Consider the following 576,716-nt stretch of genomic DNA (forward strand, 5'->3'; position numbering starts at 1 on the left):
ACCAGGCAGCATTTTGTTCCACTGTGCATGGTGTCACTGACTTGCAGCAGATAACAACAACAAATAACTGATGATTTCACTCTTGATCATATGCTTATTCACCACCTTTAAAAAGCTCTAGATTTTGAAGTATAAGATCAGACAGAAAAGGCTGAGATTGGACCAAGGGAATTGTTGACAAAGCCACTATTATTCCTACAGAGTATTCAGGAAAAGTACCCAAAAAATAAAAAATAAAACACCTCCTTACAGATATAGTCCCATGATAGGGCTCAGTTTGGTCAGCACAGCACCTGGATTTCAGCCTCCACTTATACCCTCAGCCTGGAGCTTTTGCGTAAGGCACAACCCTCTAACTTACATGGTGGCCCTGATCATTGGCGACCTCAGCTAGGGTATTTCCAAGACAGGGGTGAACATAGAAGCTAGATTCCAGAAAGAGACTGGAGTGGAAATAAAGGCTGTGGCTGTAGTATACATAACTTTTAGGAGTTTAACCATGAATGCAGAACAAGAGATGGGACAGAAGCCAGACAGGGCAATGGGGTCAAGTGTTGACTTTTCTTTTCTCCTAAAGAATTAGAAAGACCTGGGAAAGCACAGAAACAGAGGAAGGGGGTGTGGAGGTGAGGAAGTGAGTTTAACACACACAATGGTCAACTTTAAATTCAAAAGCATCAATTCCTAATTCTAATCCTCTCTTCAAGGAAAACAAAATCATCTAGGATTAAAAGATTCTTTGAATCTAGGAAGACGCAACCTGATCCCTTCAAAATAAATACTAAGACAAACTTGAATAAAACAACTTATTCTTTGTGTACACGATGATTATAAAATTGATTCCTCAGTTTCTAATTGTCAAACTGATTTCAGAAGCCCAAGATAACAAAGGTAAAATAAATTTTAATTTATATTTTAAATTTATATATATACAATTATTTTATTTAATTATATGTAAATTTAATTTATATTTACACATTTATTATTTTTTTATTAAAGCGCAACTTGTAGAAAAGTTTCTTATTCAACAATATGTGTAATAAACTATTCATAACCCAAAACTGTATATTCTTCATCAGCTCCTGTTTTATCAGTTGTCTAACAAAACATACTACAATATATCTTACTGGAAATTCTTATTCCACTGGTAGACAGAAAATTCAAGAGATGATCAAGTTATATTTTGTGTGGCCAAATACTAGCAACAAAATTGTAAATCAGTGATCATAACTTTTTATTTGAGTATTTGATAAGCATATTAAACTCTTAAAAATATTGACCTTATCAACAATTATTAAAAAAAAAAAAAAAAGAAGATGATTTCAGGTTTTAGTTAAATACATATTGCATCTTTTATTGTGGTTATCATTTCAGAAGGTCCATTGAATTTTCAGGGACCTGCCAGTCTACTCAAAAGAAATCACAAATCCTTAACTAACATATGCTAACTTTTCTTTGAGGAACAAAAGAAGCATCTTTGTTTGTTCCTCACCAGCAAACACCACGCCATCTAAAAGGAGTCCTTTCAGTGGCAATGTTAGCAGGGAAATTCAATTGTATTTAATTAAGTTCTTCCCCCAAAAACTGCACACAGAAGCACTGAAGAGGTTATCAGAGGTCAGATGCCTGTCATGACATTCTGACCCTCCCAAAATGCAAAATAAAAGATAGTGGTATCCCTGCTGGTAAGATGGGCTTCCACATTTGTGTCCCTCCCTTTCTGCTTTAATTTAATAGCAATCAGCACAATATGGTTGCTTTTTTCTGAACAATAGGACGGGCAGAAGTTAGATTTACAGCGCTGCAAGGGGGAAGGTAGGAGACAAGGGAAGCTCACTATGGCTTTTAAGGTTCAATAAGAACATCACTTTGATACCCATAGAAAAAGCTTGGAAATCTACTTTACATTCATTGTTGTCAAAAATGGACAGATGCGCACGTCTGAAATCTTGTATTCTAGAATTTTCTCAAATTGTCAGCTTTCTTGTAGATCCTTTTTAAATGGGAAATATTCGGATGAATAAGATTTTTTTCCCTATCAAAAAAATAATTACGCTATTTGGTGATGTATTTAGACGCTCCTTGACTTTGAAAATACTAAGTATGTAGTGATCCTTACTTTCCAAATTTCAAAATTTTCTCTAATCTGCTAAAACCTTATGAGGAGCACAATGTATGGACACTAAATGTATTTCATGAAACCAGACAAAAACTAATTAATGCAAATGTTATTTAGGATCTTAAATGTCTAATTACAAATGAATCCCAGGCATGGAACTTATTTCCTGAGACATGCCTTGTTTAGGAAATGACGTTCTTAAGTGACTTTGGAAGGAGATTCTTTGATTCTGGGTCCCAGAAGACATCTTAAAGATCATTTAGTCCAACATCCCAACTGATGTTTGAGTTCTTCTGTAACTCCCCCACCCCATCATCATCCAGTCTGTTGTTGAATATATCCACAAAGACTCCAAACTCACTGTTTCCTGTGGCCACCCATTTCCAGGGAGGCAATTCTTTCATAAGCAAAAGTTAAAAGCCAAGACTAAAAGGAGTCCATTTATATTCAGGTCTAGAACCCCAGATTTTAATCCTGGTTCTACAACCAATTTAGGATCTTGAATACGTCATTTAATTTCTCTGTGCTTGAGTAACAAAGAAGGTAAAAATACTTGTATGATTATCTCTGAGTCACGATCCTTGTGTCTAAATGTTTATGCTGATTTTTCCTGTGGAGCTGTTTGATCAGCTTGAACATAAGCTCAGCTCAATTGGTAGCAGCTACCTGGAGCACCAAATTATGAAGGACTTTGATAGGCCCTCCCAGGTTTCATGGGAAAGCCACCACGAATAATTATCATGGGCACAAGCAAGTCCCAGGATGGGAGGAGAACATAGGCTCCCATAGGCTCTTTGCTGTAGGTGATGCCTAGGTTAGAGCCACAGGAAGTAAGACAGGGAGCAAAGGCCCTGAGATCGGAGGATGCCTGTTTGAAAAACAGCAAAGAGACTGGTGTGGTTAGAGGAGAAGCAAGTAAAAGCAAAATAGACTATACTATCAAAAAAAAAAAAATTTTTTTTTTTTTTTTTATCAGGGAGGTAATAGGGGGTTGGGTGTGGAACCTAGAGACTTAGTAAGACAGGGAACAGAGGGGACCCCAAATCTGCAAACAAAGTAACAAGAAATGGGCCAGGGCACAGAAACAAAGCCATTCAAACAAAGCCAGAACAATGGGGCAGGGTATGTAAAAATAGCCCGCAACTTCTTTAAAGTTGCCTTTCAGAAGCAGCTGGAGAAAACCAGGCCCAGGGACATGCACAGAACCCCCACCTGTGACCGCTGTATGACCTTCCACCGGGGCGGTGAGGGGCTACAGCCCTAGCTGGGGCATTGAACCCAGGGAGCGAGAGACTGCGCAGGCGCGACACCCCATAATAAGTCCTGCCACGAATCCCAGAGGCCTCCAGGACAGGAGCCATCTTGGAAAGCTGCTGCACACGTACCTTAGTTAACATATCGCTGCCTGTGCCTATGAATAAACATGAATCTTTTCCCACCCAAGAACTTTTAAAAACTCAGGCCCGTCTTTTGTTCTGTGAGATGGGAGTATGCGCTGCTCTAGGCCCTCGTCTCCGCTTGCAGGCCTCTTCAATAAAGCTTTGCACGTGTGGAAAACTATGTGCCTTACCTGCTCATTCTTGACCAGTGAGAGGCAAGAACCTTACTCCGGTCAAGAACAGCTGGGCATTGTGTTCTTCTAAGATCTATCTATATGGGATCAAATTGACAACAGCAACTCAAAAGATTAGATAGGAAATTTAGGGGGCAGTGAGTTTATGTTAATGGAGGAGGAACAACTCAGAAAAGGAGGGTGAGAATGGTTGCACAACTCGAAGAATGTAACCAACATCATTGAATTGTATAGGTAGAACGTGTTGAAAATTGGTGTATATTCTACTGTGTAGAGTCCCAACAACAAAAAATAAAATTATAAAATAAATAGCTGGGAGTTCGGGAAAGGAGAGAGGGCATAGGGGTTATTTCCGGAGCGGTTCTAGTCTTGGGGATCAGAGCAGCCTGATCTCTTTCCTTTCCAATCAGCTAATAAGGATACAAGCAGAAGACTATAAGTTTAGGTCCATTCACTCTCTCAAAAATCAACCACAAGGGGAGTGGGGAGGGGACTATCACTTACTGAGCACACTTCAACAACCCAGAAGAGCAATACTACCGTCCCTGTTCTCCAGAGGTGAAAACTAACTGAAAGATTAGATGACAAGCCTAAGGACATTCAGCTTCTAAATAATGGGATTTGAACCAAGATCTGTCCTTAGAGTATCTCCAAATACACCCTCAATAACTTTTACTATTGTATTAATTGCCCTCAAGACAAAGGTAGAGAAAAAGACCATGCTGCAGTTGTTTCAGTCCCTCCATGTCCACTCTGTAGTGCATTGCACATCTGCACGTGCATTTGATAACCTTACCCATTTGTATCAGGTTAATACACAACTAATTTGCTACATATCTAAAATATCATCAGTCTCTTTTAGTAATACTATTATTCTAGTAGGGTTATAAGGAGGCCTGGTGGTGCAGTGGTTAAGCGTTCGGCTGCTAACCAAAAGGTTGGTGGTTCAAACCACCAGCCACTCTGTAGGAAAAAGATGTGGCAGTCTGCTTCTGTAAAGATTACGGCCTTGGAAGCCCCATGGAACAGTTCTCCTCTGTCCTACAGGATCGCAGTGAGTCAGAATGGACTCAAGAGCAACGAGTTTAATAGGGTTATAGATTTAATCATATTAATCTTTCTTAACATGCAAACAAAAAAAAAAAAGCTTTAAAAGAAATAATAATGATTGAAAGAGGAACAGCTGTCAATTTGGTATGCAAAGCTTTAGCAATATGTTCTTTCCAGCTCCCTCTATTTTCTTTCATTTGATAGAGTATCATCAAGTATTATAAAGTACATATGGCAGATATTATTAAAAAATAAAATCATGGAAAGTAAATTTGTGATACAGACAATTTTATTGGGGGGGGAGATTGTGATTAAAGAACTGATTCTTTGAGCTCCATACCCCAATGCCACCCCAAATTTAACATCATACAAAGGCCAATATTGTTTCCCTTGGTAATGGGCTTGGTGACCATTGCCATGAGCGCTAGCAAGGAGCTACAGTTCTGTGAGTTAGAAGAGCATAACTAAGTAGCCTGCACAAAAACACAGGTGCCACATCTGGACTCGTTACCAAGGCAGCAAAAAGCCACCTGATACCCCAGCATAAAGCACACATTCTGGAGCTCTTTCTGCAGACTAACATTTTAACGGAGTCCAAATTTTTAACCTTTGAATCAGCACAAGTAAAATGTCATTGTTCAGAATCAAAATGAGAAATGCATTGGACGCCAACCCCTTTTTTAATAAACTACATTTCAACGAACACTAAGGCTGTAAACAGTAATAACCTAATAAAACAGTACTGTAATATGAAGCATGCTACGGTGTTTATCAGATAAACTAGAATAAAATTGAGAGACACTAATCCCCCATATCGAAGAGCACATTTGGTGTTCCTTTTCACATGGGAGGGCTTGTTATGTGCAAAGTGGAAAAAGCACAGGCTATGGAGGCTGGCCACGCTGCATTTGCTTCTTCCTCCCTGTGCTAGCTCTGTGACCTTCAGTAAATAATAATAAACATGACATTTGTTGACGCCTATACTATGCCAGACATTTTACATACATCAGCTTTATTAATCCTTATCACAGTTTGATACAGTAGGTATTCAAGAATGAAAGTAGGAAGTAAAACTTACAATGGTATAGATATATTTGTTGTTAGTTGCCATCTAAATATATATGGTTGTTAGTGAATGTCGAGTGGGGCTCCCAACTCATGGTGGCCCCATGGACATGAGAAGGGAATGTTGCCTGATCCTGTACCATCCCCATGTTCAGTTGTAAAATGGAGGAGTCTTGGTGGAGCAATGGTTAAGCACGTGTTGCTAATCGAAAGATCAGTGGTTCAAATCCACCAGTGACTCCATGGCAGAAAAGACCTGGTGATCTGGTCCCATAGATTTACAGCATAGAAAACCCTACGGGTCAGTTCTGCTCTGTTACATGGGGTTGCTGTGAGTTGAAATTGACTTGATGGCACAAAGCAACAAATTTGTGGTGTTGGCAAAGAATACCGAATATACCAAGGACTGCCAGAAGAATGAACGAATCAGTCTTAGAAGAAATACAACCAGAATGCTCCTTAGAAGCGAGGATGGCGAGACTTCATCTTGCTTACTTTGGACATATCATTAGAAAAGACCAACCACTGGAAAAAAAATCACGTTTGGTAAAGTAGAGGGTCAATGAAAATGAGAGAAACCCTCATTTAGATGAATTGACAGAGTAGCCACAATAATGGACTCAAACATACCAACAATCATGAAGGTGGCACAGGACAGGCAATGTCTTATTCACCATGAGTTTCCATGAGTTGAAGCTGACTCCGTAGCAACTAATAACAACAGCAATAGCAATTTGTTTAAATTTTAAATTCAAGGATGCAAGCCTGAAGATTCCTCGATATCACTCCTTGCCATTGAGTCGATTCCAACTTACAGACCTCTTTTTTTTTTTTTTTTTTTTCCTAGTGGGTTCTGGCCAAGTCAATGAAATCAATACGTTATGTAATTACGCGTTCACATTGTCTCACCTGTCCCTCAAACCAGTCAACCTTGCTGGGGAGAAAACCTTGGACTGAAACATGAGAGCCACGAGCAGCCTGTTGCTTAGTGGCTCCCCATTCTCCTAGCTTCACCCAAGAATTTTGGACCTGCCCAGAGGAGGATCAGCCAAAGGAGATACTGCCTGCATTTTCTAGGCCAGGAGGCAGGTTACATCTCACATCTGGTAAGAGATGATGCCATAGGTTCTAATCTCTGACCCCTTGAACCCAAAGCTCGTGTCTCTCCCACAGGCCTCCCCTAACGTTGGTCCATACATCAGTTAATAAAGCCTCTGACACATAATAAGCATTTAGTAGATGTCGCTTTTTGCATTGTGTTTTCAAGACAGCTCTTGAAAAATCTGCAAAATATCGTGACAATCTGTGACTCAGGCTTTACAGTAACATACGCTTTGAGAGTTTAATTTGTTTCAAACAGGATTAAATGTGCTGAAAATCAGACTGCAAGGTATTCATAACGAGGGATGGGACACAACAGTCATCTTATGTAAAGAGCAGTTATTTAACAGGAATTCAAGAATTCCTTGACGGTGGGTTTTTTTTTTTTTTTTTTTGGTAGAGACAGGCACAGCTGCCATACTGAGAAAGTGCCAGATTTTATTCTTTTCTTTTTTCTCTCTCTCTGCTTCCAGGAAGAGAAAACCCCTCTGCCTTCTCTTAAAGGTTTCCTCATTCTTCTCAGATAGGTCCACATGACTTAGCAGAGGCACCTTTGTCTTCATTTCAAAGTGTTTCTTATCGGCCTTACTGTGACTAAGTGTGCGAACAAGTGTATGCTAAGGTGTCATTCTGCTTGTTTAGTTTTTTATGATTAAAATTAATGTTATTCAAAAGGTGCACGCACATTTATATAAAATGATACATATGTTGATATAAAAGTAATACATAAGAGAGTTATGACTCCTGGAATTTTTTAAGTTGATCTCAAGTATTGGTGAAGTCCTCAGAATTTTAGAGAACATTCTATGAACCAAAAGGTTTAGTGCTTTGTTGAGGATGGGGAAGAGTGGCAAGCAGCATGGGCAAAGTTCAAAATATTGGTAAAATATGCACATTGTCTTTGGGGTTGGAAATCCTATGGTAGCCAAAGAGCATCTCTGCAGTGAGGTTTTAGGTTGGTTATTTTCAACAACCACCATCTGCCAGTCAGTTTGCCCTGCTATGGTGACTTGTGTGTTGCTGTGAGGCCAGTAGCTATGCCACCAGTATTTCAAATACCAGCAGGGCTACCTATGGTGGACAGGTTTCATCAGAGCTTCCATACTAAGACAGGCTGGGAAGAAAGGCCTGGTGATCTATTTCCAAAAATTAGCCAGTGAAAACCTTATGGATCACAACCGAACACTGGCTGACTCACTTGCTTTGGACACATCATCGGGAGGGATCAATCACTAGAAGAGGACAACATGTTCGGTGAAGGAGAGGACCAGCAAGGGCAAGAGAGACCCTCAGTGAGATGGATTGGCACAATAGCCAAAACGATGAACTCAAACATGCTGCTGATCATGAGGATAACACAGGACTGGGCAATGTTTCATTCCGTTGTACATACAGCCACCATAAGTCAGAGTCAACAGCTGCTATCTGTTTTTAACAAGGCTATTCAGGAATAATAAATCCGTGGGAATAACACACACTCTGGAGACTGAAGACAGCATTACAAAATCCCAACCCCCATACAATACTGCGTTTATTCATATAACATGTGCTGTGTTACTACTACAACAGGCATTCAAGACCTTCTGCTACCTTTATCCAAATCTCCTTGCTAGCATTAGTTACCACTTCTCTATATACCCTTAGCTTCCCTTTACACATGCTCCACTGTTCCCCACATTCTCCCCACTTTCCCAGCTGTGTGACGGCATTCATATTCTTTTTTTTGCCTTAGACTCTCTTCCTTCCTTATCTGCATCCAAGTACCAATCTTAATAATGTGAGAGATCCTTGTTAACCTTTAAGCACTTTGAGAGGAAGGGCTGTCTTTATTTATTTTTGAATCCTCTCCCCAACTAAGAATGTTCTTTATTGGGTAGATGTTTAGACAAATCTACTGGATAGGTGAATGGATAGATACAAAAAGGGGTAGGAGGACAAGTGGATGACAGTTGGATTGATGGGTGGATGGGTAAATGGATGATGAATGAATGGATAAATTAATGGATGATTCAATGGCTGGATGATAAAATGAGTTGTGCATCTTATTACAAGAGATTAAAGAAATGTAAATCACATTTTACAAAGTCAGTTGATACTAAAAAAAAATCTGGAAAATGACATGGGATGAATTCTCTAGTTCTGATCTAATAAAATTTTGTTCACAAAGACATTTTAAAAGATATCTTTGCTACTCTGCCCGATGGCCAAGAGCTATTGAGAATAGCTGTTTATTCCTATAGCTACCATGGGAATGGTATTGAAATTAATCCCATGTCAGATCTACTTCTAAAGCCCCACCTAACCTAAGCCTATCTTCATTGACTGGGGAAATATTTTGTTTTCTTGATACAGTAATCTTCACATTGAAAAACTTAGTTTTCTGGAACCGCCAACTTCTAGACACAGATCTCTAAGAACCCAAAACAAGGGCTATAAAAGCCTGAGGAAAGTAGCATACACTATTCTTAGAAAAGAGCATGTGGCCTTCACTTAAAACCTACAGACCCTTATATAACATACAATCCCAAGAAGATGATCTGATCTCTAACATGTAGCTACTTTGATACAGGAAGAGGGGCTGGCACAGACCTATATATTTACTGTACTAATAGTTAACAATTAATAGTCAACAACTAAGCCAAGGGCAGAAAAACTATTTTTAAATTGTTTCAGGAATTTCATTTTTTACATGCAATGTTCCCTTTTTTTATTTTTTTTAACTAAAGGAGATGCTAGGAAGGAAAAAAGTTGCACAGCCCTTCATAGGCACACAATTTATGTGGTTGTTATCATCATAAACATACAGTTTCCATGTAACATTATATTGTAGACATTTTCCAATTGTTACAGCTTTATAATTAACATTTTAAACAACTTGGTCATATCCTCTTAGCCTGCTGTACCCTCCACAACTGAACTCTGCACAGACAAAAGCAGCCACAGGAGGGGAAAAAAAACAAAGCATACATTTGAGGTCCAATGTGTTATCCATGGTTATGAATAGTCCCCAACAAATTAGCTCTAACTCCATTCTTCTCTCCCACTCAAGAAAGAATATCATGAGAGTTAAAGTGAGAAGACACGGAATCTATTCTCATGCCTTTAAAACAATATTTGTAAATTCTGGTACTTTATTATATAAATTACTTACAAAATCCCCTTAAATATACACAACACACCAATAAGAGCAGATCCTGTAGTTGAGAGCAATGTCCTGGGGCTCAAGAAGCCGGTATGATCCATCTTTGCAAGCCCAGTCTCATATAGCATCTACCCTACTGAAGAAATGCAGGGGGGAAAAAAAATTCTCAGGGGCTAACGAGAAAAAGAGAAAAGGAAGAAAGAGAACATAAAAGAGAGGTAAGGTGGCACGAAAAAGAAGAGCAAGACCAAATAAATGTCAACTTAAAAATATTTTAGAAAACAGAAGCCCATTGCCATTGAGTTGATAGTGACTCTATAGGACAGAGTAGAACTGCCCCATAGGGTTTCCAAGAGGAGGTTGGTGGATTCGAACTGCTGACCTTTTGGTTAGCAGCCGAGCTCTTAACCACTGCACCACCAGAGCTTCATAGAAAAAAGAAAAAGTACTAAAATACTAACACGATATATCAACCGGAAGTGGCAAAAGAACTGTTTCTTAATGAACTACTATTGTCCTTGTATTGTTTCAGTACTGCTCCATAACAACTAAAGCACTAAAGGAAGTCTATACAAGTGTTTATACAAAAGGTAAGTAGCCCTGGTTGTGCAGTCATCAAGCACTCAGCTGCTAACCAAGAGGTCTGCAGTTCTAACCCCCCAGTGGCTCCATGGGAGAAAAGACCTAGCGATCTGCTCTGGTAATGATTACAGCATAGGAAACCCTATAGAGCAGTTCTACTCTGTCCTTTAGTGTTGCTGGGATTCAGCAAGGACTTGACAGCAGATCACAACATACAAAAGGTACAAATTAATTGCTAAAATTGTCAAGATTCACAGCTTTTGAAAAGAGATGACTAATCACAAAGTGGATTAGTCTTATTCTCCTGTCCTTTACACCTGGTACATTCACCTTCCCCAAAAGGAAATAAGATGGTCAGAAATTACACCCTTTGTATCTGAAATATATTCATTGGAGTCAGAAATTTATGAAGTATTGAAGTATACATTCCATGAAGTATTGACTATATTTCAAATACAAAGGGCTTAATTTCTGACCATCTTATTTCCTTTTGTGGGATAGTGGTTAAGAGCTACTGCTGCTAACCAAAAGGTCAGCAGGCAGTTCAAATCCACTAGGCGCTCCTTGGAAACTCTATGGGGCAGTTCTACTCTGTCCTGTAGGGTCGTTATGAATCAGAATCAACTCGACGGCAACGGGTTTAACAAAGTCTTGAACTTGATTAGATTTGGTACTGAATTATTAAATCATTTCTTAAATAAAGAAAAAAGAGATGTTGCTCTGAAGGGCAAGAATAGAGTAAATTTGAGTGAAAGCTCTGTTTTGAACAATTTCTTGTCCTATTCAAGTCCCTTTAAATTCACTGCAATGAACTGGAGTCCTGTTAGAACATGACTCAAAAAAGGAAAACCAAAAATTGATTTAAAGGGGCTAATCAAGGAGGAGATTTGCAGTACTTTCAAGAAACAACCTCCTGAAATGGAAGAAAATTGGCCAACAATTCCATTTTACTGAGCCACACGTTAACATAGCAGCCAATTATCGTTCAACAAAAGCAATATCTCAATTCATTCTTGTTCACCAGGGAACAAGTCTGCTCTGAGAGTTGAGAAAATAAAATGATGGGCTAGACACACGCCACAGAGGAAAAGTGGGGGTTAGGACTGGGGGGTTTTTAGTGGATGTGGTACATTTCATTAGTGGTTCTGCATCTCCCGCTGGGCTCTTATTTCTAAGCCTTTTGTGTGGGATTTTCCTTTTAAAATGATACCTCAATGCAAACGTCCACATTAGTGTTAAGAAAACACTTTGCACATGCCTCAGAAACCTGTAGAACGACCGGTGGAAAGCACAGACAGTTTTTAAAGCAAAAATAAAGGGAATCAAGTGAAATATTTTAGGCCATTCCAGCAGGTGGGTATCTGGTGGTTGGAAACCTGCTCCAAAACAAGCAGGACTATAACGGTAGCAGAAGAAAAGACACCGTGTTCCAATAAGCCCAACGAAACTAAATTGCAGACCTGGGAACATTAAAAAAAAAAAAAAAAAAAACACCCTTCAAAAGAAAAATAAAACAATGCTCCCAAAATAGGCCCGATTATGTGGGTCATTGCATACTGTGTATTTCCCCTGTAGCATTTTATCGTGGTTACTGTTGCCAGGGAAACTTGATGCTCTCATTATATATGTTTGTCTTTCACATCAGAGCCAGGCTTTTTCCTTGGATGCCCCCAGAACTGTAACAGAAATAAAAATAAGGAATGGACCCCATTATTACACAAATACCTACAAAGCAGAGGGAGTGACCCCAGTGGGTCACCGTGTTGTCCCTGGAAGCATTGATGCCCTTGCCCTGGGGGCCCCAGCCTTTTGTCACAGGGTCAAAGCCAGGACCTTGGCTGAGTATCCTCTGTGAAGAATTAACAAGTGTGACAATTTGTGGGCCCTCCCCCCCTCGGCCCCTGGTCCGGCCTGCTTGAATGCTGTAAATAGAGACATCTGGATAGAGGCCCTTTCACTGCAGTAATTGAAAATGAACACGGATCAAGTTCTGGCCTGTTGTATTCATAAATCTTGAGGCTTAATTACATTAAAGGGAAATCTAGGGCCCAGCACTATGGAAACTGCAGATTCTATCAGGCGCTTGAATCATGAATCTTTAAGATAAGTGGGTTTTCTCTCCCCACCCCACCCCCAACCCTTTCGTAGGGTTGAATGGGAAATTTTCGACTTCAGCACCAGGAAAACCTCAGAAGATGGTGTGCTCTACTATTTGTACATGTGTTTCCATTGCATCTTCCACCAGATGACACCGGCAGCATTTCTCGAAGCGCATCAGGATTCTGAGGCTTAAAATTAGGCACATTTCCCTGCGTAATGGGGACGGACTTGACAGATATCCAAAATATGTTTCTCCTCCCACACTGAGCAGACAGAGCGTGTGCATCTAGTTAAAATTTAATGAGTTTCCAAAGAGAATTATGGCAATTTAAGGTTTCAAATGAAGTCAACGCTCTCGGCATCCCCTTTAAACATAACAAGTTGAGAACTATGCCCCTGGGTAAGTCTACTGAAACATCTATACTAATTACAATTTGTTGTTGTTGTTTACTGTAAAAATTCATTCAACTCTGTTATCTAAAGCTGAATTTAAAAGGAAGCGTGTGGCGCTGGTGGTTTGTTCTGTTTGTAGGTTTGCTTTAATTTCATGCAGCGCAAATCTGGGTCACTTTGGCAACGAATGTATGGGCTCTAACCTACTAGAAACACATTCACACCAGTTATCAGGCAGGAGGGAAGCCCTCCAAAGAAAGGTACCGTGTGTGACTCATGTCTGTCCTGCAGACAGGACTCCCATACCACAGGCATACAATAAACATTGTGGAAATGAGCTAATAAATGAATCTACAAACTGGGTCTGCATCCTTGGGGTCAGCTGCAATGATGCAATCTGTTACTATTACCCCTTCCTCCCCATTCCTTTTTGGTAACTCCCTAGTATCTAGTGGGAACATCACTGAGTACAAACAAAAGCATGTCTAAGAACTATCGAAGGACAATAACATTAGTTACCATTTACCAAGAATCTGGGAGCCCTGGTGGTCCAGTGGTTAAGAGCTAGGGTGTGCTGCAGTTGTGAACCAAAAAGGTAAGCAGTTCAAATCCACCAGCTGCTCCTTGGAAACCTTGTACAGCAGTTCAAATCTGTCCTGTAGGGTCTCTATGAGTCGGAATCGACTCAGCAACAGGTACCAAGAATCCGATCTCTCAGATGTTGTGCTAAGGCCTTCATATGTTGTTTTTATTGTTGTTAGGTGCCATTGAGTTGGTTCTGACTCCTAGCAACCCTATGTACAACAGAATGAAACACCGCCCAGTCCTGCACCATCCTCACAATTGTTGTTATTCTTGAGCCCACTGTTGCAGTTACTGTGTCAATCCATCTCATCAAGGGTCTTCTTCTTCCATATATACTCTCTCAAATGCTCACAACAATCCTTCGAAGTAGCTACCATTATTTCCATTTTCTAGATTAGGGAGCTGTGGTTCGGAGGAATTATACGACTTTCCCAAGGCCACATAGTTAGAAGCAATGGAGTTGAAAACTAAATAGAAGTCAGAATTGATTCGACAGCAAAGAGATCAGGGTTTTTGGTTTTTGTTTGTTTGGTTGGCTTAAATCTACTGACCATGCAATTTCCACCAAACCACATTCATAGCTAATCTTTTATAGATATTTGCCATTTATAAAACTCTTTCCTATGTATCATAGGTAGCATAATATCATGGCATCACCCTGGGTTCTGGGTTCAAATTCTGTATTATGTACTTCCTTGTTCCAGCAACACAGATGAGGCAACCTCTCTTGCTTCTCAAGTTCCTCACCCTTAGAAGGGTGAATGGCAATAATAGTAATAACAACTACAACTTTGAGCGTTGTTCTAAAGATAAAATAAGTTGGCCCATAGTAAGTGCTCAAGAAGTTTAGTTATATTATACTTTCATTATATTATCCTAGGAAATAAACTTCCAGTGAGCTTGGCTTGGGGAAGAAGTGCCTAAAGACCTCATGGACTCTTTGGATTAGGATTCCAAATACTTAGAAGGAACAATATTGTTTTTTGACAGAGTAAAAGTAATTGCTTATCAATTTAAAATGATTCCGGTCATATATAGCCAACTGTTTGCTTCCTAAATAAATGATTTTTCCCCCTCTATAATAATTTTTTGTAATAATTTTGGCATGCATTAATATTCCCAAATTCAAAAAGGGCAGAAAGGTAGTAAGATTTTACCCACAGTTAGCATGGAGTAATGGAGAATTTCTCAAGGTCTGCCCTGAGGGCATACTTGAGGTTAATAGCTGTTGTGTACAAAAAAGGCTCTGTGGTCAAAGTTAGGGAAATGATGGGTAAAGGAAGTTAGACAGAGTTCTTTAGGGTACAACTTGGACTAAGCTAATATACATTGTAACTCTCTCAGAGAGATGCTTTAGCTTCCTAGTGCTGCTGTAACATAAATATACTACAAGGGGGTGGCTTTAAAGAACAGAGACTTATTTTGTTACAGTTCTGGAGGCTAAAAGTTGAAATCAGGGTAGTTGCTATGTTGATTCCTTCCCTGTAGGTAGTCCTGAGCTTTCCTTGATTTCTTGGTTTGCAGGTGGTCCTCAGATGTCCTCTGGCTTCCCCTGTGTGTGTATCTGTGTGTAATCTGCTCTTTTTGTAACTCAGAAGTGATTAGATTTAGAACCCACCACCACTCTGGTATGATCTAATTAACCTAATAACAAAGAAAATCCTATTTCTAAACAGGATTATATATACGGGTATAGGGCTAGGATTCCAACACATATTTGGGGGGATGTAGTTTAATCCACAACAAGGGGGATACACTGTGTGATGACTGACACACTGATTTGACCCCATCACAAAGCACCTGTATTCCTCATTTATCCTGGAGTCAGACAGATCTGGGTTTGCATCCTGTGACACTCTGGGAAAATCACATAACTTCTTTGAGCTATGATTCAACTGCAGAATGGAGCTATTTTGACTCACCTTGTGGGTTTGTGGTGAGGATCAAATGAATTAATGTATGTAATGAATGCATACATTCAACAAAGTTACTTGCATAATGTTAAATTTCAATTTCTGCACCCATCCCCACTTCTTGGAGTTAGGGTATTGAGTAGGAGACACTAGTGTACCAAATTAGGAAGTAGAAGAAGCAGGTCCTGCTGCTTCCTGAGTGGCCTTGGCAAGTCTCTTTAACCAAGAGAATTGAGTTCCAATTGCTTCTTCTTTAAAAAATATATAAAATTTGCCCTATTTCATAGAGCAGTTATGAGGATCAAGTTACTTTTGGAAACTCTCAAACATCATGTCATTTATCCAAAAATTCTTTAGTATGCTTTTTTAATTGAAAAGGATATCTGTATCCACACCTAAAATTACATCTATTATTTTTACTTGGAAACCCTGGTGGCGTAGTGGTTAAGTGCTATGGCTGCTAACCAAAGGGTCGGCAGTTCAAATCCACCAGGCGCTCCTTGGAAACTCTATGGGGCAATTCTACTCTGTCCCATAGGGTCTCTATGAGTCGGAATCGACTCGACGGCCCTGGGTTTGGTTTGGTTTTTGGTATATTTTTACTTACGGAGACTTAGTGATGCAACAGTTAAACACTCAGCTGCTAACTGAGAAGTGGGTGGTTTGAACCCACCCAGTGGCTCCACAGGAAAAAGACCTGGTGATCTGTTCCTGTAAAGATTATGGTCTAGAAAAACCCTATGGGGCAGGTCTACTCTGTCAAATGGAGTCACTCTGAATTGAAAATTGAAACAACAACAACATATTTTTACATACTGACCATACTATTATTATACCTAAAAAAATTACCAGTAATTGATAAACACAACTTAATATTGAGTCCCTATTTCCCCTCAAAAAAAAATTTTTTTTTTTACATTTGGTAGAACTGAATAACGATCCAAACAAGTTCCATACTCTGCCTATATTGTTAATATCTTAAGTTCACTCTCCCTTCCCTCCCCTCCTCCGACCCATATCGCTGTGTTATTAGAAAAATGGGTTATTTCTTTGTAGAATGTTCTACATTTTGGGTTTTGCTGACTGCTTCCTTCAGGTGTCTTTTAACTAGTTCTTCTATCCCCTATTTCCTGGGAACAGGTAATCAGATCTTGAGGCTTACTTAGATTTTGTACAAATTTTTAGGCAAGATATTTCAAAGATGGTTCTATGCACTTCTTCTCATATCACATCATGAGGCACATAATGTCTACTCCTCTCCTTTTAAAAATCTTAAGATTGATCAATGGGTACAGGTGGTATCAACATGATTCTTCCATTGTAAATTCCCCATCAACCATTTGCTAATGATTTTAGCATCCATTTATAACCATTGGTTAGATCTATTTTTGTATTGTTGTTATGAGGTTCCCTAGAGTCAGTTTGGACTCATAGTGAGCCTACATACAACAGAACAAAACACTGCCTGGTCCCGTGCCATCCTCACAATCATTACTATGTTTTAGCCTATTGTTGCAGGCACTGTGCCAGTCCTTCTCTCTGAGGAGCTTCCTCTTTGTTGCTAACTTTCTATCTACTTTACCAAGCGTTATGCCCTTCTCCAGGAACCGGTCCCTCCTGATAACTTGTCCAAAGTATTTGACATGAAGTCTTGCCATCCTTGCTTCTAAAAAGAAGCATTCTGGCTGTACTTTTTCTAAGACACAGGCTTGTTTGTTCTTCTAGCAGTCCATGGTTTATGCAATATTCTTTGCCAACACCGTAACTCAAAGGCATTGATTCTTCTTCGGTCTTCCTTATGAGGTGATTAAAGATACCCTGGCTTGGGCCAGGCATACCTTAGTCCTCAAAATGACATCTTTGCTTTTGAAGACTTTAAAGAGGTCTTTTGAGGCAGATTTGTTAATGCAATACATCATTTGATTTCTGCCAAATAGGAGGAAAGGCTCCTGCAGCTGTACACTGCCCCGAAAGGAGCTTAAATCAGTTGTAAATGATTGAAACTCATCATGGACGAGTCCTCAGAAGCAATAATGGTGGACGGAGGGTTGGTGAGCTATGTAAAGCAAACCCCATCTTCAGGGTGTTCAAGGCAGCATCCTTTACCTTTCAGGTCTGGTACCATTTTTAGACAGGCAAATGTGAAATCAGGAAATGTGTTCTCAATTGACAAAAAAAAGTGCATCATGACCTTCTCTTGAAAAAGGGTGAAAATCTCATTCCAGTGTAAAGGAAACCCAATCATTACAGACAAATTCTTCTCTTAAAAAGGTCCATATCTGCATCAAAAATCTATATAAGCTTTAAAATTTTCACAATATACTCATTTTCCTCCACTTTTACAAGTTTCCCCTGAAGTCTCTCAATATTAATATTTTCTAACATCACTTTTATTATAAAATTTTGTACTATAAAACCTGATGTACATACATGTCTCTGGATTTTTACCATAATGCCAGCCACTAGCCATGACAAATATGCACACACGGCTGCCATTTCTTCTCAAAGGCTAGGGGAGAAGTGATGGATGACCTCACATCTGCTTTTCCAGTCTCACAGTCATGCAGGGATGATGGCACTTTGAGCAGCAATATCCTTGAGCACTGGACAGCAAGCGTTTGGCTGCTAACCAAAAGGTCGGCAGTTCAAATCCACTGGCCACTCCTTGGAAACCCCATGGGCCGTTCTACTCTGTCCTATAGGGTCACTATGAGTCTGAATAGACTTGATGGTAACAGATTTGGGTTTGTTTGTTTGTTTGTTTGGTTTGGTTGTTTGTTTGTTTGTTTGTTTGTTTTGGACAGCATGAATCAACAGATTGCTGAGTTGGGCACCCAAGAGTTTCAGCAGGCTGAAGACAAGGTAGTCCTCCCTAGAAGGCCCTGTCATTGACATTCCAATCTGCCAAATGGAGCCTGTTATGGATTGAATTGTGTCGCCTAAAAATATGTGTTGTATATCCTAACCCCACCTGTAGTTATCATCCCATTTGAAAATAGGTTTTGTTGTTGTTGTTATGCTAAGGGACCGTATCACTGTAGGGAGCTTTAAGCCACTCACCTTTGAGCTATAAAAAGAGCAGATTAGCCCCAGAGAAGCAAGCAGAGATGAGGGAACATGGATCCCATACCACATGAAGATCGCCAGCAGAAGCTGAAAAGAGATAAGAACCTTCCCTCCAGAACTGACAGAGAGAGAAAGGCTTCCCCTAGAGCTGGCATCCAGATTTTGGACTTCTAGCCTCCTAAACTGTGAGAAAATAAATATCTGCTTGTTAAAGCCACCCACTTGTGGTATTTCTGTTATAGCCTCAGCCCAGTGCCGTCGAGTCGATTCCGACTCATAGCGACCCTATAGGACAGAGTAGAACTCCCCCATAGAGTTTCCAAGGAGCGCCTGGCGGATCCGAACTGCTGACCATTTGGTTAGCAGCCATAGCACTTAACCACTATGCCACCAGGGTTTCCATCTGTTACAGCAGCACTAGATAGCAGCACTAGATAATTAAGACACATCCCTAGACTCCCCTATCATGGTTTCTTCCTGCTGAAACCGAAATCAGCCCTCTATTCTGCCAATTCCCTGTATTTCCTGGGCCATCATTCTTCCCCTATCCTGATATACACTGAATTTTTATTTTTTTAACAAATCACTTTGACTTGTGATAAGTGTGCTATGATTGGAACAATGTAGATAAATTTCTTAATTGAACAAATGAATTTTGTGGGTCTGACATCATTACTGATGTCAGAAAGATCCCGTCTGAAAGCAGAGAATACCAGAAAGATATTTACCTGCGTTTTATTGACTATGCTAAGGCATTTGATTGTATGGACCATAACAAATTATGGATAACACTGCAAAAACTGGGAATTCCAGAACACTTAATTGTCCTCATGAGGAATCTGTACATGATTCAAGAGGCAGTCATTTGAACAGAACAAGGGAATACTGCATGGTTTAAAGTCAGGAAAGGTGTGCGTCAGGGTTATATCCTTTCACCATACCTATTCAATCTGTATGCTGAGCAAATAATCCAAGAACCTGGACTATATGAAGAAGAATGGGGCATCAGGATTGGAGGAAGACTTATTAACAACATATACAGATGACACAAACTTGCTGAAAGTGAAGAGAACTTGAAGCACTTACTGAGGAAGATCAAAGACCACAGCCTTCAGTATGGATTTCATCTCAACATAAAGAAAACAAAAATCCTCACAACTGGACCAATAACCAACATCATGATAAACGGAGAAGTTGTCAAGGATTTCACTTTACTTGGATCCACAAATAACACCCATAGAAGCAGCAGTCAAGAAATCAAAAGACACATGGCATTGGGCAAATCAACTGCAAAAGACCTCTTTAAAGTGTTGAAATGCAAAGATGTCACCTTAAGGAGTCAGGTGCGCCTGACCCAAGCCATGGTGTTTTCAATCGCCTCATATGCATGCAAAAGCTGGACAATGAATAAGGAAGACCAAAGAAGAACTGACACCTTTGAATTGTGGTGTTGGCAAAGAATATTGAATATACTATGGACTTCCAAAATAACAAACAAATCTGTCTTGGAAGAAGTACAACCAAAATGCTCCTCAGAAGCAAGGATAGCGAGACTACATCTCACATACTTTGGACAGGTTATCAGGAGGGATCAGTCCCTGGAGAAGGACATCATGCTGGGTAAAGCAGAGGGTCAGAGAAAAAGAGGAAGACCCTCAGCGAGATGGATTGACACAGTGGTTGCAACAATGGGCTCAAGCATAGCAACAACTGTGCAGGACCGAGCAGTGTTTTGTTCTGTTACACACAGGGTCGCTATGAGTCAGAACTGACTGGACCACACCTAACAACATGGGTTAGACACTGTACCGAATGATTTCTGTGTATTATAAATGAGTAGAAAATGAAAGAATAAATGAATTAAAGAATAATAGATGTATTAAAGAAACATAATTTTTCATATACTTTTCAAAGAGAGATTGCCTTCGAAATTATACACACACTCTTTCTCTCTCTATGTCTATCTCTCATATAATCATGTCTTTCTCTCTGATATAATCATTATTCAACAAATATTTATTTAGTGCCTATTAGATGCCAGACTTTGCCCCAGAAGCTGAGAACAGAGTAGCTAAACTGCCTGAAAAGTGTTTCCAGTCTAATGGAAAGAGTTGCCAAGTAGACGGTGGGAAAAGAAAAAAAAAAAAAAAATACTGACATCATGAGTTTGCCATCTAGCTAGGAGGGAGTCAGCTAGCAACTTCTATACATTAGAATAAACTGAAATCAAAAAGCACGAGTTTCATTTTTCAAACACCTATACAGAGGATGTTAGTTATTACTAAATATTTTGTCAGGAAAATTTTACTGCTTATTTTGTTTCTATGACTAAATAACAGGTGTCAGCGATTTTGGATAACAGAAAAGAAGAACAAAGAACAGAAGAGGAAGCTGATACTTACTGAGCCCCCAACCAGTGGCCCAGAATTGTTCTCTACTTCTTAGATTATAACTTCCCAATTAAAAATTTAGAGTAAAATTGAGCATTTTTTATCATCAGCTTTATCATCAAAAGATGTCAAAATTTTGAAATTTGCTAAGGTTTTCTGTGTGCTTAATAAATGGGCATGTGATTGATTTTTATAAATTTTTCAAATATATTTTTGAGTGATATTTATTCATTATGTGTATTTATATATGCACACAAACATATGTATGTGTGTGTATCCTAGTTAATTGTGTTACTTACATCCTCCATGATCTTAACTCATTTTTGCCTACTTGATCCATTTATTTCTGAAAGAGATATCTTCAACACTTACCTAGGTTTTGGATTGGTCCATTTCTCCTTTTGGGTGTTTTGATTGCACAAAAACAGTATCCTTTCTTTATCAGTTTTTGATACTTACAACACTTATAAGTTACGTTGACTAGCATAACTTCTTAATTGATCCTTTTATCAATATCAGATTTCCAATCTCATTCTCCCCTTTAAGTACCTTTTGTATTGAAATCTCTTCTGTCTGAAATTAATATTTCTACACACCCTTTCTCCGTTACATTCCCTAATGTATTCCTTTAATTTGAGCCTTGAGTTGCAATGCTGAAGAATTCTACAGGTTAAAAAAAAAATTTCATGTCAGTCACAGGAAGTATCAAAAATCGAATGGAAGGATATGGATAAAATTAAATTATGGATAAAATTAAAAAGAATGGGAATTCCAGAACTCTTAATTGTACTCAAGAGGTAGTCATTTGACCAGAAGGAGGGTATACTGCATGGTTCAGAATTGGAAAAGGTGTGCAGCAGGATTATATCCTTTCACCACACTTACTCAATCTGTGTGCTGAAAAAATAATCTGAGAAGCTGGACCATATGAAGAAGGATGTTGCGTTAGGATTGGAGGAAGACTCATTAACAACCTGTGATAAGCAGATGTTACAACCTTGCTTGCAGAAAATGAAGACGACCTGAAGAACTTACTGATGAAAGCAAAAGACCACACCCTTCAATGTGGATTACACCTAAACAAGAAGAAAACAAAAATCCTCAAAATCTGGACCATTAAATAACATCATGATATATGGAGAAGAAATTGAATCTGCTGCTGATTTCATTTTACTTATATCAACAATCAACGTCCATGGAAGCAGTGGTCAATAAATCAGACAACATATTGCATTTGGAAAATCTGCTGCAAAACAGTTATATAAAGTTTTATAAACAAAGATGTCACTTTGATGATTAAGTTGCACATTTGACCCAAGTTATGAATTTTCGATAGCCTCATATGCATGCAAAAGTTGGATAATGAAAAAGGAAGACAGAAGAGTTAATGCACTCAAACTATTGTATAGCTGAAGAAAATTTAATGTACCATAAACCAAAAAAAAAACCCAAGCCAGTTGCCGTCGAGTCAATGCTGACTCATAGCTGCCCCATAAGACAGAGTAGAACTGCTCCATAGGGTTTCCAAGGAGCGGCTGGTGGACTTGAACTGCCAACCTTTTGGTTAGCAACCGTAGCTCTTAACTACTATGCCACCAGGGTTTTCAATGTACCACGGACTGCCCAAAGAACAAACAAATCAGTCTTAAAATAAAAACAACCAGAATGCCACTTAATAGCGAGTGACGAGATTTTGACTCCCTCACTTTGGACACATCATCAGGAAAGACCAATTGCTAGAAGGGGACATCATCTCTGGTAAAGCAGGAAAAAAAGAACCAATGCAAATGAGGGAAACCCTCATTCTGTTATACATAAAGTCACTATGAATCGCAGCCAACTCAAAACTAATAATGACATGGATTGAACTGCATCTCAAAAAAAGATGTGTTGAAGTCCTAATTTCTGGTATGTGTGAATGTTACCATGTTTGGAAATAGAGTCTTCAAAGGTGTTAAAAGTTAACATGAAGTCAGGAGTAGGGTGATCCTAATCCCATCTGAGTGGAGAAGAGACACACAGGGAGGGGGAAGGCCACCATATGAAGATGCATCTACAAGCCAAAGAAATGCCTAGGTCTACCAGAAGTTGGAAGAGACAAGGGAAGACCTTCCCCTAGCCCTTCGAAGAAAACATAGCCCTGCTAACAAACTGAATTTGAACTACCAGCTTCCAGAACTATGAGACAAAAAAAATCTGTTCTTATAAACCACTCTGTGGTATTTTGTTATGGCAACCCTATGAAATGATTACAAACACCTTAAATATATAGTTTTTGAAATTTTAAATATAAAATATTTGACATATGTAAAAGAATATATGTAGACATACATAAATTCGGAGGCATAAATATAAACACGTGAACCCACACTCTGGATTACAAAGAGCATTACCGATAACGTTGAAGCTTCCTTTGTGCTTCTAGCCAGTTCCTGCTCATACCGCACACGATCTACCCAGATAAACACAGTGTGAATTTGTTTTTTATCCTTTCTTTGCTTTAAAAAAAGGGGGGAGAGGGGACTACCAAATATGTCTGTATTCCTTACAATATATTGTTCGTGTCTGCTTTTTCTTGAACTTTATATAAACGTACATTTTATGTTCTTCCATGACTTGTTTTGTTTTTATTTCATTTAGCTTTATGTTTCTAAGATTCATTCAATGTTGTTTATATAATTAATTCATCTTATTGCTATACAAGACCCTCAATGAGATGGGGTGACACAGGGGTTGCAACAATGGGCTCCAACATATCAAAGATTGTGAGGATGGTACAAGGCCAGGCAATATTTTGTTCCGTTGTAAATGGGGTTGCGATGAGTCGAAACCGACTTAATAGCACCTAACAACAACAATGTTGCTATATGATATTTCACTGTGTGAATATCTTACAATTTGTTTATGCATTCTGTCTGTAGTCAGCTGATATGAAAGCTGGAGATGGGTGGTCTAAGATGTCCTTACTTAACTGCCTACCAGTTGTCTGGCTGTGGGCTGAAATAATAAGGATAACTGGGTCACACGTTTTTCACATATAACAAGCTAACCTGGGCTTATTCACATGATGGTGGCAAGGTCCTGAAAGAGCGGGCATCTTGAGGCACAGGCTGACATCTGGCACACCATGACTTCTACCACATTCTAATTGCCAAAGCAAATCACAAAACCAGCCTAGATTCAAGGAGTAAGGAAACAGACTCCACTTCTTGATGGGAGAAGTTGCAAAGTCACTTTGAAAACAGCATGAATAGAGGGAGGAGTGGAGAACTGGCTGATGAAAAGACTCTGCTCAAAAAGAGAGAGCTGCTCCAACTACCATACTGAAAATGCAATTTCTAAGAAGCCCATGTAATCCACACATCGCATGGAGCGAAAGAACATCTGAGCCCAATGTCTCCTTTCCCTTTTGTGGTCTTTACATAACTAATTTGTTCACACATACATATTGAAAAAAAAAAATTTTTTTTTTTTTTTGAAGAGCTACTATATTCGTAAAACTTCAATCTCATTGATTTAATACACTGGGAACATTTTTCCTCCTTTCAACCTAAAACATCTAATGATAAGGAGGAAATTTCAGAGTCTCTCATACTAACTCAACACATAGGTAGGACTGAATGTCTACACCATTTTCCAAAAAAAAGTCCCAATTTTAATACAGTTGTTTAAAGAAGCCACCAGCAGGATGCACATATTTCTCTTGGGAAATTCCCCTTTCTCTTCTCCATGTTTGTGCTCTGGGGACTTCTAGCCAGCCCCTTCATTTATGGCTTCTTGTTCTTAGCTGCTGTCCAGTAGACTCTCAAGCCATGGTGACCCCATACACACTGGTCCCGCACCATCCTCATAATCCGTTGGGATTTGGAGCACTGTAACCAATGGAATTTTTCCTGGTTGATTTTCAGAGGTAGATCACCAGGCCTTTCTTCCTAGTGCATTTTAGTCTGGAAGCTCCACTGAAGCCTGTTCAGCATCGTAGCAACATGTAAGCTTCCACTGATAGGCAGGCGGTGGCTGTGCATGAGGCGTATTGGTCAGGAACTGAACCTGGGTCTCCTGCATGAAAGGCAAGAATTCGATCACTGAACCACCAAATAGTCCCCTTGTACGTGCTTAGCGGGGGTGCCGTAAGCTCCATCTAGCTGATCACCTTCTGGAAAACAGTGAGAAAAGGACAGCCTCAGTGCTGAGGCCTCTTCTCCTTCCTGGCTGAAGGTATTATTTCTTCAGAGCACTCCTTTGTGCAGTCCCTCCAGTTGTCACAGCAATGTCTTCCTGCTGTGTCAGCCACGTCAGCTGAATGGGTATCTATATGTAACTGTTTCTCAAATATTTTTAGTTCCCATACTTTCAACAACATCTTGTTAGTTGCCTAAATAACTTGGTCTTTCAAGCTTTTAAATCAGTTGCTATGGCAACAGATGTTCAAAGACAAGGACCTACCATTTTATATTAAACTTTGTTTTCCTCAACTTCCCACAAGCTTCGCATTTAATTGCTCTGCCCTCTGGGGGTAATGGCACAAGTAAAATTCAATCTTTTTCCCCCTTTTATATTAACACTTTCAAGAAATATAAAACTCCACCATGCACTCAAAAATTTGGACATAGTATAATGCTAGTCCATATTACACTTGGTGCTTAATAGGACCTAAGCATATTGAAATAATGGTCATGGTACTGAGAGAGAGAGAAAAAGTATTAGGCTCTGTTGCCTATTCTCCATCTATACTTCAGATAAAATTAAAACTACACAGCTCCACTGACTGGTCATCTTGAAACAAGGAACAAAAGCTTAATCACATATCTAGACGGGACAATTAAAGTCAAGACTACAGAAATCTAATTCTCCAAGCACATCCAGGCATAATAACCACTATTAGAAATGTCGTCTATACTGAAAAGCCTCTGTGTCTGTACGGAATCTGTATAGAATCTTTTAACTGTGAGACATGTCACATAAAAAAGATGTGGGAAGCGGGGGCAAATCCAACAAACCATGGGAGGAGGACTTTTCCTCTCTAGACTAGGAAACTGGTAGATTTCTGGGTATTAGGTTGTAAGAAAGAAAATAGTGCTTTTTGAAGCACTCACTGCAAAACCACTCTCTGAAAAGGCACGTGGCAAAGTGGAACGAGTACAATGCGTTCTGGAATAAGAACAACTGGGTTCAAACCCAGGGTCTGCCTTTTGCCAGATGTGTGACTTTGGACACATTGCATACACTCTCTGAACCTCATCCCCTACTTAGGATAAAAATATCTAACACAAAGGAATTTTTATTTAATAACTAAATGAGATTCCATATGAAAAACACCTACCTCAGCAAGGTCTTAGTAAATGTTCATTCTTTTCAGTACTCCCATCTTTATCCGGAACCCCTGAGTTTAAAAGCAAGAAGTTTATTGGGTGGAACACAGGGATCTGTATAACCATACCTTACCTAGGAATGCTGTAAACTGCTCAAGAGCCATACACTCATGGTCTAAAATGGAATCTCACCTAGGCAAAGAACTAGACCACATAACCACAGGATCTCTCGTATTTAAAAGAATTGGTCCCTTTTTACACTTCCAAAAAGAAAGACTATTTGTGAACGTGACCTCGTTTGGATGTAGGTTCTTTCTTTGAAGGTGTGATCAGTTATGTTAACGAGGTCTTACTGGAGTAGAGTGCATTCTAATCCCTTCTAAGTGGTGTCTTCCAAAAAGGGAGAACAGACAAGGAGACAGAGTAACACTGGAGAAGAAGCCAAGGAATGCCAAGGAATGCTCAGGGTTACCAGAAGCATTTTCCTTGGATCCACAATCAACAAATGCCCATGGAAGCAGTATTCAAGAAATCAAATGACATACTGCATTGGGCAAATCTGCTCCAGAAAGACCTATTTCAAGTGTTAAAAAGCAAAGATGTCACTTTGAGGACTAAGGTGCGCCTGAACCAAGCCATGGTATTTTCAATCGCCTCATATGCATGCAAAAGCTGGGCAATGAAAAAGGAAGACTGAAGAAGAATCGATGCACTTGAATTATGGTTTTGGCGAAGAATATTGACTATACAGACTGCCAGAACAACAAACAATCTGTCTTGAAAGAAGTACGGCCAGAACATTCCTTAGAAGGGAGGATGGCAAGATTTCTTCTTATGTGCTTCGGACATGTTATCAGGAGGGGCCAGTCCCTGGAGAAGGACATCAAGAAGAGGGTTAGTGAGAAAAAGGAAGACCCTCAACGAGATGGACTGACACAGTGGCTGCAACAATGGACTCAAACATAGCAAGAATTGTGAGGATGGTGTAGGACCTGGTAGTGTTTCATTCTGTTGTACCTATAGTCACCATGAGTCAGAACCAACTTGACAGCACCTGACAACAACAACACCAGAAGCTGGAAGAAACGAGGAAGGATGTTCCTCTAGAGTAGAGAGAGCACGGCCCTGCCAACACCCTGAATTTGGACTTCTAGCCTCTAGAACTGTGAGACAATAAATTTCTGTTCTTTAAAACACCCATTTTGTGGTATTTTGTTATGGCAGCCCTAGGAAACTGAGATGATACGTGTGAGCATAAGTATATATGTTACTTTTCAAAAAACCTTGAGATGGTGTGGATTTGGATATAAGGTAACTGATGACTGTTTCCTGTCCTCTGTGCCGACATTTTTCTTAAGTAGGGACAAGCTTAAATTCTTATGGTCAGAAACAAGTGGGGTATAAGCATATTAAGAAATGACTACATGCAATCATTTGGGATTTTCTCAGTGCAGTGTCCGATCTGTTGCCAACGCCATCAAGTTGACCTTTATTTCTGTGGTTTCTGTGTCCACATAGACTGACTACATATATTGTCTTCTGTTAACTTCCAAAGAAGCAACACCACATTTTATAAGGATAAAAATTTTGTACCCCATTTATTGCATTATGGTGAAATTTTATATTATATTTTTACACATATACATATGTGCCCTTTCAAACATACGCTTGGAGAATGTGAAGACTGCTGGCAACCAACCACTTAGCTGAGGCGTTGAACAACAGTATCTTTTTTTAAGCTACATCAGAGCTTCATCTTAATATTGAAGGTGACAAATAGCTCTTTACAATCCCATAATAACATAATCCTATATTGTATTGTCCATATTAGAGGATAAACAATATCCTGGGTTTAAAAATTAAAGTCAGAAAACTTCAGGCCTGCTAAGAAGTTGAATAGCACATTCTGATAAAAGAAATACACATTGAGTGCCTTCGAAGTGTGGACATAAATTACATTAATATTTGCCATGTTTGCACTTACGTTCATGGAGTTGGGTCAGAGGTATCACAGTGTGGTAGAAAGAGCTCTGACATAGGAGTTAAGAGACTTGAATCCTTGACTCAGCTCTGCGTTTACTAGCTGTGTGACCTTGAACAAGTCATTTTAGTTCCCTCCTTTATACAACTGAGATTTGGACTAAATTACTCATCTGATATCCAGTACACTATATGATATCTTAAACCTTTCTGAGCCTCTAATTCCACAACTAGAAAACTGTTTTTAACAACTGCCTACTCTACTTTCTTCCCTGGGTTGTATTAAGGATCAAAACAATATATGCAAAATAGCTTTGGAAATTGCAAAGTACTATGTAAATGTATGATGTTTAAGAAAATCACATTTATAATATTCAACTCTTTTTCCTGCCTATTTAGTTGGGACCCAAGGGTAGGTGTAGTGGAGTTTAAGACTCTGGAATGCTGATGAACCTACAGATCACTTAGATGAGAGTTATTTCCATTTTTGACAAGCTGTAGAAGATAGCCTAAATCCAGACAAAGGAACATTATTTACAGTCAGAAAGTGAAGAATCCTTGTAATATCACTATGCATAATGGGTTGTTGCTGCAACTTGTCGACTTCAGCAACTCAAACCAGAAAAAAAAAATTATTGCCGTCAAGTTGATTCCAACACGCGATGAACCTGTGTGTTACAAAGTAGAACTGCTCCATAGGGTTTTCTTGGCTATAATCTTTACAAAATCAGTTTGCCAGGCCTTTTCCCAGGAGCCACTATGTGGGTTGGAACTGCCAACCTTTAGGTTAGCAGCCAATTACAAACCATTTGGGCCACCCAGCCCCCTTACACAAACCAGAATTTGCCCTAAAAGCTGCACACAAAACAAATGTGCGTGAAGTCTAAATCTATAGTACAATGAGCTGCTTAGGTAAAGGTAATGCATTACCAAAACCAAACCAGTTGCCATCCAGTCAATTCTGACTCACGGCAATCCCATGTGTGTCAGAGTAGAACTGTGGTCCACAGTGTTTTCATTGACTGGTTTTCTGGAAGTAGATCGCCAGGCCTATCTTCCAATGTGCCTCTGGGTGGACTCAAACTGCCAACTTTTTGGTTAGTAGCTGAGTGCTTAACCATTTGCACTACCCAGGGACTCCTAAAAGTAATGCATTAATATCATTAAAATTTTACCATGAGGCATCCAAGCCTATAAAAATCAAGGGGGAAAAACAGAAAAGACATAGAAAGTCCAGGGGACCAACTAGATTTGAAGAATACCATGGCTATTTGCACAATCTGAATCTTATGTCAGTTAAAGCACTGTCAGTGTGAAAACTAAAATATTAAAGGACGACTTGTAGGTATCCTTCCTCTGATCACTTAGTAAAGCCATCAGTGGAGAGAGTCCTCGAAAGAAGTGCATGCACACCTCTTGGGTTTCCTTTCTTCACTGTGGTCCAGGGAAATGCCCTGGACAAGAATGTTGTAGTGAATAAGAGCTGGGCCTTTGGAGATGCTCTTAACAGATTTAAATGGTGGTTGTGCCAATTGCCATCTCTGTGAAATCAGGCAAGGTGCTTAAATTCTTTGTCTTAGTTTCCTTCGTACTGAGTAAACTGTTCCTCAGTTTCCAACCGTAAAAAGAGAGTAACATATGAGGGGGACATTGTAAACATTACATTGAAAATAAGATACAAGCGTAAAACACTTAGCACAGTGTGTGGCACATAGTAAGCACTTAGTAAAATGGTAGCTATTATAACTACACAATCTGCAAGGATTATTAAGCCTTATCAGAGATTAAGGTTTTCTGTTTCATGTTCTGACCCCATCTTCCCATTCTCCTTAATTCCCTAAGTAGTTTATAGCTGTTAGCTGTGGCCCATTAGTATATCATGAAGTCAATTTTGTGGGACATAACCACCAATTTTTAAAATAGAATGGAATGGAACAGAACAGAAAGCAACAGAACATAGAATGATAGAATAGGGTAGAATAGAACTGAAAACATAATATCCTAACATTACATGTAATGAGATTAATATCTGTGCATGCGGGGGGGTGTGTGTTACCGAAGCAGGATGAGAATGCATTTCCTAATGAGAGATGTTATCAAAAACATTTCAAGGACACAACCTTAAACCCTTCCATTGTGCCTTCTGAAATCTATAGTCCATTCTGAGCAAAATCTCCTATATCCTCAAACTCTTCTGAATGTTCCCCTTGTCTTCAAACTTTAGCACGCATCAGAATCACCTGGAGGGCTTTGTAACAGGATGTCTCTAAGATAGCCACAAATGGACCCTCACTCCTTTGTGCAATGACCTTTGAGTAAACTCACTTCTAATGAATAGAATGCAGCCGCAGTAGTGGTATATCACAGTCAAGACTAGGTTTTAAAAAGACTGGGGCTTCCATCTTGAGGTCTTTCTCTCTCTCTCATCACTTGTGTTCACGGAAATGAGCTGTCATGTTGTCAGCATTTCTGTGGAGGTGTCTCGTGATACTAAGAGTTACTGAGGACCTCAGTCCAACAGCCTATGAGGATTTGAGGCCTTCCAACAGCCATGTGAGTGAGCTTAGAAGTGAATCCTTCAGCCCTAGACAAGTCTTGGAATGACTAACAGCCCCAGTCAACAGCCTGACTGCAGCTTTATGAGAGATTTTGCACGACAGACACCAAGCTAATATTTCAAGATTCCGGACACTCAGAAATTGTCAAGTATTTGTTGTGTTCAACCACTAAATTTTGGGATAATTTATGACACAGTGATAGATAACCAATACAGCCTCAACTATTTATTTTTCCCTCTGTTTTGCTGGTTTCCAAAGCATATATTTAAGGCTGCCTGTTGGGTAATCTAGCTGAAGGCCAGTTAAAAAAAACTCCAGAAAAGCCATATATATATTTTTTTTTTTTTTTTCCTACCTGGGCCTCTGACTGACCTAACCAGTGTTAAAATAAAAATCATATTAAGCCAATAACAAAAATTGATTGAAGTTTATTTAATATATGATTTGCAAATCAGGGTAATAATTCGACTACGGAGTCAAAAATATTCCAGAGAGAAAAGAACTTCCAAAGATTCTTATACTCACCTTATCACCATTGCCATGGAAACAGGGCCAGAACAGTGTTTACATATTATATTTTTACACAAACAATGCACACCTTCTATGTTTGTTTGCCAACTGCTCCCTCCCCCCACAAGGTATTTTTGTAAGCTGCTATGCTAATTTTTTTTACAGCAACACTTACAAAAACACCTCAAGGGGGGAGGGAGTAGTTGGCAAACAAACAGAAGGCATGCACAAAAATATGGTAATAACAATTTACCCTAAAACACAGCTTCTAGTCTAACCCTTGAGTTTCCCTTTCTCCTAGCTGATTGCACATAGATAATTCTCCAAAAGAGCACACTGCTCAAGGAAAAACAGTCTTCACTTAGCCATTTACTATCCTACTGTTTGACTTAAAGGTGACTTTTAGAAACCAGTTTCCTCAAGACTCAAGGTTCAAAAGAACATCTCAGACCAGTGGCCTAGGTGGGTTACTCCCAACTCCATGGATCCCAGAATCTCAATTGAAATATAATTAAAACTCCATTTATCACCAGATATATTCATTTCAAAATCAATACCAACAGTAAACTAATTAATGAATATAAAATATGTAAAGTTTCATACAATCTGCCTTGGAAAATAACTTATTTCTTAAAATGCATTTGCATTGTAAGAACAAAATTCTAATTGGTAGTGTAAGTTCATCCTATAAATATTTACACTGAATATTGCTATTATTTAATAAACATCGTGTCATGGATTGAATTGTGTCTCCCCAAAATGCATGTCAACTTGGTGAGGCCACGATCCCCAGTGTTTTGTGGTTGTCTACCATTTTGTGATCTGATGTGATTATCCTACGTGTTATCAATTCTAACCTCTATGAAGTTAATGAGACAGGATTATAGGCAGTGATGTTGATGAGGCAGGACTCAATCTACAGGATTAGGCTGTATTTTGAGTCAATCTCCTTTAAGATATAAAAGAGAGAAGCCAGCAGAGAGGAGAGGGACCTCATGCCACCAAGAACAAAGAACCAAGAGGGAAGCCTGTCCTTTGGACCCAGGGTGTCTGCACTGAGAAGCTCCTAGACCGGGGGAAGATTGATGACAAGGACCTTCCCCCAAAGCCAACGGACAGAGAAAGCCGTCCCCTGGAGCTGGCACCCTTAATTCAGACTTCTAGTCTCCTAGACTGTGAGAGAATAAATTTCTCTTTGTTGAAGCCATTCACTTGTGGTATTTCTGTTATAGCAGCACTAGAGAACTAAGACACTTAGTAACCATCTTCCTGATTTTATTTAGTTGTTAAATTTCAATTATATTCTGACAAATATAAAATGCTAGCAGTCAAAAGGAATGGATGTATAAAGTATAGATTGCATCTTCTTAACTGCGGCCTGCCCTCTGAATCCGAGGCTTGGCCTCTTATGGGTTCTTAGGACCCACTGGGTTGATAAGGTGTTTTTTGTCCAGAGAAATGTAAAATGTAAGGAATATGATAGCTACATCCATAGAATGGTTATGTTCATTTATTAACCAGAAGAGTAAACTTCAGAATGCAAACTTCATACAAGTTGTAGCCTGCAGCTGTTTCCTGGATCAGACTTTTAAAAGGTAAGGTTCTCATTGTTCCTAACTCAGACCTCTTTTCCTTTTGACTACAGGCAATATCCTCAGTTGTTGGTGTTTAAAGGAAGTAGAGTCTTTGGAATTCTCTAGCATCTCAAGTGCCCACAGATCCACTCCCTTTTACAAAAGTTGTGCCAGAAGCCTGAATATAAAACAAATCCGATGGGAAAAGAAATGGGTCTGACGAACTCACCCAAAGTGCGAATTACCTCGAGATTCAGTCTTCCCTTTTCTGTAGAACTAACAATTGAATCTTAGGAGTCCAGACAAAAAAAATCCCACCAAAGTGAGCCTTCGCGAGACATTTGTGCCAGTGATGACGGCATTTTCATAGTAATTTGTTAATGCTCTTGCAAAGCCGAGGTAATTTACTCCAGTAAAAGGTTGCTAATAGCCTTGTATATGTGAGGGCTTCTCCTAGGAGCCCCTGCCCACTTTCGGGCTGTGTAGTGCCTGCAACGGTTCACCTCCCAACGCCACACAAAGGTCTGACACCAAACTTGGCCGTTTTGAGCCCCTGAATCTCCTGGCCTGCTTTTCCTTCCTCGGCCCTGCCCACCTTCACAATCTCAAACCTAGCAGCCAGTACCAGAAGTCTGGTTGAGGCTGGAGCAAGCTTAGGGCCGGGGCGGAGAAGGCGGCAATGTGTTTGTGAGAAAAACTGTGAGGCATTTTAACTGCCAGCTTGCTTTCTTTCGGAAAACTATCAACAAGAAAAATAAATAATGAATGAATATGAATAAATACATAGATAAATGATGGGAAAAATGGTGGCACAATGGTTAAGCGCTGGACTGCTAACCAAAAGGGTGGCAGTTCCAACTCACCCAGCAGCTTCTCCGGAGAAAGACCTGGAGATGTGCTCCCTAGGAAACCCTATAGGACAGTTCTACTCTGCCACTGTGTTCTGGAGCAGTTTGCTGTACAGCAGTAAGTAACTGGAATACACCCCTTGTCCCACTGCATCACACACCACTCTTGTCCTTACTAAACCCATGAGCTATCAGTTCCCCATCTTTCTTTCAAAATCTCTGAAGATTGGGTCAGGAATACTTGTTGTTGTTAGCTGCCATCGAGTCAGTTCCAACTCATAACGACCCTATAGGACAGAGTAGAACGGCCCCATAGAGTTTCCAAGGAGAGGCTGGTGGATTCAAACTGCTGACCTTTTGGTTAGCAAGCAAGCTCTTAACCACTGCACACCACAGCTCCAGGAGTACTCATAATAATATTTAATATTAATACTTCTGAGAGTTGCATTGGAAAAGAGATTTGGAAGTCACCTAGAGCATTTTCCCATTGACTTCAAAGTGGCTGAATTTTTTTTCTGCTGTTTATTATTTGTCCTCCATTTTCTATTCCAATTCCTGATGCCTACCCATATCTTGGAGCCCTGGTGGCTCAGTGGTTAAGAGCTTGGCTACTAACCAAAAGGTCAGCAGTTCAAATCCACTAGCCATTCCTTGGAAATCCTATGGGGAAGTTCTAATCTGCCTATGGTATCAACTATGAGTCACAATCAACTCGACAAGGAGGTTTTTTTTTTTTTTGAACCCATATCTTGGATATAAAGAATTCCCAGAAAGTTCCCATACTCAAGTACGTGAACAGTTATCAGATGTCAGTTTCATTTAAAATAATAAAATAGGGCTTCAAACCAGTTGGAAGCCCTGCTGAGAATTTGCATTTCCACCCCAGATATACTGAATCAGAATCTATATTTTAACAAGATTCCCAGGCAATCTTATGTATAATAAATTTTGAGAACCACTGCTCTACTAGTGATTAACAGAACTGGTCCCTACCCAGTAGCATTAGCCATTAGCGTTGCCTGGGAACTTGTTAGAAATGCAAATTCTCAGCGGGGGTTCAAACCAGAATGAACTTTTTGGAAGCTCTGTAATAAAATAAGCACTTTATCCCCACTATCTTAGCATCTTATTGAGCTTCGCGAAGATTATATGAGGTATGTCTTATTCACCCATTTTACTGAACAGGAAACTGTGGTTTAGAGAGGTGAGAAAATCTATAGAGTGCCTCAGTGGTAGAATCCGAAATTGAACCCAGGATGGTACACTGCAGACCCTGGTCTTAACTACTATACCAGTAGTTTTCAAACTTTTTAACCCCATTCCACGATAAGAAATGCATTTTACATCATGGCTAATAAGCACTCACACATATATAACAAAAATAAAAGTGTGAGAAGACAAGGCTTACCTTACCACTACATAGCACACTGATCTTTCTGTTCTTTCCAGTCTATTTCTCTCTCTTTTTTTTAATGTAGGTTGTAACCACAGGTCTCTGGATGGCAAACACAGTGCTTGACTACTAACTGAAAGGTTGGCAGTTCAAACGCACCTGGTGAAGCTGCAGAAGAAAGGCCGGGTGATCAACTTCTGGAAAAATTACGCCTAAGAAAACCCTAGGGACCTCAGTTCTACTCTGTAACAAATGGGGTTGCCATGAATCAGAACTGACTGGACAGCAACAGGTTTGGTAGTGCCACAGTGCCCTTGAAATTAGAAAAAGAAAAGGGCCTCGCGTAATCACCTCCTCAGATTTAAAGTCACCTGTGTTTTAGTCTCTGTGTTGTGATCAATTAGCAGCACAGGACAGGAAACCCTGGTGGCGTAGTGGTTAAGTGCCATAGCTGCTAACCAAAGGGTCAGCAGTTCAAATCCGCCAGGCACTCCTTGGAAACTCTATGGGGCAGTTCTACCCTGTCCTATAGGTTTGCTATGAGTCGGAATCAACTTGATGGCACTGGGTCTGGTTTGGGTTTTTGGTAGCCAAAGGATTAAAAAATTAATACCACTTCATTTTTAAATTAGAAACAAGTCTTAAAAAAAGCTCTATGCATATCTTTTTTTTTTTTTTAATGTTAGATGGATTAATAAAAAGCCCTATTTGGTAAATTTAACAAGGAATAAAATAAAACCAAAAACCTAGGCCACTGTCCTCGAGTCCATTTTGACTCATAGTGACTCTGTGGTACAGAGTAGAACTGCCCCATAGGGTTTCCAAATGCTGTAATCTTTACGGAAGCACACTGCCACATCTTTGTTCCATGGAGCAGCTGGTGGGTTCGAACTGCCAATCTTTTGGTTAGCAGCAGAGCCCTTAAACACTTCGCCATGAGGGCTCCTCAATAATAAAATAGATACCTTAATCATATGTTATATGGATGAAGGGAGGATAGCGAAACTGTCTCACCTACTTTTGACATGTATTCAAGAAGGACCAGTCCCTGGAGAAGGACATCACGCTTGGTAGAAACATGCAAAAGAAGAAGAACCTCTATGAGATGAACTGACACAATGGATGCAACGATGGGCTCAACCATAGCAACAACTGTGAGGATAGCACAAGACCAGGCAGTGTATCGTTCTGTTGTACACAGGGTCACTATGTGTCAGAACTGACTCAAAGGCACCTAACAACAACAACAAATTATATGTTATTGTCAATTCGTTATTCCTGATGAGCAAACACTTTATTATAGAAGACCAAATGAGCCTTGTTGAAACTCAGCTAGAATATTTTTTTTCCTCTGTTCTGTGCATGCGCATGTTAGCGTATGACCACAAAACTGCGAAAGTGTGTTAGAGAACAGACAAATACAGAATTCGCAAATAATGGACTTTTTAGGAGAACTTCCTACCCACACAGCCCCTGCCAGTCTTCCCACACATGACACTGTTTGCCCCACCTCCTCCAGGTGTTTGGATTATTAATAATTCCACTTAACCAAAAGGAAGACAATCATCCACTGACCAGAGAGTCATGATGTGGTGTGACGTGGCGTGAGAAAATCAGCTAGACTAATCCCAGAAATAGATGAGCATGATGGAAAAATAACCCAGAGAGTTGGGGGAACAGAAGCTGAAGGGTCGTGAAGCAGCATCGGGACGGTAGAGGCCATGATGATCATGGATGGGAAACCACAATGATGAAGAAAACGAAGAAGCCAGCTGGAAGAGAGGAGAATTGAAGTGGACATTCAGAGAGAAACAGGGAGAGAGGCTATGCATCAGAAAGGCACAGGGTCAAAAAGAAGCTGGTCCTTCACTTGGCAGCAGCTCTCAGTGGTTTTCTTGTTCCAATTCCAGGTGACATGTATATTCAAAATGAAGATACACCTTTCTTTCTTGAAAAGATTTGAAGGGCTTTTAATTTTTTGAAATCCAAAGAGCCTTAATTAAAATAGATCCTTCAAAATTCCTCTCAGTGACAATCTCAGAGAAAGGCAGTGTAGAACGGACACAGAATCAAACAAGTGACAAAACTTCATAGAAAACTATTCCTTTATTTTTATCCTTTAGTATATAAAAAAAATAATTATAATGCCTTTACTTTGAATTATACAGTACTTTATACTCAACGAAATAACCTACTATACACCATCATTTGTAAAGTGGGAATAATAATGGTACCTGCCTCATATTTGAGTCGTGAAGATTAAATGAGTAAATGTGTAAAATCCTTAGACTAGTACCTCTCACATAGTAAATGCTCAGTAATAGTATTTGATCCTCATGATAATACCGTGACATGAGTAGGTCTTACAGAGCAATTTGATAGATGAAGAAACACATGTGCAGAGGTTCCAGGCCATGCTGAAGGTAGTAAGTGGTAACTAAGATCTTTGGGCTTTGCATCATCCATCCACTCATCCCACAGATATTTATGTTTGGTGTCAGGCTCACACTAAACAAAGTGAATGCAACAGATGCAGTTGCTGCCTCCACAGAACTTACAGTGTAATGCTCTTTCCCTATGTCTTATCATGTGTTTATAATATGTTGTTGTTGTGTGCCATCAAGTCAATTCTGACTCATATCGACCCTATATGACAGTGAATAACTGCCTCATAGGGTTTCCTAGTCTGTAATCTTTATGGGAGCAGATCGCCTGGTCTTTCTCCTGAAGAGCTACTGGTGGGTTTGAACCACTGACCTTTCGGTTAGCAGCTAAGAGCTTAACCATTGTGCCACCAGGGCTCATATCTATAACATAGGCATTAACAAAAACATTAGTCTTTGTTTAATGCCCTGAAAGTTAAATTACATTAAGCTATAATAAAGAGCCACAGACCAGAAAGGCATGCATCTTTGGGTATCTTGAAGAAGTAGAGTTGGTACCTCCTCTGTGGGCCTCCCCAACCTCCTGGGGTCACCCCACCATGGTGTTAGGCACACTGTATTTTAGCTATTTGGATAATTATCTGTCTCCCATGTCCCAAACCAAGAATATAAGCTCCCCACCCAACTGAAATTAAAAGAATCATAACAGAATACTACATAAAATGGTCCTCCAATAAATTTGGAAACCTAGAGGAATGGACAAATTTCTAGAAACACACTACCTAACTAAACTAACACAAACAGAGGTAGAGCAACAAGAAATAAACCCATAACAAAAGAAGAGATTGAACAGGTAATTTTAAAACTCCCAACAACAACAACAACAAAAAAGCCCTGGCCCTGACTGCTTTACTGGAGAATTCTACTAAACTTTCAGAGAAGAGTAAACACCACTACTACTAAAGGTATTTCAGAGCATAGAAAAGGATGGGATACTACCAAACTCATTCTATGAAGCCAGCATAACCCTGATACCAAAACCAGGTAAAGACACCACAGAAAAAGAAAATTACAGACCCATATCCTTCATGAACGTAGACACAAAAGCCCTCAACAAAATTCTAGGCAATGGAATTCAAACAACACATCCAAAAAATAATTCACCACGACCAAGTGGGATTCATACCAGGTATGCACGGATGGTTCAACATTAGAAAAACAATCAATATAATCTATCACATAAATAAAACAAAAGACAAGAACCACATGATCTTATTAATTGATACAGGAAAGGGATTTGACAAAGTCCAACACCCATTCATGATAAAAACTCTCGGCAAAATCGGAATAGAAAATTCCTCAACATAATAAAGGGCATTTATACAAAACCAACAGCCAACATCACCCTAAATGGAGAGAGTCTGAAAGCATTCCCCTTGAGAACGGAAACCGGACAAGAATGCCCTTTATTCGACATTGTGCTGAAGGTCCTAGCTTGAGCAATTAGGCTAGAAAAAGAAATAAAGGGCATTGAAATTGGCAAAGAAGAAATAAAAGTATCTCTATTTGCAGATGACATGATCTTACACACAGAAAAACCTAAAGAATCCTCAAGAAAACTACTGAAACTAATAGAGTTTAGCAGAGTATCAGAATACAAGATAAACCATACAAAAATCAGCTGGATTCCTCTACACAAACAAAGAGAACATCAAAGAGGAAATCACCAAATCAATACCATTTACAATAGCCCCCAAGAAGATAAAATACTTAGGAATAAATCTAACCAGAGATGTAAAAGACCTATACAAAGAAAACTACAAGGCATTACTGCAAGAAACCAAAAGAGACCTCCATAAGTAGAAAAACATACTTTCCTCCTGGATAGGAATACTCAACATTGTAAAAATGTCTATTCTATCCAAAGTGGTCTATACATACAATGCAATCCCGATCCAAATACCAATGGCATTTCTTAATGAGATGGAGAAACAAATCACCAACTTCATATGGAAAGGGAAGAGGCCCTGGATAAGCAAAGCATTACTGAAAAAGAACAAAGTGGGAGGCCTTACTCTACCTGATTTTAGAACATATTATACCACCACAATAGTCAAAACAGCCTGATACTGGTACAACAACAGATACATAGACCAATGGAACAGATTTGAGAATCCAGACATAAATCCATCCACATATGACCAGTTGATATTTGACAAAGGACCAAAGTCAGTTAAATGGGGAAAACACAGTCTGTTTAACAAATAGTGTTGGCGTAACTGGATATCCATCTGCAAAAAAATGAAACAGGACCCATACCTCACATCATGCACAAAAACTAACTCAAAATGGATCAAAGACCTAAATATAAAATCTAAAACGATAAAGATCATGCAAGAAAAAATAGGGACAATGGTAGGAGCCCTAATACATGGCATAAACAGTACGCAAAACATTACTAACAATGTACAAACACCAGAAGAGAAACTAAATAACTGGGAACTCCTAAAATCAAACACCTATGCTAATCCAAAGACTTCACCAAAAGAGTAAAAAGATTACCTACAGACTGGGAAAAAGTTTTTAGCGATAACATTTCCAATCAACATCTGATTTCTAAAATCTACACGATACTGCAAAAACTCAACAACAAAAAGAGAAATAAACCAATTAAAAAATGGGCAAAAGGTATGAACAGGCACTTCATCAAAGAAGACATTCAGGTGGCTAACAGATACATGAGGAAATGCTCACAATCATTAGCCATTAGAGAAATGCAAATCAAAAGTACAATGAGATTCCATCTCACCCCAACAAGGCTGGCATTAATCCAAAAAACACAAAATAATACATGTTGGAGAGGTTGTGGAAAGACTGGAACACATACGCTGCTGGTGAGAATGTTAAATGGTACAACTGCAACCACTCTGAAAATCGATTTGGTGCTTCCCTTAAAAAGCTAGAAACAGAACTGCCATACGATTCAGCATTTCCACTCCTTGCAATATACCCTAGAGAAATAAGAGCCTTCACACAGGTATATGCACACCCATGTTCACTGCAGCACTATTTACAATAGGAAAAAGATGGAAGCAACCAAGGTGCCCATCAATGGATGGACAGAGAAATTATAGTTTATTCACATAATGGAATAATACACAAAGATCAAGAAAAATGGTGAAACATCTCATAACATGAAGGAATCTGGAAGGCATTATGCTGAGTGAAATTAGAAAGAAAAAAAAAGAAATTAGTCAATTGCAAAAGGACAAATATTGTATGAGACCAGTATTATAAGAACTCTAGAAAAAGTTTGAACATAGAAGAAAATATTCTTTGATGGTTACGAGGGTGGGGAGGGAGGGAAAGGGGTATTCACTAACTAGATAAAAAAAAAAAAAGATAGTAGACAAGAATTATTTTAGGTGAAGGGAAGGACAACACACAATACAGGGGAAGTCAGCACAACTGGACTAAACCAAAAGCAAAGAAGTTTCCTGAATACAGTCAAATACTTTGAAGGCCAGAATAGCAGGGACATGTGTTTGGAGACCATGGTTTCAGGGGACATCTAGGTCAATTGACATAACAAAATGTATTAAGAAAACGTTCTGCAACCCACTTTGGTGAGAGGCATCTGGGGTCTTAAATGCTAGCGAGCAGCCATCTAAGATGCATCAACTGGTCTTGACCCACTTGGAGCAAAGGAGAATGAAGAACGTATGGCAAAGATGAGCCCAAGAGAGAGAAAGGGCCACATAAACCAGAGACTCCATCAGCCTGAGACCTTAAGAATTAGATGGTGCCCAACTACCACCGATCATTGCCCTGACAGGGAACACAACAGAGATTCCCTGATGGAGCAGGAGAACAGTGGGATGCAGGTCTCAAATACTCATAAAAAGACCAGGTTAAATGGTCTGACTGAGACTGGAGGGACCCTGGAGGTCATGGTCCTCAGACCCTTTGTAGCCCAAGATTGGAACCATTCCTGGAGCCAACTCTTCAGACAGGGATTGGACTGGATTATCTAAGATAGACAAGGATACTGGTGAGGAGTGAGCTTCTTGACTCAAGTAGACACATGAGACAATGTGGGCAACTCCTGTCTGCAGGTAGGATGAGAAGGAAGGAGGGGACAGGAGCTGGGTGAATGGACATGGGTGATACAGGGTGGAGAGGAGGAATGTGCTGTATCATTAGGAGGAGAGCAGCTAGGAGTACATAACCAGGTGTGTATAACTTTTTGTATGAGAGACTGACTTGATTTGTAAACTTTCACTTATAGCACAATAAATAAGTAAATAAATTAAAAAAAAAAGAATATAAGCTCCCTGCGGGTAAGAACTACTGTCAGAGTAGCATAGAATAGCTGTATCATAAATACTTATTTTAATTTAACAAAAGGCCTTTTTATATCAGTGCAAATGCCTTGATTTTTCTTAACACTCAGGTTGATCTTAGTTTTTAATATCACTAAGAATTTTTTATCCCTCAGATTTTTTGGTGTTTTGTTGTTGTGATTGATAGTTCGTTTCTTTGTCTTCGCTTTTGATTTTTGTTGCTTTTTTTTTTTTTCCACTTGTGGTTGTTTTGGGTTTAAGAAGCACATAAAGCTCAACAGAAGCTGAAGCAGAAAGCCAGGAACTAAAACAGTTTCCGCCAGTACCACCAGTAACACATTTCTATGCCCCTCCTTAACCCTAAGCTCTAGGAAGATGGGACAGAAGAGAAAAGTAAGTAAAAGGTAAAGAAGAGAGCAAAGTGGGGGAAGGTGAGAAAGATGTTACAAAGCAGCTCATGGCTCTTTAGATACGCCAAGCCAGGATTAAAACTACCAAAGGAAAAAAATTGGGGCTGACACTCTGTTCCTACCTATTTCCCACTAGGTCAAGAAGCGTTTCTGGCCGATTAGAAAAAGAGACAGAAATAAAAAATGATTAATCCAAAATCAGAGTGAAAACCTTTGGAGTCTTCTATTAGAAGCAAACCTTATTCTAAAGAACTATGATAGCTTTGTAAATATAAAACAAGCCACGTTCAAAGAAATCTATCAACCAGAAACATAGTTCTGACTTTTAAATAAAGCCACTGCTTTTGGCTGATTAAAGCTTGTGCAAAGTAGATTTTCTTCATTATTTGTGTATTTCAGTCATATCAATACAGACCAGAACAATTTTGAGATCAAAATAGCTTTCCACCGAAGTCAGAGTTTCAAAGTCAACATTACTACATGTTAATGGCTTCTGCCCTTATGAATTGGGATAAGGAAGGGTGGCTGGTTCATTTTGAAACTTCATAAAATTCTAAACATCAAATATTGGGAGTTCACAGTGAATGAATGAAGGTTTAGAGACCCTCGAGATAAACTTTCCAAAGTTAGTCTTCTCTTCTGGTTAACCTAAGTCAAAGGATTCTCTGAGGAATACAATAAATTTGAACTTTTGTGTGGCCTTTTTATTTGTATGTCTGTGTTTTAGCAAGCACCCTGGAACGGCAAATGCTTCCTCGTCAGTAGAGCCATGTAGATTCAGAAAAAGCCATCTTCCATTGAGAAGACAATTGTTTTCTATAGAGACAAGAAACAAATGCCCATGACCCAGGTCACCTCGTCCCAGCAGGCTTTTGCTGCGGCTTCCTCTAAGCAAACACAACAAAGTCCGGAGCAGTCAATCCTGCTGCCCCACACTGGGCCCCTGCAGTTGTGCTCTGCTATTTACCCTTCCTATTAATCTGTCAATGTTCTAGTCAAACATGCAAAACAATATGGTGGGTGCATAGTTTGATTGGCCATTGCTAAGTAACTTGGACTGAAGATGAAGAAATGGAACTTCCAACCAACAAAATGTGAGGCCCAATTTAATTGTTAGAAAATGTTCAACAATATCAATGCATGACAATTTTTTAGGGTGGCTGTGATTTAGTGTCCCTTTTCATCAGAAAAGAGTGGTCCCTATAAACAAGTCGGTCTCTGAATCTAAATTTATATCATACTCTGTTCCACTCATTGTGGGATAGGACTATCTGGGCATGTTGTTGAGGAAGGTGTTTGCTATAAAACACCATCATCTTTTTAGTGAAGGGACTATTGAGAGATTTGGTTTTATATACAGGTGAGCCATTGGCTAGCAACTGAGAAGTTATTTGAACTGAAAAATGAGAATCCTTGGTATAACATTCCTTGAATGATAAAATGTATAGCTCCATAGTTCCAAAGTACAATCAAAATTATTCAATATTTTGAGCAAGTTTAATAGCACACGTCCACACTCTACTTCTTCTCTGCTAGCTGAAAAGCAGCCTCGGAATTCTTCTCAACACAAAGCTTTAGGTAGCCGCTTCTAATTCACTGAAATTAGCACCAAAGGTGGAATCTACTTGTCATTCCAGCCCTGGAGCCTCAATTGAACAAATACGTCAAAGTGTTAACACGTATAGATGACCACAGGAGCCCTGGTGGTGCAACGGTTAAGTGCTTGGCTGGCAATGGAAAGGCTGGTGGTTCAAGCCCACCTAGTGGCTCTGTGGGACAAAGACTAGGTGATTTGCTCCCATAAAGATTACAGCCAAGAAAACCCTATGCGGCAGCTCTACTCTGGCACTTCAGGTCACTATGAGTTGGAATAGACTTGATGACACCCAACAACTGCAACATAGACGACCAACTGTCCAAGACACACCCTGGTGAGTAATGTAGAACGTACGTTTTCCTGTCATCTTTCAGAAACCAAGCAGAATGAGATGAGTAGGTGGCTGTTTATGTATCAGGGATGCCAGGACATAGTACAGCAAACTGAAAGGAAATATGAGTTTTTGAAGTCAGGCTGATTTGGAGTCAAATTCCAGATTCATTTCTTCATCTGTAAACTGGAGAAAATAAGTCCGTGTGCTGTACAAATCAGAACTTTCTGACTCCTGTCCCTGCTTCTATTTGTGTCAGCTCCATATTCTCAGACTGTTTTCTTCTCCAGAAACCATAGGTACCTCTGAGCTCATATTCTTGCAGTTGCTGACCTGAGAGGAAAAGGAACCCTCTCTACCCCCACTTAAGTTTAAATAATTGAGAGGAAGAACTCTGATTGGCACAGCTTGGGTTATGTGTTGACCACTGGACTCCCACTACCAGCACTTTGCATTCTGATTGGTCCAAACTGAGTCACATGCCCATCCCCATCACCAAGAGGCCAAGATACTGTGCTTGGACTATCCTCAGATCACTTGGTTGAAGCGGGGAGGAGCAACTTCCCAAAAGAATTGTTGGGTTGGGGGAAAACTTTTCTGAGGTAGATACATCCTCAACGACCTCATGGAGTAATAAGCTTCTGGGTCTTAGGGTAGATATATGTTTAACTTTATAAGAAACTGCCAAATGGCTTTCCAAAGTGGTTGTGCCATTTGATACCCCCACCAGCAATGTATGAGAGTTTCGTTACTCCATATATTCACCAACACTTAGTAATGCCAGTCTTTTTCATTTTAGCCAGTCTAGGGAGTTGCTTGTTTGTTTCTTGCTTTAACCCCAGTATCTGGAACACTGCCTGGCACACAGTAGGCTCTCAATAAATAAGTGCTGAATAAATAAATGGCTGAGCATCCTCTGAGTACTGGTCCTTGTATGTCTATCACTGTTTTCTATTACCTGGCATCCTTCCTGCCCTGAACTGCAGTTAGAGAAAATTGCTTTCCTGCATTCAGCTTCCAAAAGCATTATGACTGCAAGGTGCAGTGCCTGGGGAAAAGTTGCAGAGAAGGGATGCAGGGAGGATTTAAAGCATTACAAGGATTCAGGCCTGATAGGGATAAAGAGGGCCTAAGGAGAAGACTAGACAAATGAGGATGCTCATGTGAGAGAACAAAGATGGAAAGGAAACTCAGAGAAAACGCAGATCACAGTGACTGTGTTATTTGGTTTCTAGGATTCTGCAGCTCAGATTGTTCACTTTCCTCAGTTCTCAGAGACCTTCCAGCTCATATGATTATATACTACATATACATCATACACTACATAGATTGTATAGTGTCTATTGTATACATTACATAGTGTGAACTATACAGATACCTAAGTGCACAAATGGATTGTGCTCAACTACCAAACTAAAGGTTGGTGGTTCATATCCATCCAGTGGTACCACGGAAGAAAGGCCTGGCAATCTGCTTCCGTAAAAATCACAACGAACCCACAGGGAGTCAAGATGGCAGCTTAATCAGATGCATGATACCGTCCCTCTACGGCAAAGACCCAAGAAACCCAGTGAAGCAGATGCAGATAACAATCCTAGAACACTGAACACCAAAAAGGAAGGATAAAGAATTGAATCGAACACCAACCAGAAGAAAAATTTGAATGAATACAGTGAAAGAGGAGTGACAGGGAGTGAAGGAGCTCTGTCAGACATGTCGACTCAATGTGGCCATCTTGAGACAAAACCAGTAGTGACCCCAGGTGTGGCGTATAGGAAGACACCTTCATGCCACTGTTTACAAGGTACATACCTTAGACACAAAGATAAAAATAGGCTAAAAATCAAAGGATGGAAAAAATATTTATCAATCAAACAGTAACCAAGAAAGAACAGAAGTGGCAATGTTATTCTCTGATAAAATAGACTTTAAGGAAAAATCCAACATAAGAGACAAGGAAGAGTACTATATAATGATTAAAGGGTCAATCCACCAAGAGGATGTAACCATAATAAATATTTATGCACCCAATGACAAAGCCCTAAAATACATAAAACAAACTCTACCACTATTGAAAAGACAAATAGTCAATTCTACAATAATAGTTGTTGTTGTCATTGTTGTTGTTAGGTGCCTTCAAGTCAGTTCCCACTCATAGCAACCCTATGCACAAAAGAATGAAACACTGCCCAGTTCTGAGCCATCCTCACAATCATTGTTATGCTTAAGCCCATTGTTGCAGCCACTGTGTCAATCCTTCTCATTGAGGGTCTTCCTCTTTATCACTGACCCTTCAATTTACCAAGCATGATGTCCTTCTCCAGGGACTGATCCCTCCTGATAACATGTTCAATATATGTGAGTCATTGTCTCGCCATCCTTGCTTTTAAGGAGCATTCTGGTTGTATTTCTTCCAAGACTGATTTGTTCCTTCTATTGGCAGTCCATGGAATATTTGATATTCTTCTCCAACATCCAACATCACAATTCAAAGGCGTCAGTTCTTCTTCAGTCTTCCTTATTCATTGTTCAGCCTTCAAATGCATATGAGGCAATTGAAAACACCTGGCTTGGATCAGGCACACCTTAGTCTTAAAGGTGACATCTTTGCTGTTCAACATTTTAAAGAGGTCTTTTGCAGCAGATTTGCCCAATGCAGTGGGTCTTTTGATTTCTTGGCTGCTGCTTCCATAAGTGTTGATTGTGGATCCAAGTAAAACGAAATCCTTGACAACTTCAATCTTTTCTCCATTTATCGTGACGTTGCTTATTGGTCCAGTTGTGAGGATTTTTGTTTTCTTTATGTTGAGGTGTAATCCATACTGAAGGTTGTGGTTTTTGATCTTCATCAGTAAGTGCTTCAACTCTTCTTTATTTTCAGCAAGCTAGGTTGTGTCATCTGCATATCGCAGGTTGGTAGTGAGTCTTCCTCCAATCCTTATGCCCTGTTCTTCTTCATATACTCCAGCCTCTCGGATTATTTGTTCAGCACACAGATTGAATGGGTATGCTGAAAGGATACAACCCTGATGCACACATTTCCTGACTTTAAACCACACAGTATCCCCTTATCCTGTCCAAACAACTGCCTCTTGATTTATGTACACGTTCCTCATGAGCACAATTAAGTGTTCTGGAATTCCCACTCTTTGCAATGTTATCCATAATTTGTTATGATCCACACAGTAGAATGCCTTTCCACAGTCAATAAAACACAAGTAAACATATTTCTGGTATTCTCTGCTTTAGCCCAGACCCATCTGACATCAGCAATGATATCCCTTGTGCCACGTCCTCTTTTGAATCCAGCTTCAATTTCTGGCAATTCCCTGCGGATATACTGCTGCAGCCACTTTTGAATGATCTTCAGCAAAATTTTACTTGCATGTAATATTAATGATATTGCTTGATAATTTCCACATTCGGTTGGATCACCTTTCTTGGGAATAGGCATAACTATTGATCTCTTCCAGTCGAATGGTCAAGTAGCTGTCTTCAAAATTTTTTGGCATAGAAGAGTGAGTACTTCTAGCACTGCATCCATCTGTGGAAACATCTCAATTGTTACCCTGTCAGTTCCTGGAGCCCTGTTTTTCGCCAATGCCTTTAGTGCAGCTTGGACTTCTTTGTTCGGTACCATCGGTACCTGATCATGTGCTACCTCCTGAAGTGGTTGAATGCCAACCGATTCTTTTTGGTATAGTGCCTCTGTGTATTCCTTCCATCTTCTTTTGATGGTTCCTGCATTGTTTAATATTTTCCCCATAGAATCCTTCACCATTGCAACTTGAGGCTTGAATTTTTTCTTCAGTTCTTGAGAAATGCTGAGGGTGTTCTTCCTTTTTGGTTTTCTATCTCCAGGTCTTTGCACAAATCATTATAATACTTTACTTTGTCTTCTCGAGCCACCCTTTGAAATCTTCTGTTCAGCTCTTTTACGTCATCATTTCTTCCTTATGCTTTAACTACCTGACTTTCAAGAGCAAGTTTCAGAGTCTCTTCTGACATACATTTTGGTCTTTTCTTTCTCTCCTGTCTTTTTAATGACCTCTTGCTTTCATCATACATGATGTCCTTGATGGCATTCCACAAGTTTGTGTTCAATGCATCAAACCTATTCTTGAAATGGTCTCTAAATTCAGGTGGGATATACTTAAGGTTGTACTTTGGCTCTCATGAACTTGTTCTGATTTTCTTTAGTTTCAGCTTGAACTTGCATATGAGCAATTGATGACCTGTTCGCAGTCAGCCCCTGGTCTTGACCTGACTGATGACATTAAGCTTTTCCATCATCTCTTTCCACAGATGTAGTCAATTTGATTTTTGTGTATTCTATCTGGCGAGGTCCAAGTGTATAGTCACCATTGATGTTGGTGAAAAAAGGTATTTGCAATGAAAAAGTTTTTGGTCTTGCAAAATTCTATCATGCGATTTCTGGCATCATTTCTATCACCAAGGCCATATTTTCCAAATATGGAGTGTACAAAGTACATGGAATGTACAAAGTATGCATCTAGGAAAATTGGAAATTAACAAAAATGAAATGGAACACATAAACATCAATATCCTAGACATTAGTGAGCTGAAATGGACTGGTATTGGCCATTTCAAATCAGACAGTCATGTGGTCTACTATACCAGGAATGAAAACTTGAAGAGGAATGACATTGTTTTCATCATGAAAAAGAACAATTTCAAGTTATATCCTAAAGTACAATGTTGTCAGTAATAGGATAATATCCATATGCCTATAACGAAGACTAGCCAATAAAACTATTGTTCAAATTTACACACCACCCCCTCAGGCCAAAGCTGAAGAAATTGAAGATTTTTACCAAATTTTGCAGTCTGAAATTGACTGAACATGCAACCAGGATGCATTGATAATTACTGATGATTGGTATGTGAAAGTTGGAAACAATAAGAGTAGAAGACTTAATTAACGCAGCACTTTTAATGAAGGACAGAGCAGCCAAGAAGAAATGCAACAAAAATACAGAGGATCTAACCATCACAATCTTGCAACTTGACCTCATAGATACCCACAGAACACTCCACACAACAGCACCAGAGTACACATTCTTCTCCAACGCACAGTGATTATTCTCCAGAATAGACCATATTTTAGGCCACTAAGGAAGCCTTAATAAGTTAAAACATATCAAAATAATACAAAGCATCCTCTCAGACCAATAACAGGAAAAACAAGGAAAAAAAATCAAATACGTTGAAACTGAATAATAGCTTTCTTAAAAGCCAGTGGGTAAAAGAAGAAATTAAAAATAAAATTTAAAAAGTCCTAGAATCAAACAAGAATGAAAACACAACATATCAATATCCTTGTGACACAGCAAAAGCAGTGTTCAGAGGTCAAATTACAGCAATAAACACAGACATCGAAAAAGACGAAAGGGTCAAAATCTATACCTTAGCCCTACAACTCAAAAATATAGAAAAAGAGCAACAAAAGAAGACCACAGCTGCCAGGAGAAGGGAAATAATAAAAATAAGAGCAGAAAGAAATGAATCAGGAAAACAATTGAAAAAATCAATAAGACTGGAAGTTGGTCCTTTGAAATTGACAAAAGAAAGGAAAAAGATGCAAATAAACCGACTAAGAAATGACACCAGTGACATTACAACAGAACCAAGTAAAATAAAAAGAATCATAACAGAATATTATGAAAAATTATACTCCACCAAATAAGAAAGCCTAGAAGAAATGGACAAATTCCTAGAAACACACTACCTACCCAAACTAACAAACTAAGGTAGAAAATCTGAACAGACCCATAAAAAAAGAAGAAGTTGAAGAAGTCATTAAAAAAAAAAAAAAAAAAACTCCCAACAAAAAACAGCCCTGGCCCAGATGACTTCACTGGAAAATTCTACCAAACATTCAGAGAAGAGGTAACACCAATACTATTCAAACTATTTCAGAACATAAAAAGGAAGGAATACTCAATATTATGGATCGAATTGTGTCCCCAAAAATATCTATTGATTTGGCTAGGCCATGATTCTCAGTATGTGTGACTGTCTACCATTTTGTCATCTAATGTTATTTTCCTGTGTGTTGTAAATCATATCTCTATGATGTTCGACTCAAGGGCACTGGGTGGGTGGGTATGATGTTAATGAGATGGGATTAGTGGTAGTTACGTTAATGAGGCATGACTCATCCAACAAGATTAATTCTGAGATATAAAATATCTTTTGAAATAAAAAAAAGAGATGTAAGCAGAGAGACGTGGGGACCTCATACCACCAGTAAAGCAGCACAGGGAGCAAAGTGCATCCTTTGGACCTGGGGTCCCTTCATGGAGAATCTCCTAGTCCAGGGGAAGATTGATGACAAGGGCCTTTCTCCAGAGCAGAAACAGAGAGAAAGCCTTCCCCTGGAGCTGATGCCTTGAATTTGGACTTGTAGCCTACTAGACTGTGAGAGAATAAACTTCTGTTTGTTGAAGCCATCCACTTGTCATATTTCTGTTTTGCCAGCACTAGGTTCCTTAGACACTACCAAATTCATTCTATGAAGTCAGCATAACCTCGATACCAAAACCAGGTAAAGATACCACTAAAAAAGAAAATTATAGGCCAATATACTTCATGAATATACAGGCAAATAGTCTCAACAAAATTCTAGCCAATAGAATTCAACAGCATATCAAAAAAAATATATATATATACATCATGACTGTCATGGATTAAATTGTGTCCCCAAAAAATATATCTTGACTTGGCTAGGCTATGATTCCCAGTATTGCGTGATTGTCCACTACATTGTCATCTGAAGTGATTTTCCTGTGTGTTGTAAATCCTACCTCCGTAATGTTAATGAGGCAGGAGTAGAGGCAATTATGTTAATGAGGCAAGGCTCGATCTACAAGATTAGGTTGTATCTATAGCCAATCTTTTTTGAGATATAAAAGAGAGAAGCAAGCAGAAAAACAGGGGGACCTCCTACCACCAAGAATAAAGAACCAGAAGGGTAGCATGTCCTTTGGACCTGGGGTCCCTGCAGTGAGAAGCTCCTAAACCAGGGGAAGATTGATGACTAGGACCTTCCTCCAGAGCCGACAGAGAGAGAAAGCCTTCCCTTGTAGTTGGCACCCTGAATGTGGACTTCTAGCCTCCTAGACTGTGAGAGAATAAATTTCTGTTTGTTAAAGCCAGCCACTTGTGGTATTTCTATTGTAGCAGCACTAGATAACTAAGACATTGACCAAGTAGGATTCACATCAGGTATGCAAGAATAATCCGAGAAGCTGGACTATATGAAGAAGAACAGGGCATCAGGATTGGAGGAAGACTCATTAACAATCTGCATTATGCAGATGGCACAACCTTGATTGCTCAAAATGAAAAGGACTTGAAGCACTTATTAATGAAGATCAAAGACCACAGCCTTCAGTATGGATTGCACCTAAACATAAAGAAAACAAAAATCCTCACAACTGCACCAATGAGCAACATCATGATAAATGGAGAAAGATTGAAGTTGTCAAGGATTTCATTTTACTTGTATCCACAATCAACACCCATGGAAGCAGCAGTCAAGAAATCAAAAGATGCATTGCACTGGGTAAATCTCCTGCAAAGAGCCTCTTTAAAGTGTTGAAAAGTAAAGATGTCACCTTGAAGACTAAAGTATGACTGACCCAAGCCATGGTACTTTCAATTGCATCATATGCATGTGAAAGCTGGACAATGAATAAGGAAGACCAAAGAAGAATTGATGCCTTTGAATTGTGCTGTTGGTAAAGAAAATAGAATATACCATGGACTGCCAATAAAAGGAACAAATCTGTCTTGGAAGAAGTACAACAAGAATGCTCCTTAGAAGCAAGGATGGTGAGACTGCGTCTTACATACTTTGGACATGTTGTCAGGAGGAGTCAGTCCCTGGAGAAGGACATCATGCTTGGCAAAGTACAGGGTGAGTGGAAAAGAGGAAGACCCTCAACAAGGTGGATTGACATAGTGGCTGCAACAATGAGGTCAAGCATAACAACGATTGTAAGGATGGTGCAGGACTGGGCAGTGTTTCATTCTGTTGTGCATGGGGTCACTATGAGACGGAGCCAACTAATGGCACCTAACAACAACAACATGCAAGAATGGTTCAACATTAGAAAATCAATCAATGTAATCCACCACATAAATAAAACTAAGAATAAAAATAACAGAATCATCTCAATTGATGTAGAAAAGGCATTTGATAAAGTCCAACACCAATTCTTCATTAAAAACTCGCAGCAAAATAGGAATAGAAGGAAAATTCTTCAGTATAATTAAGGGCACAGAAACCCTGGTGGTGTAGTGGTTAAGTGCTACGGCTGCTAACCAAAGGGTCAGCAGTTTGAATCTACCAGGCGCTCCTTGGAACTCTGTGGGGCAGTTCTACTCTGGCCTATAGGGTCGCTATGAGTCAGAATCGACTCGACAGCACTGGGTTTGGTTTTTGGTTTTTATACAAAACTAACAACCAACATTATTCTCAAAGGAGAGAATCTGAAAGCATTACTCCGAGAATGGGAGCCAGTCAAGAATGCTGTTTGTCACCACTCTTATTCAATATTGTACTGGAAGACTTAGCTAGAGCAATAAGGCAAGAAAGGGACACAAAGGGCATAAAAATTGGTAGGGAAGAAGTAAAACTATCCCTATTCATAGACAATATGATCATATACATAGAAAATCCCAGAGACTCCCCAAGAAAACTACTAAAACTAATTGAAGAATTCAGCAAAGTGACAGTTGGATTCCTCTACACCAATAAAGAAAACTCCAAAAGGAAAACAATACCATTTACTATAGTCCTCAAAAGATAAAATACTTAGGAATAACTAGAGACATAAAAGACTTATACAAAGAAACTACAAAACACTACTGTGAGAAGCCCAAAGACCTACATAAATGGAAAAACATACCATGCTCATTGTCATGGATTGAATTATGTCCAACCAAAAATGTGTGTATCAACTTAGTTAGGCCATGATTCCCAGTATTGTGTGGTCATCCTCCATTTTGTGATTGTAATTTTATGTTAAGAGGATTAGGGTAGGATTGTAACACCACCCTTACTCAGGTCACCTCCCTGATCCAATGTAAAGGGTGTTTCCCTTGGATGTGCCCTGCACCACCTTTTATCTCTTAAGAGATAAAAGGAAAGGGAAGCAAGCAGAGAGTTGGGGACCTCATACCACCAAGAAAGCAGCACCAGGAGCAGAGCATGTCCTTTGGACATAGGGTCCCTGCACCTGAGAAGCTCCTCAACCAGGGGAAGATTGAGGACAAGGACCTTTCTCCAGAGCCAACAGAGAGAGAAAGCCTTCCCCTGGAGCCAATGCCCTGAATTTGGACTTGTAACCTACCAGGCTGTGAGAAAATTAATTTCTTTTGGTTAAAGCTAAAGTGCTGTTATGGCAGCACTAGATGACTAGTACAGTCATGGATAGGAAGACCCAACATTGTGAAAATGTCAATACTACCCAAAGTGATCTACAAATATAATGCCATCCCTATCCAAACTCCAACAACATTCTTTAATGAGACGGAAAAACTAATCACCAACTTTATTTGGAAAGGAAAGAGACCCCAGATAAGCAAAACGCATTTTTGAAGAAGAACAAAGTAGGAGACCTCACACTCCCCGATCTCAGAACCTACTATACAGCCATGGTAGTAAAAACAGCCTGGCACTGGTACAATGACAGACACATAGACCAGTGGAACATAATTGAGAACCCAGAAGTAAATCCATCCACCTATAGACAGCTGATCTTTGACAAAGGGTCAAATTTCATTAAATGGGGAAGAGAACATTTAATAAATGATGCTGGAAAAACTAGATATCCATTTGCAGAAAAAATGAAACAAGATCCATACTTCACACCATACACAAAAACTAACTCAAAATAGATCAAAGACCCAAATGTAAAACCTAAAACTATAAAGATCATGGAAGAAAAATAGGACCCTTAATATATTGCACAAGTAGAATACCAAACATAACTAAAAATGCACAAATAGCAGAAGATAAACTGGATAACTGGGATCTTCTAAAAATTAAACACTCTCATCAAAAGACTTCACCAAAAGGTAAAAAGAGAACCTACGGACTGGCAAAAAATTGTGACTAAGACATATACATCCAACAAGAGCCTAATCTCTAAAATTTATAGAAAACTTCAATACCTCAACAACAAAAAGACAAACGATCCAATTGAAAAATGGGCAAAGGACATGAACAGACACTTCACCAAAGAAGATATTCAGGTGGCTAAAAAACGCATGAAGAGATGCTTGTGATCATTAGCCATCACAGAGATGCAAATCAAAACTACAATGAGATACCATCTCACCCTGGCAATAATGGCACTGATCAAAAAAAAAAAAAAAACAGAAAATGACAAATGCTGATGAGGTTGTGGGGAGACTGGAACTCTTATACACTGTTGGTGGGGATGTAAAATGGTACGGCCACTATGGAAAACAATATGGCACTTCCTTAAAAAACTAGAAATAGAAATACCATATGATCGAGCAATCCCACTCTTAGGTATACATCCCAGAGAAATAAGAGCTGTGACAAGAATAGACATATGCACACCTATATTCATTGCAGCATTATTGACAATAGCAAAAGATGGAAATAACCTAAGGGCCCATCAACTGATGAACAGATAAACAAGCTGTGGTACATACACACAATGGAATACCGTAAGACAATAAAGAACAATGATGAATCTTCAAAACATCTCACAACATTCATGAACCTGGCGGACACTATGCTGAGTGAAATAAGTCAATCACAAAAGGACAAATATTGTAAGAGACCACTATTATAAATAGTCAAGAAAAGGTTTACACACAGAAAGAAACATTTTTTGATGGATACCAGGTTGGGAGGTAGAGGAAGGGAAAATCACTACTAGAGAGTAGAGTTAATTAACTTTGGTGAAGAGAAAGGCAGTATGTAATATGGGGAAAGTCAGCATAACACGCCAAAGGCAAGAGAAGACACTGAGGGATCTCCAAGAACAAAAGGCACCGATTATAAACACTGTAACAAATACAATCCTGCAACAACAGTAATAAAAAACAATAATTTACAAGTGGATACATTACATAGGTAGATATGTTGAACAGGTATGGGAGAGCATATGGGAGTACACTCAAGTGCATATATAGGTTTGGATGTAGCTATTTCTACATACATATCTGTATATGCTGTATGTATATGCATATATATAATAGAGCACACACGGAGCATAGTCATGGAAACATCCTAGATATAACCAAACACCTCACGGTACTGACTTACTGGGCTTGAAGGCTGAGCACCATAGTTTTGGGGGCCATCTAGGTCAATTGGCAAAACGTAGTTCATAAAGTAAATGTTCTATGCCCTCTTTGGTGAGTAGCGTATGGGGTCTTAAAAGCTTATGACCAGCCATCTAAGATACAACTATTAGTCTCTTTCTGTCAGGAGCAAATGAGAATGAAGAAAACCAAGGAAACAATTAGTGCAAGGGACTAATGGACCACAAGAACCACAGCCTCCACTAGCCTGAAACCAGAAGAACTAGATGGTGCCCAGCTACAACTACTAACTGCTCTGAACAGCATCACAGTAGAAGGTCCAAGTTAGAGTGGGTGAAAAAAATGTAGCAGAAAATTCAAACTCGTAAAAAAGTCCAGATTTCCTGATTCAAGAGAGACTAGAGGAAACCTTGAGACTACGGCCCTCAGACAACCTTCTAACTTGAAGTGAAGCCATTTCCGAAGATCACCTTTCAGCCAAATTATAAACTGGCCTATAAAATAAACAATTTAACACCTGTGAGGAAAGTGCTCCTCAAAACAATCATCTACATGAGACTAAAAGGGCAAAAAATGAGTGGGCAGGTAGGGACAGGAAAACCAGGTGAATGGAAATGGGGCACTCAGGGTGCTAATGGGGAAAGTACTTACACATTGCAGGGATTGAAACCAATATTACAGAACAATATGTGTATAAACTATTGAAGGGCAAACTAATTTGCCCCCTAAACCTTCTCCTAAAGCACACACACACACACAGAAAGAGAGAGAGAGAGAGAGAGAGAGATCACAGCCAGAAAACCTTATAGAGGAATTCTACTCTGTAACACATGGGATCACCATGAGTCAGAGATGACTCAACAGCTATGGGTTATACACATTGTACACTATATAACAGGCTTTTAGTAAATGCCATTCTCTACCCCCTGTAGCACTCCAAATCCCCAGACTGACACATCCAAAGAGATAGTCTGAATCACAATACACGAAAAACCCAAAACAAAGTTGAATGTAATACATAGGGATAAAGAGGCAAAGCCATATATTAAGAAGTAACCAGGTTTGATGTGTACTGTGGTTTGGCTTACCCAACCACCATGCCATCATCTTTGTAAGATACCTTCTTGTACTGCAAACAATGTACTGCTTAGAAGGAGACAGCATAATATGAGATCACGCACATAATGTGGGGGGGGTCAATGCTCTGGAGCCACACTGTCTGGGTTTGAATCCCAGCTCTGCAACTCAAGAGCTATATGACCTTGGGCTAGTTATTTAACCTCTCTGTGCCTCAGTCTACTAATCTGAATGAGGATTTAATGAGTTAATATTTGCAACATCACCTGGAACATATTCAGTTCAATGCAACTATATTCCCAGACTGCTTTGCAGCTAGGTTTCTGAATGTGAATTAAACGCTGCAAATCATATGCACTTATGTGAGATTTGAAAGGCAGAAGTAGCTTGAGGCCATTTTCCTGTCGTTTTGGTTGTTCCTCTCCTGTTGAGTAAAGTGAAGGCGTTGAGGTTTTCTGCAGAAGATTGCAGTATTCAACCTATAATTTTCTAGGAGTTGAAGACAGATGCAGCAGCATCGACAATGGCAACATCAGGATTCTGGGCCCCTGAGTTGAAGTAACAGTGTTGTTTGTAAGATCCATAGTTCCGTTGATGGCCTAAGAAGTACTACCTCTTGTGGAGGGTCCATTCAGTAGGGTTCTAGGAGTCATTCCTGGAGGCTCATTCTAGAGTCCAATCCTCCAACCTTTGTATTCTTAGTTTGCAAAGGTTTTTGTTATTGTTTCAATTAGGAACAGATAGTGAATTGTTGTGGATATCTTTTCTGCAGCTATTAAGGTGGTCATATTTTTTCCTTTTAATCTGTTAAATGTTTAATCAAATTTCCAATATTAAACAAACCTGGATTTCATGGGATGAAAGCAACTTCATCACAGTGTATTTTTAGTACATCCCTAGATTTTATTTGTTAATATTTTGTTTAGTCATTTTTTTTCTTAAAGGTCTAAGTGAAATTGGGTTTCCTCCCCCCACCCCTTAAAATGTCTTTGCCTTGTTTTGATATTAAGGTTAGGTTAGCCTCATAAAATGACTTGGGGAACAGTCTCTTTTTCTAATCACTGATAGAGTTTGTGTAGAATTGGAATTACTTGCCCCTTAAATATTTCATTGGCTGTATTGGTAAAACCATCTTATTCTGATGTTTTCTTCATGGGAAAATTTTTAACTATAATTCAGTTTATTTAATGGTTACAGGACTATTTATGTTTTCCATTTCTTTTTGAGACAGCTTTGTTAAATGTATTTTCCTAGGAATTTATTCTTTTATTTTCTAGGTTTCCAAATTAATTGACATTTACCAAATCAGAAACCAAATCCGTTGCCATCGAATCAACTCCAACTCATAGAGACCCTACACAACAGAGCAGAAACGCCACATAGGATTTACAAGGAGCAACTGGTGGATTCAAGCTGCTGACCTTTTGGTTAACATCTGAGCTCTTACCCAGTGCACCACTAAATATTAAAGTGTATAAATATCCGTTTATATTTTAATCTGTTCAGTGTGAGTATATGCTCCTGTCTTAATATATTTATATTCTAATTCTCTTTTCAAATCTTGCCAGAGGCTTGTAAATTTCATTAGTCTTTGTTGGTCCTTTTTACTATATATTTATTTTCTGGTTATTAATTTCTGTTCCACTTTTTTTTATTTAATTATTGTCATACATTTGAGGATTATTCTGCTGTTCTTATATTCTTAATTCATTGATGTGCAATCTTCTTTTCTAAAGCATTTAAATCTATTTGTTTTCTTCTAATACTGCTTTACCTATCATCTGTTTTGATACATGGTGTTTTCATTATCACTCTTTTCTAAAGACCTTCAAATTTGCTTTATGATTTTGTAACCCATTTGCTGTTTAGATGTATGTTTCTCAGTTATCTTTTTGCTATTACTTTTTAAACTAATTGCATTTTGGTCCTACAATAAGATCTGTTTGATATCAAATCTCTTAAATTTGTTGAGGATGGTTTTATATGCTCCATGTAGTCAATTTTTATAAACATCCATGTCTGTTTAGACTCAATATTCTCCATATATTGGGTGTGTAATAGATTGAATTGTGTCCCCCAAAAATATGTGTCAACTTGGCTAGGCCATGTGTGGGCTGTCCTTTGTTTTGTGATTTTCCTATGTATTATAAATCATAATCTCTGCCTGTGGTTAAAGAGAATTAAGGTAGGATGTAACACCCCTGTTCAGGCCACATTTCTAATCCAATGTAAAAGGAGTTTTCCTGGGGTGTGGTCTGCACCACCTTTTATCTCTCAAAAGATAAAAGGAAACAAGCAGAGAGTTGGGGACCTCATACCACCAAGAAAGCAGCACCAGGAACAGAGCTCATCCTTTGGACCCGGGGTCCCTGTGCCTGAGAAGCTCCTTGACCAGGGGAAGATTGAGGACAAGGACCACCCTCCAGAGCCGACAGAGAGAGAAAGGCTTCTCCTGGAGCCAATGCCCGGCATTTGGACTTGTAACCTCCTAGACTGGGAAAATAAATTTCTCTTTGTTAAAGCCATCCACTCATATTTCTGTTATGGCAGCACTAGATAAATAAGACAGGTTGTCATCTATAATTGTTCATTAGATCAAGTGTATTAATTGTGCTGTTCAAAGCATCTATATACCTGTTTTTTATCTGCTCGATCTATTAATTATTTAGAGAAATGCATTAAAATCTCCCAGTACTATACCATGTCTTTCTGTTTTTTTCCTGAAATTCTGTGAATTTTGGCTTTATTAATTTTGTAATTAGTTGCATAGATGTTATTGTTATTATATCTTCTTAATAAGTTGAGTATTACATAGCTCCCTTCTTTATCTCTAGCAATGTTTTTATTATAGTTGCTGTTGTTGGAGAATATTTAGTCTGATATTGACATGGCTATACCAGTTCTTCTTGTTAGTATTGTTTGGTAGAGCAAAAGTCATGCAGATGGCACAGGACCAGGCAACATTTAATTCTGTTTACATAAGATTGCTGTGAGTTGGAGCTGACTTGGCAGTAACTAACAATAAAAACCACAGCACAGTACCATAAAAACCATGCCATAACGTGATAAGTGGTGTCCAAAATTTTGAATTACATAAAATGTGAGATTATGTTATTATGTGGTTAAAGAAAATAGTTTTAGTTAGTCTTTCTGGCATGAAATAAAAGTCCAGATGAACACAGCAAAACATATCCCATGAGATTTGATGGATTGTATACTATACTGGAAAAGGCCCAAATGTTCTGAAGGCTATCACTGCCTAACCTACTCATTTTCCTGCAGAAGGTGAGAAATCTAGCCTGTTCCTGATTAAGAAGGGGGTGCAGGATGGAAGACAAATGCCAAAGACGTTATTTCTAAATTCTCTTTTTCATGGGTTTCATTTTTGTAAGAGGCACTTTCCTGTGGTTTTACCATACATGTTTCCATACACTGACCTTTAACATTTCTGTGTGTTTATGTTTTAGGTGAGTCTATTGCAATCAGCATAAAGCTAGATTTTTTTTTTTTAATCCAGTTTGAAAGTCTTTCTCTTTTAACTGGGAAACTTATCCTTTTCTATTTATTTTGATGACTGATATATTTGAACTTATTTCTACCATCTTAGGTGCTTTCTATTTGTTCTGCTTCAGTGTTTTGTTTTTTCCTCATACTTTCTTTAGAATTGACTATTTTTTTCTTTTTCTCATTCCAGTTCTCCACTTCTTTAGAAGTTATTCGCACCATTTTACGTTAGTATTAAAATACGCACCAAAACCAAACTCATTGCTGTCAAATCGATTCCAACTCATAGTGACTCTATAGGACAGAATAGAACTGCCACAAAGCGTTTCCCAGGAATTCCTGGTGGCTTCAAAGTGCCCACCTTTTGGTTAGCAGCTGTAGCTCTTAACCACTATGCCACCAGGGTTTCCGAAATATGCACACAGTGACTTAAAATCTAGAGTGAATCAATATGCTTATTGCTTTTGTAAACAAAGCAAGGACTTTTAAAGCTACCATTCTTCTCCTGAACTAAAGGTTGGTTGTTGTTGTCTAATATTTTAGATCTCTAGATTGTTGTTGTGGTTTTGCCCACAACTTAGACATTGTTACGTTATTATCCTTGTTTTACAGTCAGTGTTAGTTTAACTTATACACATACTTAACAATATCTTTCACAACCAGTGCTTTTCGCACTCAGATCTTCTGTCTTCTTTCAGATCACGTTCACTCTTCTTAAAGGAAATCCTTTAGAATCATTTTTAGTGAGGGTCTTCTGGTGGTAAACTTTTCTTAGGTTTGTTGGAAAATGTCTTACTCTCGCTCTTGAAGACAGTTTTGCTGCACACACAGTTCTTGGTTGGCAATTATTTTCATTTAGGCCATCCATTTATTTTATGGTTTTCATTATTGCTGTAGTAAAATCAGTAGTCAGTCTGTTGCCTACATTAATAAAGCTGATACTTTGATACTGATATTATTTTTGAGCCAGGACACTAAAGGGGAAGAAGAAATTACTGACTCCCCAAACATAACCACTAAATTCTTAAAGACTGTATCTGTGTTACGGTTAATTTTATGTGTCCATTTGGCTGGGTTATGGTTCCCAGTGCTTTGGCCAAACACTAGTCTAGTTGCTGTTCCAGAATGGAATGGAAAAGAATGGAGTCAAGTGGATTGGAGAGGAATGGAATGGAATAGAATGGAATCACCCTTCATAATGTAATCTAATGTAATATAATCTATAATGTAATATAATTAATCAATCAATCAATAAGGGTGTGTTTAGCCTCCACACTATACATAGATATTTTGGGAGAACTCTGTCTCTCTCGCTCTCTCCCTCTTCATTCAGAACTCTATCTATCACCTGACCTATGAACTTTGGGACACAACCCAGGGCACAAGCCTGCAGGAGTCTCCAGCACATCACCTGACCTTTGGATTTTGGACTTACCAGCCCCTATAATTATGAGCCAATTTCTTGAAACAAACCAATCGACATGTTAATTTTGAGCTGTTTTTAAGGAGGTCAAATGGATATGATAGGCTAGGGAGAAGCACCTGACCCAAGGATAGCCATTACATTGACTTCTTAGGATATGTGATGTGGCTTGGCATGAAGGGATGAGCTGGGCTAATAAGATTTCCTTCCTCACAAATATGAGCTGGAAATACTGAGACAACCTGGCAGTTAGCATCAGAAGAAAAGCTGATGACCTAGAGAAGGAACCATTAAGGATCGTGTATATAGATATTTCTGTTTTTCTAGAGAATCCTAAGACAACCTCATTCTTAACTTTATGTGTTAATAGTTTTTCTTTTTTCTTAAATAGACTCTCTAGAAATTTGCATGTTGCTGTTGTTGTATCACAGTCTAAATAGGAGATTCAGTCTAGATTAAAAACAACCATCAATATAATGGTTGCATGGATTTATTGATCTTCAGTCTAATGTTCCTCTAGTCACATGCCATCTCTTCTTTTCAACACCTTGCTTTTCTCTGCCAGATTCTCTTCCCTCTAAGAGATGACTTCCTCCTGCTCAAGAATAGCTTTTGCTTATTCTTGGCATCCATTTGACCAAGATCCTTGATGGATCCTTCTCCAGCTCATCAGCTTTCCTTCTGATGCTAGCTAGCTCCCAGGTTGTCCCAATAATTCCAGCTCAGATTTGTGAGGAAGGGAATTTTATTACCCCAGCTCATCCCTTTATGCCAAGCCACATCACATATCCCAAGGAGTCAATGTAATGGTTGTCCTTGGATCAGGTGTCTCTCCTTAAGCCCATCATCTCCATTTGGCCTCCTTCACAACAGCTCAAAATTAACATGTTGAAACAGAATTCTTTTTTACATCCTTATTAAGCCTATCCACCGCACGGTTGTTTTCTTCCCCTTTTCAGTAACGTTCACCACTGTCTACCAAGTGGTTCAGACCTATGTGCCATCCTTGATTCCTCCCTTTCACCCATCATCTCTACTTACACACTTTAATTCATCAAGTCCCATCAGTTCTTTCGGTAAAATGCATCCTAAATCCATCTGTCCTCTTCATTTCCATTACTCCGGGATGCCATTTCTTCTTGTCTGGATTACTACAATGGCCTTTCGTTTCCTCATTGGTCATCTCACGTCCAAGCCTCCATCCTTCAGTTAAGCTCTGCACAGCAGTGGTAATGATCTTCTTAAAATATAAATTTGATTTACGTAAGTCCTTCACTCCTTATTTCTCCAGGAATAAAATCCAGCCTTTTTCTATGCCTTACACATGGTTTTCCATGATCTGGTCCTGATTAATCTCTCCAGTCTCATTTCAGAGTTCTCCCCATGCTCACGATGTCCCAGCCACAACTCTCGGTGTCTCAGGACCCTGAGGTCCTCTACATATGCTTCTGCTAGCCTGGTCTTCTCCCTGCTCTATCTCATGCTTTCAGCCCCAGCTGAAGTTTCCCTCAACTTATAATTATTTATTGGTTTATATGTTCATATAAATTAATTTCTCCCCCTAAATTATCGGGGGAGAAACTACGGAGAACAAAGAAAAAGCAAATGCCAAAAAAAAGAAAAAATAGTTCAAAAGACTTTTTTTAAAAATAGGAGAAAAAGGCAATATATTGAGAGGAAATGGACATATTATTAGCATTCCCAGAGGAAAAAAATTAATTCATAGAATTTTTAAATAAATGCAAATGTGCACTCCTAAAGCAAACATTCTAACCACTTATTGCTAAGTCTCAGGTAATTATTTCTAACTTCCTTGTCTTGGAGATTTATATAAATCGACTTCTCTCAAATTTGGGCTATTACAGTAGTCTCTATTTTGAGAACCTATCAAAATAAAGTCTCAAAATGAAGTAGAAGCATTTGAAAAAGTCATGATGAGCTACTGGAAAAGTCTAATGCTCCTTAACTCATAGTAAGTTTTCCTAGCAAGGATCTAAGGCAAGTTTTAAAATAAAACAAACCTCTCTTATGGCCATGGGTACATGAGGCATCATTTCCCCACAATAGCCTGGCCCTCTGGCCTCCCTTTGTCCCCTGCAACTCCTCTTTGTAAATCACAGGTGTTTGTGGGCATAAAGCCCATCAGAAGGGAGTTTATTGTGAAGAGTTCTTTCTTCGCCACTTGTTCTAAACCTGTTCAGAGAAGTGCTCCATGCCTTAGACCAAATCTCCATAAAAATCAAGGAACAAGAAGTTCTCTGTACGCCTGCCCAACAGCCGCACTATGACATTAGTTTCGACAGCTCTGTGACCCCGTATTGTCTCAACTTTATTCACTAGTCTCTTTTTCTCTTTCTCTTTCTATTCCTTTTTTAAAGCCTTTACTGGCATTTTTTATCTACTGTAAAATAAAAAGGAGGAGGATGGTTTTGTTTTGTTTTTAAGCACTCTATGTGGCAGCTAGAAAAAGCTATCTGTAGTTACTGTAGTAATGGTTTAAAAAAAAAAAAAAAAAAAAACACCTGCAAATCAAAGGCGGACACCATGGCGGTGCCTGCAGATTTTTTTTTTTTTTCTTCTCTTAAAGTTCCTTCTTGGCCATTATAGAGTGGGCTCGGCAATGAATTTATGTGACAGCTATGAAGTTAGTATTAAAATTGTGAATAGTGCCTAGCAGTTTGCAGGCCCGAACTATAAGATCGCCTCAATTTGCCACACAGCAGTGAATAGGGTAAAGAAGGGGGGGGTCAAATAAATGGGAGGGGGAGGGTATGTGAATGGGAGGGTTCCCCGGGAGGGGCAGCACGGTAGTCACGGGAGAAGAGTGATTTATTTTTGAAATTCTAGAAAGAAAGACCAAGACAAGCTGCTTAAAGATCCTAAAGCATGGAGTAGGGGGTGGTGAGATAGATAATATGTCTCTTATTTAGCAAGTGTCAACCCAACTCTAGAAGCCGGGCCAGGTCGGGGGTGGGACGGAGTGAGGCAGTAAATCCCATTCCTCCGGTCTTCCAAAGATTGAATATTGAATGCCAGCAGGGAGCAGACGTGGGTAGGGGCTGCAGGATGCGGGTAAGGGGCACAGAACGAAGGGGTTAAGCATTTATCTCAATGGAAATTAACCACTTGGGGTGAATTAGGTGAACGCTGCGGGGAGACCGTGGCGGGGGTCTCTCGGTGTATTTAAAGAGAGGAGCTCTCCTGGTGCCTGGATTTGGGGAAGGCATTCAGGAAAATGAAGTGAGTGGAGTTGCACAGAGCAAGGCGGGGCGTGCCCTCTGCCGCCCCCATGGGCCCGCCCACTCGTCCCCCGCCCTCCGCCTCCGGCCCCCAGATATTAGCATGCTGGCCGCAGAGAGGCCGGCGGGGCGGGGAGGCGGCAGTGGGCTGGCCGCGCGGGGCGCATTGTGGGCCGCGCTCGCCTCCGCAGGGGACCATCTGCTCGCTGTCAATGCATCACCTGCTCGTCTGGGCCGTCGCCGGGGCAACGGGGGGCGGGGGGATTAAGGAGCGTGTGCGTCTAGGTCGGAGCCGAGGCGGCGGGGCGGGGCGCTCCTCCACCGCCTCCAGCCCCGGGATAGGTCGGCGGGGCGCAGGGGGCCGGCGACCACCGGGACGGGCTCGGCCGCCTGCCGCTGCCCCTCCGGCTTTGCAAAGATTCCAAGCCGCCTTCTCTCATGGAGTCGGCTGGAGTGCGGAGGAGGAGCGAGAGCGAGCGGTCCCGCTGTACCCAACCCACCTAGAGGGCGACACCGCGACCCCCCAGTCTACCTGGAGCTGCATAGGCCATGTCCCAAGCGCGCCGCCGCAGACGCCTCCAGGTCTCTGGGGGCGCGGCCCAGCGCGGTTCCGAGCGCCCCGGGGGTCGCTGGGCAACCACAATGGGGTCAGCATCCCGGCTAGAACTTCCTCTGCTCCTGCCACCGAAGTAACATAAACTTTCACACACCTCTCATTTTACATTTCTTGCCTTCCATCCACAGCCAAGATTGGGGAAGACTTCGATATCAGAATATGAGTGGCACCTGTTCTTTGGGGGTGGGGCTGGGGGGGCCCCGATGTTTATCAAAACGTGCTACTTTTCCACGGATGGAGTAGTCCGGGGGATATACTCCCTGAAATCCCCCTCCCACTTACTCCTCTTCCTCCTACTCAAAATAATTTCGAATACTGGAGAGGAGCAATAGGTGACGCAGCCAACAGCAGGGGGCAGAGCTAGGCTGTGGATCAGGTCGGTGTCCAGTCTGGGATACATCTGAGCTAAGCTCAAGATCTCTGGTACAGAAACTTCAGGAAAGTTTGTCCTCCGCCCTCCTCCTTCTTCTCCCTTCCCCCCCGCCATTCCTACTCCCTCCCCTAACTGGTCTTAGACACTAGCTGCACCAACAAAGATAGGTCTTATATGCAGTGGATTCCACGAGCTAAACGAAAGGAAATGATAAACCTCTTGCATAAGCTTTCCATAGACACACAGACCAAGGAATTGTTCAATTCTAATCACAAATCACAGGGCAGCGGTAGTTCAGTGGTAGAATTCTCACCTTGCACGGAGGAGACCTGGGTTTAATTCCTGGCCAATGTGCCTCAAGCATGCCTCCCTCAGTGGAGGCTTGCCTGTTGCTGTGAGGCTGAACACGCTTCAGTGGAGCTGACAGACTAGGAAGAAAGGCCTGGTGTTCCACTTCCAAAGAAAATCCTATGTATCACAATAGTCTGATACCACTGTGCGTGCACTTGGCAGCTAACAAATACAGTCACAAATCACAACGCTCAAATAATATTTTTTTTCTTTCTGGGCTAATTACTGGACACTGCACAATAATTGTGCCAACAGGAAGTTGAGATTCATGAAGTGCCCACACCTGGGTCCCAGGCTGGACCCCAGACCCATATATAAAACATTTGCAGCCAGGGAAAATTCCAGCTTGTTTCTAAAGACCTCTGATCAAGAAAGTCCCGTTCTTTCTTGGTAGATCTCATTCCAGGGTCTGGCAATTCTTGAGGAACCAACAGTCTTTCTTTAACTCTTAGCAGCTCAAACCCATCTCTTGTGGTTCTACTTTCTACAAAGAAACAGAAACAAAGAAAGGGGGCCTCTTTTCAAATTAACCCTTTGTGTTGAAGTAATAATTAAATTGTCCATTAACCTTCTCATATTGTCTCCTGTCTTTTATTCTAGGCGTTTTTCTTTTCTCTGACAAACTTTAATTTACTCTCACACCAGATACAAGTTTGTGCTTTTGGTCCTGTGTTCTTCTCCAACTAAAATCTCATGAGCATCAAATAAAATATCTTCTGTCATTTTATAATTTCCAGATATGAACACCACGAAGTAGACTATTTTTATGATTAAAAGCAATTTTTAAAATTTGCTGTTACCAGGCAGCAAATGACAGTCCCACCCACTTGTTGTTTTTTTTTTCCTGTTATTTATATGCAATAGAAAAAAGTCAACTATCAAAACATCCATGTGCATTGACATAATAGATGAAAGGAAAAGAAAAAGTGTGTGTGTACAAACTTATTCAAAAGATATAAAGAAAATTCTACCCACCCAAAGACTGCTTTTAATTGTGGCTTTCATAAGTTAAAGTTGAAAGTTCTGAGAATCAGTTAGCAGCCCAGCATTGACCGTTTGCAAATGCATAGAATCATATCATTCCTGCTTAAAGAAGAAATGAATTTGAGTCCAATCGTTGTATGTGTAGACAAAATATGGCCCACAGATGACTAGTGACCAGCCCAAGAGAGTGCAGACAGCGGCTGAAGAAACCTAGAGCTCTCTCAACCCCACATACGTCAAGAACAGCTCACAATGCCTTTTGTCCACTCCACTTGCATTCCTATAGCTGCTACCTTCAGAGCAGAGACGACAATTCTTCATTAAAGTCAACAAATAATCACTGAGTATCTACCATGTGTCATGCTTCTCATGGAGCCCACCGTTTAGTGGTGAAATAGTTGTTGTTAGTTGCCATCGAGTCAAATGCGACTCATGGGGACCCCATGTGTGCAGAATAGAACTGCACTCCACAGGGTTTTCAAGGCTGTGATCTTTCAGAAGTAGACTGCCAGGCCTTTCTTCTGAGGCACCTCTGGGTGGGTTTGAATGGCCACTCTTTTTGTTAGTAGTCCAGCACTTAACCATTTGCACCGCCCAGGGACCCACTTAGTACAAGTGAATTGGAATTTCTTATCATGATAATATATAACAAATTGTAGCATCATATCTTAATGTTGCTAACACATTCCTACACTTTCAAGTTCACAAAAATATAAATTCCTTTGTATTACTTCTTAGAATATTACTTCTATGTCGAAAATAGAGATTTTTGGATCCTAAGAAGAGTAATTTTTTTTTTTTTTAAGAAGAGTAACCCAACTGTCAGTGGAGGCTTGTGTGTTGCTATGATGCTGAACAGGTTTCAGTGGAAATTCCAGACTAAGATAGACTAGGAAGAAAGGCCTGGTGATCTACAGCCAAAAATCAGCCAATGAAAACCCTATGTGTCAGAACAGTCCGATCCCATTGTGCATGGCATTGCCATGAGTTGGGGGCTAACTCAACAGCAGATGACAACAAGATGAGTACATAGAAAATACAGAAAGATTTTTAAAAAAGAGGAAACAGATAAAAGATGTCTAAGAGTCCTTTCACTGACTAACCAGGACAACCAATTTTCAAGCAATGGCCAAAGTTACCAGGACCGTTCCCTGTACCTCCTCAAACGTAAGCATTCAAGTGTTTTTCTTAAAAGTCACCTAACATCATTATGCACTTACAACTAGATACAATTACCCACAAGAGCCCCGAATGGCTAGAAAGATTGCAATTTTAAGGAATCCCTGACTCTCTTGGATGGGGTTAAAACAAAGACTTGTTCATGCAAATAAACTAATGGAAGAGAGGCAGGAAAGAGGAGCTAGGAAGCAGAGGAAATTCACATGATGAAGATACCTGGCACATGGCCAAAAGTGAAAACTATAAATATTAATCAGATGAGAATCAGTGTCACTTTACTGCAAGAATGTTCTGTAATTAAAAGGGTGGGTATTGTGTTGTGCATGTTAGCACAATTGCCACCAATAATACTGGATGCTAGCAACACCTAAACGCTGGAGAGAACACAAATTTCTAAGGATGTCACTTAGTAGAAAGTTTACTACATAAGTATCAGCCATGTATGTCAAATTCAAACGATACTTCAAAAAAGGGGGGAAGAAATACCAGGACTTCAAATTGTGTTTCTTTCTTTAAATAAAAAGCAAAAGGAACAAAAGAAGCATCTGTTGGGTACCTATTACATGCCAAGTACTTGCTAGGCACTTTGCATGTATCATGTCATTTAACCTTTACCTCGAACCTACCAAAAAGGTATCATTTTAACCACATTTCAAAGATAGAGCAATTCCAAAACTGCCTTCACAGTCCAGGGTGGGGCCCGGGTGAGTGGGTCTGAAGTGGAGCACAGGTGAAATGTCTCTGGAGTTGATAAAGTTACCAGATCATGAGATTGAGATACTTAACGGATTATCCACATGAACATAGAGTCTCCCAGGAAACTGATGGGCCTTGGAGTGGATGGCAAGGCTGGGAAGCAGGTGCCAGAGCTCTCGTGCAGGTAGATCAGCACTAACTCTACTCAGTGGCCAGGCAAAGGATGTCCAGGCTATATACTATAAGCTTCAAAGGAGAAGATGTTACTGAAAATTAGAGGGGTGATGGTTGGAAGAGGCAAAGGGATACAAAATTATGCTGTCTCTCTCTCTCTACCACTGTACCTGGACATAGTGGGGATGAGTGAGAACGAACAGGCTCTTTTGCAGGAAGGCACAAAAAAAGTCATCGCTCCATACAAAAACAAAGTTTTAGGTAGGTCTGGGAAGTGGGATCATTCCAAAGTGGCTACAGCAGTGTATCGAGGGAGACCTGCCAGAAATTCAAACCAGATTTAGAAGAGGTCTTGGAACCAGGGACATCATCACTGATGTCAGATGGATCCTGGCTGAAAGTAGAGAATACCAGAAAGATGTTTACCTGTGTTTTATTGACTATGCTAAGGCATTGAACTGTCTGGATCATAACAAATTAAGGATAACTTTGCGGAGAATGGGAATTCCAGAACACTTAATTGTACTCATGAGGAACCTATACACAGATCAAGAGGCAGTCGTTCAAAATGAACAAGAGGATATTGCATGGTTTAAAGTCAGGAAAGGTGTGTGTCAGTGTTGTACCCTTTCACCATACCTACTCAATCTGTATGCTGAGCAAATAATCCAAGAAGCTGGACTATATGAAGAAGAATGGGGCATCAGGATTGGAGAAAGACTCAATAACAACCTGCATTATGCAGATGACACAACCTTGCTTGATGAAAGTGAAGAGGACTTGCAGCACTTACTGATGAAGATCAAAGACCACAGCCTTCAGTATGGATTGCACCTCAACATAAAGAAAACAAAAATCCTCACAACTGGACCAATAAGCAACATTATGATAAATGGGGAGAAGATTGAGGTTGTCAAGGACTTCCTTTTACTTGGAGTCACAATCAACACTCAATGGAAGCAGCAGTCAAGAAATGAATAGACGTATTGCATTGAGCAAATTGGCTGCAAAAGACCTCTTTAAAGTGTTGAAAAGCAAAGATGTCACATTGAAGACTAAGGTGCACCTGACCCAAGCCATGGTGTTTCCAAACCCATCATAGCATGTGAAAGCTGGACAATGCATAAAGAAGACTGAAGAAGAATTGACGCCCTTGAATTGTGGTATTGACAAAGAATATTGAATATACCATGGACTGACAAAAGAACGAACAAATTTGTCTTGGAAGAAGTACATCCAGACTGCTCCTTAGATGCAAGGATGGCAACACTACGTCTCACATACTTTGGGTATGTTATCAGGAGGGATCACTTCCTGGAGAAGGATATCATGCTTGGTAAAGTAGAGGGTCAGTGAAAAAGAGAAAGACGCTCAGCAAGATAGATTGACCCAGTGGCTACATCAATGGGCTCAAACGTGGCAACAATTGTGAGGATGGTGCAGGACCAGGCAGTGTTTCATTCTGTTGTGCATAGGATCGCCATGAGTTGGAACCAAATCAACAGCACCTAACAACAACAACAAGTGGGAGGATAGAGTCCTTGGTTAGTGCAATGGTTAGGCACTCAACTACTAACCAAAAGGTTGGCAGTTCAAAACCACCCAGAGGTGCCTCAGAAGAAAAGCCTGACAATCTGCTTCTGAAGTTCACAGCCTTGAAAACCCTATGGAGCAGTTCTACTCTGCACGCACGGGGCTGCCATGAGTTGGAATTCGATCGGTGGCAATCAGTTTGTTTTTGTTTTTGTTTTTTTTCCAGAAAGTGGGAGGAACTTTGAATGAAGAGGCCCAGAGTGTAGAGGGCTTCTGATTAGTCACTCACTTGGCTCTCCCTTGCCTACTGTCTGAAGTCTAAATCCGTGAAGGTTATTCCTTGTCCAGTATTGTTGTCAATGTTTAACAACTTAGTCTCTGGAGGGATAAAGCCCTGATTGGTAGCATTTGCCAATTTCCCTAGTGTAAATACTCTCATCGTGGTTGGTTTCAAGCTAACAACGTGATATTGCAAGAACAGAGTTAGGAAAAGATGTGCACCATCAGCTCTGATGAGCCAGTTCGAATTGGTTCCAGCACACTACTGTCCTTGTCTATTTCATATTTTCCTGTCACTTCTCCCCATTCTGTACTTTGGTTCAAAGATAGGGCTGCTAAGTTGTGCAGGCTATACCGTCTACAACTGTGACGTCGTTTGCATCACAGTCATCATTGAAATGTATATTTAATACGACATTTTCCTTCAGATGGCTATGAAGTATAGAGAGAAATGAGACCTCCTTGGGCAGTGGTGGTTCGGTGGTAGAATCCTTGCCCTCCATGTGGGAGACCCGGGTTTGGCTCCAAGTACAGCTGTCACGGGGTAGATGGGGCCCTTGTTCTGAGAACTTTTGAATCGACTTGACGGCAACGGGTTTGGTTTGGTTTTGGTTTAATTTGCACAAAGGCACCATTCAGGTTGATTCTCGTGCTGCTCAAAAACCACATACTGGTGGTCACAGCCAAATCCAGCCTACAGACACGTTTTCTTTAGCACACTCCAGATTAAAAAAAAAAAAAAAAAAAAAAATTTTTTAACTAGCTTGCCAACATTTAAATATCAGGAAATAAAAAAAACAAATTTCTAGATTCTCTTGTAAAAATCAAAGCAGGTTGAAATACATTTAAAGTAATCACATACATAAAGTACCTATGCCTAGGTATCAATACCCGTCTGCCCAACCTAGCTGATGTTTAGTACTCACCTTGTTACCATGATATCCTGGGGTCTATGTCATCTGGACCCCAATTTGTTCTATAGCTCCTCCCTCACCTTCTCTCAGCTTCTAGAACAGTCCTTCCACTTCAGGATCTTACACATGCTATTCTTCCTAAACCCTCCACCCTCCACCTCCTTGACTTGGCCAACTCCTGCTCATCCTTCCATTCCAGCTTAGACAACATCCCCACCATCAGCTCCCAAGGAACTTTCAAATATCCTCCAACCTCGTCTCCCTGCTCACCACCATGCCATTCTCCATAAAACGGTCAGATGATTTTTTTTTAATGTAAATCAGACCATTGCCCAGCATAATTATAATAAAAGACCAACTCCTTAACATAGTCCTCAAGGACCTATGTGACTTGGATGCCCTCCGCCCTATTCTTCATTCACACTGTTTTCCTTTCCTCTTTACAAACACACCACACTTGTGCATGTCTTCACTCCTGCATTCCTTCTGTCTGGAATGTCTTTTCCCAGATCATGGTGCCTACACGTTCTTATCATTCAGGTCTCAGTGCAAGTCAGCTGTTCATCCTCAGAGACACCTTCCCTGGGCACCCATATCAAGAAGCAGCCCTGCTCCCTACCAGCCCCCCTTCAATTACTTTCTATCACATCCCTTTGTTTGATTCTCTTCTTGTCCCTATTAAATATTATCTTATTTGTTTACTGTCTGTCTCCTTTCACTAGGCTGTAAATTCCATGAAAATAAAAGGTCTATTTAATTCCCATTTCCTAGGATAGGGCACAGAGAAAGCACATGGGAGGCACTTGAATTTGAGCTTTCTCTGACAGCAAGTCTCATCTGACCATCCCTCTTAGTCATTCCCCTGTTCCCTCTATTTTTCCTACCACAAAGCTTATCACACTATTATAATTTTATATTTGATAATCTCCCCTACTAGGCAATGGTTTCCATAAAGGCAAACATTCTGTCTGATTTGAATATCATTGAATCTGTAGTACCTAGCACAGTGTCCAGCACACGATGTTGTTGTTAGGTGCCATCAAGTCAGTTCCCATTTGTATAGACCATATATACAACAGAACAAAGCACAGCCCAGTCCTGCATCATCTTCGAAATCTTTGCTGTGTTTGAGCCCATTGTTGCAGCCACCGTGTCAATCCATCTTGTTGAGGATCTTTCTCTTATTTGCAGACCCTCTGCTGTACCAAGTATGATGTCCTTCTCCAGGGACGGTCCCTCCTCAAAACATGTCCAAAGTAAGGGAGACGAAATCTCTCTATCCTTGCTTCTAAGGAGCATTCTGGCTATACTTCTTCCGAGACAGATGTGTTTATTCCTCTGGCAGTCCATGGTGCATTTAATATTCTTCCTGAACACCATAATTCAAAGGCATCAATTCTTCTTCGGTCTTCCATATTCATTGTCCCACTTTTTCATGCACATGAGACAACTGAAAATACCATGGCTTGGGTCAGGTGCACCTTAGTCCTCAAAGTGACATCTTTGCTTTTTAACACTTGAAAGAGGTCTATTGCAGCAGATTTGTTCAAGGGAATACTTCCTCTGATTTCTTGACTGCTGCTTCCATGGGCATTGATTGTGAATACAAGGAAAATGAAATCCTGGACAATCTCAATCTTTTCTCTGTTTATCATGATGTTGTTTATTGATTCAGTCGTGAGGACTTTTGTTTTCTTTATGTTGAGGTGTAATCCATACTGAAGGCTGTGGTCTTTGATCTTCATCAGTAAATGCTTCAAGTCTTCTTTGCTTTCAGCAAGCAAGGTTGTATTACCTACATATCACAGGTTTTTAACGAGTCTTCCTCCAATCCTGATGCCACATTCTTCTTCATACAGTCCAACTTCTCAGATTATTTGCTCAGCCTACAGATTGAATAAACATGGTGAAAGGATACAACCTGGATGCATACCTTTCCTGATTTTAAACCATGCAGTATCCTCTTGCTCTTTTTGAACAACTGCCTTTTGGTCTATATATAGGTTCCTCATGAGCACAATTAAGTATTCTGGAATTCCCATTCTCCACAATGTTATCCATAATTTATTATGATCCACACAGCGGAATATCTTTGCATGGTCAATAAAACACAGGTAAACATTCTTCTGGTATTTTCTGCTTTCGGTCAAAATCCATCTGACATCAGCAATGATATTCCTCATTCCACGTCTTCTTCTGAATTTGGCTTGAATTTCTGGCAGTTCCGTCAATGTATCACTGCAACAGCTTTTGAATAACTGCCAGCAAAATTTGACTTGTGTGTGATATTAATGACATTGTTCAATAGTTTGCACATTCTGTTGGATCACCTTTCTTTGGAATAGGCACAAATATGGATCTCTTCCATTCGGTTGCCTATGTAGCTGTCTTCCAAATTTCATGGGACAGATGAGTGAGCACTTCCAGCATTGAATCCACTTGTTGAAACATTTCAATTGGTATTCCATCAATTCCTGCAGCCTTGTTTTTCACCAATGCCTTCGGTGCAGGTTGGCCCTCTTCCTTCAATACCATTGGTTCTTGATCATATGCTACCTCCTGAAATGGCTGAACATCCTCCACATCGTCTTGGTACAGTGTCTCTGTATATCCCTTCCATCTTCTTTTAAAGCTTCCTGAGTCGTTCAATATTTTGTCCATAGAATCCTTCAATATTTTTTCTTCAGTTCTTTCAGCTGAGAAAGAAATGCTGAGCATGCTCTTCCTTTTTGATTTTCTAATTCAAGGTCTTTGCACATTTCATTATAATACTTTGTCTTCCTTTTTGATTTTCTAATTCAAGGTCTTTGCACATTTCATTATAATACTTTACTTTGTCTCCTGGATTCACCCTTTGAAATATTCCGTTCAGCTCTTATACTTCATCATCTCTTCCATTTGCTTTAGCTACTTGACGTTCAAGAGTAAGTTTCAGAGTCTCTTCTGATATCCATTTTGGTATTTTCTTTCTTTTGTCTTTTTAATGACCTCTTGCTTTCTTCATGTATGATGTCCTTGACGTCATCCCACAACTCCTCTGGTCACTGGTCATTAGTGTTCGATGCGTCAAATCTATTCTTTAGATAGTCTCTAAATTTAGGTGGGATATACACAAGGTCGTACTTTGGCTCTTGTGGACTTGTTTTCATTTTCTTCAGTTTCAACTCGAGCTTATATATGAGCAATTGACAGTCAGTTCCGCAATCAGTCCCTGGCCTTGTTCTGACTAATGATATTGAACTTCTCCATCATGTCTTTCCACAGATGTAATCTATTTGATTTTTGTGTATTCCATCCCGCTAGGTCCATGTGTATAGTCTCCATTTATGTTGTTGAAAAAAGGTATTTTCAAACAATCTATCTAACATTCTATCAAACAATCTCCCAAGTTGCTTCTATCACCAAGGCCATATTTTCCAACTACTGATCCTTCGTTTCCAACTTTTGCATTTCAATCACCAGTAATTATAAACGCATCTTGAGTGAATGATTAATTTTAGACTGCAGAAGTTGGTAAATCTTCAATTTCTTCACCTTTGGCCTTAGAGATTAGTGTATAAATTTGAATAATAATCATATTAACTGATCTTTCCTGTAAGCATATGGATATCCTATCATTGACAGCATTTACTTCAGGATAAATCTTAAAATGTTCTTTTTGACGATGAATGCAACACCATTCCTCTTCAAGTTGTCGTTCCTGGCATAGTAGACCATACGCTTGTCCAATTCAAAATGGCCAATACCAGTCCATTTCAGTTCACTAAAGCCTAGGATATTGATGTTTATGCATTCCATCTCATTTTTGATGTCTTCCAGTTTTCCTAGATTCATACTTCACACATCTCATGTTCTGATTATTAATAGATGTTTACAGCTGTTTCTAGTCATTTTGGGTTGTGCCACATCAGCAAATGAAGGTCCTGAAAGCTTGACTCCATCCACATCATTAAAGTCCACTCTACCTTGAGGAGGCAGCTCTTTCAACTTGAGGGGCTCATTTTCCGGCACTATATCAGACAGTGTTCTGCTGCTATTCATAAGGTTTACACGGGCCAGTTTTTTTTTAGAAGTAGATTGCCTGTTCCTTCTTCCTAGTCTGTCTTAGTCTTGAAGCTCAGCTGAAATCTGTCTGTCATGGGTAACCCTGCTGGTATTTGAAATACCAATAGCATAGCTTCCGGCATTATAGCAACACACAAGCCACCACAGTAAAACAAACTAACAGACGCAAGGTGGAAGAATATGTTAGATGCCACTAAAAGCACATGGCTAGGAAGGTGGTGGGAAGAAGCAATGCACACAGCAATTTAAAGAGGAGTCCTATTTTTTGTGATTGGAAAGACAGTGATAGACAACAGATATCTATTATCGAGTTTGTTCAAGTTTCATTCCAGCTCAATTTTTTGTTATTTTGGTAAAGTATGTATGACCAAAGTAGTCATTTTAACCACTTTAAGTATACAATAAATTACACTCACCATATTGTGCAACCATCACTGCTATCCCTTTCTCTCATGTCCCTTTCCCCCAGCCTCTGGTAGCCTCTAATAAACTTTTGTCTTTATACATTGCCTATTCTAGATATTTCATATAAGTGGGATGATACATATTTGTCCTCTTATGTGAATTATTTCATTTAGCATAAATGTTCATCTATAGCACAGCATGAATCAGAATTTTATTTCTCTTTAAGACTGAATTTTATGACTGAATAAGATTCCATTGTATGTATATATCACATTTTGTTTATCCATTTTTCTGCTGAATGGACACTTCGGTGGTTTCCATCTTTTGGCTATTGTGAATAAGGTTGCAATGAACATTAATTACAAGTCTCTGTTTAAGTCCCTTCTTTCAAGTCTTTTGGATATATACCTAAGAGTAGAATTGGTAATTCTATGTTTAACTTCTTGAGGAATCACCAAATTATTTTCCACAGTAGATACGCCATTTTACATTCCCACCAGCAATGCACAAAAGTTCCAATTTCTCCACATCCTGGCCAACACTTGCTATTTTATTAGCAGCCATCCTAGTGGGTGTGATATAGTATCTCATCATGGTTTTGATTTGCATATATTCCATGGGCTTCCAGAAGAATGAACAAATCTGTCTTGGAAGAAGTATAGCCAGAATGCTCCTTAGAAGCAAGAATGGTGAGATTTGCCTCACATACTTTGTACATGTTATCAGAAGGGATCAGTCCCTGGAGGACATCACGCTTGGCAAAGTAGAGGGTCAGCAAAAAAGAGGAAGACCCTCAAGGGGATGGACTGACACAGTGGCTGCAACAATGGGCTCAAACAAAGCAACGACTGCGAAGATGGTGAAGGACTGGGCAACATTTTGTTATGTTATACTTAAGGTCACTCTGAGTCAAAACTGACTCTATGGCATCTAACAACCACAACAATTCCTTCCCCCAACGAATGGACTTGGCACCCTTGTAAAAAATCAGTTGGCCATAGATGTATGTATTGATTTGTTTCTGGACTCTCAATTTCATTTCTTTGCCCTATATCTATCTTTATATCAGAACCGCACTGATTTTATTACTGTAAATTCATAGCATGTTTGAAAGCAAGAAGTGTGAGTCTTACTTTGTTCTTCTCTTTCAAGATTGTCTCAGCTATTCAGGGTCCCTGCAATCCCACATGAATTTGAAAATTGGCTTTTCCATTTCTGGAACAAAATAGACTGTTTGCATTTTGGTAAGGATTGCATTAAATCTGTAGATCACATTGGGTAGTGTTAAGTTACCCAATTCATGAACATGGCATGTCTTTCCATTATTCAGGTCTTTTTTAAATTTCTTTCGGTAATGTTTTATAATTTTCAGTGCATAAGCTTTTCCCTCCCAGGCTAAATTTATTCCTAGCTATTTTATTCTTTTAGGTGCTATTATAAATGGAGTTTTCTTAATTTCCTTTTCAGATTGCTAACTGCCAGTCAAAAGAAACACAACTGAGTTTTTTTTGTGTGTGTGTGCTTTAAGTGAAAATTTACAGTTCAAGTTAGTTTCTCATACAAAAATTTATATACACATTGTTATGTAGCACTAGTTGCTCTCCCTATACTGTGACAACACACTCCTCCTTTCCACCCTGGATTTCTATTAAAGAAACACAACTGATTTTTGTATGTTCATTTTGTAACCTGCAGCTTTGCTGAATTCATTTATTAATGCTAGTAACTTTCCTGTGGATTCTTTGGGGTTTTCTATATATAGGATCACGTCATCTGCAAATAGAGATAGTTTTACTTCTTCCATTCTAATTTGGATGCTTTTTTTTTTTCTTTTTCTTGTCTAATTGCTCTGGCTAGAACTTCCAGTGCAAGGTGAAAGTGCTTGTCTTGTTCCTGATCTTAGGGAGAAAGCATTCAGTCTTTCACCACTGACCGTGATGTTAGCCGTGGTTTTTCATAAATGTCCTTGATTACATTCAGGAATTTCCCTTCCATTCTTAATTTGTCAAGTGTTTTTATCATGAACAAGCATTGGATCTTGTTAAATACCTTTGCTGCACCAATTGAGACGATCATATGGTTCTTTTCCTTCATTCTATTAATGTGGTGTATTACACTGTTTGATCTTATTACGGTGAACTACCTTTGCATTCCTGGAATAAATCCCATTTGATCATGGTGTAAAATCCTTTTAATATGCAGTTGCATTTGGTTAGCTAGTATATTGTTGAGTATTTTTCATTCATCTTCACGAGGGATGTTAGTCTATAGTTTTCTTCTCTTTTGATATTTTTCTCTGGCTTTGGTATCAGAATAATGCTGACGTCATAGAATGAGTTAGGAAGTATTCTCTCCTGTTTATTTTTCTGGAAGAGTTTAACAAGAATTCATGTTAATTCTTCTTTAAATGTTTGGTAGGCTTCACCAGTGAAGCTATACATCCTGGACTTTCCTTTGTTGGGAGGTTTTTCATTACTGTTTCAAACTCTGGTCTATTAGATTTTCCAGCTCTACTCTTAGTTCTATGTTTTACCCGTTACTTTTCCTCTACTGAAATTTCCTTTTTGTACCTGATCAGAATAAATTTCTGACTCCCTTTTGAGACTGTGATTCAAGCATTCTACCTCCATCCACTTCAGTTTGTGTCTGACAACTTAAAGCAGAAGGGAACAATAAATATTTTTAAGTTAACTGATCAATACTCATACATATAATTCTTTGCTGATGATTAGTATTCCATAATCACCTGGAATTTCTAAGCATGCTTATCCAACACAGAGGAAACCTAATGAAATAATTTTCCTATTAAACTATCACATTATCTGCCTGAAGGCTCACAAGTTCTGGTCTTTGGAGTGGTTGCATCAGAATGACCTCTACTATCTATTCAAGATACAGACTCCAGATATCAGAATCTCTGGTGGTGGGACCACTAATCTGTACTTTTATTAAGCTACCCTGGTGATTCTGATGTGCAATGAATTTAATAACCTCCAGTCTATGGTACTGTCTTAGCTATCTAGTGGATGCATTTAACAGAGAAATTTATTCTCTCACAATCTAAGAGACTAGAAGCCTGAATTCAGGGCACGAGCTGCAGGGTAAGGCTTCCTCTCTCTGTTGACTCTGGGAAAGGTCCTTGTCATCAACCTTCCCCTGGTCTAGGAGCTTCTCAGTGCAGGGATGACAAGTTCAAAGGATGTGCTCCACTCCTGGCTCTTTTTGCTTGATTGTAATGAGATCCCTCTCCTCTCTGTTCAATTCTCTCTTTTATATCTCAAAAGAGATTGGCTCAAAATACATCCTAATCCTGTAGATTGAATCCTGCCTCATTAACATAAGTGCCTCTAGTCCTGCCTCATTAACATCATAGAGGTTAGGATTTACAATACATGGGATAATCACATCAGATCACAAAATGATGGACAACCGCATAGTACTGGGAATCATAACTTAGCCAAGTTGACATACATTTTGCGGGGACACAATTCAGTCCATAACAGGCATAATGGATGAGGGAAGGATGATACGTATGCTTAGGTCTGCTGTGGTTCAATGTTTGTGTTTTGTTCCTTCTGAGTTTTTGTAGTTCAATACTGCAGTAATAATAAGATACCACAAACCCAGTGTAGATTTGCAGAATTAAATTACTAACATTTCTGTGTTTGTTTATTACTGCTACAGAAAGCCTCAATTAATAAACTTCTAGAGAACCTGTTAGAAACAGTGTCAAAAATTTCTCCTGTTCTTTTGAAGAATAGTTATGATCACACTAGTAAAAGGATGGAGTCCAGATGGACAATTAGAGGTGAATTAAACTAATTAATAGGATGAAAAAACACACACATTAAAAAGAAAACTGGGAAAAATGAGGGTGCTTAAGAATCTTGGGGAAAATAGGTAATGTCACCAAAGAATGTAAGATTAAAATGTTGCTTAATAGGTATGAAATACAAGAACTAAAGATAAAGGAGTGGACGGTGGCCATAAGATCAGCAGAATTTAATAAAATTTTCTAAGTAGGGGAATTATTTTCCTGCCATGATGGACATAAGAGTCATGAAGAAATTATTTCCCAACAGCTTTACAAACTTTTGGGATTGTCTTAGCAAAAAACGAAGACTTTGCAGATGTTATTTTCATGGTAAGCCTCTAAATTTAATGCTAAAATAAGAAAAAAATCTCCCAAGACAAGTTTGAAAGCCCACAATCAATAACTGCAAATGCAATTCAGTCAATGTAAGCCTGGCGGTACTGCAACTGTCAATAGCACAGCTAAGAACTGTCCTTCATCTACTCATCTAGATGGAATATCTCCTAGCACCTTTCATTTTTTGCTTGAATTATTTACTTATGAATATGTGTATATTCCCCCACGTGTCTGTCAGTTGGTCATACTGTGGGGGCTTGTGTGTTGCTGTGATGCTGGAAGCTATGCCACCGGTATTCAGATACCAGCAGGGTCACCCATGGAGGACAGGTTTCAGCTGAGCTTCCAGACTAAGACAGACTAGGAAGAAGGACCCAGCAGTCTACTTGCGAAAAGCATTAGCCAGTGAAAACCTTATGAATAGCAGCGGAACATTGTCTGATATAGTGCTGGAAGATGAGCCCCCCAGGTTGGAAGGCATTCAAAAGATTACTGGGGAAGAGCTGCCTCCTCAAAGTAGAGTTGACCTTAATGACGTGGATGGAGTAAAGCCTTCGGAACCTTCATTTGCTGATGTGGCATAACTCAAAATGAGAAGAAACAGCCGCAAACATCCATTAATAATCGGAGCCTGGAATGTATGAAGTATGAATCTAGGAAAACTGGAAACCGTCAAAAACGAAATGGAACGCACAAATATTGATATCCTAGGCATAAGTGAGCTGAAATGGACTGGCATTAGTGAGCTGAAATGGACTGGCATTGGCCATTTTGAATCAGATGATCATATAATCTACTACGCTGGGAATGACAACTTGAAGAGGAATGGTGCTGCATTCATTGTCAAAAAGAACGTTCCAAGATCTATCCTGAAGTACAACGCTGTCAGTGATAGGATAATATCCGTACGCCTACAAGGAAGACCAGTTAATACGACTATTATTCAAATTTACGCACCAAACACTAGGGCCAAAGGTGAAGAAATAGAAGAATTTTATCAGCTGCTGCAGTCTGAAATTGATCAAACATGCAATCAAGATCCATTGATAATTACTGGTGATTGGAATGCAAAATTTGGAAACAAAGAAGAAGGATCAGTAGCTGGAAAATATGGCCTTGGTGATAGAAACAATGCCGGAGATCGAATGATAGAATTTTGCAAGACGGATCACTTCTTCATTGCAAATACCTTCTTTCACCAACATAAACAGCGACTATACACATGGACCTTGCCAGATGGAACACACAGAAATCAAATTGACTACATCTGTGGAAAGAGGTGATGGAAAAGCTTGATATCATCAGTCAGAACAAGGCCAGGGACCGACTGTTGAACAAACCATCAATTGCTCATATCCAAGTTCAAGCTGAAACTGAAGAAAATCAGAGCATGTCCATGAGAGCCAAAATATAACTTTGAGTACATTCCACCTGAATTTAGAGACCATCTGAAGAATAGATTTGACGCATTGAACACTAGTGACTGAAGACCAGATGAGTTGTGGAATGACATCAAGGACATCATCCATGAAGAAAGCAAGAGGTCATTGAAAAGACAGGAAAGAAAGAAAAGACCAAGATGGATGTCAGAGGAGACTCTGAAACTTGCTCTTGAGCGTCGAGCAGCTAAAGCAAAAGGAAGAATTGATGAAGTAAAAGAACTGAACAGAAGATTTCAAAGGGCCTCTCGAGAAGACAAAATAAAGTATTATAATGACATGTGCAAAGAGCTGGAGATGGAAAACCAAAAGGGAAGAACACGCTCGGCGTTTCTCAAGTTGAAAGAACTGAAGAAAAAATTCAAGCCTCGAGTTGCAATAGTGAAGGATTCTATGGGGAAAATATTAAACGACGCAGAAACCATCAAAAGAAGATGGAAGGAATACACAGAGTCATTATACCAAAAAGAATTAGCCGATATTCAACCATTTCAAGAGGTGGCATATGATCAGGAACCGATGGTACTGAAGGAAGAAGTCAAAGCTGCTCTGAAGGCATTGCTGAAAAACAAGGCTCCAGGAATTGATGGAATATCAACTGAGATGTTTCAACAAACAGATGCAGCACTAGAGGTGCTCACTCATCTATGCCAAGGAATATGGAAGACAGCTTCCTGGCCAACTGACTGGAAGAGATCCATATTTATGCCTATTCCCAAGAAAGGTGATCCAACTGAATGTGGAAATTATAGAACAATATCATTAATATCACACACAAGCAAAATTTTGCTGAAGATCATTCAAAAACGGCTGCAGCAGTATATCAACAGGGAACTGCCAGAAATTCAGGCTAGTTTCAGAAGAGGGCATGGAACCAGGGATATCATTGGTGATGTCAGATGGATCCTGGCTGAAAGCAGAGAATACCAGAAGGATGTTGACCTGTGTTTTACCGACTATGCAAAGGCATTTGACCGTGTGGATCATAACAAATTATGGATAACACCGCGAAGAATGGGAATTCCAGAACACTTAATTGTGCTTATGAGGAACCTTTACATAGATCAAGAGGCAGTTGTTCGGAGAGAACAAAGGGACGCTGGTTGGTTTAAAGTCAGGAAGGGTGTGCGTCAGGGTTGTATTCTTTCACCATACCTATTCAATCTGCATGCTGAGCAAATAATCCGAGAAGCTGGACTATATGAAGAAGAACGGGGCATCAGGATTGAAGGAAGACTCATTAACAACCTGCGTTATGCAGATGACACAACCTTGCTTGCTGAAAGTGAAGAGGACTTGAAGCACTTACTAATGAAGATAAAGACCACAGCCTTCAGTATGGATTACGCCTCAACATAAAGAAAACAAAAATCCTGACAACTGGACCAATGAGCAACATCATGATAAATGGAGAAAAGATTGAAATTGTCAAGAATTTCATTTTACTTGGATCCACAATCAACAGCCATGGAAGCAGCAGTCAAGAAATCAAAACACGCATTGCATTGGGTAAATCTGCTGCAAAGGACCTCTTCAAAGTGTTGAAGAGCAAAGATGTCACCCTGAACACTAAGGTGCGCCTGACCCAAGCCATGGTATTTTCAATCATATCATACACGTGCGAAAGCTGGACAATGAGTAAGGAAGACCAAAAAAGAATTGACGCCTTCGAATTGTGGTGTTGGTGAAGAATGTTGAATATAGCATGGACTGCCAAAAGAACGAACAAATCTGTCTTGGAAGAAGTGCGGCCAGAATGCTCCTTAGAGGCAAGGATGGCGAGACTGCATTTTACATACTTTGGACATGTTGTCAGGAGGGATCAGTCCCTGGGGAAGGACATCATGCTTGGCAGAGTACAGGGTCAGCGGAAAAGAGGAAGACCCTCAAGGAGGTGGATTGACACAGTGGCTGCAACAATGAGCTCAAGCATAACAACGATTGTAAGGATGGCTCAGGACCGGGCAGTGTTTCGTTCTGTTGTACATAGGGTCGCTATGAGTCGGAACCGACTCGACGGCACCTAACAACAACAACAACATGTGTATATTCCACTCCATACTATAAGTTAGGTTAGGGCAACACAGGAGTCTCTGGGTGGTACAAATGGTGAAGTGCTCAACTACTAGCGGAAAGGTTGGTGGCTTCAACCCACCCAGAGGTGCTTTGAAAGACGGGCCTGGCAATCTGCTTCCAAAAGGTCACAGCCTTGAAAACCCTATGGAGCAGTTCTACTCTGCACACATGGGGTCACCATGAGTTGGAACTGACTCAGTGGCATCTAACATCAACAACAACACCGGACAACATAAGTCAATAAGCTGAGAATCGGAGCCAGAGACATCTGGTTTCAAGTCTTGGCTTGTCCATTTGCTAACTCTGTGACTTTCTGCAAATTATTTGACCTCTCTAAGTTTCCTCAACTATAAAAAGGTGGTAATTTTTTGTTTGTTTGTTTAATCATTTTTAAAATAGTAATAATGTTGTTGCTGTTTTTAGCTGCAACTGAGTTGGCTCCTGACTCATGGTAACCACACGCGCTACAGAACAAAACACTGCCTGGTCCCTGTGCCATCCCCATGACCACTTGCAGATTGGACCACTGTGATCCATAGAGCTTTCATTGGCTGATTTTATTTTATAATTTTTTACTCTGCATTAGGTGAAAGTTCAGAGAACAAATTAGTTTTCCATTCAGTATTTTGTACTTAAAGTGTTCCATGACATTGGTTTCATTCCCCACAATACGTGAGCACTCTCCCCATTTCCAAACTCGTTTCCCCATTTCCTCCCCACCTGATTTTCCATCCCTTCCTGCCTTCTTATCTTTGCTTTTGGGCAAGTGTTGTCCTTTGGGGCTAGTATAATTGATTATTCTAAAGAGCATATTCCTCTCAGGTGTTATTGTCTAAGCCCTAGTGGTGTAGTGGTTAAGAGCTCAACTGTTATCAAAAAAGTAGGCATTTTAGATCCACCAATCACTCTTTGGAAACCCTCTGGGGCAGTTCTACTTTGTCCTATAGGGTTGCTATGAGTCGGAATCAGCTCAATGGCACTGGCTGGTTTTGTTTTGTTTTGTTTTGTTTTGTTTTTCTTTTATCTATGGTTTAGCTGAAAGGTGGTCTCCAGGAATGGCTTCACTTCTGGTTTCTGAAGGGTCTTTTAGGGCCATAGTCTTGGGGGTTCCTCCAGTCTCTGTCAGACCAGTAAGTCTGGTCTTTTTTTGTGATTTGATTTTTTGTTCTACCATTTTTCTCCTGCTCTGCCTAAGAGCCTCTGTTGTGATCCCAGTCAGAGTGGCCAGTAGTGGTAGTTGGGTACCATCTAGTTCTTCTGGTCTTGGGGCTGTGTAGGCTGTGGTTCATGTGGTCCATTAGTCCTTTGGATTAATTGCTCCCTTGAGTCTTTGGTTTTCACTCTTCTTTGCTCCAGATGGTAAGAGACCAATAGATGTATCTTAGATGGCTGCTTGCAAGCATTTAAGACCCCAGACGCTACTCACTAAAGTAAGATGTAGAACTTTGTCTCCATGAACTATGTTGTGCCAATTGATGTAGATGTTCCCTGAGCCTCTGGTCCTTCACCTTCGAGCCTAGGACCTTCAGCCCATGAGGTATTGGGTTATATCTAAGAAATTGCCCTGACTGTGGCCCTTGTGTGCTCTATTGTCTATATTAATATATAAGTAGCATCTACAGTTATGTATGTAGAAATATCCACCACCAAACCCATACCTGCAGGTGATTGTGCTCCCATACACCCTCTCACAATTCTTGGTATACCTATCTGCTTATGTATCCATTTGTAAGTTAGTGTCTGTTAATAATATTGTTGCAGAATTGTCTATGCTATAGTAGTTACCATTGTTGCCCTTTGTTCTTGCGTTCCTCTGAGTGTCCTCCCATGACTTGGTCATGTTTTTCTGACTTTCCTCCAATTGTCATTGGCTGATTTTTAGAAGTAGATCACCAGGCCTTTCTTCCTAGTCCATCTTAGTCTGGAAGCTCTGCAGAAACCTGTTCAGCATCATAGTAACATGCAAACCTCTACTGACAGACAGGTAGTAACTGTATATGAAGCACAATCGCTAATATTTATAAACAATGAAGACTTATGCACCAGGTAAAGAGCCCTGGTACGCCACAGTTAAATGCTTGGCTGCTAACTGAGTATTTGGCAGTTTGAATCCACCTAGCGGCTCCATGGGAAAAAGACCTGGTGATCTGCTCCCTTAAAGATTACAGCCTAGAAAACCCTATGGGGCAGTTCTACTTTGTCACATGGGTTTGCTATGAGATGAAATCAACTATATGGCACCTAACCACAACAATAACATGCCACGTAGGTACTTAGAGTTCCAAGTGCTGCACTATTTACTTACGAATATGAGCTTTACACATAATATTGTATTTGATGCTCACAAGAACCCTTTGTGGTAGCTGCTGTTATTTTCCCACCTTACAGATGAGGTAATTGAGGCATGAGAATGCTAAGTAACTTGCTCAAGGTGACATGACTAGAAGGTAATTATAACTGGATTCAAACCAAGCCCATCTGATGCCAGAGTGAGCTGATGCTTGTAAAGTGCTCAGCACAGCAACTGCTTGCCTAGAATGACCTATTTACACCAGTGTTTCCTCACACCCCTCCCATCTGAGACATACAGATATTAACTCTAAACTATCCTATTCTCCAATCATGCAATGCTTGTTGCTGAAGAATCAGGAAAAATAAATACAAGAACAGTATGTAAAGTATATTGCCCCCTTCTGAAGTTAATCACCACCCAATTGAGAGCCTCAAGGAAGAATCATCTTCCTGGAAAATTTCCAAATCTATCACTTTCAAAGGGAAAAAATAAACCTCAGCTCCTGAGCCAAGCTTGAACACCTACAGATAACCTTAAAATGCAATTTAAACAACAAACAAAAAAGCATCCTTGTTTAAAACACAGACGATACTGCCAAAGAGGGGAGAAAACACAGTAAACCAAAGTAGGTTTCCTAGCCTGAACCAATTTAGCATCAGTGCCAAGCAGAGCAGAGACTGGACACTATCCATGGCTACACTGACCCTGACCACGTTCCATTTGTATTCCAAGTGCCTCTTCTGAGTAGTGCAACCCAGCTGGCTTTCAGAGGTCACTTCCATCTAAGGGATGTAATAAGCCCTAAGAGAGAGGCTTTCTCTTTCCTTTCGTATACACATAATAGCAGGTTTCCACATCTCGTTTCATCTTGGACCTTTAAACTTTCTGAACCAGGGAGTTCTGACATGGAGGTATAATTTTCTTTAAATCCCCCTGACACAATCATTTCATTTAGATGCAGCGATAAAATTACAGTATAATGCTCTTGCCCCAGGCTCCTTTTCTTTGTGCTATGGATTCTAGAAAGGCCTGACCATAGACACTGGAGAAGAGAAAACTTCAGTGCAAAATGAGTCATCTTACACTTGCCCCTCCTTTAATGATTGCAGTTTGGTTCTTCACCCATCTTTAATCCCACTGGCACACACAGCAATGCTCTTCGGTATCCCATCCATGTACAGCAGTTTCAGCCCCCTCTTTCACTAAGAAACTACAGGTTGTTCAGTGTTTCCAAGTGTGTAAGTGAAAGAAACAGTCCAGCCATGTTGGGGAGTTGTAGGAAGCTACACATTTTAGCCTCTCTCCCTGAGGCCAGGGGATGGAGTGGACCATCCTGACTCTCAAGAGACGTACAGGTGAACCTCTGATTTTTAAAAAACTGCCGGAGAGGGAAAGGACGGAGGGGATGACAAACACATTTGAACAGAGAAAAAATTGTATTAGCTCAAGATGCTAGTCTCATTATAACCTCAAATAAGTGGAACTCAATAAGGTTTGGAAACTCTAACAAGTAAGAGAAACCAAAAAAAAGTGTGTCTAAAAAAATATATATATATATACTTTTATATAAGAAGGTATATATATATTTACTTTTATATAAAAAAGTGTGTGTATATATACATACATATCTATCTTTAAACATATAGACATAAATTTTAAATATAACATATACAGTAGACAGAAAGGAGTCCCTGGGTGGTACACATGGTTAAGCATTCAACTACTAACTGAAAGGTTGGTGGCTCAACCCACCCAAAGGGACCTCGGAAGTAAGGCCTGGTGATATTCTTCTGAAAGTCATGACCTTGAAAACCCCCTGGAGTGCAGTTCTTCTCTGTACACATGGAATTGCCTTGAGTCAAAATCAACTCAACAACAACTAACCTGTAAATATAACCCTGTCTAGAAATAGGGGTTTTCTTTTGTTGTGTTAATAAGGTCATACCAGAGTAGGGTGGGTCCTAAAGCTAATGTCTTCTGAGTGGTGTCTTATAAAAAAAAGCAGAACAGACACAGGAATACACACACAGGGGGAAGACAAACACCATGTGAGGGCTCATCTACAAGCAAGGGAACACCAAAGATCCTGAAAGGCACCAGAAGCTAAGAGAGAGGCCCACAGAAGGAAACAACATGGCCAAGACCCTGATTTTGCCTTTCAGTCTCCAGGCTGTGAGAAAATAAATTCCTGTGCTTCAAAGCCACCTACTTGTTATAGCGGAGCCCTGGTGGTGCAGTAGTTAAGAGCTACGGCTGCATCATGGATTGAATTGTGCCCCCAAAAATATGTGTATAAATTTGGCTAGGCCATGATTCCCAGTATTATATGACTGTCCACCATTTTGTGATTTTGCTGTATGTTGTAAATCCTATCCCTACGATGTTGATGAGATGGGATTAGAGGCAGTTATGTTAACGAGGCAGGACTCAATCTACAAGATTGGATTGTGTCTTGAGCCAATCTCTTTTGAGATATAAAAGAGAGAAGCAAGCAGAGAGACATTGGGCCCTCATATCAGCAAGAACTCAGCACTAGGAGCAGAGTGCATCCTTTGGACCTCGGGTTCCTGCACAGAGAAGCTCCTAGACAAGGGGAAGATTGATGACAAGGACATTCTCCCAGAGCCAACAAAGACAGAAAGCCTTCTCCTGGAGCTGATGCCCTGAGTTTGGACTTCTAGCCTACCAGACTGTGAGAGAATTGCTTAAAGCCATCCACTTGTGGTATTTCTGTTATAGCAGCATTGGATAACTAGGACAGGCTGCTAACCAAGAGGTGGGCAATTCAAATCTACTAGCCACTCCTTGGAAATCCTACAGGGTAGTTCTACTCTGTCCTATAGGGTCGCTATGAGTCAAAATTGACTCTATGGCAGCAGGTTTGGTTTTGGTTTAGTTGTTATAGCAGCACTATGTAACAAGGACAAATATATATATATATATATATATATATATATATATATATATATATATATGTGTAGGACAGAGTAGAACTGCCCCATAGGGTTTCCAAGGAGTGACTGGTGGATTCGAACTGCCAACCTTTTGTTTAGCAGCCAAACTCTTAAGCACTGCTCCACTAGGGTTCCATAGACATATATATATATGTCTGTGCACTCCTTGGAAACTCTATGGGGCAGTTCTACTCTGTCCTATAGGGTAGCTATGAGTTGGAATCAACTCAATGGCAGTGGGGTTTGTTTTTTGGTTTTTTTGGATTTATATGTGTGTGTGTGTGTGTGTGTATACATATACCAAATACCCATTGCCATCGAGTCAATTCCAACTCGTAGCGATCCCATATGACAGAGTAGAACAGCCCCATATGGTCCATATGGTTTCCAAGGAGCACCTGGTAGATTCAAGCTGCCAACCCTTTGGTTAGCAGCCGCAACTCTTAACCACTACGCCGCCAGGGTTTACAAAGAACCCACTGCCGTCAAGTCAATTCTGACTCACAGTGACCTTACGGGACATAGTAGAACTGCCCCATAGAGTTTCCAAGGAGTGGCTGGTGGATTCAGAGTGCCAACCTTTTGGTTAGCAGCCTAGCTCTTAACCATTGCACCACCAGGGCTCCAAGTAGATATATAAAAAAAACAATCCAACCCAACCAGTGGTTGACGAGTCAATTCCAACTCATGGCAACCCTATGTGTGTTAGAGTAGAACTGTTACACAGGGTTTTCAATAGCTAATTTTTCAGAAGTTGATCACCTGGCCTTTCTTCCTAGTCTATGTTAGTCTGGAAGCTACACTGAAACCTGTTCAGCATCATAGCAACACTCAAGCTTCCACTGACAGATGGGTGCTGGCTGCAAGTGAGGTGCTCGGCCAGATATTGAGCTCAGGTCTCCCACATAAGGAAGGTGAGAATTCTACCACTGAACCACCACTGCCCCCATTCTAGAGGTGTAGATAAATGTATGTAATTACTTAAAAGAGTCACTGACTTGTTAGTGCATCTTCAAAGAGTTAGTACAGAGAGGGGAAGAGCCAGGTAGAGGCATGTTCCTCGGCCTTCAAGTTGGCCAATAATGTGACATCTCTAGTAAAATTATGATTAGATGCCTCTTCGACATATCTTTAAATAACTTCATTTTTCATGCTTTTGTAAAACATTTTAACATCTTTAAACATCTAGGTATAAATCTTAAATTTAAACTTTGTTCTAGGATGGGCTGGGCACTATGTATGGGGAAAATGAGGTGGCTGGTCTAGTTTCACTTGAATTGGAAAGTTAAGCTCTCACGCCAAACATGTTTAATCTACTCTGCAAAACAGAAGCCCTGAAGGTAACCTGACCCACTCTCCTTAGAGAGCAGTCTGCGAAATACGAGAGTGTTAATATTTGAGCCTGCTCCTTGGGAGTCTTGGCCCTATCCCAAAAGGATTACCCATATTTTCATTCCAATCACCTGTGGTACTCTCCTGAGAGAAGTTTTAGTAAATTCAATGTCCTCCCTCTCATTTATTGCATTTTCAGTGATACTTTCATTCCTTTTACGGAATTTATAGAAAAAGTTCAAGTAGCCTGCTCTTCAATGAGACTTGAAGAATTTGTAAGGATGGCTGCTGTTGCAGCTGGACGTGAAGCTGGTAATTAAACAGTACAGTAGATACCTATTCCTTTGTCCACTGGTATTCATCCTTTCTTTAGATACGAACTTGCTGATATTCCATTGGGGAAGTCCTCCTCTTTCCCTCTCAGTTCATGTGGCTCCAATGAACCATGTGTCCCAGGCCTGGCACAGTGATTGGTTCAGGGAAGAACATGTGACCCAAGCCAGGCCAAGGAGAGTCAGGATACTGCATGAATCCTAAGGAGAAAGGAACTTTCTTACCATTGTTGTTGTTGTTGTTGTTGTTGTTCGATGCCGTCGAGTCCGTTCAGACTCATAGCGACCCTATGTACAACAGAACAAAACACTGATCGGTCCTGAGCCATCCTCGCAATCGTTATGCTTGAGCTCATTGTTGCAACCACTGTGTCAATCCACCTCTTTGAGGGTCTTCCTCTTTTCCGCTGACCCTGTACTCTGCCAAGCATGATGTACTTCTCTAGCAACTGATCCCTCCTGACAACATGTCCAAAGTATGTAAGACGCAGCCTCGCTCACCATCCTTCCCTCTAAGGAGCATTCTGGCTGTACATCTTCTAATACAGATTTGTTCTTTCTTTTGGCAGTCCATGGAATATTCAATATTCTTCGCCAACACCACAATTCAAAGGCGTCAATTCTTCTTCGGTCCTCCTTATTCATTGTCCAGCTTTCACATACATATGATGCAATTGAAAATACCATGGCTTGGGTCAGGCACACCTTAGTCTTCAAAATGACATCTTTGCTCTTCACTTTAAAGAGGTCCTTTGCAGCAGATTTACCCAATGCAATGTCTTTTGATTTCTTGACTGCTGCTCCCATAGCTGTTAATTGTGGATCCAGGTAAAATGAAATCCTTGATAACTTCAATCTTTTCTCCGTTTATCATGATGTTGCTCATTGGTCCAGTTGTCAGGATTTTTGTCTTCTTTATGTTGAGGTGCAATCCATACTGAAGGCTGTGGTCTTTGATCTTCATTAGTAAGTGCTTCAAGTCCTCTTCACTTTCAGTGAGCAAGGTTATGTCATCTGCATAACATAGGTTGTTAACAAGTCTTCCTCTAATCCTGATGCCCTGTCCCTCTTCATACAGTCCAGCTTCTCATATTATCTACTCAGCATACAGACTGAATAGGTATGGTGAAAGAATACAACCCCGACGCACACCATTTCTGACTTTAAACCAATCAGTATCCCCTTGTTCTGTCCGAACAACTGCCTCTTGATCTATGTAAAGGTTCCTCAAGAGCACAATTAAGTATTCTGGAATTCCCATTCTTCGCCATGTTATCCATAATTTGTTATGATCCACACAGTCGAATGCCTTTGCACAGTCAATAAAACACAGGTCAACATCCTTCTGGTATTCTCTGCTTTCAGCCAGGATCCATCTGACATCACCAATGATATCCCTGGTTCCATGTCCTCTTCTGAAACTGGCCTGAATTTCTGGCAGTTCCCTGTTGATATACTGCTGCAGCCGTTTTTGAATGATCTTCAGCAAAATTTTGCTTGTGTGTGATATTAATGATATTGTTCTATAATTTCCACATTCAGTTGGATCACCTTTCTTGGGAATAGGCATAAATATGGATCTCTTCCAGTCTGTTGGCCAGGAAGCTGTCTTCCATATTTCTTGGCATAGATGAGTGAGCACCTCCAGTGCTGCATCTGTTTGTTGAAACATCTCAGTTGATATTCCATCAATTCCTGGAGCCTTGTTTTTCACCAATGCCTTCAGAGCAGCTTGGACTTCTTCCTTCAGTACCATCGGTTCCTGATCATATGCCACCTCTTGAAATGGTTGAATATCGACTAATTCTTTTTGGTATAATGGCTCTGTGTATTCTTTCCATCTTCTTTTGATGCTTCCTGCGCCGTTTAATATTTTCCCCATAGAATCCTTCACTATTGCAACTTGAGGCTTGAATTTTTTCTTCAGTTCTTTCAGCTTGAGGAACGCCGAGTGTGTTCTTCCCTTTTGGTTTTCCATCTCCAGCTCTTTGCACATGTCATTATAATACTTTATTTTGTCTTCTCGAGACGCCCTTTGAAATCTTCATTAATTCTTCCTTTTGCTTTAGCTGCTTGACATTCGAGAGCGAGTCTCAGAGTCTCCTCTGACATCCATCTTGGTCTTTTCTTTCTTTCCTGTCTTTTCAATGACCTCTTGCTTTCTTCATGGATGATGCCCTTGATGTCATTCCACAACTCATCTGGTCTTCAGTCACTAGTGTTCAATGCGTCAAATCTATTCTTCAGATGGTCTCTAAATTCAGGTGGAATGTACTCAAAGTTATATTTTGGCTCTCATGGACATGCTCTGATTTTCTTCAGTTTCAGCTTGAACTTGGATATGAGCAATTGATGGTTTGTTCAACAGTCGGTCCCTGGCCTTGTTCTGACTGATGATATCAAGCTTTTCCATCACCTCTTTCCACAGATGTAGTCAATTTGATTTCTGTGTGTTCCATCTGGCAAGGTCCATGTGTATAGTCGCTGTTTATGTTGGTGAAAGAAGGTATTTGCAATGAAGAAGTGATCCGTCTTCCAAAATTCTATCATTCGATCTCCGGCATTGTTTCTATCACCAAGGCCATATTTTCCAGCTACTGATCCTTCTTCTTTGTTTCCAAATTTTGCATTCCAATTGCCAGTAATTATCAATGGATCTTGATTGCATGTTTGATCAATTTCAGACTGCAGCAGCTGATAAAAATCTTGTTTCTTCATCTTTAGCCCTAGTGGTTGGTGTGTAAATTTGAATAATAGTCATATTAACTGGTCTTCTTTGTAGGCATATGGTTATTATCCTATCACTGACAGCATTGTACTTCAGGATAGATCTTGAAACACTCTTTTTGACGATGAATGCAACATCATTCCTCCTCAAGTTGTCATTCCCAGCATAGTAGACTATATGATTGTCTGATTCAAAATGGCCAATAGCAGTCCATTTCAGCTCACTAATGCCTAAGATATCGATGTTTATGCGTTCCATTTCATTTTTGACGATTTCCGATTTTCCTAGATTCATACTTCATACATTCCATGTTCCAATATTTCTTACCATGGGGTTTTCTAAACTGGTAGATGGGAAACCTGTAGCTATATATGGACATTTTGGTCACCATGTGGAAAAAAAATGAAGTTAACAGGGGAAGAAGCAGAGCCAAGAGAAAAAGGAAAAAATTCCTCAGGACGAAGCTTCATCCAGCCATGCCTACAGCCAGATATGCTCCTGGCTTTCAGTTACATGAGCAAATAAATTCTCTCTTCACTTAGGCTTATGTTAGTTGGATTTTCTCTCCCTTGCAACTGAGAAAGTCCTGATTAATAAGGCCCGGCTCTATGATCAGCCTTCCTCTCCACTGGGGGGAAAAAAAAAAAAAAAGATTTCACCTAGAGATTAGGAAATAGAGTATTTTTCTGAGGATTGATTACAGTTCATCTCTGGACCCAGATGACTCTAATTCAGGAAGAAAACTTCTACTGAAAGCCAAGATGTTAATAGTCCATTTGAACTAAATTTATTAATAAAAAAGAGTATTGAATCCTTCAACAAGTATTTATTGAGCACCAAATGCTTGCTAGACAAGACAATGTCCCAGGCACTGGGACACACCATGAATGAGACAGTGTCGGCCTCATCATACTTACATTCCAGGGTAGGAAAACATAAAATTAACAAATTAGCACATACTGTGTGGGCACTGAGTTATGTATGCCATGTAGTGGTTTCCCTGGGTGGCACAAGCGGTTAACACAGTCAGCCACTAACCAAAAGGTTTGTGGTTCAAGTCCACTCAGAGGTCCTTTGGAAGAAAGGCCTGGAGATCTTCCAAGAAATCAGCCTTTGAAAACCCTAGGGAGCATAGTTCTACTCTGATACACTCGAGATCTCTAAGAGTTGGAATCCACTCGAGGGCAAATGGAATCCCACGTGGTGACAAGTGTCTTGAAGAAAAATCAAGTAAGATAAGGAGGACATGGAATGGTGGATGAGTTCATAAGAAAGGCCTCTCTGAACAGGTGACTTTGAGCAGAAACTAGAAGAGAATGTGAGAAAGAGCCATGCAGCTGTCTGAGGGAAAGGTGTTCCTGGCAGAGACAAGGGCAAATGCAAAAGCTTGTAGTTGGGAGTACGCAGGGCGGAGCCAAGGAACAGCAAAGAGGCCACTGTGGCTGGGCCCAGGGAGGAAGGAGTCACAGGAGATAAAGTCAGGGTTAGGAGGGAGATCAGACACTATAGGGCCTTGCAGGTGTTGAAAGGATTTTGACTTTTACACTGGGAGAGGTGGTGGCTTTGGGGGAATTTTGAGAAGAGGAGAGAGATCACCTGACTTCATTAAAAGGATCACTCTAGCTGCTGTATAATGGGCCTTTGTGGTGCAATGGTTAAGTGCTTGGCTGCTAACTAAAGGGCTGACAAGTCGAATTCACCTAGTGGCTCCATGGAAGGAAAACTTGGAGATCTGCTACCATAAAGATTATAGCCAAGAAACCCCTAAGGGGCAGTCCTACTCTGTCACATAGGGTTGCAGTGAGTTGAAATTGACTCAGTGGCAGCTGATAACAACAACAGCCACTGTATAGAAAATAGATTGGTGGGGTTCAGGAAGAGGAAGGGCAGAAGCTGAGGGATCTGTTAGGAGGCCATGGCATCTGCCTCCCCAGAAGGTTTAGCACACAATTTTTTGTGGACAGAGTATAAAATTCTTTAAATCTAAATAGTCTGTAGAAAACTACTACGTTCTTTAAAATGACAAACTGATCATTGGAAACCAATTCCCAAATATACCTGAAGAGAGTTTTCAGTGCTGTAGTGCATAAACAATTACTGTTTTAGTCCCTCGTAGTTTTTTAGTTCTAGCCCAGTGGTTCTCGATCAGGGTCCATTTTGCCCTCCAAGAAACATTTGACAATGTCTGGAGACATTTTTGGTTGTCATAGTTGGAGGGGGCTGGGGAAGAGTGCTACTGGCATCTAGTGGGTAGAAGTCAGGGATGCTACTCAACATCCTGTAATTCACAGGACAGTCCCCCCCCCCGCCCCCCGCCACCCACCCCTCCCCCGCCCCACAACAAAGGATTAACCCTCCCCAAATGTCAACACTGCTTACTTTGAGAAACCCTGGTCTAGGCTAATGTAAAGATTCATTGTTCTTAGTTCTTCTGTTAACAACTTTAAATTGCAAAAAATATGAAATCGGAGAAACACAAACTGAGTTTGATTATCTTTTTAATTGAAAGGCAAAAATTACGCTTGCTGGTTTGCATTTAAGCAAAACTTATTGAAAATACATGTGAATAGTGTGACCTATGTTCTCAAATCAAAGCAGGCAATCACTGGGGTAGGGGTGGGGGAATGAAATAAGAATGTTTCTGCATTTGCAACAGGAAGAAAAATTTTAAATTACAAAAAAAAAAAATTTTTTTTTAATATGAAAATGTCATTCCAGGGAAACAAAAGTACCTGGCACAAATTTTGCTTCAGGGAGGAATAGGCCTTTGAAAATCCAACTAGTCGTATAATTAAGTGATAATGAATGCAGAGCTGTACTTTGTATTCCATTCCAGCACATTGGAGTTGAATCTGAGCTTGAAAAGCTAAATCCCTCAATGCTCTGGGCCCTCATCAGTCAAGCGCAAATCAAGGCCTTTAACTGCTACAGGAGCAGTTCCAAAAAAAAAAAAAGTGAACTACAAATATTATGTTTTCCAACTGTCTACTTTATAATGATATGCTGAATTGTATATGCAAACTGAATTTGATTTTTTTAAGAAAGTCTCACTGAAACGAGAAAGCAAGCTATCATATGTTACTGATAGTTTAGGCGCGATGGAATGACAATCTAATAAAAATAAAAAGAAAGAAGGGCTATTAATATCTATTCAGGTGGGAATGCTTTCTGGTGTTTAGTTCACCAGCGATTTCACTGGAAAAAAAAACAATATTTTAAATTTGCGCTCTAGCTGATGTCATGTATCAGAAAGATGTGCAGGAGGCTGTCTGTGTGTGGAACTGAGCTTTTTGCTTGGTTATAGACATACATTATAGTACAGATAGTCCTTGCAAGTCTGGTTTAATAAAAGCTGAAAAAAAAAACAAAAAACCCAGTGATATAAAAGTTGAGGCAACTTTAAAATAAATTACTGTAACAAAAGCATAATAATAGGGTGACCAGAAAACACAAGAAACTCATAACTCAATGAGCTAGTTAATATTTGATCATCAGAATTAAAGAACATAACAGACCTGTGGGTAGGCAATTATTCAAAGAAGCCACTATCATTTGATGTTTTCATCTTGATGTTTAAAAAGAAACAAAGTTAAATGAGACTGAATTTTTGTTTTTTTTGTTTGTTTCTGTACCAATTGGTATTTTCTCACAGAGGGACTAAAATAATAACTCCACATACAAAGAACGTAGGAAGTAAGCCTGGCGGGGAGCAAAATCGACAAAACAATACATGATCAAGTTCAAATAGCATTTTGTAAACAAGTACGTTTAAATGTCAGCTAGGCAGGTATTGCATTGAGCAAATCTGCTAAAAAGTTTTAAAAAGCAAAACGTTGCTTTGATAACTAAGGTGAACCAGACTCAGGCCATGGTCATTTCCATCGCCTCATATACATGCAAAATCTGGTCAATGAAAAGAGAAGACAAAAGAAGAACTGATGCATTCGGACTGCGGTGTGCTAAAGAATATTGAATGTATAGTGGACTGCCAGAAAAATGAGCAAATCTGTTTTAAAAGAAATAAAACCAGAATGCTCCTTCGAAGTAAAGATGACAGGATTTTGGCTCACTTCAGACGCATCATCAGAAAAGACCTATCGATAGAAAAGAACACCATGTTTGGTAAAGGAGAACGTTAGCAAAAATGAAGGAAACCCCCAGTGAGATGGATTGACGCGATAGCCACAACAACGAACTCAAACTCACCAATCATCGTGAAGGTGGCACAGGACCGGGCAACATTTTCTTCCATTACACATAAGGTTGCCGTGAGTCAGAGCCAACTTGACTGCAACCAACAATTACAACAAAGCTTAAATGTCTGAAGAGAAACAGGACTGTACGATAGGAGGCTAAATAAATGACAAAAGCAGTGAAAAAACATACTTATCAGTTTAACACCAACTGGCATCTACCGGATATGATAGAGAGTACAGGCTCTTACATAGCTTTGACCACAGGTACATACCATGGGACAACAAACTCTTGGAAGAAAACCAGCCAGCCTCAGGGTTGTTACAGAGACTACCAAGGGAGGACTGGACAGAAGACAAACAAGGCTGCCCAAACCAGGATGTCCAATCAAACCATTGCCTGCATTGTGATGACGTGATAACAGAAGGAAGAAGTTTGAGCAAGTTAGATTGGCCACACAGTAAGACAGCCCCAAGGGAGTGGCTGGATGGGATAAAACAAAAGAACAGAGCTTTTATCTTTCATATACATCCAAGTCTGTCTGTTTGAGAACTTTCTGGGTGAGGCAGGCAAATTGCTTCTCCTGCTGACTGTGGTCAAACCAGTATAGGCAACTAATTAACCACGGTGGTACATGCCCACATTACCTCATCCACTCTGATTGTCAACATGCCTGCATGGCAAAGACCGTGGATTAGGAAGCTTGCAGCCTGCAGCCTATAGCCTACCCTAACAATCACCCAAGAAGTTTTGATAGAAGAAAGAGTCAAGGCCATAGCACGGAGAGCAGGGTGAGAAGGCGGCCTCTGGGACACCTTTACGACATCAGACGCAAAATGGAGTCAGCTCTCCCAAAGTACAAGAATGACGTGAGTCACCTGATCAGTGAGCCGTAAACAAATTAGACTATTTCAGGTGAGTGGATGAAAAGTAAGAGGAACTAAAACTTTTGTTATGATATTTTTTGATTAAAAGATACTATAAATCCAGTTGCCATCAAGTCAACTCTGACTCATACTGACCATACAGAACAGGGTAGAAATGCCCCACAGGGTCTCCAAAGAGTGGCTGGTGGATTCGAACTGTCAACCTCTTTGTTAACAGTAGAGCTCTTAACCACTGTGCCACCAGGGCTTCCAAAAGATACCACAAGCCTGCCTTTAAAGACTGCCTATAAAAAGGCCCACTCAGAGGGAATAATAAAACTGTAAAGAATTGCAGAGGATATTTTCAAGATTTGAAAGAGAATTCATTACAAATAGCAATCCTAAATAGTTTCTTCTGAAGGAAGTTTACTTGAAAATAACAGTACGTTGTGGCTTATACAACCACCACCAGTTGCCATCAAGTTGATCCTGACTCATGGTGACCCCATCTGTGTGAGAGCAGAACTGTGCTCCATACAGTTTTCAATGGCTGATTTTTCAGAAGTCGATCTCCAGGCCTTTTTTCTGAGGTTGCTTTGGAAGGATTCAAACTTCCAAACTTTGGGTTAGCATTTGAGCATGTTAACCGTTTGCACCACCCAAACTCTGCCTGGACAGACACCTAAGATTAATTATTAATAATAAATAAAATAATTATAAATAATTAACTTGTAAGATAAATTAGTACTCTCTTCAATGGTTAAAAAAAAAAAAAAAATTTTTTTTTTTTTTCCAATGGTTAGAAGTTTACCCCTTTCAGACAGTGGCTCCCAGCCACCTGGAACTCTGTGGCTACTCTAAGAGCCCATGACAATTCCTATGAGCACTATGCCTTTAGAGAGAATAAATATATGTCTCATCATTTTTATCTAAATGCTTATGTGTGTATATGCTGGTGCGATTAATCCAGTAGAAATTCATTCTCAAATGTTGCTGAATTTTTATATAGCTTTTGGCCAGTATGTATTTTCTCCAACAACAGTTCATAGACTAGCTTGAGGGGTATCTGCAAACTACTTTAACATCATAAACAGATGCTCGTATTCTAGAAGTTTGACAACTATTGTTTTAAGTGATAGTGAAGAACAAGGCACCTGTTAAATAATTGTTGTTGTTAGTTGATGTCGAGTTGGCTCTGACTCAGGGCGACCCCCCTGTATAACAGAACGAAACATCGTCTGTTCCTGCGCCATTTTCATGATCATGTTTGAGTCCATTGCTGAACAATAGCTGCTACATATTCAGAGCTTGCGTATACTATCTTAAACCTGTCGACAACCCTGCAAGATGGTATTATTAGTCCCATTATAAAGGTAAGGAAACTGTGATTCAGAATGTGTTAGGAACTGGCCTAAGGCCACAGAGATAATATCTGACAGATCAAAGATCTCAATCCAGACCTTTGAGACGTACTGTCATCATCATTCATTCATTCGTTTGCTCATTCATTGAGTAGGCATGTTTTTGAGGGCGTGCCTTGTGCTATATGCTTTGGGTAAAGAAAAGCATAGACATTATCCAACCCCTAATCCTTGAAAATTTTTCCTTCTGTCAGTTTTATTCAGTTATTCTGTCTTTCTGTTCAGCTTAAGCAGATTTAAGGTGTAACCCAATGCAACGTTCTCTTTTAGCTTCCTTTTGCAGTCCCTAAAACCCATTCTGCCTATCCTTTTTCAAAGATTCCTTGTGCTTTTATCATCTGTGTGTTCTCGGGTCTTTAACTCACCTACAAAGAAAAATGAAATGGAGACAAGCTCAATTATTTGATTCTCTGAAGCCCCTACAATCCCTTCCTTTTGCCAGGGAAGACAGCTTGGATCTCCAGAGAGAAATCAAGGAGTCAGCCAGGGCAGAGTCTGGTTGTTTCCAAGCCACGCTTCTTGAGGCCTGGTGCAAGTGGCAGCAAGAGGGGAATGTGCGGTCATGTTTTCCAAGTGGCCCGTTTTGCTCCAAAACCAGGGAGACGTATTTCCATGCCTCCCACCCCCATTCCCACCCAAAGGCAGCTACCCCTGGATAAGTTCCTTTTTTAAATGCCACAAGTGGACAAGCCCTGAAGACCCAGGCAGCCATCAACTCGGTCACTTATCAGAATGACTGTCTGCCCAGTGACACAGTAAGGCTGGACCAAGTCAACTCTGATTTATTTGAAATGTGAAATTCACTAAGCACAGTCATCTGTCACAACCACCCGGGCTGTTCCCTATCAGGGAGCCTTGTGATGAATGGCTGCAAAGGGGCAGAAAGAACAGAAGGAGCGTTCCCAGATCCATCCACAGACAGGACTGTGGGCAAATGTAAGTTGCCAAGACAATTACAAGATGTCTCCAGCCCAGAAGCCCAGCAAAGATTTTCAGGGACACCTATGATGCTACGGCAACAAGGGAAGTTCAGCATTGCAGTACCTGCATCTGGCTTTGATCAGGGTTGCCATCTCACAAGTCCAAGGGATGCTGGCCCAGCTACTAAATTAACTGATTCATTAGATGGAGTTCTCGAGTCTTAGAGAAGCAGTGTGACAAATGCCCTTCGACCCAGCAATTCAGCTCCTCTAGGAGTTCATCTTAATGCATGCAAAGATTTGGCTACAGGCTGTCCATCTCAGTGTTATTGATAATGTTGATGATGATAGATCAAGCTTGGCACTAGTCCACGCACTTTATATATATCAACTCAGTTTATCTTCATAAGCAACCTCATGAGGTAAGTGCTATTATTATTACCAATTTACAAATCAGGAATCTGAAACACCAAGCAGTTAAAGACTTCCGTCAGTATTATTCAGACAGTAAGAAGCAGAACTGGGGTTGTAGCCCTGGCAGTCTGGCTTCAGAGGATACTCTCCTAACTGCCATACTAAGTGCAAGAAACGATCATCCTGGTGCCTTTCTTATCTTTCAACTATGTAAAGCTTTCAATTTTACATCCCTTAGTCCTCAATAAGAAACTCTGGTGGCATAGTGGTTAAGAGCTATGGCTGTTAACCAAAAGATTGGCAGTTCGAATCCACCAGGTGCTCCTTGGAAACTCTGTGGAGCAGTTCTACCCTGTCCTATAGGGTCGCTATGAGTCGGAATCAAATCGAGGGCAGTGGGTTTGGTTTTTTGGCTTTTAGTTCTCAGTAAAGTCCTGGGTTGGTACAAAAGGCTTGCGTTCAACTACAAACCTAAAGGTTGGCAGTTCAAACCCATCTAATAGCACCGCAGAAGACAGACCTGGTGATCTGCTTCTGAAACAGCCTTGAAAACTCTATGGAGCAGTTCTACTCTGCACACGTGGAGTCGCCATGAGTCAGAATTGACTTGACAGCAACTAACAGTGTTAAGGGTATGGTATAACTGCAGAAGGAACACAAAGTTGGAGCAGGCCAAATTTATTAATATAACCCCACTGGCTGGTTGGCTGAAACAAGGACCAAAAAGTGGTCTACATTAAATGAAGTTGAAATGCCAGAACAGTCTTGGTATGTTATAAAACAAGGATTCTACCTCAAGACTGTAACATAGACATCCTGCCAAGTTTGCAGCCCATGGCCTGCCTGGCCTACTGATTTTGGACTTGTCAGCCCCATAATTGCATGACCCAATTCCTTAAAATGAATCTGACTATATATGGGTGGATACAGATATTATCAGTTGCTGTCAAGTCAGCTCTGACTTCTGACAACAGAAGGAAACATTGCCTGGTCCTGCATCCTCTTCACAATTGTTGGTATGTTTGAATCCACTTCATTGAGGGTTTCCCTCATCTTTGCTGACTCTCTACTTTACCAGCCATAATGTCCTTTTCTAGTGATTGTTCTTTCCTGATGATGTGTCCAAAGTATGATAGATATAGATATATTTCTGGAGAAGGTCAACCAATACCAATGATACAGAGGGAAACGTTGGAATTTCCCACCTTCTGTCTTCTTTCTGTTGAGCTAATAAAACTTTTTCTGTCCAAGTTATTCTGAGTAGGGTTTTCTGCTCCCTGCCGCAGAAGGCTTCTTGACTCATCAAATCACTATTTCAAGTCCATAAGCACACAGCCATGCTGACATCTCAAAAGAAACCATCACCTCAGCCAGACCAGCAGCCTCCCCACATGTCTCTCAAGAGCCTATTTTGCCAGGACCTGAAAAGCACCCATGGCTGAAATTTTACCGCCTTTCAAGGGGGACTGTGTCTCCTCTCAGTGTTAGAGCTTGTTTATGAGAATCTGGAGTCCAACTCCCTATGTTTGCTACTGACCAGTCCTACTTCCACCCTTTGAGTAAATATCTCTGTTTTCTAACTTACCAATTTATTCAGTAAACATCTACCTGGACTGAGCTCTGGGTTAAATGTTGAAAATGAATATGATACGGCCCTTACTCCACTAAAGTTGCTTATAATTCTCACAATAGCCATTCAGACTTTTGAAGGCAGTCATCTCACCTTCTCTCCCAACCAAATTATCAGCTCCCTAAGGACAAAGACCTTATCATATACTTCTTGTGCAACACTGGCTTATTGCAGGCACACAAAAGATTTTCATTGAATATGTGAATGAATGAATACTGCAAGAAGTAGAACATGTAAGAAGTGCCAACCACAGTGCCGCATACATATGCTACTTATGCAAGAAGCCAGGAGGAGAAGACATAGGTATAAGAAAAAATGAAGAACACAGGAAACAAAATAAAATTAAGTGCCAACCAATGTCATACAGCTTAGAAGTATTATGCCAGCCATGAGTTGGCATTACAGAGCCCACAGTCGGAAGAGAACGAAACTCTGTGCCTAACCCGAGGCTGTTGAATTGATTCTGACTCATGACAACCCCAGGTTTTACAGAGTAGAACTGCTCCATAGTGTTTTCTTCCCTGTAATTTTAATGGAAGCAGATCACCAGGCCTTTCTTCTGCTGTACCTCTGGGTGAGTTTGAACCACCAAACTTAAGGTTAGTAGTTAAGTGCAAACTGTTTTCACCACCCAGGGGCCTTAAACTCATAGCCTACTTTGTGCCAAATACTACCCTGGATGTTTTTATAGATATTTTCATATTTAAGCCTCCAATAACTGTTTGGGACAGGATTGTCAGTCTATATTTTAGACATGAGGAAACCAAGTCTCAGGGAAGTTAAGAAACATGTTCAAAGTCACACAGCTAATGAGTGGTAGAGCCAAGATCCAAACTTTCCCAAAGCTTACATTCTTTTTAATATTCAGTGTTTCCAAGACAGTATGAGAGTTCATACCTAAAAAAATTTTTAAAAGGTGCTGATACAAGCTAAATTTAAGATTTTACCTCATGTCTTTATAAAATATCAATGAGTACCTACCCTCCAAGTACCTGAGAGCTTATATGCAGGACATGACCTAAAAATAGAGATGAAATTTTACCAATTCTAATCCCCTTAGACGAATCTGTTCTCAAATCATCCCAATGAGAAGTAGTACACTATCTTTGTGTTCATTTACTTCACTCTTTTCTTTACTACTACAAATAACCACGAATATTAAGTCCTAGGAGCCCTGGCGGTGAAGTAGTGAAGAGCTCAGGCTGCTAACCAAAAGTTCAGCAGTTTGAATCTACCAGTTGCTCCTTGGAAACCCTACGGGCAGTTCTACTTTGTCCTATAGTGTTGCTATGAGCTGGAGTTGACTCAGTGGCAACAGGCTTGTTTTTTTGTTTGATTTATTAAGTTCTAGCAGATTGTATAAGGTGCCTTAGTAGCACAGTGGTTAAGCACTAGGCTGCTAACCAAAAGGTCGGCTGCTAGCCACCAGTCCCTCCGCAGGAGAAAGATGTGGCAGTCTGCTTCCGTAAAGATTACAACCTTGGAAACCCCATGGGCAGTTCTACTCTGTCCTATAGGGTTGCTATGAGTCATAATTGATAGTAATAGATTTGGTTTTCTGTGGGGTTTTTAGTGGATTATATATGACATCTTTTAATAAGCAAGGTGTTACGGATTAAATTGCGTCCCCCAAAAAGATAGGTATGTTGAAATCCTAACCCCTGTACCTATAAATGTGACCTTGATTGGAAATAAATAGGGTGTATCTTTTATCATCACTTAAATTAAAAAGGTCATATTGGAGTAGAATGGGTCTTAATCCTAATCCCTTCTGAGTGGTGTCTTATAAAAGAGGAGAACAGATATGGAAACAGAGTCACACACAGAAGGAAGACACCATGTGTGGATCCATCCACAACCCAGGGAATACCAAGAAATACCCAGGGTACATGAGCTGAAAGAGACAAGGAAGGTTCTTCCCATAGAGCCAACCAAAACGAAAAAAAAAAAACAAACCATCAAGTTGGTTCCAACTCATAGCAACCCTGCAGGTCAGAGTAGAACTGCCCCATAGGGTTTCCGAGGAGCAGCTGGTGGATTCGAACTGCCAACCTTTTGGTTAGCAGCCAAAGGTTAACCACTGCGCCACCAGGGCTCCAGCAGAGAGAGAGTATAACCCACTGATGCTCTGAATTCAGACTTCTAGCCTCCAGAACTGTAAGACAATAAATTTTTGTTCTTCGAAGCCACCCACTTTGTGGTTTTTTGTTATGGCCGCCGTAGGAAACTAAGACAAGGATATAACTCAAAGGTGAATTTCCTCAGAATATCTGAAATGTTCAATTTTTTTTATCTATTCATATAAATGGTGTAGAGGGCTCAGCACTGGATCCTCTCACAGCTAGCTGCTTTTGTGGTTAACGAACTACTTCACACTGTACCCGAACTCACCTTCCGTCCTCAGGACTCTCGTTGCCACGTAAACACCACACTGTGAACAATACCACCTTATAAGGAGACCGCTGAATTAACACAATGATCCACAGGTCTCGGCTGGCAGCAGGAAATAGTCAGGGCTGGGGCGGGGTTGAGAATTTGAGCTCTGCAGACATTTTGGTTTTCTCTGGAGGCTATGAGCTCTGCTCTTCAGAAAGCTGCAGCTTCTGTGTAATAAATAAATACATTTCCACAAATCTTTCAACCTGCCATTTGTAGAAATCTGATTCCTTTTGCTATTTGATGTTTTGCTATTTCAATGGTGAGGCAAAACCAACTCCTCACCTGAATGTTAAACTCTCATCGTTCTTAAACTTGTGTTTTATTTTTCTCCTAAAAAGCTATTCCCAAAATTTCCCTTTACAGTTGCCCTTCTTCCTCATCTTTCATTAGCTAGCATTAACTAGCTAATTCTGTCAAAATTCTCTCCAGAGGCCCACAGAATGGGTTTTAGGAATATAAATCCTAGTCGCCCTGTCTTTTTGCTTCCATCAGTATGCTTAAGGCACAAGTTATTAAACTGTGTATTACCGACTCAACTTTAGACTTTCAAAGTATACAGAAATCTTCTCTTTACACAGGTAGGTGGGGCTACTTGAAAACAATAAAGCCTGAGACGGGACTAGTTCGATGTTATCCTTTTTCAGAACCTCCTGAGAAGAGAAGGTAAAACATGCCAGGAAATAAAGTTAACAGAACGTGTTTGCAGAGTTTTACTAGCGGCATTTCTCTTCTGGAATCTGAACTGTCACTAGCACATGGAGCCGGGCTGACTTATGAAGAGTGCGATGGGGGACCATTTGGTATTCTTCGAAGGAGGTGGTGTGTGTTGGGGGCCAAGGCGTGCTGAAGACTCTGGGGTCTGCCAGCCTTTCACTCCCTCCAGATTGCCCCTGCCTCCCAGCAGGCGCTGACCCAGGCTTGGAAAAGGTTAACTAGCACAACAGCCATCATTTGTGACGAGTGGGAAAGCCCCATGTGCTGCCCCAGATTCTCTTTATGAGGCATGAGGGGTGGTTTTTCTCTGTTGTTCCGACGGTTGGCACAGGGCAAGTACCCAGCATGCTTCTGCTTTAGGAGCTGGAAGGGCCTGTCTCCAGGCAAGTGTTCAGGAGGCAAAGAAATGAAGGCATCGGAAAGCGTCCTCTTTCTGAAGTGGGGGAGGCGAGGCGTGGAGGGGGTAGGGAGAGATGTTGGGGCGGGAGGTAGGGGCAGAATAGTTCCTCAGTGCACGCTGAATAAATGCGTTCACCTAGACCTAATCGGTTCAAACGCTCTATTTTCAGACCCCATCTGCTTATTTCCAGGAAAGTTTGGGGAACGGCTCCCGTCCTATTGTGAGCCCATCATTTTGCAAATCTATTCCCGTCAGAACTCTCATTATAACAGATGTCAGCGGAGGAATCTGAGCTGTCAGGAACGCGGAGCCATGAAAAGGAGGGGCAGAGGCAACATGCAACGCAAACAAAACAGGCGCCCCCGCGGCAAACGTAAACAGGCACGTTTGTCTCAATATTTTCCCACATCGCCCAACAATTGCTGGGGAGGCATTTCCAACAGGCGAGGGGAAAACCCGGTTTAAGAATAAAGGAACAGAATCCGCCAAGTTCATCTCCCCTAAATTGAAGGATTTGGAACTTCTTCCTAAAATCATCCTCCTCTACAATGAAAATTAAAAAAAAAAACTAGTGTATGTTTATTCCCTACAAGAGAGTTTCTTGCTAACATTTGAAAATGATGTTTGCTCAACTCTTTGGGTAGACAGCCAAGTAAAAAGTTTAAGAAGTCCTTTTTTTTTTCTTCTTCTTTTACTTTTTTGAAAACCTACCACACCTTGGGTTGTGATCAACACAAGTCCATGAGAAATTCTGCGCATTTTAAGAAACAGCACAATTTCTTGCCAGACTTACCCCCTTGTCAGAACGGTAGGCTGATCCATGAGGTTCCTCCATAGGAGGGCACAGTCAAGGGCCGTTTCCCTTGGGAGCCAAAACCGGTTGCCTTACAGTGGACTCTGACTCATGGGCACCCCATGTGTGTCAACTAGGACTGCGCTCCACAGGGTTTTCCATGGTTGATTTTTTTAGAAGTAGATCTCAGGCCTTTCCTCCAAATTGCCTCTGGGTGGACTCGAACCTCCGACCTTTTGGCGTGCAGTGGAGAACCATTTGCACCACTCAGGGACTCTTCCCTAGGGAGCAGTTTGTGTAAATTGGGTTTTCTGTTGACAAAAGAAAGCAAAGGGTTGGGTTTTGGAACCGGAGGAGTTGAGAACCTTGGATTTTCTCCCAGGTTTGTCACTTCAGTAATGTGCGTGGCGAGTCCTTTCCACCATGTTTTAGGTAAACGAATATTAGCCTGGGAAATATTAATATTAAGTCATCAAAACATACTAATTGCTGGAACCTGAGAGGCTCCCTTCAATTCCCACCCAATACTGGGACACACTGGTGATCTTTTTGAAGACCAAAGCCCTCACTGTGTCTGCAAGTCGAAACCTTGTTAGCCATACAGGTTCTGTGTTGAAGACAAGAAAATGCCCAAAAGGGCGCCTTGGTTCTTCAAAAGTTTTATTTTAACCAAAATTTTAAAAGCTGTGTTTCGAGGCACTGGGGAATTAAGATTTTTCTATAACTTGAGTTGTGATGTCTGGCTGGCTTGTTCTTCTGTTTTTCAGACCAGATGATTCAGGCAGACTCCCGTGTTAGGGCTTATCTGGGAAGTGTTTCCATGTGTCACATAAGCACACTTTAAACAAGAGTCCTTTACTGCCTTCTACTGCTCTGTGCTTCACAGAAACTCACTTAACTTTCATTACAACACTCTCACCAATCAGGCAGATGTTGTTATCCCCATTGAAGAGACGAGGAAACCGAGGCTCTTGAAGAGCTAAGGTTTAAAGCCGTGTCTTCCAACTGTAACGCCCACTGCTTTTCCCCTACACCCTGTGTATGAAAAGCTCCATCAATTTTTGCACTCATCCTCATTTTGAAATACCATGAAGTGTGAAAAAACAGGTAAAAGAAGAACCTTTATCACGATGGAAAAATGTTTACAACAAATTAAGTGGGAAAAAGCCAGATGCCAAAAGTGTGTGTAGTACCATCCCAAGTCATTTTACAAACGGATTTATTTATATGCATAGATTGAAAAGATGTATCAAAAGATCAGTGGTGGTTGTCCTGACTAGTGAGACTTTTACTTTCTTTCTATGCCTATTTTGTATATTAAATTTTTATACATTTTAAACAACACTTTGCTTATCGGAAAAAATAATGTATTCAGTGGGCGGCGCTTATCACAAATAATGTTCCAGATTAAAGATCATTTAATAAAAAAGGAAAATAGCTCTATTTTATTTTCTTTAATCCTCAATGAACTCATGGCACAATTACATAGAACCTTTTTGACTTTCAGACCCACTATCCCCATGGAAAAACCAAACATTGTCATCTGTCACTTGATGACATGCTTATTAAATTATCATTAGCATGTGTGACCTACTAACTATGTGACAGAATACAGAAAAATGGAGATGGCCACTATAACTACTACAGTAGTATGTAGGCTTGCCAGCCTCCTCAAACAACAGGGGTTAGACACAGAGTTGAGTCTTCAAAGAGGTCACGTCAGACCACTCTTGCCCCACAGGCAAGGTGAAGCATGGATCACACAGACAATGGGGAATTGTGCTGTTCCTGGCATGACTGGAACCAATGCCAGTCAAACAAAAGTTCCTTTTGCATATGATTCCTTTCAGACGGACCCGAGCACCAGTGTGAGCTCCTGAACGTTTTCTGGCTGCATTTCATAACACTAATGATATAAATGAATATTTAGCCTAGAATATTAACTTTTAGCAATAATGGTGGTTATGTCCTCTAACTCCGTAATTACTACACTTATTGAATACTATGGCAATTCGTCATCGCTGCAAACAGTAAATTAGCTTTTGGGGAGCTCGAATTTTCTCAAATTGTCCCTTTAGATTTCCCGTCAGGAATTCATTCTGACAGCATCAAGTTTACTATTTATAATACCCTAGGGAAGACCTTTTGACTAATCTGATTTTTACTAGGTCCGTGTCTTCAACGGCCATGATAGTCTATTGTTATTGCTCTTTTCCATTGTGCTTTTGGTCCTCATGGGCCTTAGTTAAGAAGCACCCTCTCCCTGATTCTCATTTTCCAAGAAAAAAGTCCCCAGGATGACCTCGGGGCCTCTGTAAATAGTAAAACTGTGGTGCCAGGCATGGTCTGGGAGAATCAAAGCACACACTGTACTCAGGAGATTTAATGTTTCTGAAGCTACTTCTTGAAAGCAATATTTTCTGGGATGATGGTTACAGCACATATTTTACATTGAAATCTATGAAATTGTCAATTCTGTATGTCAAAAAGATTCAAATATTGGCAATTTGATTTTGTTCAACCACTCAATACTTGTCAAGCTACAGATTTTAAAATCAGAGTAGCAGATAATGACCCACTAACAATGTGTAACATAAGTTAATATTCTACTCCCTCCTTGAAAAGGAGCCCTGTTAGTGCAACAGTTAAGTGCTCAGCTACTAACCTAAAGGTTGGCAGTTCAAATCCAACAGCCACTCTGCAGGAGAAAAAACCTGGTGATCTCCTCCTATAAAGATTAGAACCTAGGAACCCTATGGGGAGGTTCTGTTCTATAACATTGGGTCACGATGAGTTGAAATCAGTTAGTGGCACCCAACAACAACAACATTCTTCATAAATGATAAGCTCCCAACACTGGTACTTTACGGGCCAAGAAATGCTTTGTGATATGGATGGGAGTCACTGTCTAGCTTTGAACACCAGCTCCACCATTTACTAATAAGTCTTAATTTCTCTAAGCCTCAGTTTCCTAACCTGCAAAATAGGGATAATATAGTACCTGCTTCATTGGATTGTTGAGCTAATTAAAGGAAATAAAGTTCATGAAGCGCTTAGAACCATGCCTGGGCATATACTGAATGCTCAATGAATTTAGTTCTTTAATTCAATCAACAAAGTGAATTAAGGACCTATTATCTTCAAAATTACTTAACCTCATGGAGCTCTCATTCTAGTGGATATTATTGTTTTATCAATATTCTTTGATGCCTATGTAAAATTTCTTCGTGCACCAGAATTACCTGCCAGTCTCCAGTGCTGGGATTTGAATAAATATCACAGGTGCTGCTCTGGCCTTGGGTAAGAAGAATTGGACCTAGAGCACCAATCCCAACCTTGTGTCACAACCAGAACAGACAGCATTCAGTTATTCATTCCACAAACATTTACTTCTCATTTACTATGTGCAAGGCACTGCCCTAAGGATCCCCAGCATCATAACGTTTAAGCACTCGGCTGGTAGCTGAAAGGTTGGCATTTTAAACCCACCAGCAGCTCTGCAGGTGCAAAGACCTGGCAATCTGTTTCTCTAAAGATTACAGCCTAGGAAACCCTATGGGGCAGTTGTATTCTATCATATGGGGTCACTGTGAGTCGGAATCAAGTCAACTGCACACAACAACAACAACAACACAGTTCTGTCCTGGTTTGTGGGTGGCACAAATGGCCTACACCCATCTACTAGCCTACAGGTTGGCGGCTCAAATACACCCAACGATGCCATGGAAGAAAGTCCTGCTAATCTGCTTCCTAAAGGTCACAGCCTTGAAAACCCTATAGAGCAGTTCTACTCTGTACTGTCTGGGGTCACCATGAGTTGGAATTGACTTGACAGTAACAGGTTGGGTTTTTGGTTTTTAGTCATTGTCCTAGGGATATACCAATGGAAAAATGACAATTTCCTTCAAAAAACTTACAATGCAGTTAGAGAAAATATCAAATGAATAAACAGTAGCTTGTAATGAGTTGTGTGAGACACTTCTCAATGAGTTTCAAATCTCTGTATGTTTTGTGAGCAGAAGTACTAACTGGTCTTTTTCTCTGGAACATCTTTTCAAGAATGTTTGTACAGCAAATGGCCTTGGTAGATAGGAGTAGTATCTCACTCTAGAGGAAAGGGCAAGTTTTGTTTTTTTGTTTTTTACCGTCCAGTATCCCTGGGACAAAGGTTGAGCAAGTTTGCTTATAGCCGATTATAAAAGATTCAGGTTCTCTAAGCTCAGGGTTCTTCCTCTGTAACACAACCCACTGTGTGGCAAGTGTCAATTGGCAATCATTACTTCACCCTGTGGAAACTGAGGCTCAGAAAACCAGTGCAAGAAAATGCTGATACCCTGACAACTGCTAGTTCTTTGAGTAATAAGCCTTCCTTTGTCTCTCACCCAGGAATCTTGTATCTTCTGTGAACATTTAGAAGACACTAGTAGGCTAATCTGTTAATCTTCCTAGAGGTAAGGATTGAGAAACCAAATCCTAAAGGCCTGGCAGAGCTTGCATATCAAAGGAGAAGAAAAGTTGCCTCAGATCGAAGAAATGGCAAGAGCAATAGCTTGGTGACAAGACTGGGTATGGTTGCTTCATTCAAGGAACCGTGAGTAATGCAAGGAGACTAGAGGATGTGAGGAAGCAGAGGAAAATAATGAGCCTAGAGAGGTAAACAGATCATGGGAGCTTTGGGAGCCAGGCTAAGGAGCTTAGATGTTACCCCAAGGGAAGAAGAAAACCACCAAAGGCTTTTAAGTAGAGAAGTAATACGATCAGATTTATCCTTCAGGAAAATCAAAACTTCTGCCTCTTGGAGAATGGATTGGAGGAAGGCATGGTTGGAAGGTGGGAAACTATGAGAAGCCACAGCAATAAACCAGGCATAAAACATTGTTTGCCTGAACTCGGCAAATAGCAGTGGAGATGGGGAGAAGCGGATATGAGAGATAAAAGAAGACAGAATCAGCAGACCTTGGTTGGTTGGATATGGGGATGAGGGCTTAAGAATGGGACAGTCAGTGATGACTCCCAGCTTTCTAACTTGAGCAACTAAGTGGATGATAGGACCATTCTTGAAAGGTGGGATACAAGGGTAAGTGTGGTTTGTGGGGGTGAGTTCAGATCTATACATCTTGAGTTTGAGATGCCTGTGGATCCTTGCATGGTAATGTCTGAGATACAGGGAAATGTATGTGTGTCGTTCTCAAGAAATACTTCTGCGCTGAGATTTAGATTTAGGAGTCTTAAACATATAAATGAAAATTAAAACAATGGCCACAAATGAGATCAGTCAGGAAAAACAGAATGAAAAGATACTAGTGTTGAAGATAAAACACTAGAAAGCAATACTTGAAGATGAATAAAAAACATTAGTTAGGACTTGCTTAAGAAGCATAATATCATCCTTCCTCCAGCCTTCCAGTGTCCAACAGCAGGGATAAAGAGGGAGAGTGCTCTTGGCAAGAGACTCATCCCAACATTCACAGCCTGGTCACTACTGCTGGTTTTGAGACATAAGGAGAACCTTGTTATGTCCTTTCTCCCTGTTCATGTCACTCGTGCCTCATGTCACTCTCCTCAAGAAGCCCGGGATTCCAGGAGACCCCCATCAACTCCCATCCAATAAATGCCACCTCATCCATGAGGATTTTCCTCTTCACTGTATTAAAATTCTAATCCCTCTTCTATGTCTCTGTTCCCCTTCCTTATTTTATTTTTCTGTACCGTATTTATCATAGTCAAACATATCACCTAGGTGCCTAAGTGGCACAAAAATTTTGCATTGAACTACTAACCTAAAGGTTGGTGGTTCAAACCCACCAAGCAGTGCTGCAGAAGAAAGGCCTGGCAATCTACTTCTGCAAATACTACAGCCAAGAAAACCCTATGGAGCACAGTTCTACCCCGTAACATATGGGATTGCCATGAGTCGGAACCAACGACAACAGGGTTTTGGTTTAACATACTACATTGTATTTTTCTCATTTGTTAGTTGTATGCCTCCTCCCACTACAGTGAAATCCACATGACAGCACAGGGTTTTGCCCATTTTGTTACTACTGTTTCCCCAACGTTTAGCACAGTGCCTGACCCATACTACATACTCAATCAGTATTTGTTGACTAAACCAATGAATGAACAAATGAATCCAAAGAATATGGTGTCTCATTTCATTAGAAATCCTATTTGGTGTTTTTGATTTATCCACTCTTTAGCAAGGGTATAGCACAGAACAGGAAGAAAGAGAATATTCCAGAAAATCTCTAAAGGAAGCCTCCTTTGGAGGTGTCAATGGGTAGTTCTATTGTCTGGGGAAAAGTTCGAGTTTTCAAGGTTTATGAGAAAAATCTAACAATCCCTAATGAATCCCCTGAAAGGAAAAGAGAATAGTGGTTTGACTTCCACGAGTCAGAAGATGCCAGAACAAATCTGATCCAATACTTCAGGAGCTGGCAGGTACCAAGTGGTGACTTTGAGGAATTACACTGCCCCCCAAATAGCTGGCTTGTTTACAAACACAGCTTAGGACAATACTCTTAGTTGTTCCTAAACCTCTCCTATGTAGAAACTATGCTGCCATCATTGCTAAGAGATGGCTGTAGAGAGGACTGAAAGGAGAGAACTGTCACCTTGGAAGCCAAAGCTTACAGAGTCCTGAGCCTCTCTTTGCTCTTAGCTCTGAAAGACTGAACTCATCCTTCCTGAAAGAGCCAAAGATTTTTTTATAGCACCAGTCTTTAACAAAGATGCCATGGGGCTGCTAGAAATGGTGTCAGCTATGGATTTAGTAGACACCAGATCTCTCCTAGTAGGTTTTGTAAGCCTTCACAATAGTTGGACAATTCAAAGCTGGTAGCCTCAAGAAATATATAATGTTGTTTTTAGGTGCCACTGAGTCTCTTCCGACTCATAGCGACCCTATGTACAACAGAACAAAACACTGTCCCGTCCTGGCCATCCTCACAATCATTTTGCTTAAGCCCATTGTTGCAGCCACTGTGTCAACCCATCTCACTGAGGGTCTTCCTCCTTTTTGCTGACCCTCTACTTTACCAAGCATGAGGTACTTCTCCAGGGACAGATCCCTCCTGACAACATGGCCAAAGTATGTGAGACATCTTTGCTTCTAAGAAGCATTCTAGTTGTATTTCTTCCAAGACAGATTTGTTTATTCTTTTGGTAGTCCATGGTATATTCAATATTCTTCTCCAAAATCACAATTCAAAGGTGTCAATTCTTCCATCTTCTTTATTCATCATCCAGGTTTCATATGCATAGGAGGCGACTGAAAACATTATTGCTTGGATCAGGTGCATCTCAGTCCTCAAGGTGACATCTTTGCTTTCCAACACTTTAAAGAAGTCTCTTGAAGCAGATTTGCCCAATGCAATGCGTATTTTGATTTCTTGACTGCTGCTTGGGTGTTGATTGTGGATTCAAGTAAAATGAAATCCTTGACAACCTCAATCTTTTCTCTGTTTATCATGATGTTGCTTATTGGTCCAGTTGAGAGGATTTTTGTTTTCTTTATGTTGAGGTGTAATCCATACTGAAGGCTGTAGTCTTTGGTCTTCATCAGTAAGTGCTTCAAGTCCCCTTCACTTTCAGCAAGGAAGGTTGTGTCATCTGTATAACACAGGTTGCTAACGAGTCTTCCTCCAATCCTCATGCCTAGTTCTTCTTCATACAGTCCAGCTTCTCAGATTATTTGCTCAGCATACAGACTATGTAGGTATGGTGAAAGGATACAACCCTGAAACACACCTCTTCTGACTTTAATCCATGCAGTATCCCCTTGCTCTGTTCGAACAACTGCCTCATACTTAATGGGTTTCCTGTAAATTAGTAATGAGGGAGTCTGATTTGGAAAAGGGGGAATTGTGGTTATATTTCTATTACGAGTTTATAGGTAAATGCATACCAGTATCATATAGAAGCTAAAAAAACAAAAACCACACCTGTTGCCATCAAGTCAACTTTGAATCATGGCAGTACCATGTGAATAATTTCATGAAGAATAGTCACCAGTATCAAGTGCCACAGAGAAAAAAGGTTAAGTAAGAGTCTTAAAAGCATTTAGATTAAATAGCAAGAGATTATTTATAAGGTTGGCCCAAGTTCACAGTAAAATTATAGGAACAGAAGTCAGGTTAAAGCAAGTTGAAAAGAAAGTGGGAGGTGAGAAAATGGAGACAGAAAGTGCAGACATTCTTTCCAAAAAAATTACAGTAAAGGAGAAGGAACAGAGCTAAGCCAGTAAAAAAATAAAAAAAAGAAAAAGAAAAAAAAAAGCCAGTAGCAGGAGGAAAAAGTATGACCTAGAAAGGTTTGTTGGAAACGTTAGAAACTTGAGCATGTTTAAGTAAAGAAAGAAAGAATCCAGCAGAGGTGAGGATGTACCAGGTGCTGTTTATGTTTTTGTTTTATTTTGTTTATTGGCCAGCAGCATGCTTCTCCATCCCTCCAATGTTTTTCTCTATCTGATGGGCTGGTAGACTGGGAACTACATTTCCCGGGATCCTTAGCAGGGGTTCATTTAAACTCCACCAATGATAGGCACTGGTACAAAGTTTAAAAAGCAGAAGACAAACAGAAGCCATTACAGCCTCTGTAGCAACAAAAGGCATCATGAGAGCTAATGGAAGACATGAAGTTTGTCCAGACTCCAGGCATCTTCCTGTGAATCAGCCACTTTGGTGATTCAGCAGCTGAGATCATTGATAGTGGTTTCCTGAAATTGCCGGATATTCTGATTTCCTGAAAGGGAGCAGTGGCTTTTCTGACCTTTACCCACCCCACGCCTAGTTTATTAGCCTCTAAATCCCTGTATTACAACTCCCACTGCTTGAAATACCATACAAAGATATTGGAGAAGCCAGAGAACAGAGTAGATTATGGAATGAAGACACTAAGGTAATGGAAGGAGATGGGATTCAAAATTTGTGTGAAGGTGTGCACCTTAAGGAAGTAGAGAAATACTTCTTTAATTATCACATAAGAGAAGCAGGCAAAGATGAGTATGAATCAATCAAAGTAGAGGGGAGGGACCGGACATCCAAATGTTCTCTTCAAAGTAATAGTAATAGCTTTTGATATTTATTTATCCCCTATTACATGCCAGGAAACCCTGGCAGTGCAGTGGTTAAGTGCTACGGCTGCTAACCAAAAGGTCGCCAGTTTGAATCCACCAGGCACTCCTTGGAAACTCTATGGGGCAGCTCCACTCTGTCCTATAGGGTCACTATAAGTAGGAATCAACTCAACAGCAATGGGTTTTTTTTGTTTTTGTTTTTCAGTTACATGTAAACTGTGATCTAAAAACATTACGTGCATTGGCTCATTTAATGTTCAGTATTTCCTGGGTGGTGCAAATGGTTAAGCACTTGACTATTAACCCAAAGCCTGGCAATTTGATCCCACCCAGAGACACCTCGGAAGAAAGGCCTGGAGGTCTGCTTCCAAGAGGTCACAGCCATGAAAACCGTATGGAAAACACCTCTACTCTGCAACACATGGGCTTGCCACGAATTGGAATCAACTTGATGACAACTGGTTTATGACGTAATAAGTACAATTATTATTATCATCATATCACAGAGGAGGAAGCTAATGTACTGAGAAATTGAGTATTTGATCCAAGTCCAGAGCTGTGAAACTGCAGAGCCAGAATTTGAACTTGGGCAATCCAGCTCCAGATCCATCTATCTACAGAAGTAATCAGTTATATATATACATACACGTGTGTGTGTGTATATATATATATATATATAACTGATTACATATGTATATATAATCAGTTGCATAGAATTGGATTAATATTATCCTTGGTTCTTGTTTATTTATTATTTTCATAAGAACTGAACAGAAGATTTCGAAGGGCATCTTGAGAAGACAAAGTATTATAATGACGTGTGCAAAGAGCTGGAGATGGAAAACCAAAAGGGAAGAACACGCTCGGCATTTCTCAAGCTGAAAAAAAAGAAAAAATTCAAGCCTTGAGTTGCAATAGTGAAGGATTCTATGGGGAAAATATTAAACGACGCAGAAACCATCAAAAGAAGATGGAAGGAATACACAGAACCATTATATCAAAAAGAATTAGTTGCTATTCAACCATTTCAAGAGGTGGCATATGATCAGGAACCGATGGTAGTGAAGGAAGAAGTCCAAGCTGCTCTGAAGGCATTGGTGAAAAACAAGGCTCCAGGAATTGATGGAATATCAACTGAGATGTTTCAACAAATAGACGCAGCACTAGAGGTGCTCACTCGTCTATGCCAAGAAATATGGAAGACAGCTTCCTGGCTAACTGACTGGAAGAGATCCATATTTATGCCTATTCACAAGAAAGGTGATCCAACCAAATGTGGAAATTATAGAACAATATCATTAATATCACACACAAGCAAAATTTTGCTGAAGATCATTCAAAAACGGCTGCAGCAGTATATTGACTGGGAACTGCCAGAAATTCAGGCTGGTTTCAGAAGAAGATGTGGAACCAGGGATATCATTGATGATGTCAGATGGATCCTGGCTGAAAGCAGAGAATACCAGAAGGATGTTGACCTGTGTTTTATTGACTATGCAAAGGCATTTGACCGTGTGGATCATAACAAACTATGGATAACACTGCGAAGAATGGGAATTCCAGAACACTTAATTGTGCTCATGAGGAACCTTTACATAGATCAAGAGGCAGTTGTTCGGAGAGAACAAGGGGATGCTGATTGGTTTAAAGTCAGGAAGGGTGTGCGTCAGGGTTGTATTCTTTCACCATACCTATTCAATCTGCATGCTGAGCAAATAATCCGAGAAGCTGGACTATATGAAGAAGAATGGGGCATCAGGATTGGAGGAAGACTCATTAACAACCTGCGTTATGCAGATGACACAACCTTGCTTGCTGAAAGTGAAGAGGACCTGAAGCACTTACTAATGAAGATCAAAGACCACAGCCTTCAGTATGGATTACACCTCAACAAGAAGAAAACAAAAATCCTCACAACTGGACCAATGAGCAACATCATGATAAATGGAGAAAAGATTGAAGTTGTCAAGGATTTCATTTTACTTGGATCTGCAATCAACAGCCATGGAAGCAGCAGTCAAGAAATCAAAAGATGCATTGCATTGGGCAAAAAGGACCTCTTCGAAGTGTTGAAGAGCAAAGATGTCACCCTGAACACTAAGGTGCGCCTGAACCAAGCCGTGGTATTTTCAATCACATCATATGCATGTGAAAGCTGGACAATGAATAGGGAAGACCGAAGAATTGACACTTTTGAATTGTGGTGTTGGCGAAGAATGTTGAATATACCATTGGACTGCCAGAAGAATGAACAAATCTGTCTTGGAAGAAGTGCGGCCAGAATGCTCCTTAGAGGCAAGGATGGCGAGACTGCATCTTACATACTTTGGAGATGTTGTCAGGTGGGATCAGTCCCTGGAGAAGGACATCATGCTTGGCAGAGTACAGGGTCAGCGGAAAAGAGGAAGACCCTCAACGAGGTGGATTGACACAGTGGCTGCAACAATGAGCTCAAGCATAACAACGATTGTAAGGATGGCGCAGGACCAGGCAGTGTCTCATTCTGTTGTGCGAGGCTCGCTATGAGTTGGAACCGACTCAACAGTACCTAACAACGACAATGACATAAATTAAAATATTGACAATAGTTTCTCTACCTATGTGCTTCCCCAATTCTATTCCCAAGCCTCTCTCCATGTAAAATAACTATCATACTGAATCTTGTCTTCATCATGCCATAATTTGTATGGAACTCTTTACAACAATAGAAGTAGTATGTATAACTGCTAAATCAGTAAAGGAGAAAGGAGAATAAGAAAAAAACATTCATTCAATTCAAAAGAAAGTAAAACAAAAAAAGTGAGACAAATAGAAAGTACTAAAAAAGTTGGCAAAAGTAAAGCCAACTATATTCATTACTGAGAAAAATTAACATATATATATGGAAAATTTACCATATATACAGCATAGTCAAATATTATATATCAAATATGTATAATAAATTAAAAACATATTTATCTTCTTCTCATGCAATAAAAAGGTCTTAAACCACTTTCATCCAGTTACCACTTCCCAATTTGCATGCTATTGTTTATTCTGTGTATTTAATTCTCGTTTGGCTTATAAATGCTTTGTGCAATCTGTGTTTGTTTTAGACGTACCCATACATTTACAACTTATTCATTAATCATTCCTTCTTGCATTTCAGAACCTCCCATCTAGGAATACCTTTAGTATTCCTCCAGCACATCCTTTTACAATCCCCTATATAGGGTCACTATGAGTCAGAATTGACTCGATGGCAATAGGCTTGGTTTTGGTTTCCTTTTCATAGTTTGTTGGGGAGCCCTGGTGGCATAGTGGTTAAGAGCTTGGCTGCCATCCAAAAGATTGGCAGTTCAAATCCACCAGCTGCTCCTTAGAAACCCTATGGGGCAGTTCTACTCTGTCCTATGGGGTCACTAAGAGTCAGAACTGACTCGACAGCAATAGTGTTTTGTTTTTGTGGGGTTTTTTTGCTAGTTTTTCGTGACAAACTTTCTCAGTTTTTGTTTGTCCTAAAAATGTTTTTATTTTACCTTGACTCTTAGAGGATTTTTTTTGCTGGGTTATTCTAGGTTGACAGTTGTTTTCTCTACATGTTTACAAAATTCCACTGTCTTCTGACTTGTGTTGTTGCTTTCAAGAAGTCAGCTCTATTCTAACGGGCTTTCTCTCGCAGATAATTAGTCTATTTTTCTCTGGCTGCTCTTAAGACAAGGAGCCTCAGTGGCACCATGGTTAAGCACTTGGCTGCTAACCGAAAATGTCGGTGGTTCTAATCCACTGGCCACTTTGTGGAGAGAAAGGTGTGGCAGCCTGCTTTTATAAAGATTATAGCCCTGGAAACCCTATGGGGAAGTTCTACTCTGCCATATAGGGTCACTATGGGTCAGGATCAACTTGATGGCAACAGGTTTGGTTTGGGCTCCTAAGATATTCTCTTTCTTAGTAGAGGCTCTGAAGTATAACTGTGATGTTCCTAGGTGTGTAGTTCTTTTTATTTACCTTGTTTGAGATTGATTAGATTCCTAAATATGAGAACTCATACTTTTCATCAGCTTTGGAAAATACTTAGCCACTATCTCTTCAAACATTTATCATCTAGATTTTCTGTGCTGTCCAATGCATTAGCCACTACCTACATATGGCTATTTAAATTAAAATGAAATAAAATTAAAGATTAAGATTCTCATTCTCACTAGGCAATTTTCAAGTGCTCCAGAGCCACTTGTGGCTAGTGGCTACTGTATTGGACAGTTCAGACATAGAACATTTCATTTTCGCAGAAAGTTCTAGTAGACAGAGCTTAGAACTATATCTCAGAAAGAAAAAGCCTGCTCTTGTGTTCCACTACATACACATTTACAAATATAATATTGCAAGGCAGGTTATAATTGTCTAAATTTAAATATCTTACATATTTAAATTCCATTCACCTCAGTAAACATTTATTAGCTACCTTCTATGTGCAAGGCATTGAACCAACAACCACTGAGGGATAAGGAAAAACAAATTAGAGATGGTCACTGCCTTTAAAAGCTTTATCATTTGAAGAAGGAGAAAGATAGGTGATCAACTTCAGGGGTTGGAGGAACTCAGGACAGTTTCCCTTAAACTTCTTCCAAGGCCAGAACTGTAAAAGGTACCACATTCCACCTCTCCAATTTTAGTGTTGAACCGAAGGTTCTGGAACTTTGCGGACAATGGAATAAGATTTGCATGCTGTCACAACATAGATCTGTAATAAAAAAAACCTGTTACCATCAAGTCGATTCTGACTCATAGCGACCCTAAAGGACAGAGTAGAACTGCCCCATGGGGTTTCCAAGGAGCACCTGGTGGATCCGAGCTGCCAACCTTTTGGTTAGCAGCCATAGCTCTTAACCACTACGCCACTAGATCTCTAATAGAGAACCCAAACTAGCATTTTGAAAGCATTCTCTCCTCCCCAACTTTGAGTGATGAACAGAGAGTATCGGTGTGGGCCACATGGTCCAATGTAGTACAATGTCGTGTGAAAGCAAGTTTTTACATTCCTCTGAAGAAGGAATATAAATAGGCCAGTCCTGACCTATTTCCTCATTTGTAAAATGAGCAAGTTGGACTTCATTGTAGTACATAAAGATTGTGTTTGAGCAACTTACATTTATTTTTCTCTGAAATGTGAGAAAGGAATGAGGTTTTACTAACCTGGATTGACACTGGCCCTGCCCTGGAGTCTGTGTCGGGGGTCTGCTGTCACACAAGGCAGGTGAGACATCCTGAGGGAGGAGAGCTCCATAACATGAAGGCGCCGCCATCCTTTGCTTTGAGTGGATTGTGACATACTTGGTTGCGGGCCCAGGTTAGTAAATGTACATGTTATGTTAATAAGCCACCATTCTTCCAAAATAGACAAGTCATTTAAAAAAAAAAAACAAAAAACTCCCAAAGAAAATGAAGATTGAAGATAATACAAATAATGTAGCTATATGTTAAACCACATTCAATTGCTAATATTTGCTCAGCTTTTACCTACAAAAGTAACAGTTTAATATGGTTCAAACTAATGCTTGCAAACAACAAGGTAATGTCACTACTCCTAGTGCCAACCAGTCGTCAGTCATATTATGAGACAAAATCAATGACTCTCTAATGAGAGTTAACAAGAAATGAGTCAAAGAGGGTGAAAATTATCAAGATGACCAAGTGGATATATTACCACTATCCTTAACTATGTCCCTGGATGGTGCAAACACTTAACGTGCTCAGCTGCTAACCAAAAGGTTGGAGATTCGATTCACACAGAGATGCCTGGTGATTTACTTCTGAAAAATCGCCATTGAAAACTCTATGGAGCACAGTTCTACTCTGATATACATGGTGGCGTTAAGAGTCCAAATTGACTCACCATTTCCTTAACCCTGAACTTCACCCATAAGTACGTACTCTGACCTAAGGTGTTGGCTAATGACAGAATGAAGACATCACTGGTGACTGACTTACTTCATCTTTTAATATGTCCTTTGGGGGCACGTTTTACAATGTACACAATACTCAGTACAGCAGTACTGATGGCGACACGCAGTCAAAAACACGTGGCATCACTCCAGGATCTCCAGCAACAGGTCCTCAGCAAAAGCTTTGATGGAGTTGGCTTATGTTCTACTGCCATCTCGTGGCAAGAATACTGTGAACATGTTCTTGGAAACAGTGTCAAGAATTGAATGGAACTAGGAAACCCAAACCCTCGTGGCGTAGTGGTTAAGTGCTACGGCTGCTAACTGCCAAGTACTCCTTGGAAATTCTACTGGGCAGTTCTACTCTGTCCCAGAGGGTCATATGAGTTGGGACCAACTCGATGGTAGTGGATTTGGTATTTTGGTTTTTTAGTGAATTCCAAACTTCTGGAGATCCTAGACCCCAAATAAAAGAATCTGAGTTCTCAGGAAAATGTCACTTACTACCACAAACCACAACTCTTGGGAAATTTCACAGTTCAAACCAGTCTCACTCTAGGGCCGTGTGACCTTACCAGGTTACTTTGCCTCTTTGGACCCCTATTTCCTCACCTGTAAAATGTTAGCCATCTTCAAACTGTTGGTAAACTTCAAAAACACCTCCAGTTCTAAAACTTCTAGCGTCACTTCTCATGCGTTACTAGGTAATATACCCTCTGTTTACTTTCCTTCTTTATTCCACAAAGAGCTGTAAAATCTCACCGTCCCACCTTCTATCACATTGTATATATATACCATATCTATCTCTTATAGTACTTATTAGATTGTCATTTTTGTTTTGTTTTTATTATTTATTTTGAAATAACAGATTCACAGGGAGTTCAAAAGAGAAGTGTACAGGGAGATCCAATTAATCCTTCTCAGCCCTGCCCCCCAGTGGTAGCTTCTTGTATAACTACAGTACACGATGAAAACCACGAAGTTGACACGGCGGCAATGCACAGAGTTCATCAGATTGCACCAGGTTCGCATGCACTCATTTGTGTGCATGTGTAAGCTGTTCTTAGGTATTCTGGCATTTTAGATTCCCTGGTGCCTAGCACCATGCCTGAGAGAGAAATGACTTTCCCTATACTTGGGTGCAAGAAGGCAGGGAGGAAAGAGGAGAAAGGACTCTGCTTAATTAACCAAACCAAACAAACAATAAATTAAAAGTAGTGTTTAAGTCCAATACAACTAGATGGTGCCCGGCTACCACCACTGACTGCTCTGACGGGGATGACCATAGAGGGTCCCAGACAGAGCGGGAGAAAAATATAGACCAAAATTCTAACTCAAAAAGAAAGACCAGACTTGCTGGCCTGACAGAGACCGGAGAAACCCTGAGAGTATGGCCCCTGGACACCCTTTCAGCTCAGTAATGAGGTCACTCCTGAGGTTCACCTTTCACCCAAAGATTGAACAGGCCCATGGAACAAAACAAGACGAAAGGGGAGCACCAGCCCTGGGGCAGGGCCTGGAAGGCAGGTGGGAACAAGAAAGCTGGTAACAGGGAACCCAGGGTTGAGAAGGGAGAGTGTTGACATGTCATGGGGTTGTTAACGAATGTGTAGAACAATGTGTGTACTAACTGTTTGATGACAAACTAGTTTGTTCTGTAAACCTTCATCTAAAATACAATTTGAAAAAGGAAAAAAAAATACATCAGCAATATTCCCACATGAAAAAAGGAGTGTTTAGGTAGATTTTCTGAGATAACATAGTTGTCCAATGTTAAAACCCAGCTTTTCATTCATAATTTTTTTTTCAACAAATACCCAGTAAATATATGCCAGTCTTCAAGATGCAAGTTTGACATCCATACAGACTATGGAGTCTCTTAATGTTTTCAGCTGCAACTCAGGTCACAGATAAGGTCCAGACATTCACCTTTTCTTTGCTTCTACTTATATTGCTTCTTTGCCTTTCTTGAATATGTCTAAATCATGGGTTAGTGTTCCATCTATTGAATGTCTCTATCATCCTCTTACCATCACTTTTGCTTCTCATTCTTTTATTTTGTATTCTAGAATAGGGTCTTAAACTTATCCAACACATCACTGATTTTATTTTCAGTAGTACAATTTCTGTTCTTTGCTGCCTCTGGTACATTTTGATTCTGCTCTTGAATTTAGGGTTTCTTTTTTTTTTTTTTTTTTCTTTGTCTTGTTTTTTCTGCTTTCAGCACATCATTTTACCCATCTTCACTCTGGCCTTTTCTATATCTTTAGAAATTAGTTATTGATATATGGCATATATCATTTCCTGTCTTAATGAGGCCAAGTCTAATCCTTTTTTGAGGTCACCTAAAGATGTATTATAATGACATGTGCAAAGAGCTGGAGATAGAAAAACAAAAGGGAAGAACATGCTCGGCATTTCTCAAGCTGAAAGAGCTGAAGAAAACATTCAAGCCTCGCGTTGCAATAGTGAAGGATTCTATGGGGAAAATATTAAATGACGCAGGAAGCGTCAAAAGAAGATGGAAGGAATACACAGAGTCATTATACCAAAAAGAATCAGTCAAAGTTCAACCATTTCAAGAGTATATGATCAGGAACCAATGGTACTGAAGGAAGAAGTCCAAGCTACTCTTGAAGGCATTGGCGAAAAACGAGACTCCAGGAATTGACAAAGTATCAATTGAGATATTTCAGCAAACGGATGCAGCGCTGGACGTGCTCACCCATCTATGCCAATAAATATGGAAAACAGCTTCCTGGCCAACTGACTGGGAAAGATCCATATTTGTGCCCATTCCCAAGAAAGGTGATCCAACCAAATGCAGAAATTATCGAATAATATTAATATCACACACAAGCAACATTTTGCTGAAGATCATTCAAAAGCTGCTGCAGGAGTATATCAACAAGGAACTGCCAGAAATTCAGGCCAGATTCAGAAGAGGATGTGGAACCAGGGATATCAGATGGATCCTGGGTGAAAGCAGAGAATACCAGAAAGATGTTCACCTATGTTTTATTGACTATGCAAAGGCATTTGACTGCGTGGTTCGTAACAAACTATGGATAACATTGCAAAGAAAGGGAATCCAGAACACTTAATTGTGCTCATGAGGAACCTTTACATAGATCAAGAGGCAGTTGTTCAGACAGAACAAGGGGACACTGTGTGGTTCAAAGTCAGGAAAGGTGTGCGTCAGCATTGTATCCTTTCACCATACCTATTCAATCTGTATGCTGAGCAAATAATCCGAGAAGCTGGACTACATGAAGAAGAATGGGGCATCAGGATTGGAGGAAGACTCATTAACAACCTGTGTTATGCAGATGACACAACCTTGCCTGCTGAAAGTGAAGAAGACTTGAGGTACTTACTAATGAAGATCAAAGACCCCAGCTTTCAGTATGGATTACACCTCAACACGAAGAAAACAAAAATCCTCACAACTGGACCAATAAGCAACATCATGATAAACGGAGAAAAGTTTGAAGTTGTCAAGGATTTCATTTTACTTGGATCCATAATCAACACCCATGGAAGCAGCAGTCAAGAAATCAAGACACATTGCATTGGGTAAATCTGCTGCAAAGGACCTCTTTAAAGTGTTGAAGAGCAAAGATGTCACCTTGAGGAATAAGGTGAACCTGACCCAATCCATGGTATTTTCAATCACATCATATGCATGTGAAAGCTGGACAATGAATGTGGAAGACAGAAGAAGAATTGACGCCTTTGAATTGTGGTGTTGGGGACGGATATTGACTATACCATGGACTGCCAAAAGAAGGGACAAATCTGCCTTAGAAGAAGTACAACTAGAATGCTCCTTAGAACCAAAGATGGTGAGACTCCGTTTTACATACTTTGAACAGGGGGGACCAGAGCCTCGTGCGTAGCTTCAGTTCTGCCACTCACTAGCCGTGACTTTGGGCTGGTTGCTTCCGCTTTCTGAACCTTCCTATCTTCCTCTTTAAAATCAGGAGGGATCAGTCCCTGGAGAAGGACATCATGCTTGGCAGAGTACAGAGTCAGTGGAAGAGAGGACGACCCTCAACAAGGTGGATTGACACGGTGGCTGCAACAATGGGCTCAAGCATAACAACGATTGTAAGGATATAGCGGGACTGGGCAGTGTTTCATTCTGTTGTGCGAAGGTCGCTATGAGTCGGAACCGACTCCACGACACCTAACAATAACAACAAAGATGTCTAAAATATTTTTTTTTTTTTCAGAGAATCATTTTGAGAGCTATCGTCTTCTTGAGAGCCTTTAAAGAACTGCTCCTTTTTCCTTAGGTTGCTATATCTTTTCATAAGCTCCATTTTGGTCATTTTCTATGTACTCATCTTGAAACAGAAAGAGATTGCCCTGTAGATAGGATGGGTGGAGTATTCTTAAGAAGGAGCCACACCTAACTCAGCCATTTCGCACTGGTAAATTCCTCCTTTCATACCCAAAGGGTAAGTTCGGGTTGACAGAAACAGCCTCTAGCTTAAATTGTGATGCTATCAGGTAGACTGAGTTTGACCATTTTTTGCTCTGTCAGTTCAATGCTAATTTACATCAAGTGAGATGATGCACCTACAGATTTCAGCACGGTGCTTGGCACAAGGGCATGCCATGAATAATGAGGTCTACAGGTGTAGTAGCTTTGTAATGTGTTATCTTGGCTAGCATGAGCTACACTTCACAAAATTCACCTTCTGGTATGTTTCTGGTAGGCCACAAGGACCGCAAGAACACTCTCGCTAGATTTGGAGGGTGGAAGGGAAACAGTAGCCATCTTGCAGCTCACACACATTGTTGCTTATTCTCCTTGTTGGTGTGAAGCATCAACTGGGTCTGGAGCTGCTCTGTCTTCCTGTGGATCCTCCTTTAGCACCTCTGACCCCTGGGCCAGGACTGTGTGTTTAGCTCCACGATAAAAGGCTCTGGTTGCTTCAGGATACTCTGGTCGTCAAAGTCAGAGGAACAAGAATGGATGCGGTTTTCAGTCTGTCCTCATGAAGCTCCAGCTCGTGCTTGCGGGTTTTAGTCTGCTCCTGCTCCTCCTTTCCTCACTTCCTATCCTATGAACTCCAAGCTCCAGCATTATCAGATGCAAAGACGAGGCCTTACAGAGCCTGCCTGACCGCCTCCCACAATTGTAGAAGCCGATTCCCTGTAACAAATCCATAGATAGATAAATAGATAGATGATATCTATAGATGTAGATATAGAAATGAGAGTTCCTGGGCAGTACACAGTTAACATGCATGGCTGCGCTACGAACAAAAGCGCTGGAGGTTGGAGTCCCAAGGCACCTCAGAAGAAAGGCGTAGCAATCGATTTTCAAAAAAATTAACCATTGAAAACCCTACAGAGCACCATTCTAATTTGACATATACGGGGTTATCATGAGTGGAAGCTGACTTGATGGCAACTGGTAGAGAGAGAGAGAGAAGGATAAATCTACTGGTTCTGCTTCTCTGGTTGAATCTTGACCAGTACAACAGGATTCTGAAATTACATCTGAGTTACCTGGGGAAAACAAACCAATTATCTTAAAACGTAGGCAGATTATATGAACTTGATATGAATTAATAATAGTAAAGGCATTGTATTATTCATTCATTCAGCAAACATTTCTAGAAATACTGTGAACAAAGCACTGTGCTAGGCTCTGGGCTTAAATGAAGAATGAAACAATCTGTGTTATGGAAATAGAAAATGATAAACAAACACTATTCAGTATTGTTTGAGAACATAATTGCATTGAAACTAAAGACAACAAGCTAGAAAAAGCTAATGCGGAACAATATGAGAATGAGGAATCTCTTGATTCAGATGCTTTGAACATTCAAGGGAATAGGCTTTGTTACAGGATAAGGAGAAGTCTGGGGAAAATTTACAATTTAGACACAATGAAAATAATAAGAATAAATGACTTAGCCTGGTTAGGGTGACAGTCTCTTCAAGTGAGTTCCGTACTTACTTTTTATCTTGTCATCATGAAATTGAGTCCTGGCTGGCTTAGTTGCAAAAAACTCTCCTGTTACAGGCTGGGGTTTGTTTGTTTGTTTAAACAGCTATTGTTATCTGTTATGGAAACCCTGGTGGCCTAGTGGTTAAGGGCCACGGCTGGTAACAAAAAGGTTGGCAGTTCAAATCTACCAGGTGCCCTTCAGAAACTCTATGGGGCAGTTCTACGCTCCCCTACAGGGCTGCTATGAGTCGGAATCGACTCAATGGCAAAGGGTTTTGTGGGTTTTTTTTTTTTGGAGGGGGTGAGGTTATCTGTTATGAAATGTAACCCTGGCATTGAGTTTGCTTGTTTGCATTTTGTTATGGGAAACTGTATTTACTCATTCTGTGTTTTTTATAAGACATTATATTTGTTAGGATGTATGTTGCAGGAAATTAGGGTAAATCATTTATAGTGTGAACACAGTAAGACTATCTTACTCTCTATAACCTTTCTCCTCACTCCTAGATACCCAAAAAACAAACAAATAAAACCCATTGCCATCAAGTCGGAGCAGACTGCCACATCTTTCTCCTTCAAAGCAGATGGTGGGTTCAAACTGCTGACTTTGCAGTTAGCAGCCAAGTGCTCAACCACTGCGCCACCAGGGCTCCTCACTCTTATATAAGTGACTTCATTTCACTTTTGAGTCAGTTGGCCTTGAAACTTTTTGTCCTTGGTTTCTTTTTTTAGGAATGTTGGAGAATAAACTTACTGATGCTGTCAGATCCATTTTTTAAAAGCCACAATAGTAAATTTTCATCAACACTGACCTGAAGAAGCCATAGTGGGCAGGAAAGAAAGACAAACAAATAATTGCTGTATAGTGTGATTGGTGCCACAGGAGAGATAAGTCCTGTTACAAGACTGTATGAGGAGGTAAAGTCTCCATGAGGATCACGTGAGATCTGGGAATATTTCACGGAAAAGACAATGTTTGGGGTAGGAGTACTGGATATTCAGTATAAATACTGGGTCCATATACATCCTTAAAAAATGTTGATGAGCCAGCTAGTTGCCATCAAGTTGATTCCGACTCATGGTGACCCCATGTGTGTCAGGGTACAACAATGCTCCATAGCATCTTCAGTGGCTGATTTTACAGAAGTACATCACCAGGCCTTTCTTCCAAGGCATTTCTGGATGAACTTGACCCTCTAACCTTTCGATTAGCAGCCAAGCATATTAAGTGCCTCATGCTGGTAAGCACATGGGTCTAATTCAGAATTTCTCAACTTCAGCACTATTTACATTTGGGACTGGATAGTTTTTTTTTTTTTTAATAATTTTTATTGTGCTTTAAGTGAAAGTTTACAAATCAAGTCAGTCTCTCACATAAAAACTTATATACACCTTACTACATGCTCCCAATTACTCTTGCCTCAATGAGACAGCATGCTCCCTCCTTCCACTCTCTCTTTTCATGTCCATTTCGCCAGCTTCTAAGCCCCTCTACCCTCCCATCTCCCATCCAGGCAGGAGATGCCAATACAGTCTCAAGTGTCCACCTGATCGAAGAAGCTCACTCCTCACCAGCATCCCTCTCCAGCCCATTGTCCAGTCCAATCCATGTCTGCAGAGTTGGCTTCGGGTATGGTTCCTGTCCTGGGCCAACAGAAGGTTTAGGGGCCATGACCATGGGGGTCCTTCTAGGGGCCGGATAATTCTTTGTAGTGGCAGGCTGTCCTATGCCTTGTAGGATATTTATCACCATCCTTAGTCTCTACCCACTAGATGCCAGTAACACCTGTGTAGGGGCTTTTAAAAATGAGGTGCCTGGCATATCTGAAAGGATCGGTTTAGGAGCAGGCCCATCTTCATTTTTGTAACTGCTTTTGGCAACAGTTAACATTTGTATAGGCCTAATCATGCTGCCAAGGAAATGTTTTTCTCCATAGCTAGGCTATAGAATGTCAAAAGTACATCCTGCAAAGCCAAGAGAAGGAAGTATATGGAAACCCTTTGTGTAAGATGTTCTCAAAACAACTCTCCCTTAAGCAAGTTAAACTTTACCACCTGTTACCAGGGGAACCATCAGGTAATCATCTTGTGACCCTCTACAGTTATGTACCATATCCAATCCCCTTAGCTCACATATACTTTGTAAACCTCTCCTAGCAAAAACCCACTTCAAGGTGTCCCACCTTCCACCACATTACACCTTACCAAGCACCAATCAGAATGTTGTTAGCTTGTTCCCAAGGAGGCTTAAAACAAACAGCCTAAATGTAAGCCACCAATCCAGAATGCCCACACACCCCTGATAAACCAATCCCTTTCAAGCCCCTGGTTCTAACGACCCCAACTTACTCTGATCTCAGTTTGCGACTTCCAGTCAAAATAATGTACCTTAAGTTCTTTGTTCTCACCCTATAAAATGCCTCTGCAGCGGAGCTCTTTCACTTTGTGAGAGTCAGCGTATCCCTGGCTCGAGCTGCCTTTTCTCTCAGTAAATCTCTTGATTTTCTTTTATTTTACTCTACAACACACCCCTCCCCTAGTTGTGAAAATGAAAAGCATATCCAGACATAGCCAAATATACCCTTAGGGGCAAAATAGCCCCAGCTGAGAATCATTAGTCTAATCTTTCTCTGACAGGAAAAATGAAGGTTTTGAGAAGCACTGACTTAAGAAAGCATAAGACTATCAGCCTTCAGGTAGCCATCTATTCTCCCCTGGAAATGGTATAATAGTGCTCGGTCCTTAAGGCAAAGAAAACGCTTTTCTGAGCAACACAGCATACAAGAAAGAATTGCAACCTCTGGGAAAGCTTGTACCCTACTCATCCTGGAAGGTTCAAAGAGACAATCAAAATCTCAGCCTCCTTCATCAGCAGTACCTTCAAATGAATAAAAAATGTTACGCGTAAAATCTGGGTATCCCCAGAAGAAACATTTCATCAATGTTATTTATGACATCATTGTAGTACCAAAAGGTGGTTTGAAATAGTTTAGGTCAGTGTTTCCCAAATTCCCCTGATGCTTTTTGCAAATGTGCAGATTCCCAGGCCATATACCAGACCTGCTTGTTCACTCTGTCCATGAGTAGAGCCTGGGGTCCTATTTTTAGTAAGGGCTCAGGTAGTTCTCATAATCAGGGAAAAACACTGACCCAGGACAGCCCTTCATTTTACCAGAAGTGACAGCTGAGCCCTAGGAAAGTGATTTTCCCAAATTCCCACAAGTAGAAAGTGGCAGACCCAGGACTCAAGTCCAGGTGTCCTGATTCCTAGTCCAGGGCTCTTTCATTTATACCAGCCTGAAGCAGGCAAGGTCATAAAATTCCTCATAAAGATGGGATGAAAAAAAGCTCTCCCAAGAGGGGTGACAGGAGGGCTCAGAAGGGAGTTAAAGCCAATCGCATATTTTTATACAGGTCAAGGGTCAGTAAACTTTTCCTGTCAAGTGCCAGAAAGTAAAGAGTTCTGGCTTTGGAAACTGTAGGGTTAGCTCTGTGGGTGTAGAGAGAAAACAGCACAGACCTTACATAAACAAATGGGTATGGCTTTGTCCCAATAAAACTTTATTTACAAAAATAGAGTTCAGACCAGATTTGGCCCATGGGCCATTGTTTGCCCACCTCTAGATAGCTGACATTTGGCCAAAATAAACTCTAAGAACAGCTTTAAAGGGGGAAAAAATAGTTAGGGGGAATGATGTCCTGCCTGTATAGCCCAAGCGTTGAAAATAAAAATTTTGTGCTACTTAGCTAAATGCATCCAAATGGAGCTTCAACATGATAATGGCCAATAATTATGTAAACCTGATACTCTGCTGCCCTAGTATGACTTCTCCAGGTGCAGACCCTGAGACCAGGATACAAGTACAAATAGCTCGTTTGGTAGGTATGTATTGTAAGTCAGCTGCCACTATAGACTTAAGCCTCCAGTGAAATTGTGGGAAAAAGTAGAGAGCAATGCTTCTGGAACTTGAGCACACATCAGAATCACCTGGGGGGCTTGTAAGGACAAGCAATCCTGAATCTCATCCCCAGACATTCTTATTCAATGGGTCTGGAGTAGGGCCCATGAACACAGCATTTTAACAAGCCCCCAGGACCTGTCACTGCTGCTGGTCCAAGGACATTACTTTGAGTAGCTCTGATATAAATGTGCCTAGGTGATCCAGAGGGGTAAGCCCTGAGCTGCTAACCAAAGGTCGGTGGTTTGAATTCACTCAGAGGTGCCTCCGAAGGCCTGGCAATCTACTTCTGAACGATCTGGACAACTGGTTTGGTTTTTTGGATATAAAGCCTGCTAACAAACAGCACGGGCATCACCAAGGATCTGGTTAGAAACACAGAATGAATCTTCTGAACCTGAACCTGCTGAATCAGAATCTGTTTTTGAACAAGACCCCAGTGTTTGTATGTACATTAAGGCTTCAGCAGTCCTGGTGGAAAATGTGTATATCAGAATTGTACCTTCAGGGACATGGTATTCATATACCAACCCTCATCAGTCACTGGCTGAGATCTTCTGTGGGGAGGGGTGCTTAATCCCTCCCTCTCAATGCACCCCCTCTCCCTGATAGTCTCATCTGCCCTGCGTGCAGCAGAGTAGCTTTCAGCAGCTTTGGAGAAAGCCTTCAGGCAAAGGGATGCAGACTCGGGCAGTTGGTAGTCAGCCCTCTGCACTGATGCAGTGAGGTCCAGAGATGTGAGCGGGGCACCAACGGGATCTGCTACTACTGTTAAAGGATGCTGCCTAACAGTGCCCTGCATTGCACATACAAACATAATGATGGGAAGAACCCAAGGTTCAAGCCCTGACTCTGTCACATATCAGGTATCTGACGTTAAGGGTTACTTGACCTCTCTGAGTTTCGATCTTCATTTGAAAATGGGGTATTTATACCTTCCTTTATTTCTTATTGTCCAGCTCCTGGAACATTGTAAGCGCTCAAAAAAAATAACGTCTATTATTATGTTATTCTGCCAAGCTATGAACCACTTCTGGTGCATCACTCAACACTGGACTGTTTTAGTGAAACTGAAATCCCTGAGACTGAAAATCCAGTTTAGTCACAATGAAAATCAGGCTAAGAACTCACTAACGCATATTAGAAAAATAATCCTCCAAAATGTTAGTTCTAAATGTAACTTTATCAGAGGCTTCTTCGCCTGTTTAGAAAGTGCTGGCATATATTTTGGAGCAATGGTCCTGAAGAAGAGTAGAGAGCAGAGGAGTAACCTGCTTATGAAGAGATCATACAAACCCATCCTGAAAAACATGCATTCATAAATTTAGAAGAACTTTTGGCCCATGTGGATGTCAGGGTGTTTAAACTAACAAAGGGTTAGTTTCATAGAGTCTGCAGTGAGTTGAATCGTGGCTGCCTCAAAGATATGTCTATGTTCTAACGCCCAGGACCTATGAATGTGACCTGACTGGGGAAAGGGATCTTTGCAGTTGTAGTTAAGTTAAAGAGCTCAAGATGAATTAATACTGGGTCATCCAAATGGGTCATTGGGAGTCACCCTTGTCTCTCACCCACAGCATGCAACTGACATCCAATCTTACTGATTTTCATCTGAAGTACATTCATTTACCTCATTTTCATCCAACTTTCATTTGTCTGGTTCAGGGACATTGTAAGAAACATTGCAAAGAAACCCATTTGAAATTTAGCTACCATCCTGAATCTTACATGTAACAGCACCCTAGAGTCTGTTGTTCTTAGGTGTTTCTGTTTTTAGGTGTTCATAGCAACCCTATCCATAACAGAACAAAACACTGCCCTGTTGTGTGCCATCCTCACAATCATTGCTATGGTTGAGCCCATTGTTCCAGCCACTGTGTCAATCCATCTCATTGAGGGTCTTCCTCTTTTTCGCTGACCCTCTACCAAGTGTGATGTCCTTCTCCAGGGACTGGTCCTTCCTGATAACATGTCCAAAGTATGTGAGACAAAGTCTCACCATCTTTGTTTCTAAGGAGCATTCTGGCTGTACTTCTTCCAAAACAGATTTGTTCATTCTTTTGGCAGCGCATGGTATATTCAATATTCTTTGCCAACACCATAATTAATCTTAGAGTCTAAAAAAAAACTCAGTGGAGTCTAGGTATAGCCAAATAGGGAATAGGTTCAGTTACACTGCCTTGAAAGTGTTCCAGTATATTTTGCACACCCATTAAAAAAATAAAGATGTGTTACTGAGTTTTATCTACAATAGTAGTTTTCAAATTGTATCCTGAGGAGCCCTACTCAAAGTTAGATGGGGATCACAACTGGAGTCCTCTAAGACAGCTACTCATTTGTGTACTTTACAGGGAAGAGGGGGTTGTTTCTTAACACTGCCCTGCCTCAAAAATCTCCAGGGCCTGGAGCACAAGCACAAATGAAGGCGCCACATACCACTAGTTCAAATATTAAAAAGTTTTAAATCAATAGTTAAATAAACAAAAAGACTCAGTATCCTGTTACGTATGCTGCACATTACGTAGCTATACATTTAAAAATAAAATTATGTAAACATTGCAAACTATTCTTTAGCCATCATGTATAATTGTTGTGACTACCATACTAATTTTTTTTTCTTTTTTTCCTTTGGTTTTCTTCACTCTCCTTTGCCATGGATGGTATGAAACCAACAGATGTATTTTAGATGGCTACTCACAGTTTTTAAGACCCCAGAGGCTGCTCACCAAAGTAGGATGCAGAACTTCCTCCTTATGAACTGTGTTGTACCAATTGATGTAGATGTTCCCCGAGCCTATGGTCCTTTGCCTTTGGCCTAGGAACTTTGTCCTACAAGGTGTTTGATTTTGTCTAAGAAGTTGCCCTGACTGTGGCCCTTGTGTGCTCTATTGTCTATATTAATACATAAGTAGCACCTACAGTCATGTATGCAGAAATATTCACCACCAGACCTATATCTGCCTTGATAGAAATGCTTTCATTGGAAAAAGCTACACATAAAGCAATTTTCTTAATGCCTAGAAGTTGGCAAGCTATCTAAGACAAATTGAATTACGATTGCTTATTACTGGGTCATCTGCTGGTGGGCTCGTGTGTCCTGAGACATGCATTTATTCATAAAATTTATTTTTCTTGCTTTTATTTCAGGAAAATCATGAATTACTTTGTCCTAGTTAAGGTTTTTATATACTTTGTATTTGACAGTAATGACCTGAAGGTTTAAATAATAAAATGCAATTGTATTTGAAGCATGCAGATTTTGATTATAGCTTCATGAAAGTATAAATTAAATATTCAAAATTACAATTATTTTTCACATGTATTTTCAAAGGTTACTTTTCTTCTAAAATAGTCAAAATTACCTATTCAAATTAAAAGGCTGAAAATATAAATTACGATTAATGAATAACAATGTTAAAGCAAAAATATGAGTAGAGTGGATACTTTTAATTTAGTTTTTTGAACATTTAGTTTACTTTTATTAAATATATTTATAAAATGTATAAATGAATCAGTTCTGTCATTTGGATGTCCATTTAGTGGCTGTCTTAGGCTGGGTCCTCTAAAGAAGCAAAACCAGTAAAGTGTATAAATATATATATACAGAGAGAGAGATTTATATCAAAGAAACAGCTCACGTGGTTGTCGAGGCTGGAACACCCCAAGTCCCTGTATCAGGAGCGAGGCTTCTGATTCATGTAGCCGCAGGGGCTGGTGAACCCAACATCGGCAGGTCAGAAAGCAGGGCTCTTGTTCACAGGCTGTGAAGGTGGACAAATTCCAAGACTGGCAGGCAAGGCTGCAAGTCTTCTCCTGATTCACGTAACTGCAGGGGCTGGCACACCCAAGATCGGCAGGTAAACTGCTAGTTGAACAGGAAGCAGCTGCAGGATCCAGAGCAGGCAAAAGCCAGAATGTTCATTCATATTTGGAAGCAGGCCACATGCCCAAGGAGACTTCCTTTCAACTGATTGGCTACTCACAGCAGATCCCATCAAGGGGGTGATCACATATAAACACTGAGAATCATGGCCCAGCCAAGTCGACACACAAAGCGGCTGAAAAATCACAAATGTATTATCTGACAGTTCTGGCAGTCAGAAGTCCAAAATGACTCAGCAGAGCTGTGTTTCTTCTGGAGATTTTGTAAAAAAACACATAATGGGACACTGCAAAGGGACAGTGCATTGACAGTGCAAATCTTTCTTTGGTGTCTTTGATGTCATCTTCTCCATTCATGGTTATGTAGCGGAAGGAGGGTTCTTGTCCTGTCTTATTAGCTGATGGAAATAAGACGGATGTCACACCACCAGTTGCATGGGAAACAAAGTGGAAATTTGTGCAAACAAGGAGCAACCTGGGGCCTAGCAACTGAAAGACCACGCATTCCCAGCCCCAGGGGAGCTTGGAGCCCTCCAGTCCCCAGGGGCAGGATTGGTGCCCAAATCCGATACCCAGGGCCCTTCCAGGTCCATGCTGAGTCATTTGTGAAGGAAGGGAACTTCCACTCTGCAAACTGGCTCTGGGGGCACTGCGTGCTGAGAACATCCTCCTCTCCAGCGAAGTTCAGGTCCGGTGTCAAGTTCCGGCCACGGCGCTTCAGGTCCTGCGCATGGGCCGAGATCTCGGTTTGCGCATGCGCGGGATTTCGGCGTCAACTTCAAACAGCAGTTAGGGCCCATGGGGCGGGTGGGCCAAGCTGCAGCTAGAAAGCACTGCTTGGTGGGCTGCAAGGAAGGAGGGGAGGAACCGCTGTGGAATGGGGGAAGCCTCGGCGGCGACTTCAGTTACCTTGGACAGCATCCCTCCATGATTTCCCCATCATCCTCCTCACCTCTTTTTCTTTTAGTCTTTTGTGTGTTAGGAAAAGTACAGGTTTTGAGTCAGTCTTTTGTTGGCTTCTCAGCTTATTCACTTAAAACGCTATGCTACTTTAGGGCAAGTTACTTCACATCTCTGAGTCTGAATTTCCTTATCTGCAAAGCTAGAATGTCTTTGTTAGTTGCCATTGAGTTGGCTCTGACTGGCTCATCTTGACCTCACATATAACAGAAGGAAAGGTAGCCCAGTCCTGAGCCATTTTCATGATCATTGGTATGTTTAAACGCATTGTGACAACTCTTGTGTCAATCCACCTCACTGAAGCTTCCCCTTGTTTTCATTGGTCCTCTACTTTGCCAAACATGATTTCCTTTTCTAGAGACTGGACTTTCCTGATGATTTGTCCAAAGTCAGCTAGTCAAAGTCTTGCCATACTTACTTCTAAGGACCATTCTGCTAGAAGAAGACTTCCTATTTGGAGGACTGTTGTGAATGTTAAAAGAAATAATGTCTGGAAATGCCCACCATATACCATAACCATTTGATTCCTTCATTTCTTTCCCTTACCACAAGGAGGGGTTGGGAAAGAAGATTTATGAAATAGGAGGAGTGGATCATTAATAATCTCATTTATAAGAGATAGACAACACAACTCAAAGCAAATTAAACAAAAAGTTGTTTCATTAATTACAGGATCAATTAATGAAACAATCCAGAGGTAGACCCTATTGATAAGGTCCAGTATCTTCACAGTCCATTCTTTCCTTCCCTTAATCTCATAACTCTACTTCTCCTCACGTGGGCTTCTCTCAGGCATGGGTTCTCTTCAGGGTGGCCCCTGGGGCTCCAAGCCTACTCCTCACAGGTCCAAGTTTAGTGGAAATCTTGCCACCCAAAGCACATAGACTCAGAATGGGAAAGGCCTGTTGCTGTAGAGGTAGGGTTGCCAGATAAAATATAAGAAGCCTATTTAAATTTTAATTTCAGATAAACATACATTTGGGACATAGTTATACTAAAAATGTATTTGTTGTTTATTTGAAATTCAAATATAATCAGGTGTCCTATGTTTTTATTTGCAAGTCTGACGACACTATCCAGAGGAAAATGATAATACTGCTAATAGAAGGAAAGAAAATGGACACAGCAGTACAAAAAAAGGAACAAGCCCATTACAAATAGAAACTTGTTTTCTCTTACTCTTCCACTTCAATCCTGAGATTTATGGCCATTATCAATCCAGACATCTTGCTATGCCTTCTTTTTCTCTCTCATTCTGTTTTCTCTGTTTTGTTGTCAGTTGCTGTCTAGTTGGCTCCAACTCAAGGTGACCCTATGTACAACATAACAAAACATTGCCCGGTTCTGCACCATCTTCATGATAGTTAATATCTTTGAGTCCACTGTTGCAGCTATTGTATAACAGAAAAAAAAAAAAAAACCCTTGTCATCAAGTCAATTCCAACTCATAGCAACCCTATAGGACAGAGTAGAACTGCTCCATAGGATTTCTAAGGAGCGGCTGGTGGATTCAAACTGCTGACCTCTTGGTTAACAGCTGAGCTCTTAACCACTGTGTCACTAGGGCTCCCTTCCAGCACTATATCAGACAATATTCTATTGTGATACATAAGGTTTTCACTGGCTAATTTTTGGAAGTAGATCACCAGGCCATTCGTCCTAGTCTGTATTAGTATGGAAGCTCTGTGAAACCTGTTCATCATGGGTGATGCTGATGGTATCTGAAATACCAGTGGCATAGCTTCCAGCATCAGAGCAACATGTAAGCCACCACAGTGCTTCATACTCATTTCTGGGGAACGTTCTGCTAGAATTGTAGGATTTCACTGTAGAAATACTTAAAGTAATGAGAACTTTTCTAAGGCCATTTACAGGTAGTCATAAAATTTTAGAGCCAGAAAGAAATTTAGAAGTCATCTTCAACCCCATTATGTAACAGATAAAGGTGCTGGGACTCAAATAGCTGGAAAAAAAAAAAAAAATTCAAGCTCACACTGCTCTTTGGGACAAAACTGATTCTAAAACTCAAATTTTAAATAATCTAATCATGGTAATTTCCACTATTTCTCTCGTAACCTTTGCTATGTTGTTGTTGTGATCAGCCATCGAGTCAGCAAGGCACCTCATATGTAGCTACCACCCGTCAGCCAGGGGAGGTTTGTGTGTCTCTATGATGTTGAACAGGTTTCAGCAGAGCTTCCAGACTATGGTATAAAAAAAAAAAAATGGTATAGTATCTAGTAAAAAAGTCATTTGGGGCTAGTTTCTGTGGTGGCACTTTAAATTTGGCTGAGAGAGAGAAGCCAACTCATTCCATTTAATACTAAAGGTATGTTCCACACAGCAGCTTCCTTATGCGCAGCCCAGAATCTCCTCAAAGCATGTGCATGACCCAGTAGTACAATGTTCATTTACAAAATCTGGGAGAAGTCGAGCCCTCAAATGCATACTCCACATCCACGTTTAGTACCATGTCGTGGAGCACCCCACCCACAGCAGGCCTGCCCTGCTCCTGTTCAAATAGAGCTTCCTTTTGTGGACTGCGGTTGCGCCAACTGAGCAACTCTTTTGAGCCACACAACAAAAAAGGCCCGAAAAGGGGCAGCTTTCAAGATCTAACCTATGGGTAAGATCAGCCCTTCCCAGGCAAGCTGGGTAGCTGTCAGCTGTCTGCCGCGGGCTCATTCCAGGATGGAGCGGCAGCGTGTGCCCTCCGCCCAGCGTCACCCCGGCTCCGCTGATAAAGGCAGCTCCGTCCCACAGGCGACATTCCTCCGCAGAGCAGCTGCACTTATGTTTTAACGCGTCCCATTGTCCCGCTGATTTAATGAGGCCTCCCTGTAAATGACAGTCATCATATATGCCAAAGCACCAGAGACACAAACATCTTGTGTTCTCCATCTAAGAAGCTTAGGCCATTAAAGATAGGTGTCTTTTTTTGTTGTTGTTTGTTTGTTTGTTTTTGCTTGTTTGTTTTAATTTATTTAAAAATAAAAAACAATAATAGTAAAACCCACATTGCTGTCGGGTGAGTTCTATGAATTCTCCTCTGGTTCCAGCAAGCCAATACGGCAAAGTGGTTCAGTGCATAAGCTTCAGAGGCACAAACAAGCCCCCTCTCCATACTTGCCAGTTGGAGAAAGTTATTTAACCACTTTGAGCTCCAATTTTCTCAGCTATAAATTAGATATAAAAACTGTACCTTCCTCATAGGGCTACTTGGAGGCTGAATGAGCGGATTCATAGGCGATACTTAGCATGGCATCTGGTACCCCGTAAGAGCTCAACAAATATTAGGTATTATTTTACTGAAATAGATGTGATACTGGAAAATAATATATATACATTTTTGGTGATTATTTATATATTTATATATATCATTATCACCTGTTGTCGTTGTCAGCTGCTATAGAGTCATGGTGACCCCAGCACGATGAACAGAACAAAACGCTGCCCAGTCCTGCACCATTGCCGCGATCGGTTGCAAATTGAACCACTGTGATCCATAGGGCTTTCATTAGCTGATTTTCGGAAGTGGATCATCAGGCCCTTCTTCCTGGTCGGTCTTCATCTGGAAGCTACACTTCAGATGCTGAAACTTGTTTAGCATCATAGCAACACAAAACTACCACTGGCAGATGGGTGGTAGGTGCGCACGGCCAGGAACTGAATCCAGGTTTCCCTCGTAGAAAGTGAAAATTCTACCACTGAACCGCCAATACCTCATCACTGTTACCTAAACTTCCCCTTTAACAGGTTTTAATCCTTTTCTCTACCAAGTCCGTTTGAATCCACCAGCCACTCCTTGGAAACACTATGGGGTAGTTCTACTCTGTCTTATAGGGTCACTATGAGTCAGAATCGATTTGATGACAATGGATTTGGTTTTTGTTTTTTTCTACCAAGTCAGGGAAAATGTGTTAGTATTGGTAAAGTGACTACAGCTATGACTGGCACATCATAAGTACCATATAACTGTTTGTTATTATTATTGTTGTTAACAACAATGTTAACATTATTATCATTACTGAACTAGAAACAAACTACAGAACCAGGTTATAGCAGGGGTCAGCAAACTAGGACCCATAAGACAAATCTGGCCCATCACCTGTTTTTGTAAATAAAGTTTTATTGGAACATGACCCTACTCATTTGTTTACATATTGTCTATAACTGCTTTTGTGCTAAAACAGCAGAGTTGAAGAGATGAGAAAGAGACCCTATGACCCACAAAGCCTAAAACATTTGCACTCTGGCCCTTTACAGAGAAAATTTGCTGACCCCTGGGCTAGAGAGAAGGAAACAGGCCTAGAACAACATCTGGCACATAGTAGGTCATCAGTAAATATTTGTTGGAAAAAAATGAATGAACTGAATAAATGAATAGGCAGGAAACAGCTGATTTATTGTTGGCCCTGACCTATCAAGGGTTTCATGAAGTCACAACCACTTCATATTGATGTATCAGCTCTATTATTGTCCTGGGGAATTGTTTCAGCCATTGTTAGGAATGAATAGGACATAAATATCACTTGTAAGTCAGACTCAAGGGTACTGAGTTTCTGCCAGTCAGCCCCAAGTGTTTCTATCCTCTGCCCTGTTCAGGCAGGAGAAGGAGGGAAGAAGCTGGTAATAGCAGGAAATACATTGAACTTTATATTGAGATAATATAGAGAGTAGAGAGCAGAGGGGGAAGACCATAGTCAAAGACTCTAAAGTTGTGCATTTGTCTCTAGTTATAGCAAAGAAAATGGATGTATCTGATACCCCATCCTGCTAAACTCTGTATAACGTAATAAAAGAAGTAAACTTCTACATTCAGAGAGATTAATCAATGGATATGGTCATTTTGAGAAAAAAAAACAAAATAAAAGCTTGAGTTTGGATTTGGCTAAGACTTGGATTAGACTGGATTATTTGAACACAAGTGTCTCCTAAAACTTTGGCGAAGTTCCTAGCCTAAATGTGAATGCCCAGTCTTGCCCCATTGGAACGTGCGCTCTGTGCAGGCTCAGGCTCATCTTTGATCTCTGTACCCACACACAGGGTTTAACACGTTGCCCCATGCACAAGGGGTCTGCTTTCACTCTACTTGAAATACAGCCCATATGTTAAACAACCAGTGGGTCAAAGAAGACATCAAAAGGGAATTAGAAAATACCTTGAGACAAATGAAATCAAAAACGACATGCCAAAACTTATGGGATGCTGTGAAAGCAGCACTCAGAGGAAAATTTATAGTTGTAAATGCCTACATTAAAAAAGAAGAAAGGTCTCAAATCAATAATCTAACTGTATACCTTAAAGAATTAGAAAACAGAGAGAGAGAGAGAGACAGAGACAGAGAGAGCAAACGAAACCCAAAGCTAGCAGAAGGGAGGAAATAATTACGATTAGAGTGGAATTAAAAGAAACAATAGGAAAAAAAGAGAAAAATCAATGAAATCAAAAGTAGGTTCTCTAAAACGATTAACAAAATTAACAAACCACTAGCTAGACTGACTAAGAAAAGAAGAGAAAGAACTCAAGTTACTAAAAATCAAATTAAAGGGGGAATATTACTATTGACCCTATAGGAAAAAAAAAAATTACAAGAGAATACTATGAGTAAGTGGGGAAATCACTAAAAGGTGGAAACAACCCAGGTATCTATCAACAGATGAATGGGATATTACTTAGCCATAAAAAGGAATGAAGTCCTGATACATGCAATAATAAGAATAAACCTTGAAAATGTTACGCTAAGTGAAATAAGCCAGATACAAAATAAAGAATACTGTAAGACTCCACCAATATGAACTAGCTAAAAGAATAGGCAAATTCATAGAGACAGAAAGTTGATTGAAAGTTAACTAAGAGCTGGAAGACAGGGAATGAGGCATTATTATTTTTAGAGGTAATAAAGAAAACTCCTTTGGAGAGAAAGGGAAGTGAAGAGAAGGAACAGTCTTGAGGTACGTGCAGCTCAACTGTTCCCCTCTACCCCATCCCTGTTAGCAGTACCCAGAGGGGAGAGGAAATGGGGAGGTATTGATTAATGGGTACAGAGTTTCTGTTTGGGATGACAAAAATATTTTAGAAATAGTGGTGATGGTTGCACAACAATGTGTATGTAATCACTGCACGGAATTGTACACTTGTTCTTGTTGCTGTTAGTTACTGTGAAGTTGACCCCGACTCATGGCAGCCGCATGTGTACCAGAGTAGACATGTACTCCATAGGGTTTTCAGGAAGTAGATCACCAGGTCTTTCCTCCAAGGTGCCTCTGGGTGGACTCAAAGCATCAACCTTTTGGCTGGTAGACGACTACATTAACCATTTGCACCTAAAAATGGTTAAAATGGCAAATTTTATGTCGTATATGTTTTACCACAATTATTAAAACTATAACCTGCGAGAGCTGCCTCACAAACAAGAGGCAAAGGTTTATTTTGTTTTCTCATATCACTTCTCAAGGTCCTATGGACCTTATTTGACATGAAATCCAGCATTGTTTTCTAGAAGATTCCTCTCGCCCGTTCCCTGATGGTCCACAAACCCCAAGGGATGGTACAGCCCAAAAGAGAGGTTCAGTAGTGCTTACACACTCGACTGGGAGAAAAATGGGGTTTGGGGACCTGTCATTACCTCAGGATACCACACGGGGTCCTTGCTGCCATGATGCCTGCTATCCTCGTCCTGGCTCTCTGAAGGAAGCTGATTCTACTGCCAAGAATGTAAGGGTACCTGCTGCGCTCCCAACGGTGGCACTTTTAGAAATTGACTATTTCAGTTCACGCATCCAGCCACCTCCCAAAATGTCAGCCAATGCCAGGCTTACTGAATCAGATGGCCCCATGTACAACAGAACAAGACGCTGCCTGGTCCTGCGCCATCTTCACGATCATTGGTATGCTTGAGTCCATTTTTGCTGCCATTATATATTTTGAGTGTCTTCTAAATCTAGGGGACTCATCTTCCAGCATATCAGACAATATTCTGTTGTGATTCATGGTTGTTTGCTCTGGCTAATTTTTGGAAGTAGGTTGCCAGGCCTATCTCCTAGTCTCTCTTAGTTTGGAAGCTCTGCCGAAACCTGTCCACCGTGGGTGACCCTGCTGGTATTTGAAATTCCAGTGGCAAAGCTTCCAGCATCATTGCAACACACAAGCCACCATAGCAGCACAAACTGGAAGACAGTGGGGCGGAGGTGGGTCAACAACTTCACCGTTTTAAAAAGCAGTTGCATGAGGCCTCCCTTCCCTTCTAAAGGAGATCATCCTCTTGGTTTCAAGGTTTTGTGCCTTTTAAAGAGAAACTGCCATCAGTGATTCCAAGGAGGTACTTCTCTCATGACAGAAAAAGAAAAACAACACATTTAAACCCAAGCAGCTCATCCTACTACATGATAAAGTCAGTCTCTTGCTAAGTCCTCTTGGGCAGGAACAGAAGTGAGAGAAGAAAGGAGACTAAAGGAATTTCAGCTCCACTTCTGCCCTGACCCCATCCAGGTTTTGTTGTGCTCACTTCAACAGATTCCTTGCCCAGTGTCTGCTGGTTCAATTTCTTGGCTTAATTTTACTAAACCTAGAGGGCAAGGAAGAAAAAATACATTTTGCACTTATTTTTGTGAAAGTTGTATTGACCCTCCCTTTTCAACTGTATACACTCCAGATGTTTGTGGGCTGTGCCTTTAAGAAGGAGCTCTGATGGTGTAGTGGTTAAAGTGCTTGGCTGCTAACTAAAAGGTCAGTGGTTCGAACCCACTAGCCACTCCGTGGAAGAAAGATGTGACAGGGCTTTTAAGAACAGTACTACAAAAAGACCAAAATAATCCATCACTCAAAGACATTAGATCCTTTTTTAACTTGTTTTTTTCCCTAATCCGCTTCCCAAAGCATGTAGCAAGCAATTCTCTTCATCATAATTTTTCTAATTACTTCTGTGTGCACATGGTAAGCATAGATAACCACCAAAATATATAACAAATACTGGCAGTGGGTGTACTTTTTAAAAGTAGGAGGTATTAAGTTAAATCTTTGCTTTCTCAACTATCAGAAGTTTTTCCAGTTTCTTTTCTCTACTTGCTTCTTCTGCTCTATCTCCCTCGCTCATTTCTCACTCTTCCCATCTTAAGCCTTGAGTTTTTGCTGGCCGTATTAAATTATTGCCATATTAAACTGAAATGTTTTAATCAATGTATTTATTGAATAAAATATAACGTTCTGGCTGGGAATAAAACCTGGTCTCCTGCATGGATGGTGAGAATTCACCCAGTGAGCCACCACTGCCCCTTTTCTGTAGGTTGTTATTGTTGTTCTTAGGTGTTATTAAGTTGTTTCAGTCTCTGCAACCCCATGTACAACAGAAACGCTGCTCAGTCCTGTACCATCCCTCACAATCATTGCTATGTCTGAGCCCATTATCACAGCCACTTTCTCAGTCCATCTCACTGAGGGTCTTCCTCTTTTTCCCTGACCCTCTACTTTACCAAGCATGTTGTCCTTCACGGACTGGTCCCTCGTGATAACATGTCCAAAGTATGTGAGCAAAGTCTCACCAATCTTGCTTCTAAGGAGCATTCTGGCTGTACTTCTTTCAAGACAGATTTGTTCGTTCTTCTGGCAGTCCATGGTATATTCAATATTCTTCGCCAACACCATAAATCAAAGGCATCAATTCTTCAGTCTTCCTTATTTACTGTCCAGCTTTCACATGCATATGACGTGACTGAAAATACTAAGGCTTGAGTCCGGCACACTGTAGTCCTCAAAGTGACATCTTTGCTGTTTTAACACTTTAAAGACGTCTTTTGCAGCAGGTTTGCCCAACACAATATATCATTTGATTTCTTGGCTGCTGCTTCCATGGGCATTGATTATGAATACATGTAAAATGAAATCCTTGACAACTTCAATATTTTCTTCATTTATCATGATGTTGCTTATTGGTCCAGTTGTGAAGATTTTTGTTTTCTTTATGCTGAGTTGTAACCCACACTGAAGGCTGTGATCTTTGATCTTCATCAGTAAGTGCTTCAAGTCCTCTTCACTTTCAGCAAGCAAGATTGTGTCATCTGTGTATTGCAGGTTGTTAATGAATCTTCCTCCAATCCTTAAGCTGTGATCTTTTTCATATAGTCCAGTTTCTCGTATTATTTGCTCAGCATACAGACTGAATAAGTATGGTGAAAGGATACAACCCTAACACCCACCTTCCCTCATTTTAAACCACACAGTATTCTCTTGTTTTGTTTGAACAATTGCCTCTTGGTCTATGCATAGGTTCCACATGAGAACAATTAAGTGTTCTGGAATTCCCAGTCTTCCCAATATTATCCATTAACTTGTTATGATCCACACAGTCGAATGCCTTTGCATAGTCAATAAAACACAGGTAAGCATCTTCCTGGTATTCTCAAGATCCATTGGACATCAGCAATGATACTCTTCTCCTGAATCTGGCTTGAATTTCTGGCAGCTCCCTGTTGGTGTACTGCTGCAACCATTTTTTAATTATCTTCAGCAAAAATTTACTTGCATGTGATATTAACAATATTGTTCAATCATTTCTGCATCTTGTTGGATCAACTTTCTTTGGAATGGGCACAAATATGGATTTCTTCCAGTCATTTGGCCAGGTAGCTATCTTCCAAATTTCTTGGCAAAGACAAGTTAGCACTTCCAGTGTTGCATCTGTTTTTTGAAACATCTCAATTGGTATTCTATCAATTCCTGGAGCCTGGTTTTTCAACAATGTCTTCAGTGCAGCTCCTTCAATACCATCAATTCTTGATCATGTGCTTCCTCCTGATTCAGAGATTCAGAGGTGCTAGAATGATAGAAAGTCAAAACCAAAAGGGAACCCAAGGACCTTAACAGTTACGTGATCTGCCCAAGCTTACATGGCTCAATTAGTGGGAGAGCCAAAAGTAAAATCCGGAAGGATGTGTGATTTTTTTTAGTGATATTCACTTTTGGAGTAAGAAGTTGGGAAAGATTATATCAAACGCTTTTTTGTAGTCTTATCTGAAAATCTATTCAGTCTATTCTTGCCTGAAGAGGTATGTATCTCCAGCAAAGTGCCACAGAGCAGGAAGCCCTGGACAGCAGAGTATGCCACCCAAGCCACTGAAGGCTCCAAGTTTTGAAAACCAACCTGGGACTGGGGCTCAGTAGTGAATGTGAGGCGTAGGAATGTTAAAGTGAGAAGATGGGTAGAGTTGAAGCATAAGTCACTGGTTTGTGGGTATCACATTATCTGTGATATACTTTAAATTACTTAGGACAGACAATATGAAGTGTGCTTGTAAGTACATGTATGTATGTGTGCACGTGTGTGTATGTGTGCACGTGTGTGTATGTGTGTTCATTTTGACCTATATTATGGTGGCCTGGTTAAAATGCATCTTCCTTCATCTGTAATACACACACTGGATAACACATACACTAGGGATTGGTTAACATTTGAAAGCTTTAGAACATAAGCCCATAGGCCAGAAATAACCATCACTTCAGTTATCTGCATATCCCATCAATACCAGCTGATGAATTAATTACTATGACGTAGACAGGGCTGAGTTTTCAATATCGAAATCAATGGTGATCATCAATATTGCTTTTTGTATTGGAACACCCCGTGAGCATATAAAATGCTATTTCTCTCATCTTTTAAAACTCTCCCCTTTACTCATTTCCAAGCTCCACCCCCACCAGTTTACAGTCCATTTCTTTGCTCCTTGTTTGCTGCAGGACTCAATGAAAAAGACGTCTACTCTGTATCAAATTTCTCTCCTCCAATTCTTTCTTAAACCTACTCCATTTGCTCTTGGTAAGCTCACCAAGAATGCTCTCATTAAGCTCACCAAAAACCTCCATATGGCTAAATCCAAAGGCTTACCATTGGGCCCCAGCCTGCTTCATCTCTCAGCACCTTTGACACAGGTGAGCATTCCCTCTTCCTTGTTCCAGTTCTTCTAGTCCTCTTGTTATCATTGTTCTCAGGGCTCAGTCTACTGCCTATCTACTCTCGCTCCTTCATGATCTTATCCTGATCCCATAGCTTTCAATACAACCTACATTGCTGATATAAAGCTGAACAATGAATAAGGACGACCAAAAAAGAATTGATCCTTTGAATTATGGTGTTGGCAAAGAATATTGAATATACCATGGACTGTCAGAAGAACAAACAAATCTGTCTTGGAAGAAGTACAGCCAGAATGCTCTTTAGAAGCGAGGATGGTGAACCTTCATCTGATATAATTTGGACAGGTTATTAGGAAGGACCAGTCCCTGGAGAAGGACCTTATGCTTGGTGAACTATAGGGTCAGCGAAAAAGAGAAAGACCCTCAACGAGATGGACTGACACAGTGACTAAAACAATGGACTCAAACATAGTAATGATCATGAGAATGGCACAGGACCGGGCAGTGTTTCTTTCTGTTGTACATAGAGTTGCTTATGAGTCAGAACTGACTCAATGGCACCTAATAACAACAACCATAGTGCTGATGATTCTCAAATTTGTATATCCAGCCCAGGCCTCTCTCTGGAACTTTTGACGCATTTATTTAACTACTCTTTGGTGTCTCCACTTGGGTATCTAAGAGACATCTCAAGTGTATCATATCCAAGACCAAATTCCTAAATAGACTCCCAAAACCCTTCTTCACCCTCACCTTCCTGTCTTAGTGGATAGCAACTCCATTATTCTGGTTACTCAGGCCAAAACCTTGAAATCATCCTTGACTCTTCTCTTTCTCTCGCACCCTACCTCCAAACTATCAACAGATTTGTTGGCCCTCCTTTTGAGATATATCCAGAATCTGGCCCCTTCTCACCACCTCTACTGCTACCACTCCAATCTAAACCACCGTCAGCTCTTGCCTGATATGCTGCAATAGCCTGGTCTTCTCCACTTGCCCTTCCAAGGTCTATTCTCAATGAACAGCTGGGATGATTGTTTCCAGTTAAAGTAAGATTATGTCTTTCCTGTACTCGGAATCCTACAACATTTCCCAGAATCCTCAGCATGTCCTACAACACCTTTATGATCTGTCTCCTATTACAACTCCCATCTTTTCTCTTTCTGGTCCCTCTACCTAAAATGCTCTTCCCTTGGAAATCCACTTAGTGAACTCATTCACCTCATTTAAACCTTTCTCAAATTTCGCCTTCTCAATGAAGAACTCCCAGGCTACCCTATCAAGAACATCTTTCCTATCTCTCCTGATCCTCCTAACTAGGCCCTAATTTGTTCTTTTCTCCATAGCACTTGCCACCTTTAACATGTTGCATCATTTACTTACTTTTTTAACGTATTTATTAACTTACGTAATTTAACTTATTTAACATGTGTATTATTTATTATCTGTCTTCCCTTCCTAAAATATATGTTCCATAAGGACTGAGATTTTGTCTGTTTTATTCACTTATGTATCCCAAGCACCTAGCTTAGGTGCTCAATATATATTTGCTGAATGAATGTGAATGTTCAACATGTGTGGAATGACTTGAAAAGGTACAGGCACTCCAGAAGCCTTCATCCTTTGAGTGGCTTTGATTTCTAACTATCTAGAAACTAACCAGTTATCAGGGGATTTTGTCACCTGATGACAACTGAGAGGTTACCCAAAATTGCCTGCATCCGCTTGAACGTACCTTTCGTGCGTGTCCATGCTAGATTACCTAGGACAGAGATCTGAGTTTTCATTAGACTCACTGTTGTTGTTAGCTGCTGTCAAGTCAGCTCTGACTCACGGTGACCTCATGTACAACAGAATAAATGCTGCCGGGCCCCATGCCATCCTCATGATCACAGGCGTGCTTGAGTCCATTGTCACCTGCCAACATAGGGAGCTCATGTTCCAGTGCTGTAACAGGCAAGATTCTGTTGTGCTCCATGGACTTTTCAATGTCTAAATTTTGGAAGTAGATCACCAGGCCTTTCTTCCTAGTCTGTGTTAGTCTGGAAGCTCTGCTGAAACCTGTCCACCATTGGTAACCCTGCTGGTATTTGAAATGCCAGTGGCTTAGCTTCTAGTATTATAGCGACCACGGTACGACAAATTGACAGACGGGTGGTGGTTCATCAGACTTACAGATCAAGTTATATGACTTGTGCCTGCTTATCAATTAAATGTTTCTGTGTATGACAGCATTTGTTCTAAGATTTTATTGTAGTATATCCCATAGTAGAGGGATTGTGGAGCAGGAAACCTATAGTCCTCACCTACTTGTCACCATTGGAGGCTACCATTATCTGCCAAAAAAGAACAGAGTTATGAATAATTAAGTTGGCAATAGTAAACTGCTGGTGGTTCCGCCATCTCTGCATAATCCAGGCTGTTTCTAACATCCATTCCTCTGCTCCCACAGACTCATCTTCCCCTTCCATATCCTTTTCCCTCCAAGCTGAGTCAGGTGCCCCTCCTCTGTGTTTCCAAATACATTTTGCATGTCTGTACCAGTGCATTAAGCCTTAGTGTGAAGCAAGGAGTGATGAGCAATGAGACAGAAGAGGAGTCCAAATTCTGACTCTGCTATTCACTATCTTGAACTTTAAGGACAGGGTCAGCCTTATGGGCATGCAACCTGAACACAGAGCCCTGCACTCAGAAGGGCCCCTTGCTTGGTTTAACACTCAGCTGTCACTGTCTGGAAATTCTTAATAATTTTTTAACATGGGGCACTGCATTTTCATTTTGCACTGGGACCCACAAATTATGTGGTCAGTCCAACTTAGGAATCTCTAGTTGCTTTAGTTTTCTGATTTGTAAAGCAAAGATAGTTATAAAAAGAAAGAAAGAAAAGGGCATAACCCATAGGACTTTTATGAGAATTCAATGAGATAATATATGTAAAGTACCAGGCACATAGCAAATTCTTATAAATTGAGTGCCTACTATGTATCAGGCACTGGAGAGACAGCTGTGAAAAGTTGCTCTCATGAAGCTTACGTTCCAGTGGAAGGAAGACTAGATTATATTAGATGGGATAAGTACTATGTGGAGAACTAAAATGGAGTAATGTGATGGTATAACTAGTCCACATTAGCTTTGGTGATTAGGGATGGCTTCTCTGCAAGGTGGCATTTAAATGAAAACTGAGGACAACAAGAAAGAACCAGCTGTGCAAACATCAAAGGGAAGAGCATTCCTGGCACAAGGAACAGCTAGTGAAAAACCCCCCAAATGGGAACTGTTGTTGTTGTTAAGTGCTGTTGAGTTGTTTCTGACTCACAGCAACCCTATGCATAACAGAACGAAACACTGCCCAGTCCTACACCATCCTTACAATCATTGTTAAGCTTCAATCGTTGTTATGTTTGACCCCATTGTTGCAGCCACTGTGCCAATCCACCTTGTTGAGGGTCTTCCTCTTTTCCACTGACCCTGTACTTTGCCAAGCATGATGTCCTTCTCCAGGGACTGATTCCTCCTGACAACATGTCCAAAGTATGTAAGACGCAGTCTCGCCATCCTTGCTTCTAAGGAGCATTCTGGTTGTACTTCTTCCAAGACACATCTGTTCATTCTTTTGGCAGTCCATGGTATATTCAATATTCTTCGCCAACACCACAATTCAAAGGCATCAATTCTTCTTCAGTCTTCCTTATTCATTGCTCAGCTTTACACACGTATGATGTGATTGAAAATACCATGGCTTGCGTCAGGCACCTCAGTCTTCAAGAAGACATCTTTGCTTTTCAACACTTTAAAGAGGCCCTTTGCAGCAGATTTGCCCAATCAAATGGGAACTATGCTCTCCTAATTCTGGGTGGAAGCACCTAGACCTCGGGTAGAAGTCCTACCTTCCAGGACCACTGGGGTGGAAACCTCACCTCCTCAGCTTCAGGTAGCCCCATTCTTCTGGTCCACTCAAGTGTTGACTCCAGGTCCTCAGCCCTAGGCAACGCCATTCTCCTGGCCATTGGTAATGGCAGCCCTGCCCCCTAAACTATGGGTATGGGCCCCATTCTTTTGGCCTTTGGGCATGGTAGCCCCCTCAAGTTTGGGCTGCGAATACATACCCTTGGCACACCTGAACAGCAGCCACACCTTCAGGAACTGAGGTGGTGGCCTTGACCTTGAAAGCTAAGAGGCCATGGCTCCACCCATTGAAACAGAGTCAGCCCTACTTCAAGTATTCCTTCCAACAGTTCTGCTGATCTCTGAGCTCCTCCAGGGATGGTCCTTTTCTTTTCTTGGAGGACAACAGGAGGACCTACTTTAGCCTGTTTCCTACCTGTAGAATTCTAAGAGGCAAAGAGCTTTCCTTCCTTTCGTCCTGTCTCTGTCTCCTTCAGTCTAAGCTGATGAGGTTTCTGCTGCGGTAATTTATTAGATCCATCAGTCACAGGTTTAATCTCTTAAACAAAAGATTATGTAGTCATGTCCTTGGTGAAAGTTCTAGGACATGTGTCCTTAGTTTGTACAACAGAATTTTCCAAATCTTTAAGTTCCGTTGTCATTTTGAACAGTTCATTTTTAAGCCCATCTATTTCTTCTCACATTTAACTCTAAATGGCAAGGAGAAACCATGTGGCCTCTTTAAGATCTTGCTTAGAAATCTCATCAGCCAGACGTCGAAGTTCATCACTTACAAGTTCTACCTTCCATCAAACATTTGAACATAATTCAGACAAGTGCTTTGCCACTGCATAAAAAACATCACCCTTCCTCCAATATCCAGTCACATGTTCACCATTTCTTTTTTTTTTATTAACTTTTATTGAGCTTCAAGTGAACATTTACAAATCAAGTCAGATTGTCACATGTAAGTTTATATACACCTTACTCCGTACTCCCACTTGCTCTCCCCCTAATGAGTCAGCCCTTCCAGTCTCTCCTTTCATGACAATTTTGCCAGCTTCCAACTCTCTCTATCCTCCCATCCCCCCTCCAGACAGGAGATGCCAACACATCACCATTTCTTTTTAAAGCTTCACCAGAAGCATACTTAACATCCAAACTAGAAACATTATTTTGATGGCACCATATGTATCCTCTAAGACAATGGAGACTTTCTCTATGGCTCTCCTTCATTCTAAGACCTCCATAATTCTACCAACAGTATCTTCAGGGCACTCTTGGCTTTTACTATTAGGCACCCTAAAACTCTTCCAGCCTATACCCATTACTCAATTCCGAAACCACTTCCACATTTTAGGTATTTGTTAGAGCAGCACCCCACTCTCTGGTACCAGATTCTGTCTTAGTTATCTAGTGCCGCTACAACAGAAATACCACAGGTGAGTGGTTTTAACAAACGAAAATTAATTTCTCACATTTTAGGATGCAAGACCTAGAAGGCTTTCTTTGTAGGCTCTGGGGGAAAGTCCTTGTCTCTTTTCAGCTTCTGTTCCTTGGTTCTTTTGTGATCTTCATGTGGCCTGGCATCTATTTTTTCCCATCTCTGCCTGCTTCCCTGTGCCTAATTTGCTCATTTTATATCTCTAAAGTGATTGGCTTAAGACACACCCTATGCTGATATGGCCTGATTATCAAAACAAATAAAACCCTGTTCCCAAATTGTATTATATCCATAAGTATAGGGTTAGGATTCACAACACTTATCGTTCAATCCATAATACCTGGTGTGTTTGAGACACAGAATAAAGGTCAGTCCAGATGTAGCAGAGTAAACCACAGGGTACTTCAGGATGAGACCAGAAAGCTGGAGCCCAGATTAGGTGGAACACTGGAGCCTGGATCAGGTGAGGTCCTGGGACCTGGATCAGGTGGACTTTAGAGCCTGGATCAGATGGGACCCAAAGCCATGACAAGGAGTTGGTACTCTACTCCAAGTGTGATGGAACTTGGTCATACTTACATGTTTAAAAGCTTACTCTGACTGCTGGGTACAAAATTTTAAAGGGGTAAAGATGAATGGAAAGAGATCAAGTAGGATTCTGTCACACAAATGTAAGCAAGAGATGATGGCAGCCTGAACCAAGGTGGTAGCAGTGGAGATGGAGAGAAATGGCCAGATTCATGACAAAAGTTGGAGGTGGAATCAATAGGACTTGTTGAAATTGGTGGCAAGAAAAAGAGAAGAAATAAGAATAATTCTTGGGTAATTGGGCGTATAAATGTTCCCTATGATTATACAAACACCAAACAATTCATCTCTGTCCACCATGAAATAACATCCTAACTGGAAAGGTGCCCTCCCTCAGTACGGTGAGTGCCTAGTGAACATTGATTGGTTGAATGACTGGATGAATTGGGGTTGGGGGGGGTGGGGGTGCTGAAAGGGAAGTGGAGGAGGGGTGGGGAGCTGAAGAGAAACTTTGCCTACTTTACAATTTTGCCTAGGGCAGGACCTGCTGACTGGCTTCCATAGAAAGGAAAAACAAAATCACAAAAAAAGAAAGTTTGCTGTGTGGAAATATTTAAACTAACAAAGGAAAAGGAAAGGACTGAGAGGGCAGGGATACACGTGTTTGGACACATCCCCACTTGGGAAAGCTGACTCCAGAAAGAGCCAGGATCTGATGAGTGTGCAGGAAACCCTTTTGCCCTGTCAGTTCCTGATAACAGCCAGGGCCATTTATTTACTCTCTCATAGCAAGATACAGAAGCACTAGGAGGGGCATCCAGGACCAGGTAAAGGAATGGGCATTTATGGATTGGCTTATTCAGCCCTTTCTTCAGGGTAAGAAGCACTACAGAGAAACAATGCCTTGGCCCCAATGTACATGTTTGTGGAGACATAAACATGTCAATCACAACTGACAGTTTCTTAAGCCCCAGTATACAGCACTCACAATAATAAAATCTGTTGCCACTGAGTCCACCCCAACTTATGGTGACCCCATGTGTGTCAGTGTAGAACTGCGCTCCATAGTGTTTTCAATGGCTGATTTTCCAGAAGTAGATCGCCAGGCCTTTCTTCTGAGGCAAGCAGTCCTTTAGGTTAGCAGCCGAGTCCCTGTGTGCCATAAAGGAGCTCATAATAATAACCCTCCTGAAAATTCAGTCCCTGAGAAATGTCAATGGACTAAAAGAGTATCTCTCTCTGAAGACTTAAGATCTAGACAGAATATTTTCTAGTGATTTACAGTGTTAAACAGGTGTGTGTTAGGTTGAACCACACAATGTTGCCAGTACTAGTCCATTTTGACCTATAAAAATGGAAATTTTATACTCTTCAGCCAGTTCTGCCTCTGTAGGCTGATAGAATAGTTTAGGAAATACTACCATGGCAATAAATCTTAGCTTAAATACACCCCCACCACCCTTTCTTCCTTCAAAGCCTAGACCTAGAACATTTCTATGTTTCCTTTGAGAAACTAATTTGAAGCAATTTCAGATTATTTGGGAGAGGAAATGATTTACTTATATTCCTCTAGTATGCACTCAGCATTCATGCAAGCCATTAATGTATTCAAGACTTAAATAAACTTGGAGGGCAAAAATCTCTCTAGGGTGAAAAGGATATTTTACAATCCTGTGAGCCAGAGTTGACTTGATGGCAATGGAGTTTGGTCTGGTTTTTTCATAAATGTGGAGGGACAGCATGAACAACAAACATCATGTAGTCAGCCCCCTTACTTTATCGTTGAGGTTAAGGGACTTACCCAAGGTCAGGGTCAGTGCTTTGGGGCAGAACTAGAGCCAGATACTTGGTATGTATTGAGCCAACTGCCCTTTCTGAACTAACACACACCATACATGGAACAATAGAGGGACGTCGTGGATGAAAATCATTTAGTTTATAAGAAATAGAAAAATGTTTAAAACGAGTTGTAAGAGCTTGATTTCTGAGGTATCAAAATAGAAATCCACTAGAATAAGATGGAAAAAACTCATCAGGAAGCAAGAAGTTTTTATAAATGATCAGCACTGAGTGGCATCAAGAGCAGGAACAACTAATTTTGTAAGTGGCTCAGGGAATTTAAAGAAAACTAAGAGTATGTTTCAATAAATGCTTTTTGAGGATGGTGATATTTTACCCAAATTATCTAGTCTATTTATCTATATAAGAACCCCGTTGCCATCGAGTCAGTTCCAACTCATAGCAACCCTATAGAAGAGAGTAAAAGAGCCCTGTAGGGTTTCCAAGGAGCGGCTGGTGGATTCCACTGTTGACTTTTGGTTAGCACCCTGAGCTCATAACCACTGTGCCACTAAGAATTTTTTACTTCAGAGCATTATTCATTCGTAATCTATACTGAGTGCTTACTATATACAAAGGAATAATCAGGTACTTGGGATTTATCAGTTAACTAAACAGGCACAAATCACTGCCCTTACGGGACATATATTCTAATTGAGGGAACAGACAATAAACAATAAACATAATAAATAGGTGAATTTTATGGTAACTTAGAAAGTGATACATGCCAGTGAAAAAAAGAAATGACTGGATTAAGAGAAGTCAGAGGTATTGGGGTAGGAGGCATGTATGCTGTGATTTTAAATACAGTAGTCTAGGCAGGTCTCACTGAGAAGGTGGATTTGCAAACAAGGGCTTGAAGGAGACATTGATAATCAGGCAGCTGTTCAGGGGAAGAGCATTCCAGGTCTAGGTAAGTCACTAAGGTAGAGGCATGACTGACAGGTATGTGGGTTACCGTGTGCTCTGTAGAGCTGGTGTTTCACCAGTACCTAGAGCATGGCTACATGCTTTCACATGGAATGGAGAACCTCAATCAATCCAGTTGCCCAGATTCTGTCATGCCTCGGACAACAAGACCAGTATACCAGGCAATTGACCAGTGAGACTCTGAACCAACCTGGTCTGAGCATGCCTCTGGTTGCGTGAATCTCAACCATCTTCTTTATATGCAGTCTTTAGGACTTCTGTGGCCATGGCTGTATCTCAGTGTGGCAACAAATAGCATCCAATTCAGTTCAGCTCTTTGATGATCAAATTAGATGAACCACAGATAATCCATTCGTTTAGCTTAGGCTTCAGATATCAGAATGGTGGTCTGCCTCAATTTTTTACATCTACAAAATCAAGATAATACTCCTGGCCCCGTCTATTTCACAAGATTGCAATGGAGTTTAAGTGAGATAATGTGTAAAAGTATGCTGAAACTATAGCACTCAGCACGCTAGCTTACCTACCACTACGTCCTCAGAGCGCAGCATGGTGTCTGGCACTCCATAGATGTTTGCTGAAGGAATGGTTGAATAAAATTTACAAGTGTGATATCAACCAAGAAAAAAAATCATCCTATTAGACACAGCCTATATAGGGGCCATGGCAGTTCAGTAATAGATTTCTCCCCTTGTGTGCAGGAAACCCAGTTTGATTCCCAGCCAACACACCTCATTCACAGCCATCACTCCCCTTTTAGTGGAGGCTTGTGTGTTGCTATGATGCTGAACAGGTCTCAGCAGACCTTCCAGACTAAGATGGGCTAGGAAGAAGGACCTGGCAATCTACTTCCAAAAATCAGCCAGTGAAAACCCTGTGGAGCACAACAGTCCAATCTGCAACTGATCATGGAGATGATACAGGATTGTGCAGTGTTTTATTCTGTTTTGCATGGGGTTGCCGTGAGCCTGGGGGCAACCGGACAGCAGCTGACAATAGGTCTACACAATCCAAGTAAAAGTGAATATTTAAGACAAATACCTATATAAAACATGCCAAATAAAATATTAGATTTCACTTGAAGACTTTTTAAAACAGAGGTTATGTTCAAAACATGATAGAAAACATTAGGCTATTCCTACTCATTTTGTCCAGTCCTTTGATCTAGAGAAATACAAGATATTCTTACCCAAAGCAGTGAAGGGGAAAAGGCAAAGAAAAAAGAATTCCAGATAGCTTAGCAGATCAGTACAAGAAAGAGACAAAAAAAAAAAAAAAGAACATGGACCCCCTTTTATAATTTCTATATTTGGAATATAAATAGCTTTTGGATTATTTCAAATTTACAATATGATGGGAGGGAGAGAAGAAAAGTATTTCGTACCCTAGCCAAGATGTTTCTGTTCCAAGAATTCTGCCCAATGAGTAGACAAAAAGAATGTCCATTTGAATCCAACACTGAGCTATTTAAATAATACAAGTGGATTCTGCTGAAAAAGCCTATTCTGTATGAAATCTACAAGCCAGGGCAGAAAAATCCAACTCTCCTACTGGGAGACTGTGGTTCTGAAGCCTGTTTTCTTAGTTCTGTTTGCTCTATGTTGGGTATAATCTAAATTTTATCAAGGACCACGTGAGGGACGGGGTAGGAGTCGGGGAGAGGAAACATATCCAATTAGTACCTACTGATTTCTCTTACTGAAAGTGTTTGGGGACTTACTATTGTTTTCCTCTTATCTTTGGGAATTGTCACTTCCCAAAGCACCATTTTCATTTGGAAAAATTCTAGGAAGCTGCTGGGTCTGTTGAAACTAGGTAAAGCAACTTTTTCAATTTTCTCAATAGCTGTCCAAGAAAGATACCTAGGCTGCTGTTCTGAGATCTCTTTCTTCTTTAGTCTAGCAAAAACTGCTAAGAGAAAGAAAAATAAGTTGTTATCAGAAAATTAACCTTGGATCCTATCTTGGTCATCTAGTGCTGCTATAACAGAAATACCACAAGTAGATGGCTTTAACAAAGAGAAATTTATTCTTTCACAGTCTAGGAGGCTAGAAGTTCGAAGTCAGGGTGTCAGCTCCAGGGGAAGGCTTTCTTTCTCTGTCAGCTCTGGGGAAAGGTCCTTGTCATCAATCTCCCCCTGGTCTAGGAGCTTTTCTGTGCAGGGACCCTGGATCTAAGGGACACACGCTCCCAGCTCTTTTCGCTTGGTGGTAATGAGGTCCCCATGTGTCATGGATTGAATTGCATTCCCCAAAAACATATGTCAACTTGGTTAGGCCATGATTCCCAGTATTGTGTGATTGTCCTCCATTTTATGGTTTTCCTATGTGTTATAAATCATAATCTCTGGGGATTAAAGAGGTTAAAGAGGATTAGGGTGGCATGTAACGCCCTAACTAAGGTCGCATCCCTGATCCAGTGTAAAGGGAGTTTCCCTGGGGTGTGGCCTGTACCACCTTTTATCTTACAAGAGATAAAAGGAAAGGGAAGCAAGCAGAGAGTTGGGCACCTCATACCACCAAGAAAAGCAGTACTGGGAGCAGAGTGTGTCCTTTGGACCCGGGTCACTGCTCAGAGAAGCTTCTAGTCCAGGGGAAGATTGATGAGAAGGACTTTCCTCCAGAGCCAACAGAGAGAGAAAGCCTTTCCCTGGAGCTGATGCCATGAATTTGGACTTCCAGCCTACTAGATTGTGAGAAAATAAATTTCTCTTTGTTAAAGCCATCCACTTGTGGTATTTCTATTATAGCAGCACTAGATAACTTTTTTTTAGATAACTGCGACACTATGTCTCTCTGCTCATTTCTCTTTTATATCTCAAAAGAGATTGACTTAAGACAAAACCTAATCTTGCAGAATGAGCCTTGCCTCATTAACATAACTGCCTCTAATCCCACCTTATTAACATCACAGAGGTAAGATTTACAACACATAGGAAAATCGTATCAGATGACAAAATGGTGGACAACCACACTACACTGGGAATCATGGCCTAGCCAAGTTGACATACATTTTGGGGGGACACGATTCAATCCATAACAGATCCCAATGTCTGGCTTTTTTTTTTTTTTTTCCTTCAAAGCAAAAGATATGATTGATTCTCATGTGGATGGTTAGCTTTGTTCTACTTCATAAACTCTGAACCTGTTGTCCAAATCTCAAGGCCCGGGAGGACCACATTCAACTTTCAGGGGGGATCAAAGCAGGTCATATGGATACCTCAGCAGAAACCTCTGGATCCAGACTGCCTGAGTTCAAACCCCCACTCCACTGCTTACTAGCTGTGACCTTGGACAACTTATTCAACCTCACTCTGCTTCAGTTTCCTCATCAGCAAAACAGGGATAATGATAATACCTACATCATAGACTTGTGGTGAAGATTGAATAAATTGAGTTAAAAGGTTAGAAGAGTGCCTAGCATGTGGTAAAAGCTATGTGCATGTTTGTGATGATGATGATGATACGATGATGTGGTGCATGGTGATGGTGATAAAGATGATTTCCTCTTCTTGGAATGCTACTCAAAGCACACACAAGAAATGCTTTATTATGCAAAGCTGTATTATGTAGATTATTAAAGTCTACAAGCCAAGGCAGAAAAATCCATCTCTCCTACTGCGAGACTGTATTTGAAGCTGTGAACTGTGATTTCGAAAGACTGTTTTGTTAGTTCTGTTTGTTCCACTTTGGACAAAATCAAATTTTATCAAGGATCATATGAGGCATGGGGACTAAAAACTCAGAAACTGGCATGATGTAGGGAAAGGAGTGATTAAACAAGTCAGAACTTCTACAGCCACAGGGGATGCTCAGTAATGTGACTGTGGGTGTGATGGATCATTTTTGTGTGGCCTTTCTTGCCATGGTCTTGTAACTCCCATCCAACTGATGGGGTGGGACTGTGCAAATAAGGTAATTGTGGCCTACCAAGGGGATTGGTCAATTCTGCCATCCTGCTAAGCTTGAAAGAGAGCCAATTCCAGAGCAGAGAGAGGATTTCACCACTACGAAGAAGAACGGCCAAGAGCGGAGCATGTCCTTTGGACTCGAGATCCCTGCACTGGGAAGCTCTTGGAACCAGGAGATGGAGAGAGAGAGAGAGCTGTAATACTGAAGACAGCAAGAAGCAGAGGCAGAGAATGGCAGCAGGAAAAACTGGCAGGAGATAGTGTGATGGGCTTCCTGGCCCACAGAGTGAGAAAGCTGAGTACCTTTGGGCAGGAGACTTCCTGGCAGAGTAGGATGCCTCCAGGTACTTGGTAGAGCTAGGTTTGCCAATGACCCACAGAGCTAGAACTGAGTGCCTTCAGGCTGATGCTTACGGGAGGAGTGGGGTTCCTCCCAGCACTTATTGGCAGAGCTAAAAGAGCTTTGTAACACTTGCTTGAGCAGAGCAGAGGCCAACGGCCAGGGAGAGGCATGCCTGAGAGTACGGCTGTGAAGAGGCTGTCCTGATGGAAGAACTGTATCCTTATCAGTCCTGGACCTGAACTGTAACCTGTTACTACCCTAATAAATCCCATAATCACAAGTATTGTCTGTGAGTTTTGCGTGGCCATTGTAATGAATTATTGAACCCAGCAGAGAAGAATGCCCCGGGAGGGATGGATAATGTCAGAATTGGTAAAGATGGCAGAGAGAGGGGGCATGTCTGATCTTCACCTCAAAGGAATCAGCCTTGGGCTGTTAATCTTGATTCTCCTTCCCCCTTGTGAAGTTATAGGAGGTCAGACACTGTCCCCAAGCCATTATTACAGTGACCCAGGAAATGTCCTAGTTCCCCTTTTTCCTTTTCCAATATGGGAAAAGTCTTCAGATTCCAATCAGGAGATGACTCCTCTCACTTAAGAGGAGAATAGAACCTATGCCATTGCAACCTCTGAGGGCAGAACACACATAGATCAAGGAAAACATCAAGAGAAACCCGTGAGATGAAGCACTGCAGGCTGGGGCAGAGGAAAGCCATTCCCAGGCTTTGAGTGAGTGGCAGTAAGGACAGCAGGGGATATTGGAGCATGCAAACTGCCTGTGAAATAGTTTCGATTAAAAACCCATATCCCAAAACAATTTTGAGTGATTAGAGATAGAGATTATAACAACCTGCAAAAAGGAATATGGACCCTGATGAAAAAAGTGACATGTTCCCCAAAGCAGAACTTGATGGGGTGACCCAAACCAAACCCATTGCTATCAAGTCAGTCCTGACTCATAGCGACCCTACAGGACAGAGTAGAACTGCCCCACAGAGTTTCCAAGGAGTGCCTGGTAGATTCGAACTGCGGGCCTTTTGGTTAGCAGCCGTAGCATTTAACTGCTACGCCGCCAGGGTTTCCCGGTACAGTGGGAATCCAGACCCACATCAGAGCTACACCAGCTAAGGGTATAGATTTGTGGAACTGTCATCTGTCAAATCTGCATATTTTAACTGAGTTATAATAATAATGGTTAAGAATGATCCAGCACCCACTAGGTACTAGGCACATTCTCAGCACTTTGTCTATTGCAGGCTCATTGGGGTAGAGGAAGGGTAGGCAGGGATTTGAAATAACTTGATGAATTTCTGTTCATAGCAATCAAAAGAGTTTAACAGAAACAAAATGAAATAACAACACTTTCTTCAGACAATTTCTAAACATTGCTGTGTGAATTACAATCTTAAATGCAACTAATTGATAGATTCTATGCACATGTCCTATGAGGCATTGGTCACTCAGTGGTAGAATTCTCCCTTTCATATGGGAGACCCAGTTCAATTCCCTGCCCATCCACCTCATGTGTAACCACCACCTGCCTGTCAGTGGAGGCTTGCTTACATGTTGCTATGATGCTGAACAGGTTTCAGCAGAGCTTCCAAACTAAGACAGACTAGAAAGATAGGCCTGGTGATCTACTTCTAAAAATCAGCCAATGAAAACCCTATGGACCACAAAGTTCTGGTCCACAACTGATCATGGGGATGGCACAGGACTGGGCAGCATTTCATTCCAGTGTGCATGATGTCTCCATAAACCAATTCAACAGCAACTAACAACATGCACAGGTCCTAGACTGTAGAGTCTCCAAGGCTACTGGCAGCAGAGACAGTGCAGTGTGATTAAGGATTTTTGTGTGTGGCCTTTCTCTAGCCATGGTCTTGTAGGTGATTGTGTGATAGGGTAATTGTGCCCTACCAAGGGGATTGATTAGTTTTGCCTTAAAAGAGAGCCAATTCCAGAGCAGAGAGGAAGACCCCACCACCACCAAGGAAGGAGAGGCCCAGCAGAGAAGTAGAGAGTGCTGCGGTAGAGTTGGTAAAGATGGCCAAGGGAAGAGGTATGTCTGACCTCTGCCTCATAGGAATCAGCCTTGGGCTATTGATCTTGGTTCTCCTTCCCCATGGTGGGGCTGGAAGAGATCAGACACTGCCTGCAAGCCATTTTTACAGCCAGTTACTTCTACTTCCTGGCAATTTAAAAACAGAAAATTCTACCTGACAATGCTTCTCCCAGAGAGATCAATAGAAAACTAGATCAGGGAAAAAAAAAAAAAAAACACTTGGTCTGGAGGTTGTGTCCTAGTTATCTAGTGCTGCTATAACAAAAGTACCAAAAGTGGATGGCTTTAACAAAGAGAAATTTATTTTCTCACAGTCTAGTAGGCTAGAAGTCCAAATTTTGGGTGTCACCTCCAGGAGAAGGCTTTCTCTGTTAGCTCTGGAGCAAGGTCCGTGTCATCAATCTTCCCCTGGACTAGGAGCATCTCCGCACAGGAGCCTGGGCTCCAAAGGATGTGCTTTGCTCCCAGCACTGCTTTCTTTTTTTTTTTTTTTAATAATTTTTATTGTGCTTTAAGTGAAAGTTTACAAATCAAGTCAGTCTCTCACACAAAAACCCATATACACCTTCCTACACACTCCCAATTACTCTCCCCCTAATTAAAAAAAAAAAAAATTTAGCCTGCTCTCTCCCTCCACTCTCTCTTTTCGTGTCCTTTTTGCCAGCTTCTATCCCCCTTCACCCTCTTATCTCCCCTCCAGCCAGGAGATGCCAACCTAGTCTCAAGTGTCCACCTGATCCAAGAAGCTCACTCCTCACTAGCATCCCTCTCCAACCCTTGTCCAGTCCAATCCATGTCTGAAAAGTTGGCTTCAGGAATGGTTCCTGTCCTCGGGCAACAGAAGGCCATGACCACCGGGGTCCTTCCAGCCTCAGTCAGACCATTAAGTCTGGTCTTATGAGAATTTGGGGTCTGCATCCCACTGCTCTCCTGCTCCCTCAGGGTTTCTCTGTTGTGTTCCCTGTCAGGGCAGTCATCGGTTGTAGCCAGGCGCCACCTAGTTCTTCTGGTCTCAGGATGATGTAGTCGCTGGTTCATGTGCCCCTTTCTGTCTCTGGGGCTCGTAATCACCTTGTGTCCTTGGTGTTCTTCATTCTCCTTTGATCCAAGTGGGTTGAGGCCAGCTGATGCATCTTAGATGGCTGCTTGCTAGCGTTTAAGACCCCAGACGTCACTCTTCAAAGTGGGATGCAGAATGTTTTGTTAATAGATCTTATTATGCCAATTGACTTAGATGTCCCCTGAAACCATGGCCCCCAGACCCCTACCCCTGCTATGCTGGCCTTCGAAGCATTCAGTTTATTCAGGAAACTTGTTTGCTTTTGGTTTAGGCCAATTGTGCTGACCTCCCCTGTATTGTGCCAGCACTGCTTTCTTGATGGTATGAGGTTTCCCTACTCTGTTCACTTCCCTTTCCTTTTATCTCTTGTAGGATAAAAGGTGGTGCAGGCCAAACCCCAAGGAACTCCCTTTACATTGGGTCAGGGTGTGTCCTTAGTAAGGGTGTTACAATCCCACCCTAATCCTCTTTAACATAAAACGACAATCACGAAACAGAGGACAACTACACAATACTGGGAATCATGGCCTAACCAAGCTGACACATAATTTGGGGGGACACAATTCAATCGATGACAGGTTGCTAATGTGTGTGGCAAAAAGAGAAAGGATCTCTGGGTCTAAAAAGTTTGGGAAATGTTGCCTTAAGCAAGGTCAAACTGTTATGTTTCACTGCAGAACTTCTCAGTATACTTGGTGTGCTTGTTAGCATGGTCAATCCATAAGAAAGGGGCATTGAATGCAGGGTTTCTCAGATTATTTCTTTAGAGAATTCTTCCCCAGCACTCCCTGCAGCATCTCCCAAAATCAGTACTGTCTTTCGCCAAAGACTACTTAGGAAACGTTAGTATGGGTATTTAGGAAATTAACACCTTTGAATTGTGGTGTTGCTGAAGAATATTGAATATACCACGAACTTCCAAAAGAATGAACAAATCTGTCGTGGAAGAAGTATAACAAGAATGCTCCTTACAAACAAGGATGGGAAAACTATATCTAATATACTTTGGCACGTTATCAGGAGGGGTCAGTCCCTATAGAAGAACATCATGCTCGATAATGTAGAGGGTCAGAGAAAAAGAGGAAGACTGTCAATGAGATGGATTGACACAGTGGCTGCAACAATGGGCTCAAGCATAACAACAATTGCGGGCATGCCACAGAACTGGGCACTGTTTTGTTTTGTTGTACATAGGGTCGCTAAGAGTCAGAACCAACTCGACAGCACCTAACAACAACAGTATGCATTCATTTTATTATTTTACCTCGGACCTAGCCCATTCCAAGCCACAGATATTTTGTCACATATTTCAGAAAGAAAAGAATCGGAAAGAGGCTTCCAATTTCTTTAGCCTGGTGTATTAAGGCGACGCAGCTGTCCTAGCAGGTAAACTCAAATCACCGTGACTTCACACAATAATAGTTAATTTCTCCCAAGCAACAGTCCAGTACAAGTGAAATCACCCAGGAAGCTTCAAAAAATATATCCTGCCTGGCTCCACTCCCGGACATTCCAATTTAATTATTCTGGGATGAAGCTGGGCATTGAGTTTTCTTTTAAGCTCCCAGGATTCTAATGTGCAGCCAGCGTGGACAGCCACTGAGTTAAGGGGTTTTGAAGACTTCCTCACCTGGCTTCTTTCCATTCAGACCTCTGGATTAGCCTCTGGACGGTCTGACTGTATTAGAAAATTTTGTTAGATTACCGGTAAATAGATAAAATGTTGTGTCCAAAGATAAAAGAGAAAGACTCTACAGGGAAAGAAGGATTATTTAACCAAAACTAGTTGTTTGTACTTGCATGAGTCTCCCAGTTAACTTGGTGTCATGAGATCCACTCATTTATGCCTGTCTTGTCCATAAGCTCAGACCTTATCCTTGTTGGTGCTGAGCCTGACACTTTTCTATCATGACAACAGGATGGGAATACCACCTGACGTCTATTCATTCATTAAGTATTGATTATCGGCAGTAGAGAGTAGTAGTTAAAAGCCATAGCTCTGAAACTATTGAAACTAATAGAAGAATTCAGCAAAGTAGCAGGATACAAGCTTGACACAAAAAAATCATCTGGATACCTCTACGCCAACAAAGACAACCTTGAAAAGAACATTTGGGAAAAAAACCATTTACTATAGCCCCCCAAAAGATAAAATACTTAGGAATAAATCTAACCACAGATGTAAAAGACTTATACAAAGAAAACTACAAAACACTAGTACAAGAAACCAAAAGAGACCTACATAAATGAAAAAACATACCATCCTCATGATAGGAAGACCCAACATTGTGAAAACGCCAATAATATCCAAAGCAATCTACAGATTTAATGCAATTCTGATCCAAATTCCAACAGCATTTTTAACAAGATGGAAAAACTAATCATGAACCTCATATGGAAAGGAAAGAGACCCTGGATAAGCAAAGCATTACTGAAGAAGAACAAAGCAGGAGGCCTCACACTCCCTGATCTCAGAATCTCCTGTACAGCCATGGTAGTCAAAACAGCCTTGTACTTGCATAACAGCAGACACATAGACCAATGGAATAGAATTTAGAACCCAGACATAAATCCATCCACCTATGGACAGCTGTTCTTTGACAAAGGGCCAAAGTCCATTAAATAGGGAAGGGACAATCTCTTTAACAAATGCTGCTGGCAAAACTGGATGTCCATTTGTTTAAAAAAAAAAAGGGGGGGACAAAACAGCACCCATATCTCACACCATACTCAAAAACTAACTCAAAATGGATCAAAGACCTAAATATAAAACCTAAAACTATAAAGATCATGGAAGGAAAAATAGTGACAATGCTAGAGGCCCTAATATATGTCACAAATACAATACCAAACATAACTGAAAGTTCACAAACAGCAGAAGATGAACTGGATAAATAATACCTCCTAAAACTTAAACACTTATGTTTATCAAAAGGCTTCTCCAAAACAGTAAAAGGAAAACCTATAGACTGGGGCAAAAAGTTTGGCTACAACATATACGACAAGTGTTTAATAGCTTAAATTTATAGAAAACTTCAACACCTCAACAACAAAAAATGGGCAAAGGATATACAGACACTTCACCAAAGAAGACATTCAGATGGTGTTATGGACTGAACTGTGTCCCCCAAAAATGGGCAAAGGATATACAGACACTTCACCAAAGAAGACATTCAGAGGGTGTTATGGATTGAATTGTGTTCCCAAAATGGGCAAAGAATATACAGGCACTTCACCAAAGAAGACATTAAGATGGTGTTGTGGATTGAATTGTGTCCCCCAAAAATGTGTGTCAACTTGGCTAGGCCATGATTCCCAGTATTGTGTGATTGTCTATCATTTTATCATCTGATGTGATTTTCCTATGTGTTGTAAATCCTACTATGATGTTAATGAGGTGGGATTAGAGGCAGTTATGTTAATAAGGCAGGACTCAATCTACAAGGTTAGGTTGCTTCTTAAGTCAATCCCTTTTGAGATATAAAAGAAAGAAATGAGCAGAGAGACATGGGGACCTCATATCACCAAGAAAAGAGTCAGGAGAATAGTGCGTCGTTTGGACCCAAGGTCCCTGCACTGAGAAGCTCCTCAACTGGGGAAGATTGATAACAAGGACCTTCCTCTAGAGCTGACAGAGAGAGAAAGCCTTCTCCTAGAGCTGGCACCCTGAATTCAGACTTTTAGCCTACTAGACTGTAAGAGAATAAACTTTTGTTTGTTAAAGCCATCCACTTCTAGTATTTCTGTTATAGCAGCACTAGATTATCAAGACGGATGGCTAACAAACACATGAAGAAATACTCGCGATCATTAGCCATTAGAGAGGTGCAAAGGAGAACTACCATCTCACCCCCACATCACTGGCACTAATCAAAAAAACAGAAAATAACAAATGTTGGAGAGGCTGTGGGCAGACTGGAACTCTTACACACTCCTGGTGGGAATGTAAAATGTTACAGCCACTTTGGAAAATGGTATGGCATGTCCTCAAAAAGCTAGAAATGGAAATACCATATGACCCACCAATCCCACTCCAAAGAAATGAGAGCTGTGACACAAATAAACATGTGCACACCCATGTTTATTGCAGCGTTATTCACAATAGAAAAAAAGGTGGAAGCAACCTAAGTGCTCGTTAACAGATGAATGGATTAGCAAACTGTGATACATATACACAGTGGAATACTACACAATGATAAAGAACAATGATGAATCAGAGAAACACCTCACAGCAGGGATGAATCTGGAGGACATTATGCTGAGTGAAATCAGTGAATCACAAAAGAATAAATATTGTATGAGATCACTATTATAAAGAAACAAAAAAAGTTTATGCAGAGAAGAAAAAAAAAACTCTTTGATGGCTTCCAGGGATGGGAGGGGAAGGAAGGGAAAATTACCAAATAGATAGAAGATATGTGTTAATGTTGGTGAAGGGAAAGGCAATACACAATATGGGACAAATCAGCAAAACATGGCCAAGGCATGGGTGGACAATGAAAGGAATGCAAGAACAAAGGGCAAAAACGGTAATTACTATGGTGTAGACAATCTTGCAACAATAGTATTAACAAATACCAATTTACCAATGGATACATAGGTAGATAGGTATGCCAAGAGGTCTTTGAAGGTGTAAGGGAACGCACACACCTGCAAATATAAGTCTGGTGGTAGATATTTCTACATACATAACTGTAGCTGCTGCTTATATATTAATACAGACAATAGAGTACAGAAGGGTCACAGTCAAGGAAGCTTCCTAGACATAACCAAATACCTGTGGGACAAAGTTTCTAGTCCAAAGGCAAAGGATCATAGACTTGGGGGACAGCTACATCAATTGGCACAACATAGTTCATAAAGACAAAGTTCTGCATCCTACTTTGGTGAGTAGCTTCAGGGGTCTTAAAAGCTTGCAAGTGGCCATCTAAGATACAACTATTGGTCTCTTCCTGTCTGGAGCAAAGGAGAGTGAAGAAAGCGAAAGACTCAAGAGAGCAATTAGTCCAAAGGACTAACGGACCACATGAACCACAGCCTACACAACCCCAAGACCAGAAGAACTAGATGGTGCCTGGCTACCACTACCGGTCACTCTGAATGGGATCATAACAGAGGGTCCCAGACAGAGAGGGAGAAAAATTGTAAAACAGAAAAAATCAAGTTCATGAAAAAGACCAGACTTACTGGTACAACAGAGACTGGTGGAACCCCCAAGACTATGGCCCTAAACACCCTTCAGAACCTGAAGCCATTCCCAGAGACCACCTTTCAGCCAAACCATAGACAAGCCCCTAAAATAAATAACACCTGAGAGGAACGTGATCCTTAGAACAATCAATTATATGAGATCAAAAGGACAACATGAGGCCAAAAACAAAGATGAGGAGGCAGAAAGTGGTAGAAAATCAGGATGAAAGGAAACGGGGAACCTAGGGCGGAAATGAAGAGAGTGCTGACACATTGCAGGGAATCAAACCAATGTCATGGAACACTTCAGGTACAAACTATCGAATATGAAACTAATTTGCTCTGTAAACTTTCAACTAATGTGCAATAATTTTTTTAAAGTACTAGGTCTGGAGCCATACAGTTTAAATACTGGGTCCATCACCTATCGGCTGTGTGGTCTTGGATACATTGGTTAACCTCTCTATCTCACTTTCCCAACTATAAAATGGGAATAAGTAATCACAACTATTTCCCTGGCTGGTAAGTAACACATTTTTTGAAATGTTGGCTCTTATCACTCATCGTTTGTGTTATTTTCAAGCACTAGAAGCATTGGTGGTCCGGCAGCAGAATTCTCGCCTTCCATGTGGGAGACCTGGGTTTGTTTGATTCCCAGACGATGCGTCTCATGCATAGCCGCCACGTATCTGTCAGCAGAGACTTCTGTGTTGCTGCGATGATGAACAGGTTTCAACGGAGCTTCCGAACAAAGACAGGCCAGGAAGAAAGGCCTGGTGATCTACTTCTGAAAATCAGCCAGTGAAAACCCTAGGGCTCACAACGGTCCGATCCTAAACTGATCATGGGGTTGGTGCAGGACGAGGCAGCGTTTTGTTTTGTTTTGTTTTGTCGAGCATGGGGGTCACAATGAGTTGGGTCAACCAACAGAAACAGTCTCTGTACTATGCTGCAAGGGGCACAGAGAAGAAAAGTCCATGTCCCTGTCCTCAGGGGAGTCACAATTTAGCACAGGAGACCGACTTGTAGATGGATGGGCTGTGACAGAAGCAACTGGGTTCTCATGGCATGTGTGCAAATACTGGCAGGATCTCCAGGGGGGCGTAAAGGCACCAGGAAAGGAAGACTTTATTTTTTTTTTCCTATGAAAAAGGTGGGGTTAGATCCCAGGCCTTGAAGGATAAGATCAGACTGACAGGCTCAGTCACTTGCTACTGAAGGGACATGGAAGAAGAAAAAGAATGAGTCTAAAACCCAACTGCCGGCATCTGAAAAGAGACATTCCTTTGTGATAGAGGTTTGCCAACTGCCCTGGGTGAGGCCACCAGCCCGCTCCAAGGCAGGGACACAGGCTTCTGTGGTATTCTCTCAGAGCCTAGGATCGTGCCTGCTGACGGGAACACCCATGATTACTGACTGCCAGCAAGTGTGGCCTTTTGCATTTAGACAGAATGGCCTGGACATTTTCTGTGGCTTGGTTGTATAAATCTGGGCAGGGCTGGAGGCCTAGGAAGAGGCAGGACAAGAGGGGGCGGGCAGAGCCGTGGGGAGGCAGGCAGCTGTGGCTGGAGTTTCAGGGGGCCCAAAAATCTCAGGTCGTGGCTCTGGGGCAGCCCCTTCAGGATATCCTGTCATTCAGCCAGGATTCGTATATACACTGCAGAGTGGCCAATTTCACCAAGACCCCTGGATTTGGCCATTTTTCCTGTCTAGAGGCAGGTCTCACATATCTGCTGGTACAGTCTAGAAAAAGGAGGGGAGATGATTTAAAAGTAAACATTGCAATGAGAAAGAATTCACTGCGAATTCGTGCAGCTACTTTAAAATAGCAGAATAGTTCTGACAGGTGCCTGGCACAGCGAAGGAGCGAATAGTCCCTCACCATGCTACGACACCTCATTTGTTTTCTTGGATTGGTTGTACAAGATTTCTGCTCCCTGGCTGAAACTACGGGGCAGGTAAGATAACACTTTTATATATTTTATTTGTCAACTTTCACGATGTGTTCGGAAGCTTTCTGCTTGCTTATGTGGTCATGGGTACCATCTGGACTTCCTAAAATGAAGCCAGTGATGATGCACCACCTTTCTGAAGAGGTGCTAACCCGCTTGGTTCTGTTCTTGTGCTAAAACACCATTATTGGGATCTCTGAATTTAGGGCTAGCCTCCCTCTTTCCCAAAACCCTGGTGGCCTAGTGGTTAAGTGCTACGGCTGCTAACCAAAAGGTCGGCAGTTCAAATCCGCCAGGCGCTCCTTGGAAACTCTGTGGGGCAGTTCTACTCTGTCCTACAGGGCCACTATGAGTCGGGATCGACTCGATGGCACTGGGTTCGGTTCGGTTTGGTTATCCTTCTTTCCACTGTGGATTTTGTTATCTTCATTTTTGTTTAATAGTCTCATCACTGTGAATACCTACCATCCCATATTCCCAGCTATAGAAAATAACTATGGTTATAAAGATATGTCCCTGAATGGTGTAAACGTTTTACACTTGGCTGTTAACCAAAAGGTTGGTGGTTTGAACCCACCCAGCGGTGTCAAGGAAGAAAGGTCTGGCAATCTGCTTCCATAAAGATTACAGCCAGGAAAACCTAATGGAGTTCTGTTCTATTCTGTAATACACGAGGCAGCTATGAGTCAGAATTGACTTAATGGCAACAGGTTTGGCTTTTTGGGGTTTTCTTGTTTGTTTTTTGAGAGAGAAAGAGGTGTTCTGGGGAATTCCAAGATGGATGATATCTAGCTGAGGAACGTAAGTATCAGAGATATTCATAAAATGTTTCAGGCATTCACCCCTTCTACCTTCCACAAGCCACCTCCCAGTAGAACTCCCAGGGCTGTCTTATCAGGACTCTCAAGCACGCTCACATGAAATGTCATCACAAAGCAAGGTTGAATGTCAGGTCTGCAGGGAGGCCAGTCTAGATGAGGGGTGGTGAAAGTTGATCTGGGATGGTTTATTTAAGATGCATTCCACATGATGTGATTTCTGCTCTAAAAATAATAAAACTTAAACATTACTCTGTACCTGCACCAGGCAACATTTTTCTAACACCAGTTTCACTCCAGTTGGCTGTACTCTGCCAATGCTTTTCATGAAAACGTTGAAAGATGGTCAAGCTCTGTCTCTGAAGTCAGATAGGAGTGAATTTGAATTATGACTTTCATTTGTTCATTTAACAAATATTTTCTGAGGACGGTCACTGAGCTCCACAATTTACTAGCTATTTGGCTCTAAGCAAGCTGCTTGGTTTCTTTAAACTTCAGTTTCTCACCCCACATCGTGGTTGTTAGGTGCCCTCAAGTTGATTTCCAACTGATAGCGACCTTATATGGCAGAGTGGAACTGCCCCATAGGGTTTCCTAAGCTGCGATCTTATGGGAGCACATCACAAGCTCTTTTCTTCCGCAGAGCCATTGGTGGGTTCAAACTGCCGACCTTGCGGTAAGCAGCCAAGCACTTAACCATTGTGACACCAGGGCTCCTTTCTCACCTGAGAGTGCACCGTAGATGGTAGTCATCGTCATTATCTTCATCACAGAGCGCTTGTTTCAGTGCAGAATGCAGGCCTTGGCTGATGTTTAAAACTGAGTTTACTCTTCAGAGGGAACAGGTTTGAAAGTACTGCAATGGAGGTAGAACGAGTCCTTTCCTTTGAAAAAAGGACGATTTGAAGGTCAAGGGATTTCTTGAAAAGAGTCCATTGGATCTGATCTACTAAGTGAAAAAAGGCAAGGTAATGTCACTACATGTTGTTGGATGCCTTTGAGTCAGTTCCGACTCATAGCAGCCCTACAGAACTTCCCCTAGGGTTTCCGAGGAGCGGCTGGTGGATTCAAACTGCCAACCTTTTGGTTAGCAGCCGTAGCTCTTAACCAGTACACCACCAGGGCTCTGATGCTTACCCAAATGGGAAACCCTAATGTAAAGAAAAGTTGGCTTTAAAAAAATGTGGAGGTGTGATCATGACAGTTAAAAGGGGCTAATTCAAATTGTATTTAAGCATGGCCTTTATTATTCCATGGAGAAAAATTATTATTAAAGAATATTATTATTCTGTAAAGAACAGCCCAGTGGTTCACAATGATCATCTTAAAACAGAAAAACAGATTTTGTTTTTCTATTTTTTTTTTTTTTTTATTGGGTGCATGGAAGAGAAAGGTGTTAATTCAGGAATCAGGAGATCACTAACTTACAGTGTGACCTTGGGCAAGTCACGGTCTGCCCCCCTTGCCTTAGTTTTCTCCCCTCTAAAATAAGGAGCATGCTACCTGCCTTGCTTATCTGTAGGGTGGTAAATATCAAATAAGATAATGTCTTTGAAGTGTGCAACCATATGCGGCTCTGTAAATGTGAAGTCTTCTTCTGCAGAGAACATTACACATTTCAGTAAACTTAGAAGTAGCTATGGCATCCCCTGCCACATCTAGCCTAGTGCTGGGACTGTAGGATGAGCTGTGAGATAATGGAGAAGTATGAAACATGGTCCTCGCCCACAAGGGGTTTTTAAATGGAAAGAAAAGACTAACAAAATGTGCCCCATGGGGCCAAACATAAAAGAGGAGAAGTCGAGGTAAGGAAGAGACATGAGCCTGGTTTTGTGGAAGAGGCAACATTAGACAGGGTCTTAGACAATACGAGGTTCTGTAGCAAAGAGGGAGAGAGAGAATATTCTTAGCAGGAAAGGCAACAAGAAAAACAGAGGTTAAGGATGGAAAAGAATTACAGGAACTAGCATTTACTGCCTATGATATTCCAGACACTGTGCCAGGCAATTCGCATGTGGTATGTCATTTAAAGCTCTCAGCAATCTTGAGGAAAAAAAAAACGTTGCCATCAAGTTGATTTCAACTCGTAGCGACCCCATGTGCTCAGAGTAGAACTGAGCTCCACATGGTCTTCTAGGCTGTAATCTTTACGGAAGAAGATCACCAGGTCTTTCTTCCACGGCACCACTGTGTGGGTTTGAATCATCAAACTTTCAGTTAGCAGCCAAACGCAAACCATTTACACTACCCAGGGACCTTCATTAATACCCTCCCTTTACAGATGATAGTAAAGGGTAAAGAATTCCTTCAAGATTGTACACTTACCCAGTGCTGTTGAGTCGATTCCAACTCATAGCGACCCTATAGGGCAGAGTAGAACTGCCCCATAGAGTTTCCAAGGAGCACCTGGTGGATTCGAACTGCTAACCCTTTGGTTAGCAGCCGTAGCACTTAACTACTACGCCACCAGGGTTTCCACTTAGCAAGTTTGAAAGGAGGAGGATGCAGAGCTTATTCTAAACCTAAGTCCTTTAACTCCAGTTTTAAGTTTGACGGGGAGAGTAAGGAAATTTGGGAGAGGGGAGGAAATCTATTTGGGAGAGTCAGCCCCAGCATCATGGGCAACAGAGAAGCCTGAAAATGAGGTCCCCAAAGCAGGGACTGAAACAGGATCTGAATCATTCATTTTAATAACAAATTCTCTGCTGCCTTATGTTGCTAATTAACTGTTTCTAGTGTGTGTGAGGGAGCCCTGGTGGTGCAGTGGTTAAGAGCTTGGCTGCTAACCAAAAGGTTGGCAGTTCAAATTCACCAGCTGCTCCTTGGAAACCCTATGGGGCAGTTCTACTCTGTCCTATAGGGTCGCTATGAGTCGGAATTGACTCGAGAGCAGCGGGCTTGCTTTTTTTGCTTTTTTTTACTGTGCCTGATAGTGTCCCACAATTCATTCATTCAATCAACAAATGTTTCTGATGACTGCAATCTACCAATCATTGCACGGGGTACAGCAGAAAAATATTCTTGCCCTTATGGAGCCTACATTCTAGTTGGACTATAATCTAAAGATTACAAACGTCTTTGAAGCCAGAATTGTATCTTCCAAAAGCATTTAGCACAATGCTGGTCCCAGAGCAGGTAATCCTGTGAAATCAATGCTGAAAGAACATCCTTGAGACCTGTTGATTTATGACCAATTAACCTTGAAAAAGATCTCTGGGGGATACAAATTGTTGCACTTGGCTGGTAACCAGAACCCAGCCAGCAGAACCTCAGAAGAAAAAGGCCTGAGGATCTACTTCCGTAAAGATTACAGCCCAGGAAACCCTACGAGGCAGTTCTACTCTGTAACACATGGGTTTCCATGAGTCAGAATCAACTTGACAGCACAAAACAACTTTGAATAACCTGCTTTAACAATATCCCATTTCAAAACTGTATTCTGCCATATATTTTAGGGTTACTCGGATGGTGTATGTAGTAACATTACCTTACCTTGTTGGGCTCCAGACTCTTAATCAGGGATGGTAAACGGGTATAAGCGGTGCCCCTTCCCTCCTTCACAGCCATGGCAGACATTACTTGCTGATTCCAACACTCTTTCCAGATGAGATTGAAAGCAGCAGGCCAGTCACTCACTACCCGTCAACCTCTTTGCCATCACTGCTGTCAAACTGAATTGAAGCCAATGGAGAAGATTTGCCAACTAAATGTTTTTACAAGGCTCTGATAATGGAAATTGAAGTTCTTTTTGTTTACACAGGCAAAAAGATGTGATAAGAAGTCTCTCCTGACAATTAGAACTGAGTGCCGATCCTGCTCACTCAACTTTGGAATCAAGTGCCCAGACGGTTACACCAAGATTACCAATGGCTCTGTAGGAGTTCGAGATTGCAGGTATTGGTTATAAGAAAATAACCAGTCGTGGAACTCAAGGGATTGTGAATTTAAATTGAAACTTCCTATTTCAAGAACTACAAAGCATTTCCATGATTTTTCTTACTCTAAGACTCACTGAGCCCAAACTTAGGTAACTCACACTTGGTGACCTTTAGATTAAAGCATATGTTATTATTGACTCACACTTTAACACAAAGTTGCCTATCTGCATTGCACATAAACATTCTCCCTTCATCTTGTCCTGGTTTTGGAATTCTGGGTTTTGTTCCATTTGGAAAGTGTTCTAGCCTTAATGTGTTAAAATCTTTGGGTCTTATGTCACAACTAGCTATGGACCCTGATACTAGTTAGGACTCAAAGAAAGGGGGCACGGGAACTACAATATGGTTGCATTTTATGTGAGTGTTGCATTCCTGAAGACCTCTTATGATCCAGAATTCTCATAATTCAAGACTTATCTTGGCACAGGATGGCAGGCAGTTCTGCTTGTCAGCGAAAGGGTGCAGCCTTGAAGCCAGAGTGCAGACACAGTTTTTCATTTACTCAGTCTACTAATATTGAAATTAGACAACACTTGAGTTTGTCTTTAATTTGGAAATGAAGAATTCATTTTTTTTTTTTTTTGTATAGAATGAGGCCTTAACACTGTTATATCACACTATTTCAAGTTCACGTTCACATAATGTGACTGCACTGGATTCTAAAGACATAGTTTCTAATAGTTTTCCAGCATTAACTGGCCTAGAATTAGCAAGCATAGGAGCCGACGGACCACTCAGTTACCAAGACTGACACACATTTGCAACCACTTACTCTTTACTCTTAGAATGTATATCAGAAAGATTTAGGAAGGGTTCAAGGTTAAAATTATATGGTTACTTTACTGAGAGCTGGGTACTTTGTACTGGCTAATTTTTTTTATTCAGGGCTAAAGGGGCCCTTGGTTATATCCCATCCACCCCTACCCCACACACACACACACACACACACACACACACACAGAGGTTAAAATTGTTGTACACGTAATCTGTGTTTTAGAATTGAAGACTTTGAGCTGTCATTCACTTATGCTGCAACAGACCCACATTTAGTTCTTGAAGGGACATTTGGCTCTGCCCTTAGGCTCTCTCTTTTCTTGCCTTTATGAAGAGATGCCTCTACCAGAATTCTCAACCTTTCAAAGAAAAGGTTAGCCCTATTCCCAGCTTGGCTGCCCATAAAGCACATGGCTCTGCCATTATCAGCTGTGTCCCACGGACTGGTTTAGGAGTACAACCCTGAAAGCACCATCCACTATTCTTAGCAAAAGCCTAGGAAAAAAAAAGATATTCACAGAGGATTGTTTCTAGACACACTAAAGTCTAATCCTGGAACAAGCCTTCGCTGCAGAGATCCATGTAATTAGACAATGATATGTAGCCTCCATAGAATGGGTATTCTAGAACTATACCTCAGCCAGTACACGAAATTATTCTAAGGAACTCATCATTATGTCTCCCACCAGAGTATGGTGGCAAATGTCACTCATTACATTATACCACCTGTGCCACAGAATTCTTAAATCTCTATTACCTGCCATCAATGTGCTAATCCACAACCACCAGTTTGTTTTAATTCCACAGATCCTGTGCACTGTCATCTTTCCCTTCTTGCACTGGCTGCTAGGACATTTAGCAACAAAGTTTGAGTCCCACCACTAGCATATGCCTGCGACCTAACATCATTTATTTCATCTACTAATAACTTCGGCAGTTCAAATCCACCAGGCACTCCTTGGAAACCGTATGGGGCAGTTCTACTCTGTCCTATAGGGTTGCTATGAGTCAGAATCTATTCGTCAGCAACAGGTTTGGGTTTTTTGGTTACTAATAACTTGACTTCTGACACCAGTTTAGATATTTTACCTCTATTTTCATCGTGCCCTGATTTTTTAATCCATTTCTTACAATTAAAGATAATTCATGATTAAGTTTTATTCTGCTTAGAAGGTCAAATGTTTCCAACCCATATACATATTTTTTAAATCTAAGTAAGTTGCTCTAACAAATTTGTGGGATGGTGGGACACGGGAAAGAGGATTCAAGGAAGCCATAAAAAGTAACTAGGTTTACACATGAGACTATGTGGGCAGCTCCTGTCTGAAGGCGAGATGAGAAGCCAGAGGGGAAAAGGAGCTGGCTGAAAGGACACGGAGAATACAGGGTGGAGGGGAGGAGTGTGCTGTCTTATTAGGGGAAGAGCAGCTAGGAGAACATAGCAAGGTGTATGAGAGACTGACTTGATTTGTAAACTTTCACTTAAAGCACAGTAAATTAAATAATTTTTTTTTTTTTTAAGTAACTAGGTTTAGTATACTCACAGTTCCCAGAGACAGGGAGGTACAGCATACCATGACCCTGGGTCACACAGGGGGTTGCACCTGGAGACAAGGTAACAGCAAGTTGAAATTGTAAGAGAGGATTTATGTAGGGCAAGCAGGGTGGGGTTAGCTAGGTTGTGTGGGCTTCCTGGGGAGAGAGCATTTTGAATAACTCTGCAAGCTAAGGGGGCATAGGGGCTGTCCCTAGTTGTTGGGTATCTAGCCCTGGGGCTATTAGGATGGGTGTATAGTGGCCCATGAATGTGAAAACCTGATAAGGGAAGTGGACTTCATAGCTGCTCAAGAAATGGGAATAGATTAGCCCCCAGCTAGGGCCTCAAAACTGTGTCAAGATAGCATTTTAAGGAAATGGTGGAGCCCTGGTGGCACAGTGGTTAAGAGTTCAGCTGCTAACCAAAAGGCTGACAGTTCGAATCCACCAGCTGCTCCTTGGTAACCCTATGGGGCAGTTTTACCTTGCCCTATAGGGTCGCTATGAGTCAGAATTGACTCAACAGCTATGGTTTACATATAAAGAATATATAAAAATCCAGGGCAACCCTACTACCTAGAATTAACTGCACTGCTTTAGTCATTGGTTCACTTCCTCTCTTTACCCTCAAGGTACATGTTTGAGGTCAGAACCTACTCGCTGTCTCTCCCCGGATGCAGGCACATCTGTAGGAAGGACTACCTCCAGCCTCAGTGTTGTCCAGGCCACTGGGGCCCAGACTGCATGGGTAAGTGGTACACACTTTTATTGGATTTTGATACTTGCTTCTCAATGTCCCAGTTCACAGAAAATTGAGATGAAGTAAGCCTGATAAAATGAAAATTTGGGCATCTTTTTCTGGAAAGTTCCATGTCAGTCTATATGCAGAAAATCTTTGTTACTCTGTCAGCTTTTATAAAGAAATCTGCTTTCCCGCAATTATAGATCTCTCTTTAGGAGAACTCCTTTACAACACAGAGGAAGGAACAATTGAAAAGATTCCCATTTTTATGAAAAAAGGTAACTGACCAAAGAGAGAAAGTGAGAATGCCAGGCTTTAATTTTCTTTAAGCAGACATTTTATTACAAATACAATCTCCAAGACTGTAGTTACAATTTTACAACCAAAATAGTCACCAAACCATCCAAAAACTTAAGTCTTAGAGTAGAATATCAAACTTTATGATGTGGGACTTAAGAACCTCGGTGTAAAGAAGCTGTGTTAAGTTAGCTTATATTCAAATACACACACATATAAAAATTAATTCTGACCAGGTTCTATTATAAGAAAAACTACTAGCAAAGTCTGAGTCAATGGTGTAGTTAGACTTGTCTGGTCAAGCTTAGTATTTGTTAACCAAAATGGGACTTCTGTCCTGTTTATGAATAATAGTCAGGCAGTGACTGAGTCCCTGCTACAACATGAAAATTACATAAAATCCATCCACCTCTCTTTTCTTGTAGGCAAAAATCAGGCACTTTAATTCATGAATTTACCATTTGTTCTCATCTTCTAAGACGTAATGAAAACATCTTCTTAAGGGGAGAGATTGCTTCTTTTTGTTGCGAATTTTTTTTCTGATTAATGTAATATAAGCAAATCGTAAACAATTTGCAAAGTTCAGAAAGTTATAAAGAAAAAAATACATATATAACTTGTGTTTTGTCATATACTGGAAACCCTGAGTATTTTGGCTTATTTCATAGATCTTTTTTTTTTTTTAATAGGGCTTTTAAATAGTTGAGCCCATATTGGGTATACAATGTTGTCTCCTGCTTTTTTTCAAACTAATGACTAAATGAAGAATAGCTTGCATTTGCTCAGCATTGTTAACGCTAGGTACTGTGAGAGGTTATTGTTGTTGTTAGCTGCCGTTAGAGTTGGATTCAACTCATGGCAACCCATGCACAATGGATTGGAGAATGTTCTGTTGTGGAGCACAGGTGTTTTCATCGGCTGATTTTTAGAAGTAGATCTCCAGGCCTTTCTTCCTGTTCCTTCTTAGCCTGGAAACTCTGCTGAAACCTGTTCAGCATCATAGCAACCTGCAAGCCTCCCCTAACAGATGGGTGGTGACTGCGCATGAGGTGCCCCGGCCTGTAATTAAACTGTCTCTCCCGCATGGGAGGCAAGAATTCTGCCATTAAACCACCAATGCTTAATACTATGAGAGGTACTTAGCCTATATCATCTGATTTAATCCTTAAAAACAAATCTTTAACATAGCCATGTTTATCCCCAGTTTGCCTAGGAGAACTCAAAGACTCAAAAGAATTATCTCTTACCAGGTTTACTTGGGCTGGTAAGCAACAAAGCAGGTCCAAGTTCAGTGCTACCTGGTGCCAAAACCTGACCTCTTTCTAAGGTCCCGCTGCTAAAAAAAAAAGAGACCCTCAAAATGATGAGTTTCTAAATTCTCTTTTGATTGGTAGGTCCTTCCAGTCAATGTCTGAATTATGGTTCTTGCCCTAAAAAAAGTCAAGGTTTGGGGGTTTAGAATATTCTTTCTGGCTGTTCCCTCTGTTAACTTCTCTGTGCTCAATTTCACCCCAGCATGTGATTCTAAGCACATCAGAATCAAGTGCACAGATGCAGTGTCCTTTAAAGCAATTAACCCAGACTTCCAGATTGCATGGACTGGATTACTCCAGGACTGTTTTAGCACCAAATGTGGTCACGATAGCATCCAGTTCTCATAGAATCCTGATACAATAGAAAGAACTTATAGATTTGCTTTTCTTGTTTTCAAGCCCCAAAAACTAATCTGATGCTAGTAAATGAGACCCACCCTAGCAAGGAAAAGGCTTTATCCAAAATGCAGTACGAAACTCAGCATCTCCAACATCATGCATGACGGACCACAGAAGACAAAAGAACACTGGACCTGCTACCAAAGGCCATAGGTTTGAACCTAATTCCATCACTTGCTGGTTTGGGCAAGTTATTTTCTGCTAACACCTCAGACTCCTTACCTGTCAGATATGGGTTAAAAGCCCTAAATTAAAAGCTATTGTAAAGATTTTAAAACATTAATGTAAGTGGAAGTACTTAGCAAAGTGTGTGACAAAGAAGACACTAAATAAATGTGTTAAGAATAAATAGATGAATGACTCACAGTCAAAATTGACTTCCGATAATGACAAATGAATAAAATAATGCCATAATGCCCTTTCTCTGAGCCCTTGTTAGACAGGGAGTAGCTTGTGAAAGGCGAGCATTGGTGGTTCAGTGGGAGAATTCTCGCCTTCTGTGAGGGAGACCCACATTTGATTCCCAGGCAACACACCTCATCATATACAGTCATCGCCTGTCTGTCAGTGGACATGCTATAAAGCTGAACAGGTTTCAGTGGCACTTCTAGTCTAAGACAGACTAGGGAGAAAGGTCTGGAGATCTACTTCCAAAAATCTGCCAGTAAAAACTCTGGATAACAACAGTCTAGCACCAGGCAGTATTTAGTTCCGTCGTGCATGGGCTTGCCAGGGGGTCAACTGGACAGTAGCTAACAATAGCAACAACAAGCTTGTAAAATGTGAGCAGGCAAATAGAACTCAAAATCTTCGGTGGATTTTGTTCCATCACATTGTGTCGTGGGCAGGAGAAGGTGGCAAGGTTCACATCTATGACCAAAACACCGATGAGTCTGAAAGGGTTCTGTAAATGTTCAGGCATTTCCTACTGATAGGTCTGGAGGCCAGAGAAGCAAAACGTGAAAAGCAAGGCCTCAACCAAGGACATTATTTCTGCTGTCCTTTTATTGGGACAAAGAGGCACTTCTCTTTATCTTTATCCTGCAAACATACAAAATGTCTCGAAAGGTTTCCTTCCTCTAGCTCAGGAAAAAGATCAGTCCTCTCCTTGGCTGTGTATTTCATCGCTCACATTTCATAGTGATGACAAACGAGAGCTTCGCTATCTCTTTACATTTCCGCAAGGACAGGCCATTTCGGAGCTGCTGACATGTGTCCATCCTTCTTTTTGAGGAAGCACATTCCCAAGCTCCCGAATGGCCTTGTTTCCAAGTCGAGTGCAGCATCCACTTCCTTTTTTTTTTTTTTTTTTAATTTTTATCATGGTGAAAATATACACAATAAAACACTCTCCAATTCAACTATCTCTACATGTATAACTCAGTGACATTAATTATGTTTTTCACATTGTACAACCATCATCACTATCCTTTTTGAATTATTCCACCACCATTAACATTAACTCAATGCCCCCCCTAAACAAAAACTCCCCCTTTCCTCCTCTCTCCCCACCCAGTGGCCACTAATAACCTTTGGTTTCTATATATTTGCTTATTTCAGATAAGCGAGATCACACAGGCCTTGGCCTTTTGCCCCTGGCTTATTTCACCCAGCATAATGTTGTCAGGGTTCCTCCATGTTGTGGCACGCAGCAAGACTTCATTTCTCCACTGCTTTTTTAATGCACGAACAAATACATTCATACTCAACACCTTTGGGTTACTTTTTCAAATTATTTTAATAGTATCTTATTCGAATTAGAAAATAACTGCATGATGAATACTGAAAATTTGGAAAACACAGACAAAAAATGACCTGTCATCTTTTCAAATTAAGAAGGCATGAATTTTGACGTGGGAAAAAAGCAATGGTGTCATAAAGGAAGGTGTTTCCACCAGGACTTAATGTGCTTCTCCCTACTTAAAAAGGGAACTGCTTTGTCTTATCTGCACATGGAAGTCTTTCCTCACTAGCACAAAAACCTATTTTTAACCTTGAGGGTTAGATCACATTTGAATAACCAATATGCTCTTTGAGATCAAAGAGAATTTTTTGATTGGAACATCCAGTTCTTTTTATTCCACCACCACCGTTAATGTCTTTGTGCAACAACACAAAGTAATGGGATAACGAACATGTGTGAAGGGGTTACCCATAAACTCAGTCGTGGCAAAATCCATCTGATAATTGCAATGGGAAATGATCTTGATTTTTCTTTTGGAGGCCAATGTGGTCAAGTCATCCACATTTATTTGTTACAACATGTGATTTGTGTTTTCAGACCTCTTTTTCTTTCCTACCACATATTCCTTGCCACTCTCTGCACACGTTGCAAATAACGGACTATACGGATTTGAAACCACTCTTCTAGGCCTTCCCCTGACAGATAATGCTGAGTTCACATAATGCTGAGTTCACATTAAGAACGTATTTCACTTCAATCCCCCAGGCAGGCAGTTCCAACCAGAGCTATAACCAGAACCCCAGGACAGACTCCCTGCCTAGCATTGTAAGCAAAGCTTTTAAAAAAGATAGTGGCATGCAGTAGGCACCTCTGGAGTCCTTGAGAGATAAGAGTTACAGGGAGGTCCCTGGCCTCTTGCTGGGCAGGAAGTTTATTATCTCCTTTTACAGAAGCAGAACAGCCATGATTTGCTGACAGCTTATAATAGTTAAACCTTCTGCGTGAGGAAAGTCACAATGCAAGGGACCACCAGAGTAGTGATGACCAAAAGGAAATGTGATAATTACCTAAAATAGTTTTATCAGCTATTTGAACCTTGCAATGCGTCAGGGATGTGCCTTTATAGCAAATTCTGTAGCATCTCTTTCAAGAGTGCTTGCTGAGAATGTCGATTTTACCATCTTTTTCCTTAATGGGGACCTGAGGTAACAGGTGGTATGAATGGTTAATAAGCTCAGCTGCTAACCAAAAGGTTGGTAATTTGAGCCCGCCCAGAGGCACCCAGGAAGAAAGGCCTGGGGATCTACTTCCAAAAAATCAGCTATTGAAAACCTTATACAACACAGTTCTACTCTAACAGACATGGGGTCGCCATGAGTCGGAATCAACTCAGTGGCGACTGGTACGGGTAATGGAGGTGATGGAAAATGATTTGGGAAGCAGGAAAGAAGTTTACACTTTTGTCTTGAAATTTTTAGTTAACAACCAAACAAGTAGTCTTCATAATTTGTTAAACTTTGCAACATTCAATTGAAATCATAAAATTAAGACTCCTCATACCCCCACACTCCTGCTACCTTTTTTTCCAAAGTTCCTTCCAGGATTGGCCAATTCATAAAAACCAAGCATTTATTGAGCACCAGTATACGCTACACATCAGCGACAAATATAATAGATCCAGTTTCTACCCCCAAGAAACTCACGGGTTAATTAATGAAGGAGGCTGACACAAAAGCAGACAAGGAAAAATAATTGCAAAAGGGACTGAGAGCCCAATGAGGAATTGGGACTTTGCGGGGCTATACAGTCTGTCCAAAGAGAACCACCTATTAAGTGTAGAGCCAGGCTATGAAACCAGAGCCATTACACTGCAGAGATGGTTTGGTAGCAACATTTCTGTGCATCTCATTTCTTTATGTAGCTGATGGTCTCTAGGTCTGTCATTTGTCTTCCCACAATTATCTGCTTTTCTGTGGAACCCATCGCTCACCCTGATAACTCAGGCCAAAGCCCTTCAGGAATGTAGTAAAGGCAAGTACTCACCCTGGCCTTTAGCCAATTTGAGTCACAAGCAACTGGGAGAGAGGAAGGGCTGGGCAGGATGAAGCTGGAGCTAAAGAGAAATCCTTATACCCCCTGAAGAATATTTGATGGTGAGGCTCAGGAAGATTCCCAGAAAACAAGGCATTTTCCAGCCAGTAGATGCTTTCACCCTTAGCACAGCTACAGGCAGACACATTCAATGGCCTCTCAGTGGTTGCCAGGCTGCTCATTTCAAAGAGAAGGATACATGGGGCACCTCTGCAGAAATAAGCCTGTGGCCCTAAGGCTAGCACCCCAGCCCCTCCTACCTGTGGACAAGGGACATGCAGGCCCCTTTCCATCCTGGCTAGCCCTTATTTCGCTTTAGTGTGAAAACATGTCCAGCCTCGAAAATAATAGGAGGCACTCAATAAATGCTGAATTATTTAATTAGCTAATTAATTAGTGAAATGAATGACTGTAAAACCATTTAAGCCATGTAGAATAATTATATACAACCCATATGGAGAAGCACAATTACAAGCCTTTAAAGTCAGACAGACCTGGATATGCATTCTTACCTCTGAGCTTACTGACTATGTGGCCCTGCTATTTAACTTCTCTGTGCCTCTTATAGAAAATGGTGATAATAACCATTTCATAGGGCTGTTGTGAAGATTAAATGTGCTGAAATCATACATGTAGTGTGCTTGGCATTCTATCTAAGATCTGTATTGCTATTAATAACAGGAAGCAAGGACAGCACAAAAAAGAGGCAAAAACATGTCAAACCTTCTTAAGACCAGTGTCTGATCCATGGAGGCCTGGTGCTGCTGTGGTTGAGTTCAGCTACTAACCAAAAGGTCGGCAGTTCAAATCCACCCGCTGCACTTTGGAAACCCTATGGGGAAGTTCTGCCCTGTCCTATAAGGTCACTATGAGTCAGAATCGACTCGATGGCTGCAAGTTTTTTTTTTACAAGTCTGACCCATGGAAGGTGTTCAGCAATGGTTTATTAAATGATTATTTCAACTGAAGAAAGGCTTTCTGAACATATTTTCTTGTGACAACACTAAAGCATTCAGAGATTTAGAGATTGAGGGTGGAAAATTGTGTAACTTGTTTGTTATTGTGCTTTAGGTGAAAGTTTCCAGCTCAAGTGAATTTCTCATACAAAAATTTATACACATATTGTTATGTGACACTAGTTGCCATCCCTGTTATAGTGTGTTTTGAAAATAGCCTTTTCTGATTCTAGCATCTGAACTTGTTGTCCTTTCCAGTGAGTATAAACTATAGAAATGGACACTTTGTAGGTCTATATAGAAATAAATTTTAATTAACCATTTACAGAAACTCTGATCACCTTTTCCAAACCTATCTTGAGGGACATGATCTGCTAGTAGATTCGTGGGGTTTGTCGTTGTTTGTTCCATTTATTTTTAAGGCATAATTTACATACAGTAAAATTCACTGTTTTTAGTGTGCAGCTCTGTGAGCTTTGACAAGCCTAAACAGTCGTATAACAACCACCACAGTTAAGATAGATAACAGTGATATCATCCGCCAAAATTCCCTTTGTAGTCAAGCCCTCGCCCCAACTCCCAAGACCTGGAAAATAGTGATCTGTTTTCTGTGCCTATAATTTTGCCTTTAGGAGAAAGTCAAATGGGAAACCATGTAGCATGTACCTTTTTGAGTCTGGTTTCTTTCACTTTGCATGATGCATTCAAGGTTCATCTGTGTTGCTGCATGTATCAGTATTTCATTTCTTTTTAATGCCTCCTAGTATTCCATTATGTGGCTGTCCCAGTTGTTTTATCCATTCACCAGCTCAAAGGCATTGGGGTGGTTTCCAGTTTGGAGCAATTAAGAATAAAGCTACTATGAACATTCATGTATATATAGGTCTTTATGTCAACATAAGTTGTCATTTCCTAGGTGAGTGAGAGTCCTGGATTGTATAGTGAATGTATGTTTAACTTTATAAGAAACTGTCAAACTATTTTCCAAAGTGTATATATCATTTTTCATTCTCACTAGCAATGTACAAGAGTTCCAGTTGTTTGGCATACTTGATAACTCTTGGTCTAGATAGATTTTTTTTTTTTTTAACTTTAGCCATTCTAATAGGTGTGTAGTGGTATCTCATTACAGTCAGTTTTAATTTTCATTTTTTCATGTGATTATATCTTTCATGTTGTTTTTTATTATTATTGAGTATTGCGAGTTTCAAAATATTTGAGATACAAGTCCTTTACTAAATGTATGATTTGTAAATATTTCCTACCAGTTTGTGGCTTGTCTTTTCATTCTCTTAACAGTCTCTTGTGGAGAGCAAATATTTTTATTTTGATGAGGCCAAATATATCAGTTTGTTTTTTTATAAATAGTGCTTTTTGTATTGTATTTAAAAAATCTTTGCTGAACCTAAGGTCACAAAAATTTTCCTCTAAAAGTTTTATGTGTTACATTTAGGTCTATTGTCCATTTCAAGTTAACTTTTGTATATGGCGTGAGGTATGGATCAAGTTTTTTTTTTTTTTTTTTGCATATGGATATCTAATTATTCCATCACCATTTCTTGAAAAGACTATCCTCTCCCCATTGAGTTTCCTTTGGACCATTGTAGAATATTGACTATCTCTGTAGGTCTTTTTCCAGATTCTCTATTCTGTTCCATGATCTATATGCTTATTCTTTCTCCAATACCGCACTATATTGATTGCTGTAGCTATATAAAAAAAAAAAAATTTTTTTTTTTTTAGCTGTATTAAAAAATAGTAGGTCTTAAAATCAGGTAGTGTAAGTTCTCCAACTTTGCTCTTTTTCAGAATTACTTTGGTTATTCTAGTTCCTTTGCCTTTACATGTAAAGTTTATAATCAGTTTGTCAACTCAAAGTAACCCTGCTAGGATTTTAATTGGAATTGCACTGAGTCTTTAGATCAGTTTAGGGAGAGCTGACATTTTAAAACACTTAATTTTCTGATTCATGATCACAGTATACTTCTCCATTATTTAGGACTCTTTTTATTTTATTCATCAGTGTTTTGTAGGTTTCAGCTTCCAGATTTTGCACATATTTTGTTGGATTCATACCTAAGTTCTTAATGGTTTTTGGTGCTATTTTTAGTGTTATTGGTTTTTTTTTTTTATTTCAATTATCAATTGCTCATTGTTAGTTTATAGAAATGCAATTGATTTGTGTATCTTGACCTGTATCCTGAGAACTTACTAAATTCACATATGAGTTGTAATAACTTTTTGGAGATTCTCTGAAATTTTCTACATAGACAATCACGTTGCCTAGGTATAAAGACAATTTTATGTTTTCCCTTCCAGTCTGTATGCATTTAATTTTTTTTTTCTTGCCTTATTGCACTGGTCATGAGGTATTACATGTTTTATACATTGTTGGATTCAGTTGGCTAAAATTTTGTTAAGAATATTATTCTCCACAGTCATTAGGTACATTTGTCTGTAGTTTTCTTGTATGTATGTGTCTGGTTTGGGAATTAAGGTAATGCTCACCTTATAGAATGAGTTGAGAAATGTTCCCTCCTCTTCAATTTTCCTGGAAGAGTTTTTGTAGAAACAGCATTATTTCTCCCTTAAATATTGGATGCAATTTACCAGGGAAGTCATCTGGCATGGAATTTTCTTTGTGGTAAGGATTTTAACTTGAAATTCAATTTCTTAAATAGATATGGGGCTCTTCAGGTTATCTATTTCCTTTTGATTGAAACTTTGGGAGTTTGTGGTTTTCAAAAAATTTGTCCATTTCATTTATTTTGTTAAATTTATTGGCATAAAGTTGTTAATAATATTCACTTATTATCCTTTTAATTTCTGTAAGATTTGTAGTGATGGTCCCTCTCTCATTCCTGATACTGGTAATTTGTGTCTTTTTTTTCCTGATCAGTCTGTCTAGAAGTTTATCAATTTCATTGACCAGCTTCTGGTTTTATTGATTTTCTCTATTGCTTTTCTATTTTATTGATGTCTGCTGTTATCTTTCTTCAGTTCACTTTGCGTTTATTCACCCTTCTGTTCTAGTTTATCTTAAGCTGTAAGTATAGATGATCATTTGAGACCCTTCTTCTTTTATATTATAGGAATTTAATACAATAAATTTCCCTCTAAGCACCTCACATATATTGATATGCTGTATTTTACAGTTTAAATTTTTTTTTAATTTTACTGTCTTAGGTAAAAGTTTACATCGCAAATTAGATTCTCATTCAAAAATTTATGAGCAAATTGTTTTGTGACATCAGTTGCAATCTCTGCAATGTGACAGCACTCTCCCCCTTTCCCTTTACACCCTAGTTCCCTATGTCCATTCATCCAGGTTTCCTATCCCTTACCCTGCCTTCGGTCTTTGCTTTTGGGCAGGTGTTGCCCATTTGACCTTGTATACCTGATTGAACTAAGAAGCACATTCCTCAGGTGTGTTATTGTTTAGTTTATAGGCCTGTCTAATGTTTGGCTGAAAAGTGAACTTCAGGAATGGCTTTCATTCTGAGTTTAAAGGGTGTTTGAGGGCCGTAGTCTCAGAGGTTTCTCCAGTCTCTGTCAGACCAGTAAGTCTGGTCTTTTTTTGTGAATTTGAATTTTATTCTACATTTTTCTTTCACTCTGTCCAGAACACTTTATCATGATCCCTGTCGGAGCAGTTGGTAGTGGTAGTGGGCACCATCTAGTTCTTGTGGGCTCAGGCTGGTGGAGGCTGTTATTCATGTGGTCCATTAATCCTTTACACTGGTATGTTCCATGAGTCTTTGGTTTTCTTCGTTCTTCTTTGCTCAGAACATGATAGGACCAATAGATGTATTTTAAATGGCCACTCACAAGCTTTTAAGATCCTAGATGCTACTCATCAAAGTAGGATATAGAACATTTTCTTTATGAGCTATGTTATTCCAATTGACCTAGATGTCCCCTGAGACCATGGTCCCCATCCCTCAGCCCCACTAACTCCATCCCTCAAGGTGTTTGGATGTACCAAGGAAGCTTCTATGGCCTTGCATTTGTCAAGCTGTGCTGACTTCCCCTATATTGTGTGTGGTCTTTCCTTTCACCAAAGTTAACACTTGTCTACTATCTAGTTAGTGACTTTGCCTCCCTACCCATTCCCTTCCGCATAATCACCAAAGATTGTTTTGTTCTGTGTGTAAACCTTTTTTTGGCTTTTTATAATAGTGGTCTTATATAATATTTTTCCTTTGTGATTGACTTATTTCACTCAGAATAATGCCCTACAAATTTATCCATGTTGTGAGATGTTTCACCAGTTCTTCATTGTTCTTTATCATTGCATATTCCATTGTGTGTATGCACCATAATTTGTTTATCCATTCATCTGTTGATGGGCACTTAGGTTGTTTCCATCTTTTTGCTATCATGAATAATGCTGCAATGAACGTGGGTGTGCATATATCTACTTGTGTGATGGCTCTTATTTCTCTAGGATATATTCCTAGGGGTGGGGTTGCTGGATTGTATGATATTGCTATTTCTAGCTTTTTAAAGAGGCACCATATCATTTTCCATAGCAGTTGTACCATTTTACATTCCCACCAACAGTGTATAAGAGTTCCAATCTCCCCACAACCTCCCCCAATATTTGTTATTTCCCGGTTTTTTGATTAGTGACAGTAATGTCAGGATGAGATGGTATCTCATTGTAGTTTTGATTTGCATTTCTCTAATGGCTAATGATCGTAAACATTTCCTCATGTGTCTGTTAGCCACTTGAATGTTTTCTTTGACGAAGTGTCTGTTCATATCGTTTGCCCTTTTTGCAGTTGGATTATTTGTCTTTTTGTTATTGAGGTGTTGAACTATTCTATACATTTTAGAGATTAGACCCTCATCAGATATGTCATAGCCAAAAATTTTTTTCCAGTTTACCTATTCTCTTTTTACTCTTTTGGTGAAGTATTTTGATAAGCATAAATGTTTAATCCCCTACACGTCTGTCAGTTTGTCGTACTACAGGGGCTTGTGTGTTGCTGTGATGTTGGAAGCTATGGCAGACAGGTTTCAGCTGAGTTTCTAGACTAAGACAGACTGGGAAGAAGGACCCAGCAGTCTATTTCTGAAAAGATTTAGCCAGTGAAAACCTTATGAATAGCAGCAGAATGTTGTTTGATGTAGTGCTGGAAGGTGAGCCCCCCAGGTTGGAAGGCACTCAAAATACTACTGGAGAAGGGCTGCCTCCTCAAAGTAATGTCGACCTTAATGACGTGGATGGAGTAAAGCTTCCGGGACCTTCATTTGCTGATGTGGCATGACTCAAAATGACAAGAAACAGCTGCAAACATCTATTAATAATCGGAACATGGAATGTATGAAGTATGACTCTAGGAAAATTGGAAATCATCAAAAATGAAATGAAACGCATAAACATTGATATCCTAGGCATTAATTAGTGAGCTGAAATGGACTGGTATTGGCCGTTTTGAATCAGACAATCATATGGTCTACTATACCGCAAATGACAACTTGAAGAGGAATGGTGTTGCACTCATCGTCAAAAAGAACATTTCAAGATCTATTCTGAAGTGCAACACTGGTACTGATAGGATAACATTCATATGTCTACAAGGAAGACCAGTTAATATGACTATTATTCAAATTTACATACCAACCACTAAGGCCAGAGATGAAGAAATTCAAGATTTTTACCAACTTCTGCAGTCTGAAATTGATCAAACATGCAATCGAGGTGCATTAATAGTTACTGGTAATTGGAATGCAAAAGTTGGAAACAAAGAAGAAGGATTGGTAGTGGTAAAATATGGTCTTGGTGATAGAAAAATTCCGAGGTAGAAAGATAGAATTTTGCAAGACCAAAGACTCTTCATTGCAAATACCTTTTTTTTTTTTTTTTGCCAACAGAAACAATAACTATATACATGGACATAGCCAGACAGAATACACAGGAATCAGACTGACTACATCTGTGAAAAGAGACAATGGAAAAGCTCAATATCATCAGTCAGAACAAGGCCAGGGGCCAACTTTGGAATAGACCATCAATTGCTCATATGCAAGTTCAAGTTGAAACTGAAAAAAATTAGAACAAGTCCACAAGAGCCAAAGTATAACCTTTAGTGTATCCCACCTGAATTTAGAGACCATCTTAAGAATAGATTTGATGCATTGCACACTAATGACCAAAGACCAGACTAATTGTAGAAAGACATCAAGGACATCATACATGAAGAAAGCAAGAGGTCATTTTAAAAAGACATAAAAGAAAGAAAAGACCAAAATGGATGTTAGAAGAAGCTCTGAAATTTGCTCCTGAACATTGAGTAGCTAAAGAAAAAGGAAGAAATGATGAAGTAAAAGAACTGAACAGAAGATTTCAAAAGGGCTGCTTGAGAAGGCAAAGTAAAGTATTATAATGAAATGTGCAAAGAGCTGGAGATAGAAAACCAAAAGGGAAGAACACACTCAGTACTTCTCAAGCTGAAAGAACTGAAGGAAAAATTCAAGCCTCAAGTTGCAATAGTGAAGGATTCTATGGGGAAAAATATTAAACGACACAGGAAGCATCAAAACAAGATGGAAGGAATACACAGAGTCATTATACCAACAATAATTGGTCAATGTTCAGCCATTTCAAGAGGTAGCATATGATCAGGAACCAATGGTACTGAAATAAGAAGTCCAAGCAGCGCTGAAGGCATTGGCAAAAACACAAGGCTCCAAGAACTGACGGAATATCAATTGAGACGTCTCAACAAATAGATGCGGCACTGGAAGTGCTTACTTGTCTATGCCAAGAAACTTGGAAGACAGCTACCTGGACAACCAACTGGAAGAGATCTATATTTATGCCTATTCCCAAGAAAGGTGATCCAACCAAATGTGGAAATTATCGAACAATGTCATTAGTATCACATGCAAGTAAAATTTTGCTGAAGATCATTCAAAAGCGGCTGCAGCAGTACATTGACAGAGAATTGCCAGAAATTCAGGCTGGATTCAGAAGAGGACGTGGAACCAGGGATATCATTGCTCATGTCACACAATCTTAACTGGAAGCAGAGAATACCAGAAAGATGTTTACCTGTTTTATTGACTATGCAAAGGCATTCGACTGTGTGGATCGTAACAAATTTTGGACAACACTGCGAAGAATGGGAATTCTAGAACACTTAATTTTGCTCATGAGGAACCTGTACGTAGATCAAGAGGCAATTGTTCTGACAGAACAAGGGGACACTGCATAGTTTAAAGTCAGAAAAGGTGTGTGTCAGGGTTGTATCTTTTCACCATACCTATTCAATCTGTATGCTGAGCAAATAATTCAAGACGCTGGACTATACGAAGAAAAACAGGGCATCGAGACTGGTGAAAGACTCATTAACAAGCTACGTTATGCAGATCACACAACCTCGCTTGCTGAAAGTGAAGAGGACTTGAAGCCCTTACTGACGAAGATCAAAGACCACAGTCTTCAGTATGGATTACACCTCAACATAAAGAAAACAAAAATCCTCACAACTGGACCAATAAGCCACATCATGATAAAGGGGGAAAAGATTGCAGTTGTCAAGGATTTCATTTTACTTGGATTCACAGTCAGCATCCATGGAAGCAGCAGTCAAGAAATCAAAAGACACGTAACAGTGGGCAAATCTTCTGCAAAAGACCTCTTTAAAGTGTTGAAAAGATGTCACCTTGAACACTAAGGTGCGCATGACCCAAACCATGGTATTTTCAATCACATCATATGCGTGCAAACGCTAGACAGTGAATAAGGAAGACAGAAGAACTGACGCCTTTGAATTGTGGTGTTGGCAAAGAATATTGACTATACCATGGACTGCCAAAAGAATGAACAAGTCTGTCTTGGAAGAAGTACAACCAGAATGCTCCTTAGAAGCAAGGATGGCGAGAATACGTCTTACATACTTTGGACATGTTGTCAGGATAGATCAGTCCCTGGAGGACATCATGCTTCGTAAAGTATGGGGTCAATGAAAAATAGGAAGACCCTCAATGAGATGGATTGACACCGTGGCTGCAACAATGAGCTCAAGCATAACAACGATTGTGGGCATGGTGCAGAAGCAGGCAGTGTTTCATTCTATTTTACATAGGGTCACTATGAGTCAGAACCAACTCAATGGCACCTAGTAACAGCAAATGTCTAGTTTATCTCCTGGTGTTTGTGCACTGTTAGCTATGGTCTGTATTGAATTTACGCCATGTATAAAAGAAAAAAAATTTTTTTTTCTTTTATAGGGTCCTAGCATTGTCTCCATTTTTCCTTCCATGACCATTATAGTTTTAGGTTTTATATTTAGGCCTTTGACACATTTTGAGTTAATTTTTGTGTACGATGTGACATATGGGCCTGTTTCATTTTTTTTACAGAGGGACATCCAGTTTTGCCAGCAGTATTTGTTAAAAGACTGTCTTTTCCCAGTTTAACAGAGTTTGGTCCTTTGTCAAAGATCAGCTGACTATAAGTAGATTTACATCTGGAGTTTCAATTCTGTTCCATTGGTCTATTATGTCTTTCATTGTACCAGTACCAGGCTGTTTTGACTACCGTGACTGTACAGTTCTGAGATCAGGTAGTGTGAGGCCTCTTACTTTGTTCTTTTTCTTCAAAAGTGCTTTGCTTATCTGAGGTTTCTTTCCTTTCCATCTAAAGTTGGTGACTATTTTTTCCATCTCGTTAAAGAATGCTGTTAGTATTTGGATCAGGATTACATTTTATCTATAGATCGCTTTGGGTAGGATTGACATTTTCACAGTGTTGAATGTTCCTATACATGAGCGTGATATGTTTTTCCATTTATGTAAGTCTCATTTGATGTCTTGCAGTAGTGTTTTGTCATTTTCTTTGTATAGGTCTTTTATGTCATTCGTTAGATTTATTCCTAAGCATTTTATCTTTTTAGGGGCTATTTTTTTTTATAAAGATATTATTTCCTGATTTCCTTTTCAAAGTTCTCTTTGTTGGTGTATAGGAATCCAACTAATTTTTATATGTTGACCTTATATCCTGCTGCTTTGCTGAATCCTTCTATTAGTTCCAGTACTTGTGGAATCTTTGGGGTTCTCTATGTATAGGATTATATTATCTGTGAATAGGAATATTTTACTTCTTCTTTCCTAATTTGCATGCGCTTCATTTCTTTTTCTTGCAGTATTGCTGTATCTAGGAATCCCAACACAATGTTAGATAGGAGTGGTGATAAAGGGCATCCTTGTCTTATTCCCTTTTAAATTTTCTTTTTGAAATCTTCTTTTGTCATAGGTTATTTGGAAGTGTAAAATTTAATTTGAAATATTTGAGGGTTTTCAGATATGTTTCTGTTATTGTTTCCAGATGTGTCTCTTTTATTAAGTGAATGAAAATAAACACACAACATATCAAAATTTGTGAGATGCAGCTAAAGCAGTGCTTTGAGGGAAATTCATAATTTAATTCCATTTGGTCAGAAAACATACTTTACATGACTTGTTTTATGTCCCAGAATATGACCTATCTTGGTAAATGTTTCATGTGCTCTTGAAAAGAATTAGTGTTCTGCTGTTGTTAGGTCAAGTTGTTTGATAGTGTCGTTCAAGCCTTCTTTATCATTACTGATTCTCTGACTACTTATTCTATTGATTATTGAGAGAGGGATGTTGAACCACCTGACTCTAATTGTGGATTTATCAATTCTTCCTTGCAGTTCTATTTTCATTTAATGTACTTTGAAGATCTGTTGCAAAATCCATAAGCATTTTATGACTTATGTTGTCTTGATAAATTGGCCCCATTAGAATTATGAAATGACCTTCTTTATCGCTGATAAAAGTTTTTACTCTGAAATTTACTTCGCATTTGTAATACAAGCCATCCCAGCTTTCTTTTGATTAGTGTTAGTGTACTATCTTTTTCTCTTTTACTTTTAACATATTTGTATATTCATATTTAAAATGGACCTCATAGACAGCATGCAATTGGGTCTTTCTTTTTTAACCAAGCCTGAAAATCTATACTTTTTAATTGAGTTGTTTAGACCATTTACTTTTAATGTGTCAAGTTTAAATTCTTTATCTCTTTATTTATTTTTTTGTTTGTCCCATCTATCCTTGGTTCTTTTTTTCTTCTTTGTCTGCCTTCTTTTGGGCTGACTTAGTGTTCTTTTTTTTGTTTTGTTTTGTAATTCTGTTTTATCTCCCTTGTTGGCTTATTACCTATGCTTTTTTTATTTTTTGCCTTTCCTGATCAGAGGGCTTGAGGGCAGAAGTGGAGCTTCCTGATAATTTCAAGAAAAAAATATATCACCATTTTGTACCCGACAGATAAGAAATTTGCAGAATTTTCTTTCATTTAACATTGTAACATTCCTGGTAGTAGGTGGTATAATTTAGGAAGCAATGCTCCTGTTAACCTCTAGCCACCAGAGGTTACACGTATTTTCCAAATAAACCTAATTGCTGATTAGTCAACATGGCTTAAGTCAGTCCACACATCTCCCTATGGCCATGCACTCCCAACTACCAGCACAGACCCTCCACCAGGTGCCTGGTGCTGTGGCTTCCTCTGAAGCAAGTATTGATCCAGTTTTTCATCCTCCTTCCTAAGCTCATCCATAGCAAAACTTCGCTGAGGCCCTCAAGGACCCATTCATTGGCCAGCCCAGACACCACACACACATCCCCATGCAAAGGCCCATCAACTCATAGCATCACTTCCTTACAGCCTGAGAAACATATACCTTCGTCTCCTTCCCATTTAGGACAGTTCAGATTAATTAATCCAGCATATTCAGTGGTTCTCAAAGACTCATTTGCAGTAGAATCACCTATTAAAATGCAGATTTCTGAATCTTAAAGCTAGAGATCCCTACTTGGTAGGTGTGCAGTGTCAGACTTTGTGTAAAATTGTAACAGGTTACTATTGGCCGAGCGAGTGAATGTGGACTGAAATCCAGTCTATCCTCTGCTTGCTAAGCCGTGCACTCTGGTGTGGGCCTGATTAACCAGAAAAAAGAGACAGCTCACAATTTATTTTAGTTTCATCTGCTTGCCAAGTCTTGTGTCTGTGGTAATATACCCACAAGGGCGGGAGGGGGAGGGTTTTTTCTAATTTGCACAAAGGCTCTCTATGCCCTGGTGTATTCATCCAGGTCCTACAAAAAGCAGATAGGAAGACAGGATTCTCCTAGATGCAAGAAATTAATTAGAAGACATGTCTGTGAGCAAAAATGGGGAGGAGCCCAGGAGAGGCAGGGGGGCCATCAGACAGTGATGCAAATCTGACCTCTGTGAACAAGAGAGGGATTCAAGGAAGACTGAGTAGAAAAATCTTAAACTACAGTACACTTCTAAGAAAGTCTGGGGAGTCCTCCGGCCAAAGTCACCCATCAGAGAAGTTTTGTGTCTTGCAAGAATAATCCCTTGTCTTATTCCTGCCATGCTCGGTCATTGGCTGGAAGCAGACATGGGAAGTGTGCCCTGTTGTCCAGGATCACGAATTTCAGGGTGCAGTGGTGGTTCAGAGGTAGAATTCACACCTTCCATGCAGGAAACCCAGGTTCAGTTCCCAGCCAGTGCACCTCATGTACAGCTACCAACTGTCTGTCAGCAGAGGCTTGCATGTTGCTATGATGCTGAACAGGTCTCAGCAGAGCTTCCAGTCTAAGATGGGCTAGGAAGAAAGACCCAGCAATCAACTTCCATAAATCAGCCGATGAAAATGCTACGGATCATAACAGTCGTGTCCATAGTCAATCATGAGGATGGCACAGGACTAGGCAGCATTTCATTCTGTTGTGCATGGGGTCACCATGAATTAGAGGCCGAGTCCACAGCAGCGAACGAACAACATGTGCTCACCGTCACAGATCTGAGAGGTGTATTTGCATAGCAACCAAACCTGGTAAGAAGGGCCTTGGGAATCTGCATTTATAGCAATCTCCCCTCCCAGATGATTCAAAACAGCTCGCCCAGTGAACCACCGTTAGAAGAACACCTGCCTAAATTTTTAAAAAGAAATGCCTGTTAACCATCTCGTGAAGAAAAAGGAGTCCCAGACTTTCTGAACACAAAGCCACACTCCTGGGAGCTGGGATGGGAGGAGCTCCCAGATTCTTCTGCGATGAACCTGTAGCCTAGAATACGGTTATTTTTGCAACAGGCGATTCTGACCCATTTTCTGCTATATGTGTTAGAATAAGGCATGGACTGATTAGAAAGGGCACCCAGAGGGTGGAAACACCAAATCTGCCTAAGAGGTGTGGTCAGGGAGCAAGTCTTTGAGGGTGGAAAGTGCACAGACCAGGCATGGAAAGAAAGGTACATCTGGAGGAGTGGGGAGTAGTCTGGTGGGCTGGACAGAGGAATGTGGGATGGGGAGGGAAACTGGCTCCATCCCAGGAGGAAGCCATTCAGTGAAATGTGAGACAGGGATCCAGGCTTATTGCCTGCAAAAGTAAAATGCCTGGGAGCTTAATTCCCTCCTGAGTGGGCATTTCTGCAAGGCGGCATTGATGGCTACATCTCAGGGTGGTGGAGGTTCTGCGTACTTCTGAGCTAGCCCAGAAAGCAAGCTGGGCGTCATCCAGAGGGCACCTTGCATGCCCGACCCTGGGGAGGGGCCCAGGGGCCAAAAGAGAGAAATAGTGGGAGAGCTGTCACCTTCCTGGTCCTGACCGGTACTGATCCTGGTTTCCAGACACCTTCTCAGCCCAGGAAGAGCCGCATATAAAAGGGAACAGGAGGATAGCTATTTGATAGTCAGCGATCGATGAAAAACGAGCTCTGGTGGCTCAACAGTTAAGCATTCAGCAGGTAACAAAGTTCAGTGGTTCAAACCCACCAGCTGCTCTGTGGGAGAAAGCTGTGCGGTCTGCTCCCATGGAGTTTACAGCCTAGGAGGCCCTACGGGGCAATTCTACTCTGTCCCATAGGGTTGCTATGAGTCAGAGTCGAGGCGACACCATCTAACAAGGATCTATGAAAATGCTCTCTTAGCAGCCCTTGCTCTGTCTAAAAAAGTCAGAACTCACCCAAGTTTTGGCATCAAGCCCATGTCAACTCAGCACTGAAAGTGTAAGACAACAAAAAGTGTTAAAAAACAGAAATATTTTTCACCTCCACCACAGTAGTACTGTACACTTTTGTCATTCATCATAATTGTAAGTTTTCGATTTGGTTTTGGGCATTGTAATAGCTGGCTTGGCACATAGTAGGTCCTACCTGAATGTTTAGTAAATGACTGAATTGCTCTAATAATCGTCTGTAAAAGCTCTAATTCGGGTCTAGCACAGCCCAGAAGTGCAGAACCCCTGCCTGCTTAGAACCAGCTTTCAAGTGAAACCTGAATTCTTTCACTTGCCATAAGAAGCACTTCACTCATCGGCCCCAACTGACCTCTTGTTCCTCATCAGTCACCGCCTCTCCCACGCCCCACCTCCCCAGCTCCAGCCTCAGCACACTTGTTATCATTCTCAGAACAGATCATGCCCTTTCATAACTCAGAGATTTTGTACTTGCTGTGCCCTCTTCCTGAAACGTCCTTCCCTTTTAACTATGGTTAACTCCTACTGATCCTTCAAAACCCTGCCTAAATGATTCTTCCTTATGGATGTCTCCCCAGACTCCTCAAGCAGAGTCAATGGCTTCCTCCTCTGGGCCACCTTGATACCCTGTAGATTGCACTGGCTTTGGAGTGATAGCAAGAGCTGAGCTAAATTCCCAGCTTTGCAAATTATAAATGGAGAACTTGAGCAAGTTACATGACCACTCTGAACTTCAGTCTCCTGATCTGCTAGCCAGCATCAACGACAACGCCTTATAAAATTTAAATTCACAAAAAAAGACCAGATTTAACAGTCTGACAGACTGGAGGAAACACTCCCCCCACCCCCGACTATGGCTCCTAGACACCCTGCTAACTCAGAACTGAAAACACTCCTTGGTTCTTGGTTCAATCAAATTTATGAGACCAAATAGATACCACCTGCCCAAAAGCAAAGAAGAGAAAACAGGAAGGGGCAGGAAAACTAGATAAACGGACATGAGGAACCCACGGTGGGAAAGGGAAAGGGGGAGAGTGCTGACACATTGCAGGGATTGCAACCAATGTCACAAAACAAGGTGTATATAAATTTTTGAATGAAAAGCTAATTTGCGCTGTGAATTTTCACCTAATACACAATAAAAATTTTTTTTAAGTCAAAAAAATTTTCTTTCTGTTTACAAAATCATTTTATGTGGCAGTAGTTGCCTTTCCTCATGACTAGGCAACATTTTATTAAGACATCTCTCAATATGTTTCCTGTTTTAATGAGCTATGCAAATGGTACACCACCTTTAGGGGCAAATACTACCTGAAGAACCGAGCCATTTGAGTTGCTAATTCTCAGATGTGCAACTCAGTAAAGAAATTATCTTGGGCAAAGCTTTTCATTTTCCTGTGGTTCTTTTATCTCCTTGGAAATTTGGGAATAGACAATGTTGTCTACACAATTCCATCACTTAATTCTTTTCCATTTAGCACCGTAATTATTTATAAATAAATTCTATTTGCCTTAAAAAAAATAGCAATCCCTAAGGATTATGATGAGAATGATTTAATTAGATAATTGGTAAGTATACAGCAAGGGCTCAAAATATGAGTCTGATGGCTTCTATTATGGTATCTGACTACATCGGGATTCATCTGTTTACAAGTCTGCCTCCCTTACAAAACCCGAGATGAAACCAACAGGGTCTTCATTTTTTTTTTTTTTTAATCCCCAGAGACTAGAACACTAACTGTTATATAAAAGCAGTTGCCGTTGAGCCAGCTCTGACTCAGGGCAACCCCATCTGTGTCCGAGTAGGCTGTGCTCCATAGAATTTTCAATGGCTGCATTTTTGGAAGTAGATTACCAGACCTTTCCTCCGAGGTGCCTCTGGGTGGACTTGAACCTCTGACCTTTTGGTTACACGTTAATCATTTGCACCACCCAGGGACTCCTAACTGGCATACGTTGTTGTTGTTGCTGCTGTTAGCTGACATCGAGTCAGACCAGCCTCATGGAGGCCCCATGTGTACAGAGTAGAACTGCTCCAGGTATTCTTGGCTATAATCTTTATGGAAGCAGTTCACAAGGCCTTTCTTCCAAAGAGGGTGGGTTTGAAACTGCCAACCTTTACGTTAATAGCTAATCACAAACCAACTGCACCACCCAGGCTGCCAACTGGCATATACAAAACCGACTGCCATCTAGTCAATTCTGACTCATAGCAACCCTACAGGACAGAGTAGAACTACCCCACAGGGTTTCCAGGGAGAAGCTGGTGGATTCAAACTGCCAACTTTTCAGTTAGCAGCCAAGCTCTTAACCACTGCACCACCAGGGCTCCAATTGGCACATAACCAAACCAAACCCAGTGCCGTCGAGTCGATTCCGACTCATAGCGATCCTACAGGACAGAGTAGAACTGCCCCCATAGAGTTTCCAAGGAGCGCTTGGCGGATTTGAACTGCCGACCCTTTGGTTAGCAGCCATAGCATTTAACCACTATGCCACCAGGGTTTCCAACTGGCACATACAAAAAAAACCAAACCAAACACATAGAAGGTGCTTAATCCATTCTTGCAGAATGCTTGTGTGCAGTCATGAGTGAATACATCTGAGCTGTTTGGTTCCCTAGAGTGCCCAGGAGGAGCCGGGTCCCCCTGCAGTGGCAGGGGCAGATGCGATGAAGGCATGGAAGGAAATGGAAGCTGTTCCTGCCAAGTAAGTTCACAAACTGTTCTCTCTTGCAGACTCTGCTACCTGCCTTCTTACCTACTGATCCTCCTTAAACACACACATCGGCACTCGCATGTTCACAGTCGCATACACACTCTCACACAGACTAGGTAGAGTAGAGTCTCTAAGAGGCAGCAGTATTAGTGAAAAAGGTATGCCATCTGCAACAAAATGACCTCTTAGAGGCTGGGAACTTTGGGTGAGTCAATTAACTGCTCAGCCTAAATTGTATCCATCTGTAAAATGGGTTTAATAATAATACCTATGCAATAAAGTTTGTTGAAAAATTGAAAGAAGATCATATATGTGAAAGTACTTCAAAACTATATAGGGCTGTAGAAATTGTCCTTGTTACTTTGCTAATCACCGCTCTTAGCTGACTACCCACTGATGTTGCCCACAGCACCCTTTGTGAACCACTGGGTCTGCCAACTGAAGAATTTGTTATCCTGTGAAGGTGACTTTTTGCACATTTCAAGCTTTAGATGATTTAAATACAAAAGAAAGCCTTCTGAAAGAAATACAAAACTGAAAAAGTCTTAGCCTTCGGGGAAAGCTTATGCTGTGTCTCTTATCCTTTGTTGTTTCTTTGTATCTTTGAGCTGACAAAGCAGCTCTCCACTGCAGAGCTCCAGAACCTTAGTCAAAAAGGATCGAGGAATTAATGTACACATTATGGCACAAAAATAGCAAAGAATAAATGAAGAAACAGAAAGAGCGAACTTCAGGAAAGGCACAGGGAAGATGTATTTAAGAAACAAAAGTTGAACAGATAATCAGTTAGAAATCCAAGGGCTTCCTGGGTAACATTTATTACCTTGGCATAACATCATTTACCTGGCATGTTTTGCAGGAAGGATTTGGTGGGACAGCCTGTGAAAGCTGTGCTGATGACAACTTATTTGGGCCAAGCTGTTCAGCAGGTACGTCTGATTTTTGTGTAACCAATACATTTGTAAGAGTTGAAAGTCAAACATGGTTTATGCAGCTAAAAGATTCCAGAGACTCTTCCTTGAGGGAAAACACAGAACAGTTATACATAATCACATTCACACAGGCCAAACAAAAAGCTGACAAGTCTGATGTAGCGCAGTCGTTGAAAAGAGAGGCTGTGTTTTCTGCATTCAGAAGTGGTCTTTGGTCTTTAGGACTTGCAGGCAGCTACTCGCCTGTAGTGCCTTCTGGCATGTTGTTGTTGTTAGCTGCCTTCAAGTCAATTCTGACTCATGGCACCCTCGTGTGTTACAGAGTAGAACTGCTCCATAGGGTTTTCTTGCCTGTAATCTTAATGGAAGAAGTTTGCTGGGCCTTTCTTTCAAACCACCAACCTTTAGATTAATAGTCAAGCACAAACCATTCTGGCACACTTAGTGTCTTAGTTATCTAGTGCTGCTATAACAGAAATACTACAAGTAGATGGCTTTAACAAACAAATGTAATCTCTATATTTCAGGAGGTTAGAAGTCCAAAATTTAGGGCACCAGCTCCAGGGGAAGGCTTTCTCCCTCTGTTGACTCTGGGGGAAAGTCCTTGTCGTAACCTTCCCTGGTCTAGGGGCTTCTCAGTGCAGGGACCCTGGGTCCGAAGGATGTGCTCTGTTCCTGGCTCTTTTTGCTTGATGGTAATGAGGTCCTTCTCCTCTCTGCTTGATTCTCTCTTTTATATTTCAAAAGAGAGTGACTCAAGATACAACCTAATCTTGTAAATTGTATCCTGCTTCATTAACATAACTGCCTCTAATCCTGTCTCATTAACATCATAAACTGGAAAAACCCATTGCCATCAAGTCGATTCCAACTCTTAGCAACCCTGTAGGACAGAGTAGAACTGCCCTGTAGAGTTTCCAAGGAGCGCTGACCTTTTGGTTAGCAACCATAACTCTTAACCACTACACCACCAGGGTTTCATAACATCATAGAGGATAGGGTTTACAACACATAGGTAAATTATGTCAGATCACAAAATGGAGCACAACCACACAATACTGGGAATCACGGCCTAGCCAAGTCAACACACATTTTGGGGGCACAATTCAATCTATAACACTTGGCAATGTATGATTTCCTCTCCCCAGAGAAGCAGCCAACTGTTTCTTGTACAGCTTCTCTCTGAGGTCCTTACCGATCCTGATCTAAGCATAGATCTTCTGCCAGAGGCCTTTACTTCCCCATTGGTCCCTCCACATTCTAATTTTTCCCTTTCTATTGGGGGTTCACAAATAAATACCTGCCATGGCCAGGAATTGGTGGCTCCATTTTGCAGGTTAAAAAAAAAAAAATGAACAAACAGAAACCTGAGACTAGAGAGGTTAAGTGACTTGCCCACTCTCTTAGTTTTGGTTTTTTTTAAATATTACAGCCTAGAAAACCCTATAGCAGTTCTACTTTGTTACATAGGGTCACTATGAGTCGAAACCAACTCAAGAGCATCTACTAACAACAACAAGGATTTCCTGGTCCTAATCCCTGGAGCCTGTAAATATGTTACATTACATGGTAAAGGAAAATAGCAGATGGAATTAAGGTTGCCAATCAGCTGACCTGGTTGCCAGGAGTCAAAGGCCAACTTGAGGGCAACTAACAGCAACAACGACGACAACAAATCCTGGATTACCTGAGCGGGCCCGATGTAATCACAAACAAACAAACAAAACAAAGGTTGGCCATTGCGTTTACTCCAACTCGTGGGTGACACCATGTGGGTCAGAATAGAACTATTTTCCACAAGGTTTTCAATAGCTGATTTTTCAGAAATAGATCACCAGGCCTTTCTTCTAAGGTGCCCCTGGATAGACTTGAACCTTCAACCTTTCAGTTATCATCATAAGAGTCCTTAAAGGTAGAAGAGGGAGGCGCAAGAGGCAATGTCAGAGTCACATGATGAAGAAAGACTCAACCAGCTGTGGATGCCAGTAACTGGAAGGCGGCTGAAATGCACACAAGGCCAAATAATGTGGGCCGGGCACAGTTAGTGTCTGTCATATCCAGAGTCTCCCAAAAAGGATAGATTCGGTGGCCTTTCTTCAACATCACCTTGGTTCTGGCTTTTATGAAAAAATCAAATTAGGTTGATACTGCTTTGACTCAAACATCTTTTGTAATAAAACCTACTCATACACATACACACCTCAACCCCGGAAGTTCGAGCGCTCTGTGATAAGTTTGATCTGCAGTAGCAGCGGCATTGCCTCATTCTGATCTATGAGTTTCTTAAAGGCAGATGCTCTTATACCTCTTTATCTCGAGAACTTTCTACTGTGCTGCCTGCGTGGTTAGCTGTTGGCCGGATGGATAAGTAAATGAGTGAGTGAGTGAGTGCATGAGCGCGTGAATAAATAACCTAATTCTCTCTAGCTTTGTTATCTTGACCCAAAAGCATTGTTTTCAGAGGCATTTGTAGAAGTGGTTAGTACACAGGTTTTAGACTCAGACTGGGTTTCAGCCCCAGGGCTGCTAATTGTAGAAACCTAGATAAAGTACCTAAACATGCTCTCTGAATCTTCATCTATAAAAATAGAAATAATATTGCCTCATTTTTTGGGTTGTTATAAGGATTTAATGAAATGAGCGCTCAGTAAATGTTAGCTATCATTATTGTTATTGTTGTCATTGTTGTTATTCCTTAGTGTCCCCCAAGGAGCCCTGGTGGTGAAATGATTAAGCGCTCAGCTGCTAACCAAAAGGTTGGCAGTTTGAACCCACCCAGTGGCTCCGCAGGAGAAAGACCTGGCAATCTGCTCCAGGGAAGATCACAGCCTAGAAAACATCATGGGGCAGTTCTGCTCTACTACATGGGGTCACTATGAGTTGAAAATCAACTGGATAGCACCTAACAACAACAGTGCCCCCCAGTCTGAGGTGAAGAAAAACCTTCCCACCACTCCATGAATGATTATTTCAAAAGGGTTTTAGCGAAACAAAGTTTAAAACCAGTATCAGTATTCTGTATAGTTTAAAGATTTTATGTTATATTAAAAGATAGTAAAATATAATCAATCAGTGGTTTGGAAATAAAATGTCTCTTTCTATTCAGGCCTTCCCTTACCATTATACTAGAATTTAAAACACATGTTTTAAATAAATATTTAAATGGGCAGGAGGAAGGTAAGCATCCAGGATTGCTTACTTCCCAAGAACGTTGGGGTAAAAACTTTAGAAGGAAAATGAGCCACGTCACCTCCAAGAAACTGGAATTGGCTACTGATGTGCACAGATGTGTGTGGAGATTCCAAATGTTTCCACGTAGAGTGGCCTGTCTCCACACTTGTGTGTGCCATGGAGAAAGGACAAAAAAACAAACCTGTTGCCATCCAGTTGATTCCAACTCATAGCGACCCTATAAAGAAAGGAAAAGTGGAAGGGCAAAAGATGGTTTAGAATTCTAAATTTTTAAGTTAAAAAAAAATTGGAAACAGAAACTGAGACCAGGAGGAAAAAAATCTCCAAGCTCTAGATCCCAATAGAATGTTCTATGATGATAGAAATGTTCTATATCTGCCAACATGGCAGCCACTAGTCACATGTGGCAATTGAGCACTTGAAGTGTGAGAAACTGAGAAACTGAATTTTAAATGTTATTCATTTATTACTTAATTAAAACTTCGGTAGCCACACACGGCTAGTGGCTACCATATTGGACAACGTAGCTCTAGAACGTAACGATGAAGAGAACAGTTTTTAAAATCAGACTGGCCAGAGTTTAAAACCAACTTCAGTTGCTAGGTGACCTGGGGCAAGCTATTTAAGCATTCAAAACCTTCCTCATCTATAAAACAGGAATAATACTTGCCTTACGAGTTGACAACATAATAAAGCTCTTAGCAGCATGTCTCAAGCATTCAATGGAAGTATTAAAAAAGTATTAAGTGAGAACAAAAGCAATCAACAATAAGCAAATCACCTATGAATGAGTGAATGAATGATACAGCAATGGTTAGTCATTGCCCCTTGCCAAGGACTAAGGGAACTTGCAAACCTTTTCTGCCAGGCGTCCACTGGGAGCCAGTGTTGTTTCATCCAAATGAGGAGTTGGTTCCATGGAGGTGGCAGTTCTGTTTCTAAGTAGGACGCTTCTATCAACTGTGGTTTATTTTTAACACTGACTTCACCCTGCTGCCAGGGCATTCTCTTTTCCAACTGTTTATGAGTTTAGAGATGATTTAGAGCTGCAGCAGCGCAGCGTTGTCATCTCTCCTGCCCCATGCCCTAGCTGGCTTAGTGCCTTGCTCCCAGGAGAATGTCCATGGTTAGGGCAGAATGACTCCCTATCAATCATTCCCACAACCATGTATTGTTAACACCAACAGCTAGCAATTGCTGAGCTCTTACTGTGTGCAGGCCAGGCCATGTGCAAACAGTCATTACGTGCTTGATCTCTTTGGATCCTCATATCTCTTTAAGCTGGGTTGCCTGTTTTGTGGATGAAGAAACAGAGACTGCTCAGGGTCATGCAGCTATTCCAGGAGCAGAGGCAGGACTTGACCCCAGGTGTGTTGGACTCCAGAGCCTGGGTCCCCAAGCACTGTACCATTCTGCCCTGGTGAGCATCTACCATTTTAGACTTTTGATAGGTGATAGGAATCCCAAGATGGGTGAGATTAGGCCCTCGTTCCCAAGAGCTGGAAATATGGGCAACAATTATGATCTTGTATGCACACAGGAAGGAGCCCTAGTGGGGCAGTGGTTAAGAGCTCAGCTGCTAACCAAGGTCAGGAGTCCGAACCAACCAGCTGCTCTACAGAAGAAAGATGCAGCAGTCTGCTTCGTAAAGCCTCGGAAATCCTATACACAGGGGCATAGCAAGGATAACTAGTGCCCGGGGGCAATCTCTAAGTTGTGCTGGCCCCAGTTTCAAGATGAACAGGCTTTGATAGTGGCGACACGGTCAGCAGAAATGCCTTCCCCTCTCCTGAACGGCTGCCTCAGTCAGGCACCTTTCATATTTGTGGCACCTTCGAATGTCATTCCATGCCTTGTCTGGCACCCTTTGGACTTGCCCCAGCAGGTAAATGCCCACCTTTGCTCCCCCCTCTGTCTATGGAGCAGTTCTACTTTGTCCTGTAGGGTCACTATGTGTCGGAATCAACTCAACAGCAACAAGCTTGGTCTGGTTTTTCCCTGCCATTGACCGCATGACAGCACCTGGGACAGGCATCATCATTTTATCCCTTAGAGTCTGCCTACCCCATTACCCTGTGCCTGCCTTGAATTTAGTATTGTGAAGTATTCATATTTCCATACCCAGTGCCTGGTGCTAGGTAAAAGCTCGATAAATATTTTTTAATTGAATTGAATTGAATCTTCTCTGTTGGGCCCCACCCCCCCACCCCAATTACCTCCATAATCAGTTTGACTTCTCTTTGGAACTTGCCTGTTCTAAAAAGCTACAGCCATAGGTGGACAAAGAAATAAAAATAGACATAGGGTAGAAATGATGGTGTCTTAGTTTCCTAGTGCTACTATAACAGAAATACCACAAGTTGGTGGTTTAAAGAACAGAAATTTATTGTCTTGCAGCTCTGGAGGCTGAAAGTCCAAATCAAGGTCTCCGCCATGTTGATTCCTTCCTTGCTGGCAGCCCCAGGCATTCCTTGGTTCCTTGGCTTGTAGAGAATCCTCACGTGGCATCTGTCTTCTCCCATGTGTGTGCCTGTGTCTCATCTGTTCTTTTTATTACTCAGAAGTGATTATGTTTAGGACCCATTCTACACTGGTATGGGCTCATTAACATGACAAAGAAACTTTAATTCCAAACAGGATTACAGCCACAGGTATAGGGGTTAGTTTTCCAACACATATTTTGGGAGGACACAATTCATCCCATAGCCCGTTTCCATTGAGTCAACCCTGACTCGGTGCAACCCCGTCAGTGTCAGAGAATTGTGCTCCATAGGGTTTTCAATGGCTGATGTTTCAAAAGTAGATCGCCAGGCTTTTCTTCCGAGGCACCTCTGGGTAGACTTCAGCCGCCAACCTTTTGGTTAGCAACCAAGAGTTTCAAATCACTTTTTGAAGGGAGGATGACAGTTGCAAATTCAACTTAATTCTTCAGTTCATTGAGTACTTGAACTAATTATCTCTCATTTTTCATATGTAATATGGAGATAATAATGCTACTTACCTCACAGGGTTCTATGAAGATTAAACGAGATAATGCCTGTAAAGGCCTTGGCAACCTACCTGGTAAATAGTAAGTACAATAAAGAGAAGTGCAAGGTCAGGGCTAGGGCGAGGTGAGTGAAGCCCTTGCCTCAGGTGCAAAATGTAAGGAGGCATCAAAAGCCCAGGAATCAAAATCCATAACATTTTACTGCAATAATCCAAGATGACTAAGATTAAAAAATACATAGATAGATAAAGGCAGGGTTCGACTCTGCACTTGCAGTACGCTGCCTCACTCTCCTCACTGTAATCCTGGCCCTATTGGATGCTGTCTTTGTTTGAAATGTAATATTGTCATCATTATCGTTTTAAAGCACTGTAAGAGATGTTACAGAGAAACAGAGGAAGAGGGAAAACCTTCCATGGGGCTCCACCCTAATACCGGTACCAGCTGCCCTCAAGTCGACTCCGACTCATGGTGACCCTACTATGCATCAGAGTAAAACTGTGCTCACCAGGGTCTTCCACGGCTGATTTTCTGGAAGTAGGTCACCAGGTCTTTCTTCTGAGGTACCTCTGGGTGAACATGAGCCGCCAGCATTTTGATTATCAGTTGAGTGTTTTAACCACATGTACCCAAGGGACCCAGAAAGGGAGCATGGAGGACAGCAAAAGCATAGAGGTTGAAAAGGGCAGGAGGTACGTCTGACTTCCCTCTGCCACGGCCAGCCCCACTCCACCTCCTCTTGGACAACTTCCATTGGTCCATCATGGCCTGGAATTTATCACACTGCATTGTGATTGGCTGTTTTCTTCTACTTTGAAACTGCGAGCTCCTTGAGGGCAGGGGCTTTGTCCTGTTTCTATGGGGTCATTAATGGCTGGCACAGTACCCTGAACATGTTTAATAAGTGTTTTGTTGGAAGAAGGGTGAACTGCTGAGTTGTCTCATGTACTTAGAACCTTAAAGTGAAAAACCCAAACCGAGTGCCGTCGAGTCAATTCCGACTCATAGCGACCCTATAGGACAGAGTAGAACTGCCCCATAGAGTTTCCAAGGAGCGCCTGGCGGATTTGAACTGCAGATCCTTTGGTTAGCAGCCATAACACTTAACCACTACACCACCTTAGAACCTTAAGATGTATAAAATGAAATGGTAGAAGGTGAAATTGAAAAATTAAAAAGGCTGGAGTCAGATTTGCCAAATTGAGGAATTTAGATTTCATTTGCTTAGCAATAGGGAGTCACTGAGATATTTTGGGGAAGCTCACCCTGCTACCAGATGCTAACCAAATGAAAAGGAAGGAATGGAAAGGTGAGAAATTGGAGGCTGGGAGGTCAGGTAAAATGCTACCACACTAGTCCAGGCAAATCCTGATAAGAACCTGGACAAAAACAGCACTCCATTGCCATTGATTCTGTCTCATAGTGACCCACAGGACAGAGTAGAACTACCCCCAGAAGGTTTCCAAGGCTGTAAATCTTTACAGAAGCCAACTGCCACATCTTTCTCCCGAGGAGCAGCTGACCTTTCGGTTAGCAGACAAGCACTTAATCACTGCACCACCAGGGCTCCTGAGGGATAAGAGATATAATAGACAAAGAATGCGAAGGACTTGATGGCTTAGAAGATGCTTAGAATAAACGTTATTAGTCCTTGCTCTTCTGGTGTTTAAGTTTTTAAGCAGCTGTGTCTTCTGAATCATGTTTCCCTTGAGCTAATATTAAATTGACTTACATGCATTAAATACACGTGTGGGAGGCAGAATAATGCCCCTCCCCCCAAAGATGACCACATACCTGGAATCTGTTAATATGCTAAGTTACATGGCAAAGAGGAATTAAGGTCGAAAACAGAACTAAGGTTGATTTAAACCGATTTAAGATAGGAAGATTATCAGGTATTATCCAGGTGGGCCCTTATAAGTGGAAGAGGGAGAGAGAAAAGAAAGAACCAATGAGATGGCAGCATGAGAGGGACTCAACCTGACACTGCTGGGTTTGAAGAAGGCAGAAGGACTCATGAGCCAAAGAATGTGGGTGGCTTTAGAAGCTGGAAAAGGCAAGGAAACAGATTCTCCCCTACAGCCTCCAGAAGGCCTAGGGGAGACTACTGACATCTTGATTCTAGCCCAGTGAGACCCATTTTGGACTTTTATCTCCAAAACTATAAGGCAGTAATAAAGTTGCATTGTTTTAAACCACTAAGTCTGTGATAATTTGTTACAGCAGCCATAGGAGACTAATACAGCATGCGGCACAGAGGGCTGGGCATAGCATGCTGGTGGCCCATCCTGGTAGAAAATTCTGCTACAAATAAGCCACAAACTGGGTGCTAAAGAGTTGACCATTTAATTCAAAAACGTTTCATTGTCAGCCCTGAAATCAGGGGTTGATTATCCAACAGGCAAGACAAGCACAGCATTTACCTTGCTTACCAGATCATTTGTAGTGAACAATTTCACATTTTTCACCACATCAAAGATTCTTCTTCTAGGTATGGCTGGCATCGGTCTGTCTCCCAACCCCACAGCCCCTTCCTACAGAATGGAAGGCTCTTTTCAAATTTACAATGCCCGACAGGCGAATGATTCAGTGTCTTAGTTATCTAGTGCTGCTATAACCGAAATAAAGTGGATTGCTTTATCAAGCAGAAGTTTATATTCTCACGGTTTAGGAGGCTAGAAGTCTGAATTCAGGATGCCAGCTCTAAGATAAGGATTTCTTTCTCTGTCAGCTCTGGGAGAAGGTCCCCGTCATCAATCTTCCCCTGGGCTAAGAGCTTTTCGGCACAGGGACCCTGAGTCCAAAGGACGCACTCCACTCTGGGTTCTTCTTGCTTGGTGGTAATGAAGTCCCTCTCCTCTCTGCTCACTTCTCTCTTTTATATCTCAGAAGAGATCAACTCAAGATAAAACCTAGTCCTGTAGATTGAGTCCTGCCTCATTAACATAACTGTCTCTCATCCTGCCTCATCAATATCATAGAAGTTAGGATTTATAACACATAGGATAATCACATCAGATCACACAATGGTGGACATCTACACAATACTGGAAATCATGGCCTAGCCAAGTTGACACACATTTTGGGAGGACACAATTCAGTCCGTAACACCCAGTAAGCAAGGTAAGCACAGGCTTACTTGTGCTTACTTACTAATCTGTAGTGAACATTTTTACTACAGATGATCTGATAAGCAAGGTAAGCACTGTGCTTACTGTGTCTTTTAAATAACCCTCCCCTGCCTAAAATGATCTGTTACTGGATTGGAAAGTCATCTATCTCAAGCTCAAAAACTTAGCATTGTCATTTGCTGCCCTTTCGAATTTCTCTTTTATCCCTACATTGCCCCATCATTCAGGAAATAGGATTTATTTGCACAGATTCCCTCTACCAACAGTAACAGAGTCAGCAATAGCTCTTCTCCTTTAAATACAACAGGTGTACACAGGTAAGGCATTAACTTAACTCTCTTGTTGACATAGTCAAAGATGAAGTAACTAATTTGAAAGCAGAGGAAGAAACCCCAATGCACGTGACATTCTAGGTATGCCTTATATACATTATCTCCTTTAACACAATAGAAATCCCATGAAGTAGGCACCATTGTCCACATTTTATACATAAAGAAGCTGAGACTAATGAAAGGAAGATGAATCCAAGATTCAAACCAGATCTCCACGACTTCGAACCCATGGTTCTTCCCACATCGTCATGCGGATTTTCAGTAAAGACTATCAGAAAAACATTACCCTTCCAGAATATTTGGAAGAAGCCTATACTAGGTAATGACAACCCCCCACTTCCTCTCTGCAGTGTGCAGCTGTGTACATGGAGTGTGCAACAGTGGAATAGACGGCGACGGAACCTGTGAGTGCTACTCTGCATACACTGGCACCAACTGTAACAAACGTAAGTACTGCTGTTTTCCTTAATGCCACCCCAGATCAAATAGGCAAAGATGTATGCATTTCATTTTTGTATTCATGTACTGGGGCTCTGCATGGGTGAGGTATCATAAAATGCTTTACCAAAGGAAACCAAAAATGAAAAAGAGACGGAAGGAGAGAAAAGGAGGGAAGAGGAGGCAAGAGAAAGGAAAGGAAGGGTGCAGAAGCACGGGTGTCTGTAGGGGCGAGCTGCAGGGAGGTCATCACTGGTCCGGGCAGAAGATATGAGGTCGTCGAGGAACTGCGCGCTTTGTGTGCACAGGTGGAGCAGAGCATCACTGGATGTCTTCATGCACCCACATCACTGAGGGACTATGCAGCTGCGGCAAGCAAACATCCAAGAAAACTCCGCACTGGACGCCAGAACCAGGAAAGGGAGCCCCTTCCTCCTGTATTGGCTCTCTTTCGCCCTCTACTGGCAAAGCTTAACATCTCAATGTGAAGGAGAAATGGTTCAAGAGCCTGGTTCATTTTTGCAGAGTTGTTATTGTTGTTAGATGCCCTGGAATCCGTTCTAACTCATAGCAACCTTATGCACAACAGAACGAAACACTGCCTGGTCATGCACCTCCTCACAATTGTTCCTATGCTTGATCCCATCAGCCATCGTGTCAATCCATCTCATTGACAGTCTCCCTCTTTTTTGCTGACCCTCTACCAAGGTGATGTCCTTCTCCAGAGACTGATCCCTTCTGATAACATGTCCAAAGTATGTGAGACATAGTCTCACCATCCTTGTTTCTAAGGAGCATTCTGGTTGTACTTCTTCCAAGACAGATTTGTTCGTTCTTTTGGCTGTCAATGGTCTAGTCAATATTCTTCACCAACACCACAATTCAAAGGCTTCAATTCTTCTTTGGTCTTCCTTATTCATTGACCAGCTTTCACATGCATATGAAGCAATTAAAAACACCTTGGCTTGGATCAGGCACACCTTATTCCTCAAGGTGACATGTTTGCTTTTCAACATTTTAAAGAGGTCTTTTGCAGCAGATTTGCCCAATGCAATGCGTCTTTTGATTTCTTGACTGCTGCTTCCACGGTTGTTGATTGTGGATCCAAGTAAAATTAAATCCTTGACAACCTCAATCTTTTCTCCATTTATCATGATGTTGCTTATTGGTCCAGTTGTCAGGATTTTTGTTTTCTTTATGTTGAGGTGTAACCCATAGTGAAGTCTGTGGTCTTTGCTCTTCATCAGTAAGTGCTTCAAGTCCCCTTCACTTTCAGCAAGCAGGGTTGTGTCATCTGCATAACGCAGGTTGTTATTGAGTCTTCCTCTAATCCTTGTTCATGTAGTCCAGCTTCTCTGAGTACTTGCTCAGCATACAGATTGAATAGTTATGGTGAAAGGATACAACCCTGACGCACACCTTTCCTGACTTTAAACCATGCAGTATCCCTTTGTTCTGTTCAAACGACTGCCGCTTGATTTGTGTACAGACTTCTCCTGAGTACAATTAAGTGTTCCAGAATTCCCATTCTCTGCAATGTTATCCATAATTTGTTATGATCCACACAAATACCTTTGCATAGCCAATAAAACACAGGTAAACATTTTTCTGGTATTCTCTGCTTTCAACCAGGATCCATCTGACGTGGTTCCACGTCCTCTTCTAAATCCAGCTTGAATTTCTGGCAGCTCTCTGTATTTTTTTTTTCTCTGTCAATATGCTGCTGCAGCCACTTTTGAATGATCTTCAGCAAAATTTTGCTTGCATGTGATATTGATATTGTTTGATAATTTTCACGTTCGGTTGGATCACCTTTCTTGGGAATAGGCATAAATATAGATCTCTTCCAGGTGGTTGGCCAGGTAGCTGTCTTCCAAATTTCTTGGCATAGACGAGTGAGCACTTCCAACACTGCATCTGTTTGTGGAAACATCTCAGTTGGTATTACATCAATTCCCAGAGCCAACACACATTTATTATTCTACAGTTCTGGAGATCAGAAGTACAAAATCAGGCCCAGAAAAGAAGCACAAAACTTCCATTCAATATTCCATCAGTGTGAACTAGTCACATGACCCCCCACCTGGATGCAAATGGAGTGGAAAATGTGACAACCACTTCCCAGCACCAATTCTACTTTATGTAGGGAATGAGGAGGGGAATATTCTTTATGAATTTTTGGTTCAAGTAGCCATTTTGAAGAGACAATTTTCCATGGGTTTCTCATGTTTCTGCATGTCTAGAGGGCAAGGAACTATATCCCTTTGTCCCAAACTATCTTTTCATATTTTTTTTTTTTTGTAGAGCAAACAGCCTTGGAAAACAGAGAGAGTGTCTCTCTGGAGCAAAGGGCAGGCACGCCTTTGCCTGTGCCAATTATTGATGTCATCTCTCAGCTCCAAATTCACCCTTTTGCCTGCTCTGTGGTAATAGAGTTGGACTTTTTAAATGTTTCTCCTTTGCCAGCCAGCAATGTGTGAAGCCTTGTCAGTGAAGGGCACTGGAGGAAGAAGCGGTTTTCTCTTGCTGATTCCAGTTTGGCTTGTTCTCTATTCAAGGCTTTTTCTCCAGTGCTAGGTTCTTGCAGGGCTCAGATCCCTCCACCATTTGGCCATTACTTTCTTCATTGCTTGACTTAGGCAGTGGCAGCATAGCCAGGAGCCTCAGAAAACATAGGTCTGTGCCTTTGCTCAGCCCCAAACACCAAGAACCCTGCAGGACCAGCCATGTAGGGCACTGGCCATCCAACCTTCATTCCACACAACTGGCCTGGAGCTGCCCAAGTCCAAGCCATAAACAAAAGTACACCAGATTCCTTAGATGGTGGTCTCTTCAATTCCTGGTTCCAGTAGTAGCCAGTGGTCATCAGCTTCCCCTGGTACTTAGTGAGTTCCAAGTTACATTCCCTGTAGACAACTATCCCCAGCATCCCAGAGGGCATATTTTCAACAAATCGCACTATCAAGGCACCTTAGCAACTTCTCTACCATCCAGTGAGCTAAGGCATCTGACTCTCAGCCATGGACAGAGAGAGTTCTACCTTTGGTACTTATCTCAATCCTAAAGGTAGTGGTTACTCTTTACATCTGCTAATACTTTACTCTTTAGAATTTCTTTAACTCTCACTGGCCAATTCCCTATTACTCCAACTCTCTATTCATAATTCTTAATTCTTTATATTTAAACTTCACCATTCAAATCATTGTATGGTTTCTATCTCCTATCTGGGCCCTGACTAATACACCGACCATTATTAAAAAAAAAAGTCAGATTCCCTAAGTTCAGGGTTCCTCTCCTATAATGCAACCCACTGTGTCTTCAGGTGTTATCTGGCCTTCTTTACATTGCATTGTGGGAATGGGGCTTATAGGAACTGGTACAAAAAACACTGATACTTTGGATACTGTATACTGTTGTGAGTAATAAACTGTCATTCATCTCTGACCCAGGAGTTTCATATCTTTTACCGGTATCCATGAAACTATATCAACCTAACTTGTTGACTTTGCAAATACGATAAAACCTCAGATCCTTCACCATTCTTGAAAGCCACCTCTGTAACACCCATACTGTGAAATATTATGCAGTTATTAGAGACTAAGATAGACCCTATAAGACCCCCATAATATATTGAAAAATTAAAAATGAAGTTGTTAAATATTTTAACAAGATTTCCTTTTATTAAAAATCATATAAATAAATTCACATATGAATATATTATATTGGTTGTTGATGTTGATTACTTTAGGAATGGGATTGGAGAGTGAGAATAAGAAAACAAATTTTGCTTTATGCATTCTGTATATTTGAATTCATACAATAAGTCTGTATGACTTTTGTAATCAAAGGGAATATGACAGTTGTTGGGTGTTTTTAGAAGCTAGTTATTCAACTAATGCACTTAACAATGTTCCTTTGCAGCCATCCCTGAGTGTGCAGCCTTGCTCTGTCCAGAAAATTCCAGATGCTCACCTTCCAGTGAAGATGAAACCAAACTAGAATGCAAATGCCTTCCCAATTACAAAGGCGATGGCAAATACTGCGAGCGTGAGTCAAATTTAGATTCTGCTAGTTTTTATTATTAGTGATATGTTTAGGTTATTTAACAGAAAAAAAATACAGTCTTCCTAATATTAACACAACCATTTCTATTTCTCTGTATGTAATTGAGTGAAACATATAAAAAGTGCCAAGCAAAATGCTCAACCCCTGGTAGCTACTCAATAGGTGGCAATTTCTCCTATTATGAAAGCACACGTGTGGATTTTTACACATTTTTACAGCATCTTAATCCATATTAGCATAAAATTTAGTGCTGCTTCTTCTCCCCCCCCCCCACTTTTTTTCTTTTCCTGTTTATTTACTTTTTGAGAGGACGTATTACATATTGATTAAGAATATGAACTCTGGAACTAGACTGTCTGAGTTCAAATCCCAGACCAAATTCTGTAACCCTTCTGTACTTTGGTTTTCCTATTTATAAAACAGGGATAATAACTATACTGACCTTAGAGGATTGTTGTAAGGATTAAATGAGTTAATATATGGGGTCATATATATGAGGGCCCAATACATATTATAAATTCTATAAACCTTTGTGGTTTCTTTCATGCTATTTATATTTAATCCCACACAAAACATGGAAAATTAATATATCAACACAATATTTGTAGTTATAATTTCTAATGTTGTTGTTAGTTGCCTTCATGTCAATTCCAATTTATGGTGACCTCATGTGTGCAGAGTGCAGCTGCTCCATGGGGTTTTCAAGGCTGTGACTTTTCAGAAGCAAATTGCCAGATTTTACTTCCAAGGCGCCTCTGGGTGGGTTTGAACTGCCAATCTTTTGGTTAGTTGTTGTTGTTAGGTGCCGTCGAGTTGGTTCTGACTCATAGCGACCCTATGTACAACAGAACGAAACACTGCCTAGTCCTATGCCATCCTCACAATTGTTTTTATGCTTGAGCCCAGTGGTGCAGCCACCATGTCAATCCACCCCACGGAGGGTCTTTCTCTTTTTCATTTACCCTCTACTTTACCAAGCATGATGTCCTTCTCCAGGGTCTGGTGCCTCCTGATAACATGCCCAAAATATGTGAGACAAAGTCTCACCATCCTTGCTTCTAAGGAGCATTCTGGCTGTACTTCTTCCAAGACAGATTCTTTGGTTCTTTTGGTAGTCATTGGTTAGTTAGTAGTGATGACCATATACAAATTTGTTTGGCGAGGTGGGAGTGGTTAAGTGGGGTGAAAAAAATTGTTTCATACTCTCTCCTTTAAAACTGTTGAGTTGCATTTGCAGCTTTGACAAGCTATGATTACAGTCCAGCTTTTCTTCTCCATCCCTGAGTGTGGTAACTGCCTCTTGTTTTGTCTTTGCCTCTCAAGCCATCAATCCATGTTTCCAAAATATCTGCCACCCTCATGCTCACTGTACATACCTGGGACCAAATCGGCATAGTTGTACATGTGAAGAAGGCTACCGAGGGGATGGCCAAGTGTGCTTACCAGCAGACCCCTGCCAAGTGAACTTTGGAAACTGCCCTACAAAGTCAACAGTGTGCAAGTACGACGGGCCTGGACAGGTGAGCTAATGCAATTACAAAGGTGATGGCAAATACTGCAGCTGACGTGGCTGGAAGAACTAGAACATCCACCAAGCTAACATTGTGTGATAGGTATAATTGCCCTCCCATTTCTCCCCTTCAATGCTCGATTTTGGCTTCCTCTCTAGGCACTCATGGCCCCCATGTGCTCAGGGGTCCCCCAGACCTCAGCGTGCCTCCATCCCAGTCTATCCTCTGAGCTACACATTCCTAGCCTCCCAGTGGAAGCTTAACTGTCCTGTGTTCTCTTCTATCACAGTACTGTAAGGTGACTGACAAAATACTCCAAAGTGAGTGGACATCATGGGTTAATACGTGATTAACTTTTGCCTGCAGTCCTCCATTCTCTTTCATTTCTTCCCAAGTCAAAAGGGAACCCTTAGAACCAAAAATATCCTGACTCAAAAGGCTAAAAACTGGCAAAATGTCAGTCATCACTGACAGATTTTACAGAGACATGAGGATATTCTGGGATGAGACACTGTCCCTCTAAGTCACATCATGAGCTGGACTGTTTACCTTGACTTACCACTACACTCAGGTAAAAATCAGCCTAGTTGGGAGACCTTGGCTGAGGAATCTAGTTGAAAGAGTCTGTTCCTTAATATCTCACTTAGCCATCAAATATTTAGTGGGTGCCTACTTTGTCCGTAACTGTATGTGGAATGTTGAGTGGAAGAAATCTACCTTATGGAAGGATATTGTTGCATGGGTAGGAGGAAGGCTTTAGTGCCCAACCCAAACACAGTCATTTGTTCCCTGCAGTTTAATCAGTACCCCAGGAAGAATGTTACTGGAGCCCTTGCAGAGAATCAGCCCAATCTTGCCTCCAAGGAAAAAAGTCTATCACCCAACATTTCCGCTATCAATCCCTACACAAGGCTTGCAAAGAAAATTCAAGGGGCTGAATTCCCATCCTGAAAATCCTCAACATGAGGGTCCTTATGGAAAAGGTCATGTTACATTGCAAGCACCAAGAACTTGGGAGTGAGATTAGGATATCTTTTGTCTCTTAAAAAAATGGGCCCAAAGGCAGATTTTCAAGGCCTAGGAAACCTTCACTGTTCACACAGAAGCAATGAGCTGCACTCTTCCAGAACAGATTTCTTAATCTCAGCACTACTGACATTTTGGGTTGGATAAATCTTTGTTTTGGAAGGCTAGCCTGCACATTAGAGGACGTTTAGCAGCAACCTCGGCCTCTGTCCAACAGATGCTGGCAGCACCACACTCCTCCAGTTGTGACAATCAAAAATGTCTCCAGACATTACCCAGTGTCCCCTGGGTTGAGACCCCTGGTTGAAAGTGGCTGTTCTAGATCAATGATAACTCCATCTGAACCTCAATCTCTGCTCACCTGTAGACAATCTAAAACCAAGAATTATGGAGCCAGGGAGGCCAAGGGTTAGAAAACAAGAAAACTGAAAAGCTAAACTTTGAAAACAAAGTGTATGAGCTTCCCAACAGGTGAGATATGTCAATTGTGATTTCCACTTCTTTGTACTTTGATGATATTTTAGTATAAGCCCACACTTCAGACCTACTTTAAGTTAGTTTTTATGACAGAATAAAGACATGGATTAAAGATGAATGTCAGCTTAAGTGACTAACTGGAACCCTGTTTGTTTTTCTCTCCCTGTTGCCTGAAGTCTCACTGTGAGTGTAAGGAACATTATCACAATTTTGTACCTGGAGTGGGATGCAGTGTGACTGATATCTGTGAATCAAATAACCCCTGTCATAAGAATGCAAACTGTACCACCATCGCACCAGGCCAAACCAAGTAAGTCTTTCCAATTCCACATAATCTTTTCTAAGTGGCTAAAGGGGTGGCTAGTCAATGCTGTAAGTTCCTTGAAAGGCAAGAAAAGTGTCTTATTCAGCCTTGTATCCACCTTCCACCCCATATAACATAGCACAATACAAGGAACATAGTAGATACTCAATAAATCTTTGTTTAACCAATGAGCCACTTAATTATTTCCTTTATAATGACGATTAGAACACTCTGGAATATTGGTCTGGCCTGAAAACTGGATCTTAAATGATCAGAGCTTGGGAGAAGGAAACCTCTGTCATTGTGAAAACAAACGTCTGTTAAGATTACAGGGTTTGACCTGTAACGTATGTGCCCATTTCCTTATTCATGAAATATTACCTGTTAGTGGTGCAAAACAAGACTGGGGAAAGTATATAAACACTAGGGATATTTCCTGGACTCTGGGTTTGAAATGCCTGTGAATACAAACATTTGTGTGAACACTCCAAAGGCAGAGGCAGCTCAGACAGTGAAAGGGGAGGATATTTGAAGTTTAGAGACCTCAGTTTGGGGGAAAAAAAAAAAACAGACTTACTGGACTGGTTGAGACTGGACAACTCCCCAAGACTGTTGCCCTGAGCTACTCTTCAAACCTTGCCCTGAAACTAACCCCTGAGGTCACCTTGTAGCTAAATATCAAATTGGCTCAAAAAATAATGAGTATCACCTGTAAATACTGTGTTCCTTTAAAAAAAATCACCTATATGAGACCAAATGGTCAACAATTACTTTAAAACAAAGATGAGAATGTAAGGAGGCAGGGAAACTAGATTAATGGAAACAGAACCACCAGAACAGAACTAATGAGGATATTCACACATTGTGAAGAATGTAACCAATGTCACTGAACAACTTGTGTAGAAATTATTGAATGGGAACCTAAACTGCTGTGTAAACCTTTACCAAAAGCACAATAAAATATTATTTTAAGAACCTGGGTTTGAACCCCAGCACGACTACCTTCTAGATGCACAACCTTGAGAGATGACACCATCTCTCTGGCCTCCATTTCTCCATCTATAAAATGAGAAAAATAATAACTGTTTCATAGGGTTGTCAGGAGGATTTTCTGACAGAACGTTTCTGAAAGCTCTCTGGACACTATGTACAGTTGTAGTCCATGTACTGTGTTGTGTAGTCTGTTTTCAGTAGTGGAAGAACCGAGGTTAGAGCCCAAGTCTTTTAGCTCCCAGACCAAGGTTTCTATCTCGGTACCACCCTCAGCTCTCGTTGTCATGAGCATCCGCGAAGGACTCATACTGCCTTTGTGAGATAAAAACCATAACAGACTGGTGTTAGTTGTCATCACATCAGCTCCAACTCAGAGCAACCCCATGTACACAGAACAAAATGTTGCCCAGTCCTGCACCATTTTCACAATTGTTGCTATGCTCAAGTCCATTTGTGGCCATTGTGCATTTTGAGGACTTCTCTTCCAGCACTATACCAGAAAATATTCTGTTGTCATCCATACAGTTATCATTGCCTCATTTTCAGAAGTAGATCACCGTGCCTTTCTTCCCCCTCTGTCTTAGCCTGGAAGCTCCGCTGAAACCTGTCCACTATGGGTAACCCTGCTAGTATTTGGAATACTGATGGCCTAGCTTCCAGAATCATAGCAACATGCAAGCCACCACAGTATGACAAACTGACAACTAGATGGCAGATAATAGACATTAGACCATGTAATTATAGACCATTCCTGTGCTTCCACAGCCCCCTCTTATGTTCTTTGAAGTTCATTCCTTTTACAGTTGGGTTTTGAATGCGTAAATTTACTCAGATATGTTTTATGATTATTATGTTCCATCTGGAGAAATCTTTATTCATGATGGGTAGAACAAAAAGAACTCAAGTATCAGAACACCTGGGTTTAAATCACAGCCCTGCCACTTACCTTAACCTCTCTGAACTAATGTTTCTTCAACCATCAAATGGGGGGAAAACTGTAATTCCCACAGGGCTATGGTGAGGATTAAATGAGATTCTATTTGTCAACCCTTGAGCAGAACCAGGCGTGTAGAAATCACTTGATACCTGTGAGTACACACACAAACACACACAGCCGTGCATATGTGCACATATGCCCACAACGTGCATACATACACAGATGCACACTCCCTCAAACAGAGATTCTTATAATACTGACGACCCAACCAGCCAGGTTACATGCTTGTTACCATCCTCTGAGAAAGTTTGAGTAGCATGAACAATTTCCTTCCTTTGTGATTGAGAAGATAAAATCTAAAAATGAAACTGGAGCATCAGAATAATGTAAGCTGCACCAAAACTCATGTTTAGAATGTCAGTGGAACCAGCAATGAACCAGCATGTCATCCCGGAACATCCTCTTCCCCAAAAAGAAACATTGCTAGAAAGAGGCCTAGGTGAAAGGCTGGCTAAACTACATTGATAAAATATGGAGCCAACAGTCTTCAAGTAATTTAATTCTTGTAGGATGAAAATGTATTTTGTTTTTGCATCCTCAATACGGCAAGTAGTTTATGTAGAATCTTAAAAATCATACTGCGTTAGTCACAGAAGACCACCCAAAAAATAATAGATTCAAATCTGGGCTCTTCTGCTCTCTACTGTGGTGACCTTGGACTAGTCACTTGACTTTCCTGAACCACAGTCCCCTCGCCTGTTGAGTGGGGCTAGATACCAAGAATATCTCCCTCCAAAGAGCTAATGAGTTGATAGATATCAACATGATTTTTTAACTCTAAGCTCTATTTTGATTATTATTAAGAGTAGCAAATAGCTTTGTGTCTGTTAAAATTGTGCCTTTTTATTTTCACTTAGCGGCACACTTTTCTTATTACACCTTTCTCTTATTTGATTCGAAAAGGAGACTGGACACAACTGGCAGACACATTGAAAAAAGCACGGTTCACATCCCAGCTGCATAAATGTACAATAAACAAAGCTGAAACTTAGAGATTCTCAAAACGTTAGTGGCATTTATGGTATTTGATGTTTGTGTAAGACTTGTACCAGTTAAGATATCCTTGATGAGAACGATCTTCCCAAGAAGATGGCCTTGATGTGAACAGCCTTCCCAAGAATCATGTCCAAGAAAACATGGTACAGAGCCAAGAACACAGGTTTCCAGACAGACCAAGGCTTAAATCCCACCTCCAACTGTGTTCCCAGGAGTACCGCCCTCAGATTTTGGTAACAGGGGCCCCTGTCCTGGCCATCACATTTTAGAGGGCCCTCTGCTGGCCACACCCAGACAAGCAGTCTGAAGGACTAAAGGGACATGCCCTCCCAAAGCCTGAGACTTCCTTCTAGACCACACCCCAGGCACCCAAACCCACCCACTGCTGTCAATTCCAACTCATAGCGACCCTATAGGACAGAACAGAACTGCCCCAGGCTGTAAATCTTTAAGGAGGCAGACTGCCACATCTTTCTCCTATAGAGTGGCTGGTGGGTTCAAACCACCAACTTTCTGGTTAGCAACTGAGTGCTTTAACCACTGCACACCAGGGCTCCTTCCCAGGCACCTAAAAAAAAAATGGGACCCTATAATTTCCACCCAAATGGCTCCAAACCAACTTCCAGGGCCTGCATAGGCTCTTTCTGTGTCCATCTTCTCCAGGGTATAGCCAAGGGATAGCCTTTTGCAGTGGATGTGGATGAGCTTAGATGAATGGGCTGGGGTGTCCCCATACATGGGTGAAACCCCTCATGGTGCAAGAGGGAACCAGAGGTGGGAAAAGAAAGGCAATAGACCAAGATCCAGGCTCCCTGCACCTTCATGTTCCAGCATAGACTCCAGGGTCTGATAATTCTAAATTCAGTCTTGCCTGGTAAATTTGTTAAATTGGAAGGATAAAATATATTTTATTAAACAGTTTGTTACCATGATGTATACTTTTTAAATATTTAGACATATGGCATGAGAGTCTCTGTTTGACCTCCTGACCATCCCTTCAAATACTGGGCAGAACTGTTCTCTTGGATGAGTTCTTAGCTTCTCTGAACCTCAGCTTCATCATCTGTAAAATGGGAATAGCAATGCTTGTCATGTTGGAGGTTAAATGAGATGATTCCCAGAAACCTGGGGGTCGTGCTGAGTCCTTCCTCTCACCCAACGCCCACATCCAGTCAGTACCAGGCATGTACTGTAGAGTCTTCCTCTTTAATGTTTCTACCCTTCCTTCCCTCCTCTCCAGCCACCTGGCCACTGCCTCAATTTATGCCCTCATATGCTGCTCAAACATACTCTTGGCTCTAACCCACTCGTTCTCCTGAACTACTTACTGTCGGGGAGCTGAGCTGAAAGAGCAGAGCTGAGAACTGAGCTGAGCTGAGAGCAGAGCTGAGCTGAGAGAGCACAGCTGTGCTGAGATAGCTGAGCTGAGCTAACAAAGCTGAGCTGAGACAGCTGAGCTGAGAGCAGAGCTGTACTAAGAGAGCAGAGCTGTACTAAGAGAGCAGAGCTGTACTAAGAGAGCAGAGCTGAGAGCTGAGCTGAGAGCTGAGCTGAGAGCTGAGCTGAGAGCTGAGCTGAGAGCTGAGCTGAGAGCTGAGCTGAGAGCTGAGCTGAGAGCTGAGCTGAGAGCAGACCTGAGCTGAGAGAGCTGAGCTGAGAGAGCAGAGCTAAGCTGACAGAGCTGAGCTGAGAGCAGAGCTGTGCTGAGAGAGCAGAGCTGAGCTAACAAAGCTGAGCTGAGACAGCTGAGCTGAGAGCAGAGCTGTACTGAGAGCAGAGCAGAGCTGAGCGCTGAGCTGAGAGAGCAGAGCTGAGCTGAGAACAGACCTGAGCTGAGGGAGCTGAGCTGAACTGAGAGAGCAGAGCTGAGCTGACAGGGCAGAGCTAAGCTGAGACAGGCAAGCTGAGAGAACAGAGCTGAGCTGACAGAGCTGAGCTGAGCTGAGAGCCGAGCTGAGCTGACAGAGCAGAGCTGAGCTGAGACAGCCAAGCTGAGAGAACAGAGCTGAGCTGACAGAGCAGAGCTGAGCTGACAGCTGAGCTGAGCTACCAGGAGTCTGAAGTAGCCCTTACAACAAGCCAAAATGAATGTCACAGTCAAGGCTTCAATCATTTACTGCCACAGTATAAGCAAGTGGTCAAACCTGGAGAAAGATGACAGCTCCCCCTGTTCTGTATTTCCCCAGGAATGGCCCCTCAGGCAAAGGCCAGGTGGATCAGCACAGATGGGGGAATCATCTCGCTGCCGATGGAGCCCCCCCAAAAAAGGCACCTGCAGTTTTATGGACCTTGGGGCAGTGGGGAGGTGGTGGGAGGGAGGGCTAGTAGTGGAAAAGTGGTGAGTCAGAGTGGGAAAGTGTCTTTCCCTCGGTAAGAAGGTTTCAGCAGAGGCGCCTAAGGAACGCCTTTGCGGAAGACCCCAATAAAGAGTCCTCCGTATTCAGGCACCTGGGCTAGGAATGAAGAGATGCTGGTAGGGGGTGCTGAGTCCTTGGCTGACTCCCTTCAGAGACCATAATGATTGGCTGTGTACCCACTGAGGTTGAGGAGGGGCAGCCTCCCATGGAGGCCTGCCAGGTAAAGCCTTTGTAATTGCTTGCGGTGGGGCCTGGAAAATCAAGCACAGGTTTTTAGCCAGGAACCGACTCCTTACTGTTCTTCAAACATGCCATGGTATTCCCTACTCCATGCCCTTGCACATGCTGTTCCCTCTGCTCAGAACACCCTTCTCTCTCTACCTGCGCTGAGTCTAGCTAATGCTCTGGCCCTTCAATGCTCAGTTGGAATGTCACCTTTCTATAAAGCCTTCCCTGTTTGCCCAGTCCACTCAGGAGCCCCCACTCTGCACTCCCAGAGCACTCTGGAATGCTTCTATTATAGTATTATCCCGTGAATTACGAAGAATACATAGTAGAGTCATGCTGTGCACAGGCACTGCCACTTACAGGCTGTGTGATAATGAACAAGATTCTTAGCCTCTCTGTGCTTCAGTTTCCTCATCTAAAATGGGGCTAATAATAGAACCCACTTCATTGGGATTTTGTATTAAATAATATGGAAACAACCTTAGACAAGCACCTGGCAGGTTGTTGTTGTTCAGTGCCATCAAATCTGTTCCGAGTCATAGCAACCCTATGTAAAATAGTACAAAACACTGCCTAGTCCTACCCCATCATCAAAATTTCGTGGTTATGCTTGAGCCCATTGTTGCAGCTCCTGTGTTAACCCATCTCATTGAGGGACTTCCTCTTTTTCATTGACCTTCTACTTTACCAAGCATGATGTTCTTCTCCAGAGATTGATCCCTCCTGATAACATGTCCAAAGTATGTGAGATGAAGCATTGCTTCTAAGGAGCATTCTGGCTCTACTTCTTCCAAGACAGATATGTTCCTTCTTCTGGCAGCCCATGGTATAGTCAATATTCTTTGCCAACACCATGATCCAAAGGCATCAACTCTCCTTTATTCATTGTCCAGCTTTCGCATGCATTGAGGCGATTAAAAACACCATGGCTTGGGTCAGGCATACCTTAGTCCTTAAAGTGACATCTTGGCTTTTTAACACTTTAAAGAGGTCTTTTGCAGAAGGTTTGCCTGATGCAATGCATCGTTTGATTTCTTGACGCTGCTTCCATGGGCGTTGATTGTGGATCAAGTAAAATGAAATCCTTGACAACTTCAATCTTTTCTCATGATGTTGCTTATTGATCCACCTGTGAGGATTTTCATTTTCTTTATGTTAAGCCATAATCCATACTGAAGGCTGTAGTCTTTGATCTTCAATAAGCGCTTCAAGTCCTCTTCATTTTTAGCAAGAAAGATTGTATCATTGCATATTGCAGGTTGTTAATGAATCTCCCCCCAATCCTGATGCAGAGTTCTTCTTCAGATAGTCCACCTTCTCTGATTATTTGCTCACTATACAAATTGACTACGTATGGTGAAAAGATACAACCCTGATGCACATCTTTCCTTATTTTAAACCACACAGTACCCCCTTGTTCTGTTTGAATGACTGCCTCTTACTCTAAGTACAGGTTTCTCATGAGCACACTTAAGTGTTCTGGAATTTTCATTCTTTGCAATGTTATCCGTAGTTTGTTATGATACACGCAGTCGAGTGCCTTTGCGTAGTCGATAAAACATAGGCAAACATCTTGCTGGTATTCTCTGCTTTCAGCCAAGATTCATCTGACATCAGCAATGATATTCCTCATTCCATATCCTCTTCTGAATCTGGCTTGAATTTCTGGCAGTTCCCTGTTGATGTACTGCTGCAACCACTTTTGAATGATCTTCAGCAAAATTTTACTTGTGTGTGACATTAATGATATTGTTCAATAATTTCTGCATTCTGTTGGATCACCTTTCTTTGGAACAGGCACATTTCAAATATGGATCTCTTCCAGTTGGTTGGCAAGGTAGATGTCTTCCAAATTTCTTGGCATTGACAAGTGAGCATTTCCAGCTCAGCATCCATTTGTTCAAACATCTCAATTGGTATTCCGTCAATTCCTGGAGCCTTGTTTTTCATCATTGCCTTCGGTGCAGCTTGGACTTCTTCCTTTGATACCATCAGTTCTTGATCATATGCTGCCTCCTGAAATGGTTGAACATCAACCAATCCTTTTTGGTGCGGTCACTCTGTGTATTCCTTCCATCTTCTTTTGATGCTTCCTGCATTGTTTAATATTTTCCCCTTCAATATTGCAACTCAAGGCTTGAATTTCCTCTTCAGTTCTTTTAGCTTGAGAAATGCAGAGTATATTCTTCCCTTTTGGTTTTCTAACTCTAGGTCTTTGCACATTTCATTATAATACTTTACTTTGTCTTCTCAAGCCGCCCTTTAAAATCTTCTGTTCAGCTTTTTACTTCATCATTTCTTCCTTTCACTTTGGCTACTCGACATTCAAGAGCAAGTTTCAGAGTCCCTTCTGATATCCATTTTGTTCTTTTCTTTCTTTCCTGTCTTTTTAACGGCCTCTTGCTTTCTTCATGTATGATGTCCTCAATGTCATTCCACAACTCGTCTGGTCTTCAATCATTAGGGTTTAATTAGTGTGTCAAATTTATTCTTGAGATGGTTTCTAAATTCAGGTGGAATATATTCAAGGTCACACTTTGGCTCTTGTGGACTTGCTCTAATTTTCTTCAGCTCCAACTTGAACTTGCGTATGAGCAACTGATGGTCTGTTCCACAGCTGACCCCTGGCCTTGTTCTGACTGATGATAGGAACTATCAGTAAATGTTAGCTGTTAGTTTCATTATTGATCTCAATTCCCAAATAGTCTGTGAGGTCCTCAGGGGTCCTTATCTTTGTTTCAGCAACTCCTGTCACCCATAAAAACAGTAAAATGAGTAAGAGTTTGGAGAAAAAATGACTCCATTAAGGAATGAAATTTGTTAAGCAACTGCACTAAGGCTTTTGGGACACCCTGAATGTTAATTAAATCTTATTAGCATTAAATGTAATTAATTGCATCCTATAACTTATAAAATGCAAGTGGTGTCATGGGTCTTTTAAAGCTTCAAGAGAGCAGGAGACCTTTACTGCAATAAAGACCCAGTTCATAAAAGAGGCAATGCTGTGGATGTGCCATGGCCCAGTTGAGAACATGTAGATCATAAAATGGTCTCATAAGGCCTCTGACTTTGCACTGAGGTTTGAAATAAAAATGGAAAATATTTGTCATACTTTCCACTCAGCACCTGGGACCATAAAATACAACTCGTGCAATCCTTAGGAAAGACACTTCAGACCATTTTATACAAAATAGACCATTGGCCTCATGATGACTTAAGGAACTTTTAGAGAGAAACATATTTAATGTTTTGTAAAAATTACAGGTCCTTGCTGTTAATGGTTGTCTTCAAATGAAACTTCTGCAATTTATAGCAGGATTCATTTTCATCAATGACTATTGTATCACTTCCGAGAGTTACCATCTCCTCTTAAAAAAAAAAAAAAACCTCTTAGCCTCCTTAAATTAGCACAGCACAGTGTTACACAGGAAGTCAACATTTAAGTAGGAAACTAACCATAAGATTATTTGAGAGTATTAAACGGGCTATTGTTTCGTGCTTACATTGACCTCGGTGTTACCTCACTACAAGGTTCCTCAACCTCAGCACTATTGACATTTTAGGCCAGATCATTCTTTGTTGGGGGAGAGGGGATGCCATTCTGTGTACCCCAGGATGTTTAGCAGCATCTAATGGCCTCTGAAGGAGCCCTGGTGGGGCAGTGGTTAAGCACTTGCTGCTAATCTAAAGGACAGCAGTTCAAACCCACCATACTCTCCTTGGGAGAAAGATGTGGCAGTCTGCTTCCGCAAAGATTGCAGCCTTGGAAACCCTATGTGGCAGTTCTATTCTGTCCTATAGGGTTGCTACAAGTCAGAATTGACTTGATGGCAATGGGTCTGTTTTTGTTTGTTTGTTTGTTTAATGGCCTCTACCCACTAAGTACCAGCAGTACACCCTGCCCCCTTTACCCCCTTCCCAGAGTTGTGACAACCAAAAATATCTCCAGGCATTGTTAAATGTCCCCTGGGGGTAAAGGATGGACAAAATCACCCCTTATTGAGAACCACTGCTTTCTAACAACCCTGAAGGCTCAGTCAGTTGGTGATTGCCCAATCTTTTGTTCCAGGATAAAAGCTCGCATTTATCCTTCTAAAATTAGCTGAAATGTGACTTTTCTCCTAGAAGCCTTCCTTAATTTCTCCAGGCAAATTTCTTCCTCTCTGCTCCTATAACATCCTATTTAATTTTCTCTCCTGGCACTTACTACGGAAGCTAATTATCTGTTTGTGGCCTTGTCCTGCTGTATCACCAGCACCTCTCACACGACTGTTGATGCTATGGTCGCCATCTTCATCATCATTATCATCATCTACCAAGTATTGAGTTTTTCCCATGTGTCTGACACTGGATTAGCTGGTTTTCATGCAGTATGTCTTCTATAAAGAACCCTAAACCAAAACCCATTGCTGTCGATTCTGACTTGTAGCGACCGTATAGGACAGTGTAGAACTGCCCCATAGGGCTTCCAAGGAGTGGCTGGTGGATTCAAACTACAACCTTTTGGTTAGCAGCCAAGCTCTTAACCACTTTTCTACCAGGGCTCCAACAACACTAAAGTTATTAATAAACCCATTTTACAGATAAGAAAACTGGAACTAAAGGAGGTCAAGTGACTTTATCAAACCCATTGCCATCGAGCTGATTCTGACTCATAGTGACCCTATGGGACAGAGTTGAACTGCCTCATAAGGTTTCCGAGGCTATAATCTTTACAGAAGCAGACTACCACATCTTTCTCCTGCACAATGGCTGGTGTGTTCGAATCACCAACTTTTCATTTCGCAGCTGAGTGCTTTAACCACTGCACCACCAGGGCTCCTCAGTGACCTTATCACATTGCTGTAATTATTTGTTTTTTCAGGTCAGTCTCCAGTACATGAGATTTTAAAGGGGTAAGGTATCTGTTATTATCATCTTTATAGCACTCTTACCTAGCAAGGTTCCTAGAATAAAGCAAAAACTAAGCCAACCTGTTGCCACAGAGCTGATTGTGACTCATAGTGACCCTATAGGACAGAGTAGAACTGCCCCATAGATTTGCCATGGCTGTAATCTTTATAGAAGCAGATTGCCACATCTTTCTCCTGTGGAGCAGCCGGTGGATTCACATCACCAACCTTTTGGTTAGCATCCGAGCTCTTAACCACAACACCACTGTAACCAAACCAAACTTGTAGCCACTAGGGCTCCTAGAATTAGGTGAGTGCTTAGTAAATAATCAGTTCAACAATCAGGCACTGTCCTAGGTACCTGGGGCTATATGAGAATAAGGTAGGATCCCTGTTCTCGGAGAGCTTCCCATCCAACAGAGGAGACACCCTGCACAGGCTATTTTGGTAGAAAGGACTATGATGCCAGTATTGACAGGAGGCTCTGGCAGCACTCTGCCTAGCTGGGGAGAATCAGGAGGTGAGATAGGTCTGCAGGGAGTAGGTTGCACCTGAGCTAGAAGGTGTGGGATGAGAGGCATTCCTGGCAGAGCCCACAGCTTGAAAAATCTGTAACACCCTAGAAAAGCAGCTTGATGTAGCTGGAATTTGCAGTGGCAGGCAGGAAGGCTGAGGATATCAGCAGGGTCACCTTTCTCAGGTCTTGCATGACACACCAAGCACTTCCACCTTTCCCTGAATATGATCAGGAATCGTAGAGAGTTTTAGCACACGTGCCAGATGCTCCATTTGAAGGTCGTGTGCACAATAGATTTGAGAGGGCACAAAACCAGAGGGAGAACGATCAGTTAGGTCATGGCAGCAATCCAATCAGGCAAGGGGTGAAGGGACACCGTGTTGAGCAAACTTGTTCAAAATATGTGTCTTTGCCATGGGACCATATTTAGAGATACAGCTAGACTAACAAGTGTATAGTCATTCTTTGGAATACTTTGCCAACCATGAGTCATATCTGTGGTATGGTACCACCACAGCAGCACTGGGAAGTAGTAGTCACAGCTTATCATCAGCTCCCTGCATCTCTCCTCTCTGAAATGTTCTTCCTCCATGTTGTATTTGCTATCTCACCTGTCTCCAGGATCCTTGGGAAAAGTCGCTTTCCTAAGTACCTTGTCTATGTCAGCCAGCTGTCAACTAATCTTTGGTAGATAATAGTGGTTTACTGGAGCCAGAATTTACTGATCCACAAGAGGTGTGGGATGAGAATTACAGTTTCAAGACTTTTGCAAGCTGGTTGGCATCAAGTTGATAGTGTGAAATTGGCCATGATGGGAGTATTTACACCATGAAAATTGGCAAACATTACGAATAAGAGCTTTTCCCCAACCCCTCCCTGTGGTCTGGTTGTTCAACATTTACTAGCACACCACTGCTAGGTAGAGTAGTAGCTGAATCCATAAAAGACATTATCCAGCCCAGGAGGTACTTGTATTGAACAGGAGTCTTTTCAAGACCAGAGAGCATTCAGTGTGTATCACTGAATCCAAGCTCTAAGAGGGTAGGAGCTTGTTTCACTGCTATATCCCATGTCTAGAACACTGACTGGCACAGAGGAGGAGCTTATAAGCTTGTGTTTTTGTGGTTAAAAGAGTATTTATTGTGCCTCAAAGACCCAAAGCATGACTGTCCAAGGTTGAGGGAGGTGAGGCAGGGTTTGAGGACACAGTCACGGGCAGAGAACACTTTGATATGGTACGTTGTTAGAGTACAAAGTATTTTTCTCCTAAAAATCTAGCCTTTAACATAAAGGGCACACGAATCAAGCAATGGTGCTAGATCTTTGAGCATCTGGCATGGTGTTTGCCCTTAAGCAGGTAATATACCAAGATGGACAGATACATACACAGCCCCTGCTCTCACTCAAATTAGATGGGGAAGCAAACACTAATCTAATAACCATACAGACTAGGGCAGGATCTCAGCTATGATGGGCACTGTGAAGAACACATGGTGCCATGGGAAAACACGATAAGAGGGCCTCATCTACGGTGTCAGCTGGGGAGTGTGCAATCCAGGAAGGCTTCCCTAAGGAGGCAACAGTTGAGCAGAAATCTGAATGGTAAGTGCTCCTTAACTAGGAAGGGGAAGAGGAAGAGTATCTTAAGCAGATTGATAATTCTAAATCTTTACTGTGTATGGGTGACCACAATAGCTTATTCTGTTGAGTGGTTCTACAGCAGGGCCCTAGAATCTACATGTAACAGTGAAAACTGTGAGAGCCGAACTTGACAGGATGGTCTTATTTTTCCAGGTCGCACAAGTTTTCCACCTTTGACAGGGTCCTTGCTATCACTCTGCATTAAGAATCCTATCTCATTTTAGTTTCGAGTTTTCTTTCTGTGACAGGTTCCCACCTTATGCAGGGTCCAGCTTTCACGGGTGTTATTGCAGTAATCCCCAAGTGATTCTGGTGTGCATGGTCCCTTGATCACACTGAAGAATAACAAGACAAAAAAAGAGCAGAAAAAATATGTGGCATCTGTAGACACTCATTTACTAAACATACATTTCTTGAGGGCCTCCTACTTGCCAGGCACAGTACTAGGAGTGCTCACTTGTGTTGGTGTCTGTCCTTGCCTGCCTAGTCCTACTCGGGGCCTCATTTTCTCTGTCTATAAAATGGGGTCATTGGCCTGGATGATCTCAGACCCCTGCCAGGCTTAACATCCAATGGCTGAAAGACCCTGAGAATGTGTTTTCACCCTCTCTGTAGATGCACTTGCCAGAAAGGCTACGTGGGCGATGGCTCAACATGTTACGGAAACATCATGGAGCGGCTCAGAGACTTAAACACTGAACCCAGAGGAAAATGGCAGGGAAGGCTGACCACTTTCATCTCACTCCTGGGTAATCAGCTAGGGGTGCAGATTTCTACATAGGGGGCAGCCCTCATTCGGGTAAGGGCACCTGCAAGCAGGGGCCTAACTATCAAAAATGACACCTAGGGCAACTAGTGTTAAATTGCTGAACGATCTCTCACAGCTGGCAATAGAAACTATGATGCCCAATAAAACCCAAACCAAACCTGTAGCCATGGCATCGATTCCAACGCATAGTGACACTATAGTATAGAGTAGAACTGCCCTATAGGGTTTCCAAGGAGAGCCTGGTGGATTCAAACTGCTGACCTTTTGGTTTGCAGCAGAGCTCTTAACCACTGCGCCACCCAGGTTCCATAATGGTCAATGGAAACTGCTTATTGGCAGCCCGCCTCAAGCAGCACCCAGGGCATGGCACCCTACCTGCCCCCACCCCCCAGCTTGGCCTCTGTGTGCATAACACAATCACCCAGAGAGGAGTGGGCAGGATAGGCAAGGCTTGTCTCTGGGGATTAGCCCTTTTAGGGAGGGGCCGTGGAACTGGGAGGGAAAGAAAGGGCAGGTGTTTCCAAGTAGACAAGAAGCAGTTAGCACCAAGAGATCCAGCAAAACAGGAATTCATAGGCAAAGAGCTAAGGACAGGGTCCTGGGGTCAGCAGAGATTAATAGATCTGTCACACCAACAGTGACACAGGGGGAGCTGCTGAAGTGAGGACCAAGGGTACCCCTTTTTCCTTAGGTCTTATGGGTCCTCCAGGTGTGGGCAAAGGTGGGTAGGCACTAGTGGAGTAGGGAGTGACTAAGACCCTGAGACAGTACCCATGCTCCTCAATGGCGGTGCTGTTTGAATTTGGGGAATTGTCTTGGTTGTGTGCAACCATCCCACACATTGCTGAGTGTTTAGCATCCTTGGCCCCTCAGCCACTAATTGCCTACAGTGACACATCCTCCCACCTCCCCAGATAGCGTGACAGCCTAGAACACCCTCACGCATTTCCAAATGCCCTCTAGGGTTCATTACCCCACAACTCCTTGAGAATGGACTATTATTGCATTGGGCAAGATGTTCAATAAAACATACATTGGGTCAATCAACAGAAAATATAGACGTGGCCAATCAACAGAAGGCTTAAAATATCAGCATCAAGAATTTACCAGTCATCAAAAATGATATCCCAAAAAGATCAGAGAGACAGAACTAAGTGTTATCCGTGGTTCGGTGCTGTGTTCTCTGCATAACCCCCCTGCTCTTTCCAAGCATCCTGCAGAGTCAGGCATTCCTGGCCATCTGCCAAGCTCCCCAGAGCCTTCCTCTAAGAACTGTTAGAATATCAAGTGGGAGCAAACAGGAGTGCAGAATGTCCTTTTCAGACTGGTCCCTCAAGCATTTCCCTGGACAAACCTTTTGCCTTTCCCGTTGACAAGGTGCTGGCACACTCTGCCTCTTAGCAGAGAGCAAAGAGCACCGTCCTGCTTTACCAGACCCTCCAGGGGTGATGGCAGCAGGACCAGCTACAAAATTGGCAGTGCCCAGTGCAAAATGAAAATGCAGGGCCTGTCATTCAAAAGTTATTAAGCATTTCAAGATGGCAACCGAAGGACATTAAACTAAGCATGGGGCCCTTCTAAGCCAGCTTTGGATGGAAACATGAGCTGCATCTTTGTTCACGGAGATGGTAACAGCTCAAAATCGCACACAGGGTCAGGGGCTTCCTGGGATTGTCAGAGGGTTTTGTCATGGGTGTCTCACAGAACCTCAAATCCCATGATTTCCTTGGAGCTAAGGCCGTGACTGCAAGGAATATCCCACAGGGTTGCCTGTAACCCTTTCCGGCCATGGCAGCATGGCGCCTTACATTCTTAGTGTCCCAGCCTACAAAGTGCCTTCACGTGCCTATTAAAACAGGGAAGCTCTTGATTCAAAGGGCATTGATGAACGAGTCATGAGGGAAGGGCCTGATTTTACTCTGTGTGTACCACTGACCCGTTTGGTGTTTTCTTTCTTTGTATATTTCAACACCTAAGACAAAGCTTATGCCTGGCCACTAAGTAACCTGGGACCATTCACTGTACTGTTGCCAACAGACAAAGGACTGAAAGGATTCAGTGTAAGTATTTAAAACACTGTGTTGTACATGCAAGGACAGCCACAACTAGGGGCGAGTGCAACAAACCTTAGCAGGCACTACATTCTGTTATTGAAAGTGGGAGATCCCCATTAAAATGAAATCTACTGATGATAAGGATGGTGACTTTTTGGTAATTTTCTTTTAGTAAAATATAACACCCTTACAGAAGGTATATAAATCCTAAGTGTACAATGCGATGAATTTTCACAAAGTGAGTGTGCCTGTATATCCAGCAAGACCATTACCGGTATGATGAAACCCCCTGCATCCCCTTCCAAACATTACCCTCCCCAAGGGTAAGGATTAAGAGCTTTCAACATATAATCATGTGATAAATAAGATGTACAGAATGCAAAACTCCCACTTCCTACAGGAAGAATCAAACAAACATATTACTTAGGGGATGTTTCTTAAAATTATCATCAATGGTGATCGTGATAGAAGAAACTAGAAGAAAATTTTAGTCTCTAAAATGTGTCTTTAAATCAATATGAGCAGCTGTTGTTTGAGATAATGTCATCCAGTGAGAATGAAAAATCATAGTGCCTGGTGGAAGCGTCTTTCTGTGATGATATCAATGAAATAATTGTATTTGGTTTAATGTCACTGATAGACGTATTAGGATGTATTAAACCGACTTATCTTAATCCAAGATAGTTTGTGATAATCATTTTTGCTGCACTGAATAAAAACCCAGTAAATTCCAGGCTCTCTCGCTCTGATATACTACCACTATTAATCTGAGATTAATCTGTCTATCACTAATCTTCAGAGATGCCTTCACCGCTCTCCTGTTGGGGAGAACTAGCAAGTACTGAATGCTTCTGGGCTAGGCCCTTTGCTTGTAGTCTTTTGTTCAATATATAGGTTAAGTTTACACAGTCCCCGGGTGGTGCAAACAGTCACCATGCTCAGCTGCTGACCCAAAGTCAGGAATTCGAGTCCACCCAGAGGTGCCTCAGAAGAAAGGACTGGTGATCTACTTGCAAAAAATCAGCCACTGAAAATCCTATAAGCACTGTTCTACCCTGACACACATAGGGTCGCTGTGTGTCAGGATCAACTCTGGGGCAACGGGGCTGTTTTTTTTTTTTTAATTGTTGTTTTGGGGTGCTGTCATCAAGTGGAATTTCCCCACAGAGTTTTCTTGGCTACAATCTTTACAGAAGCAGATCGTCAGGTCTTTCCACGGCAGAGCCACTGAATGAGTTCAAACCACCAACCTTTCAGTCAGCAGCCAAGCGTTTAACCGTTGCACCGTCGGTGCTCCTTTTTTAAAAGTTTACACAGAGTTAAAAAATATCTGCTGATTGATTGTTAACCATATAATAGTGACAAAATACAGCTTTGGTCCAACGGTTTTTTAAAAACCATTACTATTCAAAAGCGCCATCAGTTCAATCCACATGCTTTTTTCACCTAACTTCATATTTCATTCCCATCTGCTCCCTGGGCTCAAGACAGGTTCCTTGGTGCCCGCCGCCTCCTTGCTCTTCCTTACACCACAGCGGTTAAGCCACGGACTGATAGCAAACTGTGCGTCACCCCAACTCTTCAGCCCTTCACTTCTTTAAGGCCTGGCCCAGGCTGCAGCCCTCTGAGAGAACCACCTGCATCAGACAGAGGCCAAACCTGAGCAGAGTGTGCTGGCTTTGATGTCTCTGATGCTAAACAAGGCATAGCATGAGTCACAAACCTCATCTTCTCCTTCCAACAACAATGAAGACTAAGGGAACTGGCTCTCTTTTCTTAGGTAAAAGAGCTTCTGATGGATAACGAGGCTGCTCAGTACTTTGTGAAACTGCACATAATCGCTGGGCAGATGAACACTGAGCGTTTGAATAACACAGACACATTTTATACCTTGACGGGAAAGTCAGGGGAAGTCTTCAACCGTGATAAGGTAAGGGTTTCTCGAATTCCCACTCCTAGAGCTAAACTGTTCTTTGAGTCAGTGCCCACAGCCTTCTCTCTGTGTTTGGGACTTGCGAATGTTTACAAAGAACTTCCTACCCTAGTCCCTGTTTGTCAAAGCTCGTCTCCTATGTAGGAAGAAGCCAAAAGCAATACTAGGAAGGGTCAGGAAGGAGGAGGTGGACTGTTTGCTTATGAAGTGTTTGATTTTGGTCTGGGTCTGAATTCATTTTCGAAGCAACCATCATTCATCTGCTAGCAGGAGGGAGAAACTGCTGTAAACCTGTTTCCTGGAAGCATCAGCGTAAAGCAGATCAGCATTTTCTTACTAAAGGAAATAGATTTTGTTTTAGATTGCTGTGTTTCTCCATCCTTTCCAGCTTAACAATCCATCTCTCCTCATGCCATTAGTTCTGTTCTGTTTTCTCAGATAAGGTTCCCTCCCCCATCCACAACTGACTCTTCTGTGACTTTACTCCCGTTGCTGAGCTGGGGGCCAGGGATTAATCAAGAGAAGGTGCCTGTAGGGATTATGGCCACCACCACTGCATTTCACCAAATATCAGTAGTTGCTACAGTTACAGAGCATTTATTCTGTGCAAGGTACTGGGAGACAGCCTTGTTTATGTTATAGAAGCCCCACAACAACCCTTTGAAGGAAGTAGTATCATTATCCCCATTGTTCCAATGGAAAAACTGAGAGGTCACATGGTAGGTACTGATCTGCCTGCTCCAAAGCCCGCATCCTTAACTACTGTGCTGTATTGTTTGTGTGAGGATGGATGGATAGGTACGTAGGTAGCTAGGTAGGTGGGGGGGTGGAGGGTGGATGGATGGATGGGTGAATGGATGGATGGATGGATGGATAGAGATGGGTGGATGATAGATAGCTATGGAGATGTGGCTTCCTTCTTCACAAGGACGTACATTGAAGAATTCAACAAATATTTACTAACTTTGCAACATGTGGGAGCCCTATGGGAGGAAGAAAGAATTAGCTTCATTTATTAATTCAATAAATATGTTATATTTGTGCAAGACACAAAAGTAGGTGGTGCATGTACAACAAATAGCCCCACCTCTATGCAGTTTGCCATCTAGCAGGAAGACCCTTATAATGTCTTATCTACATTTAGCATGTGATAGTTGTCACCAAGTTCACACACATGATCACATTTCATCTTAATAAAAATTCTGCGATGCCAACCAAACAGATACCTTCATCCCCATTTTGGTTAAATGACCCACCAAGATTATACAGCCAATAATGGCAGGACCCAAGAACTCAGGACTTTTGACTCCTATTCCAGTGTTCCTTCTGGGACGCTAATTTTTTTTTTTTTTCCTTTTTTCTTGGTGTTTTAGGACAATCAACTTAAGCTTAAACTCTATGGAGGCAAAAAGAAGGTAAAAATTATACAGGGCAACATGATTGCTTCCAATGGGCTCTTGCACATCATTGACAGAGCCATGGACAAAATGGACCCCACATTTGAGAGCAACACCGAGGTGAGATATTTCAGGTAAAAGCGATGTCAACCCAGATCCATCTGCCTTTGTGCCCTGGAGAGCCACATCTGAGAAGAAAAGGTCTGACATTGATATTGGTACTTGGACCCCAAGCATATGGAAGATAAAAGCCCACTGCTGTTGAGTTGATTACAGCTCATAGCAACCCTATAGGAGAGAATAGAACTGCCCCATAGGGTTTCCAAGGAGAAGCTGGTGGATTCAAACTGTCAACTTTTTGGTTAGCAGCCAAGCTCTTACCACTATGCCACCAGGGCTCCATATGGAACATAAGATAATTTAAATCTGTTTTCAATGTAATTCTAGGTACATCTGCAGAGAGAAGAAAGGCATATAGTAGGTGTAGGGAAAATACACTTTTTCCTTTTTGTGACCTCTCTTGTATACATTCGATAACTCAGCCCAACAGCCAGTTGTCATGAAAATGTCTTCATGCATTGTGGAGGAGGATAGTTCGCACTGTGATAAACTTGATTCCCTCTGATCCGGATGATGATGGCCCAAGATTACTTCAGAACATGCAGGTCCAAACTACTGTTTAAATAACATCGAACATTTGTATAATGCATTGAAGTTCACAGTTATATATATATATGGAGCCCTGGTGGCACAGTGGTTAAGTGTTTGGCTGCTAACCAAAAGGTCAGCAGTTTGAATCCACCAGCTGCCCCCTGGAAACTGTATGAGGCACTTCTGTGTCCCATAGGATCGCTGTGAGTCGGAATCAACTCAACAGCCACAGGTTTGATTTTTAGTTTTACATATATAAAGCTTTATGTGTGTGTAATATATATGTATTTATACATACATTATTATATATATATATACACACACATATATATATATATATACACATAAACTCTGTCAGCAGTCTTTTAACATTAGGGTTTTTATTTCCTAAGCCATCTAATTTTTTTTAACTGATTTTTAAGTAAAATGTCTCTTTTTAGCAAACCATAATGACAATGCTACAACCAAGACACAGCAAGTTCAGATCTTTGTTGGAGGTATGTACTTTCATGAATTTCTGAAAAACGTTGTATGTCAAGTCCTTTGTGAAATTAGCGGGGGTGTCGATTATAAATACTTGCTGAGGAATTATTTCAAATAGTTGTCTGAATAGGTTTCAAATATATAAAATTTCATATCTCAAATGCAGGAAACCAATGTGGGACATGCCTTAGATGATGATGGGGTTGGTGGACCGTACACCATTTTTGTTCCAAGTAATGAAGCATTAAATAACATGAAGGACGGCATTCTTGATTACCTCCTTTCTCCAGAGGTATGATATCCTTATTTGATGACATCACGTCAGCATCACGGCCTCCACCTGTGTCCATACAGGCCTTTTCTAAACTAGGAGTGGTAAATAAGTAGCACATGTATCACCACCCACCCTCCCACAACCAAGGCAGATATCACTAATCAATCGCGGTACTCTGGAATGAAGCCTGGACGTGGCCTCAATCTCCTTCTCAACAGAGCTCCAGGTAGCTCTGACCAGTCAATTAGACCAGGCACAGGAAACAAAGTCATTTTGTAACCACAGGTGTAAATGGTTGGTTTGATTTGTCTTGGCTGTTCTACTATTTCTGAGTAACAAAATCAACATTTAAAGTTCCCAGGACTCTAAATCCACTTAAAGACTGAATCCTAAACTAGGCCATCTGGGGCCAGGGATAAATGTTATTTTTAGATGCCTGAGCCTTTTCTTTCTATTGCCTTCATCTCCTTCCATGATAACTCTCTCTTAATATACATGGACCTCTAGTTCTCTCACATCCCCCGGTAGAATGATTATTGACTACTTCACATTCAAGCGAAAATGACTGAAACCATTTAAACTGTTTCCTCTCCCAGGAATAGCAGCCTTAAACTGAAGAGAAATGGCAGGGGCGGGGGGGGGGCAATTATGGGATTTTGTTCATTAGAAAGTCAAATGGTAGAATTTTATGAAAGTCCAGAAGCTTCCAGGTTCCAAAACATGCCGCCATCTTGTTGAAGGGGCGAGATTACCTGTAGCCTCATACAGATCAATGTTGATTCTGCAGACCAGGAGTTCCAAATCTTTTAGGGTACTGATCTGCAAACATTAGTGTGCTTAGAATCACACAATGAGCTTGTAAGGCAGGCAGGTTACAGAGCCTCATCTCAAGCATCCTGACTTAGGCTGGAATGAGGACTAGAAAAGACATTTTTGGCAGACACCACACTTCTAACTCAGGTACTCCCAGGTCACACTGTTTGAGGAATCCTGAAACTTGTCGTTGCCTATTTGGTTTAGGGGTTCACATACATGCATGCCCTTCTAGAATACTTTCAGGTATCTACAAGGACATATTGCTTTCAGAAAACTTTGGACTGAAAAAAATTATCAAGGAGATAAATCAGAAGGTAATCTCTTTCATTGCAAACACGTCTTCAACATATTAAAGGATCTGGTCATTTAAAAAGCCAGCTCCCCAGTATATTTAAAATAGGACTAAATATATATATATATATAAAATAGGACTAAATATTATATATATATGTATGATTCACACTCAAGTTTTCTGAAACCTAGCTACTTCAGTAAGAGATTTTATGTTCCTGAATATATAAGGAGTCCCTGGGTGGCACAAATGGGTAAGAACTCCACCACTTGCCAAAAGGCTGGCAGTTCAAACTCAACCAGAGGCATCAGAAGACAGGCCTGGTGATCTACTTCCAAAAGTTCACAGCCTTGAAAACCCTATGGAGCAGTTCTACACTGCACAAATGGAATCACCACGAGTCAGAGTCAGGTTGATGGCAGCTAACAACTGAGTACATAGTTTTTGATACAAATTTTTTGTTTTAAATAATAACAAAAGAGTTCTCAGGTACCTAATCAGGGACACTTAAAATTAAACTAAAGCCTTTTAACTAGTATGGATAAAACTCAACCTCCCTGTTTCTCTGTAGAACACTCTGTTCAGGAAACTCTTCATTCTCCTGTCTTGTAACCTCCTACTGGTGACTGCAGCTGGCTTTTACAGGACTGCATTCATCTCTTCCCAGCTCTGTTCAGTGAGATCATGTTGGCAGCTTGAAATCAGCCTTTGTGGGAGTATTTACACCATGCAAATTGGCCAACGCTACAAATCAGGACTTTTTAATTTTTTCCCCAGATAGCTGCTCTTGGCTCTGTCTTGTTTCTCCTAAAGGCAATATCTTTCTGCCTGCAAAGATTGTAAAACTACAGGTCTCTTTTTTATGAGTCAAAGGCAATTTTTCCACTTCACTTTCTAAATGAGAAATGGCATAATCATTTCTTTCTCAAGTCCAGAGCCTGTATGGGTTAAAATTTCTCAACTTCTGGGAAGCTCTTTCTCTCTCCTTACATCTTAATAGCATGTGTTAGCATTACCTTCAGGGAAGAGCATAAACCAGAGAATGTAAATTACCCATCTGTTATGCCAATAAAAAGTAAGTAAACAGGTTTCATTAGCAGAATCTTTTTTAATTCTGATTTTGGAATACCTTGCTTTCTTTCCAATGTATTTTCCCACTTCTCCCTGAGGCAAAATTTCAGTCTCAGCCCATCCCCTCGGAGACCACTGCTACCGGTGACAAGCCACGGGTTACAGCTTCATCTCTGAACTAAAGCAACGAGAGCAAGAGACTTACTCTTGCCAATTCACAAATAACTTACAAGTAAAATAGGGCAAAAACCCTTTGCCATCGAGTCGATTACAACTCAGGGGTAAAGGGATGTGAATTTAGAATGCAGGGTCATGTTAACACTTTGGTAGAAAAGCTCCCTCTTTCTGCCTCTGGCACTGAAGGGCTTGTTTTTTTCCTAACTCAGAAAGGAGGAAGTGAATGTCCTCATAAAGGAAAGAATTTGGGCACTTGTCACTACCAGCAAAAGACTCTTCAACAACAACAGCACCTGGAAGCATTTCCTGTGGATTTGAGCCACAAGGGAATAGCCTAAGGAAGGCGCTGGTGGCCCCTAGGCAGCTAGCATACACAGAGACAGGAGTAAGGTTGAGGGATTCCTTTGGCTCTTTCATTCTCTTTCTTGTAAAAAGGATGTGACACCAACTAATTCTCAAGGCTTTAGAAGTGGATTAGCCAGCTGATAAACTCCTTCCTTTAGAATCAGAGAGCCAGAAAGGATCTATGCCAGTCCTTTTATTTTGCAGGTGAAACTGAGACTCAGGGAATTTAGGTGACTTGCTCAAGGTCACACAGAAGCAGAACAGGAATTAGAACTCAGGTTCCTGAGAGCCAGCTCAGTGGTCTTCCCAAGACCCCTCCCTTCTGTCTTTCAGATGACTCCCACAAATGTTTATGGAAGACCCAACATGTGCCCCATACAGTGCCAGCTAGGGACACAGTGATTAAAAGGCCAGACAGACCCACTCTCTGCCTTCCAAGAGTTTGCAGTCCAGTGTGGACTGACATTTCCTGGCAGTACCCACCTCAACCCATCCCTTCTGCCACTGAGCATTCCAAGCTTGTAATAGCATTGCTTCTGCATGCAAAGCCCCACTTCTGGGTACCTCCCCAGAAGCAGTTATAAGAGGAAATCGAGACCTGGAGGCTAAGCAAGTTGCTCAAGGTCACACAGTAACAGAAACAGGGCTGGCTAACTGGTGGTCAACTTTGATATAATTATTGGCAACCCTGCCCTGCACGTAATGCAATTAGCTTATAGATATGGTAGCCATATAATTTATCATCCATACCAGGACACTTTGACAGTGAATGGGCCTGCCAGGACAAGTGTAAACCAGGGTTGCACCAGACACACTAGGACAGGTGGTCATCCTATTTACAGAAAACTACCCTGGCGTAGGTCATGACCAAGGTCAAATGCAGAGAGGAGGCTGGGTAAATGGAACTCAGGTTCAGCATGACTTTCTTTTGGCCTGGAACTTCATACTGTTGGGACATGTCCCTAGTTAGCAGTAACAAGTCAGTCATTATGGTCTTGATTTATGACACTTCATCTTTGCCAACCACTGTGCCACCTAAGTAGAGGAATTTGAAGGCTATGAAGCTTGAACTCCCAGCTCTCACTCAGCTGGAAGAGTGCAGATATACTCCAGCAGACCACTGCTGCCACTGGCCTTCTCCTCCCAAAAGACTCTACTCAGAAGTGTTCCAGAGAAAAGAATGCTCCCATACTCTCCCTAACCTGTACCTCCTCCTCAGCTCTATAGGCTCTCTTCAGCCACTACCACCACCCCCTGCTCCCCATTATAGGACTGCTGACCCTGTTTAGACTCCTTTCCTTGCACCCCAGGACCCTCTTCTTTCTCCATTCATGCTCCAGTTTTCTGAAGCATGAGAAACATGTGGAAAGTCTTTGAAGGAAGGGTGCTCACAGGACCATGGAAGCCCGCAAGGGAAAGTACCTTGACCGTGTACTCCTAACAATAATCACATATTCCTAAATAACCAGTAGGTGGTCTGACAAGGAAACATGTATTTACGGAAAGAATGGAACTGAGTTATAAGTTGAGGTTGTCTTACAAAATCTAGAATGTGGCTTTAGACTTTCAGATGCAATGAAGCAGAACAGCAAAGTGGCTGAGAGCTTGGGCTTATTCTTAGGCCTGCTTCCTAAGTCATCTTTGTGACATTGAGAATGTCTTTAAAACTCAGCTTTATCACACATTAAAAGGGGCAAAAAGAGTCCCTACCTCACAAGGCTGTAGGGAGGATTAAAGGAGATGGTGTATATAGTACTTTCACAACAGAGCTTCCCAGAGAGTAGTTATTTTTTAGATGGGACCTTCTTACCTTAGGTCGGCAGTTCAAATCCACCAGTGGCTCCTTGGAAACCCTGGGGCAGTTCTACTCTGTCCTACATGGTCACTATGAGTCAGAATCGACTTGATGGCAACAGGTTTTTCTCTCACCTTGAATCTCCAAAGAGGTTATGGATTTTTTTTTCTTTTTTTTAACTAAAAGTTTTAGAAGGTGCCCACAAGAGCGGGAGTGTTGTGCTTTCTTCATTGGCTAAATGAGTATTTTGGTTCCTTTGCAGGGGTCTCGGAAGCTTCTAGAACTCGTCAGGTACCACATTGTCCCATTTACTCAGGTTGGTCTCACTTTTCCTGCCTTTAGTTTCCCTTCTTTCAAGATATTGGGGCTGGTCTTAAATTCCAATATTTTTGTGCTAGAAGAAGTATGATGATTGTACTTTATCTGTGGATCTAAACCCTCAACCTTGAATAATGAGTCTGTTATTGAAGGAATCTTCAAAGCCACAAAAACTTGTGACATCAACGCACCCATTATTTATTTCATGATCTTGAAGGTTATTATTTTTTTTTTTCTGATGTAGACTAAGAAATCAGGAATCTCTATGCTGTTCTCAATGTCCCTGTCTATTCTCATTTCAGCTTGAAGTGGCCACTCTCATTTCAACCCCTCACATTAGAAGCATGGCCAACCAGATCATACAGTTTAACACAACCAACAATGTAAGTGAAAAATCTACTACAAGTTTGGGGGTTTTTTAGTATCATTACTCATATGCATTTTTGATCTGATTATGACTACTCATCAAGATATCCTGCCTCTACACTAACACACAGGCTTAAAATCTTTATGATTATTTCATTCATTAATTCTTTCAGCAAATGTTGGCTGAGCAATTGCCATGTGTGAGATTCTGAGCTAGGTTCCAGAGAAAATGCAATGAAAAAGTAGGCTTACATCCCAGTAGGGAAATCAGACTTTAAACAACTAATTAGGTGAGCAATAAGTTATTTTATTACAATTTTAGTAAGTGCCACTAACAAGAAGTTTAGGGGCTATGAGAACATATAACATGAGGAGTCTGAGGTAGACGGAAGGTCAAAAGTGCTCAGTGAGGAAGTGACATTTTGGCCAAGTTTTGAAGGATGTATAGGAAAGAACTTGGGCCAGAAATGAGTAGAAAGGAGTTCTAGGCAGAAGGAAGAGCATGTACAAAGGCCCTGAGGTGGGAGGGAACGTGACTTATTTAAGAAACTCAAAGAAGGCTAGGTTATTCAACTAAGGAAACTCTGGGTCTGTAATATCAACAAAATTCTAATAGTGTAGAACTTATATCTCCTGTTGATTCACTGTTGATGATGACAAGGATGATCACTCATTCTTTCAACAAATACCCATTGAGTGCCTACTATGTGCCAGGCACTGGTCTATAGAACTCAGACAGAAGTCCCTGGCTGCACAGAACTTTCATTCTAGTAAATAGGAGATAAACAATAAAAAGTTAAATAAGTAAAATATGTTGTGCATTAAAGAGTGATAAGCAATAAGGAGAAAGACGATAAAATAGGGAAGCGGAATCGAAAGTGTCAGGGTAGGGGTGGGGCTGACATTTTAGATGAAATACCCACGAAATCTTCATGGAGAAGAAAAGGTTTGAGCAAAGACCTGAAGGAAATGAGGGAACAGGCTGTGTGAATACCTGGGGAAAGTGCATTTCAGAGGCAGGGAACAGCAAGTGCAAAGGCGCAGAGGGAGGAACATGCCTGACCTGTGGAAGGAATAACAAGGTCAGTGTGGCTGGAACAGAGTGAGCAAAAGGAAGAATGCTTGGTACTATGGACTGAATTGTGCCCCCCAAAAAAGTGATGAAATCCTAACCGCTGTACCTACAAATATGACTTTTCAGAAATAGGGTTTTGTTTTTGTTGTTGTTATATTTGGAAATAGGGGGTTTTCTTTTGTTATATCATACCAGAGTAGGGTGGGTCCTATACCTAACCACTTCTGAGTTATAAAAAGAGCAGAATAGACACAGAGACACACTCAAAGGGAAAATGCCATTTGAAGGCGACACACACGGTAGATGCTTCTACAAGCCCAGGAACTCCAAGAATGCCAACTATTAGAAGCTGAAATAGACAAAGAAGGACCTCCCCGTCTTAGTTATATAGTGCTACTATAACAGAAATATTACTTATAATATTGTCATAATATTTTTTTTTTAACAGCAGTAGTTTTTTGGGTTTATAACAGAAACCACAAGTGGGTGGCTTCAACAAATAGAAGTTTATTCTTTCACAGTCTAGTAGGCTTCAAGTCCAAATTCAGGGTGTCAGCCCTAGGGGAAGGCTTTCTCTCTCTCTGTCGGCTCTGGAGGAAGGTCCTTGTCATCAATCTTCCCCTGGTCTACGAGCTTCCTTCACTAGAACACAAGCAGAAACTTGTCTGTGTTCATTCACTGATATACCCTCAGCTCCTAATTCAAGGTCAATAAATATTTTAGAATGAATGAATCCTCATTTCACCCCAGCCTAGCATCCGTGAGGACCATTTCTGCGAGTATCACTTCTGTGATGACATCCTTGCCTGACGTAATAGCGTCCTAGAGCTGCCACAACAAAATGCCATAAGTTGGGTGGCTTAAAACAACAGAAGTTTATTCTCTCACAGTTCTGGAGGCTATAAGTGTGAAATTAGGGTATCAGCAGGACCACCCTCTCTCCAGAAGCTCTAGAGGAAGGCCTTTCCTTGTGTCTTCCTGTTTCTGGTAGGCCCAGGCATTCCTCAGCTTGTAGCAGCATCATTCCAATCTCTGTCTCCCTTTTCACATGGCTGTCTTCCCACTGTGTCTCTTCTCCTTTTATGAGGACACCAGTCATATTGGATTAGAGCCCACCCTACTCCAGTATGACCTCACGTCAACTTAACTAATTACATCTGCAAAGACCCTACTTCCAAATTCTTACTCACATGTACTGGGAGTTAGGATTTGAACATACCTTTTAGGGGACATAAATCAGCCCATAACACCTGGTGTCAGTCAAGAGCTCACTAAACAGTCATACTTCCCTGTCAATCAAGCCCACCTAACAGCAGCCCCCACCCAATTAAGTGAGTAATTTAGTGCAGTCACCACCATTCAGACCTGCCTGGTGCTCCCGCAGTACAGTACAAAACATGTCACTGCTTCTTTCCAGGGACAGATTCTTGCAAATGGTGTGGCAATGGAAGAAATTGAGGTTGCTGCCAAAAATGGCCGAATTTACACCCTGAATGGAGTTCTCATTCCTCCCTCCATCATCCCAATCCTGCCTCACCGATGTGATGAAACTAAGAGAGAAATGAAACTGGTAAGACAACTAGGAAAATAAACAAAAGCAGTTAAGCAGCCAGCCCCTCAGAGCAGACAACCAACGCTCCACTCCTCACAACTCTGAAGAGGCTGACAGGGAGCGCTTTAGCCACAGGGGCCTTGTTCTTAGGAGTTTCTGTTTTTATGAAGAGACAGGTGGGCCTGAGATCATACCTCACAAACTGTGAACCAGGGTTCCTTGGAGAATTTCCACAGTATTAGATGCTGCCCAGGGCTCCAGGATCAGATGGAGGTTATCTTCCCCCACGGGACTTAGGATCAGTCTCCTACCTCTTCCTTTCCCTGTCCCTGTCACCTGGGACTAACTGCTGCAGGCCCATAGCTTTTATTGTCTCTAAAAGGGACTTTCAATAGAGTTTCTCTCAAGCAGATGATCTGGTCAGCTGATCAACCATCTTTCCATAGTTGTTTTCAAATACCGAATTTTCTGTTTTCCTGTGAGCTTGTGCACTCTCTAATGGCCTTTCCTGTTTCCATAGCAACTTTGTGGCTCAGCCATTTTTAATCAGTGCACCTCAAATTTCAGCCCTGCTGTACTTGCCATCTTTTGGTTCCCGTGGAAGCCATAACCTTAAAGTTGTAGCAATAATAGGTCTGGGTCTTTCTTTTCAGGACACTTCAACAATATCTTGATTGTTCTCACAGTATCCTTAGAACAAGGACATTGAACAAGGAATAAAAAAAACAAAACCATTGCCGTTGATTCTGACTTATGGTGAGCTTGTGTGTTAGAGTAGAAATGTGCTCCATAGGGTTCTCTTGGCTGTAATCTTTACAGAAGCAGATTGCCAGGCCATTCTTCTGTGAAGCCACTGAGTGGGTTAAACCATCAACCTTTAGGCTGTACCACACAGAGATATTTGAACAAGAAATAATGGCCCCATTTTACAGATTTTATTTTTTGTAGATCCCTCTTCTTGTCATAAAGACTAGAAATAGCTGGTTAAGCACCTGGTATAGGACTGTGGCTAGTTTCTTTGATTCTAGATTTCTTAATATAATGATTCTGATGTATTTTGATGTAATGTATGTAATGACGCTGATATATTTTAGCCCGTTGCGGATGGTACTAGTTCTTCATGCCTGTCAGATACCATCTGGGGCATGTGATTCAATCCTGAACACCCCCTTTTTAAAAAAAAATTAATGTTTATTGTGCTTTAAGTGAAAGTTTCATTTACAAATCAAGTCAGTCTCTCATACAAAAATTTATATATACCTTGCTATATACTCCTATTGCTCTCCCCCTAATGAGACAGTATGCTCCTTCCCTCTACTCTCCATTTTCAAGTCCATTCGGTCAGTTTCTGGCCCCCTCTGCCCTCTCATCTCCCCTCCAGACAGGAGATGCCAACATAGTCCTATGTGTCTACTTGATCCAAGAAGCTCATTCTTCACCAGTATCATTTTCTATTCCATAGTCCAGTCCAATCCCTGCCTGAAGAGTTGGCTATGGGAATGGCTCCTGTCTTTGGCTAACAGAAGGTCTGGGGACCATGACTTCCAGGGTCCTTCTAATCTCAGTCAGACCATTAAGTCTGGTTCTTTGATGAGAATTTGGGGTCTGCATCCCACTGCTCTCCTGCTCCCTCAGGGGTTCTCTGTTGTGTTCCCTGTCAGGGCAGTCATCAGTTACAGCTGGGCACCATCTAGTTCTTCTGGGCTCAGGCTTTTGGAGTCTCTGGTTTATGTAGTCCTTTCTATCTCTTAGGCTCATAATTACCTTGTGTCCTTGGTGTTCTTCATTCTCCTTTGATCCAGGTGGGTTGAGACCAATTGATGCATCTTAGACGGCTGCTTGCTAGTGTTTAAGACCCCAGAAGCCACTCTTCAAAGTGGGATGCAGAATGTTTTCTTAATAGATTTTATTATGCCAATGGACTTAGATGTCACCTGAAACCATAGTCCCCAAACCCCTGCCCCTGTTACATTTGCCTTCAAAGCGTTCATTTTATTCAGGAAACTTCTTTGCTTTTGGTTCAGTCCAGTTGTGCTGACCTCTCCTGTATTGTGTGTTGTCTTTCCCTCCACCTAAAATAATACTTATCTACTATCTAATTAGTGAAAATCCCTCTCCCTCCCTCCTCCCCTCCCTGCTCTCATAACCATCAAAGAATATTTTCTTCTCTGTTTAAACTATTTCTCCACTGAACACCCCTTTTCAAGAGAAGCAGAAACACAAGTCACTTTCCCAGCCAGTTCCTGGCAGTAACTTGTTTTGAAAGCAAGCATTTGACACATGAATCACCTGGCATAACCCAGGGTGAGGATCAGAACAGACCAGATGGGAACAGTCTTATCTCCTACCCCAAAGATGAAAATATTAGGGGAAAAAATTGCCTCCGCATAAGAGAAAGGGACTAGGAGTCAATAATTAGATGTGTTCTTCAGAGCTCTCCCCTAAGCAGCTCCGTTTAAATTCAGGGAAAGAAGTTTGCAGAGGAACAAGAGCAGCCCGAACGGCCTGCCTTTTTGCAACCTTGTTCTGATTCAGGTTGTTCAAGCTTATTGTCCATCTCCCCAAAGAACACAATCAAGATATGACTTTGAGCTGCAGTGAAAAAAAGACCAGAAAAAGGATTTCCCAATAGTTGTCTTAGAAGCGAGCTTTTTTTTCCCCCTCTTAATTTCTTTAGGCTTAAAGTCAAATCTATTTGCTCTGCATGGCTTAGGATGGTTTTGGTTGAGTCTGTTGCTCTAGGGAGGTCCCTGGGTGGTACAGTTTGTATTCAACTACTAACCTAAAGGTTGGCAGTTTGAACCCATCCAGCAGAGCTGCAAAAGACCAACCTGGCACCGTGCTTCTGTAAAGATTACAGCCAAGAAAACCCTATGGAGCAGTTCTACTCTGTACACATGGGGTCACCAGGAGTCGGAATCAACTCCATGGTAACAGGTTAATTACCTTAGTGGAGCTCCTGTCACAGGGAGGGTAGCATCTGGCCAATGACAGGGAGTCCCCCTGCCCCTCTTACAGGGATACCTGCACTGATCTACTGTCTTTCCTTCCAGGGCACCTGTGTGAGCTGTTCTGTGGTGTATTGGAGCATCTGTCCAGCTAATTCTGAGCCCACAGTAAGTGTGACAGCTTCAAAAACTACAGATCATCCAAGCACCACCACTGGGGTGGTTTCTCATCCTTTCTACCTTCTCTCTTTAAAAGATATTAATTTCATCTCCTGAAGTCTTCTTAAAACCAAATAATGAAAAAAAAAAGTCTGCCTTGAGCATTATGCTCTTTTAAGGTCTATATAGGGCCAAAGTGACAACAGCAACTCAAAAGATTAGAAAGGAACTTTACGAGCAGTGAGTTTATGTTAATGTTAGAAAAGGAGGGTGAGAATGGTTGCAGAACTCAAAGAACGTAACCAATGGCACTGAATTGTACATGTAGAAACTGTTGAATTGGTATATGTTCTGCTGTGTAGATTCTCAACAAAAAAAAGTAAATAATGATAAATGATAAAATAAATTATATAAAAAATACAAGATACTAATTTCAACTGGGGTAAGATAAGATTACCTCTTAGTCTGCTATTTGAGGAGACAGTAGAAAGAGAACCCACAGGCCTGTGTTTGAACCCTTGCTCACTGACCATAGGCAACTTGCTTAACATTTTGACTCTAATTTTCTTCATCTGTAAATAATAGTGATAATAGGATTAGCATAGATAAAAACCCAAGCATGATACATATATCAAGGAGCCACTCAGGAAAAGTTCCCTCTCTACTTTTCCCTCCTAAATAAAATTTAATGTTTGCATTGCTCTTCCCAGCCATTATTCTGGAGAGAAATGCAAGAAAGATCAGAAAATGGCAATAAGACCATCAAAAACTGTTCAAGTTTCATTGAATCAAATGTTTATTGAAGATTAACTATATAGTACACATAGTATGTGATTCTGGAAACATAAAGATGAATAAGATATATTTTGTTTTATTGTTTTTACCTTGAGAAGCTCTAATCTAAGAAGGAAAACACATAGTGGCACAACAGTCTATAATTCATATGCCGAGTACTCCATCAGTGGCAAAGCAAACTGCTCTAAGGTAAAATTGATGAGAGAAATTTCTGGCAATAAGTTCATCATAAGAAAGACTCTTCCAACAGGAAGATTCATTCATCACTAGAATGGATCAATAAGGAACGTGATGAGTTATCTAATGCAATTCTATTCTGAATTATTTAATAAAGCAAAATGTTCAAAAAGGAGCAGGTGTCCAAAGAGTTGTTTTGCTTAATGAAGCCATCATCCCCAAGCATCCTTCGCAAGGTGCTGTCGATCAGGGCATATGGAGGGAGAGGGAAGAGGTCATGGCTTTGGCCAGCACTACCGTGCAGTGATTGCTGTGCCAGCCACCATTCTGAACATTTTATGCAACAACTCTATGAGACAGGAATTATTATCATCATAACCATTTTGTAATTGGGGAACTAAGGCAAAGCAAGGAAACATAAAATACCCTGCACAAACAAGGTCACACAGCTGATATGGGGCAGAATCATGACATGGCTACAGGCAGTCTGACTTCAGAGCCTGTGCATTTAACCACCATCTTAGATCACCTCCCAGCCCAGGTGTCCTAGTTTACTAAGGTTTCTGTAACAAAATACCACAAAGTGGGTGGCTTTAAAGAACAGAAATTTCCTTTCTCACAGTCCTAGGGACTAGCAGTCTAGAATCAGGATGTCAATAGGGCTGTGTTTTCTCTCTGTGATGGCTCTAGGGGAAGATACTGCCCTGTCTCCTTAAGCTTCCATAGCCCTAGAAGTCTCTTGGCATTTCTTGGCTTGGAGATGTATCGTCACATGGCGTCTTCCCCATGTGTGTCTATTTCCCTGTCTGTCCTCATCTAGAACATCACTCAGAAGGGACTAGGATTAAGACACACTGTTCCTGTATGACTTCCGTGATGATATCTTCAAAGAACACCCATTTCCCCAAATACAGTCACATTCATAGGTACAGGGGTTAGGACTTCAACATATCTTTTGAGGGGGACACAATTCAATCCATAACACCAAGGAAAAAGAGAGAAAAAAAGATGAAAGGACACACAGACATATGAAAAAAAAAAAATGAATAGGAGCCAAAAAAGACCTGTTACAGATTGAATTGTGTCCCCCCAAAATATGTATCCACTTGGCTAGGCCATGATTCCCATTGTGTGATCGTCCACCATTTTGTCATGTCATGTCATTTTCCTCTGTGTTGTAAATCCTACCTCTCTGATGTTAATGAGGCAGGATCAGAGGTAGTTATGTTAATGAGGCAGGACTCAATCTACAAGATTAGGTTGTATTTTGAGTCAATCTCTTTTGAGATATAAAAGAGAGAACCGAACAGAGAGACAAGGGGAGCTCCTACTACCAAGAAAGTAGTGCCAGGAACAGAATGTGTTCTTCGGACCTGAAGTTGCTGCACTGAGAAACTTCTAGACCAGGGGAAGATTGATGATGAGGACCTTCCCCCAGAACCAACAGAGAAGGAAAGCTTTCCTCTGGAGCTGGCACCCTGAATTTGGACTTCTAGCCTCCTAGGCTGTGGGAGAATAAATTTCTCTTTGTTAAAGTCATCCACTTGTGGTATATCTGTTACAGCAGCACTAGACAACTAAAACAAGACCCCAAAATTGCCACTCCTGGGCTCCCGTGGTCCACACCTTGGCAAATTAACCTGAGACCTAAGGAGAAGGCTGGGATGTTTCTTCCAGTCTGTTGATTCCCCCATCTGATCCATGAACACTTGGCCCTCTGTCTCTAGGATGACAACAGAAGGAAATCTCAAATTTCTGGCCTCATTAGATAGAGCAGCTCAGACATTCTATGGCTTTAAAACAAAAAAAATTTTTTTTAACCATAGTAAGAGTTCCAAAACTTAAAAAATATATTGGCTGCCGATAGGGTTGTTCATCTGGATCCTTCTCCTCCTAGGAAAGGCATGCACAATGGACCAGCAACCTTGACACCTTATTGATTTAAAAACACTAGATTGTTTAGTTGGAACACTTAACTCAGTCACTTTAGCTTTTCTCTATCTTGTCTTCCCTCCCATTGAGAGTGAAAATGCACTCCCCTCTACAAGTGAAATCTCCATTTTTATGAAGTCAGTAGTCAATGGCTTTATGCACCAACCACTAAGGCCAGAGAGGAAGAAATTGAAGATTATGACCAACTTCTGCAATCTGAAATTGATCAAACATGCAGTTAGGATGCATAGATAATTACTGGTGATTGGAATGGGAAAGTTGGATACAAAGAACAAGGATCAGTAGTTGGAAAATATGGCCTTGGTAACAGAAAGGATGCTGGAGATTGAATGATAGAATTTTGTAAGACCAACAACTTTTTCCTTGCAAATATCTTTTTTCACCAACATGAACAGTGACTATACATGCAGACCTCACCAGATGGAATACACAGAAAGCAAATTGACTACATCTGTGGCAAGAGACGTTGGAAAAGCTCAATATCATCAGTCAGAACAAGGCTAAGAGTCGACTGCAGAACAGACCATCAATTGCTCATATGCAAGTTCAAGCTGAAACTGAAGAAAATCAGAACAAGCCTTTGAGAACCAAAACACGACCTTGAGTATATCCCACCTGAATTTATTTAGAGACCATCTCAAGAACAGATTTGATGTGTCACACACTAATGACCAAAGACCAGACGAGTTGTAGAATGACATCAAGGACATCATACATGAATAAAGCAAGAGGTCATTAAAAAGACAGGAAAGAAAGAAAAGACCAAAATGGATGTCAGAAGAGACTGAAACTTGCCCTTGAACATCAAGTAGCTAAAGCAAAAGGAAGAAATGAAGAAGTCAAAGAGCGGAGCAGAAGATTTCAAAGGGCAGTTCCAGAAGACAAAGTAAAGTATTATAATGACTTGTGCAAAGACCTGGAGATAGAAAGTCAAAAGGGAAGAACACGCTTGGCATTTCTCAAGCTGAAAGAACTAAAGAAAAAAATTTGAACCTCTAGTTGCAATATTGAAGGATTCTAAGGGGAAAACATTAAATGATGCAGGAAGCATCAAAAGAAGATGGAAGGAATACACAGAGTCAGTATACCAAAAAGAATTGGTGGATGTTCAACCATTTCAGGAGGTAGCATATGATCAGGAACTGATGGTACTGAAGGCATTGGCAAAAAACAAAGCTCCAGGAATTGACAGAAAACCAACTGAAGTGTTTCAACAAACAGCTGCAGTGCTGGAAGTGCTTACCCATCTATGCCAAGAAATTTGGAAGACAGCTACCTGGCTGTCAAGGATTGAATTATGTCCTCCAAAAAATGTGTGTATCAACTTGGTTAGGCCATGATTCCCAGTACTGTATGATTGTCCTCCATTTTGTGATTGTACTTTTATGCTGAGAGGACTGTACCTGAGTAGCTCCTCAGTCAGGGGAAGATTGAAGACAAGAACCTTCCTCCAGAGCCAACAGAGAGAAAGAGCCTTCCCCTGGAGCTGACACCCTGAATTTGGACTTTGAACCTACTAGACTGTGAAAAAATAGATTTCTCCTTGTTAAAGACATACACTTGTGGTATTTCTGTTAAAGCAGTACTAGATGACTAAGACCTGGCCAATCGACTGGAAGAGGTCCATATTTATGCCTATTCCTAAGAAAGGTGATCCAACCCAATGTGGAAATTATCAAACAGTATCATTCATATTACACACAAGTAAAATTTTGCTGAAGATCATTCAAAAGCAGCTGAAGCAGTATATCTACAGGGAACTGCAGGAATTCAAGCAGGATTCAGAAGAGGGCATGTAACCAGGGATATCATTGCTGATGTCAAATGGATCCCGGTTGAAAGCAGAGAGTACCAGAAGGATGTTTACCTATGCAAAGGCATTTGACCTTGTGGATCATAACAAATTATGAATAACATTGCAAAGAATCGGAGTTCCCAAATATTTAATTGTGCTCATGCAGAACCAGTACATATATCAAAAGGCAGTTGTTCAAACAGAACAAGGGAATACTGCATGGTTTAAAGTCAGGAAAGGTGTGTGAGGGTTGTAGCCTTTCACCATACTTATTCAATCAGTATGCTGAGCAAATAATCTGAGAAGCTGAACTATATGAGGAAGAATGTCGCATCAGGATTGGAGGAAGACTCATTAACAACCTGTGTCATGCAGATGATACAACCTTGCTTGCTGAAAGAGAAGAGAATTCGAAGCACTTATTGATGAAGATCAAAGACTGCAGTCTTCAGTATGGATTACATCTCAACATAAAACAAAAATCCTCACAATTGGACCAATAAGCAACATCATGATAAACAGAGAAAAGACTGAAGTTGTCAAGGATTTCATTTATTTGGATCCACAATTGACACTCATGGAACCAGCAGTCAGGAAATCAAAAGATGCATTGCATTGGGCAAATCTGCTGCAAAGGACCTCTTTAAAGTGTTGGAAAGCAAAGATAATACCTTGAAGACTAAGGTGCGCCTGACTCAAGCCATGGTGTTTTCGATCACCTCATATGCATGTGAAGGCTGGACAATGAATAAGGAAGACCAAAGATGAATTGATGCCTTTGAATTGTGGTGTTGGGAAAGAATATTGAATATACAATGGGCCGCCAAAAGAATGCACAAATCTGTCTTCGAAGAAGTGCAACCAGAATGCTCCTTGGAAGCAAGGATGGTAAGACTACATCTCACTTACTTTGGACATATTGTCAAAAGGGATCAATCCCGGGAGAGGGGCATCATGCTTCATAGAGGGTCAGTGCAAAAGAGGAAGACCCTCAACAAGATGGATTGACACAGAGGCTGCAACAATGGGCTCAAACATAACAACGACTATGAGGATATCACGGGATTGGGCAAGTGCTTCCTTCTGTTGTACATGGGGTTGCTATGAGTCGGAATCGTCTCTACGGCACCTAACAACAAGTCAACAGTTGCACAGACATTGCTAGGTCTGGAGGGTTCTTTTGAGGGTTCCTCTAGAGTATTTGGAAAACAGATGACCTGCCCTTAAGCACTCAAACCCAATCCCAACCGAACCGTCTGCCATCAGTCGATTCCAACTCACAGCAACCCTATAGGACAAAGTAGAACTGCCTACTGGGTTCCCAAGGCTGTAAATCTGAATGGAAGCAGACTGCCACATCTTTCTTCCTTGGAGAGGCTGCTGGGTTGGAACCACCAACCCCGTTTTGGTTAGCAGCTGAATGCTTTAACCACTGCACCACCAGGTCTCCCTCAAGCACTCACAGCCCCACAATTTATCGATTTCTTCCTAACAGTCTCTGACAGCTCAGCCTGTGTCCCACTCCACCACAATCCAAGGGCAGATGATAGCTGGCCTCAGGTATGTCAAGAGCTCTCAAGGTGGAAGGGAGGTATATTTTTGAACCTCCAGATGATACGAGTAGCACCAATTAGTGGAAGTTAGAAGGAGGCCAATTTTAGCTTATTATAGGAGCATTTCAAAAGTGTCTGAAAAAATAGCAAGCTTCTTTCCTCAGTGACTTCAGAAGTCCTTTTTATATCTAAGATTTGGGAGTTTTCTAGCCTGTGATGTTCTCATTGCTCCCCCTTTGAGCAAAAGCCTAAGAAGAAGGGGTAAGCTTGACATAAACATTTATTTAACATGTAGTTTGAGCCAGGAACTAAATTCTTATGGCAAAACTTGACTTTGGCATTATTGTCCCATTTGGCAAATTAGGCAGCTGATCCCCACAGAGACGAAGTGACTTGCCTGCAGTCCTAAAGTTAGTAGGTGGAGAGGTCCGTTCTCCGGACCTGCCACTTAAACAGCAGTATTCCTTAGAAAAATGATTCAACCTGTCTGGGCCTTAGTTTCCTTTCCTCAAAAGGGAGATAAAAACATCCACATGGAGTGGTTTAGAGCTTGATAAACTCACGTGCAATGTGTCCAGTCCATAGGAAGTTCTCAGTATAAACGGGCGTTATAAATAATTAGGAGTAGGGATCAGGGGTTAGAGGATGAAAGGAGGCATTTAAATTTTTCCTTGCTCCTAAGAGCAAAACTCAAGATTATTGCTATTTTATTTGGTTGAGCATTCCATAAATTAACCAGTTGCCACTGAGTCAGCTCCGACTCATGGCAACCCAATGTGTGCCCAAGTAGAACTGTGTTCCGTCAGGTTTCAGTGGCTGATTTTTCAGAAGGAGATGGCTAGGCCTTTCTTCCAAGGCACCTCCAACCTTTCAGTTAGCACCCAAGTACATTAACCATTTGCATCACCCAGAGACTCCTTCTATAAACTAGGGATAGACTTTTTACTGACTCCAAAATTTTTATATAGGAGGAACTGAGGGTTGGTAACTGATTGGATGGGGAGGCAAGGCCACGTTCGGGGTGAACAGGAAAGTGTGCTCTGATTGATTAGAGATGTCTGCCACCATCTGGGAGGAGGCATAAAGATACATGTGCCATGTATTGTGCAATCCATACTGCATTCTACAGACAAGGAAGCAGAGGTGTAAAAAGGGGCAATAACTTATTCAAAAGGCCACTGGCAGAACAAGCTTTGACTTGGACACAGGCGTGCTGCCCTGGTCAGAGCTCCTTCCTGACATCCATGGTAAAATGGAAAGTCTATTGTATGTAGAAGCTGGGACCTTGCCCAGAGGACCTTGAAGTACAAACTCCAAATGCTCTTTCTCCTTGGCTTTCTTCCAGGCACTGTTCACACACAAATGTGTCTACTCCAGCAGAACAAGGAGCCTGAAGAGTGGCTGTGCCAGATACTGCAATGCCACTGTGAAGGTGAGGAGTGTGGGTGGTCAGGCCACAAGGACCAGTCAGAAGCCAACAGGGCCGGGCTGCTCCAGGAGCCACACTCTTAGGCCCCAGGGGCCTGCACTGTCACAGGTTAGCTGTGTGGCTTTGGCAATGTCTTCCTGCAGAGGAATCGAAGAGCAGATTCACTATATGTGGCCAGGCCACCCCCTTCCCTACCTCACAACCTCTCAAGGTCCCCTACCCCTCTTAACACGGAGCCCACACTCTTCAAGCTTTTCCAGGTAGCCCACCCTCTGCCCACCTCTCTGCCTGAATCTGAGCTTCATTCCTAATTTAGAGAATGCTCATTTGCTGTTCCTTCCCTTGGGGATGCTCTTCCAGATTTTCTTGGGGCTGATTCACAGTTCAAGGTGCCATTTAAATCCCACCTCCTCCATGAAGCCTTCCTGAACCATCCAATCCAAAGTGGTCTCCCCAGACTCCTCTCCCCACCTCTGCCCCCACCTGCAGCGCTTTTTTATGATACTTTGTTTTCCCAGAACTTTCTACCCTCTAAAATTATCTCCTTTTGGTTTATTTTAGTTATTGTCTGTTCCCCACATTGAATATAGGTTCCATGAGTACAGGGCCTTCCTCTGTCTCGTTCACACTGTTAGAGCTGGGCTGGCACCTCTGGTAGACACTGACTAGATTTGTGTGAATGGCTGGCAGGGCACCAGCAATGCCACCAACTGCAAAAGAAAAAGACATTCTCCTAAGGAGAGGCTAAAACTCTTTATGATAATAATGGACATTAAAATAGAAGAACTGGTGCTCCGGCTGGGGTTTAAAAGGGCAACACCCTTTTGTTTCTCAGATACCCAAGTGCTGCAAAGGCTTCTACGGACCCGACTGCAATCAGTGTCCAGGAGGTTTCTCGAACCCTTGCTCAGGAAACGGACAGGTGACAAGGATGGTCCCTGATGGTCACTTTTCATGAACGCTGAAGGCTGACTTTTCTTAAGTCATGTTGAAAAGTAATTTTTAAAACTACTAAACCAAAAGGTGATACAATGCCAGTCTATATTCCCAAGCAGTAAAACAGAAAACTAGTTACAACTCATGGAGACCCCATATGTATATGAGTAGAACTGTGCTCCACGGGGTTTTCAATAGCTGCGATCTTTCAGGCCTTTCTTTCAAGGCATCTCTGGGTGCACTCCAACCTCCCACCCTAGGCCTCAAAAAGACACAGAGCAGTTACTAACAGAACAGACCAAACCAACCCATTGCTATCGAATCGATTCTTACTCATAGCAACCCTGTAGGACAGAATAGAACTGCCCCATAGGGTTTCCAAAGCTGTAAATTTTTATGGAAGCAGACTGCCACATCTTTCTTCTGTGGAGTGGCTGGTGGGTTCAAACCACTGACCTTTTGTAAGCACTTTAACCACTGCGCCACCAGGGCTTCTTAAAAGAACAGAAGATGTCTACAATAGAAGGAATCTTGCCCCAAGGGCGTGAAGAGACAAGAGTCTAGTGATGTTGCTTCTAGTCTCTGCTCTCTTATTGCCATGACCACAGGCAACGCAGCAAGGCTTTCTCCACCTCACTTTGCTCCCATGGGAGGTCTCTAAGATTCCTTCCAGAACTAAGGTTTTATGTTATTTAAAAAAAAAAAAGTAGCTCTGCCCAGTGATTGTTTTTCTTTTTTCACCCATCTGTAAAACCTAATGAAATATAAAGGCCAAAAATGAACTCATTGAGCTTACAAGCCAGAGCTAGATGAACAAAAGTAAAAGTAGCTGTGATTCCTATGGGGAAATGACAGATCTGCACACTTAAGAAATTCACAACTAAAATGTGGCTCTTTCAAGGGGAAGGAAGAACTGGGGTAACCTCAAGCAGGGACACCACGCAGGTGAGGAGAAGGAGGTGAAGCTGGTGCAGATGACTGTGGCCGGTGGTCGGGAAGGCAGCCAAGCCCAACTCCACTGCACGTCAGTCAATACAAATCTAACCTTGCTGGGGCTGGGGAGTGGGAGCCCCAAATTTTCACCACTGAAGGGAGAAAACACTGTAGTTTGAAGTCACAGAGCTGAGCAAGTGAGAATCTGGAGGGAAAGTCTAGGCAATCCTGAAGGCCCATGGCTGAGCACCGACACCCCTGAAACTCTGTTTAGAGGTTCTTGGTTCACCATTACAACCCTCCTTGGATATTCCCTAGTGATTTCCCATAAAGTTCCAAGTCCTGCCTTAGGATCCCCAAACTCGTCACTGTTTTCACACCTAAAACCAGTTGCTGTTGAGTTGATTCTGATTCATGGCAGCCCGATGTGTTTCAGAGTAGAACTGTGTTCCACAGGGTTTTCGGTGGCTGATTTTTCGGAAGTAGATCAGCAGGCTTTTCTTCTGAGGTGCTTCTGGGTGGACTTGAACCTCCAACCTTTGGGTTACCAGCCGAACATGTTAAATGTTTGTATCACCCAAAGGGACCTAATGCCACCATGACTCCACTTGCTACAAGGAGTCCCAAAGAGTCATTTCAAGTGCGACTGACCCTGAGTTCAAAGAAGTTAGGTCATGAAACCAAAGCATATGGCAACTCCTATGCCTGTGTGTGTTGTCCTAATGGCCCATGGGCCTGCTTTCTTCCCAGTGTGCAGATGGCCTCGGTGGCAATGGAACGTGCATTTGTGAGGATGGCTTCCAAGGCTCTCAGTGTCAGTTCTGCTCTGATCCCAATAAATACGGACCTCGATGTGACAAAAGTAAGTGGCACTTCCTTCTTCTCCTAAGCCGTGATCCCTGTTGCTCTGCTGATGGCATGGGCCTGGTGTCCTTTGACACCTTTGCTTGATACACACCATTACCATGGTGCATTTCTTTTCTTTTTGATAATATCTAATTGTGTTTTTGGTAAAAGTTTACCCAGAAGATTAGGTTCCCATTCAACAGTTTCTACACAAATTGTTCCATGGTCCCTCTGGGTGGACTCGAACTGCCAACCTTAATACAGTGCGTAACCATTTGGGTCACCCAGAGACTCCAAAATGATATCAGGGATGTAAAAGTGCCAGTTGTATAATGATCTACAGTATTTACGTTTAGTCGCTACTGGACCAATAAGCAGCATCATGATAAATGGAGAAAAGATTGAAGTTGTCAAGGATTTCATTTTACTTGGATCCACAATCAATGCCCATGAAAGCAGCAGTCAAGAAATCAAACAACGTATCCCATTGGGCAAGTCTGTCCCAAAAGACCTCTTTAAAGTGTTAAAAAGGAAATATGTCACTTTGAGGACTAAGGTGTGCCTGACCCAAGCCATGGTGTTTTCAATCACCTCATATGCATGAGAAAGCTGGATAATGAAGAAGACCGAATTGGTGCGTTTGAATTATGGTGTTGTCGAAGAACATTGAATATACCATGGGCTGCCAGAAAAACTAACAAACCTGTTCTTGGAAGAAGTACAAGAATACTCCTTAGAAGCGAGGATGGCAAGACTTTGTCTCACTTACTTTGAACGTGTTATCAGGAGGGCCCAGTCCCTGGAAAAGAACATCATGCTTGGTAAAGTAGAGGGTCAGTGAAAAAGAGGAAAACCTTAAAAATATGTATTGACATAGTGGCTGCAACAATGGGCTCAACCATAGTGATTGTGAGGATGGTACGGGACCGGGCAGTGTTTCATTCTGTTGTACACAGGGCCGCTGTGAGTCAGAGCTGACTCGACAGCACCTAACAACAACCACCACTAAATGCACTTTAAGGCCTGGGTTCGAGTACCTGCTCTGGAATTTAGCAGTAAGTTGGACAAGTTGCCTCACCTCTCTGGATCTCAGTTTTCTTATCTAGAAGATGAAGATTACAAAAGTCCCTCCCTCCTGGGGTTGATGACTGTTAATAACAATGGCACATGTTAAATGCTGGCCCGGTGCCTACAACAAAGTCAGTGCCCATTAGTTATCATTGGTTGGCTGTACCAGAGAGAGGACAAGTACTTGAGGGGTAGTTCCAGCATAGAGAAATAGTTTCTATTCATTCCAGAATGTCCTCATGAAAAGCTGAGAAATTTCTAGATGAACTCTCTAACCATAAAGTAGTTGAGAGTCGAGTTCTTTGGCCTCTTTCATACCATCACAGCCCACCATCACCCCCCCCCCACACACACACATACACACACGTGCATCCAAGTAGCTTTGAGACAAGTTCTTCCCATCTTGGTGGGACAAGGAAGCTCGCCAAGGGCCCTCCCAAGCATACAGAGAAACACTTGAGTCCCTAAGGAAGGGGTAAGGGAGGTGATCCCTGTCCTCCATGACGTTGTGCCTCTATATGTCCCTCCTCCTTCTCTGCCAGAATGTCTGTGCGCGTATGGAACATGTGACAACAGGATAGACAGCGACGGGGCCTGCCTCGCTGGCACTTGCAGAGACGGCTCCGCTGGGAAGTTCTGCAACAAGCAGACCTCCTCCTGTGGGCCCTATGTGCAGTTCTGTCACATCCATGCAACCTGTGAATACAGCAATGGGACAGCCAGGTAGGGCACTGCCCTTAACAGCCCACAGCCACTATGCTACCTGCGGTGTTCTTTTTACCTGTATAAAGACTCAAACCATATCCCAACTCTTTGTAAACTCAGCTCTGTTCTCTGCAGTTGATGGTATGACTTTGTAGGCAAGAACCTAAACTGGGTTCAAATTGTAGCATTCCTTGTTTTGAAACTTAGCAACTGTGTGACCTTGGACAAGTTGCTTAACCTCTCTGAGTCTCACTTTCCTCCTACGTTCAATATCAATGATGTCACCTCCCTTGCAGGGCAATTGTGGAGATCAGAAAAATTGCATACAAAAGCACCCAGCACCATAGAGCACATAATAGGTGTTCAGTCATGGAAACTATAATTATTATCATCATTCATAGGAACAAAATGAAGATTTGGTGACTAACTTTCCAATTACAAACACCAGGTGCAGTTGAATCCATTCCAGTTCATGATGACCCCACATGCTTCAGAGAACTGGGCTCCACAGGTTTTTCAATGGCTGTAATCTTATGGTAGTAGATTGCCAGGCCTTTTTTCCAAAGCACTCTGGGTGGATTTGAACCACCAACCTTTCGGTTCGTAGCTGAGCATAAACTGTTTTTACTACCTAAAAACCTTTCCAATGACAGCTTGCCTGTTAAAAGTATCTTGCAGGATATTGGGTCTAAAGTCAATGGACCACCATTTGTTTCCTTAATGCTGTCAAAATATATGCAGTAGCTCTGGAGGGAAAAGTATCAGATAAAATGTTCCTCTCCAGGAATATCTGGCTCGAAGGCAGTCCCCAAAACCAAACCCATTGCCGTTGAGTCAATTCCAACTCACAGAGACCCTATAGGGCAAAGTAGAGAGAACTGCCCCACGGGGTTTCCAAGGCTGTAATCTTTATTGAAGCAGACTGCCACATCTTTCTCCTTCAGAGTTGCTGGTGGGTTCTAACAAACAACATTTTGGCTAGCAACAGGACACTTTAACCACTATGCCACCAGGGCTCCTTTGAAAGGAATAACCATTCCAAATATCCTGAGTAATGCACAGAATGTCTAGAATTTGTGGGCTCTATTTTTACACTTTTCTTAATTTGTAATTGTATAGTCAATTGCTTACTTGGAGCCCTGGTAGCATAGTGGTTAAAGGGCTTGGCTGCTAACCACCAGCCGCTACTTGGAAACCCTGTGAGGCAATTCTGCCCTGTTCTATAAGGACACTATGAGTCGGAATCGACTCAACGGGCAATGAGTTTTATTTTGTTTGTTTCTTTCTTTGTTTTTGCTTATTTATGGTCTGTCTCCCCCACTAGACTGTGTCGCATGAAGCCAGAGACTATGTCTTTTTTCCCAAAAATTGTACAATGGAAATACATCTTCCAAAGCAATTAGGGTCTATGTCAGTGCATAAGGCAAAAATCAGATATACTCAAAATCACCCCTAAAAACTTTTAACTCACCCACAACGGACTGTGGATGTGGGTCTATATAAACTACATAGCTTTAGATAAGTCGGTGTTGGGATAGATCACCCTGTGTTTTCATCTGGACAACAGGTTTAATATTTGGTTCTTATGGAAGTCTTCATAGATGAAAAATAATCTTGTTTTAATTTTTGTGAAGCACATATGACCGAATTTGCAGTTATGTGAGAGTATGATAGGTGCCCCCAGCACTTACCACAGGGCACTTGATAAATGTTTGTTGAACAAACAAATGAAGGGCCCTGCCCTTAAAATAGTGGTAACATCACAGTGGGACATACTGAGAGGAGTGTGTCTGAGAAGGTAGCAGGTCAGGAAACCATGCCAGCTCTCAGAATGAGGAACCCGAGAGTGTCCTGTCTGGAAAAAACTCTGAAGGACCAGCAATGGGGCAGGGGAGGGCTCTCACTTGACCCCCATTTTCATGTATTTTAAGAGCCGTCTCACAGAAGAGTGCCTAGAGCTGTGGTGTGCTGAGCCACAGGTAATAATTAGCATCGGGGAGGAGAGTTACAAAGAGGCAGTCTTCAGCCCATTAAGAGCAGAAAAGCTGCCACGTATTGAATCTCACAATGAGCCACGGCCCTGCTAAGTGCTCCGCATGCATTAGCTCATTTAATCTTCCCCTTAGCTTTATGAGCAGGGTAGAATTATTAGACCCATCTTCCAGATGAGGAAACAAAGTCTCCCAGAGGTTAAAGGGCTCACACACTGCTAGGACTGCTAAAAGGCAGGACCTGGATTCACATCCAGGTGTGTCCGACTCCAGATCCCAGACGTGCACCAATCTTCGTACACTGTCGAGCCACCTGGCCCTCAACCAGTCCGCCCGTGTGCCTGGCCCTTTTAGGGGCAATTGGTGCTTATATTTCTGTGGTTGATTTTGTGCCCTCCTCTTCGCAGCTGCATTTGCAAAGCAGGATACGAAGGGGATGGAACCCTCTGTTCAAAGATGGACCCCTGCGCGGGATTAACCCCAGGGGGCTGCAGCCGCAATGTGAGTGTTGGTGTTTATTTCCAAATTCCTGGTTTGTGAGGACATCCGAGGGAAGGCATTCCAAAAAGGCTGCGTCTGATCCCTTTTCATAGGCTTGAAGCACTTGTGTTTGAAGCTTGTGGAGAACTTATTTTAAAGATGGCTGCCCAGCGCCTTCTGTGAGCCTCTTCTTGCTGATACCTACAGAGGGCGCCCCAGCTCCAGATGTGCAGGGGGCTTTGGCATCTTAAAAACACAGTGTGAAAATCAGATGAGATCAACAGTAATGAACTGCTGATTGAAACTTTACAGCTTCCAAGGGGCTTGATGTACATGACCTCATTTGCTCTTCCCACCAACCCAATGAAGTAGATATTGTTACCCCCATTTACCGATTATGAAACTTTGGTTCAGGAAGGTTAAGTGACTTGCCCTAAGTTCTGTCAGGGGATGTAGTCAGAACCCACCGTTGCCTTCGCTAACACTTTCCGAACATCTTACCACCATGTCCTTGGCCCTGTTCTTGTTGTTTGTTGCCATCGAGTCAATTCCGACTCATGGCAACCCAACTGTGCAGAGTAGGACTGCACCCTATAGAATTTTCAAGGCTGTGACCTTTCGGGAGCCAACCACCAGGCCTTACTTCTGAGGCATCCTGGGTGGGTTTGAACTGCCAACCTTTTGGTTAGTAGTCTAGCACTTAACCATTTGCACCACCTTCATTCTTTACCTATAGTTTAATAATTAGTCTCCCTGCTTCCTCTCTTGCCTACCCACAGTACATTGTCCACACAACAGCCAGAGTGGCTTGCAGTGAATCAGATCATGTTTTGCCAGTGCTTAAACCCCTGCAGTAACTTCCCTGGCTCTGAGGATAAAATCCAGACTCAAACACCTTACCCCAGCCCATCAGACTCCCTTTGGGCTGGCCCCACCTACCTCAGACAGCCTTTTCTCAACAGCTTGTCTTACACCTCTCTCCCTCTCACCCTGAACTTCTCCTCCAGGTCTGATCGTCCTGAGAGTCCCTGAGAGGTGGCATCATGGATCGGAGCTTGGGCCCTGACATTATATAGACTTGGTTCATGCCTCTTTGTAGCTGCGTAACTTTGGGCAAGTTACTTAACTTCTCTGAGCCTCCTTTCCTTATCTGTAAAATAGAGATAGTAACAGTACCTTCCACATCAGGATGCTCGTTTATACCTGCAAAACATCAAGAACAGTCCCTGGCTCCACAAGGATATGATGGTATTAGTAATAATGGCCATTAGCTGGCCAACTCCAAACACTTCTGTTCTTCCAAATCATTGAATCTTTTCCATTCATCTCAATGCCAATATGAGTTTCTAGAATGCACCTCTGGAAATCCTTTTTCCTTTTGGAGTCACATGGCTGGACCGAGGTTTCAGATGGTTTGCTTTTTCTTTTCCTCCCACAGGCAGAATGCATCAAAACTGGCATGGGGACCCACACCTGCGTGTGCCAGCAGGGATGGACCGGGAACGGGAGAGACTGCTCAGAGATCAACAACTGCCTGCTGCCCGGCGCTGGCGGCTGTCACAGCAATGCAACCTGCTTGTATGTAGGCCCAGGCCAGGTGGGTGTGCTGTGGTCAAAAGCAAGGAGGAAGGGGGCTTCCTGCAGTGGCTTTTTCCCCCTAGACACAGAGGCACTTTGGCTTGAACTTACTGCTGTTCTGTTTTGTTTTTTAAATCACCTGTAGCAATGAGAATGGGTTAACTGTCACAACAAGGGTACTATCCTTATCGCATCTTATAGAAAAGGAAGGTCCCTAGGTGGCACAAATGGTTTTCACTTGACTACTAATGTAAAGGTTGTGGTTTGAACTCACCCAGTAGTGCCACAGAAGAAAGACCTGGAGATCTGATTCTGTAAAGATTACGGACAGAAAAAAAACCCCTATGGAGCAGTTCTACGCTGTGACACATGGGATCACCATGAGTCTGAGTCAGAATGGACTCGACAGCAACTGGTTTGATTTTTTTTAAATAGAAGAGAAAACTGAGGCACAGAGAGGCTAAGTAATTTGCCTAGGTCACACAAATAACAAATCATGGTGTATGAATCCTGTGCTGGGTGACAGATAAGACAATCTGACTCTAGGGCTACCCTCGTAATCCCTACCCTGGACAGCACCTCTATTTCTGTAGCATGCTGTAGTTTATCAGTCACTTTCGTGAGCATCCACCCTCATTTAATGGAAACGAAGGTAGAGAAGGCTACTGGTTAGGAATTCATCATCTCCAGGCTCCAAGGCTAAGGTGATCAGAAAACGTGGAAGATGGGAACCAGGATTTGAAATCACTCCCATTTCTCTTGAATCTTAATACAGTTTCTCACTTATATTTTAAGGCTGAACTTTTTTTTTTAAAACCACTCAATTATTTTCTCTTCGAGAAATATATTTATGCTATAATGATAATAAAGGTTTGTGGGTTGCATAAACGGTTTGCACCCCACTTCTAGCCTAGAAGGTTGGTGGTTCGAACTCAACCAGCAGTGCTGTAAAAGAAAGGCCTAGCAAACTACTTCCGTAAAGATGATAAGCAAGAAAACCCTATGGAGCAGCTTTACTCTGTAACACATGGGGTCATCAGGAGTCAGAATCAACGTGACATCAATGAGCTATCCCTATAATGACAATCACTGTTTGGGGTAAAGCCTAACCTGGTTCACCATGATATCTCCCAAGCTTCTGTCCCAATTCTGATGGTTCTTAGATCTCTTATTTCTGTGAAGATATTAATAATCAGAGGTTACAGAGCTTAGAAGGGCCTACTTAATGCCTTCCCTTTCCTGCAGGAAGGAATTGTTTGACACAAATGGATACCTGGCCTGTTTTAAAGCTTTCAAAGACTGAAGTCTTCCCTATGCAGCATCAGACAGCATGCACATCCATTCCTTCACCCACTCGTGCAGGGACAAGTGATGGAACATCTGTCCTGTGGGGCCAGCATAGGCTGGACACTGGGACAGATATAAATGGATGGCCGGCCCCTGATGGCTACAGTGTTGGAGCCTCTCGGGGGCTCAGAACTCCCAAAGGTAGTTTGCTACCTGTTTAAAAATCTTTCCAAGGAGATCCCCATAGGTGGTTAAAGGATGAGAAACAGACAATAAGGAAGAAGAATTAAAGAAAATGGGACTGCCTGGCCAAGGTCATGGCACGGTATCACCCCAGCCCACCTCCCACCCCTGAAAATTGATTGCAGATTGAAGCACCATGCCCAGGCAAGGGCCTCAAGTTTTTAAGTACTCTGTATTTGTATACAGCTGGAGGTTAACTATTTTAGTAGGCTGCAGGTGGTGTTTCTCAGGGAGAGACAGTTGGTGATGGGGTAGGAATGGAGAGAATCTGAATCAGGGAGAAATCTTTTGGTTATAAAAGAAAACCCAGCTGAAACTGGCTTAAAAAGAAAGCGAAATGTGTTGGTTCACATAAAGTCTGACTTAAGGTACAGAATGATCCAGGGCTCAAAAAGTAGCACAAGGATCTATTTCTTGGCCCAGCTTCTTCTCAGGCTCCTGCCGTGAACAGTGGCCTCCAGCAGCTTCAGGCTTATATCATCGCAGTACTCAGCTGAGCAGAATAAAAAAGGTTTTCTGGTAACTTTCACCAAAGACACAGGATCCATTCTCATTCTTTGGCTCAAACTAAGTCTGTGTCTATGCTCAAAGCAGGCCCTGTGGTCAAGGACGTGGAATGCGATAAAAAGCTCAGGCCTAGCTCCTGTACCCTATACTGGGGTGGAGGAATCAACCCCACTCCATCATGTGGACTAGGAGTAGGAGTGTGGTAGTGTCGCCAAAGCCAAGTGGAGGTACAACTCCAGAAGAGAGAGAACGGATGCCTGGCAGGCAAAATAAAACAAATGCTCATTCATTCACTCATTCAACACTTTTTCTGTGCTGATTCTGGTTCAGCCACTGGGCTTGGTGGTGGAGATAAGAGCTCCCATGGCCAGAGCCCCCTGCTAGCCCTGGAGAAATGCAGTCTTGTGCAGGGAGACAGACAAGTAAACTTCTGTGTAATGCAACGTGACAAATGCTATAAAATTCATAGTAAGGAGGGCCCATGGTCTGGTTGTTTCATAGCATGTGGATGCTCCTTTCCTGTTTATCCTTCTGGTTTCTCTGACAGCCAAGCCTGCTGGTGGGCCTGGAGTGAGTCAGCTCTGAAATGTGGCCCCAGGAGGCCTAATCAGGAAGGAGCTCACGACAGGTTTACCTTTCGCAGAGCATCTGGCAAATGATTGCAGTAGTTTTTGACTCACCCAAGTTCCAGATTATATCTGAGGAGACAAATAAAATTCTTGGTATCTATTCTTGCTCATCATTTATGAGTCGGAATCAACTCAATGGCACTGGGTTTGTTTTATTCTTCTTGCTGATCTGTATTTCTTTCTGTAGATAAATTTGAAAGACCTATTAATGGGGGAGATGGGAGGGGGAGTGTGTTATTATAGTATCATATTGTTGTTGTTAGGTGCCATGGAGTTGGTTCTGACTCATAGCAAACCTATGTACAACAGAATAAAACACTGCCCGGTCCTGTGCCATCCTCACAATCGTTGCTATGTTTGAACCCATTGTTGCAGCCACCGTGTCAACCCACCTTGTCAAGGGTCTTCCTCTTTTTCATGTCCCTCTGCCAAGCATGATGTCCTTCTTCAGGGACTAGTTCCTCCTGATAACATGTCCAAAGTATGTGAGACAATGTCCTTCTAAGGAGCATTCTGGCTGTACTTCTTATAAGACAGATTTGTTTGTTCTTCAGGCACTCCATGGTATATTTAATATTCTTCACCAACACCACAATTCAAAGGCGTCAATTCTTTGGTCTTCCTTATTCATTGTCCAGCTTTCATGTGCATGTGAGGTGAATGAAAACACCATGGCTTAGGTCAGGCCCAACTTACTCCTTAAAGAGACACATTTGCTTTTTAACACTTTAAAGAAATCTTTTGCAGTAGATTTGCCCAATGCAATGTGTCTTTTGATTTCTTGACTGCTGCTTTCATGTGCGTTGATTGTGGATCCAAGTAAAATGAAATCCTTGACAAATTCAATCTTTTCTCCGTTTATCATGATGTTGCTTATTGGTCCAGTTGTGAGGATCTTTGTGTTCTTTATGTTAAGGTGTAATCCATACTGAAGGCTGTGTTATGTATTGCATAAGAAATAGAATAGACCATATATAGAATTTCCTTTCATTGCTATTAGCTGGCTTAAAAACTTCTCAGACATTCCGAATAGATATAAACCTTAATTACCATGAATGTTTCTTTAAAAATACAAACCATGTTTAGGCTGATATGTGAGGAGGTTGTCAGGGTTGGTGGTGCGGGAATGTATTACCAAAATACCAGATGGAGAAGATTAAATACCCTTGGTTATAAGGCCTACTCTACCACCTACAGACTGTATGAACTTAGAGTCAGATCTTAGAGGTCAGAGTCATGTAACCTCCATGAGCCTCAGTTTCTATAAATGTGTACAAGACCTGAAGAAGCCCTGGTGGCACAGTGATTAAGCAGTCGGCTGCTAACTGAAAGGTTAGCAGTTCGAACCCACCAGCTGCTCTGTGGGAGAAATATGTGACGGTCTGCTTCCATAAAGATTTACAGTCTTGGAAACCCTAGGGGGCAGTTCTACTCTGTCCTACAGGGTCACTATGAGTCGAAATCGACTCAACGGCAGTAGGTTTGGTTGGGTTACAAAAGCTGATGGGAGTGTCAAGGAATGATGATAGATATGAAGGTACATTATAAACTGTAAAATACTTTTTTAAATGATAAAATTACTGTAAAGCTATTAGCTGTCTCAGTATCTTTACTTTTAAGAAACCACTCCAGTTACCCAAAAAAGAGATTCTTTCTTCCCCAAAGTGGCAAAGGTTTCAGGACCCTAGATTTCCTCTTCCTTTGGCTCAGTCAGTCAGTAGCATTTGAGAGTAGCCAAAGCAAAAGTCAATGTACAGAGCCAATATTATAAACCCACACAGATCTTGAACAAGTGAAGATGTTTCTCCTTCCATCTGTCTTCCCATCCATTCATTCAACAAACAGGCACCAGGCAAGACACTGAAAATGCAAAAATGAGACAGAGTTCCTTGCCTTCAAGAGCTCACAGGCCCTTGGGGAAGACAGTCAAGTTAACAGATGAATTTAAGGCAATGTGTCAGGCAGAATGATTATGGCATTTGGAGGGTTCTCTGGGAGCACAGAGGAAGCCCTACTACCTTCTTCTCCCATGTTTCCCTAAAGCAGAGTCCTTCAAACTTTTGAGATCCCACACCCCATCAGTAAACATCGTCAGAATCCAACAGGCAAGAGATTTGGTTGCTATGCAATGTGTACGCTACCCTTGTTTTCTAAGAAGATTAGGTTTCTAGCAGGGCTTTGACCTATAATTTTTTATATTCTGGTTATCATTTGGGCTCACCCAAATTTAAAAATTTTTTTTAAAAATTGAGTCTGTGCTGGTTCCACTTCCCAGTCCATAACTGAACAGGGAAGAACCAATTCAAAGCCCTAATTCCACCTGACGTTCGGCCTCAGCATGAATGGCCTCCCCACTGCTGCTGCCCTCAAGGTACAGCCAGGGCCCACTTCCCGGAAGAACATTCTAGCCCGTCCCCCTCCTCTGAACAATAGTCTTCATAAGCATCTTATCATACAAGCATCTCATATGTCAGTTAATCCACACGACTTAAAGTATCTCGTTTTTCAGTGTTTAAAATTTTTTTTTTTTATTAAGATCGGACCTTATTTTTTTTTTAACTACCACACTTGTTTTTTTTTTTTAGAACTGTTCTCTTTTGTTGTTGTTGGGTGCCATTGAGTTGATTTTGACTCATAGCGACCTCATGTGACCGAGTAGAACCGCTCCATAGGGTTTTCTAGGCTGTAATCTTTACGGGAGCCTTTTAGTTATCAGCTAAGCACTTAACTATTTGCCACCAGGGCTCCTTCCTTCTTACTTACTTTTTATATATTTACATTTTGTCTTCTAAATCTCTAATTGAAAACAGCTTAAAGGTTCATTACCAGTTCCATAATAATTTGTGAGTTAATACCTGACAAATTTCATCTGTTGAAGGGATTACCCTTGAATTTTGTTTTAAATTTCAAAATAATTCATGATAGAGGAAGAAATTTGGAAAACAAAAAGGTAGGGAAATTTTTTAATCAATTACAGTGCATGATGATGTATTTTTTTCCTTCTGGCTTTTTATTCGTAGGTGTGTCTTTTCGTTTGTATTGTTTTTGCTTTCTAATCGGGGTGAAATACTTATAACAAATCATTTGACATTTCAACCATTTCTACCTGTACAATTCACCAACATTAATTACGTTCACCATGTTGTACAACCATCGCCACTAACTGCTTCCAAATTTTCTCATCACCCTCAACAAGAATTTTTTCATCATCCCTTAAGTAATTCCTTCTCGTCTCCCCTTCCTACCTGCGCCTGGTAAGCACTAGTAAATTTTGGTCTCTATGTATTTGCCTTCTCTATATATTTCACATAAGTGGGATCATATGATATTTATCCTTCTGGGATTGACTTATTTCACTCAGAAAATATTTCCAAGGTTCGTTCATATGGTACCATGTCCATAGGTTTGTTTTTCTTTACATTGTTGTAACCAACAATACAGTCTTGTTGGGTTCTACTTTGTACTTAACACAAACATTTCCACCATTTTATCATACAATCCATCATCATCATCATCATATTCAGTAGCTGCGTGATCAGGACCATGGTATAGGTTGTGTACGGTACACAGTGCCCAGGCAAGGGGGCAAATGGATACAGAAATCCAGCTGGCGCCCCACTCACCAAGCACACACCCTGATGCGAGCCTAAATCTACCCAGAGGAAGGGGCAATTTTTTTGTTGCATAAATATGCTGTCCACCCTCCAAGCCATGTGCCCATGGGCTGTCCATGTAGAGGCCATGCTTTACTCAAATGCATCTGACCGTAAAACCAACCTAGCTGCCGCCTAGTCAACTATGACTCATGGCAGCCCCGTGTGTGTCAGGGAAGAACTGTGCTCCACAGAGATTTCGATGGCTGGTTTTTCAGAATTAGACTGCCAGGACTTTCTTCTGAGGCATCTCTGGATAGGCTCAAACCGCCAACCTTTCACTTAGCAGCCAAGCGTGTTAACCATTTGCACCACCAGGGACTCCCACCTGACCATAGTGGATGTCTTTTCTAAACTGCACACAATACCCCTTCGGTTACCCATGGCCCTGTGCATGGATCTTCACCAAGTGGACAACCGTGGGTTACTTAACCTTTTCTCTTAGGTAGAGGGGTCACCTTTACAACATGATGCTCTTTAGAGTCTATGTTCTCCCTGGGACTATCCCGACACGGCCCTTCTAGGATTATGAAAGGGGCCCTGGTGACGCAATGGTTAAGTGTTCAGCTGCTAACTGAAAAGTTGGCGATTCAAACCTACCCAGCAGCTGCACAGGAAAAAGACCTAGTGATCTGCTTTTGTAAAGATGATAGCCTAGGAAAACCTATGGGGCAGTTCTACTCTGTCATATAAGGTCGCTATGAGTCGGAAACCACTCTATGGTGCACAACAACAATAGGATAATAAATTCAGAAAGAAAGTACCAAGGAAATACGAGATTAGGAAATGTAGCATGGAATGTGGAGAACAAGAGCCCTGAATTCTTAAGTGTAACAAACAACAGACATTAACACTGTTCTTGCAGAGGGTGGGCAGCTATGGCCGTCATAAGTTCATTTTTCAGTGCCCGTGAGAAAAAGGTGTGGAAGACCCTTGTTTTCAAAGCTCCCCTTATACTCTCTTCTTGGAATTATAGAATGAGTGTGAGTGCAAGAAAGGATTTCGAGGCAACGGAATTGGCTGTGAACCAATAACTTCATGCTTAGAACAAACCGGAAAATGTCACCCGCTGGTGAGTTACTGGAGTTTTTTTCCCCTTACTGAAAAAAAAAAAAAAATTGTTTGAGAAATAAAGAAAGTTAGGTTATTTCTTTTCTCGACCTAATAAGCAAACTCTCTCTTACTCCCTAAGGGGAGTCCCTGAGTGGAATGTGGGTGTTTATTGTAACTTTCACCCCATTTCAAAGCTTAGAAGAACAAACATAATGATTGCCAGATGAAATAAACAATGCCCAGTTAAACTGAATTTCAGGACAATGAATAATTTTTTCAGCATAAGTATGTCCGAAATATTGCCTGGCATGTAATTATATTAAAAATTTCTCATCATTTATCTGAAATTTGAATGTAACTAGATGTCCTGTATTTTTGTTGTAAAATCTGGCTGAGGATAACATGAAAGAATCTAATTGTGATCAAATAAGTGCCACCCTAAACGTGCAGAAAGGTGCATCGCACTGCAACACTGAAGGGCCTGCGGGTCATTCAGCCCCAGATTTGTAGTTCCCACCTTAGATGGAGTCTGTTGTCTCACGGGTGCAATTTATGTCTGACTCTTTAGTTAGGAAAGCAAACCATTTCTTCCGTCTTCATTTTATCAGGCATCTTGTCAGTTTACTTCCTCTGGTGTCTGGAGCTGTGTTTGTCGAGACGGCTATGAAGGAGATGGCCTTCTGTGCTATGGAAATGCAGCCGTGGTAAGTCATCTAAGACAAACTGAAGCACAGAATAACAAAGACAAAGCCCTTAAAAAACAAACAAACCTAGTGCTGCTGTAATCAGAATCCCACAAGTGGGTGGCTTTAAAGAACAGAAATTTATTTTCTAACAGTTCAGGAGACTAGAAGTCTGGACTCAGGGCACAGGCTATACGGGTAAGCTCTCTCTGTCAGCTCTAGGGGAAGATCCTTGCCTCTTTCAGCCTCCTTAGCTCCAGCGTTTCTGAGTTCTTAGTGATCTTCACATGGCATCTAGCTGCCCCTGCTTGTGCTTCCTTCTGTGTCTAACCTGCTCTTTTTATAACTCAGAAGTAATTATGTTTAGGACACACTCAACACTGATATGGCCCCATTAACATAACAAAGAAAGCATTATTCCCAAACAGAATTACATCCACAGGTATAGGGGTTAGTATTCCAGTGCGGATTTTGGGGGGGACACAATTCAATCCATAACATTTAACCAAGATGGCTTTAAGTGCTCTGAGAATCATTTGCTCAAGGAGATTTTATACTAAGCTTCTCAAAGATGGCATATGTGTTCTGTGGCTCACAAATTCTCTGCAGGCTGGAGGGGAAGGACTAGCTCTTACTGAGCACCTACTATGTGCCAAGCAGTTCGTTTAGTCTTGACTTCCCATTCTTGCCATTCTACCTCTTCCATTCCCAATTTTTCCCAAGTGAGTAGCTAACTGGACTCTGCTGAACTCTCCAGGTGCTCCTGTTTAGATTGTGCACCTCCTGTGGCCACCCAAAACACCCTGTGCTTACCTATTCCTGGTGTGTGTATGAGAGAGAGAGAGAGTGTGTGTGAGTGAGAAAGCTCTCTGTGACCAGGCATCTTCCTAAGCCCTTTACATACAGCAACACCCCCATTTAAACCTCACAACAACCCTCTGAGGTTGATGCTATTATTATGGCCATTTTATAGATGAAGAGGAAACCTTGATGGCGTAGTGGTTAAGAGTTCGGCTGCTAGCCAAAAGGTCAGCAGTTCAAATCCATCAGGTACTCCTTGGAAACCATATGGGGCAGTTCTACTCTGTCCTGTAGGGTCGCCATGTGTCAGAATTGACTCGACAGCAACAGGTTTCATAGACAAAGAAACTGAGGGGCTAAGCAAACTTGCCTAAGGTTGCTTAGGAATCCAGCCCATAGCTGTCTAAGGACAGAGCCAAAGCACTTATCCACCAGTGTAGTCCAACTGTATAGAACGGGTCATAACAAACCATCACGGCTTGTACATTTATCTGTTTTCCCACCACTGGACTATGAGTACCTTGAAGGCAGATCTTTGTCTGGTTTCCTATGTCAGTCCCAGTGCCTAAGAGAGTGTTCATAAATACTTGTTGAATTGAGGAATAAAGTACAGTCAACTCTCATTATTTGTGGTAATTATGTTCTATAAAGTCGTTGTGAACACTGATTTAGCAAATACTAAACCATGGCTCTAGGGGAAATACAGAGTTAGGTTCCTGCAAGTCTCTGGTCATGACACATTCATCAAATGATCAACACGTAATCTTGTACATATTCCTGTTGAAAGACACCTTATTTAACATACCTTGTTGATTCATTAACATTGAACTCACAGTCAACAGCACTATAACGCATGCCTGAACAAAGCTTATCTAACAGATGTATTTTCTCCCTAAGGCACATCACAGCCTTCTTGCACTTAGGAACATGAGACGGCAAGCACTTCCGCACTATGTTTGGGGGGCAGTTAAAACAGTGAAATTACCAAAAGAAAAGCACAAAAATGCAAAAAATGTGGCATTAAACAGAAAGGACACGGGCTGGGTGGCCATGTTCTTACAAGCTAAAATTTTACCTGGGAGAACTTTAGGTTGCTGCTTCCTTTGAAGTTTCTGGAATTCCTTCTTTACCTCAAATATAGAGGATAAGCAAGCCACCTAAGCATGAAAGAAATGCACAGCCCTGGCAACATGGGAATTCGTCTAGCTGGGCACCCATCCACGTCGGCAACAGCGAGGCTGGCAGGGAGAGGGAGCCCAGCCCGGGAGGCTAAGTGCAGGCTCCCAGAGGCTCACCGTAATCCTGTTTCTCATGGTCCCCTCTCTTCTGTTCTCTCTCGTCTCTCCCTCCCTCTCTTGCATGACATGAATAAGGAATTGTCACTTCTCTTGGAAGCAGCTATATTTAACCAGTGGATAACTGTGAGTACATGTGTTGGAATTTACAACTGGGAATGTATATAATTTTAGAAATTTGGAATACATGTAATAGAAAACTGAAAATACAGCTGGTGAAAAGGATGGAGAGGGATTGTCTAAAGCAGTGGCTCTCAACCCTGACTACACTTAAAAATCACATAGAACACAATTTTAAATAGCCATGCCTAGGTCCCTACCCGCAGAGGGTCTGATTTAATTAGCCGGAGGTTTGGCCTGGGCATCAGTATATTTTAAAAGCTTTCCAGGTGATTCTAACAGACAACCATGGCTGTAAATTTCAGTCTAGGGTAAGCTAGGGTCAACTTTTCAACCAATTCAAATACATATGTCCGGCTTCATTCATTACAGACGTCTTTTGAAAAAGTTAATAATTCATCATTGCAATGTACCCAGTTAGTTTTGAGATTTATATTTGCAGTCCAGGGTACTTAGCTCTCAGCCCAACATGCCCTGTAGAGCATATTCCTTACCCGTGGCAAGAATTATAACAAATAATCCAATGGTCAACCCTGCCCAGTGGTCTGAATCTCTGTCCTCCCTGGCCAAAAGGACAAAGACAGCTGGTTCAGCCAGTCATCACAACAAATGGGTTATCACCTTTAAATAGGCACATGAAAAGATACGTCAGATATGGTCAGCAACCCCTCTAGGACATTTCCCAGTTGCTTCTCTATGGGGCCTCTCTGACCCACCACAGGTAAGAGATGGGACTGAGACTTTGCTCTTGAGCATGCCGATTTCCATGTACCCTCATCATGTTTGGTCTTACCCCACATGCCTAAGCTTGCCCAGTGGTGTGCTAGAGCCGGCTTGTACTAGCTCACGAGAGCTGATTGTATGCATCTCATCCCAACTCCACTTTTGGTGCCATCATATTGGTAACTTGAAACCAGCTGTGGTGGGAGTACTTACACTACAGAAATTAAATACTACAAACCAGGCTCTGCACCGCACCCCTGAGAGCCAGTCGTCAAACCTTTATCGGCATGTCACTGCATCTACCCAGAACTCTCTCTAGGCAAAACTGAAAACTAGGTAAAGTTCTATTTTAGGCCTCCAGTCTCTCTCCCATGATGAAACTGTTCCTGCAATCTCCCCATCATCCTTAATCCAAAAGCACTCAAGGATTCTCAAGGCTCTCTGCACACTTACACACACACACACACAATTTTACCAAGACTATTCTCTGGCTCTTCATTTAGCCTCAAGTGTAAATGATTGATAATGACTCAAAATGTGACCTAATCAGAAAATTTGCATTTTGACAAGACTGTCATATTTCAATAAAAATGAGTCTCAAAAGGGACTATAAGTCATCAGCCAGTGGGTAGGGTGGGGAATGTGTCTCTATGACCTTCCCAATACCCCTGAAATTTTATCACATGGGAAACTGTCATCTCTGCCAAGCATGAAGTCCATCCTGTTTGTCCCTAAAGTGAATCAGGCCACTCTTTTCCTGTGATTCAGGATGCTTCTCTCCGACCCATGCTGTCAGCCACCTCAAACCTTACTGTCCTCGTGCCTTCACAGCAAGCTATTGAGGACATGGACCAAGATGACAAAACCTTTTGGTTGTCAAAGAGCAATATTCCAGCCCTCATAAAGTAGGTATCATGTATTTTATTCTTCATGATCTCGTACTGGCATCAGTGTGAACATGCCTTAGAAGTTAAATGTAGGGAAGCCACATAGTCCTTCAAGTCTACGGAAATGAGCATGTTCTAGGACTTCCCTCTTCCTTCTCCCCCAGTATAGGAATACTTAATAATTATTGACAGCCAACTCTGTGGCAAGCACCATCCTAAGTGCTATACATATAACTCAGTGAATCCTCACAACAACCAACCCTATGAGATGGGTATTATAATTATCATTCCCATTTTACAGATGTGAAAACTAAGGCACAAGGTGGTTAATAACTACCCCAAGGTGCCATGGCTGATCACTATAGGGGCAGAATTTGAACCTGGCAGTCTCGCTCCAGAACCTATGATCTGTGGTCCTAAATTATACTGCCTCTTGCATTGATATTTAATTATAGCCCTCATGGACTGTTGTTTTAGATACCATACGCTCCTGGGCACATACGGGGTGGCAGATTTGGAGTCTCTGTCGTCGTCTGACATGCTGGCAACATCTTTGCAGGGCAACTTTCTCCACCTGGCAAAAGCGGATGGGGTAAGGGAGCTCTGTATATGGTCTATATATGTCACATATGTTCATATTATACTTCTAAATTTTTTGTGTTATGGAAATCTTCAATCATGAGCAAAAACAGAAAAAAAATAGTATAATAAACCTTCATGTAGGTATCACCCAACTTCAATAATTATTCATATATATTGATACACATACACACATGCCTCTATAGCAGTGACCCTATAAAATGTGACCTTCGTTCTACCAGGCTCCTCCTGACAGACCATGGACTGATCCAGTGAAGGCTGTACAATTTCACAACTTTTATTGGTTACTAGCAACCTACTAATTATATCACCATCGATAACTAAAATGTTATATTAAGTTAGGGTCAGTCAACCAACAAGTACTTACTGAGCACCTCCTAGGAGCCAGGCACTGACGGAGGTGCTGGAGATTGGGCAGTGCACAAGGAAGGGCTAAGCCCTGACAGAGCTGACATTCTGGCGCTATTTCAGTGTGTCAGGGACTCGGATTCTGTCTCCACCAGGAAGTCCTCCTGCACATGGCACTAATGCTCTTTCTATGAATCATACACGACAAAAATGGAGGTTCCACTGGAGAAGTACTACATCAACTGACCGTGGGCCACATTTCAAAAGTGTTTGAGAATCAGTGCTCTAAAGCCTATCTTCCTGCTCGTCAGTGTGACACCGTGAAAAGGGTCTACACCTACCACTGCCAGTTGCTGTGGAGTTGATCCCAACTCACGGTGACCTCATGTGTGTCAGAGTAGAACTGTGCTCCATAGATCAGTGGCTGATCTTTCGGAAGTAGATCGCCAGCCTTTATTCCAAGGTACTTCTGGGTGGACTGGAACCTCCAACCTTTCAGTTAGCAGCCAAGCATGTTCATCATTTGCACCACCCAGGGGCTCCTGAGTCTGTGCCTAACCTAACCTAAACCTGTTGCCGTCGAGTCGATTCTGACTCATAACAACCCTATAGAACATAGCAGAACTGCCCCATAGAGTTTCTAAGGAGCGCCTCGTGGATTTGAACTGCCAACCTTTTGGTTAGCAGCCATAGCACTTAACCACTATACAACCGGGTTTTCCAAGTCTATGTCTAAAAAAAAAAAAAAATGTCTAGTATTACCTAAATATATGTGATTTTTTAGATCATTTCTTTTATGAAGCAGAAAACAGTTACATCTGGTCCCATGGATTTTTACATCTTATTACAATAATTCCAGTACATTATACATATGTCAGACATGAGAGTCATTTTTTTTATACATACGTCAGACAGGAGAGTCATTTTTGCATCATCAGTGTTTTAAACCATTGCTTTTCTTAGCAAGCATTAATTGCACACCCACTCTGGGCAAGCATATCCCAGGCTCTACAGATTCAAAGATAAGTCAGTGAAGGCCCCTGACCTAGAGAAGCTAACTATCAAAGATACATTTTTAATGAGTTAATTCCTTTGTCTGATATTAATGTCTCCCTTGAACCACAAGAGATGTGCAAGGTGGGCTTGTGCGCTGCTCAAAATGAGGTAAGTCCCCTTCTCCACCCCAGGGTCCCCAGTAGGAATTTCACCTAAAATGTAATGGTGGGAGAAGAGGACAGGGTGGCAGAGACGGCGGTGCCAGGTTGCAGTCTTGGTTGGTTGGTGAGTGGACAGGCGAATGATTTTTACTTAGCTCTACTCCTCATGTAATTAAAAAAAAAAAAATTTAATGTCTAGATTCCAACCAAGAAATTCAATTACTGTCTATGGTGCTTTTCAAACTGTGGGGTCAATTCAGTGAGCCTCAACCAGCATTTTTTAATGAAATAGAGCGGGGCAGAATAGGATCAAAACAATCAGAGTGCCACCCACATAGCAGGGCAAAGGACTTTCATTTCAGCTACTGTGGGGGGTGGGCGGGAGGGGGCATGCAATGGGTCACAATTTATAGATATTTCTTACTGTGGGTCGTGGTCCAAAAAGTGTGAAAATGGCTGCTGCTTAAAAAGTGGAAAAACCTAGAGATAATTTTAATCCCTAGAAGCACTCTAAAGCAACTCACTTTCTCACAGTGGTTTGCATTTTCAGAATTTCACCATTGAAGGAGCATCCATCGTCGACGGTGACAACGCAGCCACAAATGGAGTGATACACATCATCGACAAGGTGAGAGACACCATCATCCTACACATGGAGCCTCTCTCTGCCTTTGTCATTTATCCTCCTGTACGGTCTCTTTCGGTGTGGCGGCGGGGAGGTGGGGGGAGACATAGCCCATATATAAAAGTAAGCTGTGTTGTGTTTCATGACCTTTATTTTAAAACCATTTAGAGGTTCTATTCATTCACTTAGACTCAGTTACCATTTGCTCAACCTATACGCTGTAAAAGGAGCCCTGGTGGCACAGTGGTTAAGCATTCAGCTGCTAACCAAAAGGTTGGCAGTTCGAACCCATCAGCTGCTCCACAGGAGAAAGATGTGGCAGTCTGCTCCCATAAGGATTACAGCCTTGGAACCCACATGGGGCAGTTCCAGTTTGTCCTATAGGCTCACTATGAGTCGGAATCAACTCAACGGCAATAGGTTTTATATTCTACAAAAGGCCCTATACTAATGTGGTCATATGTATTCTCTCTCTTATTTATGGAAACATCTTAAAAGGCACATTAGGACCCTAGTATTGGGAAACACATATATACAGATGGGATATAATCAAGAAACTAGAGGAGAAGCAAATGTCTATGTATCACTTTCCACATCCCTCTCTGCATTTCTGTACCCTAAAAAGATGAGGTGAGGAAGACCCTAGGAAAAAAGCAGAAAAAGTATTGCAAGATTCTCATTTTCTTCTAAGACCCAATTCCATAGTAATAAAAGGTATGAAGTAGGGGGGAAAAAGATTAGGGAAAATGGGGTTTTAAGCCACTCTGTAATTTTCAGATAGCTATATTAAGGTCTTCATTTAAAATTAAAATCAGAATTAGGCTATACTGGGAACTTTTGGAAGTGAAAGACTAGAAAAACCAATTAACTAATTGCATTTTGACTAAAATTATTCTCTATTTGTACTTTCTACCTCCTTGCCTTTTTTTTTTTTTTTTAAGTTAAAGGTCAACCATTTCAGTTCAGAAAAGAGGGGCTATTCATCAGACTCTGAGTGCATTACCGTGTAAAGCCCTGTCACCCTCCTTTATCACCAAGAAGCGTTGAGAAGCACGACATTTTTGAGCAAATGATTCATCATTTGTGGGCAACAATAGGGTTGCTTTGAGTCAGAATCAACTCGACAGCAGCGGGTTTGGGTTGTTTTTTTCTTAATGCTGATTTTATGACTTCACATAATACAAAGTAATATTACTTGTTAAGGGCATTTTTCTTCCCCCATCCTGGCTTTCCAAAGCACTGAAAAATCCTTAAACAAAACAGAACAAAAACATAAAATGATCTCTTCTTCTCACATTTTTTGATGGACATAACTAGAGTGGCACCTTAACCCATCTCCTACGTGGAATATTATTATCACAGTAGACAATTCAAGTCCCACTGCCTCTCTGGAGCCTTCCCTGAGCCCCACAGTTCATATCACTAACCCAGCATGTCAAAAGGATAAGTTCTAGAGTCAAACAGAATCTGCGTTCAGGCACTTAGCTAGCTGTGTAACCTTCAGCAAGTTACATAACCTCTCTGAGCCTCATTTTTCTTCCCGGGAGGATTAAATGACACCATCTCTCTTGGTGGCTGCGCCTAGTTAAAAAAAAATCCTAACCCATTGCCGTTGAGTTGATTCCGACTCATAGCAACCCTATAGGACAGAGTAGAACTGCCCCACAGGATTTCCAAGTAATAGCTGATGAATTTGAACTGCCGACCTTTAGTTTAGAAGCCAAATGCTTAAATCACGGTGCCACCAGGGCCCTTGCTGCCTAGTAGTCCTTCAAAAAATACTGGGTTTGTTTTCCTTCTCCTTCCTCTGAGAAATACCGTGGGATTTTTTCATGTAGAATTCAATTTGCATAACTGTGCTCTCTTATATTGATAGTTGCTCCTTATAAGTCCTGAACCCCTGTATGATAACATGCCCCAGAAGGGTAGGGCTGCCTGTTTTCTTTATCTCTCTTAAACACTAGCACCTCACTGTGTACATAGCAATAATTAAAATTATTGAGTGCCCCCTATGTGCTAGGCACTGTGCCAAGTGTCAGGCATCACATTCTCTCATTTCATTTTTACAACAACCTTAAGAAAGTAGGTGCTGTTATTGTCCTACTTTCACAAATGAGAAAACAGAAGCTTAGCTTGGCTAAGTAACTGGACTGAAGTAAAAGTTATGTGACCACACAAAGTTCATGGGTGCATGTCTACTGGTTCAAGTTCTCTGCTTAGCCTCTGGGTTGCACTGGCTCCCTAAAGAGCCCCTTCTGTAGCTGTCCTTTGGGCATCATGATCACCTTTGTCAGGGCCGCCATGTACAGTTGTACAAGTTGTGCCCTGCATAAAGGTGCCCGGCCAAGGGGATCAATGGGCCTAAAACCAGCCTACTTTATTCACCATTTTGTGTGCTCCTGTTTCTAGTTGCAAACTCCCAGAGAAAGGGGCACCTTTTTTAAATTTGTACAGGCATTCTGTGGACTAGCAGTGGCTCTCATATTGCATATTGTCATGTGATGTGGACGTGTGGGCTTTTGTTGGCACCATCAAGTTCTACCAGACCATCTCCTCACAGTTTCAGAGCTGGCCACATCCCATCTAATCATCCCAAACTCTCCCTCCCCACTTCAGCTCCATAAACTCAGAAATGTATCTGTCTTCCCCTAATACAAGATATTGACAAACTTTTTCTGTGAAGGTCTAAATAGTAAATATTTTACGCTTCGCGGGCCATATGGTCTCTGTCACAACTACTCTGCTGTTGTGGCACAAGAGCAGCAGTAGACAATACATAGCCAAATGGGCATGGCTGTATTACAATAAAGCTTTATTTTCAAATGCAGGCAGCAGACTAAATTTGGCCCATGGGCTGAAGTTTGCTGACCCCTGTTCTAATGACAGTCAGCTCCTTGAGGAAAGAACCCAGGCATCAATTATATTTGTATATCCCCCTCCTGGCCTGTAATGTTGTTGTTGTGTGCTGTTGAGTCAATTCCAACTCATAGTAACCCTATAGGACACAGTAGAACTGCCCCACAGGGTTTTCTAAGTTGTAATCTTTATGGGAGCAGATTACTAAATCTTTTCCTCTGTGGAGTGGCTGGTGGGTTTGAACCGCCAACCTTTTGGTTAGCAGCTGAATGGTTAACCATTGCACCACCAAGGCTCAATAAATGTTGGCCGAAAAATTGACTGAATCAGAAAAACATTCCAGTTTTGGATTCTTCAATCTGAGAAGATTCTATGTAGGATGAGAAGATGGAAATAGTTATCTTGTCCAGAAGGTTAATCATGCAGGGCTTGAAAATTCAAATGCCTATATGGATCAGATGGATGATGAAAATAAGTGAGAGGAGCTAGTAGAAAGCATTAGGGAGTGGTGGGGACTGTAACTAAAGGAGCTGCAGCTCCTCCCTGCAGCTGTATGTTGCCTGCAGGAATGAAGTCTGATGTTTTTAAACAGAAGTCAGAAAACTAGATTTTTAGATGAAAATTTCTTATTTTTATACACTGCATGAGCTAAATAAAACCTTCTACAAGCCAGATTCAGCCTACTAGTTTGCAGTTTAAGACTTTCAGTTTAATAGATAATGATAAAACCTGAAGAATATACAAAGGAACCACCACCAAAAAAAAAAAAAAAAATGGATTTAAGCCACAGCCTGTAGGATTTCAGTTAGGTTAAAGTGCTCAACTCATAACTGAAACGTCAGAAGTTCGAACCTACCAGCTGCTCCATGGGAGAAAGGTGTGGCAGTCTGCTTCCATAAAGATTTACAGCCTTGGAAACCCTATGGGGCAGTTCTACTCTGTCCTACAGGGTCACTATGAGTCAGAATCAACTTGACAGCAACAAGTTGATTTTTTTTTCTTTTCCCTGACAGTGTAATGAAAGTTGGAACAGGTTGTTGTTGTTGTTGTTAGGTGCCTTCGAGTCGGTTCCAACTCATAGCGACTCCCTATACACAACAGAACGAAACACTGCCCGGTCCTGCGCCATCCTTAAAATCGTTGTTATGCTTGAGCTCATTGTTGCAGCCACTGTGTCAATCCACCTCGTTGAGGGTCTTGCTGTTTTCCGCTGGCACTGTACTCTGCCAAGCATGATGTCTTGGAAAAGAACGAACAAATCTGTCTTAGAAGAAGTGCGGCCAGAATGGTCCTTAGAGGCAAGGATGGCGATACTGCGTCTTACATACTTTGGACATGTTGTCAGGAGGGATCAGTCCCTGGAGAAGGACATCATGCTTGGAACAGGTTACAGCAGGGGAACTATCAAGTCCTTCCTGTAAGGTGAAATTTTCTCCAATCAGGAAGACTTAAGGGCTAGACATAAAATTGAACTAGTAACATCTTGACGTCCCTTCCAGCCTTGTCACTCAGCATCCAAGAATGCTTTTAGTTTGTGCATAATCTTCAAAATATTTTGAATGTCAATTCCTTTGATTGCTTAAAAAGGTTAACGGGATGTTTCTGTGCATTGCTAAGGCCAAGTCCTGCAGAAATGTGCTCACAGAGTTCTTGGGCTTCCTTTTTCAGGTTCTGGTTCCCCAAAGAAGTCTAAGTGGCTCCTTACCAAGCCTGCTCACCCGGCTGGATCAGATGCCTGGCTATTCAATCTTCCGGGGCTATATCATTGCAAGTACCACGTTCTCTGCATAACCGACTTGCTCAGGTGACCTGGGAGCAGAGATCCCTCATGTGCTCTTGTCTCTTTCCATCACAGCAATATAACCTGGCAAGTGTAATCGAGGCTGCTGATGCTTACACGGTGTTTGCCCCAAACAACAAAGCCATTGAGAATTACATCAGGGAGAAGAAGGCTGCAACACTAGTAGGTATTGGGAATAATCAGGGAAATTATTTTCTGAAAACTCAGACACTCAACATTTTCAAGCCATCAATTATATACCATTTTATTCTTTTATTAGAACTTCCTCATCCATATCCAGATACTTTACACAAACTCACGTGGAGATTCCCTAACACATGCGACCTTGTGCCAGAGCTGCCCATACATTAGTGCATACCCCCCCAGAGCTCACACTTGGTTCCATATACACAAGCATAAAGATGTCTCAGGAACCTGGCGTGATCTTCATGGTTGCATGTTGCTACGATGCTGAACAGGTTTCAGCAGAGCTTCCAGACTAAAACAGACTAGGAAGAAAGGCCTGGTGACCTACTACTGCTTCTCCCTCCCTGGCCTCTCCCTGGCCCCAGGCAGCTGAAATGTCATAAGCAGGGATCTAAAAGGAGTAAATCATCCCTATCTTCCTCTTCTTCTCTCCCTCTCTATCTTCCCTGACTCCTAACATCTAGGGGTAAACAACCAACATCTGTCAAAGGATTTTAAAAATAATGAAAAGTTCAATCGTGCCACTTTCTGGCTCAGACTCTTCAGTGGATCCTCAGCTCTTGCAGGGCTAAGTCCAAACCACCTCACCAGACATTTACGGCTCCAGTAAACTGGCTCCATAAACTGGCACCAGAACTTTCACATAGGAAGGGCTCAGGGCTGCCCACTCCACAGTGAAAGGATGTGTCTGAAGCTCTAGCTGCATGACAGGCACATAGTTTTCACTTATATCTTTATATAGGGTGGCTGAGACGAAGATGCTAATGAAATGGGAGCTGGCCGTTAAAGCTCCTCACTCTAAGCCACCCGTGGGCCCACGACTATCTCCCACCAGTTCCCTGCAAAAACCATGTGGTCTAACCAGAGTGATCATTTCATGGAGCCTAAACATGCCAAAGACATTTCTTTCTTGGTGCCTTTGCTCAAATCTAAAAACCAGGTGCTGTCAAGTCAACTTGAACTCATGGCAACTCCATGAGTGTCAGAGTAGAACTGTGCTCCCCAGGGTGTCCCCCGTATTATGCTTCCATGCCCCTCCCCAATTTCATTAAATGCAGTTTTGGTCTCACCAGGTTCGAACGTGAGGAGCTGGAAGTGTTGATGGTTGAGAACGGACGTTAAGAGGGCAGGAAAATTCTTATCTGACTGGTTTTGTCACGATATAGCATTGAACCTTCTGGGCCTGGCAAGCGTTTAAAGCTTAATCCCTCTCTCGTGGATGCTGTCGCAAGTTCTTTAAATATCCCACACATCATTCGTGGTCTCTGACTTGTTTTTCCCTCCACCTGTGTTAATGTTCTCTATTCTGTAGTCACTTATTCCGTCCTCAGACCCTAAGAATCCAGAGATCACGTCCAGCTTTTCCTCTGGAGAAGCCTGTCCACCCTCCTAGGCAGCCATCTTGGATAATACCTATGACACCAACACTCAGACACAGCCACACAGCTGGTCCTCAGAAAATGCACACACCCTCTTGTGCAAGCCACCTATAGGAATGCCGGCCTATCCCAGTGCAGCAACAACTTTCCTCACTCCACGACTGATCAGCTTGCCAGCCATCTCTGGATTATAAGATTTCTCACACTTGAGTCAGACTCCAGTTCAACATGATACCCTATCTGCAGGGGACACAGATCAAGCTCTTTGAAACATCCTGTTGAACCTCCTTTCATTACCACTGAGATGTACGGCAGGCTGGGGTGTGAGGATTCTCTCCTCATCAGCAGTTCTCAAAAAAAATCTTTAAATTCCTCTCCTAAACTATCATACCCTCAGTCTTGGTTTTAGAGTCACGTAACAAGTTCTTGGCCATCCTACTTAGAAAATTTGCAAGTTCTCCTAGGTGGTATGTTAAAAAATCATTTTAGTATTTAATATTTATTGTGTCTTGATGTCTGTCTTAGGCTGGGTTCTTTAGAGAAACCAGTAAAGCATATAGAGAGAGATTTATATCAAGGAAATGGGTCACACAGTTTTTAAAGGCTGTATGTCCCAAGTCTATGAAGTAAGAAAGAGGATTCTCCTGATTCATGTATCCACAGGGGCTGGTGAACCCAAGATCAGCAGGCCAGAGAGCAGGGCTGTAACAAGCTGTGAAGATCTACGAATCTCATGAAAAGGGCAGGCAAGCTGCTAGCTCAGGTCCCAGGAACCGGAGGTCAGGCAAACAGGAGCCAGCTGCAGGATTTAGAACAAGCAAAAAAAAAAAAAAAGCTAGGTGAGCAGGAAGGAAGTAGGTGGAAAAGGGAGGAGAGAGAAGGCTGAGGGGGCGGTGAGCCGCCACAGGCCTAGCCCCTGCCGGAACCACTCAGCAGATTCCATCATGGGGGTGATCTGGTATCAAATTTCAACAGGGAAGTGATCACAACATTATACAACTGCCAAAACACTGAGGATCATGGCCCAGCCAAGTTGACACACAATCTTGACCTTCACAATGTCTCAGTCAAAGTTTTCAGTTCAACAAGTCCCTGGCACTTTGGTGAAACCTGGTAAGTGACTGGTGATGGGCTGACTTTCAATTCTGTGTGTTGTCCAGGAGGAGGACATTGTCAGGTACCATGTGGTCCTGGAGGAGAAACTCCTGAAGAACGACCTGCACAACGGCATGCACAGGGAGACCATGCTGGGTTTTTCCTACTTCCTTGGCTTCTTTCTCCGCAATGACCAGGTACAGTCCCTTTATTTAAAACCCACAAAAGTAGTGTCTTAGCTTCTATTATCCATCACCACTTCTGTACTGGAATAATCCCACCACTGCTTCCTAAGCCTTATCAACAAAAGACAGCTGTTTCACCATAAAGTAATGACTAAACCAGATCCTCAAGTTCCCATTCACCTTCCCTGTTGACAGCCTTCAGATAATCAGTGTAGACTTACGAAGTATGATATTTGAATCCCAGGTATTTGATATTTTGTCACTGGTACAACAAACCTATCACAGTCCCCACACAATCTCCAAGAGAGAAGGGAGCCTGAGGTGCCCAACCAAACTCCCAGGAAGTTGGACTCCATGGCACAAGGAGCCTAATGACATATGAAGGACCCAGCAGCCAAGTGAATTAATATTGCTATCATTGCTTGATCATAGAGATTGCGGTCCTAGAGCCAATGGACCACCAAGCCTGTCTTCCAGTATTTATTTCACAAAATACCTACATATCTAAGTGTTTAGAATTCATAAAAAATAATCAGACTAAATATTTAACATTTTTACTTATAATTGTATTCAAATATTTCAAGCAAGTAAAAAAATCGATATTATTAAGATGAATAAAAATTAATCATGAAATTTTTAATCAATAATATTATTTGGTCCTTTTAAAAAGCAAAATCTTAAAAACAATTTCTTCAATATCACCACTGAATCACAAATGAATTTTTGTGTGAAATCTTCTATCTGCTTAGAGAGAAAATAAGTCTGACTCATTGTTACCTGAGAAATAAGCTAAATCCGAATATTTTACTCTGATTTCTAGAAATATACCCATCTATTGCATTTTTTTTTATTGCATATGTAATAACTATGAGAAAATCCTTTTAAATACATTGTCTTATTTTTCCAGGAATGGCAATTTTGTTATTGGTAGCTTTCATTTTGTTTTTACCTATATCATCTTTCATTTCATCATGTGGAGATGCATAGTTAGTTGAATCGATTTCAATACTGCCATGTTCATTTTTCATTTCTTTGGAAATTCTTTGATCTAGAACAAGAATTATTTTTATAATAGAGATTTTGCTTTTATCGATACATGGAAATCCAGAAAAAATGCCCTCTAAATGAATAGACGTGTGTTCAAATCAAAATTTTAATGCATCCCATAATAATCTGGATGCATCCCATGGTGAAAATGACTCATCTTTTTTTAAATGTCAAATCTGTGGTATTACAGCATCAAAAGTTCTGCTATTGTGAGATTTAAAAATAGTTCATCATCTTGAATTTCTGGAAAATTTGTATTACAATCACCATTTGACACTATCAGTAAAGTTTGTGCAAATTTTCCAAACCTACGCAGACCTTGGAACACCTCTGTGGAGCTCCACAACAATTTATTCCAACATTTAAGTGGAAATTCACATGACTACAAGTAACAATAAGGGACTTTAACATACAGTAGAAATTCAAATTTAAGCACTTAGAGTCATTTTAGTATTCCTGCAGTGGAGAGTGTTGGAGCTGTTATTAAAAATGTTTAACTCTTATTGGACACTAACATGATATCCTGCTTGGTTTGATAGTCCCTCCCACCAACCTCTGCCATGCTCCATTCACACACCCACACACACAAAATTTTTCAAGGAGCCATTTGTTCTCATGATAGTAGTTACATTAATGAATGAATTAATGGGTTCACTTATTTTGTATTAATTACTCATTAAGGTATTCCCTCCTTGAAAAATCAAAACAAAACAAATCACAACTCAAAGATGAATTTGAATTGGCAGCATTTTGATACTGACATAGTCCCCATCTTGGATGCTTATGGACATACTAGGCAAAGACAGAACCAAACATACACATTCCCACAAGGCCCTGAGGGAAACATGAGCTAATGGAGACCCCTTTTGGGAAACGATATGATACTGTCTTGATCCTAGAGATTTTATAAATTCTGGAACACTCCACAAATGCTTGTCATTTTATTCTTATGCAACGGTCATGTGGCCTTTCTGAGGATTGTTTGCAAATTAACCACGAAGTAGAAACATTCTAAAAGGACAATGAGTTTCATTTTCCATGTCTTGGTTTTGGGAGACATTAACCCTTCTGGGACTCCCAGTCTACAGCATAGCTCAGCATGTCCATGGAGCCATCTTGCCAATAGGTACTAACATGATGATCATGACTCAGTAGTCTTCAAAAAATCATAAATTAATTTAGAGGATGGAGAGAAGCCTTAGCGATGATCTACAACAGCCCCTGCCTTTTAGAAAAGCAAAAATTGAGGCTCAAAGAGGAGAAGCAACTGGCCCAAGGCTACACAGCTAGATGGTGGCAAAGACAATCCCCCAGCTATGGTCCTATTGATATCCTCCAATCCTCATCTCCCCCATCCCCTTAAAATCACTACAATAAAAATTCACATGTAACCCTCTCATTCACAGGTCTATGTAAATGACGCTCACATAAATTACACCAATGCAGCCACTGACAAGGGAGTAATCCATGGCTTGGAGAAAGTTTTGGAAATTCAGAAGAATAGATGTGATAATAACAACACTACTATTGTTCAAGTAAGTTACATCCAGGGCCAATGATGAAGCTAAAGAGTGTTGGATTATTTTTTATCATTTTTTAAAGCATAAAGACTCTCCTATTAAGAGATATCAATTCAGTTCAAAAAACATTGAGTGTTGAATATCTCTGATGTGCCAAAGAGCGTACCAGGCTGTGGCTCTACAAAGACAAATTATGTGCCAGGCACTGCTCTAAACGTTTTACATGTATTACATTAACCCATGTAGTCCTCACAACACCCTATGAAGTAGGCACTGTTATTTCCATTTTACAGACTGAAAAATGAGGCACAGAGAGTTTACACAGCTATAAGTGACAGAGAATGGGTTTAAATCCAGGCAGCCTGGCCCCACAGCCAGAACTCGGAACAACCACACTAAACTGTCCAGTAGGTGCCCAGTTAAGAACTAGACAAATATCGGCCTCCTCCTGTTTTAGGAACAAGTTGCACCTCAAGAGTTTCTGTCATTCTTTTACGCTCTTTTGTCTTATTATCTCTGTGGGCTGTCTCCACCCTGCACCCCTCAACAGGACCATGAGTTCCTCAAGGCTGGGCACTGTGTGTGACACATCCTCTTAGTCTGAATCTTGCCCAATTCACTAAATACGGATTTCAATAAATGAGTATTGTTGTTAAGGGAATTAGGATTTAAACTCCACATTTTAAGGACCATTAGGCTCAGAGGAGTATTGTGGAGAAGAGACAACACTCAAACATTCAAGACCTGAGGTAGTTGACGTGTTTGCCTCAAAGAATATTAAGAAGGTTGACCAGATGATCTTCCCAATATCCTTCCAATTTTTAATTTTATATCCTAAATCTTTCAGCTGCAAGATCTGAAAAATATCTACAGTCCAATTTTGCACTAAAATTACCCACTACCTGTTGTTGTCAAGTCAATTCTGACTCATAGGGACCCTATAGGACAGAGCAGAACTGCCCCATAGGGTTTCCAAGGAGCAGCTAGTGGATCTGAACTGTTGACCTATTGGTTAGAAGCTTGAGCTCTTAACCACTGTGTCCCCAGGGCTCCACTAAAATTAATGACCTTGAATTGTTTTCTTTGCCTCTACTTATCAAGGGAAAGTGTGGGAAATGTCTCCAGCAGCCGATCTGCCCACTTGGAACTAAACAACTAGTAAGTATTTTGTCTGCTTTCATAAAATAGTTTAAGATCCAAGGGAGGTCCAATTTAGAAACAGAGTCTCAAACATACCTCATTTTTACTGTCCTAATTCCTTCCTTCGGTTTTCATTTAAATGTAACTTGTTATGTTGTATGAATCTTTATAAACAGTCTTGAACACTTTTTTTTTTCCTTTTTCTTGGAACCAAGGCAAAATGTAATTAATAAATAAAATAGAAACCCATATCAATCAGTACACATCCCAGAAAGAGGTTTTTCACTTTCTACATCTTTCATATCCTGGTAGCCACTTGAAGAAGGCAGCAAGAAATCCTGTTACAGAAGTCAAACTCCATATTCCAAAGCGTATTCAGCCTGGATGAGTTCTACCTGCCTGATTTCGTCTTAGAGTTGAAGTTACAACCAACTTCCTCTAACGAAACAGATTGTAGATCTGGGGTGAAATAGACACATTGTTTAATTAATTACAGATCGATTTTCCTATAGCTGTTTATTGTAAAAGCTACTTCTGATAATGCTGCAGCTACTATGAAGAATAAATGCTTCTGCCCCCTTAGTAGTAATTTATAACAAGAAAGAATGCCGATTTACTCACTTTAGTTTTAATTTGTAAGCAGATTTCAATCATTTCTTGGACCCAGGTAGGATGTTGTTAGGTGCTGTCAAGTCAGTTTTGACTCATAGCGAACTTATATACAACAGGACGAAACATTGCACCATCCTCACAATCACTGTTATGCTTGAGTCCATTGTTGCGGCCACTGTGTCAATCCATCTCATTGAGGGTCTTCCTCTTGTACAATGACGCTGCGCTTTACCAAGAATGATGTCCTTCACCAAGGACTGGTCTCTCCTGATAACATGTCGAAAGTATGTGAGACAAAGTCTCACCACCCTTCCTTCTAATGAGCATTCTGGCTGTACTTCTTCCAAGACAGGTTTGTTTGTTCTTCTGGCACTCCATGGTATATTCATTATTCTTCACCAACACCATAATTTAAAGGCATCAATTTTTCCTTATTCATTGCCCAGCTTTTACATACATATGAGGTGATTGAAAACACCATGGCTTCAATCAGGCCCACTGTCTTAGTCATCTAGTGCTGCTATAACAGAAATACCACAAGTGGATGACTTTAACGAGGAGAAATTTATTTTCTCACAGTTTTAGTAGGCTAGAAGTCCAAATTCAGGGCATCAGCTGCAGAGAAAGGCTTTCTCCTTCTGTCAGCTCTGGGGGAAGGTCCTTCTAATCGATCTTCCCCTAGACTAGGAGCTTCTTGGCAGGAACCTCGGGACCAAAGGATGCACTCTGCTCCCGGTTCTTCTTTCTTGGTGGTATGACATCTCACTTCCCTTTCCTTTTATCTCTTGTAAGATAAAAAGTGACGCAGGTCACACCCCAGGGAAACTCCCTTTACATTGGATCAGGGATGTAACCTTAGTAAGGGTGTTACAATCCTACCCTAATCCCCTTTAACATAAAGTTACAATCACAGTCATTTTAGGTGCTATCAAGTCAGTTCTGACTCATAGCGAACCTACATACAACAGGACGAAACACTGCCCAGTCCTACGCCATCCTCACAATCATCCTGCGCCATCCTCACAATCATTGTTATGCTTGAGTCCGTTGTTGCAGCCACTGTGTCAATGGAGGACAACCACACAATACTGGGAATCATGGCCTAACCAAGTTGACACATATTTTGGGGGGACACAATTCAATCCATGACACCCACCTTAGTCCTTACAGTGACATCTTTGCTTTTTAACACTTTAAAGAGGTCTTTTGCAGCAGATTTGCCCAATGCAGTACATCGTTTGATTTCTTGATTACTGCTTCCACGGGCAGTGGTTGTGGATCCAAGCAAAATGACAACTTCAATCTTTTGTCCATTTATCATGATGTTGCTTACTGGTCCAGTTGTGAGGATTTTTGTTTTCTTTATGTTGAGATGTAATCCATACTGAAGGTTGTGGTCTTCATCAGTAAGTGCTTTAAGTCCTCTTCACTTTTGGCAGGTGAGGTTGTGTCATTTGCATACCACAGGTTGTTAATTAGTCTTCCTCAAATCGTGATGCACCGTTCTTCTTCATACAGTCCAGCTTCTTGGATTATTTGCTTAGCATACAGATTGAATAACCCTGACTCATGCCTTTCCTGACCTTGAACCACTCAGAATTCCCCTGTTCTATTCAAATGACTGTCTTTTGGTCTATGTACAGGTTCCTCATGGGCACAATTAAGTGCTCTGGAATTCCCATTCTTCACAGTGTTATCCATCATTTGTTATGATCCACACAGTCGAATGCCTTTGCATAGTCAATAAAATACAGGTAAACATCTTTCTGGTATTATGTTCTTTCACCCATGAGCCATCTGATGTCAGCAATGATATCCCTGGTTCCACATCCTCTTCTGAATCCACCTTGAATTTCTGGTAGTTCTTTGTCGATGTACTACTACAACCGCTTTTGAATGATCTTCCCCAAAGTTTTACTTGTGTGTGATCTTAATGATACTGTTTGATAATTTCCACATTCTGTTAGATTTCCTTTCTTTGGAATGGGTAAAAATATGGATTTCTTCCAGTCAGTTGGCCAGGTAGATGTCGTCCAAATTTCTTGGCATCTTTCCAGCACTGCATCCTTTTGTTGAAATATCTCAATTGGTATTCCCTCAATTCCTGGAGCCTTGTTTTTCACCAACGCCTTCAGTGCAGCTTGGACCTCTTCCTTCAGTACCATTGGTTCTTGATCATACACTACCTCCTGAGATAGATGAATGTCAACCAATTCTTTTTGGTACAGTGACTCTGTGTATTCTTTCCATCTTCTTTTGATGCTTCCTCCATCAGTTTTTTAATATTTTCCCTGAAGAATCCTTCAATATTGCAACTCCAGGCTTGAATTTTTTCTTCAATTCTTTCAGTTTGAGAAATTCTGAGTGTGCTCTTCGCTTTTGGTGTTCTATCTCCAGGTCTTTGCCCATTTCATTATAATATTTTACTTTGTCTTCTTGAGCTGCCCTTTGAAATCTTGTATTCAGCTCTTCTGTTTCGTCATTTCTTCCAATCTCTTTAGCTACTTGATGTTCAACAGCAACTTTCAGAGTCTTGTCTGACATCCATTTTGATCTTTTCTTTCTATCCTGTCTTTTTAATGACCTCTTGCTTTCTTCATATATGATGTCCTTGATGTCATTTCACAACTTCTCTGGTTTTCCGTCATTAGTGTTCAATGCATCAAATCTATTCTTAAGATGGTCTCTAAATTCAGGTGGGATATACTCAAGGTCATACTTTGGCCCTAGTGGACTTGTTCTTCAGCTTCAACTTGAATTTGCATATGAGCAAGTTCCACAGTCAGCCCCTGGCCTTCTTCTGACTGAGGATATTGAGCTTTTCCATCGTCTTTTTCCACAGGTATAGTTGATTTGATTCCCGTGTATTCCATCTGGGGAGGTCCACATGTACAGTTGCCATTAAAGTTATTGAAAAAAGGTATTTGGAATGAAGAAGTGATTGGTCCTGCAAAATTCTACCATTTGATCTCCCGCGTCATTTCTATCACCAAGGCCATATTTTCTAACTACTTTCCTTCTTCTTTGTTTCCAACTTTTGCATTCCAATCGGCAGTAATTATCAATGCATCTTGATTGTATGTTCAATTAATTTCAGACTGCAGAAATTAGTAAAAATCAATTTCTTCATCTTTGGCCTTAGTGCTTGGTGCATACATTTGAATAATAGTCATATTAACTGGTCTTCCTTGTCAGCATATGGATATTATCCTATTACTGGCAGTGTTGCACTTCAGGATTAGATCTTGAAATGTTCTTTTTGATGATGAATGCGATGCCATTCCTCTTCAGGTTGTCATTCCCAGCATAGTAGACCATATATACAATTGTCTGATTTAAAACGGCCAATACCAGTCTGTTTCAGCTCACTAATGCCTAGGATGTCAATGTTTATGCATTTCGTTTCATTTTTGACAACTTCCAATTTTCCTAGATTCATACTTCATACATTCCACACTCCAATTATTAATGGATGTTTGCAGCTGTTTCTTCTCATTTTGAATCGTGCCATATCAGCAAATTAAGGTCCTGAAAGCTTTACTCCATCCACGTCATTAAGGTTGATTCTGCTCTGAGGAGGCAGCTCTTCCCCAGGTATCTTTCGAGTGCCTTCCAACCTGAAGAAGCTCATCTTCTGGTATTATATCACACAATGTTCTGCTGCTCTTCATAAGGTTTTCACTGGCCAATTTTTCCAGAAGGAGATGGCCAGGTCCTTCCTAGTCTGTTTTAGTCTGGAAGCTCCGCTGCAGGCTATCCATTAAGGTGACCCTGCTGGTATCTGAAATACTGGTGGCATAGCTTCCAGTATCACAGCACCATGCAAGCCCTCACAGTACAACAAACTGACAGACATGCGGTAGACAGTAGTTAGGATACAAATCAATCAATAAATAAAAACCAAGTCTCGGGTCAATCAATGTACGATGCTGGTAGGAAATTTTTTACCTGATTTACTCTATGATTCTTCCTGCCTTGAGTTAGCCTTCTAGAGAAGTTGTTTTTTTTTTTACAGAGTACTACCTTGAAAAAACAAAAAACCAAACCAGTTGCTGTCAAGTGGATTCCAACTCATGGCTACCCCATGTGTGTCAGAGTAGAATTGTGTTCCAGATGGTTTTCAAAGGGTGATTTTTCAGAAGCAGCTTGCCAGGCCTTTCTTTCAAGGCACCACTGGATGGGTTCAAACAGCCAACCTTCCAGTTAGTAGCCCAGCACTTACCCATTTGTGCACCCAGGGGCTCGAACACTACCTTAAGGTATAATTATTTGGGTTTTCTCACCTGGCCTTCTGGCAGCCAACACTGTGTTTTTGTTTTTTCTTGCTGATAAAGCAGTGCCAGGAAGCCATCACCCTCCTTCCCTAGAACATTTTAGTTGGAGACACAGCAACGCATCACCCACCAACTTGCTTTTAGAGATGGGAAAACTTTTCTTTTTCTCTAAACTAAATAACTGATGTAATCATTACTGTTTTCATAGGGTAAAGAGATGAAGAAATGTATCTATACCCTTTATTTCATGGGACAGCGATCCCCATTCATTGGGTGCCGGCCAGTATGTGTGAAAACTGTAATTGTGAGTGTAATGATTTAATAATCCTCTTCATTATTGCAGCAATGTTGCAAAATTTAATCATGTAGTTTTCAAAGCACCTTTGCGTGTGTTCTTTCTGCCACCTCATCCTCCTCCTCATTGTCTTCATTATCATTCAAGGTAGCAGTGGAAGTCATAAAACTCAAGGTACCCCACAAGGCAGAAAATGGGAAGAGGCTGCAGTAACATTTGCATGATGAAGAAACTGGGGGACTGAGAGGCTAAGAGGACCTCCCTGTTTTCACAAGAGGGTAGTTCTGGGAACACGCTTATAAGCAACAGACAGGAAGTAGCCAATCACTAAGGAAAAATGAGGTGGACCTGGTCATTTAGGAAATGGAACCCCAGAGCTAAGTACCTCTGGGCTGTGACTTTAGAATCTGCAGGAAAAGTATAACTTCTTGTCCTGTTTCCATGCTTATCCTGGAAGAGACAAGATCCCCTTGGCCTTTAAGCTACAGAGCTTGGGCCTGGAGGAGACTGTGTTTTAATGCCCTCAGGAATAAAGGCAGGCCCAAGCCAAACAGATATCCTTCCATAGGTCTTCCCTGACTCATTTATAAGATGCCAAAGGAGTCACCTGCAAAGGTGACTGCTAGATAAAATAAGACAGGACACCAAAGAGCCCAAGTCTGGAAATGGTAAGGGTTCCCCTGTCCTCCTGCCTTTCCAGCATCACTTGCATTATCCCCTTAGTTGATTTCTGCTGCCTCTCCTAATTTTTCTTCACCCTCTTCTCTTACTTGCCTTTTCCTTTCCCTCTTTCCTGCCTCCCAAGTGGAGGCCTCAGTCTTGTCCTCAGCACCGCTAGAAATCGCTTCGCCTCCCCCAGTCCTCAGGGGGTTCTGCCCCCATTCCCCACTACCCCTCCATGTAAGGTCAGAGAAGCACAGCATACACCATGTCACAGCAGCAGGGTTTCTACACGGAGGTGGATGAAAACAAAACATGGGAGTGTGAGTCAAGCCGTGTGCTTCCGTTTCAGATGAGAGAATGCTGTGCGGGCTTCTTTGGCCCCCAGTGCCAGCCCTGCCCAGGGAAAGCCGGGGATGTCTGCTTCGGAAATGGGATCTGCTTGGATGGAGTGAATGGCACGGGCATGTGTGAGTGTGGAGAGGGCTTCAATGGGACGGCCTGCGAGACCTGCAACGAGGGCAGATACGGGATCCACTGTGACCAAGGTGGGCATCCTCCTCCCCAGGCCAGTCAGGCTCCTGAGCTCCAGGAACCAACAGGAATGTACAAGAATTTTTTTACCCTTACCAGCCTGTCTCTCCAGGCAGGCTGGGTTCCCACCTGCTAGCATCATTGTAAAGGAGCCCTGGTAACACAGTGGTTAAAGCACTCAGCTGCTAACCAAGTCGGCAGCTGGAACCCTCCAGCCATTCTGAGGGAGAAAGATGTGCCAGCCTGCTTCCATAAAGATTAACAGCCTTGGGAACCCTATGGGGCAGTTCTACTCTGTCCTATAGGGTCACTATGAGTTGGAATCGACTCGACCACAGTGGGTTTATCATTGTTAATTATAGGAACAGCTGCCTTGTGTAATTTGCATAGGGCAGTGTTTCCAAACATTACCCATCTCTAGTCTGGAGCCCTGGTGGTGTAGTGGCTAAGTGATACTGCTGCTAAACTAAAAGGTCAGCAGTTCAAATACACCAACCATTCCTTGGAAACCCTATGGGGCAGTTCTACTCTGTCCTATAGGGTCACTATGGGTTGGAATGGACTGGATGGCAGTGGGTTTCGTTTCTTGGCTTTTGACCTGAACTGACCAACCCATCCCACAATCTGTTCCTTGATATTCCCCAACCCAACCACATGTTTTGGTATTTACCTTCACACTAGTCATCACGGTTACACTTTAAACTTTGGACATTGCTTGATAGATTGAAAAGCAGTTGTGCATACATCATCTCATTTAGTCCACATAGAAATCTTATATACATGCACATTGGTATCTTCATTTTACAGATAAGGAGATTAAGGCAAAAAGGTTAAGTGACTTTCCCCCAAGTTTACAGGCTGTGATCTGGATGAAAGGCACAAACTAAGATTTGGTTGTATACCTGGCTAGGCTCAAAGCCCTGCTGTTATGTTATGCTGTCCTTTATGTGAAGATAACTGTTGATTCACCATCACGATCTATATGCTTTAAGTTACTTTTACAGAAATAGTGACCCATCTGAGCCAAGTCATCTGCCTTCTTTACCCTGACTTCCCTATGCCCAGGGACATATGCCTATGAAAGGGATGACTGGAGAGGAGGAATTTCTTAGTCCATGAAGAGAAAACAAAGCATCGTTCCACCTGGCACTCAAAACCATAAATTTGACTTTGCTATCGAGGTTTTCTTCTCAGCTAGTTAAACCAAACAAGATTAACACATAATTGACAGTTTTGTCTGTGATTTGGAAGAATTATCTGCTTACATTGGCACAGGGGTTCCTAACCCAAGGCTGAGTGTTTTTTTGGATGAAGGCATCCATAGCTTTCATCCAATTCTCAAAAAGGCTCGTGACCCTGCTGAGTAACAAAGGAATAGGCATTCCAGGTTTATATAAACCAGTATCAAATTGGCTTCTTTTTGAAGTCCACCCTTAGGGAACACATGTGGTTCCATCCAAAGGTGCCCCACCTAAACCTTGGTCCTCAGATAACCTTAGTTGAGGATACTCTCATGCTGCTTGAGTCACTGACTTGTACTGCTACACAGTCCCAAAACTGTGGACTGAATGGTCTTGTTGAAGCATGACCTGGTTCATGTGTTACCAACCTGCTACATTCCATTTCCTATGCACCTGCCCTTCCTGTGAATCTAGCCCTCCATTAAAGACAATGATTTTAGAAATCAGTTTGAAGAATTAAGTGCAATGAAGTGAACCCTTGTAGTAAATGATAAATGAGATACTGAGCATGGTCACAGTCTGATGATTTGTGGGCATTTTTCCACGTAGTGTGTCCTTGCGTCCATGGGAGATGCAACCAAGGACCCTTTGGTGATGGCTCCTGTGAATGTGACGTTGGTTGGAGAGGAATACGATGTGACAGTGGTAAGCATGACCCCTCGGTATTTATGATCCATTCTTAGCCTCACTTCTCAACAGCTACAGTTTTTTCTTTCTAAAATAGAAATTAACACCTTTATTATTGCTTCTGGAAATAAAACTAACAAATAACTCATCCTCCCAAGGTAAGAATTACCTCTTATTAACAGTTTATATTAACCTTCCAACTTTTTTCTAGGTATATAAACATGTGTATAGAATTGTATGTTGAGGTGTAATCCATACAGAAGCCTATAGTCTTTGATCTTCATCACTAAGTGTTTCAAGTCCTCTTCACTTCCCACAGCAAGGTTGTGTCATCTGCATATTGCAGGTTGTTAATGAGTCTTCCTCAAATCCTGATGCCCCATTCTCCTTCATGCAGTCCAGCTTCTCAGATTATTTGCTCAGCATACAAACTGAATAAGTATGATGAAAGGATATAACCCTGACACACACCTTTCCTGATTTTAAACCATGCAGTATCCCCTTGTTCTGCTTGAACTGCCTCTTGGACTATTTACAGGTTCCTCGTGAGCACAATGAAGTGTTCTGGAATTCCCATTCTTCACAGTTTTATCCATAATTTGTTATGATCCATACAGTCAAATACCTTTGCAACATCATGATAAACAGCGAAAATATTGAAGTTGTCAAAGACTTCATTATACTTGATCCACAATCAACGCCCACAGAAGCAGCAGTCGAGAAATCAGACGACACATTGCATTGGGCATATCTGCTGCAAAAGACGTCTTTAAAGTGTTCAAAAGCAAAGTTATCATTTTGAGGACTCAGGTGTGCCTGACTCAAGCCATGGTATTTTCAATCCCCTCATATGTATGCAAAAGCTAGATAATGAATAAGGAAGATTAAAGAAGAATTGATGCATTTGAATTATGGTGTTAATGAAGAATACTGAATATACCATGAACTGCCAGAAGAACAAACAAATCTGTCTTAGAAGAAGTACAGCCAGAATCTTCCTCAGAAGTGAGGATGGCAAGACTTTGTCTCATGTACTTTGGACATATTATCAGGAGGGACCAATTCCTGGAGACGGACATCCTGCTTGGTATAGGGTCAGTAAAAGAGAGAAAACCCTCCACGAGATGGATTGGCACAGTGGCTATAACGACGGGCTCAAGCATAGCAATGACTGTGAGGACAGCGCAGGACCAGGCAGCATTTCATTCTGTTGTACACAGAGTCGCTATGAGTGGGAACCGACTTGACAGCACTTAACAACAAGAATGAAACTATATTCTACATATGGTTTTGTAACCTACTTTTCTCATTCCACAATATATCATGGGAATCTTTCCATGCAAATAAATATAGATACATATCATGACTTTTAAAATTTCTACATAATATTCCATTAGATGAGTGCACCCCCTTTTTAAACCAATTTCCTGCTTTTATAATGCTTCAATTAATATCTTGTATATACATCCTTTTGCATTTGTCTTAATACTTCATTTAGCTAAACTCCTAGAGATGGAATTTTTGAGTCAGAAGTTGGCACTTTGTGGAAAGATTTTGTTATTTATTGCCAACCTGTTCTCCAGAGGCTCTAACAATTTTTTTTCCACTATCAGGGTCTGAGCAAACCCATTTTTCCTGCCCCCACCACATTGGCTGATGTTTCTTAATACACTCCAGGTGAGAGTGATGAGAGGGCCGAGAATGTCAGGCCAAAAGAAGCACACGGAATGGCACAGGGATATGAGAACGCTCTGTACGCTTAGGGAAACAAAGGATTTCGGAATGAGAGCATGTAGGGGCAAAGAGTAAAGCTGAATGAGAAAAGGCTAGAGTGGTAGGCAGGTGCCAGATCCTGAAAGACTAAGCAGGTTGAGCCTTCTCTAAAGCCAACAAAAGCCCATTAAAGGGTTTAAAAACAGGGGAGAAATATGATTATATTTGCATTTCCAGAAGACTCTTCTGACACTAGATATGAAAGAATAGATCTGGAAGCAGTTTTCAGAAGTTACAGAAGCACAAGAAGTTGCCTCTTCTCAGGTGGGGGCCATAGAGGGAATCACAGGGGTCCACTAGCCCAATGAGGGATTAGGGTTGTCAGGAGTGTCTTTGCCCAAAGCTCTAATTGATGCTGAAATTAAGGGAATACAGAATTGAGTTTGTTGAAAAGCTGAAGTAGGAAATCTGAATGGTCCCAAGCCAAAGAGACAACCCAGGGCAACGTATCGAATGCTAGAGTACAGAGCCAGGATTCACAAAGCCTAGGAGAGGGGAGAAGGGAGCAATGGGGTCATGCAAACAGGAAGATATCCTGGAGAATCTCTCAAATAGATACAATAGATTGCCCCTAGCTGTCACTTATGAGTTTATAAGAACATGGTGTATGCTAGGACCAACCACACTTAAAATGACATTGCCAGGGGACAGTCTGGAAACTGTGGCAAGTTTTCAAGAGACAATTGATAAATGAAACAGGACCCATACGTTACACCATGCACAAAAACTAACTCCAAGTGGATCAAAGACCTAAACATAAAGACTAAAACGATAAAGATCATGGAAGAAAAAATTGGGACAACCCTAGGAGCCCTAATACAAGGCATAAACAGAATACAAAACATTACCAAAAATGATGAAGAGAAACCAGATAACTGGGAGCTCCTAAAAATCAAACACCTATGCTCATCTAAAGACTTCACCAAAAGAGTAAAAAGACCACCTACAGACTGGGAAAGAATTTTCAGCTATGACATCTCCGACCAGCACCTGATCTCTAAAATCTACATGATTCTGTCAAAACTCAACCACAAAAAGACAAACAACCCAATCAAGAAGTGGGCAAAGGATATGAACACACATTTCACTAAAGAAGATATTCAGGCAGCCAACAGATACATGAGAAAATGCTCTCGATCATTAGCCATTAGAGAAATGCAAATTAAAACTATGATGAGATTCCATCTCACACCAACAAGGCTGGCATTAATCCAAAAAACACAAAATAATAAATGTTGGAGAGGCTGCGGAGAGATTGGAACTCTCATACACTGCTGGTGGGAATGTAAAATGGTACAACCGCTTTGGAAATCTATCTGGCGTTTTCTTAAACAGTTAGAAATAGAACTACCATACAACCAAGAAATCCTACTCCTCGGAATATACCCTAGAGATACAAGAGCCTTCACACAAACAGATATATGCACACCCATGTTTATTGCAGCTCTGTTTACAATAGCAAAAAGCTGGAAGCAACCAAGATGTCCATCAACAGACGAATGGGTAAATAAATTGTGGTATATTCACACAATGAAATACTACGCATCGATAAAGAACAGTGACGAATGTGTGAAACATTTCATAACATGGAGGAACCTGGAAGGCATTATGCTGAGTGAAATTAGTCAGAGGCAAAAGGACAAATATTGTATAAGACCACTATTATAAGATCTTGAGAAATAGTAAACCTGAGAAGAACACATACTTTTGTGGTTACGAGGGGAGGAGGGAGGGAGGGTGGGAGAGGGTTTTTTATTGATTAATCAGTAGATAAGAACTGCTTTAGGTGAAGGGAAAGACAACACTCAATACATGGAAGGTCAGCTCAATTGGACTGGACCTAAAACAAAGAAGTTTCCGGGATAAAATGAATGCTTCAAAGGTCAGCGGAGCAGGGGCAGGGGTCTGGGGAACATGGTTTGAGGGGACTTCTAAGTCAATTGGCAAAATAATTCTATCATGAAAGCATTCTGCATCCCACTTTGAAATGTGGCGTCTGGGGTCTTAAATGCTAACAAGCGGCCATCTAAGATGCATCAATTGGTCTCAACCCACCTGGAGCAAAGGAAAATGAAGAATACCAAGGCCACACGACAACTAAGAGCCCAAGAGACAGAAAGGGCCACATGAACCAGAGACCTACATCACCCTGAGACCAGAAGAACTAGTTGGTGCCCGGCCACAATCGATGACTGCCCTGACAGGGAGCACAGCAGAGGACCCCTGAGGGAGCAGGAGATCAGTGGGATGCAGACCCCAAATTCTCATAAAAAGACCGAACTTAATGGTCTGACTGAGACTAGAGGAATCCCAGCGGCCATGGTCCCCAGACCTTCTGTTGGCAGAGGACAGGAACCATCCCCGAAGACAACTCATCAGACATGAAAGGGACTGGTCAGCGGGTGGGAGAGAGACGCTGATGTAGAGTGAGCTAATTATATCAGGTGGACACTTGAGATTGTGTTGGCAACTCTTTTCTGGAGGGGGGATGGGAGGATAGAGAGAGAGGGAAGCTGGCAAAATTGTCACAAAAGGAGAGACTGAAAGGGCTGACTCAAGAGGGGGAGAGCAAGTGGGAGTACGGAGTAAGATGTATGTAAACTTATATGTGACAGACTGATTGGATTTGTAAACGTTCACTTGAAGCTTAATAAAAGTTAAAAAAAAAAAAAAGAGACAATTGATGAAAGTCAGAACTAAGACAGTGGCATCACTGTGGCAGTGAAAACAGAGACACTTGGTTGCTAAACGAAATAGAATCAACAGCATGTGGTGACTGATTATCTGCAGGAGGAAAAGAAAAGGGAGAAAGCGGTCAAGGATGACACCCAGATTATGACTTGGGCAACTACATGGATGGTGGACCAATTTAGGAAGAGGGCTGTTAGGGGGGTAGTTCAGTTTAGGGTTGGTTGAGTTTGAGGTGCCAGTGGACATCCAGATAGAGATGGCCAGGAGACATCCATTCATTCATTCAGCAGATACTTGACTGAGCTCCTACTATGTGCCAGGCACTATGCTAAAGACATTGCAATGCACGTGATATGATCCTTGCCTTCAACAGCTTATAGTCTGGTGATAGTACCCAGCCAGTTGCCACAGAGTACACAGTTAAATCTATGGGTTTGAAGCTCAGGAGTGAGGTCAAGCCTGGAGATATAAATGTAAGAGACATCAGTGAACAAGCAGAAAATATATAAGGTTCACTCCACAGAAGAGGAAGACAGCTGAGCCAAGGACACAGAACCAGACTCACTTCTCTTCCTGATTTCCCTACCATGAGGAAAGACCCCACCTATTCACCCAATCTAGAAACCACCTACTCAGCCTCCATGCCTCTCTCTCCCTCATTAACATATCTAATTCTTCGCCCTCCACATCTCTCAAATCCATCCCTTCCTCCTGTTCTCCTCTCAAGTAGCCTCTTGGCCAATGCCTTGGTCTCTGGTCCTATGTTCCATATTCCATACTCTACACTGACGTAGAGAGAACTTTCCAGAAGATAGATAAGATGTTTCCTAATCCCTTACCAAGACTTGACAACTTGCTGTGGTTTTCCATTGCCTACAGGAGAAAGTTCAAACTCCTTAGCAGGTTGGAGTACAAAGGCATTCACCAACTGACACTCACCCTTTTTTCCAGCCTTATCGCCAGACCATCTTCAATGCACACCCTTGCCCAAGGAGCTCCCATTCTAGTAAAGTAAATAGAAGTGTAAGCAATGACCTGCAAAGGAAGGCCAATGGAAATAAATCTCAATTTAAAAAAAAACGGGAAAAACAGTAGTATGGGAGTGCAGAGCAAAGAGTCACTGAACTGGAGCAAGGGAGATAACTCCTTTGCCTGCAAGCTAACTCCCTGCTCCCAAGCCCATGGCAAACATCACTAATCAATTATTGCAGTCTCTCCCTCTGAGGCCAGATAGGAGCATCAGATCCTTCTCAACAGAACACACCATGTAACCACTACCAATTAATTGAATTAATTGAAGTTTAGAGCAGGTTTCAGAAAGGAAGTTCTAAAAGATGATTGGAGTTTTAACAGGTAGCAAACGGAAAAAGGGATTTCTAGGCTCAAGGAGTAGTACAAAGAAGCATAAAATTACACTGCATCCACTCCAAACCACTTGAGCCTGGAAATGTTCCCTTTGACACAAAACAGTCCCCTTTTGCAGTCAGGTGTCTGTCTCAGAACCTTCCGTGGGCAACTTGATCAGAACTAATCCCCAAAGCTCTCAACATAAGTAGCATCCTGCCCAAAGGGTACACTTTCCTCATCTCTAGTGATTTCTTCGTGAGTCCTCCTTGCCAGGAAGTATCGGTTAGCTAGCTATCCAAGAGCAAGAAACTATGCTGTGTTCAGGGAATTTGGAAATTAATTCAACAAATAATGAGTTCCCACGTGTGCCAGGCCTTGGGCTATTTCTGTACATGTTAAAAAAAAAAAAAAAAAAAAGATTAGGTATAATTGCACATTTGCTTGTTTATGTCACTCCCTAATAATATGACAAAAAAAATTTGAAAGAATAAGGAACAAAAATATAAATAAGAGCAGAAAATCAAACCCTGGGAAGGAATGCACATCAACCTCTGAACACAGTCCCATGAGAGGGAAGCTACTGTGCTTTACTGATCTTTGCAGGAGACACTCCCTTAGTAGTTCTTGTACTGTTGTTGATCCATGTTTGACCTTTAGATTTGGCTGTGAGTGTCCTGAAAGCCAGTGTAAAGAAAGATTTACATGGTGGGTTACTGTCTTAGTCATCAAGTGCTGCTATAACAGGAAACCACAAGGAGATGGCTTTAACAAAGAGAAACTTATTTCTTCACAGTAAAGTAGGCTCAAAGTCCAAATTCAGGGTGTCAGCTCCAGGGGAAGGCTTTCTCTGTCTGTCAGCTTTCTCAGCAATCTCCCCGCAGACTAGGAGCTTCTCCACGCCAGGACCCCAGGTCCAAAAGGATGCACTTTACTCCCAGCACTGCTTTCTTGGTGGTATGAGGCCCACTGCTTGGTGGTATGTGTCTCTCTGCTTGTTTCTCGCTTTTATATCTCGAGAGATTGCCTCAAGACACAATCCAATCTTGTAGATTGATCCCGCCTTACTAACACAACTGCCACCCATCTTCCCTCATTAACATCATAGAGGCAGGATTTACAATGTATAGGAAAATCACACAATACTGGGAATCATGGCCCAGTCAAATTGATACACACATTTTTGGGGGGACATAATTCAATCCATGACATTCCACCCTTTGGCCCCCAAAAAGTCACATCCTTGCAACATGCAAAACATATTCACCCCATTGTATCAAGGCAAAAGTCTTAACTCCAAGTCTAAAATCCAAAAATTCCTCTTCATCTGTGAAATCTAGAATACAAGTTATCTGCTTCCCAAGGTATAATGGCAGAACAGGTACAAGTTAGACATCGCCATTACAAATGGGAGAAACTGGAGGAAAAGAAGGGATAACAGGCACCAAGCAAGTCAGCAGAACACACTACATTAGCCCTCAAGGCTTTGAAAATAATTCTGTTCTTTGAGACAATTTACACAATGGCCCTTCCCTCCAGACTCTAGGTATTGGCCACACTCTCCAGATTCTGAGCAGAGGCCCCTCAGCCCTGGGCTTCAGCTCTTGCTTCCAGGCCCACTGGGACAGCAACTCTGCTCCCATGGTTTTATGCACACCATTTTCCTAGTCCATCTGAGTGGTGACTCCACCCTTAGAAACACCAGAGGCCACCCGCTCCACCTTTTGAAAACCCTGAGGTCATGGCCTTACCTGGTGAGACTGAGGTAGCTCAGCTTCTTGTGTTCCTTGTCTCTTCAGCTTCTGCTTCCTCGTTTCTTGGCCTCTTGGCAGCTCGGGACTCTCGCCCACATCTACCCTGCTGGGGCAAGTGTTCCAAAGATCTGTAGCTCCACCAATAAGTGTGTGGGGCACCCCACTCAGCCAGGAAGCCTCCTGTGCGCAGGCACTCAGCTCTCTCACTCTGTGAGTCAGCTCCAGCGCCATCTCACGCTGGTCTCCTGGTTCTGCTGCTTCCGGTTCTCTGCTGCGGCCACTTCTGTATCCATTCACAGTCTCAAAACCGCTTCCACATTGTAGGTATCTGTTAGAGCAGCACCCCACTCTCTCGGTACCCAATTATGTCTTAGTCATCGAGTGCTGCTATAACAGAAACACCACAAGTGGATGGCTTTAACAAAGAGAAATTTATTTCTTCACAGTAAAGTAGGCTCGAAGTCCAAAATCAGGGTGTCAGCTCCAAGAGAAGGCTTTCTCTCTCTGTCAGCCTTCGCATCAGTCTTCCCCCTGACTAGGAGCTCCTCCGCACAGGGACCCCAGGTCCAAAAGGACATACTCTGCTCCAGGCACTGCTTTCTTGGTGGTATGAGGCCCACATGTCTTTCTGCTCGTTTCTCTCTTTTATATCTCAAGAAATTGCCTCAAGACACAATCCAATCTTGTAGACCGATCCTGCCTCACTAACGACAACTGCTACCCATCTTCCCTCATTAACATCGTAGAGGCAGGATTTACAATGTATAGGAAAATCACACAGTACTGGGAATCATGGCCCAGCCAAACTGATACACACATTTTTGGGGGGACATAATTCAACGCATGACAGTCACATACTTTGTATGACAGATACTGGTTACTTCAGAATAAGTAAATCTTCTCCTAGCAGCAAGTACTAAAAGATACGGCTCAAGTGAGGTTTGGTGAAAGAAGGCTGACAAAGCGACTGGTTCTCTTTTTCAGAAATCACAAAAGACAACTGCAATGGGACATGCCACACCAGTGCCAAGTAGGTGCCCTCTGGGCCTCCTTTGGGGACAACGCAAAGGGGGTTCCTTCCCAGTGGTTTCAGCTCCAGGCCCTATCCTTGAGGAAGCAGTTTCCAGATGCTATTTACCAGGTGTTTACAGTAAACTTTTAAGTATGAGACTAAAAATATCTCTGAAGAGGCCACCATCAACTTGCCAGTTCCAGTTTAACAAGCTGCCACCTAAGTTGCCTGGCACATGAGCAGAAATGGCAGTTGTCACTCCAGTTCAAGTCCCAGGGGCTCTCACTGAGGCAGAGAAAGCCCAGTGGGGCTCCTTTTCATTCAGCCTTGCTCCGCCTTGCAGCCAAGCCTGAGTTCAGACTCCCATCCCCCCAGAGGCACCTCTATGGAAAACAGCGCCTATGGCAACCACTGAAATTGTCCCGCTGTCCAAACATCTGACACACATCTTCTAGATAACTCTACTATAATATCAGCTCACATATACAAGCCAAGCTTGTTGATCTTTTACTTACTATGGCACTACATGAAAATTATAGCTGCAGCTTCCTGGCTTTCACTGATAAAAACTCGTCTGTGATGTGCTCAGTGGCGCCCCCTGCTTCAAGTGGTGCCCCGGGCACATGCCATACCTGCCATGCCTTTGGTACGCCTCTCCGCATCCCCCACAAGAGCTTAATGTGGTGGTTAATTGGAGTCACACCAGAATTCAAAGTCAGCCTCTGTAATTGTCACGGACCATGTGACCCCGAGCCAGTTACGTAATTCCTCTGGGCCTCAGTTTCTTCATCAGGAAGTGGGAATTATCCTCCACCACCACTTGCCATGAGTTGATTCTGACTCATGTTTCAGAGTAGAAGTGTGCTCCACAGGGTTTTTAATGGCTGATTTTTTAGAAGTGGATAACCAGGCCTCTCTTCCAAGGCGCCCCTGGGTTAGTAGCACGCATGTTAACTGTTTTGGTTAGCAGCAAGCGTGTTAACTGTTAGCATCACCCAGAACTCCAAGTGAAAATAATAATAATATCTACTTTCTACGGCTATTGGGTATTGTGTAAAAAAAAAAAAAATAGATCACGTGAAATAAAGCAAGAAGCACAGCCCCTAGCACACAGGAGTTTCTCCAAAGATCAGTAGCTACTCTTCTTATTCCTTGGCTACCACCTACATCTGCGCACTCCATAGTCTGCTGATCACTGACTGCAACTTTAGCTGCCTGTTAGGGGGCCGTGCTAGCAATGGACTCTCCTCCCAAACCTTATCTAGGATCCCTAAGTGCTTTATGGGGGCAGGGGCCGAGAGGCTGGGGTGATGGGGTAAAGGCGTACTGTAAATCATGTGGTGGGGTATTGGGTTATGTATTTATCTACAAACACCATTTGCCCATTCTCGTTGCAGCTGCCTTCTCAATTCCGATGGCACAGCATTGTGCAAGTGTGCAGCAGGGTTCCAAGGGAACGGGACAGTCTGCACAGGCAAGTGGAGAAGGAATGCACTGCGGGCCTCAGGGTTCACATGGGCTGTGGAGAGATCTGGATTCCTGTAGACTGACTGGGCCTTGGCGGCTGGTGCCAACCAACGATGAGGAATGGGATGTAACGAGGCAGCTGATTGGACACCTGGCCCAGAAACCAGCTGTTCACATATGGGGCTTGTTAGTTTTGGAATGGGCAGGCCAATGGCACCTGTTTTCATCAAGCCATGGTTCACCATCTTGGCTGCGATTGGAATCAGCTGTTGTTGTTAGTTGCCGCCATCAGGTCAATTCTGACTCATGGCAACCCCATGTGTGCAGAGTAGAACTGCTCCATAGGGTTTTCAATGGCTGTAACCTTTCAAAAACAGACCAGCAGGCCTGTCTTCCAAGGTACCTCTGAAAGGGTTCCAACCTCCAGCCCTTTGGCTAGTAGTCAAGTGCTTAACCATTTGTGCCATCCACCTAGGGAGCTTCAAAAGCCACTAAAGAGCATCCCGGGGATTCTGATTCTATTGGCCTAGGGTGTAGCCTGAGCATCAAGACTCTGTGGAGAGGGTCAGAAAAGGGCTCAAGCCCTGTTTTATCCTCCTCCTACCCATGTGGCCTTGGGTGGGTCGCTTAACTGCTCTGAGCTCCACCAACTCATGTTGTAGAGTGGCTGTGAGATGAAATGATCTCTCTGTGCACAAGGGCAGAATAATGCAGCTAGTGTAACAGCCTCAGCATTAAACCCTCCGGGTTTGACTCTAATCACCTAGTATTTGTATTACTTTGGTGTATTACCTTGGTATATTAGTTTCCTCTGACTGCTTTAACAAATCATCACAAAGTGGGTGGCTTAAAACAACAGAAACGTATTCTTTCATAGTTCTAGAGGCTGTTACTGTTGTTAGGTATTATCTAATCACTTCGGACTCATAGCGACCCTATGTACAACAGAATGAAACACTGCCTGGTCCTGTGCCATCCTCACAATCATTGCTACATTTGAGCCTATTGTTGCAGCCACTGTGTCAGTCCATCTCATTGGGAATCTTTTTTTTGCTCACCCTCCACTTTACCAAACATGATGTCCTTCTCCAGGGACTGGTCTCTCCTGATAACAAGTCCAAAGTACATGAGATAAAGTCTTGCCATCTTCGCTTCCAAGGAACATTCTGGCTATACTTCTTCCAAGACAGATTTGTTTGTTCTTTTGGCAGTCCATGATGTATTCAGTATTCTTCACCAACACCATAATTTCACATCCATCAATTCTTCTTCATTGTCCAGCTTTCACATGCATACTGAAAATACCATGGCTTGGGTCAGGTGCACATTCATCCTCAAAGTGACGTCTTTGTTACTGAACACTTGAAACAGGTCTTTTGCAGCATATTTGCCCAATGCAATACGTCCTTTGAGTTCTAAACTCCTGCTTCCATGGGCATTGATTGTGGATCTAAGTAAAATGAAATCTTGACAACTTCAATCTTTTCTCCATTTATCATGATGTTGCCTATTGGTCTAGTTGTGAGGATTTTTGTATTCTTTATGCTTAGGTGTAATCCATACTGAAGACTGTAGTCTTTGACCATGAGTAAGTGATTCAAGTCTTCTTTGTTTTCAGCAAGCAAGGTTGTGTCATCTGATATCACAGTTAATGAATCTTCCCCTAACCCTGATGTCACATTCTTCTTCATATAGTCCAAGTTCTTGGATTATTTGCTCACCATGCAGATTGAATAAGTATGATGAAAGGATACAACCCTGATGCACACCTCTCCTATATATGGTCTATATACAGGTTCCTTATGAGGACAATTAAGCATTCTGGAATTCCCATTCTTCACAATATTATCCATAATTTGTTATGATCCACACAGTCAAATATCTTTGCATAGTCAACAAAATACAGGTAAACATCTTTCTGGTATTCTCTGCTTTCAGCTAAGATCCATCTAATATCAGCAGTGATATCCCTCATTCCACATCCCCTTCTAAATCCAGCTTGAATTTCTGGCAGTTCCCTGTCAATGTATTGCTGCAACCATTTTTGAATTACCTTCAGTAAAATTTTACTTGTGTGTGATATTAGTGATATTGTTCAATGATTTCTGCATTCTGTTGGATCACCTTTCTTTGGAATGGACACGAATATGGATCTTTTCCAGTCAGTTGGCCAGTTAGCTGTCTTTCAAATGTCTTGGCATAGACCAGTGAGCACTTCCAATGTAGCATCTGTTCTGGAGGCTAGAAGTCCAAAATCCATCATGGCTGTGCTCCCTCCAGAGGCTCTAAAAGAGAATCTCTTCTTTGCCTCTTCCAGGTTCTGATGGCTGTTGGCATTCTTTAACTTGTGGCTGCGTCTCTACAGTCTTTGCCTCCGTGGTCACATTGCTTCCTCGTCTTCTGTCTCTTATAAGAAGACTCGTCATTGGATTTCGGGTGCACTCTAAATCCAGGGGAGCCCCTGGGTGGTGCAAATGGTTAAGCACTCAGCTGCTAACTGAAAGGCTGGCATTTCAAACCCACCCAGAGGCACCTTGGAAGAAAGGATGGGCAATCTACTCCTGAAAGATCACAATCATTGAAAACCTTATGCAGCACAGATCTACTCTGAAGCACATGGGGTCGCCATGGCTTGTAATTGACTCGACAGCAACTAGTTCGGTCTTTTGGTTTCTAAGTCCAAGATGATCTCGAGATTCTTACAGCAAGAAATTTATTTCAAGGAAATGGCTCACACAATTGTAGGGGCCTGAAAGTCCCAAAGCCATGGGTCAGGTGACAGGCTAAAGTCCTCTGCTGGCTCACATGGTGGCAGGGGCTGATGAACCCAACAAAATCTGTAGGTCAGGAGCCAGGCCAGAGATTTCTGCAGGCTTACTTCCCAAAAACCAGAGGTCAGGCAACGAGAACAGTGCCGAGCTGAGAGACAGAAGGAGCTTTGCCAGGACATCCCTTTATATACTGGAGGCAGGCCCTGCCCCCAAGGAAACTCCACTTTCAACTGATTGGCTGCTCACATCAGATCACAAAATGGAAGATGATTACATAGTGTCTGCCAAACCACTGAGAATCATAGCCTAGCCAAGTTGATATAACATTAACCATCACAACCCTTTTACCAAATAAGGTCACATTCACAGGTTCCAGAGATTTGACGTGGGTATCTTTGAAAATATATATATATATATATTTTTTTTTTTATCTTTGGGGGTGGGGGGCATTTTTCAGCCTACAGCACTTGGGAAAGTTGCTTGACTATTCTTTGCATCATTTTTCATCTGCAAATTGGGAATAATAAGAGAACTTCCCTATAGGGTCACTATGAGTCTGAGTCGACTTGATGGCAATGGGTTTATGGATTTTTTCCCTCTTTGGGGTGTTAGCTGATTACCTGGATTAATAACTGTGAAGTTGTTAAAATAACCTTGGCACATAGCGCTCAAAAAATGCAAACTAAGAGCCTTACTGTGCCTAACACATATTTGGTGCTAGAAGACTGGACACTCTTAGCATCACTATTCTCTGGAGCACTGTGTCCCAGGCAGGCTCTGGTCCAGACTGTGGCGGAGCTGGACAGTGATCACACCACTCTGCTTTCTAAGCTGTCTTTCCCTGGAATGTGGGTCCCCTAACCTTGGTCCCAGATGTTTCCTGCAGTAGGATGTATATAGCATGCTAGTGAAAACAACTGGAAAGGACAAAGAACTAGAACATTTTTCCTGCCCTCTGTTTTTGGGAAAAAGAGCAAAACCAAAAGAATGCAAGTTAACATAAGAACGATGAACATTTGTATAACACTTTCATATACATGACCAGATGTGAGTCCCCAAACCTATAAATAAGCCTCTATAGGTGGACCCCAAAGTAAAGGTCAAGCCAAGACTCAAAACCAGGCCTTGGGATACCAGGTCCTGGACTTTTCACACTGCATTTCACTGAAGGACTTTGTTTTTAAATTATCTTATAATCTTAGAATCTAGTGCAAATTCATCCCAGTCACCTCATCTATCACATCGGTGTGTAATTATTCCTCTGAGGGCTATACCCTCAAAGAAAAAAAAAATTACTTAGATTTCATGGAGTTTTCACTGAACATTTTATTATATCCTTATCCTTTGAAAATCAAAACTATTAAATGGTAAGTGGAGTTCCCGGGTGGTACAAATGGTTAACACACTTGGCTGCTAACTGAAAGGCTGGAGGTGTGAGTCCACCCAGAGGTGCCTCAGAAGAAAGGCCTGGCAATCTACTTAGATGCATGATTTGCAAAAATTTTCTCCCACTCTGTGGGTTGTATTTTTGATTTATGGAGGCAATCCTCTGAAGCACAAAGTTTTTAATATTGGTGATGTCCTGTTTATCTATTTTTTCTTTTGTGCATGTGTTTTTGGTGTCATATCTAAGAAACCATCACCTAATCTTGGTTAAGATGATTTACACCTATGTTTTCCTCTAAGAATTTTATAGCTTTAGCTCTTAAATGCAGATCTTTGATCCATTTTTAGTTAATTTTGGTATGTGAGATGAGGTAGGAGTCCAAATTCATTCCTTTGCATGTAGATATCCAGTTGACTCAGCACCATTTGTTGAAAATATCTTGATACCTTCATCGAAAATCAACTGACCTTGAACACATGGGTTTATTTCAGGACAATCAATTCTATTGCATTGATCAGTATGCCTATCCCTATGCCAGTACCACCCTGCCTTTATTCCTGTAGCTTTGTAGTAAGTTTTGAAATCAGAAGTGTGAGTCCTCCAACTTTGTTTCCCTCCCCCCCGCCCCCGCCAAGATCATTTTGACTATTCAGGGCCCTTTTGCAATTCTATATGAATTTTCGGACCAGCTTTTCCATTTCTACAAAAAAGGCGGGTGGAATTTTGAAAATGATTACATTGAATCTGTAGATCAATTTGGGACCATTACCATTTTAAATCTTAAGTCTTCCAAGCGTTGTCTTCCCATTTATTCAGGTCACCTTTAATTTAACAATGTTTTATAATTTTCAGTATACAACTGAATTTTACCCTTTTTTGGTTAAATTTATTCCTAAGTATTTTACGATTTTTGATGCTACTGTAAATAGAATTATTTCCTTAATTTCGTTGTTGGATTGTTCATTACTATTGTTGTTTTTGTTATGTTCTGTCAAGCCAATCCGACTCAGAGCGACCTTATAGGACAAAGTAGAACTCCCCCATAGGGTTTCCTAGGCTGTAATCTTTACGAGAGCTGATTGCCAGGTCTTTTTTCTGGAGAAGCCAGGTGGGTTTGAACTGCCAACTTTTTGGTTAGCAGCTGAATACTTAAACCATTGCACCATCAAGGCTCTTTTGTTCATTACTATTGTATATAAACACAACCGATTTTTTGTATGTAGACCTTGTATCCTGTGAATTGCTGAATTCATTTATTAGGTTCTTGTCCTATAAAATCATTTCATCTGTGAATAATTCTACTTCTTCCTTTCCAGTTTGCATGCTTTTTATTTCCTTTTCTTGCCTAATTTTGCTGGCTAGAACTTCCAGTACAATGTTGAATTAAAAGTGGGGAGAGAGGACATCCTCATCCTATTCCTGACCTTAGGGCAAAAGTATTCAGCCTTTAATACTTTATTCACCATTAAGTATCACATTAGCTGTGCGTTTTTCATAGATGTCCTTTGCCAGGTTGAGGACATTCCCTTCTCTTCCTAGTTTGTTGAGTGTTTTTATTATAAACGGTGTTGAATTTTGTCAAATGCTTTTCCTGCAACTATTGAGATGGTGGTTTTGTCTTTTTATTCTACTGATATGATGTATTACACTGATTGCAGGATTCAATTTTTTTGAGGACATTCGTGTCTATATTCATAAGAGATATTGGTCTGTGGTTTTTTTGTGATATCTTTGTCTGGTTTTGGTGTCAGGGTAATACTGGTCTCATAGAATGAGCTGGGAAGTGTTCCCTCCTCTTCTATTTTTTGGAAGTTTGGAGGAATTGGTATTCACCTTCTTTAAATGATTGATTCACCAGTGAAGCCATGTGGTGCTTTTTATTCTTTTCAATTAGACATTTAACCATCGCCTACCAGTGTAGTTGTGGTGTATCCCAAATGTTTACTGTTCCAAAAATGTAGCCATTCATAAGGCTGCCTGCATCCTCTGAACCAATGGTTGTTGTTTTTGGCTGCTGTTGGGTCATGACAACCCCGTGCACGATGGAACGACACTCTGCCAACCCCGTGGTCAGTTTCAGATCAGACCTTTGCGATCCACAGGGCTTTCACTGGCTAATTTTGGGGAGTAGATCAGTAGGCCTTTCTTCCTAGTCCATCTTAGCCTGGAAGCTCTGTTGAATCCTGTTCAGTATGACAGGAACACGCAGGCCTCCACTGACAGATGGGTGGTGGCTGTGCGTGAGGTACACTGGCCAGGAATCGAACTCAGGTTTCCAGCACAGAAGGTGAGAATTTTACCACTGAATCACCAGTGCCTCCCTCTGAATCCAGAACATGGTAACTTTGGATTTCTAGGAATCTTTCATTTCTTGGTGACCCAACCAAAAATGAATCAACGTTTTGTTTTCCTCTTCCACCCTTCCTCTGCTGTGTCATCACTCCTTCCTCTAGCAATCAATGCCTGTGAGATCAGCAACGGAGGTTGTTCTGCCAATGCTGACTGTAAAAGAACCACCCCAGGACGTCGGCTGTGCGTGTGCAAGGTGGGCTACGCTGGTGATGGCATCGTGTGCCTAGGTGGGTGCCCGCTTCTCACCTGTCCAGTGGCAACGGCTTAAGGGTCAGAGTGCTATTGAGCGATTATAACTTGTCAGCTGTCATTGTTAGCACATGGGGCTGCCCTGATCACCTTTCAATTTGTCAGGCGCAGGAAGGCAGGTACGAGGGTATGGAAGTGTGACCACAGGGCTCTAAAGGTATGTGGTACCCAAAAATCACTTCGGAGGGAAGAAGGGGGAAAACTCTTTCCAGCTAGACATTACGGCGGTGACTGAATTTTTCAACTTTCATTAGTTCTTTTTTTATACAAGTAGCACATTCTCACTGTAGGAAAATTAGAGAATGTGTATATGCTGGAGAAGAAATTCTGGACATAACCACTGTTACTATGGTCATGTTGCCCTACTTTGCTACACATGTATTTTTTTTTTAATAAAAACGGTATTTCTTGATACATAGCGTTTACTCTGCTTAGCAATATAACTTTCCCTGAAAATAAGTATATATCTAAATCATTATTTTTAATGGCTACACACTATTCTGCCCAAAAGGTGTGCCATAAGTGGTCTTGTTTTAATTTTTTAGTTGGAAAAAATTTATTCAGAAAAGTTGAAAAAATAGTACAAAGAAGACCCATATGCTCTTTATCTAGATTCAGCTATTGTTAACATTTTGGCCAATTTGCTTTATCATCTGTGTGTGTGTGTGTGTACATATTCATAGAGCTACAGCTTACTCTCAAATGGCATATATATGTATAAATACATATATTGTATATCTATATATTTGAGAGTAAGCTGTAGCTCTATGAATATGTATTTCCTACGGAGAAAGATAGTCTCCAACATAACTACAGGGTACCTATCAACTCCCGTAAATTCAGTATTGATACACGTCTATCTAATTACCATTTGTAATCTAATTTTACCAGTTGACTCGCAATGACCTTTATAGCATTTTTCTTTCACTGCAGCCTAGAGTCGGGTATTGCATCTAGTTGTCGTGTCTCTTTAGTTCTCTTTACTGTGGAACAGTTTCTTTGTCTTTTATGACGTTGACATTATTAAAGAATATAGTCCCCTCCCCCGGCTTTTCTTTTTCCTTTCTTTTCTTTTTTTTTTTTTTTGATAGCATGTCATTTAATGTGGATTTCTCTGATGTGTCTGATGTTTCTTCATGACTAGATTCTGATTACACGTTCCAGGACAGAACACTACACAAGGGAGGAACCCGTCTCGGTATCACACGGGAGGCACACAATTTCCATCTATTCCTTGTCTAAAAATATATATTTTAACCCCTTTATGTATATTTTAACCACTGTATAGTTGCTTTTCCATCCCCTTGATACTAATAAGCAATCAGTGGGAAGATACTTTAAGACCAAGCAAATACCCTGCTCCTCATCAAAATGTCCACCTACATTTAGCGTCTATGAATGATTCTTCCCTAAACCCATCTTTATTGCGATGGTTGTAAGTGATATATTTCTTTTTTATCTCAAGTCTCTTCATGCATAGCATTGTTGACTGGATTCCAAGATTCCATTATTTCTTAAGACAAAAGGCCTTTGATACAAACACTCATATTCATTCCATAGAGGGGCAGATTCAAGCCTGCAGTCTGTGCGTTTACTGAGATTAGCCTGTCTCAAAGGGGTTTGTTTTGAGAAACCGGATCTGGCACCCTCCCCCTCAGGCTGCTGCTGCCTCAGCCTTGTCCCAAAACTAAATCACACTGTTGACATCTGTTCCCCTCAGTCAGTCATCCTGGCTGGTCCCTCAAGATGCTATCTCTTGAGAGTGAGGCTTGATTCTCATGCCAGATGTTGGCTTTTGTTTTAAAGAAATTAATCCGTGTTTGGAGAACCATGGTGGCTGTGACAAGAATGCAGAGTGCACGCAGACGGGACCCAACCAGGTAAGCTCTGCCTCCCAGGGGTCCCTAAGCGTTCCCAGGAGGAAAAGCCAGAGTCTACAGACACAACCCTCAGGGAAAGGGGCTGAGACTAGGCCACTGGGGGAGCAGCAGCAGAAAATAAATGCTGTTGTTGTTGTTAGCTGTTGTCATGTTGACACCTGACTCATGGTGACCCTGTACACAAGAGAACAAAACAGTGCCCAGTTCTGCATCACCCCTGTCATGGGTTGGGGATTGGACCATTGTGATCCATAGGGTTTTCAGTGTCTGATGTTCGGAAGTAGATTGCCAGACCTTTCTTTCCAAAAAATAAATACTTTAGGGGAAATTCTAGAAAGATGGGAGACCATTATTGGGGAATGAGGAGAAATCGGGGACGAAGGGTACCTAGGAGATGGGATTGCTTTAGGGTGGGGAGAAGTAGTTATCTGCCAACACCACATGATTTCGGGAGCACCTACGTTCCCAGAAATGCTCCCCTTTCTTTCAGCTTTCTGATACCTAGAACCCTGCAATTATTGCTTTTGCTTAAGGCTCTGAAATGCATGTGACAAAACAGAAGAGAACAGTTGAGGCCCTCTAGCAGTCATATGAAATCCCTGGGTGGTGCAAACGGTTAAGCCCTCTAATGCCAAAGGAAAGGTTGGAGGTTAGAGTCTGTCTACCCATGGGTGCCCCGGAAGAAAGTTCTGGTGATTTACTTCCGAAAAAGCGGGCACTGAAAACCCTGTGGAGCGCAGCCTTACTCTGACACACGTGGGGTCTCCGTGAGCTGGAATCAATGCAACGGCAACTAGTATTAGTCATCTATTCCTTAACACAAGTGACCCCTCAGTGGCTCCTCAGAGGGCAGTTCTGGGGAAGTGACTCCAGCATTAGAAGAGGAGAGGGGTCCATGGGGTGAAAACACACAGACAGGGAAGCTGGAGGCTCAGAGACCCAAGCTCTGTCTCTCTGTCTCTATCACATTGTGAACAAGCAAAACGGTCAGGCAAGACATTAGGACACCAGAAATTAGGTGACAAAGTCAAGTCTCCAATGAACGTTTGACCTTGTCGAGCCGTTCAGAGACCTCAGTGTCAGGTCTCCCAATAAGCAGATCAAGCACGTGCCTAAAGCAGTCCAAAATAAGAAACAACAGTTGTTTTGAAAGATACACACTCACACAACACACACACACACACCTGTTATATATTGTATCACTTCCCGTGGCTGCCGTAACAAGTTTGGTTGCTTCAAACAACAGAAAAGTATTCTCTTACAGTTGTGGAGGACAGGTATCAGCAGGGTTGACTCCTCCTGGAGGTTCTGAGAGACAATCCATGCTTCTCTCCTCGCTTCTGGGGGCTACCAGCAACTTGGTGTCCCTTGGCTTGTAGATGACGGAGTCACTTCAATCTCTGCCTCCACCGTCACATGGCTTTCCCCTCTGTGCCTCTGTGTCCTAGATCTCCTCTCCTTTCTTTTATAAGGACCCCAGTCATTGGATTTAGGGTCCGCCACAAGTCCAGGATGAGCTCATCTCAAGATCCTTAACTTAATTACATCTGCAAAGACCCTAATTCCAAATAAGGTTACATTCACAGGTACCAGGTGTTAGGACTTGAACATATCTTTTTGGGGACCACCATTCTACCCACCTCATATCCCACCTCAATCACCTCATATGCATGCGAAAGCTGGACAATGAATAAAGAAGACTGAAGAATTGAGGCCTTTGAATTATGGTGTTGGCGAAGAATATTGACTATACCATGAACTGCCAAAAGAAGGAACAAATCTGTCTTGGAAGAAGTACAACCAGAATTCTCCTTAGAAGCAAGGATGGTGAGACTGTGTCTTACATACTTTGGACATGTTATCAGGAGGGATCAGTCCCTGGACAAGGACATCATGCTTGGTAAAGAAGAGGGTCAACAAAAAAAGGAAGACCCTCAATGAGATGGATTGACACAGTGGCTGCACCAATCAGCTCAAGCATGGCAACAGTTGTGAGGATGGTGCTGGACCGGGCAGTGTTTCCTTCTGTCGTACATGGGTCACTATGAGTCAGAAGCGACTCAACGGCACCTAAGGACAGTTCAACCCACTACATACATGTAGTCATAAGGAAAATCAAAACAGAGTTGAACCTCTTTATACATACTTTCGAGTTCAGTAGAGCTTTTTACTTCAAATTACTTGGGGTAGAGAAAACCAACAAGTTTTCTGGTGCTCAAGGCCTCTAACCATCTTCCAGTCTTAGAAGGCAGAGAGAGAACTGCAAGGCTAAGCTCTGAGAAGAGGATCTCAGCTGAAGAGGGACAGCTGGTCGGTATCTTGGCAAAGAGTTGAGCTGAGGTTGAGGCCTATGGTGAAGGACAAGGAACAGTATAAGACCTGACAGTTTGACCCTGGCTGACGCCGCCTATGAGTTCAAGTTCTAATAAGTAGACATCCGACCAGAACCACTGCCACAAAAGAAGGCACATTCGGGACAATACATTCAAAGCAGGCACCCCTTCCTCTAGGCGGGCAGCTCCAGGAATGGTGTGACTGGGTTTCAGCACCATTCACCCCCCTGGCTGAGCACCCCTGAGCAGTGCACAGTCTGCGCACGTGACATGGGGTCCGGTCCACGACTTTCTCCAGACAGTGCCCCTTCCCTCTACTTGAAACCCCCGACTGACTCCCTTGACCAAACAGTGGGTCTGACTGACTTTGCCCTCATGCAATGTCTTGACTCCAAAGCCCTCTCTGAGCATCTCTTACCACTGGTGCCTTTGGGCTGAGCAAGGGGTAGAGATGAGCAAGAAAGGAGTGTGAATGGGAATAGGAGGTAGCTTCCTTTCAACTGATCCTTCACCAGTCAGAGAGAGAAAAAAATCATGCCTAGAAGGCAAGGGACCAAATAAGGTAAAAAAGCTAAAAAGAAAAAAAAAAAAAAAAAAAAAGATGGCAGCAAAGATAGGATGTGTATGAGATCCCAGTGCTAAAAAAATGAAATGTGCCAAATGTGCACATTTAAAATATAAAATGACAATCGTGATTACAGAATAGATGTTGTTGTTGTTAGCTGCCATCGATGAGACTTCGACTTATGGTGACATTATGTACAACAGAACAAGATGTTGCCCAGTCCCATGTCATCCTAACGATCACCAGCATGTTCAAGTCCATCTTTGGGGCTGTTGTGCCAACCCATCTCACCAAGGGTCTCCCACATCCCTCATTGGCCCACTACTTCATCAAACATGCTGTCCTCTTCTGGTGATTGATCCCCCTAGTTTTTTTTGATGATGTATCCAAAACAAGCGAGTCAGACACTGTTCTGTTGTGATCTATAAGGTTTTCATTGGCTCATTTTTGGAACTGGATCACTAGGCCTTTCTTCCTAGTCTATCTTAGTCTACAAGCTCTGCTGAAACCTGTCCACCATGGGTGACCCTGCTGGTATTTGAAATACTTTTGGCATAGCTTCCAACACGCAAGCCACCACAGTAGGACAAACTGACAGAGGGAGGAGAATAGCTATTACCAATGCAAAATATAGGATATTACACTTACCATTGTGGGATTAGAGTCTGAGAGCCGGTTCATGTGACCAGTTCACAGAATCGATCTGTGAAGTAACCCCGCTATCCTCTCCCCCGCACAGGCTGTCTGTAACTGTCTGCCAAAATACACTGGAGATGGAAAGAGCTGCACGCTCATCAACATCTGCCTAACCGTGAGTACAGCTCTGAACCCAAGAAGCTCAGAAGTCAGGCCTCAGGGGCCTCATGTGCCCCTCCTAGGGGATGTGGGTTGGTGTGACATCACATTGGAAGCATCAGAGCTGCTTCTGGACAGTGAGGCTCATTTCACCCTCATGTTCCAGTTGTAATGTTGGGGAGAAAGCAGAGAAGGTGCAACAACCCCCAGCCTGCCCTCTAGACTGTAGAATATAGAGGTGACCAGGTATCCATGGCTAACCAAGGATTCTCCCAAATGCAGCTTAGGCAAGTGCCTCAAGGCCAGCTGGATTAAAAACCTCTCCAAGGCAGGCCATGGCACCCAGAACAGGGTCTTGCTAAGTAACACTCGTGAGTCAACTAAGGGATTTAATATCCAGCCTGAAATCTGTTTCCTTAACCTTTGTAAGGAGTGTTGATGTCAACTATCTGCTTTCTGTTTTGTTTTATTTACTCTCTACGTACGTAACTAATGGGTAGGAGTCCCTGGGTGGTACAAACGGCTAATGCACTCAGCTGCTAATCGAAAGGTCAGAGGTTCAAGTCCACCCAGAGGCACCTCAGAAGAAAGGCCTGGTGATCTACTTCCCAAAAATCAACCACTGAAAACCCTACGGAGCACAGTTCTACTCTGATACAAGTGGGGTTACCATGAGTTGGAACTGACTTGACAGCAACTGGTAACTGGTAACCTAATGAAGAGGTTAAAAACTAACATTCGCATTACATTCAGTTCTTTGAGTCTTCTCTGTAAACCGTGTGTGTGTGTGTGTGTGTGTGTGTGTGTGTGTGTGTAGTTTCTACTATTCCAGTATTTTTTCCAGCTTGATTTATCTGCTATGATACAAGTATCCAACATAGCATTTTAAACAGGTCATTATTTAGCTCAGAAATATGTCTTTCCTTCATCAGTGGAAATCTGGGAGGAAACTCAAGAACAAAAAAAAAACATGAATTTCACGACCTCTATATAAACATGTCAACCACATTTCTCAGCCCAGCCACAGCACATTTGAGCCAACTCTGTCCACTTGCTCATCCCCCATATTACCAATTTCCTTCAAAGAAATCCACCCCATCCTCTCCAGCATTAAGACAAGGCTCAAGAGTCACCTCCTCCAGGAAGCCTTCTTGGATTAACCCCACAGCAACTGCCCACACCTTATTCTCCTGTACTTTATAAGTAGTGAGTTCAATATAAGTCAACAATAATGTGCAGCATTCCAAAAGTGAGTTCTCTCTTAACAGTGGTCTAGTAGCTAGACTAATGAAGAGACTTCTGCTCTCACCATACATCTTCCCACCACCACCACCAGCACCATTCTACATATTAGCTCAACCCTAGATAAAGGGCCCAATTCTAGGTTCCACACGTAGAGCAAAAATAAAGGGTAGAGTACAGGGGTAGAGGCCCCACTTACCCCTCCCACGTCCGTGCACACATCATTAAACGCATTTCTGGCAAGTCTAGTCCAACCCATAGAGACCCTATAGGACAGAAGAGAACTGCCCATAGGGTTTCCAAGGAGCTGCTGGTAGATTAGAACTGCCAACCTTTTGGTTAGCAGCCAAGCTCTTAACCACCTCGCCACCAGGGCTCCCACACACCATTGGTTCTTCCAATTCTCTTTCCACTGAAGAGGAGTAGGGGTGGGAGATAAAGGCTGCCATCAACATTTTAAGGACAAAAAAGTTCTATTTTTATTCTGTGTGAGTCCAAGCAATAGGACTAGGATTACTGGATGGACAGTGCAAGAAAACAGATTTCTACTCAACTCGAGGTAGAATGTTAGAGCTATCCAGAGACAGATGTTTACAAAGTGTTACTTGGTTCTTCAAGAAATATTGGTCAAGCTCATCACTTGAGAGTAAGGGGCAGTGACTGAGAGTTGAGGAAAGAGGCAAAGGCGTGAAATGGTCTTCTCCAGGAGAGGGAAATTAAAGTGCTAATAACACTTTATAAACATTCGCTCATTTAATCCCTACAATAATTCCTTGAGGCAGTTACTCATTATCTCCATTTTACAGAGGAGGAAACTGAGGCTCAGAGAGATCAAGATGCCTTACCAAGGCCTCACAGCCAGTAGATGGCAGAGCCAGGATCCCAACCTGGCCCAGGATAGAGGCCAGGACATTTATGTACATAGCTTTAGAGGGAGTCCAGGCAGTACATACATGTGACACACTCAGAGCAGGTGCAGAAGGAACAGGAACTCGGGGACAGGTGGGCTAGGGTTTTGCCAAGATACTGTGACAGAGGGAGAGAGGAGGCAGGAATCCCAGGACTCTGCTTTGCCATCTGGGCTAGGCTAACACAACGGGAGGACCAGGTGGTAGAGTGGGCCAGTAGGTAGGCAGGGAATGTAGATGAGAAAGACGTAGGCTCAAAGGAGAGGAGGTCACTGGGGCCAAAGAAGGTTGGAGGCATGGCGTTGGAAGAGGTCAGTTGAAATGATCAAAGTTGGCGGTCAGAGAGAGAAGGGTGCTGAGATAGAGATTTCCGTAGACATCCGTTTTAATATCAACAACAAAGTTAGGGGGTGGCCCAGGGAGGGGTGGCTGAGGCAGAGTAGGGTGGGGTCAAGGAACAGAGGAGGCAGGAAGTGAGAGGGCAAGTGCAGGAGAGGTCACCGGCAGGGATGTTGAATCTATCAATGACAATGACCGGTGTGATACTAGAGAAATAGATGGTGATCTACGTGCCACTGTTAGGACAAAGTGGGGAAGAGCAGGTAGAGACTGTCGATACCAAGCGCTCCCAGGGAACCGGGGCTTTTCAAGGATGAGGGAGTAGAGACGGTTTGGAAGTGGCAATGCGCAGTAAGAAAAACACTGTCCCAGCCCCAGACCATGGAGTTTGGGGGTGTCTTAATTACCGTGTGCTGCTGTAACACAAACACCACAGGTGGGTGGCTTTAAAGAACAGAAATTATTTTCTCACGGTTCAGGAGGCCAGGAGTCCGACTTCAGGGTATGGCTCTGGAGGGAGGCCCTTATCTATCTCAACTTCTAGTAGCTGCCAGCAATCCTTGTAGATACACCTGTCTCCACTGTTTCTCTTCCTCTTCTCTCTGTGCCTGTTTCTGTGCCCGTTCTGCTCTTTCCATAACTCAGAAGTGATTAGATTTAGAACCCACCCTACTTGGGTAGGAGTCCCTGATGCTGCAAAGGATTAACGTGCTTCGATGCTAACCAAAAGATTGGCAGTTCGAGTCCACCCAGTGGCACATAGGATGAAAGTCTGGCAATCTGCTTCCAAAAAATCCGCCATTGAAAACCCTATAGAGTACAGTTCTACTCTGACACACATGTGGTCGCCGTGAGTCAGAGTTGAAGCAATGGCAAATGGTTGGCCTTCTAGCTGCTTATCATGACCTTTCCTATGATAGAATCAGAATTTACCTTAAAGCTGAGAAGTGGCAAACAAAATTGGTAGTTTTTAGTCAACTCCTAGGTGCAGAGAAACTTTTAATTTGGCAACCCTGGGCTTATTCATTCAGGGCTAAAGATCTACTCAGATGGGCCTGCCATCTGCAGATGTAAGGCTAAGTGAATAAGATGACTCCCACCACCCTAAGGAAATTGGAAGGCAAATTCAGGAAAAGGGCAAGTCAAGTAAACTAGTCAAAGTTAGCGACTGAGACAAACAGGGGTGGATTATCCAATAGGTAAGGTATGCATGGTGCTTACGTTGCTTACCAGATCATCTATAGTGAACAATTGCACATTTTTCATCACATTGAAGACGTATGGCTGCCATCTGTCTCCCAACCCTACATCACCTTCCTACAGAATCAAAACCTCTTTTCGAAGTTACAGTCCCTGACAGGGTTATGGATAACCCAGTAAGCAAGGTAAGCATGGATTTACCTGTGCCTACTTACTAATCTGTAGTGAACAATTTCACATGGGTTTCACCACGTCTTTGATGTGGCCAAAAACAGGTGAAATTGGTCACTACAGATTAGTAAGTAGGCACAAATAAGCCCTTGCTTGCCTTGCTTATTACGTAATCTGACCCCAGAGAAAAGAAATAAATATCAATGCAGAATTGTTTTACAAATATTAACAAAGCTGGCAAACTAACTGGTCTGATCTCCCATTGGAAATTTCACCAGGAAAATGGCGGCTGTAGTGAATTTGCTATCTGCAATCACACTGGACAAGATGAAAGGACCTGTACCTGTAAGCCAAACTACACTGGGGATGGATTTACCTGCCGAGGCAACATATATCAGGTAAACCCTACTTCCCTAACTGTTCAGAAAATCCAAGTAGCTAAGGAATGTGTGAAAGCTTTGTAAAATGTAGAGCTCTATAAAAATGTGAAAGATAGAAACTGGCAATGAAATGAAATTTTATCCACCTGTGGGAATTCACTGGCCATGGAAAAGGGCATAATGTATTGATTAAGGTCAACGGTTCTGGAGGCAGAAACAACTGGGTTTGAGTTCAGCTCTGCCAGCTAGTAACTTTGTGACTTTGGGCATATTACATCACTCTGTATAGATTTGCTTTCTAATCTGTAAAAGAGAATAATAATGGTACCAGCATCATCAGGTGGTTATAGGAATTAAATGAAATAAAGTGTATAAAGGACACACACACACTGCACATGAAGGATAAGATAGCATAATCCAAGTTTCTGCCTAATATAAAGTAAATGCTATTTGGCTTAGAAAGGAGCTTTATAGAGTAACCAAATCTACCATAAACCTATAGCTGATTTTTTAAATATTTAAACTTTTTTAAGTGCTCTTAAAGCTCAGAAGCTTCTGGAAATGGCTGGACTTTTCTTTGATAAAGCAGATGGAAAGTCCAGAAAGTTTTTGCAGCTCAGAGTGTATCCACATAGTCACACTGAACATCAATTTTAAGCTTATTGGTGAAACTGCAGTAAGGCCTGTTTTTGCACATTTCCATTGAGGGGCAGGCAGAGACTCATGACTTTAGAGAAATCATTCAGTGACATCCTGCTTAATTCACAGGCATTAAAAGTGCTTAATTCACAGGCGTTAAATGAAGCTACCGTCTTTGTTTGCAGGAGCTTCCCAAGAACCCAAAAACGTCCCAGTATTTCTTCCAGTTGATGGTAAGACTATGTGTGCCTGTCTAGCTGCAAGAGTTGGGTCTCCAGCCAGATACAGCACAAACCTGTAGCCTCCAGAATTGGTGGGGGTAGGAGAAAGTCTGGGTGGGGGGCTGGGCCTGGATTTCCGGAATGCACTCTGTTGTTTGATCATTTGTAGACTTCATCTCTCAGGCCTCAGGTGGCCAACATGAAAGAGGGGAATGTACACTGCACTGGACCCACTGTACTATATGAATGCAGCATATGAATGTAGTCTACATGTAGGTTCAATGGTAGAATTCTCACCTCCCATGCAGGAGATCCAGGTTCAATTCCTGGTCAGTGCACCTCATGCATAGCCACCACCTGCCCGTCAGTGGAGACTTCAGTGTTGTTATGGGACTGGACAGGTTTCAGTGGAGCTTCCAGACTAAGACAGACTAGGAAGAAAGGCCTGGAGATCTAGTTCTGAAAATCAGCCAATGAAAACCCTATGGATCACAATGGAACGTTGTCTGATCCACAACGGAGGTGGCACAGGACTGGGCAATGTTTTATCCTGTTTGTGCACGGGGTTACCATGAGTTGGAAGCCAACTCGATACCAGCTAATAACAATACATGTAGTACTACAGGGTCACTGTGAGTCGTAATTGACTCAAAGGCAACAAGTTTTTTTGTTTGTTTTTTTTTTCAGAATGTAGTATATGAAAAAAATCCCATCACACTACTGGGGAAAAGAAGCATTACTGGGCCAATGGCTGCCTTTGGGTGCAAATATGACATTAGATCTTTCTGCACATTATACATCTGAATAAGTCCCAGATATACTGAACACCCGTTGCCGTCGAGTCGATTCTGACTCAGGCCATAGAGGACAGAGTAGAACTGCCCCATAGAGTGTCCAAGGCCATAATCCTTATGGAAGCAGACTGCCACATCTTTCTCCCACAGAGTAGCTGGTGGGTTTGAACCCCTGATCTTTCGGTTAGCAGCTAAGTGCTTTAACCACTATACCACTGTACCACCAGGGCTCCTTTATTGAAGAATAACCTATTAAAAAACTCTAAGAATAAAATTATTTTTTAAAAAACTAGAATATAGATAGCCATATGAGCTTAGAATTGGCAATAAGATATTTAGAACAGTTAAGTAAATCATCTTATTATTTATATTTATATTACTATCCCAATTATGTAAAATATTTATATGTAGAAGAAACACTGGACAAGAATACCTAAAAATACAGGGGTTAATTCTGGGTAGGAAGACTATAGTAGTTATTTTTTTCTTTATTCTGCATTTTCAAAATCTTTGATAAAATAAACACATTGATTTCTAACCAGAAAAATAAACATCGCTGTTTAATGACAGAGAATCTGGGTTTGAATTTGAATCCAAGACTAAACACAGATCTCACTCAGTTATCGCTCCCTTTTGCAACCACCTCTCTCTCTCTCTCTCTCTCTGTCTTTCTGCTATTGTTTCAGCCCTGTCTCTATTTATATTAAGTAAGTAACATGGGGCCCCTCACCTTCCTTTCCTCAGGAGCATTCTGTGCGAGACCTGGTTGGCCCAGGCCCCTTCACCGTCTTTGCACCTTTATCAGCAGCCTTTGACAAGGAAGCCCGGGTAAGCACGTGGCAGTGGGCAGGTGGAGGAAATCTGGGGCTGGAACACAGTCTTTGGGCCTCATTTTGGAACTCACACTGGAGACATTTCTGGACAGCGGAATTATAATCAGCTGGAGCTGACCATCAATGAAAGACGCTGTCTCTGGGTATAGGGATTCCCTGTCAGGGAAAGCATCCAAGCGGATTTGGGGTAACCACTGGCCAGAGACACTCTAAAGTATATTGTGAATTGCGTAGGAGGTTGGAGACGATCAATAATTCCCAAGTGATCCAAAGCTCCCGTTTGGTGGTGTTAGGTACCGTCAAGAAAGTTCCAACTCATGGTGACCCTATATACAACAGAATGAAACACTGCCCAGTCCTGCACCACCCTCACAACTGTTGCCATGCTTGAGCCCATTGTTGCAGCCACTGTGTCAATCCATCTCGTTGAAGGTCTTCCTTTTTTTCACTAACCCTTACTTTACCAAGCATGATATCCTTTGCCAGGAACTGATCCCTCCTGATAACATGTCCAAAGTATGTGAGATGTAGTCTCGCCATTTTGCTTCTAAGAAGCATTCTGGCTGTACTTTTTCCAAGACAGATTTGTTTGTTCTTTTGGCAGTCCAAGGTATATTTGATATTCTTTGCCAACACCACAATTCAAAGGGGTCAATTCTTCTTCAGTCCTCCTTATTCATTGTCCAGCTTCCGCATGCATATGAGGCGATTGAAAACAACATGGCTTAGGTCAGGCGTACCTTAGCCTTTAAGGTGAAGTCTTTGCTTTTTAACACTTTAAAGACTTCTTTTGCAGCAGATTTGCCCAATGCAATGTGTCTTTTGATTTCTTAACTGCTGTTTCCCTGGGTGTTGATTGTGGATCCAAGAAAATGAAATCTTTACAACTTCAGTCTTTTCTCCATTCATCATAATGTTGCTTATTGGTTCAGTTGTGAGGATTTTTGTTTTCTTTATGTTGAGATGTAATCCATACTGAAGGCTGTAGTCTTTGATCTTCATCAGTAAGTGCTTCAAGTCCTCTTCACTTTCAGCAAGCAAGGTTGTGTCATCTGTATAACAGGTTGTTAATGAGTCTTCCTCCAATCCTGATGCCCCATTCTTCTTCATATGGTCCAGCTCCTCAGATTATTTTTCTCAGCATACAGATCGAATAGGTATGGTGAAAGGATACAACACTCACGCACACCTTTCCTGGCTTTAAACCATGCAGTATCCCCTTGTTCTGTTTAAACAGCTGCCTCTTGATCTATGTACAGGTTCCTCGTGAGTACAATTAAGTGTTCTGGAATTTCCATTCTTTGTGATGTTACCTATAATTTGTTATGATCCACACAGTCAAATGCCTTTGCATAGTCAATAGAATGCATGTAAACCTCTTTCTGGTAGTCTCTGCTTTCAGCCAGGATCCATCTGACATCAGCAATTATATCCCTGGTTCCACATCCTCTTCTGAATTCGGCTTGAATTTCTGGCACTTCTCTGTCCATGTGCTGCTGCAGCCACTTTTGAATGATCTTCAGCAAAATTTTACCTGAGTGCAATATCAATGATATTGTTTGATAATTTCCACATTTGGTTGGATCACCTTTCTTGGAAATTGGCATAAATATGGATCTCTTCCAGTTGGTTGGCCAGGTAGCTGTCTTCCAAATTTCTTGGCATAGATGAGTGAGCACTTCCAGTGCTGCATCTGTTTGTTGAAACATCTCAATTGGTATTCCGTCAGTTCCTGAAGCCTTGTTTTCACCAATGCCTTCAGTGCAGCTTGGACCTCTTCCTTCAATACCATTCGTTCCTGGTCATATGCTTCCTCCTGAAATGCTTGAAAGTCAACTGATTCTTTTTGGTATAGCAACTCTGTTGTATGCCTTCCATCTTCTCTTGATGTGTTTAATATTTTCCCCCTAGAATCCTTCAATATTGCAAGTAGAGATGAATTTTTCTTCAATTTTTTTACTTCGAGAAATGCCAAGCACGTTCTCCCCTTTTGAGAAGAACACAAACAGACAAAAAGGGAGAGAGAGAGAGAACTGGATTAAGGATATTTAAGCCAGTTCTCTTTTTCAGGACTTCTCAGAGCCTTTGCTGTTCATGAGGATGCTTCATACTGGATTACCCATTAACAATAGCTAACATTCATTAAGTATGCCAGGCACCGTTCTGAATGCCTGACTTAGATTAACCCATTTAATTCTCATGACAACCCTGTAAGATAAGTACTATTATTATCCCAATTTTACCACTGATGACATTGAGGGAAGCAACTTTCCCAAGGTCACATGACTAGCAAGTGGTGGAACTAGGCCTCAAACCTGGCTCCAGTGCTGGTTTTCTTCACCACCCACATACCTCCCTTCTATGCACACATTTTGGACACCAGCAAAAGCAAGATCCAAAAATAATTTTTGAAAGAATTTCATAGTTCAAAAAAAAAAAAAAAAGCATCTGAAGAGTTATCGGGAAACAAAACTTTGTGGAATTTTTATTACACTTACTTTATGGCTAATATCATTTGTGTTTTGATTTACAAACACAGAAGCATTGCGATCTTTTCCATATTAAAGGTTTCAATCTGGCCCTGGCACTTCTCCAGGAGGGGGATGTACCATGCAGTGTTTCCCAACATACATCACAGAAAAACCTTTTTTTTCAAGTGGCACCTCATCAGATTTGTGGTCTTTAGAAGGCGTGTTGGGAAATGCTGGACTAGAGAACTCCAAGTTGCCTCTGCTCTGAGATTCTGCAATGGAGGAAGGCAGGGAACTAAAAAGCCACTTTCTCTCTCTTGCCTGACAGCCTCTAGCCTGTAACCCTGACCACAAGCCAACCTTGAGCATCCACTTCCCAGGGCCTGGGTGGGGAGAGAGATGCAGGGGAGAGGATGCAAGAGAGGAGATCCCAAGGGAAGGTTGGAACAAAAAGCTCATGGACCCCCTGATCTGTTGCAGGTTGCAGACTGGGACAAACAGGGCGTAATGCCCCAGGTTCTTCGGTATCATGTGATCGCCTGCCACCAGCTGCTTATGGAAAACCTGAAACTGACCCCAAATGCAACTTCCCTCCAAGGGGAGTCGATTGCCATCTCTGTCTCTCAGGTAAGTGAGGCAACCTAAGGAAGGTACTCACTCTCCTTGGGCCCTCTCCCCTCCTCTTCCTCAGAGTAAGACAGCAATAATGATTAATAACAACTAACCTATGTTGAGTGATTTCTATATGCCAGGCTATTCTAAGTATTGGATATGTACTAGTTCATTTAATCCTCAAAACAGCCCCATAATATAGATTCTATTGTTATTCCCAATTTACAAAAAAGGAAAATGAGCTCAGAGAGGTTAAGTAACTTGTCCAAGGTCACGGAGTGAGTAAATATTAGATCTGGAATCCACCTTCAGAGGTAGGGCCGCTCCAGGCAGTCATTGGAACTATTTTTGGTGGCATTCATTGGACAGAAAATGGAGAAAGAGGAAAGCTTTTGATCAAAGCCACTTGGCCATGCTGGTCCTGTCCCTCCCTGAAATGAAGACAAATGGTGGCTGTAGAATTCATTGTAAAGGAGAAAAAGTAGGGGAGACACACATGTTGAAGAGAAGCCAATTTTGATATGCTTATTTATTTCAAATTTGAGAATCACAGTGAAATGACTGTTTCAATCAATCATTTACTATTAAACTTTCTGGGTGAAAAATACATTCTTGCCTCATTTTTTTAATAATAAAAATAATACTAAGATTCTTGAGTGACTTAGGTCTTCAGATTTTGCCCACAGCTCTACTTAAATGTCGTTCACTTTCATGATGAGTTAACGTGTTACTGTGGCATTCTGGAAGAATCGGTTTTGTGTCTATTTCTCTGTGTGTTCATTTCTTTTTTTCTGTTTTGGTTGATTTCAGGACACAGTGTATTTAAATAATGATACTAAGGTCATATCCAGTGATATCATCAGTACCAACGGAGTCATCCACATCATAGACAAGTTACTTTCCCCAAAAAACTTGCTTATCGCCCCCAGAGATGCCTCTGGAAGGATTCTGGTGGGTAAACTCACTGATGTATGCTCAGCATGGGATGAGCCAGAATACATTATTATCTTAATTCTGATTTTGAGGCTTTATTTGAAACATTTTAATTTTGCTGCTTCAATCTGAAGCTGTCATTAAAAGCCTAGTAAACATTATTCTTAGTAAGAAGTAAATAAGTAAAAGCCTGTTTTCTAATAGATAAATGGATTTTATAAGTATTTTTTTAAGTATCCAAAAGGGCTAGTGGTCTTGCACAGATTTGGAGGGCAGGGAGAGAGAGAGAGCTATCATATCACAGACATTAAAAACAAACAAACCCATTGCTGTCAAGTCAATTCTGACTCATATGAGCCCTGGTGGCACAGTGGTTAAGAGCTTGGCTGCTAACCAAAAGGTTGGCAGTTTGAATCCACCAGCCGCTTCTTGGAAACCCTGTGGGGCAGCTCTACTCTGCCCTACAGGGTCGCTATGAGTCAGAATTGACTTGACAGCAGTGGGTTATCACAGATATATAATTATATAAAACTAACCCTGGAGTAAAGCTCTTTCTCAATTGATGGGAAAAGACAATTTTAACTTTTATGATTATTTATTACTGTTGGTCAGGATTCTTCATTGCCAACAACAGAATCCATCATACCTAGCTTAGACAAAAAGGAGATTTAGTATCAATAAATCTCTTGGAAGGCCAGCGCTTAACTCAGGTGCCACACAGCTGGTAACAAAGCATCTCAGGGATGCCTGCAAGGAGAGAACGCCTGCTCTAGCCTCACCTTCTCGGATGCTAGAGACTGGACACCAGATGCCTCCACCATCGTGCTTGCCAGAAGATCTGATCTCCCTGCTAGCAACCATTATTGCCTTAGGTTGTTTCCTTCCACCATCAAGTCTTGACAAGTGCTTCTGCTTGGTGGACTCTATTTAACCTATGGAACTCTAGCTGCAAGGGAGTCTGAGAAAACGTTGTGCTCAGCTTTCTAGCATCTTTAATGCAGAAAGTCATGGGTAGCACAGAGGTAGAATGGGTGGTAATGAGCAACCTACAGTACCGGTCATGTTTCCCTTTATTTTACTCAGTTGAGCTTTTGTTCAAGTGCTTTGTGAAACATATGAAGAAAGGTACCATTCTCATTCTTATTATCTTTGCAGCAAAATCTTACGACAGTGGCAAAAAACCATGGCTACACCAAATTTAGCAACTTAATACAGGTAAAAAAAAAAAAAAAACCTAGGAGAGAAGTTAACTCGGGATTATCTACCTGAATTTTTGGGGGGTTGGTTTTTATTTTGGTTTTGGGGGTTTGAGTTCGTTATTTCTGTTGTTGTCGTGTTTATTTGTTTTGTTTTGTTTTTTGGCACCAATCAACTGTCACGGGATTTATGTGGGGAAGTCCTGTGTTTCTGGAGAGCAAAGTCATTCTCTTTTACTCCAGGCTCAAAATGTTGAGTGGTTTGTTCAGATGGATAATGTACATTGACTGAGTTAGAAACTGAAGTATTTGAGGTTGGGGGAAGGGAACAGAACTAGCACATGCTGGTCCCTGTAGCAGGTACTTTACCTCTGTGATTCAGTCCTCCTACCAAGGAGCCTGGGAAGTAGGAATTTTCAACCCCATTGTAGAGATGGGGAAGCTGAGGTAGAGAATTAGGGAATCTATGCCTCCTATGAGACAGGTAGAAATAGAATTCACAACCATATCTTTCTGACTTCAAAAACTGTTCCCACAAATTGAGTAGAGAAACTTTCTGTTCAAAAAACAGATTGTAGAGGAGAGCCAGGGAGAAGGCCAGAGTCTTCTGAGGCTCCCTTCCCCCCAACAAACACCGAGAAGTCTCCAAAGGGCTTTAAGAACACTGGGGTCCCCCAAAGCACACTGTATAAACCTCCACACTGGACCAGTGGTTCCCAAAATGGTCTGGATCTCAGACTCCCAAGGAAGCATTGTAGAAATGAAGACTGCTAGTTGTTCGAAATTAGAATCTCCAAGGATGTCACAGACAGGTAATCTTTGCCTTCCCGCCCAACCCCAAAACCTTATAGTCATGCCCACACCTGTGCACTAAGGTCTGGTGAAACACGAGATTTCATGGAACGTTAGAAAACTTCTCTGAGTCTCCAAGAAGGGGATAATAAAGCCAACGTAATAGGATTGTTGGAAACATTGAAAGGAAAAAAAATGTATGCAATGCACCTGGTCTATAGAAGACTCTCAGAATAATTCTTCCCCATTCATCTGGTCATTTCTTTTGGGGTATATATGATCCAGAATTCTTACAATTATACAGGAATATGTCAATATTATGTAAGTTTCATTTTTTTTAATGAAATATGAGAAAAATACTAAGCTGGTCTCCAGAAACTAAATATTTGGGTAGGAGTAGTAGAAAAGAAAAGATACTCAACTTAAGTTTATTTTCCTATTTAGCAAAAGGCTAGAATTTGGTCCACTTCTTTGCTTTCTAAGAAAATGTGAGTCCAAAAGGCTGGAGTATGATGAACTTTTGTTTTCCAGCTATGTCACTTTTGCACCTGCCAGAGTCCCAGTAAACCTGGGACAGAGCACACAGGGGCCCTCTGCCTTCCTTTGGTCCTCAGAGACGCCCACCCACATAGCAGGGCTCTGCTGCATTGGGTGTGCACATGCCACACAGGGCTGTTTACTGTGTTTCAGGATGCCGGCTTGCTGAATCTCATCACTGATCCCATCCACATCCCGGTCACTCTCTTCTGGCCCACGGACCAAGCTCTCCAAGCCTTACCCACTCAACAACAGGACTTCCTCTTCAACCAAGAGAACAAGGACAAGCTGAAGGAGTACTTGAAGTTCCATGTGATCCGAGATTCCAAGGTATTTTGTTTTCATGCAGAAGTGAGTACAGGAATGGCCCACAAGTGATAAAATCCAGACACCAAGACACTGCGGCCCAGGAATAGTCAGAGTGTGGTGGGAGGAAAGCCTGAGCACCCCCACACCCACTGTGTCTTCCTCTGACTGGCCAGAGTCAATTGACCTCAAGGAGAAGATACACCCTTACCTTGTGTATTAGTTTCCAAGGGCTGCCATAACAAATTTCCACAAACAGCGTGGCTTAAAACATCAGGTATTTGTTCTGTCACAGTTCTGGAAGGTAGAATTCTGAAATCAAGGTTTGGGCAGGGCCATGCTCCCTCCCAAGAATCCTTCCGTGCCTCTTCCTAGCTTCTGGTGGCTCCAAGCAATCTTTGGTATTCCTTGGCTGGTAGATACATCACTCCAATCTCTGCCTCCTTGAGAAAGTAGCCCCCAAGCCTTCCTAAATATCCCTATGGCAGAAAGAGGTACTGCTCATCTAGACTTCTACAGGAGGTCAGGAGAGAGAAAGCAAAGACTTCCTGGGTTCCCCGAAGCTCACAGGCTTGCTTCTGCTTCTTGGGACCGCCATTATTATTATCTTTCTAACTTTAACCCATACCCAAGACCATGACGCTTTTCTTTTACTACAGATTAGCTTTTACTCTTGCCATGTGAAATGGCTGCTGGCAACAGTTCCCAAGCTTTTCCAGATGAACTCTTTCTCTCCCAATTCCATAATGTTCAGGCAAAGATCTGATTAATCATCTGGGATCAACTGTGATCAGGGAAGCAAGGCCACGTAGGAACATAGAAGCTCTTGCTAAAACTCTGTCACTCTGGGTCCTCAACCAGGGCCCGTGTTTTTCTCCAGGAGTGAGTCTGTCAAGTCCAAGAATTCCAAAAGCCCTAACTTTGGTTAATTCGTAACATCCAATGCCATTTCCCAGCACTTAAACTACTGTTCCTGTTACCAGCTTCATACACCAACATATCGCCTTCCATGGACTCCCAAGCATAGACAAGGGGATGGAAGGGCTAGTGAACCCAAACTAGCTAGCTGAGACTTGCCCTTCAGAAGGAAATTCCAACCTCCTAGACAACCCATTCCATGATTCCTCTACTTTCTTATTATACTTGTTGTCATTTTAAAGCTGAAATCACTATAACTCTTGGAAAAACATGCATCTGAATTTGGTTTCTTGGCAAAGGTCCTTTGGGCCCCTCTTCAGCTCAAACTTAGGATATTAACATGGCACCATTGCTTCTACAGGTTTTAGCAGTGGATCTCCCCAGATCTGCTGCCTGGAAGACTCTGCAAGGCTCGGAGTTGAGCGTGAAGTGTGGAGCTAGCAGTGAGATTGTAAGTACCGTCAATCAGGTGGGCCTGGGACACATTCACAAGCCACTTCCCCAGCCATGCTTCTTCAAGGAGTTCATTTTTTCCTCCATTTACAGCCAGCCTTACTGGCTTCTCTCACTGCCTTCAGGGGTATGTCCTCTTAAAGTACGTAAGTGGGTATGAAAAACCTCATAAGACCGTGCCAGCCTAAGCCCTTGTCACAGGTGGCAGCGAGCCCCCTATACTCGTGGAGAGTCACTTACAGATTAGTTGGGGTTGGGGGGGGGGATAGAACATTTATTTTCCAGTGTGAGACACTTCCCTGAAGCAGGAATTTCACTGGCATTGCTTTCCTTTCCTTCTCAGCCCTAGCATGGCCTCACTCCCAACCCTCTTACTTGGCTATCCCTGCTAGATCAGCCAACAGAGAGCAAGTTTGCAATTTTCTCCTTTCCTGGCTAGTTCCTCAACAAGTCTACCTTCCCATAATTCCATATGATGAATGGGTCTGATAGGACTAGTTCAACTGCATAAAATGGAAACCCCAAAATGGCAATGGCTTAAATACACAAGAATTGACTCTCTCTTGTAAAGGAAACCTGGAGGTAGCCAACCCAGGTCTAGTGTGGCAGCTGCAGGGGGGAGTGCCTTCTATTTTTCTGCTCTGCAGCACATGGTTTCAGCCTCAAAGTCACCTCGAGGTCCAAAATGGCTACTGGAGCTCCAGCCATCATGTCTATGTTCCAGGAAAGAGGAGGAGGAAGGCAAAAGGGATGCATCCCCCAAATGCATCAATTCCCTTTAAAGAACCTTCTGAGAAGTCCCATACAGCATTACACTTACATCTCATGACAAGAATCCCTTTGAGGTTTGGATTGGAATTGCACTGAATTTACACTAAATTGAAGACTGTCAGCATCTTTACCTTCCAACTTCTAGGTTATCGCAATATACCTGCACTCTTGAGATCAGCTGTGCCATCTCTATAAACCAAGGTGGACACCTATCAGAGACGACGTATGAGAGTGTTCGGTGGACATTTAATTTTCAGAACACTTTGCAACAGATTGTTTAGTTTGATTTTTATAATAACCCTATACATTAAGAATTATAAAAAAAAATTATATACATTAAGAAATGTATGCTTAGCAAATAATCCAAGAAGCTGGACTATATGGAGATGAATGGGGCATCAGGATTGGAGGAAGACTCATTAACAACCTGCGTTATGCAGATGACACAACCTGGCTTGCTGAAAGTGAAGAGGACTTGAAGCCCTTACTGTATGCCTTCAGTATGGATTACACTTCAACATAAAACAGAAATCCTCACAATTGGACAATAAGCAACATCATGATAAACAGAGAAAAGATTGAAGTTGTCAAGAATTTCATTTCACTAGAATCCACAATCAGCACCCATGGAAGCAGCAGTCAAGAAATCAAACAACACATTGCATTGGGCAAATTGGCTACAAAAGACCTCTTTAAAGTACTAAAAAGCGAGGATGTCACTTTAAGGACTAAGGTATGCCTGACCCAAGCCATGGTGATTTCAATCCCCTCATATGCATGTGAAAGTTAGAAAATGAAAAAGGAAGACCAAAGAAGAATTGATGCTTTTGAATTAAGGCGTTGGGGAAGAATACTGAATGCACCATGAACTGCCAGAAGAACAAACAAATCTGTCTTGAAAGAAGTACAGCCAGAATACTCACTAGAAGCAAGAACAGCAAGTCTTCATCTCACATGCTTTGGACATATTATCAGGCAGAACCAGTCCCTGGAGAAGGACATCATGCTTGGTAAAGTAGAGGGTCAGCGGAAAAGAGGAAGACCCTCAACAAAATGGATTGACACAGTGGCTGCAACAATGGGCTCAACCATAACAACGATTGTGAGGCTAGTGCAGCATCGAGCAGTGTTTCATTCTGTTGTACACAGGGTCGCTATGAGCCGGGACCAACCCAACAGCACCTAACAAGAACAACATACACTAAGAATTATTAACCCTACTTACCTGGTCGAAAAATACAAACCCTGGAGAAGTTCAGGGGCTTGCCCATGTTCACGCAGCAAGTAAGTGAAGCATCAGGGCTTCAATCACACTTTTCAGGTGTTCGTTCCACTAGTCACACTATGTCCATTCCATCAGTAAACAGATGTTGAGGTTTATCTTTTTTTCTTTTCACAGGACTTCCTAAAAACATTTTACTTCTTTGGGAGTTGGGGGAGGGATATGTCCATCAACTTATTACCTGAGTGACCTTGGGGAAGGAAGCCCTAGATTTACTGCAAGCATTAAGTGAAATCATGTACCTAAAGCACGGTTTGGACAATGCCTGGTACATGTGAAAAATAAGTAATTATTATTATTATTGTCATTGTAAAGTTAAAGCCCATCACTTGTATATTTTCAAAAGTTGTACCAAGAGCTTTGCTAGGTGCTGGCACTAAATAAGAAAACTCAGTTACTGCACATGAGGTGCGTACGTCAGCAAGGTTTATCCTGAACTGTAGCCAGTCAACCCTACTCCTCCCTGTCACCCCCACTGCCCACGCTTCTACCTTGGGAGAGGCAGTGTTGCAGAGTGGTCAAGAGAGTAGGCTTGGAGGCCAACTGCTTGGATGTGAATGCCTGCACCAATCATTACTGGCTGTGTGACCTCGGGCAAGTTTCTCAAGCCCTCACTGCCTCAGATTCCTCACCTGTAAAATCAAAGAACAAATCACTCTTAGAGGAAGTACACCTTCCCTAGAGTGAGGATGGCAAGACTTCGTCTTGCTGTCTTTGGGCGCATCATCAGGAGGGACCAATCCCTGGAGAAGGACATCATGTTTGGTAAAGTGGAGGTTCAGCAAAAATAAGCGAGACACTCCATGAGATGGATTGATACAGTGGCTACAACGATGGGCTCAAACATAGCAATTGCCATGATGGCGCAAGGCTGGGCAGCATTTCATTCTGTTATACATAAGGTTACCATGAGTAGGAGCTAACTTTACGACAACTAACAACAACAAAATTGGCATACTAATAATAGTATCTACATCCTACGTTGAGAATTAAAAGATTTTGCACAGGTAAAACACTTAGAACAGTAGCTGGTACATCATAAGCACTCAGTGTTCATTTTGGGCTTTTTTTGTTTTTTGTTTTTGTTTTCAGCTCTTTCTGAGTCTTACAGGTGCTGGTCACATAACATGGCCTGGAAAGAAGAGAAGATTGAGAAGGATTGTTGACTGTCTTCTCTCTCTCTCTCTCAGGGCGAGCTGTTTCTGAACGGACAAACATGCAGAATTGTGCAGCGGAACCTGCTGTTTGATCTGGGTGTGGCCTATGGCATCGACTGTCTGCTAATCGACCCCACGCTGGGTGGCCGCTGTGACACTTTTGCTAGTTTCAATATCTCGGTTAGTTGCAAAAACAACACTCTAATAAGGGAACCCTGGGTCAAAGAACAGTCTTTATGATACACAGTGAATTCTGTCATGGAACCACTAAGGGCTGGTCCTCAGTGAGCCCAGAACCCAAGAGGTCTGAGAGCCAAGTGACTTCAGAATTAATGAGCATCTACTTAGCTCTACACAGGCCTGGCACACCTGCCCACCCATCCATTAATGCCTTCATCATTAAGGAAACAGTCATTGGATACCAACCATGAGTCATTTGCAAATCCATCCATCCATTTAGTCATTCACTCATTCTTTCAACAACCATTTTTTTAGTTTCTGCAAGATTAAGTCATATGAAATTGCCATATTTGACCATTTTTTACCTACAAAAATGGCAATTTCATATGATTCAATCTAATATATGCCACCTACACTTCCATTCCTTTATCTGTTCATTCAACAACATTGACTGAACATCCATGGGCCAGGCACCATGCTAGGCATTTTCACATTTCACACCATTCATCCATCCAGCACCTAGTTATTGAGTACCACCTTTGGACCAGCCATTTTGCTCCATGCTCACTTTTTTACCCTCACAATAATCTTGGAAGTAGTTATCATCAGCTCCTTTGTTTATTTGGAAATTGAGTCTTAAAGAGGTGACGTGATTTTACATGTCAAAATCTGACACCAATTGATATCAGTACCTGGCACCTAGTAAGCACTCAATAAATGCCCCAGATTTTTAGGAAACCAGTCAGCCAAAGTAAGAGATGAAACCAATTGTCTCTTCTGCTGTAGGGGTTGTGACCTTTATAATTTCCAAAGTATATTCACACACATTTTTTCAATGGATCATTCCCCCACACACATATACCAATCCCCTGCAGATCAAATAGGAGCAAGAATTATTATCATCTCTATTTTATAGATCATAGAACTAAGAATCAAAGAATACAAGTCTTGGCCAAAAGTATCACAGCTAATTTATAATGGAACTGACACATGTATCCACATTTCCCACTGCCATTATACAATATACCTGCATGACACTGCCGGGGTCCTGCTCTTTGTAACAGGGAATTTGTGCCCTCAAAGAACCACAGCAAAGGAGTTAGGCCCAAGACAGACCTTCAGAACTCTCCATGGCAGAGTTCCAGTGTATTTTATTTTTGTATTCTTGATCATAGCCCAACCTTAATCAAGATTAAGTCCTTAATTAGCCCATCCAGGTTTTAACCAAGAGCAGTTTCTTGTGTTTTCCAATGTTCTAGATGGTTAAGTGTTGCTTTTCTTTCATACTAGGGAAGTTGTGGGAGCTGTGTCAGTACTCCCGCCTGCCCAAGGGGAAGCAAATCAAAGGTAACTATGAATACAGTAACATTGTTCAGAGAGCAGTAAGTTCATTTCATTATCATACCCCAGTCTGCTGGTGTAAGTTTGTGGGGGGGGGGGGATGTATATGTACATCTTCAGTGCACTGTAGAACTATAATATATGTAATTTTTTCCCAACAATCAAGCCCATGGCATCAGAAATGGACATTCTCAGCCCAGGCAACCTACCAATCCCCTACTCATCTTACAGGAACTGTCCAGAAAAGTCATGGGGTTGTAGACCTAAAAGGGACTTCAAAGATAATTATCATTAAAAAAATACTGGCTACATTTTGTTGGCTGCTGTCCATGTCCCAGGCTCTGTGCTAGGCTCTTTAGATATATTAGTTCTATTCCTCATCATAACACTCAAGGGGTGCTATTACTGGTTCCACTTTACTTATGAGACAATGAGTCTCAGAGAGACTAAGCAATTAGCTTAAGCCACACAGCTAGTAAGGAGAAAAGTTAGATTAGGGTCCAGAAAGCAATATAGAGTAATAGTTAAGTCAATGAAATTGGAGTCACAGGTGTGGGATTAAATTCCAGTGGGTAGTCCTTAGCAAGTCACATAATCTATCACTTTTTGCCTCTGTAAAATGAAAATAATGACAATTCTGTATGAGGTTATTAGGAAAAGTAAATTTTAAAATGTGGATACAGAACCTGGTACATAGCCCAGAGGTGGGGGAGAATGTTGTTGAGTCGATTCCAACTCATAGCGACCGTATAAGACAGAATAGAACCGCCCCATAGGGTTTCCAAGGAGCAGCTGGTGGATTTGAACTGCTGACCTTTTGGTTTGCAGCCGAACTTTTAACCAGTGCACCACCAGGGCTCCACATAGCCAGAGTTCCTTAAATATTAGCTGAAGCCAAGCTCTTCCCATTCTCCTGTACTCTACTAGTAAAAACTCTTACAAAAACACCTCTACAAAACAAAGTGTAACTCAGACCCTCCTGCGGGTGGTTTTGGGCCTTGCCAACCTTTAACTCAACACTTTCCATGTTGGGAGGAGTCCCTGGGTGGTGCAAATGGTGAACACACTTGGCTGCTAACCTAGAGGTGCCTCAAAAGAAAGGCCTGGCAATCTACTTCTGGAAAATTAGCCATTGAAAACTCTTTGGAGTAAGGTTCTGGACCATGAATCGGAATTGACTCAACGGCAACCAGTATTACTGGTATCCATGATGGGAAGCCACTGCACCCACACAACCACACCATTTGCAAGCAGCTGTAAGGGTCAGCAAGTCCTTCCTCTTAAGAGGGAGAAGAAACCTTCTTCCTATGGATTCTAGCTCTGACCCCTCCCCACCTTTACAGTAACATTGCTTCCACCTTTGCCTATAGACTCCCCTACAAAAAGAACTGCCTTGTGAAAGAAAGACTCATGGCCATTGAAAGTCCTATTTTCAACTTAAACCACACACACACACAAAAAAAGCCAAACCTGTTGCGTCGGGTGAATTCCTACTCATAGTGACCCTACAGAACAGAGCAGAACTGCCCCATAGGGTTTCCAGGAGCTGCTGGTGAATTCCAACTGCCGACCTTTTGGTTAGCGACCAAGCTCTTAAACACTGAGCCACCAGAGATCCGTTTTCAACTTCAAAACAAACCCGTTGCCGTTGAGTCGATGCCAACTCATAGCGACCCTGTAAGACAGAGTAGAACTATCCCATAGAGTTTTCGAGGAGCGCCTGGTGGATTAGAAATGCCTGACCTTTTGGTTAGCAGTTGGAGCACATAACACTACGCCACCAGGATTGAAACCGGAATCCTCCACCAGGGGGCAGACTAGAGACCAAGACCCAGAGTTGGATGGAAGACTGAGGGATAGCTCACTCTCTGTGTCCTTTAGGGTGTGAAGCAGAAATGTCTCTACAACCTGCCCTTCAAGAGGAACGTGGAAGGCTGCCAGCAGCAGTGCATCATGGTGGTGCAGCTCCCCAGGTGCTGCAAGGGGTACTTCGGGCGAGACTGTCAGGGTGAGGGCACCTCTTCCCGCCTCGCAATTCTGAAAGGATTGTACACTCAGGGTACCGCATTTGAAAGTACCGAAAAGTATAAAGAGGTGGAGGGAAACATGTCTCAGTGATTTCCCCAACCTAAAAGCAATCGTTCTGAAGAATTTTGTATCTTTCCTTCTACTGTTTTCTTTTGGTGCATTTTCCTTTTAACCGAGTTGAGATTTTATGGTGTATATATTGAATTGTGGAAACCCTGGTGGCATAGTGGTTAAGCGCTACAGCTGCTAACCAAATAAATGGTCAGCAGTTTGAATCCACCAGGCACTCCCTGGAAACTCCATGGGCAGTTTTACTCTGTCCTATAGGGTCGCTACGAGTCAGAATCAACGGGTATATTGAATTGTGGGTCAGGCTCTTTTGCTTAACTTTATAGCATAGACATTTTCCCATGGTGCTAAAAACACCAAATATTTCATTTTTGATGCTGTACAATGTCCATGATACCGATAAGCACAGGAGCTTAAATGCATCTGATATGATTCTACCTTGGCAAGGTGATACACTGAGATGACATGTGTGGGTCATAATTTCCTGAAAACTCCCTGTGATGGGCTGTATAGCATTGCCTTACTGCTCTTATTTCTCCAGGAAAGGGCTCCTCTGCCAAAGGGTATTTAGGCATATCCTGAAACCTGTGTGTCTAGATACAACTTGCAGCCAATGATACATTAACAATGAGCATCATAACACTTACATAGCACTTACGTGTGCCACACATTGTTCTAAGTAGGCACATTTATTGTCTACTTCCCATATATATCACATATACAATCATTATTTGCAGATTCCATGTTTGAAAATTTGCCTACTCACTAAGTTTATTTGTAACCCCAAAATCAATCCTTGCAGCACTTTTGTGGTCATTTATGGACGTACAAAAAGCTCTTACAGTGTAAACAAGTGTCCCTTTCACAGTCTATTTGTGCCATATTTTTCACACTTTTGTGCATGAATTATAGTGCTGTTGACTGTGAGTTCAATGCTAATGAACAATGTATATTAAATAAGGAGTCTTTCAACAGAAATACATATAAAAGTTTATGTATTGATCAATTGATGAACCCTATATTTCCCCAGGAACGATGGTTTGGTATTCATTAATTCAATGTTCATGGCAACTTTATAGGACATAACTACTATGAATAATAAGAATCGACTGTATATCAATTCATTTCATCGTCACAACAACCCCTAGGAAGTAGGTTCAATTGTTATCCCATTTAACAGGTGAGAAAACTGAGGCACAGAAAGACTAAGACACAAGATTCCACAGTCTATGTCCAGAAGCCATGCTTTTCATTATTGTGTGTGCTCGTCCATTCACTGTGGTCTAGATAAGGAAATTCTGAGCTGAGAGTCCACACAGTCACCCAGCCTCCACCCTCCATCACTAACGTGTAGACCATTCACACACAGATCAGCACCATCCCTTATATTTGTTTAGCACTTCACGTTTTCAAAATGCTCTCAGTTATGTTACCTCATTTGATCCTTACAAGAACTCCGTAGCATAGGTCATGCAGATACCATCATCATCATTATTATTTATCATTGTTATTTGCTGCCATTAAGTCGGCTGACTCATGGTGACCCCATGCAAATGGAACAAAACAATACCTGGTCCTATGCCATCCCATGATTGGTTGCAGATCAGGCCATTGTGATCTAAGGGTTTTCACTGGCTAATTTTTGAAAGGAGATCACCAGGCTTTTCATCCTAGTTCATCTTAGTCTGGAAGCTCTGCTGAAACATGTTTAGCATCATAGCAACACACAAGCCTCCACTGACGGATGGTGATTGCACACGAAGCACACCAGTCAGAAATCAAACCCAGATCTCCTGCACGGGAGGCAAGAATTCTACCACCGAGGGCAGCTCCTGTCTGGAGGGGAGATGAGAAGGCAGAGGGGGACAAAAGCTGGCTGAATGGACACAGGGAATACAGGGTGGAGAAAAGGAGTGTGCTGTCTCATTGGAAGGAGAGCAACTAGGAGTACATAAAAAAAAAAAAACCAGTGCTGTTGTTAGGAGTACGTAGCAAGGTGTATATAAATTTTTGTATAAGAGACTGACTTGATTTGTAAACTTTCACTTAAAGCACAATAATAATAAAAAAAGAAAAAAGAATACTACTACCTACCTCTTAGGGGAAACCCTGGTGGTGCAGTGGTTAAGTGCTACGGCTGCTAACCAAAGGGTCTGCAGTTCAAATCCACCAGGTGCTCCTTGGAAACTCTATGGGGCAGTTCTACTCTGTCCTATAGGGTCACTATGAGTCGGAATTGACTCAATGGCACTGGGTTTGGTTTTCTGGTTTACCTCTTAGGGGTTGTGATAATTAAATAAAATAATCCGTGTATAAAAAAAAGAATTCTACCACTGAACAACCATTGCCCTCATGTTATTATTATTTAGAGCTAAGAAAACTGATGCTCAGAGCAAGTTCACTACTCAGTCAAATTTATTCAAATTCAGGTCTCCTGACCCCCAGTAAAATGCATGGTTCAGTATATTCCCACGCCAAGGTAAAATCATATCAAATACATTTAAGCTCGTGTCCCATAGGCCAGTGGCTTGCCCTAAACATCCAGCAACACCCACGACCATGGTCCCTTTTGGCTAATGGATGTTGGAATCTGCAGCTGAGGACAGTTTAGCAGCACCATTTACAAAGACACTGAGCTGCTCTGGGTCTGGGGAGGCTGCTGAGTCACTACAGTTTCATCTCTTCCAGCCTGTCCCGGAGGACCAGATGCCCCATGCAATAACCGGGGTGTCTGCCTCGATGAATACTGGGCCACAGGAGAGTGTCAATGCAACATCGGCTTCAACGGGACGGCATGCGAGCGGTGCTGGCCGGGGAGATTCGGGCCTGACTGTCAGCGTATGTGGCACCCCTTCCCTGTGCTGTATACTAGTTTTAGCTGTGTGCTTCCTGTCCTCCTCCACACCATCCATCTGACCTAAAAGCTTCCTTCCTCCCCTTTCTCCCAGCCACCCACCTCCCATCTGCCTGCCCTGTGTGCTTCTTACCTCCTTGGGTGAATTCCCAGTTTCCACCCACTGAACAACACTCACCTCTAGAAGTGAAATTCACCTCCCTTACAGCCACCAAGGCGAACTGTGGCTGAACAACATTCATTCAACCAACAGATATTTACTAATATTGATAGCTGACAGTTATTTATTTATTCATTTATTTAGCATATAAATATCATATATAATTACTTATTTGATGATTGATCGAATGAGTGAGTCTTACTATGTACCAGGCATATAGATTTTCCTCACTTAATCCTCATAACAACTCTTTGAGGCAGGTACTATTATTATCATCCTCACTTACTAGATGAGAAAGCCAAGGCATAAAATGGGTAAGTGACTTGTTTAAAAACCTGGTATTGTCCTAAGTTCTAGAAGAAAGTGGTGGAAGGAAAAAAGAAAAATTCCAGCTCTCAAGGAGCTTATGTTTAAAGGGAGGGGACAGATAAAAACTAGAGAAACAAAAATAGTTATAAGAGCTAAAACTAAGAAAAGAATGCAAGCAAAGGGGCTAGAGAATGAAAAGAGGCACTGTTTTAGAAGACATCTCGGGCAGGGAGCATTTGAGTACAGACTTCACAGAGGTGAGGGAGCCTGGCATGGGGATATCAAGAGAAGTACTGTCCAATCAACTCTCAGCAATGCCGGAAAGGTTCTACAACCCCACTGTCCATGATGGTAGCCCCTACCTACATGTAGCTATTGAGCACTGGAAATTTTTCAATTTTAACCAGTTTAAATTTAAATAGCTACATTGGTGGCTTCCAGCCAACATGGCACCGTAGACAGAAGCACCACCCTGTCCCTCTATAGCAAAGACCTGAAAAACTAAGTAAAACAGAGACAAACGTCATTCCTGGAACCTGAAGTGTCAAATGAAGAGATAAAGAACTCAGCCAAGCACTGAATGGAGTAAGAAACTGACAGAGAACAGAGAGCAAGGAGAGATACCTGCGAAGGGCCCCACCGCTGGCGCAGCACGGATTCGCCATCTTGGTCTCCTGTCCTGATCGCAGACAGGGAGCACAGAAAGCAGCCTCAGGGAACTCCCAGCAGAAGACAGGGCTCCCAGTAACCAGCAGCACATGCTTTCCCACCCCCCATTCTCTCCCCGCTGCTCCACCTCCAAGCTTGCTGGCTGGTTATGGTGGCTCAGCCGGCCGGGAATTGCAGCATCTGTGCCGCTTGGATTTGCCCCACCCACATCGGAGACTAGTGGACAGGGAGTACGGGAAAGCAGCTTCACAAAGTTCCCAGGAGGAGACAGAGCACCCGGTAAGGAGCAATATAGGCTTTCCTGATCCGCCCCCGCCCCTTCTTCCTCCCCTCTTTGGCCTCCTCTGCTTCCTGCCAGCCTCGGTCTCCTGGTCGGGAGGCAACTGCTTTGGCCTCAGGCTGCTTGAAATCACCCTGGCCACACTGGCCGGGCTCCTAAGCTGCTGCTGGTTCTTTCTGTCTCTTTTGGTTTCTTCTGTGCCCCTACCACCTCCCCCTCCTTTCTCTGGAGTACCTGGCTCCATGTGCCATCTTTGCTTCTCCTTGAAAGGCTGTGAAGCCACGCTCAACTGGGGAACAACTCCCCCAGGCGGTGATACTAAGCTGGTGGGATCCCTGGGGCTTTTTTATGCTTTGCTTTGCTTCGTTCTGTTTTGTTTTTGCAGCTTGGGAGCCCCTTTTAGCTGGGCTGCACTGTACCGCTTAGGAACCACTCTCCCAATTTGCACAGCTGCGTAGGTGGGATCCCTGGGGGCATTTATTTTTTTCTTTTTTTTCTCTCCCTTTTTTCCCTCTCTGTCTTTCATTTCTCAGTTCTCCTCTCTCTACACTTATCTTCTTTTCCTGTCTCCCGAACACCTGAATACCCCCCCTTGTCAGGCTATACTGTACAGCCTGGGAGCCACTTTCCCAGTCTTAGCAGCCCCGCTAGTGGGACTCTGGGGCTCCTGGGGGCTTTTCTTTTCTTTTCCAAATTTTTTTCTAGTTATTTTTTTCTTTCTTTTTCCTTTTTGCTTTTCTCCATATCTCGGATTCTTTTCTCTCTACTCTGAAGGTAAGCTCCCTTAGCACTCTTTTTTCTTTCTTTCTTGTTTGTTTTTAGCTCCTGTTTCTCTCTCCTCTCTCTCCTCGTTCCCATACCACTACTAGCTCCACACAGCACAGCCTCCCGCCTGTTTTCTGCCTACCTACACCATCCACTGAACATCACACCCCCAAGGAGCACAGGCATAGCCTACTGGAACCTGCCCAGCACTGATTCCTGGCCTGCCCTGTTGGCCCTAGTGTGTCCCACAAAAAATCCATCCCAGCCCCTCCCCTTCAGCTGGACCTGCCCTGCTTCACCATAGCTGATTGACTGGTCCTGCCTACTGGACAAGAAGGTAAAAAGTATTGTGACTACGGACAAGCAAACAACAAAGAACGCGCAGCCCACCTGCTCAGACATAACCAAATAAAACAAAAAAGCAGGATGAAACAAACAAATCTACAATCAAGAAGTGAAGAAAATAACTACTGAATGTCCCAAAGACAGCAGGCAATATCAAAACATATTAAAAACAGGACAGGATGTTTCCAGTAAGCATCCAAAATAAAACACCAGCTGTCTTTCCAGTAGAAGAAAAGGCACTAGAACTACCTGACAGGGAATTCAAACCTCTAATATTCAGAGTAATCCAAGATTTGAAGCAAAAAGCAGACAAAAATGAGGAAAAAATAGACAAACTTATGGAAAAGGCAGACAAATTCATGGAAAATACAGACAAAACAATGGAACAATTCAGGAAAGTAATACAGGAACAAAATGCCAAAATAAACTGACAACTACAAATCATATAAAAACAACAATTAGAAATCCAAAAGACAAACAACAAGATTTCAGAAATGGACAGTGTCATAGAAGGGCTGAGGAGCAGGTATGAAACAATGAAAGACAGAATCAGTAAAACTGAAGACAAACACTTGGATACAACTCTGTTTGAGGAAAAATCAGAAAAAAGAAAAATGAAGAAACCCTGAGAATTATGTGGGATACCATCAAAAGCAAAAATTTATGAGTGCTTGGCATTCCAAAACAGGGAGAGAAAACGGAAAACACAGAGAAGATCATTGAAGAATTGCTGACAGGAAACTTCCCTAATATCATGAATGATGGAAAGCTGACCACCCAAGAAGCTCAACGAACTCCATATAGGATAGACCCCAAAAGAAAAACACCAAAGCATATTGTAATCACACTCCCTAAAACCAAAGACAAAAAATCCTGAGAGCAGCTCAAGAAAAAAAAAAGTCACATACAGAGGAGAAACAATAAGACTAAGCTCTGATTATTCGGCAGAAACCATGCAGGCAAGAAGGCAAAAACCTTGAAAGAAAAAAATTGCCAACCAAGAATAATATATCATGCAAAACTTTCATTCAAATATGATGATGAAATTAGGACATTTCCAGATAAACAGAAACTAAGGGAATATGTAAAAACCAAACTAAACTTACAAGAATTATTAAAGGCAGTCCTTCGGTCTGAGAACAAACAACATCAGACCACAGCCTAATCTAGGAGGCAAGATTGTACCAGCCAGATACCAACCTAGGAAACAAACTCTCAAGGACTATCCAAAACCAAAAAGATCGCAACAGGGAACCAGAGAGGTTAATCTGTAAATGACAAAAACGTCAGCACAATAAAAGAGGGAATAAACAGTATAGGTATAGAACTTCCTAATGGAGAGGAAGGCAAGGCGATACCAAGTAATAATAGACTGGCTCAAACCTAGGAAGATAAGGGTAAATTTCAAGGTAATCACAAAGAAAGTTGACAAATCTACTCATCAAAATGAAGAAAAACCTAAAATCTCAATAAAATCAAAATCTACAAAAACGAAATGAAAAAGAAATCCACAAACAAAAGCAACTCAGCACAGGAGAGTAAGAGGAACAAAGAAAATGTTAGCACCACAAAAAAAATAATAAATAAATAAGCAGTAGAAAATGACAGCAATAAACTCACACCTATCAATAATACGGAAACCCTGGTGGTGTAGTGGTTAAGTGCTACGGCTGCTAACCAAAGGGTCGGCAGTTTGAATCTGCCGGGTGCTCCTTGGAAACTCTATGGCGCAGTTCTACTCTGTCCCATAGGGTCGCTATGAGTTGGAATTGACTCGACGGCACTGGGTTTGGTTTTGGTTTATCAGTAACACTGTAAACAGCCTAAATGCACCCATAAAGAGATGCAGAGTGACAGATGGATTCAAAAAAAAAACAGGATCCATCAATATGCTGTCTACAAGAGACACACCTTGGAAACAAAGATATAAATTTATTAAAAATCAAAGGATGGAAAAAAATATATCAAGCAAATAACTACCAAAAAAGAGTAGGAGTCGCAATACTAATCTCAGATAAGATAGACTTTAAAACAATACCCACCGTAAAAGACAAAGAAGGGCACTATATAATGATTAAAAGGACGATCCATCATGAAGACTTAACCGTAATAAACATCTATGCACCCTGTGACAGGGCTCCAAAATATGTAAACAAACTCGAACACCACTGAAAACAGAAATTGACAGTTCCACAATAATAGTAGGCGACTTCAACACACCATTCTCAGTAAAGGACAGAACATCTAGAAAGAAACTCAACAAAGATACAGAACAGCCAAAGAGCACAATCAGCCAACTTGACCTCATAGACGTATATAGGACACTCCACCCAACAGCTGCAAAGTACACATTCTTTTCCAGTACATACGAACGTTCTCCAGAATAGACCACATCTTAGGCCACAGAGCCATCCCCAACAAAGTCCAGAACATTGAAATAATACAAAGTATCTTCTCTGACCACAATGCCATCAAAATAGAAATTAACAACCGGAAGAGTAAGGAAAAAAAATCAATTACATGGAAACTGAATAACACCCTGCTTCAAAATCACTGGGTAACAGAAGAAATCAAAGATGGAATCAAAGAGTTCCTAGAATCAAATGAGAGTGAAAACACATCATACCAAAACCTTTGGGACACAGCAAAGGCAGCCCTCAGAGGTCAATTTATGGCGCTAGATGCACACATCAAAAAAGAAGGGACAAAATCAAAACATTAGTTACAAAACTTGAACAAATAGAAGGAGAACAGAAAAAGAAGCCCACAGCCACCAGAAGAAAGGAAATAATAAAGATCAGAGCAGAAATAGAGAATAGAAAAACAATAGAAAGGATCAGCAAAACCAAAAGTTGGTTCTTTGAAAGGATCAACAAACTACTGACCAAATTTACAAAAGAAAAACAGGAGAGAATGCAAATAACCCAAATAAGAAATGAAATGGGGGTCATAAAACAGACCCAACTGAAATAGAAAGGATCATAACAGAGTATTATGAAAAACTGTACTGTAACAAATTTGAAAACCTAGAGGAAATGGACAAATTTCTAGAGACACACTACCTATCCAACAACAACAAAAACCCAGTGCCCTCAAGTCGATTCTGACTCATAGCAACCCTATAGGACAGAGTAGAACTGCCCCATAGAGTTTCCAAGGAGCGCCTGGCAGATTCAAACTGCCGACCCTTTGGTTAGCAGCTGTAGCACTTAACTGCTATGCCACCTACCTATCCAAACTAACACAAAATGACATTGAAAATCTAAACAGACCCATAATAAGAGAAGAGATTGAAAAGGTAATTAAAAAGAAAAAAAAAAACTCCTAACCAAAAAAAAAAAAAAAAACCTGGCCCAGATGGCTTCACTGGAGAATTCTACCAAGCATTCAGAGAAGAGCTTACACCAGTACTACTCAAACTATTTCAGAACACAGAAAAGGAAGCAATATTTCCAAATTCATTCTCTGAAGCCAGCATAACCCTGATACCAAAACCAGGCAAAGACACCACAAAAAAAGAAAATTACAGACCAATATCTCTAATGTATATAGATGCAAAAATTCTCAACAAAATTCTAGCCAGTAGAATTCAGCATCATATCAAAAAAGTAATACAGCATGACCAAGTAGGATTCGTACCAGTTATGCAAGGATGGTTCAACATTAGAAAATCAATCAATGTAATCCACTACATAAATAAAAGGAAAGAAAAGAATCACATGATCCTCTCAATCGACACAGAAGAGGCATTCAACAAAATTCAAAACCCATTCCTGATAAAACTCTCAATACAATAGGTATAGAAGGGAAATTTCTCAACATAATAAAGGGCATCTATGCAAAACCAATGGCCAACATCGTTCTCAGTGGAGGGAGGCTGAAAACATTCCCTTGAGAACAGGAACAAGACAAGGTTGCCCTTTATCACCACTCCTATTTAACATTGTGTTGGAAGTCTTAGCTAAAGCAATAAGGCAAGAAACAAAAATAAAGGGCATCCAAATTGGTAATGAAGAAGTTAAACTCCCTATTTGTGGATGACATGATACTAAGAAAATCCAAAAGATTCCACCAGAAAACTATTGGAACTAATAGATTCAGCAGAGTAGCAGGATATAAGATCAATATACAAAAATCGGTTGAATTCCTATACATCAATAAAGAGAACAATGAAAAGGAAATCAGGAAAACAATACCATTTATAATAACCCCTAAAAAAATAAAATACTTGGGAATAAATCTAACCAAGGATGTAAAATACCTATACAAAGAAAACTATACACTACTGCAAGAAACCAAAAGAGATCTACATAAATGGAAAAACATACCATGCTCATGGATAGGTAGACTCAACATTGTGAAAATTACAATTTTATCCAAAGCAATTTACAACTGCAATGCAATCCCAATCCAAATACCAACAACATTTTTTAAAGAGATGGAAAACTTATCATTAACTTTATATGGAAAGGGAAGAGGCCCCGGATAAGTAAAGCACTATTGGAGAAGAAGAATAAAGTAGGAGGACTTGCACTACCTGACCTCAGAACCTACTATATAGCTACAGTAGTCAAAACAGCCTGACACTGGTACAATGACAGATACAGTGACCAATGGAACAAAATTGAGAACCCAGATGTAAATCCATCCACCTATGGTCACCTGATCTTCGACAAGGCCCCCAAGTCCATCAAATGAGGAAAAGACAGTGTTTTTAACAAACGGTGCTGACAAAACTGGATGTCCATCTGCAAAAAAATGAAACAGGACCCATACCTCACACCATATACAAAACCTAACTCAAAAACCACGAAGTTCATAGAGGAAGAAATAGGATCAACACTAGAGGTCCTAAAACAAGGCATTAACAGGATGCAAATCACAACCAGCAACACACAAGCTCCAGAGGATAAGCTAGATAACTGGGCTCTTCTAAAAACTAAACACTTACGCTCATTAAAAGACTTCACCAAAAAGAGTAAAAAGAGAACCTACAGACTAGGAAAGAAATTTTGGCTATTACAAATTAGACAAAGTTCTAATGTCTAAAATCTAAAAGAAAATCCGAAACCTCTACAACAAAAAGACAAATAATCCAATTAAAAAATGGGCAAAGGATATGAACCGACCACCAAAGAAGACATTCAAGCGGCCAACAGACACATAAGGAAATGCTCACAATCTCTAGCCATCAGAGAAATGCAAATCAAAACCACATTGAGATACCATCTCATCCTGGCATTACTGGCACGAATCTATAAAACAGAAAATAACAATTGTTGGAGAGGCTGCGGAGAGATCGGAACTCTTATGCACTGCTGGTGGGAATGCAAAATGATACAACCATTTTGGAAAATGATACGATGCTTCCTTAGAAAGCTAGAAATAGAAATACCATATGATCCAGCAACCCCACTCCTAGGAATATATCCTAGAGAAATAAGAGTCATCACACAAATAAGTATACGTACACCCATGTTCATTGCAGCATTCAGGGTCTTAAAAGCCTGCAAGCAGCCATCTAGGACACTCCACTGGTCTCACCCCTTCAGGATCAAGGAAGAATGAAGAAAACTGAAGACACAAGGGAAAGATTAGTCCAAAGGACTAATGGACCACATCTACCACGGCCTCCACCAGACTGAATCCAGTACAACTAGATGGTGCCCGACTACCACCACTGACTGCTCTGACGGGGATCACAATAGAGGGTCCTGGACAGAGCTGGAGAAGAATGTAGAACAAAATTCTAACTCAAAAAGAAAGACCAGACTTGCTGGCCTGACAGAGACTGGAGAAACCCTGAGAGTATGGCCCCCAGACACCTTTTCAGCTCAGTAATGAGACCACTCCCAGGGTTCATGCTTCAGCCAAAGATTGAACAGGCCCATGGAAAAAAACAAGACTAAAGGGGTGCATCGGCCCTGGGGCAGGGACTGGAAAGTAGGGAGGAACAGGAAAGCTGGTAATAGGGAGCCCAGGGTGAGATGGGAGAGTGTTGACAAGTCATGGGGTTGTTAACCAATGTCATACAACAGTGTGTGTACTAACTATTCAATGAGAAACTAGTTTGTTCTATAAACCTTCATCTAAAGTTCAATTAAAAAAAAAAAGTCACATTGGTTAATGGCTACTGTACTGGACAGCAAAGACTAGTGGAATGACTTTCCTAGCAGAGACAGGAACAAGTGCAAAGGCCCTGAGGCAGGTGTGGGCTTGGTGTGTGAGGAACAGCAATGAGGCCAAGGTGCTGAGCGGAGTGGGCAAGAAAGAGGAAGAGAGGAAGGAATGAAATTTGAAGGTTGCCAGGGGCCAGATCCTATAGGAGCGTCTTGGCCAGAGAAAAGTCTTCAGAGTCTATTCTAAGTGTGATGGGCGGCCAGAGGAGAGTGGTGAACTGAGGATTGTTATGAGCAGACTGAAAAGGATCACTCCAGCTGCTCCTTGGAGAATACACATCGGAGGGCAGGACGACCTTTGGGGAAGCTATGTAGCAATCTAGGTGAGAGCTAATGGAGCTGTAGTAGTGCTGGAGGTAGTGAGAAGTGGTGGAGTTGGCACATAAATTTTGAAGATTTTACTGTTAAATTGGGGAACAAAATGCTGTCCATTCCTGCATCATCCCTATGATTACTTGTGGGTAGGACTGTTGTGATCCAGAGGACCATGGTTTTCATTGGCTGATTCTCAGAAGTAGATCAATAGGCCTCTCTTCCTAGCCCGTTTTAAGTCTGGAAGCTCCACTGAAGCCTGTTCAGCATATCAACACAAAAGCTTCCACCAACAGATGAGTGTTGGCTACCCATGAGGTGCGTTGGCTGGGAATCAAACCTGGCTGTCCCACATGGAAATCGAGAATTCTACCAATGTCCCCTCTCTCCCATAACACCTTCTCCCGCATTCACAGCATTTATAATTACGTGATCCACAGCTGGTTCCCTCCTAGACTATAAGGTCCATAAGACCAGGGAACTTATCTATTATGTTTTCCTCTGTAACCTCATTGCCTACTAATATATGACCCATGATAGGCACTGAATACAGTTGTGTGTTTAGTTTGTTGTTTTTTTTTTTTAATGTTTGAATAAATGAACGAGTGAATGACTATGGCATAAGCATGGTGCCTCCCACCCTAAAAATGCACAGCGAGCAGGTGAACGGTAGCTGGCTGACTTGATTTCAATCTCTGATCTCTGACCACTGCTCACATTTTGCCTTCCAGCCTGTGGCTGCTCGGACCATGGACAGTGCGATGATGGGATCCTGGGCTCTGGGCAGTGCCTCTGTGAAACAGGGTGGACGGGCCGCTTCTGTGACACTCAGACAGGTCTGTCATGGGCATGGTCAGCTGCCAGACCACACCAAGAACATCCAACTGAGGCTCTGGCCCTGAGTAACCCCTGAAAAGAACAACAAAGCAGGTGTTCCCATTTCCATGGGGAAAAGATGATTGGGCTACCTGGCCCTGAGTTTGATGATTTTCAGGAAAACTAGGTGAAAAGATTTAACTCAAACCCATAAAACCAGCATGTCGGCCTATGCAATTATGGAAAGACCTCCTTAGGCAAAGAATCCCAGGATAGGCAGGGTGATGCTTCTGTACTGTGGCCGTGGGCCCAGATGTTTACTGACTTGAGGCTCAGTGGTCTAATAGGAAACATACAGTCTTTGGAGTCCCAAAGACCAGCATCTGACCCCTGATTCTGCTACTTACTAGATGAATGGCCTTAGGTAACCCATCCTCTCTGAGCCTTGACTTGCTCATCTGTAAAAAGAAAATTACACAGCTCGCAGGAGGCAGGATTGATAGAAGGGTCAGAGATCATGTTTTAGAAGAGCCTAGTAAATGTGGAGAAGCCCTGACAAAACAGTCACTGCCATGATCATTGTCACGTCATCATCATAATGTCTATCATTACAACAATCACCAGTTGCCGTCGAGTCAATTCTGACTCATGGCGACCCCATGTGTGTCAGAGTAAAACTGTGCTCCACAGGGTTTTCAATGGCTGGTTTTTTGGAAGCAGATCACCAGGACTTTCTTGTGAAGAGCCTTTGGATGGATTCAAACCTTCAACCTTTTGGTTAGCAGCTGAGCATGTTGACTGTTTGCACCACTCAGGGACTCTTCATCATTATTAAGCAGACAGTCTTCTGAGGTCGCCCTCATACCAAAGCCCTGTGTTCTGTGGAATGTCTAAGATGTGAGAGCTCAATTACTCAACAGTGAAGTATTGCCATTTCATTCACAAAGGCATGATTAGGCTCTTCCTACCAGCTTTATTGCAACCTGAAGTTTCAAGAATTTCAGCAACATGGTTGGCATCAATTCCTCCTACTCTCAACTCCTCCTATCCCCTTCCTTAAATACCTCATAGCCTCCTGCTAATACTCAAGTTAACACTTAGCCCAAGCTTGGTGGTACCCTCAGAAGGCCATGGAATTTCCCCTCCAATTTAACCATCTCCACCTGGAACCCCATGCCCTTAGGGCCTAAGAACTAATCAGCAAATTATTCCCTGCTTAGTGAATCCACCAGCACCTCCTCAGAAACCCTATGGGGCAATTCTACTCTGTCCTGTAGGGTTGCTATGAGTCGGAATAGACTCAATGCCAACAGGTTTGGTTTTTTTTAAGTGAGTCTTAGCATGTGAAGTTTGAGTTGGTCTCCCCTAAAGGTAATATATTTCCGTTTTTACCTGGATAATGTTGTAGAGATAATGGCTTAATACCAAAACCAAAACCAAAACCAAACCCAGTGCCGTTGAGTCAATTCTAACTCATAGTGACCCTATAGGACAGAGTAGAACTGCCCCATAGAGTTTCCAAGGAGCTCCTGGCAGATTGGAACTGCCGATCCTTTGGTTAGCAGCCATAGCACTTAACCACTACGCCACCAGGGTTTCCAATGGCTTAATATAAAGGAGTAATTCTAGAATCTCAGTATCTTCAGGTTGAGAGGGACCTTGGCAAACCTCCCATCCTCCAGCTGCAAGGGGGTAACTTTTGAAACATAGTGGCAGGCCAGTGAGAGAGAGAAACCTGGGAAAAATCCTTAAGTGGATCCCAACTCTTCATACCACAAGTGCAAGATGAATGAGGGTCACTTTCTTTGCAGTCTTGCCCCCAGAGTGCACGCCTGCTTGTTCTACTCATGCCACCTGTAAGGAGAACAACACATGTGAGTGTAACCTGAATTACGAAGGCGACGGAATAACATGCACAGGTGGGTGCCCTTTGTGTGTGCATGAAATAGCAGCATGGTGCTGGAGAGGAGAGGGACTTGGTCAGGGTCTCTGGGTCCCATCCTAGCTCTTCTGCTTCCTGCCCAGGTGACTACCCTCTCTGAGACTCAGGTTCTTTGTCTAAAAATGGGTTTACTGATGCCTGACTTCCTCACCTCCTGGGTCATGGTTTTAAGATTACTTTGTAAACTATGATGCCCTTCATTTTATAGTTTTTTCCCCCAACTCTATAAGTATTCAGTCTTCCTTCAAAAAATTCAGAAAATGCACTAAAGTATAAAAAGAAAAAAAACAGGAAATCTACTCTCACCACTTGAGAACCACTGTTGATCTGTAGTAGTTTGCAATGTCTATCTGTAGTAGTTTGGATATAGGCTCAACTGTATGGAGGCTCAAATGAAGAGTGGCATAAACAAAGTAGATGTTTATTTCTGTCTCATATGATGGTTTAGAAGGAGGCATTCAGAACTAACATGGAGAGTCTCTTTGAAAGGTTTCCAGGGACCGAGACTCCTGCCATCTTGTTGCTCTGCCATCCACTTACTTCCTTGGTCCAAGATGGTGCTAGTACTACCATAAGTACTTCCCAGCCAGTAGGATGGAGGAGGAGACAGAGGGATAAATCTCTTTCCCTTTAAAGACATGACCTAGAAGTTTCAAAAAACACTTCAGCTCCCATCCCATTGGCCAGTATCTCATCACTTGTCACAGCCAGCTGCAAGAAAGCCTGGGAAATATAGTTTTTAGCTGGACAGCCATGAACACAGCTAAAAATCTGTTCAATAGAAAGAGGACAAGAACAGGTATTGGGAGAAAACTAGCAGCCTTGGCTACATGTCCTTCCTATCTTTTTTCATGAATACTTTGTCTTAGTCTGGGTTCTCTAGAGGAGCAAAGCCAGTGAAGTCTATTTAAATATATGGAGATAGAAGTTTACTTCAAGGAAGTGACTCATGCAACTGAGAAAATTGTTCACACAACTGTGGGAGGTGGCAAGTCCCAAATCCATGGGTCAGGCGGCAGGCTGAAGACCTCTGCTAGCTCACATGGTTGTGGTGGCTAACAAACCCAAAATCTGCAGATCACTTTGACAGGCTAGAGGCCTCTGCTGCCTCATGGGGTTGCAGGGATCATGGTGATTGGCGACCCCAAAAATCTGCAGGGCAGGCAGCAGGCCAGAGATTTCTGTAGGCTTCCATCCCAAGAACTGAAGGTCAGGTGATGAAAAGAGTGCAGGGTTGAGAAAGACAGTGAGCTTTGCCAGAACATCCATTTACATACTGGAGTCAGCCCATACCCCCCAAGGAAATTCCCGTTTGACTGATTGGCTGCTTACATCACATTACAAAGTGGAAGAGAATTACATTGTGGAAGAGCACATGCCACATCACTGAGAATCATAGCCAAGTTGACATATAACAACCATTACATACTCATATAGAGATGTATACTTCTTTTATAAACGAGGTCTTGCTATACCAGCTGTTTGTAACCTGCTACAAGGCAGTGCAGAAGCAATGCCAGCAAAGACCCAGTTTCTCTCTTTCTACTCTGCCACCCTTAGAGAGAGGCCTTCTGTCCTCGTGTTCATTCTCTCAGTCTCAAGTGGCTGCTGTGACTTAGGCAGAAAGGCAGTCAAGTAGCTTTCTAGCTATTCCTGGGGATAGGACTAATCCGTTATTGGGTTGAAATTTAGGAGATTATAAAAATAAAGGTCATAGAGATAACACAACACAATGGGAAAGGCATAGACTTTGGAGCCTAACTAACCTAACTAATCCCAGCCCCACCACATACTACCTGCTTTACCTTTGTCAAGTCAGTTAATCTTTCTGAGCTTCAGTTTGTTCATCTGTAAAAAGGGGGTAACCATGTCTCTGTCACAAGGTGCTCAATTAATGTTGCACTAACACACACATATAAACACACACAATGTCCTAACATTAAAAAAAAAGAACCCAAATTCATTCTGAAAACTACTTCCAAAGTAGAGCCCAGTAGGTCTATGGCAAAGAAGGGCAGGGGTGGACAGAAGTTATCAGGTCTAGTCTATGAGGGTGCCACAAGAATATTAGTGTTTGTAAATGCTAGCACAGAGACAGCAGGGTGTAGGAAGAGGAGGTCCACTGGGGCCCCCTGACTCCCGCAGCACCACAGGTGCTAGAGCGACCCATACCTCTATCTGAAGCTCCAGTTACACAGATGGAAGTAAGTGGAGCCCTCTTGCCTCTGCTCTTGCAGTTGTGGATTTCTGCAAACAGAACAACGGGGGCTGTGAGAAGGTCGCCAAGTGCTCCCAGAAGGGCACCAAGGTCTCCTGCAGCTGCCCCAAGGGCTACAAGGGGGACGGCTACAGCTGCACAGCAATAGACCCCTGTGCAGATGGCCTCGATGGTGGGTGTCACGAGCATGCCACCTGCAAGATGACTGGCCCGGTGAGTCCCTCTTTCCCAGGGCAATTTGGGAACATTTTCTTGGGCTTCATTCAGCCTTGCTTCTCTACTTGTCTTGGGTCCTGCTTACCATTCAGCCTCTCCCTAAACTTTCCTTAGATCTCAATCTATTTCTTGTTAAAAGTTGGAGGCCTATGCCCAGCTACCACCAGTGACCGCCCTGGGGTGCAGAACTCAAATTCTAGTAAAAAGACCAGACTTGATGGTCTGAATGAGCCTAGAGGGACCCCAGAAGACATGGTCCGTGGACTGTGTGTTAGCCCAGAACTAAAACTATTCCTGAAGCCAACTCTTCAGACAAAGATTAGACTGGTCTATAAGACATAAAATGATACTTGTGAGGAGTGTGCTTTTTGGCTCAAGTAGATAATGGGTAGCTCCTGTCCAGAGGTGAGTTGAGAAGGCAGAAGAGCTGGTTGAATGGACACGGGAAATACAGGGTGGAGAGGAGGAGTGTGCTGTCACATTGTAGGGAGAGAAACTAGGGTCACATAACAATGTGTATATAAGTTTTTGTATGAGAAACTGACTTGAATTGTAAACTTTCACTTAAAGCACAATAAAAATGATTAATTAATTAAAAAAAAAAAGTTGGAGGGCTAAATGCAAGTGGTATCCTGGACAGAAAAAGGACATTAGTGGAAAAATTGGTGAAGTCCAAATAAAATCCATTGTTTAGCCAATAGTAATGGACCAGTGTTAATTTCTTAGTTTTGACAAATGTACCATGGTCATGTAAGATGTTAACATTAGAACAAGCTGGGTGAATTCTTTGTGCCATCTTTGCAACTTTTCTGTACATTTAAAATTATTCCAAAATAAAATGTTTATTAAAAAGTTGATGAGAAATGGCACGAAAAGTACCAGTTTGGCAATCACTCAATATTTTTAGAATGGAATCCATGTTCTGTTTATCTGGTGGAGGAGTGAAGACTGTGGAAGATAATATCCATCATGCATTGCAAAGGTGGACTTGAAGTCAGACAGACTTTGAGTCTTAGCTCCTGAGCTTCAAAGCTCTGTGGTCCTGGGCTGGCTACTTAATCTCTCTGAGCCTAAGCTTCCTCATCTGTAAAACTAAAACAACCAAACCTGTTGCTGTCAAATCGATTTCGACTCATAGTGACCCTATACGACGGAGTAGAACTGTCCCATAGGGTTTCCAAGGAGCAGCTGGTGGATTCAAACTGCTAACCTTTTGGTTAACAGCCGAGCTCTTAACCACAAAAGTGGGCGTATAATAATGCAGATATCAAAGGGTTGTTGTAAGAAGAAAATTAGAGCCCTGGTGGCACAGTGGTTAAGAGCCTGGCTGCTAACCAAATGGTCAACAGTTCAAATCCACCAGCTGCTCCTTGGAAACCCTACAGGGCAGTTCTGCTCTGTCCTGTAGGGTCGCTGTGAGTCAGAATGAACCCAACAGCAAGGGTATCGATTCAACAAATGGTTTTTAAATACACACTGTGTGCTGTTGTAGGTGTCAGAGGTACAGCAATTAAAAAGACAGACACGGTCCCTGATTTTCTGGAGCCTGTGTACAAGTAGAAGGAGCCCTGGTGGCACAGTGGCTAACAGACTCTGCTGCTAACTAAAAGGTCCACAATTCAAACCCACCAGCCACTCTGCGGGAGAAAAATGTGGCAGTCTGCTTCTGTAAAGATTAGAACCTTGCGAACCCCATGGGGCAGCTCTACTGTGTCCTATAGGGTTGCTATGAGTCGGAATCGTCTCGATGGCAACAGGTTTAACAGGTGTACAAGTAGAGGGAGGAGGGTAATGCTCAATACAGAAATAAATGCACAGGAAGATACTTCCACAGTGTGGACAGCCATGACATACGTAAATCAGGACAATGTGATAGGAGGAACTGGGAGGGCCACTTCATTTTGGGTGGCAAGGAAGGCCCTCTGAGGAGGGGATATTTCAGCTGAGATATAAAGGATGACAACATTTCATCACGAGCCCGTACAAAAGCAGGACAGAAATAGATAAGTGATAACTTTGGTGAAGGGTAAGACAGTACACAATACTGGGGAAACCAGTACAACCTGTACAAGGCAAGGCCATGGTAGCTCCACAGACACATCCAAACTCCCTGAGGGACCGAATTGCTGGGCTGAGGGCTGTGGGGACCGTGGTCTCAAGGAACATCTAGTTCAATTGGCATAACAGAATTTATGAAGAAAATGTTCTACATTCTACTTTGGTGAGTAGCGTCTGGGGTCTTAAAAGCCTGTGAACAGCCATCTAGGATACTCCACTGGTCCCACCCCCTCAGGAGCAAGGAAGAATAAAGAAACTAAAGATACAAGGGAAAGATTAGTCCAAGGGACTAATGGACCACATCTACCATGGCCTCCACCAGACTGAGTCCAGTACAACTAGATGGTGCCCGACTACCACCACTGACTGCTCTGACAGGGATCACAATAGAGGGTCTTAGACAGAGCTGGAGAAGAATGTAGGACAAAATTCTAACTCAAAAAGAAAGACCAGACTTCCTGGCCTGACAGAGACTGAAGAAACCCTGAGAGTATGGCCCCCAGACACCCTTTCAGCTCAGTAATGAGGCCACTCCTGAGGTGCACGCTTCAGCCAATGATTAAACAGACCCATGGAACAAAACAAGACTAAGGGGGCACATCAGCCCTGGGGCAGGGACTGGAAGGCAGGCAGGAACAGGAAAGCTGGTAACAGGGAACCCAGGGTTGAGAAGGGAGAATGTTGACATGTTGTGGGGTTGTTAACCAATGTCATACAACAATGTGTATACTAACTGTTTGATGAGAAACTAGTTGGTTCTGTAAACCTTCATCTAAATTTCAATTTAAAAAGAAAAAAAGCAGGATGGAGCAGTTCCTCTGGAAGGAGAGGCATGCATTCTTGGTCCTGCTCTGCTGGGTGTTGGTCCCCAGGGCACTTGGGAGTCCTGGGGTCCTAGAGAAATGGCTTCTTTCATCCTTTCTCACTCTCTTCCCCACAGGGAAGGCGCAAATGTGAATGTAAAAGTCACTACGTGGGAGACGGGCTGAACTGTGAGCCAGAGCAGCTGCCCGTTGACCGCTGCTTACAAGACAATGGGCAGTGCCACCCAGATGCCGACTGTGCCGACCTCCACTTCCAGGGTCAGTGTGGCTAGGTGTGACGGGCGCCGACACTGTGGTCTTCAGGCCTGGGGAAGGGACCTGGGCAAGAGAAAGAAAAAAGCAGGAACCAAACAGCCCATGCACTGCCCGGGCCCCAGTGGAGGCAGTGGGCCTCTGCTAGCAGGAAGGGCAGGGTAAACTCAGAATTGGACCTTGATTGAGCCTTATGACCAGGAGAGAGCTCAAAGTCTTTCTATCCTGAATCTTCCTGATGCTTGGTTTTTCCAACTTGCTTAGTAACTCTTGTAACCACTGACGAATTAAATCTAAGAAACAGAGTTTAGGGTATTAAATAACAAAGGGAAGTGTCTGCCCCTTGGCAGAAGCAATTTCTTAGTAGTTGTATTAGCACTAGCGCATTGGTTGGCATATGACCCAATTACTTCCAAAAATGATTTGAGTGGTTTATAATAAGCCAGTAGGTACAATAAAACTAAGAATCATAACACAAAATTAGGTTAAAAAAATAAAACCCCAAGTAGTAAGTGCAGAAAACTCATTGCCATCGAGTCGATTCCAAGTCATAGAGACCCTATAAAACCAAAAAACCAAACCCGTTGCCGTCGAGTTGATTCTGGCTCATGGCTACCCTACAGGACAAAGTAGAACTGCCCCACAGGGTTTCCAAGGAGTGGCTGGGGCATTCAAACTGCTGACTTTTTAGTCAGCAGCAGAGCTCTTAACCACTGTGCCATCAGGGTTCCAGGGACCCTATAGGACAGAGTAAAACTGCCCCATAGGGTTTCTGAGGATGTAATCTTTACAGAAGCAGACTGCCACGTCTTTCTCCTGCAGAATAGCTGGTGGGTTCAAACCACCAACCTTTGGGTTAGCAGACAAGCACTTAACCACTGCGCCACCTGGGCTCCATAGTAAGTGCAGAGGTACAGGTAATAGGGTATCTTGAAACCTGAAAGAAAAAAATCAGAAAGGACCCACAAACATAGTTTTGAACCAGAACAAGGAGGGACTTGAGTGTTTCAGAAAGTGATCAGTATTTATTGGTTATCTCTTGTTGGGGTTGGGTTTGTTCTACAGACACAGTAATTTTGCTGTCCAGTTTTTATCCATCTCAACAACTACTGACTTAACACCTGTTATGTACCAAGTCATGAGATGCCTCAAATCCCTTTGGGGATGAGGGGAAAACACATCAGATACATAAGACTTTGTGTCTCTTATCACAAGAAGATTCCCAATGTAGTTGAGGGACTTTCTTAAATTAATAAGAAAAGGAAAAGAACCAATACAAGAAAAGACATCAATGTGTCTCGTGTTGATGGTTCGGCGGAGACAAGAGAGCAAGAGCAGCTCAGCAAAGAGAAAGTCTCTAGGAGAGGTGAGGGAGGGCATCTTCAGAGAAGCATAATACAAGCCTGGGACTGTGGTGCAGACTTGAAGGATGTTTGGATTGCGCTAAGCACAGAAGTGCCTCTGGGTGGGATTCTAGTGGCAACTAACAACAAAGCACAGGGCAGCAAAGTATTTCTGCTGGGGGGACAGACTGGACAGATGTGAGAATTATGAAGGGTCAGTGAGAAGAACAAGGCAGTGAGGAGGACAGAGTGATATCAAGGCCGTGGTCCCAAGGTAACAGGGTCTCTACTGGGAAGAGGAGTGAGACAAGGGAGAAAAGGGCACACAGTGGACAGAGAGAGGGAAGAAAGAGAAAGGGTCTAAGGCAGCATAAGGTTTCCATCCTGGGAGACCAAGCCCAATGGCGGCGCTGGGCTAAAGCAGATGGCGAGGGAAGACTAGGGGAAGCCTGAAGAGCTCAGCTGGTGGTACTCTGTTCAAGGTCATGTGGAGCACCCACAGAGAGAGGCTCTAAAGTTGGTTGCTCTTTGAGATGAATCTCTGTACTCTGAACTCAATTGTCTGGTTAGAAAAGATGTCATTATGAAAAAAACAACAAAAATGTTCCAACATCTTAGCTGAGAAATGGCTATAAAACTTTTTTTTTAAGGCATAGTGGTAATCAGAAAACATGGAGTCCTTGGTAGAAACTCCTTTGATATATGGTTCTCAAGGTTGGAAAGTTCACAAAAATTATTCAATTGTAAGTATTAGGGGAAAAAGTCACGTTGCCAAATAAAATTTATAATATTGGGAAGTGATCTGGATTTAATGTTAAGTTTAAAGAATATTTCCAAAAACTGTGTACTCAGCATGCTACAAACCATCAGTGGCTCTGTGGGAGAAAGATGTGGCAGTCTGCTTCTGCAGAGATTTACAGCCTTGGGAACCCTGTGGGTCTCTGTGATTCAGCATCATCTCAACAGCAATGGGTACCATGATACATATGTGTATATATATATGTGTGTGCATATATATACACACACACACACATACTCATTTACAATATATATATATTCATTTACACAATATATTCATTTATATGATATATATGTAGATATAGACATGTTGATATCAATATATATATATTTATTATGTAAAAGAATAGAAGAGTATGAAATTACATCAAAATAAAAATTACAAAAAGTAAGTAAAGTAAAAATTCTGGAAGGAAGTACGCCAAAATATTAGCCATGGAGTAACGATTACTTCTGGACAAGAGGATTATAGGTAATTTTTAATTTTTTTTACTTTTCTGTATTGTCTAGATTTCCACAATGAATATGTGTTCTTTTTCTAATTAGAAAAAAAAAATACCTATTTTAAATGACGTGCTTCAGGTTATCTCCAAGGGGAAACGCCTTCCAAGACACCTTGATCGAGCTGACCTTCAGCTTTGAAAATTCTTCAAAGTGCCTTTACTGGGCTGCCGATGCTGCAAGCCCTGCCAGCCAGGCCCGCTGACCTAGGTGATTTTTCTCCTTTGTCTACTAGATACCACTGTTGGAGTGTTCCACTTACGCTCTCCACTTGGCCAGTACAAGCTGACCTTTGACAAAGCCAGAGAGGCCTGTATGGATGAAGCTGCAACCATGGCAACGTACAACCAGCTCTCCTATGCCCAGAAGGTGCGTCCTCCACTAGTGGGCACCGTGCAGTCAGGGTCTGGAGGCAGGGTCTGCAGGGGAGGAGGTACAGCCTCTTCTTGAGATGGGAGATGTAGGCTGTTGCCTTCTCTGAGGGGAGTGCAGGGAATTCCTGGAGCAATAACAACAATTCATCAGGTCTATTTCTGGGTTATTTTATTGGATATCTACTATGTGTCAGGAGCCCTGGTGGAGCAATGGTTAGTATCTTGGCTGATAACCAAAAGGTCTGCGGTTCAAATCCACCAGCCGCTCCTTGGAAACCCTATAGGGCAGTTCTACTCTGTCCTATAGGATTGCTATGAGTTGAAAGCGACTCGACAGCCACAGATTTGGTTTTTATTTTATCTATGTGTCAGAGGTCCCTAGGTGGGTCAAACAGTTAAGGACTCAGCTACTAACGGAAAGGTTGGTGGTTTGAACCCACCAAGAAGTACCTCAGAAGAAAGGCCTGATAATCTGCTTTTGAAAGGTCACAGCCATGAAAACTTTATGGAGCAGTTCTACTCTTGACACAGGTGGGGTTGCCCTGAGTCAGAATCAACTTGATGACAACTGGTTGTTTTTTTCATTTGTTTGTTTTTTACTATGTCAGGCACCTTACAGGGTACTTTGTTGATATTATTGTCCATCCTTATAACATCTCTGGGAAGTTGTTGTTGGTGTTGGGTGCCGTCAAGTCAGTTCTAACTCATAGTGACCCCATGTGACAGAGTAGAACTAACCCATAGGGTTTTCTTGGCTGTAATCTTTGCTGAAGCAGATTGCCAGGTCTTTCTCCCATGAAGCCATTGGGTGGATTCGAACGGCCAGACTTTTGGTTAGCAGTTCAGTGTTTAACCATTGTGCCACCTGGGCTCCTTCCCTGGGAAGTAGGTGTCACTATTTCCATTTTACAGATAGGAAAACCAAGGCTCCAAAAGGTTAATAACATGTCCAATGTTACCAGCCAAGAGGTGGCAGATCCAGGATTCAAATGCAGCTCTGCCTCCAAAAGTCTGTTCTCAGCCATGACTCTCAGCAGCCAAGGCAGACCCCAGAAGTGTACACCTCCCAGCTGGAAACCAGAGAGAGGTCACTAACCAGGAGCCCAGGGTCTCCCTGAACCTCCCAAGCAGCCAAGTTTCTCTGGTATAGTTGGAGCTCCCTGCGGCTAGAGGGGCCGTGAAAGGAGTAATGGGGAATGCCCCAGCTCACAGCCACAGCCAAGTAGGAAACGGCCTCTGGCCAGGGCTACTCTTTTAGCTCCTAAAAGTGGAAGCCACCTGTCTTAGACTCCTCGTGCCACTCTAACACAAATACCACAGGCAGGTGCTTTGAAGGACAGAAATTTATATTCTCACAGTTCTGAAGGCTAAAAGTCCAAATCTGGGTCTCGGCCATGTCAGTTCCTTCCTTATTGGTAGCCTTGGGCACTCCTTCACTCACTGATGATCCTCACGTGACATCTGTCTTCCCATGTGTGTGCATGTATCTGTGTCTAATCTGCTCTTTTTAAAACTCAGAAGTGATTAGATTTAGAACCCACTCTACTTGGGTATGACCTAATTAACCTAACAAGAAAACCCTATTTCCAAACAACAGTACACCCACAAGTGTAGGGGTTAAGATTCTATCATGGATTGAACTGTGTCCCCCAAAAATGTGTGTCAACTTGGCTGGGCCATGATCCCCAGTATTATGTTATTGTCCACCATTTTGTCATCTGATGTGATTTTTCTAGATGTTGTAAATCCTAGCTCTATGATGTTAATGAGGTGGGATTAGCGGCAGTTTTGTTAATGAGGCAGGACTCAACCGACAAGGTTAGGTTGTGTCTTAAATCAATCTCTTTCGAGATATAAAAGAGAAAATCAAGCAGAGAGACAGGGGGGCCTCATACCACCAAGAAAGTAGTGCTGGGAGCAGAGCACATCCTTTGGACCTGAGGTTCCTACGCTGAGAAGCTCCTAGACCAGGAGAAGATTGATGACAAGGACTTTCCTCTAGAGTTGACAGAGAGAGAAAGCCTCGCCTGGAGCTGGTGCCCTACATTTAGACTTCTAACCTACTAGACTGTGAGAGAATAAATTTCTCTTTGTTAAAGCCATCCACTTGTGGTATTTCTGTTATAGTAGCACAAAGGCAGATTCCAACACATATTTGGGGGGGGGGGACACAATTTAATCCATAACAATGATCAATTATAGTCCTATCAATCTATAAGCGGAAGAATCTGAACCCATGGGTAACGGCTGATAGCAAATCCTTTCTCTAGAGCAGAGAGAAGGGAAATAAGTATGAAGAACTTGGGCACCTACAAGAAGGAAAGGACAGCACTTTCCTGCATCAGTGGCTCGGTCAACAAAAAGTTAATGAGCACCTACTATGGGTACAGGTCATACGATGGTGACCAAAATGAGACATAGACCCTAATTCCATGGAGTTTAGAGTCAGGCATGAACCAAATGATCCCACAACAAATATGAAATTGCAACTGACCTGTGACCATGTCTGTGCCTCTGCAGGCCAAATACCACCTCTGTTCAGCGGGCTGGCTGGAGACAGGGCACGTTGCCTACCCCACAGCCTACGCTGCCCAAAGCTGTGGCTCCGGCATTGTTGGGATAGTAGACTATGGAATCAGAACCAACAAGAGTGAAATGTGGGACGTCTTCTGCTACCGGATGAAAGGTAACTATCCCAGCTACACTTCAGGTCCAGGCCACACAGTTGTGGCATGATCCACAGCCTGGCCAGCCAGTCTCCAAGGGTGAGCAGGGGCAGCCCAGGCCCCAGCTCACTGGGGATGGGACTCTGTGTGCTCCTGCCCTCAGATGTGAACTGCACCTGCAAGGTGGGCTACGTGGGAGATGGTTTCTTTTGCAGTGGGAACCTGCTGCAGGTCCTGATGTCCCTCCCCTCACTCAAAAACTTCCTGACGGTATGTACCAAGTCTGCTTGGTTTCTTCTTGGGCAAGGGTTGCACCAAAGCAGGTGTTAAATGGCAGGTGTTAGAGGGGCATTGGCGGTTGGGTAGTAGAATTCTCACCTTCCATGCAGGAGACCCAGATTCAATTCCTGGCCCATGCACCTCATGTGCAGCCACCACCTATCTGTCCTAGCATGTTGCTATGAAACTGACCAGGTTTCAGCAGAGCTTTCACACTGAGATAGACTAGGAAGAAAGGCCTGGCGATCTACTTGGGAAAATCACCCAATGAAAACCCTATGGATCACAATGGTCTGATTCAAAACTAATCGTGGGGATGGTGCAGGACCTGCCAGCAATTTACTGTGCATGGGGTTGCCATGAGTTGGGGGCCAATTCAACAGCAGCTAATAGCAGCAACATCAGAGGCGCAAGTCCCTAAAGGAGACAAAGGCTCATTGTAGTGGTTAAGAGCATGGGCGCTGGACCACACTGCCTGATTTTGAAGCTTAGGTTTGCCACTTACTTGTTGCATAACCTTAAAAAAGTTACTTCCCCTCTCTGGGCCTCAGTTTCCTCATCTGTAGAGTGGGGACGATGATAGAACCAACGTCATAGGGTGGTCATGAGAATTAAATGAGTTAATATTCTTAAAGCACTTAGGCCAATGCCTGGCATGATGCAAGTTACTTCCTCTCTCAACTTTGGTTTCCTCATCTGTAAAATGGGACCGATAATAGCACTAATGTCCCAGACGCATTGTGATAATTAAGTGAGTTAATATCTGTAAAGCACTTAAACCTGTAGCCAGCACCTGGAAAACGATATACTGGTGTTAGCTAATGTCAGTGTTTCTGCATCTAGAGCAGTTTGAGTCTGGTCTGCAGGAATGAGATGCTCTGTTGTCTTCATGGTGAACGGTCAGGATGGGCACACTTAACTAAGTCTACCGAATGATCATTCTCAGAGCCAAATTATCAACACGGAACCAATCTGCATTTTGTACTGCATTTAAAGTCACTTCGATATCCTCCAAGTTACGCACAATAGAGAGCCCTATTTGTAGAAGAATTTGGTGTTAATTGAGCGAAGAACAGAGCTACTGATGATAACAACAGCAAAATCATTAACATTTCTTGAGCATCTACTTTGCACTGGCCACTATATTGACCCTCTTTACAAACCCATTTCATTCAACTCACAGAATGTAGGCTTGGCGAGGTAAGATTTTCTCTGCCTTGATTACCATTGCATCCCGGCACCTCAAACCACGGCTGGCACATAGCTGGGGCTCAGTAAATACTTGTTAAAAGGAGTAAATCCTCACACAAACTTATGAGGTCACTTCTGCTATTATCCCCATTTTGTAGATTAGGAAACTGAGGCTTAGCAGGGTCAGGGACACAGCTTAACAACCTGGAGCTGAGCTTAAGCTCAGGCTGCCTGGCACCAGCCACTTCTCACCCATCATGGTGGAGAACGAAGTGACTAAGCCAGGGTTCCAATCAGAACCAGACAATCGTGACCTCGGGAGGAGAGGGGGCTGGGCATGAGCATAGGGCCTGAGGAACAAAGCAGAAATTAGACCAAAATGACCCCAAAATGTCCACTTTCTGAAGTATCCATCTAACCACTCTAAAAATCGCAGTAACCCATGAATACGCTAAACACCCAAACCAACCTTTCTGCTGCATGGGAGCTTGGCTTGTGACGACATTTCAGAAAAAAGACGGTACCAGAACAAAGCCCACTGCCTGTGTGCCCTTCAGCAAATTACTTAACTTCCTTGGGCCTTAGTGGCCCTGTCAGCAAAATGACGAAGTTAGACTGAGTAGCACAATATCTTAAAATTTGTTCAACGAATGTTTATGGAGTACTTACTACGTGCTTGAGATAGTTCAGTGAACAAAGTGGATAAACAAAATCAACAATAAGCAGAATAAATAAGGAAATGGTAGAATGCTAACCCGTTGCCATGGAGTCAACTCCAACTCATGGTGACCCCATGTGTGTCAGAGTAGAACTGGGCTCCACAGGGTTTTCAGTGGCTAATTTTTTGGAAGTAATTACCAGGCCTTTCTTTCGTGGCATCTCTCAGTGGACTCGAACTTCCAACCTTTCAGTTAGCAGCTGAGTGCATTAACCATTTGCGCCACCTAGGAACAGACTATGAAAAAATAAAAAATGAGTGGGGTGGGGTGGGGTGGGGTGGTGAGGGGAAGGGCCACCACGGGGTTCCAGTTTTGCACAGAGTGACGAGGGAAGGCCTTAATGAGAAGGTGACATTTGAGCAAAGTGTGAACAGAGGTGAGGAAGTTCACCATTTAGATTTGGAAGAACATTCTAGGCGGAAGGAACAGCCAGGCAAAGGACGCAAGGCGAGAACACCCAGGGCAAGTCTGAGGAACAGCAAGGAAGCCTCTGTACCTGGATCAGAGTGAAAGAGAGAGGACGGGTGGGTGTGGGGTCAGAGGAGCAACAGTGGCAGACAGTCAGGGTCTCATGGCCATTGGAAGGATTTTTACTTTATTTTTGAGTGAAATGGGGCCATTGCAGAGTTTTGAGAAAAGGAAACTCACGATTTGAGTTACGTTTCAAAGGACAGCTCCTGCTGCTGTGTTGAGACTACCCTGTGATATGGCTGTGACTTAGGACACAGGATTAGTTGAGAAAGGGAAAAGGCCTCTTAATAAAGCTCACCCAAGGGGCACTCAGAAGAAACTGACGTCAGGAATATTCCCAGATGGGTGACAGCCTGCGACCCTCTCCAGCCACCCCAGCCCTTGTGCTCCAGGCCCTGGGCCAGGCTGGCCCAGCCGATAACTTGCTCCCTCTCCCCAGGAAGTACTGGCCTATTCCAACAGCTCTGCCAGAGGCCAGGCATTTCTGAAACACCTGACTGACCTGTCAATCCGCGGTACCCTCTTCGTGCCGGAGAACAGCGGGCTGGGGGAAAATGAGGTGAGTGGAGCCCCTAGTGCTTTTCGGTCCAGGTCCGTGTGCCTGCTTCCTTCGGACTAGTGCTTCTCGTGATATAAGTTATCTATTCCCACAATAATGCTGTGTCACAAAAACAAACAAACAAAAAAACCCCAAAAAACCAAACCCACTGCCACTGAGTCAATTCTGACTCATAGCCACCCTATAGGGTTTCCAAGGCTATAAATCTTTATGGAAGCAGACTGCCTTATTTTTCTCCCTCGGAATGGCTGATGGATCCGAGCCGCTGACCTTTCGATTAGCAACTTTTTAACCACTGTGCCACCAGGGCTCCTACTGTGCCACAAGTCACCCCAAAATTCGGTGGCTAAGTATTTATTGAGCTCAGAAGTCTGCAGATGAGCTGGAAAGTTCTGATCTTGGCCAACCATGTTCACAGGTCTGAGATCGGCTGGCCGGCAGCTGATCTAGCCTGGCCTCAGCTGGGGCTCTGCTATACCTGGCTCTCATTCTCCAGCAGTCTAGCCCGGGCACGTTCTTATGGTGATGCTGGCAGGGAGCAAGACCGGTGAGAGCAAGCCCAGTCCCACCAGCGCTCTTCCAGCCTCTATGTGGTCATGTTAACATGCCGCTGGCCCAACAGGTCATGTGGCCAAGCATAGAGTCAAAGTGGGAGGTCCTCAGATTCACATGGCAAAGGGCGAGGATACAGGGAGGAGCAAGAACCAGGGTCACTGGCGCAATCAGTGTACCACAACAGAGGCACCCAGAGGAGCCGGGAATATTTGTTTGATACGCACAGGTGGCTGGCTGTAGGCTCTGACAGCCCCAGGCCCTGCCCAGCCACTGGAGGTTGGGAGGAGCAATAGCTCTGCCTGTCTGTTCTCCTCTTGCCTTAACTTTCTCAGCGCTGCTATAACGAAAATACAAGTGGGCGGCTTTAATGAACAGAATTTATCTTCTCAGTTTAAGAGGCTACAAGTCCAAATTCAGGGTGCTGGCTCTATGGGAAGGCTCTATCTGAACGCTCTGGGGAAAAATCCTTGTCTCAGCTTCTCTAGTGTCCTCAGTGTTCTTTGGAGGTCTCCACGTGGCGTCCATCTTTCCCCCATTCATGCTTGCTCCTCTTTGTGCCCGATTTGCTCCGTTTATACCTGGAAAGTGAGTAGGTTTAAGACATACCCTCACTGACATGGCCTCATACCCTATTCCCAAATGGGACTACATCTACAGATACAGGGGTTAAGATTCCCACATATACTTTGGGGGGACACAAGTCAATCCATGACATAACATAACGAGGCCTACTTCTTCCAGCACAATACAGGGAAACTCTGTTTCAGACAACAAAGATGACTTTCAATGCCACATCCTAGCTGTAGGTGGGCCTCTGGCAGAGCCCAGACAACAAAAGCCTGAGAAAAGCTTAATCGTTCTTGATCGCTGCACAGAGACAGAAAAGACAAGTCTGTGAAATGTGGTGGTTTTTCTAACTATAGCATCCTTCCCTTTAAAAAGAAAAAAAATATTGTTTGGCCTTCACAGACCATTCTTGTGTTTCTTCTTTCCTCTCAGACCCTGTCTGGGCGAGATATCGAGCACCACCTTGCCAATGTCAGCCTCATTTTTTACAATGACCTCGTCAATGGTACCATCCTGCGAACCAGGCTGGGAAGTCAGCTGCTCATCACTTCCAGCCAGGACCAGCTGGTATGAAAAGTCTTCTAGGTTTTTTGCAAGAACTCCTTGAATACATGCAAAGGTCCTGGTATACAGTAGGTGCTTAATAGATTTTTTTTTTTTATTATAATGTGAAAGTAAAGTCTCAGCCTAGAGTTGGGGGAGGCATTATTTGCACATCATATTACGCTGACTGTTAGGCAGCCCCTGTTCTTGTTCGGTTCGGACTCATAGTGACCCTATGGGCAACACTGTCCAGTCCTGCACCATCATGACAATCATTGCTATGTTTGAGTCCACTGTTGCAACCACTCTGTCAATCCATCTTGTTGGGGGTCTTCTTCTTTTTCACTGACCCTTTACCTTACCAAGCATGATGTCCTTCTCCAGGGACTGGTCCCTCCTGATAACACGTCCAAAGTACGTGAGACAAAGCCTCACCATCTTCACTTCCAAGAAGCATTCTGGCTGTACCTCTTCTAAGACAGACTTGTTCATTCTTCTGGCAATCCATGGTATATTCAGTATTCTTTGCCAACAGCATAATTCAAACACATCAATTCTTCAGTTTTCCTTATTCACTGTCCAACTTTTGCATATGAGGCAAGTGAAAATACCATGCCTTGGGTTTAGTCCTGAAAAGTGACCTCTTTGCTCTTTAACACTTTGAAAAGGTCTTTTGCAGCAGATTTGCCCGGTGCAATACATCGTTTGATTTCTTGGCTGCCACTTCTGTGGGTGTTGATTTCGGATCCAAGTAAAATGAAATCCTTGACATCTTCAATATTTTCTCCTTTTATCATGATGTTGCTTATTGACCTAGTTGTAAAGATTTTTATTCTCTTTATGTTGAGATGTAATCCATACTGAAGGCTGCAGCCTTCAACCTTAATCAGTAAGTGCTTCAAGTCCTCTTCACTTTCAGCAACCAAGGTTGTGTCATCTGCATATTGCAGGTTGTTAATGAGTCTTCCTCCAATTCTGATGCCTCGTTCTTCTTCATATAGTCCAGCTTCTCGGATTATTTGTTCAGCATACAGGTTGAATAGGTATGGTGAAAGGATACAGGCAGCCCCTACCCCTTGGGAAATGAGCCTGTGGTCCTCTGCTGGCCTTAGAAGCTGGTAATGAGGAATGATAAACGAAGCCATTCAAAATCCTTCTGATTCCCCACTTTTATTTCTTACCAGATTGTTGATATACAGCAGGCGTTAGCATGTGAGCTTTGGAGTCTAATGACCTGCGTTTCAATCCCAGTTCTACCACTACCACTTGCTATCTGTGGGACCTCAGACAAGTTATCCAACCTCTCTATGCCTCAGTTTCCTCATCTGAAACTGAGATGATGGTGATAGTGTTGATGTTGGTGATGGTGATAATGATGGTGATCTTGACGGTGGTGATGAGTGTGATGACCATTATGTTCAAATCATAGGCTGTTGTGGGGATTTAGTGAGTAAGGCTTTTGAAGTTCTCAGAACAGTGCCTGACATGTAGCAAGTGCTCAATGGGTGTTATTTTTTCATCTTTATCTGATAGTTGATTTCTATTCTTGAAGATCAGTTGGTTAGACCAGTGCTTCTCCAATTTTAATGTGTACTTGAACCACCTGGAAATCTTGTTAATATGCAGACTGAGACTCAGGAGGCAGGGTGTGGGGACCCAAGTTCTGCATTTCTAATGAACTTCCAGGTGATACCCATACCACACTTTGAGGAGCAAGGGATTAACCAAAAACCAACCCCCTTGCTGCTGAGTCAATTCCAACTCATAGCAACCTTATAGGACAGAGTAGGACTGCCCTATTGTGTTTCCAAGGTTGTAAATGTGGAAGTAGAGTGTCACATCTTTCTCCCATGGAGCAGCTGGTGGGTTCAAACAGTCTTTCAGTTAGCAGCCGGGCACTTAACCACTGCACCACCAGGGCTCCTAGCAAAGGCTTAGATCACTTAAAACACCCTTTTTATTAACAGTTTCTCTGGTAGCATAGTGGTTAAGAGTTCAGCTGCTAGCCAAAAGGTTGGCAGTTCGAATCTACCAGCCACTACTTGGAAACCCTATGGGGCAGTACTACCCTGTCCTATAGGGTTGCTATGAGTTGGAATCGACTTGATGGCAAGGGGTTTATTAGTGTGGTGTGATGTTCTGAGCAGTAGATCTGGAGTCCAGAGTGTAGAGTTTGCCACTTACTACCTGAGTGATCTTAGACAAGCCACTTCCCCACTCGGGGCCTCTGATCCCTAGATGTCAGACCAGTGGGTTGGACAAAATGACCCCTGAGGTTCCCTGCGGCTCCTTAGATTCTAAGATACTCCTGGATTCTAAACTTTGCTTGTTGGCTCTTTGGCACAAGGGCACTGGTACGTTCTGGGCTATCCAGACGGCAAGCAGTGCTACCTTTCAGTGAAGGCAGGCCGGAAACTTTGGCTCCAAGGTCTTGGGAAAGCTGAACAATTTTCCTTCCATGGAAGGGCTGCTCACGTGGGGAGGAAAAACCAGATGGCCTCAGATCTCCATCAACCCTCTTCTCATTTCTCCAGAAGGAGACCAGGTTTGTCAATGGAAGAGCCATTCTGCAGTGGGACATCTTTGCCTCCAATGGCATCATTCATGTCATTTCCGGCCCTTTAAAGGCACCCCCTGCCCCAGAGGTGAGTATCCAGGAATCCTGGTGAGGGCCCAGGAGAAGCCCCAATGTCCACTCCCCAAGTGGCAAACTTGCTGGAAGCCCCGTCCGACACCCTCCTCCTCCGGAGATTGCAGGAGCCACCTGAATTCAGGGCAGCTGGCTTCAGTGATACCCACCCTGGTTCATCTCGCCCCCACTCCCGTGCAGTAGGCCAATGGAGAAACCACCAGAAGGCAAATAGGAAGCCCTGACTTCTGGTTCTGGTCCCTCTGCTTCACAGCTGCGTGATTGTAGACAAGTCCCAGAACATCTCTGACCCCCAGTTTTCTCCTCTGAAAAATGGGGATCAGAATGCCTGCCCCTGAGTTCTTGGGAAGACTATGAGTTAATAAATGTAGAACCCTTAGAACAGCCCCTGGCACAAAGTTGTTGTTTTTAGTATTCTAACTTTCTCCCAAAGTGTGAGGGAAGAGTGAGCACAGCTGGGTGGTGGAAAGTTCCACAGCATAGTGGTTAAGAACATAAGCTCTTGTACCAGCGTGGGTTCAAAGCCCACCTCTGCCACTTACTGGCTGTATGATCTTGGGCGAGTACTTAACTTCTCTATGCCTCAGTTCCCCCATATAAAAATGGGACAATAATAATTGTTCCTATCTCTTTGGGCTGTTGTAATATTTAAATTATTACAGTCACAATAGTAAAGGTTCTAAAAACTCATTGCCATCGAGTCAATTCCGACTCATAGTAAAGGTTCAATACTCATTAAATATGTTATCATTATTTCTTATCTTAACTGGCTCCAAGATGCCTCAGGCCAGCAAGAACAGGGTGGGCTCCAGCAAGTGCATGTCTTTTGGGGAATCACCCAGTTTTACGTATTGACCCTTCCCCTTCCTATGTGCAGACCTCGGCCCACACTGGCTTAGGAACAGGGATATTCTTTGCCATCATCCTGGTCTTTGGAGCCATTGCTTTTGCAGCATATTCTTACTTTCGGCTAAGCCAGAGAACAATTGGCTTCCAGCACTTTGAGGTAAGCAAGAGAAAAATGGCAATATGGTAATGGGACCTCTCTGAAACCCTTCCGCTGGCTCTGGGCTGCTTCAGCTCACCAAGGAGCTGGGTGCTGGGCACGAGGCAGAGCGGCCACCTGCCACGCACTTCCTGCCTCCTGGGTTGGGGTCTCTGCCCCCAAGAGGAGCAGCAGTGGCAGCTCCAAGCCCCTCTTCCCAGCTTAGACAGGGCTGTGGTGAGGAGGGTGATGGGCTGCCAGCAGCACAGACACTCTGGACCTCCATGCTGGGGATCAGCTTGGAGGCAAGTCCTCGCCTTGGAGGACTCATTAGACAAGTGCCCACCATGATCGGCTTGGGCTTCGAGACTGACTCTGAGGGTTAGGGGACCAGATGAGGGACCTGGACAGCACAGGCCTCATACTGCAGCCAGCAAAATACATTTCAGCCTATTTGAATAGTTGAGTCAATGTACAGGTCAGCAGGAAGCTCTTGGCTGTGTGTGACCCTGGGGACCGAATCTGGGAACAGCAAAGCAGCCGAGCAACCTCCCTTGTGTACTTTGTCTCCTCCCCGGCCCACCCCTCCTGCTGCCTCAGAGACTCGGCAGAGCCCCCAAGCCAGGGTTCACTACCTACCTCCTGGCAAAAACTTGCATATTTAAAAGCTCCTGGGGTGAATTCCAAAAACATCATATTTAGCAAAAGTGTACATGTGGATGATTGCTTTTGTATTAAGTTCAAGGACAGGTACAACCCCTCCAGGGTGATAAAACCAAAAAAACCAAACCCACTGCCACAGAGTCAATTCTGACTCATCGTGACCCTGTAGGACAGAGTCGAACTGCCCCATAGAGTTTCAAAGGAGTGCCTGGCGGATTCAAACTGCCGACCCTTTCATTAGCAGCCGTAGCACTTAGCCACTACGCCACCAGGGTTTAGTGGGTACCCTGGGTGGGAGGAGGGACTAGTGGGTAATGGGAACAGCTCACATTGCCTGCCATCTTGGAGATACTCCAGCCTTAGGGAGAGGCCTGGCTCTCAGCCCTGTGCGTCTTTCCCAACAGTCAGAAGAGGATATCAATGTTGCAGCTTTCGGCAAGGAGCAGCCTGAGAATATCTCAAACCCCACGTACGAGAATACCACCTCAGCTCCCCCAGAACCCTCCTACGACCCCTTTGCCGTGAGTCTGCATTTTTATCTAGGGGTGGGCACAGTTGCGGTACAGAGGAATGATGTCTTTCAGCAAATGTCAATGGAAAGCCACTGCACTAAGAAAAGCTCACTTCTGAAATGTGTCTCAGACAGACAGACTAAAAGCCAATATTGGAGCTGACAGAAGCCAGCTTGGTTGTTCAGAGTTCCTGGGTTCTTTGTGATAGATGGCAGACTGGTGTTGTCCGTTGCCGTCAAGTCAGCTCCAAATGATAGAGACCTTATGTATAACTGAACGAAACGTTACCCAGTCCTGCTCCATCTTCATGATCGTTGGTATGCTCATGTCCATTGTTGCAGCCATTCCAACCGAGGGGCTCATCTGCCAGCATTTCACTGGACAATATTCTGTTGTGATCATGCAGTTTTCTTTGGCTAATTTTTGGAAGTACATTTCCAGGCCTTTCTTCCTAGTCTCTTTGAGTCTGGACGCTCCACTGAAACATATCCACCACGGGTGACCCTGCTGGTATTTGAAATACCAGTGGCATAGCTTTCAGCATCATAGCAACACACAAGCCACCACAGTAGGACAGACTAACAGGCGGGTGATGGACATGGCAGAAGCCTCCCATAATCAGAGGCAGGGGAGAGCTCCAGGTCACCCTACCTCAACCTCACGACCAGAGAAATGTCACAATGAAAGCAAGTCTCAGAGTCAATTCTGCCAAAAATTCTCGTAACATTTATGAGGTAGCTGGAGCAAAATAAAACATAAGGCCTATAGAAAGAATTTTTCTTCTAGCTGTCCTGTGAACTGATACTCACCGTGTCATCCAGGATTCCTCCTCCCGCCTACCCCACTCCCGCCCACCCCCAGTCATCAGAGCTGTCTCTTCCTTTTGGAGCTACTTGTCTTCAATGACGCCTTTTCTATCTTGTGGGTAGGTGTTCTGATCTGGTCTTCGGAGAAACCAGAACCAGCTGCTGTGGACTCAGCTCCGACTCACGGTGGCCCCATGTGTGTAAGAGTAGGACTGTGTTCCATAGGGTTCTCCAAGGTTGATTTTTCAGAAGCAGACCACTAGGCCTTTCTTTTGAGGTGCCCCTGTGTGGACTCAAACCACCAACCTTTCGGTAAACAGCTGAGTGCACCACCCAGGAACTCCAGTCTTCCACAAAGGGATCATTTATTTCTAGAACTAGTGGTCCTTGAGTTTAGATGAGGCCTCCACTGACAACTTCAACCCAAGAGGACCCCGTGGCAGGTACTCCATGAACATAAATGTGGAAGGTATACACAGCTTCTAGTTTGTCACCGGTTCTGGACTGAGAGGCTAGGGAGAAAATTAATTCTTTTCTAGTCTATGAAAATCAGAAAAATTGACAGCCAGTCCTTGTTTACTTCAACGGGCTAACCAAGCCAAGGAAATATTTGAGTCTTAGCTTGTGTGGTTCCACAAAACTCGAGCAATGTTAACTGAAGCCACACAGCTTCTATAACCGTTTTTTGTGTGTATGTATGTGAATTCTTCCCACCCTCCAAGACCATACCGTGGTTACTGAATTTTTTTGAGTGGTACCGAAGCATTACAAAAATGTTTTCTTGCATCATTTTTACGCTTTGATGTTATTGTTTCTCTGAAGTAAACCAAATGTAAGTATCTTATAGTTACTAGTGCCTATGGTAAAAAACAAAAACAAAAAACCCTATTATTGTCCAGTCGATTTCAACTCATAGCGACCCTATAGGACAGAGCAGAACTGCCCCATAGGGTTTCCAAGGAGCACCTGGTGGATCTCAACTGCTGACCTTTTTGGTTGGCAGCCAAGCTCTTAACCACTGCACTAGCAGGGCTTCCTGCAGTGCCTATGGTAGCAGATTTAATATATTTGTAATAGATTGAAAAATGCCCAGATCACAAATCCTATTTTGTTTTTTAACGAACCCATGTAAAAGTTTCTGGTCCAAATTCCAATGTAAATTCAGCAAAATTGCATTTACTAATAGGAGTTTATTTCCATAAGCATTGTTATATTGAAATCAACCTCAAAAAAACAGAGGGAATGAAGTCATACATCCTGTTCAGTGAGTTCCATGCCATCCCAGCTGTCTGTCTTCCTCTAAGGGCTCCATCAGCACCATGCCTAAACGATTCACCTGAGACAGGTGAGATGAAATCATAGAAGCAAGATTCAGCTAAACCTTCTATTGAGACCAGGTGACAAAAATCTTCTAGTAACAGGAATCTAAAGCCTAGGGTGCCAACTCAAACAATGACATGCTATTCTCACGCCTTTTATATTGAAGGGTGGGGTTGCTGGTACAATATTTGTGGCCAATCCAGACATCTTGAATACCACCCATTTCACCCCAAAAAAGCCGTGCCTAGTATCCATTATGCTAATTAACAAGGCCTGGGTGCTGATCGGAGCTGAAAACAAGAGAAGGTTTGGCGGGGCTTCTGATTAGACTCAAACAGTAAAGAACCACCCTCGGCTCAAGATGAATTTTCAAACTGAGATTTTTTTTTTATAATCACGTTATTTGTTGTTAGCTGTCATCGAGTCAGCCCCTGACTCATGGTGACCCCATGTGCAACAAAACGAAACACCGCCAGCCCTGCACTATCCCCATAATCAGTTGTGATCGGATCATTGCGACCCACAGGGTTTTCATTAGCTTATTTTCAGAAGTAGATCACCAGGCCTTTCTTCCATAATTATATTAACAGCACAGCGCCTGGCACATTTATGGGGTTTTTTCATACATTGTAAATGCATTATCTAATTTAATTCTCATCCTACCCTATTAGGTAAACAGTATGACCCTTTAGAGATGAGGTTATAGCTGCAACAATAGGCTGAAAAATACCAACGACTATGAGAATGACAGAACCAGGCAGTGTTTCCTTCTGTTATACATAAGGTCACCATGAGTTGGAGCTGACTTGACGCCAACTAACAGCAATTATAGATGAGGTTAGGTGATTGGCACAGAACTGCACAGGTTCAAGCACCAGAGACTGTCCCCGGAACACATGCCCTTAACCACCATACCATCCCACCTCCCAACTCAATACAGCAGGCTGAACGAATGTTCCCACCCCACCTGTCCACAGGGGCTCTGGGAACAAGCCACAACTGAGGCCTCAGACCGGTAGCCAGAAGAAATGCTCACCCCAGGATTAAGCAGGCAGAACATTCCACCTCCTTTCTGAGTGTTTCACAGACTTCTTTTTTCCAGGACTCCGACCCCCTCGGGGGACTTTGAGGACCAGTCCATCATCACCCACAAGGCCAAAGGAGGGTCCTCAAAAAGACTATCAACTGTGAATTCTCAGCACCAGTTGCCTTTTGGGGATGTAAAGTCCTTTAACACATTAAAGTATGAAGCACTCAGAAGCCATACCTCATCTCTTTGGTTAATCTAGGTATTATTTTGTATCCGTGGGTGATGAACCATTTATTACCATGGTCCCTGTCTACCCACCAACCCAGGGTGACTTCTCCCTCCTCTCAACCTCTGTTGCCCATCCTTTGTTCGTTTCGATGATGTTACATTATGGGTATCTGTGATCTTGTCTTATGTCCCAATTAGATTGTAAGCTCCCAAAGTCAGGGACTGTGCCTCATTCATCTTTGTATCCCAGCACCTGGCACAGTGCCTGATACATGAAATGTGCTCAATAAATGTTTATGGAACAGACATGAAGTCAGCTGAACAAACCTAGTGAACAGCTATGATGGGAAACAAAAGCAGTCTTCGCCACAGGAAGGATTGAACTTTGAAGGCAGAATCAACTCATTAGAACTAATTAGGGCCTTCTCAATTAGTCAACATCTGCCTTATAGAATTCTTCTTTCTTAATCAAGTTGTATTTGCTGGTTTGTTTATTTTAAGGAGACATGATAACCACAATGAGATTGCACTTCATAGCCACAATAATGGCTATAATCAAAAAGATGAACAATAACAAATGATGGCGAAGATGTGGAGAAAATGGAACCCGCATGTTGCTGGTGCAAATATAAAGTGGTGCAGCTGCTATGAAAAAGTTCCTCAAAAAGTTAAACCTAAAATTACCATCCAAAACCAAATCTGTTGCCACAAAGTTGATTCCAACTTATAGCAACCCTATAAGAGGGAGTAGAATTGCCCCATAGGGTTTCCAAGGAGTGCTGGTAGATTCGAACTGCCACCTCCTGGTTAGCAGCTGAACTCTTAACTACTGCGTCACCAGGGTTCCAGAATTACCATATGATGTAGCGATGCCATTTTCAGATCTCAAAGAGAATGAAAATATATGCCCACACAAAAACCTGTACAGGAATGTTGACAGCAGCATTATTCATAAGTCAAAAGGCAGAAGCATCATCAACAGATGAATGGATAAACAAAATGTGATACATCCACACAGTGGAGGATTGTTCGGCCCTAAAAGGAGAATAAAGTCCTGGTACAGGCTACAACAAGGATGACCCTTGAAAACATTATGCTAAGTGAAAGAAGCTAGTCACAAAAAGCCACATATTGTATGATTCCACTTACATGAAATGTCCAGGATGGGTAAATCCATAGAGGCGGACGTTAGATTAATGGTTACCAGAGGCTGGGGGCAGCAGAATGGGGAGTGGACTGCTGATGGATACAGGGTTTCTTTTTTTATATAATTTTTATTGTGCTTTAAGTGAAAGTTTACAAATCAAGTCAGTCTCTCACACAAAAACCCATATACACCTTGGTACACACTCCTAATTACCCTCCCCCTAATGAGACAGCCTGCTATCTCCCTCCACTCTCTCTTTTCGTGTCCTTTTCGCCAGCTTCTAACCCCCTCCACCCTCTCATCTCCCCTCCAGGCAGGAGATGCCCAACACAGTCTCAAGTGTCCACCTGATCCAAGAAGTTCACTCCTCACCAGCATCCCTCTCCAACCCATTGTCCAGTCCAATCCATGTCTGAAGAGTTGGCTTCAGGAATGGTTCCTGTCCTGGGGCAACAGAAGATCTGGGGGCGGTGACCACCGGGGTCCTTCCAGTCTCAGACCATTAAGTCTGGTCTTATGAGAATTTGGGGTCTGCATCCCACTGCTCTCCTGCTCCCTCAGGGCTTCTCTGTTGTGTTCCCTCTCAGGGCAGTCATCAGTTGTAGCTGGGCACCATCTAGTTCTTCTGGTCTCAGGATGATGTAGTCTCTGGTTCATGTGACCCTTTCTGTTTCTTGGGCTCATAATCGCCTTGTGTCCTTGGTGTTCTCCATTCTCCTTTGATCCAGGAGGATTGAGACCAGTCAATGCATCCCAGGTGGCTGCTTGCCAGCATTTAAGACCCCAGACGCCACTCTTCAAAGTGGGATGCAGAATATTTTCTTAAAAGATTTTATCATGCCAACTGACTTAGATGTCCCCTGAAACATGGTCCCCAGACCCCTGCCCCTGCTACACTGGCCTTCGAAGCATTCAGTTTATTCAGGAAACTTCTTTGCTTTTGGTTTAGTCCAATTGTGCTGACCTCCCCTACACAGGGTTTCTTTTGCAGGTAATGAAAATGCGGAATTCTGTAGCAGTAATGGTTGCACTGTCTTGTAAATATACCAAAAACCACTGAATTACACACTTTAAAAAGGTAAATTCTATGGTATGTAAAACTAGAATTAACACTATCATTTTTCCAAACGTTGTAGGTGGGCTGGCTTTGGAGTCTTAATACAATGAACCTGTCAAAAAAAAAGGTTGAATATGCACAAATACGCACCCAAACCCCTTCCTTCACAGGACAAAGGGAAATCTCTGCCCAAGTGTGCACCAGGTATTAGGCAGGGTTAAAATTAACATTTCGGGGGTGGTATTGGTTTATTGGTAGTTGCCTTCAGAAGCAAATCATTGGGCTTTACTTCCGAGGCGCCTCTTGGTGAGTTTGAACCGCCAACCTTTTGGTTAGTAGTCGACTGGTTGGCCATTTGTGCCACTCAAGGACTACATTTGGGGGTGTTGGGTTCAATTTAAAGGTTTCAAAAGACTGTTACTACAGCATGCTTTCCTACAAAGCTTGCACCTGCTGCAGCCTTTTGCCCCCTGAGAGAAACCAGCCTCGGGGTGAAACCAGTACCACCAAGAGTGGATGGAGAAATGGAGTCAGAAGAACCCTGAAGACTGTGCAGTCCTGAGACGCAGGCCATCCCCTTTACAGTTTACGCCACCTCCAGTGAAACGAGACCTTAGGTGTGAGTCTAACAGTTAAGCACTCAACTACTAACGAAAACGTTGGTGGTTTGAACCCACCTGGAGGTGCTTCAGAAGAAAGGCCTAGCAATCTGTTTCCGAAAGGTCACAGCCTTGAAGACCCTTGGAGCACAGTTTTACTCTGACACACATGGTGTCACCATGAGTCAAAAACCACTCAACAGCATCTGCTTTGGGTTTTTTTTAGTGAAACTTGGTACAGCGCCCCCTTGGGGCCACTGGCCCACATTGCGTACTTACTCCCTTGATACGTTTAAACTCACTTCTCTTAAGAGTCATGGCTTGTCTGAATTGACAGTGGTCTGAGATCACCATGCTCTAGACAGCATAAGGGTGCAGGGGTGCCTCAGGCCCCCCACAATGCCCCTGTAAGTAAAGCAGCCCTCCTTTAGCTGGTTTATACATTGGCTTCTTCATGAGATGATTTGGAGAGGAATATACGAGAATGGCAGAAAAAAAAACAAAGTTTGAAAACCATCAACCCAACCACCCTTTTCCAGATGAGATAATGAGGCCCAGAGAAACTGTGAGCAGCCACAGGTGATGCTACTAAATGGTATAAACTGGACACAGCTGTAAGAATTGAGGTCCCCCCTCCCCGTTGCCACAGCTCCTGGTCCAGTGCCCAGCAGCCCCCACAGATGGCGCTTGGCTCTACGCTCCATTATGGTCTCAAATTTCGCCCTAATGGAGGTTCTCTCACATTCTCATCATGTTTATAGCAGTATTCACAAGGACCTGAGCTTTTAAAGTCTTAAACCGTAATTCAGTTTGCATCATTTTACTACAACTCAGGACACAAAATTCATGCGGATCTAAAACTTCCTTAGCACGTTTATTCTACACCTATGGGAAATCAGTCCCCAATTGGAAATGGCTCGCTCCAATTAAAGCACGCAAAATAAAATCAGAGTCCTTCCAACGTGAGTCACGCTGAGCAGAGTATAGGTCAAGGAAAACACCCTAAGGGAGCATCGGGCTGCATCTTTATATAGGAGCACGCCACAAAACTTCTTGTTCACGGTGTCCTGTTATTGTCCTGAGTTCCTGTTGTGTCAGTTTCTCAGTAAGGCTTATTATTTGCTAGGATCCTAGCCCTAAGGGGCAGACAAGGGGTGTATGTGGCGGGGTGCTATGCATATGTGGGCTCCCTTAGTTAGTAGTTGAGGAAAAAAAATAATACTGAGCTCACACGGTGGTCGTGGAAGATCAAATGTCAACAAGCAGGGAACAGCATGTGTTATTGTATCAGGTAGGACTCTTCATCTTGCAAGCATCAGAAAACCCAACTCTACATTGGCTTGAACAGCAAGGGGAATTTATTGGCTGGTATGGAAGGCCCTGAGGAGGGAGGCATCAGGGTTGATTCTATTCAGGGGTTCAGCAAGGTGATCAAATATCCAGTTTCTCCTCACATCTCTACTCGGCCTTTGGAGGTGTTGGCCTCATAGCAATTTTCCTTAGGGGTTTAACTGGACTATGGGTTCCAGGATTCATACTCATCCATGTAAGTACCACTCAAGAGAGAAAACCTCTCTCAGAAACTGGCTCAGACAAGTGAGGAAACAAGCCTTTCCTAAAACAGCAAACCGCCCCCCAACCTCCCCTGGGGTCTGAAAATGTCACATGCTAATTGCCTGAGGCAAAGCGACAGGGTCATCCTGATTGGCTTAGCTCAATCAGGCCCATCCAATCAGCTACTCCCAATGATTGACCGCTCCCTCTTCAGTGTTCCCAAAGCTCATGGGACATAAATTTCACTGCACTATTTTTTTTTTTTTTATGGCGTAGTCGTTAAGTGCTATGGCTGCTAACCAAAAGGTCACCAGTTCGAATCCGCCAGGCGCTCCTTGGAAACTCTATGGGGCAGTTCTACTCTGCCCTACAAGGTCGCTAGGAGTCAGAATTGACTCAATGGCAACAGGTCTGGTTTTTGGTTTTTTGGATAGCCAGTTGAGGAAGCCCTGGTGGTGTAGTGGTTAAGAGCTACAGTTGCTAACAAAAAGGTCAGCAGTTTGAATCCACCAGGAGCTCCCTGGAAACCCTATGAGGCAGTTTTGATATGTCCCATAGGGTTGCTATGAGTTGGAATCAACGGCAATGGGTTTGGTTTGTTTTTTTATAGCCAGTTGAAAGAAGCCCTGTGGCACAGCGGTTAAAGTGCTTGGCCGTGAACCAAAAAGGTAGGCGGTTCAAACCTGAAGTAAGATGGGGTTTTCTGCTCCTGTAAAGATTATAGCCTTGGAAGCCCTGTGGGGCAGTTCTACTCTGTCCTGTAGGGTCACTGAGTCAGAATCAACTCAACAGCAGTGGGTTTTTGGTTTTGGGGGTAGCCAGATGAAAGAGGAGATTCACAGCAGGCTCTCTGTCTGGGTTAGTAACCAGTTCACTGATGTGAAATAACCATTTCACCCTTCCCACTCTTGACAACATACCCGTCCATTCTGAGCCCTGGGACAGGAGTCAACGAGCTCCCATCAAACGTGCCCTCCGTGGGGCAGAGACCTTGTCTGTGGTGTTCAATTCCTAGAACAGTACTGGGTGCATGGCAGGCCCTCAGGAGGAAAAAGCTGTGCACCAAATGAAGCTTGGAGGAGTGTGGGGTCAACGGACCCCACCCCAGAGGACAGCAAGACAAGGGCTGCACTCATGGACCATTACCCCCTGTTCCCTCCAGCTGGTGTACCCTGGACACAGTGGGAGGACATGACAAGGCTACCAATGCTGGACACCTCTAACGGCAAAGGCCTTATCAAGACGGGGATATGGACTGTGAGCTGGGAGGGGAAAAAACAACCTCATGGAGCTAGTTACAAAGAAATTCTGAAACATTTTTTAACTAGGTATGCTTCTGGGAGAAGGGAGTAAGATATCAGCACAATGAGAGGTCAAGAACATTGAAGCATTTAAAAACGAAACACATTTAAACTTTTAAAAACAAGTTCTTCAAAATATTTATATCCAAAATCCAGTAGTAAACTGACTTCATAACTAACTGCTGTCAAATCAGTTGCAGATCCTGGTGATCCCACGCGGGACAGAGTAGAACTGTGCCCCGGAGGGTTATCAGTGGCCGATTATTCACAAGTAGATAGCCAGGACTTAATTCTGAGGCACCTATGCACAGATTCAAGCCTCCAACCTTCAGGTTAACAGCCAAGCGTGTTAACTGTTTGCACCACCCAGCAATTCCAACTTCGTAACATTTACTCTTAATTCAGTATATTTTAAACATTAACACATTGCTTCCAATTTCTGGCTTCCCTGATAATTTGCTTACGAACACGTGAATCATCAGTTTCTCCTTGTCCTCAGGAAGGAAACTGCCCTGTGGGAGAACACGGCGGTTACCTGCTGCCCACTAAGGCTGTGCTCACACCAAGTTTTCTGTCTGTAGCCAACTTACACAGTCTTCGAACTCTCAAAAAAAAGTAGGTGTACTTCCTGGGGGTGGGTGAGGTGAAAGCAGTGAGAAAAGAGCCATATCCTTCACCCTTTCTCTCAGGGACGATCTTTTCTGGGGCCATTAGAATCAGATACGGCTTTGCCACTGACTTAAGCACGCCAAACAGGTACCTTACGATAAACTGGCTGATACAATGCAAACTTTTTATTTAGCAGTACCACATAATACATAAAATCAGCATTTAGAATAAATAGCAAATACACATTCAGAATAAATAGGTGGTCTACCTAATTTGTATTTGTTGTGCTTGATATTCATACAGGCACAATCTATCATTCCACTAAATAATTAGAAAATAGTTTCCTAAGTCAGGGTTGGAGCCTGCAGCTCTCAAGAAGTACAGAGGCACTGCTACAGCTGGGTTCCACGGGAAGCAGCCAAGGTCACGTGCAGGAAGTTTACAGAAGTGCTCTTGGGAATGGAGTAAAGGAAGCAGGACTGGCAGAGGGAAGAGACAGGCTGTAATGCAGACATATCGAGGCCTCAGCTGACCCCATGGGGGGCTCTGGAGCTGGACAGGTGTCCCAAGTTGGGGTGAATAGGCAAGGCCTTTGTACCCCCACATCAACCAGAAGTTTACAGGCTGCTCCAGCAAGGGGATGTGACCTTGGGGAGGCAATGCTCTTCAGCAGAGGAAATGCCCAAAGAGGGCTGGCAGCTGTGACCTGGTTGGCCAGTAGTTTGATCAGTAGGTTGACCAGCAGCACAACCAGCAATTGGGAGAATAAGTCCTTCTGTCCTGAAGGGGAATCTGGGTGCAGAAGAGGTATATTCAACTAGTATCTGAGCCTGGCAGCTCAAGTACACAAAATGAAGCAATTATGCCATGTGCCACAAATACAACATTTTGCTATACTTACCACAAGCAAAGACACCCAGAAAGTAAATTGTAAGGGAATGTGGCACATTTAACTACAAAACCTCTTTCCACTATCTGCACCCAAGCTAGGAGGTTATTCATCTACAGGCTTTCGGCAGAGAACTCTTGCCATTGACACCAACACAACCCATTAGAGCAAGGGCACACGATGGCCCAAGGACCAAATCCCGTCTGCTGCCTGTTTTTGTAAATAAAGTTTGAACAGAACTCAACCATACCCCTTTCTTGAGTAGTTGCAACAGAGAATGGCCAGCAAAGTCAAAAATACTTATTAGCTAGCCCTTTACAGGGAAAGTTTGCCAAACTCTGCATTAGAGAAACTAAACTTGCTTTTTTTCCCTAACACACTAGTGATGTCAAAGGTTAACTGAACTTTGTCAGGCTCCCAAATGCTAAGGCAAGAAAAGACAAAGAGAAGTTGGAAATCAGAATTAAGACGGTAAAACATAGGCTCTCTTAGTACTTAAATAGAACAATCAAGGAACCTTGCCTCCGGCCAGATTTAGTCTTAGAGCGTTCTAGATGAAAGGCTCCCAAGTGGTTCTTTGGCAGCAAAGGAGCATTCGGGACAGTGGAATTCAATTCCAGTAGTTAGCACACTCTCTGCAGCTTAAAACGTCTTTTGGGAGGAGACAGGAGAACCCATTTAGTTCATCCAAAGCTAAACTAGCTAAAAGGAAATTACTTTTCATTTCTCCTTTGCAATAATTACCAGGGCCAATGCGTTCAAAGTAACTAGTAATTTAGTCTGAAACGTGCTCAGATCAACAAAGGTGATTACATGGCATTAATGTTACATCAGAAAATGAAGCTGAAGATAATTTAAAAAGGGGGGGGGGAATGTTAGGAGGAAACTAGGAGCTATAAGCCAAACACCTAAATTTTTTTTACAGCCAGGTTTCATCTCTAAACGCAACTTTAGGAAGCTTCAGCTGTGCCGGCCCGTTCCAAGGCAGCCTGCCGCGGTGACCACGAGCCTTGGTGAGCTGCCACGGCTGGCCACTGGACTAAGGATTTGTTTTCACATCATTCTTAGAAAATCAATCTAACCAATGCTAAAGACGATGATCTGTTAAATGTGCAAACTAATTTTATTCCGTTCACTTTCCAAATTGCTTTTTTAAATGGTAGAAAATAGATTCATTTCCCATGTTCCAATATGCTTTCATCAATGCACACAGCAGACAATAGCTGGTGAGAGCGAAATGCCCAGATCAGGGCGCCAAAATCCCAGCTGGGTCGCTAAGTAGGAGAACACCTCTGTCCCTGCTAGACTCAATGGCTGCCCTGACTCACGTGGCTGGCCATGGTTTGCTGTCCACCGGGGACACACTCAGTGGACCCTTCTGAGACAAGGCCACCACATGACAGATCTCAGTACTGCCAAGCTCAACCGCCCGGAGGCTGACACCCTCCTTAACGGCAGTAAAATTCACTATTCTTACCCCAAAAATGTATTTCTCCCCCAAGGCTTGGGTCACCTAACCCAGACATCCATGTAAACAGGTTTTTTAAATAGCTCTACTTTCCTCCTGAGTAAAAGAACATCCTATAACTGGCACCTAGTAGACACCCAATGAATAGTGTGATTAGATAAAAACCAAGAATTAAAATAAAAAAAAAAAAAGCCACTTCCTCACTCTGCTGCTCCAAAGCAGAAATTCTAGGCCCAGAGCACCAGCACATCTTTTTAGGACCCTGATACCAAGAAGTTCTGGGCACTGACCCTCACCCACTGAACACCACTCTCCAACGCACTGCTGCTTAAAACACTGAGGAACAGACAAACAAATGGATTGCTGCGCCTTATCTTGCTTACGACAAAATCTAGAGGGGATAAAAGGGAGCCTATCTGGGTCTAAGGGGCCACCGTCACCATTATAGTTAAACACAACAACATATCACTGCACAATTTCATTGTAACAAGCAGCATTACAAAAGATGCACTATAACTCACCAGTTTAATTTCTGTGTTTGGCAGGTAGCCTATGAACTGCCAAGCTGGCATTCTGTCACTAGCTGGTTACAATAAACTCATTACAGTAAAAACTGCTGAACAAGCAAGCATTCTCCAGAAGCCCCTTCAGGGATCTGCCACCCTTCCTCAGGGTCAAGAATATACGCTACTTGTATTGTCCCTAGAAGGAAAAAAGTTCACTTAGCAAGATCATCTCTAATTCTTTTCTCTTAACTTCAAGGACCTTTATTACCTACCATCTTAAACATGCCAAACACCAAAGAAAGCCACCCAAACACTGCAGGAGAAAAATCTAAGGGGAGAGAGGGTTGGGGATGGCTAAGAGGCGATGGCCACCTCCTTCCTCCCCCTACTGAACTCAGCACCTCTGCTCCCTGGACAACTCATGAGAGAGAGGCAGGCATCCATGTGATTCCCTCCAGAGACGATGACCACCAGTAGCCCATACGTTTCAACAAGAGTCCAATATGACCCAGCAGGTGCCACGTTCCATTGTCCTTCCTCCAATGAGCACATTAAACCAACACTTGGGTCCCTGTTTCAGGTTTAATATACTCCTGGGAGACCTTCCTCAAAAATTTTGGCTCTTCTGATCCTGCTGGTTTCTTGCAGCCTTATTCTAGAAAGTCTGCCCCACTACCTGGAAAGAGATTTTAACCAGGGATTTTGTGTCCTCACCTTCCATTCCTGGGAAAAACAGGGAATCCACCCAACACTCATTATACATCTGTCCTTTCCAGCTTGGGGTAGGAGAGAAGAAGCAGACCACTGAAGACAAGAGGTTAATGGAGTTGCAGCTTTTCTTGCTCCTTCTCGCTAAGTCCTTCCAGGGAGACTGAGTTTGCTTTGAAGAACAGGCTAGAATGCCAGTCTTGGTACCTAACGATTTGGGAATTAGCTTCTGTTTGGGGATCCTCTTTGTGACTTACTGCAGCATTATGCTACTGCAGAACGCACGAAATTATAAGCTTTCTGCAAACAGCTTGCTTCATGCCCCTGCGGTTCCCAGCGCACTGCGTGCAAGTGTTCAGTACATTTTCCACCCAAGAGTCAAGAACAGTTTCAAAACTTAGCCAGCTGGAACATGTACACGGCATCAAGAGGGCTCACCTGTCCCAGAAAAGCAGACATGTGTTGCAGTTTCCTAGCAACCCACAAGGCTGAATCATACAGAGTTTCAATATGAAGCTCGCCCTTCAGCCCTATTTTAACAGGACGTGCAGAGGCAGGCGGGGCCAGTGGACGGCTAGCTCCTGCCTCAACAACCTGGGGCGTATTCTCCAGAAAGTACAATAGAAATATCAAAAAGCATACCTGTATCTTTTCAGAAAGCAACGCTCAGACTCACACAAAGTCAACCCCACCATGTCCACTCAATAATCTGGGGCTCTCATTGATTCTGGCTTTTCCCACCGTTGGACACTTGGTTACTTGGCCTGGGCCTCCTGCAGGAGGGGGACTCTGAAGGTGGAGGTCCTGTCAGCCCACGCGGGAAGTTCGTGCTGCAGAGGCGTCCTCCTGGGGTAGAAGGTGTGGTTGACATCGTAGTTCAAGAGGCAGCTCAGAGACGCCATGTAGATGTCGGCAAACCGGGACAGGCGCCTCAGGAAGTAGGTTGGGTTCTGGTCTGTGCGGAACAGGCTTCCAAACTGGGCATTGAAGAAACTTTTGGTCATTTCTCTGAAGAAGCAAGGAAAAGAATGAAACAATGGAAAATGATTCGGAAAAGTCTGTTTTTAAATTATTGAAATTCAAATCGTGTATTGATTATTTTATAGGACTGTTCGAAAGAAAGAGTAGCCTATGCTATGTACAACCAAACAGCTCATGGGATTTGGTTTCTTGGTTTAGAGGTTTAGGGTCATGGTTCCACGGGACATCCCAGGTAATTGGCCTAATAATGTGTTTAGTGCTTCTGTTCTACCTCCTAGTTCGTTGCATAATGCCTGGGGTTTTAAAAGCTTGCAAGCAGCCGTCCAAGGCACAACAATTGGTCTCTATTTGCCTGGAGCAACAGGGGAAGAAGGAGAGTCAGAAATAGGAGGAGATGGAATGTGTGGCTAACTGCCTCCAGGAAAAACTGCCTCCTTTACCAAGAGGCCAGAAGAACTAGATGGCGCCCGGCTACCGTTACTGAATGTTTTGATCAAAGATTCTATAGAATACTGATCAAAGGTAGACATGCAGAACAGAACTGCAAATTCTCATGGAATCGAAACTTTCTGGAGCCATAGAGGCTGGATGAACCCCTGAAACTAACACCCTGAGATATCTTTAGACCTTACAACAAAAATATCCCCTGAAGTCTTCTTAAAACTAAACAATAGTTTAGCTTAACTAGTAAAAAATGTCTGCCTTGAACATTATGCTCTTTTAAGAACTGTCTATATGGGATCAAATTAACAACAGCAACTCAAAAGATTAGACAGGAAGCCTAGAGGGCAGTGAGGTTATGTTAATGGAGGAGGAACAACTCAGAAAAGGAGGGTGAGATTCGTTGTACAACTCAAAGAATGTAATCAATGTCACTGAATTGTAACTGTAGAAATGGTTGGTGTGTTTTGCTGTGTATATGCTCAAAAACAAAAGAAAAAGTACGCCTAACTTCTAAACAAGAAAACAGTCTGACCGTCTATCCATTGGAAATGGCTCTGATCACATTTCCCTCTTCTGCCAGCAGAGAGAACATTATTTCAAGGCTCCATTTCAGGGTGCACGCCCTTCTAAATATGCACACCACATTTTCTAAATCAAAGCAAGGGTTGCAGGAGCTGCTTCTGGGAGCATGGGGAGATACGGAGTCCTTGGCTGGTACAACAGTTAACACACTTGGCTGCTAACCAAAAGATGGGTGGTTTGAGTCCACCCAGAGTCCCGCGATCTACTTCTAAAAAATCAGCCATTGAAAACCCTATGGAGCACAGTTCTACTCTGACACACATGGGGCTGCCATGACTTAGAACTGACTCAATGGCAACTAGTTTGGTTTTTAGGGAGATATAGTTTCCAATGTCCCTGGATAGTCTCTAAATTCTGAGTTAATGTTTCCCCTTCCACAGAATGGAAATAATGCCCCCTTTATTATAAGGTTGTCATGAGAATTGAGTAAGATAAAAGAAATAAAAACACATTGTAAACTCTCAAGTACTTTTACATCTGAGGTACTAACCTCACTGCTCCTGGCGGCGTGGGCCCTGGCATTTTACCAGGTTTTCACGCACCCCAGGGCTCTAAGGTCCTGCAGCTATACATACTTGCACGTGTGTATAAATCAACACCCCATCACACATACACATGGCAAGCATGCCCTCTGATGGCTGGGACCCTACGCACAGAATATTCCAGCAAAATGAATAAATACTATTTGACTACTGGTAAATCAGTACAAATGTGGCCAAAAAAAAAAAAAAGCTTTATACAACTGTGTGATAGAAACCATAAGTTAGTAGTCATCCTCTGTCATCTATGAGAGTAGACGTTGCAACGGCCAAACAGTAGAAAAGTTAAAGAACTGGAGTACGTCTGTGGGTGGCATCCACCAATGGTTTTTAAACTTTTACTCAAAAAATCTCATTGAGATGTGAAGATGCTAGAGACTAGAATGCAGAACTACATTTCTGATGGGTAGAGCAATTTCCTTATGTAATAATCTAAGGTTCCTCGAGGTGAGCTGTCCCTGGGCTTTAGGACCCAGGGCTGACTATCAGCGCCCATGGCCCAAATTCAAATCACATTATAAGCCTTCCCCCCATCACCCTCTCCCCAAACATTTTTATACCAATGCAAATCAGGTTAGAATGAACATCAGATAGCTGACACCCCAAGAGGGAGGAAGAAGGAGTGAATGAAACCCAGCTTTGTCTTTTGTAGCACCAAGGGATGGCCTCCTGGCCCCCGGCCCAGTCCCAGGGGCAGGCTGCCCACTGCTCAGAGCCCAGGTCCAGGCTGCACCTAGCAGGGCCAAGCACACCAGGAGAAATGTCTGTGCAAATGTGGTCTACATAAAATGCATCCTTCTCAGTGAAGCATGAATGTAAACAAGGCCTCTTCTGAACAGTTGTTCCCATAAAGCACACATCCACCAGACTTTCCTGCCAGCTGGGCTTTCTTTACCAATAAACATTCTGATGACTGAATGTGTGCACAGTCCTGAAACAGCCTTCTAACTAAGGATAGTTACTAATAAGCACCTGGTTTATAGAAGCCCTGAGAATTCATTACGGGTTCAGAGTCCACCTCCAACATTGTCCCAATGGCCACATGATGCTGGCAGCATCACCAAAGCCTGGCCCCACTGCCCGCACTGGGAAAGTCAAGCAGGCAGAGCAGAGGATAAGGAGAGCATCCCCCTTCTCCCTACAATTCAAATGGCCAGGGTGGGAGGTGTGGCAGAGGTCACGTCACCGCTGGCCTCCAGAAAATGTCACATCACTACCAGCAGATGGCTGATTCTGGATACCAGTGAACTGTCGATTTACACCTGGGAGCTAAAAAAACGATGTTTCAAAAGTAGGCTTGGCAGGTCCTGGGCGAAGGTGTGTGGGAGGAGCACACTCAGAATAAGGCAATGGGTTCACTGCATTCAAAGCAGTCTGCTCTTACCTCATCTCCTTTCTCTCCTTTTTCCACTCCTGCAAAACCAGCTGTGACTCGGCGTCTCGGTGAACCTGCAGGACACAAGCTAATTACTAAGACTGTTTTGGTTCCAAATAAACTCATTAGGTGATGAGAATTTTTTAATGGGCAGCTTCTCCTGGAGGAATTTATTTTTCTAAGTCTAAGACGCAAGCACTTGTGGGAAATAATGTATTTTTAGACTCTCAGTTGAAATCTTGCCTTCCTCACTAAAAATACTTTTACATACCCAATACTAGAAACAAAGTTTAATAAATTAAGATGGAATATTACGAAGCTATTAAAGTATTAAGGAAAGGTTATGTGTAAACAGAATGTATATATAAACAAAATAAGAGTCCCCGAGTGGCGCAAATGGTTAAGTGCTCAACTACAAGCCAAAAGGTCAGTGGTTCAAACCCACCCAGAGGCACCGTGAAAGAAAGTCCTGGCAATCTGCTTCTCAAAGGTCACAGCCTTGAAATTCTATGGAGCAGTTCTACTCTGCACACAAGGGGTCGCTATTGAGGCAGGCATTCTCAGAGCCCAGCCCTTCTAAGAGACACCCGCTCTGGCTTCTTCTACACCCAGTAGAAATGACCACGCATTGTTCTGAAATTCTCCTTGACAAGATAATTACAGAATAGGCCATAGATGGGCTCAAGTGGTTTAAGCTACGCCATCCTGGCATTTTAAGTAACGCCATCCTGGCATTTTAAGTGAACTATTGGCTCATTAAGTGAAAAATACATACGAGCACCCCACCTCTGGGTGAAGACTTAACATGCTAATGAAGGAAAATCAACCTCTTCCTCCACACTGGACAATCAAATCCTTGCCTAAAGAAAATGCCTAGTCATCCCCAAGTTCTAAGTGCCTGCGTGAAGGTCAATCCTGAAGATTCATGATGAACATGCATCCTTGTTTGCTCTCTGTAAAAGTTCACCTCCCCAAACTGCCTGCGAGCAGTCTTGGAGGTAGCAAACCAGGTTGCTCCTTTCCTTGTGTAATGAAATAAAGGCGCCTTTCTTCTCTCCCACCTCAGACTCTTGGTTATTGGCTGTAACAAGTCATCCCAAGCAGAGCCTGGGGTTTCCACCCAGAATCGGCTCGAAAGCAACTAACACAACATAAACAAAATACATGCGTGCACTATACATACACATAATTACACACATTACCTATGTATAAACATATTTAATACATACTATCAAAAAAAAATTTTTTTATCACATATACCATATATATGTATAAACACAAAAACGCTAGTTAAGTGGAACTAGCAGGTATGATAGTATATCCACTAATTGCAAGCATGTAAAAGTAGGGCACATATTTGGAAATTAACAAGGAATTTTTAAAAATAATTTGTGCTAGATAGCAGGATTATAAGTGGTTTAATTTTTTTTTTCCTTAAAGTAATTACATTATCTTTTAAAATACCGAAGAGGAAAAAAAAGTAATTGTTTTTACAAAAGGCAAAAAGGTAGAGCACTTCAAACTGAAGGAAAAGCAGAGAATTTTCTGGCGGGTCAAAGTATGAGAAAAAGCAAAGGAAAAATAGCAACTGCCTACAACGTAACAAATGGGATCTCACAAATCTCTCTCCAAGGTTCTCTCTCCAAGGCTAAATGGAAACACCAAAGCCAGAGTGAAGTGCACATCATCACGGGGGACAGGTGGGGCTCCCTGCAATTCACAATCACAGGGGTAACCTTAGAACCCTGAGGAAAACACCCAACAGACAAACCATCTGCTCCTGCCATAGAGCCAAGAGTCTTCTATTTATCACATCTGCCCAACACCTCAACTGCTGTCACCTGCTAAAGCGCTCTGTTGCTTAGACAACAATGGTATCAACTGAGGCTGCAATCTGGATTTCTTGCCTACTACCACCACCACCTATACCACCAGGAATCAGCTGCCCTTGGAAAACCAGCAGCTGCAGATTACCTGAGCATCAGTCAGCTGACCCAGCCTAGCTAGGAGTTCTAAATCAACAAATTACTCACTACCAAATTTGGGCTCCAAAACATATGTGACTAAAACAGAAAAGGTAAAATCTGTAAGATGCCACAAAAACCAACAGTAATACACATGAGGAACGTGCTTCTTAGTTCAGTCAAGTATACAAGACCAAATGAGCAAAACTTGCCCAAAAGCAAAGATGAGGTATCAGAAAGGGACAGGAAAAATGGACATGGGGAACCCAGGGTAGAAAGTGGGGGAATGCTGACACATTGCAGGGACTGCAACCAATGTCACAAAACAATTTGGTATAAATTTTTGAATGTGGGGAAAAAAAAATTCATCACCTACTGAAGATGATAATTTTGAAATTTTGAAAAATTTAAAAAATACAGAAAAATACTGGAAGCATAGACATCCACGATTTAACAAATGTTAACTGGATACTTTTCCTTCATGTTACTGTTTTTATGTTTTGTATTCAACACCTTAAAAATATGTAAAAAATTACAAAAAAAAAAGGCAGCAGAGCCAATCTAGCCAGGATATACTGGAAACAGGGCCTGGAGGACGTGCGGAGCCTCACGCTCTGGAATGTACGCACCCTCACCAAGGACCTGGCCTGCCACTCCTTGTGGTTCATCCTGAGCTCACCACCCAGTCAGCCCCACATGGCTGCCAGCTGGGGCAGGCCAAGCAGCTCCCTGCCCATTTCCAAAGCAGGCTGGCAGGTCGTGGGCAACAAGCCACAGCCAGACAGTTCCAGGGATGTTAGCCAAGACAGACAGCACCTGTGCCCCTTATCCCAAGAGAGTCGGCACTCACGCTAAGATGGCTGTGACCCAGAAATGCTGAGTGAGAAGGCAAGGTGCCCCTGGAGATTAGGAAGGAGGAAGGGGCAGCAGAGAAAGGGGGCCACAGCTGCAAGAGAGGAGCTGCTCTCATGGACCAGGAAATGACCGCTAAGACAACATTCCTCATTACTTATCCAAAGCTGGCTATATAACTTATGGAAAGAGAAAGCTGCCACTGAATTCCAGTGAGCCAACAATTGTACGCATTATCTTCAAAGTCAAATTGAGGCTGGACTCAGGGAACTTGATACTGGCTTTGAGGCTGTCTCCAGGAAGCCATGGTGCCTAGACAGTGCTCACTCCACAGAACCCTTCACTTTACAGATGGAGAAACCGAGGCCGAGAACAGAGAAGTCCCACAGGAGGCTAAGGGTAGAACCAAGACTATACCCAAACGTCGGCAGAGTTTCTAGAATCACCACTCCCTTGAAAATTTTCCAATAGGGCTTTAGTATGGAAGTGGATTTTGTAAGCAAACGCTGCATTTACAGGGGCCTCACAAAAGACTCTTTCTCCAAAAGGCTCTAATGAGCATTTTAAAAGGTCCTTTCAGGGGGAAATTTGGCAAAACTCCAGTAGCTATTCTGCATGGAGTAGAGGTGCTTCAGTGGTAGAATTCTCGCCTTCCATGCAGGTGACCTCAGTTCGATTCCCAGCCCATGTACCTCGTGTGAATCCATACCTACCTGTCACTGGAGGCTTGAATGTTGCTATGATACTGAACAGGTTTCGGCGGAGCTTCCAGACTAAGACAGACTAGGAAAAATGGCCTGGCAATTTACTTCCGAAAATCAGCCAACAAAAATATCATATGCTAAACAATTTCTGTAGAAATTGTCAAAAAGGAACCTAATTTGCTGTGTAAACTTACACCAAAAACACAATAAAATAGTATTGAAAGAAAAAAAAAGCACTATAAATCACAACATGGGGTTGCCATGAGTCAGGGCCAATTCAATAGCAACTAACAATGATTATTTTGCAGCCAGTTGAGAGCAGAATGACATAAGCCTCATACTTTTTAACCACAATTAAACAAAAAACACCTGAAATAACTTTGACCAGCGGATGAATTTCAGCTCAAAGAAAAAAGAAAGAAAAAAATTCCCAAACCTGCATCTGCTCCAAGAGCCCAGTCAAGGTCTGCAGCCAGGTCATGGTCTGGATGTACTGCTCCGTGTTCATGATTTTGAGCTCGGACCTTAATTCTGGGATAATTGCACCCGTTCGCCAGCCATGCTTTAGGGTCAAATCCTGATCACAAAGATCACAGTCAACGTTAATCTCAACAGAATCAAACCACTTCATTACTTTTCCCAGACGTAACAGGTGTTCATTTAATTACTTGTCAACTATAATGGTTAGTTATTAACCAAGTGGAATTAAATGAATTATGGTTAATTAAAACCAATATAGCCCCAGTCTTTGACCATTTCACCTCATGTACATTTGAGTTCCGGAAATAATGGCTGTGAATCACAGCCCCTGCAGAAACACAGGGTCTGGAATCATTAGCCGAGGACTGAAAAAACAATGAGGTTGGGAGCAGAAGGAGGCTTAACCTAAACTCCAGGGAAGGACTTCATTCAGTTCATCCACAGGTCTCTATGGAGCACCTATCATGTGCCCGGGCCTGTGGGTTAAGGGGAACCAAAGAATCTCAGGCTTGGAATGGATCACAAACATGCATGGTCACTCCCCACCCCCCTGTTTAGTCATTGTGTTTAAAGTGAAAGTTTATAGCCTAAAATAGTTTCTCATTAAAAAATTAATACACAAATTGTTTTGTGACATTGGCTGCAATCCCTCATGGTTATATTTTTCATTTCAAATATTACAATCCCATAATTCAATAATAGGCCAGTGTAGTGCAGTGAATTACTTCATTTCATGTGGCCCTTCTAGCCACACATGGTCTTAAAATTCCCACCAAATGATTAGGTGGTACTATGCAAATAAGGTGCATGGCACCCCTGTGTAGGGGGGAGGGTAGGACGAAGCAAATAAGGTGTATGGAACCCTAATGAGGGGATTGGTCAGTTTTGCCATTCCACTAGGCTTAAAAGGGAGCCAATCTCAGAGCAGAGAGGGGACCTCATTAACATCAAGAAAGAAGAGCCAGGAGTGGAATGTGTCCTTTGGACCCAGGGTCCCTGTACTGAGAACCTCCTAGACCCAGGAAACAGAGAACTGCTTAACACCGGAGACAGCACGAGACAGCAAGACACAGTGGCAGAGAAACAGTGGCAACAGAGCTGACAGACAGCGCAGTGGACTTCCCAGCCCACAGAGCAAGGTGGCTACGTGGGTGTACTGACCCACAGAGCGAGGGAGATAAGTGCCTTCGGGTAGAGGCTTACTGGAGGAGTGGGGTACCCCCAGGCACTTACTGGCAGAGCTAAAGAGCTGTGTTAACACTTGCCCAGCAGGCCAGGGTCCAAGAGGCCAAGGGGCCGAGAGGCCGAGGGCCAGAGAAAGGCCTAACTACGGGTACAGCCAAGGAGAAGCTGTCCGGATGGAAGAACTGTATCCTGCGTCATTCCTGATCCTGAATCGTAACCTGTTACTTCCCTAATAAACCCCATAATCATGAGTATGGTCTGTTAAGTTCTGTGTGGCCATTTCAATGAATTATCAAGCTCAGCAGAGAAGCAGAGTGCCATGGGAGGGACAGCTGGTGTCAGAATTGGTAAAAAAGTTAGAGAGAGGAGGTATGTCTGACATCCACCTCATGGGAGTCAGCCTTGGGCTGTTGATGCTGACAGTGATTCTCCTCCCACTTTGTGAAGCTGGACCAGGAAGTCTAACACCCTGCACCATACAGCCAGAATGTCTGAACTCAGATAAGTCCTGGAACATCTAAGATATACAGTCACCATTCTAAATGGTCATTCATTTTCTCATCTGACAAATATTTATCAAGCATTACTATTTGCTAGGTTCTGTTCTAGACACTAGATAATGCAATAACTACAAAGTGGCAAAATCCCTGCCTTCATGGAAAATACAGACAATAAACATGCAAACAAATCCATAATGGCAGGTAGTAATAAGTTCAGTAGACAAATATCCAGCAGAGTAAGAATAGGGGGCAATGTGGTTACTATTTAATATTGGGTGGTTAGGAAGACCAAGCTAGTAAAAGGACATTTGAATAGAGACCTGAAGGGAAGGAGGGAGAAAATATGCAAATATATGGGAGGAGAGCTGAGCAAGTGCAAAGGCCCTTGGGCAGGAATATTTACAGAGGGAGAGTCAAGGAACAAGAAGGCAAGGGCCTACAGGAGAATAGGAGAGGGGGGCAAGGACAGTAGGTACCTTCAGAGGTAGGCTGGGGGGAGGTGAGATCATACAGGGCCTTAAAGGCAACTATAGAAACTCAGGCTTTTACCCTGAGTGAGAAAGGAAGCCTTTGGGAGTTTTAAGGAGAGAAGTAGCATTTAATTTAGCTTACGGTTCACTCTGGCTACTCACCCAAAGCTAGAATCCACACCCTGTAGGCCCTAAGGACACCTCCCTTCTTTACTGGTTCAATTTCTTTAAACCTTTCAATATGTCTATTTCTTTCTCCTATAATACATAAAAACCTATAGCACGCTCTTTTAAATATTCCCGATGGTGACAAACTTTTGAAAGTGAATTTGATTTCTGAAAATAGGCAAAATTGATTTGAAACATGCCTAAAGCTAAAATACATGATAATAAATTAATAACAATAAAACCAATTTTCTCTTGTGCTTCAAACTGGCTCTCAAATCTATCCCAAAAGGGGCACTCAGATGTACTTTGAGAATCAGCACCAATAATGGAAGAAGTATGCAGATTGCCAAGGTGACTCTTATGAAGGATCACGTTCATGCCCCACATAATTTCTGACACGTTGGTTAAAGAACTGGTCTCACAGAACAGAAGAACTGGATGGTGCCTGGCTACTACGACAGGGAACAGAGGGCCCCCCCCCGCCCCACCACCAATCTGTAAACAAAGTACAGGAAATGGGCCAGGGCGCAGAAACAAAGCCATTCCCCAGAGCAATGGGGCAGGGTATCAGAAAATAGCCCACAAACTTCTTTAAAGTTGTTTTACAGGAGCAGCTGGACAAAACCGGACATGCACAGAACATCTACCTGTGACCACTGTGTGACCTTCCACCAGGGGCAGTGAGGGGCAGCAGCCGGAAATCAAACTCGGGCAGTGAGAAACTGTGCAGGTGCAACATCCCATAATAAGTCCTGCTACAGATCCCAGAGGACGCTGGGACAGGAGCCATCTTAGAAAGCTGCTGCACGCACACCTTCATTAACCTATCCCTGCCCAAAATGGGCTACTTGCTGGAAAACCCCACCTATGCCTGCGAATAAACATGAATCTTTTCCTGCCTAAGAACTTTTAAAAACACGGGTGGATCTTTTGTTCTGTGAGACGGGGGTAAGCGTTGCTTTAGGCCCTTCTCGTCTCCGCTTGTAAGCCTCTTCAATAAAGCTTTGCTAGTGTGGAAAACTCTGCAATGCCTTACCTGCTCATTTTTGACCAGCGAGAGGCAAGAGACTTTTTCCAGTAACACTACCACTACTCCAAATTTTGATCAAAGATTATAGAGAAGAATCCTGATCAAAAAGGAAGCAAATGCAGAACAGAATTTAAAATTCTCACGGACTCTAGACTTTCTGGAGCCATGGAGGCTAGATGAACCCCTAAGACTACTGCCCTGAGATAATCTTTAAACCTTACCAAAAATATCCCCTGAAGTCATCTTAAAACCAAACAATATCTTAGCTTAACTAATAAAAAAAATTTCTGCCTTGAGCATTATGCCCTTTTAAGAACTATTTATATCAGATCAAATTAACAACAGCCATTCGAAAGATTAGCTAGGAAGCTTAGGGGGCAGTGAGTTTACGGGGAGAGGGAGGGTGAGAGCGGCTGCACAACTCAAAGAGTATGATCAATATCACTGAAATGCACATGGAGAACTGTTGGTGTATGTTTTCTGTGTATATTCTCAACAATAACAACAAAATAAATATGACTAAAAAAAAAAAGAATTGGTCTCACAGCTTTACAACATTGGTTTTCAAAGCTCATCGTGGAGGGCTTGTGAAAGCACCCTAGAGTTTCTGCCTCAGCAGGTCTGGGGCGCGGCCCAAGAATGTGCATTGCTAACAAGCTCTTCCCAGGAGCTGCTGCTGCTGCTGTCGCAGGGACTGTAGTTGGAGAACCCTGGCTTTGTGAGTGCGCCCCTAATGCTAAGTCCTTGTGCGTCACCTCACAGTACCACGGATCCACGTGCCTCACAAAAACACGCAGTTACGTGGTCAGGGACTACAGGTCCCGCTGAACAGGGGACAAACACCCATGATGCCAAAATGCTGATGCCACAGACCTCGGTGGGGTTCAGGCACGGGTACTCTGAAGACACTTCCCAGAAGATCCTAATGCACAGCCCAAGTTAAAAACCCACTGCTTCCATGGTAGGCAGACACAAGAGGGCACAGGCTGATAGATACATATGTGTGTGTATATATATATACACATATGTGTGTACATATACATGTGTATGTGTGTATACATACATACATACACATATACGTATATATGTAAGATGTAAGGCCAACTTTCAATGTGGGTCAAAATACTCAGAAATATCAGCTGCAACAAACAGTGACCACTCTCTCCTTACCACCCCTCACAGTGAGCTTCAGGATCTAATAACTGCGTACTGCGGAACCTAGCTTGGACCACTTAACAAATATAAATTCATTCTACAAGGAACCAAATATGGTGTTAATTACGAATAACTCGATCCTGTTCCAATCACAGATTGAATCATAATTCAAGTCCTGTGACACTCCTCTGATCATGTCAAGAGGCATGAAAAGCCTCATTTTCACGTAACAGCTGTTTAATGCAAACGCCAATTTTATACTCTTTAGATGTGGCTGCTGGTGAAAGAAGCGCAGCTGGGGCTTGCGAGATTGTGTGGTGAATTTTTTCCGTGTTCTGATGCCTACATAACAGGAAAAAGAAAGATTGCTGGCATTTATTTCTTACCATTACTTAAATGGAAAGATGCTCTGACAAAATGCTTTGAGGAAATTACTCATTTCCATCATTTCCAAAAAATTTACTTATATTCATGACCCTGACCCATTCTGTTCTGTAAAAAAACAACACATTAAAAAAAGGCCTACTCCTAGTTTTTATGAAAGCATAAAAATGACTGTAAACAAGAGAGATATTTCTTAGTAAGTGGGACTAATACATCATCACTTTTTAACTTTTTATCAACAAAGATACACGGAAAAAAAAGGTCCCTCACCGCCAGGTCACTGTATATATGGTCGCCAAAATACAGTACTTTGGATCCTCTCCATCCAGTAAGTTTCAAAAATTCATATAAATTGCCCTACGATAAGAGAAAAATATAAACATCATATCACCTGTATGTTTCAAAACATTCATCTTACAAAACTAAAAAAAATTCTTTAAATATCGAAATGCAAAGGTAAAAACACCTTTGTAAGGAATCTTTTAATCTCTTTTCTATGTCAAATACACTTTTCAAAGAGGATTCGGATTGTACATTCACTTCTTTGTAATTACCACTTTACACTTAACATGCTGTGAGGGTCCTTTCACATCAATGAATATTAATGTGCCATTTAATTTCAGTCACTGAGAAGTACTCCACCCCAGGCTATACCATGGTTTATTTTGTTAACTCCCTCGTGTTGGACATTTATGTTGTTACCAATTTTGTTAATAACTTCCTGGTAAACATTCTTGTAGCATTGTTTTAGCTACAACTTAATAATTTCTCAGGTTAAATTCCTAGAAGTGGAATTGCTGTATCAAAGCTAATTTTTTAAATTCTAGAAAATAATACTGCTAAATCCACAAGATGTAATATACCCAACAGAAATATATCCGTTAATAAAAAAAACTTTGTAACACAATAATGGTCAGCAATTCAATCATTTCTTCAAACATGTGAGAACATTATATGATACCAAAATATATTAAAACATGGCATAAAACATATCGTCTGGAAATAATTACTGATTTGGATGAATAAAATGCCATGTGATTAAAGGCTTCTAAAAAATAAATTTCCAAGGTTTACTACTGGCATCTTGAATTTTACATACTTTTTTAAAGTAATGCCTTAAATTTCATTTTTAAAAACTGTTACACTCTGAGTTACTTTAGATACTAGCATTGTGAAAATATAGTGCTTGAAGCCTAAATTTTACCACCGAGTTAATACACACTAAGCTATGAACAGTCCATCTAGGCAAGGCACTCAGAACTATGCCTGGCACTAGTAAGCCTCGAAGGGTGCTAGCTGTTATCTTCATCACTGACCACAAAGCCAAGCAACGTAAAGGAAGGAATTGGGAAGGGCATACCTGCTTGTAAATCTGGCCTTTCTGCAACTTGTAGATCTTATCCCAGAGTAAGACACCTTTCTCGTTTACTTTTCGGAAAGGTCTAACAACAGAAACGGGAAACGTTGTGACATATGGTGGTAGTTCAGGCTGTTTGCTATAGGGAACACTACACGGTTTCTCGCTGGTGACAGGAAGTACCTCCACAAACCAACCCTCTGAAACCAAGACTCCACCTCTAAACCTCTGTATCACAAAAACAACTTGAGGAAATACTGCTTTAGTACATTTTTTCAGTTTTATACCTGAAATTCAGCCACTTTAGACAGAAAACAAATCTGAGGCCAGGAGTACTACTTTATCATGGGAAACAAGAAATAGGAATAAGTTCTCTTTTCAAAAGCTAAGTGTGTTAGCCCAAAGGATCCAGGGTTTGTTTGCCCTTTTTTTTTTTTTTTTTTTTTTTAACAATGTACCATTTATTAGGATTATTCTTCTGCTTAGGAAAAATATAAACTCACTGTAAAAAATCTGGAAAATGCAGAAAAATACAATGAAGAAAAGGAAAATAACTCACAATTCTAAGCATCCGGATACAAATAGTATGTCTTTCACTCTTCATATATCTGTTAACCTTTTTCTTTTTTATGTACATAAAATGGGGATCGTTCTACATGTACTGACTGATATCCTTTGTTTTTTCACTTATATTGTGAGCAATTTCCCATATGATTACATACTCCTAAATGCATCATTTCTTACGCTAATCAAACATGCTCACTGCAATAACACGATGGTCAGCAATTTTTAATGGTTGTATAATATCTCCTCATATGGATGTTCCAAATTTAACCAACCATCCCCTATTATTAGAACTTTGGATTGTTTTTAGGCACCCTGGTGGCACAACGCTTAAATACTCGGCTGCTGATCAAAAGGTTGGCAGTTCAAACCCATCCAGCGGCTCTGTGGGAGAAAGATCTGGCAATGTGCTCCTGTAGAGATTACAGCCTAGAAAACTATGGAGCAGTTGTACTCTTGTCACTTGGAGTCGCCATGAGTTGCAATCAACTCAACAGCACCCAACAATGACAGCTTGTTTTAAACCTTTCACTCTTAAAAATAAAACAAGGATGAACACAGATGGAGATTATTCAACTTTTACCCCAGACATCCAGAACACAGGCAAAATAAATGTGGGCGGTGAGCTGGGCTGAGACACCCCCCTCCCCCCACCCAAAGGAAAAGAGTTCAGGACACAGCAGAGACAGGAAACACGAGACCCTTCTCCTGACCACACCAGAATCCAATAAGAAAACACGGGAGAGCATTTTATCGGTGACAAAGCAGCCAGCCAGTGTTTACAGCTGTTGTATAGCGACACTCTAGTTTTTCTTTCATTCTCTTGAATCTCAGCATTTCTCAGTCTCTGACACTGGTTCTTGGGTTTGACTCTTCCAGGAATCACTATGACCCTTGGAAAACTGGAACACTACCATCACAAGAGGAATTTAAGCCATTCATCCCTAACTACTACTAAAAACCCACTGTCTTTGAGTCAATTCTAACTCATGACAACCCAATGTGTTTCAAAGTAAAACTGCTCCATTAGGTTTTCTTGGCTGTTTTTTTTTTTTTAATCTTTATGCAAGCAGATCCCCAGGCCCTTCTTCCACAGCACCACTGGGTGTGTTCAAATCGCCAACCTTGAGGTTAGTAGTCAAGAGCAAACCATTTATACACTCAACCCTATTTACAGGGAGCCATATTATGACACTTTAACTCAACAAACAGAGAGGAAAAGGATAGTGCTGGTTACTAACTGCAGAAGAGGTAAACGCAAAAGATTGTGCTTCAAAACAGGCCACTAGGATACAAATATAAGTTACTTTTATAGCCCTAATCAGTATTTCTCAAGACTTCTGGCATTTTGGGTAGGACACCTCATTGTGTGCAGGCCTGGCCCACATGTTAAAAGCCATTTTATTTTAACATCCCTGGCCCCCTCCCACTAAACAGTACCCCCCAGTCACTGTCACAACCCAAAACCTCCTCATCCCCCCACCTTCCAAGAACCCTCTGCAGAAAAACAGCGTGTAAGTCTTGGTGGTGATTCACTCCACTTGATGCAAAATCCACGTCCCAGAGAAGTTGTGCAAAGTCCAATTGCAATTCTAAATGTACCAAGTGGAGCTCTGTTAAAAGAGATGCCCACTGAGGCGGGGTTCTTGTTGCTATTTAGTTATATTTTACAATGTATCTGCCTCAAAAGACCTAACTTACTATGAGTTACTAGAATTTTTTGGTTGTTGTCAATCATTTTCTTAAAGCATGACTGCACTGGATTAGTTACTTTTGTGTGTGACCTTTCTAGCCATGGTCTTGTAACTCCCAACCAGGTGGCTGGGCAGGACTGTGTGATAGGGTTAACTGTGGCCTACCAAGGGGATTGGTCAGTTTTGCCTTAAAAAGAACAAATTCCAGAGCAAAGCAGAGAAGCCCACAACCACCAAGGAAGATGAGACCCAGCAGGAGAGACCAGGCAGCAGGAGGTGGCAAGATGGGCTTCCCAGCCCACCGAGAGAGAAAGCTCAGTGCTTTTGGGCAGAGACTGAGGGCCAGGGAGACATGTGCCTGTGGGCACAGCTGGGGAGAGGCTATCCCGATGGAAGAACTGTATCCCGAGTGTTCTTGAGCCTAAACTGTAACTCTTACTTCCCTAATAAACCCCGTAATTGTGAGTTCTATGTGGCCACTGCAATGAATTACTGAACCCAGTAAAGAGTGCTGTGGGAGGGACATTTGGTGTCAGAATCGATAGAGATGGCAAAGAGAGGAGGCATGTCTGACCTCCTCACAGGAATAAGCCTTGGGCTTTGATCTTGGTTCTCCTTCCCCTATGTGGGGTTGGAGGAGGTCCGACACCTCCCCCATGCTGTTTTTACAATGACATATAGCTCCGTGGCAGCCCAAGTTAAACTGAGAATCATTTCAAGATGGGTAAGCTGTCTGCTTTGTACTAACCTTGCCCTTCTTCAATGACTTACTAGAAGGTAATAAAAGCTACATTCTCAGATGCTTATGATTTTGCAATTAGATTTCACCAAGACACACTACGCACATAGTCCCAGCTGAAAATGAATAAAATCTAGCCCCTGAGAAAGACAGACACTCACCTCCGCTTATCATTAAAGAAGTTGGGCTTCTCAGCCTGAACAATGACCACATCAAACAGGTCCCTCCAGTCTTTGCCAACAATATAGCTCATCCCTTTGTCCCTAGAACAACAGGTTGGCCAAGTTAGTCTAACATTAAAGGGTTAACTTATTTTTGCAACTTTTCCTTCCGAATTCTCAACTGTTAAATGGAATACAAGACAGCCAGAAGCCAACAAGGAAAGAGCCCAACTTACACAAAGCTACTGGGGCTGTTGGTGACGAGGAACATTTTCTTGCCGTGATCTGCCAGCTTGGCCAATACTGCGCATGTCTGCTCGGCGTAGCAGATATATTTTTCTAAGAGCAAGAGAAAAATTCAGACCAGATTCGGCGTGAAACCAGTCAATCTGCAAGTACTTACTAAGTGGGGTCGGTGGGGCCTGCACTGCCCTGGGCACGGTGCAGAACAAAGGTCTTAACGAAGCTTGGTTCAGCGTGGCATGTCGGTACGCAGGGCATCAGTAATGGAGACCCCTGCCCACCTCCCTCCTCCATCTAAGTGGAAAAGATTAAAGCTGCCAGCTCTTCTCTTTTTGAGCTGGGATTCTGTCAAGTTCCAGAACAAAGGGTAGGGAGAAGCCTGAGATGCAAAGATGCAAGGTCCATGCACTGTGCTCAGAGGAGGTGTGCGTAGCACCTGCTGAGCACCTGGACAGCAAAGCAAAATGCCCACCAGGTTGCACGGCAAAGGGAGAGGCTGGTGCCATCTTCGGCAATAATGCCGAGTACTCACCAATATCTGCTTCAATTGCTCTGTACATTATTCCTTTGATGTGGACATCACGAATTGAATCCTGGCAAAAAATATTTTTTAGTCAGGGAAAACATAACTGAGCTATCAGGCTGAGCAGACATACAAATGAAATGGCATTCACAATAACGTCTCTCTTCAGAAGTCTGGCAATCCAAGCACTAAGCAGGTTCTAAATTCTCACGGCCCCTTAGGGGAAGTTGAAGTTTCCATGGAGACGGTCGCAGTTTCCAATGCAATTTTCGAAAGGGTCACTTGGAGATAATTTGGGTAAATAACTCTGAGTGAAGACCCACAGGATGAGCTGTGATTTACGCAGTATCATGAAAAGGTGATTCCAGGTCATCTGGACAAAAGGAATAGTGCTCTTTTCATCTCTGCACCCCTCCCCATCCCTAGACCCCAACAGCAGGTTCTGTAATCTAGAAGGAGACAGAAACGCACAGATAATAGTCCTCCTGTGCTCTGCAGTGTGAACCATCGGGACAAGGAGCTGGTAGCTCAGGCAGAGAGGTGGTGCAGACAGACACAGAACAAGGAAGGAGGAAAGGGAAGAGGAGGCCAAACCCTTTCTGCCCTCAGGGTATGGCAGCCTGACACCTGGCAGGTGTCACTGCAGAGCCCCACTCATGGGTGGTACTAGGCCTCTAGACAGGAGCAGCAGACTGGGCTGCAGGCAAAACAGCGCTTTAAGCTTTAGGATCTTGGTGGGAGATTTCCATTAAGAGCAGCCGCCTCTGCATTATAAACTCAGTGTCAATTACCCTTCAGCACAAGCCTGTTTCAATTTCATACAGGCTACGGAAGGCAGTGGTTAAGGGCAAGGACTTCAGTGTCGGACTCTCTGACTTACAATCCAGGCCTAGCTACTTACTGGCTGTGTGCTCTTTGGCAAGTTACTCAATCTCTCTGTGCCTCAATTTTCTTATCTGTTAGATGGGGATGATAATAATGGTACCTACCTCAAGGCATTATTGCAAGGATTAAATTCGTTAATATGCATAAGGCACTTAGAAGAAAAATGCCTGGAACACAGTCAACTCTACACAAGTGTTTGTTATCGGTGGCGGTAATACCTGTAGTAAACACTGAATTTTCAAACCGGTATCAATACTCATGAATGCAAAGGGTCACTCAAAGTAATTCATAAAGATTCTTAAAGATGAATTATTTGTATGCCCAAAGAGGATAACAAAAACTAAATATTTAAATTTAGTCCAAATAATACCAGAGTGATGTTGAAAAACTATAATTCATCCTTTATCTCCCTAAGACCCAGGATTCAGAGTGGTCAGAGTTTAAAATTAGTGCTTTGGTATGTAAATATGTATCTTTAAGAAACATATATCTAAAGGCGTAATAATACATAGAGATATCTTTAAGTATCGAAAAGCGTTTAGACAGCTTAAAGAAAACACATAAACACATGTGAATGTCAATATAAATAAAAACATAAAAATATATGAGTATGTATATATAAATATATATTTATAACTCTCCAACTGAATTCTGGCATAACTTCTGCAGGGCCTTCGAGAGCCTGTACAGAACCTTTGTGTACAACAGAAAAAAGTGGAGGAAAAAATGGTTTGCTCTCAACTACTAACCTAAAGGTTGGCAGTTCGAACCCACCCAGCAGTGCCACAGAAGAAAGGCTTGGTGATCTGCTTCCGTAGAGATTACAGCCTTGAAAACCCTATGGAGCAGTTCTACTCTGTAACAATGGAGTCGCTATGAGTCAGAATCGACTCAACAGCAATGGGTTTTTGTCTGGGACACCAGAGTCCCACAGGCCCACAGCCTGGGCATGAATGTTCTTTTCTTTCCATGGAAACACACCCCTTCCTGCAGACAGGTGCTGCAGAAGAATGGTACAGGCTAGATTTCAGTCCCTACCTTTAGCCAGGTACACTGGCCCCATCTTTTTGATCAGAAAGGGTTAGAAATCCAGGTAAGAGTAGGAGCACCGTATTGTTTTTTTAAAACTTGGCTGGTTTTCAATTCTCTTGATGGAACAATATCTTTCTTACAATTTTCAAGTTTAAACCACAAATAAAAGAGATCCCAGTCAAGACACTATTTAAACCACTGAATCTATGTAGGAGGCTAAAGAGTCTGTGGCTTCCATTAAGAAGCTAACACAGAGCACAGCCTCATCACCTCTAACAGCTGATACAACCTTGACATCTTTGTAGAGATGGACAGGTTCGTAGTCTATGTTGTTTTTCAGAAAGTGTTCGTTCACGCAGGACAAGAGGGTCATCTCCGGCAGGGAGAAGATGTCCATGAACTGCTTCATGGTGTTTCCATGAGAACTCTGCAGGCGGGGGAAGGAACACTTTAGAAAGGGAAGGCCGACATCAACAGCAGAGAGAAGATGCAACAAAGCACAAGGGAAAAGCAGCAAGAGTTTTCATTTACTAAAGGGGATTGGGAAACCCGAGTGGCTTACTGGTTTGGTGCTATGGTCGACAGTTCGAATCCACCAGGCGCTCCTTGGAAGCTCTATGGGGCAGTTCTACTCTGTCCTATGGGGTCGCTATGAGTCGGAATTGACTTGACGGCAACAGGTTTGGTTTTATTGGTTTAAAGGGGTGTCTTAAGTCATCTAGTGCTGCTATAACAGAAATACCACAAATGGATGGCTTTAACAAAGAGAAGTTTATTCTCTCACAGTCAAGTAGGCTACAAGTCCAAATTCAGGTGCCGGCTCCAGGGGAAGGCTTTCTCTCTCTGTAGGCTCTGGAGGAAGGTCCTTGTCATCAGTCTTCCCTTGGTCTGGGAGCGTCTTGGCACAGGAACCTCAGGTCCAAAGGACGCCCTCGCTGCCTTCTCGATGGTATGAGGTTCCCAACTCTCTGCTTGCTTCCCTTTCCTTTTATCTCTTGAGAGATAAAAGGTAGTGCAGGCCACACCCCAGGGAAACTCCCTTTACAATGGATCAGGGAATCAAGCAGAGATTATGATTTATAACACATAGGAAAATCACAAAATAGAGGACAACCACACGTGGCTTAACCAAGTTGACACATATTTTAGGTGGACACAATTCTGTCCATTACAAGCGCATTGTGGTTGTCAACATTTAGACCCCCTCCCCAAATAAAAATTCAAATGATAAAAACGTCCATTAGTCAGGTATGTAGGAAAGGATTACGAAGCATCAGGAAAGGCTCTGGGGGTCTGGGGGTCTGGGGGTGGTGGGAGGGGCCTTTCTCCTTAACAAACTAGTCTCCTCTCTCAAATGTTGTATGCCTTCAAGTCTTTGAGTCAATTCCGACTCAGAGTGACCCTATAGGACAGAGTAGGACCACCCCATAGAGTCTCCTAGGTGGAAATACTTATGGGAGCAGATCTCCAAGTCTCTTCTCCCATGGAGCAGCTGGTGGGTTCAAACCACAGACCTTTTGGTTGGCAGCCAAGCACTTAACCACTGTGCTACCAAGGGGCTCTCAAAATACGATCTCAAGTTTCCTTGCTAATTCTTAATGAACAGTCGATAAGTCTAGTAGTTCAAGCTCCTACACTGATAAGGTCACAGTTTTAGAAGGAAAAAAACAGGCTGCTTTAAATAAATACAGTGTTTATCATTACCTTTCCATAAAAGTCACTCATCTGTTCCAAGGGCACGTGGGATCCCTCGTACATTTCAATGACTTCTTCATCAGGGACAACACTGAGACCCCTGGAAAAATCAGAGAGGGAAGTTATAGAGTTCGGCTAGAGAGAGCAATGCGTTTCAGACCCTATCATCTGCAGGGATTATCAACGCGGGTGCAACATACTACTGTCACGGACAAAGGGGATGTGTCACCAGAAATTGTTACAAATAACAGGTATGATGTTGCTACTATCACTACTTTGTTATTGTTGTTAAGTGCCATCGAGTCAGTTCTGACTCATAGCAACCCTATGTACAACAGAACAGAACACTGCCCGGCCCTATGTACAACAAAGCACTGCCTGGTCCTGTGCCATCCTCAAGATCACTGCTATGTTTGAGCCCATGGTTGCAGCCACTGTGTCAATCCATCTTATTGAGGGTCTTCCTCTTTTTCGCTGACCCTCTACTTTACCAGGTCTGATGTCCTTCTCCAGGGACTGGTCCCTCCTGATAACATGTACAAAGTACATGAGATGAAGTCTCACCATTCTCACTTCTAAGGAGCATTCTGGCTGTACTTCTTCTAAGACAGACTTGTTCATTCTTCCGGCAGTCCATGGTATAGTCAATATTCTTCCCCAATACTACAATTCAAGTGCCTCAGTTCTTCTTCAAAGTCCTTATTTATCATCCAGCTTTCACATGCATACGAGGCAATTGAAAATACCATGGCTTGGGTCAGACACACCTTAGTCCTCAAAATGACATCTTTGATTTTCAACACTTTAGAAAGGTATCTTGCAGCAGATTTGCCCAATGCAATACATCATTTGATTTCTTCACTGCTGCTTCCATGGGCGTTGATTGTGGATCCAAGTAAAATGAAATCCTTGGCAACTTCAAACTTTTCTCCATTTATCATGATGTTGCTTAACAGCAGCAGTGCTAATGATGACCTACTATATGCCAGATACGAATTACAGAATCATTCATTTAATTCTTAGCTATCCTAGGAAGGATCACTATTTTTCTTCCCATTTTCCAGCTGAAGCAATTTCTTGGCCAAGCTCACGCAAGTAGAAAACGGTGGGATGGGATTGGAACACAGGTTTTCTGATTCCAGAGCCCACACTCTTAAACCACCACATCACCCTGCCTCCTTCAATAAAATACAGGCTTTCTAATGACCTACTTTTTGGTGTATTGGCTTTTTTTTTTAAATACCTTAGGGTAGAAAAGGGCCGTTTTTGTCTCCATCATGGTCACTCTCTTGCCCTCCAACTCTCTCCATGAGTGCATGTTGACTCACATGTGGATCTCACTCACTCGTGTGCTGAGATGGAAAGAGTCAACCACATGGTTCAGGAGAAGTAAACCCGTTTACGCAAAGCAGGAAGCCTAGGCACTACCGCCTTGGTCAAGGTGCCAAGTGAGTTATTTAACATTTAATGACCAGTTTCCTCATCTGTAAAAGGTAAAAGTAACACCTGCTACCTGTCTGCCTTAGAAAAAAGCACAATTTGTAAATGAATCCAGCTCATCAGTATAAAGGAGAAGATACGAATTCTGGAGTCAGAGCGGCCTGGATTTCAACTCCACCTCTACCACCAGCGACATGGGCAGGTGCTTTCCCTGAGCTCTTGATATCTCCTCACCTGGAATCACCCACCCTGGGGTGTTACGGGGGGAACATCCCTTCCTCTGCCCCTTCTCTAGAGGAGTAAGCACTTGAGAAATAAGACACAAATTATCAGGAATGGTACCAGAAACACCATGCAGCGCTACAAGAGGAATATAAATAATTCAGTAAGAATTTTAGTTACAAATACATGGCGTAGCATATAAAATCACTTGGCCAAAATTAAAATACGTATTCCGGCTGCTGTCAGCCCCACTGTGTGTCAGATCACCAAGTCTTTCTTCTGAGGCGCCTGTGGGTGGACCTGAACTTCCAACCTTCCGGTTACCAGGTGAGTGTGTTAACCATTTGCACCGCCCCATCCAAACCTATTGCCATCAAGTTGGTTCTGGCTCACAGAGACCTGTACAACAGAGCAGAACTGCCCCATAGGCTTTCCAAGGAGCGGCTGGTGGATTCGAACTGCTGAGCTTTTGGTTAGCAGCTGAGCTCTTAAACTACTATGCCACCAGGGCACCACCCAAGGACTCCAAAATACATATAAAATATAATTTGTTTTGATATGTGACTTTAATGAAAACATCATTTCTACCTCTTTCTTTACTTTCCATGCCCTTTATTACTTTCTAAAAGATTAGATTCATTAATATTTTGCCCTCTGATCTTGATTAACTTGTTATACTACTGGCTTTTGAAAACAAAAGAGGCACAGTGATTCCCTTATCCTTGCTCCAGAAATCAGATAAGACATTGGTACCAGACTAGATCATTCTAGACAGTGACCTTGGAAAGCAACCCGGGCTAAAGGAGCAGCAGGTAGGCATACACACTCCTGAGATTCTACCGTTTAGAAAGTATAAAAGGCAAAAAGGACTCCACTGCCTGACAATGAGTTCCTTGTCCCTGCTCACGCCCTGCCCAGGCCTTCAAAGGCCACTGCTGCCTAGAAGACAGATTCACAAGCCCGTGGCCACGCAGGCTGCATCCTTAAGATCCAAGTAACCAAATGTCAGCTCAAAGGAAGTGGTGAAATCAGCCTGTTCCAGTCTCCAATCGGCACAGCAGCCGGCTTGGCCCCGCTTGGATGCAGCCTAAACCAGCACTGCAAATGCAAATGAAAACCATTTTACAGCCCTGTGTAGATGAAGGGAGCCCTGGTGGTGCAGTGGTTAAGTGCTCTGCTGCTAACCGAAAGATCAGTAGTTCAAACTCACCAACCGCTCCTCGAGAGAAAGATGTGGCAGTCTGATGATGTAAAGATTTATAGCCTTGGAAACCCTACTGGGCAGTTCCACTCTGTCCTATAGGGTCACTATGAGTTGGAATTGACTCAGCGGCAATGGGTTTGGCTTTCTGATTTTTTTTGTGGATTAAGAAGGTCCCTGAGTGGCGTAACCAGTTTGCATTCTTCTACTAACCTCAAGGTTGGCAATTTGAACCCACCCAGCAGTATCACGGAAGAAAAGCCTGGGCGATCTGCTTCCGTAAAAATTACAGTCAAGAAAACCCTATGGAGCTCAGTTCTACTGTGAAACACATGGAGTTGCCATTGAATTGGAATCAACCCAACAGCAATGGATTCAGTTTTGGTATGGATTAAGAGAAGCATAATAGTTAAGAGCGGAGATCTGAACAAGCATGCTCAGGGTTCAAATGCCAGTTTCCTTAATTAGTAGAGGTAGCACTTTGATGCAGTCCTGGTGGCGCAAGGATGAAGAGCTCAGGCTACTAATCAAAAGGCTGGCAGTTTGAATCCACCAGCCACTCCTTGGAAATCCTATGGGGCAGTTCTACTCTGGCCTATAGGGTCACTATGAGTCGGAACCGACTCGACAGCAATGGGTTTCTTGGCTTATCACCTTGACAGGTAACTTAACCTCTTTGTGTCTCAATGTCTTCATTTTTAAAATGGGAAACAATCATAGTACCACCTCCTGGTGTTAATGAGAGGACCAAATGAGTTAATATATATAGAACAATAACTAGCACAAGGCAAGTTTTATGTAAGTGTTGCTAGTATAAATGTCCCTGGGTGGCCCAAGCAGTTTGAGCTCGTCTACTAACCTAAAAATTGGTTTGAACCTAGCACTACAGAAGAAAGGCCTGGCAATCCGCTTCCATAAAGATTACAGCCAAGAAACCCCTATGGAGCTCAGTTTTACTCTGTAACACATGAGCTTGCCACGAGCAGTGGGTTTGTTTTTTGCATTTTGGTGTGACTCTGATGGGAACAATCCTAGCTTTCTACAAGTTCCTCTTAAGAACTCAAAGCATGGGCACAGAAATGGAAGTGCAGTGGCAGCAGTCTCCCTCCTCCTGTACCCAGCTGCCCTCATTCTCAGCCCGCAGTGTAAAACTCGAACTGTTGCAGGAACTGGAGACTGGCGGCAGTCTCAGACACGAGCCACGCCGAGGCTGAAGCATTCCTCTCAGCCCTTCTCCCGTTCATTAGCTCTTTTGTGGGCACACGGACATAACGGACACTGGGGCATGCTTATGATGCCTTGGGCACTGCTCCAAGCACACTTTAGTCTCCATGACAAGCCACCTCTAAGGAGACCTGGGTGTCACCCCCATGTTACAGTAGAGGAGATCAAGGCTTAGAGAGGGTTAAGAATTTCTCAATGCCACGTGCCTGCGCATTCCACACCCTGGGGTCCACACATGCCTCCGTCATCCCCTCAGCTCGCCCACCTACTCTCAGCACTGACACCACAACGAATGCCCTAGAACCTAAACCTGAACACTCATTCCCCTTTAAAAACCTCGGCTGGCTCCTCTGTCCAGCCCCATCCCACGCTCCCTACCGCAGTGGATGGACAGTCTGCATGATAAGGAGTCACACGATCATGGGGATCACAGGAGAGAAAGGCCTTTTCAGGCTGAAGGTGAGGAGAGGCCTCAGCAAAGGTCAGCCCTGGAGGACAAGTGGGATTTCAAGAGGCAGAGAGGAAGGAAAAGTGCATCCAGAAAGCCAGCAGGAGCAAAAGCCGAGCAGTGAAAAAGGAGAACTGAGATGAAACGAATGCATGTGTTTTTTTTCTCCTGCCCAGGATCCCCTCCCTCTGATTGGTCCTGGACCAAGCAAGTAACCCAAATCATTCGGGTAAGATTTGGTCTTCAGGTTCTGCTTGAAACTGTTGTGAGGAGAGGCCTCTTTCTCCTCTTAACCTGGAACTGGGGGGATGTCGGCCTGGTATTGCCAGGGGCCACCACCAGTGGGGGCTGCCTAAGAGTGGGCTAATCCAAGAGATAGAAAGAGTTCAGACAGTATCAATTGGCCCCTGGAGTCAGCCACACCTGAGACTGTCCCTGGGTTATACAATTAGCGAGCCAATATTGTGTTTTTTATTAAGCCAGTTTGAGCTGGATTGCAGTCACCTGCAACCAAGGGTCTTAGTCAATCCAATAAGTAAAGGAGCTGTGCATGGAAGAAGCAGCAGCTAAGTCTCTTGAGTAGGTTGACTAAAAACCTAAGAAGCTAAAACACTTGAATTGCTGGAAAATAAACATATGCATGAAGCATCTGGAAAAAAATAAGGAGAGTTACACGTGGTGGTGGTGTATCAAGTCAATTCTGGCTCACAGCAACCCTACAGGACACAATAGAACTAAGTGCCCCCCCCCAAGGTCTCCTAGGCTGAAACCTTTACAGGAGCAGATCGCCAGGTCTTTTCTCTCGTGGAGCATCTGGTAGGTATGAACCACCAACCTTTCTGTTAGCAACCAGGCACTTTAACCACTGTGCCAACCGGGCTCTCTAGAAAACTGTTTATCGATATTATGATAAATGGTGAAGAAATTAAAAGCTGCCAAGGATTCCGCTCTACTTGGATCAACGATCAACACCCATGAAAGCAGCAGTCAAAAAATCAAACAACAAATTGCATCGGGTAAATCTGTTGCAAAAGACCTCTTCGAAATCTTAAAAAAAAAAAAAGTCATTTGGATGAGTAGGGTATGCCTGACCCAAGCCATGGTCTTATCAAGTGCCTCATGTGCGTGCAAAAGCTGGACAATGAAAAAGAAAGGCAGAAAAGTTGGTGCATTCGAACTGTGGTGTTGGCAAAGAATACTGAATATACCATGGGCTGCCAGAAGAATAAATCAGTCTTGGAGGAACTACAGCCTTGAGCTTGTACAGCCTTAGAGGATGGTCCTTAGAGGCAAGGATGGCGACACTTTGACTTGTTTACTTCGGACACGTCATCAGGAAAGATGGATCACTAGAAAAGGGTATCACATTCGGTAAAGTAAAGGGTCAGCGAAAAAGAGCAAAACCTTCAACAAGATGGCTGGACACAGTGGCTGCAACAAGGTGCTCAAACATAGCAACGATTAGTGAGGATCGCGCAGGACTAGACAAGGTTTTGTTCTGTGGTACATGGGGTCACTATGAATCAGAGCCCACTCAATGGCACCAACAACATAGAAATGCTAAGCAAATACAAAAGGAGGTTATCATTAATCCTAAGAAAAGCCAAACACTGTACAAGAAAGAAAACAATTGCAGTGCACTACTTGGCTTATGAATGAACGAGACCTGCAGAGTCAACAATACTGAAAACAATGACTCATGACACAATCAAACACTGTGCTCTTAATGAGGCTGAAGAAGGGGAGCTGTGCAGGAAGGCTAAACCCTCCTCTCTCACAGCAGGAACCAGGTCCAGAATAAACTAGGAAATAGAAGTATGAGCACATTATTTAGAAATAAGAATAAAATTTTCCAGAAAATAATGTTTAACAGGGTTTAAAGGGTCAGGAATGAGATTGGGCAGTCTGAAGAAGCAGGCAGAGAACTGCCATTGTTCATGGTGACCCTTCCAGTACTATTTGATTGTAATTGTATGTGTGTGTTATATTTTATTCTGACAAAAATATTAATTTTAACAGAGCTTGTGAGAGAAGAATCTAAGCTAACATATGCACATTTTTTTAAGGTACAAGGTATGAACCTAAATATAAACCACACTCCTGAACTCCAAATTTGAGAATTTGAAAAGGCAAAATCCTTCATTTTAAAAGTCACAAAGACTACTGATTATAACAAATAGAAAAGAAAAAAAGTCTTCATATGCAAACCACTCAATTACCATGACAAAAACAAGACTCGCTCCCTCACCAGGACACACTAACCCAAAAAAACCCAGTGTCACGCCCAGAACGCCTCACCAGGATCCTCACTCAGCTGACCAGCCATCACCTCCAGAAAGCCTGTCCTGCTCCTGGAAGTCTGGGTAAGGTGTGTCCTCTTGAGTACTCCCTAGTGGTCTGAGCACATTTCCATTATCACCTTTGTCACTCTGGGCTGCATTGGTTATACGTGTGGCTTTCTACCTATACACCAAGATCCTTGGAGGCCTCATCCTTGCAATCGAAACCCCTAGCTGCTAGCATGGCAGCAGGCTTCCATAAATGTTCTTTGAGTGAGTGAGTGAGCAGTACACATACCATAGCCCTCCTCATCACTAAACAGCAGTGGACCCTGAAACCCAAAGCCACTTGATTACTTTGAGTAAATTCAATTTAGTCCTCTGATTGATTCTTCTTACCTGTAGACAGTTCCCAGCTGGATGTAATGAAAAGCATCAATCTTCATCAAGATGGCCTTTAAAAACACAAACACATGCACAAATAAGCAATGCATAGCAATTAGCATATGTGATGAGAAGAATTCCAGGTATCATCATAAATCCTATCAGCATTAGGCTGCCACGACAAGGAAGCACACTGCATGTTTTCTGAAAGGTCTGCTGGTTAACTAAAGCACCGTACAACTCACTTAGGAAATGGTGTCTCTGCAAAAAAAAGATAGGGCATCGGGCCCCTCCTGAAAACACCAAAAATGACTCCTGGACTAACCCAAAAACAAAAAACCCACAGCACCTCCCAAATAGCTGAGCGTATTCACGCTTTTCTAATACGCAGGCTCTTCATAAAAGACTTTATCCAAAGATGTTTGAATCATTCAGTTCTGCAGTCCCAGAGAAAATCAATTTACATGTCCAGCAAAGTACCAAGAGTACACTTTATTCTCAAACACCGTTAAACTGTAAAGAAACATGAGAACTCAACCTACCCGCTGTACATCATAATGAAGTCCACGAATTGCAAAATTTGGGTCATACTCATACTTCCTGATTTCTGCAGGGTACTAAGAAAGAAGAAAGGGGTTTTAGCTAATAACGTACTGTACTAAGTTCAAGATAGCGTTCAGGTTTGACACTTGTACAAACAGTAAGGTAGGTGATGCACTCTGGTGGGGAGAAAGGCTCAGAAGGGACAAGCTACAGCTTCCTGGACAGTGCCTCTGCCCTGCTGGGCGAGGCCAAAAGGGGCAACAGAGCCCTCCCTCCTGCCAGGCCCTCCCTCCTGATGCCAGCCCCCCACCCCCACCAGGACCCTCCCCCGTGCCGGACCTCCCTCCAGCCCCTACTGGGGCTGATCTGCCCAAGCACAGTTCAGGCCTCATCCCCACCTCCAACTTCTCTGTCTTAACTCTCCCCTCCTCTCCTGTCCTGCTGCCCTTGGACTCCCAGACCCCTGTAACCTCAGAAACAAATCTCCTTCTGTCCCCGAAGCATCCCTGACCCCTCTTGATTTTAAGGCTGCTGATGAAGAAGAGCTAGAAAGTACCTTCTCTGTTACTAGAAGCACCACTTTTCCCAAACACAGTGCCAACTATCCACTCAGGTCATATTTGAGCACCTCAATATCAAGAGAACCAAGGTGAAAACTCTTCAGAAAGGGCCTCCTCCACAGAGCTGTCATCGCTTTTGTCATCTGGACAGCTGACTGCAGCTCATCCACAGAACCAAGAGCTGCTGAGGCCAGAGGGACCCTACTCAGCCCAGGGAGGCTCTTCTCGGCACGTGGCGCCCAGTACCACTCCATCATTCTGTCTCAGAACGCACACGAATTCTGGAGGCAGCCTAGCCTTCCTGGTATCTCCCCTAGTTATTAAACTACTTCTCACACAACGCAAAAATCCTGACCTTTATCTACTGAACCAGGCAACCAAGTCCTTCTGCCCCTCCCCAAATCTCGGAATGAGAACACCAGCCACCCCACAGACAGGGCACCCGTGTGCCAGGCACAGTGTCAGCTGCTACTGCACAACAGGCCTCCCTGCCTGTAACACAGCAGAGCCTCAGAGGCACCGAGGAAACACCCTGGCCTTGACCATACACTAGTGCACAGCGGGGCGGGGAGTCAGGCCATGGCCATGTGCTCCCCACCCCTGCTCTGCCCACAGCACACACAGCCCCGGGACAGAGTATCCCTTTGTCTGGAGAGGCAGCAACACTACTATGTAAATATACTTGCAATCATGATGTTCACTGTTCAAGTGAATACCTAGACAACTAGTAAAACTCAAGGAAATTGCTTTCCATGGCTTCATGGCCAGGGTCACATCTGTGTGAGAACATTTCCTGGTACCACCAGGCTCAACCGCACACGGCAAGTTCTGAAGTCAGGCTGCGGGAAGCACTGACTCCAATGTCACACTTGGGCTCATTTATCTAACACCTGCCATGAGTGCCAAGAAATCACTAAGCTGACATTCCCACCCACAGGTGTATCCAAGAATTCTGAATGCTGTGCACAGTTCTTTATTCTTATTGACATACATGCCACAGTCTACACCGAACCCAAGATATAGTAATATGGTTCTGTACTGAAAGGAAGCCAAGGAACTTCAGCAATCTAGACTCTCCTTTTAAACTTGGGAATGATGAATAAGGGGTGGGAAAGAAGAAAGAGATTTAAAAGATGTCACTGAGAGACGGTGCTTTTATTGAGCTTTTATTATGTACCACACACTGTGCTAGACGCTTTCTGCAACTTGCTTTCATTTACTCCTCCCTAACCCAGCACGAAAGAGAAAGAGTGTATTAAGACCATTTTATCGTTGAATAGTCTGAAGGTTAGTGTTATGGATGGAATTGTGTTCCCCCCAAAAAACCTGTCAACTTTGCTAGGCTATGATTCCTAGAATTGTGTGACTATCCACCATTTTGTCATCTGATGTGATTTTTCTATGTATTGTAAATCCTGCCTCTATGATGTTAATGAGGCAGGATTAGAGGCAGTTAGTTAATGAGGCAGGACTCAACCTACAAGATTAGATTGTGTCTTAATCTCTTTTGAGATACAAAAAGAGAGAGGCAAGCAGAGAGACAGAGAGGACCTCATACCACCAAGAAAGCAGTACTGGAAGCAGAGCATGTCCTTTGGACCCAGGGTCCCTGTGCTGAGAAGCTCCTCAACCAAGGGAAGGTTGATGACAAGGACCTTCCCCCAAAACCGACAGAGAGAGCCTTCACCTAGAGCTAGCTAGTGCCCTGAATTCAGACTTCTAGCCTACTAGATTGTGAGAGAATAAACTTCTATTCATTAAAGCCATCTGCTTGTGATATTTCTGTTACAGCAGCACTAGATAACTAAGAAGTTAGGGACAAGAAACTTGCCCAGGATCACACACCTGGAGAGAGGTCAAGCCCGTATTTGAACCCAGGTCTGTGGCATGCAAAAGCACACCTCAAACCACCATGAAGTCAACTCGGAACTGACTCTGAGACACCACAGTGGACACTCACCACCTCCCCGCCAAAGCAGCACCTGCCACCTCAGAGAGTCTCAAAAATTTTGATTAAAGGATTCAGGATTAAGGGTGGAATGCTGAGCATTTTAGCTGAGAGAGGGTGCATGAATAAGAAAGAGTACCTAGGCCAACTGGCATAACAAAGTTTATTAAGAAACTATTCTGTATCCCACTTTGGTGAGTGGTATCTGGGGTCTTAAAAGCTAGCGAGCTGCCATCTAAGATGCATTAACTGCATCAGGAACAAAAGAGAATGAAGAACACCAAAAACACAAGGAAAATATAAGCCCAAGAGGCAAAACGGGCCACATAAACCACAGACTCCATCAGCCCGAGACCAGAAGAATTGGATGGTACCTGGCTACCACCAAAGATCACCCTGACAGGGAATACAACAGAGAGTCCCTGATGGAGCAGAAGAAAAGTAGGGTGCAGAACTCAAATTCTAGTAAAAAGGCCAGAATTAATGGTCTGACTGTTAATGAGACCTCTAATGAAGGTATGGAGCCCTGGTGGTACAGTGGTTAAAGAGCTTGGCTACTAACTAAAAGGTCAGCAATTCGAATCTGCCAGCCATTCCTTGGAAAGCCTATGGGGCAGTTCTACTCTGCCCTATAGGGTCCCTATGAGACAGAATTGACTGGATGGCAACAGGTTTTTGTTACTATTATATTTAATCTGTGTATCAGCCCTACAAATGGATGTCTCTGTTTTACAGTTGAGGAAACTGAGACTTAAAGAGTTAAGCCCTTAGCTGAAGGCCACAGGCCAGTAGGAGGCAGAACCAGGCTTTGAACTCAAATCTGTTTGCTTCCAAGCACAGGTGCCCTCTCCTCTACTCCATGCTGCCCATTGCAGGGCTGATCACACCTTCCTGTTCTACTCAGTGGGTTTATTGTTCATATGAAAATAAAATATTCATGAAAATTAAACATTTATAAAATTTCAGGGGTGGAGAGAGGTGAAACAGATGGAAAAAATAAAAGGTGCAATGATGGTGATTAGGAAAGCTTCCAGATTTAAGACTATTGAAATCTCATTTCCATTATGTCTGTTTGTTACTTTGAGAAATGTTATAACTCTAATTATATCAGGCATATTAATAGATTCAATTGTGCTTACGCAGATTTTTCTCTTGCTCCAATTAAACAAAATAATTCTTCCAAGTTGGATGCCACTTTTCCTGCCAAGACTAACTGCACTTTATATGCCTGTAGAGATGGAAAGATGTCTGCTTTTGAGACGCACAGTAAATCTGCAATTTTGCATCTTTCTAAAAGCAAATGTGAAAGTTCCAGCTCCTTCAATTACTCTTTTTTTACAAGAACAAATTTTTTTTTTAATGTAAATAATATAGGGCAATGACTGTCTCTGTTTTCATTTCACATGCCTGCCAAGGAAGAGAAGGGAGTGTGTGATTCTTGATTTCACCCCCCAAATGTGTACCTTTATCTAAAAAAAAACCAAACCTCTTGTCATCAAGCTATTAGTAGTTAACAACTAATACTGATTCAGTGCTTTCTATGTGCCAGGCACTTTACGTTTATTAACTCATTTAACGATCACAAGAACACTGCAAGGAAAGTACTCTCACTATGCTTATTTTAAAGAGGAGGACACTGAGGCCCAGAGAAATTCGGTAAGTGGCTCAAGATCACACAGGAAATAAGTGGTAAAAGCCAATATTTGAAACTCAAGTGCCTTGCTTTTGGCACGTAGCTGACAATCAAGAGATGGTGCTGTTTTAAAATGACCTTCATCTTATAGATGATACGAAAGTCACAGAAAATGAGGTCAGAAGATCCTGGACTAGAATACCCAACACCAATTCAATACCCCTTCAGCTCGATCTCCCAGCAGAATGGGGAAGAGATGGTGTAGACTGTCTGATGGGCGAGCAAAGGCATAACCACTTAGTTCTTAACTCCCCATTCCCCTTACGGTCAAGAGAAAGGACCACAGATTTGATGGAAGAGAAGTATGTGTCTGGAACAAATGGAGACATGCAGCTGGATGGCTAGATAGTTTCACAATTGGTAAAGTGCCATAGGCTGGCTGTTGGATTGATTAAAGGCAGAAGAAAAGGTTATTTTTGGAAAACACCCTTTCTGCATTTTGGAAGAGGACAAAATGGGTTGCTTATTAACTCCACTGATAACAAAAAGCTGATGGGATCAGGGATAGACTAGATCAAATGGTCATCACCTAAAACTAAGGGAAACTTTTGGTGCATCAGTATAATAAAAGTACGGCGTCCAGAACCAGGGAGGTAGTAGTCTCCCTCTATGCCACACTGGCCAGGCCCCATTTGCAGTAACATCTTCAGTTCATGGCCTCACATTTGGGAGGGACAAACCACAGCAGAAAGGAAGGTGATCAGGGTAATGAAAAGAATGGAAAATAAGACAAATAGTTGGGAAAACTAAGAATGAAAGCCTGGGAAGAGAAGTCTTGGAGGGCATAATAAGGCTTGTCTCTACAATACCCAACCCATTATATATCTGGTACTCAAAGAGTCAAATATAAAACGATCAGTGCCTTAGGCTGGGTTCTCTAGAGAAGCAAAACTAATAAAGCATATAAATATATAAAGAGAGAGATGTATATCGAGGAAACAGCTCACGCAATTGTAGAGGCTAGAATGTCCCAAGTCCATGGATCAGAATAGAGGCTTCTCCCGATTCACATGGCTGCAGGTGCTGGCGAACTCAAGATCAGCAAGTCTGAAAGCAGGGCTCTTGCTCATAGGCTGTGAAGATCCAGAAATCCTAAGATCAGCAGATAAGCTGATAGCTCAAGTCCCAAGAACTGGAGGTCAGACGAATAGGAGGCAGCCACAGGATCCAGAGTGAGGAAAAAGCTACAAAGTCTGCTTATATTCGGATGCAGGCCACACCCTCAACGAAACTGCGTTTCAACTGACTGGCTACTCACAACAGATCCCATAATGGGAGTGATCACATATAAACACTGAGAATCACGCCCCAGCCAAGTTGACACACAATCTTAACCATCACAGTCAGTTTCCATGATTTGGGTCTCTAGGTTACTCACATCCACCCACCCCACCCACCCTAAGTCCACCTCTGCTGGTATGGTGGATTGATTACTTTTGTGTGTGGCCTTTATAGCCATGTCTCATAACTTCCACCTAGGTGATACAGTAATTGTGGTATACCAAGGGGATTGGTCAGCTTTGCCTTAAGAGAGAGCCAAGTCCAGAGCAAAGAGGAGAGCCCACCACCACCAAGGAAGGAGAGACCTGCAGGAGACAGCACAGTAGGCTTCCTGGCAAGAAAGCTGAGTGCCTTTGGGCAGAGACCAAGGGCCAGGGAGAAGTCTACACCTGACTCACAAATTTGGGACTTGCCACCCTCCAAAACTTCATGAGCAATTTCCTTTATACGTTCCGTGAGTTCTGTGAGTCACTGCAAGAAATTAGGGAACCCAAAGACAGTAGGGAGAGTACTGAGGCGAGAGGGAGCAGTTGATGTTAGAGATGATGGAGTGGTACAGCAGCTTGGAAAAGTTAGACATTTGGGACATCTTTAACCTCTGCCTCGTAGGAATCAGCTTTATGCTGATCCTTATAAAAGAAATTATTCATTTAGCTGGCAAACTCCTTCAAGGCTTGGCTGAAATACTACCTTCTCTGTCATGTCCCTAGCTCCCTCAGGCAAAGTTAGTTGTTCCAACCATCCTGCATGCATCCCTAGCTCTCTGTTCAGATCTCTACTGAGCCCTCCCCCAGGTAGCATCATAATTTTTCTACCCAACTGGCTACCTCTCCCATTAGACTGTTGGTTCTCCAAGGGCAGTACCTGTGTCCTATTCCCCTTTATCCTCCCTGCTTCTATTACAGAGCTTAGCACAGAACCAAAGGAAAAAAAAAAAACCTTTGCTATCGAGTCGATTCTAACCCATAGCGACCCTATAGGACAGAAGAGAACTGCCCCATACAGTTTCCAAGCAGCAGTTGGTAGATTCGAACTGCCGACCTTCTGGTTAGCAGCCAAGCTCTTAACCACTCTGCCACCAGAGCTCCAAGACATTGAAAATATGCTTTATATAACAAAGCAGTTCAAATCAGTGCTAAGGGTAAAACACTGCCTATCATTTGAGGAATCCCTTCTAACCAGCAATTGCCAGGCTTTCACTTCACCAGGCCTAGGGGGAATTATGTCACTAATCTGTAAGCAATGAGAACACAGACATCTGCAGCTGAGTCTGCCTTAGTTATCTAGTGAGTGGCTATAACAAACAGAAGTTTATTCTCTCAGTCTAGTAGGCTAGAAGTCTGAATGCAGGGCACCAGCTCCAGGGGAAGGCTTTCTCTCTCTGTTGGCTCTGGCAGAAGGTCCTTGTCATCGATCTCTCCAGGTGGAAGAGCTTCTCAGAGCAGGGACCCTGGGTCCAAATGACATGCTATTTTCCTGGCTCTGGTTTCGTGGTCCCCCGTCTCTTTGTTCGCTTCTCCCTTTTATATCTCAAAAGAGGCTGACTTAAGACAAAACCAAATCTTGTAGATTGAGTCCTGCCTCATTAACATAACTGCCTCTAATTCTGCCTCATTAACATCATAGAGGCAGGATTCACAACACATAGGAAAATCATATCTGATGACAAAACAGTGAACAATCACACAATACTGGGAATCATGGCCTAGCCAAGTTGATATACATTTATTGGGGGACACAATTCAATCCATAACATTCTACCCTTTGGCCTTCAATATTCATGTTCTTGCCACATGTAAGAAACATTTGCCCCATCATATCATAGCAAAAGTCTTAAATCAACTCCAAGTTCAAAATCTAAAAATTCCTCTTCATCTGTGAAATCCAGAATACAAGTTATTTGCTTCCAAAGTACAATGGTGGGACCAACACAAGGTAGATATTTCCATCAAAAATGGGAGAAACTAGAGGGAAAGAAGGCATAACAGGCACCAGGCAAGTCAGTAGAACACATTACATTAGCCCTCAAGTCTTGAAAATAATCCCCTGTTCTCTGAGACCATTTACACGATGACCCTGCCCTTCAGACTCTAGGTATTGGCCATACTCTCTGGATTCTGAGTGGAGGACCCTGGGCCCTGGGCTTCAGCTCTTCCTTCCAGGCCCACTGGAATAACAACTCTGCTCCCTCGACTTTGGGTGACCCCATTCTCCTAGTCCATCTGAGTGGCGACTCCACCCTTGGACACCCAGGCAGCTCTGCTTTCTGTGTTCACCTCTTCAGCTTCTGCTTCCTGGTTCCTTGGCCTCTTGGCTCCTGGGGCATCATCACCCACATCTGGCCCATTCCAGCAAGTGTTCCAAAGCTCTGTAGCTCTACCAATAAGTGCCTGGAGACACCCCAATCCAGCAGTAAACTTCAGCCAGAAGGCACTCTGCTCTTCTGCTCCTTGGGTCAGCAAGGCTAGCTCCACCAATAAGTGCCCATGGGCATCTCACTCTGCCAGGAAACCTCCTGCACAAAGGCACTCAGCTCTCTCGCTCCAGGGGCTGACTCCAGTGCTGTCTCATGCTAGTCTCCTGGTTCTGCTGCCACGATTTCTCTGCTGCTGCTGGTTCGCTGGTGCTGCTTCTTGCCATCTGCACCACCTCCAGTGTAACAGCTCTTCTCACTTCCTTCCAAGTCTTCAACAGAATTGTCTTTGACATCCATAATTCCACCAAAAGTCTCTTCATGGCTATCCAGGCTTTTACTGCTGGGCAATTTAAAACTCTTCCAGTCTCTCTTCATTCACAGTTTCAAAACCATTTCTACGTTTTAGATACCTATTACAGCGGCACCCCACTCTCTGGCACCAAATCCTGTCTTAGTCATCTAGTGCTGCTATAACAGAAATACCACAAGTGATGGCTTTAACAAACAGAAATTTATTCTCTCGATAAATGAAAGTTTATTCTCTTTAATTCAAACAGAATTAGACTAGATGTCCAAATTCAGGGCACCATCTCCAAGGGAAGGCTTTCCCTCTCTGACAGCTCTAGTGGAAGGTCCTTGTCAAAAATCTTCCCAGGTTGAAGAGCTTCTCAGTGAAGGGACCCCAGGTCCAAAGGATGCACTATTTTCCTGGCTCTTGTTTCTTGGCGGTATGAGACCCCCTGTCTCTTTGCCTGCTTCTCTCTTTTATATCTCAAAAGAGACTGACTTAACACAAAACCTAAGCTTGTAGATTGAGTCCTCCCTCATTAACATAACTGCCTCTAATCCTGCCTCATTAACATCATAGAGGTCTGGTTTACAACACATAGGAAAATCACATCAGATGACAAAATGGTAGATGATCACACAAACCTGGGAAACATGGCCTAACCAAGTTGACAAACATTTCTGGGGAATACAATTCCATCCATAACAGTCTCCATTAACGCCTCACTTAGGGCATCTTTTACCAGAGACAGCTGAAGATTTTTTTAAAAACAACTATCTTAAAGATATAGTCAAAGTCTACTCACTCATTCTGCAACAACTTACTAAATGACTTCTGTGTGCCAAGCAAGGGGTAACAGCTCAAGGCTGTTCTTCAAATGTCTAAGCAAAAAGGGGAGGAAGACCCAAATGTCCCTGTGATCTTACCCGGTGTTCGTTGATGAGAAGGTCCCGAGCAGCATTAAATATCAATGTGTGGAGGTGCTTTGAATAAAACACCAAAGTGTAATCATAATCAAAACCATAGATCTCAATATCCGACAGGCTCATTTCATTGTTGGAGAAAATGGCGTCTGGATTCAACAGGTTGCTCATAATTGAAGGAATCAAATCTAGAAGAAAAAAACACATTACACCATGTAATAAATAAAAGCGAGCATGATTTTTAAATAAAATGAGTAAACTAAAGTACAAGAATAACTTGCTTCACCTTGAAAGATTACAGTAAGTGAAAGAAGCCAGTCATAAAGGACCACATACTGTATGATTCCATTTATACGAACTGTCCAGAATAAGCAAACCCGGAGACAGAAAGCAGATTAGTGGTTGTCAGGGGGAGGGGACTTGGGGAGAAATGGAAAGTTATGGCTAATGGATTATAAATTTTTTTTTTAGAGTGACGAAAATGTTCTAAAATTGATTGTAGTGATGGTTACACAACTCTGTGAAGATACTAAAAACCACTGAATGGTGTACCTCAAATAGGTGAATTGTGTTGTATGTAAATATGTCAATTAAGCTATTATAAAAACAGAGTGATTTGCTTCAACATTACAAAAGATGTGCTTTGCTTAAAAAATGAAACATGATAATTATAGAGATTTTAGGTGATAAAAATGTATGAACGGGAAAATTTAAATATCACATATCATCTCAACATCCACAAATAAAACTAGTAATATTTCATGTATTTGCTATCAATATTTTTCGTGTATAGATTTTACACAGGTGGCCTCACACTGTATATACAGTTTTACATTGTGCTTTGCACATTTAATATTCTATCATGACTATGCAAACCCTGGTGGCGTAGTGGTTAAGTGCTACAGCTGCTAACCAAAGGGTAGGCAGTTCGAATCCGCCAGGCTCTCCTTGGAAACCCTGTGGGGCAGTTCTACTCTGTCCTATAGGGTCGCTATGAGTTGGAATCGACTCGACAGCACTGGGTGGGTATCGTGACTATGGAGTCCCTGGGTAGTGCAAACAGTTAGCATGCCTGGCTGTTAACCAAAAGGTTGGAGGTTCTATTCTACCCAGAGGCACCTTGGAAGAAAAGCCTGACAATCTGCTTCCGAAAAACCAGTCACTGAAAACCCTAGGGAACACAAGTTTTTCTACTCTGACATACATGTGGTTGCCATGAGTCAGAGTCAATAACTCTCTGGTTATCATGACTGTATTCCCACATCATTAAAGAATTTCTGGAACTGTAACTCACCATTATATAAGATTTTGGTACATTAATGTGCCATAACCAATCTATTACTCTATACCATACACCTAGGTTTTTCCCTATTTTATAAAAATAACGCTGCAGTGAACATCTTCATAGGATAACTGTTGTCTGCCTTTTAGATTATTTCCTTCAGGTGATATATTAGAAGCAGGACAGACTCCTAGCATTACCATTATAACCTGACCCTATAAATGGCAGTAAATCTCCATTAGTCAGGAAAGACTGCCTTAAACCAGTCGAAACCAGATTTGAGCCAGCTGTTACCATTTAGGTGACCTCAACAGAAGACGCACCGGCAGGTGAAACAAATCAGAAGGAAAATCTTCAACCGGGCCCTATTCCAAAGTGAGAGGTCTGACAAGAACCACGTCACCTCCTGTTTCCTGGCTGCCATAATTCTTGCAAAGCATCCTTTCTAGGGAAACTTTGGTGGTGTAGTGGTTAAGTGCTACGGCTGCTAACCAAAAGGTCAGCAGTTCAAATCCACTAGGCACTCCTTGGAAACTCAATGGGGCAGTTCTACTCTGTCCTGTGGGGTTGCTATGAGTCGGAATCAACTCAATGGCAATGGGTTTGGTTTTTGGTATCTTTCTAAATTTTTCCTCCTCAGTACACCGGCACGGCCACCATCTTGCTGCCCAAACCATACATAAGCCCTCCTTCCCCATAGCTCGGGGAGTTGGATCTGAGGAACTTCAGTTACTTTCTCTTTCTCAGAGACCAGTATCCAGACTACTGGCAGGTCTGAGCGCACCAGACGAGGACCCACCTTCCCGTATTCGGCAATACCATCAGGGTCCACTGGCTCCAGTGACAGTTTTTGAGTTTCTTTTTTGAGTAGTTCTATTTGTAAGAACTGCTATTTCATGACTTTTATTCTTTCTTAAAGGTCTTCCAAAAATTCATTCTACCTTACAATTACCATATGAACCCACTGGATCTTTCCAAAAATCTAAGATGCGATACGGATCTTAGTGATCTTATTTTTCCTATATCCTGAAATACTTTCCTATTTTATCATTCTAGGAATAACTTCATCATTAAAACAAACAAACCAGTTGCTATCAAGTCAATTCCAACTCACAGAGACCCCATGTGCACAGAGCAGAACTGCTCCAAAGGAGTTTCTTGGCTGTAATCTTTATGGAAGCAAATCACCAGGCCTTTCTTCCATGGCATCGCTGGGTGGATTCAAATCGCTAACTTTTAAGTTAGTAGTCAACTGCAAACCATTTCCGCCACCCAGGGACCTAGTTTTATCATTACCCATCAATTACTCCTATCTTTAATAAAAAAAAAAAAGAAAGCTAGAAAATGATGGGATCACCTAAGATGGTATAATAGTGAGATAAATCATTGTTACAACATCATCCTTCAGTTTTCTCATTGCATGGCCCAAAGTATCACATCATTTTTCAGGAAGGACTACAAGAAGCCTGAAGGTACATCTTTGGAGTCATTTTTTAGCTTTCACAGAACACAGTTGAGAATTCATGTCATTTTTCATTTTCTACCCCTAAAGGCAAAAAAAGAAGAAAACTGACAGAAGAAGACATTTCACAATTATTAGATGAGTCAGAAGATGAATGCCAAGATGCAGACAGTAGCTCTCTGGAGTCTAATGATGACAGAGAAATTGATTATATAAGTGAAATCTCAGACTTTATGAATCTTCACTCTCTGACCATATCCTAAATGAAATTAAGGATCAAACACTGAACAATATATTTCTGAAGACAAAAAGGAAATACGATATTCTCATCCAGTTAACCGTTTAAAAGGTAATCAATTATCAGGAAGAATTTCATCATGCAATATTGTATGACAAGAACATGAACCATCCTATTTTGATGTTTGTGCACCAAAAATTACTTGAAACAATTCAAAAGTAGGCAAATGCCTAAGACAGGTGCCTTTTGTAGGTACGTGCAAAACAATGAACATATACACACAAAAATCAAACTGTCCATATCTACGGTTGTTGTTCGCCATCGAGTCAATGCTGACGCATGGTGACTCCATGTGTGCACAGTAGAACTGCCCCAGAGTTTTCAAGGCAGTGATCTTTCAGAAACAGACTGCCAGGCTCCTCTGTGTGAGTTCGAACCACTGACCTTTTGGATAGTAACCAAGCCCTGAACCATTTGTGCCACCCAAGGACTCCTCCATATCTTATTACTCCCACATTACTAAGAATGACCACCTTACTGTATTATAATAGCTAGAATTTATTAGGCACTTGTCATGCACTAGTGTCCCCTGAGTGGTGTAGTAAACGGCTAATGAGCTTGACTGCTAACCAAAGGTTGGCGGTTCGAGTCCACCAGAGGTGCCTCAGAAGAAAGGGCTAGTGATATACTTCCAAAAATTAGCCACTGAAAGCTCTGTGGAGCAAAGTTCTACTCTGACACACAGGGCTGCCACGAGTCAGAATCGACTCCACAGCAACGGAGTTTTCCTACCATGCACTACGTACAATCATAAACACTTTATAGTATCTCATTTGATCCTTACAATAACCTGGTGAAACAAATATTACATTATCCCATTTCATAGATGAGGACACTTGACGCACAAAGAAATTATATAACTTGCTGAAGGACACATAATCACTAAATGGCAGAACTGGGATTTGAACCAGAAATCCGGCTCCAAAATTGATGTTCTTGACTCCCTTTCCCACAGTTATAAGAATCCACCAGCATTTGTGAAGGGTGCATTTTTTTCTAAAATAAAACATAGTCAACTGTCATGGATTCAATTATGTCCCCCCAAAAATGTGTGTATCAACTTGGTCAGGTCATGTGTGGTTGTCCTCCATTTTGTGACTGTAATCTTATGTTGAGAGGATTAGGGTGAGATTGTAACCCCACCCTTACTCCGGTCAGCTCCCTGACCCAAGGTAAAGGGAGTTTCCCTTGGGTGTGGCCTGCACCACCTTTTATCTCTGAAGAGATGAAAGGGAAGCAAGCAGAGAGTTGGGGCCCTCATACCACCCAGAAAGCAGCACCAGGAGCAGAGCGCGTCCTTTGGACACACGCAGAGTCCCTGTGCCTGAGAAGCTCCTCAACCACGGGAAGATCGAGGACAAGGACCTTCCTCCAGAGCCGACGGAGAGAGAAAGCCTTCTCCTGCAGCTGGTGCTCTGAATTTGGACTTGTAGCCTACTCGACTGTGAGAAAATCAATTTCTCTTTGTTAAAGCCACCCACTTGTGGTATTTCTGTTATGGCAGCACTGGATGACTAAGGCATCAATACTTCATTATTTCAGTGCTTACTACAAAGTCTACAGTGCTTCTGCTTTGCCTTCTCTTCTCTCCGCCTATGAAGGGCCCACAGTACCCACTTCTACTCTAAGGTGTCAGCTGAGATATCTAAGAGGCACTTCTCATGCACGGTGGAGCTCCGATCAGGGGACTGTGGCATGAGCAAAGGCTTGGGTCCCAGCCACTGAGACATGTCGTAAGCATCATCTCAGAAAGCTCCTTCTACCTTTGGGGCATGGACCCCGTTGGAAACCTGACAGAACCTACAAGCCCTCTTCCACAAAAATGCACGTGAAGATTTTGCATAAAATTTCATGGGGTTTTTGACCCCTGCAGCCTATTCATGGCGCCCAGTTAAATTCCCACATTTCCCCTGCCAGTGAGTGGATTCCAACTAACTCACAGCAACCTTATAGAATAGAGCAGAACTGCCTCACAGGGTTTCCAAGGCTATAATCTTTACAGAAGCAGACTGCCACCTCTTTCTCCCATGAAGTGGCTGGTGAGTTCAAACCACCAACCTTTCGGTTAGCAGCTGAGGGCTTAACCACTGTGCCACCAGGGCTCCTTAGTTCCCACGTTAGACTTTCTTTAAACCAAGCCTTTCTAACCCCACAAAGAATTTCCAAGCCAATGAATGCAAATGTATGAATGAATAAATTAATTTTACTCCCACTGACAACCTCAATGAGGCTGAGTCTATTAAAAATCCAAACAGTCAAGATTCACCAACAATTTCATTTCCTTGCTGGCTTCTTTTGCCAAAATCAGTAAGATAATGACCTCGTTTTTATTTTCCTTTTGCAAAAAAAGGCAGATCTGAGGATGCTAAACATACACTAACATTCCAAGAAACTTAAAGACAGTTCAGAAGAACTAGTCCTGAAGAAGGGGAGAGGAAAGCTGTCCCCAGCTCTCTGGTTATCTACCGTCAAAGATCTGGCCTTGAGTAATTGATGGGCCCCTGGCGATGATGCTATTTTCTGAGGATGAGCACACCACACTGTCCACACGAAGCAAGTGATGCAGGATTACTCACTGAGTGACCAAAAGCTCCACTTTCACAAATGACCTTTCCAAGGGAAGTGTTAACAGTGTGTTTAAATTAAAAGTTTAAATTTAGAAATAGAGTTGGCAATCAGTTCTAGCTCCCTTTCTACTGCCAGGGAAGCATATGTGATGCCCTCAAGGAAAAACTCCTTCGACGGAAAACCAAGAGTAGTCAGCACATCTCCGAAAGCTGCACGGTAATTTCCCCCGCTAGAGCAAAGGCCAAGCTTTATTAATCACGTGTGCCATCACCTGAAAACCTGAATGCTTCACTCGTCATCCTCAAATAAACACAAGGAACAAGAGCAGAAGCTGAGAAGTGATCTCAACGCCCCATGCAACCATCTCAAAAAAGCGTTTAGAGCAACATGAATAATCACAGGGTAAAAGAATGCCAGCTACTCTCCAAAGAGAAACACTCTGTCTAAACTTTAGACTCTAAAGTATAAACTGAACACCCTTTGACTAATCAGTTATGTACTTTCCCAAGGCAGAAACAAGAGCGGGAACAAATTTAGAAAATGAATGCCTTTTGGATAATGGATGATGGCAGCAAGACTATACAATTATTACAAAAAAAACAGAAAGCCAGCTCTGTTGTTCATTTAACCAAAGTGCAGACCAGAAAGTAGTTCCAACGCTGCCACTTTGAGCTGGAAGCTGTGTGCTTTCATCTGACGGTACAGCAAAAGAAAAGCCCACAGGCACTGTCAGAGCTTCCATTTTTCATCTTCAAATTCCACGGAGCACCCGAAAATGTTGTGAACACCTATAGGAAAAGCTTGTAAGCCTTGGGCGTTGTTTTTTTTAAGACTACTATGGAAATAAAAGGACAGATAGTTCAATCAACAAATGGGCCAAGGACATGAGCAGATGCTTCACCGAAGAGGACATTCAAGGGGCCAACAAATACATGAAAAGATGTTCGCAATCATTAATCATCAGAGAAATGCAAATCAAAACTACAATGAGATGCCACCTCACCCCCACAAAATGGCACTGATTTTAAACAAGAAACCAATAAATGCTGACAAGGCTGTGGAAGGACTGGAACGCTTACACATTGCTGGTGGGACTGTAAAATGGTGCAACCACTATGGAAAACAGTATGGTGCTTCCTCAAAAAGCTAGACGTAGAAATGCCTTATGATCCAGCAATCCCAGTCCTAGGTATTTATCCTAGAGCTATAAGAGCAGTGACAGGAATAGACATCTGCACACCTATGTTCATTGCAGCATTATTCACAACAGCAAAAAGATGGAAACAACCTAAGTGCCCATCAATTGATGAATGGATAAACTGTGGTACATACACACAATGGAATACCACACAACTATAAAGAATAATGAGACTGCAAAACATCGTATAATATGGATGAATCTGGAGGACATTGTGCTGAGTGAAATAAGTCAATCACGAAAGGACAAATATTGTATGATCCCTCTATTAAAAAAGTCAAGAATAGATATATACACAGAAAGCACAGTTCTTTGATGGTTATCCGGAATGGGAGGGAGGGTGGTAGTAATCACTTTCTAGATAGTAGATGCTTGTTACTTTTGGTGATGGTAAAAGCAAGACCAAATACAGAGAATGTAAACATAACTTAACCAAGGCAAACAAGACACTAAGAAGTACATGAGAAAAAGGGACAATTTTGGAAAATGCTGTAACATATACAATTTTGCAAAGGCAAAAATAACCCAAAAGTGTATGTGTGGTCATGTAGGCAGATATGGATGCATGTATGTGTACAGAATGGCATATGGAAGTAAATGCATATGCATGTATAGGTGTAACTGTCCAAAAAAAAAAACCAAACCCATTGCCGTCGAGTCAATTCCGATTCATAGCCAGGCATATGTAAATACACATTTGTGTGAGCTACATATGTATCCACATATATAAAAAACCATATAGGCGATACAATTATGGAGGCTTCCCAGACACACCCAAACAACTTGTGAAAATGGTTCACCAAGTCAAAAGTCTTGGGAACATAGTGTCATGGGACTACTTAGTCAACTGGCATAACATAGTACACCAAAGATAATGTTCTGCATTCTAGTTTGGTGAGTAGCGTCTGAAATCTTAAAAGCTTGTACGCAGCCATCTGAGATACAAACATTGATCTCTACTCAAATGGAGGAAACCCTGGTGGCATAGTGGTTAAGTGCTACAGCTGCTAACCAAGAGGCTGGCAGTTCAAATCCACCAGGCGCTCCTAGGAAACTCTCTGGGACAGTTCTACTCTGTCCTATAGGGTCGCTATGAGTCGGAACCAACTTGACAGCATTGGGTTTTACTCATGTGGAGCAAGAGAGAGTGGAGGAAAACAAAGAAGAAACTAGTGGGCAAAACTAACAGCCCACATGAACCACAGCCTCTTCTAACCTGAGACCAGAAGAACTAAGTGGTGCCTGGCTACCACTACTGACCCTTCTGACCAGGGACACAATAGAAGGTCCCAATCAGAATGGGAGAAAAATATAGAACAAAACTCAAATTCCAAAAAAAAGGCGAGACCTAAGGGCGGCTTGAGAAAACAAAAGTAAAGTATTATAATGACATGTGCAAAGAGCTGGAGATGGAAAACCAAAAGGGAAGAACACGCTCGGCATTTCTCAAGCTAAAAGAACTGAAGAAAAAATTCAAGCCTCGAGTTGCAATAGTGAAGGATTCCGTGGGGAAAATATTAAACGATGCAGGAAGCATCAAAAGTAGATGGAAGGAATACACAGAGTCATTATACCAAAAAGAATTAGCCGATGTTCAACCATTTCATGAGGTGGCACATGATCAGGAACTGATGGTACTGAAGGAAGAAGTCCAAGCTGCTCTGAAGGCATTGGCGGAAAACTAGGCTCCAGGAATTGCTGTAATATCAATTGAGATGTTTCAACAAGCCGATGCAGCGCTGGAGGTGCTCACTTGTCTATGCCAAGAAATACAGAAGATAGCTTCCTGGCCAATTGACTGGAAGAGATCCATATTTATGCCTATTCCCAAGAAAGGTGATCCAACTGAATGTGGAAATTATAGAACAATATCATTAAATCACACACAAGCAAAATTTTGCTGAAGATCATTCAAAAACGGCTGTAGCAGTATATCAACAGGGAACTGCCAGAAATTCAGGCTGGTTTCAGAAGAGGACGTGGAACCAGGGATATCATTGCTGATGTCAGATGGATCCTGGCTGAAAGCAAAGAATACCAGAAGGATGTTTACCTGTGTTTTATTGACTATGCAAAGGCATTCGACAGTGTGGATCATAACAAACTATGGATAACACTGCGAAGAACGGGAATTCCAGAACACTTAATCGTGCTCATGAGGAACCTTTACATACATCAAGAGGCAGTTGTCCGGATAGAACAAGGGGATACTGATTGGTTTAAAGTTAGGAAAGGTGTGCGTCAGGGTTGTATTCTTTCACCATACCTATTCAATCTGTATGTTGAGCAAATAATAACGAGAAGTTGGACTATATGAAGAAGAACAGGGCATCAGGATTGGAGGAAGACTCACTAACAACCTGTGTTACGCAGATAACACAACCTTGCCTGCTGAAAGTGAAGAGGACTTGAAGTACTTACTAATGAAGATCAAAGACCACAGCCTTCAGTTTGGATTGTACCTCAACATAAAGAAAACAAAAATCCTCACAACTGGGCCAATGAGCAACATCATGATAAATGGATAAAAGATTGAAGTTGTTAAGGATTTCATTTTACTTGGATCCACAATCAACAACCATGGAAGCAGAAGTCAAGAAATGAAAACACGCATTGCATTGGGTAAATCTGCTGCAAAGGACCTCTTCAAAGTGTTGAAGAGCAAAGATGTCACCCTAAAGACTAAGGTGCACCTGACCAAAGCCATGGTATTTTCAATCATGTCATATGCATGTGAAAGCTGGACAATGAATAAGGAAGACCGAAGAAGAGTTGATGCCTTTGAATTGTGGTGTTGGCGAAGAATATTGAATATACCATGGACTGCCAAAAGAACAAACAAATCTGTTTTGGAAGCAGTGCACCCAGAATGCTCCTCAGAGGCAATAATGACGAGACTGTGTCTTACATACTTTGGACATGTTGTCAAGAGGGATCAGTCCCTGGAGAAGGACATCATGCTTGGCAGAGAACAGGGTCAGCGGAAAAGAGGCAGACCCTCAACGAGGTGGATTGACACAGTGGCTGCAACAGTGGGGTCAAGCATGACAACAATTGTAAGGATGGCACAGGACCAGGCAGTGTTTCGTTCTGTTGTGCACAGGGTCGCTATGAGTCGGAACCAACTTGACGGCACCTAACAACAACAACATATAAATGTCTGAATGATTCAAATAAAGTTCTCAAAGCCTAGGTGACATTCAATATCTGATTTAGAGACTTAAAAAGAACCTCAATCTTACCCACTGTTAGAAACCTGAAGTTGGAGGGGCTGTGGAGGATAAGGGACATTGGCCATCAGCTGGTCCAGCCTCTTCTGGGGACACTAGGAAGACTTGCCCCAGTCATTCCCAGGGAGCCAAGACAGGCTCAAGGCCCTGACAGGCTCCTCAGGAAGCACCTCCTATGGATAAGCCATGTTATTTCTTGTCTCCCCTTACTGAATGGACTTGGACTCCTCAGGCTGGGATCACGAACCTGACCATGGCTTCCATCGTCCTGGCCTCTGCCCCTCTGGGCCAGGCCCACCTGACCACAGGGTCTGGGGCCAGGAGGAGGCGGTGGAGGTGGGGGGGGGAGGGACCCAGGACCAATGATTTTGCATCACTCATCCTTTAAGAAAAGCCTCTATCTGTGTCTGCATGTCTTCCTCCAAAAACTTCTGGGAACACTTCTAAGGCCAACCAGAGCAAAGGAAAACTGTCTACCCCCACACATGCTCCATTTGGAGCCCCAAATACCAGCTGTATCTGTACTGGTTCACAATAGACTCTCACATATTTGAAATCAGGAACCAAACCATGTTACTGAGAATATGATCAAAGAGAAACACCAAAATATACTTGAAAATACTTAAAAGTTGAACTTTTTTGGTAACACGTACCACAGTCCCAGAGAAATTAAGATGACATTTTTTTTGTTGATCTAATCAAGTCAATTATATTTTTACTTTTTAGTATATGCCCTAGAATATACTAGAGCATCTAGCTGTTCTCCTAGAATAAAGAAACATAGCTCTGAAGAGCCCAAAGAATAAAAGGAAGGAAAACAAAGAAGAGTGGAGAAAGAGACAATTTTTTTTCTAGAGAATTTTAGAGGTTACAAACAACAGGGAGAAAGCCTCCCAAAAAACAACCAAAAAAAACAAATCAGTTGCTGCCAGTGGATTCCAATTTCTGGTCACCCCATGTGTGTCAGAGTAGAACTGGCTCCAAAGGGTTTTCAATGTCTGATTTTTCATAAGTAAATCACCAGCTCTTTCTTCTGAGGCACCTATAGGTGGACTCAAACTGCCAACCTTTCAGTTAATAGCAAATTGCTTAACTGTTTGTGCCCCCTCAGGACTCCTTAGAAAGCCTCCATTTACCCTCATATGCCACCCAGCTTTCTGTGAATCTTCCCAGCATTCAGAGGACCGATAAGTCATTCGAGTGACTAATGCTACGGCAATGTGCCTAGACCTCACGTCATGTTCACCCCAACCTTGGAAGTAAGGCACTAGTTATATGATCATCCCCACTTCTATTTCAATGTTATTAGATATGGTTAGGTTCACTCAATGATTCTGCCAATAATTAGTCACAGTAAGAGAAATAGAGCTGAGGAGAAAGTGTGACTTTGAAGGCCTGGGTGAGACAGGTACTCAGAACACTGGGCTACTATAGAACTACGTGAGGCCTTAGAGATTTAAATCCAACTATTTCACCCAAAGGAGCCCTGGTGGTGCAACAGCAAGTGCTCGGCTGCTAACCGAAAGGCTGGTGGTTCAAACGTCTCCAGCGACTCTGTGGAAGAAAGACCTGGCCATGTACCCCTGTAAAGCTTACATCCTAGAGAACTCTGGGGGGCGGTTCTACTGCCACAGGGCTTCGCTATGAATCAAAAATCAACAGCACTTAACATTTTTACCCAGAAAATATCTTCCCCGATCTTCATTCAGATGTAAATCATTTTTACTTCTGCAATAGTCTGATGACAGACGGCAGGAAGAAATCAAGCGCCCGAGGTATCCTTTTCACAATTAAAGGAGACCACCTTTGGGGTTATCTGCCCAGCACACCCCAACCCTTATGCAAGGACTGATCCTCCCCCACTTCTAAATACATGGCTATTGCAAGAATTCCATGGGACCTGCCCCACTCCTCCAGTCATAATTGTTCATCCGGGGGGACCACCTTACTGCCTCAAGCAGGGCCACTCCTAGTGTCCCACCTCCCAGCCACAGCTGATTGTTCCTGGGGCGCATACCTGCCTCAACCCAGGCTAAGCTGAGCCCTTCCCTTCTTTCTTTGTCTTTATTTCACAGCTCTACTGAGGTTTAACTGTTGTATAGTAAAATACACATATTAAAGTGTGCAATTTGACACATTACCTCTGAAGCCATCATCACAATGAAGATAATAAGCATATCTTCCATCCCCAACCATTTCCTCGCCCCCTTTGAATTCCACCCACCCCCCTTCCTATTCCTGCCCATCCCCAGGCAACCACTGGTCTGCTTTGATCAGATTAGTTAACCACTGGTCTGCCTTTGATCAGATCAGTTTGCTTTTTTCTGAATTTTATATAAATGGGATCGTATGGCAAGTAGTCTTTTTGTAAACTGGTTTTCCTACTTACAATTTTTTCTAAGAAATTTTTTAAATAAGCATATTTATCGCACACCTACCACGTGTCAGACACTGTAGAGGGCATGGGGATTATTGTTGTTAGCTACTACGGAGTCAGCTCCGACTCATGGCGACCTTATGAATAACGGAATGATACCTGGCTCAGTCCTGCACCATCTTCATGATGTCTGGTATACTTGAGACCACTGTCAGGATCACTGAGTATTTCGAGTGCCTTCCAACCCAAAGGGCTCATCCACCAACACTCTATTAGACAATATTCTATTGTAATACATAGGGTTTTTACTGGCTAATTTTCAGAAGTAGATTGCCAGGTTTTTTCCTTCTAGTCGGTCTGAGTCTGGAAGCTCCTCTGAAACCTGTTCACCATGGGTGACCCTGTTGGTGTTGGAAATACTGGTGGCATAGCTTCTAGTATCATAGGAACACACAAGCCACCACACTCTGACCAACTGACAGAAGGGCGGTGGACTGGGGTCATGAAGACCAGTAAAGCACAGGCTCTGCCGTGAGCAGGATCACAGGCAGCAGGAGACCAGCAAACATCACACCAATACAATGAGATAAGAGGAACTTAATAACGGAATCCCGTACAAAGGCCTGGGCATGCCCCCCGCCCCCCAAAGCCAAAAACCAAACCCACTGCCGTCGACCGGATTCCAACTCATAGCAACCCCATAGGGCAGAGTAGAGCTGCCCCAGAGAGTTTCCAAGGAGTGCCTGGTGGATTCAAAATGCCAACCTTTTGGTTAGCAGCCATAGCACTTAACCACCACGCCACCAGGGTTTCCATGACCCCAGAGGATGAGCCAATTCAGAAGTTATTTTTATTGCATCTATTAACCTAAAGGGAAACTTTCATTTTTCCATAGTTTATATATTTTGCACCAACACCATATTCAGGGAAAAACAATTCATGGCAAATAGAATTACTCATCTGTGTAATTAATAATGCATATGACATTTATTCTACTCCCACTAAGAGTTAAAATTATACCTGTTGTTGCTCTGTAATATCTGTAATTCTGACTACTCCGTAGAAATCTATCAAACTTCCTCAAGTTCCAAAAATAAAACTATATGCAACAGCGTTCAAATTAAAACTATATAAATACAGACTAATAGCCCACGAGAACCGCAGCCTCTTCCAGCCTGGGACCAGAACAACTAGATGGTGCCTGGCTACCACTACCAACAGTGCTGACCAAGGACACAGTACGAGGTCCCAGTGAGAATGGGAGGAAAATGTAGGACAAAACTAAAACTTCTAAAAAAGGCCAGACTTATTGGACCAATAAAGACTAGAGGAACCCCTGAGACTATCGCCCTAAGAGACTCTTAGAACTTGGAACTGAAGCCACTCCCAGTGGTCACCTTTTTATTAAAATAAGAGATTTCCTTATAAACAATATCACCCGTGAATACTGAGCTTCCTTAAATTAATCAACCATACTGACCAAATGGTCAACATTTACCCTAAAACAAAGATGAGAAGCTAAAGAGCGGGCAGGGAAGTCAAATTAAAGGAAACAAAACAAGAAGAATGGAAATAACAAGAATGTTGATACATTGTAAAAAATGTAACTAATCTCATGAAACAGGCTGTATAAAAATTGATAAATGGGAGTCTAATTTGCTATGTAAACTTTCACCAAAAACAAAATAATAAGAAAAAAAAACTATATATAATAATGGTTAACAGTGAACTAATCTTAAAATAAGTGACTTAATTTAAAAAAAAAAAATTTAACTACTCAAAAGTACATTTTGCTTCAAGGGGAAAAAACAACCATATTAGCCCTATCACAAGTTCAAATACTAGGCAAACCATCAAGAATCCTTCATGAAAGCACAAAGAAGGTAGAAGAGGAATAAATATCAGTGCCTTCCATGTGCCCTGCACCATGCACTTTTCATCCAACAACTCAACCTCACAAGAGTTCCATCAGGCAAACACTACCATCCCTACTTGACAGGTGAGAAAAAGGAGGCTGAGATGTAACATAACTGGCCTAAGGTCACACAGCTATAAACCAATATGTTGCTATTGCTGTTAGCTGCCTCCTACTCACAGCAATCCTACACACAACAGAACAAAATGATGCCCCGTCCTGCACCATCCCTATGATCAGTTACAGACCAGGCCTTTGTGATCCACTGGGTTCTCCTTGACTGGTTTCCAGAAGTGGGTCACCAGGCTTTTCTTCCTAATCCATCTTAGTCTGGAAGCTCCGCTGAAACCTGTTCAGCATCATAGCAACACACAAGCCTCCCATGACAGACAGGGGCTGGCTGCACATGAAGTGCCTTGGCTGGTATCAAAAATAAACCACTTAGAACAGCATTAACAGATTGTTATGCAGGTTTAACGGACAATTTAAAGTTGGGCAGCATGTCATTATCCAGTAAAATCAATGCTCCGATTAATTATGATTTTCGGCTTGACAGCAATGGGTTTTTTGGATTTTTTTTTTTTTTTTTTAATGCACAATTTAGGAGCCCTGGTGACACACTGGTTAAGCACTTAACCGCTAATTGAAAAGTTGGCAGTTTGAACCCACCAGCTGCTCTGCAGGAGAAAGATGTGGCAGTCTGCTCCGGTAAAGATTTACAAACTTGGAAACCCTACGGGGCAGTTCTACTCTGTCCTATAAGGTACTTGACGGCAACAGGTATATATAATTTCATCATGAACTTTGAACAAAAAAATTTCGATTGGTTGACAACTGCATCTGAATACATAAATCTTATAAGAGAGCAATACGTGCTCAAACATTATAAAGAACAGAAAAACAGATCTCTTGCTAAGACAACTGCAAGATCAATGAGCCATGATTGTAAGACCTCTGGAGTCTTTCCTGAAAGAACAATTTTCAAGGGTTTCAGTGCGCCTGATGACCTAGATACAATTACACGAAACCAGACAAGTGCTTCTAAAGGTCAGTTGCAGCGTACGGCATAACTATAAGCTTTAAAGATTTTGTATAAGCGACCCTTGCTCTAGTTAATAGTATTTCTTTTTGATAGCATTTCAATATTTGTCTGATATTAATCCTTATCAGCTTTCTTTGGTTAGCATTTGCCCAAGATATCTTTTGCCATTCTGTTGATTTCAATCTTTCTGCCTCTTTGTTTTTAGGTACAGGCAGTCCCCGGATTAGGAAAGAGTTCCATTCCTAAATCTGTCTTTAAATCACATTTGTACGTTAAGTCGGAATGGTCAGGTATGGTTCGTATCTAGCATCAGTTAGTCAAATGTTTGTCTCAGTATATAGTATACCTTTCTATGCATAAAAGACATTAAATACTTCCAGATAAACTAAAACATCTTTAACATAACAATGTTTAGATGTGTGTCACAAACTAGCACCTGTTTGTTTTTACGATCCATTTTATGTACTTCGAATTTTTAATATAATTGGCTTTACAGGGGTTGGTTCCTAACTACCGGCTGTACATAAGCCAGACATTTGTAGCCCAGGGACTGCCTATGTATCTCTTACAAACAGCAACCAAAAGGGTTGTTTTATATCTGATCTGACAACCTTTCAATCTATGAATTTATCATGATTTCTGATATATTTGGAATTATTTCCACCATCTTATTTTATGCTGTTTCCTGCTTTTTCTGTGTTTCCTTTACCTCCACTCCTGCCCTCTTTTGAACTGATTTCTACATTGTCAACATTTGTTTAGATTTACTCACAAGTCTATCAATTTCTTTCTTCTCCATTTCTTCGTGCATCTTAGGCCTTCCTCTGGAGATCATTTTCTTTCTCCCTGATACACAAACATCTTTCAGTAAGTGTGATGGCTAAGGTTGTGTGTCAACTTGGCTGGGCCATGATTCTCATTGGTTTGGCAGTTATGAAGTAGTTTGGCAGTCATATAATGATGTAATCACCTCCATGATGAGATCTGATGTAATGTGATCACATCCATGATGGGATGTGTTATGAGGAGCCAATCAGTTAAAAGGGCATTTCATTGGGGTGTGGCCTGCATCCAATAGAGGTAGACTTTCTAGCAATGCTCTCAGGCTTTTGCTCGCTCTGCATCCTGCAGCTGGCTTCTGTTCATCTGACCTCTGGTTCTCAAGGCTTGAACTAGCAGCTTACCTGCCATCTTACCTGCTGACCTTGGCTTTCATCAGCCTCCACAGCCTGTGAGCCAGAGGCCTGCTGTCTTGCCTGCCAATCTTGGGATTCATTGGTCTCTGCAGCCAGTGAGCCAGAAGAAGCCTCCAGCCTGACTCACAGACTTGGGACTTTCCAGCCTCTACGACCACACGTACCATTTCCTTGATACAAATCTCTCTATATACATATATATTTATACACTGCGCTCATTTTGCTTCCCTAGAGAACCCAGCCTAAAACAGTAAGGCTTCAGTTTTGTCTAAAAATGTCTTTACTCTCATTAGTCGGAATAGACGGCACTAGGTTTGGGGCTCATTCTTAAATGAAGATTTAGCTGGGTATATAATTCTAAGCTGACAGTTATTTTCTCTGAGGACTGTAAAGTGATTCTGTAATCTTCACATTTCCACTATCACTGTCAAAAGTCTGCTGTCCTTTGTGGCAGTAATGATATTAATAACAGCAGCCATGAAGGTTGCATGAACCCCTGAAACCACTGCCCTGAGATATCTTAAAACCTTAAACCAAAAATATTCCCTGAAGTCTTCTTAAAACCAAACAGTAGTTTAGCTTAATTAGTAAAAAATGTCTGCCTTGAGCATTATGCCCTTTTAAGATCTATATGGTTCAACCCCACTCAGCAGCTCCATGGAAGAAAAGCCTGGCAAACTGCTTCCGTAAAGATTACAGCCAAGAAAAGCCTGTGGGGTAGTTCTGCTTTATAACACGTGGGGTCACCATGAGCTGGAACTGACTTGTCGGGGTTTTTTTGTTTTGTTTGTTTGTTTGTTTTTTGCAAGTAGGGAGAGAAGATGCACTGTACCAACATTCTTCCTCTCGGACTTTCATAAGCATTTTAAAGGCTCTGGCTCACCAGCTCCAAAGCTAGCTCTGAAAAGTCCAGCTATAAAGAAGCTTCTTTAACATATTTTATACATTTCTTTAGCCACAGAGTTTTTTTGTTTTTTTTTCCCCCCCACATCTCTCAAAAGTGTGGAACACACTCAGAGAAATATTGCTCTAATTGTAAAGTATTGCATGGTTATCTCTAACCTGCTGCAGTTCCTTTAGGGAAAGGTTTGTATCTCATGCTCATTCTATACATGCTGTTATGGACTGAATTATGTCCCCCAAATACATGTGTTGTAAATCCTAACCTCTATGCCTATGGTCATAATCCCATCTGGGAATTGGTTGTCTTTCCTATGTTAATGAGGCAGGATTAGTGTAGGGAATGTGTTAAGTCAGCCTCTTGAGATATAAAAGAGATTTAACAAGCAAGCAAAGACGCAGAGATGGAGAAAGATAGATGCCACATCACATGAAGATTGTCAAGGAGCCACGGAACAAGAACCTCCCCCACGAGCCGGCAGAGACAGAATGTCCTCCCCTAGAGCTAGCACCCTGAACTCAGACTTCTAGCCACCAAAACTGTGAGAAAATAAATTTCTGTTTGTTGAAGTCATTCACCTGTGGTATTTCTGTTATAGCAGCACTAGGTAACTAAGACACACACTAAGCTCATATCATTGTGCTATACACCAAAACCAAAACCAAACCCACCACTGTCGAGTCAAATTCGACTCATAGCAACTCTACAGGGCAGAGTAAAACTGCTTCATAGAGTATCCAAGGAGCGGCTGGTAGATACAAAATGCCAACCATTTGGTTAGCAGCTGAGTTCTTAAAATACATAATTTTTGATTGATTATTAAATGTTCTCAACCAAGAGCTTTGAATAAATCCTTCAATACCCTGTAAAAGTTTCTAACATTTCACACTAATTCACATACTTCTCCCATGACTGAATATACTCCATAGCCCAGTCAACCAGCCAAATCTTCCAAGTAGGCCAGGCTCTGATATAATACATAAAGGGAAGAAAAAATTTCCACCAGGCAATCTAAATGTAGGCTAGAACAGCCCCTCTTGGACAAGTAGAAAGCCTTTTGTTCTCTACATCACAGGACAGGCTATCTAGCAATCACACAGGGAAGGCCAGGGATACAATTCAAAGAACATGCATATAACATGCAGTACAAGAGGAAATAACAGACCACACACAAATATAGTTGTCACGGATTGAATGGTGTCCCACAAAAATATCTGCCAACTTGGCTAGGCCATGATTCTCAGTATTGTGTGATTGTCCATCATTTTGTCATTTGATGTGATTTTGCTATGTGCTAGATTATAATGAGGTAGGAATAGAGGCAGTTATGTTAATAAGGCAGGACCTAAGCTACAAGATTAGGTTGTGTCTTAAATCAATCTCTTTCGAGGTGCAAAAGACAGAAGCGAGCAGAGAGACAGGGGGACCTTATACCTCCAAGAAACAAGAGCCAGGAGAACAGCACGTCCTTTGGACCCAGGGTCCCTGCGCTGAGAAGCTCCTTGACCAAGGCAAGTTTGATGACAAGGACCTTCCCACAAAGTCAACAGAGAGAGAAAGCCGTTCCCTGGAGCCCACACCCTGAATTCAAACTTCTAGCCTCCTAGACTGTGAGAGAATAAATTTCTCTTTGTTAAAGTCATGCACTTGTGGTATTTCTGTTATAGCAGTACTACATAACTAAGAAAAGAGTCCTCTCTTTAAATTACAGTTACACAATGGCTTCTTAGGGTTCACATCCTAGGGCAGAGTTTCTCAGCATTGGCACTGCTGACGTTTTGAGCCAGCTAATTCTTTGTTTTGGCATCTGTCCTGTGCATTGTAGGCTGTTTAGCAGCATCCCTGGCCTCTACCCACTAAATGCCAAAACAATCCCTTCCGCCTAGTTGTGACATTCAAAAATGTCTCCAGATAATGCCAAGTGTTCCCTGGGACAAAAAATCAAACTCCACCCACACTGAGAATCACTTTTCTAGGGGAAAATACAGCATCTAACACTTTTTCTAGAGATTATAAACCACTAATTCTTTTCCTAATACTACAGAGAACCTTTTCTTTGAGCTCAGCTTGATATAAGATACACTTCTAAAACTGTCGAGTTAAAAAAAAAAAAAAAAAAGAAAGAAATTCCAACTGAGGGACAGTCTACAAAAACTGCCAAGGCCGTCAAAAACAAGGAAACTCTGAAAAACTGTCACAGCCAAGAGGAGCCTAAGGAAACAGGATGACTAAACGCAATGTGATATCTTGGATGAGATCCTGGAACAGAAAACAGACATGAGATAAAAAATAAGGAAATCTGAATAAAGTAGGATGTTGTTGTTTTTGAGTGCCATCAACTCGTTTTCAACTTTTAACGACCCGATATAACAGGGCAGAACTGCTCCATAGGGTGTTCTTTGCTATACTCTTTAAGGAAGCAGATCACTAGGTCTTTCTCCCGTGGAGTCCTGGGTAGTACAAACTGCCAACCTTTCAAGTCAATTCCGACTCATGGCGACCTCACGTGTGTAAGAGTAGAATGGTGCTCCACAGGGTTTCCAAGGGCAGATGTTTCGGACGTAGATCACCAGGAAGGAGCCCTGGTGACACAATGGTTAAGCGCTCAGCTGCTAACCTAAAGGTGGGCGATTCAAATCTATCAGTAGGCCCTAGAGAGAAAAGACCTGATGATCTGCTCTGGTAAAGATTTATAGCCTAGGAGACCATATGGGGCAGTTCTATTCTGTCCTATAAGGTCACCATGAATCGGAATCAACTTGAAGGCAAACAACAAGATCACCAGGCCTTTCTTCCAAGGAACCTCTGGGTGGATTCACACCTTCAACCTTTAGGCTAGTAGCCAAGCATACTGACTGTTAGTACCGCCCTGGACTCCTTAGCTAACAATAATGTTAACAACGATACTGATTCATTAATTTTAACAAATGTACCACAGTAATAGAAAAGGTCAGTAACGACGACAATTCAATTGGGGGTTATGGTAACTAACTTTGCGATTTTTCTATAAATCTAGAACTGTTCTAAAAATTAAAGTTTATAAAATAATAAAACGAAATGACATAAACATTAAAAAAAAAAAAAAAAAGGCAGGTAGGAGAGAAAGAGTAGAACAAAGAATAAAAATCCTCTCTCGCCTGTGCAGCCTTCATTCTGTGAAGCCCTTCAAAGGGAAGATACCTGAAGGGATTGTTTGCTTTAAGGCAAGAGAGCAAATGGGCAGACAGAAATAATCAGAAGTTGAGTAAACAAAATTTCATCCTCTTGTAAACTAAAAATAAAAGAGAAAAGATAGATATGTTTTTACATCAATGAGAACATAAGTGTTTCTTCTGACCTCTCATTTCTACAAGTCACAGCTTAAGAGTCAGGCTTCGCGAAACTTTTCCTATCTCCCTGAGCAGTTACGTTCTCCGGTGTCAGAGCCCTGTTGTTTATCTCCCCCTGTTTGCCAGTCTCCTCGTACATGCAACACTGGTACAACATGGTGCAGACAGGCGCACGGCCACTGTGAGCACCCTCCCTTCTCGGACTCACCCGTCTGTGAACCATGGCCTTTACACCCACTTTGAGGTGCTTGACAAACACTTGCTGAGTGAACTCAGGCTGGACACACATACTGAGACAGACTTCAGTTAAACAGGGCAGGGATGGTGCAGAGGGCAGCGATGGTTCAGGGCAGAGTTTCCACCTTCCATGTGGGAGACCCAGGTTCAATTCCCAGCCAACACACTTAGTGTGCCACCACCATCCATGTGTCAGTAGAGGCTTACGTGTTGCTACGATGCTGAACAGGTTTCAGCACAGCTTTCAGACTAACAAAGACTAGGTAGAAAGGCCTGGTGATTTACTTCTGCAAATCAGCCAATGAAAATCCTACGGATCATAATGGTCCAATCCCATTGTGCGTGGGGCCCCCATGAGTTGGGGACAAAGTGGATAGCAAAAACAGGGCTGGTGCAGTCTCAGATGGAGCAAAGAAGGAACGAGCTAGGAAAGTCAAAGTTCTCGCATTCTCTGGGGTAAGAGGAACAGGGCACGCCAAGTTGGCCTGATTCACAGAGACCTCACGCAGGATGGATCAAAACGCTTCTAGTCCTGCTGCGTCCCCATGATTGGCTGTGCATGGGACCACTGTGATCCACAGGGTGTCCACTGTCTGATTTTTAGAAGATGACCAGGCCTTTCTTCCTAATCCGTCTTACTAAAAAAAAAAAACCAAACCCAGTGCCGTCGAGTCGATTCCAACTCATAGCGATCCTGTAGGACAGGGTCTTACTAGGGAGACATTATTTAGTCCAGTGGCTTTGCTGTAAAAAAGGGAGAAATGGAGGCCTAGAGAGATCAGGTGACTTGTTCAAAGCCACACAACTAGTTGTGGGACTGCCTCAGGCAAAGGAGACAGAGACACTACACCTAAATAAATCCACCTCCACTTCTTATAAGTGTGTGCCTAAGGCTGGCAGTTACTTAATGACTAATGGTAATAGTTCAGTACCAAGCCTGTGCTAAAAATCCTCCCAGGTTATGCCCATAAAGCAGTCTGGGAAACTGAACTCGGAGAGAGGCATCACTCATCGCCAAGGTCACAGAGCTAATACACCTCAAAATCCCCCTCAGACTCTCATACCCCAAAGCTCAAACTCTGGTCCCATGCAGATCTTTATCACCCAACCTTTCAGCTGTTTCACCTGCCAGGCATCCTTCTCAACACTTTTCATAGATTAACTCCTTCCTCACCACATCCCCATAACAACAGTACTACCAGCATCCCCAGGGTCTTACAGCCAGCATATGGCAAACCTCACCCATAAATTCAGAATCTTGCCTACAGTATCTTATAAGACTAAACATGCAATTACCATATGACCCAGGAACTGCACTCCTGGGCATTTATCCCAGAGAAGTAAAAAATTATGTTTACACAAAACCTGTCCACAAATGGTTACAGCAGCTTTATTTATAATAGCCCCAAACTGGACACCACTCAGATGTACACACAAACCATGACACACTACTCAACAGTAAAAAGTAACAAACCCTGGAAACATACAACAAATTGTATGAATCTATGGAATTATGCCCAAGGGAGGAAAAAATAGCCAATTCCAAAAGGCTACACACTGTATATTTAATATTTATATAACATATAAAAGTTATATTTACATAACACTTTTGAAATAACAAAACTTTAGGACTAGAGATCAGATTAGGGGTTGCCAGGCACTAGGGGGGAAACCCTGGCGGTGTAGTGGTTAAGTGCTATGCCTGCTATCCAAAAGGTCAGCAGTTGGAATCCACCAGGCGCTCCTTGTAAACCCTATGTCCTATAGGGTTGTATGAGTCGGAATGGACTCCCCAGCAACAGGTTAGGAACTAGGGACAAAGGAGAGACAGAGGGAGTGGGAGGTGGGTGTGTCTATAAAAGGACAATACAGGGGAATCACTGAGGTGACGGAAACGTTCTGTATCTTGACAGTGGTTGTGAACACGTGAACCAACACGTGATAAAATTGTATAGAAATACACACACAAATGAGTACAAGTGAAACTGGAGAACTCTGAACAAAATCTGTGGATTGTAACAAAGTCAGTACACTGGTTGTGATACTGTACTATTGTTTTACAAAATGGTACCATGCGGGAAATTGGGGAAAGGGTATATAAAGGATCTCTCTGTACTAGTGCTTACTTACAACTGCAAGCAAATATACAATTGTATCAATTGAAAATTCAATTAAAAAAAAAATCTTGCCTGCTGAAAACTGGGCTAGGTGCTTTTCTAAATTTCTTTCATCTCTAAGATCTGCGATCCCAAATGTCTCCAAAACCATTGTCTTTTCCCTCATACCATACAACCATTTCAATAACTGATGCAAAACTGAACTTTGAACAAAGGGAAACTCAGAAAAATAAGCCACTATTCCACAGAATTCTGCGTTGTTGGCCACTTTTAGTTCCTTCAGGAAAAATACTCCAACTGATGAAAGGAAGCGTTTTGCTTTCTTTCATTAAAACTAACTTCTGACCAAAAGATGAAAAATGTGATTCTTCAACATGCCTCTCCCACCAAATATTCTCTCCCTATGTATAAAAAAAAAAAAAAATTTTTTTTTTTTATGTCTACATAACACATCCATCCAAAAAAATTCAATGTAAGAATTTCGAATGGTAAGCCTTCCTTGAAAGCAGCACCTCGAGAGTACCAGCACCAGCCCTTGCCACCAGTTTCCAAGCGGTCGGTCAGCTGTGCTAGCAGGCTGTGCCTTGCAGGGGAGAGGACAGCAAGTTTTACCAAGGTAAGGTGTGACCTTGGCAAGGTTCCTTAAACATGAGTCTGGGCTTTCCCATCTCTAGAACGAGGATGTGGTACCTCTCTCCTCCACTATCAGAAGAATTCCGGGAAATAACTGTGTCTGGCTCCAGCATGCTAATTCCACTTTCCTCAGTAACAACCGATCCAAGTTTATTTAACGTTCACCTGGCCAAAAAGCATTCATTCCATGGAATCTCCTCCTCACAGAGGTTATAGAGGTAATCCAGAACGCTCCCAACCTGGACCCTTCCATTTCAAACACAGCAAACCCAACCCTCCCCACCCACAGGCGCACGCCTGACTTCCTGCTGTTACCAGTATTACTACTGTTTGTTAATAACGATATCTAGCGGCGCGTGGATGGCCGTCTGCAAAAGATGTCTGTGGAATCCCCAAAACGCTTCCCATGCAGATTTCTAGCTAAAAACCTCAGAGAATTATAAAATACCTTTCCCGACAGGTGAAAGTCAAGTGTTGCAAAGTTTCTGGAGGTGCATTTTTCCGCGTCTCCCGAATCGCTCTGCAGAGGCAATGCTGCCCGCGCCTAGGGGTGGAGGGGACCGGTCCCCACTGGGGGTCCTGGAGGTCAGCAGCGGGGCCGCCCGGGTCCGAGGGCGCCCGCTTCCCCGCTGACGGCGAGGGAGGGGACCCGCCGCCCCAGCCGGGCGGGAGGAGCCTCCGGGGGGTCGGGGCCGCCGCAGCACTCACCTTCCGTGTTTCTCTTCGCCTCCCGGTAGCGCTCCCACAGGTAGCGCTTCAAGTCCGGAGCGGTTCCGGGTGCTGTGCACAAGGGCCGTGCGGTGCCCGCGCGCGGCCGACCCCGGGCTGCACTCCCGCAGCCGCCCCGCAAGGCCGCCGCCACCCTCGCCCCGGCCCCACGGGCCGCCACCGCCGCCGTGGCCATGCTCTCCGGCACCGCGCAGCAAGTGGCGCCGCCGGGCCGGGGACCTGCCCGCGCTCAGCCTGGCGGGTGGGCGGCTCCCTGCGTCTGAACACGTGGCGGCGCGGCTCAGCCAGCCTGCAGCCGAGAAAGCGGAGGGGGCGGGGCGTGCGAGGAGGGGCGGGGCGGGGCGGGGGACACGGAGGCGGGATTGGGCCGGGCCTTGGCTGTAGGGGCGGGGCTAGGCGGGGGCGGAGCCTGGGGCAGGGACCCCTGCTGAGCTTCCTGCGGTTCGCTTCCTGACCCCGCGGAGCAGGAGGCTATCGTGCGGTGGCGCGGGGCTGAGGCCACACGGAGTGGGATGGCTCATCGCCGGCATTGGGCCTCGAAGGGCGATTTCAGTGACGTCGGCGGATCTCTGCTGCACTCCTCCCCACAATTTGCAACCGTGTCCCCTCTGACCGCGACTCGGGGAGGTGACCTCTCTCTGCATTCTGGACCTCTCTGGATCGCGGGGGCGAATCTGGAAAGTTCTCTGACCCCCGGCTTGGATCCATTAGCTCCCGCCCGTGCGGGGGCGGCTGGGTCAAGGCCGCACACATGGCCCGGCTTGAAATCTGGGGGCCTGCCCTGGTCCCTGCGGATTGCTTGAAAGCACAGACATGTCCCCCACTCATGGCCTTCCCATCGCTTCTGTTAAGGAAACTGGGGCGGGGGTAGAAAGGGACAAGGTTCTTTCACTTGTCACTACTTTGCTGTCTACTTCAACCAGGAGCTGCCCAAGTCCTCAGGGAGCTTCAAGTTCAGAGGGCAAGAGAGACATTAAACAAATAATAAAAGAATCGTGCATTCCTGATGTCAGCTGTAGTATCCCAGCGCCTTAAGACCCAAATAGGTTTGAAGGGCACAAGGGAGCTCCTGTGACGCCAGTCTTCTGCTCCTGCCCATGCTCACAGGCGCTGTCCACAAGTCTCTCAGACCTGCTAGGTGCCCGTGGTTCCACCAAAACCAAGTAAGTAGGCCCACCACATGCATTTCTGTGTAGACTGAGCCAGACTCAGCTGCTGCAGGAAAGCTAAACGGCCACCCAGAACCCAGCTGAGAATCACTGGGCTGCAGGGACTGCAAGGTAGTATCTAGATGCCCTGTGGTTACCGTCATGCAGGGGGCTGGGTGGGGTGGGGAATAACCGTCAAAGCCTGCTGTCAGCCTGGGAGACTCTACTGCCGTATGTGAAACTGGTGGGGCACAATTTAAGACAAATAACCCAAGGCATTAGTATATGCTCAAGTTGTGGGCTAAGGTCCCTGGGTGGTGCAAACAGTTTGCACCTGACTGCTCACCTAAAGGTTGGTGGTTCGAACCCACCCAGCGGTGCCACAGAAGAAAGGCCTGGAGATCTGTTCCCGTAAGATTAAACCAAAAAAAATAAAACCTGATGCCATCAAGTTGATTCCGACTCATGGCAAGCATGTGTGATTGCCCTGAGCTGGTAAGATTACAACCAAGAAAACCTTCAGGAGCAGTTCTACTCTGTAACACATGGGGTCGCCATGAGTCAGAATCAATCCAATGGCTTTGGGTTAGGTTGTGGGCTGGAGGGTTCAGGGGATGTTTCGTGGAAAAAGGTGGTATCTGGGTTGGAGCGTGACAGATAATAATGACAGCCACCATTTATTGAAGACTTGGTGTGTGCACTATCTTGTGCAGTCCTCTCAGTAATCATGAGAAGTCTGTGCCACTATTTCTCCCGTTTTATGGATAATGAAACTGAGGCTAAGAGAGCTTAAGTAACTTTCCTGTGGTCATACAGCTGAGCTCATCTTTCCATTTAGATTCCTAACATAGTATGTAGGATTTAGTTGGGGACTAGGAAGAAGGTAGCCTATAAGTAATTTTTAAATGTTAATGGTTAATGTCTTACAAATCACAGATGTAATGAGAGACAATTAAAATATTTAAAACAGATATATCAAATATACTGACTCTGGTACTTTAAACTTACATTATGATTTTAGTTTATTCCCATTTATATCTTGTTCATGTTTCATGGAGTTTTGTAGAGCAATTGTACTTTTTACATAGAAAATTCATAAATGCAAAATAAACTATGGCAATGTAAAAATAACACAATTAGAACTTTAATAACATTGCTTCAGTATCTTTTTAGATATCAAACCCTGTAAGATCAACGTTGCTTTACCTACGACACAAATGCGAATAATATAAAAATTGCTCTTTTTCGCTAAAATCAGTTACAATATTTTAAGGGGCTAAACAATCAAATCCCCAGACCTTGACCGTTATCACTCCTTAGTGTTTTAGAAGAAATATCCAAACAAAATTTTCTAAAAAAAGACATGTAGAAAAAATTCAGACACAAAAGACTCTGTGATAATTTTTATTCTTTATGGATATCCTTTACAGGCTTCCACGATTTTGTTTCAATTTGAGGTCTTCTCTGCAAAAAACACTTCTGAGGAGTTAAACTGTAATGTGGGCTGTGAAAAAGCCACTTTTCCGAGATGAGCTCAGATGTGGAATCCAGCGGATTATTCGTGCTCAGAGGCCCTAGCAGTGGATGCTGGTAAATCGTGGTGATTTGACGTTTTCCACTCTCACTGTTAGCTGACAGAACTCTTTGCATTGAAAGCTTTACTACACCATCCATTTTACCCAAAGCTAAAATCTTAGAGGTATAGTTTTTCTTTTTCTCTGCTGTCTCTTTTTCTGGGCCATTCCACAGTTCAGCATTGTTTTGTGTCTTCAGTCTGGTCTTTTCCTCAGCAGAAATGCAAGGAATGGGTTTCAAGGTCTTTTTCCCTTTTCCAGAAATACATTTTGATTTCTCTGAAATTGGGTGAGGTGCCAAGTACATTCTTTTAGCCTTCTGGAGCTTATATGAATTCGGGCACAGTGCAGAGCTCATTGTATTAGAACCCTGAGCACTGTGGTAAGTTAATTTAAGCAAGTTCTCCTTTAATGAGCCGCCATTCCTAGAACCCTTAGAATACTGCTGGCACATACCTTGAGGCCAACATCTCCTGCCCCGGATCCGCTCAATTTCCCTGAGAAGGCTGAGAAAGGTTGAAAGTTATCAAGAAGTCACATACACAGCATGAACAACTAGAAGCATATTTCTTTTTGAGACGTGAAACAGAAACTCACTTTAGGATTCCATGGATTGATGAATGAGAAGTTCCCAGGTAGGTCGCCCTTAAATCAAGTGACCTGTACAAATAGCCTACTGCCTCAATCGTGAAGCGATGATAAGAGTCACTTAGCAATAATTGACCTGCTGGATATTTGAAAATGAGAATATTAGAATTTTTAAAAATTACTCCTGGCTTCACACATTGAAAAGGGTAAAATGCAATAATTTTTTAAAAAGTACATTTACAGATGGTAGCATTGGAACATGACCTGTTGTAGTATTCCTGCCAAAAAATATATAACCTGAGTCTAATCATGAGGGAACAAATAGATACAAATTGGAGAGCATTTGCTGGTAGGGGGCAGTGGTGAAACTTGACCCTGAACTCTTCAAAAATATCATGAAAGAAAAAACAAGGCCAGGCAAACATTTAACCTGAGTCTAATCATGAGGAAACAGATAGATACAAATTGGAGAGCATTTGCTGATAGGGGGGAGGGGTGAAACTTGACCCTGAACTTTTCAAAAATATCATGAAAGAAAAAACAAGGCCAGGCAAACGTTCTAGACTGAAAGAGACATAGCAATGAAATGCAATGTGAGATCCTCCAGTGGATCCTAGGTCAGAAAGGAAACATCTGTAAAGGAGACTCCTGGGATATTTTGGGGGGAGTTTGAATATGGACTGTACATTAGATAAAATCTTGTGTATTGGTTAAATTCCCTCGGTTTGATAATTGTATTGTGGTTATGTAGGGGAATGTGCTTGTATTTAGGAGACACGTGCTGAAGGATTTAGACATAAAAGTGTCATATCTGCAACTGACTTTCAAATGGTTCAGAAAAATATGTGTGTGTATGTATGAAAGAGAGAATATAAATGTGGCAAAATGTTATCAACTGGTGAAAACAGGTGAAAGGTATACAGGTGTTCAATATACTATTCTTGAAACTTCTTTGTAGGTTTGAAAGTTTTTCAAAATAAAAAATTGAGAAAAAAATTTTACCAATACCATTGTGAGTAATTTAATATAATTCTCCAAAATCTGTTAAGAAGAATACTATTATATTTTACAATCTAATTTGCAAAAAGTATTCATCTATTCATTTTACCCACTTATAAGACTGCTATGAAGGAGCTGAATTTATACCATTGATTGTGTAGGTAATGTAAGCCTGGTGCACATAGGGCATCAATCTGGATATGTGATAAACAGAGCGCTGGGTATGTAAGGGCTAAAAACACTGACAGATGACCCAGGCAGCTCCCCTGTATTAATAATAATAATAGCTAATATACAGGAGTAATTGCCACTTGTCAGACCTGTGTAATCTTGCAAGGTATAAACTATTGCCACTTGCCTTTTTGTTTAATTTCATTTCTTCTTTTTAATAGGACACGCATCTACATGGTTCAAAAATCAAATGTATATATAAAGGTATAGGGTGAAAAGTGTGTCTCTTGTCTCTTGTCTGTTCCCTATCTGCCCCGTCTTATCTTAAAGTGTAACCACTGATATTAGTTTCCATTATATCCTTCCAGAGAATTTTTTTTTATTGTTACTGAAAGTATACGCAGCAAAACATACACCGATTCAACAATTTCTACATGTGCAATTCAGTGACATTGATGACATTCAAGTTGCGCAATCGTTCTTACCCTCCTTTTCTGAACTGTTTATTCCCCATTGACATAAACCCCTAAGCTTCCTATCTGACTTTCTGCATTGCTGTTGTCAATTTGATCCCATGTAGATACTTCTTCAAAAGAGCACACTGTTCAAGGCAAACATTCTTTACTAAAAATAAGCTAACTTATTGTTTGGTTTAAAGAAGACTTCAGGGTTGGTTTAAGGTTTAAAGATTATCTCAGGGCAACAGTTATGGGGATTCATCCAGCCGCAATGGCTCCAGAAAACTTGGATTCTGTGGAAATTTGAAATATGTTCTACATTTTTCCTCCTTTTGATCAGAGATTCTCCTATAGAATCTCTGATCAAAATGTTCTAGGATGGTAACCAGGCACCATCCAAATTCTTCTGGTCTCATGGCAATGGAGGCATTTATTCATGGAAGCAATTAGCCACACATACCATTTCCTTCTCCTATTCCTGACTCTCCCTCTGCCTCTGCTGCTGCAGATGAATTGAGGCCAGTTGTGCCTTGGATGGCTGCTTGCAAGCCTTTAAGACCCCAGGCACTATGTAACAAACTAGGAGGTAGAACAGAAGCACTAAAAACATTATTAGGCCAACTACCTGAAATGGTCCATGAAACCATGACCCTAATCCTCCAGACCAAGAAACCAAATCCCATGAGGCATTGTTTCTACATTAGCAGTCCTTCCAGAGAATTTTTTGTGCACATACATGTTACTTGTCTTTGAAAGGTGAGAAAACTAAAAGAGGTTAAGTAACTTGCTCTGGTTCATGGCTTAACAGTCCAGCTCTGTCTCATCCCCAGTCCCATGTCCTTGACTACTACACTAGGCTGCCTCTTCCCCCATACTGGTTTGTCCTTAGTCTGCGTATCAGCTGTGGCTTCTCTTTGCAGAGATGTTCTCTCCGTAGCTTTGCTTCTTTGGGTCATGGCCCATGTCTCATATTGCCCACAACTTTTTCTGGAAATCTGATAGGGGGTTTCAGCTGCTGTCTCTGCTTAGCGACCTGTGGCTATTTTTCTTCTTTCTGACTCATTTTCCTGACTCCCTGTTACGTCCCCAGTCAACCCAGTTAAGCTCAGCAGAAAACACTTGTGGTTTAGCCTTTCTCTGCTCAGAATGGCCAAGTTGCTTTGATCTTAACTGTCCTTAAAAGGTAAAATAGAGAAAAACAAAGCCAGAATGTCTGGACCGTTCATTCTGTCCAAGGCCTTCTAAGAGGCTCTGACTTTCTACAGGATTGAGATTTTTCACACAGACCAGGCTCTGGTGCCCTACCAGCCACTGGTTTGTTTTCTTGCTCCTCCAACTCCCTCTTGGCCACATAGCTTGGCTCCTCAGACCCCTTATTCTCATGACCCATCCTGAAACTGTACCTATAGCTTTGACCACAGAATTCGCTTGGACATAATCTGATTCCTTCTTTCAGGCACCAACTATCATAACCGCTAGTAAAGGGCATCCTGGCCTAGGCCTCACCCGCATTCCACCCATCCTTCCCATTCTACCCACCCTTCCTCAGGGCAGGTACCAAATGGTGTAGCACTACCCAGCCTGGTCAGTCCTTACTAGCCCAGGAGAGAGGCAAGACCATGATGGATCAATTTAAGTCGGAGAGGAGTCACTGAACCTCCTCCCACTTCACACCTTTGTCCTAGAAGGGGAAGGAACAGAACATTTAGTTGTTCACTCAGTTAGTTGTTTTGCATACACCACCTCGTTCAATCTTCTGAATAACCCTAGAGGTTACCCCCATTTAGAAGGTAAGAAAACTGAGACTTGGAACGGTTATAGCTATAAGCCCAGAGAGAGCAAAGGTGGGATTCAAATCCGGGTCCCTGGTACCAACAACCACAGTGATAGCTTCTGGAAGTGCGGATAAAGAGCACTGTTCTCCCTGTTGTGTTGGTTTTTCAGAGATAGATACTCCATGAAAACACAGCTAGAAGGAAACCATCAGTTATCTTTTCCATTTTGTACCTCTGGACACCACTACATCCACTTGATTTCCTCGGGAATGTGAATCAGAGGTGAAAGTTTGGGAGGAAGATTAAACTTACTTCCTTAAAAAATCTGTTTTCCTGGTTTCCCCCCTTTATTTTTGATGCTTATTGTTAAAAATAAGTAGCCCTGGTGGCACAATGGAACCCTGGTGGCACAGTGGATAAGCATGCGGCTGCTAACCAAAAGGTTGGTAGTTTGAATCCATCAGCCACTCCTTGGAAACCCTACGGGGCAGTTCTACTCTGTCCTACAGGGTCTCTGTGAGTCGGAATCAGCTCAACGGCAACAGGGTTGGTGTCGCATTGGTTAAAAGCTCACTGCGAAGCAAAAGGTCAGCAGTTGGCACCCACTAGCCACTCCTGGGGAGAAAAGGCCTGGCAACCTGCTCTCGTAAAGATTAGAGCTTAGGAAACTGTACGGGGCAGTTCTACTCTGTCATATAGGGTTATTAGGAGTCGGAATCAACTCAACGGCACACAATAATGTAAAAAATATAAAGGATGTGGTGTTTAGTATTTCCTCTGGAAAAATAAAGCAAGATACTTTATCCAAAGAAAGTTTTCTGCCCTTTTAAGCAATCTTCTAAAGTACAACTTTTTTTGGTCTTTATTCTCCTGAAATTTAAGCCTATCCCTCTTGCTTCAAATAATATTTGCTGTCACCTAATTCGGAAATCCTGGTGGCATAGTGGTTAAGAGCTATGTCTGCTAACCAAAAGGTTGGTAGTTCGAATCCACCAGATGCTCCTTGGAAACTCTATGGGGCAGTTCTACTCTGTCCTGTAGGGTCACAATAAGTCAGAAGCGACTCGACAGCAACAGGTAGGTAATAGGATAAGCTTTGCAATGCCAGCCCTGTGAGAGAGCTATTTATTTCCTCCTGGCCCCACAGCTGCAATTCTGGTGGTTGTCACCAGGTAATGAGTGATATCTCAGGTGTTGGCAGAGGTCCTCAAGAAGTTCCCCTGAATGAGTCCCAGACTCTGTAAATGTTGCCCAACAGTGATTTTCCCCTTTGTGCTGAGAGTGAATAGGCTTAAGAAGCAGGAAAGTCACAGCCTACATTCCCTGTCCAGAATACAGGATAATGAAGAAGGAGGATTATGCAGTATCTAAACTTTGTTGAAAGTTTCTTTTAATAATAATAATTATACTATGTCTAAAGGTTTGTTGTCAGAAGTCCTTCAGGTTGAGAAATTATGCTTGATTTCTCACTTTTTCAGTAAATGTGTGTGTCTATAGACAGAGTGAGGGGGCAGTGGTGGTCCAGTGGTAGAATTCTCACTTTCCAGCAGGTAGACCTACCTTTGATTGTCCACCAATACTCCTTACTCACAGCCACCACCCATTTGTCAGTGGGGACGTCCATGTTGCTGTGATGCTGAACTAGTTTCAGGGGAGCTTCCAGACTAAGAAGACTAGGATGAAAGGCTGATGATCTACTTCCAAAAAATCAGCCAATGAAAATCTTATAGGTCACAATGATCCAGTCCCATTGTACATGGGGTTGCCATGTGTCCAGGGCCCACTAAATAGCAGCTAACAACAACAATAAACAGGGAGAAAGCTGTCTATCATTGTCCCAAATGAAATAAGAGGTTGCAATTGGATGTCTTCATGGGCCCTCAATTTCTCCCCTAGAGAAAAAAATAAAAGAGATTGGGAAATATTCCTCACACCATCCCTCTCCATCAAGACTATTCCCCAGTTTGGTTGAAAGGGACCTGGCTGCAGATGGCAGATGGTGCCATCTGGCACCTGGCACCTGCCCCCAGTGCTGTACAAGCTCACTGTGTGCCAGTTCAGGAGGCTGGTCCTGTGCAGACCCCTATCTTGGGGTTGACAGAACACAGTGGTTCTGTCTTAACAGGTTTTTGTCCTCACCACTCCACCAAAATTGAAGGTTCCCTGTGACCTCCACATTGCTAAACACGAAGGTCACTTCTCAGTCTGGTGGAACCCTCTACTCTCTCAGCTTCCATGATTTTGCTGATTGCCATTGTTAATATTGGATTTCACCTGAACCCTGTAATACTGGAAAACAGCCATGGTTAAATAAATCCCCACCCTCTGTGTACAGGAAAAGGCTTAATGCAAATAACCACCCCTCCCACATGGCTTTGATAAGGCTCATGGATGCCCCCTCACCTATGACAAGGCCAGGCAAAGACTCCCCAGCCTCCAAACTCCCATTTCTTGCCTCAAAAATGAGTAACTGAATTGCTTGTCTTCACTGAAACAAAGTGCTTGTGAACCAAGCTTTGGTTAAGCTTCTCTCCTTCTCCCAAGTCCCTGAACTTTGGCCTACCCTCAACTCAAACCAATATACTACCTCTTTAAGGGCCCCTCCCAAGGGATAGATTAACCTTAACCTCATTCCAAAGTATTCTGATTTACTATCTGATGATATCACCCACTCATCCCACTTCCTCACACCTGGGTTTTTTCTATCCTTGTTTACTCTCAGTATCTGTAAGAGAAAACATCTTTCACTAATTCTTTGAGATGCTTGCAGATCTCATGGTTGGAGTGCTCTCCCTATTGTAGTAGCTCCCCCCGCACCCCTGCTTCTACTACACTTCCTCTTTTCTTTCTGAATAAAGCTTCTTCCTATCAAAGTCTGGATTTGTTTTTTATTTGACATCATCCTGCCTCTAGATCCATTCTTCATCTTTTGGTACATCCCCTTCCTCTGCCCACCCCTCAAAATATTGACGTTCCTCCCAAGTTCTGTCTCCTGCCATCCTTTTGTGTTATATTCTTCCTAGCTCTTTCATCCATTCTACTGTATGCTAATGACTCCCAGATGTTTTTCTCCAGCTCAGTCCTTTAGCTCCTGAAAACCAGATTCATATATTCTAATGCCTCCTGGATAGTCCACTGAGAAAATTCAAACTCATCATGCTCAAAATTAACTCATTATTGTCCTACTCTACAACTCCCCCCCCCCAAATGTGCTCCCTGTCTTAGAATGGCAACAGCATCATCCACTGCGTTGGTATAGCCTATGGTACAGCCATAAACTGATGAATGGCCTTAACCATTCCCTTTCCCTTACCTCCCATATCCAATCAAGCACTGAGCCATGCAGGTTTTACCTACTAAATCTCAACTCCAACCCTTTATCTCCATTTCTACCATCCCTGCCTTATTTTACACAGGAGACTGTCCTTATGCACAGCCACCACCTGTTTGTCATTGGGGACTTCCACGTTGCTATGATGCTGAAAACGTTTCAGTGGAGCTTCCAGACCTAAGAAGACTAGGATGAAAGGCTAATGATCTACTTCCAAAAATTCAGCCAATGAAAACCTTATGGATCACAATGATCCAATCCCACTGTGCATGGGGTTGCCATGAGTCCAGGGCCAACTAAACAGCAGCTAACAACAACAACAATTAAGCAGGGAGGAAGCTGTCTATCACTGTCCCAGATAAAATAAGAGGAGACTCTCCAGTCTCCCCTTCACCAAGCCCATCATCTATTTGGCCATGGGAGTGTTGAATCTAAAATACAAATCTACTCGTGCCCCTTCATGTTGGAAACCCTACAGCAGCTCCTTTGCCAAACCTTTAACCTGTAGACAAGATTTTCCATGCCCTAAGCCTTGCCACCTCCTCTAATGTCATCTCCCAACCATCCCCATTGCAAGATTTCATACCACCCTGATTTACCTTTCTTTGACTTTGTTCATGTTCATCCTTTTTGCTTGAAATACTTCTCATCTTCTTCATCAGGCTAACACCTATCAGAACTCACAGCCCAAGTCACTTTCTCTGGAGAGTCTTGCTGATGCCTCTTTCCTGTGCTTGCAGAAACAACTCTACCAGTGTCTATCACAGCACTTATCACATCGGATGGAGCCTTGGTGGTGCAGTGGTTAAAGAGCTTGACTGCTAACCAAAAGATTGTCAGTTCAAACCCACCAGCCACTCTCTGGGGGAGAAAGATGTGGTAGTCTGCTGCCATAAAGATTTACAGCCTTGGAAACCCTATGGGGCAGTTCTATTCTGTCCTATAGGGTCACTATGAGTCAGAATTGACTCAATGGCAGTGTTTTTTTTTTGGGGGGGGGAGGGTATCATATTATATTGCAGTCATCTTTTATGTGCTTGTCTTCCCTACAAGACCGCAAACTCCTAGAGTCCATGGACATGGAATTTGTGATCAAAGGACTGGGTTCCAAGTCCTAAGTCTACTACTTATTAGCTCAGAGGTATTGGAATGTCACTTGGTCTTTCTTAGCCTCAATTTTCTCATTCATAAAGTGGAGAAGATTATATTATGTAAGTCATAGGATTCTCTGATACATGACATTATCTGCTACCTCCTCACCTTTAAAATTAACTTGGTGACCTCTAGAGTCCCTTCTAGGTCTAAAAGTTTTCTAAGCTTGTGAGGACTATTTGGCATTGTCTTGAAATAAGTAGCATTTACAAATTTATAACCCATTAAAAAATGAATAAGGAGCCCTATTGGTGCAAACAGTTAAGCCCTTGGCTATTCACCAAAACTTTGATGGTTCAAACCCACCCAGTAGCTTCTCATGAAAAAGACCTGGCAATCTGTTCCCGTAAAGATTACAGCCTATAAAACCCTATTGTGACCCCAAAACTCCCCAGCATGTTTTCTCCTTTTTCAAAATGGGCAAATGAGACTTTGACATAACTAACACCATGAAAAGAACCTGTAAGTTTTTCTCCTTCTTCTGCCTGCCTCCTCCTTCACATACCTCTGTTAAAGACTTTGTTTTGACCTAATGTTGATGACTTTGTTCTTTGTTTGAAACTGATACAAATAACTTTGTTTTGTTCTGTTGGACCACCTGTGACTTACAACACCCACAGGAAATCACAGTCTAGGTATCTGATATGTATCTCTTTAGTCTGAAAAGAGTCTTTTGTCACTATTCTGTAAAATGCATAATTCCTCCTGGCCAGGCCATCTGCAGACTACAAAGACACTTCTGACCCTTGTAAACTTCTATATAAGCTCTAATGTGAAATTGCTCTTTGGGACTCCGTAGAGGCAGCCTGTGATGCTGCTGGTCCCCAGTGATATATGCATCTCCTTAATAAACTTTCTTACTCTTTCTGACTTGGAGTATGTTTCATTGGCTTGATTGCTCCAGGGCACCGACCCTAATCAGGTAACACTATGGGCTTGCTCTGAGTTGATTTTGACTTGACTGCACCTAACAACAGCAACAATGACTAACCCCACACAACAAGTAAAAAGGAAGCTCTGTTAGCACACATAAAACTGGCCTGCTGGATCAACCAGGGCCCTCTACCCCTCCTCTGTAAAACATACTCTCTGATGCCTGGCTGTGCTGGCACACTGCTGTTCCCAAGTTAGGTTCTACCAGGACCAAGAGTCAATTGGACTTGAGACAGATAGGGTTAACAGTGCTGGTGGAACAGAAGAGCTTTTAAAAAGATTACCATCTAGAAGTTGGGTAAACAGGAACCCACCCTGTCAACATGAGATAGGATTGGGCAGCCTGTGAATTACTATCTCCTTCTTAGTGTCTTTTCTAGCCCCCTCCTCCTTTGCAGGCTCTCTATGAGCAGAGGAGCAGAGTGTGACTGCTGTTTGACCTTCCTTAACCCTCTGAAGGTGGTGATGTAGTGCCGAAGATCGAGTGCGCTTGCCCTATATCCCATAATAAGTGATGCCAAGGGCTGCCAAGAGGACTCCATCTTGAACATCAGCGGGTTCCATCTTAGATTCCAGATGTGCGGTCAACCTAGGTCAACCTAATTAACATACACCGCTGTTCTGAGAAGTACCCACCCCTTGAAAGAAGCCCACTAAGTATTCATTACTCTATGGTCTCCACAGAACCCATATAAGCCCTAGCCTTGCTTCCCTTTTCAAGTCAGTCTTTTGGAGAGGTTAGATCCCCGCTGACTCCTTATGCTTGACTCAAGCAAAATAAAGCTTGCTGAAGATAAAGTTTGTCTTTCGCGTGTATTCTTACATGTATCCTTACTTGGGAAAAGACAAGGACACTTTGTGTCAGATTGGCAATTGGTAACAATTTAACTGAATATTATAAAAAAAATACAAACCAATAAAACATATGAGTGTGAAATGAAGGAGTTGTTTTCTACGAAAACCGGGCTGAATGTTTTAGAAAGACTCAACAACGTGAGCTGCTAAAAAAAAAAAAAAGACTTCTTTCAGATGATAAGATTGGGAAGGTAATCATTAAAGATTAAGGATGAAAAGGTAGTAATCGAAAAGGATCCTGCACACAAACTGCATCACAACTAAGTTCTCACCCTAAAGAAACCGAAACTAGAGATTGTATGTGATGCATTTTGAGAAAGACAACATGGAATCCCAATCAGAGGTGTCATGATTAAAAAACCACCACTACCAAAAACCAAAAAAAAGAAAAAAAAAAACATAACAAAACTCGATTCTTTATATAATAATAATAAGTTTGGGGGAAGAATATACATTTACATGTTCAAGTTAAAATTAAAATGTAAGGTTGTCTGTATCATTTTGGATGAAGGGCCCGACTGCTACAGAGAAGAGGGCTCCAACTGCTACAGAAAAGAGGGCTCCAGCTGAGTGGAGCATTTTAAGATCAAAGGAGAAGAAAAGGACTGACTCACCCAGCTGGGAGTCACCCACTAGATCCTTTGTTTAATTTCTTCCTTCTAAATTTGACTGAGATGGTTGGCATTTCTTTTTAAAAAGAATCCCAGGACAGGGAAGTAACATAATGTTCATTTAGCATACTTCATCTAGAATAAACAATTCAGTACAGAACAGTCAGCTTGATATAATGAAATACGAAAGGCTCATTTCTGTTCTTTTCTCCCATTGAAATAGCTTCTCGACAGGCGAATTTAAAACACTTAAAAAAGAAGAAAGCAATAAGGCTGCTCTGTGTCAAGGGTAGCTTGGAACATAAATTTCAAAAATCTTCATCTCATAGTCAGGATTAGTACAAAAAAATCCTTAGAATCAACAGATTTATTACGTGACGATTTTTACTTGAAAAAAAAAGCTGGTCAAAATTAAGAGGAGATAGTAGACAAAGAGACTGCCTTCATGAATACGTGTCTCACTAAACTGCAGCCAGAAGAAGAAGCAAAATTCAGGATTTACCACCCTCTCACAAATCTGTCATTCTAATACATGCTTATTAGAATCTCATGCATAAAAAGTTATGATTATAATTAAAATCTGAATTATCAAAAATTGCTGGAACCCTGCTATTTTCATACCCCTTGAGAAGATTACACTGTATTGTACATATTAATCAAATGTAATAATAAAAGATTGTGGAAGATGCCAAGACATTCAAGCTAGCAATTATCTTTTTTAATCTATAATCTAAATTGAAATCTAGGAACTCAATTAAAGAGCATTGTTTTCATTAGGTTGGCATACATTTTGGGATGTTTCTTTCAATATTGTTAGCCTGAGCAGAGCCATCATTTCTGTTGGATAACCCAAAACAAATTATGTAAATAGCCTATGAAAACCATTTTAATTTTTCTGGAATCCAGAAGTCTGGGGTTCACAAAGTTGGGGTGACCCACCCAGGCCATTTGCCCTTAGGTGTCCTTTTGAATTTGAACATTGAGCCTCAAAGAAACTGGTTTCTTAAAGTCACCTTTAAGTCAAACAATAGCTTAGTAAGCGGCTTAGTGCAGATCCATTTGCCTTAGGCATCAGGCTCTTTTGAAGAATTATCTATGTGCAGTCAGTTTCTGGAGATGGTGGCACAGTGGTTAAGAGCTCAGCTACTAACCAAAAGATCAGCAGTTTGAATCCACCAGCGGCTCCTTAGAAACCATAAGGGGTAGTTATACTCTGTCCCATAGCATCCCTATGAGTCAGAATCAACTTAATGGCAACAGGTTTGGCTTTAGTCAGTTTCTAGAAACGGGAACCAGGGTCTGACTGGAAGCTGTGTTTTAGGGTAAATTATTATTGTATAAACACTGCTCTAACCCCTGTTTCCATGGCAATGCCAATAAGATGTAGTAAAAGAATTCTGGAAGTTTTCATCTTTGGAACATTTTGACTTTCTAGTTGAAATGTTACCCTGATTTGCAAATTGTATATTAAATAAATGGCAATCAATTTCTATTATTGGCTTAATATGATTTTTTTGTTTTAACACCGGAAAGAACTTGTTTATCCACTTCCTCACCCTTCCTCCATGACACAGCACTGACGTGATGCTAGCACTGTTTCTGATGTTTTGAAGAAAAAAAAAGAATAAATGACAAGATCCCTGACCCAGGAGTTCAGAGTGTGGTTTAAGTTGTTTAAGTTGTGGTTTAAGTTGAACTGTGCCCTGTAGCAAGGAGATTTCAGGGTCCCTCACAGTGCTTCAAAATGTTCCTAGTCATTCTAAGTCAATTGGCATAATAAACTCTATTATGAAAACATTCTGCATCCTACTTTGAAGTGTGGCGTCTGGGGTCTTAAATGCTAACGAGTGGCCATCTAAGATGCATCAATTGGTCTCAACCCATCTGGATCAAAGGAGAATGAAGAACACCAAGGTCACACGATAACTATGAGCCTGAGACAGAAAGGGCCACGTGAACTAGAGACTTACATCATCCTGAGACCAGAAGAACTAGATGGTGCCCGGCCACAACCAATGACTGCCCTGACAGGGAACACAACAGAGAACTCCAGAGGGAGCAGAACAGTGGGATGCAGACCCCAAATTCTCATAAAAAGACCAGACTTAATGGTCTGACTGAGACTAGAAGAATCCCGGCGGTCATGGTCCCCAAACCTTCTGTTGGCCCAGGACAGGAACCATTCCCGAAGACTACTCATCAGACATGGAAGGGACTGGACAATGGGCTGGAGAGAGATGCTGATTAAGAGTGAGCTACTTGTATCAGGTGGACACTTGAGACTGTATTGGCATCTCCTGTCAGGAGGGGAGATGGGAGGGTAGAGAGGGTCAGAAACTGGCAAAACAGTCACGAAAGGAGAGACTGGAAGAAGGGAATGGGCTGATCGTTAAAAAAAAAAAAAATTTTTTTTTTTTTTTAGGGGGAGAGTAAATGGGAGTATGTAGTAAGGTGTACATAAGCTTATGCGTGACACACTGACTTGATTTGTAAACTTTCACTTAAAGCACAATAAAAATTTTCAAAAAAAAAAAAAAGGTTCCTAGTCATGGAATTTATAGTATGAGATTTCTTAGGTAGGCTGCTGGCCTGGAATAAATACACAAAGCTGTCCAGGGTTGGAGAAGACCAGTCCAGAGGCTCCACCCTGCCTAGCTGCCCAAGGGCTCAGGGGTTTCTACTTGGCACAGCTATAACCCACTTATTCCAGGTAGATTGAGAAGCTCTGCCCTGTGGGACTTACAGTCTGATTTCCCCTCTTTCTTCTTCCTTCTCTCCCTCCCTCCCTCCCTTCCAGCTGTGGCCAGCCTCTTCTGGGATTTACAGTCTGACTTCCCCTCTTTCTTCTTCCTTCTCTCCCTCCCTCCCTTCCTTCTAGCTGTGGCCAGCCTCCAGCTTCCTGTCCATTGTTTGTAGCCTCCAAGTCAACTCTCTACTGTCCTCAATTCCCGAGTTTGGCAGCAACACTCCAGGCAAATGACAGAATCCAGTGATTGCCCACTGTATGTGGAACAAGCTAATAGGCTAATAATAAAAGACAAGTTCCTGGCACTCTGGTTCCTGGCAATAGCAGAGCATGGAGAGTAGACATAGAACTCTTTTCTCATGAGGCCTGGGGTAGAGGGGGTGGTTCTTCAACAGTGACCCAGAAGACTGCCTTTAAATCTGCATAAGTGAACTAGTACCAGTGGAGAAGAAACGAATCTTCACCATAAACCAAAACTAATACTATCAACATTTTGGTACAAGAAACTTAAAAAAAAAACATTGGAACTCTTCCCATGAAGGAGAGTAAAACAGTAATAACAGAAGTGTGTGAGAGTTCTAAAACTGAGGTGTCTGGCATGCCTAGGGTGGCTTAGTGTAGGCTCGACTCCATATTGTGACATTTCTGAGAATGTAACCTTGACTTCCTCATATGCATGTGGCCCCCGGCCTCTGGCTGGGTGGAATCGGCTGACTAACTTCTTTCCATTCATAAGCATATAGCTTGGTCCTTTGACTGGATGGAACCAGCAGACCCTGGTCCCCTACCAATCATCTTGTGACCCCCTTGCAAGTACATACTTCTGCAATTATGTGAGTGTACCTAATCCCTTTAACCCACATATACTCGGTTAACTAATCCCAACCAAAGCCTGGCTTCAAGATATTCTGCTTTCTACTTTATTGATTGCTCACCTACCAATCAGAATATTGTAAGCTAAGTTCCTGATTCGACCCTATAACAATGCCCATGTGACTGCAGCTTTTCAGAAAGCTGGTTTTCACTTTTTGAGATCTAATGTGTCTTCCGCTCGAGCTGCCTTTGCTTTTTTTTTTAACGGTGCTTTAAGTGAAAGTTTACAAATCAAGTCAGCCTGTCATACAAAAACTTACCACACCTCGCTACGTACTCCTAGCTGCTCTCCCCCTAATGAGACAGCACACTCCTTCTCTACACCCTGTATCGCCCATGTCCATTCAACCAGCTCCTGTCCCCCTCTGCCTTCTCATCTTGGGTCCAGACAGGAGCTGTCCACATAGTCTCATGTGTCTACTTGAGCCAAGAAGCTCACTCCTCATCAGTATCATTTTCTGTCTTATAATCCAATCCAATCCCCGTTCGAAGAGTTGGCTTCGGGAATGGTTCCAGTCTTAGGCTAACAGAGGGTCCAGGGACCATGACCTCCAGGGTCCATCTAGTCTCAGTCAGACCATTAAGTCTGGTCTTTTTACAAGAATTTCAGGTCTGCATCCCACTGCTCTCTGCTCCCTCAGGGGTTCTCTGTTGTGTTCCCTGTCAGGGCAGTCATCGGTGGTAGCCGGGCACCATCCAGTTCTTCTGGTCTCAGGCTGATGGAGTCTCTGGTTTATGTAGCCGCCTTTGTTTTTAATTAATCTGTTTACTTTCATTTTAAACAGGGTATGCGTTGTCACTCAATAATAGAAGCAACAAGCAGCAAAAGTAGTGCGTGGACTTAAAAGCCCTACCCCCTCTAGTAAATTTAAAGCCAAATTATTTTTTAATTTTTAACAATTATTTAATTTCAATTTAAAATGTTAAACTTAATTTTCAATCAGAAAATACCTTCAAACCTCTGGGCCAGGTGTATGGCACTGAGTCCTACATTTTATAACAAAAATCAAGGGTGGTGGGTCCACACGAAATGCCATTTTGTTATTCTCAGTCATATTATTTTAGCATCACAGGTATCGTTGAATAGGAAAATTAATAGCAGATATCTTACTTTGATTTTGTGTAGGAATACTCCAAATTGAGGTGCCTGGTTGGAACAGGATAGCTAACTCCGGTTTGAATCCAACTCCATGTTGAATCAGACCCTAACTTGGCCAAAGCCTCTGTGTCTGCACTCCTGAGAATGCAGACTTTGACTTCCCCAAACCTTAACCTCCTAATAAATGAGGGTGGGGGTGAGAATGTGGTTGTTCTGGGAAGGGTTTGCTGATGTTAAAAGAGATTATGGTGCTGATGGTCTCCAGATACTCCTCCCCATTTTACTATCAGTCACCCTTCCCATCTTACCATATAAAAGGCTCACCTCTCCATTGGAAGGTGGGAGCACTTGGTAGATTCCTCTTTGCCCTGTGTTTCCCCAATCTGAAAACTGTACTACCTTCAATAAATCTCTTTACTCTTACTTTAAAAGAAGTAAGCATTCTTACCCTATGACAATTTTAAGGTTTTCTTATCCACAAAAGCAAATATTAACTATAAAACCCTGACCCAAAGTGTAAAAGCCTACCAGAAACTGCTCTACAGCAATATAAATTTGTCTAATCCTGCTAGAAAAGGATAGTCATCAAACCATTACCTCCTAATTTAAATCTCAAAAGGTCTTATGGCTACAGGTGGGCGGAGGGCCAAATTATTAGCAGCCAGAAGTAACCTGATCTCAGTTGACCTCAGTAAAGGGGGAAGGCAGGGTTCAGTCAATCATGTTAATATCAACCAATGGTTGATCTTCTATATTTCTCCCTTCTGTTTTTATAAGCCCCCATTGTACCTACCTTCTTTGAGCCATGTGCTTTTTCTGGAATCAAAATGGTCTTCCTATACGCATATAGAATAACTGCTCAGAATAAACTTTATGTTCAAATTTTGGTGAGTTTTGATTATTTTTAACAGTATGAAAAGGCTATAGTGAGAATCTGAAAACAGAATTTGAAGGAAAGGAACCGGTACTGACAGGAGAGAAGTCTGGTGCAAGCATGGTGCTCTGCCTACGGAAGAATGAAAAATAGGATGGAGAAGGTTTTTTAAAAAAAAATTTTTTTTTCCAGTAAGGGAAGGGAAAGACAGCCAGAATAGTTGGCAGTAGGTGGAGCAGGTGCTGCTTGTTTCAGAAATGAAGAAAAAAATTCAATAAACAAAGTAGGCAGGTGAAACAAAGGAGAATGCCACCTGTTTATGATAGAAACGGGTCAGCAATTACCTAATTTGCACAAGGTATCGCTTAGACTGATGCATAGCTGCTTCCTGATGACCGAGGAGCTGGCCAGAGCTTCTGCATTTTCCTTTATTTTTATCACTTGTTTATAATAGTCAATTACTTGCTTCCTTTGGGATCTAGAAAAGAGAACATTAAAGTTTTGCATTGATGGAGCAGGGGCTGATCATCCAATAAGCAAGGTAAGCACCACGGGCTTACTTGTGCTTACTTACTAATCTATAGTGAACAATTTTGCATGTGACATTAGATACCATTAAGCTGTATCACTAAGCTGATGCCATGGTGTCTGGACTAGGTAAACCAAGAGAAGAAGCATTTTGTCAGAGAGCGGGGGGTGGATTTGTTCAGCCTTGAATATGTTGACTCTGAAATGCCAGTGGGATACTCAAACAGAGATGTCCAATGAAGAGATGGATGCACAAGTCTAGAGCTTATGATACAGGTTGAGATGGAGATAGAGACGAGATTCCATCACCTATGGAATCGTGGCTGAAGCCCCAGGCACCAGGGAAGTTGAGGTGCTAAGACCGAGATAAGAATTGAGCCCAAGAACTGAACCCAGGAGAACACCAACATTTGGATAAGACGTAGAAAGAGAAACCCACAAAAGAAACTGAGAAGTCATAACCACAGAGTAGATCCAAGATGTCAGGTATCTCAGAAACAAGGAAAGCACAGTTTCAAGAAGGGAGTGATTGACACTGTCAAATACTTTAGCAGGAAAGGGCCAATATGATAAGAAGTATAAAAGGACATTTTTGGGATGTTCTTGGCGACTTTTATAAGAGCAGACAAAACGGTGTTGGAGGGGCAGATATCAAATGGTAAGTGAAGAAATAAAGGAACTTGACTGTGAAGAGGACACTGATGAAAGCGTAGCGCCTGATGAAAAGATAAAGGCTGAGGAAGAGTAGATAATACTTATTTCACTGAGAAAGTGACATGACATTGTTTCTCCTAAGATACTTTGTTCACTCTTCTCTTTCCTGTCCTTTTAATTTTTGATTTTTGAAGTGTACCTCATTTATCCACCCTGCCCAGCCCCACCCTACAAGCCCCTCTGAATCTTACAGGTCATTTCCATAGTGCATGAGAGCTGTCTCTTCCACCTTTGCCACCAAGGCAAGAGATCCACACACGTTAGAGAGACGACTTGAGTTACACACTAGAATTTCTCCTGGTTTTAACCAATATGGAAGATGCTATCACCTAAATACAACCTGGGACAAATGTTATGAATTGAATTATGTCCCCCTAAAATATGTGTTGAAGTCCTAACCCTTGGGCCTGTAAATATGACCCTGTTTGGAAATAGAGGTTTTCTTTTTGATGTTAATGATGTCATACCAGAGCAGGGTGGGTTCTAAATCTAATCACTTCTAAGTGTGTCTTATAAAGAGAGCAAAGAGTTACAGAAATACACACCCAGAGGAAGATAGACACCATATGAGGACCCATTTACAAGCAAAGGAACACCAAGAATTGCTGGCAGACATCAGAAACTAGGAGAGGGGCTTACAGAAGGAATTGACATGGCTAAGGCCCTTATCTGGACTTTTAGCTTCCAGAAATATGCAAAAATAGACTTCTGTTCTTTACAGTCACCCATTTGTGGTATCTTTTGTTATGGCAGCACTAGGTAACTGGGACAACAAGGAAAAAGACTTCTCCATTGTCTCAAAAGGTTGACCCTGGACAATGAGGCCTGGGAGGAAGGCATCCATGTACAGTCAGGTCCTTGGTGTAGAGGCCATCACTGTGGGATGGTCCAGCAGTACTACGTGTCTTGTGATTCACATCCTAACAGCTCTGGATTTGTGGTAGGGCAGCCTGGGGAATACAGATGACTCAGGCAATATGCTGCTTGTTTAGATTTTTCTTTCATGAGGCAATGGCTCTATAGCCAAGCTGTCTGCATCTCTAAAGAAAATCCTGTTCTCTGCTCATGGTTCTTCAGATGAGTAAGAAAAAGCTTATGTGGTATCAAGTGCCTCAAAAATCACCAGCTGGGGGTGAAATGGGGAGAGTGCTGACACATTGTGGGGATTGCAACCAATATCACAGAACAATTCCTGTATGAATTATTGGATGGGAAACTAATTTGCTACATGAACTTTGACCTAAAGCACAATAATGTTAAAAAAAAAAAAAAAATCACCAGCTGGGGATCAAGATAATAACACTAATAACTCAATTTATCAAACTCTTTTAGTATGTACCAGGTATTCTGCTAAGCACTTTACATATGGGATCTCTTAAGCCTCACAATAACTCTGTGAGAAAGATACTCTTATTATTCTCGTTTTACCAATGAGGAAATGAATGAGACACCAAGACATGAAGTAATTTGCCCAAGGTCTCACTGTAACTTCCACAGGTTGCCATTAAGTCAATTCTGACTCATGGGGGCCCCATGTTTTCAAAGTATGCACTCCACAGGGTTTTCATGGCTGTGAACTTCAGAAGCAGATCACCAGCATTTTCTTCCAAGACTCCTCTAGGTGAGTTTGAACCACTAAGCAAAAGAAATAAAATTTGAATCCAGGCAACTGAACCCCAGCATCCACCATCTTACCACTGCTATATAGCACCTATAATTTTTATACTTAGGCACTTCCATTTTAGAAACCCTGGTGTTGCAGTGGTTAAGCGGTTCGAAGAAAGGTTGGTGGTTCGAACCCATCAGGTGCTCTGTGGGAGAAAGATGTGGCAGCCTGTTTCCATAAAGATTACACCCTTGGAAACTCTGTCCTATAGGGCCACTATGAGTCAGGATCAACTGGATGGCCCACAAGAACAACAACTTCCATTCTAGTGCTACTCTTAAAAATGTAAATACTCTTAGAAAGTGTTAATGCAGATTTGCCCTCAAGTGCTAGAGACTGTATTAACATCACCGTCTTCCTGGGAGCAAGACCAGGGAGAGGCCACCTTCCTGCTGAGAAGTGAGGGGAAAATTATCTCAAGAAGGTGAAAAACTGAAACCAAAAGTCAGGGAACAGGGATGGGAGAGAAGTGGAGCTACAAGAACAAAACTTAAAAACTTCACGATTTAACCCACAGCCATCCCTGACCATTATTCAGCTGAATTGACTATGAGAGGGTGTGGGGAGCTGAGGAAGAGCCCCACACACCACAAAAGAACCAGGAGGACTCCCTGAGAGAGGAGGGGAGCAGGTAAGCTCAGCCTGAGACATTGTGGGCGCCGAGGCCCAGGTCTTACAGAAGAGACTTAGACCAGTGGGATATGGTACAAAGGCCTGAAATTTTTTTTTTTTTTTACAGTTGCCATCTAGTCCATTTCAACTTATGATGATATATGTCAGAATAGAACTGTGCTCCATAGTTCTGTGGAACTGTGCTCTATGGTTTTCTGAAGTAGATCGTCAGGCCTTTCTTCTGAGGTGCCTCTGGGTGGACTTGAACCCTCAACCTTTAGGTTAGCAGCCAAGTGTATTAGCCATTTACACCACCCAGGGACTCCGAGGCCAGCACTGAGGCCCTGAGTTAAGTACAGTTATCTCACTACGTTTCAGTGGTGCTGAGAAATACTCAGGACAACATCCAACTCCTTTGTGGAAACCTCTGTACAGTTTGTAGGCTAAAGCTCCTTCTGAATATATGGTGATCAGTGTCCTGACAAATAAAGCACAGACACAACTCTCAGGTGTGATGAGGTCCTCATGTCTCTGAGCACAGCTGGAGCCAAAGAAGTGAGACACCCCCGGTGGGCAACCTTGGATCTTGCTGCCCGCATTACTTGAAACAGTTCATAAAAACTAACCTTTCGCCATTTAGGGGAAAAAATTGTAAATCTGCTAAAAATTCCATAATTTCTGCAACTAGAGTACTTTTCTCTCCGAATAGATTTCTCCTGATATCTAAACATTCTTGAAATTTCATTTTTGCAAGAGAAATGTTTCCATCAATTAATCTGAAAATAAAACACGTGTGTTATTTACCAGGCATGATAAATGTTGGCTACATTTACGGTGCTATCGAAAATAATTCTCATAAACACCTCTTGTTATACACAAAAATCTGTCCTATTAGATACAAAACAGCAGAGCAGTTCATAATAATTGAAATTTCAGAATACCAAGGTGATTTATAAGAAGATAGCGTGTATACTTTATCAAGGAACTAGAGTACTATTCTCAACCTCGGCACCGTTGACATTTGCACTGGACGATTCTGTGTTGTGGGACCTGTCGTCTGCATTGTAGGATGTTTAGCAGCACACCTCGCCTCTACCTACCTACATAACAGTAAAAAAAAAAAAAAGTAGCATCCAAAAATGTCTCCAGATATTGCCACATGTTCCCCGGGGGGCAAAAATCACTCCTGGTTGAGAACTGCTGAACTACAGCATAAAACCAAAAAACCAAACCCATTGCCATTGAGTCAATTCCGACTCATAGCGACCCTATACGCAGAGTAGAACCGCCCATAGGGTTTCCAAAGAGCCGCTCATGGACTCGAACTGCCAACATTTTGGTTAGCAGCCGAGCTCTTTAACCACTGCACCACCAGGGCTCCAAACTAGAGCATGGAAATACTAAAATTCAACATTTCTTAGCCAAATCAGTTCATTGGAAATGGATTTGCACCATGGGTTAAGCATATATTAATCATAACAATAAAAGCTAATATCGAAAACAAAAATAATTTTTTTTTTTCAAGAAGAATGCATGCTTACATCAGAACACCTTCGGTGTATTTCATGGTAGCTTGATCCCTTGGGTTGCTGTCCAGTAACTTGGACAGTTCAGTAGCACGTTCCAAAATGTGATTTCCTTTTAAGTACTCCTCCGACCCTGACTTTGTCAGGTTGTTCAGCACTCTGCCTGCAGGGAATTCATTTTGGCAAAGAATGTGATGTTCAAGGATTTTTTTTTTTCCACAAGAGCTTAAAAATATCAATAGGCAGAGTATTTGACACCATTTCTGCATCACTGCCAATAGCCAGACTCTTTTCTTCATAAATTAACTACCGACCTACACTGCATGGGCTGGTTTTCATACAACAAAGCTGCGTGTACACGGCAGTTAGAGGGCCAAGGAGCTAAGACAATAGATTGAATCAGCATTCTGAGTCTGTTTAGCAAATTCACAGGTCAGGAACAGGAGAGAGTAAGAACATGGGTGTAGTGAAGCCAGTTATCACTGTGGTAACTGGGTCGTACTGAAAGTGTCTGCACGTCCTGTTGTAACTGGACACAGCAAAATGACAGAGCCTTACAAGAAGCAAATGAACATGCCCCATAAGCCCAATTAATTAATAATGGGGGTATACCTAAATACATGTAGCCTTGGAAATGTAGCCTCTGTAAGGACCCAATAATTTTGCACCTCTGTTGAGAGTTACATATTATCTGACAATAATTAAAAAAAAAAACAAAACAATAATACAGACGCCTAAATACTAGAAAGTGTTTTCTAAGCCGTGTTTCGTTATGGGAAGAGAAAAAAACACAATAATATTCCCAGAGGTGTTATTAGAGCATTGCTGGCAGTAAAGATAAGCAGATTTAACTTGCTGTGCTATGGAATTCAGTCTTTATTATAAAGGGGGGTTACCATTAAATTATCAGGAATTATCTCTTTTCATCATCCATCATACCTAATTCATTGCCCTGACCTTCCCATCCTCTGCACACACCCCATCCCCCAGCACTCCCATTCAGAGCCATGTGCCTCGCCCCTGGACATCGGGCTGAGGCAGCCACAAAGCTGGTCTCCCTATATTCACTCTTGTACACACACACACACACACACACACACACACAGACCCCTGCTGCCATGGAGTCAATTCTGACTCACGGTGACCCCACGTGTCCAGTCTTACCGTGTAATCCATTCTCCACACATCAGCAAATGGTGACCTCAAAACAGTCATCAGATGATGTCACTCCACCCCAAACCCTGCAGTGGCTTCCCCTTGCTCTTAGAATAAAATCCAAATGCCTGCCTGGTACAAGCCCTGCATGGCTGGGCCCAGCTCCCTCCTGTCCTTCCCTCACTGAGCCTCTTCCATTCCCAGGCCAAGCCCCCTCCCACGTCAGTCAGGGCTCTGCACGTGCTGTGACCTCTGCCAGGACTGCTCCTCACCTGTACCCTTCCCGGCATGTGGCTCCTGCAGTCCCTCAGGTCTCAGCTGAAATGCCCTCTGCAGAGAGGCGTCTTGACCACCCTTTCCCAAGTAGGCCCCTGCCTCCACCTTCTGCTGTAACTCCCTCTCTTATTTGTCTCTCTCACTGCGTTTATTACAACCTGTAAAGACTTCATTTGTTGGCTCACTTGTATTTTGTATGTCACCTCCTTTAGGGGACAGAGTTGGTGTTCCTGTCTCATACACTGTGCTAGCCCCAGCACAGGCCTGGGGCACAGCAGGCCCTCAATACACACTTTGAACGGGTGAACTCTGGTCAGGCTGCAACGCTCATCCTCCTCTCTCTGTCCACTTACCTGGGCCCTAAATCCCCACCTGACTCTTGCCAGGAGACTGCAACGACAGGGTGTTCCCATCACACCAAAAAAACCAGTTGTCGAATTGACTCCACCTCACGGTGATCCCTTGAGTGTCAGAGTAGAACTGAACTCCATAGGATTTCATGGCTGTGATCTTTTGGAAGTAGAATGCCAGGCCTTATACCCATGGTGCCTCCAGGTAGACATGAACTGCTAATCTTTTGGTACGTAGCCTAGTGCTTAATCATTCACGCCCCCCCAAGGACTGTATTTCCATTATGGCTACTGCTAACAATGATGATCTACCTTCTACCTCCAAGTATTCTTTTTCATCCAGGCCCCATCTGCCTGCTGGCTTGGCTTCCTTGGAGAAAAACAGTTGTCTATACCAAGCCCAAGCCAAGATCTGCCTAATCCCTTGGAACTCTGCACTCGGCCCAGCTGCCTCTGGAGGACCAGCCCCAGCACCCACATGAATGTTCCTGGCTCCCACCTGGCTTCGCCTGTTCACCAAGGTCCCAGCATGCCCTGAGCAGACCTGCCTGCATTAGGAAAACAGCTCAGAACCTAGACTCTGAGTCTCAAGGGCTACAGCCTCGTAAATGTCAGAGCTAGAAGAGATTCTGTACAACAAGGAAATAACAAGGACAGGCTTTAGGGTCACAGAGGCCTTGCTCAGACTCCCAGTGCTTGATTTACCAGCTCTGGGAGTTGAAGTGGGTTAAGTAAGTTTTTTAATCGCTCTGATATTCAGCTTCCTTGTGTATAAAATAGGAGTAATAATACATAATGTTGTTGTTGTTAGGTGCCGTCAAGTTGACTCCAACTCACAGCGACCCCGGGTATAACAGAACAAATTGTTGCCGGGTCCTGCACCATCCTCATGATAGCAGGTATGTTTGAGCCCACTGTTGCAGCCACTGTGTCAGTCCATCTCTTTTTCCCTGACCCTCTACTTTACCAAGCATGTAATACATAATACATGAAGTATATTTTTTTAAAAAAAGATAACAAAGTGTCTTATACACAGTAAACAGTCAACAAATGGTAACTATTATTATAAAAGTGAATTCAAGCCCCTCATTCTACACATGAGAACCTCAGGCATATGGAGAGGGTAAGTAGCTTGCCCAAGGTGACCTCTGATCTTAGGCTATGGTGGTAGATTGTAAAAATGGCTACAATATTCCATGACCCCCTGTACCCAATCCCCTTTGCAAAGCAATTCTTCCCATCAAGAGGTACAGTTTCTTTCTCTACCCCTTAAATGAAGCCCCACGATGTGCTTTAAGCAAAATGAGGTACTGTGCCAGTTGTGAGCCTAGACCTAAACTTCTGTTCTTCCTCTTGGAATCCCGGGAGCCACCAGGTGAACAGGCCCAGACTAACCTCTCGGTGATGAACAACACATGGCCCAGTCAGGCAACCACCAGACATGTAAGTGAGGCCCTCTTAGCCCATCCAGCCCCATTGGTCCTGCCAGCTGGCCTCAGTCGCTTGAGTGAACCCAGACCAAATCTGGTGAGCCCAGCCCAGCTCAGTGGAATTGTCCACTGACCCATACACTCATGGGCAATAATAAATGGTTGTAGTTTTAAGCCTCTGAGTTATGGGGTAACTTGTTAATGCAGCAAAAGCTAATTGAAATAGCCATTTAAGTACAACATAAATCTAGAGTTCTTTAGTCTGACTGTAAATCAGTAGGTTTAAATGTCCAACACCTTAATTCACTGAACACTATATTAATGGTACCATAAATGCCCCAAGCATCAAATACTGGAGACTACCATAGCCTGCTGGCATGGTGGTTAAGAGCTCAGCTGCTAACCAAAAGGTCTGCAGTTTAAATCTACCAGCCACTCCTAGAAAACCCTATGGGGCAGTTTCACTCTGTCCTACAGGGTGGCTACGAGTTGGAACCGACCTGTCGGCACCTAACAACAACAACATTAATGGTAACGTTAACCGTTAACAGCAGCTATCATCAATGAGCACTTAACTATGTAGCAGTCACTGTCCTGTGTGCTTTACATTCTCACATGAGCACTTTCAGTCCTCACAACAATGTGTGTCGATGTTATTTTTATCCCTACTTTACAAGTTAGAAAACTAGGACCCAGAAAGGTCAAGTAACGTGTCTAAAGGCACAGAGCTAGTAAGTGGAGACAGGGGATTTGAACCCAGAAAGGCCGGCTTCAGAGTCGAGATCTGAATGGATGCACTCTTACTGCTCAAAGCTTCCTTTCTCAAGGTGTGTCATAACAGCCTTGGGCATTCTAAAAGAGTGGCCTGACAGAATGAGAAGTGCTTTATGATCAACCCTCACACATCCACTAGCCCTCCAAAAAAATCAAGCAAACAGGAACCCTCATCCATTGCTGATGGGAAGCAAAATGGTACAGCTGCTGTGGAAATGGTTTTGTAGTTCCTCGAAAAGTTAAATATAGAACTACCATATGACCCAGCAATCCTAATGCTAGGTATATACCCAAAATAATTGAAAGCAGGAACGCAAACAGAAACCTGTACACCAATGTTCATTGCAGCACTCTTCACAACGGCCAAAAGTGGAAACGACCTAAATGTCCACCAACAGATGAACGTATAAACACAATGTCGTTCGCACATACAATGGAATATTATTCACCCGTAAAGAGAAGCGAAGTCCTGATGCATGCCACAACATGGATGAACACTGTAAACTTTATGCTGGGTGAAAACGGTCAGTCACAAAAGGACAAATACTATATGACCCCACTAATACAATATAGGTAGTATAGAGACCAAAGCTTATTAGTGGTTACCAGGGATGGGAGGAAGGGGGAAAGGAGGAGTCAGTGTTTAAGGGGCGCTGAGTTTCTGTCAACCGTGGTGAAATAATTTGGAAAAGGATAGTGGTAATCATTGCACAACATGATGAATGTAATCCATGTCACTGAATTATACATGTAAAAATGGTTGAATTGGCAAATATTTTCCTATACGTATTTTTACCACAATAAAAAAAATCAAGCATACATATCCATTTTCCTTTTTTTGTGGATGGGATGGGAATAGCCCAGAAAGAGTCAGACTCTATGAAACACAAGAGGTCACTTCTCGAGTGCGTGCCCACCATACCTTGTTGCTTCACCAAATTTTGGTCCTTTTTTAAGTCCCTGGGTGAAAAGTACATCAGGTTTGACCATGCTTTCCGGAAATACTGGAACCCTTCCTGAGTCATTCCTATTTCAAGATACAGCTCTCCGATAGAATTCTGTACCATGAAAAGCATTTCTGTCAGGGACTGATTCTGTATAAAATGCAAAGGAAACCATCATGAGGAAACACGGCATTAGGACATGTACATCCACTAGACACCCACCCTAGAGAGGGGCATTTCATAATGAACTTATGAAAGATTACACGCTCTGTATTATTTGTTGGGGAATTTTAAGTATTTATAAAGTAACGGTTATAGGGGAATAACCAGAGAAAAATGTTTATTGGGAAATATTCCAAGTAAATTGTGGAAAATGTTTCACGGGTTGCTAATTAATAATAATATTACATTTTTAAATGATGTCTTGCGTATGTTAAAGGTCCCAGAGGTGATGGAATCCAGGATTCAAATGAGCAGATGAAAACTCTTCCCATGGAACCCTTGAATTCAAGTGTGACAAAAGATCTGCTAACTTTGCACTTGACACATTTTTGCTTAGAGACTTGAATTTAAATGCCTTTTACTCGCCTAGCATAATTATTTCAGTCGTACTTAAACTTCATTACCTTAAATCACTCCTCTATCAGGACCATATTAATGTATAAGAATACGCTGGGTGGATACAAGCTTTTAAAGCCCTATGTAAGAAACAAGAGTGGATGAGTTACCCTACTGATGACATCTTCTTTCAGAAAACTTAATATTATTATATTATATTTTTGTCAACAATGAATATATTTAGTAACTAATAATGCCCTATACAAATGGAGTGTATCGTTATCATCATTAGTTATACAATACTTTATGCTATACCATAATGTTAGCCAAGGAAAGTATTGACTGAGCCTGGCTCCCTGGTGTGAAACCAAAGACTTTGAGTCTTTCTATTCTACTGTACCTACTGAAATGCTCTTCCATATCAAACTAACCTTTTCTGGCTTGACCCAAAATTTCCAATAGATGTTCTATAAACAGTTTACATCTACTCTGAAATATTGATCTCCTCAGCCCTGGGGGCAGTCAGGAGTAGTCTGGAATTCCTGGGCCTGTTATAACTCATCCCTCAAGTGTCTGATGTAAACGTGCCCTGCTCTCAGCAGCTATTCCAGATCTCATCCCTGCTCCTCACACCCCTCACATTCAAAAATGATCTCCAATTTGACTTTACTGAGATCAAATCTACTTGGAAAGATTGCCCTCAGATATTGGTTAGGAGTATGATTGCAAGTAACAGAAAGCCCAAATTAATAGTGACTATAAAAAAAAAAAAAAATTTTTTTTTTATTGACATTTTGGGCCAGATAACTCTTGTGCTGGGGGGGACTGTCCTGTGCTGTGTAAGATATTTAGTAGCATTCCTGTCATCTACCTGCTAAATGCCAGTAGCATACCATCCCCAGTTGTTACTATCAAAAATGTCTCCAGGTATTGCCAAATGTCCCCTGAGGGGCAAAATCATTCCCAGTTAAAAAGCCACTGCACTAACTTAAAAAACTACCTTATCTGAAGAAATGGTACAAATATATATATTGCAAATAAGATCTTTTCCTTCAAGAATGTTAGGCACATACTTAAAAATGTTATTGCCCAAAATAGTTTTAGAATTGCTCTTTTGGAAATGCTGTCAAAGCCTAAGGAAAATTCTTTTAATAGGCTCCAAGGCGGCTAGTCCCAAAGAACTGTTGCAAACATATTTTGAGAGCAGAATCATAAGAGCAATGCCTCTAGAAGGAGCACTCTGAAGAGGGAAATTCTCTAAATGTCTAAGCTTTGGAATGCCTCCTACGAAGCCAGCCTGGTCCATTCACAACCACGCCACAGGTATTTCTCAGGTATTGTTTCATCACTGAGGTGCTGCAGCTGCTGAGTTCCAGCTAGACTGGAAGCTCCATGAGGGCAGAAACAGCCTGCCTTGCTGGCTGCTTTCGCCCTAACTCCCAGCGCAGTGCTCGCCTACGCGAGGCCCTCAATGAACATTAGCTGAGTGAATGACTACAATCAGGACTCAATAATTACCTAATTGGTGCTTTTCAGATAGATATGTATCAGTGATAGAAAATGTGGGCCTTATGAAAAAAAGTTTGTAAGGGGACATTCCATAACCACAATAGACGCCAGAGATTACTACAGCCTACTCATTCTACTCCCTGAAAGACTTAAGAGTGGTCAAAATAGCTTAAATCAAACTCTTCATATTATTTCTGACCTATGCCTCACGACTTTATAACCCAAAGACAGTAATAACAAAACAGCTACCAGTACTTAGGATCTTACTAGGAAGAAAAGCCTGCTGATCTACTCTAAAAATTAGCCAGTGAAACCCCGGTGGATCCCAACAAAGTATTATCTGATATTGTGCTGGAAGATGAGCCCCCAAATACACGGTGGCTGAAACAATGGGCAAGCACATGCCAACAATTGTGAAGATGGCACAGGGCACAGGACTGGGCAATGTTTTGTTCTGTTGAGCTCAACTCAATAGCAACTAACAACAACTTAAGATCTCACTATGTGCCACATTGTGTGAAGTGCTTTATGCACTTTCTTACTTTGTCCTCTCAACAACCCCATGAGATAGCTACTAGAATCCTTAAAAGTGGGAACACATTGGGAGAGATTAAAATCTTCGCCAAGGTCACACAGGCAGTAAGTGGCAAACCTGGGATTTAAATCCTGCCCAGTCTGAAAACAGCCCATGCTCTATTCACTACCCCAAGCTACCTTCTAAGAGTACAACGGTAGTTCAAATGCAAATTGATTTATTGATTCATTTTCCTGTTTATTAAGCACCTACAGGTTTTAACATGCTGTGGAAGACACAAAAGTTGATCAATAAGGATGGTTTCTGACATAAAGGTACTTGCAATGTTGATTTTTATAAATTCCCTTAGGTGGAATTTCTTCTGTAAAGATGTGTGTTGATGGGGGGTAGGGTGATGTTGTATTAAAATTTGAAGGTCTCTGTTTTAAAATTAAAATGGCTTTGTTTTGGGTTATACCTACCTTTGGGCCACAAACTCTACTGAAATCAGTGAAAATGTATATATATTTCATCTATTTATTGGTTGCTGTCATTAATGTACCTTTTGGGGCATAGATTAAAATCACGGCTTCCTCATTGATGAACTTAACCAATTGATTCTTCCAATTATTTGTGGACTTAATTATAAAGGAACAAAAGTAGATGATATCTGAAAAATATCTAATACAAAAGGGATAAAGTTGGGGAGATTTAAAATTATTTCTCACTTTACCTGGACTAACATGTCCTCAACATTCAAAAACAACTCTTCTGCTTCCTTGATTTTGCCTATACACTTCAAAAATCTTGCAATAAAGAATATTAATCGGCATTTGTCAATGGTGGTAACCTCGAAAACCCTGCTTTCCAGCACTAGAATGAAAAGAAAAGCAAATAATCCTAAAGCATATTTGAAATGGAACAAAGAGTACCTGTTGTTTAATTTTTATAGAGAAGTTAAATACATTATCCATTCCATCTCGCAATGGATTAGCACTTTATTTTAATAAGGTTTACATATATGACCAAATATTTTAGCTATGAAATGGAAAATAACTATGATGCTCTTAAATAAACTTGATATGTAAATTCTAAAGACTAGAGGGTCAAAAGAGGATTTTTATGGTTCAATCTACATTTTTGCTGTAATCTGTATCTTGGAGTGATTTTTCAGGCAAAGAAGAGGTGTTTAAATTTCTTACACAATTCTGCCCTCTGTTGCAACCATCTTGAATTGCTAGCTTTAACAGAAAAAATAGAATGTTAAAAGAACAAAATAGAGGAATATATATATATATACACACACACTCACATATGTATCTTTTTATATACAATTAAAAATATGTGTCACCTTAAAGACTAAGGTGCACCTAACCCAAGCCATGGTATTTTCAATTGCGTCGTATGCATGCTAAAGCTGGACAATGAATAAGGAAGACCAAAGAAGAACTGACGCCTTTGAACTGTGGTGCTGGCGAAGAATATCGAAAAAACCATGGACTGCCAAAAGAACAAACAGAATGCTCCTTAGAAGCAAGGATGGCAAGACTGAGTCTTGCGTATTTCGAACATATTGTCAGGAAGGTTCAGTCCCTGAAGAAGGACATCATGCTTGGTCAAATAGAGGGTCAGTGAAGAAGAAGAAGACCCTTAATGAAATGGATTGACACAGTGGCTGCAGCAATGGGCTCAAGCACAACAATGATTGTGAGCATGGTACAGGACCGGGCAGTGTTTCATTCTGAGGTATATAAGGTCATTATGAGTCAGAACCGACTTGATGGCACCTAAAAACAACAACAAAAATATGTAGAATTCTAACTTGAATACCCAATTAAATACATAGTACTGTAAAGTCATCATTTTTAGAATTCCTCTTCTCATGTGTTCCAGTATCTAAACTTCAGCATTTGTTCATTTGTAACACTTCAAACTATTGCATCTAATGTGTTTGACACAAATATATTCCTTGTTCCTCTCTTCCTTCCTTTGCTCACGCTCTAGGCCATCCCAACCTGAAGTGTTCTCCTGCTTCCTTTTTGCCAGGTTTTCTGTGGATGACCATTCATGCACAGAGTAAATATTTATTGAGCACCAACCTTGCTTCAGGCAGCATTCTAGGCTCTGAACAAGTCATGAGCAGATAGACAAGGTCAAAGCCCTTAACCCCACAGAGAGGTGGTGAGGGAGGGGAGAAGGAGGGTAGGTGTAGGGTTTGAGCCAGGGCTATGGTTATCTAAGTCAGAGAGCAAAAACTAAAAGAAAGTCAATGGGGAGAGAGTGCTGACAGCCAGAGGCTAAAATATTTGTCCAAAATGACCATCTGAGGAAAAGGGCCTGAGGTGAGTATGAGAACTGAAGGGTAGAGCCAAGCATCATGGGATCCTGAGAACCATGAGCAGCTGGTCAGAGCAGGCAAATGAGGTGCGTCTGAAGGCATGCTGAAGGGATGGGCTTCTGCCCAGGCAGGTCTAGTGAGCATCCCAGGAAGATTACTGGGTCCAGATTCCTGTCGAGGGTTCAAGTTAGAATGGATAATGTCCATCACTGAGTTTAATTCTCAACTCAACGATCTGTGGTGCTCCAAGAAACTTTAATTCATGAAATCTGCCTCCCACTGACCACATCATCACCTTCATTCAGTTGGCGCAACATCCAGTTAGAAGAGATGAGAAAGTAATTTTTCTCATTATAAAACCAATACGTGTATGTCACAGAAAAACTGGAAAATATTGAAAGGTACGAAGAGAAAAAAACACCCATAATTGCATCAAAGATAATAATCTCTGATAACATGCTGCTGATATTTTGCGTGTACCCATACACACACACATTCGTTTTTTGAAAATCAAAATTGGGATCATCTTGTACATAATGTTTAACACCTGCTTTTCCACTTTCCATAGTCAACAAATATTGATGGTCAGTTTTAATGTGTTGGGAGTTGCCAGCAAAGAGGTGATTTTAAAGTCATGGAATGAATAAGAAGCCCTAAGGAGTGGATGTAGTTAGAGGAGAAAAGCGGGTCCAAGATCAAGTCCTAAAGCCCTCCAACATCTAGAAATGCAGGAGAGGCAGAAAAGCCAGCAAAGCAAACTGAGAGGAAGCAGCCAGCAAAGTCTAAGTGTTAGAGCCATGGAAGTCAAGAAAATATAATGTTTCCAGAAGCCAGGAGTGGTGAACTCCATCAAATACTGCTAGAAATCAAACAGATAAGAACAAAAGAGTGGCCATTGAGTTTGGCAACCTAGAGGTCATTGTGACCTTGAGAAGAGTGGTATCAATGGATGCCAAATTATAGAAGGTGTTTATTGTAGGAACAATGGAAAACGAATAATGTATTTTAAGCCAAATGGTAACATGATCAAATCTGTCATTCAGAAACATCCTTCTGGTGGCAAGGGAAAATAAATCAGAGAGACAGCATAAGTGGACACTGAGAGAACAGGAAGTTGTAGTCCAGGCAAAAGAAGATGGTAGCGCTGCCACTAGCCCACATGGCATCTTTGTGCAAATTAGAAAAACGCACTGCAGCCCTCACCTTAGGAAACCCTGGTAGTGTAGTGATTAAAAGCTACGGCTGCTAACCAAAAGGTCGGCAGTTCAAATCCACCAGGCACTCCTTGGAAACCCTATGGGGCAGTTCTGCTCTGTCCTATAAGGTTGCTATGAATTAGAATTGACTTGATGGCAATGGGTTTTTTTTTTTTTAATGGGCCCTCACCTGGGCACATATCTTTTTTTTTTTTTAATTGTGCTTTAAGTGAAAGTTTGCAGTTCAAGTTAGTTTCTCATATAAACATTCATACACACATTTTTATGTGACACTAGTTGCTCTCCCTATGACAGCACACTCCTCCTTTCCACCCTGGATTTCCTGTGTCCATTCAACCAGCTCCTGTCCCTTTTTGCCTTCTCATCTCACTTCCAGACAGGAGCTGCCCATTTAGTCTCATATATCTACTTGAGCTAAGAAGCACTCTCTTCACGAGTATCATTTTATGTCTTATAGTCCAGTCTAATCTTTGTCTGAATCCGTACTGAAGGCTGTGGTCTTTGATCTCCATCAGTAAGTGCTTCAAGTCCTCTTCACTTTCAGTCTGAAGAGTTGACTTCAGGAATGTGGGCACATATATTGATAAACAGATTGTGCGCTGGATTTCAGATCCCACTTGCTCCCACAGCCCAGCGCCCTGTGTAGGACACAACCTTTACAACAGTACATAGCAGCCCTGTTGATAGTTCAGAGAAGGATAACGGTGATAGTCAAGATGAAGACAAGTGGACAAGTTTCAGAAACATTTAGAATATAAAAACGTGAGGACTCAGGGATGAAATGTATTTCAGGAGCAGGTAAAGGAGAGAAAAAGGTCTCTGGGTGGTGCAAATGGTTTATGCTTGACTACTAACCTAATGGCTCAAACCCATCCAGTGGCTTCACTGAAAAAAGGCCTGGCAAATTGCTTCTGTAAACATTACAGTCAAAAAAACCCTATCGGGCAGGCTACTCTGTAACACTGGACTATGTAAGGTCATCATGAGTCAGAATCAACTCGATGGTAATGGGTTTTTGTTTAAAGGAAAGAAAAATGTTGACGATTACTCCAAGGTGGTACTCTGAGAACTGGTCCTCTAGAACAGAATCTGATTTTGGAGGGAAGCTCATGAATTTAATTTTGGACATTTCGGGTTTGAAGTGCTTTTTAGACATTACTCAAGTGAAGAGTTAAGCAGGGAGTTGGATACATGGATCTGGAGCTCAGGGGAGAAGCATGGGCTGGAGAAGTTGATGTGTAAATCACATGCATGTAGACCATCACTGAAGCCACAGGCAGAGATAATATGTTGTTGTTGTTAGGTGGCATCGAGTCAGGTCTAACTCATAGTGACCCTACATACAACAGAATGAAACACTGCCCAGTCCTACACCATCCTCACAATCATTGTTATACTTGAGCCCATTGTTGCAGCCACTGTGTCAGTCCATCTCATTGAGAGTCTTCTTCTTTTTCACTGATGTACTTCTCCAGGGAATGGTCCCTCCTGATAACATGTCCAAAGGATGTGAGACATAATCTCACCATCCTTGCTTCTAAGAAGCATTCTGTTGTACTTCTTCCAAGACAGATTGGTTCATCTTTTGGTAGTCCATGGTATATTCAACACTCTTTCCCAACATCATAATTCAAAGGCATTAATTCTTTTTCAGTCTTCCTTATTCATCCAGTTTTCACATACATATGAGGTGATTGAATGATTGAAAACACCATGGCTTGGGTCAGGCGTACCTTAGTCTTCAAGGTGACATCTTTGCTTTTAAACACATTAAAGAGGTCTTTTGCAGCGGATTTGCCCAATGCAATGCGTCTTTTGATTTCTTGACTGCTGCTTCCATGGCTGTTGATTGTGGATCCAAGTAAAAGGAAATCCTTGAAAACTTCAATCTCTTCTCCGTTTATCATGATGGTGCTTACTGGTCCAATTGTGAGGATTTCTGTTTTCTTTATGTTGAGGTGTAATCCGTACTGAAGGCTGTGGTCTTTGATCTCCATCAGTAAGTGCTTCAAGTCCTCTTCACTTTCAGCAAGCAAGGTTGTATCATTTGCATAACACAGCTTATTAATACATCTTCCACCAATCCTGATGCCCCATTCTTCTTCATATAGTCCAACTTCTCAGATTATTTGCTTAGCATATAGATTGAATAGGTATGGTGAAAGAATATAACCCTGACGCATACCTCTCCCAACTTTAAACCATGCAGTATCCCCTTGTTCTGTTTGAACAACTGCCTCTTGATCTATGTACAGGTTCCTCAGGAGCACAATTAATTGTTCTGGAATTCCAATTCTTCACAATTTTATCCATAATTTGTTATGATCCACACAGTTGAATGCCTTTGCATAGTCAATAAAATGCAGGTAAACGTCTTTCTGATATTCTCTGCTTTCAGCCAGGATCCATCTGACATTAGCAATGATATCCCTGGTTCCATGACCTCTTCTGAATTCAACTTGAATTTCTGGCAGTTCCCTGTTGATATATTGCTGCAGCCACTTTTGATCGATCTTCAGCAAAATTTTACTTGCGTGTGATATTAATGGGAAATGCTGGTGGCGTAGTGATTAAGTGTTACAGATGCTAACCAAAAGGTCGGCAGTTTGACTCTGCCAGGTGCTCCTTGAAAGCTCTACGGGGCAGTTCTACTCTGTCCTATAGGGTCACTATGAGTCGGAATCGACTCGACGGCACTGGGTTTGGTTTGGTTTTGGTGATATTAATGATACTGTTCAATAATTTCTGTATTCAGTTTGGATCACCTTTCTTGGGATTAGGTGTAAATATGAATCTCTTCCAGTCAGCCAGGTAGCTGTCTTCCAAATTTCTTGGCGTAGACAAGTGTGCATTTCCAGCACTGCATCCATTTGTTGAAACATCTCAATTGATATTCCGTCAGTTCTTGGAGCCTTGTTTTTTGACAATGCCTTCAATGCAGCTTGGACTTCTTCCGTCAGTATCATCGGTTCCTGATCATATGGTACCTTCTGAAATAGTTGAACATCAATGAATTCTTTTTGGGGTAGTAACTCTGTGTATTCCTTCCATCTTCTTTTGATGCTTCCTGTGTTGTTTAATATTTTAACTGTAGAATCCTTCGATAATGCAACTCAAGACTCGAATTTTTTCTTCAGTTCTTTCGGCTTGAGGAATGCCGAGCGTGTTCTTCCCTTTTGGTTTTCTTTCTCCAACTCTTTGCGCATGTCATTATAATACTTTATCTTCTCGAGCCCCCCTTTGAATCTTCTCTTCGGTTCTTTTCCTTCATCATTTCTTCCTTTTGCTTTAGCTACTTGACATTCAAGAGCAAGTTTCAGAGTCTCTTCTGACGTCCATTTTGGTCTTTTCTTTCTTTCCTGTCTTTTTAATGACCTCTTGCTTTCTTCATATCATTCCACAACCCGTCTGGTCTTCAGTCATTAGTGTTCAGTGCATCAAATCTGTTCTTGAGATGTTCTCTAAATTCAGGTAGGATATACTCAAAGTCATACTTTGGCTCTCTTCGACTTGCTCTGATTTTCTTCAGTTTCGTATACGAGCAATTGATGGTCTGTTCTACAGTCAGCCCTGGCCTTGTTCTGACTGACGATATTGAGCTTTTCCATTGTCTCTTTCCACAGATGTAGTTAATTTGATCCCTGTGTATTCCATCTGGCAAGGTCCATGTGTATAGTCACCGTTTATGCTGGTGAAAAAAAGTATTTGCAATGAAGAAGTTGTTGGTCTTGCAAAATTCTATCATGCAACCTCCAGCATCGTTTCTATCACCAAGGCCATATTTTCCAACTACTGATCCTTCTTCTTTGTTTCCAACTTCCACATTCCAATCACCAGTAATTATCAATATATCCTGATGGCATGTCCGATCAATTTTAGACTGCAGAAGTTGGTAAAAAAATGTTCAGTTTCTTCATCTTTGGCCTTAGTGGCTGGTGCATAAATTTGAATAATAGTCATATTAACTGGTCTTCCTTGTAGATGTATGGATATTATCCTATCACTGATAGTGTTGTACTTCAGGATAGATCATGAAATGTTCTTTTTGACAATGAACGCAATGCCATTCCTCTTCAAGTTGTCATTCCTGGCATAGTAGACCATATGATCGTCTGACTCAAAATGGCCAATACCAGTCCATTTCAGCTCACTCATGCCTAGGATATTGATGTTTATGCATTCCATTTCATTTTTTACAATTTCCAATTTTCCTAGATTCATACTTCACACATTCCAGGTTCCTATTATTAATGGATGTTTACAGCTGTTTGTTCTCATTTTGAGTCGTGCCACATCAGCAAATGAAGGTCCCGAAAGCTTGAGTCCAACCACATCATTGACTTTGAGGAGGCAGCTCTTCCCCAGTCATATTTTGAGTGCCTTCCAACCTGAGGGGCTTATCATCTGGCACAATATCAGACAATGTTTCGCTGCTATTCATAAGATTTTCACTGGCTAATTCCTTTTAGAAGTAGACCGCCAGGTCCTTCTTCTTAGTCTGTCTTAGTCTGGAAGCTCAGCTGAAACCTGTCCACCATGGGTGACCCTGCTGGCATTTGATTACCAGTGGCATAGCTTCCAGCATCACAGCAACATGCAAGCCCCCACAGTACGACAAACTGACAGACACGAGGGGGGAGATAATACGCTAACATGAAATTATAGTATGACCAGAGAAGAGCCTTTGGCCTTAGGGAACTCCAACACTTAGAGACCAGGTAGAAGAGGAACTAACAAAGAACACAAAGAAGCAGCCAGAGAGATGGGAGAAAAACCAGAGGAGTGTCAGTACAACCAAGGATCCAGAATGTTTGAAAGAGGAGGGTGGGATCGAAACTATACAGTGATGTTAAGACAAGGACTGAAAATGTTCTTTGATGGACTGCTCCGGATCTGTGTCCATTTTTTCACTGAAGTGTTCATTGTTTTCCTATTGATTTTGGGGGACGTTTTATGAGTATTAGGATTAGTCCTCTGGTTGTTATGTATGTCACAAATATTTTCCCAGCTAATCACTTGCCATTTAATTATGATTCTGGTTTTTGCAGAGGCCTTTTTTGTTTGTTCATTTTGTTTTGTTTTATATATAGAAGCTTTACATGTTTATTTAGAGTAATTTATCAAATACTTTCTCCTTTAGGATTTATTCTTCTGCTTTCTTGCTTTGCCTGCATTTACTGATCTTTTTTTTTTTTTCCTTCATTTTCTTACATTTGACTGTAATCCTTCTGGAATTTATTTTGGTGTAAGGTTTCTGGTTTGTGGTGCTCACTTAATTTTTTAATATATGTAATTTATATTTATAAATTCACATTATATATACAGGTATGTATTTGTATATAAAGAACACCACAGAGAATATGTAAAAACCAATTCATGCGTAGACATTGTCCTCTAGGCTCAATGAGCACACAACCAGCCCTCTATCAAAATGCAACTTCCTCAGATGTGTCCTGCAAGGGGGAGGTGCGGCAAGCAGCACCAGAGGAGAACTGAGTTCAAGACTCCAGATCCCACCCACTGCCATACAGTCCGTTCCGACTCGTAGCGACCCCATAGTGTTTCCAGGGGTGTAAATCTCTGTGGAAGCTGATGACCACATTTTTCTCCCGAAGAGTCTGCAGGTGGTTTCCAACGCCGACCTTTCCATTAGTCGCAGATCGCTTTAATCACTGAGCCACTAGAGATTTTTTTTTTTTTTTTTTTTTCTGGTTGCCTTGCAATCCATGCCGCCTCATGGGAGACCCCACGTGTCTGTCTTCTCCAGTCAGCCTAGCAAGAAGTTGTTATTCTCCTCGTCGCCTTTAGAGGGAGCCAAACACAGTCCCCTGGTAGGAACTAAGACGGGGGATATGGGAGTAAGTGAACTCCATCCCCAAGAAACTGGAGCTAGTAAACATATCAGACATTCTTCAACTGCTCCATCAAACTAATTGGACTGAAGCACTCAAGGAAAATGCTGATTTTTTAAAGGAGCTTTCTGGAAGCACGCAGAGGGAAAAAAAGTGTAAGTAGCATACTTACCAGAACAGAACAGAGAGGGGATAACAAAGAATGAAGCTCAAAAAGAGAATTCTTAACACTTCCCACACGCAGAGATAGGGTAGGCACTGTTGTTGGGAGGATGCTCCCACAGTCCCTATAATTCAGAGCTTTCTTTCTACATCGAAGTGTGTCTGCGTGGAAAGCGCTTCTCCACCGAACAGCAGGATCTGGTCTTCCCACTCCTCAAGCTTCTTCCTACCACTGGTGGTCTCAAGGAAACAGAATTTTGTGTGTGCGTTCTCTTCTCTCTCTTCTAATTTTATTGTGCTTTAGGTGAAAGTTTACAGCACAAATTTAGTTTCTTATTTAAAAAATGTATACACTTAATTGTTTTGTGACATTGGTTGCAATCCCCACAATGTGTCTGCCCTCTCACCCTTTCCCTGTACGCCCAGGTTCTGCATCTTCGTTCCTCTGGTTTTCCTGTCCCTTCCTGCCTTCTCCTATTTGTTTTTGGGCAGGTGTTGCCCATTGGCCTCATATACTTGATTGAACTAAGAAGTCTGTTCCTCATGTGTGTTATTGTTTGTTTTATAGAGGAATCAGAATTTTTGTCCTACATGCAGTACCTGGTTAGTTCCCCTCCTCCAGTGATGCCTGGCTCTTCCTGATGCTCTCGGCCCTAAACTCCTGCTCCCACCTGGGCATGTCTACTTCCTGTGGCTGCTTATAGTCCCTTACGGTGTCCACATTGCTTGAAATGTAGAACGCTATGGGTTTGCCTTCATTCCCCCAAAGCATTTGTCTGTAACAGACTTTCACTAAAAATATAGGGTGATGCCTATATAGAGAGTTTCAACACAGCACAGAGAAAGAAACAATTCAAAATAGAACACTACACATTTTCATTTCCTCAGCCATCCCCACTTTCAGGAATTTCTAACTCCTTGTTGTTGTTAGCAGCCTTTAAGTTGCCTTGATGGAAATAAAATCTAGAGGACTTGGCCATGGTGAGCATGAGAGACAAGGAAGAAGGAAGGTGTCAAAGGCAATTGTTACAGAGACTAGGACTCTGTGCTGAAAAGCCCTGGAGGTCCTGGACTAGCACAGAGACTAACCAGCAGGATCTTATATAATTGTACAGATGGCATCATGCTTATGGAATCACCAGGACAGCCCTATGGATGTCTCCAGTCCAATTCAAAGGGACACATTCTGACCCGGGATCATTTACGTCATAGTAAAACCTCATCTGCTAAAACATCAAGTGATTTCCTCCCAGTTTCAACCCCCAGCTGCAGCCCCCTTCCATTACCATAACGACCATGTTATGACAAGCAGTTGTAGCATTACCAGGAAGGACTTCTACCCCCACCTTGGAGATCTAATCTTCCTCTGGTTAGCGTTTAGCCTCCTATAACATGCGGCAGCCCTCCTCCAACATACACACACACACACACATCCCTAAGCACTGACAACACATTTCCAGAATGATCCTGGCTTCATTTAATACACTTGTATCATCACAAGTTATCACTTGGGTCCTTGCACATGAAGGATTAGTGGATCAGAAAAATTTCAGAATTACACAAATTATACATGGTCATAATAATAACTACCACCTGTCTGTCAGTTTGTCATACTGTGGTAGCTTACATGTTGCTACGATGCTGGAAGTTATGCCAACAGTATTTCAAATACAGCTGGGTCACCCATGGTGGACAGGTTCCAGTGGAGCTTCCAGACTAAAACAGGCTAAGAAAGGCCTGGTGATCTACTTCCAAAAATAAGCCAATGAAAACCTCATGGATCACAACAGAATACTGTCCAATATAGTGCTGGAAGATGAGCCCCAAACATACCAAAGGCACTCAGACATACCAAAGATCATGAAGAAGGCACAGGACCAGGCACTGTTTTGTTCTGTTACACATAAGGTCACCATAAGTCAGAGGTGACAACTAACAACAACAATAAAAATAAAGGTAAAGTCATTGTGGAAAACAGTGTGGGGTTTCCTCAAAAACTAAAAATAGAACTGCCATATGATCCAGCAATTCCACTCCTAGGTATATACCCACAAAACTTGAAGCAGAGACAAAGAGATTTGTACACCAATGTTCATTGCAGCAGTATTCACAATAGCAAAAAGGTGGAAACAACAAAAATGCCCATCAACAGATGAATAGATAAGCAAAATGGGGTACATACATATAATGGAATACTACTCAGCCAGTAGGAGAAACAAAGTCTTGATCCATGCTACAATGTGGATGAAGCTTGAAGACATTATCCAACAAAAAACCAAACCAGTTTCTGACATGTTGATTCCGACTCATTGCAGCCCTATAGGACAGAGTAGAACTGCCCCAAGGGTTTCTAAGGCTGTAATCTTTATGGACGCAGACTGCCACATCTTTCTCCTTCAGGGCAGCTAGTGGTTCTGAACCAGTGACCTTTCAGTTAGCAGCCGAATGCTTAACCACTTCGCCACCAAGATTATGCTAAATGAGATAAGTCAATCACAAAAGGACAAATATTGTATGACCTCACTTATATAAAAAGACAAGAAAACGCAAATATACAGAGACCAAAGTTTATTAGTGGTTACCTGCAGTGGGAGAGAAGTGGGAAGGGGGGTGTTAATGGTGATAGAAAAAACTGAATTGAAGAAAGGTAGGATTGTACAGCCAATAATTGTAATAGCTATCAATCAGTTGTATATCTGTAAAAAGTTGAATTGGCAAAAGTTGTGTGATAGGTATATTTACAACAATGAAAAAAACAAAAAGAAAGAGTAGCAGCTGAGGCTACTTGGGTGCAACCAAAAACCTCATGAGATGTCGTTCCTTGGTTTGGAGGTTTGGGGTCATGGTTTTGTGGGACATCCCAATTAATTGGCCTAATAACTTGTTTAGTGCTTCTGTTCTACCTCCTAATTTGTTGCCTAGTGCCTTGGGCCTTAAAGCTTGCAAGCAGCCATCATCCAAGACATGACAATTAGTCTCTCTTTGCCTAGAGCAACAGAGGAAGGAGAGTCAGGAAAAGGAGGGGGATATTTTTATGGAATGTGTGGCTAATTGCCTTCTTTGCCATGAAACCAGAAGAACTGGATGGTGCCTGACTACCATTTACTGAACGTTTTGATCAAAGAGTCTATAGAAGAAGCCTGATCAAAAAGGGGAAAATGCAGAACAGAATTTCAAATTCTCATGGACTCCAGACTTTCTGGAGCCATGGAGGGTCTAGCAGAGCCCACAGCGCCAAGAAGGTGCTCAGTTAATATTTGCTGAAAGAAAGGTTATTACTCTGTTTAATAATTCAGGAAATACAGGATGAGAGTAGTAAAGGGGCCTATTTATGGAAAACAAAGGAAAGGAATATTAACCAAAACTGCTACAATCAAACTCAAGCCATTTAAACAGCATGTCAATGACCTGCAAAATTTAGGTTTGGGATCTAGTTAATCTGAAGTGTCAACTGGTCACTCAGGAAAGCTGATGAGCAAGCAATAATGCTGTTAGTTTTTTTTTCTTTTAATGTTGCTACATAGCTGATGCCAACTCATGGTGACCCCATGTGTATCAGAGCAGAACTGTGCTCCATAGGGTTCTCAGTGGCTAATTTTTCCAGAAGTAGAGTGCCAGGCCTTTCTTCCGAGGCACCTCTGCGTAGACTCAAATCTCCAACCTTTCAGTTAGCAGCTGAGTGCATAAACCATTTAGACTATCCAGGGATTCTGTTGTGGATTGAATTATGTCCCCCAAAAATGTGTGTCAACTTGGCTAGGCCACGATTCCCAGTATTATATGGTTTTCCACCATTTTGTGATCTGATGTGATTATCTTATGTGTTGTAAATTCTAACTTCTATGATATTAAGGAGGCAGGATTAGAGGCAGTTATGTTAATGAAGCAAGACTCGATCTACAGGATTAGGTTGTATCTTGAGTCAATTTCTTCTGAGATATAAAGGTGAGAATTGAGCAGAGAGGAGAGAGACCTCATTACCACCAAGCAAGAAGAGCCAGGAGCAGAGCATGTCCTTTGGACCCAGGGTCCCTGTGCTGAGAAGCTCCTAGACCAGGGGAAGATTGGTGGCAAGGACCTTCTCCCAGAGCGGACAGAGAGAGAAAGCATTCTCCTGGAGCTGACACCCTGAATTTGGACACCTAGCCTCCTAAACTCTGAGAGAATAAATTTCTCTTTGTTAAAGCCATCTGCTTGTGCTATTTCTGTTATAGCAGCACTAGGTAACTAAGACAAAATACAATGCTATTAGTAGCTCTCAGGAAATGGGGCATGAACCCTGCTACTTGAAAAGAAGGTCAAGGCTGGAAATACAGACAAAAAAGTAAAGTGTTAATCCATGAGAAAGTATAGAGAAAAGAAGGCTAAAGACAGATCCTTGGAAAACAGCAACAGCAAGAAAAGAAAGAGGAGCCATTTCAAAATTAAAATTTCTCCCAATTTGTTATCCTCAGAAATTGTTGGTTTAAATTGTGGGGAGATTTTGAAAATGGTTGAAATGGCATTTCATTGTATATATATATATATATTTCACTACACACACACACACGCAAATAATGGGAAGAAGTAATCAGAAAGGTCTGCTGGATTGATCAGAATTAGATGAGGAAACAGAAGAACAGTAACTTTCGGCCACCATCTATCCCAGCAAAACGGACCACTGGAAACATTATTACTCATTGTACCTGAGAGCGTACATCTCTTCCTGGCTTTATGGCACTGATCTGCTTTAATCCTGGCCACTGAGAGCAAATAGACCTCCGAGACATCACATCCGGCTTCCGCTAATACATTCCAGTAGTGGAGGAGGTGCAGCCTTGTCCAGAAGCTTGGACTTCTAATTTTTGACAGAAAGTCTGTGATGCTGGTAACACAATGTAGCAATAGAAGTCATTTTAGTATGTCACGCCTGGAAGGAAGCAGTTCTTCTACAGACCACATTTCGCTAGCCTCTTCATAAATTCCTTAACTGACATGACTTTGCCAGGTCACCACCTGAGCGTGAGCTTTTCACTCTTCTGCAGTCAAACCCAGTTGAACCCATCTGCCCAGGACGCCCCCTCTACCAGGCAGCCTCCCTAGGTCTGACAGGCATAGCCAGGCCCTCCCTCTTCTGGGCTGGCATTGCTCTCATATAGCATTTATCACCATGTATGGTAACCCTCTGGCTCCACATTGTCCCTATGAGATGGAAAGCACCTAAGGGCTTGGGGCTGTACCTTATTCCCCTCTATATCCCCAGGGCCTAGCACAGTGTCAGAGACAAAGTGAGCCACCAATAGATGATTGCAGAATGAATACAGAGGAGGAAGGAAAGGAAGAAGAGAGGGGGAAGAGGAGAGGGAAAGGGAGAGAAGAAGGTAGGAGGATTTAGCAGGAGAACATGGCCAGCCTTTTATCTTTGCCCATCTAGAAGTCCTTGTCTCTCTGGAATACCACTTAACTTTGAAGGGAATCCACATGGAGTGAAGAGGGAAAAAGTACACCTTACAGAGCCAGACAGATCAAATGGAGTAGCCTGAGGATCCACCAGCTGCAGACGATGTTCCCATTGGAATGAATGAATGGGTGGTTGAATTAATAAATGAATGAATGCATCTTGCTCAAGGGAGCCGTGGCTCTCTAAATGCAGCACAAATGCAATGATACAAAATACGTGAGACTTACTTAGGACTGGAGACAAAGCTGCACAAACCCTCCCAGCAGCCGCTCATCTTCATATGCCACGGCAATTCTTGATATACTCTCCAGAAAGCAGTTTGCCGCTGGAAGTATCTAACCAAGACTTGGTGAAAATGTGTTTTCTTGTGATTCGTTGAGTTCTGAAACATATGTGGACTGCTTTCTCTGACAGGTGTGATTACACCTATTTGAAAATCAAATTACAGTTTAACACAACTGACTTTTTGGTATATGAAAACATTATAGAAAAAAAGATTTTTAAGTTTTTTTTGCAGTAATTGTTGTTTTTAGTTGCTGTTGAGTCAGTTCCAACCCATAGCGACCCCATGTATGCAGAGTAGAACTGTATTCCACAGGGTTTTCAAGGCTGTGACCTTCCAGAAGCAGATCGCCAGGCCTGTCTTCCAAGGCGCCTCTGGGTGGGTCTGAGCCACCCACCTTTCTGCTAGGAGTCAGCACTTAACCTTTTTGCACCACCCAGGAATTCCTTGGCCATTAGAGTTGATAAAATTCAAGGTAGCTTGGAAAAAAACTGGAGTGTTAAGAATGTATCTTTGCTCTCTCTCTCTTTTTTTTTTATTTTGAGGCTCTTTTTATTTTTTTTAGCAGTATGTCAAATAAAGGTGCGTCTTACAATCAGTGACGTCTTAGGTCTATGAAATCAGAATATTTTACTAGGCATGATATGTTTTTATATGTAAAAGTATCTCTACCAAAGCTCTCCAAACCCTACAGCTACCACAGCCATTTCCAAATGAAAATGTATCTTCTTATAAACCAGTCTGAATTTACCAAAGAATTAGTTTTATTTAAAAGCACTGACCTAAAATTTGAGAAGCTGTGAGCATGCTGATTTTTCATCATGTATGTTATTCTCCTTTCCCCTTCTCCCTGGAAATATTTGTAACCTACTTTTCTATTTTAAATATACACCATAGTTTCCACTTAAATAAGCACTTCCCAATATTTGAGAGTGTGCTTTTGGAGAAGTTAATTCACTGCCTGAATCTTATATAGGCCAAGAGGCAACTGACAGCAAATTGAATGTTGTAGCCAAGATTACTATGTTTTTATTACCAAAGAGAAATGATTTCAGTAGCTCATACAACCCAGAAACAAGTTCCTCAAAAACTAAAATAGAACTGTTTTCAATTTTCTGCTTGACAATTTTTCTTGCAAAATGAATGGAACACACATCTGGGTGGCACACCAAGCCCAGCTATTCATAAGGACTATATCAGATTGGAAGCCCATTGTTCAAATAGCTATTTTGCATTTCCACTGAAATGATTTCCAGGTCATCCACACATTTGGAAAAACTCCATACTGTCTGGTCTAACCACCACCCATCTGTTAGTTTGTTGTATTGTAGTGGCTGGCATGTTACTGTGTTGCTGAAAGTTATGCCACTGATATTTCAAATACCAGTAGGTTTACTTAGGGTGGACAGGCTTCAAGAGCTTCCAAACTAAGACAGATTAGAAAGAAAGGCCAACAAAAACCCTATGGATCACAACAGAATATTTTCAGAATATTGCTGGCAGATGAACCCCTTAGTTTGGAAAGCACACAAAATACACAGTGGCTATGACAATGGACTCCAACACAACAAGGATCATGTAGATGGTACAGGACTGGGCAACGTTTTGCTCCATTGTACTTGAAGTCACCATTAGTCAGCATGAGACAGCATGGGCTGCCTGCCTTGAGAAGTCTACTAATGTGAGAATAAACCCTGGAGCGTTAAGCTGTTGAAATCAGGTCTTTGTTACTCACAGCCAAGTACAATTCCTAATGTATACAACCATTTTCCTACATGTTTATAGATTCAGTTTGACGTGAGAAATCCCAGCTACAGCCTGCCCCGTGTATGTGACTCTTACCTTCCCTTTAGCCAGCAGGTATTTTCACAGATTCAAGCCTTACCAAGAAGCTTGTGCTCCACAGCGTTTCTCAGGGACTGGTGCCGAAAACACAGGAGGCTGTTGGGCTTCTCCTGGATCCACTCTTTGGTGGCATTGCGGAAAGCAGCCCAGTGTAACGGGGTCACTTGGTAATGATTCCTGTAGCCCAGCATGTCCAAAAGCTGGAGTATCTCATCCTCGGCCAACCCACAATGCGAGATGCTTAATAAGCACAGAGCGTCGGCCACCCAGCCATCTAGCCCTATGGAGACAACATGATGATAATGAAAATAACAGCTGACATGTGCCAGTTATCATTCCAAATGCTTTATATGATTAACCAACTTATTTCTTTCAGTAATGCTATAGGTAGGTACTATAACTGCCCCGGTCTCACAAATGAGGAAAATGAATGACAGAGAAGTTAAATAATGTGCCCAAGGTCACACAGCTAGTAAGTGCAGAGCTGGGATTTGACCCCAGACAACCTGGCTCTTGAGACAATACTCTTAACCATTAAGTTATCAGCAATATTGTCACAACTAATACATCATGAAATATGGTTACAAACTGACAATCTTGCTGATTATTACATTTGGTATGTCTGCTTACCCATTGCCGTCAAGTTGATTCCAACTCAGGCAACCCTATAGCACAGAGCAGAACTACCCCATAGGGTTTCCAAGGAGCAGCTGGTGGATTCGAACTGCTGACCTTTTGGTTAGCAGCCAAACTCTTAACCACTGCGCCACCAGGGCTCCTTAATAGTCTTTACTGAAGTTTCCAAACACCAAATTTATATTTGTGCCTATGAGTGAGTTTCTATGATTGCATTCCTGCACATATTCACATACACCCCTTGAGCTAACTCTTCACTTCTCCCTGGCACTTAGGCTTGTCCGCCATAGTTAGATTTTCCATTGGCTTTATGATCAACTACAAACACACCCTTAAGACATGGTCTACCAGTCTAAATTTATTTCCTATGCTAGGATTTGGCACAGCATGGGTGGGTCAATGGTAGAATTCTCTTCTTCCATACAGGAGAAAAACAAACAAACAAACCAGTTGCTGTTGAGTCAATTTTTTGTTTTCCACGCAGGAGACTCGAGTTCAATTCCTGGCCAGTGCACCTTATACACAGCCACCACCTGTTTGTCAGTGGAGGCTTGCGTGTTGCTATGATGCTGAACAGGATTCAGTGGAGCTTCCAGACTAACATGGACTAGGAAAAAAGGTCTGTAAATCCACTTCTAAAAATCAGTCAGTCAAAACCCTATGGATCACAACTATCTGATCCACAACCAATCACAGGGATGGTGCAGGGCTGGGCAGTGTTTTATTCTGTTGTGTATGGGATAATCGTAAATTGGGAGCCACCTTGATGGCAGCCAACAACAACAACATGCTAGGACTGGGGACTGGGCCCAAATTACCTGCAATCTTTAAGCAAAAGTAGCTAATCAGCTCCAGCCATACAAGCGTTTTCTGATGTTTGTCCTCTTTAACTGAACTCTTCCTGTACCTGTGGCTGGGCTCCCTGGGCCTCAGTGGGTTGGGGGAGTGCAGGGGGAGGTTAAAGCAGAGAGGGCTGGGAGGGGGACAGTTGCCTGGGAGAAGGAGCAGTCCCTACTCGGAAAGGACGCAGGCTTTCCTACCCAGTCGAGCAGGCTTTCCTACTCAATCTTGGGCAGGTGGGTTGGCATAGCTGTGGTCTGCTTTGCCTGAATGACTCTTCTGGGGACACAGAAACCTTATTTCTACCTCCTTGGGGTAGGAGGAGGGGCTCACTAAATTTAAAGTCAATTCTCTTTGCAGAGACGCAAACTTGTTAGAGTGAAAAATGGGGCAGGACAATATGTTAAAGTATCAATCAATGTGTTTTTCATTCCATGTATTTTCAGTTTCTCTCTTCCCATCCTCCCCGACACCCCTGCTTATTCTAAATTCACTTCCCTTAAGAAAGGATTGTTATAGCAGAAATACAGTGAGAAGAACTCAAGCTTCAAAACAGAATTTTGAAGCTTATAGCAGAGACAGTGGCCTGAGAGAAAAAACTTCGAGTCTAAAAGCCTTACTGTTAAGTATCATGGAATGAATTTTTTGCCACAGACAGCACACCCAGGCAATTACAGGATGATCTAAAGGGAAGTTTTTCCCACCCAGAGAGAAAAGAAAATTTGCTGAGCTGAGAAAGGGAGTAAAGAACCAGAGAAGAGAGCAATAGAGAGTCTCACATGGGTTTCTGAGAAGGGGCCTGTGCACTCCCCTGAGCCCAGGCTAGCTTTTAGCAGGGAGAGATTGACCCACCAAAAGCACCTGGGAACCAACAGTAGAGAGGGCCTGAGCTCTGCTTCCGTTGGAAGCTTGGGAGACAGCAGCCTTGCAGATTTCCCAATGCCACCAGGGCAACAGGAGAGAAGAGGGTATAAAGAATATCAAGTCCTAGAGGGCCTGAGCAGCCAACATTCCCTGTCAGAAGGTCAAATATCTACAGGAGGACTGTAGGCTCAAGAAGAAAAAAGAAGTTAGCTAAGGAGAGGGGCCTCCTCACTGTTAGAATGAAGGAATGAAATAGCAGAATGGCAGCATATGTCCCCCAAACAAATGGGAACACAGTCATCCTAAAACCAAAAAACCCAAACCCATTACCGAGTTGATTCCAACTCATAGCAAACCTATAGATCAGAGTAAAACTGCCCCATAGGGTTTCCAAGGAGCGCCTGGTGGATTTGAACTGCCAGCCTTTTGGTTAGCAGCTGAGCTGTATAACCACTGCTCCATCAGGGCTCCTCAGGCATCCCAGAAGATGCCAAAAACAAAGGACACCAATGTCTGAGGACCATCTACGGCCATGTCCACCTCAGTGGAAGACAGCAGGAACAGATGATAATCAAGGACACCCAGCCGCAAGGCTGAACTCAACAGAGACAGGAGAAGGGCACAAATCCTTGGTTGACTGAAAAAATTCTGAATTGACTGAAAACAAATTAAACTGATGGATTTAATCTGAATTGACTGGATTAGATTTCTGCTCTCAGCAGTCCTGTAGGCTCAAAAGAGATTGAATTGAGTCATGAAAATAATAAAGGCCCACAGGATTCTGGGAAGATGGCAGCATAAACAAACCACCGTTACAACACTCCCCCACAAATACAAGAAATACAATAAGGAAGCTGCTCAGCTGTGAGGGACACTGAATTGGGGAGCACAAAAAAGCAGCAGGGAACTGGAGACAGGCAAGAATCAGCAAATCAACAAGTCACATGAGGTAAGAAAATCACTTTTCCCACCATCCCTGCCCTGCGCCCAGGCACTTGGGCTGCCAGCTGCTGTGAACTGGGGTAGTAGCCCCAGAAAGAGAGCCAGTTTCCCTAACCACCACCATCCCTTCCTGTACAGAGACAGGACCCCAAGCTTCTGCCCTAAAATCAACAAAGCAGACCTCCCTGGTGGTCCATTTGCAAGCCTACTGTGAATTGCTACAGAAGGCTCGTGCAGTGGAGTCTGTTCTCACAGTCAACAATCTGCTGGCCTCCCTGCACACCCAATATCTCAAGCTTCTGAAACCAACAGGACAGACTTCCTGGGGACTCAGATTAGGTCTGTTTGCTCCCCCTTTCAGAGGGAACTGAGGACTGCTAACAGGCTGCTATGTGCTAAGAAGTAGGCATCTTTAGTGGAGACTATGCCCACAGCCAACACAGTACAGGAAGAGCTCTGACAGTAAGAAGGCAGACCTCCCTGGAGGTCAGTTTGGCACATGACAGCTCCCCCCCACCCCAGGACACTATCACCTGCAAGCCTGCTGTGAATTGCAACAGAAGGGCCCTGCAGTAGAGTCTGCTTCCATAGTCAGCATTCAACCTGCCTCCCTGTACACCCCATAGATCTGACCTCTGAAACCAATAGGACAGATCTCCCTGGGGATCAGTTTGGGTCTGCCTGATCCCCCTTGCAGTCAGTGCTGAGGACTGCTGACTAAGGCTGCTGTGTGCTAGGAAGCAGGTATCTTGCATGGAGGCTATAATCACAGCCAACACACTACGGGGCGGGCTCTGATAGCAACAAAGCAGACCTCCCAGGAGTCCATTCAGAGTGTGACTACCCCATCCCCAACCAGTAACTGTTGGCTGCTGGACTGATACAAACTCCTATAGAAGGTTCCCTACAATGGAGTCAGGAGGTAGGTTACCTAAGTGGAGACTGCTCCCCCAATCACCGCAGGGCCACTGAGACTCTGAAACTAACAAAACAGATCTCTCAGAGGTATTTCTGGGGAATGCTGGCCCCACCTCCTTCTGAAATGGAGGAAAGTCTGCCTCTGCTTCCCCTGAATGCCAGCTCATATATAAGCAGTCCCCACAGAGCAGGGAAGGAAAGCTCAGGCAAAACCAGAGGGTGACACTTAGCCCCGAAAGGGGCTCGCTGGGTGTGGGTTTTCCAACTAAAAACATGATTGCAGAAACAGAGAAGGGAAGGGAGTAATAACCAGAGAGATGGAACTGTGCTCCCTCGCAGACAGATTGATTAGTACACAACATCTCTTCCGTGTGGTGGTGCCCACTGGTGGACAGACTGACTACAGCGTGTTCTCTGGTGTGTTTGAGAGAGGTTGAAAGTTGAAAAACAAGATCTGGAACTATCAAATCCTAATTAAACCAGGGAGGAGAAGGCACTATCACAGAGAGGGAGAGGAAATGGTAAGCAAAGGCTGAAGGGTCTGCCCACCTTAGAGTTTTTGCAGAAAGAAGTGTGGGGAAAAATACCAACCACTGAGGAAAACTGAGAAAGTTAACACCCTCAAAAATGCCAATGCTCCAACAAAAAATAACAAGACACAAAAAGAACAGAAAATCAATGGTCGATCCAAATGAACATGATAAAGGGAATGAAAGGGATGACCAAATGATGAAAAAAAAAAAAGAAGAATATAATACAACATTAAACATCATTAAAGAACTAAAGGAAAACACAGAAAAAGAGCTTAAAAGAAATAAACAATGCAAGAACAAAATGAGGATCTAAAAAAAAGAGATAAAATTACTGAAATAAGAAACACAATAGAAGAACTTACCAACAGATTTAATCACGCAGAAGAAAAATCAGTGAGTTAGAGGACAAGATAGTTAAAATGACAGACGCTGAAGAGCAACAAGAATGGAGGCACAAGGAGGCTAAGCACAGCTTAATGGAATTATGGGACAACAACAAGAGACCTAATATATGTATCAAGGGAATTCCAGAAGGAGGTAAGAGAGAAAGGGACAGAAAGAATATTTGAAGAAATAATTACAGAACATTTCCCCAATCTAACGAAGGACATGAATCTACAAATCCAAGAAGCTCAAAGAACCCCAAGCAAGGTAACCCAAAGAGATCTATACCAAGACATATCATAGTTAAAAAAAAATCATCATAAGGCTCCCAAAAATTAAAGATAAAGAGAGAATCCTGAAAGCAGTGAAAGAGAAGCAAACAGTCACATACAAAGGACCCCTGATAAGATTAAATGCTGATTTTTCTTCAGAAACATTGGAGGCCAGAAGGCAATGGAATGATATATTTAAAGTGCTGAACGAAAAAAAATCTGTCAACCAAGAATACTATACCCAGTGAAACTATCCTTCGAGAATGAGGGTGAAATTAAAACATTTCCAGACAAACAGAAGTGGAGACAGTTCACATCTACCAGACCAGCTCTGCAAAAAATACTAATGGGAGTTGTACAGATGGAAGAGAAAACACATTAGAGAGTCACTCAAAGCTATACATAAAAAGAAAGATCCCTAATAAAGAAAAATGCATGTTCAAGTATAAGGGCTACTAATAAGGTATTCATGCTTGATAATTCTAAATGTTTTGTCCTTCATGTTTTTTAATAACAAATGTATAAAAGGCAAGGATAAAACTATGTTAAAGGGCACATGAAATATAAAGACATATTTAGTGATAACAACATAATTGTTGATAACAAGAAAGAGGGTGGAGGAATGGTATATAGAATTTCTTATATGTTATTGAAGTTAAGTTGGTGCCAACTTACCCTAGAATGTTATAAAAAAAAAAAAAAAGCTGTTAAATTTAATATTCATAGAAACCACTAAGAAAACATTTTTAAAAAATACACAAAAGGAAAAGAGCAGAGAACCAAAAAGGCTTATTGCAATAAACTAACAAAACACAAAAGCAAGCAGTACTAAAGGACAAAGACAAATAAGGCTTAAGACACACAAAAAACAAATAACAAAATGGAAGAAGTCCTTCTTATTAGTAATTACAGTGAATGTAAAGGGACTAAGTGCTCCAATCAAAAGGCAAAGAGTGGCAGAATGTATAAAAAATATGATCCAACTATATGCTATTTACAAGAGACACATCTTAAACCTAAGGACACAAATAGGTTGAAAGTGAAAAGATGGAAAAAAATATTCCATGCAAATAATAACCAAAAGAGACATGGGATGGCAATCTTAATTTCAGAGAAAGTAGACTTTAAGACAAAATCTGTCAGAAGAGATAAAGACGGACATTGTTGTTGTTAGGTGCTATCGATTTGGTTCCGACTCATAGCAACCCTATGTACAAAAGAGTGAAACACTTCCCAAATAATCAAGAAGATTTAACAATCATAAATATATGTGCACTCAACATCAGGGCACCTAAATATATACACCAAACAGTGACAGAACGGAAGGGAGAAATAGATAGTACTACAATAATAGTTGGAGACTTCAATACACCACTTTCAATACTGAACAGAACATCTAGAAAGAATATCAACAAGGAAACAGAGGACCTGAATGACATTATATAAACCAAATAGACTTAACAGACATATATAGAACTCTCCACCCAAAAACAGCACAATATACATTCTACTCCAGGGCACATGGCTCATTATTCAAGATGGACCATATTTTAGGTCACAAAGCAAGTCCCAATAAATTTAAAAAGACTGAAGTGCAAAGTATTTTCTCTGACCACAATAGAGTGAAGCTAGAAACCAATAACAGAAAGAAACCTGGAAAATACATAAACATATGGAAATTAACACACTATTAAACTACCAATGGTTAAAGAAGAAATCACAAATTCCTTAGAGTCAAATGAAAATGAAAGCACAATATACCAAAACTTACAGAATGCATCAAAGATAGTACTCAGAGGGAAACTTACAGCAATAAATACTTACATAAAAAAAAAAAGATCTCTAATCCAAAAAATACAAAATAATAAATGTTGGACAGGTTGTGGAGAGACTGGAACACTTGTACACTGCTGGTGGGAATGTAAAATGGTACAACTACTTTGGAAATTGATTTGGCACTTCCTTAAAAAGCTAGAAATAGACCTACCATACAATCCAGCAATCCCACTTCTTGGAATATATCCTAGAGAAATAACAGCCTTCACAAAAACAGATATATGCACACCCATGTTCATTGCAGCACTGTTTACAATAGTAAAAAGATGGGCGTAACTAAGGTGCCCATCAACAGATGAAAGGGTAAATAAATTATGGTATATTTACATAATGGAATACTACAAAAAAATTAATAACAATGGAGGAGTCTAGAAGGCATTATGCTGAGTAAAATTAGTCGGTTGCAAAAGGACAACTATTGTATGAGACCACTATGATAAGAACTCAAGAAACAGTTTAAACACAGAAGAAAATATTCTTTGATGGGTACAAAGGTGAGGAGGGAGGGAGAGAGAGGGATATTCACTAAACAGTAGACAAAACTATTTTAGTTGAAGGGAAAGACAACACACAATACAGGAGAGGTCTTCACAACTGGACTAAACCAAAAGCAAAGAAGTTTCCTGAATACAACCAAATGCTTCAAAGGCCAGTGTAGCAGGGGCGGGAGTCTGGGGACCATGGTTTTAGGGGACATCTAGGTCAATTGTCATAGCAAAATGTATTAAGAAAACGTTCTGTATCCCACTTTGGTGAGTGGCATCTGGGGTCTTAAATGCTAGCAAGCAGCCATCTAAGATGCATCAATTGGTCTCAACCCACCTGGAGCAAAGGAGAATGAAGGACACCAAAGAGCCCAAGAGACAGAAAGGGCCACATAAACCAGAAGCTACATCGGCCTGAGACCAGAAGAACTAGACGGTACCCAGCTACAACCAATGATTGCCCTGACAGTGAACACAACAGGGAATCCCTGATGAAGCAGGAGAACAGTAGGATGCAGACCTCAAATTCTCATAAAAAGACCAGACTTAATGGTCTGGCTGAGACTAGAAGGATCCTGGAGGTCATGGTCCCCAGACCTCCTGTTAGCCCAAGATGGGAACCTTTCCCAAAGCCAACTCTTTAGACAGGGATTGGACTGGACTATAAGACAGAAAATGATACTGGTGAGAAATGAGGTTCTTGGCTCAAGTAGACACATGAAACTATGTGGGCAGCTCCTGTCTGGAGGCAAGATGAGAAGACAGAGGGGGACAGGACCTGGTTGAATGGACACGGGGAATACATGGTAGAGAGAAAAAATGTGCTGTCTCATTAGGGGAGGGCAGCTAGGAGTACATAGCAAGGTGTATATAAGTTTTTGTATGAGAGACTGACTTGATTTGTAAACTTTAACTTAAAGCACAATAAATAAATTAAAAAAAAAAAAAGATCTCAAATTAACAGCCTAACTTGACAACTCCAGGAACTAGAAAGAGAAAAGCAAACTAAGCCTAAACCTACCAGAAGAAAGGAAATAACAAAGATCAGAGCATAAATAAATAAAATCAAAAGCAGAAAAACAATATAGAAAATCACTAAAACCAGAAGTTGGTTCTTTGAAAAGATCAATAAAATTGACAAACCTTAGCTAGACTGACAAAGAATAGAAAAGATGTGAATAACCAAAATATAAAATGAAAGGGGATATAACAACTGACTTGATAGAAACAAATGAGTCAGATAGAATTATGAAAGAATATGACAAACAACTGTATGGCAACAAACTGGATAATGTAGAAGAAATAAACAAATTGTTAGAAGCACACAACGTACCCAAAGTGGCTCAAGAGGAAATAGAAAGTCTCAACACACATAACAAGTGAAGAGATTGAATCACTAATCAAAAATCTTCCAACAAAAAAAGTTCTGGACCAGATGGCTTCGCTGGGGAATTTTACCAAACATTTAGAGAAGAATTGACACCAATACTGTTTAAAGTCTTCCAAAAGATAGAGAATGAAGGAATATTCCTTAATTCATTCTATGAAGCAAACATAACCCTGATACCTAAACCAGAAAAAGACATCAAGAAAAGAAAACTACAGGCCAGTATCTCTTAGGAATATTTTGTTATGAATATGAGTATTTTGTTGAGAATATGTATACTCAAACAGAATCTAACAGCATATTAAGAGCCATACACCATGACAAAGTGAGATTTATTCCAGATATGCAGGGATGGTTCAACACTAGAAAATCAATCAGCGTCATATACCACATCAATAGAACAAAGGAAAAGAACCACATGATCATCTCTATGGATGCAGAAAAAGCATCTGATAAAAATCCAACACCCTTTATTGATGAAAACCCTAAAGACAACTGGCATAGAAGGGAAATTCCTCAATATGATTCAGGGCATATATGAAAAGCCAACAGCTAACATTATACTTAATGAAGAAAGACTGAGAGGTTTCCCTTTGAAATTGGGAACTTGACAAAGAGTGCTCACTCTCACCACTTCTATTCAGTATTAGAATTACTAGCCAGAACAATAAGACAAGAAAAAGAAATAAAAGGTACCCAGATTGGAAAAGGAGAAGTAAAATTATCTCTATTAGCAGATGATATGATCCTATATATAGAAAGTCCCAAAGAGTCCACAAGAAAACTTCTAGAGCTAATAAAGGAATTTAGCAAAGTTGCAGGGTACAAGGTCAACAAACAAAAATCAGTTGGTTTTCTACACACTAGCAATGAGAAATGTGAAAGGGAAATTAGGAAAACAATTCCACTTAAAATAGCATCTAAGAGAATACAATACCTAGGAATAAGTCTAACCAGGAACATGAAGGACTTACACAGTGAAAACTATAAAACACTACTAAAAGAGATTAAAGAAGTCTTAAATAAATTGAAAGATCTTCCACGTTTATGGATTGGAAGACTTAATATTGTTAAGATATCGATATTACCCAAAGCGATCTACAGACTTAACACAATCCCAATCAAAATTCCAACAGCTTTCTTTACAGAAATAGAAAAAAAAATTCTCAGCTTTATGTGGAATGCAAAGAGGCCCCAAACAGCTAAAACTATGTTGAAGGAGAAAAATAAAGTAGGAGGATTTACACTTCCTGATTTTAAAACATACTATACAGCTCCTGTGATCAAAACAGCCTGGTGCTTGTATAACAGCAGACACAGAGACAAATGGAATAGAATTGAGAGTCCAGAAATAAACCTACACATCTGTGGTCAACTCGTTTTTGACAAACGTGGTAAGCCCATTCGATGAGGAAAGAAGGGGAAAGAAGAGACTCTTCAATAAATGGTGCTGGGAAAACTGGATTTACACATGCAGAAAAATGAAACAGGATCTATGCCTTGCACCATACAAAAAAACTAATTCAAAATCGATTAAGGACCTAAATGTGCAAACTAAAACCATAAAATTCTTAGATGAACAAGCGGGGGCAAGACTGTCAGGACTAGCTTTTAACAATGGATTATTTAATATAATTTTTTTAAAAAGCACAAACAGCAAAAGACAAATAAATGGGACCTCCTAAAAATTAAATACTTTCGTTCATCCAAAGAATTTACCAAAATAATGAAAAGACAAGCTACTGACTGGGAGAATATCTTCAGAAGCAATATAACAAAAAAAACCAACCCACTGCCGTCAAGTCAATTCCAACTCATAGCAACCCTATAGGTCAGAGTAGAACGGCACCATAGAGTTCCCAAGGAATGCCTGGTGGATTTGAACTGCCGACCATCTGGTTAGCAGCCATAGCACTTAGCCACTACACCACCAGGGTTTCCAGAAACAATATACCTGATAGGAATCTAATAACCAATATATATATAAAGCTTTGACAATTTAACAAAAAGACAAATAACCCAATCATAAAATAGGCAAAGGACTTGAATAAACATTTCACCAAAGAAGACATCCAAATGACCACCAAACACATGAAAAGATACTCAACATCATAAGTCATCAGAAAGATGCAAATCAAAACCACAATGAGATACCATTTCACTCCCACTAGGATCGCTAAGATGAAAAAGAAAAATTAACAAATGTAGGCTAGGGTGTGGGAAAATTGGAACATTTATCCACTGCTGGTAGGAATGCAAAATGGAACAGCCATTGTGGAAAACACTGTGGCAATTCCTCAAAAATCTAAAAATAGAACTACCACATGATACAGCAATTCCATTCCCAGGTATACACCCAAAGGCCTTGAAAGCAGTGACTCAAAAAGAGACGTGCACACCAATGTTCATTGCAGCACTATTCAATTCACAATAGCCAAAAGGTAGAAACAAGTGTCCATCAACAGATGAATGGGTAAACAAAATGTAATACGTATATACTACTCAAGCAGTAGGAGAAATGAATTCTTGATACATGATACAGTATGGATGGAGCTTGAAGACATTATGCTGAGTGAAATAAGCCAATCACAAAAGGAGAAATATTGTATGACCTCACTTATACAAAAAAAAAAGAAAAGGCAAATATATAGAGAACAAAGTTTATTAGTGGTTACCAGGGGTGGGAAGGAGGGGGAAAAGGAGGTTTACCATGATGGAAAAATCACATTGATTGTAAGGGTAAGGTTGCACAGCCGATTATTATAATTGCTGTCAATAAGTTCTATACCTGTAAAAAGCTGAATTGGCAAAAGTTGTGTGATATATTTACAACAATAACAACAACAACAAAACTGTAGCTGCTGAGGATGTGTATGTACAACCAAACACCTTATGGGATTTGGTTCCTTGGTTTGGAGGTTTAGGATCATGGTTTCATGGGACATCCCATTTAAATGGCCTAATAACGTGTTTAGTGCTTCTGTTCTACCTCCTAGTTCATTGTGTAGTATCTGGGGTCTTAAAAGCTTGCAAGTGGGCATCTAAGACACAACAATTGGTCTCTATTCACCTGGAGCAACAGAGAAAGAAGGAGAGTCAGGAAGGAGGAGGATATAGAATGTGTATTCTGCATATCGCAGATGGTTAATGAGTCTTCCTCCAATCCTGATACCACCTTCTTCTTCATATAGCCCAGCTTCTCAGATTATTTAGTCAGAAAAGGTGTTCATCAGGGTTGTATCCTCTCACCATACTTACTACATCACATTCATAATACTTATTCATTATTGTATGCTGAGCAAATAATCCGAGAAATTGGACTGCATGAAGAAGAAGGTGGTATCAGGATTGGAGGAAGACTCATTAACCATCTGCGATATGCAGATGACACAACCTTGCTTGCTGAAAGCAAAAAGGACTTGAATCATTTAATGATGAAGATCAAAAATTATAGCCTTCAGTATGCATTACACCTCAGCATAAAGAAAACAAAACTCCTCACAGCTGGACCAATAAGCAACATCATGATAAACAGAGAAAATATTGAAGTTGTCGAGGATTTCATTTTACTTGAATACACAATCAACGTTCATGGAAACAGCAGTCAAGAAATCAAATGACATATTCCATTGGGCAAATCTGCCACAAAAGACCACTTTTTAAAGTGTTGAAAAGTAAAGATGTCACTTTGAGGATTAAGGCACACCCAACCCAAGCCATGGTATTTTCAATCCCCTCATACGCATTCGAAAGCTGGACGATGAATAAGGAAGATCAAAGAATTAATGCCTTTGAGTTATGGTGTTGGCAAAGAATATTGAATATGCCATGGGCTGCCAGAGAACAAACAAGTCTGTTTTGGAAAAAGTACAGCCAGAAAGCTCCTTAGAAGTGAAGATGGTGAGACTTCATCTCATGTACTTTGGATGTGTTATCAGGAGGGACCAGTCCCTGGAGAAAGACATCATGCCTGGTGAAGCAGAGGGTCAGTGAAAGTGAGGAAGACCCTCAAGGAGATAGATTGACACAGTGGCTGAAACATTGGACTTAAGCACAGCAATGTGTGTAAGGATGGTGCAGGGGTTGGCAGTGTTTCATTCTATAGTACACAGGGTACTATGGGTTGGAACTGACTCAACAACACCTAACAACAACAACAACATGGAATGTGTGTCTAACTGTCTCCATGAACCACTTCCTCCTTTATGATGAGACCAAAAGAACTGGGTGGTGCCTGGCTACCGTTTGATCAAAGATTCCAGAGAAGATACCCGATCAAACCAGGGGAAATATTGGACAGAATTTCAAATTCTCTTGGTCTCTAGACTTTCTGGAGCCATGGAGGCTGGATGAACTAAAACTGTTGCCCTGAGGTAACTTTAAACCTTACCAAAAGTATATCTTGAAGTCATCTTAAAACTATAGTTTAGTTCAACTAGTAAAAATTGTCTGCCTTGAGCATTATGCTGTTTTAAGAATTATCTATGTGGGACCAAATTGACAACAGCAACCAGAAAGATTAGATAGGAACGTAGGGGCCAGTGAGTTTATGTTTACGGGGGAGGAACAACTCACATAAGGAGGGTGAGGATGGTTGTACAACTTGAAGAATGTAATCAATGTCACTGAATTGTACATGTAGAAATGGTTGAGTTGGTGTGTTTTGCTGTGTATATTCTCAACAACAACAAAATAAAATTCAGAAAGAAAAAAAATAAAATAAATACTCATTTCTTAAGCCCCTGAGAAATGTGATTCAAACTTGTGCCTAACAGAGTTCTATTTATAGTCAGCACACAAGCTCCCTAGATAGAGTTGCCAGATTTAACAAATAAAAATAAAGAACTCCCCTAGGAGCCCTAATACCTGGCATAAACAGAATACAAACCATTACTAACAATGCACAAACACAAGAATAGAAACTAGATAACTGGGAGCTCCTAAAAATCGAACACTTATGCTCATCAAAAGACTTTGCCAAAAAAGAAGACAATCTACAGACTGGAAAAAAAAATTTTGGCTATGGCAAATCCAATCAGCATCTAATCTCTTAAATCTACAAGATACTGCAAAACCTCAACAACAAAAAGACAACCCAATTAAAAAACGGGCAAAGGATATGAACAGGCTCTTCACCAAAGAAGACATTCGGGTGGCTAACAGATAACATGAAGAAATACTCATAATCATTAGCCATTAGAGAAGTGCAAATCAAAACTACAGTGAGATAGCATCTCACCCCAAGAACACTAGCATTAATCCAAAAAAGCATAAAATAATAAATGTTGGAGAGGTTGTGGAGAGACTGGAACACTTATATACTGCTGGTGGGAATGTAAAATGGTACAACCACTCTGGAAATCTATTTGGTGCTTCCTTAAAAAGCTAGAAATAGAACTACCATAAGATACAGCAATCCCATTCTTTGTAATATATCCTAGAGAAATAAGAGCCATCACACTAATAGATATATGCACACCCATGTTCATTGCAGCACTGTTCACAATAGCGAAAAGATGGAAACAACCTAGGTGTCCATCAGTGGATGAATAAATAAACAAATTATGATATATTCACCTGATGGAATACTATGCAATGATAAAGAACAATGATGAATCCTTGAAACATCTCATAACATGGACGAATCTGGAAGGCATTATGCTGAGTGAAATTAAAAAAAAAAAAATTTTTTTTTAGTCAGTCACAAAAGAACAAATATTGTACGAGACCACTATTATAAGAACTCAAGAAAAGGTTTAAACACAGAAGAAAACATTCCTTGATGGTTATGAGGGAGGGAAGGGAGGGAGAGGGGAATTCACTAACTAGATAAAACTAGATAGTAGACAAGAATTATCTTAGGTGAAGAGAAGGACAACACACAACACAGGGGAAGTCAGCACAACTGTATTAATTCAAAAGCTAAGAAGTTTCCTGAATATAACCAAACACTTTGAGGGACAAAGTAGCAGGCAAGGAGGTCTGGGGACCATGGTTTCAGGGGACATCTAGGTCAACTGGCATAAAAAAGTTTAAGAAAGTGTTCTGCATCCCACTTTGGTGAGTGGTGTCTGGGGTCTTAAAAGCTAGCAGGTGGCCATCTAAGATGCATCAATTGGTCATGACCCACCTGGAGCAAAGGAGAATGAAGAACACCAAAGACACAAGGAAAATATAAGCCCAAGAGACAGAAAGGGACACATAAACCAGAGACTCCATCAGCCTGAGACCAGAACTAGATTGTGCCTGGCTTCCACCAATGACCGCCCTGACAGGGAACACAACAGAGAGTCCCTGACGAAGCAGGAGAAAAGTAGGGTGCAGAGCTCAAATTCTAGTAAAAAAAACCAGCCTTAATAGTCTGATTGAGACTGGAGGGACTCCAGAAGACATGGCCCCTGCACTCTCTGTTAGCCCAAAACTAAAACCACTCCTGAAGCCAACTCTTCAGACAAAGATTAGACTTTACTAGAAGACATAAAATGATACTTGTGAAGAATGTGCTTCTTAGCTCAAGTAGATACATGAGACTAAATGGGCAGCTCCTGTCTGGAGGTGAGATGAGAAGGCAGAGGGGGACAGGAGTTGGCTGAATGGACACAGGAAACACAGGGTGGAAAGGAGTGTGCTGTCACATTACAGGGAGAGCAACTAGGGTTGCATAACAATATGTATATAAATTTTGGGGTAAGAAACTGACTTGAACTGTAAACTTTCACTTAAAGCACAGTAAAAATAATAATAAAAAAATACAGAACTCCCAGTTAAATCTGAATTTCAGATAAACAATATATTAATTTTTAGTATAAGTATATCCCAAATATTGCGACAAACTTATACTCAAAAATTATCTGTTCTTTATCTGAAATTCAAATTTAACTGGGTGTAGTGCATTTTATGTGCAACCCTATCCCTAGACCTTCCTCCCCTGGATAAGGTCCACCGCAAGTCTCTCTCTCTGTGGCCTCACACTAGAGGCTGTCAGCAATGGCCAAGGCCTACCTTCTCCAGAATCCATGGTGTCTGAATGTGCCTTTTTCTTTTTCATAGTCCAACTGTAGTCTTCCATCCAGCGTTTCAGAATCAATTCCCAGAGATCCTGAATAGAGACCACCTCCAAGTATTCCTTGATACACTGAAACTCGTCTCTGTAGATCCTACATTCTTTAAATTCATTGGCTAGGATTGTGAGTTTTAAAGGATTCAGGTTTGTTTTTTTCCTCAAAGCTTGTCTGCTTTGTCGGAAGGGGTCATTATCGGGAGTGCTGAGATGCTGTCTAAAGATGTTTAGTTTTGCTTCTTCATCTCCTGTGCTAATAAGCTCCACTGTCCTCACATCTGGGCGGGCACACAGTGACTTGTAGGACAGGCTGGAGGAGACGGTGCTCATGATAAATTTGCAATGGGGAGAGAGTGAGCGTGGCAGCCAGGAAAAATCTTTTGCCTGATGGAGAGATTCAAAGACATTTTAAGACTTTAAAATGACCCTGCTGATGGTCTTCAAACTTAGGATAGGTGAAACATAAGGAGTAGGTATAGGGTAAGGGTTGGGGTTATAATTATGTAACTTGTGATACTAGCTACGTGGTGATGAGAAAATACCAGTTCATGCTCAATAGAACCATAGTCGATTGACTCACCTATATGTTACAAATTTGCTGATGCAAATGTGAACACGTAAAAGAGGTCCCTACAAGCAAACAGTGTAGCAAAAGCATGTTTCTGAAGAATAGTCTAATGGTGACAACCAGAGGAAAACTAAGGAAGTACAAATTGAACCGTTTATTAGAAAAAGACATTGTTTTATGCTGAAGAATTGTCATTATGAGCAGCAACACTATCATAAGTTAAATGGTTTGATTTTTAAATAAAATAACAAACATTTACTAAGATCTTTTCTACGTTCCTTTGAATACTCTTTCCCACCCTGTTTTGCCTATTAATAACAACTATCATTTACTGACTGCTTGCTCTGTGCCAGGCACTGTTTAAAGTGTATTTCAGGTCCTAACTCATTCAATCCTCATAACAACCTCTGTAGAGGCGGAGGAGGAAACTGAAGCAGAGAGAGGCTGAATGTCTTACCTAACTCATTCTGCTAGGACATGGCAGAGCTGGGATTCAAAGCAAGGGCCTGGCTCCAGTGACAGTCTCCAAACCACTGTGCTAAACCGCTTCCGGTAACTGCTTGGCCAGGCCCTCCTCCTCCTGCAGAACTCACCTGAGGCCTTCTTCCAAGAAGCCTTCCCCGCAGGCCAAAGCCCTTCAAGAGAAGCATTCACTTGACCTTCCCCAAAGGTCAAGGCCCTTGGCAGCACTCGTCAGAGAGGCAATTTTATACTTATTTGTGTGATGCTTCGGCTTGGGCTGTATTAATATCTGTTATTCCCCACTAGACTAAAAGCTCCATGTCTTGGTCAGGACCACGTCTGTTTTAACTACAGTGCCTTGCTCACAGTAAGTGGTCAATAATTATTTGTTGAATATGTGATGGTTACCATGTAATAAGTTAAAAAACAAGTTATGAAACAATATGGTATGCAATCACATATATATATTTACAAAATATAGCTGTTGTTGTTAGTTGCCATCAAGTTGATGCCAACTAATAGCAACATTATGTATAAAAACCAAACCCATTGCCATCGAGTCAATTCTGACTCATAGTGACCCTATAGGACAGCGTAGAACTGCCCCAGAGGATTTCCAAGGAGCACCTGGTAGATTTGAACCGCCAACCCTTATGGTTAGTAGCCAAATCCTTAACCACTGAGCCAACAGGTGTCCACATTATGTATAATGTAATGAAATATTGCCCAGTCCTGCACCAGTATATAAACCAGTATAAAAAAAAAGGCTATACACCAAGATATTTAACAGTGGTGAAACTACAAGTGATATTTAATTTTTTACTTTCTTCTTTTTATTTATTATATTTTCTATAAAGAACATATACTACTTACATAATTTATTAATTACATATACTTTAAGTTTCAGAGAAAATGCTTCACAAAGTAATGAATGAATCTAAGAAGCAGAAGAGATTCCTTAGTCCAGTATCATTTTAAACAGGAGAAACTAAGGATGGCGAGCAGTGAAGGGGAGTGGCATGTGTAAAATCAGTGTGGATGAGGCAGACAAAACTATAAAACATAAAGAACTTAGTAAGTGCCCAATAAATACCTGCTCAAAAAACAAAAGAGGGGAGCAGAACTGTGTAGGGGTAAAGGCCACAATTTCTAGAACCAACCTGCCTATATTCGAATCCCAAATCTACCACTAACTTTGACCTTAGACAAGTCACCTAACACCTCTGGGATCAGACCTCTCTGTGTAGACAGGGATGATAACCACAGTCTCTCCCTCATAGGGCTGTTGTTGTTGTTGTTGGGTGCCATTGAGTCAATTCCGAATCATAGTGACCCCATGTGGCAGAGTAGGTCTACCCCATAGGGTTTCCTAGGTGGTAATCTTTACAGGTGCAGATCACTAGGGCTTTCTCCTGGCCACTGGGTGGGTTAAAACTGCTAACCTTTCGGTTAGCAGCCAAGCACTTATCTGTTGCATCACCAGGGCTCCTTACAGGTTGTTATGAGGATTAAATGAGTTAATATTTTTAAAGTTTCTATAATGCCTGGCCCTCAAACAAACAAACAAACAAAAAAAACCCAAACCCATTGCCGTCAAGTCAATTTCGACTCATAACAGCCCTACAGTAACAGAGTAGAACTGCCCCCATAGGGTTTCCAAGGAGCGTCAGGTGGATTCAAACTGCCAACGTTTTGATTAGCAGCCAAAGCTCTTAACCACTACACCATCAGGGTTTGCACCTGGCCCATACTAAGTGGTATATAAATATTTGTTCAATAAAACATAAAGCAGTAACTATAAGCAATGTTGGCTAAAACCAGAGATATGCAGTGCAATGGAAAATGTTATGTACATCCTACATTATGAGATTTTCTTTTCACAAAAAAGACATTACCTTCTGTCCTGAAATCCCATAAATGCCAATCAATTCTTCGATTCCATCTAGTACAAGTATACATGGCTTTGAGCTGATGCAAGCAATGAATACTTCTACAAGAAGCGAAAAGACCAAGATATTCGGGTCTTCGTTAAGAACATCAGTTTCGAGCTGAGTACCTACAGCATAGAAATTAGTTCAGATTTGGTGAAAGTTTCCATCATGACTAAAATACATTAATGAGCTGGGGTTGGGAACAACAAGCACAACACGCAGCAGCCCAGCCGAAGATGCATATGTGTGTGATCTCTTGTTGTTAGGTACTGTCGAGTCGGTTCCAGCTCACAGCAAGCCTTCATAAAACAGAACGAAACACTGCCTGGTCCTGCACCATCCTCACAATTGTTGCTATGTTTGAGTCCATGGTTGCAGCCACTGTGTCAATCGATCTCGCCGAGGGTCTCCCTCTTTTTCGCTGACCCTCTACTTTACCAAGCATGATGTCCTTCTTCAGGGACTAGTCCCTCCCGATAATATGTCCAAAATACATAAGATGAAGTCTCATCATCCTCCCTTCTAAGGAACTCCTTAGAAGAGATGATGTGTGTGATTAGCACCCTCAAAACCTTCAACCCAGAAAGAGGTAATGATATTTACCACCTGGTGCCTCCAATACATTTTCAGGGTTTTATATGAGATATATTTATGTAATCCAAAAAACTACTCTCGTTTTCCAAACTGCAAAAATAGATCATGTTACAAATAGCTGCATGGGAAGAAAGAAAAGTCAGACCATGTGATTTGTGAAGTTTCTGCACCTGTCTAGGGGTGGCAGCCACTGCCCCAAGTTCTTCCTTCCAGCAGTACACCCATACAGCATTTCCCACCCACTGCCTAGTGTCTTTGGTACTGGCTCATCTTAAACCTAATATAGCCAATTCTAAATTTCTCCGCCCACAATATTGGACCCCAGACCTTGGATTCTGGAAATTACCAGAGAAAATTAAGTTATGAGCCAGCAAATGGCAGAGGAAGTAATTTGAGAGGACCAACTTTTAGACTGTAATTAAGCGACCTAGTAGCAAAACCAAAAAACCAAACCCATTGCCATTGCCATTGCAACCCTATAAGACAGAGTAGAACTGTCCCATAGAGTTTCCAAGGAGTGGCTGGTAGATTCAAACTGCAGACCTTTTGGTCAGCAACCAAGCCCTTAACCACTGCGCCACCTGAGCTCCAACCTAGTAGCAGCAATCCAAAATTATAATTAACTAGCAAATAGTCTAAAAGCATTTTACTGCATATAACTTCTCTCTTGCTTTATTTTTTTCGAAAGAAATATTTTCCACAGAAATTTAGGCATATTAGGATCTAGGAAATCAAATTATGCACAGATGTTTTAGTGGATTAAGTCTCCAATGCATTAAGACTCTATTAGAGTCATTGAGAGTTATTACGTTTAAAAAATATTTATTAGCTGCTTATTATGTACAAGGTTCTGTGCTGGCTGAGAAGAGACACAATAATCCATAATATCAAGCCAAGATGCTAAGAGAAGTGGGAATGTGTCCTGTACACAAATAACCATCATACCACATTTCAAGGTAGAATGTGGGTTTGAAGGCTACTGAGTTTGATGTGAAACCACCACAATGAAGAACAGCTTTGTGTAGAAGACATTTGAGATGAGCTTTGGAGAACACACAGACATGAGATGAAGTCCATATCAAGCAAGGCAAAGCACAGGTAAAGGCTTGGAAGCAGGAAAGTGTAGTGAACATTGGAAAAGTAGGAAGTTGGTTAGAGCAGTAGTTATCCACAGGGGTGGGTCTAGACACCCTACAACATGGGACTGTCACACCCAAGGAAGATCTGTCCCTGGGTCTACCCAACTTTCAAATGTTCTGTTATACAGTCATATAAAGGAAAAGTCTTCATAATTAAACCAACTCCATTCTACATTCCACATGGAAATGCAAAGTAATTTTTGCACAGTTTTAACTTTCTAGGAATTTTCTAGGACTGCAGCTACCATGTAAATTGATGGAAGATTATCCATTGTTTTGTCTGAAACCATACCAAGATTTGTCCAACATTTCAGACAATCACAACTCTGATAGCAATACTGCTAGTGATGTTTGAGTCTCTAATGCAAGGCACCCATCAGTCTACACTTAAACCTACTGCCCTTCTGGTGATTTTCCAGGTAGAGGTTGGTATCTGCTTACTCCATTATATCTTCTACTGGAAGCATGTCTGAGCACTGACATGTTAAAATATGTATCGTTTGATAATCAGCTACCTTCTCTATATTATCTTTTATATTAGAGGATTGTATTGATTTTTAAATCAGAAAATGACCATAAAATCAGTAAGACTTGATAATTACATATGAATGTTGTGGGACATAAAGGAGGAGAAGGTCTCAAAAAAGACAGAGTTTGAGCTTGTATCATACAATGAAAGAGACTTCTCAAGAATGGAAGAAAAAGAATCAATCTTTATGCTTCATCCTTTGAGTTTTTAAAACTCTTAAAAATTATAGCCAATGCTGAGATCTCAAATAGTACATGGTAGGATTTTAGAGCAGAGGGGTTCTCAGAGATTGATCATCTAGTCTAGCCCAAGCCCCTCATTTTGTAGATAAGCAAACTGAGGTCTAGAGAGGTGAGGGGAGGTGATCATCAGGAGCTTCCAAAACATTTATTTTTCTAATAGTTTTTCTTCAGACAAGAACATCAAGTAATAATTTAAAGAATAATCCATTTGACTTTTCAAGCTGTGTATGGTTACTATTTCTTGGTGCGTGTGGTTCGCTACCAGTCATACAAAGGAACCCACAGAGCTGAGGGCTGCTATATCTTTCATAAAGCTGGGGTAGAGGTTAAGTGATAAAACAAATACGAATGAACCTCAAAAAAATACACTCCAGCTGACAATCATAAAGCATAACATCACTAGTAGTAATCACCAAAAATCTATCGCCACTTCTGGACAAAAAGAAAAAAAAACTCTAGGATGATGTTTACAGATTAATATCTTTACATATGAAGCAAAGCATATGTCCAGTGTTTTTAAAGTCACATTTTGAGTGATTATAATTATTTTTCCTCAAAATGATGTTGAAGAGGATGTCAACATTACCAGTATTGGAAAATGATCTTAAACATTTCTCTGAATTCTTGCAGGACCAAACTGGCTCTACTAAATGGCAATAGCCTGCTGCTTAATTTAAATTATAACATCTCAAGTTGTTTAAAGAACCAGTCAGGATAGGTAGATTTATGGGGAGAAAAAAAAAATCGATCAGTACAATTCTATGACAAAATGACTTAGTAATTGACTAATTTTTTCACTTTTTAGCAGTGCTTTATTATTCAAAACAGATATATCAAGAACCTTTTATGTGCCAGGCTCTGTGCCAGGCAGTGGGTATAACAATGAACAATAAGATAGGCATGGTTCCCTGCACTCACAGGACTTACAGAGACAGACAAACAATAAAACGCAAAATGACAGGAGCATGTGTAAGTCATCCAAGGGGCCAAGGAAGGCAAGCTCACAGTGTTTGGAGGGGGCACCCATGTAAACTAAAATACAGTGGCATTGGTGCTACTCTTGGTGCCTGGTCAAAGTTAAGGAGCAAGGCGCCCACTAACCCTTTCACAGAGGAGGTGACCTTTCACCTGCATCTTGGAAGATGAGTAGGATGTCATTGATTTAAGAAAAGGGAGCCACATGCATCTGTCAGTTTGGCATGCTGTGGTAGCCTGGGTGTTGTCATGGTGCTGGAAGCTATATCACCAGTATTTCAAATACCAGCAGAATCACCCATGGTGAACAGGTTTCACCAGAGCTTCTAGACCAGGACTGACTAGGGAGAAAGGCCCGGTGATCTACTTCCAAAAATTAGCCAATGAAAAACTTACAAATCACAACAGAATATTGTCGTATGAAGTGCTGGAGAATGAGCCCCCTAGGTTGAAAGGCACTCAAAACATACAGCGGCTACAACAATGGACTTGAGCATATCAATCACTGTGAAGATGGCATAGGACCAGGCAACATTTCCTTCTGTTGTACATGGAGTTAGCCATGAGTCGGAGCCAACTGGACTGCAGCTAACAACAACAAGAAACGGAAGAGGCAGTTCAGGAAAAGGGAGTTGAATGGGCAAGACATGGAAGGACAGAGTGACTGGTCTGCTCTCAGAAGGCCAAACCCATGGAGCAAAGGGGTGAGAGATGAGGCTGGAGAAGTCAGCAGGGCCTAGGGCACAAAGCTTAGAAAGCTCTGCCCAGGGTTTCTGCTAATATCTCCACCCATTCCACATCGCGGACCTGAGTGCAGACTCTGCTGATTGATATCTGATATTGGAGAAAACCCTGATGGAAATCATCCAAAAGAGTGACATTTTCCCTGTGTGGGCTCAAGGAGGCAAGACTGTGCAGTTGCGTTGTGATGAATGACTTCGTATGGCCTTTATCGCCATGGGCTTGTAACTCCCACCCAGGTGATTGGGCAGGGCTCTGCAAATAAGATAATTGTGGCCCACCAAGGGGATTGGTCAGTTTTGCCTTAAAAGAGAGCCAGTCCCAGAGCAGAAAGAAGAGCCCACCACCACAAGGGAAGAAGAGACCAGTAGGAGAGACTGGCAGGAGAGACCAGCAGGAAACGGCGCAGTGGGCTTCCAGGCCCGTGGAGCAAGAAAGCTTAGAGCCTTTGGGCAGAGACTGATGGCCAGGGAGTAAGCCTATGCCTGACCCACGAATTTGGGACTTCCCAGCCTCCACAACTGCGTGAGCCATTTCCTTTACTGAGTTTGTGAGTTCTGTGAGACATTGAAGTGAATTGGGGAATCCAAAGATGGGAGGGAGAGTATTGAGGGCAGAGGGAGTAGTTGATGTTAGAGATGATTGAGTGGTACGGCAGTTTGGAAAAGCTGGACATTTGGGACATCTTTAACCTCTGCCTCATGGGAACCAGCTTTGTGTTCATCCTTATAAAAGAAATTATTCGTTTACCAGTGATGAGGACCAGGGACCACTGTGTGGCTGTGACTCAACCATTCTGAGCCTTGGTCCCGTTCTCTGGATGAGGATGCTTTAAATGGATTGGTGACAGCATTAAATGAGCTGCCGATAAAGCCCTCAGCACAGTGCCTGGTACTTGGAGAACCTTCAGTAAGTGGAATTCATTGTTAGTCAGGGCAGGCACCAGGTAATTGGAGAAAGAGGGCAGGGAAACACGTAAACAAGACAGCCAGAGGCTCTATCTGCCATTCTGAGGAGCGCGGAAAGGGGCACCAGCTGCTGGCGAGGCAACCAAGGGGTGTGCAAGTTGGGAGAGCCGGCTACAGGCATTTCTCATCCACAAGATCCCTTTATCCCAGCGAGCAGGGGTTGAGGGCAGAGGAGTAGAGATGGAAGCTTCACACAGGGGGTGTTTTGGCACCCCGCTAGGGAGGGCCCCCAGCTCCCAGCCCACTCAGGGCTACAGCTGCAGACAGCCGAGGCAGGCAACAGGAAAGCAGTTCTCTACAAAGAAGTGGAATCTGCTTCAAGCGCTGGACCTCTCTGGCCCAGCCGTGTGCTCAGCAGCAGCCCCTCCTCCTCCGCCCACAGCCACCTCACCCCAGGTGCAACCTGAGCTTCCAGGCAAAGGCAGCCGTGCTAAGTGATCCTGGTGCTGGCTTTCTATGCCAACCCTCTGCCTCCACCTCCTCCTCAGACTGCCAGGGCAGCAAATTCTCTTGAGTTGCAGTCCCTCCCCTCCTTAATGAATAGAAGTAGCTTGAAGTCCCTGGGTAGTGCAAATGGTTAACGAGCTTGACCCTAGCCCTCAGCCTCCTGCCATTCACCAGGAAGGACGTCCTTTCAGGGACAGAAGCTGTCACCTGGCTGCGTATTCATAGGCGGTTCATGAATTTATTCCACTGTTGTCAGACTCAAAATCTGTTTGTTTGAAAGATAGCAGCTGTTTTTATTAGGAGCTCTCAGCACCTAAAAGCACACTCATTAAAATAATGATTCACTTTGGGAATAAAATTGTAATTGGATGGGTACGATTGAGCTCACATCGTCAGCCTGGTCAGACTGAGCACTCTTGGGATGTGTCTGAGTAGAATTCATCACCATTTATACAGTTACTTGCACCTTCTTCTACTGATTTTTATTTTAACTAGATAATGCAACTGAAGCAACGCCCATGGAAGCAGCAGTCAGGAGATCAAACGAAGTATTGCATTGGAAAAATCTTCTGCAAAAACCTTTTTAAAGTGCTAAAAAACAAAGATGGTCACTTTCAGGACTAAGGTGTGCCTAACCCAAGCCATGGTGTTTTCAATCACCTCATATGCATGTGAAAGCTAGACAACGAAAAAGGAAGACAGAGGAATTGATGCCTTTGTATTACGGTGTTGGCGAAGAATATTGAGTATGCCATAGGCTGCCAGAAGAATGAACAAGTCTGTCTTGGAAGGAATAAAGCCAGAGTGACCCTTGGAAGCAAGGATGGTGAGGCTTTGTCTCACGTACTTTGGACACGTTACCAGAAGGGACCAGTCCCTGGAGAAGAACATCATCCTCGGTAAAGTAGAGGGCCAGAGAAAAAGAGGAAGGCCCTCGACAAGATGGATTGACACAGTGGTTGCAACAGCGGGCTCAAGCATAGCAACGATCGTGAGGATGGTGCAGGACTAGGCAGTGTCTCATTCTGTTATACGTAGGGTTGCTATGAGTCGGAACCGACTCGACAGCACCTAACAACAACAACAATGCAACTGAGATAATGCAACAATAGAGAACTCAACCCACATATGTTCACCCACATTTACTCACAGACACCCATAACACTCACAGAAAAAAGTCCAATATCCTTCAAATAAATATCCACCAAAACTCACCCTGGGGCACCCACACGTATTCACTCAGTACACAGAGGCACACACAGGTGTATACCCCCAATGAGAAGTGATGAATTCCCAAAAGCAGGCTCTCACAGTCAGAAACATACAAACATGTAAATACATAGACGAAAAAAAAAAAAAAAACCACTGCCATCTTGTTGATTCTGCTTATAGCAACCCTATAGGACAGAGTAGAACTGCCCCATGTGGCTTCCAAGGAGCAGCTGGTGGATTTGAACTTCAGATCTTTTGGTTAGCAGTTGAGCTCAAAATACACAATAGGTACCTAATAATAATAATAGCTAACACTTATCGGTGCTACGACTTGATGGCAGTGGGTACTATATGCTAAAAATTTATACTCCACATTTCATACTGTGGGGTTAGCTTCCTATCCCTGCTGGATTCCCAGTGTAGCCATATGACTGGTTCTTTCCAACAGAAATGGAGCAGAAATGAGATGTATCATTTCTGGGTCGAGACTTTTAAGGAACAGGTGTGCCATTTTCACTGGTTTTCTGATTCCTCTAGACAAAATCAGAGGACTGTGAGGCCCTTAGTGGATGACACGTGCTGAAGATGGAAAAAGCCTGTGCCCCTACATGACCACATGGAAGAAAGCCATTTGTCTTTCTAACCAGGAACCCCATACAGACTATTACATGAGTGAGGCTTGGATTAGAAGAAGAGGAAAGTACTCACGTGAGCCGAAGGGAGAACCACTAATTTCTAACTCACCAAAAATTTTCTGAATGAATTTGAAAGTTTGATGCTATTACCGTAGCTTTTGTACTGTAACTCTGTGATGAAGTAATGGATCACAGACATGATGTCACTGCTGTCACAGCTGCTCCCCACAAAATGAGGGATCAGCAATATGCTTGGGTGTTTCTTTTTGAAATAATTCACCCAGTTGGCAATCAGAGTGGACTTCCCACAGCCACGTTCTCCAGACAAGAGCAAAATAGACTTGTAAGTGGGAAGAGGATTTATTCTGAAAAATAAAAGAGTAAAACGGAGTAAAAATTAAATAAATAAAGGGGTAAAATACTTAGACAAGAAGGGAGGGAGGGAAGGAAGGAGAAGGAGAAAAAGGGAAGTTTTTCCTACGCATATTTGGCCTCTAAGAGATAGGAGGTTCTAGTCCCAACTTTGATCTCAAGTGAACCGAAATAAATCATTCACCCTGGGCTTTTGCTTTGCCCTGTGTAAAACTAGGAGAGTCGAGAGAAGTAACTTCTGAAGGTCCTTCCAGCTCCACAGATCCCCGGGTTGTTCAGTATGAACCAGGGGTCACGTCAGGGGCCCAACCTGCCCAAAGGCCCAGGAAGAGAGACTCTCCATATCAGTCCACTGTCCTTATATCTGTCTCCCTCGGCTCTTGCTTGGGTTACCAACACCACCACCAGGCTGGTCTGTGATGTAATGTCACACTGAGAGGGAATAAAAAATTGAAGCGCCCACACACCAAGAATTCCCATCAATCCTGAGGATGACAAAGTTGGAAATTCAACTAAATTACCGTAATTGTTAGTGACTCACTGAGAACTCTACCAGGCTGTTCTAGCTTGTAGTACTGCAGAAATGTGATTTTTTAAAAACTGGCATGAACATAATATAGCTTGTCCCATTGCTTTACTTTTTGGTAAAAGCTTCTGGGTATGCCAAGGATTCCCAGGTCCATGCATATCTCTTCATACAGATTCTAGCCCTGTGCCTTACACAGTTTTCATTAGATAAATATGTATCTATTGGTTTTTCATTGATGTGAGCTCCATGAGGGAGTTATTGGGCTTTTCTGATTCACTACGAAACCCTGGTGGTGTAGTGGTTAAGTTGCTACAGCTGCTACCCAAAAGGCTAGCAGTTCAAATCCACCAAGGTGCTCCTTGGAAACCCTATGGGGCAGTTCTACTCTGTCCTATAAGGTCACTATAAGTCGGAATTGACTCAATGGCAATGGGTTTGGTTTTTGGTTTTATTGGACATTCAGTGGCCAGCGCAGTGCCTGATCATAAGTTGCTGAGTGAGTGAACAAAGTAAATAAACCTGATACTCAGGTTTGGCAAAGCAAGAGAATCAGTCCAAAAACCCATTAAAATCGAAAACCTAAAGCAGGGTCATTAAATAGATTTGCATCCTAAGAATTCCATCTCCTTTAGTATAAATTAGGAATCACTGTTTTATTGCTTTAATTATTTCATCATCAAATTTGAATGGTAGTTAGTGGTTACAGAGTTTGCGGCGATGAAAAAGTTTTGGGAATAGATAGTGGTAATGGTTGCATGACACTGTAAATGTAATTAAGGCTACTGATTTGTGCGTTTGAAAATGGTGCTTTGTACTTTTTCATTTTCCATTTATTCTTGGGAAGAAACCATTAAGATTGAAGCATTTTATTTTAAAAAAGCATATATATTATTAAAAAAAAAAAAAAAGATGGCGACCCTCAACGAGATGGATTGATACAGTGGCTACAACAATGGGCTCAAGCACAGCAACAACTGTGAGGATGGTGCAGGACCAGGCAGCTTTTCATTCTGTTGTACATGGGGTCCCTATCAGTCAGAAATGACGGCACCTAACAATATATATACGTATATGTATCTCCACAATTTAAAAAAATTGTATGTTAGGATCTGATTTTACATCCTGCTTCCATCTTTGCCCTCCTTTAGTCTATTCTCAACCAAGCAGCTAGAATAAGCCTGTCAAAATATAAGTCATATCAGGTCGCTTCTCTGCTCAAAAGGAGTAAAAGCCCATGTCCTACACTGAGTGACCTGTGAGGCCAGACAAGATCTTAGACCTCCCCCACATGTGCTACATCTCCAGTCTCACCCCCCACCACTCTGACTTCTTTCCAGAGGCACTCCTCCAGCCCCAGGGACTTTGTGTTTGCTACTGCTTCTGTCTGGAAAGCTCTTCCGGGTCATATTTAAATAGCTTGCTCCCTCACTTACCTCTGGTAATTACCCAAATGCCACTTTCTTGATGAGGCCTTACCACAGTCTAAAGGAGGCCCTGTTCCCTTTAAGTGTTGCATCATGTCATCATGTTCCACAGCACTTAACGACATCTAACATACTACTTATTTAATACTTGTTGCCTGACTCCACAGTGTAACTAAGTTCCATGGAAGCAGAGATTTTTATCTTTGGTTCACTGCTGTATCTCTTGTGCATAGAACAGTTCTTGGCACTCAGCTGGTGAAACTGATGAAGGAGAAATACAAATATAAATACACCCACATAGTTAGGCTAAGGTCTTAATGATTTCTTCCCGAGAATAAATAGAAAATTAAAAATTTGCAAAGCAATCTGTGACTCCTTTCAAAATAAGGAAAAAAGAATGCTATTGTTCAATATGGTTGGCTATTAAGACACTGCTTTGAAACTTGAGAAGAACACTCCTTTTCTGTTGACCTATACACTGTATTCAGGAACTTACCGTACAAAGCATTGTTTCCAAATGGCAGAGCAAACAAGGCTCTGGATGTTTCCACACAGCTAACCTGTTGTTGTGTTACGTCAAGTCTGATTATAGGACAGGGTAGAACTGCCCCATAGCGTTTTCAAGGAGCAGCTGGTAGATTCGAACTGCTGACCTTTTGGTTAGCAGCCTGAGCTCCTAACCACTTTGCCACCAAACCTAAGAGGGCCTATTTAACTGTTGTGTTTTTACTGGGGACAACAATTTGAGTCGTTCAATTGTAATAAAATTTATTGAAATTCTCACCACTCTAAAATACTTAAGTTTTTTTATAATTGAGATATCATTCACATACCATAAAATTCATCATCTTAAAGTACAAGTCAGTGGCTTTCAGTGTATTCACAAGTTTGTACAAACATTGCCTCTATCTAATTCCAGAACATTTGCATCACCCCAAAAAGAAACCTCATACTGGTTAGGGGTCACTCCCATTTCCTCCTAACCCCAGCCCCTGGCAATCACTAATCTACTTTCTGTCTCCATGGATCTAAGGTTTTTAACATATGACTTATATGTTTCTCTTGTAGTCTTATCAACATTGATTGAACGCCATGTTGTACTAATCAAATAGTCTTCCTCTTGGAATGAGTTCCCAGACCACACGTGTTAGTGTCATTGAGTGGGCTAAAATGGTGGATGTGGAGACTGGTGCAGCAATGTGAAGGACAGCCCTGAACCATTCCAGCCATGGAGGGTTTATTTCAAACAACACAACTCTTACGAAACAAATGAGATCCATAATAAGAGCTGGAGGATGAGAATGAAAAAAATAAAAATGTCCCAAGAATCTCCCTCTTTCTAGGAATGAGATTGGGAGGGACACCACAGACAACACCAGCTTTCTTACTGTGGGTCTCAGCCTCTTAATGCCCATGTCACTGCCAAGGCTGGGAAAAAATACGGGGCTTTATTGTAGAGGACAATGGATAAAACAGTTAAGGCATGCATACATGGAACAAGATAGTTCAATTCGGCACATACAAATAATGACATGGCCCATAGTAGGCATTCAGTAAATGCTGCCTGGATATCTGAATGTAGTTAATAATGAGCTAAAGATGTACGTGGAAGCTACAGAATACTGTACAGGTGTATTACTTATATTTCCTAACCTAATTTCTTCTCCTTAAAGTCATTCGGCCATTCTCAGGAATTGCTTATACCAACCTGGATCTAGGAGACCAAAGAAGGTAAGCTCCCTGCTCTTCAGGAGTTTATAAACTTCTTCAGGAGGTTGGAAGAAAGTGTATAAAGTAGCCAGAAAACATTTGCAAATGCAGAATTATACCTGATGAGGAAATTTTAAAGCCAGGAATGGCTTTTTGGGAGCGAAGGGACCAGCACAGAATGGGGGAAGCGAGGGGAGACGTTCCAAATTTGGTGGATCACATTTACCAAAGTCAGGCTGTTTTGCCTGAGCTTCATGAAAAGGCTTGGGATTTCTTTACATCTTACCTCAGAACAGAGTTTAAACTGGAATCAGATGCTGCACTCTTAGGATCAAATTCCACATCTTTTAAGGCAAATCTTTCCAAGACTTCGAAGGCCCTAGTTGACTCTTTGGAAACAACAAACACTTGCTCGCACTTCTCAGTAAACTCTTCCTGATAGGAACGTTCAAAGTTGTGCTTGTAGTCTTTACAGTCAAAAAGATAAGTTTTAACATCTTAGATTTGCAGCTTCACGTTTTCAATTATACACAGTTATTATAAATGCCCAGGAAGGTATCTGCCCCTCTGTATCTATATTACCTTGTTGGCGCCATATTTCACAGCCCATTCTACATTGGCGCCACATTTTACAACCCATTTCATATGTTAACGAAAGCAAACTACAGACAATTTAATCTTTCTAATGCAGTTCTGGGAACCCTGGTAGCATGGCGGTTAAGTGCTATGGCTGCTAGCCAAAAGTTCGGCAGTTCAAATCTGCCTGGCGCTCCTTGTAAACTCTATGGGGCAGTTCTACTCTGTCCTATAGGGTTGCTATGAGTTGGAATTGACTTGACGTCAGTGGGTTTGGTTTTTAATCCAGTTGTATGCTGTCCTGTAGGGTCGCTGTGAGTCATAATCGACTCTACGGCAACAGGTTTGGTTTTAGGTTTAATGCTATTTGTGTGTGCCTACTTAGGAGTCCAATTTATTTCAAGATCTCAGAATGACTAGGGCAAAAATAAATAAATGGCCTTGGTACATACATTCTCTCATCTTTTCATAGCTAAGTATGAAGCCACCTACTTCAATTTTGTGGGGCATGTGTATGTGTCTATGCATGGCAGAAGCTGGAGGAATATGGCATATTTTTAGGATTAACATGCCCGAATATAGATGACAACCATAGGTACAGTTGCACTTCTGCCGTAACACAAATCCCTTAAATTCTCTGTTAAAATAAGGGCAGGGCCAGTCAATTGGATGATCTCTGAGGTTCCTTCCAGTTTCAATTTGCTGTGATTATAAACTCATTACTTAATTACAGTCAAGGCGTTCTGGAAGGCCAAAGATGCCCTACTCGCTCTGAAGACATTCCTATTACCCAGGTTTGCTTTTGTACTTTTTTCTTCGGGGCCTGGGGATTATTACTAACAAATGCAGGAAAAGGAGAATCAAGTAGGTTAGCCTGGTAGGTTCCTATACCTTTATAGCCAAATGCATATATTCTTCCAGAACCCATTTGTTATTATTCATTCTTATTAACTGCTATTTACTCTGTGCCTAACACGTGCCAGGCCCTGTTTTTAGGTGCTTTGTATACATTATTACTCTTACGGTGGTTGGGAAACCCTGGTGGCATAGTGGTTAAGTGCTACAGCTGCTAACCAGAAGGTCAGTAGTTTGAATCCACCAGGTGCTCCTTGGAAACTCTATAGGGCAGTTCTACTATGTCCTGTAGGGTCACTATGAGTTGGAATCAACTCGACAGCAATGAGTTTGGTTTTTTGTTTTTTTTTTTTCCTCAAAGTGGTTAATGTTAAACCATTTTATTGAAGAAGAAACTAAGGTATACCAATATTAAGTAATTTGCTCAAAGTCACACAGCTAAGAAGTGAAAAATCTAGGATGTGAGACCATGTTTGTCAGATTCCAAAACTCCAACACTGGAGGTAGCTTTTGGCTGTCCAACATCCATTCACTCTACCCTAGCTTTAGTAGCCACCCTGGATTATCATTTGGGATCCACCCAGCCCCAACTCTCAATTGATGTTATTCCAGTGACTCCACCTCCAACTCCAGAAGTGCTCATGACCCAGGATTAGCCAATCAAAGCATCATATTTTCTTGACACCAGCAATTGGGTCAAGTACAAACATATGACCCAGATCAAGCCAAGCAGAGACAGAAAAACTCAGTGCTAGAACTTGGAGCCATTTCTGCTGGACTTGAACTTGGAACTGCTACAGACATCATCCTTTCATGATGGAGGAGCCACGAACTGGGCCCGACATCAAGACAGCAGAACTAGGCTGAGAAACCGTTAGAGAACAGGAGCTGATAACACCATTTGAACCACTGAAACAGCCCTAATGAACTAGCCCTACTTCCGGGCTTTACAATTATATACGCTAGTAAATCCCTTTTCACGGAAGTCAGTTTGAGTCACTTGAAACCAAAAGAATTGTGACTGATACAATGGTCTGTTCCAGGGGTCCAACTGTTTTGGCTGGAGGCAGAGTTCTGTTTTGCCATCACAGGTGGATTTTTACCACCACCACCGAAAACTATATAAATGACTTTAGGTGGATCAACATTCTCCTATTTACCACAGACCCATCTGCTTCCCAGGAAAAGACAAGGCCTAGTCCCTGAAAGCATTTGAGAATGCACTTCCGGCCACCATTTTGCATTCCCACATTAATTGGGCCTTTATATCAGTAACTTATAATCATTTTGGGGTCATTAAACCTTTTGAAATTCTGACCAAAGACACGGGCCATCTTCCTACCCCCGAAAACATACATATGCATATAAAAATTCCATTTTCCATATACTTTTAGGGGCTTCACAGATTTCTCCTGATGTCTGTCTAGGGGAAGAATCTCTGTCATATTTTGATATTGTTCTTCCATTTTAATCTGTTACATGTCCACATGACCCTATTTTCAAAAAATATAAGTAAGCATTTCATTAGAGGCAGTATGATGTCAGGCAGTGCTTCCCAAACTTTAACGTGCATGTGAAACATCTGGTCACCTTGTTAAAATGCAAATTCTGATTCAGTAGACCTGGAATGGGGCATGAGATTCTGCATTTCTAGTAAGTTCTCGGGTGATACCAAGGTTTCTGGTCCATGGATGATACTTTGAATAAGGGTGCAGGAGAACAATGGTGGATTTTGGAGTCTGAGGGACCTGAGTTCAAATCCTGGATAGGTATCTCCCTAGTTATGTAACACTGGGTAAGTCATTTAACTGCTATACAGCAGCTTTCATTGGCTTATCTTCAAAACAGGAATTCCACCACCCATCTGTCGGTTTGTCATACTGTGGTAGCTTGCACGTTGCTATGATCCTGAAAGCTATGTCACTTCTATTTCAAATACCAGCAGGGCCACTGGTGGACAGGTTTCAGCGGAGCTTCTAGACTAAGACAGACTAGGAAGAAAGGCCTGACGATTTACCTCTGAAAATTATCCAATGAACACCTTATGGATTGCAACAGAATATTGTCTAATATAATGCTGGAAGATGAGCCCTTTAGGATGGAAGGCACTATACAACAGCCACAACAATGGGCTCAAACATATCCATGATCATGAAGATGATACAGGACCAGACAATGTTTTGTTCTACTATACACAAAGTCACCATTAGTCAGAGTCAACTAGATGGCAACTAACAAAAAAACCCCCAGGAATTATAGTACCTACCTTGCAGCTAAACTTTTAAGATTAAATGGGATAATATACACAAAGCATCAGGTAATTAACAAAGATTATTAATCTTCCCTTCCTTTCCCTTTAGATCAGGTTTCTCAACCTTGGCTCTACTGACATTTTGGGCTGGATAATTCTTTGTTGTGGGGGCTATTCTATGGATTACAAGATGTTTAGCAGAATCTCTGGCTTCTACCCACTAGATGTCAGTAGCACTCCCCCAAATTGTGACAACCAAAAATGTCTTCACACAGGGCCAAATGTCCCACTGGGGGCAAAATCGGCCCTGGTTGAAAGTCAATGCTCTATAAAAAAGCTACATGTTAACTCTCCTAGGTCTTCTCTGAGCCCCTTAACTTCCTAAATAATTTTCCATGACTAATTTATTTGCTCTTATTTTCAGTTTCAAAAAATGAAGAAATATATGCTATCACATTATAGGGAGAGCAACTATGGTCACATAACAATGTGTGTATAAATCTTCGTATGAGAAACTACCTTGAACTGTAAACTTTCACTTAAAGAACAATTTTTTTTTTTTAATGGAGAAATATATGCCACAGGCATAGGGCAGTAATTTTAAAAGCATAAGGAATATTTTTAATTATTTTAAAATGCCTTTCACAAAGAGAGACAGACAAAACATTAACCTTATGTTAACAATAGATTTAGCTACCTCTATGTCTACTGACCTATATTTTCAATCATTATGGTGGAGGGGTAAAGCTTTTCTATGACAACCGACCAGTCCTTGAAAACCAGCTCACCCAACTCCTGGAGATCTCTGTAAAATCTGACAGGAAGCCCTTTGCTGATGATCTTGGCCTTCAGCTTGCCAATCCTTAATTTTTCCTCATCGTTCTTCAGAGAATATGAGGACAGCACCTCTTCCTTTTCCTCACCTAAAGTCTTCAGCAGCATAGTTCCAGTCCGAAAGTAAAAATACTGAAATTGCGACTCAGTTAAAAATGCTGCTTGGATGATCTCAAACTCCGTCAAACTGCAGTTGGGATTCTCCAGGACCCAAGGATAACCGTTTTTTGCTGCAACATAGAGATTCTGCTCTAGTTTGGATAACGTTGACAAGTCTGTAGCTTTGGAGAACATGAAAGGTGAGTAGTGAGGGAGAAAGTCTCCGTATGTCTGACCCAGCATACAGATGAAAAAGGGGAGGCAGCTGTTCACATAGTCAAGACAGAGCTTTAGATGTTGTGAATAGAGACAGGAATGCTGTCTAAGGAGGTTGGAGGGAAAGGGTTCCTGGGGCTCCAATGCTGACCCCCTCAGGTCCACAGCTTTGAAATATGTGCCTCGTGAGTTGCAGAGCTCATTAAGCTGAGGAAAGATGTAGTTTGCCAAAAAGTCTCTCTCTTCTTGAAAATCACTCAGAGTTGAGCAGATGTAGGGCCGAATGGGTATATTGGGCATACCTTTTTCCATTCTTATTCTCCTTCTGGCTCATTTTCCTTTGCTCCAGAATGAAGTCATGCTTAAAGCAGAACAATTTTCATCCTGGAGCAGTCACCAACTGCCACTGCTTCTAAGTCTTCCTCCAAGTTATGTTTGCCGTGAACAGATCAAAATCTTCCTCCAAAATAGTTTCCTTCTTGATGACACTTGAATGTGAGAGAGGCCAACCTAGGGACAGATCAGAGTTGAAAATCAATCTAGCTTAAGTTAGAACTGGAAAAAAAAAAAAAAAAACCCACACATACACTCGTTTTAGGATTAAAGGAAGTTCATGTCTTTCCTGTTCTCACCAAAGCCTTGGCTGAAGACTTAAGAGCCACAAGGTGAGTGGGCCCTGAACATGGTGCCTCTCCTCTTTTCCCCAGCCTCCCATACAACTTTCTCAGTGTTCCTCTGGCCAGCCCCTACTTCTTCCCTCTGTAAATTTCAAAACTATGCAAGAAGATATGCTGATAGTATAAGGAAGACAAGTCTAGCAAAGGAGCCTTATGTATCTAGGAGCAGAAAAAGTCAAAGAGGACCTATGAATGTGACCCAAAGCAGGAATGAAAAAACATGAATGAAGCCAAAGTTAGGACAGGAGAAACAAATTAAAGTATTAAAAGGCCCAGGACCAGGAATGCTGGTGGCAACTGAGAAAAAAGGAAGTCTGGATCCAAGAACCTGATGGACTTCTGTGATTTTATATCTTAAGTTGCAGGAGGCTCTTACAACATTCCATTCACCTATAAAACAAACAAACAGAAAATCCTGTTGCCTTCAGGTGGATTCTAATTCATAGTGACCCAATACGACAGAGTAGAACTGCCCCATAAGGTGTCCAAGGAACAGGTAGTGGATTTGAACTGCTGACCTATTTGGTTAGCGGCCTAACTCTTAACCACTGCACCACCAGGGCTCTATACATGCTGGGAATTTGATTCCATTGAAGTAATGGAGAAATACAATCCCTTAATAGTGATGTAGATATGCTTGGAAGAGTTCAGGAAAAAAAAAATTTTAAACCCAAACTATCTAGTTTTATGAGCTTTTTCTTGAGGCAACTCATGTCCACACCAAATGGTTTATTGTCGTTGGAATCTTTGTTGTTTTCAGTTATGGAGAAGCATATCATGTTATAATGTGTAGGGACAATTTTTCATTGACCTAGATCAATATAATCGCCTGAAAAAATCATAATGTAGTACCTTTTTAAAAAAAAGTTCACACTTTTGTATTTGTCACAATAATCCTATGATCCCAACCCACCAGTGCCATCCTATTATTACCTTACTTTACAAATGGATAAAAGAAAGTTCAGACAGGATGAGCAACATGTTCAAAGACACTTAGCTAGTAAGTGGGGTGCCAGGATCTGAACACAGGCCAGCCTGACTCCAGAACACATACATTAAATGGCCTCCATATTATAGAGATAATCTATGGCCGTGAAGATATCATAAAAATCAATGGGCAAGGAATACTATTCAATAAGCTGCATCATAATAAATAAATGATAATCAGAAAAATTAAAAATTAATTCTCTGGGACCTTATACCACCAAGAAACAAGAGCCAGGAGTATGCATGTCCTTTAGACCCAGGATCCCTGCGCTGAGAAGCTCCTAGACCAGGGGAAGATTGGTGGCAAGGACCTTTCTCCAGAGCCAATAGAAAGAGAAAGCCTTCTCCTGGAGCTGGTGCCCTGAATTCAGCCTTCTAGCCTAAGAGAGAATAAACTTCGCTTTCTTGAAGCCATTCACTTGTGGTATTTCTGTTATAGCAAAACTAGATAACTAAGACAACATGTGACCAAAAGCCAATGGTATTGAAGGAAGAAGTTCAAGCTGCACTGAAGGCACTGGCAAAAAACAAGGCTCCGGGAATTGATGGAATACCAACCGAGAAGTTTCAAAAAATGGATGTGGTGCTTGCTTGCGGGTGCCCACATTTCTATGCCAAGCAATTTGGCAGACAGCTACCTGGCCAACTGACTGGAAGAGATCCATATCTGTGCCCATTCCAAAGAAAGGTTATGCAGCAGAATGTGGAAATTTTCAAACAAAATCATTAAAAGTAATATTTTGCCGAAGATCATTCAAAACAGTTACAGCGGTACATCAAGAGGGATATGCCAGAAATTCAAGCTGGATTCCACAGCTAGATGGTGTCCAGTTACCACCACCGACAGCTCTGACAGGGATTACAATAGAGGGTCCCAGACAGAGCTGGAGAAAAATGTAGAACAAAATTCTAACTCACAATAAAAGACCGGACTTACTGGTCTGATAGAATCTAGAGAAACCTGGAAAGTATGGCCCCCGGGCACCCTTTTAACTCAGGACTGAAGTTATTCCTGGGGTTCACTCTTCAGGCAAAAATTGTTGTTAGGTGCTGTCAAGAAAGTCCCTGCTTATAGCGGCCCTATGTACAATGGAACAAAACACTGCCCAGTCCGGCACCATCCTCACAATTGTTGCTACGCTTGAGCCCATTGTTGCAGCCACTGTGTCAATCCATCTTGTTGAGGGTCTTTCTCTTTTTTCCTGACCCTCTACTTTACCAAGCATGATGTCCTTCTCCAGGGACTGATCCCTCCTGATAACAAGTCCAAAGTATGTGAGACTTAGTCTCGCCATTCTTGCTTCAGAGGAGCATTCTGGTTGTACTTCTTTAAAGACACATTTGTTTGTTCTTCTGGCAGTCCATGGTATATTCAATATTCTTCTTCAACACCACAATTCAAAGGCATCAATTCTTCTTTGGTCTTCCTTACTCAACATCCAGCTTTCACGTGCATATAAGGTGACTGAAAACACCATGGCTTGGGTCAGGCACACCTTAGTCCTCAATGCAAAATTTTTCCTTTTCAAATGCTTTAAAGTGGTCTCTCCTAGCTGATTTGCCCAAAGCAATGCATCTTTTTATTTCTTGACTGCTGCTTCCAAGGGTGTTGATTGTGGATACAAGTAAAATGAAATCCTTGACAACGTCAATCTTTTCTCCGTTTATCATGATGTTGCTTACTAGTCCAACTGTGAGAATTTTTGTTTTCTTTATGTTGACGTGTAATACATATGGAAGGCTGTAGTCTTTGATCTTCATCAGTAAGTGCTTCAAGTCCTCTCCACTTTCAGCTAGCAAGATTGTGTCATTTGCATAACAGAGGCTGTTAATGAGTCTTCCTCCAATCCTGATGCCCTGTTCTTCTTCATATAGTCCAGATTCTCAGATTATTTCTCAGCATACAGGTTGAATAGGTATGGTGAAAGGATACAACTCTGATGCACACCTTTCCTCACTTAAACCACGCAGTATCCCCTTGTTCTGTTCGAAGGACTGCCTCTTGATCTACGTATAGTTTCCTCACAAGCACAATTAAGTGTTCTGGAATTTCCATTCTTCACAATGTTGTCCATAATTTGCTATGATCCACACAGTCAAATGCCTTTGAATAGTCAATAAAACACAGGTAAACATCTTTCAGCCAAGATCCATCTGACATCAGCAATGATATCCCTGGTTTCACACCCTGTTATGAATCCGGCCCAAATTTCTGGCAGTTCCCTGTGGATATACTGCTGCAGCCGATTTTGAATGATCTTAAGCAAAATTTTGCTTGCATGTGATATCAGTGATATTGTTCGATAATTTCTGCATTCGGTTGGATCAAAGAATAGGCATAAATTTGGATCTCTTCCAGTTGCTTGGCCAGGTAGCTGTCTTCCAAATTTCTTGGCATAGATGAATGAGCACTTCCAGCGCTTTATCCATTCGTTGAAACATCTCAGTTGGTATTCTGTCAATTCCCAGAGCCTTGTTTTCCTCCAATGCCTTTGGTGCAGCTTAGATTTCTTCCTTCAGTACCATTGGTTCCTGATCGTATGTTACCTCCTGAAATGGTCACGTTGACCAATTCTTTTTGGTGTAGTGACTGTGTGTTCCTTCCATCTTGTTTTGATACTTTCTTCGTCGTTTAATATTTTCCCCACAGAATCCTTCAGTATTTCAAATCGAGGCTTGAATTTTTTTTTTTTTTTTCAGTTCCTGCAGCTTGAGAAATGCTGAGCGTGTTTCTCCCTTTTGGTTTTCTATCTCTAGGTCTTTACACATGTCATCATAATACATTACTTTGTCTTTTCGAGCTGCCCTTTGAAATTCTCTGTTCAGCTCTTTTACTTCATCATTTTTTCCTTTTGCTTTAACTACTCGATGTTCAAGAGTAAGTTTCAGAGTCTCTTCTGACATCCATTTTAGTGTTTTCTTTCTCTCCTATCTTTTTAATGACCTCTTGCTTTCTTCATGTATGATGTCATTCCACAACTTGTCTGGTTTTCAGTCAATAGTGTACAGTTAGTCAAATCTATTCTTGAGATGATCTCTAAATTCAGGTGGGATATACTCAAGGTCATACCTTGGCTCTCTTTGGCTTTTTCTAATTTTCTTCAGTTTCAACTTGAATATGCATATGAGAAATTGATGGTCTGATCCGCAGTCAGCCCCTGGCCTTGTTCTGACTGATGATATTGAGATTTTCCATCATTTCTTTCCACAGATGTAGTCGATTTGATCCCTGTGTATCCCATTAGGCGAGGTCCATGTGCATAGCTGCTGTTTATGCTGGTGAATAAAGGTATTTGCAATGAAGAAGTCATTGGTCTTGCAAAATTCAATCATGCAATCTCTGGCATCGTTTCTGTCTCCAAGGCCATGTTTCCAACTACCGATCCTTCCTCATTGTTTCCAACTTTCACATTCCAGTCACCAGTAATTACCAGTGCATCCTGACTGCATGTTCCATCAATTTCAGACTGCAGAAGTTGGTAAAAATCTTCAATTTCTTCATCTTTGGCCTTAGTGGTTGGTGCGTAAATTTGAATAATAGTCTTATTAACTGGTCTTCCTTGTAGGTATATGGATATTATCTTATCACTAACAGTGTTGTACTTCAGGATGGATCTTGAAATGTTCTTTTTGATGATGAATGGGATGCCATTCCTCTTCAGTTTGTCATTCCTGGCTTATTAAACCATAAACCAAACCAAAGGAAACCCAGTGCTATTGAGCCGATTCCGACTCATAGTGGCCCTATAGGACAGAGTAGAACTGCCCCATGGAGTTTCCAAGGAGCGCCTGGCAGATTCAAACTGCCAACCCTTTGGTTAGCAGCCATAGCTCTTAACCACTATACCACCAGGGTTTCCTATTAGACTATATGATTGTCTAATTCAAAATGGCCAATACCAGTCCATTTCAGCTCACTAATGCCTAGCATATCAATCTTCAAGCATTCTACTTCATTTTTGACGACTTCCAATTTTCCTTGATTCATACTTCATACATTCCATGTTCTGATTATTAATGGATGTTTGCAGCTGTTTCTTCTTATTTTTGCCACATCAGTAAATGAAAGACCTGGAAGGTTGACTCCATTCATGTTATTGAGGTCAACTCTACTTTGAGGAGGCAGCTCTTCCCCAATTGTATTTTGAGTGACTTCCAACCTAAGAGGCTCGTTTTCTGGCACTATATCAGACAGTGTTCCACTGCTATTCATAAGGTTTTCACTGGCTAATTCTTTTCAGAAGTAGACTGCCCGGTCCTTCTTCCTAGTCTGTCTTAGTCTGGAAGCTCAGCTGAAACCTGTTCACCATGGGTAACCCTGCTGGCATTTGAATACTGGTGGTATAGCTTCCAGCATCACAGCAATACACAAGCCTCCACAGTACAACAAACTGACACATGCATGGGGGGGTCAAAGATTAGACAGGCCCATAAAGCAAAAGGAGACTTACTGGGCACACCAGCCCAGGGGCAAGGACAAGAAGGCAATAGGTGACAGGAAAGCCGGTAACGGGGAACCCAAGGTTGAGAAGGGGAGAGTGTTGATACATTGTATGGTTGGCAACCAATGTCACAAAACAATATGTGTATTAATTGTTTAATGAGAAACTAATTTGCTCTGTAACCCTTCTGCTAAGGCACAATAAGAAAAATTAATCCTCGATCTCACACCACTTTATGGAAAACAAATTCTAAAAGACAACAGAATAGACAGCATAGGTATTTCATTAATAGACTTCTCACCTGCCATGTGGAAGCTAGAGCTAGATTTTGGGCCCTTACGAATGTCCACTATCTTCCATTCCCCAACTCCATGGGACCAGAGGTCATTTCTACCTTGTTCATTACCATGTCCCCAACATGTAGCATAAAGCCTTGCTCCGAGTAGGTGCTAGGTGAATATTTATTGAATAAAAAAAATGTAATTTTTTTTTCAATGAGAAGAATACATAATTATCAAATCTGGAGAGGACTTTCAAAATTTATAAACTGTAGAGTAAATTACAAAAGAAAATAAGAACAGGTGTGACTACATAAAAAAAAAAAAAAAAAAAACCTGAAAGGCAAACAACACAGTGTAAAATATATTTGCCACAAATAATTTATCTTTATTCTAAGAAAAATACTGATATCCTAGTAGTAAATAAACAAATGATACAAGTATACAAAAAAAAACAAGAATACATATCAAAGAATATTCAGCTTTAACAGAAATTAAAAAATAAGCAATGATAGATTTTTTTTAACAAGAGCTATGAAAATATAAGTGTTAAAAAGCAAAGATGTCACCTTGAATTGACGCCTTTGAATTATAATGTTGGCAAAGAATATTGAATATACTGTGGACTGCCAAAAGAACAAACAAATCTGTCTCAGAAGTACAGCCAGAATGATCCTTAAATGCAAGGATGGTGACACTACGTCTTACATACCTTAGACATGTTATCAGGAAAGATCAGTCCCTGGAGAAGGACATAATGCCTGGTAAAGTAGAGGGCCAGTGAAAAAGAGGAACACCCTTAACAAGATGGATTGATGCAGTGGCTGTAACAATGGGCTCAAGCTTACCAATGACCATGCGAATGGTGCAGGCCCAAGCAGTGTTTTGTTCTGTGGTACATAGGGTTGCTATAAGATGGAGCTGATTCAATGGCACCTAACAAACAACATCAAAATATTGATGAAAATTCTGTCTCATACTAACTTATGGAATTATAAATCAGTAATTTTGGAAAGTTAATTGGCAATACATTTCAAAATCTATTAAAGTGCTTATAATCTTTGACACAATGACTTTACTTTCCGGGAATCACTTCCTAGGAAATTATGAAAAACTATAATCATTAAATGCTCGTTACATTGTTTATGATAGGGAGAAAAAAATAAGAAAAGAAAGAAAACAATCTAAACAGCTTTCACTAAAGGAATAACTTTCAGGACCTTCATTTGCTGATGTGGCACAACTCAAAATGAAAAGAAACAGTTACAAACATCCATTAATAATCAGAACACGGGAATGTACAAAGTATGAATCAAGGAAAATGGGAAGTCATCAAGTGAAGGGGACTCGAAGCACTTACTGATGAAGATCAAAAACCACAGCCTTCCGTATGGATTATACCTCAACATAAAGAAAACAAACATCCTTACAACTGGACCAATAGGCAACATAATGATAAATGGAGAAAATATTGAAGTTGTCAAGTATTTCATTTTACTTGGCTCCATAATCAACACCCATGAAAGTAGCAGTCAAGAAATCAAAAGACACATTGCATTGGGCAAATCGGCTGCAAAAGACCTCTCAAAGTGTTGAAAACCAAAGATGTCACCTTGAAGGCTAAGATGTGCCTGACCTAAGCCATTGTATTTTCAATTGCATCATATGTATGTGAAAGCTGGACAATAAATAAGGAAGACTGAAGAATTGATGCCCTTGAATTATGGTGTTGGTGAAGAGTATTGAATATACCACAGACTGCCAAAAGAATGAACAAAGCTGTCTTGGAAGAAGTACAACCAGAATGCTCCTTAGAAGCAAGGGTGGTGAGACTGCATCTTATATACTTTGGACATGTTATCAGGAGAGATCAGTCCCTGGAGAAGGACATCATGCTTGGTAAAGCACAGGGCCAATAAAAAAGAGGAAGACCTTCGATGAGATGGATTGACACAGTGGCTGCAGCAATGGGCTCAAGCATAACAATGATTGTGGGATGGCACAGGAACAGGCAGTGTTTCATTCTGTTGTATATAGGGTCATTATGAGGCAGAATTGACTCAACGGTACCCAACAACAACAAAAGGAGTAGCTAAGAGGATTAAAAATATAACTACTAGTGTACAGTTATGAACTGCCCTCCCTCTACAAAATATTTGGAAACTGGACAAAACATACGGAACAACTGGTTTCAGACACCAGGCAGTAAAAAAGTACGATTTTTGAGAAAAGAGAAATAAATGAGATGTGTCCTTTGATCATCCAATCTTTCGGCTTGGAGGCACGTCCCCGATAATGGTCAGAGCAGAGCACAGTGATCTTGCTGAGTTGGGGAGACAGAGATTGGAATTCATGAAGACTGAGAAGGTGTAATGTAGGATAAAGGTCTAGAGAGAAAAGAGCTATGTAGGAAAAAACTTCCAGAAATCAGCATAAGATTGTCCTGAGTCTCGGCTGAATACCAAGTTGACACTCATAAAGTAAAACTCCATAAGCCTCAGCAAAGAATGCCTGGGAGCACTAAAAATATCAATTTCCAGTACTCACAGAAGGAAGAGAGAATTTCAGGCTCCAATGAGCTAGAGTGGAGAGTCTGCATTGATCACCCAGGGCATTTGGTACAGACCCCAGGAAGGTCACACCTTAGTAGTAGAAATAAATTATCCTTAGTGTAAAGGCTGTTCTAGACCTGGCCTAAAAAAAAAGTATAAAAACAAACCTTGAAAAGATCAAGGTGATTTGGAAGTAGCTTAATTGCCTGCCAGCAAAGCCCAACACTCTAAAGGAAGACAACAAAATCCAGACCTCTGTAATATAACATTCACAATGTCTAACATCCAATAAAAAATTACAAAACATGCAAAGAGGCAGGAAAACGTGACCAACTGACGGGGAAAAATCAGTCAATAGGAACAGATTTGGAAATGTAGAGAGGCTGGAATTATCAGACACAGACTTTAAAATCAGTAATAATAATGTGCTCAGTATACTAAAGAATCTAAAGAAAAACATTTACATAATAAGGGAAAATGGAAAATATTTAAAAAGCAATCAGTGGGTCTTCTAGAGATGAGAAATATCTAAAAGGAAAAATTCACATCATGGGTTCACAGGAAGTAGAAATTGAGAAGAAAAAAAATTAGTGAACTTGAAAATATAGCAATGGAAATTATGCAAATTGAAGCACAGAGAGGAAAAAGGCCAAAAGAAACTAAACAGAGCCTCAATGACTGAGAAAATAGCAAGTGGTTTTCTAACATATATATCACCGAAGACCCAGAAAGAAAGGATAAAAAGTGAAGGAATAGAAAAAAATCTGAAGAAATAATGAGTGAAAAATTTCCAAATATGATGAAAACTATGTATCCACAGATCCAAGAAACACAATCCTAAGCAGAACGAATATTAAAAAGGCCACACAAAGGCATATCGTAATCAAATTGCTGAAAAATAGCAATTATAAAAAACTTTAAAAGCAGCAAGAGAAGAAAAACACATTACAAAGGCAAGCCATGCCATCTAGGGGGCTTCTGTGGATCCAGTTTTAACAATTTCATATAATATTAACCAGTGGTGAAGGAAGAACCAGGTTTTGTCCTGCTCTGCCAATGCAAGAAATGTTTAACTTCAACACTGAAAACTCTGGGACATCCTTTTTAGATAGAATTCACTCAGGAAAGCAAGATAATCTGCTACTCCCTCCCCCTGCTTCCTCCGCAGTGGCTCACTCCCATTACCCAGGGGATCTTTGGTATAACTGGGGGAATAGTGAACTGGAATTTTTTTTTTTTAATCAAAAGCTTTCTGAGGCTTTCCTTTTCTGCTTGGAAGGTAGAAATCTAAAAGTATTGTCACTAACTCCCTAACATTGAGAAAAATCCAGAAAAACTATAAAATTTTAATTTTCTTAGGCCATTCAGATTGCTGAGGTCTCAAGGCAAACAAGTAGCCTAGATTCCAAAGAGGGACAAGCCCCTCCAAAGAGAGACGGGACACACAAACTGACAGACTTATGACAGAGCAGGGAAGGAAGAAGCTACCATGAAATCAAGTAGGAAGAAATTAATTAAAATTTTAATGGCTTATTAAAGGTCAAGTGTGGGCTAATCTAAGTCAAGTGTGGGCTAATCTAACAGGCTAGAATAGCTGGGGTCATAAGGACAGTTTACACTCACTCACAAACTCTTTTCCATGGAGAAAGATTGGGGGTAAGGTAGGAGACCAGAGACAGCCACCTTGGTAATGCTGGTCTGTATAAAATAATTGGCAGCTTCTATGGGAAAAGCAAGAAGACTTGCTCACTTCCCCAGACCCTTCTCCCATACAAAGCAAAGGTCTTAGACCACTGGGGGAAGAGCAGGAAACCCCGTCAACCTCAGGGCGCAGACAAAGAACTACTGACCCTTGTAACTAGGGGAAGAAAGAACTAAAAACCCTCTAGTACTGGTTGGGGGGGGTGGGGGAGGAGAGGGGACAGGAAACCATCTTGGGTTCAGAATCCTATACTGATACAAAGCAGAGGTCTGCCACAGGTGGGAAAAGGTAAGAAAAATCCTGCCCAAGACAACCACATATATAAGAAGAGTTTGGATGGGCAGGAACACTGAAAAATCCCCATTCCCTAGGCCAAGGCACACAGCTGAGACGACCAGGACAACAAGGAGCTCCCCCCTCACCATAAACCTAGCACCAAGTAGAAATAAACAGCAGTCTACTGCTGAGGGAGGAGTAAGAGCAAGGAGAGATCCACTTTGGAGTGTTAGCATGCAGGGCTGCTGAAAGCTAAGAGCTAACATGAATATTGAGTAAAACCCTCTGTACCCCAGCTCCTGCCCTAAGCACAAGGCAACCCCAGCCCAGCACTAGAGGAGTCTGAAGCCTCTGTTGCGCCGAAGGGAATGATAGCAACAACAAAACCTAAATGTGGCTCAATTCCTGAGTGCATTGACTCAGCCCCCACATTAACAGACTGATAGAAAAAGGAGTGTGTCTTTTTATAGCAGTAGATACTACTTGAAGGGCCCTGGTGGTGAAGTACTTAAAGCACTTGACTGCTAACCAAAAGGCTGGCAGTTCAAATCCACCAGCCACTCCATGAGAGAGAGATGTGGCAGACTGCTTCTGTAAGGATTTACATTCTTGGAAACTCTGTGAGACAGTTCTACTCTGTCTTTACAGGGTTGTTATGAGTTGGAATTGACTTGATGGCAACAGGTGTTTTGTTTGATTGTTTGTTTGGTTTGGTTTAGACATTATTTACCTTAGCCTCAAATGTTTTTCATACAATGTTCGGATTTTAATTTTAAAATTGTAAAACACACAAAAATGCAAGAAGATACAATCTATTGGGAAGAGACATACCAATCAATAGAACTACATCCCAGGATAACTCAGATGTTGGAACTACCAGACAAAGATTATGAAATACCTATGATTAATATGTTTTTAAAAATCTAGTGGAAAAGATGAAAACAATATGAACAGATATAAAATTCAGCAAAGAGATGGAAACTATGAGAAAGTATCAAATGGAAATAATAGCAACAAAAAAACATGATATCAGAGATAAAGAATTCCTTCATTAGGCCTATCAGAAGACTAAATAAAGCAGAGGAAATAATCAGTGTAATTTAAGATAAGACAATAAAAGTATCCAAACTGAAACACAAAAAGAAAGGAAAAAAATTCACAAAGTGTCCAAGAGCTGTGGGATAATACCACCCAGACAAACATACATATAACTGGAGTATCAGAAGAAGAAGAGAGTAAGAAGATGGGGCAGAAGAAATATTTGAAGAAAAAATGACTTGGAATTTTCAAACAATAATGAAAGATATCAAACCACATATCCAAGAATCTCAGATAAACTCAAGCAGGACCAAAACAAAAACAATACACAAGCAAACAAACAAACAAAAAAACCCATAAAAACACCTAAATACATCATCAGTAGAACAAAAACTTACAGATGGCTTTTTGCTAGAAACTATACAAGTCAGAAGGTAAACTATACAAGTGACTTCTTTAAACCACTAAAAGATGGGGGGGGGAGGTCAACCCCAAATTCTATACCCAGTGAAAATATCTTTCAGAACTGAGTATCTGGCCTTAGGTGCACACACCCTTCAAGGAAAATGGCAGACTTTTTCAGACAAACAAAAACTGAGTGAACTGAGTGTCAGCAGATCTATGCTCTAAAAAAAGTTAAAGGAAATTCTTCAGACATAGGAGACATACAAACAGAAATGTAGGTCTACACAGAAAAGTAAAGAGCATACAAAATGAAAGCAAATATGTCAGACATTTTCCTTATATTAACTACTCCATTGCAAATATCTTTTTTCAACAACATAAATGGTGACTATACACGTAGACCTTTCCAGGTAGAATACGCAGGAATCAAATCAACTACATCTGTGGAAAGAGACAATAGAAAAGCTCAATATCATCAGTCAGAATAAGGCAGGGACCGACTGCAGAACAGACTCTCAATTGTTCATGTGCAAGTTCAAGTGGAATCTGAGTAAAATTAGAAAAAGTCCATGAGAGCCAAAGTATGACCTTGAGTATATCCCACCTGAATTTAGAGACCATCTCAAGAATAGACTGACACATTGCACACTGATGACCAAAGACCAGGTGGATTGGGAAGGACATCAAGGACATCATACATGAAGAAAGCAAAAGGTCATTAAGAAGGCAGGAAAGAAAGGAAAGACTAAAATGGATGTCAGAAGAGACTGCGAAAGTCGCTCTTGAACGTCAAGTAGCTAAAGCGAAAGAAAGAAATGATAAAAAGAGCTGAACAGAAGATTCTGAAGGGCAGCTCAAGAAGACAAAGTATTATAATCACATGTGAAAAGACCTGGAGTTGGAAAACTAAAAGGGAAGCACATGCTCGGCATTTCTCAAGCTGAAAGAACTGAAGAAAAAATTCAAGACTTGAGTTGCAATATCGAAAGATTCTACAGGGAAAATATTAAACCACGCAGGAAGCATCAAAAAAAGATGGAAGGAATACATAAAGTTACTATACCAAAAAGAATTGGTCAACATTCAACCATTTCAGGAGGAAGCATATGATCAGGGACCAACGATACTGAAAGAAGAGATCTAAGCTGCACTGAAAGTATTGGCAAAAAACAAGTCTCCATGAATTGACGGACTACCAATTGAGATGTTTCAACAAACGGATGCAGTGCTGAAAGTGCTCGCTCATCTATGCCGAGAAATTTGGAAGACAGCTACCTGACCAACCAACGGGAAGAGATCCATGTTAATGCCTATTTCAAAGAAAGGTGATCCAACTGAATGCAGACATTATCGAACAATATCATTAATATCACACATAAGTAAAGTTTTGCTCAAGATCATTCGAAAGCGGCTGCGGCACTTCATCAACAGGGAACTGCCAGAAATTCAAGCTGGACTCAGAAGAGCATGTGGAATCAGAGATATCATTACTGATATCAGATGGATCCTCGCAGAAAGCAGAGAATACCAGAGAGATGTTTACCTGTGTTTCATTGACTATGCAAAGGCATTCAACTGTGTAGATCATAACAAATTATGGATAACATTGTGAAGAATGGCAATTCCAGAACACCTAATTGTGTTCATGAGGAACCTGTACATAGATCAAGAGGCAGTTGTTCAGACAGAACAGGGGATATTGCGTGATTTAAAGTCAGAAAACGTATGCGTTAGGGTTGTATCCTTTCACCATACTTATTCAATCTGTATGCTGAGCAAATAATTCCAGAAGCTGGACTGTATGAAGAAGAACGGGGCATCAGGATTGGATGCAGACTCATTAACAGCCTGTGATATGCAAATGGTACAAACTTGCTTGCTGAAAGTGATGAGGACTTGAAGCACTTACTGATAAAGATCAAAGACTACAGTTTTCAGTATGGATTACACCTCAACATAAAGAAAACAAATATCCTCACAACTGGACCAATAAGCAACATCATGACAAATGGAGAAAATATTGAAGTTATCAAGGATTTCATTTTACTTGAATCTACAATCAACACCCATGGAAGCAGCAGTCAGGAAATCAATGCATTGCACTGGGCAAATCTGCTGCAAAAGACCTCTTTAAAGTGTTGAAAAACAAAGATGTCACCTTGAAGACTAAGGTACTCCTGACCAAGCCATGGTGTTTTCAATCACCTCATATGCATGTGAAAGCTGGACAATTAACAAGGAACAATGAAGAAGAATCGACACCTTTGAATTGTGGTGTTGGCGAAGAATGTTGAATATACCATGGATTGCCAAAAAGAAAGAATAAATCTGTCTTGGAAGAAATACAGCAGAATGGTCCCTAGAAGCAAGGATGGCAAGACTGTCTCACATACTTTGTACATGTTACCAGGAGGGATCAGTCCCTAGAAAGGGACATCATGCTTGGTAAAGTAGAGGGTCAGTGAAAAAGAGGAAGACCCTCAACAAGATGGATTGACACAGTGGCTGCAACAATGGGCTCGAGCATTATAATGATTGTAAGGATGGCACAGGACCAGGCAGTGTTTTGTTCTGCTGTACATAGGGCCACTATGCGTCAGAAGCAACTCATTGGCAGCTAACAACAATCACTTCAAAAGATAACTGTCTAAAGGGAAAAAAAAATAGTAACAATGTATTATGGAGTTCATAACACACGTAAAAGTAAAATGTACAACAACAGTAGCACAAAGGATGCAAAGACAGAATTGGAATTGTACTTTTGCAAGGTTCTTACACTATATGTGAAGTGGTATAATATCTAATTTACTGTGGTAAATTAAAGATGTGCATTGTAAACCCTAAGGTAATTACTAAATATTTTTAAAAGAGATATAACTAATAAGTCAATAATAGAGGTAAATCGGAATCATTAAGAATATTCATTAAGTGCGAAAGAAGGCAGGAAAAGAGAAAAACAGACAACAAACAGATGAGAGAAATGGAAAACAAATAGCAAGATGGCATATTTAAATCCTGTAATATCAATAATTAAATTAGATGTAAATAGACTAAACACCCTAATATAAAGGGAAAGATTATCAGAAGGATAAAAAAGATCCAAATATATGCTGCCTAGAAGAAAACCACTCTAAATACAAACAGATAAAAAGGTTAAAAGTAAAAGGTTAGAAAAAGATATACCATGCAAACACTATTCAAAACTAAACTAAAGGGGATATATTATCATAAAAAGTAGACTTCAGGACAAGAAATATTACTAGAAATGGACAACAGCATTTCATAATCATGACAAAAGGTCAACCCACCAGAAAGACATAATAATCCTAAAGGTGTATGCGCTTAACAACAGAGCTTCAAAATACATGAAACGAGTAGTAATAGAAATGAAAGGAGAATTAGAGAAATCCATAATATGGTTATAGATTTCAATATTCCTCTCTCAGTAGTCAATAGAATAAGGAGACAGAAAATCTGCAATGATATGGAAGACTTAATAAACACTATCAGAAAACTTAATCTAATTGACATTTATAAAACTTTTCACCCAACAACAGAACAGGCTCTTTTCAAGTGCACATGGAACAAGCACCAAGATATACCATATTCTAGACCAGCAGTCAGCAAACTACAGCCAGAAGGCCAAAGAACACCCGCCACCTGTTTGTATAAACAATGTTTTATTGGAACACAGCCACTGTCGTCCGTATTACGTATTGCATATTATAACAGCAGAGTTGAGTAGGTACAATGGAGATCAGAAAAGGCCTTCAAAGCCTAAAAGATTTACTAGCTGGCCCTTTAAACCATACATTTGCTGACCCCTGATCTACTAACCGGAAACCCTGGTGGCGTAGTGGTTAAGTGCTACGGCTGCTAACCAAGAGGTCGGCAGTTCAAATCCGCCAGGTGCTCCTTGGAAACTTATGGGGCAGTTCTACTCTGTCCTATAGGGTCTCTGTGAGTCAGAATCGAGTCGAAGGCAGTGGGTGGGTTGGTTCTACTAACCGAAAAGGTGGTTTGAACCCACCCAGTGACACCTCGAAGAAAGCCTCGGTGAGCTGCTTCCTAAAGGTCACATCGTGAAAATCCTACGGAGCACAGTTCTACTCTGCAACACGTGAGCTGGAACAGACTTGACAGCAACTGGTTTGGCAGGGCATAGCTTTTTCTGTTTCTTTCAAACAATTCAAGCCAAAAATTTTGGTTCTAAGCAATAAACCAAAACTCAACAAATCTGGAGGGACTGAAATCATACAAAGTGTGTTCTATGACCACAATGGAATAAAATTGGAAACCCAAAGATACCTGAAAAATCTATGAATTTTGGAAATTTAAACAATACACTTCTAAATAGCATGAGTCAAAGGGGAAGACCAAAGAAAAATGAGAATAGTGACAGGTCATTGGTTTCCTAGTGCAGAGAGGAAATAAGTAGGAAGGGACACAAGGGAATGTTTCGGGTTGATGGAAATGTTCTATATCCTAATTTTGGTGATGGTTACACGGGTGTGGATACTCATCAAGCTCATCAACTGAACACTTAAAATAAGTGCACTTAATTTTATGTGAATTATACCACCATAAAGTTGACTCTTAAAAAATCTGAGAGCTACAAAGCAAGAGGAAAATGTTTAAAAGTGTTAAGTGAAACGGAAAGAAAAAATAAGTACAGATCATAATAATAACAGTTAATAAAACACAGTTAAATACAGGAGACAGCGTAGTGTAGAGGTTAGCGGCCCAAGCTCAGAAGACAAACTCCCCAGGTTTAGGTCCTAACAGTAAGTTTCTAAATTCACTGTGTTTCAGTTTCCTCATCTATAAAACAGGGATAACAATACCATAGGGTGGCTGAAAAGATTACACAAATTATTAGATGCAAAACGCATAGAACAGTGGAGTCCCTGGGTAGTGCAAAGGTTAACCCAAAGGTTGGAAGTTTGAGTTCGTCCAGAGGTACCTCAGAAGAAAGGCCTGCTGATCCACTTCCAAAAAATCAGCCATTAAAAACACTACAAAGCACAATTCTACTCTGACACACATGGAGCCATCAGGAGTCAGAACCGCCTCCATGGCAAAGGAAAGGAAAACAATATAACAGCTGTGTTACAATGGTGAGAGCATGGCAAATCTGTTTCTCTAATCAAAATTACTGTAAATTAGAGTTATATTATTTTGTAATTAAAATTTTAAACGAAAATATAATCATCTTCATACCTTGCTCCACAACTGGTGGTAAAGAACCTTCCAGTTTTTACAGAGAGAGGAAACTAAATGAAAAAGAAAGCAGAAAAGACCTAAATGGAGGAACGAGTTGTTTCTGCGTGTACAGAAGAAACAGAAAGGTAGGGCATGACTTTATTTTTCTTTCAAACAATTCAGGTCAAAAAAAAAAATTGCAAGAAACTTTCCATCACTATCACAAGTGGGAAACCCTCATATGCCAGAAAGAGACAATAGCCATAAAAATAAGTACATTACAAAGAAAACAACGCGATTAAATTCTAGTTAGATACAGTTCTCTTAAAGGGAGATTGTTGTTGCGTGCGTCCAAGTCGATTCCAACTCATAGCAACCCTATAGGACAGAGTAGACCTGCCCCACAGAATTTCCTAGGCTGAAATCTTTACAGGAGCAGATCGCCAGGTCTTTTCTCTCGCAGAGCAGCTGGTGGGTTCAAACCTCCAACCTTTCAGTTAGTGGCCATGCTATTGTTCGACCAGGACTCCCTAAAGGGAGATTAACGTACACTTATTAGAGAGACATTTAAGATAAACTAGTACCAAACTGACTTTCTCTTGCATAATCAGAAAGACAGAAACAGAATTTAAAGGGTCCAGCTTTCACAACAGGGAGTCAATGTAATTTAAGGCTTTGTCCCTGGTCTGCTGATGTCAGCAAGTGGCAACACAGGGCACCTCCCACATTGTCAGGTACACTAACAGAGGTTAAGAGCATGGCCTGTGGAGTCACATAAACACTGCAGCAAAGTCTGACTCTGATGCTAGTTTCTGCAGCTGTAAATCGGGAATAATGATCATATCCATGTGGGAGGATTAAATTAGGCCTTGCATAATAATCAACTCATAAAGGTAGAAGCCCTTTGGAGTCCCTGGCTAGTGGAAATGGTTAAGTGCTCCACCTCCAGCAGAAAGGTTGGCAGTTGAAACCCACTCAAAGCGCCTGGGAAGACAGATTGGGCCATTTGCTACAAAAAGATTGCCGTGAGTCAGAATCAACTTGACAGTAACTAATGACAACAAAGGTGAACTTCTCGTAAAGAAACATCTTTCCTATCAGATTTCTTAAATAAGTTATCACTGTTTAAAATATATTTAAGAATCTGCAAGGTACATACTAAGCCCTCAGTAAAGGTGAGCTATTCCTATTATTGTTGTTATTATCAGTATTACCTCTATCTCAAAGGTTTGAAGTTTCCATAACTAAAAGCTATGACCAAACCAAACCCATTGCTGTTGAATCAATTCCAACTAATAGCGACCCTATAGGACAGAGTAGAACTGCTCCATAGGGTTTCCAAGGAGTGGCTGGTGGATTGGAACTGCAGACCCTTTGGTTAGCAGTGAAGCTCTTAACCACTGTGCTGCCAGGGCTCCAAAGTTATGACATTATCTATTGACTGGTCAAAAGTTCCTCTGACCTTTTTCAGAAATTTCTCTCAATCTCTACATTATAATCTCTCAATCTCTCTACATTATAAGGCTTAGAAATTTCTATACCTTTCCCCTCCCCCTACCTGCCAATGACCATAGCATCTCACTTTAGTAATTTACATCTCATAACTCAGTGAAAAAATGGTTGTATTTTTTTTTTAAGCTTCTTATGCTTAAGGTGGAAACCTGGTGGGCTAGTGGTTAAAAGCTATGGCTGCTAGCCAAAAGCTCAGCAGTTCGAATCCACCAGGCGCTCCTTGGAACCTATATGGGGCAGTTCTACTCTGTGCTATACAGTTGCTATGAGTTGGAATTGACTCAATGGCAACGGGTTTGTTTTTTTTTTGTATGCTTAAAATATAAATTGATGGCAACATAAATTGGTACAACTTTCCTAGAGGGCAATTTGCCAGTGTGTATCAAAATTCTTAAAAAAAAAAAAAAAAAGTGTATAATTTTTACCTAGCATTCTAATTCCACGAATTTATTCCATTTGTCTTTAAGGATTTGCCTCTAAGGATTTTCATTACAGCAATATTTATAATGGTTTAAAAATTTGGCAAATTTCCTTAAAAAGGCCAGACCTACTGGACCCTTACTAGACTGGCAAAGACTAAAGGATCCCCTGAGAATATCACCCTGACATACCCTTTAAACTTGGAACTTAAGCCACTCCCGGAGGTCACCTTTCAGCCAAATAATATACTGGTTCATAAAATAAATACCACCCATGAGTACTATGCTCCTTTAAATAATCATCTATATGAGACCAAACAGTCAATATTTACCATAAAGCAAAGATGAGAAGGTGGGGGGCGGGGTGGCAGGGAAGCTAGATTAATGGAAACAGGAGAAGAATGGAAATAATGAGAATGCTGATATATTGTGAAAAAAGTAACCAACGTCACTTAGCAATATGTACAGTATATAAATTGTGAAATGGGAACCTAATTTGCTATGTAAACTTTCACCAAAATTATAATTTTAAAAAAATTGGTAACAAACTGAAGGTCTAACAATAATAAATTGGACAAATAAGTTATGGCCTATTTATGACATAAAGTATTATACACCCATTAAAAATATTTACAAGGGAAAGTGTTTACCAAATATTGGCAAGTGAAAAGTAGTTACAAAACTGTATTACTGTCTAATCCCAATTTTAATTTTAAACTATGTATGTTAAATAAAGAGCCCTGGTGGCACTGTGGTTAAGTGCTTGGCTGCTAGCTAAAAGGCTGGCAGTTCAAAATCTCCCGCCACTCTGCGTGAGAAAGATGTGGCAGTCTGCCCCCATAAAGATTACAGCCTTGGAAACCCTGTGGGGCAGTTCTACTCTGTTCTATAGGGTCGCTATGAGTCAGAATCGACTCAACAGCAAGGGGTTGATTTGGTTGGTTTTCGTTTTTTGATATATGTTAAATATTTATAAAGACACTAAAATGTTAATAGTGATACATCTGAATAAAGGTGTATGAGTTAATTTTCTTCCTTGACCTTTTTTAAATTACAAATTTTCTACAACAGACATTTGTTACTTTTGAAATCATCAAAAAAAAAAAAAAAAAAGTTTAGTTTTTCAAAAAGGCCTTCCAAACTTTTTCAAACAGAATAAGTAGTCAAGAGGTATGTGATGGCTAGAACAATGTACAAAATTTTTTAAAATATGAGTTCCTGTCTGCTCTGCCATTATATAACTCTGGGACCTCATTTAATTTCTCTGGACCTCTAATTTTCTAAGCCATAAAAAAAAAAAATGGAGGGGATGAGAGCTTGAGATAAGAGTATAAACTCGTGTATCCTTTTTAGCACAGCAATTTGTAAATTTGATTTTACAAATTTAAATTCACATACTCTTTGATATCCATTCCCTTAACTAAAAATTTATCCTCCAAATAAACCTGTGCAAACATGAAAGGCTGTGTATGCCTCCTTCACCATGAGACTAGAAGAACAGGATGGCACCTGGCTACTATTACTGAACATTTTGATCAGAGATTCTATAGAAAAATCCTGATCAAAAGGGGGGAAATGTGGAAGAGATTTCTATATTTTCTATATTCTCATGTAATTAAGACTTTCTGGAGATATTGAGGCTAGATTAATTCCAAAACTGTTGCCCTGAGATAATCTTTAAAACTTAAACCAAAAATATCCCCTAAAGTCTTCTTTAAACCAAACAATACTCGCATTTAGTAAAGAATGTTTGCCTTGAACATCCTGCTCTTTTGAAGAAAACTATTTACATGGGATCAAATCAACAACAGCAACTTGAAAGGTCAGATAGGAAGCTCAGGAGGCTGCGAGTTTATGTCAAAGGGAATGAACAATTTGGAAAAGGAGAGTAAGAACAGTTGCACAAGTTGAGGACTGTAATTAATGTTACTCAGTTATACCTGTAGAAATTGTTGAATGGGTTATGTTTTGCTGTGTATATTTTCACCAACAATAAAAGAAAAACTATGTGAATTAAAATGTTCCCTGCAACATTGACTGTAATAGCAACAAACTAGACATGATCTAAACACTTATCAAATAGCGGAATGAGACATTCAAAAACTATCATATGGAATAAGCTAGTGTTTAGAATACCATTCCATTTATCTCTAAACCCACATATATGTAGGTACACTGTACACACACATATATTAGTATATACCATTGAAAATTTCTGGAAAGCTGCTAACAGTGGTGATCTCTAGATAATGGGAATGCTGTCATCAGGGAAACCTGGAACTTTCACCTTTGACCTTATATTTTTCTGTACTAACTGATTTTTTTTTTAACCATGATAATGTGTTAGTTTCATAATTTAAAACCAAAAGTGACAGTTATGCAACTACATGATTTCTAAGACTCCTTCCAGCTCCAAAACTCTACAAATTCCTAATGTAATTCATTATCAACATGGCTGGTTCGATCATTTAAAACAACCAGTTTATTTACCACAATTTTAAATTTAACAAATCACTTATTTGAAGTTCAATTCCCTTATCCTCAGCCAGCATCCAAAGTTGATAGAGAACAACTGGATAGATATTTTTTAATTGACCTGTTTGTCTTAAGGCACACTTTAGGAAGATGTTTGTTTTTAAATAGAAAATAAAGTATAAACAACAAAATTAGGCGCGAATTTATGACAGGTTTAAACTTTCTGAATGCATGTAAGAGAGGCATATAACCATTTTATATATCTGAACTCAGTTCTCAGTCAGGGTAATATGGTGTGAGCTGCCATGAGAGGTAGGAAGAAGATCTAAACAATCCAAAATTACATTTAAAGCTAGTTAAAAAGAGGACGTAATGTAAACTATAGTTACAATTACATCCAATATTTAGAAACGCATGTATTGTTCTATAGTTAAAAATACAAGTTCCATAGTTAGGAGACATTAAAACATAAATTGCTTGATGAAAAGCAACCAACAGGTTAATATGAGAAAATAATTCCTGTTTAATTTTTTAGCTGAAATCTTTTTGTTTTGTTTTTTTGTTCAAACATTAAAATGAGACCAAGGACTTAGAATGTAGATCAACATGTACTTCTGCATTCTCCTATGATGCGCAAGCTGAAGAAGACGAATACTCACGCCGAACTACAGAAGCCCAGTAAGATATTTGAAGGCATCAGACAGCTACCTATGCAACCAGGATTTGAGGACGCAAGATCCTAGAGAGAAGGAAAGCTTAGAGAAGTGAGCCTTATATTTTCTGTTGCTATAGGGTCGCTGTGAGTCGGAATCGACTTGACAGCACTGGGTTTTTGGTTTTTTACCCCTCAAAGTGTTTGCTAATCCTTATCCGGTTCGAACTGGTTCAGTTATGGCTGATGAGGCGAAACCAGACAGACCCGAATTTTTTCAATTTGGGTGATCCGGAACAATAACCAGAACAGGAAAAATGACAGGTTGAAGCTCTGGAATGGGAGACTTGGAAGAGGCATAGTAGGTCCTTTCAGGAGCCTGATGCAGGAGACTGGATTATTGGTCGGGAGAGCGAAACGCAAAGTGGAGCGATCACACACCATCTTTGAGCTAGACACTGCTGTTTCTGAATCTGCACAAAATTCAATAGGCAAGAGATTTGGTTGCTATGCAATACATACCCTGCCCTTGTTTTCTAAGAGGGAGATTAGGTTTCCAGCAGGGCTTCCACTGCTATTTTTCCCGTTCTGGTTACCATTCCGCTTATCATTCCCAGTTCACCCAAATTTTAAACATGGGTCTGTCCCATTTTTTGCTTCCTTGGCCAAGACAGAACCAGGAAGAGCCAGATCAAAGCCCCACTCTTAGGTCTCAGAGTGAATATTCTTAGGTAAGAAGGCACGAGGCTGATAAGCTAAGCAAAGCTCGGCAACCTCATAGTGCTAGAAAGACAAAAAGTGAAGTTCAGGGCCCACCAAGGAGGAGGTAGTGAATCCACTAGGCTTTCTGTTGCATTTTCTGGATGCTCAAGCTTGGTTAAGAAGGTCACCTTATTGCCAGTTTGTATTCACAGGCTCTCTTATTTTCTTCTAAGTTGGAATTATTTTTTATATGATACAAGTTAGGAGCCTAGCTCTATTTTCTTTGAGATGAATAACTAGTAAGGCCAGTACACTTTATGAAGTAAACTATCATTTTCCCTCTGAATTGAAATATCACTTTTATCATGAATTAAAGTGAAACAATCTATTCCTGGATTCTTTCTTTTGCTGCATTGATCTATTTGTGTATAGCATTGAATCCCCTTCATATATGTTATAGATTAAATTATGTCCCCCCAAAATATGTGGAAGTCCTAACCCCTGTATCTATAAATAGGAGCCTACTTGAAAATCAGGTTTTTGTTGTTAATGAGATCATACGAGAGTAGGGTGGGTCCTGAACCTAATCACTTCTGTGAAGTATCCCATAAAAAGCAAAAATAGGCATAGAGAGACACACACACACACAGAGAAGACAGACGTCATGTGAGGGCCCACCTACAAGCAAAAGAACACCAAAGATTGCTAAAAGACACCAGTTCACAGAAGGAATCGACATAGCTTTAATTTGAACTTTTAGCCTCTAAAACTGTGAAAAAATAAATGTTCTTTAAAGCCACCCACTTGCAGTATTTTTTGTTACAGCAGCACTAGGTAACTAAAACACTATATTTTGGGGAAAACCTCACCTTATGATTCTGAGTCCATCTCTCGTGAAAGAAGCTGAAAATGCCAGATACAACCTTCCCCAGCTTCCCTTGCAGCTACGTGTGATAGCCATCCTTCAAAATGACTACAATGAACTCTGCCTCCTGGTGTTAACATCCTTGTATAATCCCTTCCCTCAATGAGTAGGGCTGACTTGTGTAACCACTAGGATTTGACATAAATAACGGTATGTGATTTCTGAGGTTGGTCATAAAAGTCATCGTGGCTCCCACCTTACTCTCTCTTGGATCGCTCACTCCGGGGAAAGCCTGCTGCCATACTGTGAGGCCTAAGAGAGGGCCAAAAGTTAAGGAACTGAGGCTTCCTGCCAACAATCAGTGGAGAATTGAGGTCTCCTGCCAATAGCTATGTAAGTGAGCCATTGTATAAGTGGGTCATCCAGCCCCAATCAAGCCTAAGGCTGACTGCAGCCCTGGCCAACATCCTGACTACAGCTTCACGAGAGACTATGAGCCAGAACTACCCAGCGAAGCATTTCTAGATTTTTTTACCCACAGATAACTATGTGAGATAATAAATGTTTATTGTTTTAAGCTGTTACGTTTTAAAGTAATTTGTTACACAGCAATAAATAATACATAGATACGGCCACCTCACCCAAGTTCTTCATTTAATATTATCCTATCTACTGTAATTTTAATGATAATAATCACTGCAGCAATGCTGCTGGGGTTCTAATTAGGTTTCTACTTGAAACTCTTTCTCCCCAGATAGCTACATGGCTAACTCCCTCATCTTCCTCAAGTCTTTGCTCAAATGTCACCTTTTCAACTAGACCAGTCTGATCACACTATTCAAAACTATAAACTACACCCCTACATCCCCCAACACTCCTGATACGCTTTCCTTCAATTTTTTTTCCATAACACCCCTGTCTACCATACTAACTAGATAGTAGACAAGGATCATCTTTGGTAAAGGGAAGGACAACACACAATACAAGGGAAGTCAGCACAGCTGGACAAAAGCAAAAGCTAAGAAGTTTCCTGGACACATCCAAACACTTTGAGGGACAGGGTAGCTGGGGCTGGAGCCTGGGGATCATAGTTTTTGGGGACATCTAGGTCAATTGGCATAACAAAGTTTATTAAGAAAATGTTCTACATCCCACTCTGGTGAGTGACGTCTGGGGTCTTAAAAGTTTGCAAGTGGCTATCTAAGATACATCAATTGGTCTCATCCCACTTGGAGCAAAGGAGAATAAAGAAAAGTAAAGACACAAGGACAATATTAGCCCAAAGACTAATGGCAACCACTTGAACCAGACACTCCACCAGCCAGAGACCAGAAAAACTAGTTGGTGCCCCGTTACCACCGGTGACCACCCTGACAGCGAACACAACAGAGTACTGGACAGAGCAGGAGAAAAATGTAGAACAGAACTCAAATTCACGTAAAAAGACCAGATTTAAATGGTCTGACAGAGACTGGCGGAACCCCCAAAACTATGGCCCCCAGATGCACTGTTAACCCAGAACTGAAACCATTCCCAAAGCCCACTACTCAGACAAAGAGTAGACAGGACTATAAAACAAAAAATAATACACGTGAGGAATGTGCTTCTTAGTTCAATCAGATATGAGACCAAATGGGCAGCTCCTGTCCAAAAGCAGGATGAGAAGGGAGCAACGGACACGAACTAGTCTAATGGACACAGGGAAACCAAGGTGGAAAAGGGAGTGTGCTGTCACATTGTGGGGATTGCAACTAATGTCACAAAACAATATGTGGATAAATTTTTGCATGAGAAATTAATGTGAGCTGTAAACTTTCACCTGAAGCACAATAAAACAATGATAACAAGAAAAAATATATATTCCTAGTGCCTAAATGGTACCTGGCATACAATTGGCTCTCAAATATTTGTTGAATGAATGAATGAATTTTTATATTAATCTTAGGAGAACTGACACTTTAATGATAAATCTTTCCAGCCAAGATCATGTCTTTCTATCAGTTTAAGCCTTATTTTCTATTCTTCAGTAAGATTTTATAATTTTCTTCATGTTGGAGCTATGTCATTCTTAAGTTTATTTCTAAGCATTTTACAGTATTTATCTCTAATATGAATGGAATTTTTATTTTAATTTCTATGAATTTATTACAAGAGTAGCACAAGACTATCAATTTTATATATTTATCTTACAGTTAATGATTTACCAGATTTCATATGCATTCTTGGGCTTAAGCAAAACAATTGTCAGGGTGGCGCAGGACCGGACAGTTTTGTTCTGTTGTGCACAGGGTCACTATGAGTCGGAATCAACTCAACAGTACCTAACAACACCATATTTATTCATGCATTTTTTTAAACTACATTATCTTGGGTTTCCTGAATATACAAGCATGTCACCAGTAAAAAGGAATTTCAAAATAATGGACTTCAACCTCTCTAAAGTTTATGCCAAGTACTTCATTTTCTTGTCTTATTGTTGGACCAAATGTGTGGCCCAATACTGGCAATAACAGGCATCACAATCGAAATTCCTGATTCTTACTGAAATGGTTTTTAGTGTTTAGAATGATAGTTATTTTAGTTTTTTTTAATGAGGTATAATTTATATATAATAAAATCCACCCTTTTTAAGTACCGTTGGATGAGTTTTAACCACCACAATTAACATCAAGAGCATTTCCATCACCCCAAAAAGTTCCCTGATACACCTTCATAAAAATCATAGTCATTCTTTTTATATTTTTTTCAGTTAAAATAAGATACATGTATTTAGGATGTAACTCCACTGTTAATATTTGTTCAAGTTTTATACAGAGGCTGTATCTTCATTGCTCTTCTCTGTAGCCAGCACCTAGCATAATACCCGGTACATTCCGGGTCCTCAACACCTGCTGAATTAATAAATGAATGAGTGGATGAATGAACCAATCAATGAAACTACCAATTCCCCTCGGGGCTTGGCCCCATTCCTTAATGTTCCCTGATGCCACCTGCTTTCCTTGGTCTCTCCAGTCTGCCTTCTCCCTGACTCCCCACTCCTGAATTACACCTGCCTACTTGGTGATCTATCTAACTGCATCCCTTTGCCTGTTTTTTTCTTTCCAAATTCAACCACAAAGTAGAGTGCTGTCTAATGGGTTGCCTCTGTTGAAGAAGCAGATTAAAGAGAACAACGAAGGTAGCTGTTTCCAGAAGTGTCTATGGAAATATAGTGTCAAAAAGGGCAAACTGAACTTGGGATGCAAAGGAATCAGATCCAACGGTGGTAGCTGAAGTAACCATCTGGAGTGTTAATCCTGGAGCAGCTAGGCCAAGATGGGAACTGGGGATCAGTAATGGGTCAAAAGTCAGAAGAGCTGAAAAGATCACGGGAGAGAAACAGGAAAGCTAAGAACCAAGAAAACTGCCCATTATAGGTTGAATTGTGCACCCCAAAAATGTGTTGTAAATTCTAATCCTTCTACATGTGGATGGACCCCACAGTGGTTACGAGCTTGCTGCTAACCAAAAGGTCAGCAGTTCAAATCCACCAGCTACTTCTTGGAAACCCTATGCGCCAGTTCTACTCTGACCTATATATAGAGTCACTGTGAGTCGGAATCAACTCAATAGCACCTAACAACAACATACATGTAGATAAGGAGCCCTGGTGGCACAGTGGTTAAGCAATCAGTTGCTAACCAAAAGGTTGGCAGTCCAAATATACCAGCTGCTCCATGGGAGAAAGATGTGGCAGTCTGCTCCCATGAAGATTATAGCCTTTAAAACCCCATGGGGCAATTCTACTCTATTCTATAGGATCTCTGTAAGCCAGAATCAACTCAATGGCAGTGGGTTTGGTTTTTGGTTTTATACATGTGGATATAAGGAACACTGGTGGCACAGTGGTTAAAGCACTCAGCTGCTAACCAAAAGATCTGTGGTTCGAACCCACCAGCTGCTCTGTGGGAGAAATATGTGGTAATCTGCTTCTGTAAAGATTATAGCCTTGGAAACCCTACTCTGAGTAGTTCTACTCTGTCCTATAGGGTTGGAATAGATTGGATTGGCAATTGGTTTGGTTTATATGTGTGGACCTAATCCCATCTGGGAGTAGGATTTTCTTTGTTATGTTAATGTCATGTCAGTGTAGGGTGTGTCTTAAGCCGATCACTTTTGAGATATGAAAGGAGCACATTAGGCAAAGACAAAAGGGAAGGTAGCCATGAAGATGGCCAAGGAACCAAAGACCAGGAGCTGAAAGGACAAAGATCCTCCCCTAGAGCCAAAAGAGAGAGAAAGCTTTCCCCTAGAGCCAGTGCCCTGAGTTAGGACTTCTATCCTCCTAAACTGTGAGAAAATAAATTTCTGTTTGTTAAAGCCACCCACTGTGGTATTTCTGTTATAGCTGCATTAAGAAACTAAGACACTGCCCATGCCTTTTACAGGATACCCAACCAGGAATCTAGTCTTAAAAGAGATTCTAAAAAGCAGAGCTGAACCAGACAATGACCAGTCATCTGCCAGGCTGCCTTGTGCTCTCCCATCTCATCTGCAGAAAGACCTACCACAAGCATGGCTCTATTTTGGAGGGCATGTGTCTCTCTCAGTTTCCTCCAGGTGCACAAACTACCCACCACTGACCAGTTAAGATGGAATTTGCAGTTTCAGAACTGGTTGCTTACTTGTTCAGAACTAGAGACAAAGATGAAGTTGAGCTGTGAAATGCAGAAAAGAAAAAGAATTCAATTTTTTAAAAAAAGAATTTAAAAATGTAACTCGCACTCTGGTATATGCTAAAGGAGAGACAGGAGAGGGGTGAGATGGGAGCGCAACAGCATAAAACAGGCTTTGTAAACTATCCTTTGCTTACTAATAACAATCGTAGGTAATTTGGGTATATGTAAATAAAGGACCACCACAATGGGTAAATACTAACCACAAAATCAAGACAGGCAACCTAAATAGGGGAAGTTGTAAAAAATTATGGCAGTCACTGAAAAACTTGTCTTCAGGAATTCAGGTAACAATTATCTAAAAACTAATTCAAAGTTCAGTTTTCCTAGAGGAAGCAATAAGGAAGGCTGGTGTGTATATTGGGAACCCAGTGAGGTGCGGCGTAAGTAAAGACAAAGGCAAGAGGACGTAGAAAATATTTCGCAGCTCAGTGACAGGGGCTTCCCTCACAGACAAGACACCTGGTTTTTTCTGTCTTTCTGAACGCTGACAGGATATTTCAGTGAAGTTACAAATCCGCACTCTTTTTCTCATTTGCTGCACCACAGGTTTTGCTTTCAAACATCCGCAGGTGTATCCTCCTGCACCGGTTAAACTAAGCTGCTTCCTTTTCTGTGCTAGAATGGACTTTATGACTACGCTTCTCAAGGACTACTTGGTCACCACCTTTGCACATCGAACTGGTTCACGATTTGCCTCAGGTGGGGAAAAAAGTCTACCACCTCGGCTTCTGTAAACCAAATCAGGGAGAAGGAATGAAGGCCCAGGCTGTCCAAGTGACGCAGGAAAAGCCAGATTCAGAAACGCGCGTCCATGAACCTTGAGACGGCGCCCAGACTCTGAGAGCTCGGACTCGGGGTCACAGGAAGGCCTTGGCCAAGGTGTGACGGCTCTGTAGGCCCACTTCTAAAGGCTGTGTACACTGGAGATTTCTCCAAGAGGCACAGATCTCTAACACAATCAGAAAGAAGTGTAGATTCTAAAGCACACAGCACAGTTACCGCAAAACCTCCCTGGAAAAATGTGAAAGAGCCACAGACTACGATTCCCAGTGTTCATTACAGTGAACCCCTAATACGTTGCATGTCGGGAACTGTAGTTTATCGCCACCCCCATGAAAAGCGGTCGGAATTTTCAACCTCTCACGTGTTTCTCTTTTCCGAGAAGAACGGCCAAGTAGAAAGCTGAGAGAAAAGTAGTGCTAGAATCTCTTCCAAAGTGATTCTATGCATAGACAGGAAATGGTAAAGAACGCGTTGCCATGGATACCGTTTCCCTTGGTCACGGAGTAAACGCGCTCTAGGAACCGGAAGTAGTTCCCTTGCGACCTCTTAAAGGATGGGGGTGTTCCGCGCTTACGTTTATGGGGCGGTTTCTCTTAGGGGCCAAAGATTCCCAGGCAAAGGGGCGGTCCTGCGTGTGAGGAACCCGCGGAGACATTTGATTGGAGAAAAGAGGCTACGGATGACCAATCGAAAGGAGACACGCTTCGGGCACCGGACACCGCACCTGGACAGCTCCGATTGGTAGACAACGGTCCCCCCGACGAGTTCCCATTGGGTACACGGGGTGCGTGGTGCGGCGTGATTGGCGGGTTCGTGTTTCCCGTCCCCCGCCCGAGAGGAGTGGGGGAGAAAAGCGGCCCGACCTGCGTGGGGGTAGTGGGCGGACCGTGCGGCTTGAGGTGTGAGGAGCTAGTCTTTTGGGTTGGAGGCGTGGAGACAGCTCCTGTGATCCAAAGAGACTTGAAACCTATCACTGGCTGCGCGCCATGAGGGCCCTGTGGGTGCTGGGCCTCTGCTGCGTCCTGCTGACCGTTGGTGAGTGATCCGGGGCAGCAGGCGCCCCCCGATGCCTTCCCTGCTCAAGCGTAGTAGTTTCTCGAAGGTTCTGGGGGTGTTCAACCAGGGAGGGGGGCAGTAGAAGCTGTGATGGGCCGAGGGGCCAGTCGCCTTTCCTCGAAAGATACGGAATTTAGTTTACCCCCTTCCTCTGGAAAAAAAAAAGAGAGCAAAGTCATTTAAATCTCCTGAGCTCATAGTATCCGCACCCAGAGGTCTCAGCCACCTCGTGGTGGGGCCCGTGGGCTTCGTCCCACCCACCCGGGAACATTGTTGGCGCCCTTTCCAGAGGACTTTTGTCAGTCTCTGCGATCTCTGACCATCTGAGCTTGAGGACCCCCGCCCCAGTCTTTTGGACTCCTCGCGAGCGCACGTTTCCTTTCTCAGATGCTGGACTCGGGAGCGTGGGGCCTTGGACCCGGTGGGAAGGACCTGTCTGCGTGTTTGATTCAGTCTTGCTGGACCCAGATTCTTAACGTCTCTTCCGCTTCTCAAGCCCCCGGGCCCCGTTTCAGTTCCCCTCGCCATAGGTTGCACAAATATTTTTGTATTTTGACCTGTGAAAACGAAGCCCTAAGTTTTGGCTTGGTCAGTTTGGAGGCCGTGTTTCGGCTTGCGCGCGTAACACGTGTGGATGTAGAAGGGTCTTAGTATCAATCTTTTCGGCAAAGACCGGAGGGCTATATTTAGAAGCGATGGTTGCCTCCATATTTCAAAATCTGTTGGGGGACCTCAGCGTCTGAACGTTAATAAGAAATATGCTGACAGTGGGTTTACGTTGCGTATTTAAACTAGTGGATCCATTCTTCATCTCCACCTCCCCTGTTTGCCAACTAAATTTTGCAACTCCTACTACCCTTGCCCTGTTTGGTCATACTCCTTCTGAGAAGTACACGAAGCAATAATATATTTAAGAGTTTTCTGGTGTTAAATCTTCCTTCAGGGTCCGTCCGAGCAGATGATGAAGTCGATGTGGATGGTACGGTAGAAGAGGATCTGGGTAAAAGTAGAGAAGGTTCTAGGACGGACGATGAAGTAGTACAGAGGTTTGTGTTCATTTGAAACTATACAGATAAGCCCTCTTGACTTTCTGATAAATGTTGTGGAATACAGAAGCTACTTTTGTAACTCTTCTCCAAGGGTACTAGATAAAGTGTTGTGGTTGTTAGTTGCCTTCCAGTCTATTTTAACTCATGGTGAGATAAAGTGTAACAGCTGGTGTTTATAAATACCTAAAGCAGTCAGAGAGCACTTTAAGGCTGTGTATGTTTGTACATAGGATCTTCTGATTCCCAATATATCTATCATCACCTATCTCTAGAAATGATTGATCAAAGTTGAATTAATTCCTTTTGATAGCTACATTGCCGAATACTAGCCCCATAAACTTCAGTTGGTTTTGTCCTCAACTCTTTTGGTATATGCATTTTAGTAGTAAAAAAGATAGGGTTTCCATCTGTTGAATAGTGTTTGTACATTTGACCTCAGACTTCATGACAATTTTGTAGACCTTGCTGTGAGTTATGTCTTTGCTGTTCAGTGGAGGAAAGTTGGGGTTATTTTCCTGGCAGTTTTAAGAGCTGAATGTTTCCAACTAAGTGTTAAAGGTAACCTACTATTGTGTTACAATAATAATGAGATGAGGATTAGTAACATTTTATAAAGGTTTGCATTTTATGCTTTTAAACCTCGAGACAGTCATCGGAGGCTCTTAATGCTGTCCTCACAGATCTGAAGTTTTTGTGGGGAACTAAGCAATGCAGTATTTGCTTATCTGTTTTCTTAGAGAGGAAGAAGCTATTCAATTGGATGGATTAAATGCATCCCAAATAAGAGAACTTAGAGAGAAATCTGAAAAGTTTGCCTTCCAAGCTGAAGTTAACAGAATGATGAAACTTATCATCAATTCATTATATAAAAACAAAGAGGTAAGCGTCATGTGGTTAAGGTAGTATTTTATCTCTGTATGTAGTATACTTAGTCTCACAGTAAATTTACTTTCACAGTAATTCCATGTAACTAATTAAAAAGCAAAAAAACCCAAACTCATTGCCATCAAGTCGATTCCAATTTATAGTGACCCTATAAGACAGAGTAGTAGAACTGCCCTGTAGGATTTCCAAGGAGCAACTGATAGATTCGAACTGCTGACCTTTTGGTTAACAGCCAAACGCTTAACCAGTGTGCCTCCAGGGCTCCACGCACTGGTTAGTGAGGTTTAAATATCCGTGTGTGTAAGGATTGCTTCTAGATGCTTACCATATTGTTTAGGGAGGTAAGTGGGAAATGTTAGACATTTTCCCTCCTCTTTCCTTTTCCTCTCCACAAATGATCATGCCTGCTGAGTAGTTTTGAGTCTTAAAGACAATCACATAAACGGAGCCTCACTTGTTGCAAACATAAAGATCACAGTCACGCAAACTGAGCCTCACTTATTGCAAACATAAAGATCACTGGTAGGTGAATAGAGTTTTGCCTTTTATCAGTTCAGGTATCCCTTGTAGATGTTACAGTCCTCTTTTTACCAAGAGAGTACCATAAGGAGAAGTATTCCTTGGGTGAAGAAGAGAAAATGGATTTGACATGAAATTCATTGTATTGTATATCTTGAGGCTAACCTAAATGTGTCTTAAATCTGGCTTCCACTTAGATTTTCCTGAGAGAACTGATTTCAAATGCCTCTGATGCTTTAGATAAGATAAGGCTAATATCACTGACTGATGAAAACGCTCTTTCTGGAAATGAGGAGCTAACGGTCAAAATTAAGGTAAGCTTAAAACACTTCTTTCTTTTAAAGCAAAAAGAATCCTTAAAGATAGGGAATCCATGACAGTAAAGTTAGGCTGGGTTATCATAACCCATTGCCCTCAAGTTGATTCCAACTCATAGTGACCCTGTAGGACAGTAGAACCGCCCCATACAGTTTCCAAAGAGCAGCTGGTGGATTCAAACTGCTGACCTTTTAGTCTTAACTACTGTGCCACTAGGGCTCTGCACAATAACAGTTCCCAAATCTCAGAGACTAAGTCAGGAGTCTGCAACCTATGGGCCAATCCATCCCGTTACCTGTTTTTATAAATAAAGTTTTGGAACACAGCCATGCCCATTTGTTTATGGATTACCTATGGACTGCTTTTGTGCTTTAACAGCAGAGTTGAATAGTTGAGCAACAGAGACCATATAAGCCACAAATCCTAAAATATTTACTGTCTGGCCCTTTACAGAAAAGGTTTGCCAACTCCTGGCTTAAATCATCGATCAGATGCTGCCTATGGCTTTTTTTCTGCATCATTCTCATTCCAGGACACAGGCTAATTGAGCAGCCACCATCTGGAGTGTAGCTGGTTGCCATGGTACAGAGAGAGCTCAGGAGGGTCTCACACCCATTGAAGTCTCCAGCCTGAAAGCAGCACTCATGACTCCCACTTGCTACTTACTGGCCAGAACTAGTCACGTAGCCTCACCCAAGTATATAAATGGACCAAGTATAATCCTGCTATGTGCCTGGACGGCAGAGAACTGGGAATATTTAGTGTACAATAATGATCACCACAGATTACAAATACAGCAGTCATTCACATTTTGGGCCCTTTTACTTTCTATCAAAGAAAAGGCAAAACATTTTTTTGTTTTTCAGGTCAACCTGTGCCCTGTGACATTTAGACCAGTCTTCGCCTTTTCTATTTTGATAGTATCTCATAGCAAAGTACTGAACATCAAAATTTTGTTTTTAAATCATTGAACTGATGTATACCAGCACAGTTTAGATCAAACAGGAGTTTTCTCATTTAAAGAAAAATGCTTACATTTTAGGATGTGTACTTTCTGAAAACCTCAGAAAATACTGTATAGAGGAAAATGTCTCAATTTAATTTTCTATATTAGAATTGATGTGGCCCAGAGCTAGTAAGTTCTCAGTTCCTAGCTCAGCATTTACTTGGCACACCATACTTAAGCAGGCTTAATACTTGTTCTTATCTTGATTTTAGTGTGACAAGGAGAAGAACCTGCTACACGTCACAGACACTGGTGTAGGAATGACCAGGGAAGAGTTGGTTAAAAACCTTGGTACTATAGCCAAATCTGGGACCAGTGAGTTTTTAAACAGAATGACCGAGGCACAAGAAGAAGGCCAGTCAACCTCCGAATTGATTGG

At 41.9% G+C, this 576,716-nt stretch overlaps 4 protein-coding genes across 6 annotated transcripts in view; 2 read left to right on the forward strand and 2 right to left on the reverse strand.

Annotated features, from left to right (window-relative positions):
* The first annotated feature begins 170,978 nt into the window (after positions 1-170,978).
* On the forward strand, positions 170,979-384,781 carry STAB2 (stabilin 2). Its single transcript, XM_049884206.1, has 69 exons — positions 170,979-171,382; positions 175,955-176,088; positions 179,075-179,190; positions 201,570-201,655; positions 202,524-202,593; positions 212,591-212,686; positions 216,600-216,725; positions 218,067-218,263; positions 219,934-220,067; positions 233,298-233,431; positions 235,429-235,511; positions 237,286-237,435; positions 238,812-238,955; positions 239,927-239,983; positions 240,136-240,261; positions 245,002-245,055; positions 245,360-245,440; positions 247,916-248,068; positions 251,104-251,166; positions 258,776-258,862; positions 259,695-259,781; positions 261,479-261,590; positions 263,185-263,365; positions 265,746-265,839; positions 267,257-267,415; positions 274,692-274,787; positions 275,377-275,472; positions 277,626-277,673; positions 279,159-279,295; positions 279,755-279,869; positions 281,933-282,010; positions 286,532-286,630; positions 286,719-286,826; positions 289,390-289,521; positions 291,963-292,091; positions 293,178-293,234; positions 298,311-298,406; positions 299,410-299,605; positions 301,382-301,477; positions 310,006-310,051; positions 311,431-311,507; positions 318,112-318,237; positions 320,066-320,139; positions 323,777-323,848; positions 327,971-328,090; positions 328,897-328,944; positions 330,471-330,554; positions 333,511-333,657; positions 334,453-334,593; positions 335,731-335,790; positions 337,254-337,430; positions 338,686-338,775; positions 342,021-342,167; positions 343,458-343,514; positions 345,390-345,516; positions 348,294-348,443; positions 358,210-358,314; positions 360,106-360,213; positions 362,474-362,667; positions 365,669-365,810; positions 368,682-368,815; positions 371,341-371,506; positions 371,650-371,756; positions 374,586-374,705; positions 376,260-376,394; positions 378,905-379,015; positions 379,898-380,026; positions 381,073-381,189; positions 384,409-384,781. Exons 1-69 carry the CDS (start codon positions 171,308-171,310, stop codon positions 384,433-384,435), a joined length of 7,620 nt encoding a protein of 2,539 aa, XP_049740163.1. The 5' UTR covers positions 170,979-171,307; the 3' UTR covers positions 384,436-384,781.
* NT5DC3 (5'-nucleotidase domain containing 3) lies at positions 275,404-457,732 on the reverse strand. Of its 3 annotated transcripts, XR_007517360.1 has the most exons (16): positions 457,453-457,732; positions 432,963-433,147; positions 423,849-423,923; positions 423,322-423,377; positions 416,118-416,208; positions 414,703-414,840; positions 412,506-412,566; positions 411,967-412,069; positions 411,731-411,832; positions 408,576-408,657; positions 407,486-407,572; positions 402,280-402,420; positions 398,333-398,397; positions 394,409-395,410; positions 362,409-362,483; positions 359,873-360,148 (listed from the first exon to the last, which is right to left on the reverse strand). XR_007517360.1 is itself a non-coding variant. In XM_049884207.1 (14 exons), the coding sequence occupies exons 1-14, from the start codon at positions 457,646-457,648 to the stop codon at positions 395,158-395,160; spliced, it is 1,635 nt and encodes a 544-aa protein (XP_049740164.1). In that variant the 5' UTR covers positions 457,649-457,732; the 3' UTR covers positions 384,851-395,157. The 3 variants fall into 3 exon arrangements, 1 of the variants encoding a protein (XP_049740164.1); XR_007517361.1 differs by lacking the exons at positions 359,873-360,148; positions 362,409-362,483 and adding an exon at positions 275,404-275,491; XM_049884207.1 differs by lacking the exons at positions 359,873-360,148; positions 362,409-362,483 and having other exon boundaries at positions 384,851-395,410.
* Positions 457,733-460,025: 2,293 nt separating this feature from the next.
* On the reverse strand, positions 460,026-571,994 carry LOC126075946 (putative tetratricopeptide repeat protein 41). The gene is given in 17 exon segments (XM_049884208.1): positions 460,026-460,701; positions 460,793-460,922; positions 477,005-477,138; positions 480,807-480,956; positions 481,722-481,869; positions 486,614-486,785; positions 489,950-490,089; positions 503,471-503,649; positions 504,453-504,651; positions 506,394-506,633; positions 522,453-522,894; positions 525,436-525,596; positions 533,104-533,318; positions 537,275-537,455; positions 541,384-542,108; positions 542,110-542,329; positions 571,859-571,994. Coding segments are annotated over 16 exon segments (3,936 nt in total). The 5' UTR covers positions 542,154-542,329; positions 571,859-571,994.
* A 359-nt stretch (positions 571,995-572,353) lies between these two features.
* Positions 572,354-576,716, forward strand: part of HSP90B1 (heat shock protein 90 beta family member 1) — a 19,029-nt gene continuing 14,666 nt past the window's right edge. The window contains exons 1-5 of the mRNA XM_049884209.1: positions 572,354-572,539; positions 573,504-573,606; positions 574,347-574,488; positions 575,211-575,327; positions 576,550-576,716. The exon at positions 576,550-576,716 is cut by the window's right edge and continues 165 nt beyond it. Of these exons, the coding sequence (XP_049740166.1) occupies positions 572,491-572,539; positions 573,504-573,606; positions 574,347-574,488; positions 575,211-575,327; positions 576,550-576,716 (578 nt within the window). The 5' untranslated portion in view covers positions 572,354-572,490. The remainder of the gene's footprint in view (positions 572,540-573,503; positions 573,607-574,346; positions 574,489-575,210; positions 575,328-576,549) is intronic.

This window comes from Elephas maximus, chromosome 4 (assembly GCF_024166365.1).
Source record: "Elephas maximus indicus isolate mEleMax1 chromosome 4, mEleMax1 primary haplotype, whole genome shotgun sequence".
NCBI classification, from domain to species: Eukaryota; Metazoa; Chordata; class Mammalia; order Proboscidea; family Elephantidae; genus Elephas; species Elephas maximus.

Coding starts and splice junctions, on each gene's coding strand:
- STAB2 (XM_049884206.1), top strand. CDS start 171,308: ATGCTACGACACCTCATTTGTTTTCTTGGATTGGTTGTACAAGATTTC. Junction 245,441..247,915: donor AGTTTAACACAACCAACAAT/GTAAGTGAAAAA, acceptor GCTTCTTTCCAG/GGACAGATTCTTGCAAATGG. Junction 286,827..289,389: donor AGAAGAAGGCTGCAACACTA/GTAGGTATTGGG, acceptor TGTGTTGTCCAG/GAGGAGGACATTGTCAGGTA.
- NT5DC3 (XM_049884207.1), bottom strand. CDS start 457,648: ATGGCCACGGCGGCGGTGGCGGCCCGTGGGGCCGGGGCGAGGGTGGCG. Junction 412,070..412,505: donor AGCAATTGAAGCAGATATTG/GTGAGTACTCGG, acceptor TCTTGCTCTTAG/AAAAATATATCTGCTACGCC. Junction 395,411..398,332: donor AAGGAGAGAAAGGAGATGAG/GTAAGAGCAGAC, acceptor TTGCTTCTTCAG/AGAAATGACCAAAAGTTTCT.